At 38.4% G+C, this 576,716-nt stretch overlaps 3 protein-coding genes and 2 non-coding genes across 5 annotated transcripts; 3 read left to right on the top strand and 2 right to left on the bottom strand.

The window, feature by feature from the left end:
* Positions 1 to 51,125: 51,125 nt before the first annotated feature.
* On the bottom strand, positions 51,126 to 52,217 carry LOC128055313 (60S acidic ribosomal protein P0-like). The gene has a single exon (XM_052647815.1). It carries the CDS (start codon positions 52,144 to 52,146, stop codon positions 51,202 to 51,204), a length of 945 nt encoding a protein of 314 aa, XP_052503775.1. The 5' UTR covers positions 52,147 to 52,217; the 3' UTR covers positions 51,126 to 51,201.
* A 40,578-nt stretch (positions 52,218 to 92,795) lies between these two features.
* WDPCP (WD repeat containing planar cell polarity effector) lies at positions 92,796 to 318,140 on the bottom strand. The gene is made up of 14 exons (XM_052647814.1): positions 318,080 to 318,140; positions 298,757 to 298,804; positions 297,883 to 297,921; positions 296,256 to 296,326; positions 295,920 to 295,979; positions 260,527 to 260,641; positions 258,120 to 258,253; positions 254,409 to 254,600; positions 237,793 to 238,402; positions 216,942 to 217,130; positions 212,610 to 212,733; positions 165,325 to 165,388; positions 116,413 to 116,515; positions 92,796 to 92,876 (listed from the first exon to the last, which is right to left on the bottom strand). Exons 1-14 carry the CDS (start codon positions 318,138 to 318,140, stop codon positions 92,842 to 92,844), a joined length of 1,845 nt encoding a protein of 614 aa, XP_052503774.1. The 3' UTR covers positions 92,796 to 92,841.
* On the top strand, positions 262,251 to 262,322 carry TRNAR-ACG (transfer RNA arginine (anticodon ACG)). The gene has a single exon. It is a non-coding gene; the product is annotated as a tRNA-Arg (tRNA).
* Positions 318,141 to 411,272: 93,132 nt separating the features above from the next.
* MDH1 (malate dehydrogenase 1) lies at positions 411,273 to 435,299 on the top strand. The gene is made up of 9 exons (XM_052648385.1): positions 411,273 to 411,406; positions 416,234 to 416,332; positions 417,437 to 417,533; positions 419,929 to 420,104; positions 422,340 to 422,462; positions 432,995 to 433,171; positions 433,629 to 433,742; positions 434,299 to 434,388; positions 434,956 to 435,299. The coding sequence occupies exons 1-9, from the start codon at positions 411,404 to 411,406 to the stop codon at positions 435,079 to 435,081; spliced, it is 1,005 nt and encodes a 334-aa protein (XP_052504345.1). The 5' UTR covers positions 411,273 to 411,403; the 3' UTR covers positions 435,082 to 435,299.
* A 24,266-nt stretch (positions 435,300 to 459,565) lies between these two features.
* Positions 459,566 to 459,638, top strand: TRNAS-GGA (transfer RNA serine (anticodon GGA)). Its single transcript has one exon. It is a non-coding gene; the product is annotated as a tRNA-Ser (tRNA).
* Positions 459,639 to 576,716: the final 117,078 nt, after the last annotated feature.

Here is a 576,716-nt window from a genome sequence, read left to right on the forward strand (position 1 = left end):
AAATCTGTATGCAGGTCAGGAAGCAACAGTTAGAACTGGACATGGAACAACAGACTGGTTCCAAATAGGAAAAGGAGTACGTCAAGGCTGTATATTGTCACCCTGCTTATTTAACTTCTATGCAGAGTACATCATGAGAAACGCTGGACTGGAAGAAGCACAAGCTGGAATCAAGATTGCTGGGAGAAATATCAATAACCTCAGATATGCAGATGACACCACCCTTATGGCAGAAAGTGAAGAGGAACTAAAAAGCCTCTTGATGACAGTGAAAGTGGAGAGTGAAAAAGTTGGCTTAAAACTCAACATTCAGAAAACGAAGATCATGGCATCTGGTCCCATCACTTCACGAGAAATAGATGGGGCAACAGTGTCAGACTTTACTTTTGGGGGGGCTCCAAAATCACTGGAGATGGTGACTGCAGCCATGAAATTACAAGACGTTTACTCCTTGGAAGGAAAGTTATGACCAACCTAGATAGCATATTCAAAAGCAGAGACATTACTTTGCCGACTAAGGTCTGTCTAGTCAAGGCTATGGTTTTTCCAGTAGTCATGTATGGATGTGAGAGTTGGACCGTGAAGAAGGCTGAGTGCCGAAGAATTGATGCTTTTGAAGTGTGGTGTTGGAGAAGACTCTTGAGAGTCCCTTGGACTGCAAGGAGATCCAACCAGTCCATTCTGAAGGAGATCAGCCGTGGGATTTCTTTGGAAGGAATGATGCTGAAGCTGAAACTCCAGTACTTTGGCCACCTCATGAGAAGAGTTGACTCACTGGAAAAGACTCTGATGCTGGGAGGGATTGGGGGCAGGAGAAGGGGACGACCGAAGATGAGATGGCTGCATGGGATCACTGACTCGATGGATGTGAGTCAGAGTGGACTCCAGGAGTTGGTGATGGACAGGGAGGCCTGGCGTGCTGTGATTCATGGGGTCGCAAAGAGTGGGACACGACTGAGCGACTGAACTGAACTGAGCTGAACTCTGCCTGTAACTTAAATAGGCAGGGTGACAGTATACAGCCTTGATGTACTCCTTTCCCAGTTTTGAACCAGTACATTTTTCTGTGTCTGGTTCTGACTGTTGCTCTTTGACCAGCATGTAGGTTTCTCGGGAGGCAGGTAAGGTGGTCTGGTTTTCCATCTCTTTAAGAATTTCCCACAATTTGTGGTGATCCACACAACAGCTTTAGTGTAGTCAATGAAGCAGAAGTAGATGTTTTTCTGGAATTTTCTTCTTTTTCTATGATCCAGCAAATTGATCAAATTGTTGGCAATTTGATCTCTCGCTCCCCTGCTTTTTCTAAATCCAGCTTGTACATCTGGAATTTCTTGGTTCATGTAATGTTGAAGCCTAGCCTGGAGAATTTTTAAGCATGATCTTGTTAGCATGTGAAATGAATGCAAGTGTGTAGTCGGTTGAACATTCTTTGGCATTGCTCTTCTTTGGGATTGGAATGAAACTGACCTTTTTGAGTCTGGTGGCTACTGCTGAGTTTTGCAAATTTTCTGGCATATAGACTGTAGCACTTTAACAACCTGATCTTTTAGGACTAAGTAACTCAGCTGAAATTCTATTACCTCCACTAGTTTTGTTTGTAACGATGCTTCCTAACTTAGCCCATTTAACTTCACACTCCAGGATGTCTGGCTCTAGATGAGAAATCACACCATCGTGGTTATTTGGATCATGAAAATCTTTTTTGTATAGTTCTTCTGTGTATTCCTCCCACCTCCTCTTAATATCTTCTGTTTCTGTTAGGTCCATACTGTTTCTTTCCTTTGTTGTGCCTGTCTTTGCATGAAATGTTCCCTTGGTATCTGTAATTTTCTTGAAGAGAGCTCTAGTCTTTTACATTCTATTGTTTTTCCTTTATTTGTCTGCATCTATTCATGGATGGTTGCCCAATCAGTTTCTGTGGGGGAATGAGGGCTAGAGGGACCTCCTATTCTGCCATCTTGCTAGTAGCCATCAATTTGTAATTTCAGCCTTTTTTGCTGGCCTTTGAATACTATTACCTCTACACATTTTTTCAAATCAACATGAAAGCAGAGAAAAAAATCCCATATTTTTCTGAAGACAGAATCATGTATCCCCAGCCATTAATGCCAAAAGAATCACTTTGAATTGTTTGTTCAACTGCCCATCCTTTATATGAATCATTCCACTGAAATTTTGATTTCATGTTAAGAACAGCTGAAGAATTGAAGTGACAGTGGTTTGGGTCAGAGTTGGAATCATATAGTATATCTGCTTTGTAACATGGAGTTGGTAGGCCTCAGTTTATGGGGGAAGAAAAAAAATAACTGCTGTATTCTTGGCACTATGCAATACTTAAAACTTCTTTTTCTCTCTTCACCATCTCTCAGATGCTGAAATTGCTGTCATGTATTCCTTCCTTGGTCTCTTCAGAAAAAAGAACTTCACAGAAAGCCTTTTAACTCGACATGCCTATCTCGTCTTCTGTATCTTCCTTTCTTCCAAATTTTTCATTTCACAGTTTCTCTTAGTTCAGCAGAATTGGCCCATTCTCAGGTGTAAAGGTATGAAAATGAGTAGCCCAAACTTACGTTCATCTTTAGGGAACTGTGAAGGGGACATAGTGAGGACATAGTGCAAATATTTTATTCCCTTCACAGGTAGCCATCTATGTATTATCTGTGTTTTCTGTTTTCATAATTTTGTATGCATGGTCAAATTCTACTTATTTTTGAAGGATACCTGCTCAGCTGAACATCTTGGCTGGAGGTGAATGCTGTTAGCTCTTCATGAACTTTTGGGTACTACTTTTAGGAAGTGTATTGCATGGCTGCCTTTCATTATAGTATGTACTGTTTTTATCTTTTTGTTACTGAATTGGGTAAGAATCATGCCATTTTTCTCAGAGACCTTCAAACTCTGACTTTTCCAAGTGTAATCTTCAGGCCAATACCATGAAAATCACTTGAAAGCTTGTTAGAAACTAAGAATCATGAGCTATACCCCGGATCTATTGAATGAGAATCAGCATTTTAACAGAATCCCCAGATTTATTTGTGTGCTTATTAAAATTAAGCCTTTGTTATAATCGGATGGCTTGGTATTTTACATTATACCAGCCAAGAGCAGTCTTACAAGATATCAACTAAAAATGCTCAGGATTTTCTTGTTTTATGCATTTTCTGAAAGCTCTTGCCAGCTATGACACTGTTTTTCTGTTACACTTTGCACACTTTGTGTACCTTGGATATCATTATCTTCATTATGGGTCTTAGCCATCAAAGATCCAGCACAGATGTCTTTTTCAAGTTCATTCCTTCTGACAAATACTTGTCTATTGTGTATAGGTTTTTTCAGTTGGAAAAAGAATAAAAAAGGAAATCACAGGGTTAAATGTTACACATTTTAAATATTGAATATTTTCAAATTTAAGAGTTTTTTAAAAATACAAGGAAAAAATTTAATTGGGAGCTTTCAACTATATAATCATTTAAATACCATAATATTAAAAATATTAAAAACTGTTTTTAACTTTCTCACCATTAAACATTTTACAGCATATTTTGAAGAGCAATTAAATTGAACATTAACATATAAATGAAATATTTCACATTTACAGTTTTCAAAAACAGCAATCATGGAAACAAAATGTGATGCTCTATATTATTCCTGGGTCTTACAAAATTAGAATGAATGGTAAAAGTTCCCTGTTAAAGAAATTATTTTTTTTCTAATTTTGATAGTAATTTCTAATTTTACATGTAGAAAAACAAACAAATTTAACAGAACATTAAAAAACAGAAAAAGAACATTAACTTAATCCAAATATCCAGCATTCTTATCTGAATAGTTAGCTGCTATACTTATTATTATGCATCTTTTTAAACAAAGTTGAATCTATATTGTCTTGTGAAGTTTTAGGTAACTCTTCTATATACATAATAAGTCTTTGGGTTTAAAATTTTTATTATATGTTACTATACATTAAAATAAACTTTTATAGATATAGATTCTATGGATTTTAGCAGATGTATAGATTCATGAAATTACCACCACAGAATACAGAATGGTTTCATCATGACCAAAACATTCCCTCAAGACTTTATAGTCACATCCTTCCTTAGCAGTACTCCTGGCAGTTGCTTCTCACCATGACTGTAGTTTTGACTTCAGCAATGTCATATAATTGAAATCATACATATAAAGTTCTATGGCTGGCTTCTGTTGCTCAGTATATTGCTCTTGATCATCATTCAAGATATTACATATATCAATAGTTTGTTACATATATCAATAGTTTGTTACATTTATATTGCTGAGAAATATTCCATTTTATAGATGTACCAGTTTGTTTTTTCACCTGTTTTTCACCTGTTTAAGGATATTATTTTCCCAGGTTTTGGCAATTGTAAGTAAAATGGCTATCGACAATTCATCTACGGGTTTTTGTGTGACATAAGTTTTCATTTCTCTAGGGTACATACTCAAGAATAGTATTGCTGGCTCATGCTGAATGTATTTATGTAGCTCTTTTTTTTTGGGAGTGGGGAGCCACATGGCTTGTGGGATCTTAGTTACCTGGAACAGGGATTAAACTTGGGCCCCCTGCAGTGAAAGTGCAGCATCCTAACCATTGGACTGCCAGGGAATTCCTTAAATATATTTTTACTTTATAGGAAACTGTTAAACTGTTTCCCAGGATGGCTGTACCATTTTTGTATTTTCATCAGCAAGGAATGAGTTCTCGAGTTGCTCTACATCTTAACCAGTGCTCAGTATTGTCAATATGTTTTTAATTACAGATATTCTAATAGGTGTGTGCTGCTGCTACTGCTGCTGCTAAGTCGCTTCAGTCGTGTCTGACTCTGTGTGACCCCATAGATGGCAGCCCACCAGGCTCCCCTGTCCCTGGGATTCTCCAGGCAAGAACACTGGAGTGGGTTGCCATTTCCTTCTCCAATGCATGAAAGTGAAAAGTGAAAGAGAAGTCTCTCAGTCGTGTCCAATTCTTCGAGACCCCATGGACTGCAGCCTACCAGGCTCCTCCGTCCGTGAGATTTTCCAGGCAAGAGTACTGGAGTGGGGTGCCATTGCCTTCTATAATCATGATTTTAATTTTGCACTTTATTCATGGCTAGTCATATTGAATATTTCTTCATGTGCTTATTTGCCATTTGTATATCTCCTTATTAAAGTATCTGTTCAAGTCAAACCTTTTACCTATTTTAATTGAGTTGCTTTCTTCTTGTTGAGTTCTGGAGTTTTTAAAAAAATATATTCTGGATATACATTCAGTGTCTATCATGTGATTTGAAAATATTTTCTCCAAGCCAGTAGCTTGTCTTCTCAGTGCTCTTAACAGTGTCCTTTGAAGAGCAAAAGTTGATGAAGTCCAGCTCATCATTTGTTTACAATTATGACTTGTGCTTTCAGCATCAGATCTGAGAATTTTTTTTTTTTACAGGTCATGAAGATTTCCTCCTACATTTTCTTCTAGAATTTTTGTAGTTTTACATTTTATACTTAGATCTATGATCCATTTTGAGTTAATTTTTGAATAAACTGTGAGGTTTAGTTTAGGGCTCATGGTTCTTACACATTGATTCCAGTTATTTAAATAACATTTATTGAAGAGTATCCCTTGTTCATTGAATTGTCTTTATACTTCTGTTGAAGATCAGTTGGGCATATTTGTATGAGTCTACTTCTGAGTTCTCTGTTTTGTTTCATTAATCTATGTCTGTCCTTTTGATAACACCATACTTTCTTAATTAGTTTAGTTTTAGAGCAGGAAGTGGCAAACAACAATCCATTGCCAAATCCAGCCCATACCTAGTTTTATAAATATAATTTTATTGAAACAGAGTCATTTATTTACATATTGTCAATGGTTGTTTTCTCTTTACAGTTACAGCCTTTTGTAGCTGTGACAGGGACTGTATGACCTGCAAAACCCAAAATATTTAATAACTGGCCCTTCACAGAAAATATTTGCTGCCTCCTGCTTTAGAAAGACTTATGATCATGTATGATTCTTCCAACATTATTTCCCCCTTTAAAAATTACTTTTCCTGTTCTGATTTCTTTGTCTTTCTCTATGAATTTTGTAATCACCTTGCTTGGGTCTAGAAAAATCCTTTCTGGGATTTTGATTAGAGTTGTGTTAAATCTTTAGATCAGTCAGAAGACCACTGACATCTTCACTATATTGAGTTTTCCAATCCATAAACCAGGTGATTGTATCCATATATTTTGATCTTTTATGATTACTTTAAATAGTATTTTATAGTTCTTGGCATACAGATTGTTCAAGTTTTGTTAGATATATTCCAGAGTAACTTCTAAATTTATATATTTTGGAGCTACTGTAAACTTTAAAAAATTTGACTTCCAATTGTACATTACTTTTATATAAGAATACAATAGACTTTTATGTGTTGGCTGTATATTCTGTGATCTTGTTAAACTCACTTGTTAGCTGTAGTTTTTGGTAGATAATCTTGGGATTTTCTATGTGGATAACCATGTTTTCTGCAAATAGAGGTGGTTTTACTCTTTCAAAAGCTGTATGTTTCTTTCTTTTTCTTATCTTATTACATTGGCTAAGACTTTTAGCACAATGATGTACATGAGTGGTGAGAGTGGACATCTTTGCTATTTTCCAAGCTGTGTAGTTTTGTTTTTGTAGCTTTTCTGTATAGATTGAGAAAGTCTCTTGTTTTTTTTTTTTTTTCTTTTTTTCTGAGTTTTAGAAAATCCTAAATGGATATTAAATCTGGTCAAATACTCTTTTTGCATAGGTTGATCTGATCTACCAGTTTTTGTTGTTTGAACTTTCAAATTAGTAGATTTCACTGATTTTTCAAAATTGACTGAGCTTTTTATTTCTAAGGTATACTACACTTTTTTGTGTTGTATTTTTAAAAAAATATATTACTGAATTATATTTCTTAATCTTTTTTGTTGAGAATTTTTGCTTCTATATTTATGTGGGGTACTAATATAAAGTGGTTTTTTGTTTGTTTTGGTACTGTGGGTAATAGCTTTAGAAACTAAGTTGGGACAATTTTTTTTTCAGTTTTATGTATTTATTTATTTTACTTTATAATATTGTATTGGTTTTGCCATACATTGATATGAATCTGCCATGGGTGTACATGTGTTCCCCATCCTGAATCCCCCTCCCCATCCCACCCCTCTGGGTCATCCCCAGTGCACCAGCCCCGAGCACCCTGTATCATACATTGAACCTGGACTGGCGGTTCATTTCAAATGTGATAATTTACATGTTTCAATGCCATTCTCCCATATCCTGCCCTCGCCCTCTCCCACAGAGTCACAGATGTATAGAACAGTCTTTTTGGACAAGTTTTTTAATCTTTATTTTCTGATAGAGATTGTGCACAATTGATCCTTTTTTTCCCCTCTCAAAATTTGATAGAGTTCACCAATGAGACTGTCTGGACCTCGATGTATCTTTTTTGGAGTTTTCTTTTTCTTAACTATAAAGTCAGTTTTTAAAATAGCCTTAGGAGTATTCAGATTATCTTCTTCATCTTCAGCAAGCTTGGTAGCTTGTGGCTTTTAAATAGTCTGTTCCAACTATGTTATCAAATTTATATGCATAGAGTGGTTCACAACATTATTATCTATTTAACGTCTGAGGTCTATTAAGATATCCTTTCTTTCCTGATAATAAGAACCTATGTCTTTTCTCTTTCGTTGTCAGTCTGACCAGAATTTTCTAAATTTTATTGATCTTTTCAAACAATAACTTTTGACTTCATTGATTTTCTTTGTTTTTCTATTTTTAGTTTCAATGATATATTCTCTTATGTTTACTATTTCTTTTCTTCTGGTTGTTTTGAGTTTATTTTGATCTTTTTTCCTCTAGTTTCTTAAAGCGGTAGCTTAGATGTTTCATCAAGACATTCTTAAAATAAGCATTTAGTGGAATAAAATTTCCACTAAGCACTGTTTTAAGTTATATCCCACAAATTTTGATATGTTGTATCTTGATATTTTTCAGTTTATATTATGTTCTGATTTCCTTGAGCCTGCCTCAGTTCATTGGAGACAGATTAAACCAAAGAGAAAATGAAAATATTCATTTTGTTCTTTAGCTCCCATTATTTTTTTTATATTACCTTCATCTGCATTCTTAAACATAGCTAGAGATGCAGTGAAAACCTGTAAACATCTTTAGTTGTCAGATTGCCGATACTCTTTCATGTTTATGTTTTAAAACAGCTTAATATTGTCTGTTTTTGGAAATATGCTTAAAATTAGCCAGTTTTAGCCCTATATTGAGTCTTAGAAAAAGACTTTTTAGTTTCTAGTTTTATGGCAGCAGACACTTAATAGGGATAATATGAACTTAACTAGTTCTATCTAATATACAATTAGCTACTTTAATAGCCGAACACATTGGAGATGTTCAGTATATTCTACATTTACTTCAATTTAAGATGCAGAAATGGACTTCGTAGACATATGCCATATGTTCTTCTCTTATGCCAAGATATCAGGAATTAAAAGACTGAGATGAATAAACAAGGTCAACTTAGACTGAGCCAAATTAGACAACAGAATAATTGTCAGATTTTCTGTTGGCAGGGACAGTTTGTTTTGAGCCAATCTTCATGAATTATAGGCTGTAAATTTGTCTTTTTCTGGAAAGTCTACCGCCAGGGATTCTGTTGACAATTATTTTTGTTTTGTAAACACTGAAGATTTTCATCAATTATATTGTTTATAGGCACACATAAGGATTCTGAATAGATGGCCATTTTTTTTGGGGGGGGGGGGGTTCCAAGTTAAAGAAAACTGCTTACATATGAATAAACACCAAAACAAAATTTAACAACTTTTAACAGGATAGTATTTCATTTGGAGTTTCTTAGATATGAATTCAGATATAACAAAGCAAGACACTAACCAACATTATAATAAATTTATGACAGTAAATATCACAGTAGATAAATTTGCTATAAATACAAAGTTTATTTGCTCTACAATAAAGAATTTTAGACATCAGAGGGGATTATTTAGTACAAATGAAAAACTGAAGCAACTAGAGATGTTGACTACTTGAAATAAAATAACTAGGACAATACCAAATATAAAGTATCTTTAGTTTAGTCCTAGGATCATTTATTTTGCTTATCATTGCTTTTCTCACACTGTGTGGATTTTTTTCTTCTAAATTGTTTTTTCTTTGAGTTGTGTAACTTTAAAAATTGCTGATCAAAAATATGAAAAATGAGCTATTTGAATAATGGTTGTCTTGGCCACATCAAAAATATGAAAACCAACTTGTTGAATAACATGTTGATTGCATATAAGGTATGAAGTCTCAGTCAATTCACATAATGGTGGTATTTTTTAGAAACTCATTTATACCAAAGTGTTGTAACTATTTTACATTTGAAAGTGTTTGATTCTTTTGTATATCTAAAATGTCTACTTTATATACTTAATACCAGTTATGTATTCTTATATCCTATACATCTTCCTGAATTATAAACATAATTCTTTTATTTATTCAGTATATATCTATTGAGCATCTGTTGCATGTCAGGCACTTTTTTTTGAGTTATAAAGAACCAGCTAAAAATATCTTTATTTCCTTGTAAAACTGTCATAAATAATGGGAAATTGAGAAATGTATTACACTGAATCCCAACTCTAGGCTGGATTGGAGTAAGTTTGGCTTCTGTATTTTTGCCACCTCTTCTTAATATCTTCTGCTTCTGTTAGGTCCATACCATATCTGTCCTTTATCGAGCCCATCTTTGCATGAAATGTTCCCTTGGTATCTCTAATTTTCTTGAAGAGATCTCTAGTCTTTCCCATTCTGTTGTTTTCCTCCATTTCTTTGCATTGATCGCTGAAGAAGGCTTTCTTATCTCTTCTTGCTATTCAGATAACCTCCATCTCTGCTTCATTCTCTTGCTGCTACCAGGCCTTTTCAATTTTTCAAAGTCCTGGAGGATGAAGCAGTGTGTAATAAACAAAGACAAGGCAAACATCTCTACCCTCAGTTTACATGCTAGGAAGTTTGTTTATAAACCCAAATGCAGTACAGTCTATTCAAAACCAGTTTTCAGTTGGTTTCTATGTTACATTTAGTTCAAATTAATTTGGTTTATTAATTTTGCCATAGGTTACCCAGAAATTAAAATTTTGTTCAGTGATTTGTAAGTATGTGAAGAATGAGAATAGTATATGGGAAAGATTTAGAATTAAGAAAACACATTATGGTTCATTCATGGATTGTCAAGAGCCAAACTGTTTGCTGTTCAGTTGTGTTCGACTCTTTGCAACCCCATGGACTGCGGCCTTCCAGGCCCCCTTGTCCTTGGGATTCTCCAAGGCAAGAATACTGGAGTGGGTGGGCATTTCCTTCTCCAGGGGGTCTTTCTGACCCAGGAATTGAGCCCAGGTCTCCTACATTGCAGGCGGATTCTTTACCACCTGAGCCACCAGGGAAGCCCATTCATGGATTGAATATTTGTTAAATGCTCATTCTGTGACTGGTAATGGGTGAGATGCTGTGGAGACAACAGTGAGCAAAAACAGTTTTAACCACTGGTGAATAGGTCCAGGCTGCGGGCCATGCTGCCTTGCTGTTCTTTCTGCCTTTCTGTCTTTTAGAGATTGAGACATTACCAAGCTCCTATAGAACTTTCTTTTTCTTGTCTCTGGTTAAACTTGCTTTGTCTATTGAGAGAGAAGTTACAACAAAAATTTTAATTATCTTTGGGAAGCTAAACTTCCCAAACTGATGTTCAAAATAAGTCCTCAGCCATAGTATTCAGATGGTGAAGTGTGAAAACAGACCTCACATCAAAACTTTCCCTGATTTCAAGGCAGCTTTCCCTGTCAATTCAGCACAATCAAAACGATCTATTAAAAATATAGACCACATCCTAACACTTTGTATCAGTTTTTTCTTCTACTGTAACAAATTGCCACAAATTTAGTGGCTTAAACAGGGTGCATTCCTTTCTGGAGGTTGTGGAGGAGAATGTTTCTTTGCTTTTTGACTTCTTGCTTTCCTTGGCATTATAGTCTTCTTTGTACACTTTTCAAAGCTTGTAGTGTCAGGTTGAGTCTTCTTACTGTGAATCACTCTGATAGTGTCTCTTCTGCCTCCTTCTTCCACATTTAAGAACCCTCTTCTACATTTAAAGATTACATTAGGCCCATCCGGATAATCCAGGATAATCTCCCTATTTTAAATATAGTCAGATAATTAGCAACCTTAATTCCATCTACTACCTCAATTCCCCTTTGCCATGTAATAAAACATATTCTCAAAATCTGAGGATCAGGATGTGAATGTCTTTGAGAGACCATTATTCTATCACTCACTCAGATGTCCTGTAGTGGCTTCTCACTGCAATCAGAACAAAGATCACACAGCATAGCATGGCCTACAGAGGCCCTAACTAATTTATCATGCCTTTACAGTTTATCTCTTTACATATTGACTGCCTTTACATATTGACTCTTTGTCACTCAAACCTCCCAAATTAGTTCCCACCCGAAGGCTCTGCATGTACAATTTCCTATCCCAGGAATGCTGTATCAGTTGACCATATCTTTGTATAGATGACTCCTTGTCATCGATCTTAACTCAGATATTACCTTCTCAGTGCATACGATATTTCTCTGATCACCAAGTCTTTGTATTTTTTCCTAATATTGAATTGGAAAAAGTTTGTTTGGGTTTTTCCCTAAGATGTTAGGAAGAACCCAAACAAACTTTTTGGTCAGCCCAATACTTATCATTAATTGAATGATTTTTACTTATGTATTTTTGCTTCTTATAGATATCATTTTTCTTCCTTCTTCCACGCACCTGAGTGAGAACTCTTTAAGAGAGCAGTGGTCCTACTGTGTGCCAACTATGCATCCTAAATTTTTTTGAGTGTTTTCATAGATATTTCTGTGGGCTTATTTTTTTATGTGAATTTTAGTATCAACTTGTCTAACTTCATAAAAGTATGTTGAGATTTTTACTGGGATTACATTAAACTTGAATGTTAATTTAGAAAGAGCAGACATCTTTATAATGTTGAGTCATCCCATCCAAGAAGAGGGTTTATTTTTTCATTTGTTCAAGGCTACTTGTGTATCTTTCAGAGTGTTTTTAAGTTTCCTTCATATAGATTTTGCATATTTGTTGTTCAACTTATTACTAAGTTTTTAATCTTTGTTGATAAATGGGATTTTAATCAGCCATTTTCTAGCTGGTTATTGTTTGTGTATATGAAAGCTATTGATTCCTGCATGTTAATTTTACTTTCCTTATTGAATTTTTTTTTTTTTTTTTGAGGCAAGGAATATGACTTTATTTGGGAAGCCAGCAGGCTGAGAAGTTGGCAGACTAATGTCTTAAAATAACCATCTTCTCCTTACTGAATTTTAAAAATATTTAATTTTATTATTGATTCCTTAGGGCATTTCAGTTATATTTTCATTTCATTGCCAATAGAAAGTTTTATTTCCTTACTAATTCGTATGTATCTAGTTTGAAAACTGGCAAACATTTCCAGCAAAGGGCCAGACAGTATGTATTGGACTGGCCAAAGGGTTTGTTCAGGCTTTTCCATAACATCTTATGGAAGAACCAAATGAACTTGTTGGCCAACTCAGTACTTTAGGTGTTGAGCCATATAGTTTCAACTACAAAGTCATGGACAGTAAATAAATTAATAGGCATGGCTGTGTTCTAGTAAAACTTTATTTATAAAAATAGGCAGCAGGTTTGGATTTGGCCTGTAGGCTATAGTTGGCCAAGTGTTGCTCTAGCTGACTTATCTAATGATACTAGCTTAATACCTCTGGTACAGTTTTGAATCATAGCAGAGGTATTGGGCATTTTGGCCTTGTTTCTGATCTTAGTGGAAATGACCTTAGTTTTTACCAGTTAAATAAGATACTGGCATTAGGACTAAGTATATATACATATTAGTATTATGTATATAATGTATACTAATGTATATGTATTCTCTTGTTAAGAATATATCCCTCAATTGCTATTTCCTTGAATGTTTTTTAAATCAGAAATGGGGGCTGAATTTTGTCAAAGAATTTTTATAGCATCTAAAAGAAATAAATCTTATGATTTTTATTGACCTTAGATCTATTAATATGATGTATGATATTAATGGATTTGGTATCATTCAACCAATCTTGTATTCTCAGGATAGATTCAGGTGTTGAACTTTGTTTACTAATATTTCATTTAATAGGAATTTAATTTTTAATTTTGACATTGATATTTATGAATGCTATTGCTTTATAGTTTTCTTTTTCTGTACTTCAGAAAGTTTCCTTTACTTTTAACTAATTGGGACAATTTGTAGAACACAAAATATCTTGGTAGAATTCTCCTATTAAACCATTTGTGCTTATTGCTCTGTGTGTGTGTGTGCGCACATGTGCACACTCAGTCACTAAGTTGTGTCTGACTCTCTGCAGTATCTGGTCTGCAGCCTGCCAGGCTCCTCTGTCTGTGGGATTTCCCAGGCAAGAATACTGGAGTGGGTTGCCATTTCTTTCTCCAGGGGACCTTCCCAACCCAGGGATTGAACCCATGGAGTAGGATTCCTAGATCCTATAGTAGCTCTATTTTCAGCTTTTTAAGGCACCTCCATACTGTTTTCCATAGCGGCTGTACCAGTTTGCATTCCAACCAACAGTGCAGGAGGGTTCTTTTTTTTCCACACCTTCTCCAGCATTTACTGTTTGTAGGTTTTTTGATGATGGCCATTCTGACTGTGACGTGATAACCTCATTGTAGTTTTGATTTGCATTTCTGTAATAATGAGTGATGCTGAGCATGGTTTCATGTGCTTTTTAACCATCTGCATGTCTTCTTTGGAGAAATGTGTATTTAGATTTTCCACCCATTTTTTTTAATTGGGTTCTGCTTTTTGATATTGAGCTGTATAAGCTGTTTGTATATCTTGGAGATTAATCCCTTGTCAGTTTCTTGGTTTGCAGATATTTTATCTCATCCTGAAGGTTTTCATTTTGTCTTATTTATAATTTCCTTTGCTGTGAAAAAGCTTATAATAGGCCTCATTTGTTTATTTTTGTTTTTATTTCCATTAATCTGGGAGGTGATCAAAAAATATCTTGCTGTGGTTTATGTCCAATTCTGCCTATGTGTTCCTCTAAGAATTTTGTAATGTCTGGCATTCCATTTAGGTCTTTAATCCAGTTTGAGTTTATTTTTGTATATGGTGTTAGGGTATGTTCTAATTTCATTGATTTACATGTCACTGTCCAACTCTTCCAATACCACTTGCTGAAGAGTTTTTCTCCATTATAGTCCTGCCTTCTTTGTTGTAGACTAATTGGTTATAGTTGTGTGGGTTTATCTCTGGGCTTTGTACCTTGTTCCATTGATCTATATTTCTGTTTTTGTGGCAGTGGCATACTTTCTGGATGAATGTAGCTTTGTAGTATAGCCTGAGGGAGACTGATTTCTCCAGCTCTGTTTTTCTTTCTCAAATAGCTTTGGCTATTTGTGGCCTTTTATGTTTCCATACAAATTTTAATTTTTTTTTGTTCTAGTTCTGTGAAAAATGCCATTGGTAATTTCACAGGGATGGAATTGAAGCTTTAGATTGCTTTGCATAGTATGTCATTTTTAAAATATTAATTCTTCCTACCCAAGAGCATGTTATATCTCTCCATGTTTGTGTCATCCTTTATTTCTTTCATCAGTATCTTATAGTTTTCTGAGTACAGATCTTTTGCCTCCTTAGGTAGGTTTATTCCTAGGTATTTTTTCTTTTTGTTGCAATGGTAAATAGTATTATTGCCTTAATTTCTCTTTCTGATCTTTTGATGTTAGTGTATAATAGTGCAAAATATTCCTGTATATTAATTTTGTATCTTTCAACTGTACCAAATTCATTGATGAGAGCTCTGGTAGTTTTCTGGTGGCATCTTTAGGGTTTTCTATGTATGTAATGTTATCTGCAAACAGTGACAGTTTTACTTCTTCTTTTCCAATTAGGATTCCTTTCATTTCTTCTTCTTCTCTGACTGCCATGTCTAGGTCTTCCAAAAATGTGTTGAATAATAGTGATGAGAGTGGACATCCTTGTTTTGTTCCTTATCTGAGAGGAAATGCTTTCAGTTTTTAACTATGGAGAATGATGTTTGCATGGATTTGTGTATATTGTCTTTATTATGTTGAGATAAGTTCCCTCTATGCCCACTTTTTGGAGAGTTTTTATCATATGTAAGTTATGTGATTTCTTTACCAGCTGGCCTTGAAGATTATTAAAAAATTAATCTTCAAAATATAAGATTTTTGTTGGGAAATATCTTACAGCTGGTTGTTCTAAGATAATTTTCTCAAAGATCTGGTAGAATCATCTAATACATAGATCCAAGTGGTTTTTTTTTCAATTTAATTCTGAAATATTTTCCTGGCTTATAGTTTTAAATATTAATTCTGTTCCACTGTCTTAGTTTTCTTTTTCAAGGAATCAAAATATGTAAGTGCTGTTGCTATTTTGCTTTATCTCCCACTGCATTATTTTCTCCTTGACTTCCCAAAAATTTCTTTACTTTCTTTTTATTCTCTTGTTTTCTGCCATTTTTAGTGCATTTTATTTAATTTGAATTTATTCATTGGGGTGCCTTGAATTCATTTTTCATTTCTCAAATAATATAATCTTTTCCTTCCTTTTCTTTCTTGAGTTCAGTTAACTTACACTCTACTGTCCTGCTGTCTCTTCTCTTTCTTCCTCTCCTTCTTAGTTTATGTCTTTTTAATCCAGTGGGTTTCCATGTACTTAGTTGCTTGTTTGAGTATATTTAATTCTGCGTGCAATGTTGCTGTATGATTTTCTTCTATTTCATGGTTGTTTTGAGGGAGAGAATTTTCCTCAGTTAATGTGTATTGATTTTCATTTTCTGTTCCTTAAAGTAACTCTGTGTGGAATTGTTTTATCTTCTTCCTGTGTTTGTTGTATTGGCTATATTTTGTGAAATTCTGGTTCAGTAGTGCCCTCAGTATAGCCAAATCTAGGGAAGGTGTAAGGATAGATGTAGTAACCAATAAAACTTAATGGCAAATCCAGATTTAATTTGCTTAAAGGCAAAACCTTTACATTTATACAGTGAACTGATTTTTGACAAAATTGCCAAGGTAATTCAGAGGGCAAAAGGAGTCTTTTCCACAAATGGTGCTAGGGAAATTGGATTTCTGTGTAGGAAACCATGAAGTTAGATTCTTACATCACATAATATGTGAAAATTAACTCAAAATGGACTTACATGTAAGAACTAAAACTGTAGAACATCTGGAACCAAACATAAGGAAAAATTGGGGGGTTATAAAAAGATTTCTCATCTATAACATGAAAGACACGATTGATAAAAGGAAAAAATAGCTAATTGGGTTTCACTAAAATTTGAAACTGTTGTACTTCAAAAGCCATTGTTAAGAAAATGAAAAGACAAGCCACAGACTGGGAGAAAACATTTGCAAATCACTTATCTGATAAAGGACTTACATTCAGACTATATAAAGAAATTTTATAATTCAGTAATAAGGAGACAACCCAGTGAAAAATGAATATATGTTTTTTATCAGTATTTCACCAGAGAAGCTGTACTAATGGCTAATAACCACATGGAAATGTTCAGAATCATTGGTCATTAGGGTAAGTTAAGTTCAGTTCAGCTGCCCAGTCATGTCTGACTCTCTGACCCCATGAACTGCAGCACACCAGGCTTCCCTGTCCATCACCAACTCTCAGAGCTTACTCAAACTCATGTCCATTGAGTTGGTGATGCCATCCAACTGTCTCATCCTCTGTTGTCCCCTTCCCCTCCTGCCTTCAATATTTCCCAGCATCAAGGTCTTATCCATTGAGTCAATTCTTCTCATCAGTTGGCCAGAGTATTGGAGTTTCAGCTTCAGCATCAGTCCTTCCAAGAATATTCAGGACTGACTTCCTTTAGGACTGGATGGATCTCCTTGCAGTCCAAGAGACTCTCGAGAGTCTTCTCCAACACCACAGTTCAAAAGCATCTATTGCTCAGTGCTCAGCTTTCTATATAGTCCAGCTCTCACATCCATACATGACTACTGGAAAAATGAGAGAGCTGATCCTTAGATAGGTTGATAAGGAGCCCAGGGCCCTCAAGGAGGAAGGGGTCCAGGACCCTTGAGAAGGAGAAAGGGGTCCTGGGCTCTCCAGGAGAAGAAGAGGACAGTTTTTTTTCCTACATTCCTTCCTCTTACTCACATAAAAGGTTTTTTCTTTAAGCCCAGAGGTAATGGTTCAAGGGTATGTTTTTCCTTAACCTCTGTATTATGTATTGTCTATCTTGCTTGAAGATATGTTTCTCCTTAACAGGAATCTTCTGACTAATCCTATTATCTTTTTTTAAAAAAATTTTTATTTTTACTTTATTTTACTTTACAATACTGTATTGGTTCTGCCACACATTGACACGAATCCACCACGGGTGTACATGCATTCCCAAACATGAACCCCCCTCCCACCTCCCTCCCCATAACATCTCTCTGGGTCATCCCCATGCACCAGCCCCAAGCATCCTGTATCCTGCATTGGACACAGACTGGTGATTCGTTTCCCACATGATAGTATACATGTTTCAATGCCATTCTTCCAAATCATCCCACCCTCTCCCTCTCCCTCTGAGTCTAAAAATCCGCTCTACACATCTGTGTCTCTTTTGCTGTCTTGCATACAGGGTCATCACTGCCATCTTTCTTAATTCCATATATATGTGTTAGTATACTGTATTGGTGTTTTTCTTTCTGGCTTACTTCACTCTGTATAATCGGCTCCAGTTTCATCCATCTCATTACAACTGGTTCAAATGTATTCTTTTTAATGGCTGAGTAATACTCCATTGTGTATATGTACAGCTTTCTCATCCATTCATCTGCTGATGGACATCTAGGTTGCTTCCATGTCCTGGCTATTATAAACAGTGCTGCGATGAACATTGGGGTACACTTTCAACTCTGGTTTCCTTGGTGTGTATGCCCAGCAGTGGGATTGCTGGGTCATAAGGGAGTTCTATTTGCAATTTTTTAAGGAATCTCCACACTGTTCTCCATAATGGCTGTACTAGTTTGCATTCCCACCAACAGTGTAAGAGGGTTCCCTTTTCTCCACACCCTCTCCAGCATTTATTGCTTGCAGACTTTTGGATCACAGGTATTCTGACTGGTGTGAAGCGGTACCTCATTGTAGTCTTGATTTGCATTTCTCTAATAATGAGTGATGTTGAGCATCTTTTCATGTGTTTGTTAGCCATCCGTATGTCTTCTTTGGAGAAATGTCTATTTAGTTCTTTGGCCCATTTTTTGATTGGGTCGTTTATTTTTCTGGAATTGAGCTGCATAAGTTGCTTGTATATTTTTGAGATTAGTTGTCAGTTGCTTCATTTGCTATTATTTTCTCCCATTCCGAAGGCTGTCTTTTCACCTTGCTTATAGTTTCCTTTGTTGTGCAGAAGCTTTTAATTTTAATTAGATCCCATTTGTTTATTTTTGCTTTTATTTCCAGAATTCTGGGGGGTGGATTGAGGATCCTGCTGTGATATATGTCGGAGAGTGTTTTGCCTATGTTCTCCTCTAGGAGTTTTATAGTTTCTAGTCTTACATTTAGATCTTTAATGCATTTTGAGTTTATTTTTGTGTGTGGTGTTAGCAAGTGTTCTAGTTTCATTCTTTTGCAAGTGGTTGACCAGTTTTCCCAGCACCACTTGTTAAAGGGATTGTCTTTTCTCCACTGTATAGTCTTGCCTCCTTTGTCAAAGATAAGGTGTCCATATGTGTGTGGATTTATCTCTGGGCTTTCTATTTTGTTCCATTGATCTATATTTCTGTCTTTGTGCCAGTACCATACTGTCTTGATGACTGTGGCCTTGTAGTAGAGCCTGAAGTCAGGCAAGTTGATTCCTCCAGTTCCATTCTTCTTTCTTAAGATTGCTTTGGCTATTTGAGGTTTTTTGTATGTCCATACAAATCTTGAAATTATTTGTTCTAGCTCTGTGAAAATTACCATTGGTAGCTTGATAGGGATTGCATTGAACCTGTAGATTGCTTTGGGTAGTATACTCATTTTCACTATATTGATTCTTCCGATCCATAAACATGGTATATTTCTCCATCTATTAGTGTCCTCTTTGATTTCTTTCATCAGTGTTTTATAGTTTTCTATATATAGGTCTTTAGTTTCTTTAGGTAGATATATTCCTAAGTATTTTATTCTTTTCGTTGCAATGGTGAATGGAATTGTGTCCTTAATTTCTTTTTCTTTACTTTCTCATTATTAGCATATAGGAATGCAAGGCATTTCACATCCTGGGCCATAAATCTAACCTTGATAAATTCAAAACAATCGAAATCATTCCAAGCATCTTTTCTGACCATAATGCATTAAGATTAGATCTCAGTTGCAGGAGAAAAACTATTAAAAATTCCAACATATGGAGGTTGAACAACACGCTTCTGAATAAGCAACAAATCACAGAAGAAATCAAAAAAGAAATCAAAATATGCATAGAAACTAATGAAAATGAAAACACAACCCAAAACCTGTGGGACACTATAAAAGCAGTGCTAAGAGGAAAGTTCATAGAAATACAGGCATACCTCAAGAAACAAGAAAAAAGTCAAATAAATAACCTAACTCTACACCTAAAGCAACTAGAAAAGGAAGAAATGGAGAACCCCAGAGTTAGTAGAAGGAAAGAAATCTTAAAAATTAGGGCAGAAATAAATGCAAAAGAAACAAAAGAGACCATAGCAAAAGTCAACAAAGCCAAAAGCTGGTTCTTTGAAAGGATAAATAACATTGACAAACCATTAGCCAGACTCATCAAGAAACAAAGAGAGAAAAATCAAATCAATAAAATTAGAAATGAAAATGGAGAGATCACAACAGACAACACAGAAATACAAAGGATCATAAGAGACTACTATCAGCAATTATATGCCAATAAAATGGACAATGTGGAAGAAATGGACAAATTCTTAGAAAAGTACAACATTCCAAAACTGAACCAGGAAGAAATAGAAAATCTTAACAGACCCATCACAAGCATGGAAATTGAAACTGTAATCAGAAATCTTCCAGCAAACAGAAGCCCAGGTCCAGATGGCTTCACAGCTGAATTCTACCAAAAATTTCGAGAAGAGCTAACACCTGTCCTACTCAAACTCTTCCAGCAAATTGCAGAGGAAGGTAAACCTCCAAACTCATTCTATGAGGCCACCATCACCCTAATACCAAAACCTGACAAAGATACTACAAAAAAAGAAAACTACAGGCCAATATCACTGATGAACATAGATGCAAAAATCCTTAACAAAATTCTAGCAATCAGAATCCAACAACACATTAAAAAGATCATACACCATGACCAAGTGGGCTTTATCCCAGGGATGCAAGGATTCTTCAATATCCGCAAATCAATCAATGTAATTCACCACATTAACAAATTGAAAAATAAAAGCCATATGATTATCTCAATAGATGCAGAGAAAGCCTTTGACAAAATTCAACATCCATTTATGATAAACACTCTCCAGAAAGCAGGAATAGAAGGAACATACCTCAACATAATATAAAAGCTATATATGACAAACCCACAGCAAACATTATCCTCAATGGTGAAAAACTGAAAGCATTTCCCTAAAGTCAGGAACAAGACAAGGGTGCCCACTTTCACTGCTACTATTCAACATAGTTCTGGAAGTTTTGGCCACAGCAATCAGAGCAGAAAAAGAAATAAAAGGAATCCAAATTGGAAAAGAAGAAGTAAAACTCTCACTGTTTGCAGATGACATGATCCTCTACATAGAAAACCCTAAAGACTCCACCAGAAAATTACTAGAGCTAATCAATGAATATAGTAAAGTTGCAGGATATATAATCCTGTTATCTTAAAAACATATGTTGTGGGAGTGGGTCTGGTAAGACCTTTCTATTAGTTCTAATCTTGTTAACATAAGATGTATGTTGTGGGAGTGGGTCTCATAAAAGTATATAAGGCCTTGATAAGACTACGGAGTGGGGGCATCCTCCATCCCCCTTCTGATGTCTATGTCAGAAGTTTTCTCTGTCCCTTTTTATACTTTAATAAAACTCTGCTACACAAAAGCTCTTGAGTGATGAAGCCTCGTCCCTTGTGCCAAAGCTAAATCTTCTTCAGATATCACAAATCTGACATGGTTTACCTTAAGCTATTAGTAATGCAATTAAAATCATAACCAGATACAACTCTATACCCAATAAAATGGTTATAATCAAGAAAGTTGACAGTACCAATCTTAAGTGAGAATCTGGAGAAACTAAATGCTAATACATTTCTGTTCGGTATTTAAAATGTTATAGCCACTTTGGAAAAAAATCTGGCAGTTTCTTGAAGCTAAGATTAAATATAAATTTAATAAAGTGAAAGTGAAAGTGAAGTCGCTCAGTCATGTCCGACTCTTTGCGACCCCATAGACTGTAGCCTAACCAGGCTCCTCTGTCTATGGGATTTTCCAGGCAATAGTACTGGAGTGGATATGCCATTTCCTTCTCCAGGGGATCTTCCCAACCCAGGGCTCAAACCCAGGTCTCCCGCATTGTAGACAGACGCTTTACCGTGTGAGCCACCAGGGAAGTTGGAAAAACAATCTGGCAGTTTCTTAAAGCTAAGATTAAATATAAGCTTAATAACAGTATGATCCACCAATTCCACTCCACTAGATATAACCAAGGAGAATGAGAACAAATGTCCACTTCACGATATATATGTGAATATTTATTAGAAACATTATTCATGATAGTAGCGACAAACTGAAAATACTTCAGATATTCATCAGCTGATGAGTATACAATCAAAATGTGGTATATTTATACAATGGAATACTGTTCAGCACTTTTGATGGAATAAGTTACATGTTAAAACATGTATGAACCTCAGAAACAACACTAAGTGAGAGAAGCCTGGCACAAGAGAGAACATGTTGTATGACTGCATTTATCAGGCACTCTGTCTATCAGATTTAGGATTAGGATCTAGGATTAGATCTGATAGAATACCTGAAGAACTATGGACAGAGGTTCCTGACATTGTATAGGAGACAGGCTTCAAGACCATCCCCAAGAAAAAGAAATGCAAAAAAGCAAAATGGCTGTCCCAGGAGGCCTTACAAATAGCTGTGAAAAGAAGAGAAGCTAAAGGCAAAGAAGAAAAGGAAAGGTATACCCATTTGAATGCAGAGTTCCAAAGAATAGCAAGGAGAGGTAAGAAAGCCTTCCTCGGTGATCAATGCAAAGAAATAGAGGAAAACAATAGAATGGGAAAGACCAGAGATCTCTTCAAGGTAACTAGAGATACCAAGGGAACAGTTCATGAAAAGATGGGCACAGTAAAGGACAGAAATGGTATGGACCTAACAGAAGCAAAAGATATTAAGAAGAGGTGATAAGAATACACAGAACTATACAGAAAAGATCTTCATGATCCAGATAACCACAATGGTATGATCACTCACCTAGAGCCAGACATCCTGGAATTCGAAGTCAAGCGGGCCTTAGGAAGCATCACTGAACAAAGCTAGTGGAGGTGATGGAATTGCAGTTGAGCTATTTCAAATCCCAAAAGATGATGCTGTGAAAGTGCTGCACTCAATATGCCGGCACATTTGGAAAACTTGGTAGTGGCCACAGGACTGGAAAAGGTCAGTTTTCATTCCAGTCCCAAAGAAAGGCAATGCCAAAGGATGCCCAATCGCAGTCATCTCACACACTAGTAAAGTAATGCTCTAAATTCTCCAAGTCATGCTTCAACAGTATGTGAACCGTGAACTTCCAGATGTTTAAGTTGGATTTAGAAAAGGCAGAGGAACCAGAGATCAAATTGCCAACATCCATTGGATCATCGAAAAAGCAAGGGTGTTCTGGAAAAACGTCTATTTCTGCCTTATTGACTATGCCAAAGGCTTTGACTGTGTGGATCACAATAAACTGTAGAAAATTCTTCAAGAGACAGGAATACCAGAGCACTTCACCTGCCTCTTGAGAAATCTGTATGCAGGTCAGGAAGCAATAGTTAGAACTGGACATGGAACAACAGACTGGTTCCAAATATGGAAAGAGTACGTTAAGGCTGTATGTTGTCATCCTGCTTATTTAACTTATATGCATAGTACATCAAGAGAAACTCTGGGCTGAAGGAAGCACAAGCTGGAATCAAGATTGCTGGGAGAAATATCAATAACTTCAGATAGGCAGATGACACCACCTTTATGGCAGAAAGCAAAGAAGAACTAAAGAGCCTCTTGATGAAAGTGAAAGAGGAGAGTGAAAAAGTTGGCTTAAAACTCAACATTAAAAAGACTAAGATCATGGCATCTGGTCCCATCACTTCATGGCAAATAGTTGGGGAAACAGTGGAAAGAGTGACAGACTTCATTTTGGGGGGCTCCAAAATCACTACAGATGGTGACTCCAGCCATGAAATTAAAAGACAGTTGCTCCTTGGAAGGAAAGTTATGACAAACCTAGAAACAGCATATTAAAAAGCAGAAACATTACTTCGCCAACAAAGGTCCGTCTAGTCAAAGCCATGGTTTTTCCAGTAGTCATGTATGAATGTGAAAGTTGGACTATAAAGAAAGCTGAGCACCGAATTGATGCTTTTGAAGTGTGGTGTTGGAGAAGACTCTTGAGATCCCTTGGACTGCAAGGAGATCCAACCAGTCCTAAAGGAAATCAATCCTAAATATACTTTGGAAAGACTGATGCTGAAGCTGAAACTCCAATAGTTTGGCCACCTGATGTGAAGAAATGATTCATTGTAAAAGACCCTGATGCTGGGAAAGATTGAAGGCGGGGGGAGAAGGGGATGACAGAGGATGAGATGGTTGGATGGCATCACCAACTCAATGGACATGAGTGTGAGTAAACTGTGGGAGTTGGTGGTGAAAAGGGAAGCCTGGTGTTTTGCAGTCCATGGGGTCGCAAAGAGTCAAACACGACTGAGCGACTGAACTGAACTGAGAGCCAGAAAGCAGACCAGTGATTGACTCAGGGTAGAGATGGGAGTGGAAATTGTTTGTAAATTGGCACAAGGAACCTATTTGGGGTGATGGAGATATTCTAAAACTATACTGTGGTAGTTGCACAACTTTATAAATTTACCAAACATCACTTAATTGTATACTTAAAATGGGTGAATTTTATGGTACATGTAAATTATGCCTTGGTAAAATAGTTTTTTAAAAAGTAAGTAAAAATATAGGACTTCCAGGTGGCTGAAGATAAAAGAGGCTGTCTTCGTTTTTACCACCCAGTACTTCCTCTGTTTGATACAGAGCGTAGGAAAGGGAGGGAGAATTGAACCTCATGAGAGAAGCGAAACTACATTAACACTATACATTTGGCCAGAGAATGTCCAAATTTCAAAATAATTGTAAATAAAATGGGAAAAAATCCCAGTGCCTCATTTCTCCAACTCCTGGTGGCTTTGTAGATCAGTTATTTAGTTGTAATTTGAGGCATTTTTCTCAAGGGTATTAAAAGATATAGGTATAGTTGATAAATATGAAATATAATGATATTTCATGTATCACATATCATAGCTTATATTCACATATATAAAATATATATGTGAAATATGTGGCCTTGTCATAATTATTGTTTGTAATTGGAATCCTCAAGAGCAGCTGTACAAACTAAAGACAAAGAGCCAGATCCTGTCCACTACCTGTTTTTGTGGGCTTCTCTGGTGACTCAGTTGGTAAAGAATCCACCTGTGATGAAGGAGACCTGAATTCGAACCCCAGGTTGGGAAGACTCCCTGAAGAAGGGAATGGCTACCCACTCCAATATTCTGGCATGGAGAATTCCATGGGCTTTACAGTCCATGGGGTTGCAAAGAGTTGAACATGACTGAGTGACTTTCACTTGGCCTATTTTTGTAAATAAAGTTTTTTATTGTAACACAGCCACTCTCATTCATTTGTATATTGTCTGTGGCTGCATTCATACTACAGTGCCAGAGTTCAGTAGTTGCAAGAGTCTACATAGCACACAAAGCCAATACCTTCTGGCCTTTTACACCAAAAGGTTTTTAACCTTAATTCAAAGCAGTATCATTATTATAATTAATATTATTATTATCATTATAAATAGTACTATTACTTTGTCCAATTCTTTTTATTTCACTTGTATTCTTTCCTGTTTTCTCAATAACCCAATGCAGCAAGCTGGATAGATATTAAATGATCATTTATCGTATTTCAAAAACAAATAGCAAGCTTGCATAAATATGAACATATAGAATCCTAATGGAAAGTAAATATTCTAAGAATATTTTAATATTATAATGATACTAAAACTTAGCAACAGAATACAAATAGAGTTTAATATAGTAATTTCATTTGTCCTGGAGTAACATTCATTCTAACAATGTACTTTTCATGTTCATTTCTGCCTCATCATGCCTGCTCTTCCATGACAAAACTGCTGCAAAATCCTGGCCGTGAGAAAATGCATTTGACATTTTGTAATTTCCTTGCTTAACTGTTAGTTTGCTTTTAAACAGAGAATATTTCAATTGTTTAATACTAAATACTTTTCCTTTATAGAGAATTTTTCTCAGTTCAGCATAGCTTACCTGTTGGCAGAGACATTCCGTGTTCTTTGCTGAATAATATGTCTGTGGATTGAATAGTAAGGAGGGAAGTTATCTGTAAATGTGTCTTCTCCATGAGGTGCTAAAGATAGGCCAATAAAGCTTCATTTAGCACATCCCATTTGTCCAGAGGCCCCAGGAGTTTTGTTAAAAAAGAATTAAGATATGAATCAAATACAAATGTAATTTCTGAACTTGTTCATAAGCACAGATACAGGAAAATTTTCACATATCCCAATGAAACACACAATGGAAATCTTGTAGTCATGGTTCCCAACATCTTGTGTTTTTCTTAGACTTAGCTCAGTCAGGGTAGTTTGATAACTGAATTTTTTTGAATTCAGATTTTTAAAATTCACTTATAACTTGTCATTCATAGTGTTTTAAAATAGCATTTTAGTAACCAAATATTCTGTTTTCTGGTTGTTTGCCAATTAGCTAGAATATATTATTATGTTGAAAACTTCTATGGAATTTTTTATTTTACTCTCTCACATGTAGCACATAATTTGAAAACAGAAAGGAAAATCTTTTTTCCAACATTTAAACCTAATAATTTTAAAACACTTTAATACTGGCAAATTTGATACAACATTGCTTGAAAAAAATCATTTGAAATATAATGAAGTGTGAAAAATATATCTTGAACATAACATAAACCTTGTTATAAACTAACAGCTCTTAGAACTATAGTGTATCTGTATATATTCATCTTTATTGAAAAAACTTTTAATTGTAAAAATAGTAAACACACAATTTTTACCATGTTAAGCATTTTTTAAGTGTACAGTTCAGTAGTATTAAGTATATTCACATTATTGTGCAACAGATATCCAGATCTTGCAAAACTGATACTGAACATCTATTAAACACTCCCTATTTTTCCCTTCCTCCAGCACCATTTTACCTTGTTCCCTATAAATCTAACTGCTTAAAATGCATCATGTAAGGTTTCTCAAGAGGCAGGTCAGGTGGTCTGGTATTCCCATCTCTTTCAGAATTTTCCACAGCTTATTGTGATCCACACAGTCAAAGGCTTTGGCATAGTCAATAAAGCGCAAAGAGATGTTTTTCTGGAACTCTCTTGCTTTTTGATGATCCAGCGGATGTTGGCAATTTGATCTCTGGTTCCTCTGCCTTTTCTAAAACCAGGTTGAACATCTGGGAATTCATGGTTCATGTATTGCTGAAGCCTGGCTTGGAGAATTTTGAGCATTAATTTACTAGCATGTGAGATGAGTGCAATTGTGCAGTAGTTTGAGCATTCTTTGGCATTACCTTTCTTTGGGATTTGAATGAAAACTGACCTTTCCCAGTCCTGTGGCCACTGCTGAGTTTTCCAAATTTGTTGGCATATTGAGTGCAGCACTTTCACAGCATCATCTTTCAGGATTTGAAATAGCTCAACTGGAATTCCATCACCTCCACTAGCTTTGTTCGTAGTGATGCTTTCTAAGGTCCACTTGGTGACTGCAGCCATGAAATTAAAAGATGCTTACTCCTTGGAAGAAAAGTTATGACCAACCTAGATAGCATATTCAAAAGCAGAGACATTACTTTGCCGACTCAGGTCTGTCTAGTCAAGGCTATGGTTTTTCCAGTGGTCATATATGGATGTGAGAGTTGGACTGTGACTAAAGCTGAGTGCCGAAGAATTGATGCTTTTGAACTGTGGTGTTGGAGAAGACTCTTGAGAGTCCCTTGGACTGCAAGGAGATCCAACCAGTCCATTCTAAGGGAGATCAGCCCTGGGATTTCTTTGGAGGGAATGATGCTGAACCTGAAACTCCAATACTTTGGCCACCTCATGCGAAGAGTTGACTCATTGGAAAAGACTCTGATGCTGGGAGGGATTGGGGGCAGGAGGAGAAGGGGACGACCGAGGATGAGATGGCTGGATGGCATCACTGACTTAATGGACTTGAGTCTGAGTGAACTCCGGGAGATGGTGATGGACAGGGAGGCCTGGCGTGCTGCGATTCATGGGGTCGCAAAGAGTCGGACATGACTGAGCAACTGAACTGAACTGAAGTAATATCATGCAGTATTTGTTACGTAACTGGCATACTTCAATACTGTAGCATGTGATAGGATTTTCTTCCTTTTTCAGGGTAATATTTCACTGTATGTATATACCACATTTTGTTTATCCATGAATATTTGGGTTATATTTCCACTTCCTGGTTGTTGTGTATAATGCTACTATGAACATGGTGGGTTTGCAGATGTATTTTTGATACCCTGAATACAATTTCCTTGGATATGTACATATATAAGTGGGTTTGCTGGATCATGTGTAGGTTCTATATTTAATTTTTTTAGGAACTATTAAATAGTTTTCATTGTGGTTGCGCCATTTTACAATCCCACCAACAATGCACAAGGGTCACAAGGGTTTCAGTTTCTCTACATCCTTACTAACACTTGTTATCTTTTGGTTATTTTTAAAATTTCAAATATATATATATATATATATATATATATTACTGAAGCATAGTTGACTTACAGTGTTTCCTTGGACATGTTTTCATCTGCTCAGCCAGTTTACTCTTTTGGTTGGTGCATTTAATACATTTACATTTAAGGTAATTATCAATATAAGATATTATCTTTTGATTATTAATTTGATAATTATCAAAAGATCATATTACCATATTTCTTTTCTTTTGCTTGTCTTGTGTTTCCTGCCTAGAGAAGTTCCTTTAGCATTTGTTGGAAAGCTGATTTGGTGTTGCTGAACTCTCTTAACTTTTGCCTGTCTGTAAACCTTTTGATTTCTCCATCAAATCTGAACGAGAATCTTGCTGGGTAGAGTATTCTTGGTTATATAGGTTCTTCCCTTTCATCACTTTAAGTATATCACACTATTCCCTTCAGGCTTGTAGCATTTATGTTGAGAAATCAGTTGATAATGTGATAGGTGTTCCATTGTATGTTATTTGTCATTTTTCCCTTGTTGCTTTTAGTATTTTCAGCTCAGTTCAGTCGCTCAGTTGTGTGTTCAACTCTTTGTGACCCAATGAACTGCAGCATGCCAGGCTTCCCTGTCCATTTCAACTCCTGGAGCTTACTCAAACTCTTATCTGTCAAATCGGTGATGCCATCCAACCATCTCATCCTCCATCGTCCCCTTCTCCACCTGCCTTTAACCTTTCCCAGCATCAGGGTCTTTTCAAATGAGTCAGTTCTTTGTACCAGGTAGCCAAAGTATTGGAGTTTCAGCTTCAACATCAGTCTTTCCAATGAATATTCAGGACTGATTTCCTTTAAGATTGAATGGTTTGATCTCCTTGTAGTCCAAGGGACTCTAAAGAGTCTTCTCCAACACTGCAGTTGAAAAGCATCAATTCTTCAGCATTCAGCTTTCTTTATGGTCCTACTTTCACATCCGTACATTCCTACTGGAAAAACCATAGTTTTGACTAGATGTTGGCAAAGTAACATCCCTGCTTTATAATATGCTGTCTCGGTTTGTCAGGGGGCTTCCCTGGTGGCTTAGTGGGTAAAGTCTGCCTGCAGTGCAAGAGAACTGTATTCCATCCCTGGCTTGTGAAGATCCGCTGGAGAAGGAAATGGCAACCTACTCCAGGATTCTTGCCTGCAGAATTCCATGGACAGAGGAGCCTGGTGGGCTACAGTCCATGGGGTCACAAAGATTCAGACGTGACTGAATGACTAAGACTAGGTTTGTTATAGCTTTTCTTCCAAAGAGCAAGCGTCTTTTAATTTTGTGGCTGTAGCCACCATCTGCAGTGATTTTGGAGCCCAAGAAAATAAAGTTTCTGTTTCCATTGTTTTCCCATCTATTTGCCGTGAAGTTGTGGAACTGGTTGCCATGATCTTATTCTTTTAAATGTTCAGTTTTAAGCCAGCTTTTTCACTTTCGTCTTTCACATTCATCAAGAGGACTTTTAGTTCCTCCTCGCTTTCTGCCATAAGGGTGGTGTCATCTGCATATCTGAGGTTATTGATGTTTCTCTTGGCAATCTTGATTCCAGCTTGTGAGTCGTCCAGGCCAGTATCTCACATGATGTACTCTGCATATAAGTTAAATAAGCAGGGTGACAACATACAGGCTTGACGTATTCCTTCCCAACTTAGAACCAGTCTGTTGTTCCATGTCTGGTTCTATCTGTTGCTTCTTGACCTGCAGACAGATTTCTCAGGGGGCAGGTCAGGTGGTCTGGCATTCCCATCTCTTTAAAAATCTTCCACACTTCGTTGTGATCCACACAGTCAAAGGCTTTGGCATAGTCAATAAAGCAGAAGTAGATGTTTTTCTAGAATTTTCTTGCTTTTTCTGTGATGCAGCGGACTTTGGCAGTTTAATCTCTGGTTCGTCTGCCTTTTCTAAATCCAGCTTGAACACATGGAGGTTCTCAGTTTGGGAGAATTTTGAGCATTACTCTGCCAGTGTGTGAGATGACTGCAATTTTATGGTAGTCAGAACATTCTGTGACATTGTCTTTCTTTGGGATTGGAATGAAAACTGACCTTTTCCAGTCCTGTGGACACTGCTGAGTTTTCCAACTGTGCTGGCATATTGAATGCAGCACTTTCACAGCATCATCTTTTAGGATTTGAAATACCTGGAATCCCATCACCTCCACTAGCTTTATTTGTAGTGATGCTTCCTAGGCCCACTTGACTTTGCATTCCAGGATATCTGGCTCTAGGTGAGTGATCACAGCATCATGGTTATTTGGGTCATTATGATCTTTTTTGTATAGTTCTGTGTATTCTTGCCACCTCTTCTTAATATCTTTTGCTTCTGTTAGGTCCATACCGTTTCTGTCCTTTATTGTGCCCATCTTTTCATGAAATGTTACCTTGGTATCTCTAATTACCTGGAAGACGTCTCTAGTCTTTCCCATTCTGTTGTTTTCCTCTATTTCTTTGCATGGATCACTTAGGAAGGCTTTCTCATCTTTCCTTGCTGTTCTTTGGAACTCTGCATTCAGATGGATATAAATTTCCTTTCCTCGTTTGCCTTTCACTTTTCTTCTTTTCTCAGCTATCTGTAAGGCCTCCTGAGACAACCATTTTGCATTTCTTTTTCTTTGGGATGGTTTTGTTAACGGCCTCCTATACAGTGTTACAAACCTCCATCCATAGTTCTTCAGGCACTCTGTCTATCAGACCGAATCCCTTGAATCTGTTTGTCACTTCCACTGTATAATGGTAAGTGATTTGATTTAGTATTTTATCCTTGTCTTTAATTGTTGTCAGTTTGATTGCTATGTGTCTTGGTGCAGTCCTCCTTGGGTTTATCCTGCCTGGGACTCTCTGTGTCTCCTGGACTTGGTTGAATATTTCCTTTCCCATGTTAGGAAAGTTTTTACCTATTATCTCTTCAAATATTTTCTCAGGTCCTTCTCTCTTTCTTCTTCTTCTGGGACCACTATAATGCAAATGTTGGTGTGTTTAATATTATCCCAGAGGTCTCTTATGCTGTCTTCAGTTTTTTTCTATTTTCTGTTCTGCTACAGTGATTTCCACCATTCTGTCCTCTAGGTCATTTATCCGTCCTTTTCCTCAGTTAACTGCTATTGATCCCTTCCAGTGTATTATTCATGTTTTTTTGTTTGTTCTTTAACTCTTATAGGTCTTTGGCATTTTTGCATCTTCTCCATTGTTTTCCCAATATTCTGGATCACCTTCACTATCATTATTCTGAATCCTTTTTCTGAAAGGTTGTCTATATGCACTTCATTTAGTTTTTTTTGGCGTTTTACCTTGTCCCTGTATCTGGGACATAATGTTCTGCTTTTTCATCGTGGTTATCTTTCTGTAATGTGGTTTTGGTTCTGGCTGTGGGGTTGTGATTCTTCTTGATTCTTCTGTCTGCCCTCTGATGGAAGAGGCTAAGAGGCTTGGGTAAGCTTCCTGATGGGAGGGACTGGCAATGGGAAAAACTAGGTCTTGCTCTGGTGGGCAAGGCCTTGCTCAGTTCAGTTCAGTTCAGTTCAGTCGCTCAGTCGTGTCCAACTCTTTGCAACCCCATGAATCACAGCACACCAGGCCTCCCTGTCCATCACCAACTCCCAGAGTTCACTCAGACTCACGTTCATCGAGTCAGTGATGCCATCCAGCCATCTCATCCTCGGTCGTCCCCTTCTCCTCCTGCCCCCAATCCCTCCCAGCATCAGAGTCTTTTCCAATGAGTCAACTCTTCGCATGAAGTGGCCAAAGTACTGGAGCTTCAGCTTTAGCATCAGTCCTTCCAAAGTAATCCCAGGACTGATCTCCCTTAGAATGGACTGGTTGGATCTCCTTGTAGTCCAAGGGACTCTCAAGAGTCTTCTCCAACACCACAGTTCAAAAGCATCAATTCTTCGGTGCTTAGCCTTCTTCACAGTCCAACTCTCACATCCATACATGACCACAGGAAAAACCATAGCCTTGACTAGACGGACCTGAGTCGGCAAAGTAATGTCTCTGCTTTTGAATATGCTATCTAGGTTGGTCATAACTTTTCTTCCAAGGAGTAAGCATCTTTTAATTTCATGGCTGCAATCACCATCTGCAGTGATTTTAGAGCCCCCCAAAATAAAGTCTGACACTGGTTCTACTGTTTCCCCATCTATTTCCCATGAAGTGATAAAGCTTTAATCCAATTATCTGCTAATGGTGGTTTTGCACTCCCTCCTTGTTAGTTGTTGGGCCTGAGGCAACCCATCCCTGGGGTCCATGGGCTCTGTGGCAGGATTAAGGGCAATCTCCAGGAAGCCTTATGCCAACAGGGGCCTTCAGGACTGCTGCTGTCAGTGCCCTCGTCCCTGTGGTGAGCCCCTGACAACCCATGCCTCCACAGGAAACCCTCCGACACGAGTAGGTTCAGTGTTAAGTTCAGTCTCCTGTGAGGTTACTCCTTCTTTCCCCTGGGTCTTGGTGTGCACAAGATTTTGTTTGTGTCCTCTAAGACTAGAATCTCTGTTTCCGCTAGTCCTGTGGAAATCCTGTAATCAAATCTGGTTGCCTTCAAGGTCAGATTCTCTGGGAATTCCCAGTTCCTTTGTCAAATCCCCAGGCTGGGAAGCCTGTTGTTGGGTTCAGAACCTTCACAACAGTGGGAAAACTTCTTTGGTATCATTGTCCTTCAGTTTGTGGGTCATTCACCCAGCAGGAATGGGACTTATTTTATCGTGATTGTGCCCCTCCTACTGTCTCCTGTGGCTTCTACTTTATCTTGGGACATGAGGTGTTTTTTTTTTTCTTTTTAGTGAGTTCCAGCATCCTCCTGTTGATGGTTGTTCAACACCTAGTTTTGATTTTGGTGATCTTGCAGGAGGAGATAAGCACGTGTTCTTTTACTCCGCCCTTCTGGTTATTTTTTTTGTTAGTAGTCATCCTAATGAACATGACATGATACCTCATTATAGCTTTGATTTTTTTTTTCCATAATAGTAAGTGATCTAGAGCATCTCTTCATGTGCTTATTGATCATTTGTATATCTTCTTTGGACATAAGTCTATGGACAAGTTTTGCCTATTTTAGAATAGGGTTGTTTCAATTTTTGTTGAGTTTTAAGAGTACTAAACTTTATATATTCTGGATATCAATTCCTTATGAGATTATGATTTGTAAGTATTTTTCCCATTTTGTGGATTGTCATTTCATTCTGTGAAAGTCTTTTGATGAACAGAAGTTTTCAATTTTGGTGTAGTCCAGTTTATTTATTTTGACTTTGTTTCCTGTACTTTATTTACTGTCATATTGAAGAAAATTTTCTAAATCGAGTGCCATGAAGATTTTCCCTGTTTCCCCCCCCCCCCCCCCCCAAGAGTTTTTGATTTTAGGTCTTATATGTAGGTATTGATCAGTTTTGAATTACTTTTAATGTATGGGGCAAAGAAAGGGTCTAACTTCATCTTTTGCCTGTTCATATCCAGTTTTCCACAAACCATTTGTTGAACAGACTGTCCTTTCTTCATCAAATGGACTTAGCACCTTTGTTGAAAATCATTTGACCATGTATGTGAGAGTTTATATCTTGGCAGCTTATTTTAACTCCATTGGTCTGTAAGTGCCTTCATGCCAGTGCCATACTGTTTTTTAGCTTTGTAGTGAGTTTTGAAATAAGGAAGTGTAAGTTCTCCAGCTTTGTTCTTCTTTCAAGGTTGTTCTGGCAATTTAGTGTCCTTTGAGATTCTATATGAATTTTTGGACAGGATTTTCTATTTCTGCAGAATACATCATTGGGATTTTGATAGGGATTACATTGACTCTGTAGGTTGCCTTGAGATGTACAGATATTTTAACAATAATAAGTTTTCCAATCCATGAACATGGGATGCTTTTCCACTTATTTCTGTACAGTTTATGTTCTCTTACCAGTGTTTTCTACTTTTCATCTCCTTATTTTTAAAAATTTTTATTCTTTTTAATGCTCTTGTAAGTGGAATTGTTTAAAAAATTTTTCTTTAGAAATTTTTCATTTTAGTGTATAGAAACATATGTGATTTTGTGTTAGTTGTGTATCCTGCAACTTTGAATTCATTTATTCTAACAGTTTTTCAATGGAATGTTTAGGATTTTTTACACATAAGATTATATCATCTGTAAATAGAGATCATTTTGCTTCTTCCTTTCCCATATGGATGCCTTTGATTTATTTTATTACCTAACCACTGCCTGGGACTTCCAGTACTGTGTTGAATAGAAGTGGAGACAGTGGGTATCTTCATCTGTTCATGATTGTAGAGGAAAAGCTTTCAGCTTTTTACCACTGAGTACAATGCTAATTGTGAGTTTTAATTTTTTTATATCAAAGTAGTTTTCACCTGTATCTAGTTTGTTGAGTTTTTACATTGAAAGATTGTTGAATTCTGTGAAATGATTTTTGTGCATTAATTGATAAATATATATACCAAAATGGCAGGGACCTAACAGAAGCAGAAGATATTAAGAAGAGGTGGCAAGAATACACAGAACTATACAAAAAAGATCTTCACAACCCAGATAATCACGATGGTGTGATCACTCACCTAGAGCCAGACATCCTGGAATGTGACGTCAAGTGGGCCTTAGGAAGCATCATTACACACAAAGCTAGTGGAGGTGATGGAATTCCAATTGAGCTATTTCAAATCCTGAAAGATGATGCTGTGAAAGTGCTGCACTCAATATGCCAGCAAATTCGAAAGCTCAGCCATTGCCAGAGGACTGGAAAAGGTCAGTTTTCATTCCAATCCCAAAGAAAGGCAATGCAAAAGAATGCTCAAACTACCACAAACTTGCACTCATCTCACATGATAGTAAAGTAATGCTTAAAATTCACTAAACCAAGCTACAGCAATACATGAACCGTGAACTTCCAACGTTCAAGCTGGCTTTAGAAAAGGCAGAGGAACCAGAGATCAAATTGCCAACATCCACTGGATCATCGAAAAAGCAAGAGAATTCCAGAAAAACATCTATTTCTGCTTTATTGACTGTGCCAAAGGCTTTGGGTGTGTGGATCACAATAAACTGTGGAAAATTCTGAGAGAGATCGGAATACCAGACCACCTGACCTGCCTCCTGAGAAATCTGTATGTCAGGAAGCAAGAGTTTGAACTGGACCTGGAACAACAAACTGGTTCCAAATAGGAAAAGGAGCACGTCAAGGCTGTATATTGTCACCCTACTTATTTAACTTATATGCAGAGTACATCATGAGAAACGCTGGGCTGGATGAAGCACAAGCTGAAATCAAGATTGCTGGGAGAAATATCAATAACCTCAGATATGCAGATGACACCACCCTTAAGGCAGAAAGTGAAGAGGAACTAAAGAGCCTCTTGATGAAAGTGAAAGAGGAGAGTGAAAAGGTTGGCTTAAAGTTCAACATTCAGAAAACGAAGATCATGGCATCTGGTCCCCTCACTTCATGGGAAATAGATGGGGAAACAGTGGAAACAGTGGCTGACTTTTTATGGGCTCCAAAATCACTGCAGATGGTGACTGCAGCCATGAAATTATAAGATGCTTACTCCTTGGAAGGAAAGTGATGACCAACCTAGACAGCATATTAAAAAGCAGAGACATTACTTTGCCAACAAAGGTCCGTCTAGTCAAGGCTATGGTTTTTCCAGTGGTTATGTATGGATGTGAGAGTTGGACTATAAAGAAAGCTGAGCATCGAAGAATTGATGCTTTTGAAGTGTGGTGTTGGAGAAGCCTCTTGAGAGTCCCTTGGACTGCAAGGAGATCCAACCAGTCCATCCTAAAGGAGATCAGTCCTGGGTGTTCATTGGAAGGACTGATGCTGAGGCTGAAACTCCAATACTTCGGCCACCTCATGCGAAGAGTTGACTCATTGGAAAAGACTCTGATGCTGGGAAGGATTGGGGGCAGGAGGAGAAGGGGATGACAGAGGATGAGATGGTTGGATGGCATCACCAACTCGATGGACATGGGTTTGGGTGGACTCTGGGAGCTGGTGATGGAAGGCCCGGTGTGCTGCGATTCATGGGGTCACAAGGAGTCGGACACAAGTGAGCAACTGAACTGGGCTGAACTGAACTTCGTCCTTCATTCTGTTAATGTGGCACGTTACATTCATTTTTTCAGGTTGTACTATCCTTGCATTCTAGGAAGAAATCAATTGGTTATGGTGTATAATCTTTTAAATATTCTGCTGAATTAGATTTGGTAGTATTAGCAATTTTTACATCAACAATTATCAGAGATATTGGTCTATTCTTTTTTTTTGATCCCACTGGTTATGTGGAGATCTTTAGTGTAGCTTTGGTTGTATAAGAGATCTCTGCCAGTTTCCAGGTGGTTTTCTTGTGAGAAATTTTCCTCATGTAGATGTGTTTTTGCTGTGTTTGTAGCCAAAGGTGGGTTCCATGTTTTCCTACTTTGCCATCTTGATATCCACTGATTGGTTGATTAGTATTGTTGTCTAACTTTGATTTAGGTCAATGAAGGCTTCATAGAATGAGTTTGGGATGTTGCTTCCTCTAAAGTTTTTTGGAAAAGTTCAAGGAGAACTGGCATTAATTTTTCTTTAAATGTCTAGTAGAATTTTTAGTGAAGCCATCAGGTCCTACACTTCTCTTTCTGATTCAACCTTTTTTTCTAGTTATAGATCTGGTCACATAGAATTTCTATGTCCTCATGATCCATTCTTGGTAGGTTGTATGTTCTAGGAATTTATCCATTTCTTCTGGGTTTTACAGTTTGTTGGCATGTAATTGTTCACGGCACTCCTCTATAATACTTTTTATTTCTGTGGTATTGGTTGTAATGGCCCCTCTCATTTCTGAATCATTATGGTTTTCTCCAGATGTTATTTCCAGGAGTGGGATTGCAGGACCATACCGTAGTCCTCTTTTTAGTTTTTTAAGGAACCTCCATACTGTTCCCAATAGTGGCTGTACAAATTTACATTCTCACCAGAGTAGGAGAATTCCTTATCTCTACTCTCTCCAGCATTTATTATTAGTAGACTTGATGATAGCTATTCCAGTGGGTATGAGGTGATACTTTATTGTGATTTTGACTTGCATTTCTAATAATTAGCAATGTTGAGCATTTTTTTCATAGGCCTTTTAACCATCTATATGTCTGTCTTGGAAAAATGTCTGTTTAGGCTCTTAACCATTTTTTGATTTGGCTGTCAGTTTTTTATTTTTTATATGGGCTGATTGTATATTTTGACCATTAACCCTCTGCTGGTGAAAGTATTTGTCATTTGCAAGTACTTTCAGTTTATAAATTATTGTTTCATTTGTTTTTAATGATTTATGTTGCTGTGCAAAAGCTTTTAAAAATTTGACTAGGTCCTATTTGTTTATTTTTGCTTTTATTTTGCCTTGAGAGATTGATCTAAAAAAATCATAAGATTTAGGTTTCACCCATTTTCCTTCAGTATCTTGATGAGTATAGATTCAATTTACTAATCTTTAGATGTGGATTTTTGCATCTATACTCGTCAAAGATACTGGCCTGTCTTTTTTTTTTTTGTAGTGTTTTCTGTCTGGTTTGGTATCAAGGTAATGATGACCTTGGAGAATGAGTTTTGGAATCTTTCCTCCTCTTCAGTTTTTAGGAGTAGTTTGAGAAGGATAGATTTACATTGTGCTTTCTATGTTTGGTGGAATGCCCCAGTGAAGCTGCTCAGTCTTGGACTTTTTTTTGGCCATGCCAGCCACACAGGTTGCAGGATCTTAGTTCCCTGGCCAGGGATAGGACCCTGGGCATGGCAGTGAAAATGCTGAGTCCTAACCACTGGACCTACAGGGAGTTTTCATTATTACAGATTCTATTTCACATATAGAGATTGTCTTTTTCTTTTTGACTCAGTCTTGACAGTTTACATGTTTCTAAAGATTTGTCCAATTCTTCTAGGGTGTTTGATTTCTTGACATATAACTGTACATGTTACTCTCACTCCTTTTGTATTTCTGTGATACCAGTTGTTGTTTCTCCTCTGTTATTTATTATTTCATTTAGGTCCTCTCCTTTTTTTTTTAGCTAAAGGTTTGTCAGTTTTATCTTTTTAAAAAACAAACCCTTGGTTTTATTGATATTTTATTTGTTCTCATTTTTCTTATTACTTTCCTTTTGCTGACTCTCAGCTTAGTTTTTTCTTTTTCTAATTCTTTCAGGTGATAGGTTAGGTTATTTATTTGAGATTTTTCTTCATTCTTGAGAAATGTCTGTATCACTGTGAACTTTCCTCAGACTGCTTTTGTTGCATCTAGAGATTTTGTAGCTATGTTTTCATTTTCATTTTTCTCGAAGTATTTTCTGATTTCTCTTAATTTTATTGTTGACCTATTGAATTTTTTAGTCTCCACATTTTTGTGTTTTTTTCTGATTTTCTTTCTGTAGTTGATTCCTAGATTCATATCATCATGGTCAGAAAAAATGCTTGATATAATGTCTATCAACTTAAATTTGTTGAGGCTTGTTTTGTGGCCTAGTGTGTGGTCTATCTAGAATGTTCCTTGTGTGCCTGGAAAGAATGTGTGTTTTAATGTTTTTGTTAATGTCCTGTAGATATTAAATCCAACTGGTCTATTGTGTCATTTAGGACTTCTGTCGCTTTACTGATTTTCTGTTTAGAAAATCTGTCCATTGATGTCTGTGGGGTGTTAAAGTCTCCTACTGTTATTATATTTTTATTCATTTCTCCCTTTAAGTCAGTTATTATTTTTTAATAATACATTCAGATGCTCCTGTATGTTAGCAAGTCTAATAGCCACTTCATGTGTTCATCCCTTTATTATTATATGATGCCCTTTTCTTTCTTTATGGCTTTTGTTTTAAAGTCTATTTTGTCTGACATGAATATTAATACTTTCACTTTCTTGTTGTTACCATTTGTCTGAAATATCTTTTTCCATCTCCTCATTTTCAGTCTGTGTGTATCTTTGTCCTGAAGTAAGTCTCATGTAGTCAATATACTGCAAGTTATTGTTTTTAATCCATAGCCAGTCTGTGTCTGTGATCAGAGCATTTAGTTCATTGACATTAAACACGTTATTGATTGGAGGGTTTTTGCAAAAACTAATGCCTGAGGCCAGTGATTTGTAATGTAAATGAATATTGAAGCACCCTTGTTTGGGTAAGTAACCACTTTTCTTGCACTTAGTGCGTTTATTTGAAACTTCGTACATCGCTTCCTAAAGCTTTCTTGTATTTTGTTATAGTGATAGGCAATATAGCAGGCATCTCTGTGCAGGGGAACAGAACAGCTATTACAAATATACCATGTTTCACTGTGCTTTCCCCTGGAAGAGCAGACTCTACACCTTCTGGCAGCATTTCTTATTTAGTCCTGTGAGTATTATTTCCTTTAGAATATATTGTTTTGTTTTACCCAGTAGACACAAGGTTTATCTTTGTGGTGGGTTCTTTGAGAAATGAGAAATTTTCCAACGCACCACTTTGAAAATTTTACAGTAATCAACTTGCATTTATAATATACATAAGGTTGGAACAAAAACCTAAGGGAACAAAATGTAAATGCTGACAATCATAAGTTGTATAATTAATCCCTGATCAATTTTAAGCTTTAAGAACTCCGAATGGTAATGTTAATTATATCACTCTCTAAAAACATATTGTGGTCAGTAAAACATCTGTGGTCAGTAAAATTTGAGCAACAAAAAATATTATTATGTCTCTGCACTTATTGTCATTTTATTCTTGTTTTTCAGTTGTTTTGTAGTTGTTTGTTCATTTCTTTCTGTTTTTGCTTGGTGGTTTGAGGATTTTCTTTTGTTGTGTGCTTGAGTTCCTTTCTTCATGTTTTTGTCAGTCTGTGGTAAGACGTTTGACTTGGGGTTACTGTGGGTTTCCTATATGTTTACCAATAACTATTTCTACCTGCTTTAAACTGATAGTCATTCAAGTTCCAAGGTATATTTCAAGATTTATGTTTTTCACTCCCCTCCCCTACATTTTGTGATTTAGTTCAGTTCAGTTCAGTCACTCAGTCTTGTCCGACTCTTTGCAACCCCATGAACTGCAGCACGCCAGGCCTCCCTGTCCATCACCAGCTCCCAGAGTCCACCCAAACCCATGTCCATCGAGTCGGTGATGCCATCGAACCATCTCATCCTCTGTCGTCCCCTTCTCCTGCCCTCAATCTTTCCAAGGGTCAGGGTCTTTTCAAATGAGTCAGTTCTTCACAACAGGTGGCCAAGGTATTGGAGTTTCAGCTTCAAAATCAGTCCTACCAATGAACACCCAGGACTGATCTCCTTTAGGATGGACGGGTTGGATCTCCTTGCAGTCCAAGGGACTCTCAAGAGGCTTCTCCAACACCACACTTCAAAAGCATCAATTCTTCGATGCTCAGCTTTCTTTATAGTCCAACTCTCACATCCATACATAACCACTGGAAAAACCACAGCCTTGACTAGATGGACCTTTGTTGGCAAAGTAATGTCTCTGGTTTTTAATATGCCGTCTAGGTTGGTCATCACTTTCCTTCCAAGGAGTAAGCGTCTTGTAATTTCATGGCTGCAGTCACCATCTGCAGTGATTTTGGAGCCCCCCAAAATAAAGTCTGACACTGTTTCCAGTTTCCCCATCTATTTGCCATTAATTGATGGGACCAGATGCCATGATCTTCGTTTTCTGAATGTTGAACTTTAAGCCAACCTTTTCACTCTCCTCTTTCACTTTCATCAAGAGGCTCTTTAGTTCTTCTTCACTTTCTGCCATAAGGGTGGTATCATCTGCATATCTCAGGTTATTGATATTTCTCCCAGCAATCTTGATTTCAGCTTGTGCTTCATCCAGCCCAGCATTTCTCATGATGTACTCTGCATATAAGTTAAATAAGTAGGGTGACAATATACAGCCTTGACGTGCTCCTTTTCCTATTTGGAACCAGTTTGTTGTTCCAGGTCCAGTTCAAACTCTTGCTTCCTGACATACAGATTTCTCAGGAGGCAGGTCAGGTGGTCTGGTATTCCGATCTCTCTCAGAATTTTCCACAGTTTATTGTGATCCACACACCCAAAGCCTTTGGCACAGTCAATAAAGCAGAAATAGATGTTTTTCTGGAATTCTCTTGCTTTTTTGATGATCCGGCGGATGTTGGCAATTTGATCTCTGGTTCCTCTGCCTTTCCTAAAACCAGCTTGAACATCTGGAAGTTCAGAGTTCATGTATTGCTGAAGCCTGGCTTGGAGAATTTTGAGCATTACTTTACTAGCAGATGTCGTATTTTACATCTTTACTCTTAGCCTTTTAGTGTTTTATATCTATAATCACTTTTACATTTTTTGGTTTATTTTTTAATTATGTACTGGCTTATTTAAGTGAACTTCAATCCTTTCATAAAGTTGCCTTTTGTGATTTTCCTCTCCTATATATTCTTGCTTTTCTATTTAGAGAAGATGTTTCAGTATTTCTTTTAGGTTAGGTTTGGTATTTCTGAATTCTTTTAGTTTTTGCTTGTCCAAGAAAATCTTTATCTGTCCTATTCTAAATGATAATCTTGCTTGGTTGAGTACCCTAGTTTTCAGGGTTCTTTTTTTCCTTTTCAGGATTTTGAATATATCATGTCACTCCCTTTTAGCCTGTAATGTTTCTGCAGAGAAATCCACTGATATCCTTAAGGAGGTTCCCTTTTAGGTAACTATTTTTTCTTTTTTTCTTTTTTAAGCTATGAAAGTATCATAACACATTTGCAGGATACTTGGAAAATAGAGAATAAAATTATATATTCTTCCACTATACAACTGTTTTTTAAGTAGATAAGTTAAGATTTCTAGTTGCAGTTTCCAGTTCAAACTCAAAAATTAGTAGAATGAATAGACAGAAAAGTAGAAGGATATAGTAGACCTGAAAAACACTGTGAATCAAATCAACATAATTAAGACTTATACAGTTTTCACACAGCAGGATACAAATCCTATGCAAGTTCCCATAGACTATCACCCAATAGATACTGGAACATATCCAGGGATATAAAACAAAGTGCAAATTTTTCATGGTCTAAAGATATTGAACTCATAGAGTCTATTCTCTTATCACTGTGGAATTATGTAATAAATCAATATTGAAAGCAATTTTAAAATAACCCACATATTTTCAAGTGAAGCGTGATATTTACCAAGAGAGATCTTTGACTTACCCATTGAAAGCCTCAATAAAGTTAAGAGACTGAAAAATATACAGAAGGTGATTGCAGAGAAGAAAGCATTTAAGAGAGAGATTAATATCAAGGATTCTTTAAAAACCCTATGTATTTGGAAATTAAATGTCCACTTTTTTTTTTAAAGCTTTAGTTGTAATGTTCTTTTTGTTCAATGTCTGAACTGATATTGCTAATGTAGGAATTGCGAACTGGACAGTAAATTTCCACTTTTACCCAGAGTCACCAAGAAACAAAGGGAGAAAAATCAAATCAATAAAATTAGAAATGAAAATGGAGAGATCACAACAGACAACACAGAAATACAAAAGATCATAAGAGACTACTATCAGCAATTACATGCCAATAAAATGGACAACTTGGAAGAAATGGGCAAATCCTTAGAAAAGTACAATTTTCCAAAACTGAACCAGGAAGAAATAGAAAATCTTAACAGACCCATCACAAGCATGGAAATTGAAACTGTAATCAGAAATCGTCCAGCAAACAAAAGCCCATGTCCAGACAACTTCACAGCTGAATTCTACCAAAAATTCAGAGAAGAGCTAACACTTATCCTACTCAAACTCTTCCAGCAAATTGCAGAGGAAGGTAAACTTCCAGACTCATTCTATGAGGTCACCATCACCCTAATACCAAAACCTGACAAAGATGCCACAATTAAAGAAAACTACAGGCCAATATCACTGATGAACATAGATGCAAAAATCCTTAACAAAATTCTAGCAATCAGAATCCAACAACACATTAAAAAGATCATACACCATGACCAAGTGGGCTTTATCCCAGGGATGCAAGGATTCTTCAATATCCACAAATCAATGTAATATACCACATTAACAAATTGAAAAATAAAAGCCATATGATTATCTCAATAGATGCAGAGAAAGCCTTTGACAAAATTCAACATCCATTTATGATAAAAACTCTCCAGAAAGCAGGAATAGAAGGAACATACCTCAACATAATATAAAAGCTATATATGACAAACCCACAGCAAACATTATCCTCAATGGTGAAAAATTGAAAGCATTTCCCCTAAAGTCAGGAACAAGACAAGGGTGCCCACTTTCATCACTACTATTCAACATAGTTCTGAAAGTTTTGGCCACAGAAGTCAGAGCAGAAAAAGAAATAAAAGGAATCCAAATTGGAAAAGAAGAAGTAAAACTCTCACTGTTTGCAGATGACATGATCCTCTACATAGAAAACCCGAAAGACTCCACCAGAAAATTACTAGAGCTAATCAATGCATATCGTAAAGTTGCAGGATATAAAATCAACACACAGAAATCCCTTGCATTCCTATACACTAATAATGAGAAAATAAAAAGAGAAATTAAGGAAATAATTCCATTCACCATTGCAACGAAAAGAATAAAATACTTAGGAATATATCTACCTAAACAAAAGACCTATATACAGAAAACTATAAAACACTGGTGAAAGAAATCAAAGGGGACACTAATAGATGGAGAAATATACCATGTTCATGGATCAGAAGAATCAATATAGTGAAAATGAGTATACTACCCAAAGCAATTATAGATTCCGTGCAATCCCTGTCAAGCTACCAATGGTATTTTTCACAGAGCTAGAACAAATAATTTCAAGATTTGTATGGAAATACAAAAAACCTTGAATAGCCAAAGCAATCTTGAGAAAGAAGAATGGAACTGGAGGAATCAACTTGCCTGACTTCAGGCTCTACTACAAAGCCACAGTCATCAAGACAGTATGGTACTGGCACAAAGACAGAAATACAGATCAATGGAACAAAATAGAAAGCCCAGAGATAAATCTACACACATATGGACACCTTATCTATGACAAAGAAGGCAAGAATATACAATGGAGAAAAGACAATCTCTTTAACAAGTGGTGCTGGGAAAACTGGTCAACCACTTATAAAAGAATGAAACTAGAACACTTTCTAACACCATACACAGAAATGAACTTAAAATGGATTAAAGATCTAAATGTAAGACCAGAAACTATAAAACTTCTAGGGGAAAACACTCTCTGACATAAATCACAGCAGGATCCTCTGTGACCCCTCCGAGAATATTGGAAATAAAAGCAAAAATAAACAAATGGGATCTAATTAAAATTAAAAGCTTCTGCACAACAAAGGAAACTATAAGCAAGGTGAAAAGACAGCCTTCAGAATGGTAGAAAATAATTGCAAATGAAGCAACTGACAACTAATCTCAAAAATATACAAGCAACTCCTGCAGCTCAATTCCAGAGAAATAAACGACCCAATCAAAAAATGGGCCAAAGAACTAAATAGACATTTCTCCACAGAAGACATACAGATGCCTAACAAACACACGAAAAGATGCTCAACATCACTCACACACATTATCAGAGAAATGCAAATCAAAACCACAATGAGGTACCATTTCACACCAGTCAGAATGGCTGTGATCCAAAAGTCTGCAAACAATAAATGCTGGAGAGGGTGTGGAGAAAAGGGAACCCTCTTACACTGTTGGTGGGAATGCAAACTAGTACAGCCACTATGGAGAATAGTGTGGAGATTCCTTAAAAACCTGGAAATAGAACTGCCTTATGACCCAGCAATCCCACTGGAATCCCACACACTGAGGAAACCAGAATTGAAAGAGACATGTGTACCCCAATATTCATCGCAGCACTGTTTATAATAGCCAGGACATGGAAGCAACCTAGATGTCCATCAGCAGATGAATGGATGAGAAAGCTGTACATATACACAATGGCGTATTACTCAGCCATTAAAAAGAATACATTTGAATCAGTTCTAATGAGGTGGATGAAACTGGAGTCGATTATACAGAGTGAAGTAAGCCAGAAAGAAAAACACCAATACAGTATACTAACACACATACATGGAATTTAGAAAGATGGTAATGATAACCCTGTATGCAAGACAGCAAAAGAGACACAGATGTATAGAACAGTCTTTTGGACTCTGTGGGAGAGGGTGAGGGGGTATGATTTGGGAGAATGGCATTGAAACATGTATACTATCATGTAAGAAACGAATCACCAGTCCAGGTTCGATACAGGATACAGGATGCTTGGGGCTGGTGCACTGGGATGACCCAGAGGGATGTTATGGGGAGGGAGGTGGGAGGGCGGTTCAGGATGGGGAACACGTGTACACCTGTGGTGGATTCATGTCAATATATGGCAAAACCAATACAATAGTGTAATGTAGTTATCCTCCAATTAAAATAAATTTAAATTTAAAAAATAAATAAATGATGGGTATATCTAAAAAGCCATGACAAGGAGAATTAGAAAAAATCTGTAAGCAACTCTCTGCTTTTCTCTTAGTGCTTTTAGAATCCTCTCTTCAACTTTTGCCATTTTAATTATATTTTAGTGTGGGTCTCTTTGGGTTTATCTTGTTTGAGATCCTCTGTTCTTTCTGTAGCTGGATATTTGTTTCCTTCTTTAGGTTTGGGAAGTTTTCTGTCATAATTTCTTCAAATACCTTTTCAATCCCCTTCTCTCTGTCTTCTTTTGGAAGCCTTATTATGTACAGGTTGGCATTTTTTTTTTTTATCATATCATAGAGCTTGTAGGTTGTTTTCTTTTTCCTTTTTTTGTTATTATGTCTGCTGTTCTGCTTCAGTGATTTTCATTGTCCTGTCTTCCAGATCACTCATTGATTTTTCCGTGTAACTTAGTTGGCTCTTCCCTGCTTCTAGTTTGCATTTTATCTTAGAAGTTGAATTTACTATTTTTGATAGGTTAGTCTTTATATTCACTAGTTTCTTGTTACAGTTCCTGTATTTATATTGATAATCTTTTGTAGTTTAGCTGTATTTTTAAAGTACTTATTTACTTATTTATTTGGTTGTACTGAATTTTGGCTGTGGCATGTGGGATCTTCAATCATCATTGCAGCATGTGGGTTTTTAGTTGGAACATGTGGGATCAAGTTCCCTGACCAGGGATCGAACCTGGGGTCCCTGCATTGGGATTATGAATTCTTAGCTACTGGATCACCTGGGAAGTCTCCAGTTGCATGTTTATTGGCACCTTTTGAACGTGAGGTCTTGTATGTTGATAGGCTTTATTATTTTTTATTCCAGGGGATCTTTTTTGTCCTTTTAATAGGGAGTAGTTTCTTTGCCTTTTCATTTAATTAAATTTATCTGTCTCTGGGAATATAGGAGAAACAGTTATCTATTGTGGCCTTGAAGGGGTGGTTTTATGTGAGAGCATGCTTGTGTAGACTGTGTACAGTGTTTTTGACACAAAAGCTGGTTTTGGTATGGATGCCAGCCACGAGTTTCTTCGGGGTGTACTGTTCAATATCACCTTAATAGGGGATTTGCTTGGTGTTGGAATATCTAGTCTGTGTAGGTTGTGAGGTAGGACTTGCTCTCTGCTCCATGGCTGTCACCTTTGTGTCAGAGGTGGGGTCTGCTCCCCAATTGCTGGAGTAAAAACAATGAGCATTGGGCCTGATCCAGTACTGTTCCTCTTTGGTGCATACTCTGTCCCAGAGGAGGGGAGTGCTGAAGCAAGTGAGGCCATGTGCTCACATACAACTGATGTACCACCTGGGTAGGCATCCATAGCACTGCTCAGATGCAGCCCAATGTTGTATCCCTTCACCTGTTAGCTTCATCCCAGATCTAGTGCAAAATTGTGGCATGGTATGAGCACTCACTCAGCTGGTAGCTTGGCCAGGAGTGGGAACCAAGTCATGCTGGTTCTCAGCACCACCTGAATAAATATTGACAGTGGTTGCCACTGCCCTACCCCAGGCATATCCAGCCACCCCACATCTCCTGCCAGCTTCCAGTTAGTTTTCCATGAGAATTGTTCCATACATAGGTGTATTTTTGATGTGTTTGTCAGGGGAGGTGAGCTCCATGGTGAGCACCTGGTTGTCTCTGCATAGCTAGACTGAGTATTTTCCCCCAGGCTGGCTGGCCCAGATTTTGTGCCAAGCTGTAGTGGGGAGTTAGTGGGACCAGGGTTTTCACCCTACTCAGAGTAGGGAGAGTGGCAAGCTGGCTCGACCAGTGCAAAATTCTCTCCACTGTGGTTGTTGGCAGGCCAGCATGTGTTCACTTTTTTGAGTAGTGTCTAGGCTTCTTAACGCCTTTCATCTGTCCCAGGGGTTCATTTGTCCCAGCAAACAGGGAAATCTTCCTGTAGCGCAGTCTGTGGCTTGACCAGCTTGCTCGCCATGATGAGAGTCTATCTATGCATACCTCCTCTTCTTTACAGAGCCCTCCCAGGGGCAAAAGTCATGACCTTATGTCTTTTTTCCATCCTACCTAGTTAAATAAAAATATTTCTTGTATTTTTGGTTGTATGGGAGTTCTCCTGCCAGTTTCCAATTAGTTTTCCATGAGAACTGTTCCACACATAGGCATATTTTTGATGTGTTTTGTCAGGGGGCGGTGAGCTCCATGTTCTCCTGCTCTGCTACCTTGATCTGATCTACTATTTTGTTTTTGGAGCATGGTCCTGAAGGATACAATAATCATGGTTGACAGTTTTTTCTTTCATCACTTTGAATATATCATCCCCATTACCTTCTGACCTACAAGGTTTTCTGCTAGGAAATCCATTCATAATCTTACTGAGGCACTCTACATGTGATGAGCCATTTTTCTCTTGCTATTTTTAAGATTCTCTTTTTGTCTTTGACTTTCAACAGTTTGACTGTAATGCTGGTGTCTCTGTTTTTACTAGTTGGAGGTCATTGATCTTCTACAGTTTGTATATCCATTTCTTCCTTCAGATTTGGAAATTTTTCAGCCTTTATTTCCTCAAGTAAGCTCTCTTTGTGTATGTGTTTTCCTTCTAGGACTCCCTCAAAGTACACATTGGCCTCTTTGATGATATCTCAGAAATCTTTTAGACACTCTTCACTTTTTTGCATTCCTTCATCTCTTCACTTTTACTTGATGATTTCTAACGATCTGTGTTCAAGGTTTGTGATTCTTTTGCCTAGTCAACTCTGTTTTTTAATATCTCAAGTGAATTTTTCAGTTCCATTGTGGTATGAAAATTTTCCATGAAAATGTGAAATGGAAATTTTCAGTTCCATTTTTCAACTCCAGAATTGCTGCTCTTGTTTTTAATAGTGTCTGTCTCTGCAGATATTATCATTTTATTCATGCATTATTTTCTTGAGTTTGTATAGCTTTATCTGTTCTCTTTTAGGTTATTTATCACCCTTATGACACTTATTTTAAATTATTTGTCACATAGTTCATAAGATAGGAATACATAGAGGAGGTGGAACTGAGGGAACAGCAGATTATGTGCCTGCAGTCCAGGCCCTCTGACTATGGCAGCTGAGCTAAGTGAAGCTAGTCAGATGGAGAGAGACAGATATCATAAGATTCACTCATATATGGAATATTTAAAAAAAAACTAATAAACACAAAAAGCCCAAAATGAATGAATAAGCCAAACAAAAACAAACATGTGTGTAATAGATATAGAAAATAATTATGGTTACCAGAGTGGGAGGGCAGTGGGGGAAAACGTGAAACGGGTAAAGGGAATTTAACTGTATGGTGACAGATGGAAACTAAATTCTTGGTGTTCAGTAGACTGTAGGGTAAACAGGAATAGAAATATAATGTTGTACATGAGTCACATAATGTTATAAATCAATGGTATGTCAATAAAATTATTTTCTAAATACAGTTTTGACTTTTTGAAAAATCATAAGATCTGGCAAAATCTGACCTCCATTTCTTAACAGCAGAAATCTGATGAATAATAATAGTGATTGCCCACTTTAGTGGGATAGACATACTCCAGTTCATACCATGGTCTCCATCATACCCTATTACTTCCTTAACACTGACGCTAAGTATCTGTTCTGGTTATCATCAGACTTACACTCCCATAGGCATTCACATGCCTTCTTAGACACTCAGTTGTGTCCAACTCTTTGAGATCCCATGGACTGTAGCCTGCCAGGCTCCTCTGTCCATGGGAATCTCCAGGGAATAATACTGGAGTGGGTAGCCATTCTCTTCTCCAGGGGATCTTCCAGACCCAGGGATCGAACCTGGGTCACCTGCATTGCAGTTGGATTCTTTACTGTCTGAGCCACCACGGACATCAAACTACTGGTCTTGAGCCAAATACAGCCAACTTTCCATCCAGTTTTATATGGTCCATGATGTAAAAAAAATTTTTTTTTTTTAACGTTTTTAAGTGGCTGGAAAAATAATTATTTTGAGGCATGTGAAAATTATATGGAATTCATATTATATGAAATTCAAAAGTTTTATTGAAACACAGCCATGCTCACTTGTTTACATATTATCTGTGGCTGCTTTTGTGCTATGATGTCAGAGTTGAGTAGTTGGTGACTCAGATGGTAAAAAGCGTCTGCCTACAATGCAGGAGACCTGGGTTTTATCCCTGGGTTAGGGAAGATCCCCTGGAGAAGGAAATGGCAGCCCACTCCAGTATTGTTGCCTGGAAAATCCCATGGACAGAGGAGCCTGGCAGGCTGCAGTCCATGGGGTCGCAAAGAGTCAGACACGACTGAGCGACTTCACTTTCAAAGCCCAAAATATTTGCCAGTGAAAGAATTTTGCTTAGTTCTGCTCTAGAACAAAAGGGGAAATGTCTCCTTACTCTTTTTTCTTTAACATTTTTCCTTTTCTTGTCTTTCGTATTGTCTTCTTGTTCTTATACATGTGCCTTCATACCCAAGATAAAATTATATTATCAAATTCCATTTCACATCAAGACAGAAAACTGAAAAACCCAGGAGATGACGGTTCTCATCTATGCCTTTAATTCTCTGTGATCTTAGACAATTTATTTAAGTCTCTTTCAGCATATATTTCCTCATTTATTCAACAAAAATGCTAAATAAGATAGTCTCTAAAATATTTTCTCACTTTGAAGTCCATGAAGCTGGAGGGAAAAAAGAAGCAAGGGAAGCTAAAAGGTGGGTGAATAAAGATGTAAAAGACAGACTAAAGAATGATTGGGAGTCTCCTGCTTGCTAAGTATGTAAGACAGAATAATAACTGCTACTTTGATTGAATTAGGCCCTTTACATATATTACCTCTAATTTTCATAATGACCCTGTAAGGTAGATGTCATTTTCCATTGGCAGATTGGTCAAACAGATTAATTGATTTGCTATAATCAGTATCTGTTAAGAAGCAAAAGAACAGAGGCAAGTACCTGTAATATCTGGCTCCAAAGCCAATGCTGTTCCATTTCAACAAACTGCCCGAGTCAAAAGAAGTGAGCTAAGAGAACTTACTACTGTTACACATTTGTCTATGAAATAAATGGCATTATTTCCCTGATGATCTTACACATTATTCTTTAACTCTATCTATTCTTTTGTTGTCCTTGTACTTTAAAAAAATATGTCCTTTCCAGTCTAAAATCTCAAAGGATTTTCAGGGTAAAACACATTATAAGATGTGCGATCATGTGAAAGAATGAAAATCTTAAACTGACAGTGCTATTTAACAGAGGCCATTAAAGTATTTACAAAGTAGCAGCTGCTCTTGTAAAAAAAAAATACAGCTTCTTGGAGGTATAAAAATAAACAAGTCGATAAGTACAAGATAAGCCATTTGATGGCTTCTTTGTGTACACTGCACAAGATATAGAAAATGCTGATATTTACAGAACAATTATACTATAAAACCTTTTAAGTTATAGGGACACAAACCCAGACCCAGTAAGAGCTGTTTACAAGAATTCTTCATATGCATTTTCTAAACAAAATTTTAGGAAGCCCTCAAACATCATAATCATTTAAGAAATGTTAGGGTTTTGGTTTCTTTTTATTTTTATTTTATTTATTTATTTTTTTTAAGAGAAGTAAGCCTTTATTTTCTCATTTCACAAATAATGCTGGCCCAGTTGGCTGCTTTTTGGGGATTAGTCAAAGAGACCGAATCCCATATCCTCGTCCGACTCCTCCGACTCCTCCTTTGCTTCGACCTTGGCTGGGGCTGCGGTGGTGGCAGCGGGGGCAGCAGCCACGGGGGCAGCAGCCACAAACGCAGATGGATCAGCCAAGAAGGCCTTGACCTTTTCAGCAAGTGGGAAGGTGTAATCAGTCTCCACAGACAAAGCCAGGACGCGCTTGTACCCATTGATGATAGAATGGGGTACAGATGCAACAGTCGGGTAACCAATCTGCAGGCACACGCTGGCAACATTGCGGACACCCTCCAGGAAGCGGGAATGCAAAGTTTCCTCTGTGATGTCAAGCACTTCGGGGTTGTAGATGCTGCCATTGTCAAACACCTGCTGGATGACCAGCCCGAAGGAGAAAGGGGAGATGTTCAGCATGTTCAGCAGCGTGGCTTCGCTGGCACCCACCTTGTCTCCGGTCTTAATCAGCTGCACATCGCTCAGGATTTCAATTGTGCCCCTGGAGATCTTAGTGGTGATGCCTAAAGCCTGGAAGAAGGATGTCTTCTCGGGCCCCAGACCAGTGTTCTGGGCCGGCACAGTGACTTCGCACGGCGCTATGGCACCAGCACGGGCGGCAGCCGGCACCTTGTTGGCCAGCAGCATGTCCCTGATCTCAGTGAGGTCCTCCTTGGTGAACACGAAGCCCACATTTCCCCGAATGTGAGGCAACAGTTTCTCCAGAGCCGGGTTGTTTTCCAGATGCCCTCGGATGGCCTTGCGCATCATCGTGTTCTTGCCCATCAGCACCACAGCCTTCCCGCGCAGCGACATGTGGATCTGCTGCATCTGCTTGGAGCCCACATTGTCTGCTCCCACAATGAAGCATTTTGGATAATCATCCAGAAGTTGGATGATCTTAAGGAAGTAGTTGGACTTCCAGGTCGCCCTGTCTTCCCTGGGCATCACGGCGGTGCGTCAGGGATTGCCACGCAGGGTTTAAAGACGATGTCACTCATACGAGGACGCCTGGCGAGAGGTGGTTTCTTTTTAAAATCAGCTTTGTTCTTAGAAGATAATTAACTTACCTATCTATCTATCTCAATTGGGATTTCTCTGTTGAACTAGAACTTCAGTCAGCAATCTCAAAAAAACCCTGCAAGTCACAGGAAATAGACCAAAAAAGCAAAAATGTTAAAAAGTAACTGAACCATTTGCATTTTAACGCCTTCAGTTCAGTCACTCAGTTGTGTTGGACTCTTTACAACCCCATGAACCGCAGCATGCTAGGCCTCCCTGTCCATCAGCAACTCCCGGAGTCTACCCAAACCCATGTCCATTGAGTCAGTGATGCCATCCAACCATCTCATCTCTGTCATCCCCGTCTCCTCCTGCCCTCAATCTTTCCCAGCATCAGGGTCTTTTGAAATGAGTCAGCTCTTTGCATCAGGTGGCCAAAGTATTGGAGTTTCAGCTTCAACATCAGTCCTTCCAATGAACACTCAGGACTGATCTCCTTTAGGCGGATTGGTTGGATCTCCTTGCAGTCCAAGAGACTCTCAAGAGTCTTCTCCAACACCACACTTCCAAAGCATCAATTCTTCAGTGCTCAGCCTTCTTTATGGTCCAACTCTCACATCCATACATGACTACTGGAAAAACCATAGTTTTGACTATATGGATGTTTGTTGGCAAAGTGATGTCTCTGCTTTTTAATATGCTGTCTAGGTTTGTCATAGCTTTTCTACCAAGGAGCAAGTGTCTTTAATTTTATGTCTGCACTCAGTCTGCAGTGATTTTGGAGCCCAAGAAAATAAAATCTGTCACTGTTTTCATTTTCCCCCATCTATTTGTCATGAAGTGATGGGACCAGATGCCATGATGTTAGTTTTCTGATATTTGAGTTTTAAGCCAGACTTTTCACTCTCTTCTTTTACCTTCATCAAGAGGCTCTGCTCTTTAGTTCCTGTTCACTTTCTGCCATTAGGGTGGTATCATCTGCTTATCTGAGGTTATTGATATTTCTCCCGGCAATCTTGATTCCAGCTTGTGCTTCATCCAGCCCAGCATTTCGCATGATGTACTCTTCATAGTTACACATTTTTTTTTCTTTTAATGAGGATTTACATGATCCATACTCCTAGCTAATTTCGAATATGCAATACCAAACTGGATGCTTGCTCCCTTGCCAACATTTACTGACAAATGTCCGTATAGTCAAAGCTATGGTTTTTTTCAGTAGTCACATACAGATGTGAGTTAGACCATAAAGAAAGTTAAGTGCCGAAGAACTGATGCTTTTGAACTGTGATGCTGGAGAAGAGTCTTGAGAGTCTCTTGGACAGCAAGGAGATCAAACCAGTCAATCCTAAAGGAATCCAACCCTGAATATTCATTGGAAGTACTGAGGCTGAAGATCCAATACTCCGGCCACCTGAGGTGAAGAGCCGACTCACTGGAAAAGACTCTGATTCTGGGAAAGATTGGGGGGAACAGGGTGACAGAGGATGAGATGGTTGGATGGTATCGCTGACTAAACGGACATGAGTTTGAGCAAACTCTGGGAGTTAGTGAAGTAGAGGGAAGCCTTGTGTGCTGCAGTCCATGAGGTTGCAAAGCGCTGGACATGACTGAGTGACTGAACAACAAAGCTATAGTCACCAATTTGTACATTACCTCCCTATGACTCATTCATTTTAAAACTGGAAATTTGTACCTTTTGACCCTGTTTAACAATTTTGCCTGCACACCCTTCCTCTTACCCGGTTTCAGGCTACCACCAATTTGTTATCTATATCCATGAGCTCATCTTAATTTTGTTTTTGTTTTTAGATTCCACATATAAGTGAGATTTATGCTCTTTATATTTTCCCATCTGACGTTTTTCACTTGGAATAATGCCATCAAGGTCTATCCATGTTGTCAAAAATGACAAGATTTCATTCTTTTTTATGGCTGAATAATATTCCACTGTGTGTTTGTGTATATGCCATACTATCTTCATCCATTCATTAGCTGGATAAAGCATAACTTCAGTTTCTTCAATGTCTCAGCAATTGTGAATAATGCTGTAGTGAACATGGGAGTGAAGATATTTCTTTGAGATCCTGATTGCAATTTTTTTGGATTTGTACCCAGGAGCAGAATGGATGAATTATATTTCAGTTCTACTTTAAGTTTTTGAGGAATCTCAATACTATTTCCTGTAGTAGCTCTACAAATTTACATTTTCACCACAATTGCACAGGCTTTCCTTTTCTCTGCATCTTCACCAACACTTGTTATTTTTTTTTCTTTTTGATAACCACCATTCTCACAGGTGTGAGGTAATACCTGATTGTGATTTCTTTCTTTTCCTAAAATTATGTAAGTATGGTAGCACTTTGATAGGAGACTTGGAAAATACAGAACAAAGTTACATACAGAAAGGAACCTGATGCTGGGAAAGACTGAGGGCAAGAGGAGAAGGGGGCGACAGGATGAGATGGTTGGATGGCATCACTGACTCAACAGACATGAGTTTGAACAAACTCCAGGAGATAGTGAAGGACAGGGAAGCCTGGTGTGCTGCAGTACATGGGATCACAAAGAGTTGGACACAACTGGGCAACTTAACAACAAAGTATATTACAATCATTTTCTAGTAGATTCAGTAGTTTCAATATCAAACTCCGAAAAATTGAAAGATTGAATAGACAGAATAGGAGGATATAGTAGGTCAGAAAAACACTATGAACCAGTTCAACATAATTAAGAATTGTACAATTTTCTCACAACAGCAGAATACAATTTCTATTCAACTTCCCGTAGACTATCAATTGGTAGAAACTGGAACATATCTAGAGATGTAAAACAAGGTGAAAAAATTAAATAGTTTGATCCTGAAATCAAATAGTTTGTTCTTTAATTACTGTGGAATTATGTTAGAAATCAATATCAAAAAAATCTGAAAATAACCCACATTTTTCCAAGTGTAATTTGACATTTACTAAGAAAGATCTTTGACTTAGTCATTTGAAAGTCTCAATTAAAAGACTGAAAAAACAGAGAGGGTGACTGCAGAGAAGAAAGCATTTAAATGAGAAATTAATATCAAAATGAGAGGTTGCTTTCAAAAATACTTTAGAAACATTGTGTTTTTGGAAATTAAATGTCCACTTCTGAATGATGGGTGTATCTAAGAAGCGGTAACAAGGAAAATTAGAAAATATTTGTAATAGAATTTTTAAAATGAAAGGAACATTTATCAAATTTGAATATGCATTCAGCTGAAGCTGTTCAATACAATATAGAATCTTGAATAAGGTATGAAAATAATAATGGACACTAGCATAAAATTTTGTGAAATCTGAACTTTAGTTAATACTATATCACATGTTAATTTTCAATGTTTTTTACCACATAATATTTTATATTCTCAGAAGTGGATTAGAAGTTCAAGCTTTATTCAAAATGTTTTTTAAAAAAACACTAAAATAATAAGCTTTCTAGATTTTTAGCTACAATAGTCGATGCCAGAATAAATAGAACTATATACAAATTATGAGTGAATATAAATCAGATACCTGGCATTCTATTCATACTTAGTCAAACAAATGGAACCAAAATGTCATAATTTTTTTAGCTGAGCAGAAATTTGTAAGTTTCCTAAAATATTTTAATATAATGCATACTATTTATATATTGTTGTTCAGGCACTCACTTGTATCTGACTCTGTGAACCCATGGACTGTAGCATGCCAGGTTTTCCTGTCATTCACTATTTATGTATATGTATATGTATACAAAATCTTTTCTCCTACACTTGATAGAGGCTTGAGAAAGAAGATAAAAACAGGGAAACTGAAAAACTAAATGAAATGGGTGTACTGAATATGAAATAGAAAAAGTGAAACAAACTAGACAAAAGTAAAATGTCATCCTATAGTGCAGTTGTTTTTAAACATGGCTGCTCATTAGAATCACATCTGGAGTGCTGGAGAAAAAAACAATAACTGAATATTTGTATTTTTCAAAATATTACAAAATAATTGTAATGCACATCTAGATTTTGAAAAATGATTATACATTGTTCTATTATATGATAGTTGTAGTGATACTGAATCCTATTATTTTTTATTGACCAACCATGATACAGTGATATTAAAACAACTAATAGTTATATAATCACAACCAAAAAAAGATGTTTATAAGTGTTCATAATTAATAGCCAGAGAAAAAATCATAATTGTAAGCCACAATAGAAACACTATTAACCTAACAATAAAAAACAATTACATACAATCTGGGAGATTAAGTAGGGTGATGTGGTAAGTGGAAGTACACACATGCACGTGTTTTCATGCACCTAGCCTGTCTATGTCTTTTGGTTGGTGCATTTAATTAGCTTACATTTAAAGTAGTTACCGATATTTATGATCCTATTCAGTTCAGTTCAGTCGCTCAGTCGTGTCTGACTCTTTGTGACCCCATGAACCGCAGCATGCCAGGCCTCCCTGTCCATCACCAACTCCGAGTCCACCCAAACCCATTTCCATTGAGTCAGTAATGCCATCCAACCACCTCATCCTCTGTCGTCCCCTTCTCCTGCCCTCAATCTTTCCCAATGTCAAGGTCTTTTCAAATGAGTCAGCTCTTCACATCAGGTGGCCAAAGTATTGGATTTTCAGCTTCAACATCAGTCCTTCCAATGAACACCCAGGACTGATCTCCTTTAGGATGGACTGGTTGGATCTCCTTGCAGTCCAAAGGACTCTCAAGAGTCTTCTCCAACACCACAGTTCAAAATCATCAATTCTTTGGTGCTCAGCTTTCTTTATAATCCAACTCACATCCATACATAACCACTGGAAAAACCATAGCATTGACTAGACAGACCTTTGTTAGCAAAGTACTGTCTGCTTTTTAATATGCCATCTAGGTTGGTCATAACTTTCCATCCAAGGAATAAGCGTCTTGTAATTTCATGGCTGCAGTCACCATCTGCAGTGATTTTGGAGCCCATAAAAATAAAGTCAGCCACTGTTTCCACTGTTTTCCTATCTATTTGCCATGAAGTGATGGGACCAAATGCCATGATCTTCGTTTTCTGAATGTTGAGCTTTAAGCCAACTTTTTCACTCTCCTCTTTCACTTTCCTCAAGAAGCTCCTTAGTTCCTCTTCACTTTCTGCCATAACGGTGGTATCATGTGCACATCTGAGGTTATTGATATTTCTCCTGGCAATCATGATTCCAGCTTGTGCTTTCTCCACCCCAGAATTTCTCGTGATGTACTCTGCATATAAGTTAAATAAGTAGGCTGACAATATACAGCCTTGACGTCCTCCTTTTCCTATTTGGAACCAGTCTGTTGTTCCATGTCCAGTTCTAACTGTTGCTTCCTGACCTGCAAACAGGTTTCTCAAGAGTCAGGTCAGGTGGTCTGGTATTTCCATCTCTTTCAGAATTTTCCACAGTTGATTGTGATCCACACAGTCAAAGGCTTTGGCATAGTCAATAAAGCAGAAGTAGATGTTTTTCTGGAACTCTCTTGCTTTTTCCATGATCCAGCGGATGTTGGCAATTTGATCCCTGGTTCCTCTGCCTTTTCTAAAACCAGCTTGAACATCTGGAAGTTCACACTTCATGTGATCCTATTACCATTGTCTTAATTGTTTTGGGTTTCTTTTCTGTAGGTCCTTTCCTTCTCTTGTGTTACTTGCGTAGAGAAATTCCTTTAACATTTGTTGGAAAGCTGGTTTGGTGGTGCTAAATTCTCTTATCTTTTGCTTGTCTGTAAAGATTTGATTTCTCTGTCAAATCTGAACAAGAGTCTTGCTGGATAGAGTATGCTTGGCTGTAGGTTCTTCTCTTTCATCATTCTAAATGTAATGTGCCATTTCTTCTGGCTGGTAGTGTTTCTGTCAGGAAATCAGCTGATAACCTTAAGGGAGTTTCCTTGTATGTTATTTGTTGTTTTCCCCTTGTTGCTTTTAATATTTTATCTTTGCCTTTAATTTTTGTCAGTTTGATTTCTATGTATCCTGGTGTATTTCTCCATGGGCTTATCCTTCGTGAGACTCTGCTACCTGAACTTGGTTGACTATTTCCTTTTCCATGTTAGGGAAGTTTTCAGCTCCTACCTCTTCAAATATTTTCTTGGGTCCTTTCTCTCTCTATCTCTCCTTCTGTGACCCCTATAATATGAATGTTGGTGTGTTGTCCTAGAGGACTCTTAGGCTGTCTTCATTTTTTTTCATTCTTTTTTTTTCTATATTTTGTTTTGCAGCAGTGATTTCTAACGTTGTGTCTTCTAGGTCACTTATCTGTTCTGCCCGTTTCTCTGCTTTATTCTTTCTAGTGTATTTCATCTCTGTTCATTTGTTCTTTAGTTCTTCTAGGTCTTTGGCAAACATTTCTTGTAACTTCTCCATTTTTTTTATGAGATCCTGGATTATCATCAGTATCATTATTCTCACTTCTTTTCCTGGAAGATTGCCTATCACTTCGTTTATTAATAGTTGTTTTTCTAGGGTTTTATCTTGTCCTGTCATCTGGGATATAATCCTCTGTACTTTCATTTTGATTAACTTCCCATGATGAAACTTTTAGCTGAGGGATTGTAGTTCTTCTTGTTTCTTCTGTTTAACCTTTGGTGGATCAGGCAAAGAGGCTTCTTTAAGCTTCCTGATGGAGGGACTGGCAGTGGGAAAAACTGGGTCTTACTCTGGTGGGCAGGGCCATGCTCAGTGAACCTGTAATCCAATTGTCTACTGATGGGTGGAGTTATGCTCCTTTCTTGTTAGTTGTTTGGTCTGAGGCAACCCAGCTCTGTGGTCTACAGGTATGATAGGGTTAATGGCAACCTCCAAGAGGGCTTACACCAAGGGCACCTCCCAGGATCACTGCTGCTAGTGCCCCTATCCCCTCAGCAAGCTACTGCCAACCAACACCTCCACAAGAGACCATCCAACACTGGCAGGTAGGTCTGGTTAAGTTTCCTGTGGGGTCACTGCTCCTTCCCCCTGAGTCCTGGTGTGCACAAGATTTTGTTTGTGCCCTTTAAGAGTGGAGTCTCTGTTTGCCCTAGTCCTGTGGAAGGCCTACAGTCAAATCCCACTAACCTTGAAAGTCAGATTCCCTGGGGATTCCTAGTCCCTTTGTCAAATCCCAAGCCTGGGAAGCCTGACATGGGGCTCAGAACTTTCACAATAGTGGGATATCTTCTTTGTGTTATTGTTCTCCAGTTTGCAGGTTGTCCACCAGGCAAGTATGGGATTTTATTTTATTGTCATTGTGCCCTGCCTACCATCTTGTTGCAGCTTCTTCTTTGTCTTTGGAGGTGGGGTATATATTTTTGGAGTGTTTCATCATCTTCCTGTTGATGGCTGTATAGCAGCTAGTTGTGATTTCAGTTCTCTCACACAAGATGAACACACATCTTCTACTCCAACATCTTGAACCAATCTCTCAATAGCTCAATATTTTAAATATGTTGTATTGAATATTTATTGAGATATGTTCATGAGATTGAGTAGGCTTGATAGAGTTTGTGAACTAAGCTTTAAAAGAATGTACTTTAGAGCTTCTCGGGAGGTTCAGTGGTAAATAATCTGCCTGCCAGTGCAGGAGACACGAGTTTGATTCCTGGCTCAGGAAGATCCTACTAATGCCCAGGTGCCACAAATACTGAGCCTCTCATTGTGGTTTTGATTTGTGTTTCCCAGATGATATGGCGAACATCTTTTCATGTACCTGTTCAGTTCAGTCGCTCAGTCGTGTCTGACTCTTTGCGACCCCATGAATTGCAGCACGCCAGGCCTCCCTGTCCATCACCAGCTCCCAGAGTTTAACCAAACATATGTCCATCGAGTTGGTGATGCCATCCAGCCATCTCATCCTCTGTCGTCCCCTTCTCCTCCTGCCCCCAATCCCTCCCAGCATCAGGGTCTTTTCCAATGAGTCAACTCTTTGCATGAGGTGGCCAAAGTATTGGCGTTTCAGCTTCAGCATCAGTCTTGGAAACAAACAGAGATCATTTTGTTGTTTTTGAGATTACATCCAAGTACTGCATTTTGGAATCTTTTGTTGACCATGATGGCTACTCCATTTCTTCTAAGGGATTCCTGCCCACAGTAGTAGATATAGTGGTCATCTGAGTTAAAGTCACCCAATCCAGTCGATTTTAGTTCACTAATTTCTAGAATGTCGACATTCACTCTTGCCATCTCCTGTTTGACCACTTCCAATTTGCCTTGATTCATGGACCTAAGATTCCAGGTTCCTATGCAATATTGCTCTTTAGAGCATTGGACCTTGCTTCTATCACCAGTCACATCCACAACTAGGTACTGTTTTTGCTTTGGCTCCATCCCTTCATTCTTTCTGGAGTTATTTCTCCACTGATCTCCAGTAGCATATTGGGTACCTACTGACCTGGGGAGTTCCTCTTTCAGTATCCTATCATTTTGCCTTTTCATACTGTACTTGCAGTTCTCAAGGCAAGAATACTGAAGTGGTTTGCCATTCTCTTCTCCAGTGGACCATTCTGTCAGACCTCTCCACCATGACCTGTCCATCTTGGGTGGCCCCACATGGCATGGCTTAATTTCATTGAGTTAGACAAGGCTGTGGTCCATGTGATCAGACTGGCTACTTTTCTGTGATTATGGTTTCAGTGTGTCTGCCCTCTGATGCCCTTCTTCAACACCTACTGTCTTCTTGGGTTTCTCTCACCTTGGATATGGGGTATCTCTTCACGGCTGCTCCAGCAAAGCGCAGCTGCTGCTCCTCACCTTGCGCCCCTCCTGACCTTGAGTGTGGAGTAGCTCCTCTCAGCCCTCCTGAGCCCATGCAGCCGCTGCTCTTTGGATGTGGGATAGCTCCTCTCGGCTGCTCCTGCGCCATCGCAGCCTGGCGCTCTCAGTTGCTGCCCCTGACCTTGGGCGTGGGGTAGCTCCTCTTGGCTGCGGTCCGTCACAGCTGCCTCGCTTCTGCGCATTCTGTCACATGTACCTGTTCAGTTCAGTTCAGTCGCTCAGTCGTGTCTCTTTGCGACCCCATGAATCACAGCATGCCAGGCCTCCCTCTCCATCACCAACTCCCAGAGTTCACTCAAACTCACATCTATTGAGTCGGTGATGCTATCCAGCCATCTCATCCTTTGTTGTCCCTTTCTCCTCCTGCCCCAATTCCTCCCAGCATCAGAGTTTTTCCAATGAGTCAACTCTTCGCATGAGGTGGCCAAAGTACTGGACTTTCAGCTTTAGCATCATTCCTTCCAAAGAACACCCAGCACTGATCTCCTTTAGAATGGATTGGTTGGATCTCCTTGCAGTCCAAGGGACTCTCAAGAGTCTTCTCCAACACCACACTTCAAAAGCATCAATTCCTTGGAGCTCAGCTTTCTTAACAGTCCAACTCTCACATCCATACATGGCTACTGGAAAAACCACAGCCTTGACTAGACGGACCTTTGTTGGTAAAGTAATGTCTCTGCTTTTGAATATGCTATCTAGGTTGGTCACAACTTTCCTTCCAAGGAGTAAGCGCTAGCCATCCATTAATTTTCTATGGGAAAATGTCTGTTCAGCTCCTCTGGCCATTTTTTAATGAAATCATGTGTCTTTTTGCTATTAAGTCATTGAAGTGCTTTTAAGTTACTGAGTTCTTTATATATTTTGGATATTAAGCTGTAATCAGATTTATGATTTGCAAATGTTTTCAAACTTTTTGTTGATTTCCTTCACTGATTTCTAATTTTTATATGTTTCCCCCTTTAAATTCTCTAGTTTTCAAAAGGCATTTAGTTCTCTCTTAGGGCCATAGTAAGCCTCTTCATGTTCCTAATTAGATGATAAGGCATTTGGCTACCTTGAGAGATTGTTAGTTACTTTCATCATTTACCAGAACTTCATTGTATTTCTTCACTTTGACATTCAGAACACTAGGCAGAAATCATACTGCATTAGCACTCAATATGGGCCTTTGTGAATACATGAAAATTTTAATACATTTTGTAGCTGCTGGCTATTTGTTCTAATCCACTTATATTTGGTGGTTCATGGGAATATGTTGTTACTAGATTTTGGTGTAGATAGATTTTGGGGTTTACTATCCTATTTGCTGTTTATGTTTTACAAGGAATTTCAAGGAGATTGCAATACTACACTGATGCCATCTTTTCAGAATCCTCTGGCAGCACTGATAATTCATGAAAACTGAGAAAAACTCAAATATCCAACAATAGAATACTAATTAAACAAATTATAGTATATCCATACAAATTAATAATATAGCTATTTAATAAAAAGGGGTCAATCTAAATACACATGAAACTTTCCTAAATACTGTTAAAAAAATTTTAAAGGAAATTTGTAAAGCAAAGTAATATGTGATCATATTTTGTTAAAATATATTAGGGGAAAAACTATAAAAATATGTAAAATATTAAGATTTCTTTTATGGTAGGTGGGATTATACACAGCTTTTATTTTTCCTAATTAAACATTTCATCAATGTTTGAATTTTATGTAATAGACATGTATAATTAACGTTTGTCATCAGAATACTTAATACCTCACAATACTTACTGCTAAGCTACTGCTACGTCACTTCAGTTGTGTCCGACTGTATGTGATCCCATAGACGGCAGCCCACCAGGCTCCCCCGTCCCTGGGATTCTCCAGGCAAGTACACTGGAGTGGGTTGCCATTTCCTTCTCCAATGCATTAAAGTGAAAAGTGAAAGTGAAGTCGCTCAGTCATGTCTGACTCTTAGCGACCCCATGGACTGCAGCCCACCAGGCTCCTCCATCCATGGGATTTTCCAGGCAAGAGTACTGGAGTGGGGTGCCATTGCCTTCTCTGTCACAATACTTAATACTCATCTAAAACACATAATTTAGGAAGTGGCCAAACTTACGTTCTTTTCCTGAAAGTTCATTAGCATAGGAAATCTTAAAACAGAATAAACAGAACTAGATTTTATACTGCAAAGTGATGTTTTCTGTTTGAGACTACTACAACAATAATGTGGTCTAAAGTCACTGGATTAGGTTCATCTAGAAGAAATATTTTAAATGGCAATGTTACCATTTACTCATTCTAGCAACTAATTGATAGGATTTTAAAAGATCTATCAAATACTTTGAATAAGATTTCAAAAAAAATTTTTAAAAACCTCTGTGACATCCTTTTCTTTTGAAGCACTGAAATAATTCACAAAGCAAGAACCCAAATAATCCGTTAGAACAAGGGTTGCCAAACTAAGACCAGGCCCAATCTAGTCTGATGCATTTTTTTCTGCAACCTGTAAAACTAAGAATGATTTTTCCATTTTCAGTGGTTGGAAGAAAGTCAATAGAAGAATACTTTGTTCACTTCAGTTCAGTTGCTCAGTCGTGTCCAACTCTTTTGACCCCATGAACCGCAGCACTCCAGGGCCTCCCTGTCCATCACCAGCTCCTGGAGTCTACCCAAACCCATGTCCATCGAGTCAGTGATGCCATCCAACCATCTCATCCTCTGTTGTCCCCTTCTCCTCCTGCCCTCAATGTTTCCAAGGATCAGGGTCTTTTCAAGTGAGTCAGCTCTTTGCATCAGGTGGCCAAAGTATTGGAGTTTCAGCTTCAAAATCAGTCCCTCCAATGAACACTCAGGACTGACCTCCTTTAGGATGGACTGGTTGGTCCTCCTTGCAGTCCAAGGGACTCTCAAGAGCCTTCTCCACCACCACAGTTCAAAAGCATCAATTCTTCGGTGCTCAGCTTTCTTTCTAGTTCAGCTCTCACATCCATAAATGACCACTGGAAAAACCATAGCCTTGACTAGATGGACCTAGCTGACAAAGTAATGTCTCTGCTTTTTAATATGCTGTGTAGGTTGGTCATAACTTTCGTTCCAAGGAGTAAGCGTCTTGTAATTTCATGGCTGCAGTCACCATCTGCAGTGATTTTGGAGCCCAAAAAAATAAAGTCTGACACTGTTTCCCCATCTATTTGCCATGAAGTGATGGACCAGATGCCATGATCTTAGTTTTCTGAATGTTGAGCTTTAAGCCAACGTGGTCACTCTCCTCTTTCACTTTCATCAAGAAGCTGTTTAGTTCTTCACTTTCTGCCATAAGGGTGGTGTCATCTGCGTATCTGAGGTTATTGATATTTCTCCCGGCAATCTTGATTCCAGCTTGTGCTTCCTCCAGCCCAGCATTTCTCATGATGTACTCTGCATATAAGTTAAATAAGCAGGGTGACAATATACATCCTGACATACTCCTTTCCCTATTTGGAACCAGTCTGTTGGTCCATGTCCAGTTTTAACTGTTGCTTCCTGACCTGCATACAGATCTCTCAAGAGGCAGGTGAGGTGGTCTGGTATTCCCCTCTCTTTCAGAATTTTCCACAGCTTATTGTGATCCACACAGTCAAAGGCTTTGGCATAGTCAATAAAGCAGAAATAAATGTTTTTCTGAAACTCTCTTGCTTTTTGATGATCCAGTGGATGTTGGCAATTTGATCCCTGGTTCCTCTACCTTTTCTATAACCAGCTTGAACATCTGGAAGTTCACGGTTCATGTATTGCTGAAGCCTGGCTTGGAGAATTTTGAGCATTACTTCACTAGCGTGTGAGATGAGTGCAATTGTGCAGTAGTTTGAGCATTCTTTGGCATTTTCATTCTTTGGGATTGGAATGAAAAGTTACATGTGAACATTATAGGAAATTTATATTCAAGTGTCCATAAAAAAGTTTATTAGAACACAGCCTTGATCTTTCATTTACACATTGTGTATGGCTGGTTTTGTACAATGTCAGATTAAGAGTTGAATTGTTGTGACAAAGTATATGGTCCACAGATTCTAAAATATTTGCTATCTGGACCTTTACAGATAATAATTTGCTAACCTTTGCCTTAGAATACTTCATTAACTGAGAAAAGTGTGGTCCATTAGAATTATAGGTTTTAAATCTCTCCAATTCTATTTTGGTTTAAATAGAGTGATGAACAAAACAATTTGATCCTCAGTTAGTAGTTTTTTGTTTCATTCATGACTTAACATAAATTCTTGAGAGCAAGACGTAAAATAAAATATTTGAAATAGCTTTCTTTATCCTGAACTAAAATCCTACCTCACATCTGTCATGCTAGAGTAAAAGGGATGACTAACATATCATTTTGTGTTGGGCCACATAATTAATGGACCAGTGCACACATTGATGAGTTTAGATGAAAAGTGACTGAAATTTGAACTGTTAGCTTTCCCTTTCTTGTTACTTCAAAACTAGTTTGGGCTTTAAACATCAGCTTAACAGGTGCTTATCTTTTCTTCTTGTCAGATAAATAGGCTTCCTAAGACATAGTTATGTGGTTTGAAAAAGAAAAACCCAAGATTCCTACAAATGAATCACAGATAAAGACTAGACTATCTCATTGCCCCTAAAGATTGCCCCCACCCATTGACACAGCCTTTATATCTGTTCAGATACAAAAATTAGAACTGTCACCACTGAATACTAAGCTTTGAGTAATCACACAGAAAAGTTTTTACCTTAAATTTGAGCACTGACTAGAATTCAATTTGGTAATTCATGGTATGATCCCTGAGTCGGGAAGATTCCCTAGAGAAGGGAATGGCAACCCACTCCAATATTCTTGCCTGGAAAATTCCATGAACAGAGAAGGCTGGTGAGCTACAGTCCTTGGGTTTGCAAAGAGTTGGACACAACTGAGTGACTAACAACACAACAAATTCATGGTACAAGTATTGAAACCTTTAATACTTAACCTAAAAGTTAGATATTTGAATTACTACCTTAAGTTTAGACCACAAAAGTTATTTTGTTGGAAGTAAGATTTTGGTCAGCTTAGCAGGAGCAGATCATGAGGGATTTTCATTGACTTTATTGTGTTTTTATGTACAGTTTCTACCTTTGATGAGTTCATATTTTATTAAGATTAAATTATCTAAAATTCTGGGAAGAATATTTAGAATATTAGTAAAATGTAATGCTTGTTTTCCTTATTTCAATCCAAAATGATGTTAGAAAAGTATGATGTGTATATGTATTTGTTTCTGTATTTAATATTTTAATGTAACATTAGTCATTTTTCATAAGCTATACCATGCTTTAAAAGAGACTTCCCCATAGTTCTTTACAAAGATAGTAAAGGTCTCCAGTGAAACTTCTCATATTAATAGCAGTTTAAATTCTATATATATTAACAGTATATTTTAAAATATTGGTTAACAACAATTAATAACTTCATCCTCCATCTGAAATAGTTGCTGAGCTATAATGAAGTTTGTTTTATCTAATTGTTATGTTTAAATATTCAATTTACATAGGTACATAGTGTAATAAATATTATTTGCCTTGCTCTTTATTGTTTGGACTTTTTATTTTATTTTTTTCCCAGATGGATGATTTTATGAGCCAAAACATAGGAGCACTTTCTGAATTTACCTTTAGGCATTAAGACAAAAGAAGTAGAGGTATTATAACCTGACTTGTTTAAAACATCACCATGCTACTTTGAATGACAGTTTACAATTTACAAGTAGGGTGTGGCTAATAAAGTCACTGAAGCAGACATAAGCATAGGTTTTCCTTTATACACAGTTCTGGCCTGTCAATCATACCTCCTAAATGCTTTGTTGCACAGGCATGCCAATAACTAAAACCACATTTTATCATTTTGTACCCAAAGGCTTTAAAAGGCCGTGCAACCACATCAGTATTTGAAAACCCAAGATTAAAGTGTAAGTCCTCAAGGAGAGACTTCTGTTCCATCTAGAAGAGTAAAATTTCCTTGCAATTAAAATAATTTATTATAAGAATTATAAATAATACATTTTAACAAAATTGTTAAAACTTGGTATTAAAGTGCTTGTTCTGACTTGCTTCCAAATTTTCTATAAGGTAACTTTTATACATCTAGCAAATATTAATATGAGTGACTTAAATATATTATGTGTATTATCTTCAGTGGTATAGTGAATATTTATGCATGTTAAGGTAGGGTAAAAACAAACCAACAGCAAAACAAGAAAAACCTATGGCTACGAATATGCTGACTATATCTCTTTCCCATGCTGCCCAAACATGGCATCCTTAGTAATTTTTTAAAATGTATTATCTATGTATATTCTATCTTTTGTGTAGTAATCTGGTACAGAGTTTTAACTGAAGGAAATAGATTTTGATGGTAGAAGCAGGGTTTAAGCCAATAAAAGTTCTCTATATGTCTCAGTACTTTTTAGTTTTAGAAAACTGGTTCCTATTATAGCAGATTGGAACTTCAAGATGTTCAAGCTGGTTTTAGAAAAGGCAGAGGAACCAGAGATCAAATTGCCAACATCCACTGGATCATCGAAATCACTTCATGGGAAACAGATGGGGAAACAGTGGAAACAGTGTTGGACTTTATTTTTTGGGGCTCCAAAATAACAGCAGATGGTGATTTCAGCCATGAAATTAAAAGACGTTTACTCCTTGGAAGGAAAGTTATGACCAACCTAGATAGCATATTGAAAAGCAGAGACATTACTTTGCCCACAAAGGTCCATCTAGTCAAGGCTATGGTTTTTCCAGTAGTCATGTATGGATGTGAGAGTTGGACTGTGAAGAAAGCTGAGTGCCAAAGAATTGATGCTTTTGAACTGTGGTGTTGGAGAAGACTCTTGAGAGTCCCTTGGACTGTAAGGAGATCCAACCAGTCCATCCTAAAGGAAGTCAGTCCTGGGTGTTTATAGGAAGGAGTGATGCTGAAGCAGAAACTCCAATACTTTGCCACCTCATGCAGAGTTGACTCATTGGAAAAGACCCTAATGCTGGGAGGGATTGAGGGTAGGAGGAGAAGGGGACGACAGAGGATGAGATGGCTGGATGGTATCACAGACTCAATGGACATGAGTTTGGGTGAACTCCGGGAGTTGGTGATGGACAGGGAGGCCTGGCATGCTGCGATTCATGGGGTCACAGAGTCGGACACGACTGAGAGACTGAACTGAACTGAACTGATAGCAGATTGGAAAGCTGGACATGAGGTTTTTGGGAGCTTGTTAACTTCTTGCATTCCTTCTATGATTAGGGCATGGGATGAGAAAGTAACGATAGTAGTAAGGTGCAGCAGAAGAGTGAGTGAATCTGACTGAACATGCATAACACTAAGCTAAATGTGAGGTAGTTGACTGTAAGTATGACTCTGAAAGGCTCTAGGAAATCTTTAGCTAAAATGAATAGATGGATCTGTCCTGGAGGAAAATGTTTTTTACAGCTTTGATGATGTCTCCTGATGACTGTTGTTTTTTGTTTGCCATTTTAGAAAGTTTTCACTGCCTTACTAGGTTTCTGAGTCTGACGTTCTCCCTAATTTGTGATTGATGAGAGTTTATAAAGTTATCTAGTACTGCAGAGGAAAAGCAGGTATAGAAGTCAAAATTACTAAGTAGTAATATTCATCAAATGAATGTAGTAAATTATTATTTACTGGTTAGTGCTGGACCTGTGTTTGAATTTTCTTTTAGATACTGAGCCAGGTATATTTGCAGATGACTTCTCCATTCCCTGGCCTGTAACTTACCTTTAGGGGCTTGTCTCTAAAAGATTCCTGATTAGGTCAGGCATTGCTATGTGTAGGCGTCCAATTGTTTATTCCTATTGTCTCAGTTTATTAAAACAGTGGAAAATTTATTATTAGAACTCAGGCAAAGTTTTATACACTTTTTTTTAGGGTTAATTAAGCAGGGCAATGAGGTTATAAAAATGGAAGATGAAATAATGTGTGAGTCCCAGAAGACTTTAAATATTTTTGATGAGGGGGTTTGTCATCCTATTCTATGGTGGATCCTTTCCTATAGTTGCATGGAATATTGCTTAGAACAATCGTCTCCAAGCTCTTAAAGATGCATTGTTTGGGGTTGGTCAGATGGGGTTACTCTTACAAGAAATTCGGCTTTACCTGGACAGAAACTTATGTAAAGCTGAAAATTAAGACTCAAAATCAAAATCATCCATATATATGATTACTCCTGATACATTATAAAGCATCAACCTTTGGAGTCTGGCTGAAACACTGCATGGGTTTAAAGGGCCATCACAAGTTTTAGCTCAAGAGTATTTGGAAGACTTTTTCACTTACAGATCTACCCAGTAAGTCCAGATTCTTTACGACTCACACGATCAGAACTGTAAGATATTGGCACAGTAGGAATTCCCCCACCCCCAACCCCTTTTTAAAAAACAAGACAGTGGCTAAAATTGAAGATCTTATGTACCACGGCTGGAAATTGGGAATACAGGAACAAGAACTGCTGGCTTGGATAATAATTACATTGTTTGCCATGCTAAAGAACAAGTCTTTTACTTGCAGTTATAGTGATCATGTAACTCTTTTTGTCTCCTGGTCTAAGGAGGCCAAGAGGAGGCAGCACATTTGGTCAGAATTCTACGAGTGGATAGAGCAGATGGTGCACATAGCTAGGTGGTTTATAGACTATGCTTAAGGCCCTGCCTAGAGGTGAAGCTTGCAGCACTTGAGTCCTCAGTACAACATTGATATATAATTCTGCATTTATAGCGATTACATTTACAGTGATTTTATATACATCTATAAGCTAGTTAACTAAAAAGCCTCTTGATGAAAGTGAAAGAGAGTGAACAAGTTGGCTTAAAGCTCAACATTCAGAAAACGAAGATCATGGCATCCGGTCCCATCACTTCATGGGAAATAGATGAGGAAACAGTGGAAACAGTGTCAGACTTTATTTTTGGGCTCCAAAATCACTGTAGATGGTGACTGCAGCCATGAAATTACAAGACCTCCTTGGAAGGAAAGTTATGACCAACCTACACAGCATATTCAAAAGCAGAGACATTACTTTGTCAACAAAGGTCCATCTAATCAAGGCTATGGTTTTTCCAGTGGTCATGTATGGATGTGAAAGTTGGACTGTGAAGAAAGCTAAGTGCTGAAGAATTGATGCTTTTGAACTGTGGTGTTGGAGAAGACTCTTGAGAGTCCCTTGGACTGCAAGGAGATCCAACCAGTCCATTCTAAAGGAGATCAGTCCTGGGTGTTCTTTGGAAGGATTGATGCTAAAGCTGAAACTCCAATACTTTGGCTACCTGATGCAAAGAGTTGACTCACTGGAAAAGACTGATGCTGGGAGGGATGTGGGGCAGGAGGTGAAGGGGATGACAGAGGATGAGATGGCTGGGTGGCATCACCAACTCGATGGACATGAGTTTGGGTGAACTCTGGGAATTGGTGATGGACAGGGAGGCCTGGCGTGCTGCAATTCATGGGGTCGCAAAGAGTCGGACACGACTGAGCGACTGAACTGAACTGACTGATAAGCTAGTTAATACTTCATTATGCCTTTCAGTGTAGAAGTGTCACAAGGACTTAAAATTTGAAAATAGTAAGACTACATTTATTTCTAATCTACATTAAAATTATAACACTGTATTATCTTATTAAAATTATGTGTGATAGGTACATATTCATTATCTATGACTGATTACAGCAAAGGAAAACTGATGTCATATATTTGTTTTAGAAGAAGAAAAGGTAGAGAAATGTTAAGAACAGCTGATCTACCTATAAAGCATAAAAAATGGGGAAGTAGCACAAGAAACCAATTATCTCTAAAATGGATAAATTCTTTCATTCTTTTAGTCCCTGATAGACAAAAATGAGAATTAATTATATCTGTACTGAATAAATATTGTTGTTGTGTTCAGTTTCTAAGTTGTGTCCAACTCTTTGCAACCTTATGGACTGCAAATCTTCTCAGTACTTTATTCTTGCTGTCAGTCCTTAACTTGTGTGCCACTCTTTGTGACCCCATGGACTGAAGCATGCCAGGCTTCCCTGTTCTTCACTATCTTGTGGAGTTTGCTCAGACTCATGTCCATACAGTTGGTGGTGCCATCCAATCATCTCATCCTCTGTCACGTCCTTTTCCTCCTGCCTGCAATCCTTCGCAGCATCAGGGTCTTTTCCAGTGATTAGGCTTTGCACACCAGGTGGCCAAAGTATTGCAGCTTCAGCATCAGTTCTTCCAATGAATATTTAGGGTTGATTTCCTAGAGGATTGACTGGTTTGACTTCCTTGCTGTCCACAGGACTCTCAAGTCTTCTCTAGCACCACAATTTGAAAGCATCCATTCTTTGGCACTCAGCCTTCCTTACATCATACATGACTATTGGAAAAACCATAGCGTTGACTATATGGACCTTTGTTGGAAAAGTAATGTCTCTGCATTTTAATATGCTGTGTAGGTTTATCATAGCTTTCCTTCCAAGGAGCAAGCTTCTTTTAATTTCATGGCTACACTCACCGTCTGCAATGATTTTGGACCCCAAGAAGATAAAGTTAGTCACTATTTCCACTTTTTTCCCATCTGTTTCCCATGAAGTGATAGGACTGGATGTATGAACTTAGTTTCTTGAGTTTTGAATTTTAGGCCAGCTTTTTCTTTTTCCTCTTTCAACTCCATCAAGAGGCTCTTTAATTTGTCTTCACTTTTTGCCATTAAGGTGGTATCATCTGCATATCTGAGGTTATTGATTTTTCTCCTGGCATTCTTGATTCCAGCTTGAGTTTCATCCAACTCTTCATTCACATGATGTTCTCTGCATATAAATTAAATAAGAAAGGTGACAATATACAGCCTTGACGTACTCCTTTCTCAATTTTGAAGCAGTCTGTTGTTCCATGTCCAGTTCTAACTGTTGCTTTTTGACTGGCATACAGGTTTCTCAGGAGGCAGGTAAGGTGATCTGGTATTCTCATCTCTTCAAGAATTTTCCACAGTGTGTTGTGACTGATCTACACAAAGGCTTTAACATAGTCAATGAAGCAGATATTTGTCTGGAATTCTCTCTCTTTTTCTATGATCCAACGGATGTTAGCAGTTTGATTTCTGGTTTCTCTGCCTTTTCTAAACCCAGCTTGTACATCTGGAAGTTCTTGGTTCAGATACCGTTGAGACCTAGGTTGAAGAATTTTGAGCATTACCTTGCTAGCATGTGACATGAGCACTGTTATGTGATATTTGAGCATTCTTTGGCAATGTTCCTCTTTAGGATCGAAATGAAAACTGACCTTTCAAGTCCTGTGGCCACTGCTGCATTTTCTAAATTTGCTGGCACGTTGAGTATAGCATCATCTTTTAGGGTTTTAATTAACTCAATTAGAATTCCATCACCTTCACTTGCTTTGTTCATAGTAATGCTTCTTAAGGCCCATCCTTCACACTCCAGGATATCTGGCTCTAGGTGAGTGATCACACCATCGTGGTTACCCAGGTCATTAAGACCTTTTTTGTACAGTTCTTCTGAGGATTTCTGCCACCTGTTCTTAATATCTTTTGTTTTTGTTAGGTCCGTACTGTTTCTGTCCTTTATTGTGCCCATCTTTGCATGAAATGTCCCCTTGGTATCTAAATTTTCTTGAAGAGATTTCTAGTCTTTCCCATTCTATTGTTTTCTTATATTTCTATGCATTGTTCACTTAAGGCTTTCTTATCTCTCCTTACTATTCTTTGGAACTCTGCATTCAGATGGGTACATCTTTCCTTTTCTCCTTGCATTTCACTTCTCTTCTCTCAGCTATTTGTAAGGCCTCCTCAGAAAACTATCTTACCTTGTTGCATTTCTTTTTCTTGGGGTGGTTTTGGTCATTGCCTCCTGTACAGTGTTACGAATCTCTGTCCATAGTTCTTCAGGCACTCTATCAGATCTAATCTTTTGAATCTATTTGTCACTTCCTCTGTATAATCGTAAGGGATTTGATTTAGGTCATACCTGAATGGTCTAATGGTTATCCCTACTTTCTTCAATTCAAGTCTGAATTTTGTAGTAACGAGTCCATGATCTGAGCCACAGACAACTCCAGGTCTTGTTTTTGCTGACTGTATAGACTGCTGCATCTTTGGCTACAAAGAATATAATCAATCTGATTTCAGTACTGACCATCTATCTGGTGATGTCCATTTGTAGAGTCATTTCTTTGTTGGAAGAGGGTGTTTCCTATGACCAATGCATTCTCTTGGCAGAATTCTGTTAGCCTCTACCCTGCTTCATTTTGCTCCAAGACCAAACTTGCCTGTTACTCGAGGTATCTGTTGACTTCCTACTTTTGCATTCCAGTCCCCTAAGATGAAAAGGACAACCTTTTTTTTTTTTTGGTGTTAGTTCTAGATGGTCTTTTAGATCTTCACAGTACCATTCAACTTCATTTTCTTTGGCATTAGTGGTAGGGGCATAGACTTGGATTACTGTGATATTGAATGGTTTGCCTTGGAAATGAACAGAGATCATTCAGTTGTTTTTGAGATTGTACCCACTTACTGCATTTTGGACTCTTGTTGACTATGAGGGCTACTTTATTTCTTCTAAGGGATACTTGCCCACTGTAGTATATATACTTTTGCAAAATGATCATTTGCAAAAAGCACAGAGTGAGAAATTAGCATTAATATGATATATAATATAACCACATTTATTAAGAATATATTCCAATACCAAACAGCAAATTTGAACAGTGGAAAACCCGCAATGTTTGCACCAACCTAATATGTAGCTATCAAGCTTTCCTAACAATGCTTGTTGAGAATGTCTTTTCTCCATTGTATATTCTTGCCTCCTTTGTTGTAGATTAATTGACCATATGTGGGTTTATTTTGGGGTTCTCTATTCTATTCCATTGAGCCAGATGTCTGTGTTTGTCCCAATGCCATGCTGTTTTGATTATTGTAGCTTTGTAGTATAGTCTAAAGTCTAGATGGACTATGCTGCCACCTTTTTTCCTCCTCAGGATGCTTTGGCAATTTGGGGTCTTTTGTGCTTTCTTATAAATTTCAGGATTCTTTATTAAATAATAAATATTATTTTTTACTTTGATTTATAGGGCAGTAGTTGAGATGCAGACATAGAGAACAGACTTGTGGACATTGGTGTCTTGATAGGGATTGGTTAAATCTATAGATTGCTTGGGTAGTATGGACTTTTTAACTATTAATTATTGCAATCCAAGAATGTGTATTTGGATATCATGTCCTGTGATATAAATGAAGTCTAACTGCTCTATTGTGTCATTTAGGATCTCTGTTGCCTTATTGATTTTTCTGCCTGGATGATTGGTCCATTGATGTCAGTGGAGTATTAAAGTTCCCTGCTGTTATTACTGTCAACTTCTCCCTTTATGACTGTTAGAACCACCTCAAAATACTATGTTGGGTACATATTTACAATTGTTATATCTTCTTGGATTGATCTCTTGATCATTATGTAGTGTCCTTTTTGTGAAGCCATCTGGTCCTGGACTTTTGTTTGTTGGAATTTTTTGAGAATTTATTTTTAATTAGAGAGTAATTGCTTCACAATTCTATGTTGGTTTCTGCTGCATATCAACATGAATTAGCCATAGGTATACATATGTCCATGGGTTTGCAGAGTCAGACATGACTGAGCAACTTTCACATACAACCTTCCTCCCACCTCCCACCCAATCCCACTCCTCTAGGTTGTTACATAGCACTGAGTTGAGCTCCCTGCATCATACAGCAAATTGCTACTAGCTATCTATTTTACATATAGTAATATATATGTTTCAGTGCTATTCTCTCAGTTCATCTCATCCTCTCCTTCCTTCGCTGTGTCCTCAAGTTTGTTCTTTGTGTCTGTGTCTCTATTGCTGCCATACAAATAGGTTCATCAGTACCATTTTTCTAGATTCTGTATATATGTGTTAATATACAATATTTGTTTTTCTCTTTCTGACTTTGTTGTTGTACAGTTGCCAAGTATTTTCCAACTCTTTGCAACCACATGGACTGCAACATCACAGGCCTCCCTGTCTCCCACCATCTCTTGGTAGTTCACCAAGTTCATGTCCATTGAATCGGTGATACCATCTCACCCTCTGTTGCGCTCTTCTCCTTCTGCCTTCAATCTTTTCCAGCATCAGAGTCTTTTCCAATGAGTCAGTTCTTCACATCAGGTGGCCAGAGTGTTGGAGCTTTGGCTTTGGCATCAGTCCTTCCAGTGAATATTCGGGGTTGATTTCCTTTAAGATTGACTGGTTAGATCTCATTACTGTCCAAGAGACTCTCAAAAGTCTTCAGCACAACCATTCAAAAGCATCAATTCTTCGGTGCTCTGCCTACTTTATGGCCCACCTCTCACATCTGTATACGATTATGTGAAAGACCACAGTTTTGACTATATGGACCTTTGTCAGCAAAGTGATGTCTTTGCTTTTTAATACACTAAGTTTGTCATAGCTTTCCTTCCAAGGTGCAGTCATCTTCTAATTTCATGGCTGCAGTCACCATCTGCAATGATTTTAGAGCCCAAGAAGAGGAAATCTGTCACTGCTTCCACCTTTTCCCCTCATATTTACCATGAAGTGATGGGGCTGGATGCCATGATCTTAAGCTTTCTAAATGTTGAGTTTTAGGCCAGCTTTTTCATTTTCCTCTTTTACCTTCATCACGAGGCTCTAAGTTTGTCTTCATTTTCTGCCATTAGAGTGGTATCATCTGCATATTTGAGGTTGTTGATATTCCTCCCTGCAATCTTGATTCCAGAGTGTAATTCATCCAGCCTGGCATTCCACATGATGTGCTCTGCATATAAGTTAAATAAACAGGATGACAATATACAGCCTTATATTACTCCTTTCTCAATTTTGAACCAGTCAGTTGTTCCATATAATTTGCTGTTGCTTCTTGACCCATATACAGGTTTCTCAGGAGACAGGTAAGATGATCTGGTATTCCCATCTCTTTGTTTTACACAGTTTGTTATGATTCACACAGTCTAAGGCTTTTGTGTAGTCAATAGAACAGAAGTAAATGTATTTTTTGGAATTCCTTTGCTTTCTCTATGATCCAGTGAATGCTGGCAGTTTGATCTCTGGTTCCTTTGCCTTTTCTAAACACAGCTTGTCTATCTGGATGTTCTCAATTCAAGTACTGTCAAAGCCTATCTTGGAGGATTTTGAGCATAACCTTACTAGCATGGGCTGCTGCTGCTGCTAAGTCACTTCAGTCGTGTCTCACTCTGTGTGACTCCATAGATGACAGCCCACCAGGCTCCGCCGTCCCTGGGATTCTCCAGGCGAGAACACTGGAGTGGGTTGCCATTTCCTTCTCCAGTACATGAAAGTGAAAAGTGAAAGTGAAGTCGCTCAGTTGTGTCCGACTCTTCGCGACCCCATAGACTATAGCCTACCAGGTTCCTCTGTCCATGGGAGTTTCCAGGCGAGTGTACTAGAGTGGGGTGCCATTGCCTTGAGTGCAATTGTCTGGTAGTTTGAACATTCTTTTAGACTATCCTTCTTGGGAACTGGGATGAAGACTGGCCTTTTCCAGTTCTGTGGCCATTGCTGGGTTTCTGTATTTGCTGATATATTGAGTGCAGCACTTTAATGGCATCATCTTTTGGGATTTGAAATAGCTCTATTGGAATTCCATCACCTCCACTGCTGCTGCTAAATCGCTTCAGTCGTGTCGACTCTGTGCGACCCCACAGACGGCAGCCCACTAGGCTACCCCATCTCTGGGATTCTCCAGGCAAGAACACTGGAGTGGGTTGCCATTTCCTTCTCCAATGCATGAAACTGAAAAGGGAAAGTGAAGCCACTCAGTCGTGTCTGACTCTTAGCGACCCCATGGACTGCAGCCTACCAAGCTCCTCCCATGGGATTTTCCAGGCAAGAGTACTGGAGTGGGTTGCCATTGACTTCTCCCACCTCCACTAGGAGGTACTTTTTTGACAGCAGTGCTTCCTAAGGCCCACTTGATTTCACGGTCCAGGATGTCTGGCTCTAGGTAAGTGACCACATCATCATGGTTATCTGGGTCATGAAAATCTTTTTTGTACAGTTCTTCTGTGTATTCTTGCCATCCCTTCTTGATCTCTTCTGCTACGATTAGGTCTTTACCATTTCTGTCCTTTATTGTGCCCATCTTTGCATGAAATTTTCCTTTGATATCTCCAGTTCTCTTCAAGAGATCTCTAGTCTTTCCCCTTCTGTTGTTTTCTTCTATTTCTTTGCATTGTTCATTGAAGAAGGCCTTGTTCCTTTTTCTAGTCTCTGGTACTCTGCATTCGGTTGGGTGTACCTTTCCCTTTCTCTGACTTACTTCACTCTATAATTGGCTCTAGTTCATCCACCTCACTAGAACTGACTCAAAATCATTCCCTCTTATGGCTGAGTAATATTCCATTGTATATATCTACCACAACTTCTTTATCCATTCATCTGTCATGGATATCTAGGTTGCTTCCATGTGCTGGCTATTGCAGACTGTGGTGCAATGAACATTGGTTTACATGTGTCTTTTAGAATGGTCTTCTCAGGGTATATGCTCAGTAGGGAGATTGCTAGTTTATATGGTAGTTTTGGGATTCCCTGGTAGCTCAGCTGGTAAAGAATCTGCCTGCAGTACAGGAGATCTCACTTCTATTCCTGGTTTGGGTAGATCTGCTGGAGAAGGGATAGGCTACCCACTCCAGTGTTCTTGGGCTTCCCTTGTGGCTCAGCTGGTAAAGAATCCGCCTGAAAAGCGGAAGTTCAGTTCAGTTCAGTGGCTTAGTTGTATCTGACTCTTTGCGACCCCATGGACCACAGTACGCCAGGCCTCTCTGTCCATCACCAACTCCTGGAGTTCACTCAGACTCACGTCCATTGAGTCAGTGATACCATCTAACCATCTCATCCTCTGTCGTCCCCTTCTCCTCCTGCCTTCAATCTTTCCCAGGGTCTTTTCAAATGAGTCAGCTCTTCACATCAGGTGGCCAAAGTATTGGAGTTTCAGCTTCAACATCAGTCCTTTCAATGAACACTCAGGACTGATCTCCTCTAGGATGGACTGGCTGGATCTCCTTGCTGTCCAAGGGACTCTCAAGAGTCTTCTCCAACACCACACTTCAAAAGCATCAATTCTTTGGTGTTCAGCTTTCTTTCTAGTCCAACTCTCACATCCATACATGACTACTGGAAAAACCATAGCCTTGACTAGATGGACCTTTGTTGACAAAGTAATGTCTCTGCTTTTTAATATGCTGCCTAGGTTGGTCATAACTTTTCTTCCAAGGAGTAATCGTCTTTTAATTTCATGGCTGCAATCACCATCTGCAGTGATTTTGGAGCTCTCTCCAAAAAAGTCAGCCACTGTGTTTCCACTGTTTCCCCATCTATTTCCCATGAAGTGATGGGACTGGATGCCATGATCTTCGTTTTCTGAATGTTGAGCTTTAAGCCAACTTTTTCACTCTCCTTTTTCACCTTTATCAAGAGGATCTTTAGTTCTTCACTTTCTGCCATAAGGGTGGTGTCATCTGCATATCTGAGAAACCTGGGTTCAATCCCTGGGTTGGGAAGATTCCCTGGAGAAGGGAAAGGCTACCCATGGAGAATTCCATGGAGTATATATATTTCATGGGGTTGTAAAGAGTCGGACACGACTGAGTGACTTTCACTTTATTTCATGGTAGTTTTATTCCTGGTTTGTTTGTTTTTTTTTCTTTTTTAAGAAATCTCCATAGTGGCTATATCAATTTACATTCCCACCAACAATGCATATGTTGAAAAGCTGGTCTGGTGGTGTTTAGCTCTTAGTTTTTTCTTACCTGAGAAGCTTTTGATTTCTCTATCAAATCTGAATGAGAGCCTTGCCAAGTAGAGTATTCTTGGTTGTTGGTTCTTCCCTTTTATCACTTTAAATATGTTGTGCCACTTCCTTCTGGCCTGTAGAGCTTCTGCTGAAAAAATCAGTGAATAACTCATGGGAGTTCCCTTGTATGTTATTTGTCAGTTTTCTCTTGTCACTTTAATATTTTATTTTTGTCTTTTTGTTTGATTACTATGTGTCTTAGCATGTTCGTCCTTGGGATTATCCTGCCTGGGACTGTCTGTGTTTCCTGGACTTGGGTGGCTCTTTCTTTCCCTACGTTAGGGAAGTTTTCAGCAATTATCTCTTCAAATATTTTCTCGAGCCTGCTCTCTCTTTCTTGTCCTTCTGGGACCTTATAATAAACATTTAATCTTGCCCCATAGGTCTCCTGCTGCTGCTAAGTCGCTTCAGTCGTGCCCGACTCTGTGCGACCCCATAGATAGCCTCCTACCAGGCTCCTCGGTCCCTGGGATTCTCCAGGCAAGAACACTGGAGTGGGTTGCCATTTCCTTCTCCAATAGGTCTCTTAGACTGTCTTAATTCAATTCTTTATTCTGTGGCAGTGATTTCCACTATTCCGTCATGTCACTTATCCATTCTCTGCCTAATTTAGTCTATTGATTCCTTCCAGTGTATTTTTAATTTCAGTTATTTTATTATTCATCTCTGCTTGTTTGGTTTTTAGTTCTTCTGCTAAGTCACTTCAGTCGTGTCCGACTCTATGTGACCCCACAGACGGCAGCCCACCAGGCTCCCCCGTCCCTGGGATTCTCCAGGCAAGAACACTGGAGTGGGTTGCCATTTCCTTCTCCAATGTATGAAAGTGAAAAGTGAAAGTGAAGTCGCTCAGTCATGTCTGACCCTTAGCGACCCCATGGACTGTGGCCTACCAGGCTCCTCCGTCCATGGGATTTTCCAGGCAAGTGTACTTCTAGGTCTATGTTAAACATTTTAATGCATCGTCTCGATCCTTGTCCCTATTGTTTTTCCAGGATCCTGGATCATCTTCACAATCATTATTCTGAATTCTTTTTCCAGAAGATTGCCTATTTTTACTTCACTCAGTTTTTTTCTGGGGGTTTATTTTGTTCCTTCGTCTGGGACATACATGCTTGCCGTTTATCTAATTTTCTGTGATTGTGGTTTCTGTTCTACAGGCTGCAGGACTGTAGCTTTTCTTGCTTCTCCCGTCTGTGCTGTGGTGAATCAGGCTATCTAAGAGGCTTATGTAAGCTTCCTGATAGGAAGGACTGGTGGTAGGTGGAGGTGGGTCTTGTGCCTCTCTGATGGGCAGGGCTATGCTCAGCAAAACTTTTAAATTGCTTCTCTGCTGATGGGTGGCGGGGGGGGGGGGGGGGGGCTGGGGGGGGTGGGGTATATTCCTACCCAGTTGGTTGTCTGGCCTGCGAACCTACAGGCTGTTTGGTGGGGCAAATGATAGCCTCCAGGAGGACTCAAGCATCCCAGCATTGCTAGTGCCTGTATCCTTGTCTCCATGGTGCTCCAGCTGACCCCCCGCCTCCACCAGCGACCCTTCAATAGTAGCAGGTTGGTCTGGTCCAGTGTCTTAAGGGGTCAGTGATTTTTTTCCTATGGGCCCTGGTGCACCTGAGACTTTTTGTGTGTCCTCCAAGGGTGGAGTCTTTTTCCATCAGTTCTCCAGTCAAAACCCTACTATCCTTCAAAGCGAGATTCTCTAGGGACTCTTCTACCTGCTCCCAGACCACAAGGCTAGGAAGCCTGACATGGGGCTAAGAACTTTCACTCCTGTGGGATAACTTCTGTGGTATTCCTGTTTTCCAGTTTGTGGGTTGCTCACCAGGTGTATATGGGATTTGAGTGTATTGCATTGTGCCCCTCTTACCATCTCACTATGGCTTTCTCTTTGTCTTTGGACACAGGGGTAGGTTCCAGAATTTTTTTTGTTGATAGTTGTTCAGCAGTTGGTTGTGATTTTGGTGATTTTCTTTAAAGAAGAGGTTGAGCTCATATCCTTCTTGTGGTAATCCAACTTATGCTATTTTCATTATGTCTTGGTATGGGAATGTTTGAGTTTCTCCATGCTTTCTGTATCTGGATATCTGTTTTCCTTCTTTAGGTTTGGGAAGTTTTTAGACACAATTTCTTCAAATACACTTTCAATCCCCTTTTGTCTGTCTTCTCTTTCTGGAGCCCCTATTATGGGTAACTTGGCATGTTTTATATTATCTCAGAGATGTTGTATGTTGTTTTCAATTTTTTCTTTTGTCTGCCTTCTAATTAAATTTCCATTATTCTATCTTCTATATCAATTGATTGTTCTGTTTCATTTAGTTGGCTGTTCGTTGCTTCTCTACAGACTTTTATCTTGGACAACTGTTTTTGATTGGTTAATCTTTATAGTTTCTAGTTCCTTGTCATAGTGAACTGTGTTTCTATCAATAAGCTTCTTTAATTCTTTGAGTATTTTTATTACCACATTTTTGAACTTAGGGTCTAGACTGGTGAGCTCTGTTTCATTATTCTTCAAGGGGATTACTCTTGTTCTTTCAATTGGGAGTAGTTCCTTTGCCTTTTTAACTTTCTCTGTTTCCATGAGCTTAGGAGAAACAGTTATCTATTGTGATCTTGAAGAGCGTTTTTATGAGGGAGCACCTCTGTGTAGACTGTGTGTGTCCAGTGTTTTTGGTGTGGATGCCAGCCACATCTTTCTTCAGGTATGCTGGCAGTTATCCCCTTCATAGAGGTTACAGTTATGCAGGGTGTGAAGTGAGGCTTCATCCCTGCTCTGTGGCTACTGCTGTTCTGACAGGGGTGGAGTCTGCTCCCCATTAGTTAATAGGAGTCCTGAGGGTTTGGTTTGATCAGGCTCTGTTGCTCTTAAATGTGTGCTCTTCTCCAAAGGAGGCGAATGCTGAAGCAAGGGAGGCCTGTGTGGTCACAGAGGACCTAAGTGCCACCTGTGTTGCCATCTGGGGTTCCATTCAGATGTTACCCAAGGTCATGTCCCTTTCTTTGTTGTTTTGTCTCGGATGGCAAAGAATCCACCTGCAGTGCAGGAGACCTGGGTTTGATCCCTGGGTCGGAAAGTTCCCCTGGAAAAGGGAATAGCTTCTGACTCTAGTATTCTTGCCTGGGAAATCCCGTGGACAGAGGAGCCTGGAGGGCTACAGTCATGGGGTTGTACAGAGTTGGACATGACTGAGCAACTTTCATATAGCACAAGGCTATAGTTTGGAGTAGGTTGGGGCTGAGATTTGAAGCTCTGTGGCTGCAGGAATTAAGGTGGCTGTGCTGTTCGTTGCCTGAGATCTTGGTTGCCTCTGTGTTCACAGCAGGAAAGGGGGCTTTTCTTCTCTCTACAGGATTCCTGGACTGGGATGCCTAGATTATGACTTGATCTGCTCACTCCCTAGGGTGTGGGTCTGCCCATGAAGACCTCTTCCTTAGATCCCTCCCATGGGCACACTTCCCAACCCAGTGGGATTTTATCCCATCATACCTGGTTATGTGAAAATCTTTCATACAGCTTTGGTTATATAGGAGTTATGCAAGTTTCTAGTTAGTATTCCATGAATACCATTCCACATGTAGATGTATTTTTGATGTTTTATGGCGGGATGGAGGGGGTAAGTCAGTTCCACGTACTCCTCCACCATCGTGATTCCACTGTTCCATGTAAAAGTTTCAATGATCTTATCTGTATCTGGCATTAAACTTCCTAGGATTTTGACAGAAATTGACTTAAATCTGTATAACAATTTGGAGAGAACTAGTGCCTTTTCTTTGGTGAATCTTCCAATTCATGAATGTAGTATGTTTCTAGATTGACTTAAATCTTTGGTTTTTTCATAAGTGTTTTATATTTTTCAGCAGAAAAGTCTTGCATTTTTTGGTCAGATATACACCTAAATATTTGATTGTCTTGAGCAACTGTATATGTATTATATTTTAAATCTTGGTATCTATGTGTTTATTATTAGTTCTATGGAAATACAGCTAAATTTCAAAATCTCTTATCCTGCAACCTTTCTGAAATCATTTATTAGCTCTAAATGGTTTTATTGTTTTTAGATTCCTGCAGTTTCCTATATAGACCATCATGTCAACAGCAGATAGAGATGGTTTTAATTATCCTTTTTTTTCCCCTCCCCACTTTTTGCCTTATTGCACTGGATAGAACTTCAAGAACTTTGCTGAAAGACAGGGATATGTGTGAATATCTTTGCCATGTTCCCAACCTAGGGAAAAAAAATTGTTTTTCATCATTAATTACAATGCTTACTGTAGGCCTAACATAGATGCTCCTTATCAAGTTGGAGAAGTCCCACTCTTTTTCTGTTTTCCTTAGTTTTTTCCATCATGAATAAATGTTGAATTTCCTCAGCTGCTTTCTTTACATTGACTGATATGATCATGTGATTTGTCTTCTTTAGTCTGTTCATGGAGTAGGTTACATTCAAATACCAAACCAGTAATTTATGCCTGGTATATTTCACTTCATAATATGAATTAATTCTTTATTTTGCTGAATTCCATTGCTTAATATTTTGTTAATTTTTTTTCATTTATCTCCATGAAGAATATTGAGTTGTTCTTTTCTTCTTTGTACTGTGTTTGTCTGGCTTTGGTATCAGGGTCATTCTGGCTTTATAAACTGAGTTGGAAAGTGTTCCCTTCTCTACTTTTTTCTTAAAGAGATGGTGTTGAATTGGTGTTTATTCTTCTTTTAAGTTTGATAGACTTCTCCAGCATAGTCATCTAGGCCTGAAGAAACTTCTGAAGTTTTCAAATTATAAACTCATAAGACCATTTAGATTATCCATTTCATACTGGCTTGGAGAATTTTGAGCATTACTTTACTAGCATGTGAGATGAGTACAGTAGTTTGAACATTCTTTTGCATTTCCTTTCTTTGGAATTGGAATGAAAACTGACCTTTTCCAGTCCTGTGACCACTGCTGAGTTTTCCAAATTTGCTGGCATATTGAGTGCACCACTTTCACACCATCATCTTTCAGGATTTGAAAGAGCGCAACTGGAATTCCATCACCTCCACTACCTTTGTTTGTAGTGATGCTTTCTAAGGCCCACTTGACTTCACTTTCCAAGATGTCTGGCTCTAGATGAGTGATCACATCATCATGATTACCTGGGTCGTGAAGATCTTTTTTGTACAGTTCTCCCATGTATTCTTGCCACCTCTTCTTAGTATCTTCTGCTTCTGTTAGGTCCATACCATTTCTGTCCTTTATTGAGCCCATCCTTGCATGAAATGTTCCCTTGGTATCTCTGATTTTCTTGAAGAGATCTCTAGTCTTTGCCATTCTGTTGTTTTCCTCTATTTCTTTGCATTGACTGCTGAAGAAGGCTTTCTTATCTCTTCTTGCTGTTCTTTGGAACTCTGCATTCAGATGCTTATATCTTTCCTTTTCTCCTTTGCTTTTCGCCTCTCTTCTTTTCACAGCTATTTGTAAGGCCTCCCCAGACAGCCATTTTGCTTTTTTGCATTTCTTTTCCATGGGGATGGTCTTGATCCCTGTCTCCTGTAAAACGTCACGAACCTCATTCCATAGTTCATCAGGCACTCCATCTATTAGATCTAGGCCCTTAAATCTATTTCTCACTTCCACTGTATAATCATCTCACATGCTAGTAAAGTAATGCTCAAAATTCTTCAAGCCAGGCTTCAGCAATACATGAACGGTGACTCCCTGATGTTCAAGCTGGTTTTAGAAAAGGCAGAGGAACCAGAGATCAAATTGCCAACATCTGCTGGATCATGGAAAAAGCAAGAAGAGTTCTGGAAAAACATCTATTTCTGCTTTATTGACCATGCCAAAGCCTTTGACTGTGTGGATCACAATAAGCTGTGGAAGATTCTGAAAGAGATGGGAATACCAGACCACCTAACCTGCCTCTTGAGAAATCTGTATGCAGGTCAGGAAGCAACAGTTAGAACTGCACATGGAACAACAGACTGGTTCCAAATAGGAAAAGGAGGACGTCAAGGCTGTATATTGTCACCCTGCTTATTTAACTTCTATGCAGAGTACATCATGAGAAATGCTGGACTGGAAGAAACACAAGCTGGAATCAAGATTGCTGGGAGAAATATCAATCACCTCAGATATGCAGATGACACCACCCTTATAGCAGAAAGTGAAGAAGAGCTAAAAAGCCTCTTGATGAAAGTGAAAGAGGAGAGTGAAAAAGTTGGCTTAAAGCTCAACATTCAGAAAACGAAGATCATGGCATCTGGTCCCATCACTTCATGGGAAATAGATGGGGAAACAGTGGAAGCAGTGTCAGACTTTATTTTTTTGGGCTCCAAAATCACTGCAGATGGTGACTGCAGCCATGAAATTAAAAGATGCTTACTTCTTGGAAGAAAAGTTATGACCAACCTAGATAGTATATTCAAAACCAGAGACATTACTTTGCCGACTAAGGTCCGTCTAGTCAAGGCTATCACTGGTTTTTCCAGTGGTCATGTATGGATGTGAGAGTTGGACTGTGAAGAAGGCTGAGCGCCGAAGAACTGATGCTTTTGAACTGTGGTTCAAACTCTTGAGAGTCCCTTGGACTGCAAGGAGATCCAACCAGTCCATTCTGAAGATCAACCCTGGGATTTCTTTGGAAGGGATGATGCTAAAGCTGAAACTCCAGTACTTTGGCCATCTCATGAGAAGAGCTGACTCATTGGAAAAGACTCTGATGCTGGGAGGGATTAGGGGCAGGAGGAGATGGGGATGACCGAGGATGAGATGGCTGGATGGCATCACGGACTCAATGCACGTGAGTCTGAGTGAACTCTGGGAGATGGTGATGGACAGGGAGGCCTGGCGTGCTGCGATTCATGGGGTTGCAAAGAGTCAGACACGACTGAGCGACTGAACTGAACTGAATTGAACTGATTTTATACTGGGAGTTCTGGTAGATATGGAGAATTATTTGTAGTATTCCTTTAATATCCTTTTGATGTTTGTAGTTCTGTTTTCTTCCCAAAATTAGTAGAACAGAAAGTCATCTTCTCTCTCCCCCTCTTTTTTGATCAGCCTTGCTAGAAGTTTATTTTCTTTTATTGACCTCATCAAAGAACCAGCCATATCTTTCTCTGTTATTTTCCCGTTTTCAGTTGTATTGACTTATGCTCTTATTATATTCTTCCTTTTGCTTCTCTTTTTCTAGTTTCTTGAGGTGAGAACTTAGGAATACTGATTTGAGAGTTTTAATGTAATAGAAGCTTTTAATGCTAGAAATGTGCCTTTTGGCATTTCTTTAACATGTCTCACAAATTTCAATATATTTCATTTTTACTCAGTTCAGTATATTTTAAAATTTCCTTTGAGACTTCCTTTTTTAATTTAGGGATTGTTTAGAAGGGTACTTTTTAGTTTCCAACTGTTTGGAGATTTCTTGTTATATTTAGATTATTTTTCTATACCAGCAATATCTACTTTGACTTCATAAGATCCAGAGAACTCAGTTGTTTTAAATTTGACATTTGTTTTTGACTCAGTATATGGTCTCTCTTGGTATTTATTTCACAAGCAATGGAAAAGTAGATATATTCTGATGTTGTTGGGTATTTGATGGTGCTATTGAATTCTTCTCTGTCTTTGCTGAATTTGTCTAGTTGTTCTACCAGTTGTTGAGAGAGGGGTGTTGATGTCTTTGAGAAACATGGGCTTGTCTAATTCTTCTTTCAATTCTGTCCTTATTTAGCTTCACTTATTTGGTAGCTCTCTTGTTCAGCACATACATCTTTAGGCTTAGCATGTCTTCTTGCTGTGTTGCTCTTTTGATTATGAAATGTCCTATGTCCATGTAATTTTCTTTTCTTTGAAGTCTACTTTATCTGATATTAATAGAGCTAGTCCTGATTTCTTCTGATTGTTTTGACAGTATACTTTTTTCTATCCTTTTACACACAGCCTACCTGTATCACTGTACCTCAAATGAGTTTCTGGTAAATAGCATATATACTGGGCCATTTTTTTCTTAACATTCTTCAAATCTCTTTTTTTGGAAGTTGATTTTCGGTGTTGTATTCATTTCTGCTGTACAGCAAAGTGTATCAATTATACATATATCCACTCTTTCCTACTGGACGAGGGAATGGCAACCCACTCCAGTATTCTTGCCTGGAAAATTCCATGGACAGAGGAGCTGGCAGGCTAGTCTCTGGAGCCATAGAGTCGGACACGGCTGAGTGACTAACGTCATGCTACTCTTTTCTAGATTCTTTTCCCATACAGATCACTACAGAATATTGAGAAGAGTTCCCTATGCTATACAGTAGGTTCTTATTAGTTATCTATCTTGTATATAGTAATGTATCAGTCCCAGTCTCCTATTTATTGGTGATGGTGGTGGCTTAGTGGTGGTGGTGCTGGTGGTTTAGTTGCTAAGTCATGTCTGACTCTTGCGACCCCATGGATTGTAGCCTGCCATGCTCCTCTGTCCATGGGATTTTCCAGGCAAGAATACTAGAGTGGGTTGCCATTTCCTTCTCTAGGGGATCTTCCTGACCCAGGAATTGAACCTGGGTCTCCTGCATTGCAGGCAGATTCTTTACCAACTGAACTATGAGGGAAGCCCCTCCTATTTATTATTCTCCCACAAATTTGTTTTAAAATTGATGTATTTAGACCACTGGCATTTAATTATTGCTATGGCTTACATATGTAATTTCATTTTTTGTTTTTTCTTTTAAAATGATACATAATTGATATATGACACTGTACTAGTTTAGGTGTACATATAATGACTTTTATTATGATATATCATAAATACATATGTGTAAATTATATAATAAGATTAGTTAACATCCCTCACCATACACAGTTACAGTTCTTTCTCCTGTGATGAGAACTTTTGTATTTACTCTTGTAGCAACTTTTGAATACGCAATACAGTACTGTTAAGTGTAGTCACCATGATGTATATTACTTCACCAGGACATTATCTTACAACCAGAACTTGGTACCTTTTCAGCAACTTCATTCACTTCATCCAGCCTCTGCCTCTAGTAACTACAGATCTGCTCTCTGTATCCATGGGTTTTTCTTAGACTCCACATATAGTAAGATCATACAGTGTTTGTATTTCTCCGACTTACTTCACTTAGCATAATGCTCTCAAAATCTTTCCATGTAATCATGAACGGCAAGATTTCCATTTTCATTTAATGACTTAACAACATTACGTTGTGCGTGCATGTGCATACCTGTATACCTACCATGTTTTGGCTGTTGCAAATAATGCTTCTCAGTGAATATGAACGTGCAGATATCATTTTGAGTGTCTTTGTTTCCTTCAAATAAATGACCTAAAAGTGGAATTACTTGATCATATGGTAGTTCCATTTTTAATTTTTTGAGGAATTTCGTACTGTTTCCATACTGGCTGTACCGGTTTACACTCACACCAAAGGTTAAACGTCCCTTTCCCCATATCCTCACAAACACATGTTATTTCTTTTTAAGAACAATTATTTCACAGGTGTGAAGTGCTACCTCATTGTTTTTTGATTTGCATTTCCTTAATTATGAGCATCTTTTCATGTACCTTTTGTCAGTCTGTATGTTTTCTTTGGAAAAATGTCTATTCAGATCCTCTGCCGACTTTAAACTGGATTGTTCAATTTTTTTTTTTCTGTTTAGTTGTGTGAATTCTTTATATAGATTTTAGATATTCACCCCTTATCAGAAATATGATTTGCAAATATTTTCTCTCACTCTGTAGGTTGCATTTTTATTTTGCTGATGGTCCGTTAGTTTGCTTTAGTCCCACTTACTCGTTTTTTACTTTTGATGTCAAATCCAAAATATCATTGTCAAGACTGATGTCAAGGAGCTTTCCTATGTTTTCTTCTAGGAGTTTCATGACTTCACATCTTATATTCAAGTCTTTGATCCATCTTGAATTAACTTTTTGTATGCTGTATATAAGAGAGTGGTTCAGTAATTCTTTTGCACGTCTGTACAGTTGTACAGTCCTAATGCCATTTATTAAAGAGTCTGTTCTATCCTCATTGAGTATTCTTGGCTCCTTTGTTGTGAATTAGTTGACTATATTTGCACGGATTTATTTCTGGACCCTCCATTCTGTTTTATGGGTCTCTGTGTCTATTTTAATGCCTGTACCACACTGTGTTTTGATTACTATAATAATGAGGAAGCTTGATGTTATAGCTTTGTTGTTCTTTCCCAAGACTGTTTTGGCTATTTTGGGTCTTTTGTATTTCCATACAAATTAAGATTGTTGGTTTGATTTCTGTGAAAAATGCGATTGGAATTTTGATGGGGATTGCATTGAATCTGTAGGTTGCTTTTGGTAGTATGGAAATATTCTTCCAACCCATGAACACGATTTATCTTTCCACTTACTGTGTCTTCTTCAATTTCTTTTCAATTTTGTAGTTTTCAGTGTTCAGGTCATTGACTTTATTGGCTAAATTTATTCCTATTCTTTCTGGTGCATTTGGAAATAGGATTGTTCTCTTAATTTTTCTTTCTGATAGTTCAATATTAGTGTATAGAAATGCAACAGATTTTTGAAAATTGATTTTGTATTCTGAGAGTGTACTATATTTGTTTAATAGTTCTTTGTCTTTAGGGGAGTCTTTAGGGTTTTCTGTATATACTATCTGCAAATGGTGACAGCTTTTCTTCTTCCTTTTTGACTTAAATGTCTTTTATTTCTTTTTCTTCCTTAATTGCTCTTGTTAAAACAGCTAATACTCTATTGATTCAAAGTAGCAAGGGTGGGTGTCCTTGTCTTGTTACTCATCTAAGAGGAAAAGCGTTAAACTTCCCACTAAGTGTTCAGTATGATGTAAGTTATGGGTTTGTCATATTTGGAATCAATAGCAGAAAAAAAAACCCCACTCCAGTACCCTTGCCTGGAGAATCCCATGGATGGAGGAGCCTGGTAGGCTGCAGTCCATGGGGTGGCTAAGAGTTGGACACGACTGAGCGACTTCACTTTCAATTTTCACTTTCATGCATTGGAGAAGGAAATGGCAACCCACTCTAGTGTTCTTGCCTGGAGAATCCCAGGGACGGGCGAGCCTGGTGGGCTGTCATCTATGGGGTTGCACAGAGTCGGCCATGACTCAAGTGACTTAGCAGCAGCAGCAGCAGCAGCAGCAAAAAAATGAGGTGGAAGTGAATAAGTGAGCTGGAAACTCCAGAAAGTGGTCATAGAGGGAACCTACCTCACAATAATAGAGCCCATATATGACAAACCCACAGTAACATCATTCTCTATATTGAAAAACTAAAGGCATTTCCTCTAAGATCAGGAACATGAGAAGGCTGTCCATGCTTGCCCCTTTGATTCAACATAGTCTTGAAAGTCCTAGTCATGGCAATCAGAGAAAAAAAAGAATCCAAATGGGAAGAGAAGAAGTAAAATTGTCACTGTTTGTAGCTGAAATGATACTGTATATAGAAAACCCTAAAGATGTTACCAGAAAACTACTAGAGCTTATCACTGAACTTGGTAAAGTTGCAGGTTACAAAATTAACACACAGAAATCTATTGCATTTCTATATACTAGCAATGGAAGATTCGGAAGAGAAATTAAGGAAATAATCCCATTTGCTAACACGTCAAAAAAGAATAAAGTTTCTAGGAATAAAACTACCTAGGGAGACAGAAGAACTGTACTGTAAAAAACTATCAGACACTGATGAAAGAAATCAAAGATGATACTAACTGATGGAGAGATAAACCATGTTCTTAGAAGAATCAATACTTCTAATACTACCCAAGGCAATCTAAAGATTCAGTGCAATTGCTATCAAATTACCAATGGCATTTTTCACAGAACTAGAACAAAAAATCTTGAAATTCATATGGATACAGAAAAGACCCAAATAACCAAAAAAATCCCGAGGAAAAAAAACAGCTGGAGGAATCAGGCTTCCTGGCACCAGACAAAGCTATGGTCATCGAAAGAGTATGGTACTGGGACAAAAATATAGATCAATGGAACACGAAAGAAAGCCCAGAAATAAACCTATGAACCTGTGGTCAACTAGTGTACAACAGAGAAGACTATATAATGGAGGAAAGATAGTCTCTACAACAAACAGTGCTGGGAAAACTGGGCAGCTAAATGTAAAAGGGTGAAATGAGAATTTTGTGTATGCACCACACACAAAAAAACTCAAAATGGATCAAAAACCTAAATGTAGGGCCAGAAACTATACAACTCTTAGAGGAAAACACAGAACACTTTGACATAAATTGCTGCAATATCTTTTTGAATCCACCTCCTAGACCAATGAAAATAAAAACAAAGATAAATGGTTATTATCTTTGTAATTATCCAAAACAAAGATATAATTAAACTTAAGAGCTTTGCACAATCACTAAAATGCAAAGACATTTCACAGCATGGGAGAAAATATTTGCAAATGAAGTGACCAACAAGGGATTAATCTCCAAAATATACAAATAGCTCATGCAGCTAGCTGTATGTCAAAAAAAAACAAAAAAAAAAAATGGACAAAAGATCTAAATAGACATTTTTTCCAAAGAAATGGCCAAAAAGTACATGAAAAGATGCTCAACATCATTAATTATTAGAGAAGTGCAAATCTGAATTGCAATGAGGTATCATCACCTCATACTGGTTAGAATGGCCATCATGAAAAAGTCTAGAAACAAATGCTGAAGAGGGTGTGTAGAAAACTGAACCCACCTACACTGTTAGTGGGAATGTAAATTGGTACAAACACTATGGAGGTTCCCTAAAAAACTAAACAATGGAACTACCCTATGATCCAAGAATCCCATTCCTGGGCATACATATTTCCAGAGAAAACTATAATTTGAAAAGATACATGTACCCCAGTGTTCATTGAAGCACTGTTTACAACAGCCAAGACATGGAAGCACTCTAAATGTCCACAGGCAGAGGAATGGATAAGGAAGAATTAGTAAAAATATCAATGTAATAATACTCAGCCATAAAAAAGAATGCAGGAACATTTGAAGGAACATAGGTGGACCTAGAAATTATTATATGAAGTGAAGTCAGACAGAGATAGACAAATATCATATTATCACTCATATGTAGAATTTAATTTTAAAAAATGATGTAAATGAGCTGATTTACAAAAAAAAGGAAAGAAAGAAAACCAGACTCATACAGATTTCGAAAACAAACTTATGGCTACTAAAGGAAAAAGTTGTGAGGAGGGATAAACTAGGATCTTGGGAAACAGATAACCAGGATCTACTGTATAGCATGTGGAACTGTACTTAATATTCTATAATAACCTATATGGGAAAAGAATCTGAAAAAATGGAATCTATGTATAACTGAATCACTTTGCTGTATACCTGAAATTAACACAATATTGTAAGTACACTAATATCCAATAAAATTCAAGATTTACTTGAAAGATAAGACAATATTAAGTAGGGTGGAAAAGTTTGCTTCACACCAGAATTCCATCTGAGAAGAAATAAAAATCTGGATAAAATTTTTTAATTTTATCTTTTTCACTTGCCACAAATTGTATCATATACAATACATATTATTATATGTGTCTTTGTATATGTATGTATGTATACACATACACACGTAGGTATAGAGGAAGGTCAGAGGTAGGCTGAATTTTACTAAAATTACAACCCAGCATCAATTTAGCACAGTAACTGATTGGATTTAAGTTGTCATCCCTCATTCTTGCCCAGCACAGGAAAAGGAAAATCTTCTCTGGAGGAATATAACACCACTGATATATGTATAATTTTTTGAATTCAATAATTAGAATTCAGTAAAAATAACTGGCAATGCTAAGAGATGATAATATCATACAAATGAAAAACAAGAGAATAGGTAGAGGATAAAAACCAGTTTACAGGTCGTCCAGGTATAGGCCATTAGTAGACAAGGACCACTATAATTTGGTTATTAGTTTTGTTTTATTGTTGTTGGTTTGTAGTCTCTCTTAAGTAACCTCAGGAGCCACTCTTTTATTTCTTTCTCAATGGTGCTTCTGTTCCACATATCTGCTCCAGTCTCCTTTTTAAAAAGAAATCAGTGCATATAAGACAAATACACAAAAATTTATTTATGAAACCATACAGAAAATGAAACTCAAAATATACTACTTATAATAGCATAAATATCCTAAATATTTCGAAATTAAGAATTTCTGCATTGAAAATTAGGAAATATTCATAAAAAGTAAAGACTTGAATAAATGGAAAGATATATGGAAGATTCAATGTTCTACAGATGTCAGTTCCTTTTAAATCGATTTTACAGATTGAATGCAGACCCAATTAAAGTCCTAACAGAGCTTTCTGTGTTGATAGTTGTTTGTAAAATGGAAATGAATAGTCAGGCAATTCTGAACAAAAACAAACCAAAAAGACTCACATAACTAGAAACCCAGACCTTTTATAACTCTATAGTACTTGAAACAATGATAGATACAGTGCAATTACCTGATTTAAAACAAACGTGACACTGCAGAGTAGTAGAGAAAGGATAATCTTTTAAGTAATTGGTGCTGGTTTTTGTGGATATCCATGTGGTTAAAACACACATTTTTAAAATCTTTTCCCACAGTGTATACAAAAATAAATTTTATATGGATTATAGATCAAAGTATAAAAGGTAAGACAAAGATCTTAAAACATACTATATCTCTTCAATACCTTGGAGTATTACAAACTTTTTAAAACAGGGCACACAATCTAATCAACATAATGAGAAAAAATGAGAAATTGCAGTACATTACTATTAAAAACTTCTGCTCATCAAAATATAATATTAGAAAAGCAAAAAAAAAGGGAACTTAAGTATAGAAAATATTTGCAGTTAAATATCAGGATTATATAAAGAACTGAAAAAACATGAGAAAAAGAACTTTACAAAACATAATCAGACTGCCAAAAACATATAACTAGATGCTCAGTTTCAGAAGTCATCAAAGAAATACAAACTACATCTATAATAGCAGTACAGACCCTTCAGATTGAGTTAAGATGATGGCGAGGGCTAACAACTGTTGGCAAAGATGAGACTAAACTGTAGTTCTCATATACTGATGACAAAAATATAAATTGCTTCAGCACTATGAAGAAATCTTTGGAGGTATCTATTGAAGTTGAATATATATAGAAATGGATGGGTATATTCACAAGGGATATTTAGAAGACTATTTATAAGAGCCCCAAACTGGAAACAACTGAAATACTCATCATTGACAAAATGAATAAATACATTGTGTTATATATTGCTGTATACAATGGAATAATATACATAATATGTGTGCATTTCACAAAAGTAACATTAAGTGAAATAAGTCAGACCCCAACCCTGCCCAAAAAGACCCTACTAGTCATCAACATACATTACTAAAGTACATACATTTATGAGTAAACCTATTAATATTTCTAGAGAAGGACAGATGATTTTCATACAAGATCAGTTAAAACTGACTTGTACTATTAGAAGTCAGAAATGTTTATCCTTTGGAGGTTTGAGAAGGTGGGGCAAGGGAGATTTGTTAGGGTGTTGTGAAGTTCAGTTTCATTATCTGGCTGTTATATGGGTATGTTTACTGAGTTGAACACTTACAGTATATACATTTCTCCAAGTGTATGTCATACTTTACCATTTACTAATGTACACAGTTATTTTCCTATGACAGGAACAAAATTCAGCCCTTTAAAAGCAAGCCTTGTGATCTAACCATGTTCTTTGTTGAAATCCCATGCTTTGGGACAGGAATTCGTAATGAAAGCTAAATAATTGCAAAGGCTTCAGACAAAAAGGAAAAGTAGGTGATGGAAACATTATCATTGAATTTTTGGTCAACAAATAGAAACTCTCTATATAAACAAACAGATATGTCTGCTGGTATGCACTCCTAATTTTAAAGGAAACAAGAGATTCCTCCCCAACCTGAATTGGCAGGGCACATTACCCTAATTCACTTTCCTCTGAGTAAAAGACCTTCCTCAACATATAAGCAGTTGAACTCAATTCTTTTTGATAGATAACAGGGTTAAAAAAAAAAAAAGACTATACTACACTCTACAGATCTTTAAGTACTATTTACTTAGGCCCTTTTAAAAGGTACTGTTTTTCTGACTTCTTGCAGTTCCTGACCTGAGTCATCTCTGTGATATGTCATAGCCTGTCACATCTAGTTACCTTACACTGAATAAAGAGTAGAAAGGTTATAAACAGCATGCATACCACCTGACATAAAACATTTGCCAGCTATGTCTTCTGCTTAAATGAATACATTCCAAATATCTAGACTATTAGCTTGAAAAACTATAAATTTTATAAAAAATAATGAAATAGCCATCTTTACTTGTTATAGTACATATATTTATGAGTACACCTAATTCTAGATAAGGAGTGAGTTCTAGAAACAACATGCTTCTCTTTCACATTTTGTCTTCACTTTTGACCGTGCAATATGTATGTATATGCACAAACTTGTTTTACTTCCTTCTTAGAGGCAATCTTACCAGGAACACAGTAACTAACTAATTGTGGAATTTAGCCAGAAAATAAAAAAGAATCAACTGAATTTTAACAGAAAATTTGCCCCAGAAGTATTTATCGTGCTCAGGTTAACAAACCATTTGTTATGAAAAAGTGTTAAGAAGATCTAAATACTTGTGTTTCTGATTATTAAGGCAGTGTGAAATGAGAAGTCCATAAGAAAAAAGTTTTTTGACTCAAGAAATCACTCCTCACCCACACTTCATGGCCTCTGTTAATAAATTATTTAGCTACACTGTAAGCAAATTTACTATAATAATGCTTAGTCTTCTATCTCATATTTTGTTATTATAAATACAACTTTAAATCAAAACACTCAACAAACAAGTCAATTTCCTTTAACTTTGGAGAAATTGCTGATGCTTACCACTGAATAGGTAAAGGAACTGTTTAGAGCTCAAAGTCTAAGGTAGAGAAATTCAGTTCCATAGGAGTACTATAATCTGCCAGCTCATTGCTCAAAGTTATTATAGAGATTGTATGACACACTGCTCAACGCTACTTTCCTGCATTATGCTATGAAAATGGTACAAGTACTCACTTTTGGCATTGTTAGGATAATTCAGTAAACAAAGGTGACAAAGCAAACCTCAGGATAATTTGGTAAACAAAGATGACAAAGTAAACCTCACTATCTTTTTTTTAAATGACAGCCCCCCACCCCACAAAACAACTCAAAAAATAAGTAACATTAGGCAGTAAGAAATATATGGGAAATTTCAGTGAACTAGGAATTCAGAAGCAGAATGACGGAGTGGTTCAGAGTATAAGATTTGGAGTCAAACAGGAATGGTTTTAAATTCTGCTTCTGTCACTTTGAGTCTCTGTCCTTACTTATAAATGGGAAAACTAACACTTAACTCTTAACGGTTGTTTGGTTGTTATGAACATGAAACATGATGGTAATTGCCAAGCATAGCACTATGCTGGGCAAGTAACGTGCGCTAGTCTATAGTAATTTTTGTTTTTGATGAAGATTGGTTCTTTTATTCTCCTACTTTGATAATAGTTCATTTCTAGACTCAGCACAGTAGAGAAGAACACATGCTTTCAGGAAGAAGGACTTATATGTAACAATCTTTGTGCATCATATTTTCTTCATCTGTAAAACAGATATAAGATTACTGTGAGATAATGCAGTGTTCAAAATACTCACCAGCTAAAAGTATGCACTTGGTAAACAGTGGCTAAAATTATAAGACCTGAATTCTGGCTCTAGCTGTTGCATTGATCACTATGTAATATGTATGCAAGGCACTCAGCCTCTCTGAATTTCATTCAATTAACAAAACATCTGTCTTGTGTATTTTTAGGGCTGCTAAGATAATAAAATGATGCAGGTAAGCACTTAGAAAACCAGAAGGCGCATAAAAATGGATAGTGTTATTATGGTTCTGATGGCAGTTTGGAGGTTAAGTACCATAAAAATGGTGTTTTAAAATCTTTTCCATATAATCAAGAAAGCTGTACTTGTTTCACAGACAGTACACAAGTGATGAAGGTTACAAAAGGACTTTCTCTGTGTTGAGATTAGTTTATTGTAGTCTGGATCAGAAAAGTTACTTAAGGTGAACATTTTTTCTTGTTTGTCTCTCAGGAGTGAGACATTAAGACTTGAATTTATATACACTGTAGTATAGAATATATGACAAATTGATTGTTGAACATTTTTGTTATACAGAAAGGCCTTCTTTGGCCTCAGGAATTCACTAACAGGAACAATACATTATTATAAGATTAATTATAATTAATCTTATAAAGTCCTTTAAAGAAATTCTATAAATGCTTAGCATTTTTAGCTACTAACATCTAACAAGGTTAAGCTCTTCTTCAAAATGAGCTACTGCTTGCTTGATGAGTTGGTTTTAAAATAACCTGACATGCCACAAATGACAGCTGTTCTATCATGTGAGTGATTTAATGATTATAGCAATCATTAGAATCTCTGTGATTAAATAGTTGAATTATTAATTGTTTATTCCTCTGATTATTGTTGTCTCAGAAAACTAAAGCACTGAAGAGTTAAATAAATCATTTGATTCCACACATCACACTTGCAGATCAAGGGTCTGCAAGACTTTTGAGGTGCTGATGCTTTATAGTTGCACTGTCCAGTATGGGGACTTACTACTATTGGTGGCTATTGAACTCTTGAAACATGGCTAATATGACTCAGGAACTAATTTTTAAATTTCATCCATTTAAAAATTTTAAATTTAAAAACTGATTCTCAGTAATTGGAAAAACTTTTAAGAATGTATGGACCAACTTGGGTACCTGAAATTACTTCTTCAACTGAAAACTATGAACTCTAAATACAGATAAAGTATTTCTGATGAAAATTTAACAGGTAATTTGAGATGTACTTTTAACATGTAGAAAAGTTAAGGTTAACATGTATGTGGTTTGCATTATATTTCTATTGAACAACATTGCTATATAGGTTCAAAGACAAGCAATAAATTACCCAGCATATGGACCTTACTCTCTCTCATATCCATCTGGAGAAGGAATCATGAAAGTTAAAAATTCAGTTCTGGGAGTTGTACAATTAGGAACAGTTACAGGTCTTGTCTTTGATATGTGGACACTTGGCTGACAGGAACCATAACCTGGGATTACCTCAGTCATGTGCTATTAAATGACTAACAACCAGCTCTTCAAAAACCAAACCTAACAAAAGCCCCCAAAACAACCATTTTTCTGATTTCTGTGGTGTAAAATATTTGTACCATAGCCAGTTTTAAGTTACCAACATGATGTCCTTGAACTTGGAACTGGGAGGAGATAGCCTAAATTGGCACTTGCAAGGCCACTGGACTTAGTCACAGTGAGTGAGTGAAAGTTGCTCAGTCGTGTCTGACTCTTTGCAACCCCATGGACTAAACAGTCCATGTAATTCTCCAGGCCAGAATACTGGAGTGGGTAGCTTTTCCCTTTTCCAGGGGATGATCCCAATCTAGGGATCAAACCCAGTTCTCCTGCCTTGCAGGCTGATTCTTTACCAGCTGAGTCACAAGGGAAGTGTTAGTCATAGTGCATCACTGGAATACTTTACAAGTTCCTGACATCTGTGTTTCTTGAGAGATGTGTATGTCTATGGTGGAGGCTGAAGTAGATCAGCTTTAAATGGAATGCTAAGTAAAGTCACTCAGTCTTGTCTGACTTTTTATCAGGCTCCTCCGTCCATGGGATTTTTGAGGCAAGAGTGCTGGAGTGGATTGCCATTTCCTTCTCCAGGGGATCTTCCCAACCCAGGAATGGAACCCGGGTCTCCCGCATTGCAGGCAGACGCTTTACCGTCTGAGCCACCAGGGAAGTCACAGCAAATTGTAGGATGATTAGACTTGGGCATGAGGGGCATTTTATTTTCTTTATGTAACTAGAAAAACCCTGATTCTTCTCTTACTCCCCTTGAGAACACAGATTTATGGTTATATGAAGCCATTTTGTAAGCTATTAAGGTAGTTTAAAATAGCTAAAGATACTACCTCATTTTGATAAGGAAGATGCATGATTTTAACTCAAACTTATAGACCAACAATATAACAAATATTTTTTGTGTGCAAAGAGACATCTTGGGGACATAGTAAAAGTAAAATGAAGAATTGATAAAAATTCTGAATAGAGAACTTAATACATGTAAAATATCTGTAAGAAGTCCAAATTCAGCTCTAAAGTTAAATAATTTTATGACTTTTGTTGGCAAATATATGTGAAATCATTCTATTTATTTAGAAATTATTTTTTCTATATTAGCTCCTTTGCTTGGACATCCTGATATTACATCTTATGCGCGAGTAAATTTCAGCATAAAATAAGTCCTTTAAAGGCAGTATTTAAGAGGATTTAATTCAAAAGCATTTTTGAATAAAGCAGTTCACATTCTAAGAGAATATCCAAATTTATTTGTACCACTGGGTGTGCTGTACTTAGTCACTCAGTCATGTCCAACTCTTTGCAACCCCATGGAGTGTAGCCTGCCAGGCTCCTCTATCCATGGGGATTCTCCAGGCAAGACACTGGAGTGGATTGCCATGTCCTCCTCCAGGGGATCCTCCCAATCCAGGAGTTGAACCCGGGTCTCATGCATTGCAGGAGGATTCTTTACCATCTATGCACAAATGATTTTTTTCCCCCATAGTTGTATACAGCATTTTAATTTGGGTTCTGTTTAATTATATGTACTCATATGCATAGAATTTTAGTGCTGAAAAGACTCTTCTAGTTATATCTTATTTTATTGATGAGCAAACTGAGATCCCCAAAAGTGACTTGTCAGATGGTTAGTCTTGACTAGTTTAGCCAAACTAGGGCTCATCTTTCTTGACTACCACCGTAGTATTCTTAAAGTTTGTAGCATAAAAACTGCCTGTATCTGTCTGTCTACGATTGGGGACTATTGATACAAGGTATTTTTGCTGTACTCCATATTAGCCAAGTTAGCACATATTCTTTTTACTCTTAACTTCATGGTTTAATTAGTTACTTTTACTATAACATATCAGCCCTGGGTGTTCTTTGGAGGGAATGATGCTAAAGCTGAAACTCCAGTACTTTGGCCACCTCATGCGAAGAGTTGACTCATTGGAAAAGACTCTGATGCTGGGAGGGATTGGGGCAGGAGGAAGGACAACAGAGGATGAGATGGCTGGATGGCATCACCAACTTGACAGACATGAGTTTGAGTGAACTCTGGGAGATGGTGATGGACAGGGAGGCCTGGTGTGCTGTGATTCATGGGGTTGCAAAGAGTCGGACACAGTTGAGCAACTGAACTGAATTGATCAATCCTTAGGTAAAATTCTTCATTATTTACTCGCAAAAATTTATTTGGGAACAATTCTATCCTGGATCAGCACGGTTAACTAGTCTAATTAATAAGTAAGTCAGAGAAGGTTTGAGACATTGAAAAAGAGAAAAAGTTGGGTTAAAGCCCAAACTGTTTAATGCTTGCACCTAAGATTATTGTTATCTTTTGCTAGGTTACTGTTCATTTATGAGTAGGAGAATTCTGAAAAGGAGACATCTTGTTTCACAGTATTGTGATTTAGTATATTAGAATTAAAAAAATATGTTAAATATTTAAATGATAGAAAGGTATAACCTGAAAATCCACATCTAACAGAAAAAAATCTATATGTAAGGTAATTAAAAATTGGTATTAATATGTCACATTCTATGATTGACAACATTATGTCACCACAGAAAGTAAAGGCTGGATAATCATGCTTAGGAATTTTACTGAAAACTTTTATGTCTAAGTTACACATGTAATACAGTCTTGTATAGATCTCTGCAATTAAGCAAAGAAAATAGTCTTTGATGTGCTTATAATTGTAATGGGTTTAGGGCTACATTTTTAGGCAAAGATGCCTAGAAGTAGGAAAAGAAGTGAAAGTGAAAGTGAAGTTGCTCAGTCGTGTCCGACTCTTCGTGACCCCATGGACTGTAGCCCACCAGGCTCCTCCATCCATGGGATTCTCCAGGCAAGAATACTGGAGTGGGTTACCATTCCCTTCTCCAGGGGATCTTCCTGACCCAGAGATCGAACCCGGGTCTCCTGCATTGGAGGCAGATGCTTTAACCTCTGAGCCACCAGGGAAGCCCAGAGGTAGGAAGGTATAGGTCAAAACTGATATCATGACACAATAAATAGACAATAGGTAAAGTGGAGCCAAGAGAGGATTGGCCTGAATGTATCACCTTAATCAAACAAGAATATAGCCTCAAAACTGCAATGTAGGTAAACTGTTAACCACAATTCAAATTGTTTGTAGAAAGAAAAACTTTTGTAGCTTAATTTTAGAATAATTTTATATTAATAATGAGATTTTAAGTATAAAATAATCTTTCATGTTTTATCATCTATAATTCTATACACTTTTACAATGGTACTATGATTTTATAGTAAAACCAGTAGGGCATTTAGGAAGAAGAAAACATTAAAAATGAGGCTTTTGAATGTTTTTTACTTACATGGGAATGTAGGCACAACATACCACTGGGTAACAAAAAGGAAGATTAAGAAAAAAAAATAAGTTGACTAACATTATCAGTTATCTCTGGGTGATAATGAGTAATTTTTTTTAGCCATCCCTTGTGGCATGCCGAACCTTAGTTCCCCAACCAGGGACCAAACCTGTGCCCTCTGCAGGAAAGCATGCAGTCTTAACCACTGCCAGGGAAGTCCTTGATATTCTCTAAAGTTCAAAATTACACACAAATAACCTTTCATATCAGAATTTAAAAATATATTTTAAAAGGAAATGGCAAAGCTTCAGCTTTGGAAATTATAAAGCTTCAGCCTTTTATAGTATAGTATCTGAAAGATCATATATGATGAGTATATTTGGAAATATAATACATTTGGAAGAATTTCTTAATATATAGACAGCCGTATTATATGTAGCAGGGAATAATTTTTGAAATAGGTTTTTCAGTTCAGTTTATTTAAATCATTTTATTTCTGTGCATATGAGGATCATATAAAAGAAGTTCTCCCATTTTGCTTTTCTTCTAAATAGTATTCTTCAAAACTCAGTGTAACAGATGAACAGGTAGCTTTCCCTCAAGTGGTAATTGCTTTTAGCTGTGTTTTTTTTCTTTTTTTTTTGCTGCGTATATGGTCATCTCAATTAACATAGATTCCAGATTTTCTTACACTTAGGTGTAGCTTTGTGACCAGGATTTCTCCAATGGGATATGTGTAGAAATGGTGGTGTGTAACAACTCCTGGGGTTGTACCCTAAACAAGAAAAGAATGTGCCTGCCTTTTTTCTCCTTCTTGTAGGCAGGACTGAAAATCTTACAGCACACAGACAAAATACCCTAGATATAACAAAGCAACATAATAGATCTCTTCAAGAAAATTAGAGACACCAAGGAAACATTTCATGCAAAGATGGGCTCGATAAAGGACAGAAATGGTATGGACCTAACAGAAGCAGAAGATATTAAGAAGAGGTGGCAAGAATACATGAAGAAAAAAAAAGAATACACAGAAGAACTGTACAAAAAAGATCTTCACGACCTGGATAATCACGATGGTGTGATCACTCATCTAGAGCCAGACATCCTGGAATGTGAAGTCAAGTGGACCTTAGAAAGCATCACTACGAACAAAGCTAGTGGACGTGATGGCATTCCAGTTGAGCTCTTTCAAATCCTGAAAGATGATGCTGTGAAAGTGCTGCACTCAATATGCCAGCAAATTTGGAAAACTCAGCAGTGGCCACAGGATTGGAAAAGGTCAGTTTTCATTCCAATCCCAAAGAAAGGCAATGCCAAAGAATGCTCAAACTACCGCACAATTGCACTCATCTCACATGCTAGTAAAGTAATGCTCAAAATTCTCCAAGCCAGGCTTCAGCAATACGTGAACCGTGAAATTCCAGATGTTCAAGCTGATTTTAGAAAAGGCAGAGGAACCAGAGATCAAATTGCCAGCATCTGCTGGATCATGGAAAAAGAGAGTTCCAGAAAAACATCTACTTCTGCATTATTGACTATGCCAAAGCCTTTGACTGTGTGGATCACAATAAGCTGGAAAATTCTGAATGAGATGGGAATACCAGACCACCTGACCTGCCTCTTGAGAAACCTGTTTGCAGGTCAGGAAGCAACAGTTAGAAGTGGACATGGAACAACAGACTGGTTCCAAATAGGAAAAGGAGGACGTCAAGGCTGTATATTGTCACCCTGCTTATTTAACTTATATGCAGTGTACATCATGAGAAACGCTGGGCTGGAGGAAGCACAAGCTGGAATCAAGATTGCCAGGAGAAATAACAATAACCTCAGATATGCAGATGATACCACCCTTATGGCAGAAAGTGAAGAGGAACTAAAGAGCCTATCAATGAAAGTGAAAGAGGAGACTGAAAAAGTTGGCTTAAAGATCAACATTCAGAAAATGAAGATCATGGCATCTGGTCCCATTGCTTCATGGGAAATAGATGGGGAAACAGTGGAAACAGTGTCAGACTTATTTTTTGGGGGCTCCAAAATCACTGCAGAAGGTGACTGCAGCCATGAAATTAAAAGACGCTTACTCCTTGGAAGGAACGTTATGACCAACCTAGACAGCATATTCAAAAGCAGAGACATTACTTTGCCGGCTAACGTCTGTCTAGTCAAGGCTATGGTTTTTCCAGTAGTCATGTATGGATGTGAGAGTTGGACTATGAAGAAAGCTGAGCACCGAAGAATTGATGCTTTTGAACTATAGTGTTGGAGAAGACTCTTGAGAGTCCCTTGGACTGCAAGGAGATCCAACCAGTCCATTCTAAAGGAGATCAACCCTGGGATTTCTTTGGAAGGAATGATGCTGAAGCTGAAACTCCAGTACTTTGGCCACCTCATGCAAAGAGTTGACTCATTGGAAAAGACTGTGATGCTGGGAGGGATTTGGGGGCAGGAGGAGAAGGGGACGACAGAGGATGAGATGACTGGATGGCATCACCGACTTGATTGACGTGAGTCTGAGTGAACTCCGGGAGTTGGTGATGGACAGGGGGGCCTGGCGTGCTGCAATTCATGGGGTCACAGAGTTGGACACGACTGAGCGACTGAACTGAACTGAACATGATAGAAAGAGCCTAGTATAGTAATCTGATACCTGCCTGTTCTACCAGTTCTGACCACCTCCCAAGACTGTTACATGAGAAAATAAAACTTTCTTAAATTATTGTGGTCTCTTGTGGAGCAGCCTGGAGTGTTATATACTTAACATTGTAGCACCATTATACTACCACTAGGGCACTAACAATGAAGCTCATGTTACCCTGACTACTTTGATTCAATATTTTATTGGAGGTCTTAGCTATAGAAATTAGGCAAGAAAAAGAAGTAAAAGGCATTCAATTCAGAAAAGAAGTAAAACAGTCTTATTTTGCAGATGACATATGTAGAAAACTAAAAGAAAGTGAAAGTGAAGTGGCTCAGTCGTATCTGACTCTTAGCAACCCCATGGACTGTAGCCTACCATGCTCCTCTGTTCATGGGATTTTCCAGGCAAGAATACTGGAGTGGGTTGCCATTTCCTTCTCCAGAGGATCTTCCTGACCCAGGGATTGAACCCGGGTCTCCTGCATTGTAGGCAGATGCTTTACCATCTAAGCCACCAGGGAAGTCCAAAACTAACGATGTAGAAAACTAAAGATGCCACCAAAAATTGCTGGAACTAATAAAAGAATGCAGTAAAGTTAGAGAATACAAAATCAGTACACAAAAACCGGCTGAGTTTCTATATACTAGTAATTGATAATGACAGAGAAATTAAGAAAGCAATCTCATTATAACTGCATAAAAGCAGAATAAATTTAACCACAGAAATTAAAGATCTATACACTGAAAACAATAAGTCTTTGAAAGAAATTGAAAATGACAGAAATGGAAAATAGACCATATTCATGAATTAGAAGAATTAACCTGTTAAAATGACGATACTACTCAACACTATCTATAGATTCAGTGCAACCCCAAGAAAAAATTGCAGTAGCATTTTTTCACCAAAATAGGAAAAACAATCCTTATGTGGAACCACAAAAATCCTTGAACAGACAAATCCAGATAAAGAACAAAGCTGGAGAAAACACACTTCCAGGTTTCAAACTATACTATAAAGCTTAATAATCAAAACAGCACAGTTCTGGGATAAAAACAGACATATAGAGCAATGGAACAGAACAGACAGTCAGAAATAAATGCACACATATTTATCAACTAATATTTGACAAGGGAGTTAACACTCAGTGGGGACAGGGTAGTCTCTTCAATAAATGGTAGTGGGAAAACTGGATAAATACATGCAGAAAAGTGAAATTGCACCCATATCTTACACCATTCACAAAAACTGACTCAAAATGAATTAAAAACTAAAGAACTGAAACCATAAAGTTCTTAGAATGAAACATAGGGAAAAGCTCCATGACCTTGGTCTTGGCAATTTTTTTTTTAAAGCATCAGCAAAAGCAAGTGACAATGACAAAAATAAGTGGGACTATATCAAAATTTAAAAGCTGCTATGTGGCAAAAGAAACAGTTTAAAACAACTGAAAATATTGGCAGAAGACCTGAATAGACATTTTTCTGAACCAAACATCCAGATGGCCAACATGTTCATGAAAAGGTGCTCAACACCAGTTTTAACCAGGGAATATGGAATATGGAAATCAAACCCACAGTGAGTTATCATTTCTCACCTTTTAGAATGGCTGTCATCAAAAAGAATAGAGATAATGTGTTGATGACATGAGAAAAAGGAACACTTGTGCACCGTTGGTGAGAATGTACATGGTACAGCCAAAAATGTTTGTTTGTTTGAGAAAAACAGTATGGAACTTAGCAAATTAACAATAGAACTAACATATAATCCAGAAATCTCACATCTGGATACACAAAGGCAATTACAGAAATACTGAAAAGATATCTGTACCCTCATGCTTATTGCAGTGTTATTCACATAAACTAAGACATGGAAACAACTTAAATGTCCCTCAATGATATTTACCTGGTAAAGAAGAGGTTGTATGTTTGTTTAAATTACACACAATGGAATATTATTCAACCACGAGAAAAAGGAAATCCTGCCATTTGTGCCCACTTGGATGGATCATGAAAGCATTATAAGTGAGACACAGCAAGTCCATATCACTTACATGTGGATCTTAGGCTCATCTTGTAGAAACAAAATTACTGATGGTTACTAGGGAGGGAGGGGTAGCGGGATGGGGAGCTATTGGTCAAAGGGTGCACATTTCCAGTTATAAGATGAGTAAGTTCTGGGGATCTAATGTACAACATTGTGATTATAGTTAATAGTGCTATACTGGTTTATTAAAAATCACTAAGAGTAGAGTTTAAATATTCCTCACAACAAAAACAAAATGGTAATTATGTGATGTGATGGAGGTGATAGCCAACACGATAGTAATCACATTGCCATATATAAATATCAAAAATGCATCGTGCATCTTAATTTACACAATATTATAAGTCATTTGTATCTCATTAAAATTGAAAATCATTAAATTAAAAAGAAACTATCACAGAAAATAAGGTCATATGAATATATATTAATAAAAGACGTGTAAGACAATTATGAGAAATTGACGAACATCACTGAGGAAGGTTCAAGGCCTGACAAAAGGAGATAGGCGCCACATTCATGACAGGGACATTCATTATAAGGATGACAATATTAGCTTAATGCAGTTTCACTTGAAATACCTTGAAGTTTTCATGAAACTTGACAAGCTAATTCTCAGTGAAGTTCATATGGTTAGGAATAGTGCAGGAACAGCTAAGGAAATTTTGAAGAAAAGGTAGAGGATGTCCTATTAGGTAACAGTTTTTTGAAGAAAAATAGTCTGGACTGGTACAAGGATATACAAAATCTCTATTTTTCAGAGACCTTCCCCCTGGAAAACCATCTGATCACTGACCTGTTTATTTTTTCATTTTCTCCTTTTCCTGTTTTAATTTTGTATTATAACTCTTCATGCATTCATGTATTCATTCATTCAACAAATACTTACTGAGTTAACTTATTGTCTGAAGGTCTACACCATGTGCACCCATCCCTTTCTTAACATGCCCCCAAATAATGGCTCCTTGCCTCCCTGGTGAGTCCCAGCTTTTCTGAGTTTACCCACCCTTTTCTGAGTTGCAACACTCCAGCCTATGTGTGCAACAGCCAATCTAATCCCAGGTTTGACAGCTGAAGCCTGAGCTTCAGCACCAAGCCTTCACCCCGCTGATGGCCTAGCATCTGCCCCTAATGTCCCAGAAGCGCACAAACCCTTGTTGTCACTAGCCCTGCAGGAGGTCACCAACCAGCGTCCCGAGAGTGTGCAGGCCACTGCTGCCACTATGAAACCTGCAGTAAGATGATAATTGCTGCCCCCATTGCCCTACGCTCACCCCTCATGAAAACACCAAAATCACAACCAACTGGTAAACAGCCACTGACAGAAGAGATTGGAACATACCAAAAAAGATATTTTACATATAAAGACAAAGATGCCACAACTAGAAAGTAGGAGGAGCACTTCAGTCAAATCCCATATCCACCAGGTAGATGATCCATAAACTGGAAAATATATTCCAGAGGTTCACCCATGGGAGTGAGAGTTGTGAACCCCATATCACGCACCCCAGCCTCAGGATCTGGCATTGTGAGGATCCCCTAGAGCATGTGGCTTTGAAGACCAGTGGGGCTTGAGTGCAGGAACGCCACAGGGCTGCAGGAAACAGAGTTCACTCTTGAAAGGTGCACACAAGGTTTCATGTGCACTGGGAACCAGCACAAACCAGTGACTCCATAGGAGCCAGTGTTAAACCTACCTGCAGGTTTTAGCGAGTATCCTGGGGAAGCGGGGATCAGCTATGGCTCACCGTGGGGGCAAGAACACTGGTGGCAGAGGCCTCAGGGAATACTGATTGGCATAAAGTCGCCATTTTGGCACCAAAACCTGGCTACAACCAACAGCGTGCAAGCTCCAGTGATGGGATGCCTCAGGCCAAACAACCAACAGGGTGGGACAGAGCCCCACCCATCAGCAGATGGGTTGCCTAAAGTTGTAGTGAGCTCACAGCCACCTATAAACACACCACTTGACATGACCACCAGAGGGAGAAGATCCAGCTCAACCCACCAGTGGGCAGGCACTAGTCCTTCCTAATAGGAAGCCTGCACAAGCTCCTGGACCAACCTCAACCACCAGGCAGCAGACATGAGAAGCAATAGGAATTATGACCCTGTGGAAAGGAAATCATAAACACAGAAAGTCAGACAAAATTAGAAGGTAGAGATGTATGGTCCAGCAAAGAATAAGATAAAAATCTAGAACAACTAATAGGCAATCTACCTGAAAAAGAACTGAGTAATGAAAGTAAACATGCTATAAAATTTGGAAAAAGAATGGAAGCACAAACCAAGAAGATACAAGATAGGTTTAATGAAGAGCTGGAAGACTTAGAAATGAACACTATATAGTAACTGAAAGGAAAAATTAAGAGGGACTCAACAGCAGAATAAATGAGGCAGAAGCACAAATAAGTGAGCTGGAAGATAGAGTGGTGGAAATCACTGCTGCAGAACACAGTAAAGAAAAAGGAATGAAAAGAAATGAGGACAGTCTCAGAGACTTACAGGATAATATTAAATGCACCAACATTGGCATTATAAGGTTTCCAGAAACGGAAGAGAGAGAGGACCTGAGGAAATATTTGACAGTTATAGCCAAAAACTTCCCTAACATGGGAAAGGAAACACTCACTCCAGTCCAGGAAGTGCAGAGAATCTCAGGCTGGATAACCCAAGGAGGATATTAATTAAACAAAGGCCAAGACATATTAATTAAACAAGGAAAAGACAATCAGAATATATATTAAATGCAATGAAATAAAAGCAACAAATAACATACATGATAATACCCTTGAAGATATCAGATAATTTTTCAGCAGAAACTGCAGGCCAGAAGAGAGAGGCACAACATATATAAAGTGATAAAAGGGGAAAATCTACCCCTTTTAAGAATACCCTACCAAGCAAGGTTCTTGTTCAGATTTGATGGAGAAATAAAAGGGTCTATATTTATAGATAAGGAAAAGCTAAGAGAATTCAGCACCAACACCAAACCGGCCTTACAATAAATGCTAAAGGAACTTCTCTAGGTGGAAAAGAAAAGGTCACACTTAGAAACAAGAAAAAATTATGAATAGAAAAGCTCAGAGATAAAAGCAAATATACAGTAAAGATAAGAAAGCATCCACAGACACACATGACACATAGGCAGTCACGAGGAAAGTACAAATGCAGAATACTGGAAATGCATTTGAAATTAAAATGCAACTTAAAGCAATCTTTATACATATATATAGACTGCTATATTAAAACCTCATGGGAACCACACTCCAAAATTCCACAAGAGATAAAATTTTACAACATATACAGACACAAGAAAAAGCAGTCCAACACAACACTAAAGATAGTCATCAAATCCCAAGAGGAAAGAACAAATCCAAACAAAAAATGACAATAAGAACATACATATGACAACTACCTTAAATGTAAATGGATTAAATGCTCCAACCAAAAGACACAGACTGGCTGAATGGATACCAAAAAAAAAACCTAACCAACCCTCATATACATGTATCTACGAGAGACCTACTTCAGATCTAGGGACATACACAGGTAGAAAGTGGGGATTAAAAGAAATCACGGATAGCAATACTCATATCAGACAAATAAGCTTTAAAATAAAGACTGTTATGAGAGATAAGGGAAAACTACATAATGATCAAGAGATCAATCCAAGAAGAAAATATAAAAATTGTAAATATACATGTACCTAACATCAGGCTTCCCTGATGACTCAGCCAGTTAAGAATCTGCCTGCAATGCAGGAGATACAGAAGACGTGGATTCAGTCCCTGGATTGGGAAGATTTGCGAGATGCGGAAATGGCAACCTACTCCAGTATTGTTGCCTGGGAAATCCCACGGACAGAGGAGCCTGGACTGAGCTCTCTCATGTCCGACTCTTTGAGACTCTATGGACTGACTGTATTCTTCCAGGCTCCTCTGTCCATGGGATTCTCCAGGCAACAATACCAAAAGGTGCCATTTCTTCCTCCAGGGCATCTTCCTGATCCAGGGATTGAACCTGCACCTCCAGCATTGGCAGGTGCATTCTTTATCACTGAGCGACCAGGGAAGCTCCTGGAGCACCTCAGCACATACGGCAAATGCTAACAGCTATAAAAGAGGAAATGAACAGTAACACAATAGTGGGGGATGTTAACACCCACTTACATCAATGGAAAGCTCTTCTAGGCAGAAAATAAGTAAACACAGACTTTAAATGACAGACCAGGTAGACATAATTGATATACCTATGGGACACAGCAAAAGCACCTCTAAGAGGCAAGTTCAGAGCAATAAAAATGCTACATCAGGAAAGAAGAAAAATCCAAAATAAAGGACCTAATCTTATACCTAAAGCAACTAGAGAAAGAACAAACAAAACCCAGAGTTACTAGAAGAAAAGAAACCATAAAGATTGAAACAGAAGTAAAGGCAATAGAGAACAGAACAATAGAAAAGATCAATGAAACTAAAAGCTAGTTTCTCTGAAAGTATAAACAAAATTGATAAACCTCTAGCAAGACTCAAGAAAAAAAAAGGAGATGGCTCAAATCAATACAATCAGAAAGGAAAAAGAAGGTACAACTGACATTCCAGAAATGCAAAGGACCATAAGAGACTAAGCAATTATATTCCAACAAAACGGACAGCCTAGAAGAAATGGACACATTCTTAGAATGGTTAACCTTCCAAGATTGAACCATGAAGAAATAGAAAATTTGAACAGACCAGTTACAAGTACTGAAACTGAAAATGTGATCTTTTTTTAAAAACCTGCTAACAAAAATTTCAGGACCAGATTAATTCAATCAAATATTCAGAGAAGAGTTAACACCTATCCTTTAGAAAATCATCCCCGAAATTGCAGATAGAATACTCTCAAACTCATTCTAGGCCACCGTTAGTTACACTGATAACAAAACCAGAGAGATACCACACACAAAAAGAAAATTTCAGACAAGTATCACTGATGAACGCAAAAGTCATCAACAAAATACGAGCAAACTAAATCCAACAAAAGGATCATACACCATGATCAACTGGGGTTTATTCCAGGGATACTAGGATTCTTCAATATCTGCAAATCAATCAGTGTGATACACCACATTAAGAAATGAAGAATAAAAACCTTATGATCATCTCAATAGCTGCAGAAAAAAGCTTTTGACAAAATCCAACACTCATTTATGATAAAAACTCTATGGAAAGTGGACATAGAAGGAATCTGCCTCGACAATAAAGGCCATATATGACAAACTCACAGCTAAAATTCTCAACACTGAAAAGCTGAAAGCATTTCATCTAAGATCAAGATCAAGAAAAAGATGTTCATTCTCATTACTTTTATTCAGCATACTTTTGTAGATCCTAACCATGCAATCAGAAAAAAAAGAAAAGTAATTCAAATTGGTAAAGAAGTAAGACTGCCATTCTTTGCAGATGACATGATACTACACACTGAAAATCCTAAATGTGTTACCAGAAAACTACTAGAAGTTATAAGTGGGTAAGTTTCAGGATACAAAGTTGATAAACAGAAATATCGTGAATTTGGGATTAACATTACACACTACAATATATAAAATATATAAATAACAAGGACCTACTGTATAGCTTACTCCTTGGAAGAAAAGTTATGACCAACCTAGATAGTATATTCAAAAGCAGAGACATTACTTTGCCGACTAAGGTCCGTCTAGTCAAGGCTGTGGTTTTTCCTGTGGTCATGTATGGATGTGAGAGTTGGACTGTGAAGAAGGCTGAGCGCCGAAGAATTGATGCTTTTGAAGTGTGGTGTTGGAGAAGACTCTTGAGAGTCCCTTGGACTGCAAGGAGATCCAACCAGTCCATTCTGAAGGAGATCAGCCCTGGGATTTCTCTGGAAGGAATGATGCTAAAGCTGAACCCCAGTACTTTGGCCACCTCATGAGAAGAGTTGACTCACTGGAAAAGACTCTGATGCTGGGAGTGATTGGGGGCAGGAGGAGAAGAGGACGACAGAGGATCAGATGGCTGGATGGCATCACAGACTCTATGGACGTGAGTCTGAGTGAACTCCGGGAGTTGGTGATGAACAGGGAGGCCTGGCATGCTGCAATTCATGGGGTCGCAAACAGTCGGACACGACTGAGTGACTGAACTGAACTGTATAGCTCAGGGAACTCAATAATCTATATGGGAAAATATCTGAAAGAGAATGGATATGTGTATATGTATAACTGAGTCACTTTTGCTGTACACATGAAACTAACATAACATTGTTAATCAACTATACTCCAATATAAAATAATTTAAAAAACAAAATTTCAAAAACTAGACATTTAAATAATATTTAAATATTATAAATATTCAATAAATGGATGTTCAATTTTGTCAAAGGCCTTCTCTGCATCTGAGATAATCATATGGCTTTTATTTTTCAATTTGTTAATGTGGTGAATTACATTGATTGATTTGCGGATATTGAAGAATCCTTGCATCCCTGGGATAAAGCCCACTTGGTCATGGTGTATGATCTTTTTAATGTGTTGTTGGATTCTGATTGCTAGAATTTTGTTGAGGATTTTTGCATCTATGTTCATCAGTGATATTGGCCTGTAGTTTTCTTTTTTTGTGGCATCTTTGTCAGGTTTTGGTATTAGGGTGATGGTGGCCTCATAGAATGAGTCTGGAAGTTTACCTTCCTCTGCAATTTGCTGGAAGAGTTTGAGTAGGATAAGTGTTAGCTCTTCTCTGAATTTTTGGTAGAATTCAGCTGTGAAGTCGTCTGGACATGGGCTTTTGTTTACTGGAAGATTTCTGATTACAGTTTCAATTTCCATGCTTGTGATGGGTCTGTTAAGATTCAACATCCATTTATGGTAAAAACTCACCAGAAAGCAGGAATAGAAGGAACATACCTCAACATAATAAAAGCTATATATGACAAACCCACAGCAAACATCCTCAATGGTGAAAAATTGAAAGCATTTCCCCTAAAGTCAGGAACAAGACAAGGGTGCCCACTTTCACCACTACTATTCAACAGGGTTCTGGAAGTTTTGGCCACAGCAATCAGAGCAGAAAAAGAAATAAAAGGAATCCAGACTGGAAAAGAAGAAGTAAAACTCTCACTGTTTGCAGATGACATGATCCTCTACATAGAAAACCCTAAAGACTCCACCAGAAAATTACTAGAGCTAATCAATGAATATAGTAAAGTTGCAGGATATAAAATCAACACACAGAAATTCCTTGCATTCTTATACACTAATGATGAGAAAGTAGAAAAAGAAATTAAGGACACAATTCCATTCACCATTGCAACAAAAAGAATAAAATACTTAGGAATATATCTACCTAAAGAAACTAAATATCTATATATAGAAAACTATAAAACACTGGTGAAAGAAATCAAAGAGGACACTAATAGATGGAGAAATATACCATGTTCATGGATCAGAAGAATCAATATAGTGAAAATGAGTATACTACCCAAAGCAATCTACAGATTCAATGCAATCCCTATCAAGCTACCAGCAGTATTTTTCACAGAACTAGAACAAAGAATTTCACAATTTGTATGGAAATACAAAAAACCTTGAATAGCCAAAGCAATCTTGAGAAAGAAGAAAGGAACTGGAGGAATCAACCTGGCTGACTTCAGGCTCTACTACAAAGCCACAGTCATCAAGACAGTATGGTACTGGCACAAAGACAGAAATATAGATCAATGGAACAAAATACAAAGCCCAGAGATAAATCCACACACATATGGACACCTTATCTTTGACAAAGGAGGCAAGAATATACAATGGAGAAAAGTCAATCTCTTTAACAAGTCGTGCTGGGAAAACTGGTCAACCACTTGTAAAAGAATGAAACTACATCACTTTCTAACACCACACACAAAAATAAACTCAAAATGGATTAAAGATCTAAATGTTAAGACCAGAAACTATAAAACTCCTAGAGGAGAACATAGGCAAAACACTCTCTGACATAAATCACAGCAGGATCCTCTATGATCCACCTCCCAGAATACTGGAAATAAAAGCAAAAATAAACAAATGGAATCTAATTAAAATTAAAAGCTTCTGCACAACAAAGGAAACTATAAGCAAGGTTAAAAGACAGCCTTCAGAATGGGAGAAAATAATAGCAAATGAAGCAACTGACAAACAACTAATCTCAAAAATATGCAAGCAACTTATGCAGCTCAATTCCAGAAAAACAAATGACCCAATCAAAAAATGGGCCAAAGAACTAAATAGATATTTCTCCAAAGAAGACATACAGATGGCTAACAAACACATGAAAAGATGCTCAACATCACTCATTATTAGAGAAATGCAAATCAAGACCACAATGAGGTACCACTTCATACCAGTCAGAATGGCTGCAATCCAAAAGTCTGCAAACAATAAATGCTGGAGAGGGTGTGGAGAAAAGGGAACCCTCCTACACTGTTGGTGGGAATGCAAACTAGTACAGCCACTGTGGAGAACAGTGTGGAGCTTCCTTAAAAAATTGCAAATAGAACTCGCTTATGACCCAGCAATCCCACTGCTGAGCATACACACCGAGGAAACCAGAATAGAAAGAGACACATGTACCTCAATGTTCATCGCAGCATCGTAGCCACGACATGGAAACAACCTAGATGTCCATCAGCAGATGAATGGATAAGAAAGCTGTGGTACATATACACAATGGAGTATTACTCGGCCACGAAAAAGAATACATTTGAATCAGTTCTAATGAGATTGATGAAACTGGAGCCGATTATACAGAGTGAAGTAAGCCAGAAAGAAAAACACCAATACAGTATACCAACACATATATATGGAATTTAGAAAGAAGGTAATGATGACCCTGTATGCGAGACAACAAAAGAGACACAGATGTGTAGAGCGGACTTTTGGACTCTGAGGGAGAGGGCGAGGGTGGGATGATTTGGGAGAATGGCATTGAAATATGTATACTATCATGTAGGAAACAAATCACCAGTCTGTTTGATGCAGGATGCTTGGGGCTGGTGCATGGGGATGATTCAGAGAGATGATACGGGGTGGGAGGTGGGAGGGGGGTTCATGTTTCGGAACTCATGTACACCCATGGTGGATTCATGTCAATGTATGGCAAAACCAATACAGTACTGTAAAGTAAAATAAAGTAAAAATAAAAAATAAAAAAACAAAACAAAACAAAAGTCTGCAAGCAATAAATGCTGGAGAGGGTGTGGAGAGAAGGGAACCCTCTTACACTGTTGGTGGGAATGCAAACCATACAGCCACTATGGAGAACAGTGTGGAGATTCCTTAAAAAATTGCAAATAAAACTCCCTTATGACTCAGCAATCCCACTGCTGGGCATACACACCGAGGAAACCAGAATTGAAAGAGACATGTGTACCTCAATGTTCATCGCAGCACTGTTTATAATAGCCACGACATGGAAACAACCTAGATGTCCATCAGCAGATGAATGGATAAGAAAGCTGTGGTACATATACACGATGGCGTATTACTCAGCCATGAAAAAGAATACATTTGAATCAGTTCTAATGAGATGGATGAAACTGGAGCCGATTATACAGAGTGAAGTAAGCCAGAAAGAAAAACACCAATACAGTATACTAACACACATATATGGAATTTAGAAAGATGGTAATGATGACCCTGTATGTGAGACAGCAAAAGAGACACAGATGTGTAGAGTGGACTTTTGGACTCTGAGGGAGAGGGCGAGGGTGGGATGATTTGGGAGAATGGCACTGAAACATGTATACTATTGTGTAAGAAATGAATCACCAGTCTATGTTCAATACAGGATACAGGATGCTTGGGGCTGGTGCACGGGGAAGATCCAGAGAGATGATACGGGGTGGAAGGTGGGGGGGGTTCATTTTTGGGAACTCATGTACACTCATGGTGGATTCATGTCAATGTATGGCAAAACCGATACAGTATTGTAAAGTAAAATAAAGTAAAAATTAAAAAAAAAATATTCAATAAATATATAACTTAATATACTTAAATATAATGTGGTAACTCTGGAAATAACTTTTCTCTAAGGTTTGCTGTTGCTATTTGTTGTTTGTTTGGTAACTTTTTTAAACTGAATCTGCAGTCTACATCCTTTGCTGTGTGCAGCCAGTGAAATTTCTTTTCAGTTACCTTAAGAGTCACCTATAGATGAACACAATTTCAACTTAAACATCCATATTGTACTATTTACCTAAGCTTAATTCTTTTTTTTAAAGACAGTGTATTCACAGAAAAAGTAATTCAAATTAACCAACCATGCCCTACAAATGTAAATAGAAGTGATACCAAATAAGCATTGATGAAAACAAAAAGCACTTTAAAAAAACAGCATTAAATCTTACCAACTCCAGAGGTTATTGATTCTGCGTCAATATCACTAGCTCTCCTTCTTGCCACTTCAGCTAGTGCTAGTTCTCCTTTATCTAGTGCAAGGTAATGGATGTCCTTTGGAAATACAGCAAAATAGAAGATTAATCCAAAATGAATCTTAGTTAAGTTACAAAGGAGATTTTGAAAAAAAGCACTTACTGTTCAGATTACAAAACAGACATGGCTGATGAACATTCTTTTTTATATTTTAATTTTCTCAGTTTTCTAGTACAAGCAAATTTTCTTGAATTGCAAATCCTGGCTATAACTACTGGCAGTTATTTAAATAAATTATTTTGAGTCTTTAGGGAAAAAGACAAGCTGTTAAATGTTCAATATACTCAGTTTTCTCAGGGAATAAAAATCTTAGTTGCTGTTTTCTATAATGAAATTTTACTATCTCAGATAGCTTCTTCAAAATTCAGTTGTTCATTATGATAAGCAGTTTACAAGGAATATTATTACACAAATTGACTCTGATATTTATGCATTTGGCACATATTATTTTGTTAATATTATTAATACTACTATTATCTTGAATTCATTCAGTCAACAGATAATCAGTGCCTATTAAGTGCCAGGCACTGTTGTGGAAAGAGAGGTCAATTACAGTACCATTTCTCAACAAGCTTTGAGTCCAGTAGGGAGAAAGACGACCGTAAACAAAAGCTAATAACTTAGTGTGATGGGTTTTATGGTAGAGTTAAGAATGGTATGGAACCAAAGAGGAGGAACTGATCCTTGATCTGTGGTTTGAAGGATAAATAAGAGTTATACTAGAAGGAAAAATGGAGGTAAGCCAACAGAAAATGAATGGTATCTGACACATGTATGTAAAGAAGATTGAAAAACCACAGTTCTATCAGGCAATAACAGGTCTTTCAATATGGAAGGAATGTTTGATGTGTGAGAGAATACAGTGGAAACTAATTCTAAACCAGTAGACAGAGCTACTAAAAAAGACTTAGAAATCTTTGGTACACAAAATGATCACTGGAATGAGAATTCTTTTGCAATAAAATGGTAAAAAGAACATGAACAAGTTTTCAATGATGAAATATTAATGGCCTATAATCATGAGCTATCAGGGCTTCCTGATATCAGGGCTTTCCTAATAGCTCAGTTGGTAAAGAATCTGCCTGCAATGCAGGAGACCCCAGGAATTCCCTTCAATTCCTGGGTAGGGAAGATTTGCCGAAGAAGGGATAGGCTGCCCACTCCAGTATTCTTGGGCTTCCCTTGTGGTTCAGCTGGTAAAGAAGCGACCTGCAACGCAGGAGACCTGGGCTCGATCCCTGGGTTGGGAAGATCCCATGGAGAAGGGAAAGGCTACTCACTCCAGTATTCTGGCCTGGAGAATTCCATAGACTATAGTCCATGGGGTTGCAAAGAGTTGGACACAACTGAGCGACTTTCACTTTCATAATCATGAAAAGATATTTTAGTTTCCCAATATTCAAAGTTTAAAAATGTAATTTCAAACTGCACAAGTTTTTTTAAAGTTGTTACTTATTGGTTGCAAAGTTTGGGGGGAAAACAGGTGTTTACATTTACTGGGGATATAGACTTTATAGCAGGGGTTGGTAAGCTATGGCTTACTAGCCAAATATAGCCTGCCTTTTATACAGTCCTTGAGTTATCAATGCTGTTTACCTAGCATAAGGCCTTCCAGATCCATTAATGTTGCTGCAAATGGCAAAAATCTCATTCTTATTTAGGGGTGAGAAGCATTCCATTTGTGTATGTGTATGTGTGTGTGTGTAGTCTTCTTTATCCATTCATCAGTTGATGGACACTTAGGTTACTTTTGTATCTTGGCAATTGTAAATAGTGTTGCTATTAACACTGGGGTGAATGTATCCTTTCAAACAAGTGCTTTTGTTTCTCTCAGATGTATATTCAGGCATGGAATTGCTGGGTCATAAAGCTATGACAAATTTAGACGGCATATTAAAAAGCAGAGACATCACTTTGCCAACAAGGTCCATCTAGTCAAAGCTATGACTTTGCCAATAGTCATGTATGATGTGAGAGCTGGACCATAAAGAAAGCTGAGCAATGAAGAAATGATGCTTTTGAACTGTGGTGTTGGAGAAGACTCGAGAGTCCCTTGGACAGCAAGATCAAACTAGTCAATCCTAAAGGAAATCAACCCTGGATATTCATTGGAAGGACTGATGCTGAAACTGAAACTTCAATACTTTGGCCACCTGCTGTGAAGAGCTGACTCACTGGAAAAGACCCTGACACTAGGAAACATTGAAGGCAAGAAGAAGGGGATGACAGGATGAGATGGTTGGATGACATCACTGACTTGATGGACACAAGTTTGAGCAAAATCTGGGAAACGATGAAAGACAAGGAACCTTGGCATGCTGCAGTCCGTGGGGTCGCAAAGAGTTGGACACAACTTAGTGACTGAATAGCAACAATGGTAGTTCTATTTTAGTTATTATGAGAAAACTCTATGCTGTTTTCCCCAATTTACATCCCCACCAACAGTGTATGAAGATTCTCTTTTTTCTACATCCTTGCCAGCATTTGTCATTTGTGTTTTTTAATGATGGCCCTTCCAACAGCTGTGAGATGACATCTAATTGTGGTTCTGATTTGCATTTCCCTGATGATTGTACCTCTTTCAATGGGTGTCTGCATTTTCTTAAATTTTGGAAAACTGTTCACTTCCTCTGCCCATTTTATAATCAGGTTGTTTCTTTTTGGATGTTCAGTTGTGTGGACTAATTATATATTTTGGATATTAACCCCTTATTGGTCATATTATATGCAAATAATTTTTCCCATTCAGTAGTTTTGTTTTGTTTTGTTGTTATACTAAATGAAATAAGTCAGACAGAGAAAGACAAATACTAGATGATATTACTTATATGTGGAATATAAAAAATACAATTAGTGAATATAACAAAAGAGTAGACTCACAAATACAGAGAACAAACTAGTTACCAGTGGAGAGGAAAGAAGGTCATGATAGGCATAAGGGATTGAGAAGTGTAAACTATTAGGTATAAATCAGGCTACATGGATATATTATATAACATAGGGAATATAACAAATATTTTATAATAAATATAAATAGAGTTAACCTGTAAAAATTGTGAATCACTATATTATATATATATATGGGGCTTCCCTGGTGGCTCAGAGGTTAAAGCGCCTGCATGCAATGTGGGAGACCTGGGTTCAATCCCTGGGTTGGGAAGATCCCCTGGAGAAGGAAATGGAAACCCACTCCAGTATTCTTGCCTGGAGAATCCCATGGACAGAGGAGCTTGGTGGGCTACAGTCCACAGGTTGCAAAGAGTCGGACACGACTGAGCAACTTCACTTCACTTCATATTATATATAGTATATATAGACTAGTATATATAGTATAGTGTATATATATATAAAGTATTTATATATATATAAAGTATATATACTATACTATACTATCGTATATATACAGTATATATGTAGTGTGAGTATATATAGTATATAGTATAGTATAGTACTGTACTCCACATATACTATATATAGTGCATATATATATAGTACTATAGTATACTATACTATATAGCTATATAGTATACATATATAGCATATATATAGCATATATGTATATATATATACTATATATAGTATATAAATAGTATACTATATATATATACTATAGTATGTATACTATACTATATAGTATATAGTGCAGTATATACTATACTATACTATATAGTGTATAGTGTATAGTATATATATAGTATATACTGTATATACACTATACATACTGTATATAGTATATAATATACTGTATACTGTATATACTGTATACTATATACTGTATATACTATATACACTATATATTATATACTATACTATATACTATATATAGCACATATATATATGATACTATATAATATAGTATACTATACTATATAGACAGCAACTCTACTTGTTTGTATTTTATTTTTACAAAGTCCCTAATGCCTTTTATTTCAGTCAAAAAAAATCTATTTATATATTTCCCTTCTTTTAAAGTTCCCCATTTGTTGTAAAATCAATTTACACAGTTTTTCTAAAGGTTACATTCAGCTAACTCAACAACCCACCACCTACTAGTCCTGTAAAGTTCAGGAATGATAGACATGACAGGGGGCTCTGGAGTCCAATGGCCTGGGTTTAAGCCTGGCTCTGCTGTCACTAGTTAGGTGAACTTCAACAGCTTGCTGAATTTCTTCAGGCATCTGCCTCATTTATAAAGGAGGTCATAGTATTTTAGGAGAGTTATGAGAATTATGTAAGGGGCTTTGCTGGTAGCTTAGATGGTAAAGAATCTACCTACAATGCAGGAGACATAGGTTCCATCCTTAGGTTGGGAAGATCCCCTGGAGAAGAGAATGGCTATCAACTCCAGTATTCTTGCCTGGAGAATTCCATGGAGAGAGGAGCTTGGCGGGCTATAGTCCATGGGTTGCAAAGAGTCAGACATGACTGAGCAACTAACACTTTGACACATATAAGGCTTACACAGTGCCTGGCACAAAGTCACTAGTGATTATCAACTTTTACCTGTGCCCATTCTATTATGTTTAATCACATGAAGAGCCAACATCCACTTTTTCTTGAGAGATGCAAAATACAGATGTAGAACAGTAAAGCACAGAATGCAATAATTAAAACATGTTGATGTATGGCAAAACCAATACAATATTGTAAAGTAAAAAAAAGTACACCTTTGTACACATATGCTTTTTGAACACAGATTCTCTCTAAAAGAATGTGCTATACTATACTATATATATATAGACAGCAACTATACTTCAATTTTAAAAAAGACCAGTGTTTACATTTTTAAATGGCTGAAAGAACTGTGTTAAACCACTCAAGTCTGTATGGCTCTGGAATTAGCTCACCTTGCAGACTTGAAAATGTTTCAGTTTAAAACTACAAGCCAAATAGTACTTATTGTGAAACATACATTGTGATAAAGTTTTTCAGTGAAAACTAACATTGTTTTGACTTGCAAGTAATACCAGGCTGTGTTACACACCTGTAAAAATTAAAAGTTAAAACCGTCAAAAACTAAAAGTAAGATCTCCATTCTTACACAAAGTCCCAGCAATATATTTCAGTCCATGGCATTTTTCAACCTTGATACAAGTGCCAAGGAAATGTCCATAGTTCAAACTCTATCTAATGGTTCAATTAAGGGAAGTAATTAATTTACAATGTACTAACATATTAAAAGGCAGTCTCAATTCAGTTCACTTGCTCAGTCATGTCCAACTTTGCAATGCCATGAATCGCAGCATGCCAGGCCTCCCTGTCTATCACCAACTCCCGGAGTTTACTCAAACTCATGTTCATCGAGTCGGTGATGCCATCCAGCCATCTCATCCTCTGTCATCCCCTTCTCCTCCTGCCCCCAATCCCTCCCAGCATCAGGGTCTTTACTGGAGTTTCAGCTTTAGCATCAGTCCTTCCAATGAACACCCAGGACTGATCTCCCTTAGAATGGACTGGTTGGATCTCCTTGCTGTCCAAGGGACTCTCAAGAGTCTTCTCCAACACCACAGTTCAAAAGCATCAATTCCTCAGTGCTCAGCTTTCTTCACAGTCCAATTCTCACATCCATACATGACCACTGGAAAAACCATAGCCTTGACCAGACAGACCTCTGTTGGCAAAGTAATGTCTCTGCTTTTTAATATGCTATCTAGCCTGAGGTCAGGGGCAGCGGCTGAGAGGAGCTACCCCACATCCAAGGAGCAGTGGCTGCGTTGGCGCAGGAGGGCCGAGAGGAGCTACTCCACGTTCAAGGTCAGGAGGGGCAGCCATGAGGAGATACCCCTCGTCCAAGGTAAGGAGCAGTGGCTGCGCTTTGCTGGAGCAGCTGTGAAGAGACACCCCATGTCCAAGGTAAGAGAAACTCAAGTAAGACGGTAGGTGTTGCGAGAGGGCATCAGAGGGCAGACACACTGAAACCATAATCAGAGAAAAGAAGCCAATCTGATCACACAGACCACAGCCTTGTCTAACTCAATGAAACTAAGCCATGCCGTGTGGGGCCACCCAAGATGGGCAGGTCATGGTGGAGAGGTCTGACAGAATGTGGTCCACTGGAGAATGGAATGGCAAATTACTTCAGTATTCTTGCCTTGAGAATCCCATGAACAGTATGAAAAGGCAAAATGATAGGATACTGAAAGAGGAACTCCCCAGGTCAGTAAGTGCCCAATATTCTACTGGAGATCAATGGAGAAATAACTCCAGAAAGAATGAAGGGATGGAGCCAAAGCAAAAACAGTACCCAGTTGTGGATGTGACTGGTGATAGAAGCAAGGTCCGATCCTGTAAAGAGCAATACTGCATAGGAACCTGGAATGTTAGGTCCTTGAATCAAGGCAAATTGGAAGTGGTCAAACAAGAGATGGCAAGGGTGAACATCGACATTCTAGGAATCAGCAAACAAAAATGGACTGGAATGGGTAACTTTAACTCAGATGACCATTGTATCTACTACTGTGGGCAGGAATCCCTTAGGAGAAATGGAGTAGCCATCATGGTCAACAACAGTCCGAAATGCAGTACTTGGATGCAATCTCAAAAACGACAGAATGATCTCTGTTCGTTTCCAAGGCAAACCACTCAATATCACGGTAATCCAAGCCTATGCCCTGACCAGTAACACTGAAGAAGCTGAAGTTGAACGGTTCTATGAAGACCTACAAGACCTTTTAGAACTAACACCCCAAAATGATGTCCTTTTCACTATAGGGGACTGGAATGCAAAAGTAGGAAGTCAAGAAACACCTGGCTAACAGACAAATTTGCTCTTGGAGTATGGGATGAAGCAGGGCAAAGACTAATAGAGTTTTGCCAAGAGAATGCACTGGTCATGGAAAACACCCTCTTCCAACAACACAAGAGAAGACTCTACACATGGACAGCACCAGATGGTCAACAGTGAAATCAGATTGATTATATTCTTTGCAGTCAAAGATGGAGAATCTCTATACAGTCAGCAAAACAAGACCAGGAGCTGACTGTGGCTCAGATCATGAACTCCTTTATTGCCAAATTTAGACTTAAAAGGCAGTCTAGTCTAGTCTTTAGCTAATAGAGTTCTAAAAATGCCTTCTGGTCAGTGAATATGTGCAATTAACCATACATACACTCATATCATATATATCAATATTTGGCAGTAGTTGTCTATGAGGAAGGAAATTTGCAAAATGAAAATAAATTTCACCATAGATCAGTATCCACAGATGAATATTTACAATGGATTTTGTTGATAAGGAATAGCACCTTTCAACTCTTATTCCCCCAAAAGAACTCCATTATTTACATGTGTAGAACTTCATTATGAAAACTGTACTCAATTATTAGATTTTTAACTTTATAAAAAAATGTATGGAAATTTGCTTTCTATCATACTCAATTATTACATTTAAAATTTTGTTTTATCAATAAAGATCTATGGAAATTTGTTTTCTCAAGTACCTATATAATAACCTCAATTTTGCTTCATGACCCATAAACCTATACTATTTGCTATTTGGTTCTTTATAGAAAAAGTTTGATGATTCCATATTTAATTAATATATCAGAATTTAAAATTAGCATATATATACTTTTGGAAACTCTTCCTAAGGAAATGATGTGATCAATCTTATGTCCAAGATTGGTGAGAGTCAAAAGAAAAGATAGCTATCAAGCCAAAAATCAAATTATCCTCCAATTAAAAATAAAATTAAAACAGATTGGTGCTGACAGCAATACTTATTTTTTCTTACAAAGGAATTCTACATTTATTTACCAAAAATATTACATCGACCTTTTTTGCATATAATATATAACATTATACTGTTTTTGAGGGGCAAATTCCCCAGATCAGTAGGTGCCCAATATGCCACTGGAGAAGAGCAGAGAAATAGCTCCAGAAGGTATGAAGAAGCTGATTGAGCCAAAGTGGAAACAACACCCAGGTGTGCATGTGTCTGGTGGTGAAAGTAAAGTCCAATGCTGTAAAGAAAAATACCGCATAGGAACCTGGAATGTTAGGTCCATGACAGGGTAAATTGAAAGTGGTCAACAGGAGATGGCAAGAGTGAACATCAACATCTTAGCAACAGTGAACTAAAATGGCCTGGAATGGGCAAATTTAATTCAGATGACAATTATATCTACTACTGTGGGCAAGAATCTCTTAAAAGAAATGGAGTAGCTTTCATAGTCATCAAGAGTCCAAAATGCAGTACTTGGGTACAATCTCAAAAATGGCAGAATGATCTCTGTTCGTTTCCAAGGCAAACGATTCAACATCACAGTAATCCAAGTCTATGCCCCAACCACTAATGCCAAAAAAGCTGAAGTTGAATGGTTCTATGAAGACCAACAAGGCTTTCTAGAACTAACACCAAAAAAGATGTTCTTTCTTCATCATAGGGACTAGAATGCTAAAGTAAGAAGTCAAGAGATACCTGGAGTAACAGGCAAGTTTGGCCTAGGAGTACAAAATGAAGCAGGGCAAAGGCTAACAGTTTTGCCAAGAGAAGGCACTGGTCATAGAGACACCTTCTTCCAACACGAGAGATGATCATACACATGGATATCACCAGATGGTCAATACCAAAATCAGACTTATTATATTCTTTGCAGTCAAAGATGGAGAAGCTCTATACAGTCAGCAAAAACTAGACCGGGAGCTGTCTGTGGCTCAGATCATGAACTCCTTATTGCCAAATCAGACTTAAATTGAAGAAAGTAGAGAAAACCACTAGGCCATTCATGTATGACCTAAATCAAATCCCTTACAGTGGAAGCGACAAATAGATTCAAGGGATTAAATCTGATAGAGTGCTTAAAGAACTATGGATGGAGGTTCGTGACATTGTATAGGAGGCAGTGATCAAAACCATCCCCAAGAAAAAGAAATGTAAAAATGCAAAACAGGCTGTCTGAGGAGGCCTTACAAATAGCTAAGAAAAAAATAAAAGCGAAAGGCAAAGGAGAAAACAAAGATAAACCCACTTGAATACAGAGTTCCAAAGAATATCAAGGAGAGATAAGAAAACCTTCCTACGTGATCAATGCAAAGAAATAAAGGAAAACAACAGAATGGGAAAGACTAGAGATCTTTTCAAGAAAATTATGATACCAAGGGAACATAACATGCAAAGATGGGCACAATAAAGGACAGAAATGATATGGACCTAACAGAAGCAGAAGATACTAGGAAGAGATGGCAAGAATAAACAGAAGAAGTGTACACAAAAGGTCTTAATGACTCAGATAACCACAATGGTGTGATCACTAACCTAGAGCTAGACATCTTGGAGTGCAAAGCCAAGTGGGCCTTAGGAAGCATACTATGAACAAAGCTAGTGGAGGGGATGGAATTCCAGTAGAGCTATTTCAAATTCTAAAAGATGATGCTGTGAAAGTGCTCCACTCAATATGCCAGCAAATTTGGAAAACTCAGCATTGGCCACAGGACCAGAAAAGATCAGTTTTCATTCCAGTCCCCAGGAAGGGCAATGCCCAAGAATGTTCAAACTACCAAATAATTGCACTCATTTCACATCTAGCAAAGTAATGCTCAGAATTCTCCAAGTCAGGCTTCAGCAGTATGTGAACTGAGAACTTCCAGATGTTCAGGTTGGATTTAGAAAAGGCAGAGGAACTAGAGATCAAATTGCCAACATCTGTTGGATCTTAGAAAACGCAAGAGAATTTCAGAAAAACATCCACTTCTGCTTTATTGACTACATTTTGACCGTGTGGATCACAACAAACTGTGGAAAATTCTTCAAGAGATGCGAATACCAGACTACTTGACCTGCCTCTTGAGAAACCTGGATACAGGTCTAGAAGCAACAGTTAGAACAGGACATGGAACAACAGACTGGTACCAATAGTAAAAGGAGTACGTCAAGGCTGTATATTGTCACCCTGCTTATTTAACTTATATGCAGAGTACATCATGGGAAATGCCAGGCTGGATGAAGCACAAGCTGGAATCAAGACTGCTGGGAGAAATATCAATAACCTCACATATGCAGATGACACCCCCATTATGGAAGAAAGCCAAGAAGAACTAAGGAGCCTATTGATGAACGTGAAAGAGGAGAGTGAAAAAGCTGGCTTAAAATTCAACATTGAAAAAACAAATATCATGCCATCTGGTCCCATCACCTCATGGCAAATAGATGGGGAAACAATGGAAACAGTGACAGACTATTTTCCTGGGCTCCATAATCACTGCAGATGGTGACTGCAGCCATGAAATTTAAGATGCTTGCTCCTTGAAAGAAAAGCAATGATAAACCTAGACAGCGTATTAAAAAGCAGAGACATTGCTTTGCTGACAAAGGTCCATATAGTCAAAGCTATGGTTTTTTCAGTAGAAGGACTGATTCTGAAGCTGCAGTTCCAATATTTTGACCACCTGATGCGAAGAGTCAACTCAAGGGAAAGACCCTGATGCAGGGAATGATTGAAGGCAGGAGGAGAAGGGATGACAGAGGATGAGATGCTTGGATGGCATCACTGACTCAATGGATATGAGTTTGAGCAATCTCTGGGAGATAGTGAAGGACAGGGAAGGCTGGTTTGCTGCAGTCCATGGGGTCACAGAGTTGGTATGACTGAGTGACTGAACAACCACAATGAGTTATCAAAGGTACCATATATTATTTAGTTCTAGTTCTTACTGAATTCTTACTGAGTACAGAAGTGTTATTTTCTCAACCTGCTCAAATATCTATCATTTGTTGCAAAGGCTGTTAGATATTTGATGAGGGTTACATAGCTGCTTTGGAGAAGGCAATGGCAACCCACTCCAGTGTTCTTGCTTGGAAAATCCCATGGACAGAGGAGCCTGGTAGGCTGCAGTCCATGGAGTCAGGAAGAGTCGGACACAACTGAGCAACTTCACTTTCACTTTTCACTTTCATGCATTGGAGAAGGAAATGGCAACCCACTCCAGTGTTCTTGCCTGGAGAAACCCAGGGATAGCGGAACCTAGTAGGCTGCCGTCTATGGGGTCGCACAGAGTCGGACACGACTGAAGTGACTTAGCAGCAGCAGCAGCACATAGCTGCTTTGGTATTGTCTTAATACTGAAAAGTATTAGCTACTTCAAATATCTTATGGATGAAGGGACAGCATTTACAATCTACTGATTGACTGACTTACTAAGCTCCAATAGAAATCTTGTCACTTTAAGTCAGAAACAATATACTCAGGGAATCTTTTCAACTAGAATAAGATGGAAATTATTATACACCTAAAGTACATATTTAATATTTTTTCAGAGATTTTTCTTTTCATTGAACACCATTTGGTAATTTAGGAGTTTGATCATATTTTTAGGAAAGCAAAGTCTTAGTGTAGAATATGTCAGTTTGGTATTTCAAGTAATGTAATTATTGGCAGCCTTTGTATGGGAGAGTTGTCCTTTATAAATAATGTCTTTTCTAGGTCTAACTGACAAAATTTAATTTTGTTAAATTGGCTCAGGATATGAATAGAGATTTTAAACTGACAGCAATACTTAAAACAATAAAAAATCAGAAACAACTTATATGTACATCAATGGAAAAAAATCATGTTGTTTTTATAATCCAAGAATGCCATGATGCTTTCATAATAGATCTTTATATTCAATAAAGAAATTAGCAGTAATTTAAAAATATATTGCCATGTTCAATTTGCTAGTATATTATTTAATATTTTGGCAACTTTTTAAAATTTGAAGTATGGTTGCTATATAGTATTATATAAGTGCATCTATAGTCTTAGAAATTCTATCACCTTACTTACACTTGACTGCTAACAAGCCTCAGCTTATATCAAGGTTATAGTAGCCATACAGAATAAGTTAAAGTGGCCTCTTTTCCCTATCTTTTCATCTCTGGCAAAATTTTTATATGAGTATTCACTGAAAATAAGCAAAACATATACACTGCACTTAAGAAGAAACTACCATCCATTAGTAAGTGACATAAATGAACATCTGTTTAAAATAAAGATAGACTATATACCTGCTTATGGCTGAAAAGACTATAGATTATAAATATATCAATTCTGACCCAAAATAACCTGTAAAGTTTAGTAGAATTCCAATCAAAATCCCCATAAGATTTTTCATGGAACTTGACAAGTTGATCTTAAAATTCACTTGTGAAAGTAAACGGTCAAGAATATCTAAGACTTATTCTAGTTAACATTAAGACTATATAAAATCATTAGCATACAAATCAAAGAAAGTTACCCATAAAAAATATCCCCTTTTTTGGTGAGTTACTAATGTTAGTTCTTCATGTTTAACAGTGATGTAAGTGTTGACGATGAGATCTCTGGTCCACGAATTATTTCTGGAACATGTTCTCTGCCTCTCACTCCTCCTTATTTCTGTGATTTCTATTAATTATTTAATTCCTATTGGAAATCTGAGTCATTAATTTCAAGAAGGTAATAAGGCTTAAGAGGTCTTGAGGTGATATTGTACTGTACCATGATTTTCACTTCTTACTATTTCTGTGGGCCTTCTCACTATTTATATATCTGAATGTAGTTTTTAGTAAGATGCAGTAGACAGTATATTTCTGTAACTCCATGCCTCTCAGTGTGAGTTCACGAATCTTTATAGCCTGAAAAAACACATCTATTAATAAGGTCTAATATCTATATTACCCCTCAACCAGCTATCTTCTGGCTACATTTGTTTTAACTTTTAGATAGTTTCAGAGTTGCAATTTAGTTAAAATGTTGGATATAATTAAAATAAGCTCATATATCCCTGGGAAATAATTCTAAAAGAGTCAAAAAAGTAAAAGCCACTTGGTTATATATTTCATTTTCATGTCTTTTACTTGTTTCTTAAGTGAACAATGCAAAAGAAATAGACAAAAACAATAGAATGGGAAAGACTAGAGATCCTTTCAAGAAAGTTAGAGATACCAAGGGAACATTTCATGTAAAGATGGGCACAATATAGGACAGAAACAATAAGGACATAATGGAAGCAGAAGCAATTAAAAAGAGGTAGCAAGAAAACACAGAAAACTATACAGAAAAGGTCATAATGATCTGGATGACCACAATGGTGTGGTATGTCACCTACAGCCAGACATCAGAGTGTGAAGTCAAGTGGGCCTTACGAAGGATTACCATGAACAAAGCTAGTGGAGGTAATGGAATTCCAGCTGAGCTATTTCTAATCCTAAAGGATGCTGCTGTTAAAGTGCTGCATTCAAAATGCCAGCAAAATTTTAAACTCAGAAGTGGCCACACGACTGGAAAAGGCCAGTTTTCATTCCAATCGCCAAAAAGGGCAATGCCAAAGAATGTTCAAACTACCACACATTTAAACTCATTTCACATGCTAGCAAGGTAATGCTCAAAATCCTTAAAGCTAGGCTTTGACAGTACGTGAACCAAGAACATCCAGATGTACAAGCTGGATTTAGAGAAGGCAGAGGAACCTGAGATCAAATTGCCAACATCCCTTGGATTATAGAAAAAGTAAGGGAATTCAAGAAAAACATCGGCTTCTGCTTCATTGACTACAGTAAAGGCTTTGACTGTATGGATAACAACAAACTGGAAAATTCTTCAAGAAATGGGAATACCAGATCACCTTACCTGCCTCCTGAGAAATCTGTATGCAGGTCAAGAAGCAAGTTAGAACCAGACATAGAACAATGGACTGGTTCCAAATTGGGAAAGGAGTATGTCAAGGCTGTATATTGTCACCTTGCTTATTTAACTTCTATGCAGAGTACATCATGCAAAATGCCAGGCTGGATGAGGCACAAACTGGAATTAAGATTGCCGAGTGAAGTATCAATAACCTTAAATATGCAGATGACACCACCCTAATGGCAGAAAGCAATGAAGAACTAAAGAGTATCTTGATGATGGTGAAAGAGGAGAGTGAAAAAACCTGGCTTAAAAGTCAACATTCAAAAAAGTAAGATCATGGCATCTGGTTCCATCACCTCATGGCAAATAGATAGGTAAACAATGGAAACAGTGACAGACTTTATTTACTTGGGCTCCAAAATCGCTGTGGACAGTGAACGCAGCCATGAAATTAAAAGACACTTGCTCCTTGGAAGAACAGTTACAGCAAACCAAGACAGTGTATTAAAAAGCAGAGACATCACTTTGCCGACAAATGTCCATATAGTCAAAGCTATGGTTTTTTCAGGAGACACGTTCAAATGTGAGTGTTGGACCATACAGATAGTTGAACACTGAAGAAGTGATGCTTTTGAATTCTGTGGTGCTGAAGATGACTCGAGAGTCCCTTGGACAGCAAGGAGATCAAACCAGTCAACCATAAATGAAATCAACCTTGAATATTCATTAGAAGGACTGATGCTGAAGCAGAAGCACCAGTACTTTGGCCCCCTGATGCAAGAAGCTGACTCATTGGAAAACACCCTGATGCTGGGAAAGATTGAGGGCAGGAGGAGAAGGGGGCAATAGAGGATGAGATAGTTGGATGGTATCATTGACTCGATCACCTGAGTTTGAGTAAACTCCAGGAGATAGTGAAGGATAGAGCAGCCTGGCATGCTGTAGTCCATGGGGTCACAAACAGTTGTACATGAGTGAGTGATTGAACAGCAAAAATAAAAAAAGTATTCCACATATAATTATGGAATATTTACTATGTGCCAGATGTATAGGTGAATTTACTACAAAAGTTAATGAAGCTTAAGCTTCTCTGTCTAATTTTTACATGTCCTTCCAGTACCTAATTTTATACCAGAAATATTAAATTCTTTTGAAACTGAAGTATAGTTGATTTACAATATTGTAATAATTTCAGGTGTATAGCATAGTGATTCAGCATTTTTGTAGACTATATTCCATTTAAAGTTATTAACAAAATAATGGCTATATTTCCCTATGATGTATAACATATCTTTGTTGTTACCTTTATTATAGATAGTAGTTTGTAGCTGTTAATCCTGTACTCCTATCTGGCCCCTCCCTGCCTTCTGTCTCCCCACTGGTAACCATTAGTCTCTTTTCCATGAGTCTTTTCTTGTTTTGTTATATATATTTATTTTTTAGATTCCACTTCTAAGTGATAACATGTAGTATTTGTCTATGACTTACTTTATTAAATATTCTCTAGGTCTATTAAATTATTTTTCTTAAGAAGTATGAGCTTCAAACCCTATAAAAACATGGATCTACCCCCTGATGCCCATTCATCAAGTTTTCACTAACTGTACCATGCTTAGTTGTTTAGAATCATGTGTCTGGGAGCCACATGGCACAAGAAGACATTGTAAGATATACAGTCCTTTTCTGTGTTGTTCATCTTTTTGGATACTTACTGTACAAGGTTTAAATGGCATGTAATGAGTCTAAAGAGACAATATAAATGAAAATATATTTGAAAAGTGTCATATTGATTAAACCTTTACCGCCACCCAATCAGGATTACCTAGTGAATGGCTTTAGAGGGAGAGGGAGAGGGTGGGATGATATGGGAGAATGGCATTCTATCATGTATACTATCATGTAAGAATTGAATCGCTAGTCTATGTCTGACGCAGGATACAGCATGCTTGGGGCTGGTGCATGGGGATGACCCACAGAGATGTTATGGGGAGGGAGGTGGGAGGGGGGTTCATGTTTGGGAACACATGTAAGAATTAAAGATTTTAAAATTAAAAAAATTAAAAACTTAAAAAAAAATAAATAAATAAACTGTTACTAATTGGAAGTTCAAAAAAAAATATTCAGAAGAATGACTCATGTAGTTTCTGTCATTCTCAATGAAAATTTTTAGTTTATCGTTTGTCAAACTGACTTATATTAGTAACATCATTTAGCACTATTAAGTGAAATTGGCTTCCACTGAACAAAAGATGACAAACACTGATAGTCTTTGGCCATGATCCAGCTTTACAAATTTGCACATATCCTGTCTGTAGCATCTAAGATCTATTCAATAAAAGAAAAGACTTGCTATTCCTGGGAGCTCATTACCTTTCACAGATGATGTTTAATGTACCACCAAAATGAATATGCAGATTTAAAAGAATAAGTATTAAAGTTAGGGAGTTCCCTGACAATCCAGTGGTCAGGATTTCGTGCTTTCACTATTGAGGGCCCAGGTTCAATATCTGTTTGGGGAACTAAGATCCTACAAGTTATGCAGCATGACCAAGAAATAAGTATTTAAAGCTTAAAAGTGAACAGTGCACCTAGATGTCCATCAGCAGATGAATGGATAAGAAAGCTGTGGTACATATACACAATGGAGTATTACTCAGCCATTAAAAAGAATACATTTGAATCAGTTCTAATGAGGTGGATGAAACTGGAGCCAATTATACAGTGAAGAAAGCCAGAAAGAAAACCACCAATACAATATACTAACACACATATATGGAGTTTAGAAAGATAGTAATGATGACCCTGTATGTGAGACAGCAAAAGACACAGATGTATAGAACAGACTTTTAGACTCTGTGGGAGAGGGAGAGGGAGAGGGTGGGATGATTTGGGAGAATGGCATTGAAACATGTATACTATCATGTAAGAAACGAATCGCCAGTCTATGTTCGATACAGGATACAGGATGCTTGGGGCTGGTGCACAGGGATGATCCAGAGAGATGATATGGGGTGGAAGGTGGGAGGGGGGTTCAGGATTGGGAACTCGTGTATACCCGTGGTGGATTCATGTTGATGTATGGCAAAACCAATACAGTATTGTAAAGCAAAATAACGTAAAAAAAAAAAAAAAAAAAGTGAACAGTGCAAAACAGAGAAGAAAACAATAGAATGAGAAAGACTAGAGATCTCTTCAAGAAGTTAAGAGATAGCAAGGGAACATTTCATGCAAAGATGGGCACAATATAGGACAGAAACAATAAGGACATAATGGAAGCAGAAGAGATTAAGAAAAGGTGGCAAGAATACATAGAAAACTATACAAAAAAGGTTATAATGACCCGGGCAACCTCAATGGTGTGGTCATTCACCTACAGCTGGACATCAGAGTGTAAAGTCAAGTGGGCCTTAAGAAGCATCACTACGAACAAAGCTAGTGGAGGTGATGGAATTCCAGCTGAGCTATTTCTAATCCTAAAAGATGATGCTGTTAAAGTGCTGCACTCAAAATGCCAGCAAATTTTTAAAACTCAGCAGTGGCCACATGACTGGAAAAGGCCAGTTTTCATTCCAATCGCCAAAAAGGGCAATGCCAAAGAATGTTCAAACTACCACACAATTAAACTCATTTCACATGCTAGCAAGGTAATGCTCAAAATCCTTAAAGCTAGGCTTTGACAGTACGTGAACCAAGAACATCCAGATGTACAAGCTGGATTTAGAAAAGGCAGAGGAACCTGAGATCAAATTGCCAACATCCCTTGGATTATAGAAAAAGTAAGGGAATTCAAGAAAAACATCGGCTTCTGCTTCATTGACTACTAAAGCCTTTGACTGTATGGATAACAACAAACTGGAAAATTCTTCAAGAAATGGGAATACCAGATCACCTTACCTGCCTCCTGAGAAATCTGTATGCAGGTCAAGAAGCAACAGTTAGAACCAGACATAGAACAATGGACTGGTTCCAAATTGGGAAAGGAGTATGTCAAGGCTGTATATTGTCACCTTGCTTATTTAACTTCTATGCAGAGTACATCATGCAAAATGCCAGGCTGGATGAGGCACAAACTGGAATTAAGATTGCCGGGTGGAGTATCAATAACCTTAAATATGCAGATGACACCAACCTAATGGCAGAAAGTGAAGAGGAACTAAAGAGTGTCGTGATGAAGGTGAAAGAGGAGTGAAAACCTGGCTTAAAAGTTGACATTCAAAAAAGTAAGATCATGACGTCTGGTTCCATCACTTCATGGCAGATAGATAGGTAAACAATGGAAACAGTGAGAGACTTCATTTTGTTGGGCTCCAAAATCACTGCAGATGGTGACTGCAGCCATGAAATTTAAGATGCTTTTTCCTTGACAGAAAAGCTACCTTAAACCGAGACAGCATATTAAAAAGCAGAGACATCACTTAGCCAACAAACGTCCTTACAGTCAAAGCTATGGTTTTTCCTGTAGTCATGTATGGATGTGAGAGTTGGACCATAAAGAATGTGCGCCAAAGAACTGATGCTTTCAAATTCTGTGGTGCTGGAGGTAACTCAAGAGTTCCTTGGACAGCAGGGAAAGCAAACCAGTGAATTATATACGAAATCAACCCTGAATCTTCATTGGAAGAACTGATGCCGAAGTTGCAGTTCCAATACTTTGGCCACTTGATGCAAATAGCCGACTCATTGGAAAAGATCCTGACGCTAGTAAGGATTGAGGGCTTGAGAAAGGAATGACAAGAGGACAAGATGGTTGGATAGCATGATGGAGTTAATGGACATGAGTTAGAGCAAACTCCAGGAAATAGTGAAGGATGAGGAATTCTGGCATGCGGCAGCCTATGGCATTGCAAAGTGTCGGACATGACAGCAACTGAACCACAACATATGGCAGGCAGTTCATTATTTTATTCACCACTTTTTATCCATGATAAAAATAAATTCAAAACAAAATAGTTTTCCTATTTAAAAGCAAATTTTCTTTGCCATAGTTATGTTCTTTTCAATCCTAACTTTTTTGTGTGTTTATCTTCTTTTTCTGTGCCTTGATGACATTTTAAAAAATATATAAATTTATTTATTTTAACTCGAGGTTAATTACAATATTGTATTGGTTTTGCCATACATCAACATGAATCCGCCACAGGTATACACGTGTTCCCCATCCTGAACTGCCCTCCCTCCCCATACCATCCCTCTGGGTTGTCCCAGTGCACCAGCCCCGGGCATCCAGTATCATGCATCGAACCGGGACTGGCGATTCGTTTCATATATGATATTATACATGTTTCAATGTCATTCTCCCAAATCATCCCACCCTCTCCCTCTCCCTCAGAGTCCAAAAGACTGTTCTCTACATCTGTGTCTCTTTTGCTGTCTCGCATACAGGGTTATCGTTACCATCTTTCTAAATTCCATATACCTGTGTTAGTATACTGTACTGGTGTTTTTCTTTCTGGTTTACTTCACTCTGTATAATCAGCTCCAGTTTCATCCACCTCATTAGAACTGATTCAAATGTATTCTTTTTAATGGCTGAGTAATACTCCATTGTGTATATGTACCACAGCTTTCTTATCCATTCATCTGCTGATGGACATTTTTTCTAAACTATTATCTTACAGGTTTCTTCTAGAATGACTTTGATTTTATTGAGGAATTCTGTTTTTAAAATTTTGATTTAATTTCTTTATCTTCTTTCTTTTCTTTTCTCTATATTGTTTGGATTTGTCTTTGTCTTCTTGAGATGAAAGCACAGGTCATTTATTTTCAATCTTTTTTAAAAATAATACATTTAAGACTCTGAAGTTTCTGTGGCTGCAAGCCACAGATACTGATATATAATATTTTCACTGTCATTAAGTTGTAAGTTTATAATTTCCATTTGATATCACCTTTAGCCCGAGTAATTAATAAGTATGCTATTAAATTAGCTCAAGTTTTCTATTTGTTATTCAAGTTGTTAATATCCTTACTGTTTTCTTCCTACATCTCATGCGCCTCATGCATTGCAGGCAGATTTTTTACCACTTAGCCATTGGGGAAGGTTCAAGTAGCTATAGCATTATTCTTTTCTACTGAGCTCCAAACTTTTTTTAAAAGAAAAAGCTTCAAGGAAAAATTGAAAAATCCACAAAGTGTAAGATGTTAGCACACCCTTCTCTGAAAAACATACTGTAACATTGTGTACTTTGTGGATTTTTCAGCATTCATAAGACATATCTGTTATCTCATTGCATAGGCTGCTTGAATGTCCTCATGACATGGCAGCTAGCTTCCCCCAGAGCAAGTGATCAGAGAGAGAGGGGCGAAAAGGAAGCCGCAATACATTTTATTACCTAGTTTCAGAAGTCACACATCATACTTGAAGTGAGTTACCAGGTCTAGCTCATTCAAGGGATAAGAGGTTAAGGTACCACTTTTTGAAAAGAGGAGTATCAAAGAATTTCAGCACACATTTTAAAACTACCTCATGTTTTTTTCCTTTTTAATACTTTGTCTTCAGATTTTTTGTCTGACACTTGTAAGCACTTATTTATATATTTTCCCATTTGAACCATGATATTTTGGGTTTGGAGTGTTTTTTTATATGTAACACATACTTGAATATTAAAAAATCCAATTTTATGGTCTCTGATTTTCAATAGGTGAATTTAATTCATTAACATTATAATTACTGATGCTTTGACATACTTGATAGCTTATTTTTTATTTTTTATTTGCCATACCTTTAATAATTTCCTTCTGATTATTTCCTATTTGTTCTGTAATAATTATCAATTTTTATTTCTTTGTTTTTTTCTTATTTACTGATTCTAAAGTTACACCTTTTGTATCAGTTGGTTAGGGTTACTGCCAGAAGAAAACAACATAGCCTGGGCACATTAAACAAGAGAAATATTATTTTCTCACAGCTCTGGAGGCTGGAAGTTTAAGACGAAGGTGTTGACAGGTTTGATTTCTCCTGATGCCTCTGTCATTGTCTTGCAGGTGACCATCTTCTTGCTGGGTTTACCTCTGTGCACATACATTCCTGTTGGTCCTTCTTCCTCTTCTTATAAATACACCAGCCATACTGGATAAGGGCTCCACCTCCATGGCCTCATTTAACCTTAATTTTATCTTTAAAGGCTTCACTTCAAAATATATTACATTGGGAGTTACAGCTTTAGCATATCAATTTGGAAGGAGAGGGGGATGTAATTCACTTCATAAAATCACCTATTCCTATTTTTCTGGTGAATATTCTTAAATTCTTTACATACTCGTATCAGCTTCTTTTTTTAACAATACATGGGGTTTATCAGTATTTACTTATTTTGACCTCTCTATTCACCTGCTTTGCTACAACTTAATTATTCACCCTTCCTTTGCCAGGAACATTTTCTTGATTCCTAGTATCCCCTTTTTACAACATGGAGAACTTTTGGTGCTTTTGTCAACTTTAGGAGTCATCTTATCTGGACATTAGATTTCTGCTTTCTTTCTTCAATCTGATTTTGTGCGTTTTCCCGTTTTCAGTGGATTCTTCACAACTTCTGGTTCCTTTACGTATTCTTGACTTGAATTCCAGTTATAAGTCTTAAACACACACACACACACTTACATTTCATCATTAATAAAGGTATGGCAGAGGAGGGAGAAGCTGATGAACACACTCAATCCACTGTCTTAAAACAGAAGAGGTACATTTCATATAGAAGTTATTTCTACAGAGTAGAGACTTCTGACTGGGAAAATTTGAACTTGGAAATTCAAGACAGGTTTTGAGTCAACAGAAGTCAAAAAAATTTTTATTCATAATATTGTTTACAATTATTTTAATTAATTTACATTGATTACAGTTATAATGCTAAATGGTAATTCTTGCTTTAGAAGTGTACAGGTATAAGACTCTTCTAAATAAAAACAGTGGCAAAGAAGCTATTTTATGTCAATTTGATCACCAAGTAAGTGCCTTAGGAGTGGCAGATGTAAGGCATGCTACAGAAATCATGCCAACAGAAGACAAACTACCCAGTATCATTATGCCAAGGGAAGGCACAGGTGGCTGGAGAGCAGCAGCTACAGGTCTTTTTATAATGTTATCAAATGGCACACACTTGACTCCAGCTGTTCCTGTGCCAATGGCCAAGGTAATTAGGGATGCCAACAGGAGAGAGTTCAGAAGGCACATTCATCCTCATGCCATCCAACGTTGGACCAGAGAAACAATCTTGGGTGGCACATTAACTGGCTTTTGTGCCACAGTAATAATTAGGTTGGAGAGGTCACTTGAACTTTGAAAAGCAAGATAAGGTCCCAAAGGCACAGAATTACAAGTATTTCTATGACCAATAGAAACAGATTTCAAAACCACACAACTTCTACCTAGGGAAAGCAGGGACAACAAAGAGTCTAGAGCTTCAACAACAGTGAAAATTTTAAATATTCTTAGAGTTACAGAAAAGTTTGCAGCAGTACAAAGACCTTTTTTTCTTGAATCATTGGAGAGTAAGCTGCCAACATACTCTTGAATATGCTTGTGGTTATCTCCTGCAAGTTTGGATATTGTCAGTCAAATCATTAGAATCATGAAATGAACACTGATAACGTTACTCTCATTTAATCACTGAAATTTCACCATTTGTTGCAGTAATGTTCTTCACATCATACAGATCCATTTCTTGATAGATTTAGCTTCTGTGTCTCTTTAGTATAAAATAGTTCTTCAGTCTTTCCACTGATATGAACTTAGAATTTTTGAAGAGCATAGGCTAGATATTAGAATGTCCCTCAATTTGAGTTCAATTGGTGTTTCCACATGATTAGATCCAGATTATGCACATTTTTTATTTTTTGCAGGAATATCACAGAAGGGCTGTTGTTTCCTTATTAAAATATATAAGGTAGCAAATTATTTTTACTTGTTCAGTTTTGATCATTTGATTAACATGGTGATCTACCAGCCTTCTCCACTGTAAAGTAACTATTCTTCCTTTTGTAAATTACCTTGTGGGGAAATATTTTAAGACTATATATAATACCCTGCCACATTCATTAATGATTGTTGCCTTATTCACGTACTGTTATGATATTTGCCAAACTGTGATTTTCCTCATTTTATCATTCCTTTTAGATGTATTAAACAACTTTATTTATTTACTTATGTAATTGCTTATATTGATATGAATGCAGGGTGCCTCATTTTATTATATAATGGATTATAGGCATACTCTGGAGATATTGTGGGTTCAGTTTCAGACCATTGCAATAAAGCAAGTCAAAAGAATTTTTTTGGTTTCCTATTGCATGTAAAATTTATGTTTACACTATACTGTAGACTATTAAGTATGCAATAGCATTATGTCTTAGAAAACAATGTACATACCTTAATTTTAAAAGGCCTTAGAGTGCCTGAAGAACTATGGACAGAGGTTCATAATATTGTACAGGAGGCAGCAAACACAACCATCCCAAAGAAAATGAAACATAAGAAGGCAAAGCGGTTGTCTGAGGAGGCTTTACAAATAGCAGAGGAAAGAAGAGAAGTGAAAAGCAAGGGAGAAAGGGAAAGCTGCACCTAACTAAATGCAGAGTTCCAGAGAACAGCAAGTAGAGATAAGATTTTCTTCAATGAACAATGCAAAGAAATAGTGGAAAACAACAGAAGGGGAAAGACGAGAGATCTCTTTAAGATAACTGGAAATATCAAAGGAACATTTCATGCAAAGGTGGGCACAATAAAGGACAGAAACAGTAAAGACCTAATAGAAGCAGGAGAGATTAGAAAGAGATCTCAAGAATACACAGAACTGTACAAAAAAGATTTTCATGACCCGGATAACCACAAAGGTGTCGTCATTCACTCAGAGATAAACATTCTAGAGTGTGACATCAAGTAGGCCTTAGCAACAATATTGCCAATAAAACTAGTGGAGGTGATGGAATTCCAACAGAGCTATTTAAAATCCTAAAAGTTGATGCTATTAAAGTGCTGCACTCAATATGTCAGCAAAATTGAAAAAGCAGTGGCCACAGGACTGGAAAAAGTCCATCTTCATCCCAATTCCCAAGAAGGGTAGTGCTAAAGAATGTTCAAACTACTGGACAATTGCACTCATCTCCCATGCTAGTAAAGTTATGCTGAAAATCCTTCAATCTAGGCTTCAGCATTATGTGAACTGAGAAATTCCAGACATTCAAGCTGGGTTTAGAAAAGGCAGAGGAACTAGAGATCAAATCGCAAACATTCGCTGGATAACAGAGAAAGCAAGAGAATTCCAGAAAAACATCTACTTCTGCTTTATTGACTACGCTAAAGCCTTTGACCGTGTGGATCATAACAAACTGGAAAACTCTTTACCTGTCTCCTGAGTATGTGGGTCAAGAAGCAACAGTTAGAACCTTATGTGGAACAAATGACAGGTTCAAAATTGAGAAAGGAGTACAAGTCTGTTTATTGTCACCCTGTTTAGTTTATATGCAGAATACATCATGCAAAATGCCAGGCTGGATGAGTTACATGCGGGAATCAAGACTGCTGGGAGAAATATAAACAACCTCAGAAATGCAGATGATATACCACTTTAATGGCAGAAAGTGAAGAGGAACTAAAAGCCTCTTGATGAGGGGGAAAGAGGAGAGGGAAAAAGACAGCGTAAAACTTAATAGGAAGAAAACTAAGATCACATGGTATCCGGTACCATCACTTCATGGCAGATAGAAGGGGAAAACGTGGAAGCAGTGACAGATCCTCTTCTTGGGCTCTAAAATCACTGTGGATGGTGAACTGCAGCCATGAAATTGGAAGAAGATTGCTTCTGGGCAGGAAAGCTGTAACAAACCTAGACAGTGTATTAAAAAGCAAAGACATCACTTTGCTGACAAAGGCCCATATTGTCAAAGCTATGGTCTTTCCAGTAGTCACGTATGGATGTGAGATTTGGACCATAAAGAAGGCAGAGTGCTGAAAGAATTGATGTTTTCTAACTGGTGTTGGAGAAGACTTGAGAGTCCCTTGGACTGCAAGGAGATCAAACTAGTCAATCCTAAAGGAAATCAACCCTGAATACTCATTGGAAGGACTGATGCTGAAGCTGAAGCTCCAATATTTTGGCCACCTGATGCGAGGAGTCAACTCACTGGAAAAGACCTTGATGCTGGGAAAGATTAAAGGCAGAAGAACAAGGCAACAGAGGATGAGATAGTTGGATGGCATCACCAATTCTATGGACATGAACTTTGGCAAACTCCAAGAAGTGGTAAGGGACAGGGAAGCCTAGCGTGCTGAAGCCCGTGGGGTTGCAAAGAGTCAGACACGACGTGGCAACTGAACAACAAAACTGTTTAACAAGTGCTATCGTCTGAGTCTTCAGTGAATTGTGGTAGTAAAATAAAAGACCACTGTTTACATATCACCATAACAAATAACAAAAAAGTTTGAAACATTGCAATTACTACCAAAATTTGACAAAAAGCCATGAAATAAGCAAATGCTATTGGAAAAATAGTGTGATGGACTTCCCTGAGGTAGGGGTGCAACAGACTTTTGACTTGTAAAATATGTAGTATCTATAAAGGACAGTGAAGTGGAGGTGCAATGAAATAAGGTATACCTATATAATCATCCCATACCATTTTCATATATTCATTAAAAATTAAAAGTATTTCCTAGTTTCTCTTGTGATTTCTTCTTTGAATGACACTTTCACTATAGCACTGTTTCATATGCTGTTAGTTGGGAAATTTGTATATATATGTATGTTACTGACATAATTTAATTCCTTTGGTGTCATATTTCAGTCTTCTAAAGTGTATTGTGCTTTACTTTACGGACCAGCAGACAGTCTATGTTTAGTTATTATCCCATAGACATTTGAAAAGAATGTGCATTCTAAAGTTGTTGGATATAAGTTCAAAAACTGTTGGTTTAAGCTGGTTAGAGGGTTCACATTACCTTTTTTGGATTTTTTTTTTTTTAGTATTTATTTTTTGAATACTGCATTTGTCTGTTTCTCTTTTTTGTTGTCGGCTTTTGCTTCATATATTTGAAGTTCAGTTATTTAGTACATAAACATTTAGAAATATGTCTTTCTACTTAACTTTATCACAAGTGTCCTTTTTTATCTCTGGTAATACTTCGTCGTGAAATCTAATTTGTCTGATACCTTAATGTTTGCAGGGTATTATCTTTATAATTTCAATCTATTTTGCCATAATAACTTAAGTGTTTCGTCTTAGAGACAGAATATAATTAGGTCTTGCTTTTTATCCAGTTCCACAATCTTGGACTTAAAAAAATTCAGTCTCTAGTTTTTAATTGTTGTGTGAATTTAATTGAATTTACTATAATTATAAATATTTGGGTTTAAGTATCATGGGTCTTACCAGCATCTTGTTTTGTTTGCTATCTGTTACCCTGTACTGCCCTCTTTGGGGTTCAGTACTTTTAAAGTGTTTTTGCATTTCTGTCTTGACTTTTTATTTTTTACTTTTGGCTGTGCTGGGTCTTCGCTGCTGTGCGGGCTCTTCTCCAGTTGCAGCAAGTGGGGCTACCCTCTAGTTGTGGTGCATGGGCTTCTCACTGCAGTAGACTTTCTCTTCAAGAGCACGGGCTCTAGGCACAAGGGCTTCAGGAGTTGTAGAGCATAGGCTCGACAGTTGTGGAGACAGCTTAGATGCTCCGTGACATTTGGGATCTTCCTGGATCAGGGATTGAACCCACATCTCTTGCACTGGCAGGTGGACTCTTCACCATGAGCCACCAGGGAAGCCTTCTCTATTGACTTTTTAAAGTTGCATATCTACTTAAAATTTTGAGAAAATCATCTAGGCACTATAACATGCTGTCTTATCACAGTTTATTTAGAATAATATTATACCACTACAGGTAAAATGTACAAGCATTACAACAGTGTAATTTTTATTTACCCCAACTCCTTATGATATTATTTCATATCTATATATAACTACAATAGTGTATTGTTGGTACCTTTACTCTAAACAGTTAAAGACATTTTTCCACTAGGAAAAATAGTTTTATTAGAAGTATTTTAATAATACTTTTATGGATTTTGTTAAGAAAATACTTTTATTGTTAATATTTACCATCTCCAGAGCTCTTCATTCTTTTATGTAGATCCACATTTGTTAGCATATTTGTTCTACCTGAAGAATTTCCTTGTGGTGCAGGAATTTTTCTTGTGGTTCAGATCTGCTGGTGTTGAGCTGTCTCAGCTTTTATTTATTCAAAAGTCTCTTTACTTCATTCTCATTTTAGAATAAATTTCACTGGATATAAAATTGTGTTGAAAGTTTCGATTTTTTTCAGTACTTATGCTCCATTATCTTCTATCATCATTGCTTCTGATGAGAAGACAGCCATAATTCTTATTAACTGCTAATACTTTTACATAAATTTTTTACGGGTATTTTAAAGATTTTTCTCTTCATCATTGGTTTCAGTATTTTGGATACTGTGCCAAGATATTGTGGGCCTGGGTAAAGCTGCCTTCTGTTTGGAGCTCACTGAGCTTCTTGTGTCTGTAGACTAACTTCTTTCACCAATTACATATGTTTTATAGAGTACTTGATTTTGTCTCACCTGTTACTGAGGCTTTGTTCATTTTTGCAGTGTTTTCTTTCTTTTCTTCAAATTGGATGATCTCTGTTGAACTATCCTCCTATTCACTAATCTTTTATTATATGGGGCCAATACTTTTTAAAGTAGAATTTTTCATTTTAGATTTCATATTTTTCATTTCTAGAATTCCTCCCCTCCTACTTTCTTAGTTTGTGTCTCTGCTAAAAATCCCTATATATTCAGTAATTATGTTCTTTTAAAATCCTTGAACATGTTTATAACAGCTGCTCCAAAGTGCTTGTCTCCCCATCTCAATCTCTTGGTCATCTTAGGGTCTGCTACTATTAGCTTCTTTTTCTCTTCATAATACATCACATTTCCCTGCTTCTTCAAAAACGTAGTAATATATTTATGCTGGACATTGTGGATGTCACATTGTAGGGAGTTTAGATTATACTGTCTTTCTTTAAAGGATATTGAATCTTTTGTACTAACAAGCATTAAATTAGTGGTAGATTACTTTGATCCTGCCAAGTTGGTTTTATGATTTTTAAAGGCAATTTTGTAAATTGTCATAGGATGTGGCCCTTATTCTTAAAGGATGACATTTCTGGGGTTTCATATAAATGCTCAGAGGTTGCTTCACTTTGGCTGAACCAGAATTAAAGCATTTCTCAGCACTGTGCAGCATCTCCATTCAGCTCTATGTCACAGTAGAGCTCTTTGATAAGCTTTGTCTACTGGGTCCCCACTCTTCACACAGATTCTCCCTTTCTGGTATCTTGCACCGCAAATTCTAGAACCCTCAACATCCCTGAATTCTGAACTCTTATCTCTTGCTCTTCAGCTGAGTGACATCACTGGTCTCTGCTCTGGAAATAGCATACAGGGCTCATCTGTGTATTCTCCACTTATTGAGGATCATGGTCCTGCTGTCCTTACTGTACACTGCCTAAATACAGTTTTCTTATATATTTTGTCCAGTTTTACAGTAAGCGGACAAGTCTGAGAACCAATTTGTCCATTGTGTGGAAGGGGAAGATTCCTCTTTCCCTATTTTAAATCAGTTGAACCACTATTAATTATATCATTTTCTTCTTTGTTTGAATTTAGTAAGAAACAACACTGAACTATAGGGACCAGTGAGAAGCTGACTTTTCTGCAGGACAAGAGATTGAGTATTCCAATAAATGGGGTTCTGTAAATCATTCAGGGTAGATCAGATTGTCATGTAGGTTGTCATTCTACAAAAAGTAGTCTTACTGAAATCTTTGTATATTTTCATAAAGAATAAAAAGAAAAGACTAGCTTTCTTTGACTTAGTTATGAGTAGTTATCAAGTCATAAATTACTAAGCTTTGGGAAACTTTCTAATCTTTATATGAGCAGTTTGGTATAATTGGAAATGGCATAGATTTTATAATCAAACATAAACATTTCTGACTTTGAATCATGATTTTCAGTTTTCCTTATCAATTTATCAACTATAAAATAGGCATAATAATTCTACTGGTTAGGATTATTATGCAAATTGAATAATAACATACATAGCCTTGGTATAATACAGCCATTTTGCAGTTGATTAAGAAGTGTTAATTCCTTTAATGTTTTAAGCTGTAATGATTTTGTTACTGGTAATCATAAAGCACAGCTATAAATTTAAGCAAGCATAAAAACAAGTATCTTCTACTGTTAAAAAAAGAAAGACTTGCATTATTCATCCTACAAGACTAAAACAATTCTTTAAATGGAAGAGCTAAAATTTTATTTTTTTTTACTTTCTTTGAAATGAGTTAAAATTGGAAAAAAATTAGGTTTTACTCTTTGAATGCTTTTACTTGGAGAGATGGACCCTAGTATACAACATTTTATAGAGTTTTATTTGATCCATTTTGGACACAAAATTGATGACATGTCGTGCTTAAAAGTAGTATTTGTGACATTTAAGGCTCTTAGTGATTAATAGTTCAAACATAATAGCACATTTCAGGGAGTTATACAGAATTAGAAAGCAGCTAGTGCCAAGTTTAACACTTGTAACTGACCTTCAAAAAATATACTGAAAACTTCTGATTCCAGTTATCCATTTAAGAATATATAAGAGGATACTCTTGCTGATAACAACTAGAACAGCTCAATAAAATAATTTTTTAAATTGTTTGTGTTTTTGAAGACACTGGAGACCTACCAAGGCAGTATTTGAATGACCAAGATCCTAGACAGAAGCAAAGCCCAGAGAGGTCAGTCTGACATTTGGTGCTGCTTTTGCTTTCAAAGCATTTGCAGATTTGTAATTGGTGGCTCAGAGGCTGAGAAACTTAGCAGAAAGCAGTGTTTGAAAAGTTGACAAACCACACAGAGCTCTAGGTAAGAGCCAGGCTCCTCTGTCCTAAACTTTCTCCCAGAGTTTGCTCAGTTTCATGCCCATTGAGTCGGTGATGCTATCTAACCATCTCATCGTCTACTGCCCTCTTCTCCTTTTATCTTCAATCTTTCCCTGTCTCAGGGTCTTATCCAATGAGACGGCTCTTTGCATCACGTGGCCAAAGTATTGGAGCTTTAGCTTCGGCATCAGTCCTTCCAATGAAAATTCAGGGCTGATTTCCTTTAGGACTGAATGGTTTAATCTCTGTGCAGTCCAAGGGACTCTGAAGAGTCTTCTCCAACACCACAATTCAAAAGCATCAATGCTTTGGCACTCAGCCTTTATGGTCCAACTCTCACATCTGTACATGACTACTAGAAAAACCACAGCTTTGACTATATGGACCTTTGTCAGTAAAGTGATGTCTTCGTTTTTTAATCCGTTGTCTAGGTTTGTCATAGCTTTCCTATAAAGGAGCAAGCATCTTTAATTTCATGACTGCAGTAACTGTCCACAGTGATTTTGGAAAGGAAAGGAGTACAACAAGAATACATATTGTCATCCTGCTTATTTAACTTATATACAGAATACATTATGCAAATGATGGGCTGGATGATACACACACAAAAGCCGGAATCAAGATTGCCAAGAGAAATAAAAACAACCTCAGATATGCAAATAAGTTCAGTTCAGTTCAATCACTCAGTCGTGTCCGACTCTTTGCGACCCCATGAATCGCAACACGCCAGGCCTCCCTCTCCATCACCAACTCCCGGAGTTCACTCAGACTCACGTCCATCGAGTCAGTGATGCCATCCAGCCATCACGTCCATCGAGTCAGTGATGCCATCCAGCCATCTCATCCTCTGTTGTCCCCTTTTCCTCCTGCCCCCAATCCCTCCAAGCATCAGAGTCTTTTCCAGTGAGTCAACTCTGCATGAGGTGGCCAAAGTACTGGACTTTCAGCTTTAGCATCATTCCTTCCAAAGAAATCCCAGGGCTGATCTCCTTCAGAATGGACTGGTTGGATCTCCTTGCAGTCCCAGGGACTCTCAAGAGTCTTCTCCAACACCACAGTTCAAAAGCATCAATTCTTTGGCACTCAGCCTTCTTCACAGTCCAACTCTCGCATCCATACATGACCATAGGAAAAACCATAGCCTTGACTAGACGGATCTTTGTTGGCAACGTAATGTCTCTGCTTTTGAATATGCTGTCTAGGTTGGTCATAACTTTTCTTCCAAGGAGTAAGTGTCTTCTAATTTCATGGCTGCAGTCACCATCTGCAGTGATTTTGGAGCCCAAAAAACTAAAGTCTGACACTGTTTCCCCATGTATTTGCCATGGAGTGATGGGACCGGATGCCATGATCTTCGTTTCCTGAATGTTGAGCTTTAAGCCAACTTTTTCACTCTCCTCTTTCACTTTCATCAAGAGACTTTTTAGCTCCTCTTTGCTTTCTGCCGTAAGGGTGGTATCATCTGCATATCTGAAGTTATTGATATTTCTCCCAGCAATCTTGATTCCAGCTTGTGTTTCTTCCAGTCCAGCGTGTCTCATGATGTACTCTGCATAGAAGTTAAAAAAGCAGGGTGACAATATACAGCCTTGACGTACGCCTTCTCCTATTTGGAACCAGTCTGTTATTCCATGTCCAGTTCTAACTGCTGCTTCCTGACCTGCATGCAGATTTCTCAAGAGGCAGGTCAGGTGGTCTGGTATTCCCATCTCTCTCAGAATTTTCCACAGTTTATCGTGATCCACACAGTCAAAGGCTTTGGCATAGTCAATAAAGCAGAAATAGATGTTTTTCGGGAACTCTCTTGCTTTTTCCATGATCCAGCAGATGTTGGCAATTTGATCTCTGGTTCCTCTGCCTTTTCTAAAACCAGCTTGAACATCAGGAAATTCATGGTTCACATATTGCTGAAGCCTGGCTTGGAGAATTTTGAGCATTACTTTACTAGCATGTGAGATGAGTGCAATTGTGTGGTAGTTTGAGCATTCTTTGGATATGCAAATGATGACTGTCTAATGGTAGAAAGTGAAGAGGTATTAAAGAGCCTCTTGATGAAGGTGAAAGAGGAGAGTGAAAAAGGCGGCTTGAAACTCGACATTCAAAAAAACTAAGATTATGGCATCTGGTCCCATCACCCCATGGCAAACAGAAGCAGAAAAAGTAGAAGCAGTGACAGATTTTATTTCCTTGGGCTCCAAAATCACTGTGGACACTGACTGGGCTAAGGTTACAAAGTTAGCAGTGTCTGCTGAGGAGGTAGAGCTTTAGGCTGGGACTCCCAAAGGGCTACAGTCTTGATTAAAGTATAAAGTGGAAATACACTCTCAGACTGAAACTCAGCTCAAACAAACTCAATTCCAGAATAGATTAAAATGTAGTTTAACCTTTAACCTAACTATTATACTTGCCAGAAACAAAGTAAATTCTTTCTGGAGGAAAATAATATCATACATAGTCTCAAATTATCACTAAATTTTTAAAATCTTATGTCCAAAATTCAATTTAAAAAAGGTAAGAGTAAATAACCCCCAAACAACAGCAACTACCAAAAGGCTTACCAAAAAGGCATTAGTCTGGAGAAAAAGAGGAAAAATACACTAATAAAAGAGAAAAACGGAATAAATATAGTTAATACAAAGAAGGGCAAGAATGGTTAGGTGAAAGAACATATAATAAGTCGGAGAAACAGAAAAGAAATAGCATACTGTTTTTTATGTCATATGTCAACTAAATGATTCAATTATAGATAGACTGCCTTTTCTTTTTCTTGGTTGTTTCCTTTGCTGGGCAGAAACTTTCTGGTTTGACATAGTCCTGCTTATATATTTTAGCTTTCACTGCCTTTGCTTTTGGTGTCTTACTCAAAAAAATTACTGCCAAGACCATTGTCAAAGGGCTTTTTCTCAACGTTTTCTTCTAGGAGTTTTATGATTCCAGGTATTGCATGTAACTCTGTAACCCATTTTGAGTTTTTTTTGTGAGTGGACCCAGTTCCATTCTTTTGCATGGCACCTCACTCCAGTACTCTTGCCGGGAAAATCCCATGGATGGAGGAGCCTGGTAGGCTGCAGTCCATGGTGTCGCCAAGAGTTGGACACGACTGAGCGACTTCACTTTCACTTTTCACTTTCATGCACTGGAGAAGGAAATGGCAACCCACTCCAGTGTTCTTGCCTGGAGAATCCCAGGGATGGCAGAGCCTTGTGGGTTGCCGTCTATGGAGTCGCACAGAGTCGGACATGACTGAAGCAACTTAGCAGCATCCACTTTTCTCATCACCGTTTACTGAAGAGACTATCCTCTTCCCATTGTGTATTTCTGGTACCCCTGTCAAAGATTAGTAAACAGTATATGCATAGGTTTACTGCTAGGCTCTCTATTCTGTTCCATTGGTCTCTATGCCTGCTTTTATACCAGTACCATTAAAATATGGAATACAATGTAACCATTAAAGTAATGATATAGATCTGTATTTATTTTATAGAAAACTGTCACTGTAACATTGCTGAATGAAAAAATTCTAGCCGTAAATAAAATGTTTAATATAGAGACTTACATAGAGAAATACTTTAAAGGATGTTCATTTCTGCATAAGAAAATTCCAAGTGATTTTTTTACTTTTCGTTCTTTATATTTTATGGTATTATTTTTTATTATTATTTAGTCCTATAATCAAAAATTTTATTTTCATCTGAGGGCTTCCTGAATCAATGATTTTGCTTACAAAGTATATTATCCTATATATTCATAAGATTTGGGTCCTGTTTCAGGTTATTATTTCTTGCAACTGGCATGTAAAAGTCATCTCTTACTAGTAACAACACATGATATCTCTTTAGTACTTCCTAGTTTACAGAGTACTTTCAATACAATATCTGCACAGAGACTCAAAAACAATCTCAAAATGGATTAAAAACCTAAATATGACACCAGATACTATAAAACTCTTAGAGGAAAACACAGGCAAAATACTCTTGTGTAAATTGTGGCAATATTTTTTGGATCCATCTCGTAAAGTGAAGAAAACAAAAGCAAAGATAAACAAGTGGGACCTAATTAAACTTAAAAACCTTTGCACAGGAAAGAAAACCATTCACAAAATAAAAAGGCAACCTAGTAAACGGAGAAAATATTTGCAAATGATATAACCAGTAAGGGGTTAATATTCATATATCCCCTTGATCATAGCCTTGTTGTGGTGATGGGGCTTGCATAATTCAGTGACGCTATGAGCCATGCTGTGCAGGGCCATCCAAGACAAACAGGTCATGATGTTCTGATAAAATGTGTCCACTGGAGGAAGAAATGGCAATCCATTCCAGTATTCTTGCCATGAGAACCCCATTAACAGTATGAAAGGCAAAAAGATAAGACTCCTGAAGATGAGTATCCCCAGTTGGAAGGTGTCCAGTATGGTACTGGGGAAGGGCAGAGGGCAAATACTAACATAGCTCCAGAAAGAATGAAAGAGCTGGGCCAAACCAAAAATGATGCTCAGTTGTGGATATGTCTGCTGGTGAAAAGTAAAGTCTGACGCTGTACAAAACAATATTGCATAGGAACCTGGAATCTTAGGTCCATGAATCAAGGTAAATTGGACGTGGCCAAGCAGGAGATGGCAAGAGTGAACACTGACATTTTAGGAATCAGTGAACTAAAATGGACAGGAGTGGGCAAATTTAATTCACGTAAACATTATGTCTATTACCGTGGGCAAGAATCCATTGGAAGAAATGGAGTAGCCCTCATAGTTAACAAGAGTCTGAAAGGCAGTACTTGGGTGAAATCTCAAAAAGGAGAGAATGATCTCTGTTTGTTGCCAAGGCAAACCTTATTCAATATCACAGTAATCCAAGTCTCTGCCCCAGTCACTGATGCCAAAAAGCTGAAGCTGACAATTCTATGAAGATCTATAAGAACTTCTAGAACTAATTAAAAAAAAAAAAAAAAGATGGCCTTTACATCATAGGGGATTGGAATGCAAAATTAGGAAGTCAAGAGATATCCAGAGTAATAGGCCAATTTGGTGTTGGAGTACAAAATGAAGTAGGGCAAAGGCTTACAGAGTTGTCAAGGGAACAGGCTGGTCATAGGAAACATCCTTTCCCAGTAACCCAAGAGATACTTTACACATGGACATCACTGCTGCTAAGTCACTTCAGTCATGTCCGACTCTGTGTGACCCCATAGACAGAAGCCCACCAGGCTCCCCCGTCCCTGGGATCCACCAGGCAAGAACACTGGAGTGGGTTGTCATTTCCTTCTCCAATGCACGAAAGTGAAAAGTGAAAGGGAAGTCGTCGCTCAGTCGTGTCCAACTCTTAGCGACCCCATGGACTACAGCCTACCAGGCTCCTCTATCCACGGGATTTTCCAGGCGAGAGTACTGGAGTGGGGTGCCATTGCCTTCTCCAGGACATTACTAGATGGTCAATATCAAAGTCAGATTGATTATGTTCTTTGCAGCCGAAGATGGAGAAGCTCTATACAGTCAGCAAAAACAATACCTGGAGCTGACCGTGGCTCAGATCATGAGTTCCTTATTGTAAAATTCAGGCTCAAGCTGAAGAAAGTAGGGAAAAAAAATAGGCTACTCAGTTATGACCTAAATAAAATCTCTTATATTATACAGTGAAAGTAACAGATTCAACAGATAAGATGTGGTAGACAGAGTGCTTGAAGAACTATGGACAGAGGTTCATAACATTGTACAGGAGGAAATGACCCAAAGGAAAAAAAAATGCAAGAAGGCAAATTGATTGTCTGAGGAGGTTTTTTAATAAATGCTGAAGTTTTTATTATAAATAAAAGGGTTTTTTTTAATATAAATAAAAGCTGAAGAATGAAGAGAAGCAAAAGGCAAGTGAGAAAGGGAAATATATACCCAACTAAATGTGGAGTTCTAGAGAATATTGAGGAGAGATAAAAAGGCCTTCTTAACATGAACAATGCAAAGGAATAGAGGGAAAAAACAGAATGGAAAAGACTAGAGACCTTTTCAGGAAGACTAGAGACATCAACAGAACATTTCATGCAAGGCTGGGCATGATAAAGGATAGAAATGGTAAGGATCTAACAGGAGCAGGAGAGATTAAGAGAGGTGGGAAGCATACACAGAAGAACTATACAAAAAAAGTCTTAATGACCCAGATAACTACAGTGGTGTGGTCACTCACCTAGAGCCAGACATCCTGGAGTGTGAAGTCAAGGGGGCCTTAGAAAGCATTACTGCAAACAAAGGTAGTGGAAGTGACAGAATTCCAGCTGAGCTATTTCAAATCCTAAAGATGATGCTGTTAAAGTGTTGTACTCAATATGTGATGAAATTTGGAAAACTTAGCAGTGCCCACAGGACTGGAAAAGATTAGTTTTAATTTTAATCCCACAGAAGGGCAATGCCAAAGAATGTTCAAATACTATACAGTTATACTTACTTCACATGTTAGCAAAGTTAGCTTAACATCCTTCAAGCTTGCATTCAGCAGCACATGTACCAAGAACTTCCAGATGTAGAAGTTGGGTGTCAAAGAGCCAGAAGAACCAGAGATCAAATTGGCAACATTTGCTGGATCATGGAGAAAGCAATGGAATTCCAGAGCCTCAATGACTACATTAAAGCCTTTGACTATGTGGATCATAGCAAATTGTGGAAAATTCTTAAAGGGATGAATTTAGACTACCTAAAACTACCAAACCACCTTACATGTCTCCTGAGAAACTTGTATATGGGTCAGGAAGCAACAGTAAGAATCAGATATGGAACAACTGAGTGGTTGCAAATTGGGAAAGGAGTACCTCAAAGCTGTATATTGTCACCCTATTTATATAACTTATATGCAGAGTACATCATGTGAAATGCCAAGGTGGGTGAATCACAAGTTGGAATCTAGATTGGTGGAAGAAATATCAACAGCCTTATATCTTCAGATGATAGCACTTTAATGGCAAAAAGGAAGGAGGAACTAAAGAGCTTCTTGATGAAGGTGAAACAGGAGAGTGAAAAAGCTGGCTTAAAAATCAATAGTAAAAAACTAAGATCATAGCATCCAGTCCCATCACTTCATGGCAAACAGAAGGGGAAAAAGTGGAAGCAGTGACAGATTTTATGTTCTTAGGCTCCAAAATCCCTATGGATGGTGACTGCAGTCATGAATCCGAAAGACATTCCCTCTTTGGAAGGAAAACTATAACAAGCCTAAACAGCATATTAAAAAGCAGAGACATCACTTTGTCAACAAAGGTCTGTATAGTCAAAGCGATGTTTTTTCCAGTGTTGTGTATGGATGTGAGAGTTGGACCTTTATGAAGGCTGAACACCAAAGAATTGATGTTTTCGAATTGTAGCGCTACAGAAGACTCTTGAGGGACTGCAAGGAGATCAAACCAGTCAACCTTAAAGTAAATCAACTCCGAATACTCATTGGAAAGACTGATACTGAAGCTGAAGCTCCAATGCTTTGGTCACCTGATGGGAAAAGTGGACTGACTGGAAAAGATCCCGATGCTGGGAAAGACTGAAGGCCTATGAAGTAAGGGGTGGCAGAGGACGAGATGGTTAGGTAGCATCATTGACTCAATGGACATGAAATTGAGCAAACTCTGGGAGATAGTGGAGGACACAGGAGCCTGTTGGGCTGAGTCCATGGGGTCACAAAGAGTCAGATGCGACTTTGCGACTGACTGACAGCAACATTCATTGTTTTTATTTTTATTTTTTATTTATTTTAATTTTAATTTTTACTTTATTTTACTTTAAAATACTGTATTGGTTTTGCCATACATTGACATGAATCCACCACGGGCGTACATGCGTTCCCAAACATGAACCTCCCTCCCACCTCCCTCCCCATAACATCTTTCTGGGTCATCACCGTGCACCAGCCCCAAGCATGCTGTATCCTGCGTCGGACATAGACTGGCGATTCGATTCTTACATGATAGTATACATGTTACAATGCCACACTCCCAAATCATCCCACCCTCTCCCTCTCCCTCTCCCTCTGAGTCCAAAACTCCGTAATACACATCTGTGTCTTTTTTGCTGTCTTGCATACAGGGTCGTCATTGCCATCTTTCTAAATTCCATATATATGTGTTAGTATACTGTATTGGTGTTTTTCTTTCTGGCTGACTTCACTCTGTATAATCAGCTCCAGTTTCATCCATCTCATTAGAACTGATTCAAATGTATTCTTTTTAATGGCTGAGTAATACTCCATTGGGTATATGTACCACAGCTTTCTTATCCATTCATCTGCTGATGGACATCTAGGTTGTTTCCATGTCCTGGCTATTATAAACAGTGCTGCGATGAACATTGGGGTACATGTGTCTCTTTCAATTCTGGTTCCTTTGGTGTGTATGCCCAGCAGTGGGATTGCTGGGTCATAAGGTAGTTCTATTTGCAATTTTTTAAGGAATCTCCACACTGTTCTCCAAAGTGGCTGTACTAGTTTGCATTCCCACCAACAGTGTAGGAGGGTTCCCTTTTCTCCACACCCTCTCCAGCATTTATTGCTTGCAGATTTTTGGATCACAGACATTCTGACTGGTGTGAAGTGGTACCTCATTGTGGTTTTGATTTGCATTTCTCTAATAATGAGTGATGTTGAGCATCTTTTCATGTGTTTGTTAGCCATCCATATGTCTTCTTTGGAGAAATGTCTATTTAGTTCTTTGGCCCATTTTTTGATTGGGTCGTTTATTTTTCTGGAATTGAGCTGCATAAGTTGCTTGCATATTTTTGAGATTAGTTGTTTGTCAGTTGCTTCATTTGCTATTATTTTCTCCCATTCTGAAGGTTGTCTTTTCACCTTGCTTATAGTTTCCTTTGTTGTGCAGAAGCTTTTAATTTTAATTAGATTCCATTTGTTTATTTTTGCTTTTATTTCCAGTATTCTGGGAGGTGGATCATAGAGGATCCTGCTGTGATTTATGTCGGATAGTGTTTTGCCTATATTCTCCTCTAGGAGTTTTTTAGTTTCTGGTCTTACATTTAGATCTTTAATCCATTTTGAGATTATTTTTGTGTGCGGTGTTAGAAAGTGATCTAGTTTCATTCTTTTACAAGTGGTTGACCAGTTTTCCCAGCACCACTTGTTAAAGAGATTGTCTTTACTCCACTGTATATTCTTGCCTCCTTTGTCAAAGATAAGGTGTCCATATGTGTGTGGATTTATCTCTGGGCTTTCTATTTTGTTCCACTGATCTATATTTCTGTCTTTGTGCCAGTACCATACTGTCTTGATGACTGTGGCTTTGTAGTAGAGCCGGAAGTCAGGGAAGTTGATTCCTCCAGTTCCATTCTTCTTTCTCAAGATTGCTTTGGCTATTCGAGGTTTTATTTCCATACACATCTTGAAATTATTTGTTCTAGTTCTGTGAAAAATATGGCTGGTAGCTTGATAGGGATTGCATTGAATTTGTAAATTGCTTTGGGTAGTATACTCATTTTCACTATATTGATTCTTCTGATCCATGAACATGGTATATTTCTCCATCTATTAGTGTCCTCTTTGATTTCTTTCATCAGTGTTTTATAGTTTTCTATATATAGATCTTTAGTTTCTTTAGGTAGATATATTCCTAAGTATTTTATTCTTTTCGTTGCAATGGTGAATGGAGTTGTTTCCTTAATTTCTTTTTCTACTTTCTCATTATTAGTATATAGGAATGCAATGGATTTCTGTGTGTTGATTTTATATCCTGCAACTTTACTATATTGATTGATTAGCTTTAGTAATTTTCCGGTGGAGTCTTTCGGGTTTTCTATGTAGAGGATCATGTCATCTGCAAACAGTGAGAGTTTTACTTCTTTTCCAATTTGGATTCCTTTTATTTCTTTTTCTGCTCTGATTGCTGTGGCCAAAGCTTCCAGAACTTTGTTGAATAGTAGCGGTGAAAGTGGGCACCCTTGTCATGTTCCTGACTTTAGGGGAAATGCTTTCAATTTTTCACCATTGAGGATAATGTTTGCTGTGGGTTTGTCATATATAGCTTTTATTATGTTGAGGTATGTTCCTTCTATTCCTGCTTTCTGGAGAGTTTTTATCATAAATGGATGTTGAATTTTGTCAAAGGCCTTCTCTGCATCTATTGAGATAATCATATGGCTTTTATTTTTCAATTTGTTAAGGTGGTGAATTACATTGATTGATTTGCGGATATTGAAGAATCCTTGCATCCCTGGGATAAAGCCCACTTGGTCATGGTGTATAATCTTTTTAATGTGTTGTTGGATTCTGATTGCTAGAATTTTGTTGAGGATTTTTGCATCTATGTTCATCAGTGATATTGGCCTGTAGTTTTCTTTTTTTGTAGTATCTTTGTCAGGTTTTGCTATTAGGGTGATGGTGGCCTCATAGAATGAGTTTGGAGGTTTACCTTCCTCTGCAATTTGCTGGAAGAATTTGAGTAGGATAGGTGTTAGCTCTTCTCGAAATTTTTGGTAGAATTCAGCTGTGAAGCCATCTGGACCTGGGCTTTTGTTTGCTGGAAGATTTCTGATTACAGTTTCAATTTCCATGCTTGTGATGGGTCTGTTAAGATTTTCTATTTCTTCCTGGTTCAGTTTTGGAAAATTGTACTCTTCTAAGAATTTGTCCATTTTATTGGCATATAAGTGCTGATAGTAGTCTCTTATGGTCCTTTGTATTTCTGTGTTGTCTGTTGTGATCTCTCCATTTTCATTTCTGATTTGATTTTTCTCTCTTTGCTTCTTGATGAGTTTGGCTAATGGTTTGTCAATGTTATTTATCCTTTCAAAGAACCAGCTGTTGGCTTTGTTGATTTTTGCTATGGTCTCTTTTGTTTCTTTTGCATTTATTTCTGCCCTAATTTTTAAGATTTCTTTTCTTCTACTAACTCTGGGGTTCTCCAATTCTTCCTTTTCTAGTTGCTTTAGGTGTAGAGTTAGGTTATTTATTTGACTTTTTTCTTATTTCTTGAGGTATGCCTGTATTTCTATGAACTTTCCTCTTAGCACTGCTTTTATAGTGTCCCACAGGTTTTGGGTTGTTCTGTTTTCATTTTCATTAGTTTCTATGCATATTTTGATTTCTTTTTTGATTTCTTCTGTGATTTGTTGGTTATTCAGAAGTGTGTTGTTCAACCTCCATATGCTGGAATTTTTAATAGTTTTTCTCCTGTAATTGAGATCTAATCTTACTGCATTGTGGTCAGAAAAGATGTTTGGAATGATTTCAATTTTTTTAAATTTACCAAGGCTAGATTTACGGTCCAGGATGTGATCTATCCTGGAGAATGTTCCATGAGCACTTGAGAAAAAGGTGAAATTCATTGTTTTGGGGTGAAATGTCCTATAGATATCAATTAGGTCTAACTGGTCTAATGTATCATTTAAAGTTTGTGTTTCTTTGTTGATTTTCTGTTTAGTTGATCTGTCCATAGGTGTGAGTGCGGTATTAAAGTCTCCCACTATCATTGTGTTGTTGTTAATTTCCCCTTTCATACTTGTTAGCATTTGTCTTACATATTGCAGTGCTCCTATATTGGGTGCATATATATTTATAATTGTTATATCTTCTTCTTGGATTGATCCTTTGATCATTATGTAGTGGCCTTCTTTGTCTCTTTTCACAGCCTTTGTTTTAAAGTCTATTTTATCGGATATGAGTATTGCCACTCCTGCTTTCTTTTGGTCTCTATTTGTGTGGTATATCTTTTTCCAGCCCTTCACTTTCAGTCTGTATGTGTCCCTTGTTTTGAGGTGGGTCTCTTGTAAGCAGCATGTAGAGGGGTCTTGTTTTTGTATCCATTCGGCCAGTCTTTGCCTTTTCATTGGGGCATTCACCCCATTTATGTTTAAGGTAATTATTGATAAGTATGATCCTGTTACCATTTACTTTATTGTTTTGGGTTCGGGTTTATACACCCTTTTTGTGTTTCCTGTCTAGAGAAGATCCTTTAGAATTTGTTGGAGAGCTGGTTTGGTGGTGCTGAATTCTCTCAGCTTTTGCTTGTCTGTAAAGCTTTTGATTTCTCCTTCGTATTTGAATGAGATCCTTGCTGGGTACAGTAATCTGGGCTGTAGGTTATTGTCTTTCATCACTTTAAGTATGTCTTGCCATTCCCTCCTGGCCTGAAGAGTTTCTATTGAAAGATCAGCTGTTATCCTTATGGGAATCCCCTTGTGTGTTATTTGTTGTTTTTCCCTTGCTGCTTTTAATAATTGTTCTTTGTGTTTGATCTTTGTTAATTTGATTAATATGTGTCTTGGGGTGTTTCGCCTTGGGTTTATCTTATTTGTAACTCTCTGTGTTTCTTGGACTTGGGTGATTATTTCCTTCCCCATTTTAGGGAAGTTTTCAACTATTATCTCCTCAAGGATTTTCTCATGGTCTTTCTTTTTGTCTTCTTCTTCTGGGAATCCTACAATTCGAATGTTGGAGCGTTTCATATCGTCCTGGAGGTCTCTGAGATTGTCCTCATTTCTTTTAATTCATTTTTCTTGTTTCCTCTCTGATTCATTTATTTCTACCATTCTATCTTCTATTTCACTAATCCTATCTTCTGCCTCCGTTATTCTGCTATTTGTTGCCTCCAGCGTGTTTCTGATCTCATTTATTGCGTTATTCATTATATATTGACTCTTTTTTATTTCTTCTAGGTCCTTGTTAAACCTTTCTTTCATCTCCTCAATCCTTGTCTCTAGGCTATTTATCTGTGATTCCATTTTGATTTCAAGATTTTGGATCATTTTCACTATCAATATTCAGAATTCTTTCTCAGGTAGATTCCCTACCTCTTCCTCTTTTGTTTGGTTTGGTGGGCAACTCTCCTGTTCCTTTACCTGCTGAGTATTCCTCTGTCTCTTCATCTTGATTATATTGCTGCGTTTGGGGTGGCCTTTTTATATTCTGGTAGTTTGTGGAGTTCTCTTTATTATGGAGCTTCCTCACTGTGGGTGGGGTTGTATCAGTGGCTTGTCAAGGTTTCCTGGTTAGGGAGGCTTGTGTTGGAGTTCTGGTGGGTGGAGCTGGGTTTGTTCTCTCTGGAGTGCAGTGGAGTGACCAGTAATGGGTTCTGAGACGTCAAAGGTTTTGGAGTAACTTTGAACTGCCTGTATATTGAAGCTCAGGGGTGTGTTCCTGTGTTGCTGCAGAATTTGTGTGGTATGTCTTGTTCTGGAACTTGTTGGTCCTTGGGTGGAGCTTGGTTTCAGTGTAGGTATGGAGGCATTTGATGAGCTCCTATTGCTTAATGTTCCCTGAATTCAGGAGTTCTCTGATGTTTTCAGGCTTTGGACTTAGGCCTCCTGCTTCTGGTTTTCAGTTTTATTTTTACTGTAGCGTCTAGACTTCTCCATCTATACAGCACCAATGATAAAACATCTAGGTTAAAGATGAAAAGTTTCTCCACATTGAGGGACACTCAGAGAGGTTCACTGAGTTACAAGGAGAAGAGAAGAGGGAGGGGGTAGTTAGAGGTGACTGGAATGAGATGTGGTGAGATAAAAAGAGGAGAGAGCAAGCTAGCCAGTAGTCACTTCCTTATGTGCGTTCCATAGTCTGGACCGCTCAGAGGTATTTACGGAGTTATACGGGGAAGAGGAGAGGGAGGAAGTAGACAGAGGTGGCCAGGAGGATAAAAGAGAGGAATGAGAAGGAGAGAGACAAATCCTGCCAGTAACCAGTTCCTTAGGTGTTCTCCACCGTCTGGAACACACAGAGATTCACAGAGTTGGATAGAGAAGAGATGGGGAGAAAAGAGACAGAGGCCACCTGGTGGAGAAAAAGAAGAGTCCAGAGGAGGAGAGAGTGGTTAAGCCAGTAATCTTGCTCTCAGGTAAAACTGGGTAGTGAAGTTTGGGTTTTTAAATGTACAAAATTGACAACAAAAACCAAAGAGCAAAGATTAAAAATCTAGAGTAGACGTTGGATTTTCAAAAATACAATATTAAAGAAAAGAAGCAGAAGGAAAAAGGAAAAAAGAAAAAAAAAGAAAAGAAAAAAAAGCCACAAGAATTATTAAAAAAACAAACACACCAATAACCACCCAAAGACTATATATGGTGTTTGCCTTAAAAAAAAAAAAAAAAAAAGTCTTTTTTTTTTAATAGTAATAATAGGTTATAGAAATAAAAATTAGAGGAGAAATAGAAGACTTAACTATTAAAAAAAAAAAGTTAGAGAAAAAAAGGAATGATTTTAAAAATAATGAAAATATATCTGGCCCTTCTCTGATGTTGTGGGCGTGTGGGGTCACTTCCAAGGCGGTTCCCTCTGTTTAACTTCTTCTTTATGCTGGTTTTTTAGGCTCACTAGTTCAGTCGCGCTGTGGGGAGGGGGGATGCTGCAAAGAAATAGCGCTGTCGTGTGCACACAGTGTCTCAGCCCCGCTGGACCTGTCCCTTCTCGTGGCGTACAAACCGCTCCAGCTCTACGATGCTCAGCCGGGAACCGTCTGGGGCCGGCCCTAGGCTGCGTGCACTTCCCTGGTCTAAGCCGCTCAGGTTCGGCGCTCAGGTAGCCCTCAGAGGCACAGATTCGGTTGGGACTGCGTTTTTTGCCCTTCCCAGGTCCGAGTAGCTCAGGAGTTTGGCGAGCGTGATTGCCGCGACTTGTCGCCTTTTCTGCCTCTGCTGCTCAGTTTTCTGGGTGGACCGCTCGCACCCCTTGTGATGCAGATGGTGACTGTCCAGCACCCCCAGAAGTCTTAGCAAAGAAGCCTGTTTGCAGTTTGGTAAGTAAAGTCTCTCTGGGTCTGCAATTGCCCCTTTCCAGCCCTTACGGCTCTGGCTGCCTGTCCCCGGCGGGGGATGGTCTGCAGCTGGCTTTTTCCGTTCTGTCCTTTGTTCTGTGCTTGGTCCTGGCGGTGTCTTATGTTCGAGCTTTTCATGTGGTAGCTATCCCACAGTCTGGTTTGCTAGCGCAAGTTAGATAGTTCTGGTTGCGCGAGGGGCGTTCCTGCCTGATTCTTACAAAGCACTGCAGCCCGCGCCTCCCGCGCTTCCCTGCCCTGCCCCCACTTCCTAGTGGCGGATGCAGGCGTCTGTGCTGCTTTTCCGCTGGGAGAGTTACTGTTGGGCTTGTAATCTCTTGGTTTTAATTATTTATTTATTTTTCCTTTCCTGTTATGTTGCCCTCTGTGTTTCTAAGGCTCACCACAGACTCGGCAGGGAGAGTGCTTCCTGGTGTTTGGAAACCTCTCTTCTTAAAATTCCCTTCCCGGGACAGGCTTCCCTTCCTAGGACGGAGTTCCCTCCCCACCTCCTTTGTCTCCTTTTTTGTCTTTTATATTTTTTCCTACCTGTTTTTGAAGACAATGGTCTGCTTTTCTGGTTGCCTGATGTCCTCTGCCAGCCTACAGAAGTTGTTTTGTGGAGTTTGCTCAGCGTTGAAATGTTCTTTTAAGGAATTTGTGAGGGAGAAAGTGGTCTTCCCGTCCTATTCCTCTGCCATCTTAGGACCGCCTCCCATTCATTATTTTTAAAAAGCTCCTAAGACTTATCAAAAACCCCCCAAAATCTCGATTACAAAATAAGCAGAAGAATTGAATAGACAATTACTTCAAAAAGTATATGCAGATGGCCAACAGGCACATGAAAGGATTCTCAGCATCACTAATCATCAGGGCAATGCAAATCAAAACCACAATGAGATATCTCCTCACACCAGTCAGAATGGCTATCATTAAGAAGAACACAACAAATGTTGGTGAGGATGTAGAGAAACAGGAACCATCATACACTGTTGGTGAGAATGTAAATTGGTGCAATTACTGTGGAAAACAATATGGGGTTTCCTCAAAAAACTAAAAATAGTGCTACTAGCAATTCCACTCCTAGATATATATCCAAAAAACAAAACCCACTAATTTGTAAAAATACATGCACTTCAATGTTTATAGCAGCATTATTTACAATTACCAAGGTATTAGATAAATAAATAAATGTATAACACATCTTCATATATATATATATATATATATATATATATATATATACATAAAAGCATACCACTCAACCATAAATAAGAATGAAATTTTGCCATTTGAAACACTATGGGTGGACTTGGAGGGCATCATGCTAAGTAAAATAAGTCAGAGGAAGACAAATACTGTACGATATCTAAAAACTACAGCAAACTAGTGAATATAACAAAAGAAGCAGACTTAAGGAACAAACTAGTGGCTACCACTTTGAACAGGGAAGCAGGAGGGGCAGAGAGAAACAAATGGTTATTATGGGATTACATGAAATCATCTGCGTGAAACTTAAAAATTGTAAAGTATTATAGAATTCAAAACTTCTTTTATTCAATTAAAAAAATCCAACGTATCAACAGGTACTATATTATTATCATCATTTACACATAAAACTCAAAAGTTACAGACTTTGAAGACAACTTATGACCCAAATTCCATGTATCTACCATCACACCTTCCTTAACATGATCTGGATATAACAAAGAGTAGAGTATACTTCCCAGAAGTGAAAGAAAGCTGATGTAGCTGAGAGGTGAGAGTAGAGGGGCTGTAGATGCCACTTCAAGGAGTTAGAATTTATCCCAAAGGCAATGAGAAGATGCTAAAAGGTTTTAAATATGGAGGAATGAAATTATACATTATGATTGTTTTGACCAGGGGTCTGCAAACATATTTTGTAAAGCACCAGAGAGTAAATATTTTAGGCTCTACAAGCCAGATACTCTCCTGCAGCCACTCAACTCTGCCATTGTAAAGCAGTCATACACATTACATAAGTAAGTTTGGCTATGTTTCAATACCACTTCATTTATGGATATGAAAATCTGAATTTGAATATCATGTATTTTAAGTATCATACATTTTAAAGTATATTGACACTATTTTTCTTTTCTTTTTTTTTTTAAATGATTTAAAACTGTAAAAAGCCATTTGGGGGCTAAATTTGCTTGGTAGGCCATAGTTTGCTGACCTCTAATTTAGAAGATGATCACTTAGGCTATGTGTAAAGTAGACAAAGAGGTCCTTTCTGGCTCATTTCATCAGGTCTAGTACCTACATACTTACTTTTTAATATTCAAGGTCTGCTCTATCATGCTATATATGTCTTTTATCTCTCTACCACCAACAGATATGCTAATGAAAAAAGAATATTCTCAGGTTAAGCATTACATTTTATTTGTGACCCCTTTGTGTTCAATGTAGTCATATTTTTATTCTTTAAGGATGAGATATCTTAGGGGTAGAAGGTAATTTATAGGTAAGAATAGTACTATTTATTTTATAAATTTTTAAATCCAAAGAGGTAATAATTCTTAGTATATAGGCTACATTATAATTTAAATAGTTAATAATTGATTAGAAAACATGATAAATTCTTTAGACAATTTTAAAGTGGAGCATCAAATGTATAGGGTAGATTCATAAGCTTAAATGGAACTTTAAGGCCTTAATGCTCTCTTAAGGCTTTCAATGCTCCTTAAAGGCAGACCTTGGGCTATAAAAAGTTACATACGAAGAATAAGGATGTAGCATTTTGATTGTTCACTTTTACAATAAAAAGGAAAGCAAAAGTATCTCTCTCATTTCCTTATTTTAGATTTTTATCTTTTACTAGTAAAAATCCTCATGGGTTAAGGTTAGCCTATTACTAGGAAGTCTGTTTGGCTTTAAACTAACATGGAAAAAAAATAAAATAAAATAAAATAACATGGAGACTTTATATTGTTACTGCCTAGAAAGTGAAAGTGAAAGTGAAGTTGCTCAGTAGTATCTGACTTTTTGTGATCTCATGGACTGTAGTAGCCCACCAGGCTCCTCCATCCATGGGATTCTCCAGGCAAGAGTACTGGAGTGGGTTGCCATTTCCTTCTCCAGAACTGAGACTAAATGCTGAAACAGATATGATTTGAAAAGAAGTTTGTAAGATGGCTTTGATGAGTATGAGTGTGTGCTCTCTCGTGTCTGACACTTTGCGACCCTGTGGACTTGCAGCCCACCAGGCTTTGATGATTATGTATTGGTTAAAACAATAGTTAATGTAGCATAAATTATAGAACAGTATAATAATACATTGGGAAAGAAAGTTTATCAGACACTAAACATATAAATATTCATCTCTTTAGTTATTATTTTGGCTAGAAAGAAGCCTGGGACTACAGACATAAAAAAATAAGGAAATAGGAAGAAAATCTACCTTTATTGCTGAGTAGTGGCAGAGGTGAGGAGGAAATAAAGTGACAAAGTCACTTGGGTCAGAAAAATCTAAGAAGTGTTATAATTAAATTTCTGACACTGTGATGTATTAATGCATAGACTTTGGTGAAAATAATAAAATGTTCCCTTAATATACTAATATGCCTGATCAATGTGACCTAACAAAATACAGACAACCAACAAATAACAAAAAGTTCATACATTTGAAGTAACTAGAGAGATTTTTCCCATGATCAATGAGTGCACAAAGCGCAGTTTAATTGAGTGATATGAAATTAGAATTTAAACAGCAAACTCATTTCAAAGACAAGATAAACTAATATCATGAACCCATATTAACATCTAAAGCATCAAAGGTTACAGTACAAAACGTCTTCACTATACAGAAGATTCAGATAAAAGAGCCTTCTCTAAGTTTTTGTTGTTTTCTAGATTTTTTGACAGCAATGAAATTTCTATGGAGCAGGATGTGCTGAAAATCAGGAACACCTCCTTTGTTTATCTGATCTCATTGTGGCAAAAGATCTTATAAAATAAGAACCTAATAGAGAGCACAAAGATGTGTAAGAAACTAGTCTATTTTACTGTTCCGTAACTAATAAGTTGAGGATTAAAGCTTATTTGAACTGTTTGAACTTATATTCTCTTTGGATCTACTTTGCACTGTGGTCACTTTAAAAATACAAATGAGAACATTCAAACTATTACTTCTCAATAAAACTTAAGGGACAAACTGAGCACATTCAAGATCTCAGGGACATGTCTTGTCCTGTGTCCTGGTTTCTGAAGCTGTACTTCTATAGGGAATAGATTAGAAAGAAATTTAAGCTTGTTAGATACAAAGGTGTCATCCTCTCACATCAAAGTACACGAGGAGAGACATTGAAGAATTATAAATTCTTAGAAAACATAAAAAATCCTTTGGGTCTGCCAAGGAAAATGTCAGCAAGTCAAAAGAGGCTAGGTGGCTATTGACCAGTTTCATGAAGGCAAAGCTGCAAGCCAAGATGGAATAATGCTTTCCCACCGTGTGTCGAAGGCACAAATGACACTAATCCTTTTTAATGGTCACAAAAGCTGACAACTTACTCAGCGTTAGAACTGAAGGCACAAAATCATCCCAAGGAATGACTCACCATAAACAGGTCCCGAGCACCAATGTCAACAGCTAACAGAAATGCCTTTTCAAATCTTTGGTACCTGTAAGGGAGAAATGTTATGTTGTGAACAAAACTATAGAAGAGGAGAGAGAAGTTTGTTTAATGTACTTACATGCTATTGTTTTTGTTCTGATAAAAATATTCTAAAATAGTAGGGACTTCACCTGCTGGGATCTTCCCTATGTGAACTCTTATTGTACTTAGGAGGTGCTGATGCACACAGCCTGTGGAGGGGTTCAGTGTAACTGTCAAGCACAAACATAATCAGATTAGGTGCTTCTAAATGTAGAGAAATGATAGCTTAAGAAATACATTTTCTCATTATTTTTTCCTTTGTTCTATTTTGTTGTGTAAGTGGAAAGTAGGAGGATATGGACAGTACAGCAGGATAAGAGCAATTAATAAATCATATAATTATATTTTATGTTTCTTAGGTAACAGTTGAGAAGTCAAATGTTGCATTTTTACAAAACTCTCACATTTGTGATCTAGGGTAAAAACATCCCCTGCTGTTGTATATGTAAATAATAAGTGGTTTCTAAGTATTTTAAGAAGGTATTCCTTTTCTACTATTTCATCACAATCATACTATCTTTCCCTGAGGTATAACTAAGAATGTTCTTTGTGAGAACAAACTTTAGTTTACATTAATTACCTCTACAGAAAATTTAAAGTTCTGAGAGAAAAGCATGTCATGAACATATAATTTGCACAGGATTATGGAATAAAAGGTAATCTATGCTGAAACTTCCACAGATGTAATAATCAGTTTTTCTGACTCAAGAAACAAGCAGATATATAACCAAGTTCTGTTCTATATTGTGAAATATGATGGTATAAAATATACTAAATTTTCACATAAAACATAGCAGAAATGTGGAATAATATTATTAACAGAGTATATAAAGTTTGTTAGTGAAATAGCTAATATAATTAAAATTCAAACAAGGCTTATTATTATTCCATATGAGCTGGTAGGCCAGAAACTGAAATACTTTGTAATTTCCATACTGTGTTTGATAGTTGTTCTCCCATCTACTCTCTGATTCTTCTTACTGGTATCTCCAGTAAGGCGGCTGCGACCGGCGCAGTAAGCGCAGGTGGCTGCGACTAGCGCACTAAGCACGGCTGGGAGGAGCTACTCCGCGTCCGAGGTCGGGCACTGCGGCCGGGAGGAGCCACCCCGCGCTGAGGCCAGGGGCGGCGGCCAGGAGGAGCCACCCCGCGCCCGAGGCCAGGGGGAGCAACCGCACATCCAAGGAGCGGTGGCTGCGCGGGTGCAGGAGGGCCTAGAGGAGCCATCCCACGTTGAAGCTCAGGAAGGGTGGCAGTGAGGCGATACCCCTCATCCAAGGTAAGGAGCAGCGGCTGCGCTATGCTGGAGCAGCCCTGAAGACACCCCACGGCCAAGGTAAGAGAAACGCATGTAGGATGGTAGGTGTAGCAAGAGGGCATCAGAGGGCAGACACACTGAAACCATACTCACAGAAAACTAGTCAATCTAATCACACTAGGACCACAGCCTTGTCTAACTCAATGAAACCAAGCCATGCGTGCAGGGCAACCCAAGACAGGTGGGTCATGGTGGAGAGGTTTGACAGAATGTGGTCCACTGGAGAAGGGAATGGAAAACCACTTCAGTATTCTTGGCTTGAGAACCCCATGAACAGTATGAAAAGGCAAAATGATAGGATACTGAAAGAGGAACTCCCCAGGTCAGTAGGTGCCCAATATGCTACTGGAGATCAATGGAGAAATAACTGCAGAAAGAATGAAGGGATGGAGCCAAAGCAAAAACAATACCCAGCTGTGGATGTGACTGGTGATAGAACCAAGGTCCAATGCTGTAAAGAGCAATATTGCATAGGAACCTGGAATGTCAGGTCCATGAATCAAGGCAAATTGGAAGCGGTCAAACAAGAGATGGCAAGGGTGAACGTCAACATTCTAGGAATCAGAGAACTAAAATGGACTGGAATGGGTGACTTTAACGAAGATGACCATTGTATCTACTATTGCAGGCAGGAATCCCTCAGAAGAAATGGAGTAGCCATCATGGTCAACAAAAGAGTCCGAAATGCAGTACTTGGATGCAGTCTCAAAAACAACAGAATGATCTGTTGGTCTCCAAGGCAAACCATTCAATATCACAGTAATCCCAAGTCTATACCCCAACCAGTAACACTGAAGAAGCTGAAGTTGAACGGTTCTATGAAGACTTACAAGACTTTAGAACTAACACACAAAAAAGATGTCCTTTTCATTATAGGGGACTGGAATGCAAAAGTAGGAAGTCAAGAAACACCTGGAGTAACAGGCAAATTTGGCCTTGGAATGCGGAATGAACCAGGACAAAGAATAATAGAGTTTTGCCAAGAAAACGCACTGGTCATAGCAAATACCCTCTTCCAACAACACAAGAGAAGACTCTACACATGGACATCACCAGATGGTCAACACCGAAATCAGACTGATCATATTCTATGCAGCCAAAGATGGAGACGCTCTATACAGTCAACAAAAACAAGACCAGGAGCTGACTGTGGCTCAGATCATGAACTCCTTATTACCAAATTCAGACTTAAAAAGAAGAAAGTAGGGAAAACCGCTAGACCATTCAGGTATGATCTAAATCAAATCCCTTATGATTATACAGTGGGAGTGAGAAATAGATTTAAGGGCCTAGATCTGATAGATAGAGTGCCTGATGAACTATGGAATGAGGTTTGTGACATTGTACAGGAGACAGGGATCAAGACCATCCCCATGGAAAAGAAATGCAAAAAAGCAAAATGGCTGTCTGGGGAGGCCTTACAAATAGCTGTGAAAAGAAGAGAAGCAAAAAGCAAAGGAGAAAAGGAAAGATATAAGCATCTGAATGCAGAGTTCCAAAGAATAGCAAGAAGAGATAAGAAAGCCTTCTTCAGCAATCAATGCAAAGAAATAGAGGAAAACAACAGAATGGGAAAGACTAGAGATCTCTTCAAGAAAGTTAGAGATACCAAGGGAACATTTCATGCAAAGATGGGCTCAATAAAGGACAGAAATGGTATGGACCTAACAGAAGCAGAAGATATTAAGAAGAGGTGGCAAGAATACATGGAAGAACTGTACAAAAAAGATCTTCATGACCCGGATAATCACGATGGTGTGATCACTCACCTAGAGCCAGACATCCTGGAATGTGAAGTCAAGTGGGCCTTAGAAAGCATCACTACGAACAAAGCTAGTGGACGTGATGGAATTCCAGTTGAGCTATTTCAAATCCTGAAAGATGATGCTGTGAAAGTGCTGCACTCAATATGCCAGCACATTTGGAAAACTCAGCAGTGGCCACAGGACTGGAAAAGGTCAGTTTGCATTCCAATCCCAAAGAAAGGCAATGCCAAACCATGCTCAAACTACCGCACAATTGCACTCATCTCACATGCTAGTAAAGTAATGCTCAAAATTCTCCAAGCCAGGCTTCAGCAATATGTGAACCGTGAACTTCCTGATGTTCAAGCTGGTTTTAGAAAAGGCAGAGGAACCAGAGATCAAATTGCCAACATTCGCTGGATCATGGAAAAAGCAAGAGAGTTCCAGAAAAACATCTATTTCTGCTTTACTGACTATGCCAAAGCCTTTGACTGTGTGGATCACGATAAACTATGGAAAATTCTGAGAGAGATGGGAATACCAGACCACCTGACCTGCCTCTCGAGAAACCTGTTTGCAGGTCAGGAAGCAGCAGTTAGAACTGGACATGGAATAACAGACTGGTTCCAAATAGGAAAAGGAGTACGTCAAGGCTGTATATTGTCACCCTGCTTTTTTTAACTTATATGCAGAGTACATCATGAGAAACGCTGGACTGGAAGAAACACAAGCTGGAATCGACTGCTGGGAGAAATATCAATAACCTCTGATATGCAGATGACACCACCCTTATGGCAGAAAGCAAAGAGGAACTAAAAAGACTCTTGATGAAAGTGAAAGAGGAGAGTGAAAAAGTTGGCTTAAAGCTCAACATTCAGAAAACAAAGATCATGGCATCTGGTCTCATCACTTCATGGGAAATAGATGAGGAAACAGTAGAAACAGTGTCAGACTTCAGTTTTTTGGCCTCCAAAATCACTGCATATGGTGATTGCAGCCATGAAATTAAAAGATGCTTACTCCTTGGAAGAAAAGTTAAGACAAACCTAGAGAGCATATTCAAAAGCAGAGACATTACTTTGCTGACTAAGGTCCGTCTAGTCAAGGCTATGGTTTTTCCAGTAGTCATGTATGGATGTGAGAGTTGGACTGTGAAGAAGGCTGAGTGCCAAAGAATTGATGCTTTTGAACTGTGGTGTTGGAGAAGACTATTGAGAGTCCCTTGAACAGCAAGGAAATCTAACCAGTCCATTCTGAAGGAGATCAACCCTGGGATTTCTTTGGAAGGAATGATGCTAAAGCTGAAACTCCAGTACTTTGGCCACCTCATGCGAAGTGTTCACTCATTGGAAAAGACTTTGATGCTGGGAGGGATTGGGGGCAGGAGAAGAAAGGCACGACAGAGGATGAGATGGCTGGATGGCATCACTGACTAGATAGACATGAGTCTGAGTGAACTCCGGGAGATGGTGATGGAGAGGGAGGCCTGGCGTGCTGCGATTCATGGGGTCGCAAAGAGTTGGACACGACTGGGCGACTGAACTGAACTGAACTTTCAACTATGGAAGATCAGAAGAAAATTGTGTTCACTTTTGTTCCAGGAAAAATGGCTGACTCTATATAGTAGACGTGGGATGTAATAAGGAAGAGGACAGAAGATCAACAAGTTGTACTATTAATACTATTCATAGATTTACTGCCATTTTGCATTTGTTCCCACCCACTACATTGAAACTTCTCTAGCAATAGTAATTATTCATCCTCTAAGATAAGTTCTTATCTTGTGTGCTCTTTCAGACACATCTGATCCTATTAACTTCCCCTACTTGAAACTCTCTTTCTTTGCATTTGGAGATCCATTCTTGCATTTGGAGATCATCTTTTGTTTTCTCAATTCTTAGATTTCACCTTCTTAGTCTCTTTTTTAACTTTTTTCTGCCTATTCCATGAAGGAGTAGGCTGTAACCTACTCAGATAGGGTTACTACCTCAGTAATCCTAACTGCTCCTATGGCATTGATACCTCAAAGACACAAATCTCTAGTATCCATTTATTTCTGGAGCTCTAAACTCTTTCGTTCCAGGTATCTCTAATTTAACATGTCTAGTATGTCCACTAATATGCAATGGCACCCCACTCCAGTACTCTTGCCTGGAAACCATGGATGGAGGAGCCTGGTGGGCTGCAGTCCATGAGATCTCTAAGAGTCGGACATGACTGAGTGACTTCACTTTTACTTTTCACTTTCATGCATTGGAGGAGGAAATGGCACCCCATTCCAGTATTCTTCCTTGGAGAATCCCAGGAACAGAGGAGCCTGGTGGGCTGCCGTCATGGAGTTGCACAGAGTTGGACACGACTGAAGTGACTTAGCAGCAGCAGCAGCTGCATGTCTGTTGACATGCCAATTTGGCAGCCATATATGTGATTCATTGGAATTGGTAAATATGAAATTAAGGTGAGCAGCTTAGGAGGTACAGTTCCTTCTAGGTAAGAGGTAATGATTCACATTACAATAAAATGAAAGAATTGGCATTGGCATCTGGTGGTATGATCAACCAAAAATACCAAAGGGTGCTCCCAACTAGACTGCTTATAAAATACATCTTAAAGTACAACATAAGATTCTTAAAAAAAAAAAAAAGGAAATTTCCAAGGATAACACATTTTCAATTAAAAAAAATAACCAACTAACCAAAGTTCCTTGACTGAAACTAGGATCCATAAGCAGAGATCAAAAATGGGGAAAAGGGCAGAACTACTCTGGCCATCACCCTCAGAAGACTGAGCCTTGACCAAGTCTTAAGGTAAAGGTGGTTAACTTGAGACTTCTGACTAAGCCAGGGGCTAAAATGATCCCAAGTTTTAAGTGTCCTTAACATGGGCAGAAAAAGTATAAAGAAGATCCATGTCTGGATTAAAGCACTTTTGATACAAGTCACCAGAATTGCCATAAATTAAAACAAGTATGAGCTCACACTAAAACATTACTAAATACAAAAGAAGCTACTGTGATGGGAAATTAGAAAATAAAAGATTTACTTGGATTTCAGATGATTGAATTATTAAAATTAGAATGTAAAACAGTTCAGCATATTTAAAGAAATAATGATGGGGCCATGAAAATAAGCTTACAACAGGACATATTAATAATAAAAGTGTTACCCAGTAGATTTTTTAAGAAATAAAAATATAACTTTTGTAAATGAAAAATTGAAGTTAAATAATTTGGTATAAAGAGAGAATTAGCGAAATAAGAGAGGCATAAGTAAGGAATTACACAAAATGTTAAAGAGACAAGAAAAAAAAATATAAAGGGAAGTTAGCAATACAAAGAACACGGAAGTTAGCAAAACAGAGAACATGGAAAAGTCTAACACATCTAATCAGGTAATTATGCTAAATGCGGACAATTTTCCAGAGCTGATAAATGAAATGAATCAATAAACACAAGAGGGACAATATATATCAATCAGGATACACTGAAAAGAATCTATAATTATGCAAATATACAATGAAGATGCAGAACTCTAAAAATAAAAAGGTCTTAAAAAGCAAGAGAAAAGACAGGTCACCTACAAAGAAGATAACCTACAAACAGACTGACACCAGACCTCTCAATGACAACAATGGGGTGTAGAAGACAGTAGGGATGTATCTTCAAATGATAGTGAGAAAATAAGCATTTCTCTTGTATAATATAATAATGGAATTCTCAGTAGGTAAAGCAAAATAAAGACATTTTAAGATATGTAAAAACTGAAACCATTCAACAGATCTTCAATAAAGGGACTTGCAGGGGACATAACTCAGGAAAAAAGGAAAATGATCCTAGAAGGAAGGTTTGAAAAGCAAGAAGGAATAGCTTAAAAAAAAAATTGGTTAATATACAGGCAGATAAATACACACAGACATACATGCATATACACAAATGTTTTGCTATTTTTAAGATCAGAAAACACTAATTAGATAATAATCAGAAAAAAAGCGCTAAGGTCCTTGCTTTTTGAATTCTTGAAGATAATTGTTTGATTTTGGTAACTATCACAAAGAAATTAAATAGCAATCATTAAAACTTTATAAATGGTTAAACAGTAATATAGGTAGAGTTGGGTGAAGGGTAAGCAAATTGAAAAATAAGAAAATTCAAGAAGTATTAAAGAAACGAACACTGGATCTACACCAGTACACTGGTGAAAACAATGCGTGAGAGACACCAGGGCCAACTGCCAGGATACCCACAGTTAAAGTGTGGCCATGAGAAGTGCCAATCAAGCATGTAATCTGAGAGCTCATGCAACAGGGGAAAGGTAACACAGCAGAGCACACCCAGGGGTTGAACATCTCCAGAGGTAGAATGCTAAGTGGCTTCTCTCCCAATGGGAATTCTTTAATCCCACCTATCTCACACCACATATCAGAAAAGAGCTAAGAAACAGATCCGAAAAGAGCTAAGAAACAGATCTGAGGACCTCTGCTCCAACAACTAAGGAGCAGATCTCACCCCTGACAGGGCAGTGATAACCAGTGAGTCTGTCCATTTATACATCAATTTGGCAACCATATATATGATTAACTGAAATTGAGAAGTATATAATTAAAGTGGACAGCTTAGGCAGTACACTCCTTTCTGGTAAGAGGTAATGATTCACATTCTGAAAAAATTGGCTTTGGCATCTGGTAGCATGATCAACCAAAAATATCACAGACTGCTCCCAACTAGACTTATAAATATATGTTAAAATACAACACAGTTCAGTTCAGTTCAGTCACTCAGTCGTGTCCAACTCTTTGCGACCCCATGAATCGCAGCACGCCAGGCCTCCCTCTCCATCACCATCTCCCGGAGTTCACTCAGACTCACGTCCATCGAGTCAGTGATGCCATCCAGCCATCTCATCCTCTGTTGTCCCCTTTTCCTCCTGCCCCCAATCCCTCCCAGCATCAAAGTCTTTTCCAATGAGTCAACTCTTCGCATGAGGTGGCCAAAGTACTAGACTTTCAGCTTCAGCATCATTCCTTCCAAAGAAATCCCAGGGTTGATCTCCTTCAGAATGGACTGGTTGGATCTCCTTGCAGTCCAAGGGACTCTCAAGAGTCTTCTCCAACACCACAGTTCAAATGCATCAATTCTGCAGCGCTCAGCCTTCTTCGCAGTCCAACTCTCACATCCATACATGACCACAGGAAAAACCATAGCCTTGACTAGACAGACCTTTTTTGGCAAAGTAATGTCTCTGCTTTTGAATATGCTATCTAGGTTGGCCATAACTTTTCTTCCAAGGAGTAAGCATCTTTTAATTTCATGGCTGCACTCACCATCTGCAGTGATTTTGGAGCCCAAAAAACTAAAGTCTGACACTGTTTCCACTGTTTCCCCATCTATTTCCCATGAAGTGATGGGACCAGATGCCATGATCTTCATTTTCTGAATGTTGAGCTTTAAGCCAACTTTTTCACTCAACACAGAACTCTTTTAAAAAAAAGTTTCCGAGAATACCACACTCTCAATTACAAAATAACTAACTAACCAAAGTTCCTTGATTGACACTAGAGTAATGCTCCCTGAGCAGAGAGCAAAAAAAGGAAAAAAGGCAGAACTAGTCTGAGGCATCACCCTCAGAAGACTGAGCCTTGAACAAGTCACAAGATAAAGGTGCTTAGCCTGAGACTTCTGATTAAGCCAGGGGCTAAAATGATTGCAGGTTTTAAGTGCCCTTAACATTGACAGAAACAATAAAAAGAAAATTCATCTTTGGATTAAAACACTTGATAGAAGCCACCAGGACTGCCATAAATTAAAACAAGTACAAGTTCACAATGAAACATCACCATATACAAAAGAAAACAAGCTACTATAATGTAAAATTAGAAGATAAACAACAGATTTACTTCTCCCCGGATCTCAGATAATTGAATTATTAAAGTTAGAATATAAAATAGGGAGGCGGTCCTAAGATGGAGGATGAACAGGACAGGGAGACCACTTTCTCCCCCACAAATTCATCAAAAGAACATTTGAACGCTGAGAAAATTCCACAAAACAACTTCTGAATGCCAGCAGAGGATATCAGGCACCCAGAATAGCAGCCCATTGTCTTCAAAAGGAGATAGGAAAAAATATAAAAGATAAAACGAGAGACAAAAGAGGTAGGGATAGAGCTCTGTCCTGGGAAGCGAAGTGAAGTCACTCAGTCGTGTCTGACTCTTTGTGACCCCATGGACAGTAACCTACCAGGCTCCGTGGTCCATGGGATTTTCCAGGCAAGAATACTGGAGTGGGGTGCCATTTCCTTCTCCAGGGGATCTTCCCAACCCAGGGATCGAACCTAGGTCTCCTGTATTGCAGACAGATGCTTTACCCTCTGAGCCACTAGGGAAGCCCTGGGAGTTCAGTTCAGTTCAGTCGCTCAGGCGTGTCCGACTCTTTGCGGTCCCACGGATCGCAGCACGCCAGGCCTCCCTGTCCATCACCATCTCCCGGAGTTCACTCAGACTCACGTGCATCGAGTCCGTGATGCCATCCAGCCATCTCATCCTGGGTTGTCCCCTTCTCCTCCTGCCCCCAATCTCTTCCAGCATCAGAGTCTTTTCCAATGAGTCCTGGGAAGGGAGTCTTAAAAAAGAGAGGTTTCCAAACACCGGGAAACACTCTCACTGCTGAGTCTGTGGCGAGCCTTGGAACCACAGAGGGCAACATAACCGGGAGGAAAAATAAATAAATAATTAAACCTCAGAGATTACCTGCCCAATGGTAACTCCCAGCGGATAAGCAGTACAGATGCCTGCATCCACCACTAGCAAGTGGGGGTTGGGCAGGGAGGTGCGGGCTGCATTGCTTAGAGTAGGACCGGGCCTGAAAGCCCCGAGGGCAATCTGAGGGAACTAACTTAGGATAGTAAACCAGACTGTGGGATAACGACCACACGAAAAGCCCTAACCTAAGATACCACCAGGCCCATTCACAGAACAAAGGACTGACTAGAGCTATGCGAAAAGCCCTAACCTAAGACACCGTTAGGCCTGCTCACAGAACAAAGGACTGAGCAGAGCTAGCGGCTGCAGGCCGGCCCATCTCCCTCCGGAGACAGGCAGGAGAGGGCAGACAGAGCCGGAAGGGGGCAATCACGGCCCCAGAGAGGCATTATGTACCAAACCGCAAGCAGGCTTCGTTGCTAACCAAGACTTCTTAGGATTTGGGATGGTCAACATCCACCTGAGAAGGTGTGCCGATTGTACACCCAGAAAACCGAGCAGCAGGGATGTGGGAGGCAATAAGTCGCAGCGACCGTGTGCCAAACACCTGGTCACTCAAGCTGTTCAGATCTGGGAAGGGCACAAAACGCAGGCCCAACCGAGTCTGTGCCTCTGAGAACTACCGAATACCTGAACCTGAGCGGCTTAGACCTGGGAAGTGCATACAACCCAGGGCTGGCCTCAGACAGTTCCTGGCAGAGCAACCTAGAGCCTAAATAGTGTAGATAGGGAAAGCACACATGCCGTGAGCAGGGGCAAACCCAGTGTGGCTGAGACACTGTGAGCACACGCCAGTGTTATTTGTTTGCAGCGTCCCTCCCTCCCCACAGCACGACTGAACAAGTGAGCCTAAAAAAGTGTCCACCACTGCCCCCTTGTTTCAAGGTAGAAATCAGACACCGAAGAGACCAGCAAACAGAAAAACAGAGGGACCTTCCTGGGAAGTGACAGGTGTAATAGATTAAAACCCTGTAAATAGTACTGACTACATAGGAAGGGGCCACAAGCCCCTTGAGAAATATAAGCCGGATCAAGGAACTATCCAAAAGTGAACTGACCCCACACTGCCCATAACACCACCAGAGAAAGTCCTAGATATATTTTTTTTTACTATTTGTACTATCATTCTTTAATTGTTGGTAATTTTTAAGTCCTCTATTACTCCTTTCATTTTCATTTTTATAACCTACCATTACTTTGCAAAAAAAAAAAAAAAGAGAGACCCTAGTTTTTAAAGCAAACTTCATATATATATATTTTATAATTTTTGTGACTGCTTTTTTTTCTCTATTTTTCTTTAATATTGTATTTTTGAAAATCCAACCTCTACTCTAATTTTTAATCTTTGCTTTTTGGTATTTGTTATCAATTTTGTACCTTTAAGAACCCAACCTTTAGTACCCATTTTTACCTGGGAGCAAGGTTACTGGCTTGATGGCTCTCTCCCACTTTGGACTCTCCTTTTTCTCCACCAGGTCGTCTCTGTCTCCTCGCTCCCCCTTCTCTTCTCTACCCAACTCTGTGCATTTCTTTGTGTGTTCCGGATGGTGGAGAACACTTAGGGAACTGATTACTGACTGGATCTGTGTCTCTCCTTTTGATTACCCCCTTTATCCTCCTGGCCACCTCTGTCTCCTTCCTCCCTCTTCTCTTCTCTGTATAACTCCGTGAACGTCTCTGAGCAGTTCAGACTTGTGAGCGCACGTAAGGAAGTGATTACTGGCTAGCTTGCTCTCTCCTCTTTTGATACCCCCTCTTCTCCTGATCACCTCTATCCCTCTCCTCCCTCTTCTCTTCTCTGTGTAACTCTGTGAACCTCTCTGGGTGTCCCTCACTGTGGAGAAACTTTTCATCTTTAACCTAGATGTTTTATCAACAGTGCTGTATAAATGGAGAAGTCTTGAGGCTACTGTAACAATATGACTGAAAACCAGAAGCAGGAGGCTTAAGTCCAAATGTTGACAACACCAGAGAACTCCTGACTCCAGGGAACATTAATCAACAGGAGCTCATCAAAAGCCTCCATACCTACACTGAAACCAAGCACCACCCAAGAGCCAACAAGTTGCACAGCAAGATATACCATGCAAATTCTCCAGCAACACAGGAACATGGCCCTGAGCATCAATATACAGGTTGCCCAAAGTGACTCCAAACCCCTTGACATCTCGTAACTCATTACTGGACCCTTCATTGCACTCCAGAGAGACGAACTCCAGCCCCACCCACCAGAACACCAACACAAGCTTCCCTAACCAGGAAACCTTGATAAGCCACCTGTACAACCCCACCCACAGCAAAGAAACTCCACAACAAAGAGAACTCCACAAACAGCCAGAATACAGAAAGGCTACCCCGAACACAGCAATACAAACAAGATAAACAGACAGAGGAATACCCAGCAGGTAAAGGAACAGGATAAATGCCCACCAAACCAAACCAAAGAGGAAGAGATAGGGAATCAACCTGATAAAGAATTCCGAATAATGATAGTGAAAATGATCCAAAATCTTCAAAACAAAATGGAATCACAGAAAAACAGCCTGGAGACAAGGACTGAGAAGATGCAAGAAAGGTTTAACAAGGACCTAGAAGAAATAAAAAAGAGTCAATATATAATGAATAATTTTCAACAAATGATATCAAAAATACTCTGGAGGGAACAAATAGTAGAATAACAGAGGCAGAAGATAGGATTAGTGAGGTAGAAAACAGAATGGTAGAAATAAATGAATCAGAGAGGAAACAAGAAAAACGAATTAAAAGAAATGAGGACAATCTCAGAGACCTCTTGGACAATGTCAAACGTCCCAACATTCGAATCATAGGAGTCCCAGAAGAAGAAGACAAAAAGAAAGGAAAATACTTGAGGAGATAACAGTTGAAAACTTCCCTAAAACGGGGAAGGAAATAATCACCCAAGTCCAAGAAACACAGAGAGTCCCAAACAGGATAAACCCAAGGCTAAATACCCTGAGACACATATTAATCAAATTAACAAAGATCAAACACAAAGAACAAATATTAAAAGCAGCAAGGGAAAGACAACAAATAACACACAAGGGGATTCCCATAAGGAAAACAGCCGATCTTTCAATATAGGAATTCTTCAGGCCAGGAGGGAATGGCAGGACATACTTAAAGTGATGAAAGAAAATAACCTACAGCCTAGATTACTGTACCCAGCAAGGATCTCATTCAAATATGAAGGAGAAATCAAAAGCTTTACAGATAAGCAAAAGCTGAGAGAATTCAGCACCACCAAACCAGCTCTCCAACAAATGCAAAAGGATCTTCTCTAGACAGGAAACACAAAAAGGGTGTATAAACTCGAACCTAAAACAATACAGTAAATGGCAATGGGATCATACTTATCAATAATTACCTTAAACATAAATGGGGTGAATGCCCCAACCAAAAGGCAAACACTGAATGGATACAAAAACAAGACCCCTCTATATGCTGCTTACAAGAGACCCACCTCAAAACAAGGGACACATACAGACTGAAAGTGAAGGGCTGGAAAAAGATATACCACGCAAATAGAGACCAAAAGAAAGCAGGAGTGGCAATACTCATATCCAATAAAATAGACTTTAAAACAAAGGCTGTGAAAAGAGACAAAGAAGGCCACTACATAATGATCAAAGGATCAATCCAAGAAGAAGATATAACAATTATAAATATATATGCACCCAACATAGGAGCACCACGATATGTAAGACAAATGCTAACAAGTATGAAAGGGGAAATTAACAATAACACAATAATAGTGGGAGACTTTAATACCGCACTCACACCTATGGATAGATCAACTAAACAGAAAATTAACACGGAAACACAAATCTTAAATGATACAATAGACCAGTTAGAACTAATTGATATCATAGGACATTTCACCCCCAAACAATGAATTTCACCTTTTTCTCAAGTACACACAGAACCTTCTCCAGGATAGATCACATCCTGGACCGTAAATCTAGCCTTGGTAAATTTAAAAAAATTGAAATCATTCCAAACATCTTTTCTGACCACAATGCAGTAAGATTAGATCTCAATAACAGGAGAAAAACTATTAAAAATTCCAACATATAGAGGCTGAACAACATGCTGCTGAATAAACAACAAATCACAGAAGAAATCAAAAAAGAAATCAAAATATGCATAGAAGCGAATGAAAATGAAAACACAACAACCCAAAACCTGTGGGACACTATAAAAGTAGTGCAAAGGGGAAGGTTCATAGCAATACAGGCATACCTCAAGAATAGGTTTAACCTAACTCTACACCTAAAGCAACTAGAAAAAGAAGAAATGAAGAACCCCAGGGTTAGTAGAAGGAAATAAATCTTAAAAATTAGGACAGAAATAAATGCAAAAGAAACAAAAAAGACCATAGCAAAAATCAACAAAGCCAAAAGCTAATTCTTTGAAAGGATAAATAAAATTGACAAACCATTAGCCAGACTCATCAAGAAACAAAAGGAGAAAAATCAAATCAATAAAATTAGAAATGAAAATGGAGAGATCACAACAGACAACACGAAATACAAAGGATCATAAGAGACTACAATCAGCAATTATATGCCAATAAAATGAACAACTTGGAAGAAATAGACAAATTCTTAGAAAAGTACAACTTTCCAAAACTGAACCAGGAAGAAATAGAAAATCTTAACAGACACATCACAAACATGGAAATTGAAACTGTAATCAGAAATCTTCCAGCAAACAAAAGCCCAGGTCCAGATGGCTTCACAGCTGAATTCTACCAAAAATTTCGAGAAGAGCTAACACCTATCCTACTCAAATTCTTCCAGCAAATTGCAGAGGAAGGCAAACTTCCAAACTCATTCTATGAGGCCACCATCACCCTAATACCAAAACCTGACAAAGATGGCACAAAAAAGAAAACTACAGGCCAATATCACTGATGAACATAGAGGCAAAAATCCTTAACAAAATTCTAGCAATCAGAATCCAACAACACATTAAAAAGATCATACACCATGACCAAGTGGGCTTTATCCCAGGGATGCAAGGATTCTTCAATATCTGCAAATCAATCAATGTAATATACCATAATAACAAATTGAAAAATAAAAGCCATATGATTATCTCAACAGATGCAGAGAAAGCCTTTGACAAAATTCAACATCCATTTATGATAAAAACTCTCCAGAAAGCAGGAATAGAAGGAACATACCTCAACATACTAAAAGCTATATATGACAAACCCACAGCAAACATTATCTTCAATGGTGAAAAATTGAAAGCATTTCCCCTAAAGTCAGGAACAAGACAAGGGTGCCCACTTTCATCACTACTATTCAACATAGTTCTGGAAGTTTTGGCCACAGCAATCAGAGCAGAAAAAGAAATAAAAGGAATCCAAAATGGAAAAGAAGTAAAACTCTCACTGTTTGCAGATGACATGATCTTCTACATAGAAAACCCTAAAGACTCCACCAGAAACTTACTAGAGCTAATCAATGAATATAATAAAGTTGCAGGATAAAAAATCAACACACAGAAATCCCTTGCATTCCTATACACTAATAATGAGAAAATAGAAAGAGAAATTAAAGAAGCAATTCCATTCACCATTGCAACGAAAAGAATAAAATACTTAGGAATATATCTACCTAAAGAAACTAAAGACCTATATATAGAAAACTATAAAACACTGGTGAAAGAAATCAAAGAGGACACTAATAGATGGAGAAATATACTGTGTTCATGGATTAGAAGAATCAATATAGTGAAAATGAGTATACTACCCAAAGCAATCTATAGATTCAATGCAATCCCTATCAAGCTACCAATGGTATTTTTCACAGTACTAGAACAAATAATTTCACAATTTGTATGGAAATAAAAAAAACCTCAAATAGCCAAAGCAGTCTTGAGAAAGAAGAATGGAACTGGAGGAATCAACCTGGCTGACTTCAGGCTCTACTACAAAGCCACAGTCATCAAGACAGTATGGTACTGGCACAAAGACAGAAATATAGATCAGTGGAACAAAATAGAAAGCCCAGAGATAAATCCACACACCTATGGACACCTTATCTTCAAAAATTAGGCAAGAATATAAAATGGATTAAAGACAATATCTTTTAACAAGTCGTGCTGGGAAAACTGGTCAACCACTTGTAAAAGAATGAAACTATATCACTTTCTAACACCACACACAAAAATAAACTTGAAATGGATTAAAGATCTAAACGTTTAAGACCAGAAACTGTAAAACTCCTAGAGGAGAACATAGGCAAAACACTCTCTGACATAAATCACAGCAGGATCCTCTATGACCCACCTCCCAGAATATTGGAAATAAAAGCAAAAATAAACAAATTGGACCTAATTAAAATTAAAAGCTTCTGCAAAACAGAGGAAACTATAAGCAAGGTGAAAAGACAGCCTTCAGAGCGGGAGAAAATATTAGCAAATGAAGCAACTGACAAAGAATTAATCTCAAAAATATATAAGCAACTCCTGCAGCCCAATTCCAGAAAAATAAATGACCCAATCAAAAAATGGGCCCAAAGACCTAAACAGACATTTCTCCAAAGAAGACATACAGATGGCTAACAAACACATGAAAAGATGCTCAATATCACTCATTATCAGAGAAATGCAAATCAAATCCACAATGAGGTGCCATTTCACACCAGTCAGAATGGCTGCTATCCAAAAGTCTACAAGCAATAAATGCTGGAGAGGGTATGTAGAAAAGGGAATCCTCTTATACTGTTGGTGGGAATGCAAACTAGTACAGCCACTATGGAGAACAGTGTGGAGATTCCTTAAAAAACTGGAAATAGAACTGCCATGCTACTGATAAGTAAACATCAGTCATGTCCGACTCTGTGCAACCCCATAGACGGCAGCCCACCAGGCTCCCCTGTCCCTGGGATTCTCCAGACAAGAGTACTGGAGTGGGTTGCCATTTCCTTCTCCAGTGCATGAAAGCGAAAAGTGAACGTGAAGTCGCTCAGTTGTGTCCGACTCTTTGTGACCCCATGGACTGTAGCCTACCAGGCTCCTCTGTCCATGGGATTTCCCAGGCAAGAGTACTGGAGTGGGTTGCCATTGCCTTCTCTCTGCCATACAACCCAGCAATCCCACTGCTGGGCATACACACCAAGGAAACCAGAATTGAAAGAGACACGTGTACCGCAATGTTCATTGCAGCACTGTTTATAATAGCCCTTGGACATGGAAGCAACCTAGGTGTCCATCAGCAGATGAATGGATAAGAAATTGTGGTACATATAGACAATGGAGTATTACTCAGCCATTAAAAAGAATACTTTTGAATCAGTTCTAATGAGGTAGTTGAAACTGGAGCCTATTATAGAGTGAAGTAAGCCAGAAAGAAAAACACCAATACAGTATACTAACGCATATATATGGAATTTAGAAAGATGGTAACGATAAGCCTGGATGCAAGACAGCAAAAGAGACAGAGATGTATACCACAGTCTTATGGACGCTTGTGGGAGAGGGCGAGGGTGGGATGATTTGGGAGAATGGCATTGAAACATGTCTAATACCATATGTGAAACAATTGCCAGTCTAGGTTCAATGCATGATACAGGATGCTCAGGGCTGGTGCACTGGGACAACCCAGAGGGATGGTATGGGGATGGAGGTGGGAGGTGGGTGCAGGATGGGGAACACATGTACACCGTGGTGGATTCATGTTGATGTATGGCAAAACCAATACAATACTGTAAAGTAATTAGCCTCCAATTAAAATACATAAATTTACATTTTTAAAAAAATATAAAATAAATCAGCATAAGATATTTAAAAAATAATGATGGAACAATGACAAGAAGCATAAAACAGCATATATTAATAATAATAAAAAATTGTCAGATAGACATTTGAAGAAATAAATAGAACTTCTGGAAATGAAAATCTGAAGTTTAATATTTCAGCACAAAGAGAGAACTAATGAAGTAAAAGAGGCATAAATAAGGAATTACATAGAATGTTATACAGAGAGACAAGAGAGAAAAATACAAAGTAAGTTTAGCAATGCAGAGAACATGGAAAAGTCTAGCACGTCTAATCAGGTAATTAAAGGCAGAGAATATTCCAGAGCTGATAAATGATATGAATCAATAAACACAAGAGGGACAAAATATACCAAGCTGGATACATTGAAAAGAATCTATAATTATGCACATCTATAGCAGAGATGCAGAACTCCAAAAATAAAAAGATCTTAAAAAGCCAGAGACAAGAGAGATCACTACAAACAAGATAACGTACAGACTGACACCAGACCTCCCAATGGCAACAATGGGACATAAAAGACAGTAGGGCCAAGCAGTAAAATCAGTAAAGAGAGCGAGGTCTTAAACAACATAATTACACAGCTGGATTTATTCGATACACAGAACTTGTTACTCACTAATTAGTGAATAAACATCTTTCTCAAAATACATGGAATCCCTACAAAATTATGTTACTAAATAAAAAAGCATGTCTCAATATATTGTAAGGAATACTATATATAATGAATCTACTAGCAATGTGGTTTTTGATAAAAATATAAGCGATAAATTTCATATACATTTAGGAATTAGTCATTAATCAAAGAAAAATTATAAATTTAAGAATACTTAGAAATAAAAACTTGAGCAAATGAGACAATTGAAGAGAAATTTGTAGCCTTAAGTGCTTATATTAGGTAAAGAAGAAAGGTTAACGATTGATGAGCTAAATATCCCATTTAATAATTTAGATAAAAACAGAATAAAGGCAATAGAAAGGGGAAATATGGAAGCAGTGTAAGATTTTATATTGCTGGGTTCCCAAATCACTGCAGACAGTGACTGCAGCCATGTATACTTTGGAAGAAAAGCTATAACAAATCCAGACAGTGTATTTAAAAGCAGAGACATTAAAAAACAAAGCACAGACATCACTTTGCTGACAAAGCTCTGTATAGTCAAAGCTATGGTTTTTTCTAGTATTCACGTATAGATGTGAGAGTTGGACCATAAAGAAGGTAGAGCACCGAAGAATTGATGCTGACCAACTGTGGTGCTAGAGAAGATTCTTGTAGTGCTAGAGAACTCCAAGTCCCCTGGACTGCAAGGAGACCCAACCAGTCCATCCTAAAGGAAATCAGTCCTGAATATACCTTGGAAGGACTGATGTTGAAGCTCAAACTCCAATACTTTGGCCACCTGATGCCAAGGGTTGACTCATTTGAAAAGACCTTAATGCTGGAAAAGACTGAAGGAGGGAGGAGAAGGGGTCAACAGAGCATGAGATGGTTGGATGGCATCACCGACTCAATGGACATGAGGTTGAGTAATCTCCGGGAGTTGGTGATGGATGGAGAGGCCTGGAGTGCTGCAGTCCATGGGGTCGTAAAGAGTCAGACATGACTGAGCGACTGAACTGAACTAATAACATATGCAGGTAATATATGTGGCAACTATACAATAAAGAATGGGGTAAGGATGGTAAATGAACCAGTTGAGATCTAAGATTTCTGCATTTTACTTGAAATAAATAGTACTATATTAATTCAAAGTAGACTATGGAACGTTACAGATATATAATGTAAACTCTAGATGGCACCCCACTCCAGTACTCTTGCCTGGAAAATCCCATGGACAGGGGAGCCTGGCAGGCTGTGGTCCATGGGGTCACTAAGAGTCGGACACGACTGAGCAACTTCCCTTTCACTTTTCACTTTCATGCATTGGAGAAGGAAATGGCAATCCACTCCAGTGTTCTTGCCTAGAGAAACCCAGGGACGGGTGAGCCTGGTGGGTTGCCATCTATGGGGTCACACAGAGTCAGACACGACTGAAGTGATTTAGCAGCAGCAGCAGAGCAACTAAAAAGTACAATGTGAAGTTCAGTTCAGTCATGTCCAACTCTTTGCAACCCTATGGACTGCAGCATGCCTGGCTTCCCTGTCTATTATCAACTCCTGGAGCTTGCTCAAACTCATGTCCATTAAGTCGGTGATGCCATCCAACCATCTCATCCTCTGTCGTCCCCTTCTCTTCCTGCCTTCAATATTTCCCAGCATCAGGGTCTTTTCCAATGAGTCAGTTCTTCGCATCAGGTGGTCAAAATATTGGCGTTTCAGCATCAGTCCTTCAAATGAATATTCAGGACTGATTTCCTTTAGGATGGACTGGTTGGATCTCCCTGCAGTCTAAGGGACTCTCAAGAGTCTTCTCCAGCACCACAGTTCAAAAGTATCAATTCTTCAGTGCTCAGCCTTCTTTATAGTCCAACTCTCACATCCATACTGACTGCTGGAAAAACCATAGCTTTGACTATATGGACCTTTGTGGCAAAGTAATGTCTCTGCTTTTTAATATGCAGTCTAGGTGGGTTATAGCTTTTCTTCCAAGGAGCAAGTGTCTTTTAATTTCATGGCTGCATAATGTGAAGAGATATGGCTAAAAAAGCTTATAGATAAAACAAAATTCTGAAAAATAATCAAATAATCAAAAGAAATGAACAGAGGAACAAATATTAGAAGAGATAAACAGAAAACAAAATGGTAGATTGACTTTCAACCGCATGTGTAAGTACGTAATTATTAATGGGTCAAACACGCCAATAAAAAAACAAAAGATTGTTAGAATGGGTAAAAAAGCAAAAGTCAATTATATGCTAGTTTATAAGAAATCTACTATACAGACACAGTGTGACAGGAAATGGATGGAAAACAGTGCTAGAATGATTTAAATCACTAGATAAAACAGACTTCAAAACAAAAACAAGGAGTCATAACAGGAAGACGTAACAGTCATAAATGGGCTTCCTGGTTGTCCAGTGGTTAAGAGTAAGCCTTGCAATGCAGGGTACTGGTTTGAACCATTCAGTCACTGGCCCAGGAAAATCCCACATGCTGCAGAGCCACTAAGCCTTGAGCCCACAACAACTGTGTCTGTGCACCACAATTACTGAAGTCTGTGTACTCTGGAAGAGCCCAGGCTCTGAAATAAGAGAAGCCACCAACAATGATAAACTCCATACACTGCAAGTATAGAGTAGCCCCCATTTACCACAACTAGAGAAAGCCCTCGTGTAGCAATGAAGAACCAGCACAGCCAAAAAATTTTTAAAAAACTATATATAAAAAATGATAATTGTCTCTAGGGTAAATTGCAGTTGCTTCCCGCCTCTCTGGAGATTCCAAGATCAGCAGGTAGGTTTGACCCAGGCTCCTAGCAGATTACTCTTTCTGTCATGGATCCTGGAGCATGTGAGATTTTGTGTGCGTCATTTAAGAGTGATGTCACTTTTTTGCTTGAAATATATTTTTCCATCCTTTCACTCCCAACCTGTTTGTGTCTTTGAGTCTAAAAGGAGACTCTTCTAGACGACATATAGTTGGGTCGTGTTTTTTCCTACTCTTTAAATCTCTGTACTTTAATTGGTGGGATTAATGTATTTTCATTTAGAGTGATTACTGATAAGGAAGTTTAGTTCTGTCATTTTACTGTCTTCTACATCTATCTTTTTGCTCCATAATTCCTGCAATACAGCCTTCTTTTCCATATGATTGATTTTTTCTAGTGTACCATTTTGATCCTTCTCTTTCCTCTTATGTATTTATTTTAGTTATTTCATTAGTGGTTACTCTAAGGATTATAATATCTTAATTTTATAACAATCTATAAACATACCAACAACTTTATAGCATACACTACTTTGCTTCTATATATAGCTCTATCCTCTCCTTTGTTTAAAATTATTGTCGGAAAATATCTTTAAATATTGTGTGCCCATTAACAGATTTACAATTTTTGTTGTATGCATTGTTTTTAAAATCAAATGGGGGGAAAAGAAGAGTTACAAACCAAAAATATAATAATACTGGATTTTTTATTTACCTACATAGTTATCTTTTCTTGTATTGTTTATTTTTTCCAACAGCTTTGAATTACTGTCCTTTCATTTCAGCCTGATAGACTCTCTTTTCTGTAAGGAAGGTCACCTAGCAGTGAACTTCCTCAGTTTTTATCTGGGAATATCTTACTTTTCCTTCATTTTCAAAAGGATATTTTTGCCAGGTGTAGAATTCTTGGTTGACTCTTTTCTTTAGATCTTTGAATGTTATCCTGCTACCTTCTGTCTTCCATGGTCTCTAATGAAAAGTCAGCTGTTAATCTTATTGAGGAGCTCTTCTGCAAGACCAGTTGCTTTTTGTTTGCTGCTTTTAAGATTCTCTGTCTTTATTTTTTGAAATTTTTATTTTGTGGGTTTTGATGTGAGATCTCTTTGAGTTGATTCTACTTGAATTTCATTGTGTTTTTTGGATGTGTAGATTTCTGCCTTTAGTCAAAATTTTCTTTCCAAGAACTCCCATAATGGATACTCTTGATAGCAACCCACCTGCCCCTCAGATTCTGTTCACTTTTTTCATTGTTTTTCCTCTCTGTTCCTCTGATTTGATAATTTTAATTGTCATATTCTCTGATTCTGTCTTTTGCCTGCCCAAATCTGCTGTTGAGCCTATCTAGTGGATTTTTCATTGTAGCTATTATACCTTTTAAGCTCCAGATTTTCTATTTGGTTTCTTTTAATTATTTCAGTCTCTGTTGATATTCTCTATGTAGTAAGACATTATTCTTCTGATCTCCTTGACATCACTGTCTATCATTTTTGTTAGTTCTCTAAGCTTATGTAAGACAGCTGACTTAAATTCTTATTCTAGTAAGCCCAATGTTTGTGCTTCCCCATGCTATTTTTCCCCAGTGCATGGGCCATACTTTCCTGCTTTTGTATATGCCTTTTAATTTTTGTTGGAAATAATATGTTTTGAATATAATACAGTGATAACTTTGGAAATTAAATTATTCCAGGTTTTACTGTTGTTGCTTTTGAGGGAAGTCATCCATGAGTCTAGTGATAGTCTCAAAGCCTATATTTATTGTCATATGTAATCACTGAAATCTGTTTCATTACCTCAGCAATCAGCCAAATATTTTTAATATCCTGACAGACTGATGTGACAGATTCTTTTAAAAAATTCTGAAGCAACAAACAAGCAATCCTGTCAGTCTTTGTAGACTGGATCTGAGCTAAGGCATACTTTCACTTCTTAGCCAGCGTACCTATGTACAGTTCAGCCTCAGAAGTCCGTTCATGCTTGGGCAGAGGCCAAAACTGCTCTAGAGTTTTAACTCTGGGATTCTCTCAGGTTTTTTATGAGCAAGCATCCAGATCTGGGCATATGTGTTGAACCCCTGATTTCCTGGCATATGAGGTAGTCCTTTAAGGACTTTATTCCCCTTATATTTAAAATGGAAAACTAAAAAGGACCCACCATATAGCACAGGGGACTCTGCCCAATGTTGTATGGCAGCTTGGATGGAGAGAGTCTGCGGCAGAATGGATATGCGTATATGTATGGCTGAGTCACTCTGCTATGCACCTGAAACTATCACAACACTGTAAATTGGCTATGTGTGAAGTCGCTCAGTTGTGTCCGACTCTTTGTGACCCCATGGACTGTAGCCTACCAGGCTCCTCTGTCCATGGGATTTTCCAAGCAATAGTACTGGAGTGGATTGCCATTTCCTTCTCCAGGGGATCTTCCCCACCCAGGGATCGAACCCAGGTCTCCAGCATTGTAGACAGATGCTTTACCGTCTAAGCTACCAGGGGCTATACTCCAATATAAAATAAAAGGTTAAGTTACAAAACAGAACTTAATTCCTCCCCAGATCTTAATCTTAGCCTTCTCTTTCTCAGGTCTTTCTGTCCATCCACTGCTTTCCCCACTCCTCATCCTTTGCCTAAGAGACAGTTATGTACATTATGTCTTGAAATGCTTTTGACATACACAAATGCTTTTGCCAAACATGTTGTTCCAGCCTGAAGGAGGTGAAATAAAACCAAGTGTCTACAGTGGCCCCTCTGGAAGTGACAAGACCAAATTCATGACCAGTTTTTGAGATAAAAGTCCATTGTTGACCTCTGGCAGCTAGCTGACACCAGAAATGGTGACTACTGTCCCCAGGGCCACTGTCATACTAGGGAATGGGGGATGGCAGACAGGTAAACAAAAATGCAGCAATGTTTCCTTACCGAGTTAGCAATCTCTGTCCTTATTAAGCATGTCCCTGATTATTGCAAGTTTAAAAATATATGATTCTAGAGTTTTTTAAAAGTTAATTTTGTCAGTTTTTGTTTGCTTAGTGTTTGCTTCACTGGAAGGACTGATTCTTGGAGCTCTACTCTGATGTTTTCATGGTGTCTCTCCCACTTCTATTTATAGGACCCAATGTGGCATTCATGAGAATATCATTCTGAGATCTCTTACTAAAGGGAATGTAACTGACAGCCCCAGCTGTTCGATTTCAAAATCTGTTGTTGTGTTTTTGTGTTAATGCTACACTTTCCACAAGCTGCTCTGAGGCAATAAACGAGGGCACTAAGGGATACTAAGGCAGTTCTATTCCTGACTGACATCAGACTGTTTGAGTGGGCAGTATTGACTTGAGGACTCCTGATACATGAACCAAACCTTTGAATTGTTCTGTGGTGTGCTGGAATGGGGGTGGAGACTGTGGATGGGCAGTGGTTAGTAAGTAGACAGGTAACATAAGTTGACTACTACTAAGTTGTATTAATGTCCTAAGGGAGAATAATCAGAGACTGGGTGCTCTTTATAGTTAATGGCTAAGTGTGACAGCCAGAAAACCACTCTGGTAGCTTATTTGTTGTTGTTATTGTTCAGTCACTAAGTTGTGTCCAACTCTTTCTGACCCCACGAATGGCAGCACGCCAGGGTTCTCTGTACTTCACTATCTCCTGGAGTTTGTTCAGATTCACATCCATTGAGTCAGTGATGCTATGTAACCATTTCATCCTCTGCCACACTCTTCTCCTTTTGGCTTCAATCTTTCACATCATCAGAATCTATTCCAATGATTGACTCTTTGCATCAGGTGGGCAAAGTATTAGAGCTTCAGCTTCAGCATCAGTCCCTTCAATGAACATTCAGGGTTAATTTCCTTTAGAATCGACTGATTTGATCTCCTTGCTGTTCAAAGGACTCTCAAGAGTCCTCTCCAGCACCACAACTGGAAATCATAAATTCTTTGGCGCTCAGCCTTCTTTATGGTCCAACTCTCACATCCATACGTGACTACTGGGAAAACCACTGCTTTGACCACTGCTTTGCTGACAGACCTTTGTCAGCAAAGGGATGTCTCTGCTTTTTAATATGCTATCTAGGTTTGTCATAGCTTTTCCTCCAAGGAGCAAGCGTCAAGAGGGTCTTTAGTTCTCCTTCACTTTCTGCCATTAGAGAGTTTGCATCTGCATATCTGAGGTGGATATTTCTCCGAGCAATCTTGATTCCAGCTTGTGATGCATCCAGCCCAGCATTTCGCATGATGTACTCTGCATATAAGTTAAATGAACAGGGTGAAAATACACAGCTTTCTGAAACTCCCTTCCCAATTCTGAACCAGTCCGTTGTTCTATGTAAGGTTCTAACTGTTGCTTTTTGACTGCATACAGGTTTCTCAGGAGACAGGTAAGGTGGTCTAGTATTCCCATCTCTTCAAGAATTTTCCACAATTTGTTGTGTTCCACACAGTCAAAGGCTTTAGTATAGTCAACGGAGCTTAAGTAGATGTTTTTTTCTGAAATTCCTTTGCTTTCTCCATGCTCCAATGAATGTTGGCAATTTGATCTCTGGTTCCTCTGCCTTTTCTAAACCCAGCTTGTACATCTGGAAGTTCTTGGTTCATATACTGCTGAAGCCTAGCTTGAAGGATACTGAGCATAACCTTACTAGCATGTGAAATAAGTGCAACTGTACAATAGTTTGAACATTCTTTGGCATTGCCCTTCCTTGGGACTGGAATGAAATCTGATCTTTTCCTGTTCTGTGGCCACTGCTGACTTTTCTAAATTTGCTGACATACTGCGTGCAGCATTTTAACAGCATCATCTTTTAGGATTTGAAATAGCTTAGGTGAAATTCCATCACCTCCAGTAGCTTTGTTTGCAATAATGCTTCCTAATGCACACTTAACTTTGCACTCAAAGATGTCTGGCTCTAGGTGAGTGACCACACCACTATGGTTATTTGGGTCATTAAGACTTTTCCTTTATAGTTCTTCTGTGTATTTGTGCCATCCCTTCTTAATCACTTCTGCTGCTGGTAGGTCCTTGCCATTTCTGTCCTTTATCATGCCCCTCATTGCATGAAATGTTCCCTTGATATCTCCAGTTCTCTTGAGGAGATATCTAGTACTTCCCATTCTGTTGTTTTCCTCTACTTACTTGCATTGCTCATTTAAGATAGCCTTCTTCTTTCTCCTTGCTATTCTGTGTAACTCTGCATTCAGATGGGTATATCTTTCCCTTTTTCTCTTGCTTTTTCTTCTTCTCTTTCCTCAACTATTCGAAAAGCCTAGTCAGACAACCACTTTGCCTTCTTGCATTTCTTTTCCTTTGGGATAGTTTTGATCACCACCTCCTATACAATGTTATGAACCTCCATCCACAGTTCTTCAGAAACTCTGTCCACCAGAAAATCCCTTGAATCTATTCATCACCCCCACTGTATAATTATAAAGTGATTTGATTATACCTGAATGCTCCAGTGATTTCCCATACTTTCTTCAACTTAAGTCTGAATTTTGTAATAAGGAATTAATGATCTGAGCCACAGTCAGCAGGTCTTGTTTTGGCTGACTGTATAGAGCTTCTCCATCTTGGCTGCAAAGAATATAATCTATCTGATTTCAGTATTGACCATTTGGTGATGTCTATGTATAGAGTCATCTTGTGATGTTGGAAAAGGATGTTTGCTATGACCGGTGTGTTCTACTGACAGAACTCTGTTAGCCTTTGCCTTGTACTCTAAGTCCTGTTACTCCAGGTATCTCTCAGCTTCCAACTTTTGCATTCCAATCCCCTATGATGAAAAGGACATCTTTTGTTGTTGTTCTAGAAGGTCTTCTAGGTCTTCATAGAAACAATCAACTTTGGCTTCTTCGGCATCAGTGGTTGGTGCATAGACTTGGAATACTGTGATACTGAATGGTTTACCTTGCAAATGAACCAAGATCACTCTATTGTTTTGGATGTTACATCCAAGTACTGTATTTTGACTCTTTTTCTTGTTCTTCTTTTTTTTTTTTTACTCTGAGGGCTACTCCATTTCTTCTAAGGGGTTCTTGCCCACAGTAGATAATAATATTCATCTGAATTAAGGTCTCCCATTTCTGTCCATTTTAGTTCATTGATTCCTAAAATGTTGATATTCACTCCTGCCACCTCCTGTTTGACCACATCCAATTTACCCTGACTCTTGGAACTAACATTACAGCATTGTACTTTACTTCCACCACCAAACACATTCGCAACTGAGCATCATTTCCACTTTGGCCCAGCTGCTTCATTCTTTTTGGACCTAGAGGTAACTGCCCTCTGCTCTTCCCCAGTAGCATACTGGACATCTATCGACCTTGGGGGCTCATCTTTGGTGTTATATTGTTTTGCCCCTTCATTCTGTTCATGGGGTTCTCATGGCAAGAATATTGCAGTAGGTTGCCATTTCCTCCTCTAGTGTACCACATTTTGTCAGAACTCTTCATTATGATCCATTTGTCTTAGGTCACCCTGCACAGCATGGCTCATAGCTTCACTGAGTTATGCAAACCTCTTCACCACAACAAGGCTGTGATCCATGAAGGGGTATCAACATAATATGACAAGACACAGCTAACATCATTTTCAATGGTGAAAAGCTGAAAATATTTCCTCTAATATCAGGAGGAAGACAGGATGTCCACTTTTACTTCTTTTTTAATTTGGATTCCACTTTTATTAAATATAGTTTTGGAAGTCCTAACCATGCAATCGAAGAAGAAAGAAAAGGAATCCAAATTGGAAAAGAGTAAAAAGTATCAATGTCTGCAGATGACATACTGCACATAGAAGATCCTAAAGACACTACCAGAAACCTAATACTAGAGCTTATCAATGAATTCAGTAAAGTTTCAGGAAACAAATTTAATACACAGAAACCTGTTACATTTCTATACGTTAACAATGAAAGCTCTGAAAGAGAAATTTAAGACAATCCCATTTGTCCACGCTACAAAAAAAGAATAAAATACCATGGAATAAACCTACCTAAGGAGACAAAAGAACTGTACCCCAAAACTGTAAGATGCTGATTTAAAAAATTGCCGATGACACAAACAGATGGTGAGATATATTGTGTTCTTGGATTGGAAGAAGCAATATTGTCAAAATGACTATACTGTCCAAGGCAATCTACAGATTCGATGAAATCCCTATCAAATTACCAATGGAATTTTTCACAGAACTAGAATTTAAAAAATTTAAATTTGTGTGAAACACAAAAGACTTCAAAGAGCCAAGCAATCCTGAGAAAGAAAAAGAGAGCTAGAGGAAACAGGCTCCCTGACATCAGACTATACCACAAAGTTACAGTACTCAAAACAGCATAGTATGGGCACAAAAACAGAAATACAGATCAACAGAATAGGACAGACAGTGCAAAAATAAATTCACAGACCTGTGGTCAATTAATATACAACAAAGGAAGCAAGATTATACAATGAGAAAAGACAGTCTCTTCAATAAGTGGTGCTGGGAAAAATGGACAGCTACATGTAAAGAAAGAAATTAGAACATTCTCTAACACCATGCACAAAAATAATGTAAAAATGGATCAAAGATGTAAAGGAAAGACCACACACAATAAAACTGTTAGCAGAAAACATAGGCAAAACACTCTTTGATATAAACCTCAGCAATATCTTTTTGGATCCAACTCGTAGAGTAGTGAAAATAAAAACAAAAACAAATGGGGGGTACTTCCTTCTTGGTCCAGTGGTTAGGATTTCACCTGCCAATGCAGGGGATGCAGGTTCAATTCCAGGTCAGGGAGCTAAGTTCCCCACATACCTCATGGCAGAAAAGAAAAAAAAACATAAACAGCAAAAGAACTATGTTAACAAAAGCATTTGCACAGCAAAGGGAACCATAAACAAAACAAAAAAACAACACAGAATGGGAGAAAACATTTGCAACATACAGATAGTTCATGCACCTAAATATCAAAAAAGCAAACAACCTAATCAAAAAATGATCAAAAAGGGCCTCTCTGGTGGTTCAGTGGTAAAGAATCTGCCTGTCTCAATGCAGGAGGCATGGGTTTGATCCCTGATCTGGGAAGATCCCACATGCCAAGGAGTAAGTAAGCCCGTGTGCCACAACTATGGAGACTGTGCTGTAGAGCCCGGGAGCTACAACTACTGAAGCCCACGCATCCTAGATCTTGTGTTCTCCATCAAGAAAGGCCACCAAAGTGAGAAGCCTGTGCACTGCAGCTAGAGAGTAGCCCGAGAGGCAGCACAGCCAACAATAAATAAAAGCATATACTAAAAGTTGTTTTTAACTGGGCAGAAGATCTTAATAGATAATTCTCCAAAGAAGACATATAGATGGGCAAAAAGCACATGAAAAGATGCTCAACACCACTACTTATTACATAAATGAAATTAAAAACTGCAATGAAGTATCACTTCTCATCATGCATGGTCAACATCAGAAAGTCTACAAATGGTAAATGCTGCAGAGGATGTCAAGAAACGGGAACCCTCCTACACTGTGGATGGGAATGCAAATTGGTACAACCAACATGGAGAATCAGTATGGAGCACTGTATGGATGTTCCTTTAAAAAAGTAAATATAGAATTACTATATGATCCAGCAATTCCACTCCTGGGCATACATCCAGAGAAAATCATAATTTAAACAGGTATCAACGCCCAAGCATCCAAAGGCCAATGTTCACTGCAACACTGTTTACAATAGCTAAGAGGTGAAAGTGAAAGTCACCCTGTCATGCCAGACTCTTTGTTACCACATGGACTATACAGTCCATGGAATTCTCCAGGCCAGAATACCAGAGCAGGTAGCTTTTCCCAAATATCATATGACATCACTTTTATGTGGAGTTAAAAAAAAAATTATACAAATGAACTTATCTAGTAAACAGAAACAGACTCACATAATTAGAAAATAAACTTAGAAAATAAGAAAATAAAGCTCTCCAAAAGAGAAATGTGGGGGGCAGAAGGGCTAAAGTAGCAGTTTAGGATTAACATGTATATATACTACTACTCATCTCACACACTAGCAAAGTAATGCTCAAAATTCTTCAACCCAGGCTTCAACAGTATGTGAACTGTGAACTTCCAGATGCTCAAGCTGGATTTAGAAAAGGCAAAGGAACCAGAGATCAAATTGCCAACATCCGTTGGATCATCGAAAAACCAAGAGAATACCAGAAAAACATCTACTTCTGTTTTACTGATTATGCCAAAGCTTTTGACTGTGTTGATCACAACAAACTGGGAAATTCTTAGAGATGAGAATACCAGACCATCTTACCTGCCTCCTGAGAAATCTGTATGCAGGTCAAGAACCAGACATGACTAGTTCCAAATTGGGAAAGGAGTAGGACAAGGCTGTATATTGTCACCCTGCTTATTTAACTTATATGCAGAGTACATCATGCGAAATGACAGGCTGGATGAAGCACAAGCTGGAATCAAGATCTCTGGGAGAAGTATCAATGAACTCAGATATGCAGATGACACCACCCATATGGGAGAAAGCGATGAAGAACTAAAAAGCCTCTTGATGAAAGTGAAAGAGGAGAGTGAAAAAGTTGGCTTAAAGCTCTACATTCAAAAAACAAAGATCATGGCATCCGATCCCATCACTCCATGGGAAATAGATGGGGAAACAATGGAAACAGTGACAGACTTTATTTTTTTGAGTTCCAAAATCACTGCAGATGGTGATTGCAGCCATGAAATTAAAAGATGCTTGCTCCTTGGAAGAAAAGTTATGACCAACCTAGAGAGCATATTCAAAAGCAGAGACATTACTTCGCTGACTAAGGTCCATCTAGTCAAGGCTATGGTTTTTCCAGTGGTCATGTATGGATGTGAGAGTTGGACTGTGAAGAAAGTTAAGCACGGAAGAACTGATGCTTTTGAACTATGGTGTTGGAGAAAACTCTTGAGAGTCCCTTGAACTGCAAAGAGATCCAACCAGTCCATCCTAAAGGAAATCAGTCCTGAAAACTCAGAGTTCAGACATGACTGCGATACTGAACTGATACTACTACATATAAAATGATTAACTGGGATCTACTCTACAGCACAGGGGATTCTGCTCAATATTCTGCATGGGTAAAGAATCTGAAAAAGAATAGATATATGTATAAATCAATCGCTTTGTGCTACACCTGAAACTAACACAACATTGTAAACCAATATACACTAAAAATTAAATTTTAAAAAGTCTGCAAATAATAAATGATGGAGAGGCTTTGGACAAGGAAGCCTACAACACTGTTGGTGGTAATCTAGGCTGGTACAGCCACTATTAGAACAGTAGGGCAGGTTCCTCAAAAAATGAAAATAGAGCTACTGTATGATCCTATAATCCCACTCCTGAGCATATGCTCAGACAAAACTCTGACTAAAAAATACATGCGCCCCAGTGTTCACGGTGGGACTTTTTATAATAGCCAAGACATGGAAACCTAAATGTCCCTCGTCAGAGTAATGGTTAAAGTAGATGAGGTATATACACACAATGGAATATTCTTCAGTTAATAAAGAATGAGTTAGTGCCATTTGCAGCAACATGGATGAACCTTGAGATTATCATACTAGGTGAAGTCAGACAAAGAAAGACAAATAACATGTGCTATCACTTAAATGTGGAATCTAAAATAGATTCAAATGAACTTTATGCAACAGAAACCGACTCAGATAGAAAACAAACTTATGGTTACCAGAGGGGAAAGGAGGCAGGAGAGAAATAAATTAGGAGTTTGGGATTAGTAGATATAAACTTCTATACATGAAATAGATAAATAGCAAGGTCCTATTGTATAGCACAGGGAATTATATTCAATATATTGTAATGAACTATAATGGAGAAGAACATGATAAAGAATATACATATATGTATATATATTGTTGTTTAGTCACTAAGTTGTGTCTGAATCTTTTGCAACCCCATGGACTGTAAGCCCACCAGGCTCCTCTGTCCATGGGATTTCCCAGGCAAGAATACTGGCGTAGGTTGCCACTTCCTTCTCCAGGGATCTTCTCAATTCAGGGATCAAACCTGCATCTCCACATTGGGAGGCAGATTCTTTACCACTGAGCCACTACGGAGGCCCCATGTATATACATACGTTATCTATCCTGAATCAATTTGTTTTACACCAGAAAATAACACAACATTGTAAATCAACTACATGCCAATTAAAAAAAAAACAAAACACAATTCCAGGGTCACTTCATTAAAGTTGTAGACTCTCTCAGATCACATTCAGAAAACAGACTAGATCCCAGCCATTCTTTTCCAAAAGGCCATAATTGGGAATTCATGGGGTAAAGAATTCACTCCCGTTAACACCGTGTATTTCCCTTTTGCACATTCTCCTTCTGTAATAGCTGTAACTGAACCACCCCTCATCAGTTTCAGGTAGGTGTTGGTTTAAGGTTTACATGGTGAGCAGATGAGTGCTACTTTGCATCTTCTTTAGGAGTCTAAGCCTCCTATAAAGTATGTTGAAATAGGTACAGCTCTGCTCCATGTAGGCCTTAAATTAGACTCCTGCTTTTTGTAAGGATTGATACTTTTGAACTGTGGTGTTGGAGAAGACTCTTGAGAGTCCCTTGGACAACAAGGAGATCTAACCAGTCCCTCCGAAAGGAGATCACTCCTGGGTGTTCACTGGAAGGACTGATGTTGAAGCTGAAACTTCAATACTTTGGCCACCTGATGCGAAGAGCTGACACATTTGAAAAGACTGATGCTGGGAAAGATTGAGGGTAGGAGGAGAAAGGGACAACAGAGGATGAGATGGTGGATGGCATCACCGACTCAATGAACATGAATCTGGGTAAACTCCGGGAGTTGGTGATGGACAGGGAGGCCTGGCGTGCTGCAGTCCATGGGGCTGCAAAGAGTTGGACATGTCTGAACAACTGAACTGATGTAAGGCTTTGGAAGTCTGGCAATTCCCAGGCACTACTGAGGCAGAATAAAGCAATTTACAAGCTTCTGTTACACTCCTTTTACCTTCAAAAATTCAAATAGCTGTTTTGTATACTTTAGACATTTCTTTCCTTCCCTGTTTTCTAGCCCAAAATTTGGTTATACAATAAAATACTGTTTTGAAATAAAATATGCTGAATATCTTTATCTATTTAGGTTAAAGAGATGTTGGAGCAATGTTATATATTTAACACTTTCCTGTGCTTCCTATTTCTTATCTTAAAGATGAAAACAATATAATCTCTTCCAACGTATTTTATGTTGAAATTTTGTGATATTTTATGTTGAAATTATAAGTTAACATGGCAATAAATGTGCTTTGGATTAATATGCCATTTTTTCAATGTTAGTGAATACTTTTTAAAAATATCAAAACTTGACAGTAGACCGCATGCAAACTGAGCAGATGTTTAATCTGTCATGAGATGAATAAATCTAGGAATCATATAAAGTTGTACTCAAAAATACAGCTGCTATAAGTTTGAACACCATGCAATGCTCTGGTTTAATCTGATTTACTAGAAAAGAGTAGAGGAGACTGGAAGCAGTGTCTCCTACAGCAGAAAGCACATAACCTCTGCTAAGTTCTGAATTTTTTTTAAATGTTTTTTATGTTTTGTGTCCTAAGCAAATTTCTGTTAAAAACCTAATTCAACATGAGGGTATCAGGACCATTAGGTGGGCCCTTGGGATGGTGTTAGGTCATGAGAGTAGAGCCCTCATGAGTGGAATTCATGTCCTCATAAAAGAGGCCTAGAGAGATCCTTCATCTCTTCAAACCTGTGAGGACACAGGGGGTGCTGGCTGTGAACCAGGAAGAGGGTCCTCACCAGAACAGGACCATGCTAGCGCCTCGACCTTAGACTTCCATAACGATGAAAAATAAATTTCTGTTGTTTATAAGCCACGCAATCTGCGATGTTTGTTATAATACTGTTTAAAAGTATCAGCACTAACACTGAAAATGGCTTATTAATCTGAAGCGACAAACTGGAAAATTCTGAAAGAGATGGGAATACCAGATCACCTGACCTGCCTCTTGAGACATCTGTATGCAGGTCAGGAAGCAACAGTTCGAACTGGACATGGAATAACAGACTGGTTCAAAATTGGGAAAGCAGTACATCAAGGCTGTATATTGTCACCCTGCTTATTTAACTTATATGCTGAGTACATCATGAAAAACATTGGGCAGGATAAAGCACAAGCTGGAATCAAGATTGCTGGGAGAAACATCAATAACCTCAGATATGCAGATGACACCACTCTTATGGCAGAAAGCTAAGAAGAACTAAAGAGCCTCTTGATGAAAGTGAAAGAGGAGAGTGAAAAAGCTGGCTTAAAACTCAACATGCAGAAAATGACGATCATGGCTTCAGGTCCCATCACCTCATGGCAAATAGATGGGGAAACAGTGAGAGACTTTATATCGGGGGGCTCCAAAATCACTGCAGATGGTGACTGCAGCCACAAAATTAAGACACTTGCTCCTTTGAAGAATAGTTATGACCAACGTAGACAGCATTTTAAAAAGCAAAGACATTACTTTGCCAACAAAGATCCATCGAGTCAAAGCTATGGTTTTTCCAGCAGTCATGTATGGATGTGAGAGTTGGACTATAAAGAAAGCTGAGCACCGAAGAATTGATGCTTTTGAGCTGTGGTATTGGAGAAGACTCTTGAGAGTCCCTTAGACTGCAAGGAGATCTAACCAGTCGATCCTAAAGGAAACCAGTCCTGAATACTCATTAAAAAGACTGATGCTGAAGCTGAAACTCCAGTACTTTGGCCACCTGATGTGAAGAACTGACTCATTTGAAAAAACCCTGATGCTGGGAAAGATTGAAGGCGGGAGTAGAAGGGGACGACAGAGGACAAGATGGTTGGATGGCATCACCAACTTGATGGACCTGAGTTTGGTCAAACTCTGGGAGTTGGTAATGGACAGGGAAGCCTGGCATGCTGCAGTCCATGGGGTCGCAAAGAGTCAGACATGACTGAGTGACTGAGTTGAACTGAACTGAGACTTTGAGGTAAGATGGACTCAAGTTACAATCCTGGTCTGCCACATATATATAATTATTGAACAAGTTAGTCAATCTCCCTGAATATCCTCATCTATAAAACAAGAATAATACATGCTTACATATATAGATGTGAAGATTAAATATGATCATGTTTAAAGTCCTTAGCTTTAACCAGCACAGATTAAATAGTAATCTTTCACAAAATACAAATAGCTTTTATATATATACACACATATCTATATATGAAAATGTATGCTTATAACCATTAGTAGAAAAAAAAAAGATCAATATTAAAGCAGGTTGGGGAGATAGCGTATATTGGAAACGTCCAGATTTTCCCCTCAAGTTTGCATCAAATTTCATCGCTCTAAACAAAAAAGTTTATTACCTAAAATTTTTAAATAAGAATGAATTTAATACAACCGAAATTAAAGCAGCAAGGTGCCAAATTTCACCTATTTGTCATCACTTTAAGATATTATTTCAACTGTGGTTATGATGACTAATTTGACAAAATGGTGACAGGAACATTTGACAAAAATATATCAAGAATCTTATAAATGTGAATAACTTCTGACTAGGAAATTTCACCTATAGGAATTCACTCTCAGGAAATAATCAGATAAATGCACAAAAATATGTGTGTGTGTGCATGTCTCTGTGTGTGCATGAATACACTCGTGAAGATACGTGAATATGGTGTCTATTACAGCATTGTTCAAAGTAGCAAAAATTTGGAAATAGTCCATGTTCATGAATAAGAGGATGGCTGGTGGTATGTCTTTATAATGCATGATGTGAATCTATTTTTACTGACATGAAGAAGGCAATGATATTATACTGTGAAAGAAATCATCTATTACTTCTACAATCAGAAAGTTACTTTTATTTAGGCCAAAATGTAGCATAATGTTCTAAACTGCAATGACAGTATGCAGTCCTGTGGATCAGGAAGAGTGGAATTCTTGGGAGAGCTTTAGGTTTAAACAACATTTATTTATAAAATCTATGAAATAAAAGACAAATACATATCTTCTCACCACAATAACCACATGTGATCAGAGTGTTCAAGAAAGAGCTCACCAAAGTAATGTCTTTTTTTTTCAGTTATTTAAACACTTCTGAGGCACATATGTTACCTTTTTGAGGGAAGCTAATATTTGTTACATCCCTAAAATTTAGATAGATGCTCCTTAGTTCTCCAGGTACTGACAAAAGTCAAGCACCTCTTTATATAAAATTTCATGAGATAGTTAATAAGAATCAGAACCTATATAGCAAGCTGAATACTTTATTATTTGACCATGGTTATCAGGGAATGGAAAGTGAGGAGAATTGAAAGAGTTGGAACCGAATGGTACTTATCCTGCTACTCTAGAATATGACAGACAGGTGCCAATACTTACTATAAGTAGAAATAAGGTGATAACATCTGTTCAGAGTTTTTTGAGTTCTAATAAGTCTAAAATGTAATAAAAGAGTAAAGAATTATTAATGTTATGTTTATACTCTATCAAACACACAAGAAGCATTTCACATAAAAATAAACGTATTCTGAAACTTATTTATTGCTGCTGCTAAACTGCTTCAGTCATGTCCGACTCTGTGCGACACCATAGATGGCAGCCCACCAGGCTCCGCCGTCCCTGGGATTCTTCAGGCAGGAACACTGGAGTGGGTTGTCATTTCCTTCTCCAATGCAGGAGAATGAAAAGTGAAAGTGAAGTCACTCAGTCACGTCCGACTCTTCGTGACCCCATGGACTGCAGCCTACCAGGCGCCTCCGTCCATGGGATTTTCCAGGCAAGAGCACTGGAGTGGGTTGCCATTGCCTTCTCCACTTATTTATGGAGGTTCATTTATTATATTCTGTCATGGTCTTTCCTTGAGCTATGAGATCTGCAGATATATACAATCTGCCTAATAAATTATGGATTGTATCTTCTCTGCATGTCTCTTTTCCAGACCTCAACAGGTTAGAATATCTAACAAAGCAGAATTTCTCCTAGGCTTTATAAAGTACTCAGTAGCCAAGAATAATCCCTCTCTTAATAGCTACAATTTGCATATCATGTATGTCCTTCAGTGTCAGAGAAAACATCTCTGATTTTTGCATTGTTGATAACGGGTGTCTTCAGACCATAGCTTTAAAATAGCTATAATTGTGTTACATGGTCTATTACATATCCATAGTCATCCTGAGTACATACCAGTTGTGGCTAGGTGCTACACTCAAATGTGCCCAGAGGCCATGTACTTAATACAGTTAATGTGAATACATCCTAGTGTTTTTTAATCACTTTCATCTGCCAAAGAGAGTTAAGACTTCATGACAAGAAGCAGAAGGAAGCCATCAGTTGGGGCAAGTCTGGAGTTTTAAGGTCAACAACTATCTTGTTTAGAAGTGTCAAACCTGCAGACACAGTTTCCTCACTTATAAATGTGGCCTTTTGCCCAGGCCCAGGAAATCATTCATTGAAGAGTAACAGAGAAGAACATGGAGAGTTAATATCCAAGAGAAAATAAGAATAAATAGTTCTGAACAAACAACTCAACTAGAATTTAGGCAGAAAATGAATTTTGTACATCATAAATGAAAACAGTAATGACTGGGGTGAAAAAAGTCTTAGGATTCATCTATTCAATATAATGCCTAATAAGCAAACTATCACTATTCTTAACTCCGCCTCTATAAAGAATCTAGTATATTTCTTTCACACTAGACAACAGAGAGTTCTTAAGGCCATTACAGTAATTCAAGTGGAAAAGAATGGTTATTATCGTAGCTTTTTACATAATCATGATTTTCCTTATAATAATGCGAGTTTTACCCATTTTTATTTTCAGACATAATATCTGAGAGAGAATGTGAGCAATATAAGTAAACTTTAAGGACTTATTTCACTGGTATAGTTACATAGATATAGGGAAGCGATGCTGTAAAGGAAAGCCATACTGCCAAATGTCACACAGTTTGGCTGCTTTGAGCCATTCCCTGAGTAACTATGAACTGAACTGAACTGATTACAGTTACAGACCTTTTTTTAGGAAAAGGATCAAAGAGCAAAAGGGATTAGCTCTAAAAGAGGAACCTTGAGGAAGAAGAACCAAGTCTGTAGGAACAGACTTCATGAATCTGTTCATGAAATGGCCTTCAAGTTATTTGTACCTATCCTGAACCAATTTTGTTCGGTTTACTACTTTACTGATTAGCATCACAACGTTTTTCAAACTGTCATTATGGTAGAACTTTCCTCACCTCTTGGCAAGAATCTCAAGTTCCCCTATACCCACAGTTTTCATTTCCAAACAGCCCTAACTGGGCCCACATGAAAATAAGCTCCTTCATCTGTATAAAGACACACTTATCTAGGGGCTTTGAGTTAAAGGTCTTAAGGTTTGGTCCTTGTTCCTTTCTGTTGTTCTTTGATCCCATTCCTAAAAAGGAATCTGCTTACATTTAAGAGTCACTTTCTAGAGTCAATTTTTAAATAATTACCATATCAAAGAAAATATAAGTCTCTTAGAAGGTCATCATAGTGAATCCAGGGTTTCTTCTAAATTTTATGTGCAACAATGTAAATAAATATGCGTTTAAAAAAAACAACTAAAAGAAACACAATGAAGAAAAAGTGTAAGTATAGTGTAGACCCTCATTTGCTAAAAACACCTTGGGACTGGCTTACTACTGGGAAAAGTGTTAATTACTAATTTAATTTCATTAATGGTTATAGAGCTATTCAGACATTCTATTTTTCAGTCAGCTTTGATTATTTTTATTTTTTAAAGAAATTTCATCTAATTTTTCAAGTTTTTTGGTAATGAAGTTATTCTTAGTATTCCCTTTAATTTTAAAAAATTTCTAACATGTCTAACATTATATCCCTTTGACATCCCTGGTATTGTTCACTATTTTCTATTTTACCAATCATGTCAAAGAACAAATGCTTGGCTTTATTAATTCACTTCTTCTATAATTTGTCGATACGTTAATTTCTGAACATATTTCTTTCCTTCTACTTTTCTTAGGCTTATTTTACCAGTATGTTCCTAAATTACATGGTGCTTTTTAAAAAACTGAAGTATAACTGATCTACTGTCGTGGTGATTTGATATCTCAGTACATTATAAAATGATCACTGCAATAAGCCTAGTTATTAGTTTTTTAAACTGTTTGTGTTTACGAAAAAAGTATAGTCTCCAGTTGTATACAGTACTGTATCAGTTCAGTTCAGTCGCTCAGTCATGTCCAACTCTTTGCGAACCCATGAATCGCAGCATGCCAGGCCTCCCTGTTTATCACCAACTCCCGGAGTTTACCCAAACTCATGTCCATCACGTAGGTGATGCCATCCAGCCATCTCATCCTCTGTCCTCCCCTTCTCCTCCTGCCTCCAATCCCTCCCAGCATCAGGGTCTTTTCCAGTGAGTCAACTCTTTGGATGAAGTGGCCAAAGTACGGGAGTTTCAGCTTCAGCATCAGGTGTTCCAATGAACACCCAGGACTGATCTCCTTTAGGATTGACTGGTTGGATCTCCTTGCAGTCCAGGGGACTCTCAAGAGTCTTCTCCAACACCACAGTTCAAAAGCATCAATTCTTCGGCGCTCAGCTTTCTTCACAGTCCAACTCTCACATCCATACATAACCACTGGAAAAACCATAGCCTTGACTAGACGGACCTTAGTCGGCAAAGTAACATCTCTGCTTTTGAATATGCTATCTAGGTTGGTCATAACGTTCCGTCCAAGGAGCAAGAGTCTTTTAATTTCATGGCTGCAATCACTATCTGCAGTGATTTTGGAGCCCCCAAAAATAAAGTCTGACACTGTTTCCCCATCTATTTCCCATGAAGTGATGGGACCAAATGCCATGATCATAGTTTTCTGAATGTTGACCTTTAAGACAACTTTTTCACTCTCTTCTTTCACTTTCATCAAGAGGCTTTTTAGTTCCTCTTCACTTTCTGCCATAAGGGTGGTATTATCTGCATATCTGAGGTTATTGATATTTCTCCTGGCAATCTTGATTCCAGCTTGTGCTTCTTCCAGGCCAGCGTTTCTCATGATGTACTCTGCATGTAAGTTAAATAAGCAGGGTGACAATATACAGCCTTGACGTACCCCTTTTTCTATCTGGAACCAGTCTGTTGTTCCATGTCCAGTTTGAACTGTTGCTTCCCGACCTGCATATATCAAGGGAACATTTCATGCAAAGATGGGCTCGATAAAGGACAGAAATGGTCTGGACCTAATGGAAGCAGAAGATATTAAGAAGAGGTGGCAAGAATACACACAAGAACTGTACAAAAAAGATCTTCATGACCCAGATAATCATGATGGTGTGATCACTCATCTAAAGCCAGACATCCTGGAATGTGAAGTCAAGTGGACCTTAGAAAGCATCACTATGAACAAAGCTAGTGGAGGTGATGGAATTCCGGTTGAGCTCTTTCAAATCCTGAAAGATGATGCTGTGAAAGTGCTACACTCAATATGCCAGCACATTTGGACAACTCAGCAGTGGCCACAGGACTGGAAAAGGTCAGTTTTCATTCCAATCCCAAAGAAAGGCAATCCCAAAGAATGCTCAAACTACCACACAATTGCACTCATCTCACACGCTAGTAAAGTAATGCTCAAAATTCTCCAAGCCAGGCTTCAACAGTACATGAACCGTGAACTTCCAGATGTTCAAGCTGGTTTTAGAAAAGGCAGAGGAACCAGAGATCAAATTGCCAACATCAGCTGGATCATCGAAAAAGCAAGAGAGTTCCCGAAAAACATCTATTTCTGCTTTATTGACTATGCCAAAGCCTTTGACTGTGTGGATCACAATAAACTGTGGAAAATTCTGAGAGAGATGGGAATACCAGACCACCTGACCTGCCTCTTGAGAAATCTATATGCAGGTCAGCAAGCAACAGTACTGTATACATGTCCATTAAATCAATAATCTCTGTTTCCTTAATGTTACTTTGTTCACTTAATCTATCAATTACGACCCAAAGGAATTAAATTTTTTAACTGTGAAAAGCTGATATGTCAATTTTTATTTTATGTTTAATTGTACCCATTTAGAACTGTTATATCAATTGATTTTTCTATTGATACGGATCTCTAGTAATCTCTACTACTGATTTTGCTTTAGAGACTATTTATATAACATTACTAGCTCTCTTTTGACCTAGTATAATTCTTTACCCATTCTCTAGCTTTTAAACTTCCTGTTTTAGGTGTTTCCCGTAAAAACTTAGAAAAAACTGTTTCAACAATCTCTTCAAATGAAAATTTTAATCTACTTACATTGACAATGATTATTGATTTTTAAAATTCATTTCTACTATTATTGTGCTTCTTGTTTTCATCTTTTTTTTATGGTTTTCTCCTCTTCATGATGCACCCTCCCCCAATTCTTGCCTTCTTTGGGATTAAATTATTTTTTCCTTTAGCCAACATTTTCACTCTACTTGTATGAAAATTATACACTCTATTCTGTTCTTTCAGTGAGCACCCCAGAAATTTTACCATGAATCGTTTACTTATAAAATCTGGTATTAATAAGTATCTCTGCTGCTGCTGCTGCTAGGTCACTTCAGTCGTGTCTGAATCTGTGTGACCCCATAGATGGCAGCCCATCAGGCTCCCTCGTCCCTGGGATTCTCCAGGCAAGAACACTGGAGTGGGTTGCCATTTCCTTCTCCAATGCATGAAAGTGAAAAGTGAAAGTGAAGTCACTCAGTCCTGTCTGATTCTTAGTGACCCCATGGACTGCAGCCCACCAGGCTCCTCCATCCATGGGATTTTGCAGGCAAGAGTACTGGAGTGGGATGCCATTGCCTTGTCTACCTTCACTTTAAAAGTCAGGAACCAATTAAAATAAATAAATTTATATTTTTTTAAGAAAAAGTCAGGAACCTTAGAATTCTTTAACTTTTTCTCTTCTCTTCTGATTTATATGTTATCATTGTCCAGGATTTTATCTTAATCACTTGAATTAGACATCAGTGTTTATGTTTTACATGATCAATTTTTGTTCAGGCTCCCACAGGTTTAACCATTCCTTCCTGCATCTCATACCTTCCTTCTTTTTAGATCTCTCAAGGAAGATGCTGCCCTTCAAGGGTCCTAAATTGATGTGGGAATCCCTGATCCAATTTCCCATTCTGCTTGAGCCCTAGGTTTTGTCTCCAATCCTCTGAGTACACTGCCTTTATAAACCAAGCACCTCACTGCAGGTGCCAGCAAATGCCCTCAAAACAAACTGTGACTTTGCTTACTCTTATGGAATCAAGCATTCAAGCATCCTTGTCATTTCAACCTATGAGTGTTTCCCTAAGTTTCCTGCCAGCTCAACCATGCTTCAAACAAATATTTTAAATATATTATCCATTAAATAGGTGGTCTGACTAGTAAGTTTTTCTCTGTAGATCATTCTTATTCTCTAAATATTCTTAGGTAACTGTTTTAGTATTTATGTTCTTTGACTAGATTGCATAGAATTGTTTTATTTACTGAGTGTGCTTTATTAGTAAAAAGTAAATTTTAAAAAGCCATTTAAAAATCAAATTGGTTAAGTTTCTTTTTGTCTAACATATATACTTTTCATAAGCCAAGAGTCATTTCTAAGAGATTATTTTCCCCCTAAATTCTAAGTATAAATATTGACTCTAAGATAATACACATTATCCTCCAATATTATACAAATTTTCAAACATCCAGGAAAGTTGACATAATATATATATTTTTTACCACTTAGATTCTATCATCATTTTACAATACTGTTTTATGACATATGTATTAATTTCCCTTTCTATGCATCAACTCATCTCACTTTTTCTCTTGCAATGCCAAGGAAAATGCAGACATCAGTACATTTCCCCACAAATATTTTATAAACATGATATTTTTATTTATAGGCAATAAAGCTCCTTCTCCCAAGATTTTGCTTACTATTTAATAGGCATTAAAAAAAAAAGAAAACCTCTAATGTGCCATAATCAATAATACCATTTGAAAGCTTCCCTGGTGGTTCAGTACTGAGGAATCTGCCTGTTAGTGCAGAAGACACAGGTTTGATCTCTGATCCAGGAAGATCCCACATGCTGTGAAGCAACTAAGCCCATGCGCCACAATTGCTGAGCCCATGCTCTAGAGCCTGAGAACTGCAACTACTGAGCCATAAGCAGTAACTACGGAAGCCCATGTGCCCTAGACGCTGTGCTCCACAACAAGAGAAGTCACTGCCATGAGAAGCTCGTGCACCGCAGCTAGAGAGTAGCCCCCTGCTCGCCACAACTAGAGAAAAGTCTGTGCACAGCAACAAAGACCTAGCACAGCCAAAAGTAAATAAATAAATAAACAAAATTATTAAAAAACAGTAACACCATTTGAGTCAGAAAATGATACTCTCACAGTGAAGAGGAGAAACAAGCAAGTAAAATGAATTATATTTCCATGTTAGTAAAATAAGCTTCATAAGTGGCACATTCATTTGAAATATTTGCCCTTTTATTTCATCATTATCTAGGAATTTCTCTTATAGTTCCTATTTGTATATAGTGAAAAGCTCTTACTTGCTAATACTTCCTTATTCAACAGTTCTGGGAGAGTATTCAATTTTATGGAAGCAGAGAAATGAAATCACCTTTCAAACTTAATTTAGGCAAACTTAAACATCTTCCTTCTATGATATTGTGATTTATAGTAATATGAAATATATATTAGATCTTCGTTCTGTTTGTGACAAAGGTGCTTCCTAGAACTTCCTAAGTGATACAGAGCCAAAAAGATGAAAGGAAAGTTTTGTTACTCATAACAATCCCCTTTCAACCATAACTGAGTTTAGATTGATGAGTTGACTTTCTAAAAGCCTCTAGAGATAGGGGCTGAAGTGAGGGAAATCAATCACATGATTAGCGGAACTTTAGCCTCACTCCTGAACTTTCGGGGAAAAGGGAAGAAAGGGGAGCTAGAGGCTGAATTAATCACCAGTGGCCAATTATTTCACCAATCATGCCTATGTAATGCAGCCTCCATAAATACTCAAAAGGAGGAGATTCAGAGAGCTTCTGGATTGAAAGTGTGGAGGAGCTGGGAAAGTGGTACACTTGGAGGGCATGGAAGCTTCGAGTCCTTTCCCACATTATTTACCCTATGCATCTCTCTCTCTGGCTTTTATTTGTATCATTTAAAATACTGCCAATAGTAAGCAAGCTCTATTTTCCTGGGTTCTGTGAGCCACTCTAGTATACTACTGAACATGTGGAGGGGATGGTAGGAACGTTCAATTTGTAGACAAGTCAGTCAGAAATTGCAGGTAACCTGGGAATCTGTTACTTGTGAATGGCATATGAAGTAGGGATAATCTTACAAGACTGAGCTCTTAATAATGTGGGATCTGAGTTAACTCTGGTTAGTATCAGAATTGAACTCAACTGTAGAGCTGGTGTCAGAATTGCTAGGTGTGGAGGAAAAACTCCACATATTTGGTGTCAGAGTATTTGGAGTGTGAGAGTCAAGGATAACACACTGAATTTTTTAAGTCACATTCTATAGGTCAGTTCTTCCAGCTTAATGATTTTATGAATTGAGCTGTACAATATCTTTTATTTTTATTTTTTTCAATCTCTTTTAAAATTTTATTGTAACAATCACCTTATTTAGCTACCATATCAAGATTGTACTTCTACTGATTTCTATGTTTAATGTTAGGAGCAATGATTTACACTGATAAGGAGCATTTCTTTAATGAACACTGACCACTTTGAACACATACAAAAAGCTGTCAGTAAAGGACATGAGAAATAAGTTTCAAAATTTAGATTCATTTGGATTTGAAGGAAGGCTGTCTAAGTTTCATATTTGCTCAAGACAAAAAAGGTCAAGAAACAAAAAGCTATCTCTGGACTTCTACTACTATCAAGATAAAAACAAAATTGTAAACCAAAACATGTGTTTTAAAAGCCCACACAGTATACGCATATATCAGCACAAACTCATACTATGACCTCATTATATACTTTTTGATCAAATAATATTTTATTCTTTTTTTAATCTGGACTCGAGCAATCTGAGTCCTCAGCTTAACCAGCGAGTGATCTTAGATATATCCCTACTCTGCATGGTGCTTCTTTTCTTCATCTTTACTTTAAGATGATCTTCACTGTTAGGACTTATTCTGTTATCTAATAACTTTTTTTTAAGAGTATTAAAATACTGGCTTAGCAAAGTACAGAAAAAAGTGAAAAAGTGATGTAATTCTAGTACTTCACAAATACAAAATTGTACTTGGCCTTTTTCTCTTCACTTACACAGGAGAACTTCTCGTTGGCAGATTAAACAAAAGGATGGCTCTAACTTAAGCTATCTCATTCAATTTCTTCTAAATTTATGTTTCTTTCTTCTAATGCCATGTATAGCCTACTGTCAAAAGAACTACCAAACATTCCTTATAATTGAAACAATAGAAAGCATACAAAAAAGGAAACATGAAAAACCTAGTATATTCTTAAGAGACAATGTTCAATTTCGGACATAATCACACAGAAAAGCTACAGTCTAATAATAATGATAGTAATAGTCACCTCATCAAAATACATCCAAATAATAATTAGAATACTATGTCTGAGAAAAATCAATGAAAAAATTGCACATTAGTAGAACGTGTGAATATTAGTAGGATATGAGTATTCTAAAGCCAGCAGCATTATAAAATGTGATACTTATGCACAACCAAATCACTACATAAAATCAGACAAGCTGGAGACAGTGAGGCCACCAAGAATCTGCCACCAGAATGTCAGCTTCATTACTGTTAATCTTTTTATGCTCTTCAGGCAAGAGGTGAATTAATTAATTTTCCCCAGAAACACGGAAAGTAGAATAATAGAGCAAAGAATAAAGCCCTAAGTCCAAATAAATGTGATGTCAGTTTCAGTATCTTTGTCATGAAGATATATATGTTTATAGATAGAACACTGCTTCATTTAGGGTGAAGGGTCTCTTGGAATATACCAAAGTCATTCAGATAAAAAGGCAACATTCAATTGTAGGTCATAACATATACAATATATTAACATTTCTAGCTTCTAAAAAGACTGTTTTCCAAAGTTTCACTGTTCAGTAGAGATCAAAGTGCCACTTTATAAATAGTTTACTCATTTGTCAATTGATAAACTCAGAAATTTCCTGAGTTAAAAAGAACTGTAACAGTTAAGAGTACACTAGAAGTAAAATTGAAACCCAGTTTGACTGGATATAGTAACTGAAAATTCTATTACTTTCTATTATAAAATATATCATATATTAAAAGTATACAAAATGTATACTTTCAGCTGAAAGAATAACACTTTTTAATGGACCTTGATATATACTGCACTCACTTTAAGAAAAGGAATATTACTAATACCTTGGAGGCTCCCATGGGCTTATTCTCTCATATGTCTCTTAACCCGCTTCACAATATCCTAAATTTTGTTCTAAACACTTCCCTGTTTTTACTTCTAGCATTGATATATTTAGGTGTATCCCTAAAGTAACTGGCTAGTTATTTATCTCCATCCATCCATTCATCTTCCACTCATTTTTTTCATTTTATATATAGAGAATATGCTCTATATTCTTCTCCTTCAACTTGTACAGCATCTGTCTCAGAGTAATTTCTTGACATTACCTACTTTTTCATATAATCCTTAAGACTAAAGGAATTAAAGGAATTTAAAGGCGAGAAAATGAGACTCAGTGAAGCTAGCAACTTGCTACATAATATAGGAAAACAATGGACAAATCTCTCTATAGTAATTCTGAAAGTAAAGCAAACCAGTGGACTGTCTTGTAACTTTTTAGCACATTTATTTTAGCTGCAATTGAACATTTCTCTGTTCTTAAGAGTACAATTTATATTTTTAAAACAACTTTACAAAGCTGGTAATTTTTGCTTTCATATTAAAGGTACAATTTTATTCAAGTGTACTGATGATGTAAAAGACCTCAATGATACTCCAGTATAGTCCTTAATAGGAAAACAAGAACAAATTAACAAAAGACTATCAAGAGCTTATTTATTTTTCTCTTAAGGGACAGACTATTAGAAAAGAGACAGACATATTTCAGAATATTCTAATTAAAGAAGATGGTTCCTTAAATAGGTAATTAGTCTGACACTAATTAATCCGAAGTTATCATTTACCTGAGCAAGTGGTGGAAGAATCTCCTTGCATATTTGCTGATCTGGTCTCTGTATTCTAATATAGTCGTATCCAGGAGTGGTCTTGTTGGAGCATAGAAGGTTCCAAGGCTTGCCTCAAGCTGTGCTGTGGAATTCAAACATAGCAGAACTAAAACAAGTGAAACTACTTCAATTACAACAGAATACTCATGTTTGCAGTCAGTCAGGTTTTGCAAACTTGGATGAAATGTGAGCCTGTTGCAGGAAAAGATGAAATTAAAATATGACAGCCGGTACAAAAACAAACCTGTGTATAAACTTTCACTTGAAGCAAAGCTGACAATGACTCTGAGCAACAAAAAGCTGTCACAACTGAAGAAATCCATAATGAATCAACCTCTCACCACAAATGGATAATTAAAACAGTGACTCATCAGAGTAACACAGTTTGAAACTAGTATTTCCAGTAAAATCAACTCAGTGTACACAACATTTACTCTCTTTAGCTGAAAGGAGAAAACTAGTCTTACTACATTAGGCATTGAAGTCAGTCTTAGAAATATCTTTAAAAATAAGGCAAATAGAAAAGACTTATTGGAGTAATAATATTTCTTTATTACAACTTAAAGATCAAAAATCCCCCTCCATTTCCTAAATACTGTCCTAAACAACACAATACCCTTGGTTTTGTCCAAGGGTGAAAGCTAACATCCCTGGGAGGGATCCCATGCTAATCTACTCTGGTCAACTGACTTCCTGATAGGAAAGAAGGACCGGAGAGTAGGTTTGATAAGCCAAAGGGCTAGTGATTGGGAGAAAAGGGCACTTTTTGTCTAATCTACACTTCTGCCAAGACATGCCAGTGGGGTTGTGTTACCTCCAAGAAATAACTGGGAAATATATAATTACCATAATGGTGAGAGTTGTATGAGAATACAGCTCACAGCAGGATTCCGCTGATTTTTTTTTTGCACTACTAGCACTAGGTTGAATAAACAATTCCTTATTTAGCAGAACTCTTTTACGTATATTTGGGTTTGAAAGTATTAAATACCTCATCAGAGTAATTGCTATGGACTTTGCTAAGCTGCTAGTAATTTCTTTTTTTAATCTCAGATCTAGACAGTAAAGTAAGATGAACTTTGGGGGTATTTTCTTTCAAAGCAGCAGTCAATTTAGATTAAAATTGAATACAGCAATGCCATTGTGAAAACAAGCCAGATTCTCTTGCCATTGCTTGTTTTCTTGACAGCATGTTTCGTACATCTGAAATGTTTGAGCCTACATGGAATACTTGTAGCTCCCAGCACAGTTACAGATTCATTAGATAGCCCAGCTTGATGTTTGAGGCAGAAATGAAGATCTTGAAGATAACCACAGTGCCACCTACAAATAAAAGAGCTCACTGGGCTCCATTAATAAAAGGAAACAAATTACCATGTCAAATTTGTTAGATTCAGATAGAATAAATCTCAACAGAGAATTGTGAATGTTTTAGAAAAGTGTTTTGCAATTACTTGGGGGAAAATGCATACACCTACTTAAAATGTACATATTCTGATAACCTAGTATCATGAAAGCATTTTATTTTAATAGCCTAGTGTATCATACAAATTTTTTATTTCCCTATCCACCCAATATGGTTCCTTGATAATATCTTTTATTAAGGCAGGAACCTGATAATACCCATTTGTGAATTCCCTAATAATCTTACTTACTGCACAGGAATCATACAACACAAATTCACTAAGGTGCTAACAATTTCATGGTGTTCTGAGTAAGAGTCAATATATTGTTGTCTTCATATTTCCTCAACTGTAAATTTATGATTTCTTACATGGGTTATGCTTACCACAACAGGCTTTCTTTAGGGATCCTGCTATCTACCTAATCTTGAGAGTATACTAATACTAACAAATAACTACTTGAGAAAATATTACAGTAATCTTAGAGCCCCCAAATTCTGAAGTTATACTCCTCAACTAATATCCATTGAGTACCTACTGTGGGTCAAGCATGTGCTAGGCATTTTCTCATTGCAGATGCACTGGAATCTCCATAGATGTGTTGGACTACCTCCAAAAAGCACACTGAATTAACATTAAATAAATACTATGGGCCTCCTATGAGCTGAGGCCAAGCCTCATGATGCAGACTTTTTGAAAGAACATGTTCGTACTGATTCAGTTCAGTTCAGTTCAGTCGCTCAGTCGTGTCCGGCTCTTTGCGACCCAATGAATTGCAGCACGCCAGGCCTCCCTGTCCATCACCATCTCCCGGAGTTCACTCAAACTCACGTCCATCGAGTCAGTGATGATATCCAGCCATCTCATCCTCTGTCGTCCCCTTCTCCTCCTGCCCCCGATCCCTCCCAGCATCAGAGTCTATTCCAATGAGTCAATTCTTCGCATGAGGTGGCCAAAGTACTGGAGTTTCAGCTTTAGCATCATTCCCTCCAAAGAAATCCCAGGGCTGATCTCCTTCAGAATGGACTGGTTGGTTCTCCTTGCAGTCCAAGGGACTCTCAAGAGTCTTCTCCAACACCACAGTTCAAAAGCATCAATTCTTCAGCGCTCAGCCTTCTTCACAGTCCAACTCTCACATCCATACACGACCATAGGAAAAACCATAGCCTTGACTAGACGGACCTTAGTCGGCAAAGTAACGTCTCTGCTTTTGAATATACTATCTAGGTTGGTCACAATTTTCTTCCAAGGAGTAAGCATCTTTTAATTTCATGGCTGCAATCACCATCTGCAGTGATTTTGGAGCCCAAAAAAATAAAGTCTGACACTGTTTCCACTGTTTCCCCATCTATTTCCCATGAAGTGATGGGACCAAATGCCATGATCTTCGTTTTCTGAATGTTGAGCTTTAGGCCAACTTTTTCACTCTCCTCTTTCACTTTCATCAAGAGGCTTTTTAGTTCCTCTTCACTTTCTGCCATAAAGGTGGTGTCATCTGCATATCTGAGGTTATTGATATTTCTCCCGGCAATCTTGATTTCAGCTTGCGCTTCTTCCAGCCCAGCGTTTCTCATGATGTACACTGCATATAAGTTAAATAAGCAGGGTGACAATATACAGCCTTGACGTACTCCTTTTCCTATTTGGAACCTGTCTGTTGTTCCGTGTCCAGTTCTAACTGTTGCTTCCTGACCTGCATATAGGTTTCTCAAGAGGCAGGTCAGGTGCTTTACTGATTATTCTTCTCTAAAATTACTAAAAAGAAGGTTAGGTACAGAATACTATCTACCATGTTTACTTTGAAATGTAATAAAATGGAATAAGAAAATCTATAAATATTGAAAGAAAACAGTGAGGGAAAAAGCTCTCCAATAAAGGCTTTTTGACGTATTTCCTGTTTTCTTTACTTTGTAAATCACCTATTGAAAAAATGGAATAAGAAAATCTATAAATATGGAAAGAAAACAGTGAGGGAAAAAGCTCTCCAATAAAGGCTTTTTGATATATTTCCTGTTGTCTTTACTTTGTAAATCACCTGTTGCAACGTCTTCACTGGCCATGGTTTCCCACTATTAATGTAAATGTTAATCACAAACATTTGAAATAAAGATACAAATTCAAGAATGTTTAGATGTGTTTTACATTAAGTAAATAAATTACTCATAATAAAAATAATATATACTGGAAAATATAAAAACTGATTTCATTATTCCACATGGCACTTTTTTTTCCCCTTTTTTTTGGGGGGGGGGGGCAGGTTATAGTGTCTCATCTCTCTCTGCAAATAAACATCGGAGATCCTATGGACAAAATTACTTATTTACAGAAGGTTAGGATATCCAAGCAGCCAGAAGGAGGAGGGGGATTAGAAGTCTAAGTTAGAATGAAAACAAGAACAACTTAAGCTGTAATTCTCTCTCTGTCACACACAAACACAAACACACACAATCAGTGGTAAAGTCTATTGTCTGGACAAAGAACTTGGGATGTGAGAAATACTACTGTTTAAAGTGAAGGAGAAATAAGGACTTTTGTTTAGGACCCTTTGTCTTCCAAACCCTAGAAAGTACATGAAATTCCTCATCAAAGTTTAAAATCTGAGCATATTTTACATATGAACTTAGTCTGAAATGTGCAATGACTTCATTGTGAGTTCCAACACAAGTATATACAGAAAAGTTATTATGTTGACAAATACTATACAATAAGTTACCATATAGGAGTAATTATTTGATACCTGATTTTGTAAGTTTAATAGGGCATAAATATTTTTGTCTTTTAAGTTTCAGTAATACAACTCCAAAGCATCCTCAAAAAATAACCAACTCAATAAAACATATTTCATGTATATACAAAACTCACTTATGAAATATATTTAAAATCTGACCTTCTCTCTCTGGAGTGAGCTTTTGTCTAAGAAGATGGTTTACAATGGCACACATGCTGATAAAGCACTCATAGCCCAGACTGTCCCAGTTCATACTACTCAGGATGTTTATTGCCTCATAGATCTCATCATAGTGAATATACTGGAAGATGATGTCTACCAGTCCCAGGTGTCCTTGTGTGAAGATACCTGTCACAAAAATATATAAAATCAAGTGAATCATTTAAAAATAAAAATAACAAAAACATTTAACTTTTCTAGAAAGGAAAAAAAACAGTGATCTTTTCTTGCATAAAGAGCTTGAAACATGGGGTTTGGGGGGACCAATAGTCATATATGGCACTGTGGTCAAATCTTCAAGTATCACCTACCAACTCCATCTTGCTTATGCTTACCATTCCCTATATAGTAAAACTTTTTACTCTATATAATCAACTGTTTAGACTAAAAATGAATAAATGTGAGAACTTTTAGGTAAATCACAATAGCTAACTGAATTTCCCATATGTCATTTAGGCCTCTACTGTATGTATGTGTGTGTGTTTAGCTGTGGGGGGTCTTCACTGAGAAATGCGATCTTTTTGTCACAATGCACAGGCTTCTCTAGTGATGGTGCACATGCTCCAGAGCACGTGGGCTCAGCAGCTGTGGCACAAGCACATGGCTTCTTTAGGAGTGGCATATGGGTTCAGTTGCCTCACGGGGTCTTAGTTCCCTGATCAAGAATCAAACCCACATCTCCTGCATTGAAAGGCAAACTCTTAACCACTGGACCACCAGGGAAGTCCCTGCGGTATATACGTAAAGACAGAATTTTGATGTAAAACAATTCTTATTGACCAGATTAAGTTGCATTTGATCTTCAGCCACATGTACTTGGTGGGAAAAAGTATAGATATTTATGACATAGAATACCACATACCAATTTATTTTAAATTGGCATTTAAAGATTATCATCTTTGATTACTAATGATTATTCAGTTCAGTTCAGTCACTCAGTGGTATCTGACTCTTTGCGATCCCATGGACTGCAGCATGCCAGGCTTCCCTGTCCATCACCAATTCCTGGAGCTTGCTCAAACTCATGTCCATTGAGTCAGTGAGCCATCCAACCATCTCATCTTCTGTTGTTCCCTTATCCTCCCGCCTTCAGTCTTTCCTATCATCAGGGTCTTTTCCAAGGAGTCAGTTCTTCACATCAGGTGGCCAAGATACTGGAGTTTCAACTTCAGCATCAGTCCTTCCAATGAATATTCAGGACTGATCTCCTTTAGGATGGACTGGTTGGATCTCCTGCAGTCCAAGGGACTCTCAAGAGTCTTCTCCAACACCACAGTTCAAAAGCATCAATTCTTCGGCATGTAGCTCTCTTTATAGTCCAACTCTCACATCCATACATGACTTAGGAAAAACCACAGCTTTGACTAGACAGATCTTTGCTGGCAGAGCAATGTCTCTGCTTTTTTTAATCTAGGTTGGTCATAGCTTTCCTTCCAAGGAGCAAGCATCTTTTAATTTCATGGCTCCAGTCACCATCTGTAGTGATTTTGGAGCCCTCCAAAATAAAGTCTCTCACTGTTTCCATTGTTTCCTCATCTATTTGCCATGAAGCAATGGGACCTGAAGCCTTGATCTTCGTTTTCTGAATATTGAGTTTTAAGCCAACTTTTTCACTCTCCTCTTTCACTTTCATCAGAAGGCTCCTTAGTTCTTGGCATTCTGCCATAAGGGTCGTCTTCATATCCGAGGTTATTGCTATTTCTCCCAGGAATCTTAATTCCAGCTTGTGCTTCATCCAGTCTGGCATTTTGCATGTTAAATAAGTTAAATAAGCAGGGTGACAATATACAGTCTTGACATTATCCTTTCCCTATTTGAAACCAGTCTGTTGTTCCATGTCCACTTCTAACTGTTGCCTCTTGACTTGCATACAGATTTCTCAGGAGGCAGGTCAGCAGGTCTGGTATTTCCATCTCTTTCAGAATTTTCCACAGTTTGTTGTGATTCATACAGTCAAAAGCTTTGGCATGGTCAATATAGCAGAAGTAGATGTTTTTTCGGAACTCTCTTGCTATTTAGATGATCCAAAGGATATTGGCAATTTGATCTCTGGTTCCTCTGCCTTTTCTATAACCAGGTTAAACATCTGGAAGTTCACAGTTCACATACTGTTGAAGCCTGGCTTGGAGAATTTTGAGCACTACTTTGCTAGTATGAGATGAGTACAAATTGTGCAATAGTTCGAATATTCTTTAGCATTGCTTTTCTTTGGGATTAGAATGAAAACTGACCTTTTCCAGTCCTGTGGCCACTGCTGAGTATTCCAAATTTGCTGGCATACTGAGTGCACCACTTTCACAGCATCACCTTTTAGGATTTGAAATAGCTCAGCTGGAAATTCTATCCCCTCCACTAGCTTTGTTAGTAGTGAGGCTTCCTAAGGCCCACTTGACTTTGCATTCCAGGATGTCTGGCTCTAGGTGAGTGATCACACCATCATGGTTATCTGGGTCATGAAGATCCTTTTTGCATAGTATTCTGCGTATTATTGCCACCTCTTCTTAATATCTTCTGTTTCTGTTAAGTCCCTACCATTTCTGTCCTTTATTGAGCCCATCTTTGCATGAAATGGTTCCTCGGTATATCTAATTTTCTTGAAACAATCTCTAGTCTTTCCCATTCTATTGTTTTCCTCTATTTCTTTGCACTGATCACTGAGGAAGGCTTTCTTATCTCTCCTTGCTCTTCTCTGGAACTCTGCATTCAAATAGGTACATCCTTTTCTGCTTTTCTTTAGCTTCTCTTCTTTCCACAGCTATTAGCAAGGCCCTCTCAGACAACCATTTTGCCTGTTTTGCATTTCTTTTTCTCAGGATGGTCTTGATCACTGCCTCCTGTACAATGTCACAAACCTCCGTCCATATTTCTTCAGGCACTGTATCAGATCTAATCCCTTGAATCTGTTTGTCACTTCCACTAATCATAAGGGATTAGATTTGGGTCACACCTGAGTGGTCTAGTGATTTTCCCTACTTTCTTCAATTTCAGTCTGAATTTGGCAATAAGGAGTTCATGATCTGAGCCACAGTCAGCTCCCAGTCTTATTTTTCCTGAAGGTATAGAGCTTCCCCATCTTTGGCTGCAAAGAATATAATCAATCTGATTAAAGTATTGACCATCTGGTGATGTCCACATGTAGTCTTCTCTTATATTATTGGAAGAGGGTGTTTGCTATGACCAGTGCCTTCCCTTGGCAAAACTCTATTACCCTTTGCCCTACTTCATTTTGTACTTTGAGGCCAAAGTTGCCTGTTACTCCAGGTATCTCTTGACATCCTACTTTTGCATTCTAGTCCCCTATAATGAAAAGGACATATTTTTTGAGTGTTAGTTCTAGAAGGTCTTGTAGGTCTTCATAGATCCATTCAACTTCAGCTTCTTCAGCATTACTGGTTGGGGCATAGACTTGGATTACTGTGATATTGAATGGTTTGCCTTGGAAATGAACAGAGACCGTTCTGTCATTTTTGAGATTATTGTAAAGAAATGATTATTAGAAAAGAAATAATTAGAATTAATCTTGCTATTGGTCCTCTTGCATAACTAAAGAAAATTCACTTCTAAGCTAACAGAAATAAGAACATCAAATAAAGCGGGGGGTGGGGCGGGTAGTCATTCTGTTTGAATTTTATCTTATCTTTTAAATATGGAAGACCTCTTTTGAAACTAACAAATTCTGTTTAATTACATGACAATAAGCACTAGCACCTTTTAAGTTTTTTTTTTAAGCTTTAAAACAATATTTGTTTGTAAAATCTTTTTCCTTCTGCAAACGTTTACTGGTATGAGTGAATCTACAAAAACTTCTCAATACAAATAATCATAAAATTAAATGAGAAAATGTATGTGAAGTTATTTGGAATCTGTAAAGTATACAATATACTACTATAACTCTTCATTACTGTCATCATCATCATCATCATTTACCTGAAATAGTTATAGGTTTCAGAATTTTTAAAAATGTATTAGCTCATGAGAAAGATCCTGAAATTATTGATATTAACTTCAAGTCATATAAAAATGAGACCTTGTACTATACCAGCAGGACTCAACTTGATAAGGAATCTGGGGAATTACCCTGACTATTCTGGAGGGCGGAAATGGCAACCCACTCCAGTATTCTTGCCTGGAGAACCTCATGGACATAATAGCATGGAGGGCTACAATCCACAGGGTCTCAAAGAATAAGACACAACTGAAGCGACTTAGATCAGCACCCCCACTGTACTAAGCAATAAAACTCTACTATTCTTTTTGTGTTGGTAGAATCAACAAATGCTACTGTCCAAAAGCCTTCATGCTGCTGCTGCTGCTAAGTTGCTTCAGTTGCGTCCAACTCTGTGCGACCCCACAGACAGCAGCCAGGCTCCTCCGTCCATGGGATTTCCCAGGCATGAGTACTGGAGTGGGTTACCACTGCCTTCTCCGAAAGCCTTCATGATCCTACAGTAAAGTGCTGGAAGTCTTCATAAATCAGGGTGGTTCCTTTGCAGTAGATATTAATGTTTAAGAATTTTGAAGACAACCAAAAATATCTGAAATCTACTGAGTCTGTCTATATCCTAATACTTCTAACATGAGAAATAACTGATGTATTGAGAGGAAAAGCTAACATACAGTCATAATCAAGTTGTTTAAAAGGTGATAAAGAGAAAAACTTAAAAAGTAGCCAATGAACACAAAAGCTGGTTCTTTGGAACAACGTATAAAATTGACCAACTTCTGCCTAAATGGAGGAAAAGAGAAGATACACTTCTCAGTATCAAGAATAATCATCAAAGGACCCACAGATATTAAAAAATAGTAAGTGAATAACATGACTAACTTTATAGATATAATTTAAATGAAATGTATTCCTTGAAAGACACAAATTATCAAATCTCACTTAAGAAGAAATAAGAATAGATAACCTGAATGATCCTGTATTATTTAAATTTGGATGTGAAGTTTAAAAACCTTTAAACATACACACACAAAAAAACAGATGACTTCATTGGTAAACTGTCTCAAACAGTAAGAGAAGAAATAATATCACCTTTACATAACTCAAAATATAAGAGGAGGGAATGATTCCTATTGCATTTAATGATATCACCATTACACTGAGACCAAAACTGATAGACATTAAGAAGAAAAAGAAAACTAAAGGTCAGTACCTCCCATAAACAAATACAAAAATCCTTAACAGAATATTAACAAATTAAGCAACATATTAAAAAGATAATATATCATGAACAAGAGATTTATCCCACAAATACACAGTCATTGAACCAACTGAAAACTAATCAGTTCACTATATGATCAGAAGAATCACACAATCATTTTAATACAGAAAAAGCACTTGAAAAAAACTGAACATCCACTCAAGAAAACATAACCCAGGAGACTAGGAATAGAAGGGGACTTCCTCAACCTCCTACCATTGTTAGTTGCTCAGCTGTGTCTGACTCTTTGCAACCCTATTAACTATAGCAGCCAGCTTCTCTGTCCGTGGGATTTCCCAGGCAAGAATACTAAAGTGGGCTTCCAGTTCAAGATGATGGAGAAGGAGGACATGAGTTCATCTCCTTCTGCAAGAGCACCAAAATTACAACTATCTTCTGAACAACCACTGACAGAAGAATGCTGGATAAAAGATACCAAAAAAGATACCCAATGCCCAATGACAAAGAAGCCGGAGGGAGATGGTAGGAGGGGCACAATCATGATAAAATCAAATCCCATACCCACCAGGTGAGTGACCCACAAACCGCAGAACAATAATACCAAAGAAGTTTTCCCACTGTTGTGAAGGTTCTGAACCCAACATCAGGCTTCCCAGCCTGGGGGTCTGACAAAGGGACAGGAAATCCCCAGGGAGTCTGACCTTGAAGGCCAGTGGAATTTGATTATTGGACTTCCACAGGACTGGGCGAAACAGAGACTCCAGTCTTGGAGGGCACAAACAAAATCTTGCATGCACCAAGACCCAGAGCAAAGGAGCAGTGACCCCACAGGAGACTGAATCAAAATTTCCTTGTTAGTGTTGGAAGTTCTCCTGTGGAGGCCTGGGTCGGCAGGGGCTCACCATAGGGATGGGGGCACTGGCAGCAGCAAGTCGAGAAGGTCCCCCATGGTGTAAGCCCTCTTGGAGGTTAACCCTACCATACAGCCTGTAGACCCCAGAACTGGGTCATCTCAGGCCAAACGACTATCAGGGAGGGAGCACAACCCCACCCATCAGCAGATAATTGGATTAGCTTTATTGAGCAAGACCCCGTTTTCCCCACCACCAGTCCCTCCTATCAGGAAGCTGACGCAAGCCTCTTAGCCTCCTCCATCAGAGGGCAGACAGAAGAAGCAAGAAAAACCAGAGTCCCATGGCGGCTAGAAGAAAAAACATATTACAGAAAATTAGTCAGGATGAAAAAGTGGAAAGCTATGTTCCAGATAAAGAGACAAGGTATGAAGTGGAGATAGGCAACCTTCCAGAAACAAAATTCAAAATAATGTTAGTGAAGATGACCCAGAATATTGAGAAAACAAAAGAAGATCCAAAAAATGTTTACCAAAACCTAGAAAAATTAAAGAACAATCAGATGAATAACACATGAGAAGAAATCAACAACAGAATAACTGAGGTAGAAGGGATAAACGACCTGAAGAACAGAGTGGTGGAAATCACTGCCATAGAACAGAATATAGGAAAAAGAATAAAAAGAAATGAAGACAATCTAAAAGACCTCAGGGTCAACATTAAACACACCAACATTCACATTACAGGGGTCCCAGAAGGAGAAGAAAGAGAGAAGGAACCTGAGAAAATATTTGAAGAGATAATAGTTGAAAACTTCTCTAACATGGGAAAGAAAATAGTCAACCAAGTCCAGGAAGCACAGAGTCCCAGGCAGGAAAAACCCAAGGAGGAACACACCAAGACACATAGTAATTAAAACTGACAAAGATAAACTATTAAAAGCAATAAGGGAAGAATGACAAATAACATACAACGTAACTCCCATCAGGCTAACAGCTGATTTCTCAACAGAAGTTCTACAAGCCAGAAGGGAATGGCACAATATATTTAAAGTGATGAAAGGGAAGAAGCTACAACCAAGAATACTCTACTCAGCAAGACTCTCATTCAGATTTGATGGAAAAATCAAAAGCTTTACAGACAAGCAAAAGTTAAAAGAGAATTCAGGACCACCAAACCAGCTTTACAACAAATGTTAAAGGAACTTCTCTAGGCAGGAAACACAAGACAAGGAAAAGACCTACAGAAAATAAATCCAAAACAATTAAGAAAATGGTAACACAATCATACATACTGATAATTACCTTAAATGTAAATGGATTAAATGCACCAACCAAAAAACATAGACTACCTGGGTGTATAAAAAATGTGCATGTAAGCACTTCCACTTACATCACTCTGCTTGACCCCTCCAAACTGTATGTAATGATTTTATATTGTTTAGGTTAATCATGTTCCCATTATGGCTTTCAGCTATGTGTGTGAAGTCGTTCAGTCGTGTCTGACTCTTTGCGACCCCGTGGACTGTAGGCCGCCAGGCTCCTCTGTCCATGGGATTCTCCAGGCAAGAATACTGGAGTGGGTTGCCATTTCCTTCTCCAGGGGATCTTCCCAACCCAGGGATCGAACCCAGGTCTCATGTATTGCAGGCAGACGCTTTATCCTCTGACCCACAATGTCTATAACTATTATCATATGCCTATCCTATTGCTGCATTTTGGAAGCAGGAGCCTTGTTGGCTTGCAGCTGTAACTATCTTTTATTTTTTGTCTGGCTATTGACTGTGAAAATTGATAAACATGTTTTATTATTGTGATGACATAACTATTACTCACTTAATACCATAGTATCATGATTGGTCCACAGAAAAATGAAAGAACTCTATTATCACCAAAACTACAGTTTAATAGAAAAACCTGTAGTCACTTTTTAAAATCTAGATGCATATCCGAATTACTTTGGAGTTTTCTGAAAAATACAAATGCCCAGGTATTGCTTTTTTTTCTCCAGAGCTCCAGATATTTTTGTAATGATCAGCCATATTCAAAAACAACTGAACTATATGAAGATCTTTTACTTTTATCTAGTTTGTTTAACTTTTTCTATTTCATATTCAGTGCTCTGATTTCATTTACTTTAGGTTTTTCAATTACTCCATCTCTTGTTTAAAATATGTATAATATATATGTTTTAGAAAACTTATGAATTTTTGTCTAACTAAAAAATTTATGACATTTTGATTATACTTGTTTGACTTAGTATGAATAGAATGCTATATTCATATTAAAAATTAATTTCAACTTATACCTCACACCATATACAAAGAATTAACTTGAGTTAGTCAATAAACCTAATTGTAGGAGCTAAAATAATAAAATTTCTAGAAGAAAAAAGGGTCAGACAAAGACTATTTTGATAAGACAAACAATACAAGTCATAAATTTAAAAAAATCTAATAGCTGGCTTTCATCAAAACTAAAAACTTCTGCACCTAAAATCTAGTATCCAAAAAAGAACTTGTGTTCAGAATATATAAGAACTTATGATTCAATAAAAAACAATCCAGTTCAACTGGGGCAAAAGATTTGAAGATTTACTTCATCAGAGAAGATATATGGCAATAAGCACATAAAAGATGAACAACTCCAAGGTTCATCAGGGAAATGCCAACTAACACCAACTACACCTACTACAATGGCTAAAATTAAAAATATCAATAATGCCAAGTTTTAGTGAAGATGTGGAGTAACTGAACTCCAAACTATTTTCCTCTTAAACTTAGAGTAGTGCTTAGTTCCACGGTTCTTCCCAAAAGAAATCAGAATAGACCTCCATACAAAGACTAGTACATGAAAGAACAGATCATTTTCAATGAAACTGGCTAAAACTGGAAACAACTAAAATGCCTGTCAACATGCGAAGATAGATTGTGATATCTCTATATAATGGAATACTACTCAATAATGTAAATGAAAATTTACAGATATACACACCAATATGGAAAATTCACAAAGATTAATACTGAGTGAAAGTAGCCAGATACAAACGAGTATCAATTAGTAGTCTACTTCTATGAAAATTCTAGAAAAAGCAGATCTAACTTGTAATAACAGACAACAGATCAATGTGCTTTAGCTTTGAGGGAGGCAGGGACTGACTGCAAAGGGGCTTGAGAGGATTTTGAGGGTGATGGAAATGTTTTACATCTTGATTATGGTGGTAATCACATTGTTGTTCAGTCTCTAAGTGGTGTTCAGCTCTTTGCAACCCCATGGACTGAAGCATGCCAGGCTTCCCTGTCCTTCACTATCTCCCAGAGTCTGCTGAAACTCATGACCATTGAGTCGGTGATGCCATCTAACCATCTCATCCCCTGATGCCCTCTTCTCCTGCTCTCAGTCTTTTCCAGTGAGTCATATCTTTGCATCAGGAGGCCAAAGTACTGAGGCTTCAGCTTCAGCATCAGTTCTTCTAGTGAATATTCAGGGTTGATTACCTTTAGGACTGACTGGCTTTATCTCCTTATTGTTTAAGGGACTCTAGAGTCTTCTGCAGCATCACAGTTCAAAAGCATCAGTTCTTCAGTGCTCAGCCTTCTCTATGGTCCAACTCTTGCATCTGTACATGACTACTGGAAAAACCAGAGCTTTGGCTATATGGACCTATATGACTATATGGACCTATATAACTATAGTTCCTATATAACTATATAGGTCCATAAAGACTATATGACTATATGAGTTTTAAGATAGCTTTTTAACTCTCCTCTTTCAACATCATCAAGAGGCTCTTTAGTTCCTCTTCAGTTTGTGCCACTATAGCGGTGTGTGCATGCTAAGTCACTTCAGACCTGTCCAAATTTGTGTGACCCAATGGCCTGCAGCCTGCCAACGTTCCTCTGTTCATGGGATTCTCCAGGCAAAAATATTTGAGTGGGTTTCCATACCCGCCCCCAGGGGATCGTCCCAATTCAGGGACTGAACTCATATCTCTTATGCCTCCTTCATTGGCAGGCAGGTTCTTTATCACCAGCTCCATCTGGGAAGCTCCATTAGAGTCGTATCATCTGCATATATGACGTTGCTTATATTTCTCCCAGCACTCTTGATTCCAGCTTCTGATTCATCCAGCCCGACATTTTGCATGATGTACTCTGCACAGAAGTTAAATAAGAAGGGTGACAATATTCAGCCTTGAGATACTCCTTTCCCAATTTTTAAACAGTCCATTGTTCGTATCTGTTCCTAACTGTTGCTTCTTGACCTGCATACAGGTTTCTCAGGAGGCAGCTAAGGTGGTCTGGGATTCCCATCTCTTTAAAAATTTTCTACAGTTTGTTGTGATCAACAGTCAAAGACTTTAGTGTAGTCAATGAAGCAGAAATAGATAGTTTTCTGGAATTCCCTTGCTTTTTCCATGACATAGTGGACGTTAGCAATTTGATCTCTGGTTCCTTTGCCTTTCCTAAATCCAGCTATACATCTCAAAGTTTTCAGTTCATGACCTGCTGAAGGCTAGCTTGAAGGATTTTTAGCATAATCTTGGTAGCATGTGAAATCAGTGAACTGTACGGTAGTTTGAACAATCTTTGGCACTGCCTTTCTTTGGGATTATAATGAAAACTGGCCTTTTCCAGTCCTGTGGCCACAGCTTACTTTTCTAAATTTTCTAGCATATTGAGTGCAGCAATTTAACAGCATCATCTTTTAGGATTTGAAGTAACTCAGCTCGAATTCCATCACCTCCACTAGCTTTCTTTGTAGAAATGCTTCCTAAGGCCCACTTAACTTCACATTCCAGGATGGCTGGCTCTAGGTGAGTGACCAAACATTGTGGTTATCTGGGTCATTAAGATCTGTTTTGTATAGTTCTTCGGTATATTCTTGGCACCTCTTCTTAATATCTTCTGCTTCTCTTAGGTCCTTGCCGTTTTCTTTTACTGTGCCCATATTTGCATGGAATGTTCCCTCGGTATCTCCAATTTTCTGGAAAAGATCTCTAGTCTTTGCAATTCTATTGTTTTTCTCTAGTTCTTTGCTTTATTCGCTTAAGAAGGCTTTCTTATCCCTCACTGCTATTCTTTGGAACTTTGCATTCAGATGGGTATATCTTTCCCTTTTCTCCTTTGCCTTTCACTTCTCTTGTTTTATCAGCTATTTGTAAGCCCTCCTCAGACAATCACTTTGCCTTCTTGCATTTCCTTTTCATTAGGATGGTTTTGGTCACTGCCACCATACAATGTTACAAACCTCTGTCTGTAGTTCCTGAGGCACTCTATCAGATCTAATCCCTTGAATGTATTCGCCACCTCCGCTGTGTAACCATAAGGGATTTGTCTTACCTGAATAGTCTTGTGGTTTTCCCTACTTTCCTCAATTTAAGCCTGAATTTTGTGATAAAGAACTGATGATCTGAGCCACAGTCAGCTAGAGGTCTTGTTTTGCCTACTCTATAGAGCTTCTCCATCTTCAACTGCAAAGAATATATCAATGTGATTTCTGTATTGACCATCTGATGTTCATGTGTAAAGTTGTTTCTTGGGTTGCCGGCAGAGGGTGTTTGCAATGACCACTTCATTCTCTCGGCAAAACTCTGTTAGTCTTTGTGCTGCTTCATTTTGTATTCCAAGGCCAAACTTGCTTGTTCCTCCAGGTCTCTCTTGAGTTCCTACTTTTGCACTCCAACCTCCCACACTGAAAAAGATATTGGTTTTTTTTTTGGTATTCATTCCAGAAGGTCTTGTAGGTCTTCATAGAAATCATTCAGCTTCAGCTTCTTCGTCATTCCTGGTTGGGGCACAGACTTGGATTGCTGTGATACTGTATGGTTTGCCTTGGAAACGAACCAAGATCATTCTGTCATTTTTGAGGTTGCACCCAAGTACTGCATTTCAGACTCTTTAGTTGACTGTGAGGGTTACTTCATTTCTTCTAAGGGATTCTTGCCCATAACAGTAGACATAATGGTTATCTGAATTACATTCACTCATTCCTGTTCCATTTTAGTTTCCCAAGATATTGATGTTCACTCTTGTCATCTCCTGCTTGACCATGTCCAATTTACCTTGATTCACAGACTACTGGTTTTTCCAGTAGTCGTGTATGGATGTGAGAGTTGGACTATAAAGAAAGCTGCATGCCAAAGAATTGATGCTTTTGAACTGTGGTGTTGGAGAAGACTCTTGAGAGTCCCTCGGACTGCAAGGAGATCAAACCAGTCCATCCTAAAGGAAATCAGTCCTGAATATTCACTGGAAGGACTGATGTTGAAGCTGAAACTCCAATACTTTGGCTACCTGATGCGAAGAATTGACTTCTTAGAAAAGACCCTAATGCTGGGAAAGATTGAAGGCGGGAGGAGCAGGGGACGACAGAGGATGAGATATCACCGACTCGATGGACATGAGTTTGAGTAAGCTCCGGGAGTTGGTGATGGACAGGGAAGCCTGGCATACTGCAGTCCATGGGGTCTTAAAGATATGACTGAGTGACTGAAGTAAACTGAATAATCATTAGTAATTGAAGATGATAATCTTTAAAAGCCAATTTAAATTGGTATGTAGTATTCTATGTCATGAATATTTGTACTTCTTCCCCCCTAGTACATGGGGCTGAAGACCAGACTTCTCAGGTGGCAGGTCAGGTGGTCTGGTATTCCCATCTCTTAAGAATTTTCCACAATTTGTTGTGATCCATATAGTCAAAGGCTTTGGCGTAGTCAATAAAGCAGAAGTAGATGTTTTTCTGGAACTCTCTTGCTTTTTCAGTGATCCAACGGATGTTGGCAATTTGATCTCTGGTTCCTCTGCCTTTTCTAAATCCAGGTTGAACATCTGGAAGTTCTCGCTTCACATACTGTTGAAGCCTAGCTTGGAGAATTTTGAGTATTACTTTGCTAGCGTATGAGATGAGTGCAATTGTGTGGTAGTGTGAACATTCTTTGGCATTGCCAGAATCTCTTCTGAATGGGAGAGACTGACTGTGGGGAAAACTTGGTCTTGGACTGCTGGGCAGGGTCACGCTCAGTAAATTTTTAATCCAATTTTCTACTGATGGGTGGGGCTGTGTCCCCGCAATCCCATTAGTTGTTTGGCCTGAGGTGACCCTATCCTGAGACTACAGACTCTATGTTAGGGCTAAATGTGACCTCCGAACGGACTTTTGCCAACACGCCCCTCCCAGGACCACACAGCAGGCCACTGTTGACACACACCTCTGCAGGAGACCCTGCATCACTCACAGGCAGGTCTGGCTCAGCCTCTTGTGGGGTCATTTCTCCTTTCTCCTGGTTCCTCGGGCACACAATGCTTTGTGCCCTCCAACAGTCTCTGGTAATCATGAGGATATACATATTTGCCAAAACTCATTGATCTATACATTTAGGTATAATTTATTTGTAAATTACACTTGAAAAACTTGATTTAAAAATCTGTCATCATCTTTGTATGAAGAAAGCAGAATGCTGTCTGTAACAGCGATCCATCTCAAATGACACGAGATCCAGTTTTAAGATGACTAGGCATCTAATAAAGTACCTGACATTTTCTTCCAGCAATAAATGGCCACCAATTACCACGTTGGTAAAGTAAACTTTAAATAACTTATTAAAAATAACTCTTTTAAAGACACATACTTCTTACAAAAGTTCTGAGAAAAAATCATATTACTTGCTGTTTAGATGAAGTGACAGATACATATGTAATATTGCCCATGATTTTCAAAATCCTCTGAGAGGGAAGAAGTTAGCTTTAATTTGTTTAATATCACCACTTAGACATTTAACCTTTTCCTAACTTTGCAGGTGTTATAAGCACATTGTTGGAGCACTCTAAGTAGATGGAATAATCACACTATGGAAAGAGGAGTGTGAGTACATGCTGTGATTGGGAAGCTCCTAAGGCAGCAGAGCTGAGAGATGAAGCCTGGGAGACAGACAGGGCTTATTAACTACTGAAGGATTTCAAGCTGCAGAAAAGAGAAAAGTGAAAGTGTCAGTCACTCAGTCATGTCCAACTCTTTGCAACCCCATGGACTGTAGCCTAGCAGGTTTCTGTGCCCATGGAATTCTCCAAGGAGAATACTGGAGTGGAGAGCCAATCACTTCTTCAGGGCATCTTCCTGACCCAGGGATCAAACCAGACACGCCTGTATTGCAGGCAGAATCTTTACCACCAGGGAAGCCAAATCTATGAACAGATGTGCACTCTGGTGGCAGTTAAGGAGATTAATTGAGCAGTAGGTGGGGAAGACTGGAAGGCAGACCATTACAGACAGAGGGCCACTGCTTGATCACGGTACAATAGGGAAGGTCTAGATTTAAGGTAATCACAGCAAGGCTGAATAGAATGAGATATTTTAGGCAGTGATGTCCTTTTCATCATAGGGGACTGGAAGGCAAAAGCAGGAAGTCAAGAGACACCTGGAGTAACAGACAAGTTTGGCCTTGGAGTACAAAATGAAGCAGGGCAAAGGCTTCATTTTGCCAAGGTTTGCCTAAAGAACACACTGGTCATAGCAAATACCCTCTTCTAACAACACTACACATGGACATCATCAGATGATCAATATCAAAATCAGACTGATTACACTCTTTGGAGCCAAATATGGAGAAGCTCTATACAGTCAGCAAAAAGAAGACCGGGAGCTGACTGTGGTTCAGATCATGAACTCCTTATTGGCAAATTCAGACTTAAATTGAATAAAGTAGGGAAAACCTCTAGGCCATTCAGGTGTGACCTAAACCAAATCCCTTATGATTATACAGAGGAAGTAGCAAACAGATTCAAGTGATTTGAGCTGGTAGCAGAGTGCCTGAAGAACTAAAGCAGGGGGGTTCATAACACTGCACAGGAGGTGGTGATCAAAACCATAAGCAAGAAAAAGAAATGCAAAAAAAGCAACATGGTTGTCTGAGGAAGCCTTACCAGCAGTGGGGAAAGGAGTGAAAGGCAAAAGGGAAAAGGAAAGATATATCCATCTTAATGCAGAGTTCCAAAAAATAGCAAGGAGAGATAAGAAAGCCTACAGAAGTGAACAGTGCAAAGAAATACAGGGAAAAAATAGAATGGGAAAGACTAGAGATCTCTTTGAGAAAATCAGAGATACCAAGGGAACATTCCATGCAAAGATGGGCACAATAAAGGAGAGAAATGGAATGGACCTAGCAGAAGCAGAAGATATTAAGAAGAGGTAGCAAACATACAGAAAACTGTACAAATAAAGCCTTAATGACCCAGGTAACCACGATGGTATGATCACTTACCTAGAGCCAGACATCCTGGAATGTGAAGTCAAGTAGGCCTTAGGAAGCATTACTACAAAGAAAGCTAGTGGAGGTGATGGAATTCCAGTTGAGCTATTTCAAATCCTAAAAGATGATGCTGTTAAAATGCTGTACTCAATATGTTAGCAAATTTGGAGAAGTCAGCAGTGGCCACAGGACTGGAAAAGGTCATTTTTCATTCTAATCCCAAAGAACGGCAATGTAAAATAATGTTCAAACTACGGCACAAATGCACTCATTTCACATGCAATTAATGAAGGTAATGCTCAAAATCCTTCAAGGTAGATTTCAACAGTATGTGAACTGAGAACTTCCAGATGTACAAGCTGGATTTGGCACCAGAGATCAAATTGTCAGCATCTACTGGATCATAAAAAAAAGCAAGAGAATTCAAGAAAAACATCTACTTTTGCTTTATTGATGACACTAAAGTCTTTGATTGTGTGGATCACAACAAACTGTGGAAGATCCTTAAAGAGATGGGAATACCAGGCCACCTTACCTGCCTCCTGAAAAATCTGTATGCAGGTCAAGAAGCAACACTTAGAACCAGACATGGAATAACAAACTGGTTCAAAATTGGGAAAGGAGTACGTCAAGGTTGTATACTGTCTCCTTGCTTATTTAAATTATATGCAGAGTACATCATGAGAAATGCTGGGCTGGATTAAGCTCAAGTGGGAATCAAGATTTCCAGGAGAAATATCAATAACCTCAGACAATCAGATGATATCACCCTTATGGCAGAAAGCTAAGATGAACTAAGGAGCCTCTTGATGAAAGTGAAAGAGAAGAGTGAAAAAGCTGGCTTAAAACTCAACATTCAAAAAATTAAGATCATGGCGTCCAATTCCATCACTTCATGGCAAATAGATGGGGAAACCATTGAAAGAGTGACTCCATTTTGGGCTCCAAATTCATGTGGACGGTGACTACAGCTATGAAATTAAAAGACACCTGCTCTTTGGAAGAAAATCTATGACAAAGCTAGACGTTGTATTAAAAAGCAGAGACATCATTTTGCGGTCAAAGGTTCATACAGTCAAAGCTATGGTTTTTCCAGTAGTCATGTATGGATGTGAGAGCTGGATCATAAAGAAGGTTGAGCACCAAAGAATTGATGCTTTTGAACTGTGGTGCTGGAAAAGACTCTTGAGAGTCCCTTGGACAACCAGGAGATCAAATAAGTCAATCCTAAGTGAAATCAACCAAGAATATTCACTAGAAGGACTGATGCTGAACCTCCAATACTTTGGCCACCTGATGTGAAGATCCAACTCATTGGAAAAGACCCTGATTCTGGGAAAGATTGAGGATAAGGGGGCAACAGAGGATGAGATGGTTAGATGACATCATTGACTCAATGGACATGAGTTTGAGCAAACTCCAGGAGACAGTAAAGGACAGGGAAGCCTGGCATGCTGCAGTTCATGGGGTCAAAAGAGTCAGACACGATTGAGTGACGGAACAAAACCTCAGAAGGCAGAACTGATGGCATTTCATTGCTGACTGGATATGGCGTTAGGAATGAGGAAGGATTCTAGGATGATTTCTAACTTGTAATTCTGTCCATCTAAATAACTATAACATCCCTTAAACTGGAATATATAGGAGGAGAAGCAGGGAGAAAGATGACAACTTCAAGTTTGCACATAATAAATCTGAGGCAATTGTGCAGACTCAAGGGGGAGGTTTCCTGTAGGCTAGGTTAACATGTGGGGGTGGAGAGCAGTGGCCTAGGCTGAAGTCAGAGACAGGATACCAAAATAAAAAGTAAACTCTTGGTTTGATGCATGAGACAGGGTGCTCAGGGCTGGTGCACTGGGATGACCCTGAGGGATAGGATGGGGAGGGAGGTGGGAGGGGAGTTCAGGATGGGGAACACATGTACACCCATGGCTGATGCATGTCAATGCATGGCAAAAACCACTACAATATTGTAAAGTAATTAGCCTTCAATTAAAATTTAAAAATTAAAAATAATTTAAAAAAATAAAGAAAGAAACTCTCATTTTGCATAAAATGGGAGGGGAGCTAAAGATGGAACCTTGGAGAGCCTGAATATTTTCATGAGGAGGCAGAAGAAGAGCATAAAAAAGTGCCAAAAAGTTGCATTGAGAGTCACAGAAGGCAAGAACAATGAGAATTTGATGGTAATGTGGTCAGGAGCCATCAAATGCTGAAAAGTCATCAAGTAACTGAAGCGAAATATGTGTATCAAGTAGGAAGTCACTGGTGACCTTTCCAAGAGCAGCTCCAGGAGAACATTGAAGAGAAGAGCCAGACGGTGGTGCTGTGAGGGGGAATGGGGGCGAAGAAGCAGAGAAATTCAGTGTTCACTATTCTATTAAGAGCTTGACTGTGAAAGGACGGTGAACATTTGATTAATAACAGAGGGGAAACAATTTTAAGGAACAGATGTATGTTGCTTTGTTTCACGGTGTGGCTTGGGCCTGAGCCTGCTGATGTAGCAAGATGCATGGGGAGAGTGGGGAAGGTGACAGAGTAAAGGCGTCAAGGGGAATGCTGTGGGATCCAGCGTGGAACTAGTCGTAGGTAAAAGGAAGGCTCCTATCCCACTGAATTGAAACCGAAAAGATTTATTACATGGAGGTAAGTGGTTGGGTGGGTGGTGAGGAGCAGATAAAGTCAATGAAGTATCTATTAAAAGGGGAGATTCTCTGTTGAAAGGGCAAGAAGCTGATCACGAGTTTAAAGAGAGCGGTGAAAGCTGGAAAAGGTGATGAAGAGAATGGAAAAGCTTTATTATCTAAGAAATACAACTAGGAACTCCTCTTTTTTAAATTAATCCCAGTTTACATATATGGAAATATGAATAATGATTGTTAGGTAAAGAAATTCTGATTACACACTGCCTCTACCTAGAAGGATGACACCTCTTGCTCCCTCCTGAGCAAGACATGTTAGTTTTTCACATTCTTATAGTAACAGTGGTGATGGCCTTTTAACCTCCAGTGGCATTTGTGTGATAATTATAAGGATTTAGAATGGAAGCTCTAGCCTTCAACAGAGTTTTCCTTCAACATTACACTAACTGACCTATTCTAAGAGTCAGACTCCAAAAATCTTAGCATATTGGCAGCAGCCACTGACACGTTTACATATGACAGCATTCTATTTTAAACTATGATCTATCTCAGCTTCTTAAATTGTACGCTACACCTTTCATGTCAAAATTTCCAAAGGCTTGCATAACAAGCATATGAAAAACATCTCATAAATGCTCTCTAGTGGGGAAACTGCACATGAAACTACCTGTTTATATATGCAGTAACTTGAATTATACATGAAAATTCCACATGGATGCCCAGAATCAGCACTGTGTTAATTCAAGAAGTATATTAAAATTTCTGGATGTATTTAGTAGCAGATCCTAAGAAAAATCTGTTCTTTAAACAGGGTTTTCTTTAAAAAAAAAAAAAAGAAAGAAAGAAAAAGATCTGTTAGCTGGAATATACTGTTTCAAGGAATCTACTCTTCCTAGGAAAAATAATATATAATAAACACTAATCTTCTCAAAAATCTCAAAAACACTTCATTCTCAAAAATCCTGGGAAACTCCATGTTTTGTTCTTTTAAAGACCGTGTAAGACTGTAAAATTTCCCTATTCTATAAATCTTATAAGTCATAATGAAAATAAAATTTAAATGATAAATGTCAGTTGCAGAAGTTATCACCTTTTCATTTGAATGCTTGACTTCTATTGGATAATTCTCTTCCAAGAGACCTACTTGGGAAAAAGAGGTGACAGCCAACTCATTGCCTAATTGATTTAGGAACAGTGCCCAGGGAGATAGTCCAATTAAGTTTACAAGCTGGCAATTAGCAGGAAGCCCTCTAAATCCCTACACTGAGAGCCTGTTTACTTTAGTAAGAAGGCAAATGTGCTAGAGATAGGAAGAGAAAGCTGTGCTTTTTGCAAAGCTGTTGTGAGTAGGCCCACAAGGGAGGGCTGCAGAAAAGCTAGGTATATGTTAGTAGATTGCCTTCTTGTTTGACAGGTAACTGGGATACAGAGAGAGGGAGAGAGTTTCAACAAATATGCAAAACATCTAACATCCACTTTAATAAGTGTTGTGCGTGGAGACACACCACTATTAAACATGTAGTTGGGCAAAGTAGAACTGGATTATCTCATAATAAATGAGATTCCAAACATATTTTTCTTGGATAATACTAATGTTATGAATGGATTTAGGTTCTTTTTTTTTTCATGTGAAAAGAACATAGGCCTCACTTATATCCCTGATAGCTTTCAAGTTAAGTCATTTTCATTAGATTTATTTCATTCGTTCTATTTCAGAGGCAAGTAGATCCATTAAAAACAAAAAGTAAACTGACAGTTACTTAACAAACACTACAATGTTTTTTAAAAACTTAACTTTGTGCCACAGAGCCAAATCCTGTCAGGGGTTTTGATATGTATCTACTTTTCTATGTTTTCAGGTTGCAATCAGTTCAGTTCAGTTCAGTCGCTCAGTCATGTCTGACTCTCTCCAGGCCTCCCTGTCCATCAGCAACTCCCGGAGTTTACCCAAACTCATGTCCATCGAGTCGGTGATGCCATCCAGCCATCTCATCCTCTGTCGTCCCCTTCTCCTCCTGCCCCCAATCCCTCCCAGCATCAGGGTCTTTTCCAGTGAGTCAACTCTTTGCATAAGGTGGCCAAAGTATTGGAGTTTCAGCTTCAGCATCAGTCCTTCCAATGAACACCCAGGACTGATCTCCTTTAGGATGGACAATAACGTGCACTAATTGAAACATGTTTTTTAAAACCTAAGCAAGTTCCTCTCAAGAATGTTAAATTATCAAAACTGCCTTAAAAATATCATATATTTAAGGACATAGCTGGTAATGCAAACCTATAGAAGGCAAATAAAAATTATGTTGAAATAGTATACATTAATACATAATTTTCCTAATATTGAAATAATTTTTTGAATATTTTTATCTAAAAGAAAAACATAAAGTTACACAAATATCTTCAGCAAATTCTAACCAAGCATTTTCCTTCCTCTTCTTTTAAAACTCTTGTTTTACATATTTTCAATCTGGAAAGAAATGAACACTCATCTAAAATAACTTAATAGGAAAAGTATTATATCCCTACACACAGAATTTTACAATGGACATAGTAAGTACTTAAAAATATTCTCATATGTACTATTTCTTAAGGAATTTTTTTAGTAGCCAGTTTAGTTTGGAAAGCATCATATATGGACAGCTCAGGCTTTTTATTCATGTGATGGAAAATTAATGCAATTTCAAAATTTTTCAATATATAATGGACCTTGAGATTTTAGAAAATCATCCACAAAACTTTCTTAAGAAAACTACATGAAATGTTTGAAATGTATGCATATCGATGGGATGAGAAACAAAGAAAATCTACATTCCAGGAACAGTTTTACTGTCTTAATTATACTGTCATCATAAAAAAATTTATTTACTCACCAACTTCCTTGACTTACCAAGTTTAAACAGAAGTACACCCAAAGGTCCTCTGTCAAACCTGAGGAAGAGGAGATTATAGATGTCCCCACTTTCAAGCTTCTTAGAAACAACCTGAGGCGCTATCCACTGCATTTGAACAAGACTGCTGGAAACATCAAAGAATTTTTTGAATTGTAGAGTCTCCCTAGGTGAATTGTCTTCAGTCAAAAGCTGGATGTTAATAGGAGAAAGAGCCATGTCAAATATTTGCAGCTCCCCTTGGTTACTACCAACTAACAGAATGGCCCCACTTGGGTGGCAGCTTACTAATGAAGGCAGAAGTTCAGCCTGAGCTAAGAGAGTCACTCTACGGTGAGTTTCATAAAGAATTATTGAAGAATCTTCACAGCCCAGGATCAGTTTGTCTTCAGCAGCATTCCTGCAACAACTAATGGCCTTTGACTTAAGTGGTATTCTGGTGACTGATACACACTGGATTTTGTTCCGAACACACTCATAGATGCAGCTGTCAGCCATGGGCTCTTTGTCTACACTGACGGAGCACTCCACTGTCAACACTTGATTAGGATGTTTGGTGTCAAAGCGAACATCCAGTGGATCCCATTCTGTACGTACAGAACTCAGAACCTGTAAGAAATATAACAAGTATGTTCAGATAGACTGTGGTTTTTCTTCAGCTGTCACACATAGCACTGCATATTAATCTAGAATCCTACTGAATACAGTCAACTACCACCTTAAATATCAGCAACATATTAGCAGGTATGTATATATCTCATATAGAACATATATAAATGTGTGTGTGTGCACGTGCACTGTCATGTCTGGCTGTAGCCTGCCAGGTTCCTCTGTCCATGGGATTTCCCAGGCAAGAGTATTGGAATGGGTTGCCATTTCTTTCTCCAGAGGATCTTCCTTGACCCAGGGATGGATCTCCTGTCTCCTGAGTCTCCTGCATAGGCAGGTGGACTGTTTACCACTGAGCTACCTGGGAAGCCCATATATAAATAAATATAGCACATACTGAGCACAGCTGCAGAAATTAAATTATAAAATTTTAATTTAAGCATTTTGTTTTAGAAAGTCTGTAAGTAACATACAGACAAATATTTCCTACAATATACAGAAACTTATAGAGTGGGCTTTTAGTAAAATAATATGCCTAGCAGATTATCTAAAGACAACAGAAGTGTGATTTTTAAAGGATGAATAAAGGATTTTAACAATTCAGTTCATCTTCTTCCAACCCACTACCCCTGCTGATTCTAAAATTACTGGTAAATTATTTACCAGAAATATATTTCTAATTAGTAGTGTAAGAAATAAAAAACCAAAATGGTCTGTTTTCAAGAACATCTAGCATTGAGTGAGAGCTTGCTGATGTAATAGCCAATAGCTGATAGCCATAAGGGATACAAAACTAGAAAGTCTGGGCAAAAAAAGGGAGGGTGAGATGCCTGAGATTTTCGTGCAGGTTCATCCTACCGGTGAATTCAAAACCTAAGAACTGGAATAGGTACACAGAAAAGGAGGAAATAAGACGTGGCGGGGTGGTGGGAGGAGATCATAAAGAGGGAGGGAACAAACCTAGGTGACAACCAGGAAGACTGTTTACCCCTTGGTACTCAGCCAAAGAGGAACAGGGAGAGGGACTTGCATTCGAGGGATAAGATGCTCCCTGTAATGACTCTGGGTGTGCCTGCCCATCAGACACCAGATCTTGCAAGACCATCATTAAAGCCTTACTTCCATTCTTTGGGTTTGGTGAGTGTGTTTCTCACAAGTAGGGCAGGGTAGGCAAAAGAAAAAACTTTAGAACTCTGTTAACATTCCTGTAGAAATATTTTGTTGTTGTTGTTTATTTGCTAAGTCATGTCAGACTCTTTTGCAACCCCATGGACTGTAGCCCGCCATGCTCCTCTGTCCATGGGATTTCCGAGGAGTAGGTTGTCATTTCCTTCTCCAGGGGATCTTCCTGACGCAGGGATTGAACTTGTGTCTCCTGCACTGGAAGGCGGATTCTTCTACCACTGATTTTATTGTCAGAAAAGATATGAAGGGTTGTTAAGTAGGTCAGTGATCAACAGAAAAAAAATAAGAAGGTAATGTACTAGTTATGACCCAGAGGGATGATACGGGGAGGAAGAGGGAGGGGGGTTCAGGATGGGGAACACGTGTATACCTGTGGCGGATTCATGTTGATGTATGGCAAAACCAATACAATATTGTAAAGTAATTAATCTCCAATTAAAATAAATTAATTTACATTAAAAAAAAGACCTGGTGAGTAGTATGACTTATAATATTAGTGAGGCAAAATTTGAAAAGCATTTCTAGTGTGGAAAGGAAAGGCAACAAGAATAAAGGAATAAAGCAGGCCATTCATCTTATTCATATGTAAATGTGGGAGGCCAAAAATCTGGAGAATGGTATCTGAGATCATTTTTAACACTGCTGAAAACCTCAAAATTAGATTTAGAAACATTACAAAGCACATGTCTACAAGAGACAGAATTTCACAGAACTCTGCATGTGTATTTGTGCACTCGCAGAAGTTCAAAATCTGACGAAATAGGCCAGTATCTGAGTTAATAGTATTATATCAAGGTCATGTTCCAGGATTTGACAATGTACTACAGTAATGTACATTGCTGCGGCAACCAAGGGAAACTAGGCAAACTAGGGGGGAAAGTACAGGAAGGGAATATGCTTTTAGCCATTTTGGCAATTATTTTAGCAGTCTGGCTGTCTGGGGAGGCCTTACAAATAGCTGTGAAAAGAAGAGAAGCTAAAAGCAAAGGAGAAAAGGAAAGATATAAGCATCTGAATGCAGAGTTCCAAAGAATAGCAAGAAGAGGTAAGAAAGCCTTCTTCAGTGATCAAGGCAAAGAAATAGAGGAAAACAAAAGAATGGGAAAGACTAGAGATCTCTTCAAGAAAATTAGAGATACCAAGGGAACATTTCGTGCAAAGATGGGCTCGATAAAGGACAGAAATGGTATGGACCTAACAGAAGCAGAAGATATTAAGAAGAGGTGGCAAGTATACACAAAAGAACTGTAAAAAAAAGATCTTCACAACCCAGATAATAACGATGGTGTGATCACTCATCTAGAGCCAGACATCCTGGAATGTGAAGTCAAGTGGGCCTTAGAAAGCATCACTACGAACAAAGCTAGTAGAGGTGATGGAATTCCAGTTGAGCTATTTCAAATCCTGAAACATGATGCTGTGAAAGTGCTGCACTCAATATGCCAGCACATTTGGAAAACTCAGCAGTGGCCACAGGACTGGAAAGGGTCAGTTTTCATTCCAATCCCAAAGAAAGGCAATGCCAAAGAATGCTCAAACTACCACACAATAGCACTCATCTCACATGATAATAAAGTAATGCTCAAAATTCTCCAAGCCAGGCTTCAGCAATATGTGAACTGAGAACTTCCAGATGTTCAAGCTGGTTTTAGAAAAGGCAGAGGAACCAGAGATCAAATTGCCAACATCCGCTGGATCATGGAAAAAAGCAAGAGAGTTTCAGAAAAACATCTGTTTCTGCTTTATTGACTATGCCAAAGCCCTTGACTGTGTGGATCACAATAAACTGTGGAAAATTCTGAAAGAGATGGGAATACCAGACCACCTCACCTGCCTCTTGAGACAGCTGTATGCAGGTCAGGAAGCAACAGTTAGAACTGGACATGGAACAACTGACTGGTTCCAAATAGGAAAAGGAGGATGTCAAGGCTGTATACTGTCACCCTGCTTATTTAACTTATATGCAGAGTACAGCATGAGAAATGCTGGACTGGAAGAAGCACAAGCTGGAATCAAGACTGCTGGGAGAAATATCAGTAACCTCAGATATGCAGATGACATCACCCTTACGGCAGAAAGTGAAGAAGAACTAACAAGCCTCCTGATGACAGTGAAAGAGGAAAGTGAAAAAGCTGGCTTTAAGCTCAACATTCAGAAAACGAAGATCATGGCATCCGATTCCACCACTTCATGACAAATAGATAGGGAAACAGTAGTAACAGTGAGAGACTTTATTTTGGGGGGCTCCAAAATTGATTTTCATCGACTGCAGCCATGAAATTGAAAGACGCTTACTCCTTGTAAGGAACTTTACGACCAACCTAGACAGCATATTAAAAAGCAGAGACATTACTTTGTCAACAAAGGTCCGTCTAGTCAAGGCTATGGTTTTTCCAGTAGTCATGTATGGACATGAGAGTTGGACTATAAAGAAAGCTGAGCACCAAAGAATTGATACTTTCGAACTGTAGAGTTGGAGAAGACTCTTGAGAGTCAAAGGGACTGCAAGGAGATCCAACCAGTCCATGCTTAAGGAAATCAGTCCTGAATATTCATTTGGAAGGACTGATGTTGAAGTTGAAACTCCAATACTTTGGCTACCTGATGTGAAGAACTGACTTATTTGAGAAGACCCTGATGCTGGGAAAGACTGAAGGCAGAAGAAGGGGATGACAGAGGATGAGATGGTTAGATGGCATTACCGACTCAATGGACATGAGTCTGGGCAAACTCATTGGGAAAGACTTTGATTCTGGGAGGGATTGGGGGCAGGAGAAGAAGGGGGCAATCAAGGATGAGATGGCTGGATGGCATCACTGACTCGATGGACGCGAGTCTGAGTGAACTCCAGGAGTTGGTGATGGACAGAGACGTCTGGTGTGCCGCAGTCCATGGGATCGCAAAGAGCTGGACACGACTGAGCAACTGAACTGAACTGATGGTCTTCCTAGTGGTTATGTACAGTTGTGAGAACTGGACCATAAAGAAGGCAAAATGCCAAAGAATTGATGCCTGATGCCTTTAAACTGTGGTTTTGGAGAAGACTCCTGAAAATCTTTTCGACGGCAAGGATATCAAACCAGTCAATCTTAAGCAAGATCAACCCTGAATATTCACTGGAAAGACTAATGCTGAAGCTGAAGCTCCAATATTTTGGTCATCTGATGCGAACAGATGACTCATTGGAAAAGTCCCTGTAGCTGGAAAAGATTGGGGGCAGAAAGAGAAGAGGATGTCAGAGGATGAGATGGTTAGACAGCATCACCAATGCAATGAACATGAACCTGGGCAAACTCGAGGAGATGGTGAGGGACAGGGAGGCCTGGGCTGCTGCAGTCCATGGGGTCTCAAGGAGTCAGACCCAACAACAAGAGGCAGATTCTGACTGGTGTGAGGTCATACCTCATTGTAGTTTTGATTTGCATTTCTCTAATAATTAGTGACGTTGAACATCTTTTCATGTGCCTATTGGCCATCTGTATGTCTCCTTTGGAGAAACATTTACTTCTTCTGCCCATTTTCTGATTGGGTTGGATTTTTTCTGATATTTAACTGCAGGGATGAGTTATCTACATATTTTGGAAATTAATCCCTTGGTAGCACAGTATGCAAATTTCTTCTCCCAGTCCACTGGTGAAAGGTCTCCTTTGCATGAAAAAGTTTTTAAGTTTAATAAGGTGCCATTTGCATGCTTTTGTTTTTATTTCCAGTACTTGAGGAGACAGATCCCCCCAACAATATTACTGCAATTATATCAGAGTGTTCTGCCTATGTTTTCCTCTAGGAGCTTTACAGTTTCTATTCTTACATCTAGGTTTTTAATCGATTTTTATTTTATTCTTGTATATGGTGTTAAAGAATGTTCTAATTTTTTTTTTAGATATACCTGTCCAGTTTTCCCAGCACCACATATTGAAGAAACTGTCTTTTCTCCATTGTGTAGTCTTGCCTCACTTGTCGCAGGTTAACTAACCATATGAACGTGGGTTTATTTCTGGGCTTTCCATCCTGTTCCACTGACCCATATATCTGTTTTTGTGCCACTACCATACTGTTTTGATTACTGTAGCTTTGTAGTATAGTCGGATGTCAGGGCACCTGATTCCTTCAGCTCCATTTTTTTTCCTCAAGACTGATTTGGCTATTCATGATCTTTTGTGTTTCCATACAAACTGTAAAAAAGTTTTATTCTAATTCTGTGAAAAATTTGGATAGGAATTGCATTGAATCTGTAGATTGCCTTGTATCAGTTCAGTTCAGTTCAGTTGTTCAGTCGTGTCCGACTCTTTGCGACCCTATGAATCGCAGCACGCCAGGCCTCCTTGTCCATCACCAACTCCTGGAGTTCACTCAGACTCGTGTCCATTGAGTCAGTGATGCCATCCAGCCATCTCATCCTCAGTCATCCCCTTCTTCTCCTGCCCCCAATCCCTCCCAGCATCACAGTCTTTTCCAATGAGTCAACTCTTCGCATGAGGTGGCCAAAGTACTGGAGTTTCAGCTTTAGCATCATTCCTTACAAAGAAATCCCAGGGTTGATCTCCTTCAGAATGGACTGGTTGGATCTTCTTGCAGTCCAAGGGACTCTCAAGAGTCTTCTCCAACACCATAGTTCAAAAGCATCAATTCTTTGGTGCTCAGCCTTCTTCACAGTCCAACTCTCACATCCATACATGACTACTGGAAAAACCATAGCCTTGACTAGATGGACCTTAGTCGGAAAAGTAATGTCTCTGCTTTTGAATATACTATCTAGGCTGGTCATAACTTTTCTTCCAAGGAGTAAGCGTCTTTTAATTTCATGCCTTGTACAGTAGAGTTATTTTGACAATACTGATTCTTCCAATCCGAGAACGTAGTATATCTCTTCATCTGTTTGTGTCATCTTTGATTTCTTTCGTAAGTATCTTATAGTTTTCTGAGTACATGTCTTTTGCCCCCTTATGTATTTCATTCTTTTTGATTCATTGGTGGGCTTTCCTAGTAGCTCAGCTGGTAAAGAATTTGCCTGCAATGCAGGAGACCCCAGTTCGATTCCAGGGTCAGGAAGATCCGCTATAAAAGGGATAGGCTACCCACTCCAGTATTCTTGGACTTCCCTGGTGGCTCAGAAGGAAAAGAATCCACTTGCAATGTGAGAGATCTGGGTTCAATCCCTGAGTTGAGAAGATCCCCTGGAGAAGGTAATGGCTACCCACTCCAGTATTCTGCCCTGGAAAATTCCATGGACAGAGGAGCCTGACAGGTTACAGTCCATGGGGTTGCCAAGAGTCGGACACAACTAAGCGACTTTCACTTAATGGTAAACAGTATTGTTTCCTTAATTTCTCTTTGTGAACTTCTGTTGTCACCGTATAGGAATGCAAGAGATTTCTGTATTAATTTTGTATCCAGCAACTTTACCAGATTCACTGAGGAGCCTAGTAGTTTTCTGGTAGCATCTTTAGGATTCTCTTATATAGTATCAGGTCAACAGCAAACAGAGACACTTTCACCTTTTCTTTTCCAATGTGGATTCCTTTTCTTTCTTTTTCTTCTCTGACTGCCATAGCTAGGACTTCCAAAACTATGTTGAATAAAAGTGGCAAGAGTGGACATCATTGTCTTTTTCCTGATCCTAAAAGGAATGCTTTCAGATTTTCACTACTGAGTATGATGTTAGCTGTGTTTGTCATATATGACCTTTATTATAAGATATGTTCCCTTAATTGGAGAAGGAAATGGTAACCCACTCAACTATTCTTCCTGGGAAAATCCTATGGACAGAGAAGCCAGGTGGGCTACCATCCATGGAGTCGCAAAGAGTAAGACACAACTGAGAATGCACACATGTTCCTTTAGTACCTACTTTCTTGAGAGTTTTTTTTTTTATCATAAACGGATGTTGAATTTTCTCAAAAGCTTTTACTTTATCTACTGAGATAATCATATAGTTCTTATTCTTCAATTTGTTAATGCAATGTATCATATAGATTGCTGTATACTGAAAATCCATGTATCCCTGGCATAAATCTCACTTGATCAAGGTGTATGGTTCTTATAATGTACTATTGGAGTCAGTTTGCTAGTATTTTGCTGATGATTTTTGTGTCTATGTTCATCGGTGATATAGGTCTGTAATTTTTTTCATATCCTTGGTTTTGGTATCTGGGTGATGGTGGCCATATAGAATGAGTTCAGAAATGTTCCACCCTCTACAATATTTTATGATAGTTTCAGGATAGGTGTTAACTCTTTAAATGTTTGGTAGAGTTCACCTATGAAGCCATCTGTTCCTGCACTTTTGTTTGTTGGGAGATTTTAAACTACTGATTCAGTATCAGTACTGTAATTGATGTTTTCATATTTTCTATTTCTGGTTCAGTCTTCCAAGACTGTACTCTTATAAGAATCTGTCCAGTTCTTCTAGGCTGTACCAGTTTATTGGCATGTAGTTCCTTGCAGTAGTTTCTTATGATCTTTGTGCTTCTGTCATAACTTCTTTTTCATTTTTGATTGTGATTTGGGCCCTCTCCCTTTTTTTCTTGATGAGTCTAGCTAAAGGTTTATCAGGTTTGCATATCTTCAAAGAACTAGCTTTTAGTGTTGTTGATCTTTTCTATTGATTTTAGTCTCTATTTCATTGATTTCTGTCCTGATCTTTGTAATTTCTTTCATTATACTAACTTGGGGTTTTGTTTGTTTTTCTTTCTGTAGTTGTTTTAGGTGTAGGGTTAGGTTATTTACTTTAGATCTTTCTGGTTTCCTGAGGTAAGCTTGTGATCCCTTTAAACTTCCCTCTAAGAACTGCTTTTGGTGCATTCCATACCTTTTGGATGGAGAAGGCAATGGCACCCCACTCCAGTACTCTTGCCTGGCAAATCCCATGGACAGAGGAGCCTGCAGTCCATGGGGTCGCTGAGGGTCAGACACGACTGAGCGACTTCATTTTGACTTTTCACTTTCCTGCATTGGAGAAGGAAATGACAACCCACTTCAGTGTTCTTGCCTGGAGAATCCCAGGGACGGGGGAGCCTGGTGGGCTGCCGTCTATGGGGTTGCACAGAGTCAGACACAACTAAAGCGACTTAGCAGCAGCAGCAGCAGCAGCATACCTTTTGGATAATCTTGCTTTCTTTTTCATTTGTCTCTCAAAAAATATCTCATTTAATTTTTTAATTTCCTCTTTCATTTCTTCAGTGATTCAGAAACCAGACCTTATTGAATAAATCAAGAATTCCATGTTTGCAGCAGGAAATGCACAAGATAACCATGGACTATATTTTTATACCAGAGGGAAGCTACCCTCTGGTATAGGGTAGCTACCAGTAAAGGGAAGCTATCCATTACTAAGGTATGACAAGAAGAGAAGCCAACTCAAAGAGAATACCTTTGCTCTAGTTAAAGAATCTGTACTTCCAAAAATATAACAATTTATGAAACCCATTAAGTCAAATATGTCTAAATCCATGAGTTAATAATGTTATTTAAAAACAAAAACGAATTGATAACCTTCAGGGAGTGACAGAGAACCAATCCAATCTTGAAAACTAGTAAATAAAAGAAACAGACACTTATCCTGATTATACTATATGAATCCAGCTACTGGGAAAACACACAGGAGATGAGTAGAAGTGTCTCATTATAAAAGTATCCCAACTAATTAAAAAATAATGTCATTAGATATCACCATTTTCCAACCTCCATGAATTAACGGACCTAAGCACTGAGCATCAGTAGTTACTAAAAATAAAAAAAGAGAGTCAACCAAAAGAGAGAAATACAACCTAGCATCATATGCCTTCCAATTAAAAAACACTCCTTCACATACATTCTTGCCAAAACTGACCACTAACTTGCAGAATTTTCAAAAGACAAAGAAGCATGCTGAACCACATCATGATGATGGGACCAACAAAATCCAGACTGTGGGACACTACAGTTTCAACAGATAACTTTCAATGAAAAACATAAAAAAAGAGAGTGGAGCGGGAACCTGTAGACTAAAAAGAGATTTCAAAGACACATTAACATGTTTTAGGACTCCCCTGGCAGTCCAGTGGTTAAGAATTCACCTGTCAATGCAGAGGACATGGGACTGGTTAAGATTCCACATGCTGCAAGGCAAGTAAGCCTGTGCACCACAACTATTGAGCCAGTTGGTGCTCTAGAGCCTGCATGCAACAACTAACTGAAGCCCACAGGCTCTAGAGCCTACGCTCTGCAACAAGAGAAAACATCTCAATGAGAAGTCTGCCTCACTGCAATTAGCGAGTAGTCCCTGCTCCCTGCAACTACAGGAAGTCCCACATAGCAACAAAGACCCAGTGTAGCCAAAAATAAATAAATAAAAGACATATTAGCATGTTTTAAATAGATAATATTAAACTGCAGTTTTGTGAGATACACACTTAGGTGATATATGAGAAAAAGTGTAAAAGTCACAACAGAGGATACTGTGGGGGACTAGGAAAGGGTTGAGATTAAAACAGAGTAAGTACATAGCACTATTTCTGGTGCCTGGGAAAGTCTATTTCTTGACCTGAGTGTGGTTACAGGGGTGTTTCTTTAGTAAAAGCTCATTAAATTATATATCTTGTCCCTATGGTTTTCCTTACTGTACTTTATAATAAAGAGATTAAAACAACCTCATCATCCCTAAGATAGAAAATCTTGGTTATTTAGTTGAAAAATAACACAATATATACATCTCTTTGGAAGAGATGTCTCTGAAATATTCTGGCTTTTCAGGTGAATGCATATGTAATGCTTTCTAAATGCTTCTTTTATGAAATTACACTGTATTAAAAGTAGGTCACATTTTTACTTTCTCATCAATTGACTGCTCCTCTAAATCATTCCTTGACAACATGTTTTAAGGTTTAATAGCTCTGCTAATATGTTTTTTATTAATTTGGTTAAACAGATTCAAGTGGCCTTCTCTGAATAAGATATCTTGAAATTATTGCCATACTCAGAAAGCTTTATCAAATGCTTATAGCTGAAAAGTTAAAATATCTACTCAAATAAGATAAAAGTAAGTTGGGTTGTCATCACTTTTTTGACAAAGTTAATGAATTAAATATTTCTAGGATGATAGTACGGAGAAGGCAATGGCACCCCATTCCAGTACTCCTGCCTGGAAAATCCCATGGGCGGGGGAGCCTCGTAGGCTGCAGTCCATGGGGTCGTGAACTGTCGGACACGACTGAGTGACTTCACTTTCACTTTTCACTTTCCTCCATTGGAGAAGGAAATGGCAATCCACTCCAGTGTTCTTGCCTGGAGAATCCCAGAGACGGGGGAGCCTGGTGGGCTGCTGTCTATGGGGTCGCACAGAGTCAGACATTACTGAAGTGACTTAGCAGCAGCAGCAGGATGATAGTAATTACTTTTTCCAAAAGTAAATATAGAGAGTGTGCCCAGCCACTCAGTCATATCCAACTCTTTGCGACCCCATGGACTGAAGCCTGTTGGGCTCCTCTGTCCATAGGACTTTCCAGGCAAGAATACTAGAATGGGTTGCCATTTCCTACTCCAGGGGATCTTAAGCATGTATGTGTTAGTCACTCAGTCATGTCTGACTCTTTGTGTAGCCTGCCAGGCTTCTCTGTCCATGGAATTCTCCAAGCAAGAATACTAGAGTGGATTGCCATTCCCTTCTCCAGCGGATCTTCCCAACCCAGGGATCAAACCCTGGTCTCCTGCATTGCAGGCAGATTGTTTATGTTTGAGCTACAGGGAAGTCCTATATTAAATAAAAAGGACTACCATGTTATGTGTGAGAATAAACACAAATACCACAGAAAACTATTTTTAAATGAATTTTATAGATAATGTTTTTCTTCATCCTAGTTATTGTGCATTTTTCAAAACAATCTTTTTCCCAGACAACAAAAATCTCTCTTGTTCTATGTTTCTAATTAAGATATGTACTGTTGTTTAGAACTCTGTGGTGTGCAATTAGACCTGCAGTTTTCTAATATCCATAAAATAAATTTTAAAACGTTCTTCCTCTGAAAGACAGATAATTCAGTAACAGAGAGCTTATTTCTGTTTTCTTTGTTTTTCTTTTTTTCCTCTTCAGCTGCTTGGTAAGCCAATTTTCTACTTAGAGTCTACTATTAGAACACTCATTTGGTTCAGTATGTGGGCTTTATCCTTTCCATGGTCTGTTATGCAAAAGAGATGGCTTTATACAATTTTTTCAGTCTGTTGTAAAGCAGTGGTTCTCAACTTGGATGCACATGAGAATCACCTAGGGAAGCTGTAAAAGAATACGATGCTGCCTCCCCCTCTGGAGATTCTGATGTAACTGGTCTGGGTGCGTCCCTTTGTAAAAGCTCTGTAGGTGACTGTAATGTGTTGCCAAGGCTAGGAACCACTACTCTAGGATCTTGCCACAGTCCAAATAAAAGCTTATTATCTTTTCTGATTGAACTTGGATGGGAAATGATTTTTTTTATTTCTGTCATTTAATAGACACAAAGATTAAATTTCTTCTTTATAAAGTTGCTACTTTTGTAGTCTGACTTTTAGGGTTTAAGAGTATATTGTATCTCTTATTCTGAAGATTAGTGTAAGAAGTTTATTGGTTGCTAGTGAAAAATATTTAAAGATATATGCCCAAATATTACCTTTATAAACTAGTAGTTTTAGTTCACGTTTTCCTAAAAAATATGCTACAATTCATGGTTAAAGACTGTCTTTATACACACAGAAAGAAACAATTATTTCCCCAGACAATTATTCCAAAAGACATTCACTTTTTTGCATTTAGAAGTTCACATGAGGTTCTGAAAAAAAAATCTTTATTAATTTTTCCAACAATTTAATTTTGATAGATTGAAAGGACCAAATCTAAGACAGAAGCTACTTGATAAAAGAATTATTCTATATCTTAATATATTAAGATAAATATATGCAGTCAGTGGTGATAAGTAAAAATCAGGTACAAATATCATATAAAACTTAATGAAAATCTATTCAAATACTTAAACAAGATGGATAATTTTCCAAAAACACAAAATAAGGAAAATGACTCAAGGAAACAACAGAATTCCTGAAAACCAACCATTGAAAAACAGAATCAGTGATAAAAAAATAAATCTGTCTTCCTTAAAAGATAGCACACCCAGATGCTTTTATGTGTTTTACCAAACATTCAAGTATCATATATTTCTTTTGGTACTGTTTCACAGAGGAGAAAAGAGAAAAGCTAGTCAAATCAATCCACAAGGCTAGTACAATTTTGATATGAAACTTAGGGCAGTAACCAAAAAAAAAGTAAAACTGTGTACCAACCTTGCTGCTGCTGCTGCCGCTAAGTCGCTTCAGTCGTGTCCGACTGTGCGACCCCATAGACGGCAGCCCACCAGGCTCCCCTGTCTCTGGGATTTTCCAAGCAAGAACGCTGGAGTGGGTTGCCATTTCCTTCTCCAGTGCAGGAAAGTGAAAAGTGAAAGTGAAGTCACTCAGTCATGTCTGACTCCTAGCGACCCCATGGACTGCAGCCTACCAGGCTCCTCCGTCCATGGGATTTGCCAGGCAAGAGTACTGGAGTGGAGTGCCATTGCCTTCTCCATACCAACCTTGAGCAAGTTGTAAATCCTCTTTGAAAGTTCCCCCTTATTATCTCTCTAGGTACAAACAATCATTTCCCACTGGTTCCTATACTGCTAACATATATCCACAGCACTTTAACACTTTAGTGTACGCACGTGTTTTCATATTTGTCTCTCACTGGTAGACACTAAGATCCTTGCAGGCAGGGAAAGCTTTGTATTCATATCCTCTGGCACGAAATACAGTGCTTATGGCTTCCCAGGTCACTCAGTGGTAAAAAATTCACCTGACAATGCAGGAGACATGGGTTTGATCCCTGCGATGGGAAGATCCCCTGGAGGAAGAAATGGCAACCCACTCCAGTATTCCTGCCTGGGAGATCCCAGGGACAGAGGAGCCTGGTGAGCTATAGTCCGTGGGACTGCAAAAGCGTAGTACAGGACTTAGGGACTAAACAACAACAGCTACTCCATGGTCATGCTCAACAGCTGATGAATGATGTGAAGAGAGAAAGAGTGAAAGTGTTAGTTCCATCGTGTCTGTTTCTTTGTGACTCCATGGACTGTAGCCCACCAGGCTTCTCTATCCATGGAATTCTCCAGGCAAGAATTCTGGAGTGGGTTGCCATTCCCTTCTCCAGGGGATCTTCCTGACTAAGTGATTGAACCCAGGTCTCCTGCATGGCAGACCGGTTCTTTACTATCTGAGCCACTAGGGAAGCCCCAATATTGGAGGGGGTTGCCATGTCCTCCCTCCAGGGGATCTTCCCAACCCAAGGATCAAACCCAGATCTCCTGCATTGCAGGAGGATTCTTTACTTTCTGAGCCATCAAGGAAGCCCAAGAATACTGGAGTGAGTAGCCTATCCCTTCTCCAGGGGAACTTCCCGACCCAGGGATTGAACCAGGGTCTCCTGTATTGCAGGGGGATTCTCCACCAGCTGAGCTACCCGGGAAGCCCAGGGAAGGGCATTTCAGGTAGAAATACCTGTAATCTGTACAGGTGTGCACTGCTTGCATGCTCAGTTGTGTCTGACTCTTTGCAACCCCAGGGACTATAGCCTGCCAGGCTCTTTTGTCCATGGAATTTTCCAGGCAAGAATACTGGAGTGGGTTGCCATTTCCTACTTGAAATTTGTACAGGTAGAAGGTGAGAAATAAAGAAGCAGTGAGTACATCATTTGGCTAGAACATATATTTGTATAAAGAAATAACATTGGCACAGTAGGTCACGACCAGCCGGGGCAAGGGGGTGCTTTTCAGTGCGGAAGCTAAGTTTAGCTGAAAATCTAATGAATGCATTTGAAAAAGCAATGGCAAAATCAGACCTGTGCTTCAGAATTCAGATGAGTACTTTTTCTTTGAGCTGCCTGGGACCCATACAGTTTAAATCCATCATTTTAAAAATTAGAAAACTACAGTCAGAGTAGGTGATCTACCCAAGACCAAAGAATGTATCATTAGTTAAAAGCAGGCTGAACCTTACAGGAGTAAACTTGATTCAAGTCACACAGTATATGGTCCAACCAATAGGCAAACTGAGGTTTATCGAACCACAATGTCCATAAACTAGACACGGGAGATGAAGTATGTGGACCATATGTATATACCCTTTTCAAACAGTCCTAATTTCAGGTAATAAGTTCATTTCAATAAAGGTAATTTGTGTACTGTAAAACTAAAGGTTGATTTATGCTATTTTTTTTTTTTACTTTTATTGTAAGACAGAACATTTAAAAGAATTCTAGTTGGCTTTATTACTGAAGTCATTTTGATTAGGTCTTCTAGTCAGTTAGCTTCTAGATCCAAGATCAATATGATGGTAGGCACGAACAGGAAGTGAATAGGAATAAAGTACTTCTTTATCCTTACAAAATCCACACCTGGAGCATTAAAAGTGGTCTTAGTTACGACAACAAAACTGGAAAAGATCCAGAAAAAGGTAAATTAATTAAAAAGGGCTCTTCAGTCTTAAAAGATAGCCTGTAAGTTTATAAAATCAGAAGAGGTAAGTGGGGGATAGAGAAAACTTGTACTTGTTCATTATCTCAGAACACTAATTCTGAAAAATACTTCTTAAAGTCTAAAAGATAATGGATTTAGAGAAAATACAGGAACATACAATTTTACCTAGACAAAACGTACCATTTTACCCACTGAAAAACCACGTTGAGGAGGTTGTTTTTTCAATTTAAAGTTACATTAAGAAAACAGAATTTCAGACTCAAAAGTACTGATACAAGATGAAAATATCCACAGGTTCATGATAATGAATGATGATGGAACATTTTCGGAAATAGATAGGGTGAGATCTCATATACACTTCCTAGATTATCCCTTTTGGTGTTTGTGTCCCAGGCAGGACACTAGATCGAGAAGGCTGCTCTTCTAAGGCCCTCCTTACAAATCCTTGCCCCAAGCCATGGTTTGGCACCACAGAGTCTTATAGAAAACAGGCATTTGACTACTGTTTGCTAACTGACTGCTGCTAAGTCGCTTCAGTTGTGTCCGACTCTGTGCAACCCCAGAGATGGCAGCCTACCAGGCTCTTCTGTCCCTGGGATTCTCTAGGCAAGAACACTGGAGTGGGTTGCCATTTCCTTCTCCAAGGCATGAGAGTGAAAAGTGAAAGTGAAGTTGCTCAGTCGTCTCCAACTTCGCGATCCCATGGACTGCAGCCCACCAGGCTCCTCCATCCATGGGATTTTCCAAGCAAGAATACTGGAGTGGGGTGCCATTGCCTTGTCTGACTGACTAACTGATGTTTAAAGAAGGTGGTTAATAACACAGCTTTGAAAGGCATGAAATCATGAGCAAACAGTAATGACAGCACTAATAATGATAATGACAAGAATCACAATAGTAATTGAGACTATTAATTAATACATGTAATAATAGCATTACATCATTATTGCTCTAAATGCATCTATTAACTTGGATATCTTCATTTACTCTGTTTTTCAAATAATGAAACCACAGCACATAGAGGTTAGTAATCTGCTCAAGGACAGAGAGGTAGGTAGTGGCAGAGCTAGGATTTGAACCCAGAAGCTTGTGCTAATAATCACTATGGTATTCGGGTGAGTCCTGAAACTGTCTGTGGATCCTCCAGATGTGATGCTTTAAAGGATCCCATTTCATATGTAATTACTTTTGTTGAATATTTGGAAAACTAATTATAGACTTTTAAAAGTATTTATACTTATTTCAGAATAGGAAACTAATAACCCTACTTTAGTTTCTCTTCAACAAAATGTATATATTTGCTTTACATTTACCTCCAGCTTTCCTTGACCATAACTCAGGAGCAGCAGATTGGCTCTATCCTTCTCAGAAGAAATGGGGGTCCAAGGCCAAGCATCATCACTGACCAGTGGCCACCAGCAAACAACTCTATCTTGAACACAACTGATAGCTAGACGACGCTGTGTTGTCCTATTTACTGGGCCAGGGATTTCATAATAGGAAATCTAATGGTTTAAAAAAAAAAAAAAGACAAGGATCATTTTTAAAAGGCAAAATCCTCAAAGTATTACAAAAATTAAAGCATCTGTAAATGTAGATAAATGCAAGTAAATGTGCATGTTAAACATGTGCTTAAGGAGGTGTCAGAATTTACCAAATTCTTTTGACACATACATAAAAAAGACATATGTTCAAAATTCTCCCCATTTTTAGCAGAGGAAAGGAAAAGGAAAAATGTGAGTTGGGGAGGAATTGGCCATAGCAATCCCAATCAATACCAAAATGTACAGTCATGGTTGCTTGACAGCATCGACCTACACATAGGATTGAAGACCAGCTATATTAAATGACAGGTTCAGTACTGCTGACCAAGAGTGTCAGACTACTGTTTAAGACATAACATGTTAACAGTGACTGACAACAACAAAAGGAAAAACAACTTGAGGCAAATATCGCTTTAAAGACATGTATACAAAAATTCTGCATAAAGGGATAAGCCACAGCATCATGTGTAAAAGTTTATGCAGCTTCTGAGAATTATGCTTTTTTTTCTTAGGACGGATTTGTAGAATTTATTATTCAAACTATGTTATTTTGGAACATGGTTATTTGAAAACATAAGCACGGCACCATCTGGGTGACACATGCCAAGGAAATATAGATTGCACCGTATTTCTGCTTAAGGAATTAATGGAAGGTTGATAGCTTGGAAGCAGAAAATAAAAAAAAAAAAACTATCTTGCCATTGCTGGTCAGCAATAATCGAACCACTTTCTGGGGATTAAGCGCATGGCTAAGCCTACTGGACCAGACACTAGCAAAGGGCAGGGGGTCTTCTTATCAGAGAAATGCTTCTGGAGCCAGTCTCACTACATGACAGATTGCTTTCATATTCCTGTCTGCAAGGCAACAAAGGATGGCAGTAATGCGATAATGCCAGAGTGCAATGGGTGTTAAGAACCCGTTGCATTTATGTATTGTATTTAGTAAATAATCAGGCTCATCCAAATTGTGATCTCACCACTCAACCAAGGCCATTAAAATCAAGGTTAATGCTTTAATAATCCTCTGCTATTTTTTTTTAATATGGTCAAAAGGAACCCTTTTCTATTTGCATGGCCATAATATTATTGACCTCTTCATCCTCTGAATGCACATCAAAAGGAACTGAAATCAAAGGAATTACCAGTGTTGTTCTCTCATGGTAAACATTCAACTCCTTGCACTGTCCCTTCACTGTTAAATAAATTGAATTGGATTTTTAAAATGTAGACAGGAAAACTTGCTAAAGGTCAATAATTTCATGATATTTCCCCTACATTTTTCTCTGTGAAAACTGTTTCAGTCTAAAAGAACTAAATTATGATATAGCTGTAAAGAAGAGCAGGATTGTAATACTCTACACTATTTCCTTGTTTTAAAATCCAAATGGGCAATGACAGACAACACAAATTACTTTATGCTCTAAAGTGCAAATTCTTATATTTAAGTTCTCAGTATCACTATTTTAACTAGCTATCTTCTCATTTGAGGGAAATATCACAATGAAATTGCTAAGTCCTTAAAAATACACAAACATTATTTTGATATCTTACCTAGCATTTATACATGTTACTTAAGAACGTCTATAGAAGAAAACAGAGTTAAAACAAGAGGCTGCCACTTTCAATCCTCACATAATGTAAATCATGTATGTTATCTGAAATTTAATGTTTGTTTTGAGTATTAATGGTTTACTATTCTATCACAATGGTCAAGAGGGCAAGTGAAATGAACAAGTTACTTAAAATGTCCTTCCAATAGGTAAATGGCAGTTTTTATCAAATATTAAATCAAATATTAAATACTAATTTAAAATATTGAACCAGAAGATAAAATCCATGGGTTTTCCAGAGGGAAGCAGGCTACTTCTTCTCTAATGTAAAGAAATGACATGGAGTGCTTATGATTTTAATTTCTCATATCTAATGACAGAATGAACAAATGCGTAACTCCCTTACTCAAGGTGCAGGACCCATATACTCAGTCTATTTTTCACAACTTTTCATCAGAAAAGATGACATCCTAACAGTGTCTCTCTGCTCTCATTAATGAGGAGCTACTATCCTTAAGCTGAGAAGACTCTGCCAAACTACCCACCACACTGAAGATGAAGAAAGTAGGCATACAAAATTTTATATAAATGCATTAAAAACAGTCACTTTAATAGTTAATGCATTAAAATTAATGCATACTGGTGCATTTTAAAGACCAGTATTAGTAAATTAACAACATTTCAAGGAAAGCTAGCCATTTTGGAAAATAGAATTCCATTAGGAATGTTAAACCATTTTTTACTAGACAAAATGTATGAGTACTACAGATTTTCAGTTTAAAAGAATCAATATTATACAAAGTGTTATAGAAGCAATACAAGGCTTGCAAACAAAACCAAATTATAGTTTATTACCATGATGAAAAAGTTAATGTATTTTATCCCATGTTAAAAATCTTTTTTATGAGTAGATTTTTCCAATAAATAAAATGAAATCCTCCCACACCACTACTAACTCAGTCACAATAAGAAATAACCCAAAAGAACCCCAAAGGGCAAAAGGTTAGGTCAAATACTATTAGACTTTTCAAACACACACACACAGTTTCAAGCCACAAAGCTGGCTTTTAAGAATCTTTGCCCCTGTTATAGATACTCCTGGTACAGTGTAAGTGTGCATCTTTTTTAAGGAAGCTGTAGATCAGTCTCGTTCCCAGTGAACAGTGAACTGTCTCAAATCCACGTCACAGAGGCTGGATCAATCTTGCAAACACAAGTCACTGCTGAAAAGAGGCCTTGAACTGAAACAGCCTGGAAAATGTATGAGATACTCATTCTAGCAGAGAGTATGCCTTCCAAGCAGTTAGAATGTAATGTGGCAAAACTTAAATTAAACACATCATTTAAAATAAAAATCCTGCCTTAACAGATGCAAAGTCCCTAATACAAGGAAACAAATTACCTGGAGTTACTGAAGGGAAAGAGACTAACACATGAAGGAGATTTCTTTTTGCATTTTTCTCCACAGTTATAGCTGGATATTGGGAGGAGGGGGATCTTCCCACTCCTTGTTTATTACACTTTTCTATTAACCTTTGAAAGTGTTGTCTTCTTTCTTGTGAAATGGAAGCGAGAGCAGCTATCCTTGCCTAGAATAGTGATACGGGGTCTTAGGGAAAAATGAGAATGGTATATATACTACCACCAGCAAGAAAACCATTTTCAAATGTGTAACTTGCCTCTATTATCTTTCTGATTTCCATAAGTACAATGTAAACTGCTCCAAGCATGCCACTGTTAGACCCCCATAATGAGAGTAAAAAAAGAAAACTTTGGATGGCCACAATCAAGCTTAATCCTATACTATGAATAACTCTGGTTTTTCTGAAATCCATAATCATTTAAGAAAAATGAGCATAACATCAACTCAAGCAATACGCTAGCATACCTTAATAATTAATAATATGACCATATACATTCAAATCTCTACCTTATAATCCAAGGCTGAGAGCTTTTCCAGTCTTTTGTTTATATCAGGAGTGCTCATCTTCTTGGCAAACTGAATAAAACATAGTTTGTTTTGTGCCAAAAATGATAAGATGATGAAGCTGTCTGTGAGAAGAGCTTAAAAAAAAAAAAAGACTTGATAATACTATCAAGTACTAAGTTAGAATAAAATAATAACAAATTAATAGTTTCTTCTACTGAAATGTTACAAAAAGCTATTTTCAGAAGATAAATGAATATTAATTGAAATAACTGAAGTCTCCTAAATATCATTGTGGACATTTCCCAACGATAATAAAGATATTAGAAAGAAACAACAATAATCAATCTAATCATGCATGGATTTGATATTTTTGCTTTCCATGAGACCATTTCAATATACACTGATATTTGGGGACAACCTACAAATGAGATGTATTTGGAATAAAGGTCGGAAAAGCATAAAACCCTGTTTCATATCTGAACGTAAAGATAAAAACACTTATTTGTACTTAGCCTTTAATCCTGTATTTATATGATACAAACCATCTGAGAATAAATTGGATTTATTAGAGGATACAGATCAGTGTTCTCCACCAATTTTTTTAAAAAATTTTTACCAATGAACTTTCTTTCTGAAAGTACACTAGCTGAATGAATTAAAACATATTATACCCAATATGCATATTATATAAAGTAATACTTGATAATGAAGATTAGCAAAAACATTTCTGCAGCTATATTTCTAAAGCACACAGTTAATTTGCATTAATTTGGGTTACATAAAGAGCTATTAATGTTATAAAACATACTGATTAAAAACATGTAGTAGGAATTTGAGAAATGTTTTACATTGTTACCAACAAAAAGAAGTTATTGAATGTTTTATATATATTTCTTTACTTCCATATCCCTGGCTGTGCAAGCAGTAACCACAGTAGATCGACACAATTACAGGAGAATCTGGAGAACTGCCAAGAAATCACATTGTTATCATGTACTCATGAGAATGTATGTATTATTTGTGGTTTAAAGAAACAAGTGAAAAAAGATATCTCAGCAACATGAACAGTTTTGGAGGTCTCCTTTTAATTCTAATGGAGGACCACCAAAATGACAAAATCATCATAGCCACTATTTTACTTGCAGAGTCAACGAAGGGGTCAATTATTTGACATATGAAAATAAAACCTCTTCCACAGGGAAGCTTCCTTAGCACCATAATCCTACAAGGAAGAGGAAGCGGCATACTCATAACCCTACCCCCAGCTTATCATTATCAGGAATACTACTAATGATAGCCACGCTGCAGAGTGCTTTTCTCTAAGAAACTGTGTCTGCATTATTCAGAGATATTAGTGAGCACACACTGGGTTTCTATAATCTTACCTTTGTCCTTTCTATTAGACCACACTTTTGATTATTCAATTTAAGATATGGATAATTTTCAATCTCTAATGATAATGCAATCTGTTTCTTTTTTTAAATTTATTTAATTGGAGGCTAATTACTTTACAATATTGTACTGGTTTAGCAATGTGTTTCTTATGCAATCTGTTTCTTAGGCCTTTTTTTTTTTTAACCTTGAATTAAACTGCAATCTTAAAACTTCAGGAGTCAGCACACTATAATGCAAAGGAAATGGGTTCAAATTTCAGCTCAGTCATTTTGGGGCTATTCCTTAGTATCTCATTGGTGGGCATGTTCATCAGTATCTCAGCTTCAATTTCCTTATCTATTAAACAGAAATAACTATATCTTACAAAGAATAGTTGTTTTAATTAAATTATATAGGTAGGCTGACACAGCAAAGAGCCTTTTAAGGATTAATAAATGTCAATATGTTACCTTTTCAGTAACTGGCTTAAAGTCTTTATGTGCTTTGTAGCAATTATATACTAACTGTGATATCACTTTACAGGATTCAGATTTATCTGGTATTTTTGGCATTGATTTTTATTTTTAGAAATACTGCTTAAACTCTCTCAGAAGTTAGTATTCGTAGACTTTGGTAACAAAGAATGTCCTAAGAGCCGAAGAACAGATTTTTTTTTTGTTTTTGTATTAAGTAGCTGTGCTGACAAATTGGGGTTATTTATTCAAATTCATGTGAAAGTGAAAAATATTTGAAATGTCAACACACCAAACAAAAAACCCACCTCTTTAGAAAATAGGTTCACTTTTTTAAGGAAACAGTAAAAAATACTCAAGAATACTAACAATTGACAAAAACTTTGACATTAAATATTAGTTAAAACTCATATTGGTCCCAGGGGTTGTAACTATGCCATTACAAGCAATTACTTGTGTTTTCAAGTCCCTAGTGGTAATAATTAGTCTACCTGTTGACACAGTATTTCTCCTGCCCCACTGTTAATGTAGGCAATTGATTTGCACATGGGGGTAATTACCATCACTGATGGTGTCGGAGATGAGCTTCCCCACCAGGCTTCTGTCAATCACCACTTTCTCCAGCTGCGGCCCGGAAAGGCTTAGGGACACCAGCACACCTGAACCAAAGAGGAGCTAAAAACAGGTAAAGGGAGAGAGGCGGAGGGAGATATACCAAGAATTAGAATCTTTTAAAAATTTCTCCCCAAATGTACAACTTACAGATGTGTACATGTATATCTATACCGTGGAATTATAAAGAGTTCTTAGAAAAACAATCACTGACATTCTGAGTAAAAAAATACAGGTGGTTAAGTGGTGGAACACAGTTAAGTGCACTGATCAGTGCTATATGAAGAAACTGAATTTAGTCCATGTTTATTAGAAGTGTAATCTTTTAAATACTTGGAAAATAAGGTTTATGAAAAAACTTCCTTGCACTGCATTCAGAGATGTGATGTGTCTTACTGAAATGTTTTCAAAGATTACTATTTATGTTAGTAATTAAAAGAAGATTTCTTAACATTTGAGTAGGCATTGCTACATACTAAACAGCAATCATCATTACAATGTTAACACCAAGTATTATGATTTATCCGGAATTTAAACCTTGAAATAAAGATCATGTCTAAAATATTAAAATACATGTAAATCCAAGGCAATTAAAGCACAATGTTAAACGTTAAAATTCATAAATAAGTACCACATACCAGAAATAACTTCTCAAGGAGAGATAAACACAGTAAAGTATGCAGGCTTTATTAATATTAGTGTTCACCCAACCACCCAACAAAAGATGTCTGGATATCACCATTATGGTTTTATACTGCTCCTTTTCATTTGTGGCAGTATAATTCATTCATCTCCAAATGTTTAAAACTTCTGAAAGGACTATGCATATGTGTATGCTTGTTATCTATGAGATTATGAAATATCAACATTGGAAGAAATTGTTTCACCTTCAAGGCAACAGACTCAAAGCAGATGAATCATGTAATAGCATATGGTATAAGAAGAAAAAACCAATTGTCAGTAAACTAATCAGGAACACGCTAGCCAAATCTAAAGACAACTATGATTTTAAACAAAACAGGGGAATTCCCCACCTACCTAGGCATCATGTCTCAGCTAGAGAGGATGATTCTGTGACAAGACATACTGGGACATGTGTGAACAATGAGCAGCATGAGGGACCAGGTGATTATTATTTTAAAAAGACGACTATTCCCCTACTGTCTAACAGATTCCAGGCATATGAACCAGAAAAGAAACTGAAGGGCCCCATGTGATTAAGTTCAGTTCAGTTCAGTCGCTCAGTCGTGTCCGACTCTTTTCGACCCCACGAATCACAGCACGCCAGGCCTCCCTGTCCATCACCAACTCCCGGAGTTCATTCAAACTCATCATGTGATTAAAGGAACTGTCAATTTCATGTTAATTTACCCCATAGGGGCCAGAAGGCAGGGGAAAGGAGAACTTAACTTTATTGGTATGGGAGACTAATAAGAGAAAGTGAAGACACGTTTGTTTCAAGAATTTCAAACTACTTCATAAATTAATTAATCTCTACTGAATTATGAATTACATCCAGCCACGCCATATACGTTGATGACTAACACTGATATTTTCCTTTTAGGGAATACCCCCATAACAATATAACATGTAGTCTTTACCCCTACATTCTCCCTTCTCAAGCAGGCAATTTTAGGGTCATCTTTCATATCTGGTTCTCCCCCTTAGGACTTCCCTGGTGGCTCAGACGGTAAAGCGTCTGTCTACGATGCGGGAGACCCAGGTTCGATCCCTGGGTTGGGAAGATCCCTTGGAGAAGGAAATGGCAATCCACTCCAGTACTATTGCCTGGAAAATCCCATGGACAGAGGAGCCTGGTAGGCTATAGTCCATGGGGTCGCAAAGAGTCGGACACGACTGAGCAACTTCACATTCATGTTCTCGCCCTTATAATAGTTTTTTCTCCCCTCATTTATTCAATCTCTTCCTCATTTATTCAGAAAAGTGAAGTCACTCAGTCATGTCTGACTCTTTGTGACCCCATGGACCGTAGCCTACCAGGCTCCTCCATCCATGGGATTTTCCAGGCAAGAATACTGGAGTGGGTTGCCATTTATTCAGAGCACCTCTAAAATTTGTCCTTTTCTATTTATTTTTATCTATTAGAATTTTACACCCATATTCTTAAGCACCTCTTTTCTTCATTATCTACTATTAGTTCCTAATGGATACTAGCTAGGCCACTTTTATCTTTATATCTTAAAGATATATATCTTTATATCTTATCTAGTGCCTAGAACAATGTCAGACACATAGGAGGTACTAACTAAACTCTTAGAGAAAGAATCATAATTAATTCATGATAGGATTAAATAATTTCCAGTTAGAAGGAAATCTTGTCTAATTTTCCACTCCCACATGACATGGAAGTTCCTTCTTTAGCATCTCTGCAAGCATTCTTCAAAGATCCAGCCATGCTTGAATACTGCCAGTAACTAGAAGCTGCTTTAAACAGATAACTAATAAAGAAGTAAAAAGGCCTCTTTGAGGAGACAACATTTGAGTACAGATCCAAATGAAGTGAAAGAACAAGCCATATGATTACTTGAAGAAAGGGAATTTGAGCCTTAGAATAGTAAATGCAAAAACTCTTGAGGTCAGAATGTGCCTGGGAAAACTGACAAAAGGTAGGCCAGTGTGCCTTGAAGGGTGAGGAGTGAGTGAGAGGGATATTCACAGGATGGAATCAGCAAGGCAGTCAGGGGATCTTGTTGAGGAGAAGTCATAGGGTTTTAAGCAGCAGTGAATTATAATTTATATTTTAAAGAAGGATCAGGGCAAAAGTAGAAGCAGGGAGACCATTAGGAGGCTATTGCAGTGGCTTAGGTGAGAGATGATGATGGCTTGAACTCGATGGCAATGCTAGAGGAAACAGTACGTGGATATATTTGAGACATATTTTAAAGGGGAGCAACTGGGGCTTGCTGAAGAATTGGATGTAGCAAACAAGAGAAAAACTCAAAGGTTTTTGGGCTGAGCAACTTGGTTTCCTGAAATGGGGAACACTTGAGGAGAGGTAAATTTAGATTGGGAGAATCAAAAGTTTGGTTTAAGATGTCTATGAACATATAAGTAGAGATATCGAATACTCTGAAGTCTAGGGTGAAGTGGGGGCTGGAGATTATATCTGGGAGTCATCAACAATGTATGGTAGTGTTTGAAGTCTTGGAACAGAATAGTGAAAGTCGCTCAGTCGTGTCTGACTCTTTGCAACCCCATGGACTATAAAGTCCATAGTATTCTCCAGGCCAGAATACTGGAGTGAGTAGCCTTTCCCTTCTCCATGGGATCTTCCCAACCCAGGGATCGAACCCAGGTGTCCCCACATTGCAGGTGGATTCTTTACCAGCTGAGCCTCAAGAGAAGCCCAAGAATACTGGACCGGGTAGCCTACCCCCTCTCCAGTGGATCTTCCCAACCCAGGAATCGAACCGGGGTCTCCTGCATTGCAGGTGGATTCTTTACCAACTGAGCTAAAAAGAGTGAAGAGGTCATAAGGGTGGAGCTCTAATCTAATTAACCTGGTGTCCTAACAAAGAAGAAGACACACCAGTGGGCTCTCTTTCCATGTGCACACATAAGGAAAAGGCCAAACGGCAACAAAGAAGACAGTTGTTTATGAATCAGGAAGAGAGGTCTCTCCAGAGATCAGCCCTCACAGCAACCTGGTCTTGGACTTCTAGCTTCTAGAACTGTGAGAAAATAAATTTGTTATTTAAGAAAAAAAAAAAAAAAGGAGAGAAAGAGGCCTAACAACTGAGCTCTGGGACATCTCAATCTTTAGCTGGGTTAAAAGATCAGGTTAACCCTCTTATTGACACCTAGTTGGGGTACTTATTAGGATTAAGGTATGTCTATCATTTCTGATTTCCAAATGTCATATGTTCTAGAAGTAGCCCTAACACCAGATTTTGGAATAAGAGGGTATAAGCAAATTAATAAGTTAATTAATACATTTTTATAAAAACAATCTATGGGAAAGCATAAGTTTCCAAGTACTGGTGTCAAAGACATTAATAACCAGAATTAGGGGGAAACAATAGTATGAGTCTCAGGTAAAGAATATGCTAGCCCAGACAGGAAAGTATCTCTCCCTGTTTCCCCAAAAAGTTAGTTCTTAAGCCCTCCAAACTGGAAAAGCCTATTTTAAGATTTGGCAGGACAAGAAGGAAAAAGGGCACCAAGATACCCAATTTCAAGGAATCAGAGAATCCAACAGTTCAAAAAATTAAAAAAGAGCAGACAAAGAAGCAAAGGGAGATACCTCCGGAGCAGATCTGAGCTTGAGAAGAGATCAACAGGATGAATAAATAAGAGGGCCTATGGGATTTCCAAACACTCTGCCAATTTTAATGTAGTTCCCTGTGCATGAAACAAATTGCCAGTCCAGGTTCGATGCATAATACTGGATGCTTGGGGCTGGTGCACTGAGACAACCCAGAGGGATGGTGCGGGGAGGGAGGGGGGCAGTTCAGGATGGGGCACACGTGTATGCCTGTGGCGGATTCATGTTGATGTACAGCAAAACCAATATAATGTTGTAAAGTAATTAGCCTCCAATTAAAATAAATAAATTTATACTTGGGGTGGGGGGAAAAGATGACGAAGGCAAAATAGGAACTGAAACTTTCCCTTTCCCCTGATACCCTTCCAGACAGGAAGTATCTTCCTTGCTAGTTATGCTCTTTATTATTTCTTTTTTTTTTTTAAGGTAACATATTGTTTTTATTTTTTTTTAATTTTTTTATATTTCTTTCTTTAATGTGGTTTTTTTTTAATTTTTATTTTTACTTTATTTTACTTTACAATACTGTATTGGTTTTGCCATACATCGACACGAATCCACCACGGGTGTACATGCGATCCCAAACATGAACCCCCCTCCCACCTCCCACCCCACACCATCTCTCTGGATCATCCCCATGCACCAGCCCCAAGCATCCTGTATCCTGCATCAAACATAGACTGGTGATTCGTTTCTTACATGATAGTATACATGTTTCAATGCCATTCTCCCAAACCATCTTATGTTTTTGTTTTGCTTAATGATGTCAGCTGGTAAAAATTTCTTTCTTCTCCCAGTGCCATTTCACTTCTAATTAAGTATTCAAAATAAGGTTAAGAGAAACCAATTTGAGGAATCATCTGAAGATCATGGGGATCATTTCCTAGTTTCTTAAAAAAAGACAGACCTCTCTGGTATGAGCTTATTTTAAAAACATGAGAAGGAAAAAGTTATTTATAAGCTCATACCAGAGAGGTCTGTCTTTTTTTAAGAAACTAGGAAATGATCCCCATGATCTTCAGATGATTCCTCAAATTGGTTTCTCTTAACCTTATTTTGAATACTTAATTAGAAGTGAAATGGTACTGGGAGAAGAAAGAAATTTTTACCAGCTGACATCATTAAGCAAAACAAAAACATAAGCAGAAACAAGAATCCAAGTTTCATTCACTCAGTAGATCAAAAATATGTGAGTGCCGCCTATATATGCCAAGTATATAGACAGGGATATAATGATGAATGATCCAGGCAAGTATTGGTAAAATGTGTGTAGAATATAGCAGATCTCATCTCAGAGAAGTGGAGGTTTTGGTTAAGATAGATGACTGCTTCCTAGAAGAGGTAGTTTAGTAGCCATAAAGAGAAGTACATCATACATCATATATTGACCAATGCATCATAGTCTCAAGGACTGAAGAAGCAAGTAAGTAAGTAACTGTGAATGAGCTCTTTCAGAACAGTGATCACAAACAATTCAACTGAATTCAGTATTCTCACTGGCTAAGGAAACTCCTCCCAAATCCATGTGATTATTGTCATATCTGAGAGAAGTGAAAAGTAAATAAAGGCATACAGGATCAGTACTAAAAATCAATCCTGGGTTAGAGGTTTAATCCACCATTTGAGAGGAAAGTCATGGACAGGTAGCCAAGACTGATCCCATGAAATCATCAGGTGACATGTGGGAGACAACAGGTGCTAAAGACTACAATCCAGAGAGGTAACAAAGTATTATGACCATTGGAGTAAATTCTAGGGTTGAAGTAAATACTTAAAGTATTATAAACCACTCCTCAGGAGGCCCAGTGAGTCTGCATCAGGATGGTACCCAACGCCTCCCTCAACCTTGACCCCCTATCCAATCCATGGGATAACTTCTAGAGAAATTCAGAACTATAGACAGGCAAACAATTTTACATTGAGGAAATCTATAATGAAGGGTAGAGTCACCGATCATTTTAACAGATAACCTGCTGGAAGAGAGATAACATGTTTTCTGTAATTTATTCCTTCATTCAGCAAACATTTACTGTGTATAGAGAGAAATCGTGCCTGACTAATCCATTAAAGTAGAGAGACATAAGTCACTGCAGTTAAGACAAGGATAAGAAAAAAATTTTAATTGACTCACTATAGGGAACTGACTAAAGCACAAGAAACAAAAGGACAAGAAACATGTATTCTTCTGGATAGAGAAGTGCTAACAATGGGGCTTCCCAAAGATTTGTGTGATGTTATACAATACAGGGAACAGATACATTCCTGGAAATTTGCCTGCTAAATCTATTGCAAATTACAAAATCTCATTTTTGTCACTTATTCTCATAAAATGAGCGATGCTACACTTTAATCCCTAACGTAATTTTAAATCCAACTCTTACATATGTACATATACACACATACATAAAATAATTACATACAATAAAAGTGAGAAAATATTTATAATATTTTATGAAATTCACAAAAGAACATGATTCAAAGGTAAATCTTGTATTTGCCCATAGTTTTAAAGATCTCAAGGATAAAAGCAGTGGTAAGAAGTGAGTAGGATAGCACAATACTTTTGTACAAAATTTTACACTTTACAGGGGACTTTAATACACACTCTCTCTCTAATTCATATAAAATGTCAGTACAACTCTGGTACACTGTAAATATGTAAATTAAAAAACAGTAATAACAACATTAATCCTCATACTAATTCACAATCAGGAGGGTAAAGCAACTAACCAAAGTGAAAGTGTTAATCACTCAGTCATGTCCAATTCTTTGCAGCCCATGGACTATAGCCCACCAGGCTCCTCTATCCATGGAATTCTCCAAGCAAGAATACTGGAGTTAGTATCCATTTCCTCCTCCAGGGGATCTTCCCCACCATAGATCGAACCTGGGTCTCCTGCATTGCAAGCAGATTCTTTACCATCTGAGCCGCCTAATCAAAGGTCTCATAATTTGTGGAGAAATAGAGATCAAGACATAGGACAAATCCTATGTTCTTTCTGCCACTGTTTAGGAACTAACATCCTTTCACTTTCAGTCAGTTGATTTCCATGTAGTAGCCTATCTGGTTTTCTTCTCTTTATCTCCTTCTCAGTCTAAACCAGCGGTTCTCGAGTGGGGGTGATTTTGACCCCCAGGGGACATTTGGCAATGTCTGGAGACACTGTGGTTGTCACACCTCTATGTGTTAGCCACATCCATGGAAGCTCACCTGAACAAAGTGCTTGTAAATGAACTGCTGTGGAGACTAAGGTGTTTTCCTTGTCTTCCAACAAACAGATGATTTGGGAGATCCTCAAAGTCTAATCAACACTTTTCTCACGGAAAGAAAAGGTAATGAACGAGGACCAGGTCAGAGATCTTAAATTAAATAGTGGGCAGTGCACAGTTCAGATCAGAGCCTGGAGGAAACCTTACCAAATATCTGTAACACCATTCAGGGCTATGACTCTGATGACTAGCACCAGCTGTCAGGAAAGAAAAAGCCCAAGGCCAAGTTAGAGCTCTAGCCACAGCCTGATAGAAATATCCTGTAAGAACACCTCGGCTCACCAATCATCCTTATCTGTAATTTAGTCTCTTGAGTAATTCATCCATCACGTGGGAATGCCCCAAGCAAATGAACAAAGTCTATGATGTCAGATATATTTCATATTGTAAGTAAATAAATTACCATGCCAGTTGATACATCAGTCCCTTTTTAGTTTGGTTATTGTGAATGTTGTTACTATAAGAAAATAAATGGAGATAATATAAAAAATAGACAGGTTTAATTAATCAGAAATTTGTTGCCCTAGCCTGTGATATAGTGAAGTGGGGTGAAATTTTTTAAAAGTTGCAGACCTACATGAATACCACCATTCCATTTTATTAGAAAAAAATAGGTGTGGTATATGCATATACATGCATAAAGAAATTGTCTGTGTAAACACAAGAAAACGCAAGAAAGAATTTGACCAAAACGTCTCAGTAAGTCCCTCGAAGATGTGAAATTGGGAGTTGAAGGCATAAACTTTAACTTCTAGACAAAAAGTTGTTTTAAAATTGGAATTGTGGGTAATTTTTAAACTTTTGAATATGCTGTTATTTTTCTAAAAAACGTTTCAAAAACAAAGAAGCAGATCTTAAAGTATTCTGGTCACAAATAGTTTAGAGTTTTAAAGAATGCTTTTATGTCATAAAATGTGTTTCTGAGAAGCCTGGTAGGCTGCAGTCCATGGGGTCGCTAAGAGTTGGATACAACTGAGCAACTTCACTTTCACTTTTCACTTTCATGCATTGGAGAAGGAAATGGCAACCCACTCCAGTGTTCTTGCCTGGAGAATCCCAGGGACGGGGGAGCCTGGTAGGCTGCCCTCTATGGGGTCGCACAGAGTCGGACACGACTGAAGTGACTTAGCAGCAGTAGTAACAGCAACAGCTAAAAGGATCGAGTAGGAAACTGAACTAAGACCCTCTCCTCTGCATTTTCACTTATTAAAAAATAACAACACTTTTTTATTATATTGTCTTATTAGATTCTTCACCTATTTCTAATTTCTTTATTCACTAAAAAGATTATAAGTAACAATTAGAAAGTATGGTATATTCAAACTATGGATTACTCTGCACCTACTAAAAATAAGGGGAGATGTAGATCATTAATAGGTATGTTATATGTTGTTATGTGAAGTTACAGAAAAATATTTACAGAAAATAATATATGTAATACCTAAAATATATTTACATACTACTTATATATATGAGCGTTTGTAAATGCATGCAGGAAGGACATAAACAACTGTTGACTGTGCTTACCATGGTGAGGGTAGTACTTTGAATGTTTATCTGCTTGTATTGCATGCCATTTAACAATGCTAAGGAATCATTTTATTGACCATAGCAAAAATCAACAAAGCCAAAAGCTGGTTCTTTGAAAGGATAAATAAAATTTACAAACCATTAGCCAGACTCATCAAGAAGCAAAGAGAGAAAAATCAAATCAATAAAATTAGAAATGAAAATGGAGAGATCACAACAGACAACACAGAAATACAAAGGATCATAAGAGACTACTATCAGCAATTATATGCCAATAAAATGGACAACGTGGAAGAAATGGACAAACTCTTAGAAAAGTACAATATCCCAAAACTGAACCAGGAAGAAATAGAAAACCTTAACAGACCCATCACAAGCATGGAAATTGAAACTGTAATCAGAAATCTTCCAGCAAACAAAAGCCCAGGTCCAGACGGCTTCACAGCTGAATTCTACCAAAAATTTCGAGAAGAGCTAACACCTATCCGACTCAAACTCTTCCAGAAAATTGCAGAGGAAGGTAAACTTCCAAACTCATTCTATGAGGCCACCATCACCCTAATACCAAAACTTGACAAAGATGCCACAAAAAAAGAAAACTACAGGCCAATATCACTGATGAACATAGATGCAAAAATCCTCAACAAAATTCTAGCAATCAGAATTCAACAACACATTAAAAAGCTCATACACCATGACCAAGTGGGCTTTATCCCAGGGATGCAAGGATTCTTCAATATCTGCAAATCAATCAATGTAATTCACCACATTAACAAATTGAAAAATAAAAGCCATATGATTATCTCAATAGATGCAGAGAAAGCCTTTGACAAAATTCAACATCCATTTATGATAAAAACTCTCCAGAAAGCAGGAATAGAAGGAACATACCTCAACATAATAAAAGCTATATATGACAAACCCACAGCAAACATTATCCTCAATGATGAAAAATTGAAAGCATTTCCCCTAAAGTCAGGAACAAGACAAGGGTGCCCCCTTTCACCACTACTATTCAACATAGTTCTGGAAGTTTTGGCCACAGCAATCAGAGCAGAAAAAGAAATAAAAGGAATCCAAACTGGAAAAGAAGTAAAACTCTCACTGTTTGCAGATGACATAATCCTCTACATAGAAAACCCTAAAGACTCCACCAGAAAATTACTAGAGCTAATCAATGAATATAGTAAAGTTGCAGGATATAAAATCAACACACAGAAATCCCTTGCATTCCTATACACTAATAATGAGAAAGTAGAAAAAGAAATTAAGGAAACAACTCCATTCACCATTGCAACAAAAAGAATAAAATACTTAGGAATATATCTACCTAAAGAAACTAAAGACCTATATATAGAAAACTATAAAACACTGATGAAAGAAATCAAAGAGGACACTAACAGATGGAGAAATATACCATGTTCATGGATCAGAAGAATCAATATAGTGAAAATGAGTATACTACCCAAAGCAATTTACAAATTCAATGCAATCCCTATCAAGCTACCAGCCATATTTTTCACAGAACTAGAACAAATAATTTCAAGATGTGTATGGAAATACAAAAAACCTCGAATAGCTAAAGCAATCTTGAGAAAGAAGAATGGAACTGGAGGAATCAACTTGCCTGACTTCAGGCTCTACTACAAAGCCAGTCATCAAGACAGTACGGTACTGGCACTAAGACAGAAATATAGATCAATGGAACAAAATAGAAAGCCCAGAGATAAATCCACACACATATGGACACCTTATCTTTGACAAAGGAGGCAAGAATATACAATGGAGTAAAGACAATCTCTTTAACAAGTGGTGCTGGGAAAACTGGTCAACCACTTGTAAAAGAATGAAACTAGATCACTTTCTAACACCACACACAAAAATAATCTCAAAATGGATTAAAGATCTAAATGTAAGACCAGAAACTATAAAACGCCTAGTGGAGAACATAGGCAAAACACTCTCCGACATAAATCACAGCAGGATCCTCTATGATCCACATCCCAGAATACTGGAAATAAAAGCAAAAATAAACAAATGGGATCTAATTAAAATTAAAAGCTTCTGCACAACAAAGGAAAATATAAGCAAGGTGAAAAGACAGCCTTCAGAATGGGAGAAAATAATAGCAAATGAAGCAACTGACAAACAACTAATCTCAAAAATATACAAGCAACTTATGCAGCTCAATTCCAGAAAAATAAACGACCCAATCAAAAAATGGGCCAAAGAACTAAATAGACATTTCTCCAAAGAAGACATACGGATGGCTAACAAACACATGAAAAGATGCTCAACATCACTCATTATTAGAGAAATGCAAATCAAGACCACAATGAGGTACCACTTCACACCAATCAGAATGTCTGCGATCCAAAAATCTGCAAGCAATAAATGGAGAGGGTGTGGAGAAAAGGGAAGCCTCCTACACTGTTGGTGGGAATGCAAACTAGTACAACCACTATGGAAAACAGTGTGGAGATTCCTTAAAAAATTGCAAATAGAACTGCCTTATGACCCAGCAATCCCACTGCTGGGCATACACACCGAGGAAACCAGAATTGAAAGAGACACATTTACCCCAATGTTCATCGCAGCCCTGTTTATAATAGCCAGGACATGGAAGCAACCTAGATGTCCATCAGCAGATGAATGGATAAGAAAGCTGTGGTACATATACACAATGGAGTATTACTCAGCCATTAAAAAGAATACTTTTGAATCAGTTCTGATGAGATGGATGAAACTGGAGCCGATTATACAGAGTGAAGTCAGCCAGAAAGAAAAACACCAATACAATATACTAACACATATATATGGAATTTAGAAAGATGGCAATGATGACCCTGTATGCAAGACAGCAAAAAAGACACAGATGTGTATAGCGGACTTTTGGACTCAGAGGGAGAGGGAGAGGGTGGGATGATTTGGGAGAATGGCATTGAAACATGTATACTATCATGTAAGAATCGAATCACCAGTCTGTATCCAATGCAGGATACAGCATGCTTGGGGCTGGTGCACGGGGATGACCCAGAGGGATGTTGTGGGGAGGGAGGTGGGAGGGGGGTTCATGTTTGGGATCGCATGTACACCCATGGTGGATTCATGTCAATGTATGGCAAAACCAATACAGTATTGTAAAGTAAAATAAAGTAAAAATAAAAATTCTTTTAAAAAATTAAAACCTTAAAAGTGGGAATAAAGATCACCACTAAATTCTTTTAAAATTCCTTTGGTCTGAGAATACTATTTTTAATTTTCATCTTTACCCAGCAGATTTCAAATTCACAGGTAAATTGTGCCAATACTCCTTCAATTTCTCTCAGATCTACCATTTTTAATATAACTCCTTGTCCACCCTCTTTTTACCAGGACAACACTTAACAGATGCCCTTGACACCTTCCACTTCTCCTTCCCCGTAGTACATACTAATACAGCATAAACGTAAAAGAGTATTTCCCAAAGCTTCCTCTACAAAATAGTGATCTTTGAAGATATTCCAAAGTAAGCTTGGAAACATTATATACGACAGTCTCCTCTTGGGACTGATTATAGCACTTCCTAAGTAAATTTAAACACACACATACACACACACAGTCACACTTAATGTACAACAGAATATTATGATAGCTTTAAGGATAGCAGGATTTTTTTAGGATTAGTATTGTTAAATTGTTACTACAATGGAACTTTCATTCAAATTGGTTAGGTAGATAGTAATTAGATGGTCACACAGTAAGTGTAAAACTGCAGTGAGTATCAAGAAATCCATGGTATAACAGCACATAATAGGGAATAGAGCTCATCAGGGAAGGCTTCCTGAGAAAGTGGTAACTCATTGTCAGAGACCTAAGGATAAGAATGTGTTTCCTCAGTGAAAGGAGGAGCAAAGGACATTCAAGGCAGAGCTAAGAACAGTTTGTGCAAGAGCCTCAAAGCAGTAGAAAGCATACAGAGCATAAGCAATGGACAGAAGCCTGGTATGGCTGTGGCACTGAAATTAGAAAGAATTTGGTAATAGATGTTAATTAAAAAGACAGGTTGGGACCAGTTCAGTTTAGCCTTCAAGAACAGTGTCATGCTATAATTTTTTAAACTGACTTTACTAATTTAATTTTTGGAAGAGGTAACACATCCTTGTAGCTCCAAAAGAAAATGACAACAAATTATACAGAGGTATACAATTTCCTACCTTTGTATCCCTCCTACCTCTTCTCCCCTACCCTGCCCTAGTTCACCAGTTTCCAGTTTCTGTCTATTTTCCAAAGTTACAGAAGGGTTTGAAGCTGGGAAGTAACAGATTTGCTTTTTAAAAATCAATTTGGCTACAGGGTGGAGGACAGACTGGTGGGAGCAGGTAGAACAGTGAAGATGAAGAGGTGCTGAAGTAGTCAAGAGGGAGATGGAGAGAGGTGGGTAGAGTTATGAGGGAAAGGATAGAGGCCCTCTTGCAGAGGAGAGTGACTTAGGAGATAAAATACAGTAGAATCAGAGATTAGCTGAATATGTGGCAAGGGGAGGAAAGAGAGATGGGTAAAGAAGAAGTTAATTTCAACGACAAACAGGTGGCTTCCAGGTTTCTGGTTTCTATAAATAAATGGAAGACAGGCTGTTTACTGAAATTGAAGTGGTAGAAGAGGAACAGGTAGAGGGCTCTGAATTTCATTTTAGAGATACTGTGTTGGAAACATCTTCGAGGCATCAAAGGAGAGAGATCAAGTAGGCAACTGGATTAATGACTCTGGAGCACAGGGGCGAGGCCTGAGCTCTAGAGAGAAGAGGCAATGAAGCTATAAGTTGGATATGCCAGGAGTTCAGAGTAAAGAGGAGAGGACATTCAAAGGCAGGAGAAAGAAGCACAGGCCTGAAAAGAACACAGAGAAGAATGCTGGAGAGGTAGGAAGACTATTAGAAAAGTGTCATGGAGAATTAATACAAAAAAGTATTTCAAGAAAACTGGTGTGGCAGGTAGTATTGAATCCCCTTGTGTATTTAAGATGATGCCTTTTTTTAAAAGAAAAGTCACTAAATTGGATTTAGTGATAACACAGGATTTTTTGTAACCTCAGTGTAAAAGGTTTTCAGTGTAATCAGGAGAAAAGTATGGCCAAAGTTGGTTAAATGCTGAGTGAACAATAGAGAAATGGAGACTTCAAACAGAAATTCTTTTGAGAAACTTGATTCTGAAGAAAAGGGATAAGACATGGTGGTATCTGAGATGAATGTTGTTATTATTATTATTATTTTGCTTAAATAGAAAAGAGTATTTAAGTTGATCAGGAATCTCAACAGATTTCATATGGTCAAAAAAATTTTGAAAAAGAAGAACAAAGTTCTCATACTTCCTGATTTCAAGACACAGCACAAAGACACAATAATCAAAACAGTGTGGTACTGTCAAAAGACAGATTATAGACCAATGGAACAGAATACAGGGCCTAGAAATACACTCTTACAAATATGGTCAAATGATCTTCAACAAGAGTGCTGAGACCACTCAATGTGGAAAGAACAGTCTCTTCAACAAATGGTGATGGGAAAACTGGATATCCACATTCACAAGAGTGAAAAGGGACCCTTATCCTACAGCATAGAGAAAAATTAATTCAAAATGGATTAAAGACCTAGACTCAGACCCAAAATGATAAAACTTCTTGAAGACACTATAAGGGAAAAGCTTCATGACATTGGATTTGAAAATGATTTCTTAGAGCAAAACCAGAGAAAAGTTTAAAACTTTTGTGCATCAGAGTACACAAGTAAGAGTGAAAAGGCAACCTACAGAGTGGGAGAGCATATTTGCAAATCATATATTTGACAAGGAGTTAATATCCAAAATACAGTCTTAAAACTCAACAACAAAAAATTAACTCAATTAACAAATGGGCAAAAGACTTGACTAGACATTCCTCCAAAAATGATATACAAATGGCCAACAAGCATATGAAAAGATGTTCAACATCACTAATCTTTAGAAAAATGCATATCAAAATGCATTTTTCTATAATGAATATCATAGAAATGAGATATTATCTCATACCTACAGAATAGCAACTATCAGATAAAAAACAAAAAATAAAGTGTTGGTGAAGCTATGGAGAAACTAGGACCCTTGTGCACTGCTGGAGGCACTGTAAGATGGTGTACCTGTGGAAAACAGCATAGAGATTCCTCAAAAAGTTAAAAATAGAATGACCATCTAATCAGCAATCCCATTCATGGGTATATAGCTAAAATAAAGCACTGTCTCAAGAGTATCTGTACACCCATGCTCACTGCAGTATTCACAATAGCCAAGAGAAGGAAGCAACACACACGTTCATCAATGGATGAACAGATAAGCAAAATGTGGGACATCCATCCAGTGGAATATTATTGAGATTTAAAAAGGAAGACAATCCTGTCACGTGCTACAACATGGATGAACTGTGAGGACATTATGCTGAGTAAAGTAGGAGGACAGAAGGACAGAAACTGCATGGCTCCATTTTTAAAGAAGTCAAGCTCACAGAAGCAGAGAGTACAATAGTGGTTGCCAGTGGCTGGGGACAGAGGTAGGGGAGATGCTGTTTAAGTGTATAGAGTTTCAGTTTTGCAAAATGAAAAAGTTCTGAAGATATTTCACAACAATGTGAATATACTTAATGCTACCAAACTGTACAGTTAAAAATGTGTTAAAATGGTAAATTTTGAGTTTTTTTGTTACAATAAAAATTGTCTAATTTAAAATTTTAAACTTTATTGGAGAAATCCATTTGACAGAAAGGATAAATTTAATTATTTCTAAAAAGCAGGTATCTGTGCCAAAAACTGTTTCTAAGCATTTTACATATATTAATTCTTATAATAAACATATGAGTTAGATATTTTTATCTCCTTTTTATAGTTACATGAACTCTGGCACAGACAGGTGAAGTAACTTCCCTAAAGTCACACAGCTGATAAAGCCAAGACTCGATACCGAGAAAAATGGAACAGCTTGTGCTTTCCACCAGTATGCTGCACCTAAGAGAAGGAATAAAATCATGTGGGATTCTGAGAAGGCCAGAGGGGATGGGATCCAAATCTATGCCAGAGGATTCAAAACTTTTCCAAATCATGTCATCTTTTGTGTCTGCAAAATTTTCTTTTAATTTTGGCTTAAAAAAAATTTTTTTTATTGAAGTTATATTTATATACTGAATTTTGTTGTTTTCTGTCAAACCTCAACATGAATCAGCCATAGGTATACATATATCCCCTCCCTTTGGAACCTCCCTCCCAATCCCACGCCTCTAGGTTGATACAGGGCCCCTGTTTGAGTTTCCTGAGCCATACAGCAAACTCCTGTTGGCTACCTATTTTACATATGGTAATGTAACTTTCCACGTTACTCTTTCCATACATCTCACCCTCTCCTCCCCTCTCCATATGTCCATAAGTCTCTTCTCTATGTCTGTTTCTCCACTGCTGCCATGTAAATAAATTCTTCAGTACCATTTTTCTAGATTCCATATATGTGTTACAATTCAATATTTATCTTTCTCTTTCTGACTCACTTCACTCTGTGTAATAGGTACTAGGTTCATCCACCTTATCAGAACTGACTCAAATGTGTTCCTTGTTATGGCTGAATAATATTCCAGTGTGTTTACATACCACAACTTCTTTATCCATTCATCTGTTGACGGACATCTAGGTTGCTTCCATGTTCTAGCTATTGTAAATAGTGCTGCATTGAACAATGAGATACATGTGTCTTTTCCAATTTTTGTTTTTTCAGGGTATGTGCCTAGGAGTAGGATTACTGGGTCATACTGGTAGTTTATTCCTAGTTTTTTAAGGAATCTCCATATCATCTCCCATAGTGGCTGTATCAATCTACATTCCCACCAGCAGTGCAAGAGTGTTTTGTCCACACCCTCTCCAGCATTTATTGTTTGTAGACTTTTTGATGAGGGCCATTCTGACCGGTGTGAGGTGATATTTCATTGTGGTTTTGATTTCCATTTCTCTAATAATGAGTGATGTTGAGCATCTTTTCATGTGTTTGTTAGCCATCTGTATGTCTTCTTTGGAGAAATGTCTATTTAGGTCTTTTCCTCACTTTTTTTATTGGGCTGTTTGTTTTTCTGGCATTGAGTTGTATGAGCTGCTTGTATATTTTGTAAATTTATCCTTTGTCAGTTGTCTCATTTGTTATTTTATCTCCCAATCTGAGGACTGTCTTTTCCCCTTGCTTATAGTTTCCTTTGCTGTGCAAAAGCTTTTAAGTTTAATCTGGTCCCACTTGTTTACTTCTATTTTTATTCCCGTTAATCTAGGGGGTGGGTCATAGAGGATCTTGCTTCGATTTATGTCATCGAGTGTTCTACCTATGTTTTCCTCTAAGAGTTTTATGGTTTCTGGTCTTACACTGAGGTCTTTAATCCACTTTGAGCTTATCTTTGTGTACGGTGTTAAAGTTTTCTAATTTCATTCTTTTACATGTAGCTGTCCAGTTTTCCCAGCACCATTCATTGAAGAGGCTTCAGAAATTTTTATGGTGCCCTTGGTCCGAAAGAAATACCAGAATTTAAACAACTAAGTAAGAATTTATGTCCCAACAACTTGGTAGTCTTTTGAAAATGTAACACACGAAGAATCAAAGAAAAATACCTTTACTTAATCACTAGGAGGTGTGCACTATTAGAACTTGGGCACCACACAAATTCTCAAACCCTGGAATCAGATTGGATACTCTTAATCTTGTGTTCTATGCTAACTGTTGTGTGGTACTTGCTTTTTATTACAGTTCAGTTAAGTCACTCAGTTGTGTCTGAATCTGTGCAACCCCATGAACAGCAGCACGCCAGGCCTCCCTGTCCATCACCAGCTCCCGAAGTTTACCCAAACTCATATCCATTGAGTCAGTAATGGCATCTAACTATCTCATCCTCTGTTGTCCCCTTCTCCTCCTGCCATCAATCTCTCCCAAAATCAGGGTCTTTTCAAATGAGTCAGCTCTTCACATCAGGTGGTCAAAATATTGGAGATTCAGCTTCAACATCAGTCCATCCAATGAACACCCAGGACTGATTTCCTTCAGGATGGACTAGTTGGATCTCCTTGCAGTCCACGGAACTCTCAAGACTCTTCTCCAACACCACAGTTCAAAACCATCAATTCTTCCGTGCTCAGCTTTCTTTATAGTCCACTCTCAACATCCCTGGTGGCTCAGACGGAAAAGCGTCGGCCTGAAATGTGGGAGACCCGGGATCGATTCCTGTGTTGGGAAGATCCCCTGGAGAAGGAAATGGCAATCCACTCCAGCACTCTTGCCTGGAAAATCCCATGGATGGAGGAGCCTGATAGGCTACAGTCCATGGTGTCACAAAGAGTCGAACACAAATGAGCGACTTCACTTTCACTTTCACTCACATCCATACATAAATACTGGAAAAACCATAGCCTTGACTAGAGAGACCTTTGTTGAAAAAGTAATGCCTCTGCTTTTTAATATGCCATTTCAGTTGGGCATAACTTCCTTCCAAGGACTAAGTGTCTTTTAATTATATGGCTGTAGTCATCATCTGCAGTGATTTTGGAGCACCAAAACAAAGTCAGCCACTGTTTCCACATCTATTTGCCATGAAGTGATGGGACCGGATGCCATGATCTTAGTTTTCTGAATGTTGAGCTTTAAGCCAGCTTTTTCACTCTCCTCTTTCACTTTCACCAAGAGGCTCTTCAGTTCTTCACTTTCTGCCATAAGGTGGTGTTATCTGCATATCTGTTATTGTTATTTCTCCCGGCAATCTTGATTCCAGCCTGTGCTTCCTCCAGCCCAGCATTTCTCATGATGTACTATGCATATACGTTACACAGGGTGACAATATACAGCCTTGACTTCCTCCTTTTCCTATTTGGAGCCAGTCTTGTTCCTTGTCCAGTTCTAACTTGCTTCCTGACCTCCATACAAGTTTCTCAAGAGGCAGGTTAGGTAGTCTGGTATTCTCAACTCTTTCAGAATTTTCCACAGTTCGTTGTGATCCACACAAAGGCTCTGGCATAGCCAATAAAGCAAAAATAGATGTTTTTCTGAAACTCTCTTGCTTTTTCCATGATACAGCGGATGTTGGCAATTTGACCTCTGGTTCCTCTGCCTTTTCTATAACCAGCTTGAACGTCAGGAAGATCACCATTCACATATTGCTGAACCCTGACTTGGAGAATTTTGAGCATTACTTTACTAGCATGTGAGATGAGTGCAATTGTGTGGTAGTTTGAGCATTCTTTGGCATCGCTTTTCTTTGGAATTGGAATGAAAACTGACCTTTTCCAGTCCTGTGGCCACTGCTGAGTTTTCCAAAAGTGCTGGCATACTGAGTGCAGCACTTTCACAGCACCATATTTTAGGATTTGAAAGAGCTCAACTGGAATTGCATCACCTCCACTAGCTTTGTTCATAATGATACTTTCTAAGGCCCAGTTGACTTCACATTCCAGGGTGTCTGGCTGTAGGTGAGTGAGCACACCATCGTGATTATCTGGGTTGTGAAGATCTTTTTTGTGTAGTTCTTCTGTGTATTCTTGCCACCTCTTCCTAATATCTTCTGTTTCTGTTATGTCCAGACCATTTCTGTCTTTTATTGAGCCCATCTTTGCATGAAATGTTCCCTTGGTATCTGTAATTTTCTTGAAGAGACCTCTAGTCTTTCCCATTCTATTGTATTCCTCTATTTCTTTGCACTGATCGCTGAGGAAGGCTTTCATATCTCTCCTTGCAGTTCTTTGGAAGTCTGCATTCAAATGGGTATATCTTTCCCTTTCTCCTTTGCTTTGGCTTCTCTTCTTTTCACAGCTATTTGTAAAGCCTCCTCAGACAAGCATTTTGCTTTTTTGCATTTCTTTTTCTTGAGGATGGTCTTGCTCCCTGTCTCCTGTCACAAACCTCTTTCCATAGTTCATCAGGTACTCTATCACAGCTAGTCCCTTAAATCTATTTCTCACTTCCACTGCATAATCATAAGGGATTTGATTTAGGCCATACCTGAATGGTCTAGTGGTTTTCCCTACTTTCTTCAATTTAAGTCTGAATTTGGCAAGAAGGAGTTCATGATCTGAGCCACAGTCAGCTCCTGGTCTTATTTTTGTTGACTGTATAGTGTCTCCATCTTTGGTTGCAAAGAATATAATCAATCTGGTTTTGGTGTTGACCATCTGGTGATGTCCATGTGTAGAGTCTTCTCCTGTGTTGCTGGAAGAGGGTGTTTACTATGACCCATGCGTTCTCTTGGCAAAACTCTATTATCCTTTGCCGTGCTTCATTCTGTACTCCAAGGGCAAATTTGCCTGTTACTCCAGGTGTTTCTTCACTTCCTACTTTTGCATTCCAGTCCCCTATAATGAAAAGGACATCTTTTTTGGGTGTTAGTTCTAAAAGGTCTGGTAGGTCTCCATAGAACCATTCGACTTCAGCTTCTTCAGCGTTACTGGTTGGGGCATAGACTTGGATTACCGTGATACTGAATGGTTTGCCTTGGAAACAAACAGAGATCATTCTGTCGTTTTCGAGAGTGCATCCAAGTACTGCATTTTGCTCTCTTTTGTTGACTATGATGGCCACTCTATTTCTTCTACGGATTCCTGCCCACAGTAGTAGATATAACGGTTATCTGAGTTATATTCACAGCAAGCTCTAAAAATCCAGCTTCACACATATATGACATCCTCAAAAGGAATGTATTGTGTTCTAACATTGAAAATCTGCTCTACCTGGAGCTACTTATCTGTGCAGTATCCAACAGAAGTCTTGTGTTTTTCTTGAAATTTTAAAATATCCTGCAGGATTCCTGTGAATTCACTATAAACCCCAGGGTGCCTCAGTGTACATATTGAGAACTGTGGGTCTAGGTGGAATGCTTGGCTTCAGGCAAGACCAGGGATTGTTCTCCTATTATGGCAGAAGGAGGGATACACGTACAGAGAGATTTACATGTGTTTGGCACACAGTGGTAACTGGGATCTCACAATTTAACCTAGGATTCTACTTAGACCAAGGAGAATACCAAATGATAGGTACTTCATTGTGAAGAGCTGCTGTGAATGCCTTATATACAACACTATTTTATGAGAAGTATAGTTACAGCTGCTTTTAATTTCATAGTCACTTAAGTATATTGTATAAATACTACCTAGTAGTTTTATTTTTTTAACTTTATTTTGAAAAATAACGGGTATAAATCACTATTTGGGAAAAGCACTTGAGGTGTTTTCTCTATCAGTTATTTTGGCATATATATAACATAATATTCTCAAATATCATGAATGTAAAGTTTTTTTTTTCTTCTTTTTTATGAATGTAAAGTTGATGGGTTCTCACACTCAATGTTAAATACTTAGTTTATATGTATATTTCTAATTCATACATTCCAAATTGTGCATCTAACACAAAGTTCTAAATCTGAAGTCATATTTAAGTTTCTGTATAAAAACTAAGTACATGTACTCAAATATAATACATTAAAAGTCTTCTCATTAGCTAGCTATTGATACAAAATGTCACTCTCCTTATACGAGAGGCATTAGATTATTCAGATTTTGAACTCATTTAGATTTACATATTTTCTATTAACTGTAAGTGGACGTAAGTTAAAGTGCTAGCTGCTTAGTCATGTCCAACTGTGACTGCATGGACAGTAGCCTGCCAGGCTCCTATGTCCATGGGATTCTCCAGGCAAAAGTACTTCCCCTTCTCCAGGAGATCTCTTCCAGACCCAGGGATGGAACCCAAATCTTTTGCATTGCAGGCAGATTCTTTACCATCTGAGCCACCACGGAAGCCCATAACTGGATATATGAAGGGAATTCATAGTCCTGAACTGGCTTTTCCTCTCTGGCAAAATACCTTGGAGCTTCCAAAAACATTATTATACTCAAATGCCAAAGGCGGAGGCAGGGAATTATTACTTTCTTTAAAAGAAATGTTTTTAAATGAAAACAATTAATAAAAGAGAAGAAAAAGACCATTTATGAAAAGAATAGGAAGGAAATATTGATTGATAATACAAAGACAAATTATTAAGAAGATCAAAATTTTCTTTGTGTCATAATCAGGTTACAAAACTGAGCTCATATATTACTATTTAAGAGTAAATAGTTAATGTAAACGGGAATTATCATAGGTCATTAAACTTTGGATTGAATCAGTCAAGATACACTGTAAATTTTCTATTTATTGTGGAAAGGAATAATTTTTCTTTTGCCTAAGAAAGTAATTATTAGGGCATGATATTAAGATTACTGAGGTATAGTATTGTGTATATACAAAAATACAGGTATACACTCTTGATGGCCATGGACATGCATCACTAAGAGCTCCTGAAGGATGAACGAAGGCTGGGAGCACAGCTGACTGACAAAACTAAAGTCATTGGCTGGTAGCCAATGACTGAGCATATTGTGGTACTAGTCCAACCAAGGACTCCTCTAATGAGCAGGTTTGGTTAAGGAACTCTCCTGTGGCTGAAGCTTTCTGAGCAACATGCTGCAGTCTGAAGCTCTTTATAATCCAGTCCCTCCTTCTCCTTGCTTAGGGTTCAGACCAGCACCACAGTCAAAAGGATCTCCCACCTGATTCCTTCCCCTTTATCTTTCCCATCTCCCCATCAATCACTTGCAGTTCTAGTACTATCCTGACATCTGTTTCACAGAAGCACACTGGGCCTGTTTTAAAACTATTTCAATTGAAAAAATACACACATAAATTGTTAAAATGTCAAAGAATACTTGGAATTAAAGCAGCTGTTGACTGTCTTTATTCTACCACAGCCTCTCATCCCACGCTCAAAAATAACCAGTCAACTCTTGGTCATTTCTCCTGATTCTACCATTTTATTTCCAAATGTGTATGTCACTTAGAGTTGCATTCAGAAACCTTAAAAAAAAAAGTAACAAATCTTCTAAAAAGTCATTACTTAACCAAACAGAAGTTTGCTTTTCCTCATGGAACAAGAAAAATGGTGTTAGGCTATTCACGGGCAAAAAGACAGTTCCATGACATCTACAGGTACCAGGCACCTACTTTTCATCCCTTCTCCCTTTATTAAGTGGCTTTTGGTCAACATTACTCCAGTGATTAATTTCTCCCTTTTCAGGACCAATTTTCCTACTCCTATTAGCTTACCAACAGAAAGAGAAGTTATTTCTTACATCTAAAAGAGAAACAAAAACCTCTTTTAACCCCAACTCTCTCACAAGTGCTGTCCTATTTCCCCATTTTCCTTTATGAAATTATCCTTTCTAATGTTATAAACCCTAATTTCTATCCTCCTATTTTCCTTAAATACATTCCAGTCAGGCTTGACCCATAACATCTACTGAACCTGCTCTCATCTAGGTCACCAATGACCTCCCTGCTCCTTCCAATGGTCATCTCAGCCAATCTGTTACTGGCATGTTACATACCTCAAAAGCTTTCTTCCTGAAATCTCATTTCCAGGGCACAACATTCCCTTCAGGTGCTCCACCTCTTTGGCTACTCCTTATTAGTCTCTTTTCTCCATCGCTCCTTTTCTCTCTCTCTCCAATCCCCAAAGCTGGAGGACCCCAGAACTCAGCTGTTCTGCCTCCTCTAGTTCTCTGTGTACATTCACTCCCTGGCATTCTTCACTGAATTCCTGGCTTTAATACCCACTGCATTGCTGTCTCCCAAATTTCGATCACCAGCCCAAGCATTTCTCGAAACTACAGATTCGTACACCCAATTGTCTTCTCTATTTGAATATCTAATAGGCATTTCAAACACTGATGTTCAAAACTGAACTCTTGATATTTCCCTCAAAAATGCCTCTTCTCAATCTTTACCAACTCAGTAACTGTCCATTCTTCTAATTGCTCAGGAATTTTTATTCTCATTTGACCATCAGCAGAATCTGGCCATTTCTCACCACTTAACTGCTCCATCCAGTCAAAACCACTGTATGTCTCACCTGGACTATGGCAACTGATTTGATCTTTGCTTCCTTCATTTTGTTTCCATCAAATGTGCCAGTTACCCAGTTAAAAAGTATATCAGATTGAGTCCCTTCTCTGCTCAAAACCCCTCAAGACTTTCTCATCACACTTAAGAGTAAAAGCCAAGTTCTTTCAAACGCCTGGAAAGCCCTATGTAACTACTGTCTCATTTCCTCTCCAATCTTAATTCCTACTACTCTTCTCCTTGCTCATCCCACTTCAGTCATATCGACTCTTTGTTGTTCTTCAAAACATGCCACATATATTCCCATCTCAGCGCCTCTGGAATCCTCTTCTCCAGATACATTCTGTGGCTTGCTCCTTTATGTCTTAAACACATGGTGGCTTTCTTGGTCACCAGATATCAGGCACATCTTGCCCTGCCATCTCCTACACATACTTCCTATTTTTCTTGCTTTGTTTTTCTCTAACAATTTTTATTACTTTCTTATATACTTAAAACTCTCCAAGCCAGGCTTCAGCAATACATAAACCATGAACTTCCAGATGTTCAAGCTGGTTTTAGAAAAGGCAGAGGAACCAGAGATCAAATTGCCAACATCTGCTGATCATCAAAAAAGCAAGAGAGTTCCAGAAAAACATCTCTTTCTGCTTTATTGACTATGCCAAAGCCTTTGACTGTGTGGATCACAATAAACTGGAAAATTCTGAAAGAGATGGAAATACCAGACCACCTGATCTGCCTCTTGAGAAATCTGTATGCAGGTCAGGAAGCAACTTAGAACTGGACATGGAACAATAGACTTGTTGCAAATAGGAAAAGGAGGACGTCAAGGCTGTATATTGTCACCCTGCTTATTTACCTTATATGCAGAGTACATCATGAGAAACGCTGGACTGGAGGAAGCACAGGCTGGAATCAAGACTGCCAGGAGAAATATCAATCACCTCAGATATGCAGATGACACCACCCTTATGGCAGAAAGTGAAGAACTAACAAGCCTCTTGATGAAAGTCAAAGTGGAGAGTGAAAAAGTTGGCTTAAAGCTCAATATTCAGAAAACGAAGATCATGGCATCTGGTCCCATCACTTCATGGCAAATAGATGGAGAAACAGTGGAAACAGCGGCTGACTTTATTTTTCTGGGCTCCAAAATCACTGCAGATGGTGACTACAGCCATGAAATGACAAGATGCTTACTCCTTAGGAGAGTTATGACCAACCTAGACAGCATATTAAAAAGCAGAGACATTACTTTGTCAACAAAGGTCCGTCTAGTCAAGGCTATGGTCTTTCCAGTAGTCATGTATGGATGTGACAGTTGGAGTATAAAGAAAGCTGAGTGCTGAAGAACTGATGCTTTTGAACTGAGGTATTGGAGAAGACTCTTGAGAGTCAAAGGGACTGCAAGGAGATCCAACCAGTCCATGCTTAAGGAAATCAGTCCTGAATATTCATTGGAAGGACTGATGTTAAAAGTTGAAACTCCAATACTTTGGGCACCTGATGAGAAGAACTGACTTATTTGAGAAGACCCTAATGCTGGGAAAGATTGAAGGCAAAAGGAGAAGGGGATGACAGAGGATGAGATGGTTAGATGGCATTACTGACTCAATGGACATGAGTCTGGGTAAACTCCAGGAGTTGGTGACAGACAGGGAGGTCTGGCGTGCTGCAGTTCATGGGATTGCAAAGAGTTGACACGACTGAGCAACTGAACTGAACTGATGGTCTTCCCAGTGGTTACGTACAGTTGTGAGAACTGGACCATAAAGAAGGCAGAATGCCAAAGAGTTGATGCCTGATGCCTTTAAACTGCAATAATAACAACAATAGCTAATGTTTTGAGCACTTATTCTGTGTGAAGTATATTTTTTGTATTTTATATTCATCATCCTTTTTAAATCCTCAAAACAACCCTCTGAGGTATGATTAATATCTCCATTTTTCCAAATGAAGATAATGAGGCATCGAGAGATTAAGTGGCTTATCCAAAGTCATACAACTAGTAGGTATTTGGACCCAGACAAACAGGCTCTAGGACACGTTCTCTTAAGCATGAATCTGCAGGCAAAGGGGAGCTATGGAAGGACCATGATTGGTACTAGAAAAGTTCACTCTGACAAGTATGTGAAATGGGGCAGAGGAGATGGAGGAAAGATGAAGAAAGATAGATGTGACAGTGACCAGCACAGCACCTGGCACACGCAACTAGTGATCACTGACATTTACATGACACACACTAGAGGCTGAGCGCTCTTCTCAGATCTTCATGGTCATCCTCCCACTTAATCCCGAGAGGTAACAGTACAACTGTTATCTCTAACGTACAGAGAGGAAGAGGGTGGGATGATTTGGGAGAATGGCACTGAAACATGTATACTCTCATGTAAGAAACGAATCGCTAGCCTGGGTTCGATACAGGATACACGATGCTTGGGGCTGGTGCACTGGGATGACCCAGAGAGATGATATGGGGAGGGTGGTGGGAGGGGGGTTCAGGGTTGGGAACTCATGTTCACCTGTGGTGGACTCACGTCAATGTATGGCAAAAGCAATACAGAATTGTAAAGTAAAAAAATTAAAAAAATAAATAAACAAACAACATGCATGAACCTGGGAAAAAAAAAAAAAAAGAAACAGAGGCCTGAAAGCCTAAGGAATTTGCCCAAGGTCTTGCAGGAAGAGAGCAGCAGAGGTAGGGCTTGAGTCCAGGAGGTCTGGCTCCAAAGTCTGTGCACTCAGTCTCTGGGCTAGTGTGTTTCACTATTCACTAGGTCATGACCAACCTAGACAGCATATTAAAAAGCAGAGACATTACTTTGCCAACAAAGGTCCGTCTAGTCAAGGCTATGGTTTTTCCACTGGTCATGTATGGATGTGAGAGTTGGACTATAAAGAAAATTGAGCGCCAAAGAATTGGTGCTTTTGAACTGTGATGTTGGAGAAGACTCTTGAGAGTCCCTTGGACTGCAAGGAGATACAACCAGTCCATTCTGAAGGAGATCAGTCCTGGATGTTCTTTGGAAGGACTGATGTTGAAGCTGAAACTCCAATACTTTGGCCACCTGATGCGAAGAGCTGACTCATTTGAAAGACCCTGATGCTGGGAAAGATTGAGGGCAGGAGGAAAAGGGGACGACAGAGGATGAGATGGTTGGATGGCATCACCAACTCGATGGACATGGGTTTGGGTGGACTCTGGGAGTTGGTGATAGAGATGGAGGCCTGGCGTGCTGCGGTTCATGGGGTCGCAAAGAGTCAGACATGACTGAGCAACTGAATTATATACTCAAAATGTTACTTATCCATCTTTTCTTGATTGTCTGCCCTATTAGAACTTAAGCTACAGGGGAATAGGAATAATGGCCATTTTCATCTGTTTCATTATTCACTGGCATCCCCAGCAATGAGAATTCTATCTGGCATACAGCAGGCACTAAATATATATATGCCTTGAGTGAAAGAATGGTTAAAAAGCTGGCCCCTTCAGGCATATTTCAGATCTAGACTCCAAGAGCAAACGTTGAAGAGGCACATCCCTGTTGAGTCTAGCATAATACATACGTATAGTAAGTACATGTATTTTATATGTAGAAATACATTTAAAGAATGCAATATTTGTACAATATTTTGCTTTTCTGTAAGCTGTTAGTGGGTCAGTGGGTGGACATTTTATTGTTAACATCTTAAAGACTAACTTCTGAGCATGTTCCATAGCACACGAGAACTTCTCATACCAAAAATGAGCAGTAGAGGAATTTCAAATGTCTCAGCCTGCTGAAGACACATCTTTGGATGGGGCAGTGGTCTGTGGAAAATGATACCTCTAATTTGAATGTCCTACTCCTCCCTCATAGGAGGTAGTGAATGGCAGTGTTCTGTGGAGCCTGGAAGTCCCCGACAATAGAAAAAGTTGGTAAAACGTGCAATCTTTCATTAAAATTCTGACATTTTGCTCATTGTAAGTCTTTAGGGGGAGCATTAATTCTGATTTTAAAACACTGAAATGTTACTTTTAAAAAAGAAAGCTTTCTTGTAAAACCTACCAGTGACCTCTGCTTACTCTGGCCAAAAGTGCCTCCTTGGGTCACCTCTAGTTTCAAAAGCAACAGGGAAGCTAAGTACTTTAAGTTGGTCATTTTGCCACTCTGAACAATAGGGTCGGTTCATAAGACAAATGGATATTGGACAAGCAGCTAGCAATGTCTTCCACGTATGTTATTTCTTGCATTAATCATTACTTACTGATTTTTATCAGTAATATTTAATTATCCTATATATTTTATCTTTTATTAAATTTTACTATTATTAATTCTCCTAGATCACATCAGTTATCAGACCTATCAGTTCCTTTTCTTCCCTCCCTCCAACATGGCTATGAGAACCTTCTGTATCCTGCCCTAATTTGGACCAGCTGCTTTCTAGGCCTAAGGCACAGTCATCCTAAGATTTCTCTTCACTTCTCTTCTGTGTAACTTTCTCTATTTCCTGGATCCTAAGAATCTTGTTTCTTGGTTCATTCTGTTGCTTTAGAAAAGCATATTCTTCCAATAACTTCCTGAGAAAAAAATGCATGGCAGGTAGGCAAGATTTTTTGAGCACTAACTAGCCTGAAAATGTCCTTGCTTGAATGTCAATTTGGAATTCTAGAAATAGAATTCTAGGCTAAAGATCACTTCACTTCAGAATTTTGATTCCACAGTCTTCTAACTCCTTGTGCTGCTATTGAGTAGTCATGTCTGATTCCCATTCTTTTGTATGTACTTTGTTTTACTCTTTTTACTGTGAAAACTTCTTGGATCTTCTCTTTAACTTTGGTTTTCTAAAATTCACAAAATAGACCTTGATATTAATCTTTTTCAACCACTAGGTCCGTTCAAACTGGAAACAAACATCCTCCAGTTCTGGGAAATTTTCTTTTATCACTTTGGGTGTTCGTTTCTTCCCTATTTTCTATCATGAGTAAGATATTGGACCTTCTGACCTGCTACTCTAATTTTTCTATTTTATATTGCCTACTGTTCACTACTATGTTCTTTTGTCACTGTTTTGCATTATAGGGATATTTTACTAATAATTTTATCTTTCAGTGCTTCTATTAGTTTTTCTATCTATGCTGTCATATTTTTCATTTGCAACAGCTCCTTTCCTTTTCCTTGAGTATTCATTTTTCAAATAACAACCAATTCTTGTTTCAAAAATTCAAGAACTTCTCTTATTTCTCTGTGGGAATTAACTTTAATTCCCTGAATTTAGTTCTGTCTATAGAACCATAATGGAACTGACTGGTTCAAAATTGGGAAAGAAATACAAAAAGGCTGAATACTGTCACCCTGTTTATTTAACTTATATTTGGAGTACATCATGAGAAAGGCCGGGATAAATTACAAGCTGGAATCAAGATTGCCAGAAGAAACATCAACAACCTCAGATATACAGATGATTCCACTCAAATGACAGAAAGTAAAGAGGAACTAAAAGCCTCTTAATGAGGGTGAAAGAGGACAGTGAAAAACTTGGCTTAAAACTCAACATTCAGAAAACTAAGATCATGGCATCTGGTCCCATTACTTCATGGTAAATAGATGGGGAAACAATGGAAACAGTGACAGACTTTTATTTTGGGGGGCTCCAAAATGACTGCAGATTGTGACTGTAGCCATGAAATTAAATGACACTTGCTCCTTTGCAACAAGATTATGACCAACCTAGACAACATATTAAAAAGCAGAGACAGTACTATGCCTACAAAGGTCCGTCTAGTCAGAGTTATGGTTTTTCCAGTAGTCATGTATGGATGTGAGAGTTGGAGTATAAAGAAAGCTGAGTGCCGAAGAACTGATGCTTTTGAATTGTGGTACTGGAGGAGGCTCTTGAGAGTCCCTTGGACAGCAAGGAGATCCACCCAGTCTATCCTAAAGGAAATCAGTCCTGAATATTCAATGGAAAGGACTGATGTTGAAGCTGAAACTCCAATACTTTGGCCACCTGATGCAAAGAACTGACTCCTTGGAAAACACCCTGATGCTGGGAAAGACTGAAGTCAGGAGGAGAAGGGGACAACAGAAGATGAGATGGCTGGATGGCATCACCGACTCAATGGACATGAGTTTGAGAAAGCTCCAGAGTTGGTGATGGACAGGGAAGCCTGGTGTGCTGCAGTCCATGGGGTCACAAAGAGTAGGACAAGACTGAGCAACTGAACTGAACTGAACTGGGTGGGAGTAATAATCTATTTTGTTAGAGAAGGATCCTCTAAGTTACAGTGATATATAAGCCTCAGTGCTGGAGGAGGGAAGGAGCTGGGGAAGATCTCACCATTCCAGATACAGACTCTTAAGTTAATCTCTCTTATTTTCAGCCTGGGCATCTTGCTTCTACTCTCTGCTTGGCATCTTCAAGTCCAGAAACCCCCTAGTTTGTTGTTTTCAGAAAATAATTATCTCATTTCATTTGCCCTTTGTACAAACCACCTCTGGGTTTCATGTTTTAGCCTACATCCCAACTGTCAGGTTAATCTTTGTGCTTTCTCTAAATTCTTACTTTTTAAAAAAAGTATTTATTTTTCATTGAAGGATAATTGCTTTACAGTATTGTGTTGATTTCTACCAAACATCAACATGTAAATTCTTACTATCTTTTTGACTTAGTATCATACAACTCAGCACTCACTAGCATCCAAGTGATTTTATGTATCTCTTTTCCTTGACTAGATTATGCTGGGGACTCAGCTTACACTTTATACACATTTTTATTGCCTCCCACAATGGTGGCACTAAAGTGCCTGTCAGTAAATACTGTGTGATGGGTTTTGTTATAAATAAAATGCTATTACTAATAATTGTAACTTAAAACCATGGTTTGTCAATTATTATATTATGACAAAACAAAAATTGGTTTTCATACAAGTTGTTGAAATGAAAGAGCAGGTAATGATACTATACATTCTACAACTGAGGAAGTCATGATTAAATGAGCTCCATAAGGTCACAGTTCATCTGTGATAGGCTTGGAAAATAATTTCTACTTTTACATAGCCTGTCAAGTAATTCATTATAAGAATTTAAAAAGAAAACTATCTTGGCATTTTAAAATTGTATCTGGAAATGTCAAATAAATATAGAAACAAATCAGGGTAAAGATGACTATATCATACTTTCATAGTCAAATGTATATATATGATTTAAACAATTAAATCTAAAATCAATATACATGAAGCTACATCTATCTTAATGATTATATTGCTTTTAACTACTTATATAGTAATCTGAATACATGAATGTGACTTAAAGAACAATTTAAGGAATTAAAAATTTCACCTCAGCGGTGTACAATAGTATATTACTGCTGAAACTAGTATTCCCTAAGAATAGTTTGGAAGCAGCACTGTTTATAATAGCCAGGACATGGAAACAACCTAGATGTCCATCAGCAGATGAATGGATAAGAAAGCTGTGGTACATATACACAATGGAGTATTACTCAGCCATTAAAAAGAATACATTTGAATCAGTTCTAATGAGATGGATGAAACTGGAGCCGATTATACAGAGTGAAGTAAGCCAGAAAGAAAAACACCAATACAGTATACTGACACATATATACGGAATTTAGAAAGATGGTAATGATGACCCCGGATGCGAGACAGCAAAAGAGACACAGATGTATAGAACGGACTTTTGGACTCTGAGGGAGAGGGAGAGGGTGGGGTGATTTGGGAGAATGGCATTGAAACATGTATACTATCATGTAAGAAATGAAGTGCCAGTCTGTGTTTGATACAGGATACAGGATGCTTGGGGCTGGTGCATGGGGATGATCCAAAGAGATGATATGGAGTGGGAGGTGGGAGGGGGATTCAGGATTGGGAGCTTGTATACACCCGTGGTGGATTCATGTCAATGTATGGCAAAACCAATACAGTATTGTAAAGTAAAATAAAGTAAAAAAAAAAAAAAAAGAAAGAAAGAAAAAGAAATTCAAAGCAGGAAATTATTAAGCATTTTCTCAAAATAATTTTAGGAGACCATAAAAACAATGAGAAATTTATGTGATAGCTAGTAAAACTACAACTCTAAATTATGTCTCACTTTTTATTCATTTCAAACTAGGATTAGGTACAGTCTGAAAAACCAACTTCAAAAGACAATTTCATGAAGAACGTATGTATAAGTAAGTCTAGATTTATAAACTGTTCTGAATTTACAAGTAGAAGAAATTAGTTTTAAATAGTATAATTTATGTGTCACTGAATCAACAACATTAACTTAGCTTTGATAATAATGATAACCTATTAAAAAAGAGAAAAACATTCATCAGAGGGGAAAATCCAGGCTCAGATTGCATCTTTTGAAATTGTTGTTGTAGATGCCTTGCTAAATCCCGAACAATTGAACCGTTTGAAGAAACAGGGATCCCTTGAAAAGAAGATAACCATGAGAAACCCTATACAGCCTAAAGTTGTCCCTTTCCTGGGGAAAAGGGGCAGGTGGGGCTAAAAGATTTACATTCGTTAAGGAGTGGCTGCAGTCAGAAACTGGAGAGTCCAACTGCGTTTAGCACCATGACCCTGAGGAACTTTTTCCCACTTCTTTTAGACAATACTATGTTGTGGTCAACTGCTGCCATTTTAGGGTTAAATACATGGAGAAATTATTAATAAAAATTAAAGCTCAGGTTATCTTTAGAGTCACCACGCTGGATGATGCACAAAAAAGGGGACCCCCCTGGGGAGTCTGTAGAGATGGATTGCTTATTTTCCAACTAACAAAAGGTTAAGGGGATCCTTCTGAAAATTTAGCTTGAACACCAAATTTTTAATTTACTGTCCTACTAGAGATCTTTAAGAATAAGACAAACATATTTTCAGAAGACCTAGCCAATAGTCCTGTCTAGAAACTGAGGAAGTGGGTGGATAATGTTAGGAGGTCCTTCAAAGGCCCTAAAAGGAGAGGATGGCATGATTTGAAACATACACATTACCATATGTAAAACAGATAACCAGTGTGAGCTTGATGGATGAGGCAGGGCACCCAAATCTGGTGCTCTGTGACAATCTGAAGGGATAGGATGTGGAGGAGGGTGGGAGGGAGTTCAGGATGGAAGGGACACATGAATACCTATGGCCGATTCTACTGATGTATGGCAAAAACCATCACGATATTGTAAAGTAATTATCCTCCAATTAAAATAAATAAATAAAATTTAAAAAATAGGCCTTAATGATGTGGAGACTAAGCTGGAGTTGTGGGCAGAGTAAAGATCAAGTTATCTTGTTGAAATATATCACACCAAAGATGTGCTGATATTAAAAGGTTTATTTAAAGAATATCTTATCAATCATAGAAAGAAATTGCAAAATATGACAGAACATAAAGATAAGTTCCATTGGAAGTGTTAAAAGCAGACTCATTGGTACAATGGCCTAAGAAATCAGTATTATCAGGTTGCTGTAAATTACGATGGTAATTTTATATATATTCTATCATGTAAATTCATTTTCTGAATTGAATTAATTCAACAATGAGGGATATCCCTCTTCCTATTCTCCCATACAAATGTACACACAAACCCGTTTATTAAATTAAAATACATTAAAGTCTATTTAAAAAGTATTGCCTACTGGGATGCTCCGCTGCATATTTTAAGATGCCTGACAAGTTCCAACTTACCTGTGCAATGGTAAGGGTGGAAGCCATGAGACACACCTCTTGCTATAGGTGGTAGGCTTGCCCTCCAGTCAAAGAATTTTGAACCAGCTTTTAAAGTAAGTAACAACATTGAGAAGTACGATTTGAACTATACTAAGTTTACAACTTTCTGGTACATATTTTGTATTCAAGTTTTAAAGTTTGATTAAAACTTTTCTGAAAACAAATCATGAATTTTTAAATAATTTCATCCTTTTCAACAATATCCTAAGTTTATTTTAAGAAGTATTATGATTCTAAAATATTAATTCAGCTTTTTAAAAAGTCTCTGGAGAGTAGTAATTGTGATGGTTGAGGAGGTAACTAAAGTCACTTTTGTGAGTAAAAGGAGACTGACAGTTAGTGAAAGTGAAGTCGCTCAGTCCTGTCCAACTCTTTGTGACCCCATGGACTGTAGCCCACCAGGCTCCTCCGTCCGTGGGATTCTCCAGACAAGAACACTGGAGTGGGTTGCCATTTCCTTCTCCAGGGGATCTTCCCGACCCAGGGATCGAACCCATGTCTCCCGCATTGCGGGCAGAGGCTTTAACCTCTGAGCCACCAGGGAAGCCCCTAAAGGAGACTAGTTTAAACAAAAAATAAGGAAACATTAGAGTCCGCTAAAATGAAGTCTATACTCACTTAAATAGTAGATTAAGATAAGTTTGTAATTACTACAAATTCAATGTTGTAGATTTATGGATAGAGCCACAGGTCTAAACTTCAAACAAGAGTAGTCAGACCTAAAATATGTAAATCACATTGTAAACAAGTAAGAATTTGAGCTGATACAGGATATTTAATTCCATTAAGTAGCTATAATTACACGTAGTACTGATGTAACTTCAAATACATGTATGTGTAGAATATGACTAATGACTTTTTATCATAAGCAAGTAACATTTTTCCAGGCAGGTAGAATTTTTTAAGCCTATTGATATAGCTGAGACATTTGTCCATTATTTTGTGATCAATGGACAAGTGATTATTATGTCCTGAATCTAGACCCATTCAACATGTGCCTCACCTTGTCCAGGCTCTAAGTGCTATCCCAAAGAACATTACATGATGGAAATGCTCTGTAGTTATATCACGTGGTGACTGAGCACTTAAAATGTGGGTAGTGCAACTGAGGAACTGAATTTTTAATTATAATTAGTTTAAATTTACATTTAAATAGCCACAGGTGACTACTGGCTACCATATTAAATAGTGCAGCTTAGAGGATTCGAAAAGTAACAGCAAATGTCTTAGGTTAGGTCTAATGCTAGTTTGCTTGTCAATTTCCACAAGCATGCTGTGCACAAATGCTTACAAGAGTGGTCAAAAAACTTTTTGTCCCTCGGTGTCACCTTCATTCAAAAATATGATTAAATCTATGACAAAAAATACCATCTGAAAAGATGGTTATTCGTGCTTATAGTGTCAGTACAACTATACTCATTAATGAGGCAGCCTGAGTCAATCAAATGTTAGTTCCAGAATGACTAGAATTCAAACTATGAAATACCTGCTCCTGAAAAGTTTATGTCCATTACCTATCATAACACAAGAATACCAATTACTGCATAGTTTTCAGCTCCACTGGTTAAACACTGCGAAAGCATGTCAAGCCTTTTTACCTGACAGACATATTTGTTCTTCCATTTGCTCAGCACACACTGACTGTTTTGCATCAGCTCCTGAAGAAAACAGAAAAAGGGAGACTGCAGTTGGCTATACACATTGTCGTTATCAGTTAAAGTGCTTCTGATTCGCAAGCAAAAAAAAAAAAAAATATATATATATATATATATATCAGCATGCCACACAAAGATGCAACTGTTTTGGAACTCCTCACTGGACAAAAGCAACACTATCATCACCAGGAGAGTTGATCCTTTATGAAAATTAAAGCTGTTGAAAGATGTTTTAAAACAAATTTGTTCATTGCCATTTTGAAACTTTTGGAAAGATACCTCCAACTCCTTAAGTGAGTCTCGAAGTTTTTCTGGGCGTCTGTTTTTGAGCGTCCATGGAAAATCTCGTGCTGGAAAACAAAACATGTACTACAGTTAGCTGAACAAGATTTAAAAAGGAAACTCTGCTGAGCAGTATGCCTTAGGAAGATTAAAATAAAACATTTCCTTAATTGAAAGGAAGTAGCCTTCATTTCCATCATCAAATGATAGTCTTCTGAAAGGCTTTGTCACAGAAATAGGATTTTTACCACAAAACAATCTCCAAGATCATAATTTTATGATGACAACTAACAATGCTCAGAGAATCCCTGGGAAAGTTTCTGAAGCTCGTGAACCTAGTACATAACAGTTAATGACTCACTCTTTACCATAGAAGCAAATTTATTTTCATATAATTAATTTAAAAATTCAATACAAAAGAAATTCTAAACTCAGCAAATAATCTATCAGATCTGAAAACTCCTATGAGTAAATGAATATAGTGAGGAAAGAAACAAAATTTTAAAAATAATATACAGAAAATGAATTTAAAATTAAGCATCACACATTAAGGATAAAATTGAGGGAAATCTAAATTTTAATAAATTAGACACTAATAGTGCTCTTTTCTATATAAAATTATTCTTTCTAAAATCTACACCACAATTCAATAATGATAAGCCTTTGCTTTATTTAAAAGTTAATGTTATTTAGTAGAATCTCAATGATAGCCTAAAATAAACTAAAAAGTTCTATTTAAAAGAATTAAAAAATAATAAATTTATTACAGTGATATGACACCTATTTCATCACAAAAATGAATTCATCTCTGAATTTTCCTAAACAATTTTAAATGTGTGCACATGTGTTTTATGTGTATATATATGTAGTATAAAATACATACAGACATTAAAATATTTATAGGAGAATGCTGTTTTAAGTAAATTAATGATTTCTATAAACATAATTTACAATGTGCAAAGCATATGTAAAAAGTTTCAAATCTCTGCCACAGGTACTAATATAGTATTTTTAAAAACTAAATGTTAGCTTGACCATTTAAAATGAGAACAAGTAGAATATTTAGCCCCGCTTATATTCTAAATAAAACAGTCATATTTTAGCCATATTATACTGTAGCCATATTACATATATAACATGTTTATATATTTGAAATTAATGAAGACTAGAGAGAATAAAATGTTAATACTAATAATTACAAATCTTATTTTCTTACAATGGTTAGAACAAAATAATAATTTAGGTATAATATGGATAATAAAATGTTAACAGAACCATGGTACACTTAGTTTAAGTATATTAACTAAGATAAAGGCAGTTCATTAAGAAATACATAAGCATATATCTTATGCATAAGCATATACCATAAGCTTATGCTGTTTACATAAGCACATATCTCACCAAAAGTTGAGAGAGATTTCAATGATCTAAATCAGAAATTTCTAACAATATAATCCTTACTTATATGTTTATGCACCTAAACAAGAGAAATTTATAAGAAATACAAAAAGGATAACATTTCCTATTTGTATAGACAGCTTAAAATATGTTTTAAGACAAAATCTTCAGGGATATTAAAATTCCAGTTTTATAATAATTCCAAAAAAATATAAAGTAAACTTACATTCTGCCAGCCTCTGCTTTTCTTCTAAGTTACCATGATCTGTTGCTCATTTTGCAGCAGATGAGAGATTAGAAAAAAGATAAAAAAGTGGAAATTACTTTTATTATACTTAATTTTATATATGCATATGCACATTATTGAGATTAATAAATTATGCTAAACTTTTAAAAAGGCAGTTGGAAAATGCCATAATTTGGATGTTTTCATTTCATGGAAGATTTCCTAAATTTGAAGTGAAAAGGCTTACACAACACAACGGGTGGGCCAATATCCTGAGTTTGCAATCTTATCAGATAGGGAAGGGAACTGCAACTGAGCCCAGAACAGAAGCTACTTCAGTCTGTCATCAGAACCATGAAGTCAGCCTATTAAGTACCAAGCTAAGTACATGGGATGCCCACACAAGCTCCACTTCAACAGAGACCAAACAGGAAGTAACTCTAGCTGGGAAGACCTTTTGGCCCATCAAGAAACTTCTGGGATTAACAGGATTAATCAGATAAAGAAAATTGATCATTCACTCAGAAATGCCTATTCCAGATATCAGTTAAGGATCCGGGAGACCAGCATGAGTGGGACCCATGCATTAACAATGCCCTCTACTGGGACAGTGATAAAAAAACAAGAACATACTGTCCAGTTATCAGTTTAATCAGAAGTAAAATGAAAATTTTCATGTTCTGCTATAGCATTTTCTCAATACTGCTTTATTTTATATAAAACAGATACTAACTTTAGCATTTTTCTAAAGAATTGGAGTAAACTTTCTCAAAATTCTAGAATTTAAAGTGCATAAAAACAGTTTTTAAGTCAGTATTTTATAATTTAGAATAGTAAGTTTATAAAAATCTGTTTAGTAGAACAGACGCTTTACCTGATGGCTCTTTCTTGTCATAATACTGGTAGATCCCAATGTCTCTATCTATAGAAAGGAAGAAATAACATCAGATTATAGTAAAAAGTTATGGAGAACGAGACGCCAACCCACACTGTAAGGCAGGGGTGGGGGGTGGATAGGGAGGAGGACAGAAACAACCTGTATGTTACTGGAAATAAAATACTTCTAAATTATCCAGACATGGGCTCGTCTATTCTAGGGATACGCACAAAATGCAAGTTTACCAGTCCACTTAGAAAAGAAATATACAAAACTAGAATGGCATGAGGAAAGGAAGGGTAAAGAACTGATGTCAAGGATGACCAACTTTTTTCTCTCAAGCTTCCTCTGATATTTTTCACAGGGCACTACCAAAAGGAACTACCACTAAGCAATACCAAATGAAACTGGCTAGAAGAATTCTGAGTTGTGGCTTTTTTTTTTTTCCTCTGACTTAACTTGAATCCAGGAGGGTATTTGGGGGAAATCTGCAGAAAAGGAAGGGTTAAAGGAAGGTATGGATAAATTATCTGAAGCTTATTTAGACTCAAAAACCCTCCCGAACCCATTCAAGTTCGGATGCTCTGCTGGGGTTACAAAAGCAAAGATAGATGCTGAGAGAGATTTAACCATGGAATCTGTCCTTGTAGTTGATTTACAGGAGAATAAAATAACTGTCCATTTTCTTCCTATCTCTGAACACTGAAATACTTCTTTCTTTGAGGTAACATTTGTTTCCTTCCATGCAAAATAACTCTAGTTACTAACAAAAGGATACAGCTATTTCTAAAGTGGAAGCAGTACAGGCTGCCCCCTAGTGACTGACTGCTCTGAACTTTCTCAAACTGAAGGATAAAACTTCCCCCAAAAAGGTATAATTAACTACTTCAATATAGTTTTTCAAAATAATCAATCGTGTATACTTACTGAAGTTCCATTTTTTTCATTATGCCACTAACTGAGACATATAATTTAAAGAGTGCAGTTTATTTCTATTGGTTATATTGACAGTATCTAATAAGGAGTGCCAGGGAAAGGTGATGAGTCAGGCTCCTATGATACTGATATTTTATTGCTTGACCTAGGTGAAGATTTTATGGGTATGTTCACTTTTTGATAGTTTAAAACATATCTTTGTAATCTTTACACTTTTCAGTACACATATAATACTTTAATAAAGTAAGTGAAAATCGCTCAGTTGTGTTCATCTCTTTGTGACCCCATGGACTATACAGTCCATGGAATTCTCCAAGCCAGAATACTGCGGTGGGTAGCCTTTTCATTCTCCAAGGGATCTTTCCAACCCAGTGATTGAACCCATGTCTCTCGCACTCCAGGAGGATTCTTTTACCAGCTGAGCCACCAGGGAAGCCCAAGAACATTAGAGTAGGTAGCCTATCCCTTCTCCAGGGGATCTTCCCAACCCAGGAATAATAAAAAGATTCTTGAAAAAAAATCTAAGAACCATATGCATTATTGTACATAGGCAATATACTCCAATATTCCATCATTCCATGCATCTAAATATTACAACTCTAGAATAGAACTATGAAGATAACAAGTGGCCATGAATTCTGTGCACAAGTCTGAACTACTGCATTTGGACCAGCATATGGCTCTTAAAATTGGAGCAGGAAATGGCAACCCACTCCAGTATTCTTGCCTGAAGAATCCCAGGGATGGAGGAGCCTGGTGGGCTGTCATCTGTGGGGTCGTACAGAGTGGGACACGACTGACACGACTTAGCATGGCTCTTAAAACAAAAGCAGGACAAGATGGGGATACGGAGAGTGAGTCTGACATGGTATGTCAGAGTACTAGCAGGGTGAGAGGGACATTCATAGGAGCAATGGCCTCATGTTGGCTGTCAGAGGCTGAATAAAGTGTGGAGGACACCCACATACATGGGGACCCCAACAAATGGTGTCAGAACCTACAAAGTTATCCATGCAGGGAAGAGAGTTGCCAAAGAGATAGAAGACTGTCTGCATACAGGGTGGTTTTAAATAAATAAAATAAAGATACTTCCCACTGTGTGAGAAGTACAAATATAAAAAAGAGAGAACATTAGAATGAACCCTGTGGTGACAGACTAGAATTTAAGGTACTGGTGTGAACTCATGGTTTTCGGTATACAAAGGTACAGTTATGAATGTGGATGCAAGTAAGTGTGTAGGCATACATACGTACATACCCTAAGCTCTGGCCACTGACAGTGCCTGGGAGCAACAATACTCCAAGAGCAATGAGTGTACCTGAAGCACACCTTGGCTTCTAGAAACCATTTTCCTCTAAAAGGAACCAAGCTCCTTAGAGAACTGGCTGATTCTAGCACTGAGGAAGGGAAGGTATCAATATAATAACTGTCTGATAGATCAGATCAGTTGTGCCAGAAAGAATGGAAATACCCAAGTATTGACAGGGATGTGACACAATGATAAGAGAAGTCAGCTTGCAAGGTGTCCCACTGACCACTCAGGGACAACTTAAACATCAGAATAAATAATGGTACTAATGGATTAAAATCACTGAATAAAATGGTACCTGAGCCCATAGGGACAAATTAAGTTAAAAATATATTTAGGATACCTCAACATAATAAAAGCTATATGACAAGCCTACAGCAAACATCATCCTCAATGGTGAAAAATTGAAAGCATTTCCCATAAAGTCAGCAACAAGACAAGGGTGCCCACTTTCACTGCTACTATTCAACATAGTTCTGGAAGCTTTGGCCACAGCAATCAGAGCAGAAAAAGAAATAAAAGGAATCCAGACTGGAAAAGAAGAAGTAAAACTCTCACTGTTTGCAGATGACATGATCCTCTACATAGAAAACTCTAAAGACTCCACCAGAAAATTACTAGAGCTCATCAATGAATATAGTAAAGTTGCAGGATATAAAATCAACACACAGAAATCTCTTGCATTCTTATACACTAATGATGAGAAAGTAGAAAAAGAAATTAAGGACACAATTCCATTCACCATTGCAACAAAAAGAATAAAATACTTAGGAATATATCTACCTAAAGAAACTAAAGACCGATATATAGAAAACTATAAAACACTGGTGAAAGAAATCAAAGAGGACACTAATAGATGGAGAAATAGACCATGTTCATGGATTGGAAGAATCAATATAGTGAAAATGAGTATACTACCCAAAGCAATCTACAGATTCAACGCAATCCCTATCAAGCTACCAGTGGTATTTTTCACAGAACTAGAACAAATAATTTCAAGATTTGTATGGAAATACAAAAATCCTTGAATACCCAAAGCAATCTTGAGAAAGAAGAATGGAACTGGAGGAATCAACCTGGCTGACTTCAGGCTCTACTACAAAGCCACAGTCATCAAAACAGTATTGTACTGGCACAAAGACAGAAATATAGATCAATGGAACAAAATAGAAAGCCCAGAGATAAATCCACACACCTATGGACACCTTATCTTCAACAAACGAGGCAAGAATATGAAATGGATTAAAGACAATCTCTTTTAACAAGTGGTGCGGGGAAAACTGGTCAACCACTTGTAAAAGAATGAAACTAGATCACTTTCTAACACCACACACAAAAATAAACTCAAAATGGATGAAAGATCTAAATGTTTAAGACCAGAAACTATAAAACTCCTAGAGGAGAACATAGGCAAACACTCTCCGACATAAATCACAGCAGGATCCTCTATGACACACCTTCCAGAATACTGGAAATAAAAGCAAAAATAAACAAATGGGATCTAATTAAAATTAAAAGCTTCTGCTCAACAAAGGAAACGATAAACAAGGTGAAAAGACAGCCTTCAGAATGGGAGAAAATAATAGCAAATGAAGCAACTGACAAAGAATTAATCTCAAAAATATACAGGCAACTCATGCAGCTCAATTCCAGAAAAATAAACGACCCAATCAAAAAATGGGCCAAAGAACTAAATAGACATTTCTCCAAAGAAGACATATGGATGGCTAACACATGAAAAGATGCTCAACATCACTCATTATCAGAGAAATGCAAATCAAGACCACAATGAGGTACCATTTCACACCCATCAGAATGGCTGCGATCCGAAACTCTACAAGCAATAAATGCTGGAGAGGGTGTGGAGAGAAGGGAATCCTCTTACACTGCTGGTGGGAATGCAAACTAGTACAGCCACTATGGAGAACAGTGTGGAGATTCCTTAAAAAACTGGGACTAGAACTTCCTTACGACCCAGCAATCCCACTGCTGGGCATACACACCGAGGAAACCAGAATTGAAAGACACACTTGTACCCCAGTGTTCATCGCAGCACTCTTTATAACAGCCAGGACATGGAAGCAACCTAGATGTCCATCAGCAGATGAATGGGTAAGAAAGCTGTGGTACATATACACAATGGAGTATTACTCAGCCATTAAAAAGAATACATTTGAATCAGTTCTAATGAGGTGGATGAAACTGGAGCCTATTATACAGAGTGAAGTAAGCCAGAAAGAAAAACACTAATACAGTATACTAACACATATATATGGAATTTAGAAAGATTGCAATGATAACCCTGCATGCGAGACAGCAAAAGAGACACAGATGTATAGAACAGACTTTTGGACTCTGTGGGAGAGGGAGAGGGTGGGATGATTTGGGAGAATGGCATTGAAACATGTATAATATCATATAAGAAACGAATCACCAGTCTACGTTCAACACAGGATACAGGATGCTTGGGGCTGGTGCACTGGGATGACCCAGAGAGATGGTACAGAGAGGGAGGTGGGAGGGGGGTTCAGGATTGGGAACTCATGTACACCCGTGGCAGATTCATGTTGATGTATGGCAAAACCAATACAGTATTGTAAAGTAAAAGAAAAAAAAAAGATATCCAGAAGGTAGCAAGATATATGTGTGCAGAGTCAAATGAGACTTACTTAGAGATGGAGTCAAAACCTAAGAGTAGAGGAGATAATCTAGAGGTTTTAAATGTTGAGGAAAGTTTAAGTATAAAATCCTGGAAACTTTGGGCTTCCCTGGGGGGAGGGAAAAAAAAAAAAAAAATATATATATATATATGGACTTCCCTCGGAGAAGGCAATGGCACCCCACTCCAGTACTCTTGCTTGGAAAATCCCATGAACGGAGGAGCCTGGTAGGCTGCAGTCCATGGGGTCGCAAAGAGTCGGACACGACTGAGCGACTTCACTTTCACTCTTCACTTTCATGTATCGGAGAGGGAAATGGCAACCCACTCCAGTGTTCTTGCCTGGAGAATCCCAGGGACAGGGGAGCCTGATAGGCTGCCATCTATGGGATCGCACAGAGTCAGACACAACTGAAGCGACTTAGCAGCAGCAGCAGCAGGGACTTCCCTGGCAGTCCAGTGGTTATCACTCTGTGCTTCGAGTACAAGGGGAACGGTTTCAACCCCTGGTCAGGGAACTAAGAGCCCACATGGCAAAACAAATAAAAGATCATCACAGATCACTCATGTTTTTTAAAAATACATACACCTATTAAAAAATATTTAAAGTTTAATGAAGAATAAGATATTCACATATTTTCATGGTAACACCTTACAAAATATTAACTCTAAAGGAGAAAGTAACTTTGCAGTGGAGCAGCCTAGCAGACACCCCCTTAACCAAGTGATCATGAACACCATCAATAAAGACATGGATTGAAATTGTGCACTGCATGTTAGGATGCATTGAGAATACAGCATTATTCTTCTGTATACTTCCCACCAAACAAGCATAATCTGAACCTACTTATGAGGAAACTTCATATGTATCTAAATTTAGGGATATACTACAAAGTAAGTGGTATAAAATCTTCATAAGTGTTGAAGTCACAGAAGTTAAAAAATAAATTTTTAAAAATTAAAAAGCTGAAGGATTTGTTCCAGAATTAGAGACTAAAGAGACATGATAACTAAATGTAACATAATTCTGAACAACAACCATTTGCTATAAAAAGGACAATTGGGGCTTCCCTGGTGACTCAATGGTGAAGAATCTGCCTACCAATGCAGGAGGCATGGGTTTTATTCCTGATCCAGGAACCCACATGTCATTGAGTGACTAAGCCCATGTGCCACAACTACTGAGCCTGTGTTCTAGAGCCTGGGAGCCACAACTACTAAGCCCATGTGCCCTAGAGTCTGTGCTCTGCAACAAGAGAAGCCACAACAATGAGAAGCCGCATAGTGCAGCTATACAATAGCCCTCTCTTGTCACAACGAGAGAAAGCCCGCACAGCAATGAAGACCCTACACAACCAAAAAGTAAATTAATTTTTTTAAGAAAGGACAATGGGTGAAACTCTTTGCGTGTTAGATGGGAGCACTATTATTACCATTAATTTCTTGATTCTGATGGTTATATACATGACACTGGACTATACCTTTTCTTTAGGAAACACACACTAAAGTATTTGGGAGTGGTGAGGCATCAGGTTGGTAACTTACTCTCAAATGGTTCAAGATACAAAATTCTCTATACTAGCAAGTTTCCAATAAAACTTTGTGATTATTTCAGATTATTTAGAATAACATTTATAAAAAAGATAAGAAATAACAAATGTTGGTGAGGGATGTGGAGAACAGGGGACACTTCAGCGCTGCTGGTGGAAATGTGTATCGGTGCATTCACTATGGAAAACAGTATTCAGGATTCTCAAAAAATTAACAGTAGAACTATCATGTGATCCAGCAACTTCCCCTCTGGGTATTTATCCAAAGAACATAAAAACACTAACTCAAAAAGATATAGGTACCATTATATCATGATCATTGCAGCATTATTTACAATAGCCAAGACCTAGGTACCCATCAACGAATGAATGGATAAAGAAGACGTGGTATATATTCAGAATGGAATTAAGCCATCAAAAGAATGAAATCCTACCATTTGTGACAACTTGAATGGACCTTGAGGGCACTATGCTAAGTGAAACAAGTCAGAGAGAGACAAATGCCAGAGAACTCCACTTACATGCAGAATCTTAAAAACAAATAAACCACAAGCTCACAGACACAGGGAACAGACTGGTTGCCAAAGTCAGGAGGGTGAAGGGGAGGGTAGATGAAATGGGTGAACGGGATCAAAAGGCACAAACTTCAGTTATAAAATAAACAAGTCATGGGGATATCATGTACAGCATGGTAACTCCAGTTAATAATGATGTATTGCATATTTGAAAATTGCAAAGAGATAAATATTAAAAGTTTTTATCACAGGAAAAAACTATGTATAGTGGTAGATATTAATCAGACTTACCAAATCATTATGCTGCACGCTGGAAACTAACTTAATGTTATAACTCAACTATACCTCAATTCAAAAAATACTTTAAATGTTAAACATAATGAGAATATGTAAGAGGGTTACAAACTTAGTCTCAATGGCAGTGAAGGCTTCTCTAGGTGACTTAGTAAAGCTGAGCCCTAAAGAAGTAGGATTGCACATGGGTTCAAAAGAATGTTCCCAGGAAGGAGAACAGATAAGCCCTGCTGAACATCCAGTTGGGGCAGATCTTACTGCCTCCTGGGACCTGTGTGCACCACAGTCTTTGGTCATAGCCTTCATTTCCTTTTTTTCTATCATTCTTATGCCAATGTCAATATAATTTGGCTTCTTGATTACAGAAGTAACGTGTTCACTGTATAAAATCTAGAAAAGAACAAAAAAGTTTAATTTCCTGTATTTCCACTCTTCAGAGACAGCTATTCATAACACTGTGTTTTTCTCTTTTTTCTCAATGCATTTGTTGTTGTTGTTGTCGTTCAGTGGCTCAGTGTCCGACTCTTTCCAACCCCATGAACTGCAGCACACCAGGCTTCCCTATCCTCTTATTTCCTGCAGTTTTCTGAATGTGTATTTATTACTAAATAAAAGTTATGCCAAAGAATTGATGCTTTCAAATTGTGGTGCTGGAGGACTCTTGAGAGCAAGGAGATCAAACCAGTCAATCCTAAAGGAAATCAGTCCTGAATATTCATTGGAAGGACTGATGCTGAAGCTGAAGCTCCAATACTTTGGCCACCTGATGTGAAGAGCCAACTCAGTGGAAAATACCCTGATGATGGGAAAGACTGAGTGCAGCAGAAGGGGGTGACAGAAGATGAGTGGTTGGATGGCATCACCGACTCAATGGACATGAGTTTGAGCAAACTCCTGGAGATAGTGAAGGACAGAAAAGCCTGGCATGCTGAAGTCCATTGGGTTACAAAGAGTTGAAGAGTAGTTAGCAACTGAGTAACACTAACAATTCATAAATACACAGCAATATTAAAATTAAGCCAATTGATAACCCTACAGAGGTCTCTAAGTGTCCAAGTGAAAGGAAGAATTGCACTTTAAATCAAAAGTTAGAAATGATTAAGCTTACTGAGGAATGTGAGAGACCCATAAGCTTACTGACTACAATGTGGGAGACCCAGGTTCAACCCCTGGGTTGGGAGGATCCCCTGGAGAAGAGCATGGCAAACTACTCCAGCTTTCTGGCCTGGAGAATTCCATGGACATAGGAGTCTGGTGTGCTACAGTTCATGGGGTCACAAAGAGTTGGACATGACTAACATATACACTGAAGAATGCATGTTGAAAGTCACGACAGGCTAAGAGCTAGGCCTCCTGAGTCAAACAGATAAGTTGTGACTGTACAGGAAAGGTTCTTAAAGGAAAAAGTGTTTCTCCACTGGACACACAAATGATAAGAAATGATAAGAAACAACTTTATTGGTGATAATGGAGAAAGAGTTGGCGACCTGGACAGATCAGCCACAACATTCCATAAGCCAAAGCCTAATGCAAAGCAAGGTCCTAACTCTTCAATTTTATGAAGACTAAGAGAGGTGAAGAAGCTGCAGAAGAAATGTCTAAAGCTAACAGAGGTTGGTTTACAATGTTTAAGGTAAGAAACCATATTCAGAACATAAAAATACAAGGGGAAGTAACAAGTGTAGATGTAGAACCTGCACCAAGTGATCTAGAAGATCTAGCTGAAATAATTAGTGAAGTGCTTGTGCTCAGTCACTCAGTTGGGTCCAACTCATTTGCAGCCCCATGGACTGTAGCCTGCCAGGCTCTGTTGTCCATGGAATTTCCCAGGCAATACTGGGGTCAATTGCCATTTCCTCCTCCAAGATCTTCCTAATCCAGGGATCAAAACTGCGTCTCCTGCATTTCCTGCATTGACAGGTGGATTCTTTATCACTGAGCCACCTGGTAAGTCCCAATTAATGAAGGTGGCTACAATAAACAACAAATTTTCAATGTAGATAAACGACCTTCTATTGAGAGCAGATGCCATCTAGAAATTACACAGTTGGAAAGGAAAAGTCAATGACTGTTATCAAAGTTTTGAAGGACAGGCTAACTCTCTTCTTAGGGGCTAATGTAGCTGGTGACTTCAAGCAGAAGTCAATGCACAACCAATCCTAGGGCCCTTAAGATTCTGCAAAATCTACTCTGCCTGTGCTCTATAAATGGAACTACAAAGCCTGGATGATAGCACATCTGTTGACAACAGGGCTTACTGAATAATTTAAGCCTACCATTGCGAACTACAGCTCAGAAACTAAGACTGCTTTCAAAATATTACTGTTCATTGACAATTCATCTGGTCACTCAAGAACACTGACAGAAGATGTACAATTAGATTAATGTTGTTTTTATGACTGCTAGAACAACACTCATTCTGTAGTCCATGGATCAAGGAGTAATTTTGACATTCAGGTCTTATGGCTTACGAAAAACAATTCTTAAGGCTATAGCTGCCGTAAACAGTGATCCATATAATAGATCTGGGCAAATTCAACTGAAAACCTTCTGGGAATTCCCTGGTGGCCCAACAGTTAGGACTCATCACTTTCACTGCTGGGGCATGGTTTCAATCTCTGGTATAGGAACTAAGATCCTGTAAGCCATGTGGCATGGCACAAAAAAAGAAAGAAAGAAACCTTGTGGAATGGATTCATCATTCTAGTTGTTCAGTTGTAAAGCTGTGTCCAACTTTGCAACTCCATTCTGGGTGCCATTAAGAATATTCATGTTTCATGGGAAGAGATAAAAATATCAACATTAACACGGGTTTGGAAAAACTTGATTCCAACCCTCATGGACAACATTGAAGAGGTCAAGACTTCAGTGAAGGAAGTAACGTTGTGAAAATAGCAAGAGACCTATAATTAGATGTGGAGTCTGAAGATGAGACTGAATTTCATTGTAATCTCTAGAGAATACTTTAACACTTAAGGAGATGCTTCTTATGTATCATTAAAGAAAGAGGTTTCCTGAGATGAAATAAGCCTACTCCTAGTATGGATGCTATGAAGATTACTGAAATGACAGCAACGATTTAGAATATTATGTAAACTGAGTTCATAAAACAGCAGCAGGATTCGAGAGGATTGACTCCAGTTTTGAAAGTATTACTTCAGGTAAAAATGCTAAGAAACACCGTTGCATACTATAGAGAAATCATTTGTGAAAAGTCCATCAATGTGGTGAACTTCACTGTCGTCTTATTTTAAGAAATTACCATAGGCTCTCCAACCTTTAGCAACCAAACTTATAAACATTAAGGCAGGGCCCTTCCCCAGCTCAAAGATTAAGACTTCCTTAAAGTTCCTATGATGTTCAGCATTTTTAGCAATAAAATACTTTTTAATTAAGGTATGTAAAATGTTTTTAAAGACATAATGCTCAGTTGAGTCGCTCCGTTGTGTCCGACTCTTTGCAACCCCATGAATCGCAGCACACCAGGCCACCCTGTCCATCATCAACTCCCGGAGTTCACTCAGACTCACGTCCATCGAGTCAGTGAGGACATCCAGCCATCTCATCCTCTGTCATCCCCTTCTTCTCCTGCCCTCAATCCCTCTCAGCATCACAGTCTTTTCCAATGAGTCAACTCTTCGCATGAGGTGGCCAAAGTATTGGAGTTTCAGCTTTAGCATCATTCCTTCCAAAGAACACTCAGGGCTGACTTCCTACAGAATGGGCTGGATGGATCTCCTTGCAGTCCAAGGGATGCTCAAGAGTCTTCTCCAACACCACAGTTCAAAAGCATCAATTCTTCGGCACTCAGCTTTCTTCACAGTCTAACTCTCACATCCATACATGACCACTGGAAAAATCATAGCCTTGACCAGATGGACCTTTGGTGGCACAGTAATGTCTCTGCTTTTGAATATGCTATCTAGCTTGGTCATAACGTTCCATCCAAGGAGTAAGCGTCTTTTAATTCCATGGCTGCAGTCACCATGTGCAGTGATTTTGGAGCCCAAAAAAATAAAGTCTGACACTGTTTCCACTGTTTCCCCATCTATTTGCCATGAAGTGATGGGACCAGATGCCATGATCTTCGTTTTCTGAATGTTGAGCTTTAAGCCAACTCTTTCACTCTCCACTTTCACTTTCATCAAGAGGCTTTTTAGTTCCTCTTCACTTTCTGCCATAAGGGTGGTGTCATCTGCATATCTGAGGTTACTGATATTCCTCCCAGCAATCTTAATTCCAGCTTGTGATTCTTCCAGCCGAGTGTTTCTCATGATGTACTCTGCATATAAATTAAATAAGCAGGGTGAATATACAGCCTTGACATACTCCTTTTCCTATCTGGAACCAGTCTGTTATTCCATGTCCAGTTCTAACTGTTGCTTCCTGACCTGCATATATGTTTCTCAAGAGGCAGGTCAGATGGTCTGGTATTCCCATTTCTTTCAGAATTTTCCACAGTTTATTGTGATCCACACAGTCAAAGGCTTTGGCATAGTCAATAAAGCAGAAAGAGATGTTTTTCGGAAACTGTCTTGCTTTTTCCATGTACCAGTGGATGTTGGCAATTTGATCTCTGGTTCCTCTGCCTTTTCTAAAACCAGCTTGAACATCTGGAAGTTCACAGTTCACGTATTGCAGAAGCCTGGCTTGCAGAGTTTTGAGCATTACTTTACTAGCATGTGAGATGAGTGCAATTGTGTGGTAGTTTGAGCATTCTTTTGCATTGACTTTCTTTGGGATTGGAATGAAAACTGACCTTTTCCAGTCCTGTGGCCACTGCTGAGTTTTCCAAATGTGCTGGCATATTGAGTGCAGCACTTTCACAGCAGCATCTTTCAGGATTTGAAATAGCTCTACTGGAATTCCATCACCTCCACTTGCTTTGTTTGTAGTGATGCTTTCTAAGGCCCATTTGACTTCACATTCCAGGATGTCTGGCTCTAGGTGAGTGATCACACCATCATGATTATGTGGGTCATGAAGATCTTTTTTGTACAGTTCTTCTGTGTATTCTTGTCACCTCTTCTTTATATCTTCTGCTTCTGTTAGGTCCATACCATTTCTGTCCTTTATCGAGCCCATCTTTGCATGAAATGTTCCCTTGGTATCTCTAGTTTTCTTGAAGAGATCTCTAGTCTTTCCCATTCTGTTGTTTTCCTCTATTTCTTTGCATTGATCGCTGAGGAAGGCTTTCTTATCTCTTCTTGCTATTCTTTGGAACTCTGCATTCAGATGCTTATATCTTTCCTTTTCTCCTTTGCTTTTAGCTTCTCTTCTTTTCACAGCTATTTGTAAGGCCTCCCAGACAGCCCTTTTGCTTTTTTGCATTTCTTTTCCATGGGGATGGTCTTGATCCCTGTCTCCTGTACAATGTCATAAACCTCATTCCATAGTTCATCAGGCACTCTACCTGTCAGATCTAGTCCCTTAAATCTATTTCTCACTTCCACTGTATAGTCAAAAGCGATTTGATTAAGGTCATACCTGAATGGTCTACTAGTTTTCCCTACTTTCTTCAATTTAAGTCTGAATTTGGTAATAAGGAGTTCATGATCTGAGCCACACTCAGCTCCTGGTCTTGTTTTTGTTGCTGTATTATAGAGCTTCTCCATTTTGGGTGCAAAGAATATAATCAATCTGATTTCGGTGTTGACCATCTGGTGATGTCCATGTGTAGACTCTTCTCTTGTGTTGTTGGAAGAGGATGTTTGCTATGACCAGTGCATTTTCTTGGCAAAACTATAGTAGTCTTTGCCCTGGTTCATTCCGCATTCCAAGGCCAAATTTGCCTGTACTCCAGGTGTTTCTTCACTTCCTACTTTTGCATTCCAGTCCCCTATAATGAAAAGGACATCTTTTTTGGGTATTAGTTCTAAAGGGTCTTGTAGGTCTTCACAGAACTGTTCAACTTCAGCTTCTTCAGCGTTACTGGTTGGGGCATAGACTTGGATTACCATGATATTGAATGGTTTGCCCTGGAAACGAACAGAGATCATTCTGTCGTTTTTGAGATTGCATCCAAGTACTGCATTTGGACTCTCTTGTTGACCATGATGGCTACTCCATTTCTTCTAAGGGATTCCTGTCCGCAGTAGTAGATGTAACGATCATCTGAATTAAATTCACCCATTCCAGTCCATTTTAGTTCGCTGATTCCTAGAATGTCGACGTTCACTCTTGCCATCTCTTGTCTGACCACTTCCAATTTGCCTTGATTCAGGGACCTGACATTCCACGATCCTATGCAATATTGCTCTTTACAGCATCGGACCTTGCTTCTATCACCAGTCACATCCACAGATGGGTACTGTTTTTGCTTTGGCTCCATCCTTTCATTCTTTCTGGAGTTGTTACTTCACACTAAATAGATGATTATTATTGTTATTGCTGTTCAGCTGCTAAATCATGTCCAACTCTTTGCAACCCCATAGACTGCAGCATGCCAGATTTCCCTGGCGTTCACTATCTCTAAGAGTTTGCTCCAATGTGTGTCCATTGAGTTGATGATGCTATTTAACCACCTTGTCCTCTGCTACCCTCTTTTCTTTGTATCTTCAAATTTTCCCAGCATCAGGGTCTTTTTCAATGAGTCCGTTCCTCACATCAGGTAGCCAAGGCATTAGAGCTTCAGCTTCAGCATCATTCCTTCCAATGGGTATTCAGGGTTGATTTCTTATAGGATTCATTGGTTTCATCTCCACACTGCCCAAGGGACTCTCAAAAGTCTTCTCCAACAACACAGTTCAAAAGCAACAAGTCTTCAGCACTAAGCCTTCCTTTCTGATCCAACTCTCACATCCATACATGACTACTGGAAAAACCATAGCTTTGACCATATGGACCTTTGTCAGCAAAGTGATGTCTCTGCTTTTTAACATGCTATCCAGGTTTGTCATAGCTTTTCTTCCAAAGAGCAATAACCTTTTAATTTCATGGCTGTAGTCACCATTCACAGTGATTTTGGAGCCCGAGAAAACAAAATGTGTCACTGTTTCCATTGTTTCCCCATCTACTTGCCATGAAGTGACGGGACCCGATGCCATGATCTTAGTTTTTGGAATGTTGAGTTTTAAGCCAGCTTTTTCACTCTCCTCTTTCATCTTCATCAAGAGGATCTTTAAGCCTTCTGTCATTAGCTTGGTGTTATCTGCATATCTGAGCTTACTGATATTTCTCCCAGCAATCTTGATTCCAGCTTGTGCTGCATTCAGCCTGGCATTTTGCATGATGTGTTCTGCACAGAATTTAAATAAGCAAGGTGACAACATACAGCTTTGACATAGCTCTGAAGTTTTTGCTGTATATTTCTGAGTGGCCTTCATAAGAAATGTCCTGTGATGTCTCTGGCAGTCCATTGGCTGACTCCACACCTCCACTGCAGAGGGCAAGAGTTAACCATTGGTTGGGGAACTCCAATCCTGCATGCTGTAGTCCTGCATGAAGACATATTTTTTTTTTTTTTTGTCTTTAGCCAGTATCTCAGTTCCCAGGGAATGTCCCCGTTGGTTCCTGAGTCTCTGGCAGATGCTTAAAGATTAGTAACTGGGTCCCCTTTACCTACAGTCCATATGCTTCTCAATCTTGTGTTTCTGTGATGATTTTAAAATCAACTGAGTTTTCATGCACACCATTCAGGAGTGGCCTTTCTGTTTCCTGCAGTTGTATACTTTTCCTGGATATATTTCCCATTGGTTTTCAAAGTCAGGTATTTTAGGGGCTTGTCTCTCCTGCATAGGATCTAGGGGTTGCGATGGCTGACATGGAACCTGAACCCCTCACAACTGAGAGAGAAGATCTGTACCTTTGTTATCTCTCCCAGTTGTGGATTGCTGTGGCTGGGATGTGGTTTTTCCCCTTGGCAATACTGTTTGTCTTTCCTACCCAGCTCAGTGCTGTCCTTTTACCTTTTGTTGTGGAGGCTTTATTCATCCATGTTCCATATGTACTTAATTAAATTTATTGTGCCTATAGCTCGATAAAGGACAGAAATGGTATGGACCTAACAGAAGCAGAAGATATTAAGAAGAGATGGCAAGAATACACAGAAGAACTGTACAAAAAGGATCTTCATGACCCGGATAATCACGATGGTGTGATCACTCATCTAGAACCAGACATCTTGGAATGTGAAGTGAAGTGGGCCTTAGAAAGCATCACTACAAACAAAGCTAGTGGAGGTGATGGAATTCCAGTAGAGCTATTTCAAATCCTGAAAGATGCTGCTGTGAAAGTGCTGCACTCAATATGCCAGCACATTTGGAAAACTCAGCAGTGGCCACAGGACTGGAAAAGGTCAGTTTTCATTCCAATCCCAAAGAAAGGCAATGCAAAAGAATGCTCAAACTACCACACAATGGCACTCATCTCACATGCTAGTAAAGTAATGCTCAAAACTCTGCAAGCCAGGCTTCTGCAATACGTGAACCGTGAACTTCCTGATGTTCAAGCTGGTTTTAGAAAAGGCAGAGGAACCAGAGATCAAATTGCCAACATCCGCTGGATGGTGGGAAAAGGAAGAGAGTTCCAGAAAAACATCTCTTTCTGCTTTATTGACTATGCCAAAGCCTTTGACTGTGTGGATCACAATAAACTGTGGAAAATTCTGAAAGAAATGGGAATACCAGACCACCTGACCTGCCTCTTGAGAAATCTGTAACCAGGCCAGGAAGCAACAGTTAGAACTGGACATGGAACAACAGACTGGTTCCAAATAGGAAAAGGAGGACGTCAAGGCCGTATATTGTCACCTTGCTTATTTAACTTATATACAGAGTACATCATGAGAAACACTGGACTGAAAGAAACACAAGCTGGAATCAAGATTGCCGGGAGAAATATCAATAACCTCAGATATGCAGACGACACCACCCTTATGGCAGAAAGTGAAGAGGAACTAAAAAGCCTCTTGATGAAATTAAAAGAGGAGAGTGAAAAAGTTGGCTTAAAGCTCAACATTCAGAAAATGAAGATCATGGCATCCAGTCCCATCACTCCATGGCAAATACATGGGGAAACAGTGGAAAGAGTCAGACTTTATTTTTTTGGGCTCCAAAATCACTGTATGGTGTCCTTTTACCATGCAGATGGTGACTGCAGCCATGAAATTAAAAGATACTTACTCCTTGGAAGAAAAGTTATGACCAACCTAGATAGTATATTCAAAAGCAGAAACATTACTTTGCCGATTAAGGTCCGTCTAGTCAAGGCTATGGTTTTTCCAGTAGTCATGTATGGATGTGAGAGTTGGACTGTGAAGAAGGCTGAGCGCTGAAGAATTGATGCTTTTGAACTGTGGTGGTAGAGAAGACTTTTGAGAGTCCCTTGGACTGCAAGGAGATCCAACCAGTCCATTCTGAAAGAGATCAACCCTGAGATTTCTTTGGAAGGAATGATGCTAAAGCTGAAGCTCCAGTACTTTGGACACCTCATGCGAAGAGTTGATTCATTGGAAATGACTTTGATGCTGGGAGGGATTGGTGGCAGGAGAAGAAGGCGACGACCAAGGATGAGATGGCTGGATGACATCACGGACATGATGGACTCGAGTCTGAGTGAACTCTGGGAGTTGGTGATGGACAGCGAGGCCGAGCATGCTGCGATTCATGGGGTCACAAAGAGTCGTACACGACTGAGCGACTGAACTGAACTGAATAGGGAGAGGTGAGTTCAGGATCTTCCTATGCTAACATCTTGAACCCTCTCCCAAGAACACTATCTTTAAACTTGCTGTGTGCCCTTTACTATTTCACTTCCACTCCCTTCCTTGTCAGAGCTATACTAAATTCTGTGTTTATAATATAATGTTCTTTATAGTTTTTCCACATATACTTGTCTCCTGAAACAAAACATTATTTAATTTAGCCACTGTTTTTGAACTTAAAGTGCAAATATAGTGTATGTATGCTGCAGCTTACTTTTTAAACTTTTTCCCTATAACATATGCCTGACATTCATCCATGTTGTTGCATACAGTTTCAATTCATTCACTTTCTCTGTTGCATAAATATATTTGTCCATTCTCCTGCTGATTGACATTTGTATGGTTTCTAGTTAAGGATAAGTACTATTAAGAACATTTTTGTACATGTTTCCTGGTGCACACAAGGTATCAAGGCTTTCACTATGGTATGTATCTAGGAGTTGAATTACTGGTCAGTAGGCTTTCTCTACTGTACGAAACTCCAATACTTTGGCCACCTGATGTGAAGTGCCAACTCATTAGAAAAGACTCTGACGCTGGGAAAGACTGAAAGCAGGAGGAGAAGGGGACAACAGAGGCCAACACGGTTGGATGGCATCATTGACTCAATGGACATGAGTTTGAGCAAGCTCTGAGAGATGGTGAAGGACAGGGAAGCCTGGCAAGCTGCAATCCGTGGGGCTGCAAAGAGTCAGACATGACTGAGCAACTGAACAATAGCAGCAAGGCAAAATACATCTTCAGCTAAAGAAGGTAATGCCAAATTATTTCCTAAAATGGTTGGACCAACTCATACTTTCATCAGCAGTGAAATAAGTTTCTTCCCCTGTTTTTTTTTCCCCCCAATTTCTTTTACTCATTTGAAATAAAAAAAATTTTCTGCTACATGTTTTTACTTACCAAAAGATTAACTTTCAACTGTTTCCTGAAACACCTATATTTCATTTCTTGCTGTTCGTATTTCAAAGTGAGGCACTAGAAAGCTGATTAAAAGCTCAATATACACAAATAGGGCTTGCCAACAGTGGGTTTCACTGACCGCTCAGGAACCTGGATGTTTCCCTGGAAGACCACGTTAAATATCAATGTAAACAGGCCTTCCCTCTGGGGCCAAGCAGTCTCTCCAGAGAGGACTCCTTCAGTTTCTTCCTTCTGTGACATTCTGAGATTAAGATTAATTTGATTATAAAGGGATTAAGAATATTCCTATGTAGGCTTTCACTTCAGTTTTCCTTGTTTTCAGTTTAGCACCTCTCCCCTATCTTTTTCCACTGCAGCTAGTTTTGAACTTCCCAAAATCAAGTATTTCCAGTGTCTCACTACCTCTTACAGAGATTTTCTAGTCTCTTTCTGATTACCTCATGCCACAATCTCATCCTTCTGCATTATCTGACTCCTCAAATTTCTGTACCTCTCAAGACTTTTGAAACCCAAGTTTGCTGTCAGTGGAATTTTCTGTAGACATCTAATATTCAGATTTTTGAGCTTTGGTAACTTCTCTACGCCTTCCAAAAACAACTCAACAGCAATTGTCTCCTTTCCTAGTCGCTTAGTCCTTGTGGGTTTACAGGTTTATTAAAGTAATTCATTGATTCTCATTTTAGAAGAATCTTGGGAGGAAGCAAATGTGTGTTAAGTCCACTTTAACTGTAAATTCTTTCCTTACATACTTTAAGCACATTAAATGCAATGAAATTATAATGACATCATCTGTAGTTGTATATTTGTTATAAATAAACATGCTTTGCAAGGTAAACCGTTTTCTTAGAAATGATGCTGAAGACATTTAAATACATATGTCCTCCTAAATACAAGAGTTGCTTTAGATTTTCAAAAGGAAAAGATTTTTTAAAAGATGTTTCCTAATGATACGCAGTTCATCCTCAAATACTAATAAACATTGTTAAAACAGATTCATATTACTCCCTTCCCCAAAAAATGTGAAATGCAAAAAACAAGGATACAATTGTACATATGAGCTGTGTGTTTGAAACACTCCTTTTAAATAGAAATGCATTTATCATTTGCAAGCCTATAAATATTTATGAATATAAACATGTTATTATGAACAATTTCAGGGGAAAAAGCTGGAAAATCTTTGATATATCTTAAGAGGAAATAGATATTAGATGGATAAAATTAATGTTTTAAACAGAAAATGTAACTCAAGTTGAAAAAAATAAGTTAATCAGAGTTAACAAAAACAAATTCCTTTCCACCAGTCGATTTTTCATTAAGTATAAAGAAAATGATGCAGTTTCACTGGAGAACTAGGCTCTAACCTTTGCTATTAGGTATTTATATTGTTGTAACTTATATTTGAAAAATATTGAAATTAATCCAGTTTATTTACCGCCAATGTGTAAGGTATTCTTCAAAGACCACAGGTGCAGTTCAGTCAAGCAGAATGACATCTGATGGCAGAAGGAATCTCTATGCTGTTTAAAAAATAATTAAGAAGAGGTGTCAATTAATTATCTTCTATTGCCAATAAAATCAAGATCCCTTAGAAATAATTTAAAAAAAAGAAAGAAAGAATAAAAAGAATCATTTGTCACTACTGATATTTGAGATACGGTTCATTAGAATAAACACAATTTAATATATCCTTAGTTAACCACCCAGAAATAAATGAAAAAAAAATCACTTTTCCTAGATTTAGTACATCATTGCATTGAGAAACATAGTAAGAAGGATATATATATATATATATATATATATATATATATATTTGGGTTTCCAATAATATATGATTTTTAAAACTGAGTTTATTTAGAATTACTTAGTATTTTAAGATTTTTAAGGAAAAGAAATATCTGCTAGGTAGTTATTAAGTACAAAAACATTTTGAGGTGCATTTTTAATATAAAAAGCAAGTATTTGCAATCTTTCACATGCAAACAGGCTAATTAAAATGGAATTCCCAAGATGAATGGTATATAGTTACTATTATAGGAAACATATTTACTTAGAAGTAAACTGTGTGAAACCACATTAGCATTCAAATTAATTTGTTCATCTGCATGTCATGATAGATCCAGATATTCTACACTACATTCATTTTTTAAAAAAGATAGCCAAGTTTTACATCTTATATTTCCTCCCAGTTCTAACAGTAGGGCCTAGTGATGGATATTCAATTCAGTTCAGTTCAGTTGCTCAGTCGTGTCCAACTCTTTGCGACCCCATGAATCGCAGCATCCCAGGACTCCCTGTCCATCACCATCTCCCGGAGTTCACTCAGACTCACATCCATCGAGTCAGTGATGCCATCCAGCCATCTCATCCTCTGTCGTCTCCTTTTCCTCCTGCCCCCAATCCCTCCCAGCATCAAAGTCTTTTCCAATGAGTCAACACGAGGTGGCCAAAGTACTGGAGTTTCAGTTTTAGCATCAATCCTTCCAAAGAAATCCCAGGGTTGATCTTCAGAATGGACTGGTTGGATCTCCCTGCAGTCCAAGGGACTCTCAAGAGTCTTCTCCAACACCACACTTCAAAAGCATCAATTCTTTGGCACTCAGCCTTCTTCACAGTCCCACTCTCACATCCATACATGACTACTGGAAAAACCATAGCCTTGACTAGATGGACCTTAGTTGGCAAAGTAATGTTTCTGCTTTTGAATATGCTATCTAGGTTGGTCATAACTTTTCTTCCAAGGAGTAAGCGTCTTTTAATTTCATGGCTGCAGTCACCATCTGCAGTGATTTTGGAGCCCAAAAAAATAAAGTCTGATACTGTTTCCATGATGGATATTATTTATACTTAAAAAAAATTAATTAGAACTTCATTAATTTTGACTAATTGGACAAAGGCCAATCTGAAAAAAAAGTAACATTTTACAAATATTTTAAAGGAATTTAAATAACTTTCAAATGTTTGCTTGGAAATACATGTAAGTATTATACTACATGTAAATTTTCCTGTATATTAGAAATACATAAACTATTGACATTTTCTTTATACAGATCATAAAAAGAACTGCTATTTCCAACAAACTTCTGAATATTTTATGACATCTACTATATGAAAATAATACCTTGAAAAATATTTTATGACATTTATTATATGGAAAAAAAAGTTCTCAGCTTCTTTAACATTGCTGCTGCTGCTGCTAAGTCGCTTCAGTCGTGTCCGACTCTGTGCGACCCCATAGATGGCAGCCCACCAGGCTCCCCCGTCCCTGGGATTCTCCAGGCAAGAACACTGGAGTGGGTTGCCATTTCTTTCTCCAATGCATGAAAGTGAAAAGTGAAAGTGAAGTCGCTCAGTCGTGTCCGACTCTTCGCGACCCCATGGGCTGCAGCCTAGCAGGCTCCTCCGCCCATGGGATTTTCCAGGCAAGAGTACCAGAGTGGGGTGCCATTGCCTTCTCCGTCTTTAACATTAGGAGTGACTAAAAATATTTCCCCATACTATTTATGAATGATAATCCAAAATACTTTTAGACATAATACAGACTTTGTTAGTCCTTACCTCACCTTTACTTTTGACCTCAATGTACTTATAATCATCAAGATTCAGAGGCATGTTCAACTAATGAGACACAGTTACTAATTGTTGAAATGGCAGAGTAATCAATTTCACAGTATAACAGAAGGGCTTAAGCCTGCTTGGAACAGCAGGGCACTGAGAAAGCTACTGAGAAATTATAAAATGTTCACAGGACCTCAGCGAAGCAAAGGATTTCACCAGTTAAATGATGATGATAGCAGCATATAATACTATGGACCTACCTGTGACAAGCATTCTTCTAAAATTTTACACATATTAACTCAAATATGTAACTCTTTGAAGTAGTATCACTATTACTCCTATAATGAGGAAACTAAGACATAGAAAAGTCATATAGCCACCAGGTAGTAGAGGTGGGCTTTGAATCTAAACAGACAGGTTTTCAGACTCTGTGCCGGCAACACAGGACACTTACTGTACTGGGGTATACAGAATTGATGCTTTTGAACTATGGTGATGGAGAAGACTCTTGAGAATCCCTTGGGCTGCAAGGAGATCCAACCAGTCCATCCTAAAGGAGATCAGTCCTGGGTGTTCATAAGAAGGACTGATGCTGAAGCTGAAACTCCAATACTTTGGCCACCTCATGCGAAGAGACCCTGATGCTGGGAGGGATTGGGGGCAGGAGGAGAAGGAGACGACAGAGGATGAGATGGCTGGATGGCATCACTGACTCAATGGACATGAGCTTGAGTGAACTCCGGGAGTTGGTGATGGACAGGGAGGCCTGGCGTGCTGTGGTTCATGGGGTCGCAAAGAGTCAGACACGACTGAGCGACTGAACTGGACTGAGGGAGTGTATACACAGTAGTTTTTGAGTAAAACAATAGTGTTAGATCAAGATGCATGGTAGAAAAGCATAGAAAAATGAAGTTGAAAAGAGTAGCAAAAAACAGGCTATAATAAATAGTAAATTTTGGATTGATCTGAATTCACTTTCTTCCTTGTACTAAAGTGCTTTAAAAGTTTAGAGATGAAACAAAAGAGCCTTTGACCTCCAGATATGGTATTCTAAACAGAAGATGGCTGCCACATATATAGATATGGGGTAAGAGAGCTAGTGGGCTCATTACCATGAAGGATTCTCTAGCAGGCAATAGAGAAAAAGGGATATTAAAACTCACCTGTATTTTTCAATTCAACTATTATCTTTCTGAGTTGTCACCTGGGAGTTACTAGTGAGGCTGCCATTATTCAAAATATTTCCAAAGCTGTGTTCTTTGAAATTGCATGGCTCAGAGGTTAAAGCATCTGCCCACAATGCAGGAGACCCGGGTTCGATCCCTGGGTCGGGAAGATCCCCCAGAGAAGGAAATGGCAACCCACTCCAGTACTCTTGCCTGGAGAATCCCATGGAGGGAGGAGCCTCGTAGGCTACTATTCCATGGGGTCGGAAAGAGTTGGACAGGACTGAGCGACTTCACTTTCTTTTCAGTCAGTTTCATGAGACTTATTCGGAATTGTTACTTTACAGTTGTACTTTTTTAAGACTAAAATACTTATTATATTAGAATATGTAAACTGCATCTTTGTCATTCAGATAGGTGAGGCCTGGAATATCGGTTTGAAGAATCAATTAATGGGACTTTCTGGCAGTTCAATATTTAAGAATCCGAGTTCCCAGTATAAGGGACACGGGTTCAATCTCTGGTCAGGGAACTAAGATTCTGCATGCCTCGTGGCACTGCCTAAGAATCAATTAATAAATTAAATAAACTTCATATTTATTAAACTTAATATGTGGACTCTAGACTCTTAACTACCTGGCTTCTTATTCTCTCACACTCACGTACAGATGTGCTCAGTGCTCAGTCATGTCCGACTCTTTGCAATCCTATAGACTGTAGCCTGCCAGGCTCCTCTGTCCATGGAATTTTCCAGACAAGAATACTGGAGTGGGTTGCCATTTCCTACTCCAGGGAATCTTCCTGACCCAGGGATCAAACTCAAGTCTCCTGAATTGCAGGTGGATTCTTTTACCACTGAGCTACTAGGGAAATTCTCTAACTTCTCAGGTTACTCACTAATTTGCATAAATTACTTAACTTCTCTAAGTTTCACCAAACATAAAATGGGTATAATAAAGTACCTACCACAGGACTAGTTATCTTAATCTTGCTGCTGTAGTATTTGCTGCTATTACTCAAATGTCTAGCACCGTGTAAATTTATATGGAAAAAACAAAGAAGTATTAAACATGATCTTAAAGGTCCATATAGTCAAAGCTATGATTTTTCAGTACTCAGGTAGAGATGTGAGAGTTGGACCATGAAGAAAGCTGAGTGCCAAAGAACTGATGTTTTTAAACTGATGTTGGAGAAGACTCTTGAGAGTCCCTTGGACTGCAAGGAGATCAAACCAGTTAATCGTAAAGGAAATCAGTCCTGAATATTCACTAGAAGGACTGATGCTAAAGCTAAAGCTCCAACACTTTGGCCACCTGATGCAAAGAACTGACTCCTTAGAAAACACCCTGATGCTGGGAAAGATTGACAGCAGGAGGAGAAGGGGACGACAAAGGATGAGATGGTTGGATAGCATCACCAACTCGAGTTTGAGCAAGCTCCAGGAATTGGTGATAGACAGGGAAGCCTGGCATGCTGCAGTCCATGGCGTTGGAAAGAGTCGGATACGACTGAGCGACTGAACTGAACTACCTTACATAGGGAGAAATGAATGAACGACTTAGTACAAGAGGGATTTTATAATGGAAAAGTACCTAATTGTGGAGAAGCTTCTACACCAGAGGAAGTATTGAATTAGCCCATGCAAATGGATTAATATTTCACTAGGAACAGCAAAGAAAAGATATGATGAAACAGGCATGTACTTTCTTTGACACTGAGCACTAAAGTCGTAACTTGTAGACTATATTAGAAAATAGAAACACTCTTCAATTTAGTGTTTCTTTAGATACCAATAATGAGAATTTATGAATTCTAACAAAGGCTGAAGTTTAGCTGTTAGTAGCTACATAATAAGGTTTCATCATGCAAATTAGAGATAAAATTTTAGCCAAAAACAGAAGGCCACACTTTTACTTACATATCAAAAGAAGACTACACTTGTAAGTCTACTTTTCAGTTTAAGTCAATCAGTAATAAAGATTTTGTCAAAACATTCCCATGAGACTTCCCTTGTGGTCCAGTGGTTAAGAGTCTGCATGCCAAAGGAGAGGACATGGGTTCAATCCCCGGGTCTGAGAGGATCCCACTTGCCATGGAGTGGCTGGACCCACCTGCATCACAACTCCTGAGCCTTTGCACCTAGTTGTGATCTGCAAAAGAGAAGCCACTGTAAAGAGGAGACTACACACCCCAACAAAGAGTAGCCCCTGCTCACTGCAACTGGAGAGGCCTGAGCAGCAACAAAGACCCAGATGAGCCATAAATAAATAAGAAACACTCCCCTGGTGACAGAAATGAAGAGTCAATCACAGCTTCTTTTTAATCCATACTACCTATTCTTTATAAGAGGTAGAGAAGCTTTTAACTTGAAAACCCATAGGTCCACTGTGTGCTGCTGCTGATGCTGCTGCTGCTGCTGCTAAGTCGCTTCAGTCATGTCGGACTCTGTGCAACCCCATAGACAGCAGCCCACCAGGCTCTGCCGTCCCTGGGATTCTCCAGGCAGGAACACTGGAGTGGGTTGCCATTTCCTTCTCCAATGCATGAAAGTGAAAAGTGAAAGTGAAGTCACTCAGTCGTTCCGACTCTTTGCAACCCCATGGACTGCAGCCTATCACGCTCCTCTGTCCATGGGATTTTTCCAGGCAAGAGTACTGGAGTGGGTGGTCCACTGCGTATCTTTACTAAATTTGAAAATCCTAAACTACTCGGAAATTATGGAAGAGAATAAGCAAAACAATGTCTGTAGACAGCACAAAATGTCAAGTACAAAGCTTTGACTCTTTGCATTTGGACATAAGGGGAAATCCTGAGACTAGCACGGTGGAAAGTCTATGATCTGGACTTGAAAACAGGATTCATTTGTAGTTTCATTGGGGGTGGGAGGACTGAGAAAAATGTACACGTTGTTTCTAAAAATGCTCCAATGTATAAACAATATTGCTCCAGTTTCCCACCGAAAAAGACTAGGACAAAGGGGATAGAGACATTCTACTTAGAACCACCCCTGGAATATTTGGTTTAACGGTTATGAAGCGGCCACAGGGGTTGGTGCTCAGTAGAACATAAGTAGGTCTGGTAGCCCTTTGCATTACTGTACTCAGAGTGGTGATATCCAGACAAAGCAGGATCCACACCCAGCAAAAGTAGACATGGTGGCAGCAATAATGTGTTGATGGAGCAGGTGTGGCAGGTAAGGTGAGAAGAAAATGGCTAAAATGGCTAGTGTCCACTAGTAAATGACTGGACTTATTTATGAATACATGTGACAACTCTTGCAGGTTCCCCAAAATATGGGTAATTAGGGAGGAGGCTTTGCAGGGTCATGCATTAGAGGGGAGGCAAAAGATAGTCAAATGCAGCTTATTCATCCTTATTTCCCTCTGAACTTCAAATAGCTGCTAATAAGACCATATAAAATTAAAAGAATTAATACGGTAAATTTTTTAATATTTGTAAAAATCCATAATTACTAGATAGACATGGTGGGAGGGGACCAAATCAACATCCTGTCTAGTCCTCAACATGTCTTGCCATCTTTAAACTGTGTAGGTTTTTTCAAAGACTCAGACCTTTAAAGGTCTAGCATCTTACTCAAGAATGCCACCAGTTAAAAAGAATGCTGTAATTTCCATGTTTGAAAAATCTGCCTGAAGGAAGCAGTCAAGACTGAGCTCGTATCATTCAAATAGTGTATTAGTGCATAAACAGTTGTTTTTGAAGGAGGAAAGAAAAGAATTTCTAAAGAATTCTGGTTTCTGCATTCTGAGAGGGGATGTGGCCAAGGTTTTAAAAGGCAGTGAAACAGAAAGTGCCTAACAAAGTGGAGAAATATTGCCCTACTCAGTGCCCCTGTGCATTTCTCTAGGGATAAAACCCAATACACAGGACTTAGAGCAAAACCTAAAGTAGTTATACACAGAAAAATGAATAAAACAGTGAATGACTAAAAATACAGCAAATTTTCTTAATATTGACTAGGAAAAAGAATTATCCAAGTGAAAAGAATAGCAGAAGGAAAAAGATAAACAAGAAAAATTGTCTAATAATTTAATTTTCGTTTATTCTTAAATATCATTTTATTTTCTGTTTACTTTTATAAGGCAGTTGATGACAGTCTCAGAAGGCCAATCTGAATTGAAATGTCCAGTCTTCATGACAGAATAAGAAGCATGATTTCAACTGAACTTGATCTAAATCTCAACTGTTCTCTTGTAAAGGGGATAATCTAAGATAGCCAAATTTTGAGGATAAAAAAATGAGAGGATCTTAGGGAACCTTTCTCATTTTCTAGTTACATCTTCAAAAGGTTTAAAGCCTTCTTTCCAAAACAGATCACAGTATGAACGTGAAGTTGCTCAGTCGTGTCCGACTCTTTGCAACCCCATGACTATAGCCTACCAGGCTCCTCTGTCCATGGGATTTTCCAGGCAATAGTACTGGAGTGGATTGCCATTTCCTTCTCTAAGGGATCTTCCCAACCCAGGGATCGAACCTGGATCTCCCGCATCATAGACAGGCGCTTTGCCATCTGAGCCACCAGGGAAGTCACAGTATAATAAATACTTATTTGTCTTAAGATTGTGAGTGCATGCTAAGTTACCTGAGTAGTGTCCAACTCTTTGCGACCCTATGGACTGCCGCTAAGTGAATCTGCAGAATATCTGTCTTAGGTCAGATTTAGGTCTGGTTTCTTAGGTCAGCTACTTTGACTACTTTGGAAAAGAAAGGAAGCCTGAGGGTAAATAAAACCCTAATGTAAAACACGATGGAAAAGAAAAATAAACTAAGAGAAGACACTGCTGCAATTTAACAAAGACAGATGATACCTTGGGCTAACAAGACATTTAAAATGAAATGTATGTTAGCAAAATACCTTAAAGAGCCTAAGGAAATCTTTCTTAGGCATAAAGTTAGAACATGTTATTTACTATCAATAGACTTTCTGAGGATTATCTAGTCACCAAAATGTACAAAATTAAAGACAACTAAATAGCACAAGTTTAAAATAAACCACTAGTTGACTTAGGTATTCTGGTCATCATTAGGTAATTTCAAAATTATCTAAACTGTAGTGTATTCTCCCATAATCTCTTGTCTACTGCCATCTACACAGAATTATATTAACTATCTGTTAACCATACACATAAACATATTTAATCAATGTCACATTATCAGAAATAAAGATTTCTGAAATATTCAACACTGAACCAAACAATTACATAATAATAAAGTTTATGTAAAAGAGCAGAGGAGTCTCAAAGAGACTTCAAAGTTAGATTGAATTTATTCTAACAAAAGACTGGTGTATTGGGAACACTGGGTCATCTGTACCTCAGAGAGTCCTATGATATCTAGTTATTAATTAAATATCACAAAAGCTTTGAGCACCTTAGGTGTCTGACATTTTACTATGAGTCACAGATACAAGGATTTATAAAGCAGGGTCTCTACTATCAAATAGGTAAAATCTAGCATAGCAGATAAAATAATCACAGAAACAGTCATATGAAGTTTGTGATTAATGCAAATTTAACAACATAAACAAAGAGCTATAGACATTCAGTAGATGTTCTAGTTGAATAATAAAGAAATATTCCTGTAAAGTAGGAAGACATTTGAAGATCGTTGGACTTTGATAAAGAGAGAGAAAAAAAATGAAACAATATACAAAAACATAAATTAGACAAAAGATGCAAGGCATATTTAAGGAGTAGTCAGCAATTAGTTTGATGCACAAATAGAAGAGATAAATCACTTCCATACTAAGTAAGTTTTTAAATGCCAAACTTAGGAATTAGGACTTTACATTTTGGTAAATTTCTACTGAAGAATAATGAATAGTTTCTGATCTAGTGAGGTAATTTAGAAAGGAGAATCAACAGATCAGAACTGTTGTAAGATTAACTTTGTGATTGGGAATATTGGAGGGATTTTTTTATACAACTGATCCAAAATCACTGAAGATGGTGATTGCAGCCATGAAATTAAAAGACGCTTACTCCTTGGAAGAAAAGTTATGACCAACCTAGACAGCATATTCAAAAGCAGAGACATTACTTTGCCTACTAAGGTCCATCTAGTCAAGGCTATGGTTTTTCCTGTGGTCATGTATGGATGTGAGAGTTGGACTGTGAAGAAGGCTGAGCGCCGAAGAATTGATGCTTTTGAACTATGGTGTTGGAGAAGACTCTTGAGAGTCCCTTGGACTGCAAGGAGATCCAACCAGTCCATTCTGAAGGAGATCAACCCTGAGATTTCTTTGGAAGGAATGATGCTAAAGCTGAAGCTCCAGTACTTTGGACACCTCATGCGAAGAGCTGACTCACTGGAAAAGACTCTGATGCTGGGAGGGATTGGGGGCAGGAGGAGAAGGGGACGACCAAGGATGAGATGGCTGGATGGCATCATGGATTCGATGGACGTGAGTCTGAGTGAACTCCGGGAGATGGTGATGGACAGGGAGGCCTGGCATGCTGCGATTCATGGGGTCGCAAAGAGTCGGACACGACTGAGCAACTGAACTGAACTGAACTGATCTATATAAAAATAAACAGACAACACCAATATTTAGCAACAAGGGCTTGTTGGGATGCTGGCAGTTGGAATGTAAATAAAGCATCAGATTCAAGTGATCATTTGAAGAAGGTATCAAAGGTGTATGGGAACTGATGAATCATGGAAGTGAGGAAAAAGGAGGAATCCAGAGTGACCACCATGACATGGCGATCTGCTTACTTCACAGACTTGACCCTTGCCTTGAACATGACTCTACTGAGCAGAAACGCCTCCAACATCATGTGCTGGTAAAAGAGTACCAGCGCATTCTGTTCAACAACGACTGAATCAACTAATTCAACCAACAGCCTCCATTTTCCTAGCCACTGACCTGGCCATAGGCCTAAGCCACTGAATGAGAGCCCAGAAGAAAAATAAATTTGAGGATAAGTAGTTTGGTAATTCTCCAACACAGAGACAATGGGAAACACAGATTAAGGCGATATAGAGCCAGAAGGGCACGGAGGAGAAAATGGTGTGTGTGTGTTTAAGTGGTTGTATAGTGATCAAACCTGTTGCTTCTGAATTTTAATATAGAGATGACCTCATTACGGTTTCATGAGAAGTAGTTTTATCAAGGACACAAAGATTAAGTCTTCTAAAGAAGGTGTGGTTCTACTGCTCTAAATGCTGGGCTCTGAGCCCAAAATGCCTCAATTCTAATCCGGCTATAACAAACTTATCCCAAATCATTCAACCTCTCTGCCTCAATTTCTCCACCTACAAAAACAGAGATAATGATACTGACCTACATTTCTAAGAACACTGTAGAGATTAATTAATTCTGTACATTGCTTTAAGATGAAAAGCATGGAACATTATTAGCAGGTATTACATAACTAATTGCTTGTGACACTGAAAATTTCATCCTAAAATTTTACTCAAACAGTAGTTATCAAATAAATGTCCTAGCTCCCTTAGTAACATTTATCTCCAAATGTTACTAAATTATTATTTTAAATGTATCTAGTTTTTTTTACATTATATCGTGTTATCTCATAGTATATAAATAGACTTGGATCACTCCAGACATCTAGAACACTTTTTCAACCTAAACAATCAGGACATATTTATCTGAAAATCAGCATCTATTGAGAGTAGTCAATAAATGCTAAAAGGTAATACATACTTCAAGTTACAAAATTTTAATTCAATAAATAACACTAAGCAATTAAATGGCAGAAGCAACATGCAAAAGCACAAAGCAGTATGTTGAAAACAGTCTATCATGTCCTTATTTTTTTAAGTTATAGAACCTAAAAGCATACAAAAACCTATCTTTGTACAGAAAATGAAGATTGAAACTTTTAAATCCATTAGACACTTTGTGCAGTCTTTTGTGTCTTCTTGGGTTTTAAAATTATAATAATAATGCATGCTTACTGTTTTAAAAAATAGAAATACAAAAGTATTTGATGTTAAAATGCATTCCCTTCCCAGAGGCCCTCCCTACTCTGAAGGGAGCCATTACACAACATGGTAGGTGGCCCTCCAGACTCTGAAGTACTTAACAGCACATCCCTATACATACTGACTTGTTTTGTATTTTAGTAAAGACAGTATTTTACTCAACGTACAATTTGCTTTTTTTTTTCACTGAACACGACAGCATGGATATCCTCTGTTTGCATATAAAGATTTATCTCATTGTTCTTTTAAAAAGGTGCCAGATATTTCACTGCACACTGATCATAATTTACTTAATGAACATGACTGCTCATTTCAGGACTATTTTCATCTTACAAATAAAAATACTATTAAAGTAAATATGCATACCTTACATTTTAATAGGTACTGACAAACTGGCCTCCAAAATGACAGTACCAATTTACATGTCCACCAGTAACATGACTGCCTTTTTCCCCATGTCCTTCCTCAATATGCTATGAAGTGAAGTGAAATAAAGTTGCTCAGTTGTGTCCGACTCTTTGTGACCCCGTGGACTATAGCCCACCAGGATCTTCCATCCATGGGATTCTCCAGGCAAGAATACTGGAGTGGGTTGCCATTTCCTTCTCCAGGGGATCTTCCCAACCCAGGGATCGAACCCAGATCTCCCACATTGCAGGCAGACGCTTTAACCGCTGAGCTACCAGGGATTTTAATTTTTGCCAATCTGGAAGATGAAAAATGAAAAGGTGAAAAACTTGCAGTTTTAAGTTTCATTTTTCCATTCATTAAAGAGATCAAACAGCATGTCGTGTATTTTTTAACAATTGTTTCTTCTATAAACTACCATTTCCCAACTTTGCCCATCTTTCTACTGAGTTCTCCATCTCACTCTTTGTGCATTAATATTAATCCTTTGTTATATACATTAGACATATTTCTTTTTAAAATTTATCTTTATACATGAAAATAAGAGAATATAGAATTCACATTTTTTAAAATTCAGGTACGACATCACAGAAAATTCTTTGAACTCAATTTAGCTACTGTTGTGCACAGTGCCAGGGCCAGGATAGTTCTTCATAGCTGCTAATGATTGGTCAGGTGATGCTATTTCTAAATGAAGCCAAAAGCAATAGGTTCCTGTTTTAAGAGAAGTTGTGCACCATACTCTCTTAAAGAGGTTAGAAAAAATTCTACACCTAGAAAGAATAATAGCAGTCTCTTCATTTTCCCAAAATAAATCATGGCAAAAATCTTTATAAATCTCCTGTTATACTTAAATTTGGAAAATATTTCTCTAGAGCACTGTTCAAACTGTTTAATTCACTTAGGTAAATAGATCACATCAATTTAACATTTTCTTTATTGTAAGCAGTTTTGACATTTGGACAGTTCACCAATGGCTTCTTCATTGTGGCCTGCTTCCTCCTCTTCTACTACTCTTTACATGCAACAAATTAAATTTCACTAATATTTAAAGATCAGTATTGACCTTTGCATAGCCATTTTCTAGGTTCCCGTTAATACAAACATCTTGTTTGCTGATGCTCTTTTCAAATATTTTACTGCACACAATTTTCCATTATTCCAAAGAGACTTGTGTCTAGTTGAAGTGCATTTTTTTCCATGATCCTGCAAATAATCACAATGGCTTATATCAGGCATTTTAGGGGAAAAAAAAACTATGCTTGCCTAAGCAAGTAATAATAGCAACCATAAAATAAGCTTTGCTCACCACCATCTGCAACACATGTACCCACCCTTCTGATCTTTAAAAATATGGACTTAATTCTTTCTAGGATGTATCTCAACCACAACAATAGAGAGACAGGGAATATAGAAATGCTGGCAATGTGACCATGATAAGTAATTCTAGATTGTAATTCCATAAATAAAGTTTTATGCTACACTTGAATGGATAGAAAAGAAATGCAACTTTGAAGAGAAAATAAACTGAAATTCAAGAATTCCTAAAGAGATGAGTTAAAGACAAAAGAACACTGAAATGCTCTTATCTAAACCAATGCTAACTGTCGAAATAATTTGTCAGTTTAGAGTTACTATTTTAAAAAGCATATAAATCAAAGATTATTGCAAAGTGAGCAAGAATGAAAAAAGAGATCCTTTCTCTTCAAATAGGAAAGACAGTGAAAAAATCCTGAAGTTGCCCGCAGCTATATCACCTCAACCTTGTCAGATTTCACTTGTCAACACTTTGATGACAGACTGCCACCTCTTCCTCTAAAAAACAAATCCTACTAACTGATGAAAGAGATGGCTTCTTATGAAAAGTGGAATATTATCCATGCAATTTGATAGTTGTACACTTTAAAATCTTTTTTCCCCAAAGAGACTTGAAAAACATTTTTCTGTGACTTTTATCAAAACTTAGAAGCTAGAGAACTAATGTGAGGAAGTAAAGGGTGATTTAAAATACCTACTAAATGTACTTCATATTCACTATTTAATTCTCACAATAACTCCCTGAAATTATGTAGTAAAGCATGTGTGTTTGTTACTTACGTATATCTCTGAGTAAGGAAGAGCAGTTTTTCCAAGGAGTCCATTTATGCACTCCCGTCCCCCATCAACTCTGATGGACTCTAAATTTACAGCTATGGAAACTGATGCATAGGTGGTAAAATAATTTACACAAGTTCAGTCAGCTTGCTAGGGAACAGGACTAGAATTCCCATTCATGATATCTGTGTGGTGCTCATTCAACTTTACCTTTCTCTGCCTAACACTGTGCTACAGCCTTTTAGTTAAGCTTCTGCTTAAGAATCTGAGACAGGTGTCAATTTAGGCTTGTATCCATGGCGAAAGATATACATAGATGGAACCTATTTTCTGGCCAAATTTACTTTATTTTGCTTAAGAAAGCCCTTGAGGGAAACTATTCAAATGACTAAGGACTATTTTTCATTGGTGTATCAGTAGTTTGTAAATAAACTGATGTATCTAAAACATGATTATAATTGATTGGTATTTCTTAGGCACTAACGAGTATTCATACTATTTGCTTAGCAAGCTTCATAGATAATATAGAAACAAGCTCCAACATGACATATTAATGCCTTTAATGACTGTTAAATAAATGAACTTCTTTTTAAGTTACTGTATCAGAGAAGCTTTATTTCTATGTTGACTTCTCTCATTTGGTAGTGGCTCTCACTAAGTTCAGGGGTCCTCACTCTATGACAAGTTTTTTAAAAAATGTAAAGAAGCCCTAAATGCTCACAGTTTTTAAGAATTTCGTGGTGAATCTTTTTATATTGTGATCAGATCCTCCTTCACACTTTCTTCCCTGATTGGTTATTTTCACCTTTTCTAATGGTTAATCACAACATTATTACTTAGTATACTTTTCGTATTTTTGTTTAACTGGTTGAATGAAGAACCAAAGCAGTTCACTCCGGAAAGAACAGTCTTTTCCTACTGAAATGAAGGCCTGTGAATAACCATCAAGGTCCCCAGAGAAGGGATCTATTTCACCTTAGGACTTAAAATGTTAATAATTCTTTAATACAGTAGGAAATTATCACCTGATATTTAAAAATCAGTAGAGTAAAAATAACACAAAGACGATTCAAAATTATGATCATGTTTTGCCGTAAAACCCAAACAAATACTGCATTAATAAATAATTTGCTGTTTTTACAGGGCATATTTTATGTAAAAAGCTACTGAGAAGTAACTGGGATAATTATTTGAAAATACGTGGAAAACAATAATTATTCAATTATTCAACATCAATTGCCTTTTCCTAAATATTCACTATCCATAGATTCTATTTTCAATAATATCTAAGGAAAATTATTTTAGAATTTATCATTCTGTTTCAGCTTCTAATTATTTTCAGTTTGGTTCAACCCACATTTGTGAAGCATCTACTAAGTGGCAACCAAGGGGCCAGGCATTGTGCTAGGCATTCAGAATAAAATAAAAACAAAAACAAGTACTTGCACTTGAGGAGGGAACAGCTTAGTAAGGGATGGGATGATGGGAGGATAAAAAACAGTGAATACAATTATTGCTATATCAGAGTATGGCAAATAAAGTGGAACCGTGTCAAAGGAAGAGAGTACAGAAAAAAAAGAAAATAGTTAATTATATCATCTAATGTATTCTCAACCACAAAAATAGAAATTATATGTCCATTTTCAGAACCTGAGACCTCTTCAGAGAAAATGAATAACTAGCATATAACCCAATGGAAACAGTGACAGACTTTATTTTCTTAGGTTACAAAATCACTGCAGATGGTGACTGCAGCCATGAAATTAAAAGACGCTTGCTCCTTGGAAGAAAATCTATGACCAACCTAGACAGCATATTCAAAAGCAGAGACATTACTTTGCCAACAAAGGTCCATCTAGTCAGAGCTATAGTTTTTCTAGTAGTCATGTATGGATGTGAGAGTTGAACCATAAAGAAAACTGAGCGCCAAAGAATTGGTGCTTTTGAACTGTGGTGTTGGAGAAGACTCTTGAGAGTCCCTTGGACTGCAAGGAGATCCAACCAGTCCATCCTAAAGGAAATCAGTCCTGACTATTCATTGGAAGGACTGATGTTCAAGCTGAAACTCCAATACTTTGGCCACCTGATGCAAAGAGCTGACTATTCGGAAAAAACTCTGATGCCAGGAAAGATTGAAGGCAGGAAGAGAAGGGGACAACAGAGGGTGAGATGGTTGGATGGCATCACCGACTCAATGGACATGAGTTTGGGTAAACTCTGGGAGCTGGTGATAGACAGGGAGGCCTGGCATGCTGCAGTCCATGGGGTCACAAAGAATCGCACATGACTGAGTGACTGAACTGAACTGAACCCAGTCACATGAATATATTGTATTTTCTTAATTCCAGCATCACCATATTTCACATTTGATGGTTACTGAAATGGTATGTATCTTGTAGTCATTGTGTATATTTAATATAGTATGGCTTTGGTAGTTCTCTATTATAACATTCTTGCTGGGAGGAGAGATCAAGATGGCAGAGCAGGAGGACATGGAACTCACCTCCCACCACAAACACATTAAAAAAAAAATACATCTGTGTGTGAAGTAATATTCACTGAAAACCAGAGATAGGAAGAAAGACTTCTGTACAGCCAAGGCTATAAGAAAGAGTCACACAGAATCAGGAAGCAGGGGAAAAAGAAAGATCAGGTTGGGACATATGACCCTGGGAGGAAACACAGAAGAGGGTGGAATACAACGGCAGAGATCCTCCTGAGGAGTGAACGGTTTCAGTCACATACTGAGCACCTCAGCTATGGATGTGACAACCAGGAAGATGAATTCCTTTGGCTGGAGGTTGGAGGGCTGGTGGGGCTAACTAGGATCTCCTAGTAAAGAATGTGAACACACTTGCTTACTCCCAAAACAATGTGAGAAAAAAAAAAACACGGATTAAAACCACATGAGATTCTGGCCAGTTTCCCATAACCACTCCAGTGAGCACCCCTGCCTAAGTCCAATGCCCACTCCATCCTGTGTGCTTGGCTACACAGCTCCACATTGCAGAATGAGGGCTGCCACAACAAAGAAGAGTGCTCAGTTGTGCAGGATGGTACCAGCTCAGACTGCAACATTTGAACTGGGTAAGAGCAGCAGAGCAGCCACTAACTGGCTTTCAGAGACATCAGAAGTAGTCCCAGACTCCAGCTGCAGCCAAAGCTGTCATAACACATGACCAGACCTACACTGAGCACTCATAACTATTTTGCTTGCTCTGAGATGCAGCTCCACACTAGGGAGAGGGTGCTGGTGCTGGAAGCAGGGAGAGCACACACTCCCCACTCTCAGGGCTTCTACTCCAGCAACCTGGGACCTGACCCTGTCCCCAGTAGGGTGGTGTGGGCCAGTAAACAGAGAAGGAAGCCTCAGGTCACACCTAGCTCAGGCTCTAACACTTTCATCCCTAGCACCATTTCCTTCAAGGTGATAACAGCCAGTACACCCTGGGGAAAGACAAAACTTGTGCACACATCAAACCTAGTTCTCTCACCATAGCCACTGGGCACACACAGGGTATTTAGGGATGCTCCCACATAATGACATGCCTTCAAGACCTCAATTAAGTAACTGCTTCACCTAAATTCAGAGAGACAAAGAAAATTAAGCAAAATGAGAAGACAGAGGAACCAGTTTAACTGAAAGAACAAGAAAAAACACATGAAAAAATAATGAAAAAGAAATAAACCATCTATCAGATAAAGAATCCAAATCATTAGTAATAAGAATGTTACCTGAATTAGGGAAAAGAACAGATGAACACAGTGAGAATTTTAATGAGGAAATAGAAAATATTTTTTAAAATAGAACTGAAAACACAGTCGCTAAAATGAAAACCACACTAGACAGACTAAACAACACACCCCCATGATACAGAAGAATAGATAAGTGATCTGGAAGGCAGAATAATGAAAATCACCCAGTTGGATCAGCAAAAAGAAAAATAAAAAACAGAACAGTTTAAGAGACTTCTGAAAATCATCAATCACAAGGGAAGAAACAAAAAGAAGAAAAGAATAGAGAAGAATTACAAAAATTAAGAAATAAAATGGTAATAAGTATATAGCTATTTATAATCACTTTAAATGTCAATGGACTTAAATGTTCCAATCGAAAGACAGTGTAGCTGACTGGATTAAAAAACAAGGCCAGGGACTACCTTGGTTATCCCATGGTTAAGATTCCAGGCTCTCAATGCAGAGGGCACAGGTTCAACCCCTAGTCAGGGAACCAAGATCCACATGTAGCATGGGACAACCAAAACAAAAAGCAAGGCCCATTGGTATGCTACTTACAAGAAACTCACATCAGAGCTAAAGACACACACAGAGACTGAAAGTTAAAGGTTTTGAAAAGATATTTCATACAAATGTAAATGACCAGAAACCAGGGACACAATACTTGTATCAGACAAAATAGGCACCTGATACAGGAGCACCTAAATATGTAACAGTCATTCAAGACAGAAAACCAATATGGAAACAGTGCCTTTAAATGGCACAACAGACCAGCTGGACTTAATGGATAGCTACAGGACGTTCCATACCCAAATAGTAGAATACACGTGCTTTTCAAGTACACACGGAGTGCTCTCCACAGTAGATCATATGCTAGGCCACAAGACAAGTCTCAGCAAATTCAAGAGGACAGAAATCATATCAAGTATTTTTTCTGACTACAACTGTGTGATACTAGAAATCAATTACAGGAAGAAAAGTGGGAAAAACATGCAGCTATGGTCAATTAATTTATAGCAAAGGAAGAAATAATTCAAAAAAAATTTTTCCCATAACTGAAGTATATGAATTTGCCAGGTTGAAAAAAAATCACCAAGTACAATGAATTTATAAAAGACACAAACTCTAGGCACATCATTACAAAAATCACAAAACACAGAGGATAAATAAAAATCCTAAAAGTTTCCAGAGAAGGAAAAAAGAGCAAAAACTGGTCACTGAAACAGGATGAAAGGAATCCAAATTTTCAATAGCAACATTAGAAGTTAGAAGACAAGGGAGTAACATTTTGAATTTTTGAAGGAAACTAATTTTCTATCTATAATTCTATATGTATCCAACTGTCACTTCACTGTGAGGTTAGGACAAAGACATACAAGAGGCAACATCATAAAATTTAACTATCATGCATTGTTCTTCAGGCAGTTACTAGAAGATCTGTCCCACCAAATGATGGAATAACCAAGAGAGATGGTGAGATCCAGCAAATAAAGGATCTAACATAAGAACAAGGGGGGAAAAAAGTTCTAGAATAAAAATAAAGAGAAATCCTACAAGGATAACTGTATCTCATGCAGACTGAAGCAGGAGAGCAGAGAACTCTAGGAAGGATATTGCCAACAAAAAACTAATATTGAAAGTAATAGATTACCTGGTCATTTAAACTTACTGGAAGAAGATTTACACTTCTGCTAAAGGTGGTAATAAAGAAATAGGTCAATAAAAAAACAAATAAAAGGCAAGGCAACTATTGATTACACAGACAACAAAGTTATAAAAGAAGAAAAATATAATCATAGTAAGCGACATGGCTGATTATTTACATACTTAGAATATATAAACACACAATATTAACAAAAAATATGGTATACTACGTTAGAAAGGAGACAGGAAGTGTGCGTGGGAGGGGATAAGTGTTGTAAAAATGTGTGTTAGTCGCTCAGTTAAATCTGACTCTTTGTGACCCCATGGACTGTAGCCCACCAGGCTCCTCTGTCCATGAGATTCTCCAGGCAAGAATATTCAAATGGGTTGCCATGTCCACCTCCAAGAGATCCTCCCGACCCAGGGATCGAACCGTTCCAGAGGAAATAAGGCCAGGGCTGCAAAGAGCACAGCATCAATTGGTTTTGGGGCCAACTCAGGCTGCAGCTGTCTGTCTGTAAACAGTACAGTTCAAGATTCATCACAGATGGTGCCAGTCAATGAGAAGGTACCTAAGCATTCAAAGCAGAGTTTGCTATTTTTTCAGGAATTAATAAATACTATGTGTCAGTTATCTTCTAATAAAGGAAATGTGGATGACATACTTTAACTGCAAATAATTTCTTTATTTATAAAGCAGCACAGATAATAGAAATAAATGGTGGATTTGACATGAAACACTGGTAACTATGCATCCTCTTTTCATGAGCATTCCAATTTACACTCATGTAAGTTACCTAATTTATGAAAGTGATGTTTAGACATGATTTAGTTATTTCAAATCTAAGCTTTATGGTGTGACTTTGTTACAAATTATTCAATATGTGGCTCACTCAAAAGTACTTTCCATTAAAGATGCCCAATAAAAGGTTTAACACTGTTACAGTGCAATTGGTCCATTCCTGAAAACCACATTTGTGTTGTGTGTTGTTAACCACCCACATCTAAATCACTGATTATGCCAATAAGGATATATATGTGTAATTTGCCTTTAGAAATTACATTGTTCCTCACCAAGTGTGGAAAATCTCCAAGGTTTTAGTATTATTCATTTTATATTTGATCGAGAAAAGAGAAGAAAGTTCTCATCTAATTAGAGCCACCTACCGTATGCTAAATGCTTTATATTCATTTTCTCATTTAGACTTTACAACCACCATATGAAGAAGTATTACTCTATTTTACAAAGTACAGCAGTGACGGAGACATACTTTTAACACAAATGTGCCTAATTTCAAAACCCATCATTTTGTCACTATGTGCCACTTTCATTGTGGGGTATTTATTTATTTATTTTTTTTTTATTTATTTTTTAATTTTAAAATCTTTAATTCTTACATGTGTTCCCAAACAACTTTTTTTTTCTAAGTTCTGACTCCTCTACCTAGTGTTCCAGCTGCTCTAGCCCTCCAACAGCTCAAGTCTTCCTTCATAGGCACCCATCATCCCAGGCCAGAGGAGAGGGTATGACTGGCCACCATGTTGCGAAGACACTCAAACAACCTGTGAAAACTAAGTTATGGGAGGAACAGCCAGCCTCTCACAAACACCCAGCAATCCCTTGCCAGCCATGTGTACAAGCCACCTGAGACTTAGGTCCACCAGCTCCAGGCCAGCCTTCAGAAGGCTCCAACCTCCTGAAAGATCCTGAGCCATGACAGCTCAGCTATGCCACTCTAGAATATCTGATGTGCAGAAACTATAAGGACACCAAATGTCTGTTTTTTAAGGTCTGCTAGTCCTTTATCCCATGGATGGAGGAGCCTGGTGGGCTACAGTCCATGGGGTCGCTAAGAGTCGGAGACGACTGAGTGACTTCACTTTGACTTTTCACGTTCCTGCATTGGAGAAGGAAATGGCAACCCACTCCAGTGTTCTTGCCTGGAGAATCCCAGGGACGGTGGAGCCTGGTGGGCTGCCATCTATGGGGTCGCACAGAGTCGGACACGACTGAAGCGACTTAGTAGTAGTAGTAGTAGTCCTTTATTAAACATATGAGTAATAAATTTGAATGAGGGCAACTTTTCCAATCTTCTTATCACCAACTCTTCTCCCTTTCTCAACAACATGAAGTACACTCTAGCTACACAGAAATGCTCAGTTTTACTGAAAGAGACAGGGAAATAGGGGTGAGCACCCGGAGTGTGGGAAGGAAAGAAGCAGGGAGAGAGAAAGAAAAGAAAAAAAGAAAAACAAAAAATTCATTCTTTAAATTTTCCTATCAGTCACCACTGTCATGTATTCTTTTCCCTTTTTGGCTCCGTCTCAAACATATCCCAAGCTTTCTACTTCTTTCCGTCTTGGTTATCACTATTCTAGTTTAAACTACCACCTTATCTTGGCTGGGGCATTCCAATAGCTTTCTTGACTGGTCTCTCTTTTGAACTTCTGAGCCTCTATAATACATATCTAATAGAAATATTAGAATATTTTAATAATACACACAAGATATGAATATATTTAATAAAAATATTTTAAAATATATAAATTAGATTATTTTATTTATTTGTCTGAAAGTGAACTGTTAGTCACTTAGTCATATCCGACTCTTTGCAACCCCACAAATTGTATGTAGCCTGCCAGGCTCCTCTGTCCATGGGATTCTCCAGGCAAGCATATGGAGGTGGGTTGCCATTCCCTTTTCCAAGGAATCTTTCTGACTCAGGGGTTGAACACAGGTCTCCCACATTGTAGGCAGATTCTTTACCATCTGAGCCATAAGCTTCTCACTGCATGTTTTAAAGTCTTTATATTAATTACATACCCTGTGTGCGTTGCCCCTACTTTTTCTACATAAGCTCTCTTCACTCCCCTCAGAAAAACAAGTTAGGGAAAACTGTAAAGAGCCTTGAATAAAACTGTAAAGAGTCTTGAATAAGACACAATAGGCCTGAACTTTATCCCATGTATCAATAGTTTTTCAAACCTTTTTTTCCTGGCGAAACTTTTTCCTTGAAGAAAATATTGCATATAACTCCAAAATAAAACTTGTAAAAGTAGAGATGTTCTGGTTAAAGGTCTAGGATTCCATTCCCACCACTAATACCAACAGTTCCTCAAGACCAAACGGTTACATGTCGGCGGGAGGCAGAAGGGGGAACATCCTGTAGTTCTCAATTTCTACCTGTATTGCATTGCCTGGATTGACTTTCCATGCCTCAACTTCTTTTTCACATTCTGTTCTTTAACTAAGAATATTTCTTTAATTTTCCCTTCAGATTACTATTTCATTCTATAGTTAATTTGCTACATTGTTTTATTTCTCAAAAATATAAATACATATTGTAATTTTAGCAATCACACTTTTAATTTCAAAGACCTCTTTCTCTCATTGCTTCTTTTAGATAGTAGTCTGTTCTTGTTTCTTTATCTTCTGGAATCTACAAAAGTTACAGATTAAAACATTTTATATGCTTTTTTGCTCCTTGAATTGTTTCACCAATCAGTTGTCTGTTCATCTCTTTTCCTGCTGTGGATCTTATTAAGTGTCTGAGGATCCTTGGCTCCTTCTTCATATTTGTAGATGAAGACCTAAGTTGATGAGTACATGTAGCTGACCCAGGTTTTCTCTACAGTTATAGAGCTCTGTTTCCCCCATCCGGTATCTTTCTTGTATAGGAGGGCTGACTGTCAGTTTGACAGTGGCCTTGGGCACATTAAGATGTGCAGGCTAACCCACAGAAGAAAGCTGAAGAGGCCCCAACTGGCAAAATCAGAGAAGAGTTTTAACTGTGATGTCAGAGTACTCTAATGTATTTCCCTTCTGGGCAAGACTGCCTTGCTTTTATTTTTCCTTCTGTCTATGTCTGTAATATAGGTAAGTTCTCCCAAGTCATTTCGTTTTCTACTCTTTTCTCACGCCCCCACAGCCACACTGGAAGCCTTTCTGAGATAGACTGTTTACCTTACATACAGCTTTTGAATTGCAACAACTGGTAAATGACACTGCTGACCCCCACCACCACACACAGGGGAGAGGGAGGAATAGGGGGCAGACAGAGCGTATGTGTGTGTATGGTCAAGATACAGACTCTTAAATAATTGCCCCTACCACCAAGAACTTGGAAGTTTTGAAGCTCTCCTTTCATGCAGTTATTTTCTTCTTCTGTGCCATTCTGGATACTCATTTTTCAGTCTTCTGCTTTCTATCTGAGAATTTCCTCACAATTTTAATGATAAAATTAAATTCCTCACATTTTTATTTAATAGATATGATTCTTTCCCTATTTTAAAGAATTAGGAAAAGAAAAGGAAGTAGTGGCATCTATAGAAAAGTGATTAAGAAAGTAACAAGGCCCTAGAATATCTAGGAAATTAAGAAGAAAGATGTAGTAGAGTAACACAGGTTAAAGATATCAATCTTGCCATGATCCACCTCTTCAAATTCATCATTTACCACTTTCCTCAACTTCATATACTCCAAGAAATATGAACTTTCTGTTACTCAAAAAATGTCAAGCTTATTCCTACTTCAAGCTTTTGTATTTGCTGTTCTTTTAATGTGAAAATCTGATGTTTTTCATGATTCAGATCTCTGTGCAAATGTCATTTCTTCCTAAATATCCTCTTCAATGACTACCTATAAAATAGCCCCCTCCCAGTTTCTGTCACATCATCCTGTTTTGGTTTTAACTGTATTGAGCTTATTGTATTCTAATATTATCTTATTTTTTTGCTTACTTGTCTGAGTTCCTCAGCAAGCATAAATGCTACATAAAGTTGTTTTGTAGTATTCCCCTCTGTACCATGAATATTCAGTAAATATTTGATGAATGAAGATTTGGGAAAGAAGACATAGCCAATGACACAATGTCTCAAGGAAGGCAAGAGAAACAGCATCAACAGCAAAGTCGGGGCACTAGACATGAAAAGAAATAACTTCTTTGTTATTTGTATTTGTAAGTTATTTGTACAAATAACCTATTTGTATCTGAGGTACATGGAAATGAAAGAAAGATAATTAAGTTATATTTTGAGATGTTAGGAGACAATTTTCCATAGGTGTCCCATGTTTCCTTGAGAGGCACAGAATGCCTTTTGTTCTAGACTGTCTTTTCAAAGATAGTAAATAATCCTGGAAAATGTGATAATGTCTCTCATGGGCAAAGAGCAGGCGTAAGAGATTGGGCTCTGTAGGCTCAGGGCTCCTTTCCTCTGATGTAACCCACTGCACACACAGGTGTCACCTGACTTGCTTCATCTCACCTAAGGGAAATGGGGCTCAGGGAAAGTGAGTGGAAGTCACTCAGTCTTGTCTGACTCTTTGCAACCCCATGGACTGTACGGTCCATGAAATTCTCCAGTCCAGAATACTGGAGTGGGTAGCCTTTCCTTTCTCCAGGGGATCTTCCCAACTCAGGGACTAAACCCAGGTCTCCTTCATCGCAGGCAGATTCTTGTACTACAAGGGAAGCCCAAGAACACTGGAGTGGGTAGCCTATCCCTTCTCCAGGGGATCTTCCCAAACCAGGAATCAAACCAAGGTCTCAAGCATTGCAGGCGGATTCTTTACCAACTGAGCTATGAGGGAAGCCCTGGGGCTCAGGGAACCAGCCCCAAAATGTTGATACATCAACTACTCTTATTACTATGAGTAAACTGTACTTCATCTCTGACCCAGGAGTTGTATATTTTCTATCAGCATATATGAAGTTAGCAGGCTAACATTTGAATTTGCAAGTAAGGTAAAATCTCAGACTCTTCATAGTTCTTGATGTGAAGCAGGAAGTGGAAAAGTGAGACATTAAAGCTTACTGTCTTATTTTTTTCTAATGAAAACTGAAACGATGTCTGCTGAGTGAGGCAGGGAAAACTGTGGGAGATTTAACAAAAGTGGTTTTGAATATAGTCACTCTGAGGAAAAGGGAAAAAAAGCAAACTAGAAATGAACACCTCCTTTTTACCCTATCCCTTTCATCAGCTGGGAAACACTGTTGATTTTGGGGGGCTCATTTATATTAATTTTATGCCCTCTCCCACACTACAGTTTGATTTGGCTCAGGCCCTCCACTTCTTTCCTGGGTTATTTCAATAACCTCCCCAAAGAATGTCTCTTTGCCCTAACACAGTCTACTGACAGATTTGTTGTTGTTCAGTCGCTAAGTCATGTCCAACTCTTTAAGACCCCGTGGATTGCAACATGCCACGTTTCCCTGTCTTTCACTGTCAGAGTTTGCTCAAACTCATGTTCCTTGAGTCAGCGATGCCATCCAACCATCTCATCCTCTGTCATCCCCTTCCCTTCCTTCCCTCAATCTTCCCCAGCATCATGGTATTTTCCAATGAGTGAGCTCTTTGCTTCAGGTGACCAAAGTATTGAAGCTTCAGCATCAGTCCTTCCAATAAATATCCAGGGTTGATTTCCCTTGGGATTGACTGATTTGACTTCCTTGCTGTCCAAGGGACTCTCAAGAATCTTCTCTAGCACCATGGTTTGAAAGCATTAATTCTTCAGTGCTCAGCCTTCTTTATGGTACAACTCTCACATCCAGACATGACTACTGGACAAATCATAGCTTTCAATACATGGACCTTTGCTGGCAAAGTGATGTCTCTGCTTTTAATATGCTGTCTAGGTTTGTCAAAACTTTCCCTCCAAGCAGCAAGTGTCTTTTAATTTCACTGCTGCAGCCACTGTCTGCAGACCGACCATCACTTAAATGTTGGGTCCCTCAGTGTCCTTCCAGGAGCCTGCTCTCTTCTCTTTATATCCTCCCTTCAAAACACCGTATCAACTCTAATTATTACCTACATGCTGATGACTCTTAGTTACTAGTTCCCATTTCTCCTCTGAGCATCTGGTTATATAATATTCACCTTTTTTACTAGCCATCCCCATGCAATATTTCACATTAACTTTAAGTTCACCATTTCTCTAACTGAATTCATTTTCTTCCCTTTCAGACTTCTTCTATGGATCCAATCACATTGAGTGGAAGCACTATCCACCTAGTTACCTAAGTCAGAAATTTAGGTGTCACTTTTATTGCTATTTCTTCCACAAGCCTTCACATGCCATCAATCACCAACCCTACTCCTATTAAATATTTCATAAATTCATCTATTCTCTCCAGCTCTATTGCTACCAAAAAGGTTTATGTTTCCAATGTGACTCAAACAGTTACTCAGAAAATCCTCACATTATGTCCTTGCTTCTAATCTCACTCCTTCCAATTCATTCTCCATAGTGCTGCCAGTGCAATCCTTCCAAACAGTAATAATAACCATGTTACTTCTTTGAAATGCCTTAATGACTTCCCATTGCATCAAGGATGAAATTTCAACAATACAAAGACCATGAAATGGTCCTTGCTCAAAATTTAAGCTTTGTCTCTGAACACTGAAGTCTTAGAGTTCCATAAGTCTTACCAAGTTCTTCTACTCCTCCTTGCCTTGCCACACACAGTGATCTCATACGAAACACACTTAACTATCCCCACTTCTCTCTCTCTTGCAATACTTCATCTGGTTAACTCGTACACACGCTCGGCCTCAGACTAGCCAAAACTTTCTCCAGGAAGCTTCCCCCAACACCAGGCTCCACTAAGAGTTGGTTCATTGGTTAAACCTAATGCCATTACATGTACTTTCAGAGTGCTTTGTACCTTCCCCAGTCATGGCATTGATCAACCTATATGTTTAAATTTTAATTACTTATTTACTTTTCCACCACCAGAATGTAAGCAATTTACTTACTCATATAGAACATACCGGATGTTTTATAAATATGTGCTGTCAAGTGAATGACTGAAGGAATGCCTTATCTTAGCTAAAAAAGAACACTCCCAGGGCTTCCCTGGTGGTCCAGTGGTTAAGAATCCCCCCTGCAGTGCACAGGACACCAGTCTGATCCCTGGTCCACGAAGATCCCATATGCTGCAGAGCAACTAAACCAGCATGCCACAACTATTGCGCTTGCGCTCTACAGACCAGAAGCCACAACTACTGAAGCCCATGTGCCCTAGAGCCCACGCTCCACCACAAAAGAAGTTACCACGCATGAGAAGCCCACATATCACAACTAGAGAACAGCTCTAGGTCACTGCAACCAGAGAAAAGCCTGGGCAGCAACAAACACCCAGCACTGTCAAAAGTAAATAAAATTTTAAAACAGATAAATGAGAAGAAGTCTCCCAATGCCAAAATCTGGGCCTAATAAATTTGTAATCACCATATACTAGGCTCAGAAAAACAAGAATTTTTGAAAAACTTTCAGATACATTAAAATAAGGCTTAAATTTCAAAGACCATCATCTGAATTATAAACATACACCTCAAAATACTAGAAAAGAACCTCAAGAGTCATGCAGTCCAGGACTCTGCCTTTAAACAAGTAAAATATTATCAGTCCCTCAGTTACATATGACCAAGTATTTGTAAATTAGTGTTAACAGTATTATTTAAAATAATGTAAAATTATAAAATTAGATCTACAGAATTCCAACTAAGATATTAAAACAAATATTGACTCATTGCATACAAAATGATTAATTAATACGATAGTATAGAAAAACAAGAGAAACGTGACTATTACAGAATCATTTTCTGTTGTTTAGTCGCTAGGTTGTGTCTGACTCTTCTGTGGGTCCACGGACTGTAGCACGCCAGGCTCCTCTGTTCATGGAATTTTACAGGCAAGAATACTGGAGTGGGTTGCCATTTTCCTTCTCTAGGGAATCTTCTCGACCCAGGGATTGAACCTGTGTCTTCTGCATTGGCAGGCAGATTTTTTACCACTGAGCCATGAGGGGATTAGGATGCTGTAATCCATTTGAGTTTAGAACTTTTTATCATTTTAAAACATTTTAAACTATCACTTCAAAAGAAAAAATTTTCTTTTGACAAATTGTTTTGAGTATTCAAATGGAAAGAAATTTATACAGGCAAGGTTGTCCAGCTACTGAAGATGATTTCTATAGCCCAACAATTTTAGCACATATTACTAATATAAGTCTGTTTTAAATGTACTATATCCATATTTTCTTTGTAGCTTAACATGAGTAAGTATCACTGGTGTCAACACCTCCTTTAAAAACATTCATTCACATATCATTCAAGGAAAACATTTTGAAAGTATATATTATTTTGACTGTATTTCCAAACTGACAAGAACTCAACAATTATAAGGGTTTATGTTTTTTTAATGTTATAAAGCTAAAAGAAAAGATGGAATTAGCCTGATAGAATTTCACCATCCAATGGTTCTCAGAGTCAGAATCCTGTCATTTCTATTGAAGAAATATTTAAGAAAAATAAATTATTTACAGAAATTTGTTACTTTTATTTTATTCTGAAAATCACATGAGATGTGATACAACCACTATCTGTGATTAGTGCAGATATTTTCAAAGCAATATAGTGTTACTGATTTGAATTCATGGGCTGCTGTCTTTCTCAGACTTTTCTCAATTTTTCCCTTTGCAGTTCTTGAACCCAATCCTCCTAGAGCTTTCAATAAACTGTTAAAGAATATTGTTTCAACATCTGTTGCGAAAGTATTTCAAAGAAACCTAAAACGTGAAACTTTTCCCAAATATATGCAATTATTATTTTTTTTAAAAATCAACGTGTATTTTCTTCTAAGACAGTAAACTCACAATTTATATCTATCTAGAAAACTGTATTATCTCACTGCAATCTAGCTAATTTTTTGACACAGAAAGGAGCTCTTTACATTTGCAGTAAAAACTGTATAGACATTATAAGGTGAAAGTAGATAGAATTCTTTCACATTGCCAAAGCTTTTGTAATACAGAATAATCTGAGTGTGCTAAGGTCTGTTCCATAAACAGTAGTTTAAAAAAATTCTAGTAAAATGAATTACTCCAACTACTGTCATATTAACTTTTTATTAATATATTTCTTTCTAGTAGTATCTACAGGCAATTGCAGAATTTGAAATAATAATTCTATTAAGTATTGTAATTAACTTATAGCTAAATGGACAAATAGATAAAAAATAAATAATTTCTTGAGTAACTCAGGAAATGTTCTGTATTCTTAATTTCTTAAACAGTTTAACAATTTCATCATATTTATTGGTATCCTAAATAGAAGCAAGATATTCTATTAAAAGTTTATGTTCTAGGAGCTTTGTAATACGTATTACTTTGAAAAGCAATTACATTTTAAAAAACAGCTAGACTTTGAAAAACTATACAAAAATTGTGTTTTGTATGATGTAAAGGCGGCTTGAAGATGGTCTACACAATTCTATTCAAGGAAAAAATTAGTTTTCTATATTAAGAAGTAGTATTTAATTTACCAATTATTTTTCATATGGGAGACATAAATATTTTGGCCTCTGTAAAAACTCTTCCAAAACATCAAAATGTTTTTCTTTTACAATCAGGTTATTTAAACTCTTATAAAGTCAGTATTAACAGCTAGTATAAACAAATTAATCTGATGAATTAAAAGAAAGTAAGGAATTTAGAAAACTCATTATATAAAATGTTCACTGTCAGAGCAGGCCATTATGTACACCATTCAAGTAAAGAGAGTAGAGACAGCAGCTTGTTGATACAGAAACCCCTCTCACAGCTGGTTAAAGAATGAACTTGGTGCTCGCAAGAGACACTGCTAGCCCTTCACACATGAAGAACTGCTAACAGTGAACCAGAAAACAGGTAAGAGTATGTTCCATATTATATATTCTAATAATTATATCTCTATACATGATTGCTTACGGTAAATATGAAGTGCAGAAAAGCCGGATGCCAGAACTACGTATTTTTCTTGTTAAAACATGATTTCATTCTGTATTTCAGTTTTTAATTGATCCCATTTTGATTTAATAAGCTTTTAACTCAAACGGACATCAGTAACACTTTGATTTTTAAAAACTGTATGCCAACAGTGCTCAGTCAGAATTTATAATTCAATACAGTGTGTAATAAAGTAAGTTACAATCATACATTTTTTTACTTCATGTTATTCTTAATTATACTAATATTAAAAACTCATTTCTTTCGTATGAAAGATTACTTTCATAAATTTTGCTTTCTACCACAATATTCGCTCTTGCTTTTTCGAAATCATTTAACATTATAAGAATAGAGGAATAAGTATTAAAATACATAGCATGTGTTTCATTTTTGCCTCAGTGGGTGTTAAGCAGCAATTGCTGGGTTTCTGCTCTTTTCCCCCTCATTCTCTTAATGACAAATGTATTATTCACTGTTTAAAATAAGCATAGAAGAGTTGAGTAAAAGCCACTACTTAATAATTTCAAACTAATGAAAGCACAGACTAACTTGATTTTGTTTTCATCATCACTTTCAAATCTCTTTCAGCCAAATTTTCATCAGCCGAAAACTGAGAATCAGTCACAGCAATCCCACTACCATAATGCGTATTCCGTATATAACTCCCTGCACATCAAATATAAAGCTTGCACAGTTTATCTTTCAAATATCTAAATAAATATGTACATATATAATACAAAATCCACATTACTTATAAAGCCTTAACAAATTTATATGTGTATGCACACACACATATTTATACTTCAATAATATATATACATATCCCCCACACACACCCCACATGTATATATCTCCATAGTCTACCAGTCTTCTACATAGCTGAGAAGCTGGGTTACAGTCATTAAAAGGATTATCCAAAATAACTGGCTGAATAACAATACCTTGGATAGGGTCTGAATGAGCTATATATTTAACAGAGCGTGTCAAATGTGAGGATTCCCATTCTGAAGATTATACGTGTATGACCTAAATGAAACTGTTTGAAGCCTGAATGCTGCATTCAATAATACAGACCTGGGAAGGAAGTATTTTTTTTCCTTCCTGAAGTGAATTTGATGCTTCTGACTGACAGACTGAGAAGAAAAAGTATAGCTCCGAAGTAAATTAAGTATTCACAGAACAAACAGTGCAGCTGCAGGAGCAATTCAAATTTCCTATCACCAATGTTTCAATCCTCTTTTAAAAGAACCATTTCTGAGGTCAAAGGTTACTCCCATTTTCATAGCTATTCAGCCCCCTGGCTAATGTAGTTAACTAACATGGGTGCCATTAAATAGTGACAACTGCGATAATGGATGTATCTGCAAGAGCAGCAAGTCATTCTATAAAGGCTGCCAACTACTATAAAAATAGTGATTTTTCAATTCCACAAATTGTTTCCACGATATTTTATCTAACACTGGTTTACATTACTCAAAAACTAAATCTATATTGTTTAAATAAAATATTAATTATATTACATTCCAAAAGTTACAAAGGAGACTGAAAATAAATTTTAAATAACAATATAGATCATCTAATAAGTCATAGTCCAACTACTTGGACTTACAAAGTAATCCCAAACTATCTCTGATGTGTGTGTGTCTGTGAGTCTGTGTACATATATCCTCCTGTTTCACAAAAAGAAAATGACTCTGCCTTATGAACCTTCTCTGCCAGTTACTGATAATAGCCTACCTGGTATTACACATGATAAAGAAGCTTGAAGATATTCTGAAATAAATAAGTAATACATAATTTGGTCAAAATTTGAAATATCAAAGATTCAAAAGAAAAATACTAAAAGTGATAGAAAGAGAAGTATTATTATAAATGTTCAAGGGAAAGAATTCCATAAGATATAAATTTAAATTTCTAAAAATGTAATTTTTCTATAGTTGCAAATGGAAAATAAGTTTATAAAAAATTTAAAATTCTATGTTGTTTCATTACATTACTAAGACATACAATCATTTTTATATAGCTCTGACAGAGGACATATGAGTCACAGAAAAGTGTAAAAATGCACATATAGTTTGTATAATTCTATCAGTTATGAGCTTATTGAAGTACTTAACATTGACTCTGATTTTTCTGTGATTATTCGTGAGTGTTTTAAAATGGTAAAATGGCTTCACTTTGTACTTCCAAAATATTGACTTTTAAATATGAATGTAAACTGAAACATTATTCACTAAATTGCTGGAAGACATAAATTACTTTTTCTAATGGGAAAAAAAAAAAACCCTGCATCTCAAATTGGAAAAGAAGCAAAAAGGAAAAATAACTTTCAGAATTAAGACTTAAGGCTTTAAATAATTATCTGTATAGAACTATTTTCTTCTCTTTAATATACAAGTAAATCAATAATAATTGCTTTTCATTTTAGAAACTAAATCTTCAATTTAATAATTTAATGACCCAAACTTACATAGGAATTTGCAAGGGCTTTTTTTTAAAGTGGATAAAAGAAGACAAAACATGCCAAGAGGAAAGCTATTTTCTAGTTTTGACTGATCAACAATCACTTGATATGATGAAATATATTATTACAGATAATTGTTCAAGTCCTATGACATCTTAGAATGACTTGAAATAGTAAAGGGTTGGCCTGTCTTAACTGCAGTCACAAAGCAATTCAATATTTAAATATTTATAGAAAAGCAAATTAGTTTTCTTTTCTGGTTTTTTTTTTTTTTTCTTCTTCTTCTTCAGTAGTTAGTTGAGCTACAAAAGGCAATATAAAGAATATACAAATACTTTGGGACTTTTGTTGTTTAAATTTTAAGACAGGCCCCCATTTTAATCCCAGAACATGTTCATTTTAAAATTTTAAGAATTCTCATTTCCAAAGAGTCAGAATATTCCTCAAGTCAGAATATTAATTTCATCCTCCTAGTTCCCTAAAAAGCAAAAAAAAGAAAACAAACTTCCAAATAATTCATTATATGGTCCTTACACAATTGCACCACCTAGTGTTTACTATGCAATAATCATACAAATTTAGTATCGTTTTCTCAGTATTTAAAACAAAACAAAAACCACTGCCATCACCAAAATGATAGCACCACACTACATCAACCATACAAACTTTAACTTATCTCTGTTTAGCTTACAAAAATTTAACAGTTTAATGTATTAACATTTCAGATTTTAATTGTGATCTACTTAAATATTCTCAATGTCCACCAAGTTTAGCTCTCAACTCTGAAAATACGTATTTCAAAAGTGCTCAAACTGACACGTCTTACTTCAAGAAAAAAATTATTTTAAAATCTAGAATACGTTTCAATGTCAAAATTAACAGAGAAAAATAAGAATGGTGATGGCTGCTTCTTGGGCAAAGGCAACAACATACTTTCTCTTCTGTCTACTTCTTTGGCTTCCTGAGGGCAACAGAAGGCTAGTTTCCTGTTCTCTACCCAGAATCACAGTTTAAATACTATATAGCTATATATAAGGAAAACATACTACTATAGTTTCTGCAGTAAATTATTCAATTTTTTAAAATTGATGCTCTTGCTATAGTGTTGAGCAATAACTTCTTTAAATTGCATCCATGAGTGATAAAATACCATAATTATATGAAATTGACAATAGTAACCTGACATTTATTTAATGTTATAATGATTAAAAGTCATAATTACTGTTCTTACATGATAATCAAGCATAAGTGCTAAATTCCTGTTCACAGGAATTATCATAATCCACGTGGCCTTCAGGTAGTTAAAATCCTCAACATTCCTAAGGAAAGGCTGGAGGAAGAGAAAAGGAAATTCAGGTGGAGGAGAAAGGTACTCTAATGCCCTATCAAAGTCATTAGATCTATATCCTATTAATATACTTGGGAGAGACAATCCTACTCCTTTCCTAGTAACGATTTGCCATGGTCAGAGATTACTCAATTCCCTGGATGGTAAGTGTATCAGTTCTCCAACTTGTGAACCTCCACTGTCAAAAGCCAGGACAGAACCAACACACTTTGGCTGAGTGGTTAGTGTGAATGTGTATGGAGTGTGTATGGAGGCAGGGGTTGAAAGAGGGAAGGGGAGAGGTGGAGGGAAGAAAGGAGGGGAAAAAGAAAATGGAGGGCCTGAACCCAAACTAAAAACTATCTCAGGTTTCCCACTTGAACAGCAGAGGTACGCAATCAAATCTTTGGAAGAGTGTCATTTCCCTTTGTTTTACAGCACTAGGTCTCTATCAGCCACGCGTTTTCTTACCTAAAGTCCATCCTATAATAATCTTCCCTTTCTTTTGTCTTTGGACATTTCATTTTTTACATTCCCCCTAGTTAAAAGATATGATTATATAATTTATCTAAATCTGAACATAGCAACAATCTATCTCAAGTAGAGCTCAGATCTACCTAGAAATATTTAAGTGTTTACAGAACACTGTATTCCCTAGAGGCTGAAAGTACGTAAGGATATTACACTTTTATGGCAAAAAATGAAACAATGGTCTACAAAGGTTTGCTTTAGAGTTGCTTCTAACATATTCATAAGATAACTATTACCTGTCATGAAAACTGGATTCTATTGTAATAAAAGAGGGTCAGATGATTTTGAATCTATGAAATGTAGCTATGGTGCAGAAATTTTTTCAAACTTAAATAAAACTCACTAAAAAATTTCCCTGTGCTATACTGGTCTAGAATTTCCATGATTCTAGAAGCGAACTCTGATAATAAAGTCTCCTAAGATTCTGCAACCCATGGCTCTCAGGACCCTAAATCTAATTTAGAATCCCAAAGCACAATAACTACTAAAATGTTCTGGAACATTATATCCAGGGAAGCAGAGAAAAAAAGATGTCTGTGGCCTATAATTAGCTTAGCAAAAAGAAGATATATAGGTGACATTTGCTCCTATTCCTCCTGCAGAATCAAATGAAACTAGAGAATGCTAAAAAAAAAAAAAGGGTTTTATATATAAGTTATGTGGTGATAAATAACCCAGAGCCTTGAACATGAACTAAGATCAAAAGGGTAATATTAGCTTTTAAATTCAAGATGAAAACAAAGTCTAGGCCTGTCAAAGATACAGAACCTAACAGGCAAGCAATCCCACTGTAAATCTTGGACCCTTATATTCTCAACATAAGGTGCTATATTCCCACCCAACTTCTCTTACACCTAGAGGACTCTCAAGAAAGCTGCCTTGGTACTGAAGGCAAAGGTGAGGGAGAGCAGAGAAAGGATCCTGTTTCTGAGAAACTATAGCTCAAAGTCAGCCATCACATAGAACTGCAATCCAGATTTTCTTGACCTGGGTATCCAAAATACCTTAAGTTTTGAACTTAGCCCAAAGTGGTTCCGGACAGGTAGTGCACATCAACAGCAAAAACACAATTTTGCTTAGGGTAATCAATACACACATTCATTCCAGACCCCAAAGACTCCCCAAGTGTAATTTTTCAAATAAAAAGTGACATAATGAAATATGGCATCATGAGCATGAACCAGTAAAAATAGTAGAAACCAGAAACAAATTCAAAGAATTAACATATTAGAATTAGCAGGAACAAATGGGCTTCCCTGATAGCTCAGTTGGTAAAGAATCCACCTGCAACGCAGGAGACTCTGGTTCAAATCCTGGGTCAGGGAAGGCCTGCTGGAGAAGGGTCAGGCTACCCACACCAGTATTCCTACGCTTCACTTGTGGCTCAGCTGGTAAAGGATCCACCTGCAATGCGGGAAACCTGGGTTTGATCCCTGGGTTGGGAAGATCTTCTGGAGAAGGGACAGGCTAACCCACTCCAGTATTCCTAGGCTTCACCTGTGGCTCAGCTGGTAAAGAATCCGCCTGCAATGTGGGAAACCTGGGTATGATCCCTGGGTTGGGAAGATCTCCTGGAGAAGGGAAAGGCTACCCACTCCAGTATTTTGGTCTGGAGAATTCCATGGACTATAGTCCATGGGGGTCACAAAGAGTCAGACATGACTGAGCAACTCTCACTTCACTTTACAAATTATAAAGTAACTATGTTCATTATATTTAAGGAAATTAAAAAATCAAGGTTGAAAATACTGTAGCAAACAGTAAACTATTAAAAAAAGACAGATTTTAGATTGAAATAAATAAAATTCCTAGAAAGAAAACATAATAATTAAAACTAAAACTCAATGGAAAAAAATTAACAGATTAAAGGACTGGAAGACATGAAAGTATTAGTTTGAAAGTTAGTTTAAAATATTTAAGCATAGTTTAAGAAACAGAGTGCAAAGTGAGAAGTGCCATGATATGTCTGATGTTGCTTAATAAGAAGAAATGGGGCAGAGGCAAAATTTGAAGAAATACTAAGAAATTTCCCACACTCACATAAAATAATAACCTACAGACACAAGAAGCTCAACAAATGCAAAACAGGATTTTAAAACAAAGAAATATTCATGTCTAGACACATCACAGTGAAATTGTACAAGGGCAAAGAGAAAGCCAAGATTTCAAAAGTAGTTAGACAGACAGGTTTCAAATAAGCAACACTAAGACATCTCACTTCATTAAACACAAGAGAAACTATGTTCTCTGAAAAGATCTGAGACATAAAAAAGAAAAGTAAGAAACACAAGTGTGAAACTGTGTATTAAATGCATAATAGCAATTTCTTCTGAGGTTTTAATAAAAACAATTGAAATACAATAACATATAAGCCAAGAGGCAAGCAAAAGTATTAAAAATAATTGAAAAATTCTAAGGTCCAAAGATGGGGCTCAATAAAGGACAGAAATGGTATGGATCTAAAAGAAGGTATTAAGAAGAGGCGGCAAGAATACACAGAAGAACGATACAAAAAAGATCTTCACAACCCAGATAATCACGATGGTTTGATCATTCACCTAGAGCCAGACATCCTGGAATGTGAAGTCAAGTGGGCCTTAGGAAGCATCACTACGAACAAAGCTACTGGAGGGGATGGAATTCCAGTTGAGCTATTTCAAATCCTAAAAGATGATGCTGGAAAAGTGCTGCACTCAATATGCCAGCACATTTGGAAAACTCAGCAGTGGCCACAGGACTGGAAAAGGGCAGTTTTCATTGCAACCCCAAAGAAAAGCAATGCCAAAGAATGTTCAAACTACCACACAATTGCACTCATCTCACACGTTAGTAAAGTAATGCTCAAAATTCTCCAAGCCAGGCTTTAGCAATATGTGAACCATGAACTTCCAGATGTTCAAGCTGGTTTTAGAAAAGGCAGAGGAACCAGAGATCAAATTGCCAACATCTGCTGGATCATCAAAAAAGCAAGAGAGTTTCAGAAAAACATCTGTTTCTGCTTTATTGACTATACCAAAGCCTTTGACTGTGTGGATCACAATAAACTGTGGAAAATTCTGTGGAAAGAGATGGGAATACCAGACCACCTGACCTGCCTCTTGAGAAATCTGTATGGAGGTCAGGAAGCAACAGTTAGAACTGGACATGGAACAATAGACTTGTTGCAAATAGGAAAAGGAGGACGTCAAGGCTGTATATTGTCACCCTGCTTATTTAACTTCTATGCAGAGTACATCATGAGAAATGCTGGGCTGGAGGAAGCACAAGCTGGAATCAAGATTGCCGGGAGTAATATCAATAATCTCAGATATGCAGATGACACCACCCTTATGGCAGAAAGTTAACAAGAACTAAAAAGCCTCTTGATGAAAGTGAAAGAGGAGAGTGAAAAAGCTGGCTTAAAGCTCAACATTCAGAAAACGAAGATCATGGCATCTGGTCCCATCACTTCATGGGAAATAGATGGGGAAACAGTGGAAACAGTGGCAGACTTTTTTGGAGGCGGCTCCAAAATCACTGCAGATGGTGACTGCAGCTGTGAAATTAAAAGACACTTACTCCTTGGAAGAAAAGTTATGACCAACCTAGACAGCATATTAAAAAGCAGAGACATTACTTTGCCAACAAAGGTCTGTCTAGTCAAGGCTATGGTTTTTCCAGTAGTCATGTATGGATGTGAGAGGTGGACTATAAAGAAAGCTGAGCACCGAAGAATTGATGCTTTTGAACTGTGGTATTGGAGAAGACTCTTCAGAGTCCCTTGGACTGCAAGAAGATCCAACCAGTTCATCCTAAAAGAAATCAATCCTAAATATTCATTGGAAGGACTGATGTTGAAGCTGAAACGCCAATATTTTGGCTACCTGATGCGAAGAGCTGACTCATTTGAAAAGACCCTGATGCTGGGAAAGATTGAAGGGCAGGAGGAGAAGGAGACATCAGAGGATGAGATGGTTGGATGGCATCACTGACTCAATGGACACAAGTTTGAGTAAACTCCAGGACTGCAGCCTAGCATGCTGCAGTCCATGGGGTTGCAAAGAGTTCAACATGACTGAACAACTGAACTGAACTGAAGGTCCCTATATTGTCTGAAAAAGAAATAGAGGTATTGATTAGCCTTAGATTTTAAAAGTTGGTCTCTCCTCCCCTCAGTCCTACTCCCCTCAAGTGACTCATATTAAGTTATCTCATCTTCTATAATGCTATTTTACAGGTGAAGCAACAAAGGCTTGGGGGAGGCTGCTGGGCTGACCCACAGTTGCTAAACAGATCAGATTCATTAGCACAGCTTTCACTATTCTGATTGCAGCAATCCTTTTATAGTAAACAATAAGCTCAACTTGTGATATCCCAGGGACTCCAAATCTTCCCCAGTTTACTTCAAGCCAACAATTCCCCGGAAGGGTCTGAAAAAAAAGAAATGAGTATATAACTTCCAAAGTAGTGGAAAGAGAAAATGAGTAATAAAAATATATATATTAATCCAACAATAAGAAATCGTTTCACACCTATTACAATGGTAAAAATCCCAAAACACTGACAATACCAAATGTTAATAAGAATGTGAAGCAATATGAACTCTCATTCACCACCTGTAGGAATACAGCCACTCTGAAAGACAGTTTGGCAATTTCTTACAAAATAAAATATACTCTTACAATATAATCCAGCAATCACACTCCTTTGTATCTATCTACTGAAAAGAAATCAAAACCCTTGTCCACACAAAAATCTGCAAACAGATGTTTACAGTAGCTTATTCATAACTGCCAAAACTTGGGAGCTAGCAAGATGTCCTACAGGAGATGGATAAACTGTGGTATATCCAGACAATGGAATATTATTCACCACTAAAAAGAAATGAGCTATCAAGCCATGAAAAGATACAGAAGCCCCTTAGATGCACATTACTAAATGAAAAAAGCCAATCTTAGAAAGGTTATACACTGTATAGTTCCAACTGTATGACATTTTGGAAAAGACAAAACTATGAAGATAGTTAAAAAAGGATCAGTGATTGCCAAGGATTGGGCAGTGGGGGGAATGATTAGGGAAAGCAGAGGATTTTTACAGCAGTGAAACTTCCTCATACTATAATAGTGAATAGGTATTATAATACATTTGTCAAAACTCATAGAATGTACAATACCAAGAGTGAATCCTAACATAAACTAAGGACTTGGGTAATGATGTGGCAAGGTACGTTAATCAATTGTAACCAACGTACCATTTTGGTAGAGGAGGCTGTGGGGAGCGGGTGGATTTGGGTGAGGTGACTAGTAAGTATATGCGAACTTTCTATACTTCCTGCTTAATTTTTCTGTGAATCTAGAAGTACCCTAAAAAAATAAAGTGCATTTTTTAAAAATTCAACCAATGCAAAAGTAGGCAAGAAAGGAGAGGAAAAGAAACATAAACTAAGAAGAACCAATAAAAATCACAAAATAAGATGGTAACCATAAAGATGAAAATATAAACAATTACATCACATGTAAATGGATTATGTGCTTAGTAGGCAGAGACTGTCAGACTGGAAAAAGAAAACTAAAAGCAAACACATGATACTCAAGAGATATATATAAGAATAAACAAAAAATTCAAGATAAGAAGAAAAAGGATTCATCAAGAAAATGCTAACCAAAAGATGCCTGATGCAATATTAATACTAAGTAAAAAAATAAGGTGAAAGGCATTCTAAGAATTGCTACAGTAAAGAGGTTCAATTCATAATCATAGAGGTCAAGCTCACCATGAAAAAATTAACTTACATTGAGTATACATCCAATAATACAACCTTAAAATATCAAAAATTTAACAGAACTAAAAGGAAAAATAAATAAGTCTAATATTTCCTCATTGAAAATCAGAAAAATAGGATATAGATATTAAAAAATTAATAAACTTGCCTCAATGAACATACAGAGAGCGCTACACTCAAAAGCTTTTGCAGAATATACACTCTTTTCAAATTAAATTTGGAAATTAAAAAATCAAATGGATCAAAACAAATCTTCAGAAATAATAAGGGGTTTAGATCATACAAAATATATTCTCTAATTAAGCTGGAAATAAAAAACAAAAATAGCATTAAAACAAATATCCATCTGTTAGAAATTAAGAAACACTTCTAAATAACAACAAAAAGTTAACAGAAAAAAAACATTAAGTATTTTGAACTAAATAATAATGAAAATGTTCCTTGTGCAAAGCATCTACCTAAAGAAGTTAAAAACAAAAAGGGCTGAAAGTAGTACTATTCATAGTAGTCAAAATAAAGACACAACCTAAGTGTCCTTAGTAAATGGAAAAGGAAAATGTGGTATACATATACAATGGATTATTATTCAGACTTAAAAAAGGAAAGTCTGCCATTTATAACACAGATAAACTTGGAAGACATCATGCTAAGTGAAATAAGTCAGACACATGATCTCCCTTATATGTGGAATCTAAAAAACACTCTTAAACAGTAAGAATGGTGGTTACCACCAGAGACTAGAGGATGGGAGAAAGGAGAGATACTGATCAAAGGATACAGACTTTCAGTTGTAAGATGAATAAGTTCTAGGGACCTAATGTACAGCATGGTGACTGTGTGTGTGTGTGTCTGTGTGTGTGTGTGTGTCTGTGTGTGCCTGTTTTCAGTCACTCAGTTGTGTCTCACTCTTTGCAACCCCATGGACTGTAGCTTGCCAAGGCTCCTCTCTCCATGGAATTTTACAGGCAGGAACTGGAGAGGGTAGCCATTTCCAACTCCAGGAGATGTTCCCAACCCAAGGATCGAACTCCCATTTCCTGTGTCTCCTGCAGTGGCAGGCAGATTCTTAACCACTACATCACCATTAACAACAATGTACTGCATACTTGAGATTTGCTAGGATAGTAGATCTCAAGTGTTTTCAGCAGCACCCCCACCCCCCACCTCCTGCCACAAAAAAAGGTAACTATGGGAAGTGATAGATAACATCAATTAGTTTGACTGTGGCAATCATTTCACAAGATATACATTTATTGAAACATCATGGTGTATACCTTAGATACAATTTTTGTCCAAAATAAATGAATAAAAAAAATTTTAAGAGCTTAAAAGTAAATTCAAAGTAATCTGGAAGAAAAAACAAAAATGGTAGAAATTAATTAATTCAGAAATAAAAACACCATAAAGTTAAAGTACTTTATATTTCAATAGAAACTAGAAAAAAAATCACTAGCATAAAAAACGTTTTAAAACTACATATTCTTACAAACAGTTAGCAATTAAAGACAAAAAGATGTAAGAACAAATCCATAGTAAATGCTGCTTATCCCCAAGGTTCTGAATTGTTGTTCCAAATGTTAAGGAGGGGAAGTTTGAAATAGGCTGTTAATTATGCAAGGAAGATGCAGACTTTCAGTTCTTCGTTCCGGCATTATCTCCCACTGATACCCAGTCCCCCAAACCAGCCCTTTCTGGAGCAACTTTTGATTCTCTGTTCTGTCCTAAACATCTTCAAATGCATTTACAAATGCCTTCTCTCCCTTTTTGTCTTCTATAAAACTGGTTTCTCTTACATTCTCCAGTGATGGTCCATTCTCTCTTTATCTCATGCCTTCCTAACAGAACTGTTTCTCTCCCATCTTAAGAAGAAAAACAAACAAACTTTTCTCTACCCTCAGTTACCATCACTTTCCATTTTTAAAACCAACTCTTGAATGAGTTTTCTCCACATCCTCCATTGTGGTCTCACTCTCAACTCCTACACTCTGACTTCTATCTCCACCCTCTATGAAACCTGCTTTCTCTAGAGTCACAGTACCTCCCTGCTCCTAAAGCTAACGGACCTCTTGCAGGCCTTATGTTACTTAAGGTCTCTCCTACTATCTGACACACTCTCCAAATAGCTTACTTCCTAGCTCTCTGACCACTCTTCCTTAAGCATCATTTTTTTTCTGCTTATACCAGAATTCTGACCTGTGTTCTGTTTTCTTCTCACTTTATATACAATCCCTAGGTGATCTTACTTTCTACCATAGTTTAACTTTCCATTTACAAAATTAAATCTCAAGCACATAACCACAGGATAGTTATGCCGTCTCTTCTCCAACTATTCTAATTCCTTAAATGAGAATTTCTGCATATCATGTTGTCAGACATGGACCAAAATTGAATCCCTCATTACCAAGCAAACCTGTCCATCTTCTTGTGGTTTCAGTTTTAGTAAATGATATTTCCATTCACTTAACTGATCAAGGCAGAAACTTACATATTCTTACATACTGTTCTTGCTGCTCACATCTAATCAATTACTATCCACTAAATTCTACTTTGGGCTTCCCTTGTGGCAATGCAGGAGACCTGGGTTCGATCCCTGGGTTCGGAAGATCCGCTAGAGAAGAGAAAGGCTACCCACTCCAGCATTCTGGCCCGGAGAATTCCATGGACCATAGTCCATGGGGTCGCAAAGAGTCAGACAGGACTGAGCAACTTTCACTTTCCTTCAAATTCTACTTTATAAATATCTTTCAAAATTATCTTAATCTCTCCTTTAAAATACCAGCATCTATCTTAAAGATTTCAAAAACCAACACTTTAAAATTCATTATTTCTTATAAATAACATGAACTTTTTCTACTTTCAAAAGAAAAATTAGGTTAGCTTTCAAATATTTATACATCCATCTGTATACACTTAACTATGTTTAACTACATCCATATGTAAAAAAGGAAAAAAAAACCTCCCTCTACTTCCAACTACTTTCTTCTACTCCCAACTGAATAAATTCATCCATTCTTTCAATTCATTCATTCAATCAAAATTTCTTGAACACCTGAAGTATTCCAGCCACTGTCCTAGGAAATGAAAGACAGGCAGTTTGCCCCCAAAGAATTATACAGATTTCTACACCCACCATTAATTTAGCGGGAAAAAAAAAAGTTTAGCATAGGAAAGGTCAATCCAAAAGATTCCATTCCTTCAAATGAAAGGACTTTGGGACATCAGATCAAGGGTGTCCTTAATGTACTGCAAGTGTAAAAGAAAACATGTGATCTCACAATTAAAAATACCCCTAAATAATAAGGACAATAGCTAAGTAGAATTCACACTGCCACATGACTTTAACCCAAGTCCCTGTGGGATGCAGAGGCTCAAGCCACAGAACAAAACTTTTCAGGACAACACATGAAATCCGACTCCTTGAAATACCCTTACTACCAGTATCAGCAGGACTGCCACCTATGAGCCCTCAAAACCTAGTGCCAGACATTTTGTATTTTCCTCTGAGAGGTCTTCATACTTCAGAATTACCTGGTTCTAAAAGCTAACCTTTCGTATTTTAATTGTCTTCCATCTCCGAAGGGCCCTGTTCAAACAAAGACCCATCCTCATCTTAGCCAGCCAGCTCAAGCAATCAAGTCAGATACATGAATGCACCTTAGCGGCAGGCCTTATAACTACTCAGGGTGCAAGTGAGTCCATGCCTTCCAAAAGGAGTTATAACTAGAATGATTCTCAGCTGAGGAGGTAGAGAGGAATTCAGATTCACCCAAGAGGCTCTGTCAAAATATGCCTTAAAGATGACAGTATGAAATATGCATTTATCATTGGACTCAGCAATCCTCTTCTAAGAAGGTCAAAAATACAAAAAAGACCTATGCCCAATACAATTCACTGCAGCACTATTTTAACAGCAAAATAATAGAAACAACTCAAATGTCCATCAATATGCAACTGGCTGAATAAACTATGGCACAACTACACAATGGAGTTCTATAAAGCTATTAAAAAGAATGGTAAATATCTCTATATACTTGTACAGATTTCCAGAATAGAGTGATCAGTGAAAAAAGCAGAGTATATTGCATCTTGATATTTATCTGAGAAAGAGATACACACACATGAATGATTTTTTTAATGGAAGGATAAACCAAAACATAATTTTTAAAAAATGGTGAGACAGGCTAAGCTAGAGTGGAAAGAAATGAAAGCTAGATTTCTCTAAATGTATCTCACTTCATAGTTTGATTTAGAAATCATGCAATGGTTTACAAGATTATAAAATAAAATTAAATAAAAATGAAGGGGAAAAGCTATCCCCTAAAACCAAAAACTAAAGGAAGTTCAGTCACACCAAGAACTACTTCAAATGATTTTAAATACAACAGTTTACTATTCATCCCTAATGAAATATCCAAAGGGAGAGAAATGGGAGGAATACCAAGAAATTAGTTTTTGATAATCATATCACTACTAGTGATATTATACTAAAACCATATCTGTTTAAGTGCAAGATTAAATAATTATGTTGATATCACCTAGAACCAAACTTTTTAATAAAATCAAAGAAAAAATCCTGTATAACTGAATCTGAATCACAATTATTAGTATGAACTTATGTATTTTCTCTGCAAAAGAAATACATATTTACTATCCCTATCCACTAAGAAGGCCCAGACCAATAATGGGTACTTCTAATGCCCAAATTGTGCCTTCTATATACATTTCCCACAAAAACAAGAGTTCCTTGGAGAAGAGGCAGGTTTCAGACCTAGAATAGGAAATGTATAAGATGAGCTTCATATACCTTGTCATACTGAAAATACAAAGAATCTTTCAAAGATGAGTGGGATTGTATCAAAAGGATCCAGAAGGCAATCTGAAGAGACTAACATTTTGGAAAACAGTTGGATTATCATCTGAAACTCAACATCCATATCCAATATGGCCCAGAATTTCTACTTACAGGTATGTGCTATGCTGTGTTTAGTCTCTCAGTCAGGTCCATGTACTGTAGCCCGCCAGGCTCCTCTGTCCACGGGGACTCTCCAGGCAAGAATACTGGAGTGAGTTGCCATGCCCTCCTCCAGGGGATCTTCCCAACCTAGGGACTGAACCCAGGTCTCCCACATTGCAGGTGGATTCTTTACCATCTGAGCCACCAGGGAAGCCCAAGAATACTGGAGTGGGTAGCCTATTCCTTCTCCAGGGGATCTTTCGGACCCAGAAATCAAACAGGGATCTCCTGCATTGTGGGTGGATTCTTTACCAGCTGACTGACCAGGTATACATTTCCCAAAACATGTACAAGAGAAGAAATGTGTAAGAATGTGTACTTGCATGTACTCACTTGATTGCTTCAGAATACCAAAAACCTGGAAGCAAAAACCCAAATCCCTGTCAGCAGGAGAGTAGAAGACAAATCATGCAATACTCAAAAGAGAATACTATACAGCAGCTGAAACCAGTAATGCCCAGTGGCACGCAACAGTATGAATGAACCTTACCAACATAACGTTAGGATGTGGGTAGCTGCCAAAGTTACTGGGGTTTTAGCCCAACACTGAATTTAGAGATGTTCATTACTTTTCAAAAATAATCAATAGTAAAAAGAGGAAAAAAGATGATTCTCATGCTAAAAGTTTTAGATGTTGTAAAAATCTGGTCAGAAACATTATTATAATGAAAATGAATATTGTTCACACCAATCTTAGGTAACATTAAAGAAATTAAGGCCCAAAGTATTTTAAAAGCAAAATGCTGGTATAATGTTTTCGTTCCCTAAAACCAAATACACACATGCGAATTATCTGTTCAAATATATGGCACCCATTTGAAAAAGTAACAAATATTTTTTACAATCTTCTAGATTTCTAGTTTACCTTTTAAAACTAATGTCCAGTATATTTTCTTTATTTCTTAATTCTTATCATCCTAGTATACATCTAAGAATGAGCACTTTTCTTTAAAACATTTTATATTTTCTACTCTATTAAAAAGACAAGTACTGTATTATATTATCTAAAGAAAATTATAAAAATTTCTTCCAGTGATATATTTAATCTGTGAGTATTTGGGCATTTTCAAAGTGAAGAAGGCAGTGGCGTTGGGAAGAGGCTGAGAGGAGACACTCCACGTCCAAGGTCAGTAGCAGCAGTCGTAAGGAGATACCCCACGTCCAAGATAAGCAGCAGCGGCTGCGCTTTGCTGAAGCAGCCATGAAGAGATACTCCATGTGCAAGGTAAGAGAAACTCCAATAAGACAGTAGGCGCTGAGAGAGGGCATCAGAGGGCAGACAGACTGAATCCACAGTGACGGAAAACTAACCAATCTAATCACAAGGACCACAGCCTTGTCTAACTCAATGAAACCATGAGCCATGCTGTGTAGGGCCACCAAGACAGATGATCATGGTGGAGAGTTTTGACAAAATGTGGTCCACTGGAGAAGGGAACGGCGAACCACTTCAGGATTGGTGCCTTGAGAACCCCATGAACAGTATGAAAAGGCAAAAAGACAGAACACTGAAAGAGGAACTCCCCAGGTCGGTAGGTGCCCAATAGGCTACTGGAGATCAGTGGAGAAATAACTCCAGAAAGAATGAAGAGATGGAGCCAAAGCAAAAACAACATCCAGTTGTTGGATGTGACTGGTGATAGAAGCAAGGTCCGATGCTGTAAAGAGCAATATTGCATAGGAACCTGGGATGTTAGGTCCATGAATCAAGGCAAACTGGAAATGGTCAAAGAGGTGATGGCAAGAGTGAATGTTGACATTCTAGAAATCAGTGAACTAAAACGGACTAGAATGGGTGAATTTAACTCAGATGACCATTATATCTACTACTGTGGGAAAGAATGCCTTAGAAGAAATGGAATAGCCATCATAGTCAACAAAAGAGTCCAAAATGCAGTACTTGGATGCAATCTCAAAAACAACAGAATGATCTCTGTTCGTTTCCAAGGCAAACCATTCAATATCACGGTAATCCAAGTCTATGCCCTGACCACTAATGCTGAAGAAGCTGAAGTTGACCTGTTCTATGAAGACCTACAATACCTTTTAGAACTAACACCCAAAAGAGATGTCCTTTTCATTATAGGAGACTGGATGCAAAAGTAGGAAGTCAAGAAATACCTAACAGGCAAATTTGGCCTTGGAGTACAGAATGAAGCAGGACAAAGGCTAATAGAGTTTTGCCAAGAGAATGCACTGTCACAGGAAACACCCTCTTCCAACAACACAAGAGAAGACTCTACACATGGACATCACCAGATGGCCAACAAGGAAATCAGATTGATTATATTCTTTGCAGCCAAAGATGGAGAAGCTCTATGCAGTCAGGAAAAACAAGACCTGGAGCTGACTGTGGCTCAGATCATGAACTCCTTATTGCCAAATTCAGATGGAAACTGAAGAAAGCAGAGAAAAACACTGGACCATTCAGGTATGACCTCAATCAAATCCCTTGTAATTATACAGCCGAAGTGAGAAACAGATTGAAGGGATTAGATCTGATAGACAGAGTGTTTGATGAACTAAGAACAAAGGTTCGTGACATTGTCCAGGAGACAGGGAGTAAGACCATCCCCAAGAAAAAGAAATGCAAAAAAGCAAAATGGCTCTCGGAGGAGGCCTTACAAATAGCTGTGAAAAGACGAGACTTGAAAAGCAGAGGAGAAAAGGAAAGATACACCCATTTGAATGCAAAGTTCCAAAGAATAGCAAGGAGAGATAAGAAAGCCTTCCCCAAAGATCAGTGCAAAGAAATAGAGGAAAACAACAGAATGGGAAAGACTAGAGATCTCCTCAAGAAAATCAGAGATACCAAGGGAACATTTCATGCAAAGATGGGCTCGATAAAGGACAAACATGGTATGGACCTAACAGAATAGAAAATATTAAGAAGAGGTGGTAAGAATACACAGAAGAACTGTACAAAAAAGATCTTCACGACCTAGATAATCATGATGGTGTGATCACTCACCTAGAGCCAGACATCCTGGAATGTGAAGTCAAGTGGGCCTTAGGAAGCATCGCTACTAACAAAGCTACTGGAGGGGATGGAATTCCAGTTAAGCTATTTCAAATCCTAAAAGATGATGCTGGGAAAGTGCTGCACTCAATATGCCAGCACATTTGGAAAACTCAGCCAGTGGCCAAAGGACTGGAAAAGGTCAGTTTTCATTCCAATCCCAAAGAAAGGCAATGCCAAAAATGTTCAAACTACTGCATAATTGTACTTATCTCACATGCTAGTAAAGTAATGCTCAAAATTCTCCAAGCCAGGCTTCAGCAATACGTCAACCGAGAACTTCCTGATGTTCAAGCTGGTTTTAGAAAAGGCAGAGGAACCAGAGATCAAATTGCCAACATCCCCTGGATCATGGAAAAAGCAAGAGAATTCCAGAAAAACATCTATTTCTGCGTTATTGACTATACCAAAGCCTTTGACTGTGTGGATCAAAATAAACTGTGGAAAATTCTGAAAGAGATAGGAATACCAGACTACCTGACCTGCCTCTTGAGACATCTGTATGCAGGTCAGGAAGCAACAGTTAGAACTGGACATGGAACAACAGCCTTGTTACAAATAGGAAAAGGAGGACATCGAGGCTGTATATTGTCACCCTGCTTATTTAACTTATATGCAGAGTACATCATGAGACACGCTGGGCTGGAGGAAGCACAAGCTGGAATCAAGATTGCCAGGAGAAATATCAATAACCTCGGACATGCAGATGACATCACCCTTATGGCAGAAAGCGAAGAAGAACTAAAAAGCCTCTTGATGAAAGTGAGAGGACAGTGAAAAAGCTGGCTTAAAGCTCAACTTTCAGAAAACGAAGATCATGGCATCTGGTCCCAGCACTTCATGGCAAATAGATGGTGAAACAGTGGAAACAGTGGCTGACTTTATTTTTGGGGGCTCCAAAATCACTGCAGATGGTGACTGAAGCCATGAAATTAAAAGACGCTTGTTCCTTGAAAGGAAAGTTATAACCAACCAGACATCATATTAAAAAGCAGAGACATTACTTTGCCAACAAAGGTCTGTCTAGTCAAGGCTATGGTTTTTTCAGTAGTCATCTATGGATGTGAGAGTTGGACTATCAAGAAAGCTGAGCACTGAAGAATTGATGCTTTTGAACTGTGGTATTGGAGAAGACTCTTGAGAGTCCCTTGGACAGCAAGGAGATCCAACCAGTCCATCCTAAAGGAAATCAGTCCTGAATATTCACTGGTCGGACTGATTTTAAACTGAAACTCCAATATTTTGGCCCACCTGGTACGAAGAGCTGACTCATCTGAAAAGATCCTGATGCTGGGATATTTGAGGGCAGGAGGAGAAGAGGATGTCAGAGGATCAGATGGTTGGATGGCATCAGTGACTCAATGGACATGAGTTTGAGTTTGTGATGGACAGGGAGGCCCCGCCTGCTGCAGTCCATGTGGTCGCAAAGAGTCGAACATGACTGAGCAACTGAACTAACTAAGTACATTAAAAAGAAATTCAATAACAACAAAAAACAGCTAGATGTTCTTTAGAAGATTATGAGGTATAAATATAGTATGTCCTCATTGGGTGTTTACCAAATTAGTTGAGAAGACAGTATAGACACAAACAATAAAACAAAAATGCAGAGGATTTAATAGGAAATATATGATTAAATGTCAAAGGAAAGGTTTCAATAAACAAGCTATAAAATTTAACATGAGAACTCACTGTAGAACAATAATGTTTAGAAATAACTTCAAGGAAGAAATGGAACTGACAAAATATTTTTCAGGTGAGTAATGAACATTCAGAAAATAGTAGTGAGAAAAATCACATATAATTAGGGCCAAGGATTTTTCTTTAGAATAAAATAAATAAGAGTGTGTTCTAGAGATGATTTCTACAAGGTGGTGAAGAGGGAAGTTAGAAAGGCTATCACTAAACTATAGAAGACTGTGAATTCCAAACTAAGAGGTATGAAATGAAATTGCTTGGATCTAAGAGCACTGAAATGAAAGCATTCAACAGTCCTCCACTGACACTTGGGGAAAGAAATTAATATTTTAAATGCTTCTGGTTCCCCTAAAACACCCAAGAGGGAAAGGATGGATATAAAAATAAGCTTGATTTAACCTTACCAGCTTTTCCAAACTAATAACAAAATGACAAATGAATACTGTGAACTCTTCAACTTTTAAATTCTATTTATGAAATATGAAACTACTTTTTCTTTTGTTCTCTTCAAAGACTAAGCATTTATTTCAAGGTTGTGGGATGTATTTCCCCCATCTTGGTACATGTCAGAGCCAGTTATTTCTGCAGCTTTGAAGTCACTTCAAGGTCTGTCATTTTGTTAGGTCAGGGGATGAATGCCTGGGGTGTTTTGTCCTCGTGGATGCTATTTTTCCTTAATGCATCCCTGTTTAGAAATGATTTATGCACTGTATAGTGTATTTTAAGATTAAAGAAAAAAAATCAGAAGTCCCATGTCAACCTTCAATATTTAAGGCGTAATTTTCCACTCACCTATTTTGTATAAACACTCAAATTCATTTTTGTATCAGTCTGATCATTTTAAACATTTTTTTTTTGGCCACATGACAAAGCATGTGGGATCTTAGTTCCCCAACCAAGGATGGATAAAACTCACCCCTACTGAAGTCAAAGTGTGCAGTGTCATAACCACTGGACCCCCAGGGAACTCCCAATCTGATCATTTAAAAAAAAAAACAAAAAACACATTTTTCTGAGTAAATAGAGCATCTAATGTGAACTTGGTAATTGATAGTCAATTTAGAAGAGAACTTTTTCTTTCCAAAAAAAAAAATGGTACTGTGAAACAACTTTAATAGAAAAGCTGCAGAAAGAGCACAAAGACTCTCATACACCTTCAATCCAGCTTCCCCAATGGTTAACACTTTACCGCATAAAATTTACATTCTTTCAGACACACACATTTTCTCTGAACATTTGAAATTATTAGGTTGGTACCAAAGTAACTGCAGTTTTGGACCGTGAATTTTAAATCATTATAACTAGGCTCAAACACACCTTTATTAATCAAAATAGGAACTATTACAATCAATACATCTTTGCCAATGAGAAATAAACTGGTTTATTCCTGTGGTATAAATAATCCGTGCTTTGGGATTTGATGAACTCTTGGAAAGCATTTTTCTGCCTCCTGCTGGTTGTGAAAGTGTTTTCCCTACAAAAAGTTGTCAAGATGCTTGAAGAAATAGTATTTGGTTGGCAAGAGGTCTGGTGAATGTGGCAGATGGGGCCAAACTCAGAACCCAATTCCCTCAACTTCTGAAGCGTTGGTTGTACGACGTGCAGTCGGGTATTGTCATGGAGAAGAACCGGGCCCTTTCTGTTGACCTGCTGGCTGCAGGCACTGCAGGTTCCAGTGCATCTCATCATTTTGCTGAGCATACTTCTTATATGTAATGGTTTCGCTGGGATTATGAAAGCTGTAGTGGTGACCAGCAGACCACCAAACAGTGACTGTGACCCTTTTCTGGTGCAAGTTTGGCTTGGGAAGTGCTTTGGAGCTTCTTCTCGGTTCAACCACTGCTACTAGACTGTCACTATTTCTAGGCCCTCTCAGAGATCAAAGCCAAGAAAACACTTGTAGGTATATACTCACATACATACATACATACATCCTTACATATAGCCCACAGCTGGTTCACTGATTAAAAGAACAGCATTTGTAATTGTAGTCTTAAGATCATGCAAAGAAAAAGGTTTTATTGCATTATAACAGTTCTGACATGACCTCACAAAAAACCCTACTGGAGACAGAACAGGTAATGGAAGAGGGCAAGGAAGATGACCTCCCCTCTGCTGGCCCACTAGTCTGAGAAAGTGTCATACACGTCACTTTGCTATATAGCAGAAAGCAATATAACACTACAATTAAATTTCAGCAAAATTAAAATAAATAAATGGCATGCACACAAGCATAATAATGGGTATTATTTGTCTTTTTGAAAAATGGTATAATAGAATAATCACTGCAATGTGGAAATTAAAACATTCTAAAGCATTGCTAAGTAAGATTTATCTTATAGAGTCTTCAAAAAGAAAGGATCAGAAGACACAAAAGGCCACATATTGCAGAATCTCTTATACATGAAATATATAAACTGGACAAATCCATGGAGACAAAAAGACTACTTGCCAAGGGCTAGAAGGAGGGAGAAATGAGAAGTGGCTACTAATGTACATAGGATTTCTTTTGGGGCTGATAAAACTGTTCTACATTAGACAGTGGTGATGGTTGCAAACTCTAAGTATATTAAAATCCACTGAATTATATACTTTAAAAGGGTAAATTTTATGGTATGTGGATTATTATCTCTATAAAATAGGGAAGGTCAATAATTCAAGACTTCTTAATGGTACAACAAATGCCAACTTTTGTAGATTCTTGTGTTGCCAAACTTCCTGAGGCTTTTCTGTACACTGAACACAGTAACTAACACGTGATAAATATTACTGTCACTTAGATGAAAAGGTGCTCCATCAGAAAAGTCAACCTTTCTAGAATATAATTGGAATTTTCAATTTTTCACTTCATTAGCTGACAGAAGTACAGTAATCTTCTCATAGCATTTGAACAGGTAGGCATGCTTTGGAGTTTCACTGTCAGAATTCTATCTCCTGTGGTTTGGGGAATATTTTATTCAGCAAATCTGCAGTGCATATCTTGAGGACTCTATGCCAACACTGTCTCAATTTTATCCACAATCTCTGGACTGCCAGCATCTCCCAGATCTGGGCTTGTTGTAAACTAAGCCCACTGTCCCTAACTTTTTCATCCAGTTGTAAATCAGTGTCTGTGGGAAGCCTCCTTCTTAAAACAGGAAGTGAGTATTTTTCTACTGTCATTATGAACTTGATCTCAACTAACAAAAGACACAGTTAACTTTTACTTCAAAGCTTGCCATCTTCAATCAAAAGGACTAAAACAAACAAAAAAATATTATTCAAAATTCACAAAGATATGCAATTATAAAATAAATTTGAATAATTAAATTTTCAAAATGATTTATTCCCAAGTCTGTACATTTATAATTTTGAAGTCATTAAAGCTTAAAACTATACCTTTAAGACTTTAGGTATACTCTTTTCTTACATAAAATACCAAACTTAGTCACAGTCATATAGAAAAATTTAGTCATTTAGAATATTCAGAAGACCATAACGAACAAAGTAACTTGTACTCCCTAGAGACAGAGATGATTTTCTTCCTCACCCCAAAAAAACAGTTGTTTAGGAGAATATCAAGCACAAACAACAAGGACCAAATTAATGATGACCTAACTGATCAATATTCCAATCCCAAAGTAAAGCAATGCCAAAGAATGTTCAAACTACCGCACAATTGCACTCATCTCACACGCTAGTAAGGAGAAGGCAATGGCACCCCATTCCAGTACTCTTGCCTGGAAAATCCCATGGATGGAGGAGCCTGGCAGGCTGCAGTCCATGGGGTCGCACAGAGTCGGACAGCACTGAAGCAACACAGCAGCAGCAGCAGCACATGCTAGTAAAGTAATGCTCAAAATTCTCCAAGCCAGGCTTCAGCACTACATGAACCGTGAACTTCCATATGTTCAAGCTGGTTTTACAAAAGGCAGAGGAACCACAGAAACCACAGAACAAATTGCCAACATCCACTGGATCATGGAAAAAGCAGGAGAGTTCCCGAAAAACATCTATTTCTGCTTTATTAACTATACCAAAACCTTTGACTGTGTGGATCACAATAAACTGCGGAAAATTCTGAAAGAGATGGGAATACCAGACCACCTGACCTGCCTCTTGAGAAACATATATGCAGGTCAGGAAGCAACAGTTAGAACTGCACATGGAACAACAGACTGGTTCCACATAGGAAAAGGAGGACGTCAAGGCTATATATTGTCACCCTGCTTATTTACCTTATATGCAGAGTACATCATGAGAAACGCTGGGCTGGAGGAAGCACAAGCTGGAATCAAGATTGCCAGGAGAAATATCAATAACCTCAGATGACAGCACCCTTATGGCAGAAAGCTAACAAGAACTAAAGAGCCTCTTGATGAAAGTCAAAGAGGAGAGTGAAAAAGTTGGCTTAAAGTTCAACATTCAGAAAACTAAGATCATGGCATCCAGTCCCACCACTTCATGGCAAATAGATGGGAAAACAGTGGAAACAGTGGCTGACTATTTTTTGGTGCTCCAAAATCACTGCAGATGATGACTGCAGCCATGAAATTAAAAGACGCTTACTCCTTGGAAGGAAAGTTATGACCAACCTAGACAGCATATTAAAAAGCAGAGACATTACTTTGCCAACAAAGGTCCATCTAGTCAAGGCTATGGTTTTTCCAGTAATCATCTATGGATGTGAGAGTTGGGCTATAAAGAAAGCTGAGCACCGAAGAATTGATGCTTTTGAACTGTGGTGTTAGTCCCTTGGACAGCAAGGAGATCCAACCAGTCCATCCTAAAGGAGATCAGTCCTGGGTGTTCATTGGAAGGACTGATATTGAAGCTGAAACCCCAATATTTTGGCCACTTGATGCGAAGAGCTGACTCATTTGAAAAGACCCTGATGTTGGGAAAGATTGAAGGTAGGAGCAGAAGGGGACAACAGAGGATGAGATGGTTGGATGGCATCACCGACTTAATGGACATGGGTTTGGGTAAACTACAGGAGTTGGTGATGGACAGGGAGGCCTGGTGTGCTGCAGTTCATGGGGTCACAAAGAGTCAGACATGACTGAGTGACTGAACTGAACTGAACTAACTGATCAATGAAAGGCATACTGTGATGCTAAAAATTGAGTGAATAATTAAATAACTAAAAAAAAAAAAGAACTTGGAGAAATGCCTAAAGATCAGCAAATTTCCATTGAGACATAGAATATTGAAATGGCAGGACATTAATTAGGCTTAATTAAGGTTTCATATTCTGAGGAAGTATAATACAAAAGTAAGGAGCACAAGCCCTAAAGTCAGGCATCCTGGGTTCAAATCTTGGCTCTGCTGCTTACTAGCTATGAAACCTTAGATAAATTATTTAACATCACCATGCCCTGGTTTCCTCATGATAAAAAGGGACAATAATAACTTACCCAATTAAGTTACTGTAATGAACAAATGAATGTAACACAATGTTTGACCCATAGCACTCACTATTATTTATCAGAGAATCCTACATTATTTCAGTACATTTTACAGGCTACTGGTATTTTCAACTCTACCATTTAAAAATGATCTGATGTCTGAATATCTAATCAGGTACATAAATTTGTAACTCTTTGAAATTTACATTTGGCTATATGGCAGGATACTAAAAACTGCTGATCTCATTCATATTTTAGCAGTACCTCAGGGTTGTTCTGAGGATAATAATATACATTGTTACTTTCACAGTCTACTGAGAGTTAATATTGTACCACTTCATATTAAATGCAAGAATCTTGCAATTGCCTTCTCTCAACATTATGCTTCAATCATTGTATGTATTACATTTACACATAAGTATCACAATACAATGTTATAATTTTCACCTACACAGTCATATGTATTTTAAAGAAATTGGGGAAAATAAATATACTTATAAACATTATTTTCCATTTCTGGTCCTCTTCATTCCTCCAAAGATCCAAGTTTCCATTTGGCATCATTTCCCTTCAGCCTGTGGAACTCCCCTTAGCATTTCCTGTAGTGCAAGTCTGCTGGCAACAAAATCTCATTTTCATTTATGTCATGTTATTCTCTCTTTCCAAGTGTTGACTCTTCAGTTTCTTCCTGCTATGGTCATTCTCCAGTGCCTTCAGAGAACCATAGCGGTTTTGTATTTTGTCCAGAATTTATAATATTTTTCTGCAGGAAGATTAGTTCGATAAGAGCTACTTCACTATTACCAGAAGCAGCTCATATTTTAAGATGCCAGAAAAGTTTTAAATGTTGAAAGGCTATTCCTGGACATGTGACTATAGGTAAAAGATGGATTACAAAACTTCAAAATGATAATATTCGTGGCTATCACTATTATTCCATAAACTGACTCATATGGTATATTAGGTTATAATTCAGCAACCTAAATTATTTCAGCACTGTTATTTTTCCCACATAAAATATGTACACTTCACTTTGATCTTTGTACACTTGATAATGATCGTATACCTAGAGACATAACCCTGTATTTGGTTGTTTCTTTTACTAGTTAGATTTTTGTTTTGGTTCTTATTTGTTTGCTTTATAAACAACAGAAAACAACTCCAGTTAATTTCAGCAGAAATGAAACAGTGCAAGACAATCAGGTGGTTCACAGAGTCAATGAAAGCCTAGAAAATCAGACTCCAGAGAACCCAAAGGAGACAAGGTATGATGAAAATGCTATGGAACTCAGGTCCCATAACCCTTGAAACCCATGCAATACTCTCCCCCACTCTCCACCCCATACTGCCAAACTCTCAATTATTCCCGAGTCATCTAATCTAACATCCTGTTTGTGTTGTTTTTAGTCGCTAAGTCATGTCTGATTCTTGGCAACCCTATGGACTGTGGCCCACTAGTAGGCTCCTTTGTCCATGGGATCTCCCAGGCAAGAATGCTAGCATGGGTTGCCATTTCCTTGTTCAGGGGATCTTCCCAACCTAGGGATCAAACCTTTGTTCCTGCATTGCAGGTGGATTCTTTAATGCTGAGCCATCAGGAAAGCCCTAATTTAACATCTCCCACTCCCTTAGAAGTTTGTGTCTGGTTCACAGTCTAACTGCCAGGAGTGGAAAGGCAGAGCCTACATCACCACACACTTGGTATCCCCCCAGAACGAGAAAGGATATGCAACTTCAAGTCAGTTCTGATATATTATTATTAATTATAAAACAGAAAGTATAAATGATTGGTGAAGGGCAAAACATCAGAGCAAAATCATACACTATAAGGATTTTGTAAAAGTAATATGCCATGCTTGGTTCTTTCATGGTTCAGTACCTCTAATTATTTTGGAGTTAAAGTTATACCCAACTTAAAATAGAAAACACAAAGCTCTCATTTATAAAACAAATAAGGCAAGGAGGAATTAATTTCATTAGAAGAGGATTCTTGATTTTTCAAAAGTATTCACTGCTGGCTTCCTTCAAATAACTGGTTCCTCCAATACAATTAAAATAAGATTAGATTTATAAAACCCTCTTTTCTTCTACTGTCTGAACCAGGACACAGGTTTTCACCATTCAGCTTTTGTATTTACACCCAGATCATCATTTTATTGCTTTATAGACGAATGCACTTTGGGGTGCCTGCCCTCACAGAATTTACATAACTAAAATAAGTGGATGGACAGGAAACAATTGCTCTCTTGTGACTATTAAAATCAAGTTAATATGAACAGTAAAGTAAAGCTGTGAAAGACTTAAAACTTAATCAGTGCCTTGACTGGGGAGGCCACTTGTATTTCACAGACTAGGCTTTTTGCAGGAGGCCTGCCCTGCACAGCTTGCAGGATTGTAGTTCCCTAATCAGGAACAGAACCTGGGGTCACTGCAGTGAAAGCACTGGGTCCTAACCACTGGACCACCAGAGAATTCCCCTTGGATAGGCCTTCTTTATAACTCTGTAGAGGGAGAAAGTTAACTTGTAGAAAACTGATATACAGAATAAAAGAAATGATTTCTTGCTACAGAAATGCAAACTGGTCGTGATCATTACCCAGTGGACACTAATCAGCTTTGCCTATTCTGCATGTACTTGTAAATTCATTTCAGCATTACTCATTTGACTATAAATATGTCTACTTTGAACTGGCAACAATATTATAACTAATGAGTTAAATAAGGGCTCCCCGAGTGGCTCAGTCCGGAAAGATCCCCTGGAGAAGGAAATGGCAATCCACTCCAGTACTCTTGCCTGGGAAACCCCATGGACAGAGGAGCCTGACGGGCCACAGTTCATGGGGTTGCATAAGAGTCAGACACAACTTAGCAACTAAACAGCAACAAGAGTTTAAAAAAATCTTTGACACAAGTTCATTTATATGTGTATAAAAGTCATGATCATATACTCCCATATTTTAACTCTTTACCTAGTTGTTTATTACAATGAAGAGCACAATTCATAGTCTGGCATCAAGAGTTTATTTTTTAACATGCATATGATTAGGTAATTCTATTTTTTCAACTAAAGATAGCTTAAATATCCACTAGTTAATAGCTTTCTCATAATAGACTTACAATAATAAAATCAATGTTTCACCAGAAAAGGCCATGTTCTTTTAAAGCCTTCACTGTAAGGTAACCCTGCAACTCAGTTTCAAACATTCTTAAAGTAATCTGAAATAATGATAATTAAAATGCTTTTTAAAAATTCCACTGGCAATGAGTTCTATTTAATATGAAACAATTCATAGATGCATATTTCACTTTACATTTAATCCTACCTAGAGAGTAATTTCCAAAGTGGTATTTCCTGAAGCCAAAACCCAGACTTCATGTCTCTAGAATAATCTTGCCTTGTAGTAGTTTCAAATCAGTAAGTCTATATGCCCTTCCCAAAGTAGTTCTGACTGGCCTGGGCTTGTTGTAAATAGTTGGTTCAGTTAGACAGCTTTTTAAATGTCAACGCACTTAATTCACATAATGTACAAGGAAAGTATTGTATTTTAAAATAAAGATGCATTTCCTCTTATGAAATAAAGGTAATCATTTGAGGAGAGTCTGCTTAAGGGAGATGGGATAGTTTTACATTCTCTAGAAAAGAACTGAGAGGCTATCTCATCTCACTATTCCCTCCCTTTATCCCATTTTCAAGCACGACCAAGAGATCAAATGTTTTATGTATGACAGAAAAAGAAACATATCATTAAAGGATGCCAACCTGCTAAATCTAATAGTCATATAAGCCTGTGAGATTCCCCAAAACTGTTCTTTTTAAAATCTCTGAAGAATCAAATAATTTTATGTTAAATACAAATTTTTCAAGCTCCCTAGCATATTCCCTCTACAATTTAAAATAAATATACTTGATATAAAAAATAGCATTTTATCCAAATATCAAATATTATACTGAGTATTTGAACAGCAAATACAAACAGTCCTAATCCCAGTCACAGACTATGTTTTGAAATGTTAATGTATTTAAATTTTTTAATTATACATGGAATTAACTGAAATACTGCACTTTAAACAATTAGTTATTAATATTTCAGTCACATTAAATAACAAGTACACAGGAACAAGTGATACTCAATGTAGAAAATTTTCAAAAGCAAATTGTACATTGTGGGAAGTCTGGTTTTAGCTTCTGAAAAATGCTAACTGCAAACAATCCAGTCTACACAGATATTCACAGAAGTGCTAAATAACTCTTTTTAAGGAACACACTAAATGACGATGCCATAAGAACTGAAGAATGTAAGGAAATACACTGGTAATTTATACCTCTTAATCAGGCCAAATTAGTAAGGCAGACTTAACTAACAGTCATGGTTTCACAATATTTTTCAAGAATAATACAAGGTATTAAATTACTGAAAATCCTTGTCCCAGTTTTATATTAATTTTTAGCATGACCATGATTTAAAATAAAACAAATATCACAATATTAATATTCTAAAAAGAGCTCAGAAAATGAATTACTTAGCTTACACTGCCTACAGACAGACCAGAGCTCTAAACTACCAGGATGACAAAATCAGGATGCAGATACATACTGCCGATGATGTCCACAGTAGCCACTTAGGGAAACTGCCTGTTCTACCAAACCTACTCCAAGAAGAGCTAGTCACAGGATATGCCATGAAAAGAACAACATGTGTTTTGAATAATTCCTCTTCAACTGCCCCCTGCCACTGTCACCGTCACCACCACATATTGGGCTGGGAATGGGCACTGACACAGACTGGAGATTGCTAAGCATACTATCTACACCAGCTGAGGGGAAGCAGGGCGACAGGTTTGGTAGAGGAAACACTGCTCAAACAAAATAGTTGAAATCTCCGAGGCCAATCTAATCCTCTGAGGAACTATGGATACATCAGACAGTTTAGAGCAGGAAGAAAAGCTGAAAGATTTAAAAAGAAGTCAGCTTATTACACTTGTCTCTGCCCCAAATTCTGACACAGAGCTCCTAAAAGCCTTATAAACAGGGGTGCTAGGAGAATCTTTTTATTCTCATAGCTAGTCTTTGACCCCAGTTTCCAGCACAAAGCTCCTAAAACTCTTAAATTTCCTAAGTGATAAGAGCACTAAGAGCACCTTTTATTTGCATATTTGATCTCTGACCCCAGTTCCTGAAAGAGGACTCTGAAATCCCTTGGAATTTTCTGGAAGACGGAAGTGTCTTTTGCTCTGATGAGGCAACCCTGAGAAGGCTTCTGGATGGCTTTTGGATTGGGCTGGTCACCAGAGAGACCAAACTATGATTAGAAGTTTGGAATTTCCGTTCCCACTCCCTACTCAAAGGAAAGGAGCTGGAAATTAAGTTAACAACTGATCATACCTATAAGACAAAACCATCATAAAAATCCAAGTATTATGGGATTTGGAGAGCTTCCAGACTGTGCTAGTGAACACATCTAGGTACCAGAAGGGTGATGCTCCCCAATTCCACAGACACAAGTTCCTGTACTCAGGACCCTCTCAGACCTTGCCCTATGTATCTCTTCATCTGGCTATCTGTGTTCTTTATTGCATCCTTTATTATATAATAAAACTGGTACATATAAGTAGCTGTTTCCCTGAGTTCCATGAGCTGTTCTAAAAAAAACAATTAATTCAAGGGAGAGGAGGTCCAGTAATACACAATTTGTAGTCAAGATGGACAGAAGTTACAGATAATCAGGGGACCAAGCATTTGCAATTCCTTTACTAAAAAAAAAGGAAAAACAAAAGGAGGAGCTGGGATTTCCCTGGCAGTCCAGTAGTTAATACTCTGTGCTTCCACTGCAGGGGGCATGGTTTGATCCCTGATCAGGAAACTAAATTCCTGCATGATGCGGCCAATAAACACATAAATAGTAGAAACAAAAAACTAGACTGGCAGGCAATAAATAAATGAATAAATAAAAAGTACAAAGTAAAAACCGGACTGGTAGACATATGAAGCTGTGTTAGGAGAGAGAAGGTATGGTACAGGATGAGGGGAAATGTATCAGTTCAGTTCAGTCATTCAGTCCTGTCTGACTCTTTACGACCCAATGGACTGTAGCACACCAGGCCTCCCTGTCCATCACCAACTCCCGGAGTTTACCCAAACTCCTGTCCATTAAGTTGGTGATGCCATCCAGCCATCTGATCCTCTGACATCCCCTTCTCCTCCTGCCTTCAATCATTCCCAGCATCAGGGTCTTCTCAAATGAGTCAGTTCTTTGCATCAGGTGGCCAAAGTATTGGAGTTTCAGCTTCAACATCAGTCCTTCCAATGAATGCTCAGGACTGATTTCCTTTAGGATGGACTGGTTGGATATCGCTGCAGTCCAAGGGACTCTCAAGAGTCTTCTCCAACACCACAGTTCAAAAGCATCGATTCTTCAGCACTCAGCTTTCTTCACAGTCCAACTCTCACATCCATACGTGACCACTGGAAAAACCACAGCCTTGACTACACAGACCTTTGTTGGCAAAGTAATGTCTCTGCTTTTTAATATGCTGTCTAGGTTGGTCATAACTTTCCAAGGAGTAAGCGTCTTTTAATTTCATGGCTGCAATCATCATCTGCAGTGATTCTGGAGCCCCCTCCAAAAGAGTCTGCCACTGTTTCCACTGTTTCCCCATCTATTTCCCATGAAGTGGTGGGACCGGATGCCATGATCTTAGTTTTCTGAATGTTGAGTTTTAAGCCAACTTTCTCACTCTCCTCTTTCACTTTCATCATGAGGCTCTTTAGTTCTTCTTTGCTTTCTGCCATAAGGGTGCTGTCATCTGCGTATCTGTTATTGATATTTCTCCCGGCAATCTTGATTCCAGCTTGTGCTTCCTCCAGCCCAGCGTTTCTCATGATGTACTCTGCACAGAAGTTAAATAAGCAGGGTGACAATATACAGCCTTGACGTCCTCCTTTTCCTATTTGGAAACCAGTCTGTTGTTCCATGTGCAGTTCTAACTATTGCTTCCTGACCTGCATACAGGTTTCTTAAGAGGCAAGTCAGGTGATCTGGTATTCCCATCTCTTTCAGAATTTTCCAGTTTATTATGAAACTCTAAATAATAGGATCTTTACCTATTCAAATTTTGAAATTAGGATATTTTATGTGTTATGGTATACTTTTTTTCAGTCAACATTGTGTTTTTTATATCCAGTTATGTTCACACGTGTTGTTACGGTCCATTCATTTTCAACATTCTCTCACTGACGGACAAATGGATGCTTAGAGTTAGAAGCAGTGCTTATGAACATTCTTATACAACTCCTGATTTAATTGGATTTCTATAAGAGGAGAATTGTTGCACTATGTTTCTAGACTTTATGGTCATGCTGTGTTACTACCCCATTGTATCAATTAAAAGAAACCAAGACACTTATGTAGGGTCATAGAGCTAGGTAGTAGAGTTAAAACCAATAAACTTTACTCCTCTTACTTAAAGGAAAAAAACTCCAGGCTAGGTAACTCCTACTCCTGGGAACAATTATCAAAGGGAATCCTGAGAGTAAGTGGAACAACATAGGGAGCCCAGAGATAAACCCACACACCTACAGTCAATTAATCTTTGACAAAAGAGACAAGAATATACAATGAAGGGAAAAAGTCTGTTCAACAAGCATCGCTGGGAAAGCTGATCAACTGCATGTAAATCAGTGAAGTTAGAACACTCTCACATCATACACAGAAATGAACTCAAAATGGCTTCCAAATGTAAATGTAAGACGCTACACCACAAAACTTCTAGAAGAGAAGAGAGGCAAAACATTCTCTGACATACAATGTAGCAATCGTTTCTTAGGTCATTCTCCCAAGGCAACAGGAAAAAAAAAGCAAAATAAACAAGTAGGATATAATCAAAAGTCTTAGAAGAAAAGAAAACCATAAACAAAATAAAAAGACAATCTACAGAATGGGAAGAATATTTGCAAATTATACAACCAACAAGGGCTTAATTTCCAACATATTCAAATAGCTCATACAGCCCAATAACAAAACAACAATCAAAAACTAGGCAGAGTATATAAACAGACATTTCTCCAAAGAAGACCCAAAGATGGCCAAAAAGCACATGAAAAGATGTTCACCATGGCTAACTAATAGAGAAATCCAAAATCAAAACTATAATGAGGTATCACTTCATACCAGTCAAAACTGCTATCATCAAAAAGTCTACAAATGATAAATGCTGGAGAGGGTATGGGAAAAAAGGAACCATCCTACACTGCTGGCAGGAATGTAAACTGGTGGAGCCACTATGGAGAACAATATGGAGATACCTTAAAAAACTAAAAATAGAGTTACCATATGATCCTGCAATCCCACTCCTGAGAAAATTCTATATACAGAGAAAATTCTAATTCAAAAAGATACATTCACCCCAATGTTCACAGCACAACTATTTACAATAGGCAAGACATGACATCAACTTAAACGTCAATCATCAGGTGAATGAATAAAGAAGATGTGATATAGATATACATACAATGGAATATTAGCCATAAAAGATAGTGAAACGTCACTGGCAGCAACATGAATGGACCTAGAGATGATCATATGCAGTGAAGAAAGTCATAGAAAGAAAAAATATGATATAATTTACATGTGGAATCTAAAAATTATATAAATGAACTTATTTACAAAACAGAGTCACAGAGGTAGGAAAAAAACTTATGGTTACCAAAAGGGAAGGGAGAGAAGAAGAGATAAATTAGGAGTTTGGGATTAGCAGATACAAACCACTATATATAAAATAGATCAACAACAAGGTCCTAATGTATAGAACAAGGAACTATATTCAATATCTTGTAGTAACTATAGTGGAAAAGAATCTGAAAAAGAATCATTTTGCTGTATACCAGAAGCTAAAAACATTGTAAATTGTCTATACTTCAATAAAAAATAGAATTGTGATAGGTAATATTGTATCTTGTCTTACATGAAATTGTTGGAGGTGCCAGTAGCTGACTCTAGTCCATTCTACTTCTTGACTACTCGTGGCAACTTGATTACGTGACATTCACATGACCACAACTTTCATCTTGTTAAAATATTCTGTGCTTTATAATTCCTGAAAATCCAGCCAAATACTTTATAGTTAAATATGTTGGGATGTATGTAAATTATGTATGTATGAAATAATAAAATAGTGGGACTTCAGTGGCTAAGACTCCATGCTCCCAATGCAGACAAGAGGGATTCAATCCCTGGTCAGGGAACTAAGACACTGCATGCCATGCAGCATGGCCAAATAAAATAAATTAATAATAATAATAATAAATAACAGTAAACTCATTATTCATTGTGATCACATTTTAAGTAAAATTACAAGCACCTTAATTTCTTTCATGACTAAATTTGACTGTGGAAATTCTATGTTTAAGACTCACTAAAGTGAATATAATAATCATCTTCAAATTACTCTGTATTCATTTTAGAAGTTACTTGAGAATAGTTTCAAAAACTGTTTTGCACGTCATTCAAACCAACCAAATAATTTCCAAGATATGTATCATTATTCCTGCATTTAAAAATGAGTACAAACCCAAACTTTTCTTTTTATTAGCTAAGTCAACTGATCACTCCTTCAGTTCAGTTCAGTTCAGTTCAATCACTCAGTCGTGTCCGACTCTTTGCAACCCCATGAACCACAACATGCCAGGCCTCCCTGTCCATCACCAACTCCAGGAGTTCACCCAAACTCACGTCCATCGAGTCAGTGATGCCATCCAGCCATCTCATCCTCTGTCACCCCTTAGCCCTGGACAAACCTCCAACTTAAAAATATTTATGTGAAGAGGACGCTGGAAAAACGGCTGAGTAGGAGACACCAGAAATCTGTCTCCCTACTTGGATAACAATTACATTAGCCAAATCTGTCTAATACAAGAACTCTGGAGTCACCCAAAGGCTTCCAACTGCCAGGGAAAACTTTAAATATACAGTGTCAGTTAATTTTAGTCACTAGCAGCTACCCATCCCCTAGCCACATAGCAGGCAGCTGTGTACATGTTCATGGAGCCACTTGCACACAGCTTATGGGGGCTAGGTGGAGTAAAAGAACTCTGTCCTCCAAATATTGGGCATCTATGATCTGATCACTGATTACTCCTTCTGATCAGAGCTGCAGACAAAGAGGTGGGCAGCCATTGTTGCTGCACCTTCTCTCACTGATGCAAGCCCCTCCCCCTCTGGCTAAAGTGTCTTCCCAAAGATATAAACAGGCAGGGCCCCAGGTGGCACTAGTGGTAAGGAATCCAGCTGCCAATGTAGGAGGCATAAGAGACGCAGGTTTGATCACTGGGTTGGGAAGATCCCCTGGAGAAGGGCATGGCAACCCACTCCAGCATTCTTGCCTGGGAAATCCCATGGACAGAGGAGCCTGGTGGGCTATAGTCCATGCAGTCATACAAAGTCGGACACAAATGAAGCAACTTAGTATACACACATACCCCAGACACCCCTGGTGGTACAGTGGATGAAAGTCCGCCTGCCAGTGCAGGGGACATGGGTTCAATCCCTGCTCCAGGAAGATTCCACATGCCACAGAGCCAACTAACCCCATGCACCACAGCTACCAAAGCCCAAGCACCTAGAGCCTGTGGTCCGCAAAAAGAGAAACCACCTCAATGAGAAGTCCTTGCACGTCAAGAAAAAGTAGCCCCTGCTCATACAATGAGACAAAGTCCACAAGCAGCAACAAAGACTCAGCAAACACAAATAACTAAATAAATTTTAAAAATTAAAGAGGCAGTGCCCTTTTTCACCCCTCTTACATTTTTTCCCGTTTCCTCTTTTAGGAACTAGATATTAAAGACTAGGATATTCACAAGCCACTGATATACAAGAAAAATTAGAAAGTGACCACACATGTCAAGAGAAAGGTGCAAAAAAAAATCTGAATAGACATTAAGTTTACACCTCAATCTGATTTTCAACATAGACAGGTCACAACAATCAAAATACAAAAACAGCAAATCCTGGGAAAGGCAGACAATTTCATTTCCAGAGTTACACTATTAGAGTCAAATGTCCAGTGCTCAATGAAAAACCACAAGGCACACAAAGAAAGAGGGAAAGTTTGGCCCACTTAAAGCAAGAAAAAGATAAATCAAGAGAAACCACCCCGAAAGACATAATGATAGATAAACTAGATGAATTTAAAACCACAGTCTTAAATATGCTCAAAGAATCAGAGAAAAATGTAGACAAAGTCAAGAAAACAATGTGTGAACAAAATGGAAATATCAATAAATGAAAAGACAAACTAAAATAAATCAAAAATAATGATGCTGAAAAATATAGTAACTACAAGGAAAATTCAGCAGGTGGAGTCAAAGGCAGACTTCAGCAAGAAGGCAGAAGAAAGAATCACTGAACTTGAAAATCAGACAATGGAAATTATCAAAGCTCACAAAAAGAAAGAAAAAAGATTTAAAAAAAAAAAGTAAACACAGTCTAAGGGACCTATAGAACACCATCAAGTAGACTAATAAATGCATTATGGAAGGCCTAGAGGCAGAAGACAGGGAGACAAAGGTAGAGAATATCTGAAGAAATGATGACTGAAAACTCCCCAAATTTAAAGAAAAACATGAAATTAACACCCATGAAATTCAACAAATGCCAACTGAAATGAATTCATAAGACCCAGACTGAGACATATTATAATGAAACATTAAAAAGAGAGAATCTTAAAAGCAGCAAGTGAGTCATCATATTGAAGGGATCCTCAGTAAGATTATATGCAGACTTCTCACCAGAAATTTTGGAGGCCAGAAGACAGTGAGCAGTTACATTCAACATGATAAAGAAAAAACTGTCACCCAAGAATCCTATTTCTAAACAAACTGTCCTTCAAAAGTGAAGGGGAAATTCAGACATTTCCAGATAAACAAAAGTAGAAGGTATTCATGACCACTAGACCTGTCCTACAAGAAAAGTTCAACGGAGTCCTGCTAGGTGAACTGAAAGGATGTTAGACAGCAACTTAAAGCCAGATGGAGAAATAAAGATGTTAACACAGGTAAACACATGAGTAATTATAAAAGCTACTATTAATGTAAAAATGGCCTGGAACTGTACTTTGTTTTCTACATGACTTAAGACACTAATACATTGAAAGAAAAAGCAAAAACATTTATTAGTATAAAAGCTAGTTTTACCATAACCTGTAATTCCAAATCTTGTTTTCTACATAATTTAGGACACTAATGCAGCTAAAAGAATTGTAAGTTTATGTTTTGGGGCACACAATATATATAGTTCTGTGATATCAACAACAAAAAGCTGTAAAGGAGCAGAGTTTCTGTATGTTATTGAAGTTAAGATGGTATAAATTCAAATTAGTGTTATAACTTTTAAGATATTAAATATAATCCTCATGATAACTGCAAAGAAATCTACAATAGAATGTACACAAAAAGAAATGAAAAGGGAATAAACTTTTTTATAAAAAACTGATTAAACACAAAAGACTAATGTAAGAAGCAGAGGTGAAAAAGAGCTATAGGAAGAGCTATAGAAAACATAGTTCAATGACAAAAGCTTCTATTTATCAGTAATTATTTTAAATGTAAATGTAAGAAAGCAGGGGCAGTTATACTAACATCAGACAAAACATACTTTAAAACAAAAAAGGTTACCAGAGTCAAAGACAATATATGTTAATAAAAGCTTCAATACAAGAAGATGCAATTATCAACATTCACACACTTAATGACAGACCATTAAAATATATGAAGCAAGAATTGACAGAACTGAAGAGAGAAACAGACACTTCTAAAACAGGGTTGAGGACTTCAATATCCCATTCACAATAATGGCTAGAACAACGAGAAAGAATATAACCAAGAAATTGAAAACTAAATGTGACAAACCATCCAGATCTAACAGACATATACAAAACACTCGACCCAACAACAATGGCATATACATTCTTCAAGTATGCACAGAACATTTCCTAAGGCCCACTATATATTATGCTACAAATTAAATCTCAAAAGGCTTTAAAAGATGTCGATCATACAAAGTATATTTTCTGGCCACAACAAAATAAAGTTAGAAATCAGTAACAAGAGTCAAACTGGAAAATTCAAAAAAATTGTACAAACAATACACTTTAAACAAACAATATTTCAAAGGAAAAAATCACAACCAAAGTTAGAAAATACTTAAAGGCAAATGAAAATGAAGATACAACACACCAAAATATATGGGTTCCAGCAAAAGCAGTGCTGGGGGGAATTTACAGCTATAAACGTTTACATTAAAACACAAGATACATTTCAAATCAATAACTTAATTTTACAACTGAAGGAACCAGAAAAAGAACAAAACCCCTCTAAACCCAAAGCTAGCAAAGAGAAGAAATAATAAAGATTAGAACAGAGGTAAATGAATGAAGAACAGGAAAATAATTACAAAAAGTCAATAAAAATAAAAGTCAGGTTTTTTTGACAAAAAAGAGCAAAGACCAAATTACTAAAATCAAAAATGAAGCTGAGGACATAACTACCAACTCTTCAGAAATAAAACATACTGTAAGAAACTACTGGGAATAACTGTACACCAAAAAATTGGTCGCTTAAATGAAACAGACAAATGCCTAGAAACACACAAACCTACCCAGACTCATTCATGAAGAAACAGAAAATCTGAACAGACCTATAACTAGTAAGTAGACTGAATCAATAATAAAATCTCCCAACAAAGGAAAGTCCTGGACCTGACAGATTCAAAGGTTAATGCACCAAACATTTGAAGAACTAATACTAATCCTTCTCAAAATTGAAGAAAATACTAATCCTTCCCCAAAATCGAAGAAAAGGGAACACTTCCTAACAAATTCAATGAGGCTAGCATAACTCTGATAATAAAGCCATGCAGAGATACTACAAGGAAACTACAGACCAGTATCTGTATGAATATTGATATGAAAACCCTTACAAAACACTAGCAAACAGAATTCAACAGAATATTAAAAGGATAACACCAGGACAAAGTAGGATTTATTACTGGAATGCAAGGATTGTTTGACTGATGTAATGCACATTTCTGTAATAAAGAAAAAAGTACATAATCCTCTCAATTGATGCAGAAAAAGTATTTGACAAATTTCAAAACTCTTGAATTATAAAAACACTCAACAAAATAGAAATAGAAGGAAACTACTTCAAATAAAAAAGTTGTATATGGAAAACCCACAGCAAATATACTCAATAGTGCAAGACTAAAAGCTTTCCCTCTAAAATTAGAAACAAGGTAAGCATGCCCACTTTCACCATTTCTATTCAACATACTGGAAGTTCTAGCCAGAGCAATTAGGTATGAAAATGAAATAAAAGGCATCCAAATTGGAAAGGAAGAAATAAAATAATCTGTTTGCAAATATAATCTTATATGGAGAAAACTGTAAACACTCCAGAATAGAAAACTGTCTGACTAAATGAATTCAGCAAAGTAACAGGATACAAAGTCAACAGGCAAAAATTAGCTGTTTCAACACATCAATGAAGAATCTGAGAAGGAAATTACAAAATCAAAGCCATTTACAATGGCATCAAAAAGAATACTTAGGAATTAAGAAAGCAAAAGACATGTTCAATGAAACAACAATGCTGAAAGAAATGAAAGAAGACAAATAAATGGAAACACATCTCATGGTCATGGACTGGAAGATTTAATACAGGCAATGTCAATACTACCCAAAACTACCCAAAACAACCTTTGGGTACTACAGATTCAACACTATCCCTATTAAGGTAGGAGGACTCCCCTCCCCTGAGGGTAAAGCAACTGGAGATTCATTCTCTATTTACTAAAACTCCAAGACAAGAAAAGTAGGGCAATTAAGGGAGGAGGCTAGACCCTGCACAGGACACATATTTCTCGTTCCTGAAGTCAGAAGACCTCCTAACCACACAAGTGCAGAAAACGCTCCTTTGAGGCCAAAGGGGAGTTATGTCAAGGGATGTTCTACTCAGATGCCTTTTCTGTAAAACCCATCTCGGCTAAGAGATGCCTGTGCATACCTGGGAGGATCCTGAGATGTACCAAATATGGACTGTGAACCAGGTAAATCAAAATGTTTGGCCAAAGGAAACTGGGAAGAAATACCCGAAAAGAGTAATTCTAACTGTCTCGAGGGCATGACTCAGTGACTCACTCTCTCTCTCTGAGTCGACCCTTGTGTCTATCCACAGGTACTGTATTCTTTTTTCCTCTTAAACACTTCACTTGTTTCACTGCTTTCCATCTTTGTGCGAATTCTTCTCTGCAGAGCCAAAGGATCTGATACTTTCACCACTATGACCCAGCCCAGTTTTCAGCTGGGACCCCAAGCCACTGCAGGCCGAGGCCACCCGAGATCACTATCAAAATCCCAATGACATATTCTGCAGAAATATTAATAGAAAAATTTAAATTTTAAATGGAATCTCCAGAAACCTCAAATAGCCAAAACAAATGGGGGGAAAAAAAAAAACTGAAAGGCTCATAGTTCTGTTAGTTAGAATAGGAAAAAGGAGTCCAGAATGGCGGTGACTGAAAGACAAGGAAGGGAAAAGCCCACAAAAATAGAACAAAGGAAGGTACGAGGACCAGAGTGAGGACCTTAGGTAGAACAAACAGCACTCCTGGCTAGCCCAGTTTACACAGGGCAAGCCCAGGGGGAGGGAAAAAACATATAAAAAGAGGAGCCAAAGGGCTGGGGGTCTCTCTTCTGCTTGCGCGTGCTCTCTCTCTCTCTCTTTTCTCCTTGCGTCTTTTGGGTCGGCATGCCCTCACACCTTGAGGACGTATTTTCCTTTATTTTTAAGTAAAACTGAGCAGTAACACTGAGCTGTAACCCTGTCCGAGAGCTGTGATGCGCCGAGGGCTTTAACATCTGTCGCCTCAAATTTTTGTTGTGATGAGACAGAACCGAGGAAATTACATACCCCCCTGACAGTTCTTAATATCAAAACTTATTGCAAAGCTAGAATAATTCAAACAGTGCAGCATTGGCATAAAAACAGCTATATAAACCAACAGAATAGAATAGAAAGCCCAGAAATAAACTGTCACATATAATGTCAAATTTTTGACAAATGTGCCAAGACCATTCAATGGGGAAAAGGGCAGGTCTTTTTAACAAGTGGTTCTGGCCAAACAAGATATTTATTGGGCAAAAGAATGAAGTTGGACCCTTACTTAAAACCATATGTAAAAACTAACTCAAAATGGATTGAAGAGTTAAACCTAAGAGACCTAAAACAATAAAAGTCTTAGAAAAAATACAGGGACAAAAGCTTCACAACGTTAGACCTGGCAACAATTTCTCTGATATGATAGCAATGGCACAGAAAACAGACAACTTGAAGTTAATGAAAATTTTTTAATTGGGGGCATCAAAGGACACTATCCTTAGTAAAATAACACATTACCCAAAAAAATCATCCATTAATACATGATCCATTCAATGTGCAAAACAGGCCTACAGATTTTAACGTAACAGAATAGGAAATATTCAATGATATTTTTTCTGGTTACATTTTGCAAATAACTTTTGAGAAACTACCACTTGTATAGTTTTAACTTAGTATCAAAGATGAATATTACCTGAAACAGTAATTTAAAATACTACACCCTAAAAAAAAAAAAAAGAAAGAAAAGAAGCTAACTATCCAGAGATCTACAGAGTAAAACGGCAACCCACACAATTGGAGAAAATATTCACAAACCATATATCTGATAAGGCATTAAGATAAAGAATATATAGAGAAGTTCTAAAACTCAACATCAGAAAAACCAAACAATCAGATTTTTTTAAATGGGCAAAGGATTTTAGTAGACATTTCTCTAAAGAAGATATAGGAGTGGCCAATAGGCACATGAAAAGATATTCAAACCACTAATCATTAAGAAAATGCTAATCAAAACTACAAGAAGATACCACTCCATAGCTAAAGAATGGGTACTACAAAAAAAAAAAAAACACAGAAAAAAAAGTGTTGGCAAGGATACTGAAAATCAGAACCTGTGCAATGTTGATAGAAATGTAAAATGGTGCAGCTGCTAACGGAAATACGGCAGTTCCTCAAAAAATTAAAAGTAGAGTTACCATATAATCCAGGAATTCTCCTACTGGATATATACCTTACAGAGCTGAAAGCAGGGTCTCTAAGAGATATTTCTACACCCATGTCTGGTGCAGGGCAGTGTGCACACACTCAATCATGTCCAACTCTTTGCAACCTAATGGGCTCCTCTGGCCATGGAATTTTCCAGGCAAGAATACTGGAGTGGGTTGCCATTTCCTTCTCTAGGGACGGAACCCATGTCTCCTGCATCGCAGGCTGATTCTTTAACTCTGAGTCACCACTACACTAATGCTATGTAAAGCTCATATTGCTACTTGAGCAGATACCTAAGCCAAGAGTCTCCAAATATTACTTTGCTAGTTTCAATTAAAGGGAATCAGATTACAAAACTGTTACACAAAAAAGCCTTAAAGCTTAACTGTATTTCATTAAGGAAACATTAAAATGAATTATTTTTATCTAGATGCATACAACTTTTATATACACTATAGATAAAATTACGAGGAGTTTAAGTAATTTCATAGCATAAAAGTATAAAATCTTCTAAGTTCCAAAATACCTACAGTATAAAGAGCCAACATTCAAGTTTAGGGATATAAAACTTAACACTCCTTTAATAGCTCTGCTGGAAGTTGTTAGAATGGTATTTCAAGTATTTTCTCTAATTTGAATTAAACATTACCTTAAAAATGCTAAGCTGGGGAAAAAAATGCTAAGAACATTTCCAAATCCAGTGTAACGGTTCAATGCTCTATTGTTTGTTGCTTCAACAAAATGAATGCTTACAACGAATTCAGAAACCACCTGGAGATTCAAACTCACAATGAAACTGCAATGGCAAATTATGCTACTTGACATTAGTTATTACTAGAGATGGTTCTCCAAGAAGGCAGAGAAGACAGACAACCTTATCATTAGTATAATTGGAAATGTGCTGATACTTCACCTATTTCTCTCTTCCAACATATATTACCTGTGAAATGTTCATCACTGATGCATTCCTTCACCTGATTAACAAGGAGAAAAGGAAAGTGAAAGTGTTACTTGCTCAGTCGTGTCCTACTCTTTGGGACCCCATGAACTGTAGCCCTCGAGGCTCCTCTGTCCATGGGATTCTCCAGGCAAGAATAATGGAGTGGGTTGCCATTGCCTTCTCCAGAGGATCTTCTCGACCCAGGGATCAAATTCAGGTCTCCCATATTGCAGGCAGATTCTTTACCATCTGAGCCACCAGGGAAACCTGATTAACAAGGGGAACCAATTCTAAAGAGAGTAAGGCCTGTGAACTTCCAGACAGGGGACTATGACTGGGTTGCCAGACAGGGGCATCCATGTTTGCAGCCTTACTGGAGTATGGGGATGTCCTATCCTGCTAAAAGACTGTGATGAGAATTCTGCTTACAAAAGTTGTTCCTTGTAAATTCACTGTAAATCAAGGACAGAAATTATGGGATTTTAAGAACAACAGGGGAAAATATTTTTCTCTTAGCAGCTAGTAGAAGAATTCATTTAGTGGAATTACAGAAATTTTAAATAAGGGTTCAAGGTGAAAGTTAATACTCTGAGAAACTAGATTTGGGGAATATTGCATACCTACTCTCTATGAGAAAAGGAAATCTCATCTGCTCCTCAGAAAGAGAGGGAGAGCCAGAGGCAGCTGCTGTATGCTGTCCCACAGGAGCCCTTCAGGCACTTGTAAGCCCAACGTTCAGTGAGGAATGTAATGTAAGCCACACTCTTCCAGCAAATTACATAATGAAATATTTATTCCAATTATGGTCAAGACTGAGCTCAGAAAATGTTACTTTCTACTTTTTATTGACAAATGTAAAATCATCTGCTAACTGTCAGACCAACTCACTTTCAGCAAGTCACTTTATTCCTTTATTAAATACACACAAAAGTTTGTGAAGTGTAGGAAGTTTTCTGAAAGAACACCATTCCTTTTATCATACTTCTAACTTTATAAATAACATCATTTTAAGCCCACTTGGCACCACTTTAATATAAATTAAGCAATGAAAAACAGCATTATCATGATTCATGTGATTTTAAACATTTACACCTTATTATCACTGCACCATTTTAACCTTAACTTTTAGTAATCTTTCTTTCAAATACATTCTATAATTTATTTCTCAGTTTTTTTTACAATATTCCTCAAAATTTAATGTTGCTACATTAATTTAAAATGAAATCATACTTTTTCTAAAAACCAAGTCAGTCTTATTTGACTGACTGGTTTCACAATTAAGACTATACGGCAGCATTTTATCCAAAACAGAAAATTCAATCAGCAAATAAGCCACCTCAAGATGGTGACAAATATATATATATAACGGAGGTGACCATATAAAAGCATTTGAGTTAAAATACTGTTTTGGAAAGGGGATACTGAAATAATATTGTAATTTTTCCTAACACTTGCATAGCATCATTACTTAAAGTAACTCTAAATAAAAGACAAAATCTTAGTAAAGCTTTGAAAGACTAATGGGTAGTAAATTCTTTTACAAGTCAGGTGGTTTTCAATTGTTTGCTTTTAGCTGAACTGAAGAATAGCCTGAATGAGTTAACTGGTTAACAGATCAGTGAAAGTAACTTCTGATAATAAGCTACCATGTTATTTTGTGTTACAAATGACATGGAAGGAGTCCAAAGAACCCCTATCTTCTTATTTATCTGAATATGGTTTCTAAGCACTTACATCGATAATTCTGGAAAATACAAATAAATCTGAAACTAAATCTAAATTCAGTTGCATTCTACCTAATACTCCTCCACAGGTACATAAACTAATGAGAGCAGAAAAGGTCCCATCCATTCAGAGGTACATTTCCATTAAAAGTTTACTTTTAATATTTAATAATTATCTAAATTTGTAACATTTGCTTTGATAAATTGTACACTACTAAGAAATTATAAAGTTTATTACACTTACAACCATAGGTGGCAGATTAAAAAAACTTAGTTTCAATTTACAGTCATAGTTTTCCTGAAGAAGTATGATGACACTGATCATGAATAGACATTTTAGCATTAAAATATAATAAAGTAAGATACAATTATGTCAGAAGAGTGTACTGGAAGTTTGAGATTAAGGATATATAGAAACCTCAACTTTTGACTGTCAGAGAGACTTACCTATTTTTTAAATGGATGATTCTAGAAGAATATTTAGATTCCACTATATACTTTTTGAAGAACAATGTAACAATTTCATTTAAAAACTCATTTATAATATATTGTAAAGGAAATTATAACCTTTACAACTGTATAAACATGGCATATTTTAGATGTTAATTTTTAAATGTGTGAGGGAATATGGAGGTTTTTTATTTTCTGTTTTTAATATAAGATCTTAGTTTTCTTGCTTAGTTTTCTTAGCCAGAAGCCCTCAGACAAGTCACAACCTTTGAACTGAGTTTCTTAACCTGTAAAATGAGGGTGATAATCACTCACTCTATCTTAGGGTTAAATTTTATATATGTAATAGTATATATATGTATATATGAATGTACATATGGATGTATATATGGATATATGGATATATATGTATATATGGATACACATATATATATGCACTTTCTGTTAAATGCAAAACAATATGATTAAATTTATGAGGGCCTAGAAAAATAACACCCACATTAATTTTTAGTCCTTCTTAAAGGAAATAGTTGAAGGAAGACATCACATGACAAATCTCAGCTGTAAGTCATGAAAACTAGATTCATTTCCAGGTTCTATATATTAAATTGAACATATAAGTAAGTAAATTCCTTATGCGTCACAATTCTTTAAACTTGGCAAAATATGGGAAAGTTATTACAAAACCAGACTTGGGAACTAAGGCACTGAAATGTCAACTAAAAAGGAACAAAGGCCTTAGATGTAGAAACAGTGTTGTAGAGAGCCATCCTTACTCAGTGAATCCCATCTTTTGGGGACAGTTTGCAACTTCCTATCTTTACAAGGAGCACTTTGCAACATAAATTCTAAGGTCTGTCTTAGAAAAGTACAACCTTCCAAAAATAAACCAAGAAGAAACAGAAAGCATGAACAGACCAATCACAAGCACCGAAATTGAAACTGTAACAAAAAATCTTCCAACAAACAAAAGCCCACAGCCAGATGGCCTCACAGGCGAATTCTACCAAAAGTTTAGACAAGAGCTAACACCTATACTGCTCAAATTCTTCCAGAAAATTGCAGAGGAAGGAAAACTCCCAAACTCACTCTACGAAGCCACCATCACCCTGATACCAAAACCAGACAAAGATACCACAAAAAGAGAAAATTACAAGCCAATATCACTGATGAACACAGATGCAAAAATCTTCAACAAAATTCTAGCAAACAGAAGCTAACAGCACAATAAAAGGATCATATACCACGATCAAACAGTTTTGTCCCAGGGATGCAAAGATTATTCAATATATGCAAATCAATGTGATACACCATATATCAACTAACTCAAAGATTAAAAACCACATGATCATCTCAACAGATGCAGAAAAAGGTTTTAACAAAATTCAACACCCATTTATGATGAAAACTCTCTAGAAAATAGGCATAGAAGGAACAACATATAAAGGTTCAATATAATAAAGGTCACATACAACAAACCCACAGAAACATTATTCTCAATGGTGAAAAACTGAAAGCATTTCCTCTAAGAACAGGAACAAGACAAGGGCGTTCACTCTTGCCACTGTTACTCAACCTAGTTTTGGAGGTCCTAGCCACAGCAACCAGAGAAGAAAAAAAAATACAAGGAATTCAGACCAGAAAAGAAGCAAAACTCTCACTATCTGCAGATGACATGATACTATACACAGAAAACCCTAAAGATTCCACCAGAAAATTACTAGAGCTAATTTTACTACAATCAATGAATACAGTAAAGTTGCAAGATATAAAGTAACACAGGATATCCCTTGTATTCCTATATGCTAACAATGAAAAATCAGAAAGAGAAGTCAAGGAAGCAATCCCATTCACCACTGCAACAAAAATAATAAAATACCCAAGGATAAACCTACCTAAAAAGACAAAAGAGCTGATACAGAAAACTGTAAGAAACTGATGACAGAAATCAAGGATGACACAAACAGATGGAGAGATACACTATGTTCTTGGACTGGAAGAATCAATACCATAAAGATGACTATACTACCTAAACTAATCTAGACAGTCAACGCAATCCCTGTCAAACTACCAATGGTATTTTTTACAGAACTAGAACAAAAAATTTCACAATTTGTATGAAAACACAAAAGATCCCTCAAGAAGAAATAAGCTGGAGGAGTCAACCCTCCTAACTTCAGACTATACTACAAAGCTACAGTCATTAAGACTCTGTCATATTAGAACAAAAACAGAAATACAGACCAATGGAACAGGACAGAAAACCCGGAGATAAACCCATGCAACTATGGGCACCTTCTCTTTGACAAAGGAGCCAAGGATATACAATACAGAAAAGACAGCCTCTTCAATAAGTGGTACTGGGAAAACTGGACTGCTAAATGCAAAAGAATGAAACTAGAACACTTTCTAACACCATACACAAAAATAAATTCAAAATGGATTACAGATTTAAGTGTAAGGCCAGAAACTACATAGGGCAGTACACTCTTTGACATACATCACAGCAAGATCCTCTTTGACCCACCTCTTCGAATAATGGAAATAAAAACAAAAGTAAACAAATGGGACTTAATTAAACTTCAAATTTAATTAAACTTAATTAAACTTTCCTTTTGCACAGCAAAGGAAAAAAATAAACAAGACTAAAGAACAACCCTCGGAATGGGAGAAAATAATTGCAAACAAAACAACTGACAAAGGATTAATTTACAAAATATACAAGCAGCCCATGCAACTCAATACCAGAAAAACAAACAACACAATTAAAAAACAGGCAGAAGACCTAAACAGACATTTCTCCAAAGAAGACGTACAGATGGCCAACAAATAAAAAGATGCTCAACACTGCTCATTATCAGAGAAATGCAAATCAAAACTACAATGAAGTATCACCAGCCAGAACTGTCATCATTAAAAAATCTACAAATAAATTCTGAAGAGAAAGTAGAGAAAAAGAAACCCTCTTGCCCTGTTGGTGGGAAAGTAAATTGATACAGCCACTATGGAGAGTAGTATGGTGATTGTTTTAAAAAACTAGCCATACAACTACCATATGACCCAACAATCCCACCACTAGGCACATACCCTGAGAAAACTGAAAGAGACACATGTACCCTAATGTTCGTTGCAGCACTTTTTACAATATCTAGAACATGGAAGCAACCTAGATGTCCATGAACAGATGAATCGATACAGAAACTGTGGTACATATATGCAATGGAATATTACTCAGGCATAAAAACGCACACATTCAAGTCAGTCCTAATGAGGTGAAGGAACCTGGAGCCTATTATCCAAAGTAAAGTAAATCAGAAAGGGAAACACAAATATTGTGTATAACGCATATGGAATCTAGAAAGATGGTACTGATGAACCTATCTGCAGGGCAGCAATGGAGACAGACATACAAAAAGGCTTGTGGACACAATGCGGGAAGGAGAGAGTGGGACAAATGGAGAGAACAGCATGGAAACATATACATTACCACATGTAAAACAGATAGCAAATGAGGATTTGCTGTGTGAAACAGGGAGCTCAACCCAGTGTTCTCCAACAACCTAGAGAGGCGGAATGGGGAGGGAGAGGGGACGGGGTTCAGGAGGGAGGGGACATATGTATACCTGTGGCTGATCTGTGTTGAGCCCAACACAATATTATCCTCCAATAATTGTATTTTGTTCTATTCTTCTCAATATTGCACAATTATAATCTTTGATAACTTTTTTAAAAAGGGGGAAAAACTAAATGAAGCAATGTCAAATAAAATGCAAAAGAAATTATACCCAGAATATTAGAAATTATCATTTTAACTAAAATATAAATATATATTTGCAAATTATGTTGTACTAGCCTGGTCACTGTTGGGAAATAAGTCATAACAGACCTAAAAATTCCACAGTGACTAGAATATTGAGATAATTGTCAGAAAACTTGAATCAACTATTTAAGCTATATCTTTGTAGCCTATTGTATCATTTGTTATATTATTAGAAATAAACAAAAAATGGCAGCCTTAAACTGTAGGATCCAAATGAAAACCAGATGTGATGAAGTCTGTATTATTCCTTTCACTGGGAAAAATTATGTAATTATAATGCTAGTAAATGCCCATAATCATGATCTGAGACAATGTACTGAATTATCAAAAATATAAAGATTAAACATTATCATGATTAAAAATTCTAAGGTCTGCAGAAAGGTTATTAAACAAGTAAGCATAATATATGCCCTTTCTGTGGGATTCCATTTATTTCTCATTTGTTGTATGGAGTATTGAGCCAACCATAGTCTCCAGGCCAACCAAGCACACTGGATAATAAACACATTGTACTGGAACAAAAGATCATTTTAAGTACACATTTTATAATCTAAACTAGCCTTAATTTAGCTGAATGATTTGCTAGACAAATTAACAATAAGCTATTTATCAAAACATGATAATAAATTTTTACTAAATTATCAAAATACATCTGGGAAATTTCTGATATTCTCAGTATTTCACAACTTCTTCCAATTATTTTCCAATATTATGTGTTTACAAAATTTCTGTTTAGCAAGAAAAGTTTGGAGGGTTTAGGTTCTTTAAGCCTAAGATTAGTCTTCCAACTCCACAATGGCAATTTTAAAGGCATTTTGTTTGTTCCTATTGTGAGAAAGGTATCATGTTGTGTTCCATGAGGCCTTTACAGATGTATGACACAGTCTCTGAACTCGAGGAAATTCCAGGCTAATAACTGATACAGAAAAGCTGAAAGTAAGCTACAGGGACTTCCCTGGTGGTTCAGTGGTTAAGAATTCACCTCACAATGCAGGGTACACGAGTTCAATCCTTGGATGGGGACTAAGGTCTCACATGCCTCAGAGTAACTAAGCCCACATGCTAGAACTAGAGTCCCTGCGTCACAACAAAAGATCCCGTATGATGCAACAAGGATTCCACGTGTTGCAACTACGACGAGATGCAGCCAATTTTTTTTAACTAATATACAGTAAACACCACTAAAATTGTACAATTAACATTTTATTATATGGTATTTTCTCACATTACTATATTTGCTTTGAAAGTGAAAGTCGCTCAGTCATGCCTGACTCTGCAGTCCCATGGACTATAGCCTGCCAGGCTCCTCTGTCCATGGAATTCTCCAGGCAAGAATACTGGAGTGGATAGTCATGCCCTTCACCAGGGGATCTTCCCGGCCCAGGGATCGAACTCCATCCAGTCTTCCACACTACAAGCAGGTTCTTTACCACCTGAGCCACCAGCGAAGCCCCATATTTGCCTTATTCAGATTTTGATGGACTAACTATTCATCTTTCTATACTTCCATCAATCCACCTTATATTTTTAATGCATTTCAAAGTTTCTGGCATAAGTATGTTTCATCCCTAAATACTTTAGCATACCTATCACTAACTAGTAATTTTTACAGATGTTTTTAGAAAAAAATTTACAAACATGAAATGCACAAATCTCATGTCATTTGCAGACTGTTACAAATTCTTACACCTCTATAATGCAAACTCCTATCGAGATATAGACCATACTGTCACCCAAAAAGTTCCTCCATGCTCATTTCCAATTAATCCCCACCTCAACTCCCACCTCTAGAGGGAGCCGCTTTTAGTCATTTCCCACACACACACACCACCACCACCACCCCACCCCCCACCAGAGATTAATTGTACAGGTAATTTTTAAAATTCAAAACAAAGAGCCATCAGGCTGAAGAATCAAAAAAAGACTTCATGTGGATGGAGAGGTGTGCAGATATACAATAAAGTAAATAAAGCAAAATGTTTAAGAAGTGTAAAACTTAGATAGGTACTATTATAGGTGTGAAAAGATCAAAGTCATTCAGTCATGTCTGATTCTTTGTGACCCTGTGGACTGTAGCCCACCAGGCTCCTCTGTCTATGGAATTCTCCAAGCAAGAATACTGGAGAAGGCAGCCATTCCCTTTCCAGGGGATCTTCCCAACCCAGGGATCAAACGCAAGTCTCCTGCACTGCAAGCAGATTCTTGAGCCACCAGGGAAGCCCCAGCTATATGTATGTGCCAGTTATCAATTTACTACATCTCAGCATCCAATCTACCTTTCTTGGCCCCACTTGATGACAAAGGAACCAGAGTTCTAAACACTTCTTCACCAGCTTTACAGACAGCAATGGAGTGACCCTATCAGGTCACCATGTGTGCTGCTGTGCTAAGTAACTCAGTTGTAACTGACTCTTTGCAACCCCAAGGACTATAGCCCACGAGGCAGTTCTGTCCAAGTAATTTCCCAGACAGGAATACTGGCCTAAGTTGTCATTTTCCTACTCCAGGGATCTTCCCAACCTAGGGATCGAACCTGTGTTTCTTGAGTCTCCTGTACTGGCAGATGGATTCTTTGCCACTATGCCACCTAGCAGCAGAGAAATACTTCCCTTCTGGATTCTGGTTCTCTATTATTATTATTACTTAGAGTGAAGACCCAAAAGCACTGATGAGGAGACAGGTCCCAGCTGTGGCCTCAGGCGCTGTAGCCATGGTGCAGTTCAGTTCAGTCGCTCAGTCGTGTCCGACTCTTTGCGACCCCATGAATCGCAGCACGCCAGGCCTCCCTCTCCATCACCAACTCCGGAGTTCACTCAGACTCACATCCATCGAGTCCATGATGCCATCTAACCATCTCATCCTCGGTCGTCCCCTTCTCCTCTTGTCGCCAATCCCCCCCAGCATCAGAGTCTTTTCCAATGAGTCAACTCTTTGCATGAGGTGGCCAAAGTACTGGAGTTTTAGCTTTAGCATCATTCCTTCCAAAGAACACCCAGGGTTGATCTCCTTCAAAATGGACTGGTTGGATCTCCTTGCAGTCCAAGGGACTCTCAAGAGTCTTCTCCAACACCACAGTTCAAAAGCATCAATTCTTCAGCGCTCAACTTTCTTCACAGTCCAACTCTCACATCCATAAATGACCACTGGAAAACCCATAGCCTTAACCAGACAGACCTTAGTCGGCAAAGTAATGTCTCTGCTTTTCAATATGCTACCTAGGTTGGTCATAACTTTCCTTCCAAGAAGTAAGTGTCTTTTAATTTCATGGCTGCAATCACCATCTGCCGTGGTTTTGGAGCCCCCCCAAAGAAAAGTCTGACACTGTTTCCACTGTTTCCCCATCTATTTCCCATGAAGTGATGGGACCAGACGCCATGATCTTAGTTTCTGAATGTTGAGCTTTAAGCCAACCTTTTCACTCTCCTCTTTCACTTTCATCAAGAGGCTTTTTAGCTCCTCTTCACTTTCTGCCATAATGGTGGTGTCATCTGCATATCTGAGGTTATTGATATTTCTCTCGGCAATCTTGATTCCAGCTTGTGCTTCTTCCAGCCCAGCATTTCTCATGATGTACTCTGCATAGAAGTTAAATAAACAGGGTGACATATTTGGAACCAGTCTGTTGTTCCATGACTGGTTCTAACTTGCTTCCTGACCTCCATACAGGTTTCTCAAGAGGCAGATCAGGTGGTCTGGTATTCCCATCTCTTTCAGAATTTTCCACAGTTTATTGTGATCCACACAGTCAAAGGCTTTGGCATAGTCAATAATGCAGAAGTAGATGTTTTTCTGGAACTCTCTTGCTTTTTCCATGATCCAGTGGATGTTGGCAATTTGATCTCTGGTTCCTCTGCCTTTTCTAAAACCAGCTTGAACATCTGGAAGTTCATGGTTCACGTAGTGCTGAAGCCTGGCTTGGAGAATTTTGAGCATTACTTTACTAGCATGTGAGATGAGTACAATTATGTGGTACTTTGAGCATTCTTTGGCATTGCCTTTCTTTGGGATTGGAATGAAAACTGACCTTTTCCAGTCCTGTGGCCACTGCTGAGTTGCAAATTTGCTGGTATATTGAGTGCAGCACTTTCACGGCATCACCTTTCCAGATTTGAAATAGCTCAACTAGAATTCCATCACCTCTACTAGCTTTGTTCGTAGTGATGCTTTCTAAGGCCCACTTAACTTCACATTCCAGGATGTCTGGCTCTAGGTGAGTGATCACATCATCGTGATTATCTGGGTCGTGAAGATCTTTTTTGTACAGTTCTTCTGTGTATTCTTGCCATGGTAGGTACGCCCTTTTTTAAGAGGCTTCCATCCAAGCTCTGGGAAGAAGGACTCTCTCCCAATCTTTCTTCCTTGTCCAAGTAGTAAGAGCTGCTCTTTTGCATCTGCTACTTCTGGGACCTTTAAACTCTGAGCTCTTTTACCTCTTTTAATAGTTAACCAGCACTCCTTGTTCTGGTTAACAATTCATCGTATTAAATTTTCAAATAACCAGTATAGATCTCTCTCCTGACTGAACTCAGAATACTGTCAAGGATATTCACTATACAGCTTTTCTGCATGTTTGAAAATGTTGGGAGAGGGAGGAAGCAGGGAGATATATTTTCAAAGATGGGCAAAATGTTAATAATTACTGAAGCTGCATGATGGACTGAAAAATTAAAGTCTCTTAATTTTGCTTATGTTTGTAATTTTTTGTAATGGTTTTTCGGGGAGGGGGGGGATGGGAAAGCTTCATATGCTGCTGCAGCTGCTGCTAAGTCACTTCAGTCGTGTCCGACTCTGTGCGACCCCATAGACGGCAGCCCACCAGGCTCCCCCATCCCTGGGATTCTCCAGGCATTTGGAGAGAGCCTGAAAGAATGGATTTTAACAGGCAGAAATAGAGTCTGAGAGTCCAGGTGAGAAAAAGCACACTAAAGGTGGAGGCAGAATACTGTAGGACTCGTTCGTTGCTTGTTTGAGCAACAGCAAGTAAGCTGGCTAAAGTAAAGGTGTATACTCTCTGACATCAATCACAGCAGGATCCTCTATGACCCAACTCCCAGAATATTGGAAATAAAAGCAAAATAAACAAATGAGATCTAATTAAAATTAAAAGCTTCTGCACAACAAAGGAAACTATAAGCAAGGTGAAAAGACAGCCTTCTGAATGGGAGAAAATAATAGCAAATGAAGCAACTGACAAACAACTAATCTCAAAAATATACAAGCAACTCATACAGCTCAATTCCAGAAAAATAAATGACCCAATCAAAAAATGGGCCAAAGAACTAAATAGACATTTCTCCAAAGAAGACATACAGATGGCTAACAAACACATGAAAAGATGCCCAACATCACTCATTATCAGAGAAATGCAAATCAAGACCACAATGAGGTACCATTTCACACCAGTCAGAATGGCTGCAATCCAAAAGTCTACAAGCAATAAATGCTGGAGAGGGTGTGGAGAAAAGGGAACCCTCTTAGACTGTTGGTGGAGATTCCTTAAAAAACTGGGAACAGAACTGCCTTATGACCCGGCAATCCCACTGCTGGGCATACACACCAAGGAAACCAGAATTGAAAGACACGTGTACCCCAATGTTCATCGCAGCACTGTTTATAATAGCCAGGATATGGAAGCAACCTAGATGTCCATCAGCAGACAAATGAATAAGAAAGCTGTGGTACATATACACAATGGAGTATTACTCAGCCATTAAAAAGAATACATTTGAATCAGTTCTATTGAGGTAGATGAAACTGGAGCCGATTATACAGAGTGAGGTAAGCCAGAAAGAAAAACACGAATACAGCATACTAACACATATATATGGAATTTAGAAAGATGGTAATGATAACCCTGTATGCAAGACAGCAAAAGAGACACAGATATATAGAACAGACTTTTGGACTCTGTGGGAGAGGGAGAGAGTGGGATGATTTGGGAGAATGGCATTGAAACATGTATAATAGCATGTAAGAAATGAATCACCAGTCTAGGTTCGATGCAGGATACAGGATGCTTGGGACTGGTGCACTGGGATGACCCAGAGAGATGATATGGGGTGGGCGGTGGGAGGGGGGTTCAGGATTGGGAACTCATGTACACCTGTGGAGGATTCATGTTGATGTATGGCAAAACCAATACAGTATTGTAAAGTAAAATAAAATAAAGGTGTATAATGCACATGAATATCTTTGCTGAGATCTTTTCTCCTCCTCTTTAACCTTCACTTCAATGTTAGTTCTTCAAATTCAATTGCTTCCCCCTCACACTCTCCTGTCCCTCCCCATACTTCTACTTACTCTCCAAAATCTAGCTCTCACCTACTCTTTCACACCCCTTATTAATCATAAATTGACCCATTTAGAGTCTCTTCAAATGTCTTAATCTTTTTAAACAATGAGCATAATTATTAAATATCTATTTTGGACATATTTATGAGAAAATGTAATTATGCTTGTGCTTATGTAGCAGGATTTTTTACATGTAAAGTCATTAGCAGTGACATAAGACATGTTTTCATAATCTCTAGTTAGTAGGGAATAAGAGAAAATATTAATTGATTTATTATTTTTATTATTATTGAATAACTTATGACTTCTTATGATTGTAAAATACATCTGTAACACAAGAGTGAGTATATGTGTGTCAACACATTATCTCCAGGAAGGAGTTGGCAATATTCTTTGTTAAGCTGAGTAGCTGACTGAAGCTGAGTACTGAATTGGACAAACAGTAAAATTAATACTCTCCACCCACCAATACACTTAAAGCACCCTTATGCTATTCCCCAGTGATATCTCTCTCTCTCCTTCCTGAGGAATGACAAAAATCACAAAATTTGACTTCAAAAAGCATTTCTGTTTAATCCAAACCGAAAATATTATAAAGTATAAAACCAGCTATACATGTAAAAAGAACTCATAATAGAGATAACATAATAGAGAGCACATATACTATGTAAATAAAACGTATGTCATGATTCATAAAAAGCACATATGAATATGCACCTGTTGCACACATTAAAATGTACAAACACCCCAACTGAGCTCCTTTCTCCCTTAACTTTCATTATCGGCAGTGCCTGAACTGAGTGGCACGTGCTCTTCTATCTACTTAGAATGCGACGGGACACAGGTGTTTTGCTGTACCTCACTGTGCAGACTGTTTGCTGAATCCACAGTAGGCAAGGTGTGAGCTAAGAGGCTGGAACAAGAAGCAAGGAGCTGTAGTTCTGCAGACATGCTTATTCTCTCCTGGCTGACACAGCAGTTGCAGCAGCAGTCATAACCTAAACTTCTCTCCTGGCTGACACAGAAGCAGACTTAACATAACCATAATGGAGCCCACAAGAGCTTTCCGGATGGAGCTTATGCATGCTTACACAACAAAAGCAGCCCATGGCCAAGCCCTTGTAAGGCGCATGCACAGTGCTATAAGCGATCTCAGCTGTTACATAATCATTATTTACAAAATGTGGAGAGAGGGCCTGAACACTACCATCTTGGCTAATTTGCTCTTTCCCTATAATAGGTGTTCCAGAACAGTAGAGAGCAGAAGACAGATGTTATCTGTGTCACTCAGGCAATGACTATGTTTTCCTATCCCCTCCTGATGATGCCACCTTGCAGGTGCTAGGTTTCACTCACGACCTAGGACAATGCATTGTTTGTAAACTTTGCACACCACAACTGTTAATTGTGAATTCTTCCAGAAAAAAAATCAGCAATGATTAAGACAAGAACTAGGTTTATCTCTTGCCTCGCACAGGACTCCTCCTGTGTAGTCAGAATGACTAACAGTGATGTCCTCTATAGGGTATACACATGGGCAGAAGAAATGCCTCCAAAAAGATATGCTACAGCTGCTCCTGCTCTAGAAGATGCCTTGCTAATCCACTAAGTTTTGGAAGCCATGCAATAGAACCTTGGGTGATAACAAAAATGTTTACTATTCTGTCACCTATGGCTACTGAGCACTTGAAATGTACCTGGTGTGACTAAGAAATAGTTTTTAAATTAATTTTACATTCACATATAGTTGACAAATGATATTATGTTAGTTTCAGCTGTACTACATAGTGACCTGATATTTGCATACCTTGTGAAATGATGATGATGAGCCTAGTAAACATCTGTCTCCATACAAAGGTATTACAGTATTACTGACAATGTTCTTTATGTTGTGTATTACATCCCATGGTTTACCTATTATATAACTGGAGATCTGCACATTTTAATCCCCTACACCTATTTTATCCACCTGTCTATCCCCTCCCTTTTGGAAACTACCCATTTGTTCTCTCTCTGTTTCATTTGTTTTGCTGTTTAGATTCCATGTATAAGTGAAAGCATGGGGTATTTGTCCTTCTCTGACTTATGGACTGAGTATAATACTCTCTAGATCAATCCATATTGACAGAATTATCAAGATTTATCTTTTTTATGGCTAAGTATTATTCATATATCACATTTTCTTTTCCCATTAGTCTGCCACTGGATCCTTAGGTTGCTTTCATACCTTGGCTACTGTAAATAATGCTGCAATGAACATTGGAAGGCATATACCTTTTTGAATTGGTTTTTCTGTTTTCTTTAGGTAAATGCCCAGAAGTGAAACTGCTGGATCATATGGCAGCTCTATTATTTTTTTTAAAGTACCTCAACGCTGTTTTCCATAGGGCCTGCACCTATTTACAATCCCACCAAGACAGCTTAGCAATATTCTTTGGTTAAGTCCCCTCATGCAAGGGAAACAAAAGAAAAATAAACAAATGAGACTACATCAACTGAAAAGCTTTTGCACAGCAAAGGAAACCATCAAAAATACAAAAAGGCAGCCTACCAAAAATGAGAAGATATTTGCAAATATATGTCCAATAAGGAGTTAATATCAAAAATATATAAAAACTCATATAACTCAACTTAAAAAATGGAAACAACTCAATTAAAAAATGGACAGAGGACTTGAATTGAAATTTTTCCAAAGAAGATCTACAGATGGCCAAAAGACACGTGAAAAGATGCTTAATTATCAAGGAAACACAAATTGAAACCACAATGGAATACAAATTCACACCTGTCCAAATGGTTATTATCAAGGAAACAACAAATAACACATGTTGGTGAGGATACAGAGAAAAGGGAATGCTTGGGCACTAATTTTATTTTTAATTAATTTGAATGTAATAGCCAAATAACAACACAATTCCAGGCTTAGTTTGTTAAAAATCAGAGCCTTAACACACGTATGTTTCAATCAGTTCAGTCGCGCAGTCATGTCCGACTCTTTGCGACCCCATGGACTGCAGGACGCCAGGCCTCCCTGTCCGTCATCAACTCCTGGAGCTTGCTCAAATTCATGTCCATCGAGTCAGTGATGCCATCCAACCACCTCATCCTCTGTCATCCCCTTCTCCTCCTACCTTCAATCTTGTCCAGCATCAGGGTCTTTTCCAATGAGTCAGCACTTAGCATCAGGTGGCCAAAGTATTGGAGTTTCAGCTTCAACATCAGTCCTTCCAATGAATATTCAGGACTGATTTCCTTTAGGATTGACTGATTAGATCTCCTTGCAGTTCAAGGGACTCTCAAGAGTCTTCTCCAACACCACAGTTCAAAAGCATCAATTCTTTGGCACTCAGCTTTCTTTATAGTTCAATTCTCACATCCATACATGACTACTGGAAAAACCGTAGCTTTCACTAGATGTACCTTTGATGGCCAAGTAATGTCTCTGTTTTTCAATATAATGTCTAGGTTGGTCATAGCTTTTCTTCAAAGGAGCAAGCATCTTTTAATTTCATGACTACAGTCACCTTCTGCAGTGATTTTGGAGCCCAAAAAAATAAAGTCTCTCACTGTTTCCATTGTTTCCCCGTCTATTTGTCATCACGTGATGGGACCAGATGCCATGATCTTAACTTTCTGAATGTTGAGGTTTAAGCCAACTGTTTCACTCTCCTCTTTTACTTTCATCAAGAGGCTCTTTAGTTCTTCTTTGCTTTCTGCCATAAGGGTGGTGTCATCTGAGTACCTGAGGTTATTGATATTTCTCCTGGCAGTCTTGATTCTGGCTTGTGCTTCATCCAGCCTGGCATTTCACATGATGTACTCTGCATAGAAGTTAAATAAGCAGGGTGACAATATACAGCCTCGACGTACTCCTTTTCCTATTTGGAACCAGTCTGTTGTTCCATGTTCAGTTCTAACTGTTGTTTCCTGACCTGCATACAGGTTTCTCAAGAGGCAGGCCAGGTGGTTTGGTACTCCCATCTCTTTCAGAATTTTCCAGTTTGTTGTGATCCACACAGTCAAAGGCTTTGGCATAGTCAATAAAGCAGAAATTGATTTTGTTCTGGAACTTTCTTGCTTTTTCGATGATCCAACAGATTTTTGCTATTTGACCTCTGGTTCCTCTGCCCTTTCTAAATCCAGCTTGAACAACTGGAGGTTCATGGTTCGAGTATTGATGAAGCCTGGCTTGGAGAATTTTGAGCATCACTTTGCTAGCATGTGAAATGAGTGTAATTGTGCAGTCGTTTGAACATTCCTTGACATTGCCTTTCTTTGGAATTGGAATGAAGGCTGACCTTTTCCAGTCCTGTGGTCTCTGCTGAATTTTCCAAATGTGCTGGCATATCGAGTGCAGCACTTTCACAGCATCATCTTTTAGGATTTGAAATAGCTCAAATGGAATTCCATCACCTCCACTAGCTTTGTTCATAGTGATGCTTCCTAAGGCCCACTTGACTTTGTATTCCAGGATGTCTGGCTCTAGTTGAGTGATCACACCATCATGGTTATCTGGGTCATAAAGGTCTTTTTATATAGTTCTTTTGTGTATTCTTGACACCTCTTCTTAATATCTTCTGCTTCTGTTAGGTCCATACCATTTCTGTCCTTTATTATGCTCATCTTTGCATGAATTGTTCCTTTGGTATCTCTAATCTTCTGAATAGATCTCTAGTCTTTCCCATTCTATTGTTTTCCTCTGTTTCTTTGCATTGATAACTGAGGGAGGCTTTCTTATCTCTCCTTGCTACACTTTGGAACTCTGCATTCAAATGGGTATATCTTTCCTTTTCTTCTTTGCCTTTAGCTTCTCTTCTTTTCTCAGCTATTTGTAAGGCCTCCTCAGACAACCATTTTCCCTTTTTTGCATTTCTTTTTCTTGGGGATGGTCTTGATCACTGCCTCCTGTGCAATGTCAAGAACCTTCATCCACAGTTCTTCAGGCACTCTATCAGGTCTAGTCCCTTAAATCCATTTCTCACTTCCACTGTATAATCATAAGGGATTAGATCTAGGTCATACCTGAATGGTCTAGTCGTTTTCCCCATGTTCTTGAATTTAAGTCAATAAAGTAAGGTCATGATCTGAGCCACAGTCAGCTCCTGGTCTTATTTTTGCTGACTGTATAGAGCTTCTCCATCTTTGGCTGCAAAGAATATAATCAATCTGACTTCAGTATATACCATCTGGTGATGTCCATGTGTAGAGTCTTCTCTTCAGTTGTTGGAAGAGGGTGTTTGTTATGACCAGTAGGTTTTCTTGGCAAAACTCTGTTAGCCTTTGCCCTGCTTCACATTTTGCACTCCAAGGTCAAATTTGCCTGTTACTCCAGGTGTTCCTTGACTTCCTACTTTTGCATTCCAGTCCCCTATAATGAACAGGACATCTTTTTTGGGTATTAGTTCTAGAAGGTCTTGTAGGTCTTCATGTTTGCAAGATGTTAAATGCCAAAACACTACCTGCAACGCTGCAAATGTGGTTCTACCTCCTCAACCCTGGCTGCCTGAAAGAAACATCTGTTTGTTCTCATTCAGACAGCACCTCTTTTTTGTGAAACTGTGGCAACCCAGAGTTACTAACTTGCTACCTAACTACTACTAACCAGGTCACACCATGGTGTCATTATTGGTTTACACATCTGTGTTCCCTAACTGGGAGCTCTAAAAAGGCAGCAACTGTGTATTACTAATATCTGGATCCCTAGCGCCTAACAGAATGACACACCATAAAATTCTTGCTCTATGCTCTCCTGGCCAGTTTATCACAACAGTCTTCATTTAACCAATCCATACTCTCCACTACTCTACTGTTTGAAACCTCATAATTCCATCCATAACCAACATCTTAGAACTGGAGATATTATAGGTCGTATTATTATTATCAGTACCAAAGGATGTCGTGTTTTACTTCTACATACAATTGCTCAGTAGAAAACACTGTAGAATAGTGAAAATGATGCATATTAGAAACTCAAGTTCTCTAGAAACAAATAACAAGACAGCAGACACTGGGGTCTGGAATTCAGGACTAGACACAAGCTTGAGAATGCCTGACACAGAGGTGGCATTTTCAAACTAGCAATTCATGAATTAGACCACTAAGGAATTAAGTGCAGACAGAATATAGGTACTCCAAGGTTAAGACATCAGAGGTGGAAAAAGAACTCGCAAAGAACACTGAGAAGGAGTAACCAATGACAGAGAAAACCAGGAAATAGTCTGAAAACCAGGTGAATAGTTACTTAAGAAAGAGAGTTATTAAGCTATGATAAACACTACTGATAGGTCAAATTAGAAAGTAAGATTCTATTTCTTTTCCATAATAGCAAACCCTCCAAAACTGAGGAAAGGAAAACTGAAACATAACACTTGCATTCAATTACCACTGAACAGAGTAAAATTGGCATTTAATTAGCAATGCAACCAGAAGTTACACCAATGTTATCTAATATTGATATTTATTTCACACACATGCTATTCTAGAGCATTACATCTTAATACCACATGCAACGAGCTTTCAGAGAGCACAATTTTCTTGGGCAGCATTAATTTCAAACGAAAACCTCTTTAAGTTGTTTTAGAGCTGAGACCCCCAATTAACAATCACAGTCTCCCATTCAGCTGCCACGCTTTCCTTAGGAATGCAGGTTTTGCATAATTTAAAGCTCAAGATGGTTTAAAGAGCATCGAGTTTCCAAAATAGAACGGACAAAAGTAACAACATTCCCGGAGGACTTAAGAGAAAAAGTTAAGACTGTGCACACCAGGAAGGGACGGGCTTATTTCCCACAAAGCAGAAGCTCAATGTTTTTCACGTATCTTGAAAAAAGCTATATCTTACAGCAGGGGCATGGCACGAACTTCAGGGCCCTCCACAATACCTTCTCCTTAACAGTGCGCGGAAAGAGGCACTGACGAGCAGAAGAGCTGTACCTGGGTCCATAAAGGCAACGAGAGACGGCGCACAACCGCAAATCAGACCCTAGGGTCTAGCCTCGGGCTGGAACTCACCTGTCTCCAGAGTGGGGAAGATGCGCAGCCCTCAGCCGCCTCTGACAGGGCGTCCCCGCAAACCCCTCACCACGCCACGGTACACTACGAGAGCGACGGTCCTCTGGTTAGAGAAGGACGCTGGAGGACGCGGCGCTTTCGCTGCGTACTTTCGGTCTCGGAGATGCCGCACCACACATCCCTTATGAACTCTTCAGCGGCTCCAGCGTGCGCGCGCTCTCCCGCCTCGTCGCTTAGCAACCTGAGAAGCCGTCCAGCCTTCCCAACTAGTCACATTCCTCCCGCCCCTGCAGAGTGTGAAGAGTGTTTTAAAAGATTTTATTTCCGGGTCGACCCAGATTTACGCAGCGGAAGATCTCTTTACCTCCCACATTTACCCTTGCGGGGAGGATAAAGTCTCCGTAGCGGTGGGGAGGGTGTTGTAGCTAAGGGGTCCGTCTCTCCTCCCTCAAGTACACGCGCCTCCCCTCCCGCCAATTGCTGGGCGCCATCCGGCAGGTCCTTTTCTCTGGAGCCCAAATCATCCGCTTGTCGCAATCCTCCAATCACAACGGCCCGCCCTCGGGGACTACTTTGCAATCGGGGAAGAGCGCAGGGAGCAGAGCATGAGAAGAACCTCTGAGCTCGGGAAGTGTAGTTCTAACACTTGAAGGAATTGCATTGGAGGTTGCACCGGACTCAGGGCAGCGTAAACTACAGTTCCCAGAGGGCCCCGCGGTCGGGGGCCGAGTTTTTTCTTTTCTAACACCGCTCGCCCTTTCTGAGTCGGTTCCACGATAGAGGTGACCCGACTGGTCTGAGGCTCATTCGGCAAGTGCAGAAAGTGTCCGCGCCCTTCCCAATCATGGTGAGTGTGGGCCCCTGCATGCTGCCCACCTACGGGCTTCGCGCCCTTCTGTGGCGTTTCTTGCGCTTGAAGGACTGTTGGGGGAAGGCTGTCCAAGGGATTGTCCTTCGCGCCCTTTGGAAAGTCTCGATTCATCTTCTGGAGACTGTCGCAGTGACCTAGTTAGTTATTGGGAAAGAGTTTTATTTCCAGCTGAGGTTTTCAGAAGGGCTTTAGAGAAATCACTGTCCTTGGAGAGGCGAGATCTCAGCCCTTCTGCATGTTGAGCGTACAAAATACGAAGCTGGGGGATTTCTCCCAAGCACCCTCTAGGGGATTGGTAAGGCCGATAAGGTTTGAAATGCGGAGTGTTGGACCTTAATCTCTTTTCTCCTCTTAAACCCACAGTGTTTTTAAGGGCTTTTGTCACAAAGCTTTTGAAAGCAGAAGGCCCTCAATGAAAAGGTAGTGCTTACCAGATGCTCGGGATTACAGTCTGCCTTTTCGGGAGAAGTGTTTCCGCCATGTCTAATTTCAAGAAATGTGATTTAAAACCTGTTCATTGATCTCCTTCTATGCCAGTACATGTTACAGTGACGGCGCCCATAGACAGATAATTTGTGCCGGTGTTTTTTAGTAATCTGTATGTTACGAATTCTAGAACCAGCACTTTTCAGTGTTACACAATGTAATCATCTTGGCTTGAAGATTTGGACACCAAAATCTCCATATCTTGTCTCTGTTGAAAGGGAGAAGGAAAGGGGTGGGGGAACTCTGACGTATGAATAATCAGCATGCTGGTTGAAGGTGACATTTGATACCAACCTGAGAGAAATTGCTTCAGTACTTGTGTTTATAGTTGAGAATGGTTTTCCTCCATTATTTCAAAATACTGAAATGAATGGGGAAATATTTGAAGGAATTGGAACATTTCCAGAACCTGAAAAGACGTGTTTTAAGGGCAAGGGGATAACTCCCTCCACCTTTGAAAAGGAGCCAGTGGCAACAGCTTCCAATTTTCAGTGATAAACCTAGGTTCCCTACTTATTTTGTCAGATAACATAATTAGTCATTTGAACGATGGATTCAGTGGTTTCTGACCTAATAATCTTAGCAAGAAAGCAGAGGTACTTATTATCAGAGAACCTCAGACTTCATAATTTTAAAACTGGATGGAACCTTTTATAAAACATCTTGACCATCTTAAAATTGAGTGTACTGAAACCCAAAGCGAATGTGATTTTCTCAAGGTCACACATATTTGCCTCCAAGGATCTCACACTCTTTCCATTTTACCATATTTTGTCATTTACACAGGTAAGTCATTCTGAAATTTTATTTTTAGTTGCTGAAGTTCTGGATGAAGATGCAAGTTCATACTGCAAATACAAGCTAAACTATATATCAGCATTTATATTACTTGATGGTTTTACAATGAGAATATTATATTTCTAGAATTGGAAGGGAATTTGGAAATTATTTCCTCTAATCTTCAAAAATATGGTTAGGTCAAATGATTTTCCCAAGGTCACACAAAGGTCCTGGGCCCCCATTCTTTCTTTGTTTTTCTGCATGGTAGATCAAAGCAGGCCTGACCCCTGGAAGGTCACTGGAGCACCAAATAATGTCCATGAGGAAGAATCCTCCTGTCAGTTTGCTGAAACTTGACAGCAAATTCTCAGATGACTCAATCACCTTGCCTCCTCAGGAGGCTGTGTAAACAATCACTGCGTTAGAAAAGACCATCTTGTATAAGCTGTTAAAAATCAGGTTTTTGTGTCTCTTTTTTTTTTAAAGGAGGGGATTCTTTCCTGTGTCCATTGGGAATGATAGCAAGAATAAACTGTATGAAAGAATCTGAATACTGTTTATGTGTCTTTTATATTACAGAAATATGTATAAATAAGAAAGTAAAAATGGAATATATGGATCTTTCTATAGAATAACAGAAGGAACACTGAAATTCAAACTTTACAAACGAAAGACTTGAACACATGCGCAGGACAGAGCCCACATCGGCAGGAAGGTCATTAATACCCTGCCAAGAGCAAAGACATTCCTTCTTTGAATGTTGGCAGACTGCCCAGATATCTAAGCAAAGAATAGTAACCTCTCTTTGCACTGTAACATTGTGAAAAGTCAGTGGGAATCTCCCACCCTCCTGCTTTTCAACTGCAATGATGCAAAGAGCAAGCAGAACCAAATACTGCGCTTTCTTTTCTGTTTCATCATCAGAGATTCAGACACTAGGCTTCATACTACTTATAATGAGATGGAATTACCTACCTATGAAAATAATTTGCTCAGTGATACACAGGAAGGAAACTGCTGAGATAGGATTAATGGCTATAAGTTGCCCACAATCCCTTACTAGGGACTGTGATACTTGGAAACCTTTATTTTTTTTTAGTAGCTAAAATTAATGCCTAAAATTGACTGCATTATTCTAACCATCTACCTGCTTTCTGGGAGATTGTTTTATATGTAGTAGTGGTAGTCACTTTACCCTCATTTCTTATCCTGGGTTGCTTTCATTGAAGTAGCATGTGTTCATATTTCTCTTAACCCTTGCTTTCCTTCATTCAACATATCCATTTTGAATGCTATATGGGAGTGCAAATTTGAGTCAAAGGCAGACTGTTCTCACAGGAGTTCCACAGGGTAGTGGAAAATAAACATAAGCTACAAGAGTCCTTAGAGGGAAAATCTGTGGTGACAGAGACCTATTATTAGAGTGCTTGCCACATTCTAGTCTTACTACTTTGTGTGTTCACTGTCTCAGTCCTTACTGCCTTGTTAGGTAGCTGCTGTTAACTCCATCTCAGCCTTAGAGAAACAATACAGTAACTTGCCTAAGGACATACAGCTGAGTTGAGGAATGGAGATTTGAACCAGAAAGTCTGGCTGTAGCGGCCATCTCTTCATCACTCTATGCATCTCTAGCCTCCTCTTTTAAAAAATTGCCTTATCTTGTTTCTTACATATGGTTCACTAATGGATTCTCTGGCATGTATTATGTACAAGGTACATAATAAAAGACTTTGATTAGAACTGCTGAGCTAAATAATTTTGCTAGCCATACCTGGAACTATTGTCACTATTTTCAAGCTTCTCAGTGCAAATATGTAAAACAATTCTTTAAAGCATGTTGGGTTTGCCTCCGAACAATTCTTTTACATTCCCATGGTTTTGATAGTAATTTTCCAAGATCCAGCTACTCCTTCAGCAAGTGTTTGATGAGCTCTAACTACATGCCAGGCATTGTTCTAGGCAGCTGGGATACAACAGTAAATAAAATAGACAAAGCCCCTGTCCTTAAAGAGCTTGCATTCTAAAGAGGGAGACGCAATCATTTCTACTATCATGTACTATACTTAAGGAAAGAGAGGGAAATTTCAGAATTTAAAACATGTAAAGGCCGTGTGATAGTAAATATATAGAATAGCACATAGTGTTCTTTATAAACCTAAAGCCTATTGGGAACATAAGTATGTATTGTTTTAAACTGGATTATTTGAGGAGTTATCATATTTTGTTATTTAGATATGAAAGCATGGGGGAAGTTGGTGAAAAGTGTAGGGAAGAGGCCCAGAAGGTCAGGAAGAAACTCCATAGTTTTTCCCTTTCTTTCCACTCACTCTGGGCATCTCTGAGGAAGAAACACATACGTAGTCTGCAGTGTTCAGATTCATTTCTCTACAACATTGACACTGTCCTGAGAGGTTTTTTTCCCCCCGTCTGAATTCTGTAGATACCAAACTGCCAAGAGCTGACCCCTCTTGAAGGGGGAAGTCTTAATACAAAGAAACCTAATGCTTCTATCTCCAGTCAGTTCAGCCACTTCTCTCATGTGGGTAACAAATTAGATGACACATTGACCACTTACAGAGTGGAAGTACACTTACCCAGCATTGTCCGAGAAAACAATTCCCTTGGTTGAATTTTTCCATCTAAACTTACCCATTTAAGTTTCCAGGGATTTTTGTTCAACTCTTTTTAATAGAAATATTTCTCTCCTTTAATTCTCTGAGGTTAATTTAACTTATTTCTAATAACTCAGGGTCATCACTCTGAACTAGATATATATGCTTTACATCCATATGTTCAGATTTTGTCCAAGGTCTATGACTTCCTTCTATTATATGTTCTTTGTACTTTTTCCTCTCCCTCCCCTTTAATATTAATTTTCCCTTGGTATCAGGTTGTTAGCTGTGACAACCTGTTGCTACTGTTTGTTACTTAATGCTAAAATTTATTACAATCCAGATTATAATCCAGATAAAATGTAATTTAATCCACCTTTTTCTTTCTTTTTTTCTTCTTAAATAAAAAGAATAGACTCATTTTTCTTTCCCTAAGGACTTGAATCATGATTAATAAACTTTCTGGTTCCTTGTAAATGGAAAGTTTTAACCTCTGTTCCTCTTCCTGGTGTGAAGGGTTCTTGTGAACTGAAGGGAGTGGGGGATTTGCATAAGAAGATTTGTAAGGTTCTAGTAGCCACTGGGGTTAGTATCATCATATAATGCACATCAAAATTGTTAGGACTATTTTTAGTGGTAAAATATGCTAAAAGATGGATAAGATTTTGTAAGTAAATCGAAGATAGCAGGGAGAGTTAACTAACACCACATAAATGTCCCAGAAGTCAGTCGGTGGTTTTGTGCATGCTGTGCTTACTGAGACAAGTCTGGAATATCTTCTACGAAGCCAGATGCAAATGGTCTTTAAAATTTTACATTAGCTTTTAAAGTATGTGGTTGTCTTACTATAGAGAAAAATATTGAACTTCTTTAGGGTAGAGTAGCCTTTTTTTAATAAGATGTTAATGGGTCTCTTTCATTACAGTCTGAACCAATCCGAGTCCTTGTGACTGGAGCAGCTGGTCAAATTGCATATTCACTACTATACAGTATTGGAAATGGATCTGTCTTCGGTAAAGACCAGGTAGGGGCAAGTGTCAATAAATCCTAAGTAAAAGTAAGAACATTTTCAATAAAACCTTCTATTTACTTGCAAATAAATTTTTAAAGGAATGAATAATCCCAATAAATGTCCGAGACACACAGCTATAAATGGAATCTGGCAGGTTCCGTGCACCCCTCTGGGCACTGAAAATGCTTTGCAAATTATAACTATTCCATGTACTGTTACATTGACTTGGTGCTGCCAGCAAATGTCATAATGACAGTAACTGTTACGGAGAGTCAGAGGGGAGAAAAGTTGCTGAATCAGCACTTTCTTGGTGCTGCCAGCAAATGTCATAATGACAGTAACTGTTACGGAGAGTCAGAGGGGAGAAAAGTTGCTGAATCAGCACTTTCTTGTCTTTACACTCCGAAGAGTTAAACAGGCAAATCAGTTTCCCAGTTTGAAGCAGGTACCCTCTATTTCCTGGTAGCTCAGTCAGTAAAGAATCTGCCTTCAGTGGAGGAGACCTGTGTTCAATCCCTGGGTCGGGAAGATCCCCTGGAGAAAGAAATGGCAGCCCACTCCAATATTCTTGTCTGAAAAATCCCACAGACAGAGGAGCCTGGCAGGGTGTAGTCCCTGCAATCAGAAAAGCCAGACACGACTTAGCAACTGCACCACTACCTCCCTTTACTCTAGCAGGTCTGATGTATACTAAAATCCTTTTCTATGATAATCATCTATCCATTGTCCTTACCCATGGATATCAAGTTCTTCCTTCATGCAAGATACTGTGCTTAGCTTTCTATGAACTAAAATTGGATACACAGCCATCAACAACAAAAGCATGGTATGGCATGTCACTTCAATTTGGTATTTCTTCCATGTACTCCTTTAAAATTCAGTAAAAGTGATTCCTCATAATGTGTCTGTTAGGAAACTATTGCTGGTTTTATAGCATTCCTTTTTCTTAGAGTAGCCTGCTGTTAGACACCTGACTTCCTAAAATAATTATGATTAATTAATGGGAATTACACACATATACACACCAATTAGCAAAAGCTCTGCGAAAGGACTTTTTCTGTGACTAAATGACATAACCAACACTGACAGATGCTGTCCTTGCTGTTTATCTGGCAGCCTATCATTCTCGTGCTGTTGGATATCACTCCCATGATGGGTGTCCTGGATGGTGTCCTGATGGAGCTGCAAGACTGTGCCCTTCCCCTCCTGAAAGGTCAGCTGGGGAGTGGAGGAGAAAGGGATTTTATAGTATTTTATATCTTTAAAACAGTAGGTTTTAGAGCTTTGTTAACTGGCCTTTCAATTAGAAATTATTTCATTAAAAGTTTTTTTTTTTATTTTTGCACTACCACAACTTGGTAAGATGTATATATACCAAGAATGAAGAAATAAATAATTTTAAAATGTCAAGACAGAAGTCTTAAATTTGATTGAAAGATTCATTAAAATATTAGGTCAAGCTGTAAACTAATTTGAATGTTTTTCTTCAGCTCTACCTTCATCATTATCTTTTTTGGGAAAGGGAGGGTAAGAATTAATAATACTCTCAAAGAACTTGGCACAAATCAAAAATATATAGACACCCAAGAGAACCCATGCTCAGAATTCATGTGTCTGTTCAATAAACAATCACTGGAAGGGCTGCTCTGCCACCTCAATCATTTGATTACAAAGTTATGTAAGAGAATGCATTACCCTGTCCGAGCTGTTCTTTTTCCTCACCCACTGTTTCCAAATCAGCTTCCTATGTTGCTTTTTTCTTTTTATTCCCTTCTCTGCTGAGTTCCCTCTGCTGACTCTTGCATACCCAGGTTACAGTCAGCTTGACCTTGGTCAGCTATGAGCATAAAGGTTCAGCAGATAAGGCTGCATGACTGGGAAGAAGATGGATTACTTTTTTCTCCAACTGGAACTCTTACATTTACTTATTTGGGGACTTATAGCAGCCTGATTATTGGAGAAGGAAATGGCAACCCACTCCAGTATTCTTGCCTGGAGAAGCCCAGGGACAGAGGAGCCTAGTGGGCTGCTGTCGGTGGGGTTGCACAGAGTTGGACATGACTGAAGCGACTTAGCAGCAGCAGCAGCAGCCTGATTGACACAAGTTTCTGATCTAAACATTGATCAGTGACAGCACTATATTCTGATTGTCTTAGTATTTTGGGGTTCTATAACAAAAATACCATAGAGTTTATAGGTTTATAAACAACAAATTATTTCTAATGGTTCTGGAGGTTGGGAAGTCAGTAATCAAAAAGCCAATAGCTTGGATGTCTGGTGAGGGCCCAATTCCTGCTTTATAGACAGACATCTCACTGTGTCCTAACATGGCAAAACGGGTGAGGGAGCTCTCTAAGCCTCCTTTATAAGGCACTAATCTTATTCCTGAGGGCTTCTCCGCCCATGACCTAATCTTTTCCCAAAGGCCTTACTTCCTAATACCATCACACTGAGAATTAGGTTTCAACACATAATTTTATGGGAATACATCTGGTCTATAGCATTGGTCATGGCCTTTTTAATACAGTCAGCTAAAGAGAGCCATGATATACAGCTGATGCTCTAACAACTCGGGGCTTAGGGGTGCCAACCTTCCCTGCAGTAGAAAATTCAAGTACAATTTATAGTTGGCCCTCTGTTCATACTTCCTCTGTATCTGCAGGTCCACCCAACCTCAGACTGTACCTTACTGTAGTATTTACTATGGGAGAAAAAAATCCACATATAAGCTGGACATGCACAGTTCAAACCTATGTTGTTCAAGGGTCAACTGTATGCTCTTTAATCAAAAACTATTAAGTGGTATATGTTTTGTTGGACTGCGGCATAGTGGTTGAACTCTGAACCAATCTGGACTTGAATGACAGTCCCACTCCTTTTTGACAGGTAGCTAATTGATCTCTTTAAATTTCATTGTCTTCATTTATAAAATGTTTGGGCTTCCCTGGTGGCTTGAATATGCCTGCAATGCGGGAGACCTGGGTTCAATACCTGGGTTGGGAAGATCCCCTGGAGGAGAGCATGGTGACCCACTTCAGTATTCTTGCCTGGAGAATCCCCATGAACAGAGGAGCCTGGCGGGCTACAGTCTATGGGGCCACAAAGAGTTGGACACAACTGAGCAACTAAGCACAACACAGCACATAAAATGTTAAAATTAATTGTGACAAAATAAATCTATCAATGTTATTCCTTACAGAAAAGAAGTCCTCAAGAAGTATGATTTTAATTTGGGTGATATCTTAAAACTTAAAGTAATTGTAACTTAAAGGTTAGGTGAGTTAGCTTCTCTTTTGTGTTATCAGTGGTAATTAATGTGAATAAATAATGTTGCTTTGAAAGGTATACTATACCTTGCATCATAATAAAAGATGAAAGCTACAGTTTTGAAATTAAGCAAAATAAATGTATTGACATTTATGCTTATGTTATGGTTGTTGAATTAATATATTGCCTTTCTTTTCTTAGGCCCTTTAAACTTTGATCACTGTGATTTGTAAAAGTAAACATTTGCTGCAAAGTGGAAGAGTTACTGGGTAGATTCAATATGAAAAAACCTCAGACTTCGGTGTTTAAGTAGCTCTGCATATTTATTGCCATGTTCACAGATGTCATCGCCACAGATAAAGAAGAGATTGCCTTCAAAGACCTGGATGTGGCCATTCTTGTGGGCTCCATGCCAAGAAGGGATGGCATGGAGAGGAAAGATTTACTCAAAGCAAATGTGAAAATCTTCAAATGCCAGGGTGCAGCCTTGGACAAATATGCCAAGAAGTCAGTTAAGGTGACCAAAAGAATATTTTACACAGTTTTTCACTATCAGCATTTGAAACATCTACTTTCAGCATTTAAGTAAAAATGAGATAATTTGCTTTCTTTTTTTCCCCAGTTCTGTGCAATGGTCAGTAAATACAGGTATAGGGTTTTGCTCAATTAGCCATCCCTTTATAGGCTTTGTTCATATAATGTAGAAATCTATATTCTGAGGGGCTCAAAAATATTTTGCCTGTGACTATGACATGGAGATTTAATATTAGTTTGTAAACCTGTAGAAAAGGCACAGAACCTTCTGGTGCTCTTTTAGCTGTACAGGACTTTTTATTCAGACATTTGGATTTGTGTGTGGTTGTGAAAGAAGATGGTTGTAAGCTGTGTTTGTTCTCAGTGACAGGAAGTGGTGGCTTCTGAGTGCTCAGGTTTTCTCAATCCAGAGGAATTTTGATATACTTGTCTCTCGAGGAGTTGAGTCAGTTATGACTTCTGCGTGTTCAACCCATTTGGTTTTAAATTTAGTTTACTGTTACAGAAAGCCTCCTTTTACCAATCAGTATCAGTTACCTAGAACTTAAGGGCCTGAAAGTTGCTCAGTAATGTTGGACTCTTTGCGACCCCATGGGCTGGCTATACAGTTCATGGAATTCTCCAGCCAGAATACTGAAGTAGGTAGCTGTTCTCTTCTCCAGAGGATCTTCCCAACCCAAGGATTGAACCCAGGTCTCCCGCATTGCAGGCAGATTGTTTACCAGCTGAACCACCAGAGACACTTGAAGGTCTTCCCTGTAGCTCAAACAGTAAAGAAGCTGCCTGCAACATGGGAGTCCCGGGTTCGATCTCTGGGTCGGGAAGATCCTATGGAGAAGAGAACAGCAATCCACTCCAGTATTCTTGCCTGGAGAATCCCATGGATAGAGGAGCCTGATGGGCTACTGTCTATGGGATCCCAAATAGTTGGACACGACTGAATGACTAACACTACTACCTACCTACCTAGAACTTAATTAACTCACAGCAAAAAGTTTTGCTGGTTAGAGGTTTTACTGGTTTTAATACATTTCTTTCTCCCAATCCTGAATTCAAAGAAAGCTAAAAGAAAATTTTACAAGATTTTCTAATGTTGCCATTTATAATGTTCTATTATAATACTTCATAAACACCTGAATTTCTGCTCTGTGCAGACTTTATTTCAAGTAGTTAACTTTCATTTTCTGTAATCATTAACAGAAAATAATAGAAATAAATTGAGAAGTCCTCAGGTCTCTTAGTAAAAAAATTACAAGGCTGCTTGGAGTTACCATGCTGCTTGCCGATTAATTGCCTCTCAGCCAAAAATGTCTTTCTAGGGGGAAATACACACCTACACTGGAGTAGCTAGGGATATTGGAGTATCCTATCTGCAGCTTGCTCACAGACAGACACAAAAAAACTAAAGGCTGTGTGTGTGTGTGTGTGTGTGTGTGTGTGTGTGTGTGTGTACACACAGGTGAGAGAGATGGGGCAAATTGGAGAATCTAGGTAGAGGGGATGTGGGAGTTAGTCTTTGTAAGATGCTTGTAGCTTTCTGTAAGTTTGATAAATTTCACAGTAAGTTTTAAAAATCATTTTATTAAAGCTTTTTAAGACTTATAAAAAAATTCATGTATTCATTTTGCTATGCTGTATTGTAATTCACTGTATCCCCCTTTCAAAAAGAAAAAAGCCTGAAGTGCTTTCTCCTAAAGATAGATTCAATGAGTATGAAGGGGTGGGACCTGGTATTTTAGCAACTATGCCAGTTAATTTTTAGGATTAGGCAAGAATGAGAAACACTTTTCACTCATAAGGGCAAATCACTGCCCTAAAGTAAACTCCTCAAAGAAGAATTTCTTTCTTGAGCTACTTTTATGAGATGGGAAATTTTTATGATTAACTCGAACCCTGAGATAAAGCTTTTGGTCACTAATTTTTTATGGCAAGAAAATAAATACTGTCTCTGTTTTAGCAGAAAACACAATGACATATATATAATGGTGGTTTTAGTAAATGTTTTCAGTAGTCACATCAAATACTAACAAGAGGGAAAAAAAATAGAAGGGAGGATAGAAGCCTAGAATCTAGAAACTGGGGTAATAACTATACATATTTAGCTCACACAAACTTGATTAAAAGGCCACATGTTACATCAGTCATATCCTATTGATAAGTTGGTTTACCTAAATCAGTGTACAGTCTGAAGCTCTGCTGTGCCTTCTGTACGTCCTAGGTTATTGTGGTGGGAAATCCAGCCAATACCAACTGCCTGACTGCCTCCAAGTCGGCACCATCCATCCCCAAGGAGAACTTCAGTTGCTTGACTCGTTTGGATCACAACCGAGCTAAAGCTCAGGTAAGAAAGATGCCTTTTCAATTCTTAACAAATGTTCAGCTTTAAACCTTTTTCTCACCTTTAAAGTAACTGAATCTTAACTTTGTACTTTTTTTCTTGTTTTGTTTTAGTAGATAACTATTCCAATTTGTTAGGACATCTTTAAATCTAATCTCTTCAGGCAGCTGAACTTTGTACTTAATTTTCACCATTATATTCCATTTCCTTCTTATATTCCATTTCCTTCCTTTAATCACATGTCACTGCTAATGTCCTCTTAGTACAGTGGTTAAAAATTAGTCATTAGTGTAGATAATTCACATAATGGTACACAATTATTTTTGTCAGGTACATAGGACATTATAAAAACAAAGGTTTGAGTTTTGTGTATTTCATGTGGTTCTGCTTTTTTCACTCAGATAAGCAAATTGATTTAAATTTTATATTTAATTTCATTTTTATAGCCTTCTCATATTCTACTTCCAATTTACCTTGATTCATGGAGCTAACATTCCATGTTCGTATGCAATATTGTTCTTTATAGCATCAGACTTTACCAGATGCATCCACAGCTGGGCATTATTTCCACTATGGCTCAGCCTCCTTATTCCTTCTGGAGCTATTTCTCCACTCTTTTCTAGTAGCATATTGGACACTTAATGACCTGGGTGGCGGGGGGTACAGCTGGAGGCAGGGGTTCATCTTTCAGTATCATATTTTTTTCTTTTTGTTTTTCATACTGTTCATGGGGTTCTCAAGGCAAGAATGCTGAGTAGTTTGCCACTCCCTTCTCCAGTGAACCATATTTTGTCAGAACTCTCTACCATGACCTGTCCATCTTGGGTGGCCCTACATGGCATGGCTCATAGTTTCATGGAGTTAGGCAAGGTTGTGGTCCATGTAATCTGCTTGGTTAGTTTTCTGTGATTGTGGTTTTCATTCTGTCTGCCCTCTGATTGTCCATGAATCTAGGTAAATTGGAAGTGGTCAAACAAGATGGCAGGAGTAAACATCGACATTTTAGTTATCAGTGAACTAAAATGGACAGGAATGGAATGGACAAATTTAATTCAAATGACCATTATACCTACTACTGTGGGCAAGAATCCCTTAGAAGAAATGGAGTAGCCCTCATAGTCAAGAGTCCAAAATGCAGTATTTGGGTGCAATCTCAAAAACAACAGAATGATCTTGGTTCGTTTCCAAGGCAAACCATTCAATATCACAGTAATCCAAGTCTATGCCCCAGTCACTAATGCTGAAGAAGCTGAAGTTCAATGGTACTGTGAAGACCTACAAGACCTTCTAAAACTAACACCAAAACAAGATGTCCTTTTCATCATAGGGAACTGGAATGCAAAAGTGAGAAGTCAAGAAGATACCAAGAGTAACAGGCAAATTTGGCCTTGGAGTACAAAATGTGAAGCAGGGCAAAGGCTAACAGAGTTTTCCAAGAGAATGTGCTGGTCATAGCAAACACCCTCTTTCAACAACATAAGAGATGACTACACATAGACATCACCAGATAGTCAATACCAAAATAAGATTGATTATATTCTTTGTAGCCAAAGATGGAAAAGCTCTATACAGTCAGCAAAAGCAAGACTGGGAGCTAACTATGGCTCAGATCATGAACTCCTTACTGCCAAATTCAGACTTAAACTGAAGAATGTAGGGAAAACCACTAGGCCATTCAGGTATGACCTAAATCAAATCCCTTATGATTATACAGTGGAAGAGACTAATAGATTCATGGAATTAGATCTGATGAACAGAATACCTGAAGAACTATGGATGGAGGTTCCTAACATTGTACCGGAGGCGGTGATCAAAACCATCCCCAAGAAAAAGAAATGCAAAAAGGAAAAATGGCTGCCTGAGGAAGCCTTACAAATAGCTGAGAATAAAAGAGAAGCTTAAGGCATAGGAGAAAAGGAAAGATACACCCATCTGAAAGCAGAATTCCAGAGAATAGCAAGGAAAGATAAGAAAGCCTTTTTTAAGTCAGCAAGGCAAAGAAATAGAGGAAAAACAATAGAATGGGAAAGACTAGCGATCTCTTCAAGAAAATTAGAGACACCAAGAGAACATTTCATGCAAAGATGGGCACAATAAAGGACAGAAATGGTATGGACCTAACAGAAGCAGAAGATATTAAGAAAAGGTGGCAAGAATACACAGAAGAACTGTACAAAAATGATCTTAATGACCCAGATAACCATGATGGTGTGATCACTCCCCTAGTGCCAGACATCCTGGAGTGTGAAGTCAAGTAGGCCTTAGGAAGCATCACTAAGTGATGCAAAGCTAGTGGAGGTGATGGAATGTCAGCTGAGCTATTTCAAATCCTAAAAGATGATGCTGTGAAAGTGCTGCACTTAATATGCCAGCACATTTGGAAAACTCAGCAGTGGCCACAGGACTGGAAAAGGTCAGTTTTCATTCCAACCCCAAAGAAAGGTAATGCCAAGAATGTTCAAACTACCACACAGTTGCATTCATTTCACATGGTAGCAGAGTAATGCTCAAAATCCTTCAAACTAAGCTTCAATAGTACGTGAACCGAGAACTTCCAGATGTACTTGCTGCATTCTGAAAAGACAGAGGAACCAGAGGTCAAATTGCCAGCATCCGTTGGATCATAGAGAAAGCTAGAGTATTCCAGAAGAACATCTACTTCTGCTTCATTGACTACTCTAAAGCCTTTGACTCTGTGGATCACTACAAACTGTGGGAAAAGAGATGGGAATACCAGACCACCTTACCTGCCTCCTGCAAAACCTATATGCAGGTCAAGAAGCAACAGTTACAACCTGACATGGAACCATGGACTGGTTCCAAATTGGGCACTTCAAGGCTGTATATTGTCATCCTGCTTATTTAACTTATATGCAGAGTAAAAAATGCATCATGCAAAATGCCAAACGGGATGAAGCACAAGCTGGAATCAAGATTTCAGGGAGAAATATCAATAACTTCAGATATGCAGATTACACCACCCTTATGGCAGAGAGGGAAGAGGAATTAAAGAGCCTCTTGATGAGGGTGAAAGAGGAGAGTGAAAAAGCTGACTTTAAAATATTCAAAAAACTAAGATCTTGGCATCTGGCCCTATCACTTCATGGCAAACAGATGCAGAAAAAGTGGAAATAGTGGCAGATTTTATTTTCTTGGGCTCCAAAATTACTGTGGACAGTGAATACAGCCATGAAATTAAAAGACACTTGCTCCTGGGAGGAAAAGCTGTGACAAACCTTGACAGTGTATTAAAAAGCAGAGACAACACTTTGCCCACAAAGGTCTGTATAGTAAAGGCTATGGTTTTTCCAGTAGTCTTGTACGGATCCGAGAGTTAGACGTAAAGAAAGCTGAGCACTGAAGAATTAATGCTTCTGAATTGTGGTGCTGTAGAGGACCTGAGAGTCCTTGGACAGCAAGGAGACCAAACCAGTCCATCCTAAAGGAAATCAGCCCTGAATGTTCACTGGAAAGACTGATGCTGAAGCGAAAGCTCCAGTACTTTGGCCACCTAATGTGAATAGCCAACTCATTGGAAAAGACCCTAATGCTGGGAAAGACTGAGGACAGGAGAAGGGGACGATAGAGTATGAGATGGATAGCGTCACTTACTCAATGGACAAGCGTTTGAGCAAACTCTGAGAGATAGTGAAGGACGGGAAAGTCTGATGTGCTACAGGCCATGGGGGTCACAAAGAGTAGGACAGGATTTAGCAACTGAACAACAACAATATGCATATTCATGAGTGAGTATATCTTCCATGTAAAGCTGGGGTTCTAGATGCACTTGCATAGTACAGCATGCTCAAACACACATGACTTGCATGTTCAAAAATGGCAGTCCTTGGGGTAGAGGTTTTAGCATTAAAATGAGGCAAAGTTCACTCTTGGTTGACAAAATCCAGGTACCTATTGAGTGAAGTCACAAGTGTCAGCAAAGTCTCATTCCTTAGGCTCCAGTTAATCTGGTGACTGAGTACTTAAGGGGTTTTGGATGCCACAAAACAGCTCAAGAATGTGCTTCTGGTTGATCTTTACCTTTGAAACAGGACAGAACAGGGAGTCTTTACAACTGATTCGTTACATTTGCTATGGTTACTTCTTTTGCCTAATAACAGTTTTTTGTTCTTACACTCTTTGTTCTTTTTAAAATCATTAATTACTGAGATCTATCCTTTGTTTCCACATAAAGACCTAGGAAGCCTTAGTTCACCTTTCTCCCAGTCTCCTTAGAACAGAAGCTTTCTGAAATGCACAGTCTAGTTCTTAACTCAAGCTTGTCCTGTGCATGTTACAATTTCTCTTATTGCCCAGAATTCTGCTTCTGCAAAATATAACAAACTCTGGTTTAACTGCATACCTCCCTTATTACTATCTGGCTAACAAAACCACTGCTTTAAACTGAGAGCTGATAATCTTTCAGATCTGGAGGGTCCAGTGAAGGAGAAAAGAATTTACATTTAAGTTTCTACACTAAACTGAATGTTTTACATTTAATTTGTCATTTACTTCTCATAGTAACCATATGAGATATCTGTTACTATCTCCTGTTTAACAGATAAGAATTCTGAAGCCTAAAAAGGTTAGGGAACCTGCTCAAAGTCACGCAGCTAGTCAGTTAAAGGGTCTGCCTAATTCCACACCCTCATGTGTTCTTACATAATGGTATGGTGGATGCATGCTAAGTCACTTCAGTCGTGTCTGACTCTTTGAGACCCTGTGGACTGTAGCACATCAAGCTCCTCTGTCCACAGGATTCTCCAGGCAAGAATACTGGAGTGGATTGCCATGCCCTTACCAGGGGTCTTCCTGACCTACGGATCAAACCCATGTCTCTTAACAGCTCCTGCATTGGCAGGCAGGTTCTTTACCAGTAGCATCACCTGGGAATGCGATCAAGTGACTTAAATCCATTCACTAGCTCTGTGACCCTGAGAAAGTGTATTCAGCTGTAAAATGGGATAATAATTGTTATCTATCTCAGATGGTAGTTACGTGCACTAAATGAGATAAGATCTATGTTAAGACCTTATCTTGATGCCTGTCACATAGTAAAAACTCAGTAAAGGTTGGCTGCTGTAATTGTTATTGATGATGATGATGAAGAGATATATAACCAAATTTTGAGAAGAGTCACACTTCAGAAATCTCTCAGTTAATTTAGAAAGTATTTGGATAACAAGCTTAAATTACAAATATTTCCTGAGAGGCTTTGGGCTGTGGGCTGGGTCTTTTTTCTTATTATTCAGCCAGCATTCAGTGGCTTGGAAGAACTGGGAGTTGGTTTGAATGACTGGAAGCAGGAGATTGGGGTACTGTAGAGCAGTTATGGGGCTTCCCAGAGGGTGCTAGTGGTAAAGAACCTGCCTGCCAACGCAGGAGATGGAAGAGACAAGGGTTCGATCCCTGGGTCAGGAATATCTCTGGAGGAGGGCATGGCAAGTCACTCCAGTATTCTTGCCTGGAGAATCCCATGGGCAGAAGAGCCTGATGGGCCACAGTCCAGTGGATCACAAAAAGTCAGACACGACTGAAGCAACTTCACACGCACACCCAAAGCAGTTACGAAAGAAAAGGTGGTACCACAGGTGCTGCGTCTGTGGACTTTGGATTACCAATGGTGATTCACTGCGTTGCAACAGGGAGAAGACAGTTGAATGATGACAACACCAACAAATTTCCACCTGTGCTGTTTGACCTGAGGCCTTAGTGGAGGCAGGCGTTGGAAAACTCTGTTCTCAGATGCACAGCAAAAGGATGCTTTGTCCCAGTGCCTGCAACAGTTTTCCTTGCAGGGGTGAAAGTCTAAGTGAGGAAAGAGGGAAGAAAGCCACAAACTTTGACTTTGGCCCATGTTCCAGCATGCTGGTCTTTCACAGTGACAGCTGTTAGGAAGTTTTTGAAGGAGCTGTTTTTTGCTCCTGTTAGAGGCTGTTAATCCAGTGAGAAAAGTAACAGACCCAAAGATTAATTTTTCTTACATGAATGAATACTGCTGCTGCTGCTGCTAAGTCACTTCAGTCGTGTCCAACTCTGTGCAACCCCATTGACAGCAGCCCACCAGGCTTCCCTGTCCCTGGGATTCTCCAGGGAAGAACACTGGAGTGGGTTGCCATTTCCTTCTCCAATGCATGAAAGGAAAAGTGAAAGTGCAGTCACGCAGTCACGTCCCACTCTTAGCGACTCCATGGACTGCAGCCCACCAGGGATGGCTATATATCTGATAAATTTGGTTATATATCTCATCATCATCATCACTAATAATTACAGCAGCCAACCTTTACTGAGTTTTTACTATGTGACAGGCATCAAGATAAGGTCTTAACATAGATCTTATCTCATTTAGTGCACGTAACTACCATCTCTGTCCATGGGATTTTCCAGGCGAGAATACTAGAGTGGGTTGCCATTGCCTTCTCCCTGAATGAATCCTAGTCTTTTTGTTTTAGAAATCAGAGGGCCTCACAGCCTAGTGACTGTTTATCACCTGCAAAATTCCCCTGTGTATTTGCAGACGAGAGCTACGTATGTTTTCTGCTGGCTGGCAAGGTAATTTGTCAATGAAACCAGTTAGGTAGTCTCACAGAGAAGAAAATTAACTAGAGCTGGAGAATGAGTCAAAAGCTGTTCAACAGGTCTGTGTGACAGGCATGAAACTGTCTGAAGGAGCAAGGAGCTGCTTACTATCCTGGGTACATGGTAGTTTAGCTCTGACGTGCATGATATTCAGAAATCACATATGCTGGGTGCATAGTACTGGCCTTTGCTATTCAGAGAGAAGCTGATTAGCTCAAGAGATCTAAAGAACAAGAGGAAGTGGGCAAACAGGACACAGGAAGTCAGGGGAGCCTCCTGTAGGAAGGAGAGGCCTGCAGGCAGTCTGTCCTCACTGTATGTTGGAGTTGACATTCAGCAGAGTTAGGACTTCTAAATTCTTGATAATATACATCTTGGCTCACTTGCCCCAGTATAATTTTCCTTTTTCTCAATGATGCCAGCTAAATATAAGTAAGAACAGTTCTTTGCAAGTCCCTTCAGGTCGTGGTACACACAGAAAATGGTACTCATTGCATAGCACATCACTCTGCCCCAACCACTAAGCAGATCAGTAGCCTGGTACCCCAGAAACCAACCACCCAACTAACTTGTGAAGACTGATACGGTAGTCGAAAGTGAAAGTGAAGTCTCCCAGTCATGTCCGACTCTTTGCGACCCCGTGGACTAGTAGCCTACCAGGCTCCTCCCTCCATGGGATTCTCCAGGCAAGAGTACTGGAGTGGGTTGCCATTTCCTTCTCCAGGGAATCTTCCCAACCCAGGGATCGAATCCGGGTCTCCCTCATTCCAGGCAGGCACTTTAACCTCTGAGCCACCGGGGATACAGTAGTTAGTAGTCCTAAGTTTTGCAGAACTCTAGATGAAGTAGGGATTAGATCAGAAGTGATTTTAAATGTCAAAAACAAAATTTTAAGTTATTTTAAAAATCTATTTTAGGACTCAGAAAATAAGTCTCAACTTATAAGGGTCAGTGAAAGTAAGCACAACTTGCTTCTTCCTTGACTGAATAAATTAGCATGAAGATGAGTCCAAGGCATTGCAAATATTTTAGGTAATGGCTTTTTTCATTTTTATCATTTTGGTTGGTTGGCTGTCATGTTTTACTTTTTATTTTGGAATAATTAGACTTAGAAGAAGTTGCAGAAATAGTAGAGAGAACCCCATGTACCCACCACCCTCCTCCCCCAGTGATGACATTTTACATAACTATAGATCATTATCAAAACTAGGAAATTGACTAAACTACACACAACACTGTTAAATAGCTTTACTCAGATTTCTACAGTTTTTATGTCTTTATGAATGATCCTATGTCATCTAATTATATATATTACTATAACCACAAACTGTACCATCATCCACAAAGAACTCCTATTCATGTTGCCTTTTTATTGTTACACAGTCCCTCTCATTTCCTAAACTCTGAGGAACATTTATCTGTTCTCCAACTCTATGCTTTTGTCATTTTAAGAATGTTTTAAAAATAGAATCCTGCAGTAAGTAACCTTTTGACCCTCTTTTCATTCAGTTTAATGCTTTTAATAGCCATTCAGGTTGTTACATGTATCGGTAGTTCATTCCTTTTTATTGTTACTCCATTTATTATTTAATTATATGAATGTACTACAGTTTGTTTTACAAGACAGAAGGAATGAAAAGTGCCCACCAAACTGAGAAGGCATCTTGAGACCAAAAAACAAGGCAGGCAGCTCCATATAACCAGTGAATCAGTTTATTATAGGGTAACTTACTCACAGGGTGGGATTGGGATCAGGCAAACAAAGACCCAGAAACATTTGCAGCTGCACACCATTCCACAGAGGAGCCACAGGGACAATTTAATAGTTAGCCTCGGGTATGAGTATAGATGCTTTGAAACAGGACATTTCTGAATTAAGATTTATGAACGGATAACTGGTATCGTGGGTGCCAGGAATGTCAAGGGAGGCTTTCATCATTGGAAACCAGCAGAGCAGAGAGGCTGGCTACCTGATCCTAATGTTTATTAAACCATATAATATAAACTACAAAGCCCTAGATGTGATTCACTTCTCAGGTCAGTTTTAAAGGGTAGGAGAAACTATAAGGGCCCAAGGTGGTGTCAGTTATGCTAACAGCCATGCTTTGTTTAACCATTCTTAAAGGACTTTTGAGTTCTTTCGAGTATGGGGCTAAAATATCACGCTGTATTCTCTTTGCTATATGGTGAACACACAACCAGAGCTTTGATGAGGTACTGCTATTATCTGTGTGTGCAAAAGCTGTGGATTCTGGCACAACTATTTTTTTTCCCTCTCATTCTTACTGCAACATAAAGGAAAGAAAAATCACAATGTAACCCTAACACATCAGCTTTAAAATTTTTTTCTAAAACCTTTCTCTTTTAGATCCTTATAAATTCTGCTATCTAATTAGAAAGAAATTACAGAAAAGCAAGTATTAGAATTCCCTAGTAGCTCAGCTTCCTAAGGACTTCCCTGGTGGCACAGAGGTTAAAGTGTCTGCCTGCAATGTGGGAGACCCTTGTTTGATCCCTGGGTCGGGAAGATCCCCTGGAGAAGGAAATGACAACCCACTCTAGTATTCTTGCCTGGAAAATCCCGTGGATGGATGAGCCTGGTAGGCTACAGTCCATAGGGTCGCAAAGAGTCAGACACGACTTTTAAGGATTATATAACAATGCGGCTTGAGGACAGTAGCTCAGCTGGTAAAGAAACGCCTTGCAATGCAGGAGACCCTGGTTCAATTCCTGGGGGCAGGAAGATCTGCTGGAGAAGAGATAGGCTACCCACTCCAGTATTCTTGGGCTTCCCAGGTGGCTCAGCTGATAAAGAATCCCACCTGCAATGCAGGACACCTTGGTTCAATCCCTGGTTGGAAAGATCCCGTGGAAAAGGGAACAGCTACCCACTCCAGTATTCTGGCCTAGAGAATTCCATGGACTGTATAGTCTATGGGGTCACAAAGAGTTGGACATGACTGAGCGCTTTCACTTTCTAAGTAAAGTATAGGAATAAAGCCAGCCAATTAATTTTCTGGCTTCCTAGTACATATAAGTTTTATTTGTATGTAGTGTGTTAAGTATGCAAAAACATTATGTCTAAAAAATATATACATACAATATATACATACTTTAATTCAAAAAAGGCCTTATTGCTAAAAAAAAAAAGGCTAACCATCATCTGAGCCTTCAGCAGGTCATAATATTTTTGCTGGTTGAGGGGTCTTGCCGTCATGTTGATGGCTGCTGATTGATCAGCTTGGTGGCTGCTAACGGTTCGGGTGACTGTGGTAGTTTCTTAAAATAAGACAACAATGAAATCTTCCTTTTGCAAAAAATTTCTCTATAGCATACAATGCTGTGTGATAGCATTTTACCCTGAGTAGAACTGATTTCAAAACTGTAAGTAAATCTCTCAAACCTTGCCACTGCTTTATCAACCAAGTTTATGTGTAATATTCTAAATCCACTCTCGTCATTTCAACAACCTTCACAGCATCTTTACTACTAGGAATGGATTCCACCTCAAGAGCCTTAAACATTCTAGGGTACAGTATTGAAGTAGAATGCTTAAAAGTAAGGATCATCTTACAGTTTATGGATGATTTATTTGTATAGTAGCTTAATCAAATATAAAACACCAAAGTTTAATATTGCTTGAATCCATAAATGTGACCTTTGTTTATGTTGTTAATACTTGGAGATGTCACCTAAGCATTTCTGACCAATCAGGTATTTAGATACTTTCTCTACTACTAAGTTCTTTTGGGAGACTTACCAAACAGTAAAATCTATGGGGGGAGGGGGGATTTGTTTGTTTATTTTGTTGTTGTTTTTTTACAAATCAATATAAGTCTTGTGTTCTCTTAAAGTTTCAGAGGTTTTTATCTTAAGTACATTTGTCAAATAGATCACAATTTGAAATTTAAAACAAAAAAAATTTGTCTAAGTAACGTATTTGTTTTTTGTTCAACTAGATTGCTCTTAAACTTGGAGTGACTTCTGATGATGTAAAGAATGTCATCATCTGGGGAAACCATTCCTCAACTCAGTATCCAGATGTCAACCATGCCAAAGTGAAACTGCAAGGAAAGGAAGTTGGTGTTTATGAAGCTCTGAAAGATGACAGCTGGCTCAAGGGAGAATTCATCACGGTGAGAAAAGTCCGGGAGATCTCTTCACAGCCAAGCATTGAAAACTCTTGAGACACACACATTACTGACCTGAGTCTCCCCCCAGTGGGTTGCAGGAGGAAACCCAAAGACAGCAGACCTTTGATGAGCGTGTATATTCTTTGGGAGTCATACTGAAGTAGCCATAATCTAATCTGATCTATTGTGTGGCAGTCAAGACTGATAAAATAGGAAAAAACTAGATACCTTCTAGTCATCCAGCTATCTTATAGAGATCCATTTCTTCATATAAAGTGTGGTCAACTTTCTGTGTGGGTCTTTAGTTGTCCCTTTCTTTCAGAAGGACTGATGCTTCTTAGTGAAAGAGGTTAATAAGGCCACCATGGGGTAGTTGTATGATTTTTGGAGGGGACACAGTGAGCTGTAGTTACAGGCTTTCACCCCAGGAATAACCTGCTGTCTCTTCCCGCCCACCCAGACTGTGCAGCAGCGTGGTGCTGCCGTCATCAAAGCACGAAAACTGTCCAGTGCAATGTCGGCTGCAAAAGCCATCTGCGACCACGTCAGAGACATCTGGTTTGGAACCCCAGAGGTGAGGGCTCAGTGGCTTCCACGGGCCACTCTTATTCCTTCCTCTGATGCTATAATGCAAAAAATCAAACAAAAGACATGTGGCCTTGCAGTCAGGCCAGTTAGGTGCATATCCCAGCTCAGCTACTGACTAGGTGAGTAACCTTGGGAAAGTTGCTTAACCTCTCTGAGCAGCTTTGTCATCTCTTACCTGGCATTTAACTCGGGTTATAAAGTCAATGAGATGAAATGTGGAAAGCACCTAACATAGTAGGGGTGGCTCTGTTTTTCTTCTTAAAACCTATATTGGGCCACCAGCTTCCTCACTGATAAAATGAGGGTTTCTCTGGCTTACTTTACACATAGATCGAAGAGTAGACTGAGACAGTAACCATGGAAGTTGCCCTTTTGTGTAAGTGCCTGATGATGATTCTTTACACAGTAATGAAGTTATGCACAGAGTATCAGTAAGAACCTGTCGCCTGGTTTAATTTTGTTAGTTCATGTGTCCTTTGGTTATGAAAAGGAATTCTTTATCACCATGCGAATATAAAACATTGACTGCTACTTCTTTTCAGGGGGAGTTTGTGTCCATGGGCATTATCTCAGATGGCAACTCCTATGGTATTCCTGATGATCTGCTTTACTCGTTCCCTGTTACAATCAAGGTGAGGTATTATGGGTTTTTTTCTTTAACCTCTGTCCCCTGATGGGAAACCAGTTGTGTGATTTTATTAACAGTGGTATATTTTCATCTAGAAAGTTGTTCCTTTACTAAATTAGACATTTTTCTCAGCTTTAAAATCATGTGAGGCACAACTTCAGGTCACTAAAAGATTTAAATTAATCTGGAAAGCAAGTTTCAACTCTCCCAACTAGACACTTTTTGTTACTATGCCTCTCATATTGGATATCTATAAATATTCTCTTACTTCTAAATGAAACAACGGTTCTCAGTATTGTCGCTCTGTATTACAACTGTACTGAAGTCAATAGTTTTTTATATTTGCTAAATAATGCCTCATTTAAAGATGTTTTTGCTAGATTCAGTCAGTTTCAAATTCACATGTTGAGTTTTTATCAGAATTATCTGTTAATTAAGATCTGGATTTTTATTTGCTTCTTTAGATTCACATTTTAAAACATATTCCTCTAAGTTCAAACTAAGTTGTTGCTTGCTGGAACAACTTCTAGTTTAATCATAAATCTCTTAATTTGCATTTATTTTCAAACAGGATAAAACCTGGAAAATTGTTGAAGGTCTCCCTATTAATGATTTCTCACGTGAGAAAATGGATCTTACTGCAAAGGAACTGGCAGAAGAGAAAGAAACTGCATTTGAATTTCTTGCCTCTGCCTGACTAGACAATCATTTCGATGTTACTAAATGCCCCAAAGCTGAAGAATCTAAATGTCGTCTTTGACTCTAGTACAAAATAATAATAATGCCATACTTAAATTACTTGTGAAAAACAACACACTTTAAAGATTGTGTGCTTCTCGGTACAAGTCTGTGACGGTTGATCATCATGCTGTTGGTGTCGCATTCTAAAATAAATATATATTCAAGTGAAGATGACTTGGACTCTAATTCTAGATGTTTTGTTTCTATTCAGAAAACAAATGTGCATGTTTCCCAGCTTGCCTAAGAGGGTGATGATTTAAAAAAAAAAAAAAACAAAACAAAAAGGGAGTAAAGATAGAAAATGTTATAAAGGAAAGCACAATTCTCTCATATTTAAATAGAATAGGAAAATCCCACCTCATAACCAGTCTATTTTGGAATATAATTTTAAGTCAGTATTTTCTTTTTGGCCGCACCATGTATGGGATCTCATTTCCCCTCCCAGGGAGTGAACCAGTGCCCCCTGCAGTGCAAGCACAGAGCCTCAACCACTAGACCACCAGGGAAGCCCCCAGAATATAATTTTAAACATTACCTACATTAGGCAGTTAAACATATTTTTTTAAATCTTAATTTATGCTTTGTGGATAATTTGGTTTGAACATTAGCTGTTAAATAGACTGCAGGTAATATTCTGTTAAGTTTAATGCCATTGGTAAGGGTGGAACAATCATTTTCATAACAGAAAAGAAAGATCATAAGCTGTCCCTTGAGGTATTCTATAGCAGACAAGGATTCATTTACACTTCATTACTGGTAAATGGCACAGAACTTTATACTAGCAGAAATATTCCCAATCTAAGCTTATTACTAGAAACATACTCCTCTTTGAAAAAACTAGCCTTTTCTTTTTCCAAAATTCTTGAGGACAGGAAACAACTCTTTCCATCTTTGTTCACTCTGACATAAAAGATACTCAATATCATAGATCTCTCAGGGCTTACTACAGTGCTCTTCGTGAGTGCCCAAATACATGACTGAGTTTGTTATTTATCTTATTTCATATGTAGAAGAGAAAGCAAGTTAAGTAAAAAAGCTTATAGAACTGCTATTAGATGTATAAAAATTTCCTATGAAAATTTTTAAAATTTTAGAAAAGCACAAATGTGTATCAGTTATTAAATTATTTTCACTTCCAAACACACCCTTCTGTTCTCTTCTTGTGACACTGAAACTGGGACTCTGCAAACATTTCTTTACCAGCTACTCCTTGTTAAAATCTGACCATAAAGGGCACCAGAGAAAGAGTAGAGGCTGAAGAGGAAGGGAAAAACATGTGCTCCGGCTCCTCCACAAATCAGTCAAACATACCTTTAAAAGAGCAATGAGGGCTTCCCTGGTGGTTTAGTAGTGAAGAATCTGCCTGTCAATGCAGGGGACATGGGTTTGGTCCCTGGTCTAGGAAGATCCCATTTGCCATGGGGCAACTGGGCCCCTCAGTTCAGTCGCTCAGTCGTGTCCGACTTTTTGCGACCCCATGAATCACAGCACGCCAGGCCTCCCTGTCCATCACCAACTCCCGGAGTTCACTCAAACTCACATCCATTGAGTCAGTGATGCCATCCAGCCATCTCATCCTCAGTCGACCCCTTCTCCTCCTGCCTCCAATTCCTCCCAGCATCAGAGTCTTTTCCAATGAGTCAACTCTTCGCATCAGGTGACCAAAGTACTGGAGTTTCAGCTTTAGCATCTTACCTTCCAAAGAACACCCAGGGCTGATCTCCTTCAGAATGGACTGGTTGGATCTCCTTGCAGTCCAAGGGACTCTCGAGTCTTCTTCAACACCACAGTACAAAAGCATCAATTCTTTGGCACTCAGCCTTCTTCACAGTCCAACTCTCACATCCATACATGACTACTGGAGAAACCATAGACTTGACTGGACGGACCTTAGTCGGCAAAGTAATGTCTCTGATTTTGAATATGCTATCTAGGTTGGTCATAACTTTTCTTCCAAGGAGTAAGCATCTTAATTTCATGGCTGCAATCACCATCTGCAGTGATTTTGGAGCCCCCCAAAATTAAGTCTGACACTGTTTCCACTGTTTCCCCATCTATTTCCCATGAAGTGATGGGACCAGATGCCATGATCTTCGTTTCCTGAATGTTGAGCTTTAGGCCAACTTTTTCACCCCCCTCTTTCACTTTCATCAAGAGGCTTTTTAGTTCCTCTTCACTTTCTGCCATAAGGGTGGTGTCATCTGCATATCTGAGGTTATTGATATTTCTCCCAGCAATCTTGATTCCAGCTTGTGTTTCTTTCAGTCCAGCGTTTCTCATGATGTACTCTGCATATAAGTTAAATAAGCCTGGCGCACTAAGCACGGCCGAGAGGAGTTACCCCACATCCGAGGTCAGGGGCAGTGGCTGAGAATGCCAGGCTGCGATGACGCAGGAACGACGGAGAGGAGCTACCCCGAGTCTGAGGCCAGGGGCAGTAGCCTTGAGGAGCCACCCCGCGCTGGAGGCCAGGGGTGGCACCCGAGGCCAGGGGCGGCGGCTGGGAGGAGCAACTCGAGGAGGGAGGAGCAAGGAGCGGTGGCTGCGCGGCGGGCGTAGGAGGGCCTAGAGGAGCTATCCCACCTTGAAGGTCAGGAAGGGCAGCGGTAAGGAGATAGCCCTCATCCAGGTAAGGAGCAGCGGCTGTGCTTTGCTGGAGCAGCTGTGAAGAGATACCCCCCACCCAAGGTAAGAGAAACCCAAGTAAGATGGTAGGTGTTGCAAGAGGGCATCAGAGGGCAGACACACTGAAACCATACTCACAGAAAACTAGTCAATCTAATCACACTAGGACCACAGCCTTGTCTAACTCAAGGAAACCAACCATGCCCACGGGGCAACCCAAGACGGGCGGAGAGGTCTGACAAAATGTGGTCCACTGGAGAAGGGAATGGCAAACCACTTCAGTATTCTTGCTTTGAGAACCCCATGAACAGTATGAAAAGGCAAAATGATAGGATACTGAAAGAGGAACTCCCCAGGTCAGTAGGTGCCCAATATGCTACTGGAGATCAGTGGAGAAATAACTCCAGAAAGAATGAAGGGATGAAGCCAAAGCAAAAACAATACCCAGCTGTGGATGTGACTGGTGATAGAAGCAAGGTCCAATGCTGTAAACAGCAATATTGCATAGGAACCTGGAATGTCAGGTCCATGAATCAAGGCAAATTGGAAGTGGTCAAACGAGATGGCAAGGGTGAACGTCGACATTCTAGGAATCAGCGAGCTGGGCCCCTACGCCACAACTACTGAGCCTGTGCGCTAGAGCCATGAGGCACATTTGCTGAGGCTGCTGCTGCTGCTGCTGCCAAGTCACTTCAGTCGTGTCCGACTCCGTGCGGCCCCATAGACGGCTGGTGTGCCCTAAAGCCCATGCTCGGCAATCAGAGAAACCACCACAATGAGTAGCCCCTGCTCACCACAACCAAAGAAAACCCAGGTGCAGCAACGAAGACCCAGAGCAGCCAAAGAAAATTTTAAAAAGGCAATGAAGTGGAAGCACAAAGTATTTCAGGTAGAAATAAAAAAATGCTATATGAAGTAAGCATGTGAGTATAAAAGTTATACAAGTTATACTGAAAGTACAAAGTTAAATGTATTCAATAGTGTTCACCTCTGTTTTATCATCCATTTTTATACACTGGCCTATTACTTGATTCTGTAAATTAACCTCACCCAACTTCTTAGAATCAGGGATGACATAAATATAAGTGAAATGATAGTACATTTGAGAGAGAACTGGGAGATTGAGAGATCCTTCTATAGAAATAAGTTTCTCACCAACTATGCTTCTGAAGCATAGCTTTGTGTTGCATATATGCACCTTGTAAAATATTATCCTTTATGATTTCACTTCTGTCACCTTAACTAAGAAAACAAAGCATTTTATTGCCTCCTCTCTTCTTGGACAGGGTCCAGGCCCAGGAAATTGTGCCTTTAAGAAGCATGATAATTTGTGAAAAGCCCATGCCTTTCATAAGCATTTTACTAGAATTTGAGGAAATTCACATGGGTGAGTATAGGGCAAAAGACAGTACATTTTAAACCAATGAAGTCAGATTCAAAAACTTTGCAGAAAAGTTACAATCTGAATAAATAAATAAAGGCCTTAGGAGGCCTTTAAAGATCCTTATCCTCATAATGTTTCCCAAACAACAGAGAAAGATGGCCAGCAAAAGCTTTTTTAAAACATTAAAATGTATTGGATTGTTTTTAATTGTAAGAAACCATAAAGAAGGAGGGGGTGGGGAAACCCCTATGATCCTCCTGCCAATTAAATCATATTTTAAATAAAAATAGTACATACATGTTAGAAAGTCAGTGAAATGGTGTTAAATGAAAACCAAAAAGCCCCTTCCTTCTCCCAAGGATAAACTCTTGAAAAAAAGGAGCTTCTTTTTATCCTTACAGGAAGAAAAAATACAAACACATTTATTTTGAAAGTTAAAAAAAAGTGAAAGGCTATACAATGAAAAGAAATTTCCCTTACTCATCTAACTCCTACACATTTAAACCCCATTTTTGTCTCCTTGTTGAGAATACAGAAATAATTGATGCATAAACCAAGTATGTATGTGAATATGTGGGGGTGTGTTTATAATCTTCCCCTTATATACATAAATCATAACATACTAAATACACTGTCCCACACTTAGCTTTTTTCTCTCAGTTATATCTCTTAGAGCTATGTTGATATCTACAGAGCCACTTCATTTATTTGATCAGCTGTATAGTACTCCATTGAATGGATATACCAAAATTTACATGCTTAAGTCACTGGTCAATGCAGTGTCAGAGTCTTTCCAATCTTTTACTTTACTGTTAAGAGGCTATACTATTTTTGTAAGTAGATTATTTCACACATGTGCAAGTGCATATGTGGAGTAAATTCTTAAAGTAAAATGGATTTCTTTTAACACTGTTGAATCTGATTTGCTTTAAAAGCAGCAGCCTTCTGGGTCCTTTAAACCAGTCATCTTTCTCAAGGAATGTCAACCAGGGACAAAGTCTATTAGAAGTACCTTTCTGAAAACAAAAGACAACAGAAATAGTTTCTAAGTTATCCTTTTGAAATTGGAATAAGAACCCATGATCTTTATGATCTTCCCAGCTTTAAACAACCTTAACAAAACAAGAAACATATCCATACGTGGGTTTCTGAATATCAGTTGGTTCTAACATTAATAGAGCCTGCAAGGGTTAGTAACTCAGCAGAAGTATGTAAGCTTTGTGATATTTTCCCATTAGTGTTCCCTAACTGATGACTGGTACTGTGTGGGCTATTCTGACACTATTAGCCATCCTACGGTTTCATAATGTTTATGACACCTACCACACAGGATTGTGGTAAAATTAAATTAGATAATATTCACATAGGTGCTTGACACTCAGTAGATGAAAGATAAATGTTACTTCTCTTCACTACTTACACTGTGCTTAGTGAAAGATGAAAACCATTTCATCCATTGCTAAGGTACCAACTAATCTAGCAGAAAATTATACAGGCTAAAATTTTTTTAATATGAAAAAGAAAGTCTAATGTGTAAATTTAAGTCCTTTCTATATCCTTTATAGGTTATAATAAGAAATATCAAAGAAAAATAAAGATAATTTTAAGATTCCAATGGCTTTGGTATTGCTAATAATGTCAATTAGTGGACACTTGCTTATCCTGAAGGGAAACAGGCCATATCACTCTACTGTCTTCCTCTAATATTACAATTCAAATATGGTAGAATTACTTAAATGCAGCAGTTCATGTGTAGAAAAAAATTAACATAATGAAAAAGTGTATGCAAATAAGGATATTAGTGATAATGTAAAAAAGAACTAAACAAAATTACAGTCCATAGAAAGATTTTACAGCAGGCAGAAATCTTTAACATTATTTAGTAAAACCCCTTTGCATTTTTTTTAAAAAAGAATTGATCTAATGATAAAGATCTTTAAAGTTTAAGTATCTTGGGTTTGTTTATAAAAACCAAAAGGCCTTTCTATAACATGCCCCCCCACAAAGAGCAGATTAAATAAAAAAACGCATTTAGCAATGGATGCAAACCAGGAGCTTTGGCCTCATCTCTGCTCTCCTGGTAGGTCCTCTGGGGCAGAACTGAGCTCCAGTAATTATCATTTCACCAGGGGAGGAATTTTTAAGAACTCTCAACTAAGCCATTCACACAGCACAGAATAAATTCTTGCACTTTACTCAGGAAGGAAAAAAATCTACACTGACCATGCTTTTGCAATCCCAAGAGGTAATAATTAACCATGGTTTAATGTGTTTGTTGGAGTAATAATGTAGACCAACTGCCCTTCAACTCAGCTATCAAACTCAAAATTTTTCAGGATTATTTTGAACTTAGAGATGGGTTGAAAGTAAGATTAAAATGATTACATTGTACTGTCAAATGAAACTATGGCCTCATTCCTTCATATATGTATATATTTACATATAAATTTTTATTTTAATCTTTCAGTGGGAAAATAAAAACAAATATCTTAAAAACCATCCAATTTTAGATAAAACATGAAAATGAAAGATGTTTTGTTAAAATTCTTCCTCTGTACTGTTTGTTTTCTCATCAGTTTTTTCTCATTTAGTAAAAAAAAAAAATTCATCTTATGCATTTTGCATTTCAACTACTAAATCCTTAAGGATTAAGACAGATTTAAATGAAAGAGGAGCTTATGTAAATACAACCACCTTTGAGTTGGAAATGGGAACAATTTTCTCTTCTGCTCAGATACCAACGTCCTGTTGAGAAGAAGATTCTCCAAAAATGCTCAAGCGAGTGCTGTGAATGAAAGCTCAGCCAGCATGGAGTGGAGAACTGGGAAGATGAGGAGGACGCTTTATATTCTGGGGAGGGGGTGGGGGACTGCACTTTCGAATTTAATAATTTAAGGGGAGGTACAATCTGTAACTTAGGTACAAATGGATTTCCTTGTATTCTTACAACACATTCAGTACAGTTAAGTGTAATCAGTAATTTACGATAAAGAATTTAATTGCCCAGGTGTCAGGCTGTTTTTTCCTGAATCTATTTACTACAATTGTCTAATGATAAGTGATTATCTCCTATGGTCATCCCTTAGATGCTGAGCACTGGGCATGCTGGAACAATTTCTCTTTTAATACCCCTGGGCTCTAGTTGACACAATTCTGCATGCCCAGGGTTTGCTTTTCTAAGCGTAGGCACCACAACCCTTTTTAAGATGTGTTACCCTTGATAAAAGAGGGATAATCATTTGGTTTTAAATTGGTTGTAAATTGTATGTTGTGAGGAGAGTCTAGTTCAACACTGACCCTTGTTAAGATGTAAAATTAAACACAACCACTATCAGGTTTCCCAGGAGGATTTTCTTTATTCTTTGATCCTTCTATTGCATCTCTTGACCACTGCCTCCTTCCCCAACCCATGTTAGTCTGCTGACCATCTGGGAAACAAGAAAAAAGAATGAAGGGCAGTGAAGAGTTTTAGCTGGTATCAGAATGTTGGGTCATGGGTAACTCGGCTCATACACAAAAATTATCCAAACAACTTCTTTTTAAAAGACTAACAAAAGGAATTTCCAGGCTGGATATGATCATCCTTCTTCAACTCCATCTATCCACAACTCCCCTATTCTTCAAGATGGCTTAATTGTCACTGTCTCTATAAAGCTCCAATCTAAAGTGATTTTTTATCTTCAACTCCCATTGAGTTATTCAGCATAACTAACTCACATGACTTGGCAACATCATCTCCCGTTGAACTCAAACTGCTGTTATTACTTACTATTCCATGGGTCTATGTCCTATTTCACTAAATTGTAAACACCTGAAGGGCAAGATCTACATCTTTTATTTTCTCTAACAGCCTAATGCTTTAAATAATTGTTGATTTTAAACTAAGCAGGAGGACTTCCCTGGTGGTCCAGTGGCTAAGAATCTGCCTGCCACTGGAGGGGGCATGGGTTCAAACCTTGGTCTGGGAAGATCTCACATGCCGAGGAGCAACTAAATCTGTGCCCCACAACTACTGAAGCCCACAAACCTAGAGCCAGTGCTCCACAACATGAGAAGCCCCTGTTTGCTATAACTAGAGAAAGCCCGTGTGCAGCAATAAAGACCCAGTACAGCCAAAAATAAATTTTGTATAAAAGGAAATGTTAAAAAAATAAATTTTAAAAATTAAAGAAAATGAAAACAAGCTCAAGGTAACTGGTCCACATGAAAAGCCGAGGACTTGGGTAAATGACACATCTTGTGAGTATTCCAAAAAAGGGATAATTTTCCTGCTTTGATCTTGATTAGCCCTTTTTGTTTTCTAAAACCTCAGTCTCAAATACTGAATTTTCTGTTTCCCAAGAACAGGATTCCTAACTAAAACACAAAGCTCATTTATTCTTAACTTTCCTCAGGATTTTCATGATCTAAAGTCACAAGAGTCATGATATTCAAGGAGCATTTTGCTGACAATATTTACATTCTAGTTAATGACTTTTGTACTTTAAAAATACTGAAAATCATAACTTTAATGTTATATGGTCTGCATACCAGCTTCTTACATTATAAAATAGGATCATCTTTCTATTTTATACCAACAAAAGGCACTGTTTTTTCCCCTCTCACTTGAAAAAAATTATACCATTTTCCCACTCTTTTAACTCTCAAAATGAGTATCATACAGTTAATTATATCTACTCAGTAAAAGATGGCAGCAATAAATGTAGGAGATCAGAATATATACCCCCAAATATGCCACTCTGGCATAAGTGCTAAGTAGCTCCAGTTCAGTTCAGTTCAGTTCAGCCGCTCAGTCGTGTCTGATTCTTTGTGACCCCATGAACCACAGCACGCCAGGCCTCCCTGTCCATCACCAACTCCTGTAGTCCACCCAAACCCATGTCCATTGAGTCGGTAATGCCATCAAATCATCTCATCCTCTGTCATCCCCTTCTCCTCCTGTCCTCAATCTTTCCCAGCCTCGGGGTCTTTTTGAATGAGTCAGCTCTTTGCATCAGGTGGCCAAATTATTGGGAGTTTCAGCTTCAACATCATTCCTTCCAATGAACACCCAGGACTTCGGATAGACTGGCTGGATCTCCTATCAGTCCAAGGGACTCTCAAGTCTTCTCCAACACCACACTTCAAAAGCATCAATTCTTCGATGCTCAGCTTTCTTTATACTCCAACTCTCACATCCATACACGACTACTGGAAAAACCATAGCCTTGACTAGATGGACTTTTGTTGGCAAAGTAATGTCTCTGCTTTTCAACGTGCTGTCTAGGTTGGTCATAACTTTCCTTCCAAGGAGTAAGCATCTTTTAATTTCATGGCTGCAGTCACCATCTGCAGCGATTTTGGAGCCCAGAAAAATAAAGTCAGCCACTGTTTCCATCGTTTCCCCATCTATTTCCCATGAAGTGATGGGACCAGATGCCATGATCTTAGTTTTCTGAATGTTGAGCTTTAAGCCAACTTTTTCACTCTCATCTTTCACTTTCACCAAGAGGCTCTTTAGTTCTTCACTTTCTGCCATAGGGTGGTGTCATCTGCATATCTGAGGTTATTGATATTTCTCCCGGCAATCTTGATTGCCGCTTGTGCTTCCTCCAGCCCAGAGTTTCTCATGCTTCAATTATGTCCAGCTCTTTGCAGACCTGTGGACTATAGCCTGCCAGGCAACTCTGTCCATGGGATTCTCCAGGCAAGAATACTGGAGTGGGTTGCCATGCCTTCTTCCAGGTGATATTCCTGACGCAGGGATAGAACCTGTGTCTCTTACATCTCCCGCATTGGCAGGAAGGTTCTTTACCTCTAGCATCACCTGGGAAGCCAACTGGTGTAAGAGCTAAAGACAACTGAGAAAAAGCAGAGAGAGGATGAGCTCTCTGATGTTCCCAAGCTACCTGAAAACAGATCATAAATTCCCCTTGTGACAGTGTCACCTTTCCGTCTCTACTTCCTAGAACAGGAGGGGAATAACAACTTTATCATCAAAGACAAGAGGACACCAAGAAAAAATTCTACACAAACAAACTAGCCGTAACTAACTAGCCCTTATTGACCATTAGTTCTCTACATATGTGCCTTCCTACAATTTACTGCCCCTACGGCCCCAAAGTTCCCTGTCACTTATTAAATTTGTTCTCCTTTGTCCAAAAAGTATAAAAGTTTCCAAGCCTAACTGTGTCTTTAAGGATTTTCTTTATTATCTATGTTGAAGCCCCCAGGAGCAGGTAAAACTTGTAACTTCAAATAAATCTGTATGCATTCTCTCCTGTTATCCTGCCTATTGTCAGTTTATTTTACAGAACCAGCTAGAGAACCTAAGAGAGTAGAGGAAAAATGTCCTCCCCCATATAAACATATTCCGATAGTGAACGTGAGGCAGGAGATAGATGGGCTACAGGTTAGACATGTATAGCCAGCCTCCTGTTTACACTTTTAGATAGAAATAACAACAGGAACAGGGTAAAGAGCTGCACTTTGACTCTGATGGACACTTTAAGATAGCAGTCACGGCAGGGACAGACAGGAGCTGAGTCCTGCCCAGATAAAAGATAAAGAGAGCACATATTTCTCATTCCTGAGGTCAAGGAGCTCTTCTTGACTACACATGCACAGAAAGGCTCCTTGAGAATCAAAAAGAGGAGGCACTGCCCCAGAATCTGTGACGCCAAACCTCCCACAGACCTCTGCAGTGGAATCCATCTGGCAAAAAGTCGTTCACACATGTTGTGGAGGGTCCTAGGGCAGGTCAGGTGGAAAAAGAAACAAGATAATTGGCCAAAGGTAAACAAAGCCCTGGAAGAACTGCCTTATATAAATAAATGATTTAACCACCTCTTTATGGTGTTCCTCCTTATTAGAGAGGATGAAAGTTAAAGTGTGAAAGCGTTAGTCTCCCAGTCCCGTTTATGGAATTCTCCAGGCAAGAAAACTAGAGTGGGTTGTCATTTCCTACTCCAGGGGATCTTCCTGACTCAGAGATCAAACCTGGGTCTCCCATGTTGCAGGAAGATTCTTTACCATCTGAGTCACTTGGGAAGCCCCTTTAGAGAGGATGCCCACGCCATTTTCTCTCTGGGTGTGTATCTCTGTTTTGCTTCTGTCTTTAATAAGCAAACTGTTTCTCTGTGTACTCTCCCATTTGATGTGCTGTGTCTCTAATAGTAAGCTTTGCATCTGTTTTTACAGTTTTCGTCTCCTTGAAACACTCTTGCTTTCAAACAGAGCAAGAGCCAGAGGAACTCTGCTTCTAGCCTCTAGCTCTTTCTGGTGTAGTGGTTGGGATTTTCTGGTTTTCATACAGCTATGCAAGTTTAATTCCTGGGCAAAGAACTAAGAGATCCTCCTTCAAGTCACCACTTACTGCTATCTCTTTCAGACAAGATACAGCTTCTGACCATTCTATTTTTGAATTTAGGAACAGACACAAAAGCCCTCATCTTTAAAGATTTGTTTAAAAGGCATAAATGTCTAAAAAATAAAGTCTACTAAAGAAAAAAAAAAGGCATACATGTCAAATGAGGAAAAACTAAGACAAGAGATGTTAAAATAAGGATAGATTTCATTCTAAAATTCAAAAAATATTTTTTTGAAAAAAATATTCTACTACTTCTTTTCTGTTAGGGAATTCACAGCTACAAGTTTAAATTTCATCTGGTTTAGAGGAATTCATTTTTTTCATACAGAGCATCAACTCTCAACACCTTGGTATGTAGCCTGCTGCTGCTGCTGCTAAGTCTCTTCAGTTGTGTCCGACTCTGTGTGACCCCATAGATGGCAGCCCACCAGGCTCCACCATCCCTGGGATTCTCCAGACAAGAACACTGAAGTGGGTTGCCATATCCTTCTCCAATGCATGGAAGTAAAATTGAAAGTAAAGTCGCTCAGTCGTGCCCAACTCTTAGCGACCCCATGGACGGCAGCCTACCAGGCTCCTCCATCCATGGCATTTTCCAGCCAACAGTACTGGTGTGGGTTGCCATTGCCTTCTCCGGGTATGTAGCCTAAGGAAGTTCAAAGCCATCTGCAATCGCTGCCTGCCTTTTAAGTAGAAAATCACAGGAGTCTAGGAGGAGGGCACATTCTATGACAGTTAGTTTAGCAATCAATTGGGTTAAATTGGAGAATACTAAAGGCCTTCAGTTCAGTTGCTCAGTTGTGTCTGACTCTTTGAGACCCCATGGACTGCAGCATGCCAAGCCTGTCTGTCCATCACCAACTCCCAGAGTTTACTCAAACTCATGTCCATTGAGTCGGTGATGCCATCCAACCATCTTATCCTCTGTCACCCCCTTCTCTTCCCGCCTTCAATCTTTCCCAGAATCAGGGTCTTTTCCAATGGGTCAGTTTTTCACATCAGGTGGTCAAAGTATTGGAGTTTCAGCTTCATCATCAGTCCTTTCAATGAATATTGAGGACTGATTTCCTTTAAGATGGACTGATTGGATCTCCTTGCTGTCCAAGTGACTCTCAAGAGTCTTCCCCAACACCACAGTTCAAAAGAATCAGTTCTTCAGCAGGTCTTTCCTAAGGAGCCCAGACCCAGGACCAGAACACAGAACACTGCATCTCAGGGCTGGAATGGGCCTCACTGCTGCTTAGTCCAGTGGGCCCAAACTTGAACTCATCTACAAGCTTCAAAAAAAACCACTCAGGACTTCTGCTTCCAGAAAAGTGGAATAGACATTATTTTCTCTATTCCTCCCTGTAAGTATAACTTAAAACCCTGTCATTATATATAAAATAAATATTAAAAGGCTCTGAAAACTTGAGAGAAGGCAGATAGGATCGAGTATGTTCTCTGACCATGATAGAATCAAATTAGAAATAAAAAATGGAAAGGTAACAGAAAATCCCCAAACACATGGAAATAACAAATGAAAATACAACATATCAAAAATTCTCAGACACAGCTGAAGCAATGCTGAGGGGAAATTTAATAGCACTAAGTGCATATTTAATCAATTATTTAAACTCTTATCTTAAAAACCTGGAAAAAGAAGAAAGAGGGAAAAAACAGAGGAAGAAAATATTAAAGACAACATAAGTCAAAGAAATTGAAAATAGAAAAATAGAGAAAAATCAATGAAACAAAGAGCTGTTCTATGAAAATATCAATAAAATTGACAAACCTCTAGCATGAATAACAGGAAAAACAGACGGAAGACACAAATTACTAATATTAGTAATATAACAAGGACATCACTATAGACTCTACAGACACTAAAATAATAATAAATGAATACTAAAAACAACTCTACATTCAGAATTTTGACCACTTAGGTGAAACTGATTCTTTAAAAAATAAAAACTACCACAACTCACACAATACAGAATAAATCATTTGAATCACCCTATAACTATTAAAGAAATTGAATTCATAATTTCAAAGCTTCTAAAATTGAAATCTCCAGTCCCAGAGTTTTTCCAGATAATTTTTTTAAATGTTTGACACAATTAACACTAATTCTACAAAATTTCTTCCAGAAAATAGAAGAGAAGGAAACACTTCTCAATTAATTTTATGAATTTAGCACTACTCGGGAATGGGCGAATTTAACTCAGATGACCATTATATCTACTACTGTGGGCAGGAATCCCTCAGAAGAAATGGAGTAGCCATCATGGTCAACAAAAGAGTCCGAAATGCAGTACTTGGATGCAATCTCAAAAATGACAGAATGATCTCTGCTCGTCTCCAAGGCAAACCATTCAGTATCACAGTCATCCAAGTCTATGCCCCAACCAGTACGCTCAAGAAACTGAAGTTGAACGGTTTTATGAAGACCTACAAGACCTTTTAGAACTAACACCCAAAAAAGATGTCCTTTTCATTATAGGGGACTGGAATGCAAAAGTAGGAAGTCAAGAAACACCTGGAGTAACAGGCAAATTTGGCCTTGGAATGTGGAATGAAGCAGGGCAAAGACTAATAGAGTTTTGCCAAGAAAATGCACTGGTCATAGCAAACACCCTCTTCCAACAACACAAGAGAAGACTCTACACACGGACATCACCAGATGGTCAACACCAAAATCAGACTGATTATATTCTTTGCAGCCAAAGATGGAGAAGCTCTATACAGTTAGCAAAAACAAGACTGGGAGCTGACTGTGGCTCAGATCATGAACTCCTTATTGCCAAATTCAGACTCAAATGGAAGAAAGTAAGGAAAACTGCTAGACCATTCAGCTATGTCCTAAATCAAATCCCTTATGATTATACAGTGGAAGTGAGAAATAGATATGAGGGCCTAGATCTGATAGATAGAGTGCCTGATGAACTATGGATTGAGGTTCGTGACATTGTACAGGAGACAGGGATCAAGACTATCCCCATGGAAAAGAAATGCAAAAAAGCAAAATGGCTGTCTGGGGAGGCCTTACAAATAGCTCTGAAAAGAAGAGAGACGAAAAGCAAAGGAGAAAAGGAAAGATATAAGCATCTGAATGCAGAGTTCCAGAGAATAGCAAGAAGAGATAAGAAAGCCTTCTTCAGCGATCAATGCAAAGACATAGAGGAAAACAACAGAATGGGAAAGACTAGAGATCTCTTCAAGAAAATTAGAGATACCAAGGGAACACTTCATGCAAAGATGGGCTCGATAAAGGACAGAAATGTTATGGACCTAACAGAAGCAGAAGATATTAAGAAGAGGTGGCAAGAATACACGGAAGAACTGTACAAAAAAGATCTTCATGACCCAGATAATCATGATGATGTGATCACTAATCTAGAGCCAGACATCTTGGAAAGTGAAGTCAAGTGGGCCTTAGAAAGCATCACTACGAACAAAGCTAGTGGAGGTGATGCAATTCCAGTCGAGCTGTTTCAAATCCTGAAAGATGATGCTGTGAAAGTGCTACACTCAATATGCCAGCAAATTTGGACAACTCAGCAGTGGCCACAGGACTGGAAAAGGTCAGTTTTCATTCCAATCCCAAAGAAAGGCAATGCCAAAGAATGCTCAAACTACCACACAATTGCACTCATCTCACATGCTAGGAAAATCATGCTCAAAATTCTCCAAGCCAGGCTTCAGCACTATGTGAACCATGAACTCCCTGATGCTCAAGCTGGTTTTAGAAAAGGCAGAGGAACCAGAGATCAAAGTGCCAGCATTCACTGGATCATGCAAAAAGCAAGAGAGTTCCAGAAAAACATCTCTTTCTGCTTTATTGACTATGCCAAAGCCTTTGACTGTGTCAATGACAATAAACTGTGGAAAATTCTGAAAGAGATGGGAATACCAGACCACCTAACCTGCCTCTTGAGAAATCTGTATGCAGGTCAGGAAGCAACAGTTAGAACTGGACATGGAACTAGAGACTGGTTCCAAATCGGAAAAGGAGGATGTCAAGGCCGTATATTGTCACCCTGCTTATTTAACTTATATGCAGAGTACATCATGAGAAACGCTGGACTGGAAGAAACACAAGCTGGAATCAAGATTGCTGGGAGAAATATCAATAACCTCAGATATGCAGATGACACCACCCTTATGGCAGAAAGTGAAGAGGAGCTAAAAAGCCTCTTGATGAGAGTGAAAGAGGAGAGTGAAATAGTTGGCTTAAAGCTCAACATTCAGAAAACGAAGATCATGGCGTCTGGTCCCATCACTCCATGGGAAATAGATGGGGAAACAGTGGAAACAGTGTCAGACTTTATTTTGGGGGGCTCCAAAATCACTGCAGATGGTGACTGCAGCCATGAAATTAAAAGACGCTTACTCCTTGGAAGAAAAGTTATGACCAACCTAGATAGTATATTCAAAAGCAGAGACATTACTTTGCCGACTAAGGTCCGTCTAGTCAAGCTATGGTTTTTCCTGTGGTCATGTATGGATGTGAGAGTTGGACTGTGAAGAAGGCTGAGCACCGAAGAACTGATGCTTTTGAACTGTGGTGTTGGAGAAGACTCTTGAGAGTCCCTTGGACTGCAAAGAGATCCAACCAGTCCATTCTGAAGGAGATCAACCCTGGGATTTCTTTGGAAGGAATGATGCTAAAGCTGAAGCTCTAGTGCTTTGGCCACCTCATGCGAAGAGTTGACACATTGGAAAAGACTCTGATGCTGGGAGGGATTGGGGGCAGGAGGAGAAGGGGACAACAGAGGATGAGATGGCTGGATGGCATCACGGACTCGATGGACGTGAGTCTGAGTGAACTCCGAGAGATGGTGATGGACAGGGAGACCTGGCGTGCTGCGATTCATGGGGTCGCAAAGAGTCGGACATGACTGAGCGACTGAACTGAACTGAACTGCACTGATGAAACAAAGAAAATGGCAGGTGAAGCAATAGAGGCCAAATATAGTAGGAGGCAAATGACTACTGCAGACAGGTGGTACCATGGGAGGGCCATCACCAAGGCTCTTTTATTGATTCTTGTGCCTTGACTGATCAATAAGACTTTCATAAATTGCCAGGGTCCAGCCCTGGTGGATCCAGGGTAATTCGAAGTGGGGATGGCGTGGGTGAGGAAAAACTTATTTATTTATTAATATAAGATTAGATTAGGAAGACATAGTGTAGTAGGAAAATTAAGCGGAGAAAAGAGGCTGAATAACTTGGTTTACATGGAAAGCCAATAAAGTTCCAGACAAGGAGCTTGCACCATCTACATTAGGCCACTGGCATCCTCTTGAATAGCGTGGGGTGCCCCACCTTGGGCTCCCTCTCGCCTGGATCTTAGAAGCCGGGGCACATAAGTAGACATGGCGAGCCTCCACGCCCCAGATGGGAATTCAGCCAGAAATTAGAGTAAAGAGAAGACACGGGGGAAACCAGTCCAGTGACTTGCCCAGGCTCTATTATCTAGAAAGGCCTTTTATACCTTTTTGACTGTGCATAGAGATCAATGGGTAATACAAAATAATGCAGCATCAGCAGCCCTGACTCTTATCAAAACTAGGCTTTCTCTCTGCATACCTAATTGTATACACAAGTCTTAGGTGATTTACATCATCTTCTGGCCAGAGGGCCAATTAATATATTATGGCCCTTTTCTGATAAGGGTTTGTCAACCAGAAGACTTATTTATGTTGTTCTTCCCAAAGTCTGGTGCCACTCGCAGAAAGCACTAAATAAAGTTACATTCTTACCTAGCAAAGATACAACAATTTATAACAAGTAAAAGGAGCACAGTGATTTATAACAAAGAAAAGTAATTAACTCAAAAGTCTAGTGTTGCTAACATCAAAACTACTATATTCCTATTTCTATATCCCAATTACATTGATTAATATCCTCCAGGTGCCTAAAAGATAAAGAATATGGAGGCCTGGCAGCACTCATTGAGTCAACAGTGAAAACTAGTCACCAATATGATTTTTCAGTTCAGTTGAGTTCAGTTCAGTCGCTCAGTCATGTCCGACTCTTGGTGACCCCATGAATCGCAGCACGCCAGGCCTCCCTGTCCATCACCATCTCTCGGAGTTCACTCAGACTCACATCCATCGAGTCCGTGATGCCATCCAGCCATCTATCCTCAGTCGTCCCCTTCTCCTCCTGCCCCCAATCCCTCCCAGCATCAGAGTCTTTTCCAATGAGTCAACTCTTCGCATGAGGTGGCCAAAGTACTGGCGTTTCAGCTTTAGCATCATTCCTTCCAAAGAAATCCCAGGGTTGATCTCCTTCAGAATGGACTGGTTGGATCTCCTTGCAGTCCAAGAGACTCTCAAGAGTCTTCTCCAACACCACAGTTCAAAAGCATCAATTCTTTGGCGCTCAGCCTTCTTCACAGTCCAACTCTCACATCCATACATGACCACAGGAAAAACCATAGCCTTGACTAGACGGACATTAGTCGGCAAAGTAATGTCTCTGCTTTTGAATATACTATCTAGGTTGGTCATAACTTTTCATCCAAGGAATAAGCATCCATTTTTAGCTCTTAGAAAAGGCTCTGTATCTTAAGATGCTTTAAGCTTTGTGCCTCTTGTGGTTGGGGAGCTGTAAACAATCCACAAATTGTAAAAGTCTCTAACTGTCAGGCAAGTTAGAGAGCCATCAGAGGGGTTTGAGCTGATGCAGGAGACTGAATCCCTGAATTAACTTTTTCCAGAGAAAAGTGGTGGTGTGCAGGCAGACTCTGGTTTTTGGGGGGTAGATGTTCAGGAAAACTCAGGGGGAACCCCTGAAGCTAGATCATGCCTTTGCATTTTGTCTGGCTTCATTCCTCATGACCATTGCCATGGGCAGGATTCCTCACCCTGGCTCCTGGCAGTAAGTGGAGGTTGGTAAGGAGAGCTTCCAAGTAGGAACAAACACCTAGACAAAGACTTGAAGGTAAGGGTGTATGTGTTGTGCTCAGAGATTCATAGTAAACCATTTGGCAAAGAGGAGGGTACCTACAAGGAGAACTTTGAAACAAGGCAGGAGGGAAAGCATAAAATCTTAAGATGATGAAATTGGAATGGAACTAGGTGGTCGTATCATATGAGCTTTAGAGGGGACAAGTCCATAGCAGAGTAGGAAATATTACAGAACAAAGAGCATGTAGTTTACTGTCAAATAGCTGGATTTGAAACCCAGCTCTGCCATCCATCAAATTAACTTTAGGCAAACAGCTACTTCACTAAACTTCAGTTGCCTCATCTGTAATAATAACAGTTCCAGCCACTTGAATTTTTTTTTCCGGTTTAGGAGAGAAGGAAAGATATAAGCATCTGAATGCAGAGTTCCAAAGAATAGCAAGAAGAGATAAGAAAGCCTTCTTCAGCGATCAATGCAAAGACATAGAGGAAAACAACAGAATGGGAAAGACTAGAGATCTCTTCAAGAAAATTAGAGATACCAAGGGAACATTTCATGCAAAGATGGGCTCAATAAAGGACAGAAATGCTATGGACCTAACAGAAGCAGAAGATATTAAGAAGAGGTGGCAAGAATACACGGAAGAACTGTACAAAAAAGATCTTCATGACCCAGATAATCATGATGATGTGATCACTAATCTAGAGCCAGACATCTTGGAAAGTGAAGTCAAGTGGGCCTTAGAAAGCATCACTACGAACAAAGCTAGTGGAGGTGATGCAATTCCAGTCAAGCTGTTTCAAATCCTGAAAGATGATGCTGTGAAAGTGCTACACTCAATATGCCAGCAAATTTGGACAACTCAGCAGTGGCCACAGGACTGGAAAAGGTCAGTTTTCATTCCAATCCCAAAGAAAGGCAAAGCAAAAGAATGCTCAAACTACCGCACAATTGCACTCATCTCACATGCTAGTAAAGTAATGCTCAAAATTCTCCAAGCCAGGCTTCAGCAATACGTGAACCGCGGACTCCCTGATGTTCAAGCTGGTTTTAGAAAAGGCAGAGGAACCAGAGATCAAATTGCCAACATTCACTGGATCATGCAAAAAGCAAGAGAGTTCCAGAAAAACATCTCTTTCTGCTTTATTGACTATGCCAAAGCCTTTGACTGTGTCGATGACAATAAACTGTGGAACATTCTGAGAGAGATGGGAATACCAGAGCACCTGACCTGCCTCTTGAGAAATCTGTATGCAGGTCAGGAAGCAACAGTTAGAACTGGACATGGAACAACAGACTGGTTCCAAATAGGAAAAGGAGTACATCAAGGCTGTATATTGTCACCCTGCTTATTTAACTTATATGCAGAGTACATCATGAGAAACGCTGGACTGGAAGAAACACAAGCTGGAATCAAGATTGCCGAGAGAAATATCAATAACCTCAGATATGCAGATGACACCACGCTTATGGCAGAAAGTGAAGAGGAGCTAAAAAGCCTCTTGATGAAAGTGAAAGAGGAGAGCAAAAAAGTTGGCTTAAAGCTCAACATTCAGAAAACGAAGATCATGGCACCTGGTCCCATCACTCCATGGGAAATAGATGGGGAAACAGTGGAAACAGTGTCAGACTTTATTTTTGGGGGGCTCCAAAATCACTGCAGATGGTGACTGCAGCCATGAAATTAAAAGACGCTTACTCCTTGGAGGAAAAGTTATGACCAACCTAGATAGTATATTCAAAAGCAGTCGACATTACTTTGCCGACTAAGGTCCGTCTAGTCAAGCTATGGTTTTTCCAGTAGTCATGTATGGATGTGAGAGTTGGACTGTGAAGGAGGCTGAGCGCCGAAGAATTGATGCTTTTGAACTGTGGTGTTGGAGAAGACTCTTGAGAGTCCCTTGGACTGCAAGGAGATCCAACCAGTCCATTCTGAAGGAGATCAACCCTGGGATTTCTTTGGAAGGAATGATGCTAAAGCTGAAGCTTCAGTACCTTGGCCACCTCATGCGAAAATCTGACTCATTGGAAAAGACTCTGATGCTGGGAGGGATTGAGGGCAGGAGGAGAAGGGGACGACTGAGGATAGATGGCTGGATGGCATCACTGACTCGATGGATGTGAGTCTGAGTGAACTCCAGGAGATGGTGATGGACAGGGAGGCCTGGCGTGCTGCGATTCATAGGGTCGCAAAGAGTCGGACACAACTGAGCAACTGAACTGAACTGGGGCTTCCCCGGTGGCTCTGACAGTAAAGAATCTGCCTTTAGTGTGGGAGACTAGGGTTCATTTCCTGGGTTGGAAAGATTCCCTGGAGAAGGGAATGGCTACCCACATGGACAGAGGATCCTGGCAGGCTACAATCCATTGGGTCGCAAAGAGTCAGATACTATTCGGTCTGTGTGTTTATGTATGTAAGCATATATATTCTGACAGGAAACACTAGATCTCTGAATCAGAAAACAGATGCTTTATTACTTACAGAGCATCTCAGAAATGGTTCCGTAAGACCCATGGCAACATGGCTAAGATCCTAATGCTATAATGCATGAGCAAGAAGGCTGCACCACAGAAGAACCTGAAAATCATAAGACTCAGAGCTTATAAGGCTGTTGGCATATCTGCCCATTCTTCTATCAAGAAATGGATAGATACCTTATCTTCATTCTGGACGATAAGCAAATGTTTCTAGAAGAGGAGCAAATGGCTCCGGGGAAAATGAATTACTCCAGAAGAATATGCTCTCTCTCACTTCCTGGATGCATTTGCTATAAAATCATTCTTTAGCTAAGTCAACTGATGCTCTTTGTTCAAAAAGCCCAGATAGTGCAGAAATGTGAAAATATTCTTGGAGAGCTGCCTCCCAACAGTAGATATCCAATAAATGTTAGCTGCCTTCATGAGCCCCAAACAGTAGTCTTTACTCCCGACGGTCTCTCAAACCTTTCCCACAGATGTCACTGTTGTTGACAGCCAGAGGTTCACGGGCCACCAGATACCCCAAGGTGAACAGTCTCACTATTCCATGTCATACATACTTCTACCTGAGTCATTACCTGACCTACAACTCAGCAATCTTTTGGCTGCATTCTTGAACTTCTTTCCCAAATGTAATTTCTGTAGATGTGAGATTCTAGAAAGCCACTTGTGTGTAGCGAGATAATATTTTAAACTATTAATTAATGGTTTTCTTGTGCTTTGCCTTTCCTGTTATTTGTCTTTTAATGAAATTCAAATATGCTTACTCCTTGGAAGAAAAGTTATGACCAATCTAGATAGCATATTCAAAAGCAGAGACATTACTTTGCCAACCAAGATCCATCTAGTCAAGGCTATGGTTTTTCCAGTGGTCATGTATGTATGTGAGAGTTGGACTGTGAAGAAGGCTGAGCGCTGAAGAATTGATGCTTTTGAACTGTGGTGTTGGAGAAGACTCTTGAGAGTCCCTTGGACTGCAAGGAGATCCAACCAGTCCATTCTGAAGATCAACCCTGTGATTTCTTTGGAAGAAATGATGCTAAAGCTGAAACGCCAGTACTTTGGCCACCTCATGCAAAGAGTTGACTCATTGGAAAAGACCCTGATGCTGGGAGGATTTGTGGGCAGGAGGAGAAGGGGATGACAGGATGAGATGGCTGGATGGCATCACGGACTCGATGGATGTGAGTTTGAGTGAACTCTGGGAGTTGGTGATGGACAGGGAGGCCTAGTGTGCTGTGATTCATGGGGTTGCAAAGAGTCGGACACGACTGAGCGACTGAACTGAACTGAACTGTGCTTTGCCCGTTGCACTTCTGCAAATGTGGCAGCTACACCTGGAATCACTGTTATTCAGGGAAATTTTATCACCAGGGAATCAGAGAACAAAGATGCCAAGTACTTCAAGAGCTCTGATTCAGACAGCTCTGACTCAGATATTTAGAAACTACCTGATCTTATTAGACACACAATGTACTTACAATTACACAATGTACTCCTTTCCTACCCTAGGATTAGATATAGACCCCTCCAATGGAAAGTAGGAAAAGAGAGTAACAGTGCATTCCTGCTGTAGATTGGCTCCCAACCTGACCCAGACTGAGGGGATAGGGAGGAAGCAGAAACAGAATCCCCCACAAAGTGGCAAGTAAAAAGTACAGAAATGAAGCCTAAAGGATGAACTTCAGAGGTTTTAAGATTTTGTATGTGGCATTTAAAAGATTTTACTGGAGTCCAGAGTGACTTGGGTTTCTAAAGTTAGGTGTTTTCTGACTAAAATATTTGGAGGGAGGTCATAGATTAATTGGATTTTGTAATGATAGGGTTTTACCTCGTAGTTGTTTTAACTCTTATGTTGTTATGAAACAATTAGAACTGAAATGTTTTAATTTGACAATTGGTGTTGATTTTATACATTCATTGATTTTTTTCATGTTTTCAATAGAAATTTTTTTTCCCTAGTTTGCAGAATTGAGCATTTGTCCCCTGTATCAACACGCTCCCCACACCTAGCCCAAGCTGGGCTGAGGGGCATTTGAGCATCTGATAATTCCATTAAACTGAGAATCTATAGTTAAGGGAGACTTGAGATGATTAAATCAGCATTACAATTGGTTATGGGCAAGTTTGCTTCAAAGTCATATTCTTTTTTTTTTTTTTTTACTTTATTTTACTTTACAATACTGTATTGGTTTTGCCATACATTGACATGAATCCACCGTGGGTGTACATGCGATCCCAAACATGAACCCCCCTCCCACCTCCATTGAAGTAGAGTTGGTTTACAACATTGATTCAGTTTCAGGTGTGTAGCAAAATGATTTGGTTTTATAGGTACATATATTTTTTGACATAAAAGTATTTCAGATTATTTTCATTATAGGTTATTAATGATATTGAGTATATTAATCATTCCCTGTACTATACAGTAAATCATGTAGCTTATCTATTTCAAGGTAATTTTTAGAACATGGAGAGGTCCAGATAGAATTCTAAGTGAGAAGTAGAGGCTGAAGCTCCAGGTTTGGAAACCATCAGTATATAAGTGGTCATTGAAACCAATGTTTCATCTGTCAAGGTTCTTGGTTACAAACAACAGAAAGCAACCCTGGTTATTTAAGGAAATAATTTATTAGAGATAATAGGTAGCTTATGGAGTCTCCAGGAAAACAAGAGAACCAAGCTTAGAGATTTTATGATAAGAAAGAATTCCCAATTCACATTGCAGGTGCTGGGTGCAGAGTCAGGATTCTGCAATTGGTACCACCAATCCTGCCAACACATGGCATTGGGTGCTACCATCAACTTCTGTGGCAGCTGCTTCTGGACACTGGAAGTGCTGCTTCCATGTTTGCCAGAAGGGCTCCATGAGAGGCTCCTCTTTCTTTTACTGGTTTCCCAACTCAGTCTGGCATGGGTACAGTTGAAATGCCTGGGTTCTAGCTGCAAGGGAGCCTGGAAATGTGCCTATTGTTATGGCCTCCTTAGTAGTATGCCACCAGGTGATTGGTGGTATAGTGGTTAGCATAACTGCCTTCCAAGCAATTGACCCAGGTTCTATTCCAGGCAAATGCATGCCCTTGGGCTTTCCTGGTGACTCAGACAGTAAAGAATCCACCTGCAATGCAGGAGACCCAAGTTTGATTCCTGGGTCAGGAAGATCCCCTGGAGAAGGGAATGGCTACCCACCCCAGTTTTCTTGCCTGGAGAATTCCATGGGCAGAGGAGCATGGTGGGCTACAGTCCATGGAGGCACAAAGAGTCAGGCATGACTAAGCAATTAACATTTTTTCACTTTTAGTAGGAAGCAAGGCCTTTTAAGAGAAAGAGGGCTAAATGTGCAATGTGGCCAAGTGCTAAGTCACTTTAAGTCATGTCTGACTCTTTGCGACGCTATGGACTGTAGATTGACAGGCTGCTCTGTCCATGGGATTCTGCAGGCAAGAATACTGGAGTGGGTTGCCATTTCCTTCTCCAAGGGAATCTTTCCCACCCAGGGATCAAACCCACATCTCTTACATCTCCTGCATTGGCAGGTGGGTTCTTTACCACTAGCGCCACCTGGGAAGCCCTTAATGTGGCCAAAATGAGTAACGAATGTCCACTATAAGAATAGAAGCTGAGATGGTGAAAGAGCACATGTGGAAGTAAAGAGAGAATATAATAATTAACAGTAAATATTTATTGAGTGCTTACATGTTCAGGGCTTCCCTGGTGGCTCAGAGGTTAAAGCATCTGCCTGGAATGCAGGAGACCCAGGTTCGATCCCTGGGTCAGGAAGATCCCCTGGAGAAGGCAATGGCAACCCACTCCAGTACTCTTGCCTGGAGAATCCCATGGAGGGAGGAGCCTGGTAGGCTACAGTCCATGGGATCGCAAAGAGTTGGACACGACTGAACAACTTTACTTTACTTAACTTACTTACATGTTCAGTACTTAATATATATGGAATGATTTACTCCTTATAACAACTCTCTCAATTAGAAACTTAAAAAAAAAAACACAAAAAAACAGCACACATGTTTGAGAAGTGGACAGTCACTCTTAGTTGCCTCACGTAGAAACTATTGGTTTGCAAGTAGGGAAACTGACTCAACAGAGAGATAAAACTCATTATCCAAGGTGACCCAGCAAGGAGCGCTAACTCCAGAAAACTCGATACTGCCTCTCCATGGAGAGGATGAAGATGGAATTCTAGGAAACACAGATATTTAGGCAACAGAGGAAGTGAAATGGATTGAGAAGCAATAAATGGTCACAGAGCCAGAGAAAACTCAAGAGGAGTACTCCATATCAGAAGTCCTGGAATAAGAAATGGTAGTTGTGTAAGTTTCCTAGGGCTGCTGCAACAAAGGAGCTTAAATAACAGAAATTTATTGTCTCACACTTTTGGAGGTTGGATGCCTGAGATGAAGGTACCAACAGACTTAGATCCTTCAAAGGGCTAAGAGGGAAGGATCTGTTTCATGCTTCTCTTCTAGCTTCTAGGGCTGTGCTGGCAATCTTTAGCATCCTTTGACCTGTAGGTGCAATACCTGAGCTCTGCCTTCACATGGCATTCTCTTGAGTCTTTCCTCCTTATATGTCTGTCTCCAAATTCCCCCTTTTTAGAATGACACCAATCATATTGGATAAGGGGTCTATAATACTCTCATGTGACATCATCTTAGCTAATTTACATCTGTAGTGGCCCTACTTCCAAAGATTACATGCTGAGATACTAGGGGTTAAAACTTTGACACATGAATTTGGGGATCGGTAGGCATTCAATTCAACTCACAATCAGTTCAGTTCATTCATTCAGTTGTGTCCGACTCTTTGTGACCCCATGAATTGCAGCACGCCAGGCCTCCCTGTCCATCACCAACTCCCGAAGTTCATTCAAACTCATGTCCATCGAGTCGGTGATGCCATCCAGCCATCTCATCTTCTGCCGTCCCTCTCTCCTCCTGCCCCCAATCCCTCCCAGCATCAAAGTCTTTTCCAATGAGTCAACTCTTCACATGAGGTGGCCAAAGTACTGGAGTTTCAGCTTTAGCATCAGTTCTTCCAAAGAACACCCAGGACTAATCTCCTTTGGAATGGACTGGTTAGATCTCCCTGCAGTCCAAGGGACTATCAACAGTCTTCTCCAACACCATAGTTCAAAAGCATCAATTCTTCGATGCTCAGCTTTCTTCACAGTCCAACTCTCACATCCATACATGACTACTGGAAAAACCATAGCCTTGACTAGACAGACCTTTGTTGACAAAGTAATGTCTCTGCTTTTGAATATGCTATCTAGGTTGGTCATAACTTTCCTTCCAAGGAGTAAGCGTCTTTTAATTTCATGGCTGCAGTCACCATCTGCAGTGATTTTGGAGCCCCCCAAAATAAAGTCTGACACTGTTTCCACTGTTTCCCTATCTACTTCCCATGAAGTGATGGGACCAGATGCCATGATCTTCATTTTCTGAACGTTGAGCTTTAAGCCAACTTTTTCACTCTCCTCTTTCACTTTCATCAAGAGGCTTTTTAGTTCCTCTTCACTTTCTGCCATAAGGGTGGTGTCATCTGCGTATCTGAGGTTATTGATATTTCTCTCGGCAATCTTGATTTCAGCTTGTGCTTCTTCCAGCCCAGCATTTCTCATGATATACTCTGCGGATAAGTTAAATAAGCAGGGTGACAATATACAGCCTTGACGTACTCCTTTTTGTATTTGAAACCATTCTGTTGTTCCATGTCCAGTTCTAATCTTGCTTCCTGACCTCAACTCACAATAGTAGTCAACTATATGACTGCTGCAGAAAGATCAAGAACAGTGAAGGCTGCATACAAACTACCAGATTTGGCAACAATCATATTATTATTTCAGTAATATGATACTGGTAGACATATATTTTAAGAAGCTGACATAGGAAAGGTGATTAAGAGAGAACACTGAGGGAAGTGAAAGTGGAATTCGCTCAGTCGTGTCCAACTCTTTGTGACCCCATGGACTAGTCCATGGGATTCTCCAGGCCAGAATACTGGAATGGGTAGCCTTTCCCTTGTCCAGGGGATCTTCCCAATCCAGGGATCAAACCCTGGTCTCCTGCATTGCAGGTGAATTCTTTACCAGCTGAGCCACAAAGATGAATATACAGTTCTCTATATGTTTGATGTGACAAGAAATGTATGACCATCTCTATAGAGGGAGGCAGACCCTTGTGAAGTCTTTATCAATTACTCAATGGTATAAACAGAAATGTTATAGTTTGGTGATGTTACTTCCTATGTGTCAAGCCAAATCTTTAGGAATTGTGATTTGAAGTCAACAACTGGTTTGGGGCAAACATCTATACCACATGTGGTGATGTTGCCATAGTGATTGTCACTCTAAGAAATTTGGGTAGGGTATTTATTGTGTTCAAAATTTTAGAATTTCCTTAGGTATTTACTGAAGATAAAATTTTAGATACTAAGAACCTTTCCATATACCCTTCCTGGATGTTAATGTTATTCAAATGAGTAATAAAACACTTCAGATACTTTTGTTCCTTGAAAATGAAACACCTTTCTTCCTCTGTCTGAAGACACTCTTCTAAAATGCAAGAACTCAAATAACTGCAAATTCAAATACAGTTTTTGAGCTGTACCACAGGAAGGAATAGGATTCAGAAGGCCAGTTTCAGCACCTGCTGTTTTCATTTTTCTTTGCGAGGACCAGTTGCTGTGTTTCAGAAACAGAAGCTCTGAAAGTGAAGATGTATGACTGAGAACATGGAATTGGTTCCCTACATATGTTTAAAACTCCAGTTTGAAAGAAATACTTTATTCCTGTTCAAACTTCCCTACCATTGCAGTGAATTCATTTCTTACATGATCCTACAGGACTGAATTTTATTATCTCAACTTCAGGATGGAATTAGTTTAGTCCTGTGTGTTAATGGCTGATTCTCCCAGAGTGTGGCCACCTGGCTGCCAGGGCTTTTTGAGGTTCCTGCCATATCCAAGCTGCTCACTGTTGTGTATTTTTCACTTCCTTCTGTTTCTGCTCCACTGCTTTCATCCATCAACACCGTGAGAGCCCTTGTGGAGTGTGTTGGAACCTCACCGTCAGTCCTACTCCACACAAACAGTCTACTGTCTCATCTCCATGTTCCACACGTGTTCTCTGCCGGAGAATCAAGGAAATCAAACTTGGAAACTTGTCAAATTTCTGCTGATACGGCCTAACAAATCTACCACAGAAAGGAGGCATAGTCAAAGTGCAGATGCTTTTTGGAAAAAGATTTTAGGAAGTTTATTTCATTTGATGAGACACTTGATTCAAAAAGAAACCATCTCCTGGAAATGTCCAAACATGTTTATTAAAATGGTGGGGCCCTATCTTGATTGTAGCAGAGGATGAGGCAACAAATAGGTGGCCATTACTGGGCAAGAACAGAACACAAAATGAGATGTTGGGCATCTTGGTTCTTTTGCAGGGAGGCACTGGCTGTCACTGATCAGCCCTCCTTAGTAATCTGGGGTGGCCTCTCACTCTCTTCTGCACTTCCTCTTCCACCTATCCCAGGCTTCAAAATTTCAGGTTCAGTGTTCCCATGAAAACTAAGAAGTCTAAAAAGGCTTAACACAAAAATAATGTTTCCACCAAAAGAAGCCAGTCCTTTTACAACAACCGGCAGAAAAGTTTTAGTTCACACAATTCTGTTTTTTTTTTTCTGGATTTGGCTCTAGCACAACTAAAGAATCATTCATAGCACCACCCCAAGAGAGCTGCTGTCTAACCTCGAAGAAAATCTAGATCTGCACTTTTAGAAAAATAAGATAAAAACTTGATTAAAAACTGTGAAATTATACTTTTTATTTATAGTATAAATATACATTCATAAACAGGACTCGAGATTAAGGTTTCCACATTTCCCTTCCTGGCTGACAATGCCACAGATAGGGTAGGGATGTGATAGTAGATTGCTTTATCACACACTCTACCCTCCTCCAATCCCACCCCAACATTTCCAGGCAAACTGAGGGATTTGACTCTGTCATTCATTTCTCCTTTCCTTCCTTCTCTCTTAAATACACTCCTGTCTCTTTCTTAGGTATCTTTTTGTTTTGTGGGAGATTCTAATAGACAGGGTGTTTAGTCGCTAAGTTGTGTCCAACTCTTGTGATCCCATGGATTGTAACCTGCCTGGCTTCTCCGTCCACAGGATTCTCCAGGCAAGAATACTGGAGTGGGTTGTCATTCCCTTCTCCAGGGGATCTTCTTGACTCAGGAATCAAACCCAGGTCTCCTGCAGATAGATTATTTACCAACTGAGCTACAAGGGAAGCTCTAACAGACAGGAATTAGATCTAAATCTGATCTTGGTCTATCACCCATAAATTATTTCTGGTGTAATTTTGAGGACACTAATTGCTCTCTATAATAATCCTCCTTTCCCAAAGTGTTAGGAAACTGCTGCTAGCATCCTTTCAGCTAGATCCTAATCATCTTAGAAGCTCAAAACTTAGCAGCTATAAGGTAATCTGCTCCAGGAAAGTGAGCAATAGATTTGCTTTTCTTTGGTACCAAGTAGATAAACGTCCCAAAAGCCACACCCATGCAAATTCTTGGGAGGAAAGCTTCAAACTGGCTTCTGTGAACTCTACTCCTTCCCTTTGGAACTCCAGAAGATAAAACCATGAAGTCTGGTAGGATACAAACAGCAGTTAAAGCCCGCACAGTGCAGAGTAGTGAAAAAAAGTCTAAACACGGCATCGATAAGTGCTTAAACTCAATCTAAGCAATCTGATTCTTCTACAAGGTTTAAGTTTTAATTTAAAGAAAACATGCTCTTGTTATATACATTTTAAAGTCCTTCTCTACCTACATTTACTCAAAAGCCCAGTGGTGTGCTGAAGCACTTCGGCTTTGTCAGGACTCCTATAGTATCCAACTCTAGTCAATGTACCATGGTCTATGTGAGTAGCTCTTCTAGGAATTGTCCAGTGTGCAGCCTGCATGACAGAACATGGAGCCCCTGGTTGGAGTTCTGGTATATTACCTACCAGCTGTGTGAACTCGGCAGCTGTTTCTTCTCTAAGTCTCATATTCCTCATCTGTAGAAAGGAGATGCTATTGGTACCTCACTCTTGGGATTGCTGTGAGGATTAAATGAGGTCAATTAATTAAGGATGGTAATAACTGTTTCCCTGGTAGCTCAAGTGATAAAGAATGCAGGAGACCCAGGTACAATCCCTGGGTGGGGAAGATCCCCTGGAGAAGGGAATGGCAACCCACTCCAGTATTCTTGTCTGGAAAATTCCAGGGACAGAGGAGCCTGGTGGGCCACAGTCCATGGGGCTGAAAAGAGGTGGACACAACTGAGCAACTAACACACAATAATTTTAGGTATATTGATAAAAATAACAAATGGGTACTGAATACCCTAAGGTCCCCATTCCTCTGGTATTTAGTCACAGAGAACACATCTGTAAGAGCAGTAAATGAGCATAGGGCAGGAGCACATTGCTACACCCACAGCAACATAGTTTTTCAAGGCTCTAATCTAATGTAATATTATGAATCTTGACTCCTAGAAAGCTCTTTCAGGGTGTCAGGCTTTTCTGTTACCAGTCTACCCGCTTAGATCTGCAGCAGACCTGACATCACTATGCACCCATTGTTGTCTGACTTGCCTTGGCTTTGGCCACCTAGCTCTTTTCTTTCAGCTCTTCCACTCTCCATGTCTATCCACCATGGAGATTTAAACACAGTTATTACCCAGGGAAGGTGGAATCCTGGAATCTAACATTGGGAGCTGTAAGTTCTATGATCAAGTACACTGGGAAAGGTAGCTTCTGGGTTTTTTTTTTTTCCCCCTCCTGTCCTTGAAATCCAGGTCTAACCCCATGTGGAGAAGCTACAGAGGTAGCTTTTCAGTGAGATTCTACTGAAAACTGCAATGCAGCAGGAAAATTACAGGAACATGAGTGTCCAAAGACAAATATAAGGGAAGGGTGGAAAGAAGGTTGTATACAAAAAGGAATAAGAGCAAATGAGGTGGAGGAAAGAAGTGATGAGAGTCTCCAGTTGCTGGAGACTATGATGACATCTGCCCTTTATCAACCTATGTCAAGATCTAGGATCTGGTCAGAAATGGTTTCTGGGTTTATTAATCACACTCACCTTTGTATTGAGTTAGCATTGTAAATAACAAGGGTCATTGACCCCTTATTATCTAAAGTAATGGGGACAAATTTAAGGCACAAGTGTGAAATAAGAGAGAGAGAGGTAGAAAAAGGAAAAAGAAGACTGGAGAAAAGGAGGCAGGAAAAGGAAAACTGAAAAAAGTTATTGCTCTTGAGGAATCAGTTAACAGGCATAGTTGCCACTGTTATGCATATTTTGCAGAGAAGGGAGTGAAAGAGGTGAAGCCTGTTGCACAGCCAGGACCCTTAATTCTGTCCCCACTCAGGCCCAGCTTTGAGATATTGACAGACTAAAGTAGTGCTCAGAGTGCCCAGGGAGGTGGTTAGGTTCCTCTCTTGTTCGTTGACGTGGTCCTCTCCTGTCCCTGTCCCTGTGGCTGAGAATGTGCCTACCAGACCTCCAGCTACTGGGAGTGTGAGTAGATGAAGGGCCTTGCTCCTGTGCTCTGAAATCTGTCATATTTGTTCCAAGGCCAGGTTCTCCACAGACTGCTCCTGTCAATGACAGAGTACAGCGGGGATGCTAGAGCAGGCCACTTCTGGGAGACACAGGAATCTTCTGGTGATTTTTTCTTTTTTTTTGGCTCTCCAATAGCCTTGCTAAGCCTTTCTTAGTTCATGGCAGTCTAAGATCTTCCGTCCATCCTCCTCCTTTCTCTCTCTTCTTCCCTTGGTATCAGATTACCTGCTTCCTGAACTGATGGCTCTCCCAGCCTTGTTGGCCTTCCTGCTTACTTTCTTTCACAGGTGGCCCTCCTAATAAAACCCTTGCACATTTAATCTCAATTTGGTGCCTGCTTCCCAGGCTCACATAATAGCCAAGCACTAACAGAAATAGGAAGTCCTTGCTCTTACTACTCATCATGCACAATGCAAGGTCCTAGATTGCTGCTTCTTCATTTCTACTTAGACAGTCTTCACTGTGCTCCAGGTGTGATGTAAAAGCTTTGGTGGTTGAAAGGTCATTCCCATGCTTGAATGCAGCAGTTCTGGCTTTGTTTATGAGCATTTCCTTGGTCCATTTCTGTGGGAAAGTGGGATATTCCACTTTCCAGGTAAAAGGCTTGGTTTTACTCCTCTAATTCCATTATAAAGGAGTCAACAGCAGCATCAACTTATTTGATCTCAATATTATGGGTGTCTAACATTCAAGGCATGGAGTACTTATTCTCCATTTCTTCCCAGAAGCCTTGACCTTCAATTGCCCCATCCAAGGGAAGAATCCTATTTGGAATGACACACGGGAGCCTTCTTTGTCCACCCACACCTGCAGATTCTGTATTGTATCATTACATCTAAGAAAAGTTGCAATAATTCCACAGCTTTTCAACCCATAGAGATAAAACTGAGTTCTGTCTAAGGCTATGTCCTTAGTTTTTTCTGAGAAGCTTTACTTAATGAGCTTATAATTTCTACGTACAGTAGAGCATAGGAACATAATGAACATATATTTGGGGGATGCTGGCATATGAATATTTGGCAAAAGAAACATGCAAACCATAATATTTTCTCTTGTTTGAAAACATCTACCAAACATGTAGCCTTTTAAACAAGAAGGCTTGTTTTTATTTCCTTGAGCATCTAAGATTTTGTAGTTTTTTTATTGTGGTAAAATACATATAACATAAAATTTACCATTTAGAACTATAAACTTCAGTAACATCTGATACATTCACAATGTGTGCAACCATCACCAATATCTAGCTCCAGAACATTTTTATCACCCCAAAAGACAGCCTGATACCCATTAAGCAATCATTTTTTTCACCTCCTCGTCACTCCAGTTCAGTTTACTTCAGTTGCTCAGTTGTGTCTGACTCTTTGTGACCCCATGGACTGCAGCATGCCAGGCCTCCCTGTCCATCACCATCTCCTGGAGTTTACTCAAACTCATGTCCATTGAGGCAGTAATGCCATCCAACCATCTCATTCTCTTTCGTCCCCTTCTCCTCATGCCTTCAATCTTGCCCAGCATCAGGGTCTTTTCCAATGAGTCAACTCTTCGCATTAGGTGGCCAAAGTATTGGAGTTTCAGCTTCAACATCAGTCCTTCCAATGAATATTCCAGACCAATTTCCTTTAGGATGGACTGGTTGGATCTCCTTGCTGTCCAAGGGAGTCTCAAGAGTCTTCTCCAACACCACAGTTCAAAAGCATCAATTCTTTGGCACTCAGCATTCACAGTCCAACTCTCACATCCATACATGACCACTGGAAAAACCATAGCCTTCACTAGATGGACCTTTGCTTGCAGAGTAATGTCTCTGCTTTTGAATATGCTATCTAGGTTGGTCATAACTTTCCTTCCAAGGAGTAAGCGTCTTTTAATTTCATGGCTACAGTCACCATTTTCAGTGATTTTGGAGCCCCCCAAAAGAAAGTCTCTCATTGTTTTCACTGTTTCCCCATCTATTTGCCATGAAGTGATGGGACTGGATGCCATGTTCCTAGTTTTCTGAATGTTGAGCTTTAAGCCAACTTTCTCACTCTCCTCTTTCACTTTCATCAAGAGGCTCTTTAGTTTTTCTTCACTTTCTGACATTAGGGTGGTGTCATCTGCATATCTGAGGTTAGTGATATTTCTCCCAGCAACCTTGATTCCAGCTTGTGTCACCCCAAGGCAGCCACTAATTTGCTTTCTGTTTTTATAGATTTTACTTATTATGGATATTTCATATAAATGAAATCATATAATACGTAGCCTTTTGTGTTTCCTTCAGATAACAAATTATTTTCAAGATTCATTCATTTTATCACATGTCCAAGTATTTCATTCCTTTTTATGGCTGAATAATATTCCATTGTATGGTCAGTTAATCCTTATTGCTTACAGATTCTGTATCTGCAAATTTTCCTAGTTGCTGAAATTTATCTGTAAGCCTCCAATCAATACATGTAGTGTTTTTGTGACCATTCAAAGACATACACATGCAGAGTGTTGAAAATTTTAGTCACTTGACGTGCATGTTGCCAGTGAAGGTATGAAAAAAGCAATATTCTGCTTTTTTCGTTTCAGCACTCACACTGTTAAGTGTCCCTTTCACACCCTATTTAGTTCCAGTCAGGTTTTTTGCAGTTGGGGGATTTTTGTTGGTGATTTCACTGTTTAAAAGGCCCTCCAAGTATAGTATTAGAATGCTGTCCAGTGTTCCAGCATCTAGGGCAAGAAGACTATGATATGCCTTATGGAGAAAACATACGTGTGTTAGACAAGCTTCATTCAGGAATGAGTAATAGTGCTGTTGGCCACAGGTTCAATGTTAATGAGCAACATGTAGTAATGTGTCTTTAAACAGGAACACACATAAAACAAGGCTATGTATTGAACAGTTGAGGAAAATGTGGTGGCCAGAGGCTTGCAGGAACCTAGCCCTCTATTTCCTGTAGAGTAATAGTTCAGTTCAGTCGCTCAGTCATGTCCGACTCTTTGCAACCCCATGAACTGCAGCACACCAGGCCTCCCTGTCCATCACCAGCTCCTGGAGTTCACTCAAACTCATGTCCATCGAGTCCGTGATGCCATCCAGCCATCTCATCCTCTGTCGTCCCCTTCTCCTCCTGCCCCCAATCCCTCCCAGCATCAGAGTCTTTTCCAATGAGTCAACTCTTCACATGCGGTGGTCACAGTACTGGCGTTTCAGCTTTAGCATCATTCCTTCCAAAGAATACCCAGGGCTGATCTTTAGAATAGACTGGTTGGATCTCCTTGCAGTCCAAGTAGTAGTTCAGCATTTGCTAATTCAGTGTTTGTGACTTCTTTATAGAAAACTGTCTCTCTTTATTGTGAATAAAGAGATCCGACTGTATGAATCACATTTTGTTTATCTTTTCATCAGTTAATGGACATTTGGGTTGTTTCCATTTTGGGCTGTTATGAGTAATATTGCTCTGGACATTTGTGTACAAACTTTTGTTTCAACACCTGTTTTTTCATTCTTGGGGGCATATAACCAGATGTCCACAGTTTTCTTTCTTTTTCTTTAATTTTTATTGGAGAATAGTTGATTGATAATGTTGTGTTAGCTTTAATCAATATTACCCCACAAGAAAACTGCCACAAGAAATGATGAAGGAGGTTTGGGGAGTAAAAGGAGGAGAAAGAAAAGAGACAGAAGGCAAAATATGTGAGTTGGGCTCAGGGTGAAAACAGAACTGGGCTTTGAGTTGCAGAGCAAAGAAGATGATTGAAAGGAGGCCAAGGACAAAAAAAAAAAAAAAAAATTGAAGAGATCAGGAATAAAACCAAATCAAGATCAAAATTAGGCAGGTCCTTAAGCTAAGGGCCCACCCAAATGGACCAGGGAGAAGGCAATGCATGAGACAGAGGAGAGCAGATCAGAGCAAGAGGAAGATAGGAAGAACTAGAAAGAGTCCTAGAGCTGTTAGACACACGTCCTGGTGCTCTTTTTTCCTTTTTTCTAATTGAGGTATTGTTGACATAAAACACTATATTAGTCTCAGGTATATAGTATAATGATTCAATATTTGTTTGTATTTTGAAGTGATGACTTCAATAAGTCTGGTTAACATACCTCACTACATATAGTTACAATGTTTCTTTACATTTTTTCCTTGTGATAAGAACTTTTAAAATCTCTTACTGGTGCCCTTGATAGGTGCTTGCAACTGCCATTAGAGGCCATTTAGCACAGCTATGCCACATCTGAAGCCAGGTCTAACTTGGGTGTATCAGGCCAGTTGTATCATACTAGATGAGGTGTTCAGTCTTTCTGTTTCAACTTTCTCATCTTAAAACACCACCAATAATGGCATTTACCTCATAAGGTAATTGTAGGAAATAAGATAACGAATGTGAATTAATTAGCATAGCACCAGGCACATAAGTGCTTGATAAATGTAGATTGTTGGCCCTCTGTATCTGTGGATTCTGCATCCATGCATTCAACCAACCCTGGATCAAAAATACATGAATAAAAATTCTAGAAATTTCCAAGAAGCAATTTTTAATTTGCTGTGTGCTGTCAACTATTTACATAGTATTTACATTGCATTTACAAGTATTTACATAGCATTTACATTGTATTAGATATTTTAAGTAATCTAGAGATTTAAAGTCCATGGAAGACTGTGCACAGTTACATGTAAATACTACACCATCTTATCTAAAGGGCTTGAGCATCCATGGATTTTTATATCTGTGGAGGGTCTGGAACTAATCTCTCACAGATTCGGGCATGTGAATGTGTATTGACTCTATGTATGTAGACATGAGTGTTCGGGGAGGACGGTTAGAACGGAGAGGAGACATTGAGGCAGCACACCCACAGGACAATTATGCCATACTCAGTTTTTAAGCACAGGCCAAGATGGGACTAGATATGCAAGAGATTTATTGGGGAAATGCCTGTGAAGGATAAAGTGGGAGAGAGCAGGAGCAGGTAGGAAGTGCCATCACATCACAATGTAAGTCTGGCACATATATAAGGAGAGAGGGAAGGAAGGAGATTGGGTAGAAAGATCCTCATACATAGCACAGTTCTGAGCAAATTTTGGCCAGGTTGATGGGGAGACCCTGAGCTAAAGTCGTCCATTAGGGAATTCTCCCCTTGGGTAATGGCCTCACTTGAGTATCCGCACTGTGCCCAGTCACTGAATGGGAGCCACTGGAGGCTGCTGCTCAGCAATACTCTTCACAAAAGGTTCTCTTAAGAGAATATCTGAAGAGTGTATCTCTATGTCCCTTACCTCCCAACAATAACCTATCAAAACCCATTTACTCACCGACTGAATTTGCTATAAAGATAAGAGAGTGCTTTCCACGATGTATTTGTACCTCCTATAGAAGCCCCTTGGACTACAAGATCCAACCCATCCATCCTAAAGGAAATCAGTCCTGAATATTCATTGGAAGGACTGATGCTGAAGCTGAAACTCCAATACTTTGGCCACCTGATGCGAAGAACTGACTTATCTGAAGAGACCTTGATGCTGGGAAAGATTGAAGGCAGGAGGAGAAGGGGATGACGGAGGATGAGATGGTTGGATAGCATCACCAACTCAGTGGACATGAGTTTCAGTAGATTCTGGGAGTTGGTGATGGACAAGGAAGACTTGTGTGTTGCAGTCCATGGGGTTGCAAAGAGTCAGATATGATTAAGAGACTGAACTGAATAGAAGCCCCACAATAGTCTGGTACTCAGCTTCCCCATCTGAGGTAAACTTACCAAACTTCCTTCTAATTGCCCTCATGAATTGGTCTGTTCCATTTTTCAATTCCAGCTGCAGTAGATTTCACCTTTCTACATAGTTCCTGTTGGACATAAGGCTGGATCTGCTTAATGGGTTTCAAGATTTGACTTTTCCCCTGAATACTGTTCTTGCTTCTCTATTTGTTTCATGTCCCCAAAGCCTCAGATCTGCTCCACCCTATTCTTAATCCCAGCACCAGGTTTCCACAAATCAAACCCACATCAGGGTCATGAGTTTCTTTGGTTTGAATCCAGCAACTGAGAACCAAACATTTTCTCCTCATAGATAAAAAAAAGATAATGTGATTGATTTCTTTTTTCTTTTGTGTTCAACAGCAATATAACAGGTTAATAACTCCATGTTTTCTTTTTTCCCCCCAGATGACTATATAGATTTATAAATAGTAATTGAAACTTCCCAGGAGCTTTTGGGAAATTTGACAAAGTTAATCAGAGTTTATCAGATGGAATGAAAAAGTTGGAAGAATTAAGTCATCTCTGAAGAAAAAAAAAGCTACAAAGGGGCAATTTCTTAGTGATAATAATGTATATATTACAGAGGTTTTAACATTCACAGGACAAGGTGCTAAAATTGAATTCAGTTTAGTTCTTGGACTCAATTTCTTTGACTAGAAAATGCTCAATTCTGACTGTTGGTTTAACATAGTTTAGTTTAAAATGTAGTAAATGTTCAATCAGCTCCAAGATCTGAGGTTACCCAACTTCTTGCCAGGTTATGGATGAGATCTAATTTACCCTGAGTTTATCAGAACATCTTGGCCTGGGCAGGAGTACCTTGTTCTTGTGCTAGACTTTATCAAGATGAGAGTATAAACTGCTGTCACCTGCCCTGATGTTAAGGGTCCTTTTGAACCTCATCCCAAGCTTCTTTTTCAGTCCTTTGGCTTCCTCATCACTTTTTCATCATCATTGGGAGCTCAGGAACTTTCAATGTCTTCCAGAACCACTCTGGAGTATGAGATTCCACCCACAGGCTCTTAGGCCCATCTGCCCACACACCTCCCTCAAGCTGGCCCATCTACCCTCCCGGGTGGCGAGTTTCTCAAAATCCTGGCCAAACTCACTAAACTCGGGGTTACTCAAGTTCTAGAGTCTCTTTGGTTGGGATTTTCTCAAAGCTTTCTGGCTGTTTCTATTATACTTTTTCCATCTGGGCTTTGACTGTAGGTAGGTGGCATGTATAGCAGTAAAGCAAGATAGGGGGATGGTTCTTAAGAAAAGAGTCTATATTTTATTACCCCCCTTCAAAACCTCTTCTCCCTGACTGCTGTTCAAATTTCTCGCTTCCTTTTTTCCCATGGGGAGAGGACACAGAAAAATGGCCATTATATATTGTCATGCACTCTTCTCTACTCTTATTTTTTAAAATAAACTATTCTTAACCCTCAGAGTTGGCACTTTCTATTTAAATCTAGTGTAAAATTACAAGAAAATTTTTTCTCTTTTAACAAAAACTAAGTCTTACAAATCAAAAGGTTTGAGCCTATTGTTTCTGAACAGTAATATTAAAGAATTCCTCCAAAATTCAACTGACATTTTTTGTCTTAGTAGCTAGAGATTTTCCCCTTGAAGTTCAGATATGTAACCTGATATCACTTGTTTAAGTGTGGTGATAAAAATGAATGTAAAATATAATTTAATAACAAAATATTGCCCAATGTAACATAAATTTATGGTTCAATTGTAGAAAACATGAAAATCTTATGACAAGAAACTCTATGACCAATTTCCCCCCCATAGCCTATAATTATAATAATCCCCATTAGTCTACATATTTTCTCTAGGCTCAATGTTTTAGTTTAATTTAAATATTATTAAATAGAGTTCTACCCCTGATAATGGCTGAGTAGGTTATTTGGAATTAATCCTGGCACTGGTAACAACTGCCTACGATGGAGAAAATAGAAAGTAAACATTTGTTTAAGGCTCCAGAAAACTGTTGAGAAGTTAATAGGGCCAAGATCCCCAGTAGGGCCAAGAAAGAAGTCTAGAGGGGGAACTCAGCATTTGATCCTCTTTTCCATAGAGAGAGTTGCTGATTATGAAAGTGAGGGCATGAGAGGCTCAGCAAACTTCTTGGGCTGGAAAAAAATCTATCAAGGAGGAGTGGCCCTAGGAAACACCCCAGCCTTTTGTTTGGGAAACTGAAAGGCTACACCAAGGAGTAACAGTGGACAGGAAACAGTCCAGCCCTTACAACATGGTTTTCAATCATGAACGCACATCAGAATTACCTAAGGAGACTGAAAAAGCTATTAATAGCCTAAAGTTTAAAAAATATCTGTATGGATGTGAGAGTTGGACTGGGAAGAAAGCTGAGCGCCGAAGAATTGATGCTTTTGAAATGTGGTGCTGGAGAAGACTATTGAGAGTCCCTTGTACTGCAAGGGGATCCAACGAGTCCATTCTGAAGGAGATCAGCCCTGGGATTTCTTTGGAAGGAATGATGCTAAAGCTGAAACGCCAGTACTTTGGCCACCTCATGTGAAGAGTTGACTCATTGGAAAAGACTCTGATGCTGGGAGGGATTGGGGGCAGGAGGAGAAGGGGACGACAGAGGATAAGATGGCTGGATGGCATCACTGACTCAATGGACATGAGTCTGAGTGAACTCTGGGAGTTGGTGATGGACAGGGAGGCCTGGCGTGCTGCAATTCATGGGGTTGCAAAGAGTCAGACGCAACTGAACTGAACAATTTAAAAAATATCTGTGCAATTACGCTGAGTGAGAAGAGCCAATCTCATGATGATATGCATGATTCGTCTATATTAACAATTATGAAATAACACTAACTGGGATGGACAGCAGATTAGTGATTGCCAGGTGTTAGAGATAGAGGGGAGATGATGGGTGTGGCTATAATGGGTGTCACAGAGAGGGACTGTACAGTTGAGCATGCCTATTGTGATGGTGGTTATGGAAGGCTTCTGTTCAGTTCAGTTCATTCGCTCAGTCTTGTCCAACTCTTTGCGACCCCATGAACCACAGCACGCCAGGCCTCCCTGTCCATCACCAACTCCCGGAGTTCACTCAGACTCATGCCCATCAAGTCAGTGAAGCCATCCAGCCATCTCACCCTCTGTCGTCCCCTTCTCCTCCTGCCCCCAATCCCTCCCAGCATCAGAGTCTTTTCCAATGAGTCAACTCTTCGCATTAGGTGGCCAAAGTATTGGAGTTTCAGCTTTAGCATCATTCCTTCCAAAGAACACCCAGGACTGATCTCCTTTAGGATGGACTGGTTGGACCTCCTTGCAGTCCAGGGGAATCTCAAGAGTCTTCTCCAACAACACAGTTCGAAAGCATCAATTCTTTGGCATTCAGCCTTCACAGTCCAACTCTCACATCCATACATGACCACAGGAAAAACCATAGCCTTGACTAGATGGACCTTTGTTTGCAAAGTAATGTCTCCGCTTTTGAATATGCTATCTAGGTTGGTCATAACTTTCCTTCCAAGGAGTAAGCGTCTTTTAATTTCATGGCTGCAGTCACCATCTGATCTTCAGTGATTTTGGAGCCCCCCAAAATTAAGTCTGACACTGTTTCCACTGTTTCCCCATCTATTTCCCATGAAGTGATTGGACCAGATGCCATGATCTTAGTTTTCTGGATGTTGAGCTTTAAGCCAACTTTTTCACTCTTCTCTTTTGCTTTCATCAGGAGGCTTTTTAGTTCCTCTTCACTTTCTGCCATAAAGGTGGTGTCATCTGCGTATCTGAGATGATTGATATTTCTCCCGGCAATCTTGATTCCAGCTTGTGCTTCTTCCAGCCCAGCATTTCTCATGATGTACTCTGCATAGAAGTTAAATAAGCAGGGTGACAATATACAGCGTTGACGTACTCCTTCCTGTATTTGGAACCATTCTGTTGTTCCATGTCCAGTTCTAACTGTTGCTTCCTGACATGCATACAGGTTTCTCGAGAGGCAGGTCAGGTGGTCTGGTATTCCCATCACTTTCAGAATCTTCCACAGTTTATTGTGATCCACACAGTTGAAGGCTTTGGCATATGGAAAGCTACAGATGTGAAAAAATTACACTGAACTCCTCCCCCTCCACACACACACACAAGTGCCTGTATAACTGTTGAATATGCTGTATGAATTGTGCCAATGTCCATTTCCTGGTTTCGATATTGCAGTTCTGTGTGATGTTGGCATTTGGTGGGAGAGATGTACATGCATGCAGGCTAAGTTGCTTCAGTCGTGTCTGACTCTTTGCAACCCCATGGACTATAGCCCACCAAACTCCTCTGTCTATGGGATTTTCCAGGCGAGAATATGGAATAGGTTGCAATTCCCTTCTCCAGGGAGAGATGTGGGAAAGGAGTAAATGGGAATTCCCCATACATGTTACATTTCTTTTTAACAACATATGAATCTATAAATATTTCAAATAAAATTTTAAAAAGACTACAAAAAAAAAAAAAAAAGCCTCACTCCAAAAAAATTGAACCAGATCTCTGGTGTGGAATCTAGTCACCTATGTGTTTTTAAATATTTCACACTGATTCTAATGTGCATCTAGGGTTGAGAACTACTGCTTTACTGATACTGTTAGGACACTTTGAATAATTTCAATACTTGGTTAAGGTTATCTGCCACTAGTCCAGTTTCTTCCAGAGCAAGAATAAATCCTCTATGGAACAAAATAACACATTCAGGGTCAAAAATTGTCTCTATAATTTTTCAAACTGAATGCCCATCAAGAGGACAAAATTTGATCTAAGCAGATAATAGAAACATCCACAGAAGATCAGGATACTGAAATTATCAGCCAATGATTTATTCTATCATGTATACTATCATGTAAGAATTGAATCGCCAGTCTATGTCTGACGCAGGATATAGCATGCTTGGGGCTGGTGCATGGGGATGACCCACAGAGATGTTATGGGGAGGGAGATGGGAGGGGGGTTCATGTTTGGGAACACATGTAAGAATTAAAGATTTTAAAATTAAAAAAAAAAAACTATACTTAATGTGCATTGATGGATAAATGGACCAAGAAAATGTGAGACACATACACACAATGGAATATTATTCAGCCTTAAAAAAAAGAGAAGGAAACTTGCCATTTGTGACAACATAGGTGAATCTGTGGAGAGCATTATGATAAGTGAAATAAACCAGACAGAGAGAGACAAGTACTGCATGGTATCACTAACATGTAGAATCTAAAAAATAAAACTCAAACTCATAGATACAAAAAGTAGAATAATGGCTGCCATGGGCTGCAGAAGAGGGAAAAATGAGAGAAAGTTGATAAAAGAGTACAAACTTTCAGTTATAAGATTAATAAATCTGAGGCTCTAATGTGTAGCATGATGATTACAGATAATGATATTGTATAATAGAAATTTGCTAAGCATTCTCACCAAAAAATGGTAAATATGTGAAGCAATAGATGTGTTATTTAACTAGATTATGGGAATCCTTTAATAATGCAAATGTATACAATAATCATTAATTATGATTAACTATTAATCACTGATTAATTATTAATTAAATATATTACAGTTTTCTTTGTCAATTATGCCTCAACAAAGCTGAAAAATAAATAAAAGCATTCTTAAAAATAGCTCCACAAACAGAAAAACACAAAGAAAAAAATTCTTAAGCAGTAAAAATACAAAGCAAACCACACCTATGCACATCATAGCAAAAGCACTAAAATCAAAGACAAAAATGTCTTAAAATTAAGCAGCCAGAGAATAAAAGGCATATAGGAACAGCAATAAGATCAAATAGTGTGATTTTTAACAGAAAAATGAAAGAGTAAAGGCAGTAATATCTTCAAAATAATAAAAGAAAATTAGTACCAACCTAGAATTATATACCCAATGAAAATTTCAAAAATGAAACATAATAAGGTCATTTCCAGACTAACATAAATTGAGAGAATCTGTCATTAAAGGAAATAAGAAAGGGTACTCTCCAACAGAAGGAAAATAATCCCAGATAGATATATAGCTCTGCATGGATTGAATAACAATAGGGTAACATGTGGATAAATCTGCATGTATATTGATAGTATATATTTTGTTGATTAAACACCTTGGTAGATGCTTCACAAGATTTATTTACATAGCATTTAATACTTTTAAAAGTACTCTTAAATAAGGTATATAATTTCATTTTTATAACCATTTTGTGGCAGAAAGTGAAGAGGAACTAAAGAGCCTCTTGATGAGGGTGAAAGAGAAGAGTGAAAAAACTGGCTTAAAACTCAGCAATCAAAAACCTAAGATCATAGCATCTGGTCCCATCACTTTATGGTTAATAGATAGAGAAAAAGTAGAAACAGTGGTAGGTATTATTTTCTTGGGCTTCAAGATCACTGCAGATAGTGGCTGCAGCCATAAAATTAGGAGATGCTTCCTCAGAAGAGAAGATATGACAGATCCTTGTCGGCAAAATGATGTCTAGGTTTATCATAGATTTTTTTACAAGGAGCAAGCGTCGTTTAATTTCATGGCTGTAGTCACTATCTGCAGTGATTTGGAGCAAAGACATCACTTTCCCATCAAAGGTCTGAATATTTAAAGCTATGGTTTTTCTAGGAGTCATGTAGGAATATGAGAGTTGGACCATAAAGAAGGCTGACTGCTGAAGAATTGATGCTTTTGAACTGTGGTGTTGGAGAAGACTCTTGAGAATGCCTTGGACTTCAAGGAGATCAAACCAGTCATTCCTAAAGGAAATCAGTCCTGAATATTCATTGGAAGGGCTGATGCTGAAGCTGAAGCTCCAACACTTTGGCCACCTAATGCGAAGAACTGACTCACTGAAAAAGACCCTGATGTTGGGAAAGATTGAGAGCAGGAGGAGATAAGGGTAATAGGGGTTGAGATGGTTGGATGGCATCACTCACTCAATGGATATGAATTTGAGCAAGCTTCGAAAGATAGTGAAGCTTAGGGAAGCCTGACATGCTGTAGTCCATGGGGTCTCAAAGAGTCAGACATGACTTTGCAACTGAACAATAGCGACAGGAAAGTCTAAAACATTTAGGAATGTTTGCCTGCAAGTATTTGAAAAGTGAATAATAGCTTAAACAAACAGGGAAAGTTTATTTTTCTCATATAATAAGAAATATAAGGCAGACAATCCATGGCACTTGCAGCTGCTCAGTGTAATCAAAGACTCAGTCATTTTCTCATTCTGCTCCATTATTCTTAATTTGCTAGCTTTCAGCCTTATGGTCAACAGATGGTTGTCCCTCCAGGCAGCACATTTCCATTTTTGGAAGGAAGAAAGGAAAGATCAAAAGGATTCATCACCCACTTTGTTCTTGCCTGGAGAATCCCATGGACAGAGGAGCTTCATGGGCTACAGTCCATAGTGTCGCAGGGTCGGACACAACTTAGGGTGCACTCATGCACACACGGGGAAAGCAGTGCTTTCCCAAGTCCATTTAGCAAACTTCTGCTTACACCTTATTGGCCAGAACTGTTTCACAAGGGCACTTCCAGTTGCAGGAGAGACTGGAAATTGACAAAATCTTTATCTTTTCAGTCTGTATTGCAGAGGAAGGCAAAGGAAAGGGGGCTGGGAAATAATGGGAAGTCAACCTACAGTACTTGCATGGTGGATAAGGTCAACTGGCTGCCTAAATATTCACTCCACCTTCCTTTTAGTGTACCTTTCTGTATTGCAGAGGCTGGAAAGCTGAAAACAACTTTTCCCAACTAGGATTCTATATGATTTAGCTTTTGCTAATTAGATGCTCTTAAGATTTGGGAGGTGGAAGTGAATGAGGTGAAAGCCATTCTGCTGTTTCTTTCACCCTTTCTGCTAGCAGGCATAAAGCACTGGCTTCTCCTGCAACAGCATTTTAGTAGCTAACTTCATGGGTAAGAATGGGCCTATTTTAGAGGATATCCATCTCAGAGATTCAGCATAGATCTGAAACGAGCAGTGTGGTGGTGATGGCAGCAGCTACCTGATTCCAGGTATGTGCTCCAGAAGCCTGTTACAGTCCCAGTGATGGTCTCCTGCTGGTAGCAGAAGTCACATTTCCATCAATGGTTAGTTATGCAAAACTGTTCTGACAGTTATTTTTGAAAGTGTCGCCTAGAACTTAACTCTACATCTCTACCTAAAATCCTTTAAGTTTCTAATTACATGTAATAAACATCTTTGTTTAAAACAGTGTCTGTTTTCCATAGTTGATCTTGACTCATATAATTGGTGCTGGTGGTAAAGCACCTGTCTTTCAAATGAAGGAGACAGACAAGAGACTTGGGTTCGGTCCCTGAGTCAGGAAGATCCCCTAGAGTAGAAAATGACAACCCACTCCAGTATTCTTGCCTAGAAAATTCCATGCATAGAAGAACCTGGCGGGTTATAATCCATGGGATTGCAAAGAGTCGGACATGACCGAATGACTGAACAAATTCCTTTTTAGGTTCCCAATACCCATACTTAAGTGTGCAAGTTGCTCAGTCGTGTCTGACTCTTTGCGACCCCATGGACTATAGCCTGCCAGGCTCCTCTGTCCGTGGAATTCTCCAGGCAAGGATACTGGAGTGGGTAGCTGTTCCCTTCTCCGGGAGATCTTCCCAGCCTAGGGTTCGAACCCAGGTCTCCCACATTGCAGATGGATTCTTTACCATCTGAGCCATCAGGGAAACCCACCTATACTTATCTTTTCATCAAATATATACTTAACTTGAAGGGATCATTCCAACCCCAAGATATCATTCAGTTGTTGCATTCAGTTTGAGTCATTCTTATCCCTCTCTGTCAGTTTCATAGTGGTTCCCCACGAAGCCATGGAGTTAATCTGCCTTCAACACCCCCAGTCTAAAATGTGAGGAGAGAAAGCAGGATGACTACAGTATGAATAGAAAACCTGGAGCCATCAGTGGTCCATGACACACATGGAATCCTGCTGGAGAGAAATGGGGAGGGCTCTGATAGGGAAGTCAGCTCCATGGCTGAACCATCTGACTCTTAGTCCCACCTCTGCCCTTTGGAGAATCTCCCATTTATCCTCCATGGTTACATTTTATTTGGTCATTGGAGAGTATCCCACTCCTGTACAGATTTTATAGCCCACTTCTTACTGACATGGATTCAGGGTTCCAAGGACTGCTTTGGGGTCTAAATTTTCCATAACTGGTTATTGGTCAGCCAGGCCTTGCATTTCTTTGAAGCTTCCATGAACTGCTTTAGGAGGTTTCTTTTCAATCCCATGTATAAATCACCATAGTCAAAGGCTTGCTTTGATACATAATCTTGAGTCCAAAGATTTTTTTTTTTTTAACCTGCAGGCTTATTTGCTGTATTCGTCCCTTCAACTCTTAACTTCATGATCATTGTTTTTTAGACTGGCTCCTCCTAGGTCAAGTTCATCTCTCTTGTTAACATTTTGTAGAAAGTAGCGATCATTCTGAACAGGGTATGTATTGGGGGCAGTATTAGGAGGAGCATAATTGCATAGGTCAAATTGTTGTCATTTCTAAACTCTCCATGGTATTCTGAGGAACTGGTTTACTCTCTTCTATACAGTTTTCTTCAACTGAAATGATGGTGTAAGAGACCCCAGTTTCAGTCTTTCCACAAAGATCAACAGATCAGACAGAAATTTATGAACACATTCAGCACTGTGGAGAGATATACAGTCCACTTAAGAAACTTCAGCAACACAAAAACAGGGCAATCCGTGCACAATAAAGGAAAGAAAATAAGTTCATTTTGCCTGTAGCATCCCACCCTCTAGGCTGACACTGCTCAACATCAGGAGAAAATTCCCTGACTGGAAAGAGTTCCCATTGCTGGGAGAGCAGAGTGAGCAATCTGGTCCCCAGGCTTTTGGTGCACCACATGAAGGATCCTCTTTGGTTTTACTTCACCCAGAGAACTACAAATCTGAGATCTATAGAGGCGGCTACAAACAAGGAGAAAAGCAGGGGCTACCAGTGTCAGCCACGCAGTAGGAGCAATCAGTTTCCAGTGACCTGCTTGGCTGAGGACCTCAGCAGCTTTCACCTATGAAGAACCCAACACCCACAGCAGCTCCCACAGAATTCCTCCAGATTTCACCATTTTTTGCCCCACAGGTATTCATGTGCACAGACACCACCCAGCTGGGTCTTTCCCATCTTCCTCTCATCTCCCCACCTTTGCTTAGGAGCTTAGGGCCTGGACTGGTGGCTGGTCCAGGCCCCTGCAGCTACATGAATGCAAGACACCACTCTCACAGCTGTGCCCTATCAATGTGTACACACTCAGAGCTAGTCCTTCAGCTGTCCCCCTGCATGCTGCCAGCCTGTCATATGTCATCAGCCCCCACTGATATGTGTGTACCTGTGGCAAGATCCACAGCCACACGTGCACACTGACCCTGTTTCCTGTCACTGGCCTGCACCATGGGACTCATCAGAAGCTAGGCCCTCCAGCTGTGTACCTGAAAACCCCAGCCTGACTTCCAGCACTAGTCTCCACTGCTCCTGTGGTAAGACCTAGCAGTGTGTGTACTAACAGGTGGGGCCTAATAGCTGTAAGTGTACCACATCTGGGCAGGTCCTTTCTGTTTGCTGTGGCCCCCACCACTCTGTGTGTGTCTGCAGTAGGCCCCTGTCACTGTATAAGGATCTATAGGTGGTTGCTGCAGCCAAGTGTGTGCACACCACAAGCACCAGCCACTACTCTTGCATTTCCTGTTACCTAACAGTTGGACCTAGAGGTGCTAGTGAGGACCCCAACAGCATTTGCAGCCACTAGAGATGGTGCTAGCCAAGAACCACATAGTTGTTAATGCTGTGTACCCCAGCAGACTGAGTCAAAGAGCCATGATGCCTCTTTGGATCTGGAGTCACCACAAATTCCCACACTTGTTGCCCTGTGCCACTAGATTCAAAATCATAGCGTACTCTAGTGTGTCCCCATTCACAAGTGAAGGTCTTTCCTAACTGAAGTCAGTCCACAAAGCATGGAAAATGTGACTGCTTCTTCAAGTAGCCACATACCTACACAAGACTATAGGAATCACAAAGAATCAAGAAATCATAGCACTACCAAAGGAACATAGTAAACATTCAGTAACTGACCCCAAAGAAACAGAGATACATGAATTACCTGACAAAGAATTCAAAATAATTGTTCTAAAAATGCTCAGAAAGCTAAAAAAGGACACAGATATACAACTTACAAACATTAGGAAAACAACATAAGAATAAAACAAGAAGTTGCACAAAGAGGAAAAAAGAACCAAACAAATTTTAGAGCTGAAGAATACAATGACTAAACTGAACTGAAGAATTTGTTGAGAGCCTCAATAGCAGATTTGATCAAGGAGAAGAAAGAATCATTGACTTTGAAGACATTGAACTTAAATAATGTGTTAGATTCGCTGGTCTGCATAGAAACATATAGAACATCCATCCAAAATCAACATAATATATATTCTTTTCAAGTGCAAGGCCACAAAACCAGTCTTAGTAAATTTAAGAAGACTGAAATCATCTCAAGCATCTTTTTGACCACATGGGTATGAAACTAGAAATCAATTACAAGAAGAAAACTAGAAAATTCACAAATATGTGGGGATTAAACAACATGCTACTGAACAACCAATAGGTCAAAGAATACTTATCAAAATAGAAATCAAAAATATCTTGGGATGAATGAAAATGGAAATACAAGATACAAAGCTTAAGGGATGCAGAAAAAGCAGTTCCAAGAGGGAAAATCAGAGTAATAAATCCCTATATTCAGAAGCAAGGAAGATCTAAAATAAACAATCTAACTTCACACTTCAAGGAACTAGGGAAAAAAGAGCAAACAAAATTCAAAGTTAGCAGAAGGAAGGGGGTAAAAAAGATCAGAGTATAAATAAAATGGAGAGTAGAAAAACAATAGAAAAGATCAACAAAATTAAGAGTTGGGTTTTGTTTTTTAAAGATGATCAAAATTGACAACATTTTAGTTAGATTACCAAGAGAAAAGAGATAGAACTCAAATAAATATAATTAGAAATGAAACAAGACAGTACAACTGTTACCACAGAAATACAAAGGATCATAAGAGAATAATGTGAACAATTACATACCCAAAATAGTACAATCTAGATGAAATGAATAAATTCCTAGAAACATATAACTTAACAAGGTTGAATTAAGAGTAGGAAGCCTGAACAGGCCCATATAAATAAGGGGATCAAAGGAGTAATAAAGAAAACCATAATATTGAAAACCCCAATTCAGAAAAGTCCAGTACCAGATGGCTTCACAGATGAAATCTGCCAAACATTTGAGGAATTTAGTATCAAATCTTCTCAAACTTTTCCAAAAAAACTCAAAGAGAGAACACTCACAAATTCACCTTATGAGGCTAGCCTTACCCTGATTCCAAAGCCAGATAAGGATACTACTAGAAAAGAAAGCAGAAGCCAATTATTCCTGATGAATTTAGATATAAAAATATTTAACAAAATACTAGGAAACCAAATTTAATTGTACACTAAAAGGACTGTGCAGCATGATTAAATGGGATTTATTCTTGGGATGCAAGAATGATTCAACATATGCAAACCAATAAATGTGATAAACCACATTAAATGAATGAAACACAAAAACCAAACGATCATCTCAAAAGATGCAGAGAAAGCATTTAACAAAATTCAATATTCTTTCATAATAAAAAATCTTAAAATGGGCTTAGAAGGAACATACTCCAACATAATAAAGGCCACATATGACAAATCCATAGCTAATATCATTGTCAGTGGTGAAAGACCGAAAGCCTTCCCCTAAGATCAAGATCAACACAAAGGTGAGCACTCTTACCACTTCTTGTCAATATAGTACTGGAAGTCCTAGCCAGAGCAGTTAGGCAAGAAAAAGAAATAAAAGGCATCCATACTGGAAAAGAAGCAGCAAAATTATGTCTGTTTGCTGATAATATGAAAATCCTAAAGACTGCACCCAAAAACTGTTAGAATCAATAAATGAATTCAGTAAAGTTTCAGGACACAAGAAACAACATACAAAAATCAGTCTATTCCTATATAGGAATAAATATACAAAAAGAAACAATGAAAACAATCCCATTCATGATAACACCAAGAACAATAAAATACTTAGAAATAACTTTAACCAAGGATCTCTACACTGAAAATTATAAGATGCTAATGAAAGAAATTGAGACACAAATAAATGGAAAGATATACTGTGTTTATGGACTGAAAGTTAATATTCTTAAATTGTCCATACTACCCAAAGCCATCTATAAATGTAATTCCTATCAAAATTTCAATGACATTTTTCATAGAACTAGAGAAAACAATCCTAAAATTCATATGGAATCACAAAAAAACCCTGAACAGCCACAGCAGTCATGAGAAAGAATAAAGCTTGAGGCATCACATATCCTGATTTCAAATTATATTGCAAAGCTATAGAAATAAAGTCAGTATGGTACTGGCATAAAAACAGACACATAGATCAATAGAACACAATTGAGAGCCTAGAAATAAACTCATGTATACATGGTAAACTAACATTTGACAAAGGATCCAAGAATGCTTAATGGGAATAAGATTGTCTTTTCAATAGATAACGTTGGTGAAACTATATGTTGCTGCTACTGCTAAGTTGCTTCAGTTGTGTCGACTCTGTGCGACCCCATAAACAGCAGCCTGCCAGGCTCTGCTGTCCCTAGGATTCTCCAGGCAAGAACACTGGAGTGGGTTGCCATTTCCTTCTCCAATGCATGAAAGTGAAAAGTGAAAGTGAATGTACGGCAAAACCAATACAGTATTGTAAAGCAAAACAAAGTAAAACTAAAAATTAAAAAAAAAATCCTGTGATAAACCATAATGGAAAATAATATGAAAAGAATATATGTATATAAATACAAATAAAAAAATACATGTATTAAAAAAAGTGAAAGTCAAGTCGCTCAGTCGTGTCCGACCCTTCGCGACCCTATGGACTGCGGCCTACCAGGCTCCTCCGTCCATGGGATTTTCCAGACAAGAGTACTGGAGTGGGGTGCCATTGCCTTCTCCAGGGAAACTCTATGTCCACATGCAAAAGAATGAAAGTGGATCCTTATCTTATACCACTTACAAAAATTAACTCAAAATGGATTGAAGACTTAATTGTAACACCTTAAACCATAAAATTACTAGAAGAAAATATATGGGAAAGCTCTTTGACATTGGTCTTGGGAATGATTTTTTGGATATAACATCACAAGCATAAGCAACTAAAACAAGAATCAATATGTGGTACTGTGCGTGAACATGCTAAGTCACTTTAGCTGTGTCTGACTCTTTCTGACCCTATGGACTTAAGCCCACCAGGCTCCTCTGTCCATGAGATTCTCCAGGCAAGAATACTGCAGTGGACTGTCATGCCCTCCTCCATGGGATCCTCCCAACTCAGGAATCAAACCTTCATCTCTTACAGCTCCTGAATTGGCAAGCAGGTTCTTTACCACTGGGGCCACCTGGGATTTATCAAAATAAAAAGCTTCTTCAAGGCAAACAGAAACAATCAACACAATGAAAAGGTAACTTATGGAATGGGAAAAAAATATTTGCAAGCCATATATATGATAAGGAGTTAATATCCAAAACACATATGAAACTCATACAACTCAATAGCAAAAAAAACAAATAATCAAATCAAAAACTGAGCTAAGGACCTGAATAGACATTTTTCCAAAGAGCATATACAAACAGTCAAAAGGTATGTGGAAAGGCATTCAAGATCACTAATCATCAGGGAAATGCAAATCAAATGAACACTGAGATATTGCCTCACATCTGTTAGAATGTGCTGCGCTGTGCTTAGTTGCTCAGTTGTGTCCAACTCTTTGGGATGCCAGGGACTGTAGGCCACCAGGCTCCTCTATCTATGGAGATTCTCCAGGCAAGAATACTGGAGTGGGTTGCCATGCCCTCCTCCAGGGGATCTTCCCAACCCAAGGATCGAACCCAGGTCTCCCTCATTACAGGCAGATTCTTTACAATCTGAGCCACCAGAGAAGTCCTCTGTTAGAATGGCTATTATCGAAAAAGACAAGAATGTCAGTGCTGTTGTTCTCTATTTCTTCAACCATGTTTTTGGTTGTGGAAGGCATGGGGAGAAGAGAATCAGCTCAACAGCAAGATGGGCACATAGGACGTCAGCAGATGAAGGCCGTATTGATGTCCATGGCTCTGGAAAGGCTATGTGTTCTTCTGTTTCCTTTAGCATCACCAGCATGTCTGTCGTAAGGCCAGCCCTTTCCAGAAGCAGTTACAAAAGACTTTGTGTTAGTTAGCAGCTGATTTTTTTTCTCTCTCCAGTTTTCATTCCAAGTGGGAGTAAAAATATATTACACCATAACTGACTGAGCACCGTTCGTTCAGTTCAGCCGCTCAGTTGTGTCCGACTCTTAGCAACCCCATGGACTGCAGCACGCCACGCTTCCCTGTTAATCACCAACTCCTGAAGTTTACTCAAACTCATGTCCATTGAGTCGTTTGTGCCATCCAACCATCTCATCCTCTGTTGTTCCCTTTTCCTCCCACCTTCAATCTTTCCCAGCATCAGGGTCTTTTCCATTGAGTCAGTTCTTCGCATCAGGTGGCCAAAGTATTGGAGTTTCAGCTTCAACATTAGTCCTTCCAATGAATATTCAGGACTGATTTCCTTTAGGATGGACTGGTTGGATCTCCTTGCAGTCCAAGGGACTCTCAAGAGTCTTCTCCAACATCACAGTTCAAAAGCATCAATTCTTTGGTGCTCAGCTTTCTTCAAAGTCCAACTCTCACATCCATACATGACTACTGGAAAAGCCATAGCTTTGACTAGATGGACTTTGTTGGCAAAGTAATGTCTCTGCTTTTGAATATGCTGTCTAGGTTGGTCATAACTTTTCTTCCAAGAAGCAAGCGTCTTTTAATTTCATGGCTGGAGTCACCATCTGCAGTGATTTTGGAGTCCCCAAAATAAAAGTCTGTCACTGTTTCTACTGTTTCCCCATCTATTGACTGAGCAAATAATTGGTTTTATATACATTATCTTATTTATAATGCTTACTAAAACTTATGAGGCAAGTACAATTAATATTCTTATATTATTAATATATTTTTTCCATTTACAAAATGTAATTTTGTAAATGGAAAAAAACCTGAGACTCAGATAACATTTCATGGGTTCACTCCACTGACTGTTAATTTACAAACTTATCACAAATGTGTAGTGATTTTTTTAAAGGAATTACATATATCTGAAAGCATTGGTTTATTCATATTTTTAAATTAAGTTTAGAAAATTCTACAACACTTGTTTTCAACTTAATACAGCTCATAAGAGTGTTTATAAGAAATACACTTGTTTCTGAATATTATTTACTTATTTGGTGACTTTTACACATTGTTTTCAGTATTTGTTTAAGGAGTTAAAAGTTTTTTTAAAAAATATGTAAACATGGTTCAGTGATGTATGAGATCATGAACTGTAGAGGAAATGCTTGTTTTGAAATAGTAGAGGTGCAATAAGATAGAGATTCAAACCTTCAGAGAACACAAAGAACAACAACAAAAAATTTCAGCTATGAGGCAAGAAGACCAACATGATGTAAAACTTATCACAGACAAGCTCCAGGTGAGAATAACTAATAAGCAATAACCAGTCAAGAAAAACTCTGACTTAGAAAATAATGGATTCTAAATGTGAGACCACAACATTAAGAACAGGAGTTAAACACATGATAGACACTCACTAGAGGCCATCATGAGGGATAGGCTTTACCTAAACCGGATATCAGAACACCCACAAGAGCTGCTGATGCAGGAAGTAACAAAAAACTACAGAGATCCTGCTAGTGAGTCCACGTAACAGTGACTTTCAAATCAAAGGCATCTCTTTTGTTTCTTGGATTCTTTCAAAGCTTTATCACAATTTTATTGTGCTTGCAAGCAAATAGATGAAATTTTAAAATTAAGTAAGGCCCGACCCAGTATTTTCCTATTATTCTCTATTGCCTCTTGACTGCCATACAAAATGAAGTCTCCAGAAGTTGCCAGGTTCTATTCAAACTTCCCTACCAAGAGGTCAACTTGATCTATTATTAGCATACAATATTACACAGAAACAAGAATAAAAGTCGTAAAACATCATTATAAGGCAAATAGCAAGACTTTTAAAGACCTGGGAGAGACGTGAGCAGTTTCTTATTACTCGTATATACCTTTCACCTTTGCCTTCAGATGGTGGGTGGAAACTGCAATGTAGGGCATGAGTACGAGTCAGGCAGACTGGGTGGAACCATTAATAAACAGTGGTCAAGAGTTAGACCATCTATCCCTTTGAACAGCCTGTCCTACTCTGTTCAAACTACTTACAATCAGTTATTTTAATTAACCTGAAAAAGTTTCCTGTGGAGTAGGATGGAGAGAAAATTATTATAAAAGTACATGTAAAACTGTTAAATTCAGCTGTAAAGGTTAACTATCATAATTTTACAAATGAGGAAACTGAGACAACTATTTTAACTCCTGGCTCTGTGCTCTTTTCATACCATCCCAATAAATCCCTACCAGAAACAACTGTAGCCTTCTACATTTTGATAATACACATCAAAAAATGCCAAGCAGATTGTCCTAAAGGTAATACTCAAAGATATATGTAAAGTTTATATAGGATATCATTGAACAGCTGTTGAAGACAAAAGATCAGAGCTAAAAATATATATACTATATAATAAAGTATATTGTATTAATATATAATAAGTACATATAAATAACAAACATATAAAATATATAGCAAACACCCTATTCCAACAACACAAGAGAAGACTCTACACATGGACATCACCAGATGGTCAACACTGAAATCAGATTGATTTTATTCTTTGCAGCCAAAGATGGAGAAGCTCTATACAGTTAGCAAAAACAAGACTAGGAGCTGACTGTGGCTCAGATCATGAACTCCTTATTGCCAAATTCAGACTGAAATTGAAGAAAGTGGAGAAAACCATTAGACCATTCAGGTATGACCTCAATCAAATCCCTTATGACTATACAGTGGAAGTGAGAAATAGATTTAAGGGCCTAGATCTGACAGACAGAGTGCCTGATGAACTATGGCTGGAGGTTCATGACATTGTACAGGAGACAGGAATCAAGATCATCCCCAAGAAAAAGAAATGCAAAAAAGCAAAATGGCTCTCTGAGGAGGCCTTACAAACAGCTGTGAAAAGAAGGGAAGTGAAAAGCAAAGGAGAAAAGGAAAGATATATCCATTTGAATGCAGAGTTCCAAAGAATAGCAAGGAGAGATAAGAAAGCCTTCCTAAGAGATCAGTGAAAAGACATAGAGGAAAACAATAGAACGGGAAGACTAGAGATCTCTTCAAGAAAATTAGAGATACCAAGGGAAAATTTCATGCAAACTTAGGCTCAATAAAGGACAGAAATGGTATGGACCTAACAGAAGCAGAAGATATTAAGAAGAGGTGGCAAGAATACACAGAAGAACTATACAAAGAAGATCTTCATGACCCAGATAATCATGATGGTGTGATCACTCACCTAGAGCCAGACATCCTGGAATGTGAAGTCAAGTGGGCCTTAGGAAGCATCACTACGAACAAAGTGGAGGTGATGGAATTCCAGTTGAGCTATTTCAAATCCTAAAATATGATGCTGTGAAAGTGCTGCACTCAATATGCTAGCACATTTGGAAAACTCAGCAGTGGCCACAGGACTGGAAAAGGTCAGTTTTCATTCCAATCCCAAAGAAAGGCAATGCCAAAGAATGCTCAAACTACCGCATAATTGCACTCATCTCACATGACTGGGTGACTTCACTTTCACTTTTCACTTTCATGCATTGCAGAAGAAAATGGCAACCCACTCCAGTGTTTTTGCCTGGAGAACCCTAGGGATGGAGGAGCCTGGTGGGCTGCTGTCTATGGGGTCGCACAGAGTAGGACACGACTGAAGCGACTTAGCAGCAGCAGCAGACGCTAGTAAAGTAATGCTCAAAATTATCCAAGCCAGGCTTCAGCAATACGTGAACCGGGAACTTTCAGATGTTCAAGCTGGTTTTAGAAAAGGCAGAGGAACCAGAGATCAAATTGCCAACATCCACTGGATCATGGAAAAAGCAAGAGAGTTCCCGAAAAACTTCTATTTCTGTTTTATTGACTATACCAAAGCCTTTGACTGTGTGGATCACAAGAAACTGTGGAAAATTCTGAAAGAGATGGGAATACTAGACCATCTGACCTCCCTTTAGAGAAACCTATATGCAGGTCAGGAAGCAACAGTTAGAACTGGACATGGAACAACAGACTGGTTCCAAATAGGAAAAGCAATAGGTCAAGGCTGTATATTGTCACCCTGCTTATTTAACTTATATGCAGAGTACATCATGAGAAATGCTGGGCTGGAGGAAGCACAAGCTGGAATCAAGGTTGCTGGGAGAAATATCAATCACCTCAGATATGCAGATGACATCACCCTTATTGCAGAAAGTGAAGAAGAACTAAAAAGCCTCTTGATGAAAGTGAAAGAGGAGAGTGAAAAAGTTGGCTTAAAGTTCAACATTCAGAAAACGAAGATCATGGCGTCTGGTCCCATCACTTCATGGGAAATAGATAGGGAAACAGTGGAAACAGTGTCAGACTTTTTTTTTTGGGCTCCAAAATCACTGCAGAGGCTGATTGCAGCCATGAAATTAAAAGACGCTTACTCCTTGGAAGGAAAGTTATGACCAACCTAGACAGCATATTGAAAAGCAGAGACATTACTTTGCCAACAAAGGTCCATCTAGTCAAGGCTATGGTTTTTCCAGTGGTAATGTATGGATGTTAGAGTTGGACTATAAAGAAAGCTGAGTGCTGAAGAATTGATGCTTTTGAACTGTGGTGTTAGAGAAGACTCTTGAGACTTCCTTGGACTGCAAGGAGATCCAACCAGTTCACCCTAAAGGAGACCAGTCCTGGGTGTTCATTGGAAGGACTGATGTTGAAGCTTAAACTCCAATCCTTTGGCCACCTGATGCAAAGAGCTGACTCATTTGGAAAGACCCTGATGCTGGGAAAGATTGAGGGCAGGAGGACAAGTGGATGACAGAGAGGGTGAGATGGTTGGATGGCATCACTGACTCAATGGACATGGGTTTGGGTAAACTACAGGAGTTGGTGATGGACAGGGAGGCCTGGTGTGCTGCGGTTTTTGGGGTCGCCAAGAGTCGGACATGACTGAGTGACTGAACTGAACTGATATAAATAATAAGTATAATATCAGAGCTAAATATATTTTATTACATATAATACAATATTATAAATATAATTTGTAATTATATAATTAATTATAATTTATATTTATAATACATATAATGTATGATACATATAATATGCATATAATATATACACATATACATACCATACATATTAATATAGCTCATATTTATAATGTATAATATAATGTAAATAATATTTATATAATATAAATATCATTAATAAATATAATGTAAATTATAAATATTTATATAAAGATATAAATTAAATTACATAGGGAAATGTCATGGTATAAGAAATAAAATACATGAACACATTACAAGAGGATTCCCTGATAGTTCAGTTGGTAAAGAATCCACCTGCAATGCAGGGGCCCCTGGTTCAATTCCTGGGTTGGGAAGATACACTGGAGAAAGGATAGGCTACCCACTCCAGCATTCTTGAGCTTCCCTTGTGGCTCAGCTGGTAAAGAATCTGCCTGCAATGTGGGAGACCTGGGTTCAATCCCTGGGTTGGGAAGATCCCCCTGGATAAGGGAAAGGCTACCCACTCCAGTATTCTGGCCTGGAGAATTCCATGGACTGTATAGTCCATGGGGTCACAAAGAGCTGGACACAACTGGGTGACTTTCACTTTCACACATTACAAAAGAAGTATAGGAACATAATACTGCAAATCAAGTTGGGGGGTAAAATCAATGCACATGCATGCTCTTAAAATACACTTATTAACTTAGTTCTGTTATAATCAACAGTAATATCCACAATAGCATTTTTGCTCACAACCTAACCTCCTGTGGGCACCCTTAGTACCATGACTTTCATCTCTAATACTATTGATCTACATGGTTTTTAAAAAACTACATACTATAAAGTATATATGTGTGTGTGTGTATACCCTGGTGGCTCAGATGGTGAGCAATCTGCCTGCAATGTGGGAGACCTGGGTTTGATCCCTGGATTGGGAAGATATCCTGAAGAAGGGAATGGCTACCCACTGCAGTATTCCGCCCTGGAGAATTCCATGGAAGAGTTGGACATGACAGAGCGACTAACAGTTTCAATTTCGTATGTTTTACTCTATTCAATTAGCAGTGAGAAGTTTACAAAAACTTGCTGAATGAATGAAACAATTCACCCCAATATACACTCTATTTGTTTTCTAAATGTGATTGTCTCCATTATCTTAGAGCCAAATTGCTCTCATTTTTTATATCTGGAAGGATATTTTCTGCAGGTTTTGCTAGAGTCACAAATTCATTCATTCAAAAAATTTTATATACCTATAACACCACTGACCAGCAGATGGCTCCACAGAGCAATAAAACTCACTTGATTTAAGGTTGATACATGTGTAAATCATTAGTGATGGAAATCTTTATGTTTTAATCATAACAAATTTGACAGAAGACATTTAATTTGCTAAATTAACCTAGAAAAGTTAAATATTTTGAGAAACTTTAAGAAACAAATATTTTTCAAGAAGTTCCTCATGAAATTGCTATTATCATTTTCTACTTCAAAATTAACCCATACTCTTTTTTTACAAAAGTAGCTCAACACAGATATAAACAGAAAATCATCTGGAATTAATTGCTGCTTTTAAGTACTATCTTCTAAATAACGTAAAACAAAGGAATATGCAGCAATATTATTTATTCAGATCTAAAAAGTAATGTGATGTCTAGAAAAATAAGTGTACCAAAATCTCTTCTATATAAACCTTACATGAATTTTTATTTGAAAAATACAAAACAATATTGAATATAAACTTCACCCTGAAAAGTCTCTTCAGGAATAAATATACACATCATGACACATCTTAAGGGCTTCCCAGGTGGCGCTAGTAGTAAAGAACCTGCCTGCCAAAGCAGGTTCAGTCCCTGGATCAGGAAGATCTCCTGGAGGAAAGCATGGCAATCCACTCCAGTATTCATGCAATCCCAAGGACAGAGGAGCCTGGTGGGCTGTGGTACATAGCATCACAAAGAGTCGGATACAACTTAGCATGCATGCATGACATATCTTACAGAGAATACTCAGTTCCCTTAACATTCTTATGTACTATATTATTTTACACTCATCATTCTAGGGATAATAAAAATAGTCATTATTTTTTCTAGATTTTAAAATATAGTAGTCCATTCTGTTTTGTTCATTCATTCAAATAACTAATACTTAGGGAATACTTGTGTGCTAAGCATGCTCTGTAAGTCACTTTACATGTATGATTTCATTTAATTCTGAAAGCAGTTCTATGAAGTAGGTGCCATTATTATCCCATTTTATAAATAAGGAAACTGAAGTGGAGATTAAATAATTACTTTCAATTCAGACAGGTAATGTGTCAGATGCAAACTACGGTGGTTTAGCTCCAAGTCTACTGATCCTCCATGCATTCATTCATCAGAAAGTATTTTCAGAGGGGCCATGGAGTATGCACTGCTTTCCTTGATGTCATACAAAAATCTATGCATAATCCCCATATCTTGGGGAGTGTTATAAACTAGTTAATAATGATAATAACATGTGCATTACTATGAAATGTCATCGTTTACAACAAGTATGTTCAAACATCCATGAATGTTAAATAACTCTTTAAAAAAACATTGCAGATGTTGATGCAGGCTAGTATGTAATAAAATGCCACAATAGTGATACAGTGATCTAGCAATATAGGCAGACAAAGAGAGGATGGCTGTAGACATAATTTGATATAATTTTTATGTAGGCAGACATAATTTAATGAAGGTGGTGGGTCTAAGCCAGTCCTGGACAGTTGGGGGAGGATTTGGGTGGGCAGGAAGGAGATGGTATTCTAGTAGCCCCAGGGGCACAGAACCAAAAAGAGACCAGATCAGAAACAACCCAAGGCAATTGGGGTTGTGGGAGATGAAGGTGGAAAAGTAGGTTGGGGATAGACTTTAGAGACCTCTGTCAAAGGAATGTCAGGGACTATAAGAGCAAGTAGTTGGTAAGTAATTGGTAACAACCCAGCAGGTTCCTGGGAGGTTATTTAGCTGCTAAAGGTTACTACTGCATTTGCAATGGAACTCTCAAAGCTGAAAATACTATTCCAAAAAAGAGAAAATACTATTTCAGTGTTAAAGATTCTGCAATTGTCTACATCATTTACTGATTAATAAACCTTTTAGTAATATTTATAAAGTGTTCTGAAAAATCAGAGCTACTTGATTTATGTATATATGCTGATACTGTTTCATAAAAAGTAAAACCTTTTTTGCCTTATTTATGATGCTTTTATACTAATTTGTCTTTGCATACTTTTAAATTCTCCTCTGCACACACTGAGTCTATCATTATACCCTCATCCCTTCTCTCCTTCTTGCTCTCTCTCTCTCTCTCAACAAAGGAAATTGGTCACAGTAAAACTTATTAACACAGGAGTAATGGATATATATATATCCACATATATATATATATATATATATATATATACACATGATATATATATATATATATATATATATATATATATACATGATTTTAAACAAGTCAGTTCCACAACAAGTCAGTTCAATCAATTGTGTGAAAAATAATGTGGAAAAGTGTTGCCCAGAATCATTTAGAAATGATTTGGTCAATGATTATTGAAGTGACTCAATCAGAAATATACATCAGTGATAACATTACAGAAAATTCACTAACTTTTTAAAAGATCAGGCAGCTACATTCTTAAGAGCAAAGGTTCCAAATATCGATTATTGAGATACATTATGATTTTTCTTTGATGTGGGTGTAACTTCCTTTTCCCCACGTTTCATATTCTCAAGCATTTCAGAAGATGTACTTATTGTTTAAATAAAAGGATATCAAAATCATTTTTGACTTGAGAATTTTAATCTAAATTAAGTGAGTAGTTGTCTCGGTGTTACACAAATCACAACTTGGATGCCTTCAGGGAAGCAGGAAATAATTCCACTTTATTATGCCCATCTCTATGAACTGAAAATATGGCAAAGCACAAAACCTTTGCTGACAGAACCTAGTTGTCTCTGATAACTAGGACTTGTTATAATTAATAATTTGGACCTGAATTTCTTTACCTTTAGGAGTGGAAATTATAGAAAAGGAAGGTAGAATTCTGAAAACTTGGTTCAAATCTGTGTAAGAAGCATAGTTGAAATGTTCCAGGTGCATATTAGTTATTGTTGGAGAGAGAAAAAGGAAGGGTGATCTTTCAGAGATCAATAACAAATAGATTTTTCAAGGTTAGCCTATGAAACCTAGTAGGAAAAGGCAGGAAAAACACTGATTATATTGAGAAGGATTCAACTTCCATCTAAGCAAAGGTTACAAAGTTCTGAGGAAGGGTGAAATAGAGAGAGGGGAAAAAAAAAAAAAAAAAAGACGAAGAAAAAAATAACATAGACAAATCAGGACTGAATTTTCAGAAACATCAACCAACAGAATTGCAGATTCAAATAATGAAAGTGTAAACGATTTGGGCACTACTTTATTTCTTTTGCTTATCTTTTTTTTTCCTCTTTTCTTTGATATGAATGTGGTAATGAGAAACCCAAAACAACAGGAGAGAGAGAGGTATGAGTGAATGGAGAAAGTAAAATACTACAGCGCTTATTCTCTCATTTCTATCTCCTATATTTAAATTTCAGATAAACAATAAATACTTTTATAGTGTAAATATGTCCCAAATATTGCATGGTACAAACATACACTAAAAAATCGTTTGCTGTTTATCTGAACTGAGTATCCTGTACTTTTATTTGCTAAATCTGGTAGCCCTAGGAAAGAACCACTAGTCTTAATAGAGGTAGATCGCCCTTTGTTTATCCTTTTCTTAAAAAATTATATTAATTGAAGTAAAACACACGTACAAAAAGAACACTTCTCATGAGTGTACAGGTCACTGAACATTCACAAATGAAGACACCCATGTAGCCAGGACCCAGGTCAAAATCCAGACTGTTAGCCCCCTAGAAGCCTCCCCTGTGCTCCTTTCCCTCCGATGAGAATAATTACTACCCTGACTTCTAACAGTAAATCTTCTAGATTTGCCCATTTCACCACTCCTTCTATTTAAGGTTGGGGGCCTCATCCTTATATTCTAAGGTTTCCACCTACTTGGCAGAAACATAGACCCATGGCACCATGTTAAATGTCCCGTTGATTGAATACAGTTGAGGTTAGGGAAGAGCACTCCTGCCTCCATGTATTAAGTGAATTCTCTAGGAAGTGTGTTTATCCAGTACCTTACAGGACAGAAGGTGGGCAGAACCTTCCAGGGAACCTAGGAGGTAATACTTTCCAGAGGAACCAGTAGATAACAAAGGCAGAAATTCAGAAGTGAATCTTCTAGGATATATTATAGTAGGTTATGTACTTTGGACTAGGAGTGATTTCGTTGGTGGTACACTTAACAGAGAGATAGTAAGAACTAACCATTCAACAGACTTTCCCATGTAGAGTTTGAAGGTGATCTTACCCCCCAACAAATAATGCCCATTAGTAGTGTTGATCTTCACTGGCACAGCTTTTTTACATAAAGTTGTTCCATGAGGCCACCTGATACCTCTGAGTCTGTAACTCCTTCAACCTATAGAGAGGATACTGGTCTCATGCTATCAGAATGCGTCAGAAACATTCCTATAACTTAGGACAGAGAATTAGAACAGAGAAGAAAGTCCCTTCCCATTCTCCCCAGTAGTGCTGGGAAAGATAACTGCAGGAATGGAGCCGTAAGACAGAATGGGATCATCTCTGACAGGACCTTTACATGAACCAGCCCGGAAAAGATGGAGGCTCCAGCGACACACTGAGTTTACTAAATATTCCCGAGTCTTCCTTGTAGCTGAGCCCATAGAGCTGAGTCATTTTATGATAGCTCCTGCATGAAGAACTAGAAGTATATGATATGGCTGGCCAAGGATCCTTCTCCAGTTGGATCTGAGAATGGGATTACTGGTGATTCAGTCTAGGAAGGACCTTCAGATATTAGCCTGGGTAGTGCCAAAATGTCTGAATAGTTTCTGAGCAGTAGCATTCCAGGCAAAAGGGAGGCAATGACATTCTCTCTACCTCTCCAACCAAGTTCAAAATCAAGAAAGTAAAACATGGTACTTCCACTTCCTATCACTGTATTCCTTCCTTACCTGGTATATAGACGGTCCTGTTACAAATACAATGAAAGAAGGAAGTCTGATATGGCATCACTTACATGTATAATTTAAAATACAACATAAACGAACATATCTATGAAACAAAAACAGATACACAGATATAGAGAACAGACTTGTGTTTGCCAAGGTGGAGGAAGAGGAGGCAAGGACTATGAGCTTGGGATTAGCAGATGCAGACAATTATATGTAGGATGGGTAACCAACAAGGACCTATTGTATAACACAGGGAACTATATTCAATATACTGTAATAAACCATAATGGAAAAGAGTAAGAAAAAGAATATACATGAATAACTGAGTGACTGCTGTACAGCAAAAATTAAACACAACATTGTAAATCAACTATTTTGTTATTTAGTCACTAAGTTGTGTCCAACTCTTTGTGACCCCATGGACTGCAGCATGATAGGCTTGCTTGTCCTCCATTATCTCCTGCAGTTTGCTCAAACTCATGTCTACTGAGTCAGTGATGCCATCCAACCATCTCATCTTCTGTCTCCCCCTTCTCCTCCTGCCTTCAATCTTTCCCAGTGTCAGGGTCTTTTCCAATGAGTCAGCTCTCTCCATTGGGCAGCCAAACTATTGGAGCTTCAGCATCAGTCCTTCCAATGAATATTCAGGGTTGACTTCCTTTCAGTTCAGTTCAGTCACTCAGTAGTGTCCGACTTTTTGCGACCACACAAACTGCAGCACATCAGGCCTCCCTGTCCATCACCAACTCCTGGAATTCACTCAAACTCACGTCCATCAAGTTGGTGATGCCATCCAGCCATCTCATCCTCTGTCAACCCCTTCTCCTCCTGCCCCCAATCCCTCCCAGCATCAGAGTCTTTTCCAATGAGTCAACTCTTTGCATGAGGTGGCCAAAGTATTGGAGTTTCAGCTTTAGCATCAGTCCTTCCAATGAACACCCAGGACTGATCTCCCTTAGAATGGACTGGATGGATCTCCTTGCAGTCCAAGGGACTCTCAAGAGTCTTCTCCAAACACCACACTTCAAAAGCATCAATTCTTTGGCACTCAGCTTTCTTCACAATCCAACTCTCACATCCATACATGACCACAGGAAAAACCATAGCCTTGAGTAGATGGACCTTTGTTGGCAAAGTAATGTCTCTGCTTTTCAATATGCTATCTAGGTTGGTCATAACTTTTCTTCCAAGGAGTAAGCATCCTTTAATTTCATGGCTGCAATCACCATCTGCAGTGATTTTGGAGCCCAAAAAAATAAGGTCTGACACTGTTTCCCCATCTATTTCCCATGAAGTGATGGGACCAGATGCCATGATCTTCGTTTTCTGAATGTTGAGCTTTAAGCCAACCTTTTCACTCTCCTCTTTCACTTTCATCAAGAGGCTTTTTAGTTCCTCTTCACTTTCTGCCATAAGGGTGGTGTCATCTGCATATCTGAGGTGATTGATATTTCTCCTGGCAATCTTGATTGCAGCTTGTGCTTCTTCCAGCCCAGTGTTTCCAATAATGTACTCTGCCTATAAGTTAAATAAGCAGGGTGACAATATACAGCCTTAACATCCTCCTTTTCCTATTTGGAACCAGTCTGTTGTCCCATGGCCAGTTCTAACTGTTGCTTCCTGACCTGCATATAGGTTTCTCAGGAGGCAGGTCAGGTGGTCTGGTATTCCCACCTCTTTCAGAATTTTCCACAGTTTATTGTGATCCACACAGTCAAAGGCTTTGGCATAGTCAATAAAGCAGAAAGAGATGTTTTTCTGGAACTCTCTTGCTTTTTCTATGATCCAGTGGATGTTAGCAATTTGATCTCTGGCTCCTCTGCCTTTTCTAAAACCAGCTTGAACATCTGGAAGTTCATGGTTACGTATTGCTGAAGCCTGGCTTGGAGAATTTTGAGCATGATTTTCCTAGCATGTGAGATGAGTGCAATTGTGAGATAGTTTGAGCATTCTTTGGCATTGCCTTTCTTTGGGATTGGAATGAAAACTGACCTTTTCCAGTCCTGTGGCCACTGCTGAGTTTTCCAAATTTGCTGGCATATTGAGTGCAGCACTTTCACAGCATCATCTTTCAGGATTTGAAATAGCTCAATAGGAATTCCATCATCTCCACTAGCTTTGTTTGTAGTGATGCTTTCTAAGGCCCACTTGACTTCATATTCCAGCATGTCTGGCTCCAGGTGAGTAATTTCCTTTACATATTGATAATTTTTTTAAAGGAAGTCTATTTGCACTGTTGTTCATAATATCAAGAAAGTGGAACACTATTTAACAATGGGACCTTCATTAAATGCATTATGCTATATTCCACAAAATGAAATCTTATCCAGTCTTTAAAACGACATTGTGGAAGAAAATACTACTACAGTCACAGTAGCCAAAGTTAGTCCTATTGATACAAAGCCTGTACTACTACTTGCCAGGTACGATTCTAACTCCTTGGCAAATGTTGACTCACTTAAACATTCACAACAACTGTGTGAATTAGGAACAATTATTATTCCCATTTTTCAGATGAGGAAACTGCAATACCTTTATCAATTAAAGGATATGCCTAAGGGTCATACAGCAAGTAAGTAACAAAGTTGGTATTCAAATCCGCCCAGGCTAGCTGCAGAGTCCACACTGCTAACTGGATGATGACAAAGGAAACTGTTAATCATTTATCAGTAAGGGAGAAAAGCCAGGTTAAAATAAAAAAAAAAGGTTGGAAAGTGTGATTCCAATTCTACATCAAACATTTAAAAAATCATATGACTATATTATTTTATTACATAAAAAATTACTGTAATGATATATGCCATAGTGTTAACAATGAGAGATCAGAGTTTAAATGCTTTTTAATTCCCTCTTTATAATATTCTGAATTGTCTACATTTTCTGTAATACACACTTACTGACTGTTTTAATGAGGAAAAAATTGTTTAAACAAAACCATCTCTTGGTGAAATCAACTCAACAATTGTGACCTTTATGCAAGGCCTCCTGATATGAAAGGAAGGAGAGCTCAGTCATATCCTACAGAAAATGTTCAACAACATGCCCAGATCACATCATGCCAACCATCTTGCCTCAGAGAAAAGTGAGCTTCAAACTTATTAATGTGTAAATCCAGTGCATGGGAGGTGAGCTCTGCAGAGCAGCAAGCAGATGTTAGAAAGCTGAAGCTGGCAGGGACCTCAAACTTCTTGAATCTATCCCCTCATTTGGTAGAAACTGAGGCTTGAGACATTACCCATACGAAGATGTTTAACTGGGAGGCCCTTATAGAAAAATGGCATTATCCTCAAGAAACAGAACTCAGTAAGAAATTTCACAAGTCATTTAAAATTTAGTCACAAAAAGTCATGGCAATAGCAAGAGGGCATTTGAGAAGATTTTTTATCTTCCTGTGGCCATGAAAGTTTGCTGTGAGTAAGCTCTATGAGTATATTGTAGCAAAGATTCATGCATATAATTTGGGAGAATTCAAAATTAGCTATAACTGAGAAGAATCTACCACAGATGATGACATGGACACGTAGCCTTCTTTTCCCAGGCTACACCCTCTAACAGGGCTGGGTTACAGACATTCTCCCCGAAGGTGCCAGTGGAGGTAACCCAGCGTTCTTGAACTTCTACTTTAGTCTAGAGTCCCTGAGGAAAGGGTAAATTGAAAAACCAAGTCTCCCAACCAGCCCCACCTTCCAAGACATCATGGTGACTCATGGGAGGATGGTAGAGAGAGCTGACAATCTCTGAGCAACATGGTTTTTCAAAGCTTGACCTTTTCAACAGCTGCTCCCAGGAACAGGGCCAGTTAGTGAGTCCAGCTGATAGAGCAGCATGTCCTAACAGCTCCCCTCCCAGCTGCATGCCTTCCAGTATCTCTTGCTGATTCCAGGACTTGAGCTCCCTGGCTGTGTGGATCACAACAAACTGTGGAAAATTCTTCAAGAGATGGCAATACTAGACCATCTTACCTTCCTCCTGAGAAATCTGTATGCAGATCAAGAAGCAATAGTTAGAACTAGACATGTAACAACAGACTGGTTCCAAATCGGGAAAGGAGTATGTTAAGGCTGTATATTGTCACCCTGCTTATTTAACTTATATGCAGAGTACATCATGGGAAATGCCGGCCTGGTTGAAGCACTAGCTGGAATCAAGATTGCCAGGAGAAATATTGATAACCTCAGGTATGCAGACAGATGGCACCCCATTCCAGTACTCTTGCCTGGAAAATCCCATGGATGGAGGAGCCTGGTAGGCAGCAGTCCATGAGGTCGTGAAGAGTTGGACACGACTAAGCGACTTCACTTTCACTTTTCACTTTCATGCATTGGAGAAGGAAATGGCAACCCACTCCAGTGTTCTTGCCTTGAGAATCCCAGGGACGGGGGAGCCTGGTAGGCTGCCATCTATGGGGTTGCACAGAGTCGGACACGACTGAAGCGACCTAGCAGCAGTAGCAGCAGATATGCAGATGACACCACCCTTATAGCAGAAAGTGAAGAAGAACTAAACAGCCTCTTGATGAAAGTGAAAAAGGAGAGTGAAAAAGTTGGCTTAAAACTTAACATTCAGAAAGCTAAGATCATAGCATCTGGTCCCATCACGTCAAGGCAAACAGATAGGGAAACAATGGAAACAGTGACAGACTTTATTTGGGGGGGCTCCAAAATCACTGCAGATGGTAACTGCAGTCATGAAATTAAAAAATGCTTGCTCCTTGGAAGAAAAGCTATGATCAAACTAAACAGCATATTAAAAACAGACATTATTTTACTAGACAAAGGTCCATCTAGTCAAAGCTATGGTTTTTCCAGTAGTCATGCATGCATGTGAGGGTTGGACTAAAGAAAGCTGAGTGCTAAAGAATTGATGCTTTTGAACTGTGGTGTTGGAGAGGACTCTTGAGAGTCCCTTGGACTGCAAGGAGATCCAACCAGTCCATCCTAAAGGAGATCAGTCCTGAATATTCATTGGAAGGACTGATGCTGAAGCTGAAACTCTAGTACTTTGGTCACCTGATGTGAAGAACTGACTTCTTAGAAAAGACCCTGATGCTGGGAGGGATTGGGGGCAGGAGGAGAAGAGGACGACAGAGGATGAGATGGTTGGATGGCATCACCAACTCGATGGACATGAGTCTGAGAAAGCTGAGAGTTGGTGAAGGACAGGGAAGCCTGACATGCTGCAGTCCACAGGGGTTGCAAAGAATCAGACACGACTGAGCAACTGAACCAAACTGGCTCAATGATGATGTATCACCTCTAGAGGGCAGCTCAAAACAGGGCTTTAGCTGAGTTCTGGAATGATTTTAAAGAAACTGTTCAAATGTCCTGGAGTACATTAATCAAACAAGCCTACACTCTTTCACAGAATGTCACAATTTTCATTGTCTTCTCAAGTCATTTGCAGAACTCTTGGACTCCTGTGTACAGACCAAAAATGTATACAAGTATTTAAACTAAATGGAACTATTTGATAAGAGTTGCTAGTCTTACAAAGAAAGAACTGAGAAGTTTCAAAGGGAAGGTTTTTTTCAGCTGTAATAGTGAACAAGGCATTCATTGAGGAGATGGCCTTTGAGCTGGGCCTTACAGATGGACCTAAATAAGAAAAGATACAGCAGAACAGAAATACCTAGACAGTGAGAAATGTTTGAACAAGATTTTGGAGCTATGAAAGAGTCATAACACAGCAAAACAAGAAGTTGTTTTTTCTAAGATAGAGGTGTCCTATATCCAAGCCAAGAACTGAGAAGAGAACAATATTTTATCAAATCTAAGATGGCACAACTGTATCAATTGCAAGATGCACTCTGATTTCAGAAATGTTTTCATCGTTTAAAAAATGTGTTTTAACCAAAACCTGACAAAGATGTCACAAAAAAAGAAAACTACAGGCCAGTATCACTGATGAACATAGATGCAAAAATCCTCAACAAAATTCTAGCAATCAGAATCCAACAACACATTAAAAAGATCATACACCATGACCAAGTGGGCTTTATCCCAGGGATGCAAGGATTCTTCAATATCCACAAATCAATCAATGTAATTCACCACATTAACAAATTGAAAAATAAAAGCCATATGAATATCTCAATAGATGCAGAGAAGGCCTTTGACAAAATTCAACATCCATTTATGATAAAAACTCTCCAGAAAGCAGGAATAGAAGGAACATACCTCAACATAATAAAAGCTATATATGACAAACCCACAGCAAACATTATCCTCAATGGTGAAAAATTGAAAGCATTTCCCCTAAAGTCAGGAACAAGACAAGGGTGTCCACTTTCACCGCTACTATTCAACATAGTTCTGGAAGTTTTGGCCACAGCAATCAGAGCAGAAAAAGAAATAAAAGGAATCCAAATTGGAAAAGAAGAAGTAAAACTCTCACTGTTTGCAGATGACATGATCCTCTACATAGAAAACCCTAAAGACTCCACCAGAAAATTACTAGAGCTCATCAATGAATATAGTAAAGTTGCAGGATATAAAATCAACACACAGAAATCCCTTGCATTCCTATACACCAATAATGAGAAAGTAGAAAAAGAAATTAAGGAAACAATTCCATTCACCATTGCAACGAAAAGAATAAAATACTTAGGAATATATCTACCCAAAGAAACTAAAGACCTATATATAGAAAATTATAAAACACTGATGAAAGAAATCAAAGAGGACACTAATAGATGGAGAAATATACCATGTTCATGGATCGGAAGAATCAATATAGTGAAAATGAGTATACTACCCAAAGCAATTTACAAATTCAATGCAATCCCTATCAAGCTACCAGCCATATTTTTCACAGAACTAGAACAAATAATTTCAAGATTTGTATGGAAATACAAAAAACCTCGAATTGCCAAAGCAATCTTGAGAAAGAAGAATAGAACTGGAGGAATCAACTTGCCTGACTTCAGGCTCTACTACAAAGCCACAGTCATCAAAACAGTATGGTACTGGCACAAAGACAGACATATAGATCAATGGTACAAAATAGAAAGCCCAGAGATAAATCCACACAGATATGGACACCTTATCTTTGACAAAGGAGGCAAGAATATACAATGGAGTAAAGACAATCTCTTTAACAAGTGGTGCTGGGAAAACTGGTCAACCACTTGTAAAAGAATGAAACTAGATCACTTTCTAACACCGCACACAAATATAAACTCAAAATGGATTAAAGATCTAAATGTAAGACCAGAAACTATAAAACTCCTAGAGGAGAACATAGGCAAAACACTCTCAGACATAAATCACAGCAGGATCCTCTATGATCCACCTCCCAGAATTCTGGAAATAAAAGCAAAAATAAACAAATGGGATCTAATTAAAATTAAAAGCTTCTGCACAACAAAGGAAACTATAAGCAAGGTGAAAAGACAGCCTTCTGAATGGGAGAAAATAATAGCAAATGAAGCAACTGACAAACAACTAATCTCAAAAATATACAAGCAACTTATGCAGCTCAATTCCAGAAAAATAAACGACCCAATCAAAAAATGGGCCAAAGAACTAAATAGACATTTCTCCAAAGAAGACATACGGATGGCTAACAAACACATGAAAAGATGCTCAACATCACTCATTATCAGAGAAATGCAAATCAAAACCACAATGAGGTACCACTTCACACCAGTCAGAATGGCTGCGATCCAAAAATCTGCAAGCAATAAATGCTGGAGAGGGTGTGGAGAAAAGGGAACCCTCCTACACTGTTGGTGGGAATGCAACCTAGTACAGCCACTATGGAGAACAGTGTGGAGATTCCTTAAAAAATTGCAAATAGAACTCCCTTATGACCCAGCAATCCCACTGCTGGGCATACACACCGAGGAAACCAGAATTGAAAGAGACACATGTACCCCAATATTCATCGCAGCACTGTTTATAATAGCCAGGACATGGAAACAACCTAGATGTCCATCAGCAGATGAATGGATAAGAAAGCTGTGGTACATATACACAATGGAGTATTACTCAGCCGTTAAAAAGAATTCATTTGAATCAGTTCTGATGAGATGGACGAAACTGGAGCCGATTATACAGAGTGAAGTCAGCCAGAAAGAAAAACACCAATACAGTATACTAACACATATATATGGAATTTAGAAAGATGGCAATGACGACCCTGTATGCAAGACAGGAAAAAAGACGCAGCTGTCTATAACGGACTTTTGGACTCAGAGGGAGAGGGAGAGGGTGGGATGATATGGGAGAATGGCATTCTATCATGTATACTATCATGTAAGAATTGAATCGCTAGTCTATGTCTGACGCAGGATACAGCATGCTTGGGGCTGGTGCATGGGGATGACCCACAGAGATGTTATGGGGAGGGAGGGGGGAGGGGGGTTCATGTTTGGGAACACATGTAAGAATTAAAGATTTTAAAATAAAAATAAAAATTAAAAAAATGTGTTTTACATTTCTCCAAAGAAGAAATATAGATGGCCAACCAAAACATGAAAAGATGCTCAGCATCACTAATTATTAGAGAAATGCAAATCAAAACTACAGTGATGTATCATTTCACACCAGTCAGAAGGGCCATCATCAAAAAGTCTACTAACAATAAATGCTGGCGAGGGTGTACAGAAAAGGGAACCCTCCTGTAATGTGGGTTAGAATCTAAATTGCTACAACCACTATGGAGAACAGTGTGGAGGTTCTTTAAAAAACTAAAAACAGACCTATCATTTAATCCAACAATTCCACTCCTAGGTATACATCCAGAGAATACCAGAATTTGAAAGGACACATATACCCCAATGTTCACTTCAGCACTACTCACAATAGCCAGGACATAGAGGCAACGTAAATGTCCATCAACAGAAGACTAGATAAAGAAAATGTGATAAATATATACAACAGGATATTGCTCAGCCATAAAAAGGTATGAAGCTGTATCATTTGCAGAGACGTATATGGGCCTAAAGATTGTCATACAGAGTGAAGTAAGCCAGAAAGAGAACAACAAATATTATATATTAACACATATATGTGGAATCTGGAAAAATGCTAAAGATTATCTTATTTGGAAAGCAGAAATAGACACATGAACATAGAGAACAAACATGGTTCCCAAGGGGGCATGAGGGGGTAGGATGAATTGGGAGACTGGGATTGATATATACCACTACTATGTATAAAATAGGTAACTAATTAGAAACTACTGTCTAGCACAGGGAACTCTATTCCTTGCTCTGTGGTGATGGAAAGGGAAGGAAATCCAAAAAGAGGTGATCTATGCATATATATGGCTGCTTTATTTTGCTATGCAGCAGAAATTGACACAGCAGTGCAAAGCAACTATATTTCAATAAAAGAAATAGATGGATAAACAGTGGTATATTCATGGGGTGACATATTATTCATCAATAAAAGAAATCCATGCTCAAGAGCACAGGATATGGCAGAACTTTAAAGCATACTACTAAGTGAAAGAAGCCAGTCTGACAAGCTATAAGTGTATCATTCCAACTCTTTGACATTCTAGAAAAGGCAAGACTTTGGAGACAGGAAAAAGATCAGTAGTTGCTAGGAAGTTCAGGTGGCTAGAGTGAGGAGGGGGAATGGGTGACTAGGTAGAACACATGGGATTTTTTAAGGCAGTGAAATGATTCTGTATGATACTGTAATTGTGGATTCATGTAATTATCCAGATGCAACCTATGGACTTCTGTTACAATTAATGTATCAATATTGGTTAATTAATTGAAGTAAATATAGTATATTATAGCATAATGTTTATAACAGGAGAAACAGTGGGGAGGGCAATGAGAGGTTGTAAAGGAACTCTTTTTACTTTCTACTCAATCATTCTATAAACCTAAAACTGCTTAAAATATAGATAAATTTAAAAAAATCACATCACTAACAAAAAAAAAGGTGTCTTAGAATAGATGAAACACAGTTAGTAAGGGTCATATTATAGAAGGTCTTAAAAATCAGATAGGAAGGGTAAATGGTAAGGAAGGGGGAACCTAGAAGGCTTTTGAGCAGGGTTGTGATATTATGCTTTATGAAGATAGCTCTAGTTTCTGCAAGGAGGCCAAGGTGAGCTATGTTGTGCTAAAGCCACTACATTAGTTCAGGGCCAAAGGAGCTAGAGGAGTGGCAATAGGAACAGAAAGGTCAGACATAAGAGATATTTTCAAGGAAAACCCAAGTGAGTCAACCACACAGACATGTCGAATGAGAGAGGAGTCAAAGATGAATTCTAGATGGGTAATGAGGAAGAATGTGCTATGACTGTCATATTTTATGTTTCCAACTTATGTTTTCTTCTTGCATGTTTTTTCCTTTCCTGATTTTGTATAGACAGTAACTTTTGTAATTCCTTTTCTTCTCTATTTACTGTTTTAAAATTTTTTATTCCTATTTTTATAGTGATAATGGTGGCCCTTACATATTTAAGCCTACATTTTTATGCAGACAAAAAATTAATAGCTACTTCTTCTCAAACAGAATGGAATATTTAATTGATTTTTCTTTCCTCCCCATCCACATCCTCATCCCTACCGCTTTCAGAATTTTATTTGAGTGCTAGATTTAGGCACATTTTATATCTAGTCATAAGTGTTAATTAATTATGCTATAATAGGCAAAGGAGAAACGGAAAGCTATACCCATCTGAATGCAGAGTTCCAAAGAACAGCTGGGGGAGATAAGAAAGCCTTCCTAAGAGATCAGTGAAAAGAAATAGAAGAAAACAATAGAATGGGAAAGACTAGAGATCTCTTCAAGAAAATTAGAGATACCAAAGGAACATTTCATACAAAGATGGGCTCAACAAAGGACAGAAATGGTATGGACCTAACAGAAGCAGAAGATATTAAGAGGTTGCAAAAATACACAGAATTATACAAAAAAGATCTTAATGACCCAGAAAACCACGATGGTGTGATCACTCACCTAGTGCCAGACATCCTGGAATGTGAAGTCAAGTGGGCCTTAGGAAGCATCACTATGAACAAAGCTAGTAGAGGTGATGGAATTCCAGTTGAGCTACAAATCCTGAAAAGATGATGCTGTAAAAGTGCTGCACTCAATATGTGAGCAAATTTGGAAAATGCAGCAATGGCCACAGGACTGGAAAAGGTCAGTTTTCATTCCAATCCCAAAGAAGGGCAATGCCAAAGAATGTCCAAACTACTGCACAATTGCTCTCATCTCACACTAGCAAAGTAATGCTCAAAATTCTTCAATCTAGGCTTCAACAGTATATAAGCCATGAACTTTCAAATGTTCAAGCTGGATTTCGAAAAAGCAGAGGAACCAGAGATCAAATTGCCAACATCCACTGGATCATAGAAAAAGCAAGAGAATTCCAGAAAAACACCTACTTCTGCTTCACTGACTATGCTAAAACCTTTGTGTGGATCACAATGAACTGTGGAAAATTCTTCAAGAGATGGGAACCAGACCATCTTACCTACCTTCTGCAAAACCTGCATGCAGGTCAAGAAGCAACAGTTAGAACTGGACATCGAAGCACAGACTGATTCCAAATCGGGAAAGGAGTACATCAATGCTGTTTATTGTCACCCTACTTATTTAACTTATATGCAGAGTACATCATGAGAAATGCCGAGCTGAATGAAGCACTAGCTGGAATCAAGATAGCTGGGAGAAATATCAATAATCTCAGATATATAGCAGAAAGTGAAGAACTAAAGAGCCTCTTGATGAAAGTGAACAAGGAGAGTGAAAAATCTGGCTTAAAACTCAGCATTCAAAAAACGAATATCATGGCATCCAGTCACATCACTTCATGGCAAACAGATGAGGAAACAACGGAAACAATGAGAGACTTTATTTTCTTGGGCTCCAAAATCACTGCAGATGGTGACTGCTGCTGCTGCTAAGTCACTTCCGTCATGTCCGACTCTGTGCGACCCCATAGACGGCAGCCCACCAGGCTCCCCCGCCCCTGGGATTCTTCAGGCAAGAATCATGGAGTGGGTTGCCATTTCCTTCTCCAATGCATGAAAGTGAAAAATGAAAGTGAAGTCGCTCAATCGTGTCTGACTCTTAGCAATCCCATGGACCGCAGCCTACCATATTCCTCCATCCATGGGATTTTCCAGGCAAGAGTACTGGAGTGGGGTGCCATTGCCTTCTCCAGCTGATGGTGACTGCAGCCATGAAATTAAAAGAGATTTGCTCCTTGGAAGAAAAGCTATGACCAACCTAGACAGCATATTAAAAAGCAGAGATATTACTTTGCCAACAAAGGTCCGTCTAGTCAAAGCTTTGGTTTTTCCAGTACTCATGCATCTAGTCATGCATGACCATAAAGAAAGCTGAGCGCTAGAGAATTGATGCTTTTGAACTGTGGGTTTGGAGAAGAATTTTGAGAGCCTCTTGGACAGCGAGGAGATCAAACCAGTCAATCCTAAAGGAAATCAATCCTGAATATTAATTGGAATGACAGATGCTGAAGTTCCAATACTTTGACCATCTGATGTGAAGAGCTGTCTCATTAGAAAAGACCTGATGTTGGAAAGACTGAAGGCAAGAAGAGAAAAGGACGACAGAGGAAGAGATGGTTGGATGGTATCACTGACTCAACGGACATGAGTTTGAGCAAGCTCCAGGAGATGGTGAAGGACAGGGAAGGTTGGCGTGCTGCAGTTCATGGGGGCGCAGAGAGTCGGACATTACTGAGTGAATGAACAACAAATGCAAAATACTCCCCCCAAACAGGATCACTTTCAAGCCATCAAAAATATATTAAAACTTATGGAGACTTCTACTCCAAGGCCTGCTATGAATTTCAGTTTATGGTCCATGTTGTGCTAATTCCTAATAATTCTTAACTACCTCTTAATTGTTGTAATTTTTAATACTGCTGTAATTTTTGTTTTCCTAACTTTTTTAGCTTTACTGCTCTTAAAACTCTGATTGATTTAGAATATCTTATTCTTATCCCAGGATGCATGTTTCTAGAATAAAGTGTACAGTTTTAATTGCTGCACCTTAAGGAAACCATGAGAGAGATTCAGAAGGAGCACAGAAATACAATAAAATGCTTGAGGAGCGAGGGCTGCTGCTGTGTAGGGACCAACAATAATCATTAGGGATATTATATTTGGTAAAGAAATGACTTTCCGGCATATGGTTAAGAGTTTTGAAATCAAGAGGCAAAGAAGAGGTGAGTTTACTGGTAGAATACTTATACTAATATTAGAACATTTTATGAAACTTCTACAAAATAGAAAAATTAAAGCTGTTGAATTTCACAAGAAGTAGTTTTCCTAGACACCTTCTTTTGCCTCTTCATGTCTAATCGTTATCCTTCTCTGCCCTGTTCTGTCCCTGGAAGGCTGACTAATACACACAGTATCAACAAACTCCCTTTCCCTCTGGCCAGGGTTGGGTTTGGCCAGTGAGGTGGTGATGAGAAGCCCGAGGGCAGGAGACTGGGAGATGGAGGGGAGTGAGGCTGGGATATTTGTTCCCCAGCTCCTTCTCTATCACGGCATGCAGGGTTGGCTGAGTCTATCTACTGCAAGCTGCCACTCTTGTCAGAGAGCTTTCTTCATAGTCTTTCAGGGTTCTGGGAAATATATCCTCCCTTGCCCACTCAAAGACTTGTGGGCAGTAACAGCTCCCCATTGTGCTCCCCACATACTGCTTTATCCCTTGCTGATGTCGATAAACCTTGCCCATACCTTGTAAACAGTGCATTTACTAACTTCCTTCAATTGCCTGCATGGAGTAGCAATCCATGTCCAGACACATGCTGGACCCTGACTGACACATTATTACATCTAGAGATCCCTGCACCCAAGAAATAGTAATAGTAGAAAGCACAAATGTAAAAATGTGACCATGGTTAAAAGAGATGACCCTGACTGTGGCCACTGTGTATCATTTTGAGATTGTATTATTGGAACCAGGGGATACCGGTTGGGCTTGGTGGTTGAGTGAATATAGGCTTTTGCTTTTAGAGAATGGATATTTCCACCATCAATAATCTTGAGACATGGTTAATCCCCATGTAGGGAAAAAACTGATACTACATACTGTGGAAGGAGGGGCTTCCATGTGTCTCTGGATTAAGGATCCATTTGTCCCTGGATTAAGGATCCATTTGTCCCTAGACGTTGAAATATGAAGAGCAGGTTTGTGCAGGTGGTCAGCTATTTTCAGGACAGTAGCATCATTAAGCTTCTGGTTTTGTCAGGAATGGCAATATAGACAACAGCAGCTCAGAGAAGAAAATAATCAGCATTTGAGGTCTTGGGGTAAGGCACCCCTAGCCTGGAAAAGCCTTGTATCTACTTCTTAGCCACACTGAAAAGTGGGGAGTATTATCAGGATGTTCTCTTTGGGCCAAAGGGAAAAGTTTCTTTTTCCCAAAGATAAAGTGGAGGCAACAGTGGGCCTTGGTGGGGAGAACTAAGTCCATGACAGAAGAACATTCCTGAAGGTCAAAGCAGCAAGGAGAAGGCCAGAGGGGACACACGGAAAGCTCTATTTCAGAGAGCCAACAAAGGCAGTACAAAGTTTCAGATATTGTTGAGGGCACTTTGAGAGAAGTGAATTTCCAGCACACAGGCCGGTAGAAGAGAATGCTGTCATAATTTTAGTATAAAATGAAAGGATACTTTCTATTGTAAGTCATAGACTGCAAAGTTGGGAATACCTTGGTTACAGAAATAGCTTCCAAAGGGTCAGGTAAACCCTATCTCTAGTGGACTGATAGCAGTTTACTTATGGAAAGTGAAATATATTCCTGAGGCCTGATACTGAAGAAACCAAGGTTCCCTTCCATAACACTCCCTTTGAACTTCTGCTTCAGTCAGAACACAAGATTAAATGGGTATGGCAATATTCATAGATTTTGTTTTCATTGAGGTTCTGCAATTCATTTTTCCCTGCACTAGAGACAGGAATAGTTCTTGAAGCTTTCACAGGGCTGATGTGATGCCTGATTCCTATTTTGGTTTAAAGGAACTTAGAATCTCATTAGTGGCCAAACCAACTCTCATTAGTCATATGAACCTTGCACGTTTACTAAGAACTTGCCCTCTGCTCTGGCAAGAAGTAAGGGCACTATGTGCCAGCTAAAAGCACATCACCTGACAAACTCTAATATAACATGAAGCCTGGACTCAGTTTACATAAGCAGTATACCCAGGTATCATCTAAAAATATTGTTATGAGTTATTAGCTTGGATCAGATACATTTCTCAAGATTTTTTAAATGTATGAAGAGTAGCTTCATATATTAAGAGTTCTGTAAAAGTCCAAGAAGAGAAATTACTGAGAATAAATATCAACTCTCATGGGAAAAATAATTCCTCCTGTCCTTGGAAAACACTAATCGAACTTGAGGGGTCCAGCTAGCTTAGCATCTCAAGATGATAACCTGGGATAAAGAGAAATTGAGACATAAGGTTTTAACATAAACTTTCCTATGAACCAGATCCTCCTGAATATGGTTAGAGTCTGAAATGTCAGGCTTTCTCCTGTCCACTACCACCAATTATGTATGACTGGGTTCAAATATTCTACGTCAGCGACATTTTGTTTCTCCACAGGCATAAACATTCATCTCTTCCCAGGAGCTTGTGAGCCCTCCTCAAGGAGTTTTTTGCCATGTGAGGGAGGGAGACCCCACGTAGTCTGATGTACCTAATCTGTTCCTGTGACATCTGATGGAAGAGTGCATCTGCACGGCTGCCTTGCCTCCCTGTACTCTTTTGACCTTTCTGTTTACACTTGAAGTTATCTCCAAGAGCATGTGACTCAAGCAGCACAGGACCAGGGATCAGGGCTGAAATATTATAGACACAGTGGATTAGCAGCCAAGGAGCAGTTCCTCTGACTTGGGCTATGCAGTGTTCTGAGGTTTCATTTTCTGGCAACCACGTCACTCAGACTGTAATGGCTTTGTAATTCTGAGGAGTAATTCTGAACTACAACATGGCAAGATCACTGATGGATGAGCTCATTTTCTGGGTGTACTATTTGGGCACATTATGTCAACTATATTAACTTGAATAAAACCTGCAAGGAAGAGGAGGGTTTTTGTTTCTAATTTAGTTCATGTTAACTCTGTTAAGGTTGTGATTCCACTGCTCATCCTGACTAGCATGCGGTTACAGGGATGGCAAAGGGTTTCTTGTATCAAGAGGTCAGACATCCAAACACTGCCTTTTTCTTGGCACTGCAGGATAGGTGTTGGCTGTCTACCATTCAGTATCTACTATATCTTTAGTATCAATGTCACAAAAGGAAATGTCTATGGGGACAGTCAAAAAACTGAACACAGGCATAGGCTTTCAAGAGTCCAGTCTATTTCTACAACAGGCAAGTTAGATTAGTCTTGATACCAATTTGCCCACAGCAGAGTAGCTTTTAGGAAAATAGGCAGATGTCTTCTTATGTGAAAACTAAATGGTAATTAATTTTAGTCAAACATTCAAAGTATGGGTCCTTATGCTGAAAGGGCACAAACCTGACTTCTGGCAACTTTAAACTGTTTTTCAGATTTTTTTTTTCTCAGAACAGACCTCATCAGAATTGGCTTCTTCCCTTAAAGCAATTCTCTTAATTGACTTTGCGGTTAATTATAGTACAAATGCGGCCAAAGGGCAATAGATCTGCACTGATGGAAGAATTTCAAGGAATTCACGTGGCAGAAACTTACGTGGATTGTTGCGTTAGTTCTGTCTGTCCAGGAGCAGAGGTCAGTTGGCTAAAACACCTTTGCTGTCAATAACTTTATGCCCTTTGGTTCTTCAGAAAATTCTCCTTAGAGGCTCACAGGGATGTGCTCTTCCTGCTAAGATAATGTTCATTGCATTAATGCCATGGGTTTTCCCCTTCAGAAGTAAATTTAGGAAAACAGTTTATCAATTTCTTAAAAGGTTAAACAGAATTTATTTTATAACCCAGTAGTTCCATCACAGGTATATAACCAAAAGAACTGAAACAGGTACTCAAACAAATACTTGTATATGAATTTCATAGCAGCATTATTCACAATAATCAACAGGGGGAAACAACCCATCAATAGATGAATGGATAAACAAATTATGGTATACACATATAACAGATGGAGGAGGGCATGGCAACCCACTCCATCCTCATGGACAGAGGAGTCTGATGGGCTACAGTCCATGGGGTTACAAAGAGTTGGACATAACTAAAGCAACTTAGTATGTACACAGGCACATATAACAAAATATTATTCAGTCATTAAAAAAGGAATGAGGTGCTGATAATGGTACAATGTGGACGAACCTTGAAAACACTGTGTCTAGTGAAAGAAGTCAGATACAAAAGCAACATGCTATAGGCTATGATTTTTCCAGTAGTCATGTATAGATGTGAGAGTTGGACTGTGAAGAAAGCTGAGTGCCGAAGAATTGATGCTTTTGAACTGTGGTGTTGGAGAAGACTCTTGAGAGTCACTTGGACTGCAAGGAGGTCCAACCAGTCCATTCTAAAGGAGATCAGTCCTGGGTGTTATTTGTTTTTTGTTTTTTTTTTTTTTAATTTATTTTTATTTTTATTTATTTATTTATTTTATTATAGTTTTTTATTTTTTTAATTTTAAAATTTTTAATTCTTACATGTGTTCCCAAACATGAACCCCCCTCCCACCTCCCTCCCCATAACATCTCTGGGTGTTATTTGTAAGGAATGATGCTAAAGCTGAAACTCCAGTACTTTGGCCACCTCATGTGAAGAGTTGACTCACTGGAAAAGACTCTGATGCTGGGAGGGATGGAGGGCAGGAGGAGAAGGGGATGACAGAGGATGAGATGGCTGGATGGCATCACCAACTTGATGGACCTGAGTTTGAGTGAACTTCGGGGGTTGGTGATGGACAGGGAGGCCTGGAGTGCTGCGATTCATGGGGTCGCAAGGAGTTGGACATGACTGAGCGACTGAACTGAACTGATATGATTTACAGAATAGGTAAATTTATAAGACAAAAAACAGACTGATGGTTACCAAAATCTGGAGGGAGGGAGGTATGGGATTGTCTTTTTTGTTTTGACTTGTGCTGGGTCTTCGTTGCTCTCCACAGACTTTCTCTAGTTGCAGCAAGCAGGGGCCACTCTTTGTGGCAGGGTGTGGGCTTCCCATTGCAGTGGCTTCTCTTTGGCACTGGTGGTTAAGAACCTGCCTGCCAGTGCAGGAGACGTAAGAGGCATGGGTTCAATACTTGGGTTGGAAAAATTCCCTGGAGTAGGAAATGGCAACCCACTCCAGTTTTCTTGCCTGGAGAATTCCGTGAACAGAGGAGTCTGGCAGGTTACAGTCCATAGGGTTGCAAAGAGTCAGACATGACTGAAGTGACTTACCACGTACATACTCTTGTGGAGCACAGGCTTTAGGAGTGTGGGCTTCAGTAGTTGTGACTCATGGGCTGAGCTGCTCAGCATCGCCATACGATCTTCCCAGACTAATCTGTTCCCTATATTGAAAGGCAGATTCCTATCCACTGTGCCACTAAGGAAGTCCAATATGGGATTTCTTAATGGGGCAATGAAAATATTGTAGAACTTGGCATAGATGCTAGTTATACAATATTGTGAATGTACTAAATGCCACTAGATTCTTCACTATAAAATGGCTAATTTTATGTTATGAGATTTCACCTTAATAAAAATTCAGTTATCTGTATTATGTGGTGTACAACTCAGAATATCCTTCGATCCAAGGCAACAGGACTATAAGTCATAGGTAGTGAAACAAGTGTTTGGACCAGTTACTAACAATGAGAATCTACTTAAGCCACCTGTAATGTGCCAGATTCATAAAGAGGAGCCTGAGAGTTCACCAAGGAGAGAAATGATACCTAGTCCTCATGATTGTTGGCAGCTACTTCAAAATAGAAGAGGCATTCATCTTTCTGACAGCAAGGGCACTTGAGATTCCATTTTTTTCAAGCTTTACAAAAATGTGTTTTCAATTGAAAACTGATACTCTGCTTTTTATGAAAAAAAATATTGCAATTGGTGATGTGCAGAAGAAAAATGACCTATTTCTACTTGTACATTCCACTGCATTTAAATTCTTAGTGCAAAGATAAAGCCAAGAATTCTCTGCTTCTCAGGGTCAGAGGTGTCAGAATTGCCATTCACCGTAAAATCAGAGGGGCAGCAATAGTAATTAAGGCTTTAGGAAACAGACCAGTGAGGACTCGGGGTAGGGAGGTGGGTGAAGAAGACAATGATATAGGGATTTAGTATTTAAGGGATAGAATCACATTGAATGGTGATTATCTGTCCTCTCTTTCAAAGGAAAGAGGAAATAAGGAAATATACAGATAGGCTTCTATTCAGCATTAATGTGTTCTCGCTGCAAGGATTAAAAGAGCCTGAAATGAGGCGCCAAGGAGGGCTACCACATTTCTTTAGGAGGTATTTAAACTCTGGGAAATTGATGGACGTGATGAGTTCTGAAGTGAGTTCACTTCTCTGACTCTAGGAAAGCTGTCACAGGTCAGAATCTTTTTTCTCTTTAGAAAAGGCATCTACCTGTCTGATGTCTTAATAGACCTCCCTACCTGTATGTAACAATTCCTTCATGATTATTTTCTTGTCCTAATCTTAGTGAGGATAAGGAACAAAGACATTATTCAAACTATAATCTTTCAAACAGTTGAAGCGGACTGCAATAAGCTCATCCCCAACTCAGATAAGTTTTGCATTCTTTGGGTAAAAGAAAACTAGTTCTTAACTTGACCATCTGTGGCATTCTTATCATTATTCTAAACCTTTTTATTGTAGTCCAAATCACCTTTATGATTGGGCAGCCTAACTTTAGAAAAGAAGTGTTTAAGTGCCATCTGAATAAATAGGCAAACAAACCCAGAATGTATTTGAGTTGTTCACTTATTTTGTTCCTAGGATAGTGGTTACTGTCCTATGGACCACAGAAATGCCTTTGTTAGGGAGAAGATGGAGCATGTGGTAAAGGGCCAAGGGGAGGCCAGGGAACAAGGAGGAGGAGCCATTGACACACTGCCCCAATACAGTATTGTAAAGTAAAATAAAGTAAAATTTAAAAAAAGAAAATAATAACTGGCTCTGCAGGTAACAATTCCTCAAATTAAATATTAAGAACTCATCTGGCCATGCCTTATTCTTTTCCTACTTTTACGTGTTACAAGGCCAAAGGCAAAGAAACAACAGACCCAGAGCCAATGAGTGGTAGAACTGAAGTTAGAATCCAGGAGAACTTTACTGCCAATCTAGTGCTCAGTCCACTAAACTAGGGAGGCTGCCCAAATATGCAAGCCCAGTTAACATAATAAATATATTGTGATGATGTTCACACAAGCACTGTGCAAAAAATGTCCTGTAATCTCATTCTGGTAGTAATTTGATATTTAGATCAAATTGACATCTCCACACTTCTTTAAGCATGAAATATGTTATAAAGACTTATTGTTGCTTCATAAAACAATAATACAAGCAAGACCATAAACTTAAACATTTGAATAACAAGTAATTCTCACGACACTCATTTATTACTTTTATGGGTTTGTATGGCACAGAGGTTATGGTGGTGATTTACCAAGTCTGAAGTCTCTGAATACCTCTTTGGTGGCGGAAAGTGTCAGCCTGTAGATCAGTCAAAATCACATGATACACTCGGTTGTAAAATTCTAGTGTTAGAGCCTCAGGTCAAAGGCTAGACTTGCTCCTATACTTTTCACTTTTCACCTTCCAGGAGAATTACAGTGCGTCGTACTTTGGAGCTGCTAACAAAATTCTCAGCTAGATCTGAGTCATTTGGAAAACAGGAAACAAAGCATGATGAAATTTATTTTCAAACGGAAAATTGTAATTGGCTCATTTTGAAGGGAGAAAGAAAGAACATACTCATCAAGAGAGTAGAAGATAAATTATGAAAAATGAAATGGAGAATTTGGACAAGAAATAAGATGGGTTTACCTCAAAGCATATCTGAAATACCATTTTTAAAAATAGAATATTATAAACACTCAGAACCAGTCCTTCGGAGTGAAAAGGAACTTCTAGACAAAAGGCAGCCAAGGAATACAGAGGCTCTGGCACACACTTGTTTTCTGTCACCATGGAGGAATATAGCTCCATGTTGATACTGGGGTTATAAATGTTTATAAGCATAGTTCTTGGTAGGCAGTAGTTTCCAGTTTCACACAAGCCATTTGGAGGACCCTTGGGAGGTCACTGGGTCATATCCTTATGCAACAAGGACTTCACCTACCGAAACACTAAGGGTGAGTCCTAACAGTACCAAGACTGGGCATTGAGGGAACAAGCCATGCCAAGCACAGAGGGTGGCAATCTGGATGGGCTTCACAGTCATTAGAAGTCATTCAAACAAGAGGATGCCAAGAGTGATCCTAGACGTTAAACCAAGATGAGGAACCAGATGTCAGAGCCAAGAGCAGAGCTTAAGTCCAGTGGCAATATTCAATTACTGGGGGCTGAGACAGTGACCTTTCCAGGCTGTTCATGGGGTTCTCAAGGCAAGAATATTGAAGAAGTTTGTCACTCCCTCCTCCAGTGGATCATGTTTTTTCAGAACTCTTCACCATAACCCATCCATTTTGGGTGGCCCTAAAGGCATGGCTCATTGGAGAAGGCAATGGCAACCCCACTCCAATACTCTTGCCTGGAAAATCCCATGGACAGAGGAGCCTGGGGGGCAGCAGTCCATGGGGTCACTAGGAGACAGACACGACTGAGCGACTTCACTTTTTACTTTCATGCATCGGAGAAGGAGGTGGCAACCCACTCCAGTGTTCTTGCCTGGAGAATCCCAGGGACGGGGGAGCCTGATGGGGCTGCTGTCTATGGGGTCGCACAGAGTCAGACACGACTGAACTGACTTAGCAGTAGCAGCAGCAAAGGCATGGCTCATAGTTTCACTGAGTTAGACAAGGCCATGGTCCATGTGATCAATTTGTTTAGTTTTCTGAGACTGTGGTTTTTATTCTGCCTGCTCTTTGATGGATAAGGATAAGAAGCTTATGGAAGCTTCCTGATGGGAGAGACTAACTGAGGGGGAAACTGGGTCTTGTTCTGATGGCAGGCAATAAAGGACAGAAATGGTATGGACTTAACAGAAGCAGAAGATATTAAGAAGAGGTGGCAAGAATACACAGAAGAACTATACAAAAAAGATCTTCATGACCCAGATAATCATGATGGTATGATCACTCACCTAGAGCGAGGCATCCTGGAATGTGAAGTCAAGCAGGCCTTAGAAAGCATCACTACAAACAAAGTTAGTGGGGGTGATGGAATTCCAGTTGAGCTATTTCAAATCCTGAAAGATGATGCTGTGAAAGTGTTGCACTTAATATGCCAGCACATTTGGAAAACTCACCAGTGACCACAGGACTGAAAAAAGTCAGTTTTCATTCCAATCCAAAGAAAGGCAATGCCAAAGAATGCACAAACTACCGTACAGTTACACTCATCTCACATGCTAGCAAAATAATGTTCAAAATTCTCCAAGCCAGGCTTTGACAGTACATGAACCATGAACTTCCAGATGCCCAAGAAGGATTTAGAAAAGGCAGAGGAACCAGAGATCAAATTGCCAACATCTGCTGGATCATCAAAAAGGCAAGAGTGTTCCAGAAAAACATCTACTTCTGCATTATTGATTATTCCACAGCCTTTGACTGAGTGGATTACAATAAACTGTGGAAATTTTTTTAAAAATGGCAATACCAGACTACCTGACCTGCTTCCTGAGAAATCTGTATTCAGGTCAAGAAGCAACAGTAAGACCTGGACATGGAACAACAGACTGGTTCCAAATTGGGAAAGGAATACATCAATGCTGTTTATTGTCACCCTGTTTATTTAACTTATATGCAGAGTACATCATGAGAAATGCTGGGCTGGAGGAAGCACAAGCTGGAATCAAGAATGCTGGGAGAAATATCAATCACCTCAGATATACAGATGACACCATCCTTATGGCAGAAAGTGAAGAACTAAAGAGCCTCTTGATGAAAGTGAAAAAGGAGAGTGAAAAAGTTGGCTTAAAGCTCAACATTCAGAAAATGAAGATCACGGCATCTGGTCCCATCACTTCATGGGGAATAGATGGGGAAACAGTAGAAACAGTGTCAGACTTTATTTTGGGGGGCTCCAAAATCACTGCAGATGGTGACTGCAGCCATGAAATTAAAAGACGCTTGCTCCTTGGGAGAAAAGCTATGACCAAGCTAGGCAGCATATTAAAAAGCAGAGACATTACTTTGCCAACAAAGGTCCATCTAAGCTCTGGTTTTTCCAGTAGTCATGTACGGATGTGACAATTGGACTATAAGGAAGGCTGAGTGCTGAAGAATTGATGGTTTTGAACTGTGGTATTGGAGAAGACTCTTGAGAGTCCCTTGGACTGCAAGGAGACCCAACCAGTTCATCCTAAAGGAAATCAACCTTGAATATTCATTGAAAGGACTTATGTTGAAGCTGAAACCCCAATACTTTGGCCACCTGATGCGAAGAGCTGACTCATTTGAAAAGACCCTGATGCTGGGAAAGATTGAGGGCAGGAGGAGAAGGGGATGACAGAGGATGAGATGGTTGGATGGCATCACTGACTCGATGGACATGGGTTTGGGTGGACTCCAGGAGTTGGTGTTGGACAGGGTGGCCTGGTGTGCTGCAGTTCATGGGGTTGCAAAGAGTCAGACATGACTGAGTGACTGAAGTGAACTGAACTGACTTCTATTACCACCATCTACCTCTGCAAGTGCCTAATGCACACACACTCAACAGCCTAAAACAAGGGCTCCTAGGGTGGCCAATTGGGCATTACTATCTGAGGACTGAGTATGAATATGCTGGAGCTCAATCTGTTTCTGGGTTTTTCTGCAAAAGTGGCAGAAAAATGGGATTAATAAATTAATAAATGGGATTTGTTTAAAGCATTGAATTTTTCAAAACATGGGGTACAAAAGTAAAAAAGAGTTTTCAGAATTTGGTTGATGAAAAAGTAATTGCTGTTTTGGACTACGAGTTTTAAATCATTATAATTAGACTCAAACATTTTTATTAATCAAAAAATGAGCCAATACAATCAACACATTTTTGCCAAAGAGAAACAAGTTTGTTTGTCCCTCAGCATAAAAATTCATGCTCTGGAATTCAACAAACTCTTAGCATTTTCTCCCTCCTACTGGTTGTGGAAGAGTTTTCCCTGCAAGATGCTTGAAGAAGTGGTAGTCAGTTAGTGAGAGGTCGGTAGAATATGGCGGATGAAGTGAAACTTTGTAGCCCAGTTCATTCAACTTTTTAAAAAGTATTTATTTATTTATTTGGCTGTGTGTGGTCTTAGTTGCAGCATGTGGATTTAGTTGCCCCACAACATGTGGGATCTTAGTTCCCTGACTAGGGATTGAACCTGCACTCTTGGCATTGCAAGGTCGATTCTTAACCACTGGACCAGTGGAGAAGGCCCTCCTTCAACTTTTGAAGCATTGGTTGTGTGACCTGTAGTAGGACATTGTCATGGAGAAGAACTGGGCCCTTTCTGTTGACCAATGCTGGTGGCAAATGTTGCAGTTTTCAGTGTATCTCATCAGTTTGCTGAGCATACATCTCAGATGTAATGATTTCCCTGGGATTTAGAAAGTTGCAGTGGATCAGACAGGCGGCAGACCACCAAACCATGACCATGACCTTTAAGTTTGTCTTTGGTAAGTGCTTTGATGCTTCTTCTTGGTCCAGCCACTGAGCTGGTCATTGCTGGTTGTCATATACAGTCCACTTTTTGTCACACATCACAACCAATCGCAAAATGGATTGTTGTTGCACAGAATAAGAGAAGACAACACTTCAAAACAACAATGTTTTTGATTTGTGGTTAGCTCATGAGGCACCCACTTTTCCAGTTTGTTTCAAATGCCAAACAACTGTAGAATGTTAACATTGGTCAACATTGAGTTCTTCGGCAACTCCTCGTGTAGTTTTAAGAGGATCAGCTTTGATAATTGCTCTCAATTGGTCATCGTCAGCTTTTGATGGCTGGGCACTATGCTTCTTATCTTCAAGGCTCTCATCTCCTTTGCAGCAATTCTTGAACCACCACTGCACTATATGCTTGTTAGCAGTTCTTGGGCCAAATGCACTGTTTAAGCTGAAAGTTGGTCTCCGCTGCTTTGTGACCCATATTGAACTTGAATATTAAAAAAAGCACTCAAATTTGCTTTTTGTCTAACATATTCTTTGTGTTCTTTATAGTCTAAAATAAATATAAACAGTAAGTAGTAAGTCATTAGCAAAAAAAAAAAGAAATGTACGTTAAAATGATGTATAACATAACTACATTAATTTAAGAATATATTCCAATATCAAATTGCAAAGTTCAACAATGCAAAACCACAATTGCTTTTGCGCCAACCTAACAGTAAAAAAATTTACAGCCATAGTTCTAACTTGTTTACCTTTTTCTTTTTTACTATCTCTGGGGTGATGACAGGATCTCCTAAGACTGGGTTTAAACTGTCCCAAGAGAGGGTCACTCCATACTATCTTTTTCTACACTATTCTGTTTCTTCATTGTTGTATATATTATTTAAGTGAACTCAAGAGAACAAAAAATGCTTAGTAATTTGGAACTGTAATAAAAATTTATGCCTTACTCTTGTGTATCAAACACACAGTCTTCAACTGATAAATATAGAATGTGAGCTCTAATTTTTTTAAAAAAAATCACTGCTTAGTTACTCAAAAGCTAGATATAAAGTCCCTGCAGGGTGGGAACTTTGCTTTGTTCTTTTGCTTTGCTTCACTTTGGATCTTAGGCACCAAGAACAGTGTCTGGCATATAGGAGGCACTCAAGCTTAAAGCCCCATTTGAAGAAAGTAAAAATATGTAAGTGAAAGTGTTAGTTGTTCAGTTGTGCCTGATTCTTTGTAACTCCACAGATTATAGCCCACCAGGCTCCCCCCGTCCATGGAATTCTCCAGGCAAGAATACTGGAGTGGGTTGTCATTTCCTTCTCCAGGGGATCGTCTTGACCCAGAGATCAAACCCACATCTCCTGCATTGCAGGTGGATTCTTTACCTTCTGAGCCACCAGGAAAGCCCCAAAATATTTAGTGTATACCCAAACATACTTTATGTAAGAATCATAGATTAAAAGTATTAGTATTATTAAAATAAAGCATATATGTTTCAATAATAGAAATATAATTGCAATTCTTAGTTATCAACTGGATTCTCTTTTGGCCTGTTCCATTCTGCTATTCAACAAAGCCACAAACTCTCATCAGTCAGGCTGAGACTGTTGGTAACAAGTGCATAGAGTCTCTGATTGCATTTAAGAGTAAAAAAAAAAAAGTTATCTGGGTCATTTGTCATTTTATATTATTGCCACTTCTCCTTTGTGTTAACACCGATAACTCTCTCTGCTGAAAGTACTTGGGTTAGAGATGAAGTTAGGAATATGGTCTGGTATTTTCATACGATTAAAATATATATATATATATTTTGCACGTGGATATATATTTTCATATATATCCACATAAAACCTTACCCAGGAAAATAATAAGTCACTTCCTCTTTTTTTCTTAAAAGCAACTGACAATAATAGAAATAAAACAATTGTTCTTCACACTTTCTGATGGGGATTCCTTTATATGCTCAATTCCAGTTTTAGCTAAATGGTTTTGTGACTGAAGAGTTGCTGGTTTGACCACCAGAAAGCAGAATAGGAACAAACCTTGTTCTAGAGTAATTTCGCAATAGACCTGCTGTTGGAGTTCCTCTCACAAAAGGATGGGGGGCTGAAGACTAACAGTAAGAAGACAGGTGTTTACTGAATTCTCCATGTGTCTGATATTATACCAAAAGTGATGTGGTCATTAACAGCATGAAATCTAGGGTAAAACTGCCTAGGTTTCAATCCTGGTTCTATGTCTTAGTAGCTGTGCATTCTCAGGTGAGTTAGTTAACCTCTCTGTGCCACTTATAATGGAGAAGGAAATGGCAACCCATCCAGTTTCTTGCCTGGAGAATCCCAGGGACAGAGGAGCCTAGTGGGCTGCCGTCTATGGGGTCTCACAGAGTCAGACATGACTGAAGCAACTTAGCAGCAGTAGCAGTGCCACTTATAAAAATACTGCTATTATTAGAAAGGAAATACAAGTCTTAAATGATACACTAGATGAGATGGATCTCTTTGATATCTTCAGGACATTCTATCCAAATGAAAAAGAATACACCTTCTTCTCAAGTGCACATGGAACATTCTCCAGGATAGACCACATCTTGGGTCACAGATCAAACCTCAGTAAATTTAAGAAAATTGAAACTGTATCAAGCATCTTCTCTGACCACAATGCTATAAGCCTACATATCAATTACAAGAAAAAAACTGTAAGAAACACAAACACATGGAGATTAAACAACACATTTCTAAATAACAAACAGTTTACTGAAACTCAAAATGGATTAAAGACCTAAAGGTAAGACCAGAAACTATAAAACTCCTAAAACTCCTAGAGGAGAACATAGGCAAAACACTCTCCGACATAAATCACAGCAGGATCCTCTATGATCCACCTCCCAGAATACTGGAAATAAAAGCAAAATAAACAAATGGGACCTAATAAAAATTAAAAGCTTCTGCACAACAAAGGAAACTATAAGCAAGGTGAAAAGACAGCCTTCTGAATGGGAGAAAATAATAGCAAATGAAGCAACTGACAAACAACTAATCTCAAAAATATACAAGCAACCCCTGCAGCTCAATTCCAGAAAAATAAACGACTCAATCAAAAAATGGGCCAAAGAACTAAACAGATATTTCTCCAAAGAAGACATATGGATGGCTAACAAACACATGAAAAGATGCTCAACATCACTCATTATCAGAGAAATGCAAATCAAAACCACAATGAGGTACCATTTCACGCCAGTCAGAATGGCTGCGATCCAAAAGTCTACAAGCAATAAATGCTGGAGAGGGTGTAGAGAAAAGGGAATCCTCTTACACTGTTGGTGGGAATGCAAGCTAGTACAGCCACTATGAAGAACAGTGTGGAGATTCCTTAAAAAACTGAAAATAGAACTGTTTTATGACCCAGCAATCCCACTACTGGGCATACACACCAAGGAAACCAGACTTGAAAGAGACACGTGTACCCCAATGTTCATCGCAGCACTGTTTATAATAGCCAGGACATGGAAACAACCTAGATGTCCATCAGCAGATGAATGGATAAGAAAGCTGTGGTACATATACACAATGGAGTATTACTCAGCCATTAAAAAGAATACATTTGAATCAGTTCTAATGAGGTGGATGAAACTGAAGCCGATTATACAGAGTGAAGTAAGCCAGAAAGAAAAACACCAATACAGTATACTAATGCATATATATGGAATTTAGAAAGATGGTAATGATAAGCCTGTATGTGAGACAGCAAAACAGACACAGATGTATAGAACAGTCTTTTGGACTCTGTGGGAGAGGGAGAGGGTGGGATGATTTGGGAGAATGGCATTGAAACATGTATAATATCATATATGAAACGAATCGCCAGTCCAGGTTCGATGAAGGATACAGGATGCTTGGGACTGGTGCACTGGGATGACCTAGAGGGATGGTACAGGGAAGGAGGTGGGAGGTGGGGTTCAGGAAGGGGAACATGTGTATACCCATGGCAGATTCATGTTGATGGATGGCAATACAATATTGTAAAGTAATTAGTCTCCAATTAAAATAAATATTTATATTTTTAAAATAAACATAAAAAAGAAAAAAAATAAATTGTAATGGAAAAGAAACTTAAAAAAAAGAAATAAAAAGGTAAATAAAAAAATGTCTAGAAACAAGTGGCAATGAAAACACGACAACTCAAAACCTATGGGATGCAGCAAAAGAGGGAAGTTTATAGCAATACAATCCTACCTCAAGAAGCAAGAAAGATATTGAATAGACAACCTAACTTCACACCTAAAGCAACTGGAAAAGGAAGAAGAAAAAACCCCAAAATTAGTAGAAGGAAAGACATAAAGATCCGAGCAGAAATAAATGAAAAAGAAATGAAAGAAACAATAGTAAAGATTAATAAAACTAAAAGCTGGTCCCTTGAGAAGACAAACACAACTGACAAACCCTTAGCCAGACTCATAAAGAAAAAAAGAAGAATCAAATCAACAAAATTAGAAATGAAAAAGGAGTGGTTAAACAGACAATGCAGAAATACAAAGAATTATAAGAGACTATTATGAACAACTATGTGGCAATAAAATAGATAGCCTGGAAGAAATGGACAGATTCGTAGAAAAGCTCAGTCTTCCAAGACTGAACCAGGAAGAAGCAGAAATTATGAAAAACCCGATTACAAGCACTGAAATTGAAGCTGTGATCAAAACTCTCCCCAAAAACAAAAGCCCAGGATCAGATGGCTTCACAGAAGAATTCAATAAAACATTTAGAGAAGAGCTAATGCTTATCCTTCTAAAACTCTTTCAAAAAATTGCAGAGGAAGGAACACTTCCAAACCCATTCTACGAGGCCATCATCACCCTGATACCAAAATCAGACAAAGACAACACAAAAAAAGAAAACTATAGGTCAATATCACTGATGAACACTGATGCAAAAATCCTCAACACAGTTTTAGCAAACAGAATTCAGCAACACAACAAAAAGCTCTTACCCCATGATCAAGTTGGGTTTATTCCAGGGATTCTAGGATTTCAATATATGGAAATCAATCAATGTGATACACCACATTAACAAATTGAAAGACAAAAGCCATATGATCATCTCAATAGAGATGCAGAAAAAGCCTTTGACAAAATTCAGCACCTATTTATGATTCAGTTCAGTTCAGTTGCTCAGTCATGTCTGACTTTGCGACCCCATGAATTGCAGCACGTCAGGCCTCCCTGTCCATCACCAACTCCCAGAGTTCACTCAAACTCAACTCTTCAAAAAATGGGCATAGAAGGAACCTACCTCAACATAGTAAAGGCCATATATGATAAGCCTACAGCAAACATTATTCTCAATGGTGAAAAACTGAAAACATTCCCCCTAAGATCAGGAATAAGACAAGGGTGTCCACTTTCACCACTATTATTCAACATAGTTCTGGAAGTCCTAGCTATAGCAATCACAGAAGAAAAAGAAATAAAAGCAATCCAGATTAAAAAATAAGTAAAGCTCTCATTGTTTGCAGATGCCATGATACTGTACATAGAAAACCCTAAAGATAGTATCAGAAAATTACTAGAGCTAATTGGTGAATTTAGGAAAGTTTCAGGATACAAAATCAATGCACAGAAATCACTTGCATTTCTATAAACTAACAATGAAAAATCAGAAAGAGCAATTAAGGAATCAATCCCATTCACCATTGCAACAAAAAGAATTAAATATCAAGGAATAAATTTATCTAAGGAGACAAAAGAACTGTACACAGAAAATTAAAAGACACTAATGAAAGAAATCAAAGATGACATAAACAGATGGAGAGATATTCCATGTTTCTGGGTAGGAAGAATCATAGTTATACTACCAAATGCAATCTACAGATTTAATGCAATCCCTATCAAATTACCAACGGCATTTTTTTTTACAGAACTAGAAAAAAAGAATTCACAATTCATATAGAGACACAAAGACCACGAAAAGCCAAAGCAGTCTTGAGAAAGAAGAATGGAGCTGGAGGAATCAAGCTTCCTGACTTCAGGTTATAGTACAAAGCTACACTCATCAAGGCAGTATAGTACTGGCACTAAAACAGAAATATAGACCAACGGAACAAGATAGAAAGCCCAGAATAAAACCCATGCACCTATGGGTACCTTAATTTTGACAAAGAAGGCAAGAATATACAATGGGACAAAGACAGCCTCTTCAATAAATGGTGCTGGGAAAACTGGACAGCTACGTGTAAAAGAATGAAATTAGAACACTTCCTAACACCATACACGAAGATAAACTCAAAATGGATTAAAGACCTAAATGTAAGACCAAAACCTATAAAACTCTTGGAGGAAAACATAGGCAGAACACTCGATGACATAAATCAAAGCAAGATCCTCTATGATCCACCTCTTAGAATAAAGGAAATAAAAACAAAAGTAAACAAGTGGGACCTGATTAAACTTAAAAGCTTTTGCACAGCAAAGGAAACTATAAGCAAGGTGAAAAGACAACCCTCAGAATGGGAGAAAATAATAGCAAATGAAACAACTGACAAAGAATTGATTTCTAAAATATACTAGCAGCTCATATAACTCAATGCCAGAAGAAAAAACAACCTAATCAAAAAGTGGGAAGAAGATCTAAACAGACATTTCTGCAAAGAAGACATACAGATGGTTAACAAACACATTATTAGAGAAATGCAAATCAAAACCACAATGAGATATCACCTTACACTGGTCAGAATGGCCCTCATCAAAAAGTCTACAAACAATAAATGCTGGAGAAGGTGTGGAGAAAAGGGAACATTCTTGCACTGTTGGTGGGAACGTAAATTGATACAGCCACTATGGGAGATGGTATGGAGATTCCTTAAAAAACTAGGAATAAAACTACCATATGACCCAGCAATCCCACTCTTAGGCATATACCCTGAGGAAACCAAAATTGAAAGAGATATATGTATCCCATTGTTCATTGCAGCACTATTTACAATAGCTAGAACATGGAAGCAACTTAGATGTCCATCGACAGATGAATAGATAAAGAAGTTGTGGTATATACACACAATGGAATATTACTCAGCCATACAAAGGAATGCATTTGAGTCAGTTCTAATGAGATGGATGAACCTAGAACCTATTATACACAGTGAAGTGAGACAAAAAAAGAAAGATGAATACTGTATTCTAACATATATATGGAATCAAGAAAAATCGTACTGGAGAATTTGCTTGCAGGGCAACAATGGAGAAACAGACATAGAGAATAGACTTAATGGACATGGGGAGAGGGGAGAAGAGGGTGAAATGCATGGAAAGAGTAACATAAAAACTTATATTACCATATGTAAAATAGATAGCCGACAGGAATTTGCTGTATGGCTCAGGAAACTCAAACAGGGGCTCTGTATCAACCTAGAAGAGTGGGATGGGGAGGGAGGTGGGAGGGAAGTTCAAAAGGGAGGGGATATATGTATACCTATGGCTGATTCATGTTGAGGTTTGACAGAAAAGAGCAAAATTCTGTAAAGCAATTATCCTTCAATAAAAAATAATTTTAAGAAAGAAGAAAGCAATGCTTACATTGACAGAACTAGCATAAAAAATACTGTTATTATTAGAATGAGAAGCAGAAAACAAATATATTACATGAATAGAAAGAGACTAGGCTGAAGAGAAAGGCATAGGGTTTCTATGAAAGGTAAGGGTCTGACAGCGTTTTTTCATTGATAGTTTTTAAGGTCATTTTAGTGCATTTTCCCTGTGCACAAGATGAATAACTGATGGAGTTGAAGGAAAAAGTTTTCTTTATACACTGCAGTTAAAAGTAATACAAACACCACATGACATTTTCAGTGAAAGTTACATTTTCGATTTCAAATGAAAATACATATTAGAATCTATTTATGGGAGAAGCTGAGAAAGAAGTCTCAGGTGAAAAAGCACTTAGCTGGCATTACTATACTGAGCCTTCATGCTGCATGCTGCACTAAGATTAAGATAATTTACAGTCAGTTTGCAAATGTTGACACAGTGTTACACCAGTAAGTTTTCTGTAGAATTAAATGTATACTTAGAGATACCGGGATAAGCATTTCTACTATATTTTAGTAGAAATTGTGACAATTAGTAGAAAAAGTCAACAATTGAGTGACTAATACTTTCACTTTTATAGTTCATTTACATTATTGTGATAGTTTCAGGCATACAGGAAAGTGATTCAGTTTTATGTAACATATACATATTTTTTCAGATTATCCTCTGCCCATGGGGTTTTCCAGGCAAGAGTACTGGAGTGGGTTGCCATTTCCTTCTCCATAGGTTACTATAAGATAGTATAATTCCCTGATAGCTCAGCTGGTAAAGAATCCACCTGCAATGCGGGAGGCCTGGGTTTGATCCCTGGGTTGGGAAGATCACCTGGAGAGGGGAAAGGCTACCCACTCCAGTATTCTGGCCTGGAGAATAACACAGACTGTATAGTCCATGGGGTCATAAAGAGTCAGACATGACTAAGTGGCTTTCATTTTCACTATGTTTTAACTGAAACTGCCTAGTCAATATTTTCGCTGAGAAGTTTATCACACATCCTGTTCAGTTCAGTTACTCAGTAGTGTCCAATTCTTCGCGACCCCATTAACCATAGCACGCCAGGCCTCCCTGTCCATCACCAACTCCCAGAGTTTACTCAAACTCATTTCCATTGAGTCAGTGATGTCCTCAAACCATCTCATCCTCTGTTGTCCCCTTTTCCTCCTGTCTTCAATATTTCCCAGCATCAGGGTCTTTTCAAATGAGTCAGCTCTTTGCATGAGGTGGTCAGAGTAGTGGAGTTTCAGCTTCAGCATCAGTCCTTCCAATGAACACCCAGGACTGGTCTCCGTTAGGATGGACTGGTTGGATCTCCTTGCAGTCCAAGGGACTCTCAAGAGTCTTCTCCAACACCACAGTTCAAAAGCATCAATTCTTCGGCGCTCAGCTTTCTTCACAGTCCAACTCTCGCATGACTACTGGAAAAACCATAGCCTTGACTAGACAGACCTTTGCTGACAAAGTAATATCTCTGCTTTTTAATATGCAGTCTAGGTTGGTCATAACTTTCCTTCCAAGGAGTAAGCGTCTTTTAATTTCATGACTGCAATCACTTTCTGTAGTGATGTTTGAGCCCAAAAAAATAAAGTCAGCCACTGTTTCCACTGTTTCCCCATCTATTTGCCATGAAGTCATGGGACCAGATGCCATGATCTTACTTTTCTGAATGTTGAGTCTTAGGCCAAGTTTTTCACTGCTCTTTCACTTTCATCAAGAGGCTCTTTAGTTCTTCTTCACTTTCTGCCATAAGGGTCGTGTCATCTGTATATCTGAGGTTACTGATATTTCTCCTGGCAATCTTGATTCCAGCTTGTGCATCCTCCAGCCCAGCATTTCTCATGATGTACTCCACATATAAGTTAAATCAGGGTGACAATATACAGCCTTGATGTCCTCCTTTTCCTATTTGAAACCAGTCTGTTCCATGTCCAGTTCTTCCTGACCTGCATATAGGTTTCTCAAGAGGCAGGTCAGGTGGTCTGGTATTCCCATCTCTCTCAGAATCTTCCACAGTTTATTGTGATCCACACAGTCAAAGGCTTTGGCATAGTCAATAAAGCAGAAAGAGATGTTTTTCTGGAACTCTCTTGCTTTTTCAATGATTCAGTGGATGTTGGCAATTTGATCTCTGGTTCCTCTGCCTTTTCTAAAACCAGCTTGAACATCTGGAAGTTCATGTATTGCTGAAGTCTGGCTTGGAGAATTTTGAGCATTACTTTACTAGTGTTGAGATGAGTGCAATTCTGCGGTAGTTGAGCATTCTTTGGCATTGCCTTTCTTTGGGATTGGAATGAAAACTGACCTTTTCCAGTCCTGTGGCCACTGCTGAGTTTTCCAAATTGGCTGGCATATTGAATGCAGCACTTTCACAGCATCATCTTTTAGGATTTTAAATATCTCAACTGGAACTACATTACCTCCACTAGCTATGTTCATAGTGATGCTTCCTAAGACCCACTTGACTTCACATTCTAGGATGTCTGTAAGACTATAAAATTGTAAGATATATCAACTCTAGAAAGACACCCAATTACCTGGCCTTTACACAGTTACATGTATTTATTAAATGATCTCACTAAACAATTTTAATATTCCATTAAAATATTTTAGGGATTCAAAAATGAATCAGGCATGGCTTCTTCTCTTGAGGAATTTACACGCTAGATGGGGCAAGAGTTAAAGTTCAGAGTATTATTCATCTTAAGAAAATGCCACCAGATGGAAATATAAACTGATGTAGCCACTATGGAAACAATATGGATGAACCTCAGAAAATAAAGAGTTAACACATATGATCCAGAGAAAAGTAATTCAAAAAGATACATGCAATCCTAAGTTCATAGCAACACTATTGATAATAGCCAAGACATGGAAACAACCTAAACGTCCACCAACAGATGAATGGGAAAAAAGATGTGGTTACATATACATATAATGGGACACTATTCAGCCATAAAAAAGAATGAAATAATGCCATTTGTAGCAATATGGCTGGAACTAAAGATTATCATACTAAGTGAAGTAAGTTAAAAAGAGAACCACATATCATTTACATGTGTTACTTACAAGTAATCTAAAATATGACACAAATGAACCTATCTACAAACAGAAACAGACACAGAGAACAGACTTGTGGCTGCCAAGGCGGGTGTGGGAGAATAGATTTGAGAGTTTAGCAGTAGCAGATGCAAAGTATTACATACAGAATGGACAAACAACAAGGTCCTACCATATATCACAGGGAGCTATATTCAGGATACACCATAACAGAAAAGAATATGAAAAAGAATGTATATATATACATATATATCATATATATTCAGTTATATATATATGTATATGTATCAGTTCAGTTCAGTTGCTCAGTCATGTCCTACTCTTTGCGACCCCATGAATCGCCCAAGGTAAGAGAAACCCAAGTAAGATGGTAGGTGTTGCAAGAGGGCATCAGAGGGCAGACACACTGAAACCATACTCAGAAAATTAGTCAGTCTAATCACACTAGGACCACAGCCTTGTCTAACTCAATGAAACTAAGCCATGCCCACAGGGCAACCCAAGACGGGCAGGTCATGGTGGAAAGGTCTGACAGAATGTGGTCCACTGGAGAAGGGAATGGCAAACCACTTCAGTATTCTTGCCTTGAGAACCCCATGAACAGTATGAACAGTATGTATATGTATACATGTATATATACATGTTTGTAGGTTCATTTGTGTCCTATTTTACATTACACTTGTAAGTAACACATATAAATGATATGTCTTTCTCTTTTTAACTTACTTCACTTAGTATGATAATCTCTAGTTCCAGCCATATTGCTACAAATGGCATATATATGTACATATATACATGTATACATATAACTGAATCACTTTGCTGTTAAGAAGAAATTAACATGATTTTGTAAATTAGCAACTGTGTAAATCAACTATACTTGAATAAAACAAATTTTTAAAAAAGAAATAAAATACCACCAGAGAAGTTGAGATAAATTATGAGTTCAGGGAAAACTGATTACTTACAGCTGGTTGAGGTCTAGATTCGATGGGTCTCCTTCCCCACACCTGAACCTACAAGCTCTTGAGTTAGAACAGTTCACTCAGATCGTTGCCCATTGCCCCCAAACTAAAAGGGAAAGTCACTCACTTTTATAGAGTCAACAACTGGTAGAAGGTAGATTAGGCCAGGAAAGGGACTGGGGGTAGGGTCTTCACTGCCATTCCTTGTATCAGAAGGACTTCCGAAAACTTTTCCAAAGAGCCTGTTATATTTTTGATAGAAACAAACACAACTGGTTTTGCTCTAATTGCATTAGGACTATATGCTAAACACCTGAAAAGAGAAAATGATCAGTCTGAATTAACTGTTTATAACTGAAGTCATCTTGTTTTTTAGTATCTGAATAATTAAATTATATAAACAATGTGACAGTTCCTACTCATAATAGTCCCAGCAGGTGAGAAAGGTCTAGCAATTAATTCAATCTATTGGAGAAAAGTAAAAGTGTTTTTTAAAGCTGCATATTTAGATATCCTCTTGAGCTCCCAAGAAGCAGGACTGGTTATAACATATAATACTTAATAAAAAGTTCCTTCATATGTGTGGATGTATAAACCAGCCTAGGTGTTATTTAACACATGTATAATCATCTTCTTGTGCCCCTTTTCCCTCCAAATAAACTAAAAGCAACAAAATAGTCATCTCCAGCCACTCCAACAGTTGTGGTATTCACTTTTCTTTTTGTATCTGGGGGAAATATCACATATTTTGACACCTGAATACTATTCTGTCTTGCATTTTTAAAATGGTTTCATGTATGTATACTTCTTAAGTAGAATATTTCTAATTCCACTTAGGAAATTACAAGTTTCTCAAAGAGAAAGACATGTTCATGGGTGTTGTCTCCCATTTATGGCAAGGAGCACAGTAGACATTCAGTATAAACTTTGGCATTCAACTTCCAACCCAGATAGCATCATAAATTTACACCTTGAGGCACATTTGAATGATATATAATAACGCAATATAAAAGGAGAACACTTTGGCAATACAGTTATCATGAAAATATGATAAACACTTCTATATTTCAGAAGTGGTCACTCCATGTCCAAAGGGGCAGAGCAGCTCAGGACTGAATGCAAGAACAGGGCAACAGAGAGGCTTTCCCACCTGTGAAGCTGCCATCCTGGTTGCTGTCTGGGATTACAGATTATAAGAAACTGCTTATCTAAGAAGGAAACAGGAAACAATAGTTTCACAGGAAGGACCTGCCCAGTTATCAGCTTGTTTAGAGACTATATTTATGGTACTTTCACATCATTGCAGCACTAAGACACTGAGCTGCCACCACAGAACTGATAAAGCATTGGCAAATGCACTTGAACCATTGACTATAAGACATCTGTTTTTATGCCTAAAGAGATAGAGTTAAAATTCTCTATAATGATAAGGAAAACAGGGAAAGGTGTTTAACGGGGAGTTAAAATGTGTTAAGGTCCATTTTTTGTTAGAGAAGAGGATGGAGATATTAAACAATTTCATATTTTAGGGAAAATAATAGTTAAGCATAATATAACTTAAAACTTCCCTAGTAGCTCAGACAGTAAAGCATCCACCTGCAATGCAGGAGACCAGGGTTTGATCCCTGGGTCAGGAAGATCCTCTGAAGAAGGAAATTGCAACCCACTCCAGTATCCTTGCCTGGAAAATCCCATAGACAGAGGAGTCTGGAGTGCTACAGTCCATGGGGTCACAAAGAGTTGGACATGACTGACTGACTAACACACACACAACTTAAGGAGTAAGAATACAATTGATGTTAAAGCAGAGGAGGGGGTGAACAGAAAATTCAAAGTATATGGCAAAAATAAGTTCAATTAAATCAGTTCAGTTGAGTCGCCCAGTTGTGTCCGACTCTTTGTGACCCTATGAATCGCAGCACGCCAGGCCTCCCTGTCCATCACCATCTCCCGGAGTTCACTCAGACTCACGTCCATCGAGTCCGTGATGCCATCCAGCCATCTCATCCTCTGTCGTCCCCTTCTCCTCCTGCCCTCAATCCCTCCCAGCATCAGAGTCTTTTCCAGTGAGTCAACTCTTCGCATGAGGTGGCCAAAGTACTAGAGTTTCAGCTTTAGCATCATTCCTTCCAAAGAAATCCCAGGGCTGATCTCCTTCAGAATGGACTGGTTGGATCTCCTTGCACTCCAAGGGACTCTCAACAGTCTTCTCCAACACCACAGTTCAAAAGCATCAATCCTTCAGCGCTCAGCTTTCTTCACAGTCCAACTCTCACATCCAAACATGACTACTGGAAAAACCATAGTCTTGACTAGACGGACCTTTGTTGGCAAAGTATTGTCTCTGCTTTTCAATATGCTATCTAGGTTGGTCATAACTTTCCTTCCGAGGAGTAAGCGTCTTTTAATTTCATCGCTGCAGTCACCATCTGCGGTGATTTTGGAGCCAAAAAAAAAAAAAATAAAGTCTGACACTGTTTCTACATCTATTTCCCATGAAGTGATAGGACCGGATGCCATGATCTTCATTTTCTGAATGTTGAGCTTTAAGCCAACTTTTTCACTTTCCCCTTTCACTTTCATCAAGAGGCTTTTTAGCTCCTCTTCACTTTCTGCCAAAAGGGTGGTGTCATCTGCATATCTGAGGTTATTCATATTTTTCCTGGTAATCTCGATTCCAGCTTGTGCATCCTCCAGCCCAGTGTTTCTCATGATGTACTCTGCATCTAAGTTAAATAAGCAGGGTGACAGTATACAGCCTTGACGTCCTCCTTTTCCTATTTGGAACCAGTCTGTTGTTCCATGTCCAGTTCTAATTGTTGCTTCCTGACCTGCATATAGGTTTCTCAAAAGGCACGTCAGGTGGTCTGGTGTTCCCATCTCTCTCAGAATTTTCCATAGTTTATTGTGATCTACATAGTCAAAGGCTTTGGCATAATCAATAAAGCAGAAATAGATGTTTTCCTTGAACTCTCTTGCTTTTTCCATGTACCAGCAGATGCTGGCAATTTGATCTCTGGTTCCTCTGCCTTTTCTAAAACCAGCTTGAACATCTGGAAGTTCATGTATTGCTGAAGCCTGGCTTGTAGAATTTTGAGCATTACTTTACTAGCATGTGAGATGACTGCAATTGTGCAGTAGTTTGAGCATTCTTTGGCATTGCCTTTCTTTGGGATTGGAATGAAAACTGCCCTTTTCCAGTCCTGTGGCCACTGCTGAGTTTTCCAAATTGGCTGGCATATTCAGTGCAGCACTTTCACAGCATCATCTTTCAGGATTTTAAATATCTCAACTGGAATTCCATCACCTCCACTAGCTTTGTTCATAGTGATGCTTTCTAAGGCGCACTTGACTTCACATTCCAGGGTGTCTGGCTCTAGGTGAGTGATCGTACCATTGTGATTATCAATTATATCAGTAAACAATAAATGTGAAAGGATAAAATCCACCTATGATTTTATCAGATTGGCTTAAAAATTAAACTATAAGCTTTCTTAAAGATATACACTTCAAACAAGCACAGAAAGGTTGAAAAGCAAAAGATGGAAAGAAAAAATATTATCGCAGATAAATACAAAACTAAAAGCAGACTGGTTTATCGGTTACCATCAGACAAAATAATACTTACACAAAGCCCATTAAAATATAAAAAGGAACCATCTACCAAAGACTTTTGTGGGGCTTCCCTGGTGGCTCTGTGGTAAAGAATCCACCTGACAGAGCAGGAGACATGGGTTCAATCTCTGATCTGGGAAGATCCCACATGCTGTGGAGCAACTAAGCCCATTCTCCACAACACTGAGCCCTTGTGCAGCAACTACTGAGCTCCTCACACCCTAGAGCCTGTGCTCTGCAATAAAAGAAGCCACTGCAATGAGAAGCCTGCACACCACAACTAGAGAGTAGCCCCCACTGCCCCCAACTGGAGAAAGCTCACTCAACAGTGAAGACCCAGTACAGCCAAAAATAAATAAATAACATTATAAAAGCTCAAGTGACAAGCTATTTGACAAGAGAGCCTTGAAATAATAAAGCAAAAACTGAATTATAAAAAGAATGGAAAATCCAGTCAGTCTTGACAGGAAGCAGATATCATGTTCAGGAGAGTTTAACTGAAAAGAGCTGAATGAAATGACTATTTATATAGGTGCATACAGGACTGAAAGGATAAAAGACGATGGTGAGGCACCAAACGACTGACAAGAGGGGAAAGCCATTACTCCTCCAGGTCTGAAAGAACAAAGGGAGGGAACAGAATGACTGGAGCCCAAACAGAGACGGGGAGGGGTGGCATTTCCCAGGTGGCTCAGTGATAAAGAGCCCACCTGCCAATGCAGGAGACACAGGAGACGTGGGTTCAGTTCCTGGGTCGGGAAGATCTCCTGGAGGAGGAAATCGAAACCTCCTCCAGTATTCTTGCCTGGAAAATTCCATGGAGAGAGGAGCCTGGTAGGCTATCGTCCACGGGGTCACAAAGAGTCAGACATGACTCAGTGACTGAGCATGGACACACAAGCAGAAACAGCTGTGGAGGAGAGGCTGACCAGAATGGGTTCTTGCCCTGGGGGATGGCAGACACTGATGGAGCAAGGAGGTCGGCCAAATCTACTGACCTTTATTAATTTCAAGGCTATCTTGTCAAATAGCTTGTCACTGAACAAACCTAACTGGAAACCAAAGGCAAAAGAGTAAAGTAGAGAGCTAAGAATAGACTTCTCAAAAGAATTTATCATTTAGTACTAGTGGGTCTTTCTTTATGAGCATCTATAAATCACAGGGGAAATGGAGAATAATCACAATAATCATAGAGAGAAATTTTAACATCACTTTATCGGAAACTGATAGACCAAGTAACTACAAATTAGTCAGATGTAGAAGACGTCACAATACAGTTAACAAGCTTGACTCAACAGATGTGTGTGTCTGTGTGTAGACAGAGAGAACCTGCTCCTAACAAATAGAGAGTATACAGTCTTTCTAAGTGTTTTTGCCCAAAAAATTAAGTTTGACACTATTTCTACTGTTTCCCCATCTATTTCCCATGAAGTGATGGGACCGGATGCCATGATCTTCGTTTTCTGAATGTTGAGCTTTAAGCCAACTTTTTCGCTCTCCTCTTTCACTTTCAAGAGGCTTTTCAGTTCCTCTTCACTTTCTGCCATAAGGGTGGTATCATCTGCATATCTGAGGTGATTGATATTTCTCCTGGCAATCTTCATTCCAGCTTGTGTTTCTTCCAGTCCAGCGTTTCTCATGATGTACTCTGCATATAAGTTAAATAAGCAGGATGACAATATACAGCCTTGACGTACTCCTTTCCCTATTTGGAACCAGTCTGTTGTTCCATGTCCAGTTCTAACTGTTGCTTCCTGATCTACATACAGATTTCTCAAGAGGCAGGTTAGGTGGTCTTGTATTCCCATCTCTTTCAATCACTGCAGATGGTGACTGCAGCCATGAAATTAAAAGACGCTTACTCCTTGGAAGGAAAGTTATGACCAACCTAGATAGTATATTCAAAAGCAGAGACATTACTTTGCCGACTAAGGTCCGTCTAGTCAAGGCTATGGTTTTACCTGTGGTCATGTATGGATGTGAGAGTGGGACTGTGAAGAAGGCTGAGCGCTGAAGAATTGATGCTTTTGAACTGTGGTGTTGGAGAAGACTGTTGAGAGTCCCTTGGAGTGCAAGGAGATCCAACCAGTCCATTCTGAAGGAAATCAACTCTGGGATTTCTTTGGAAGGAATGATGATAAAGCTGAAGCTCTAGTACTTTGGCCACCTCATGAGAAGAGTTGACTCATTGGAAAAGACTCTGATGCTGGGAAGGATTGGGGGCAGGAGGAGAAGGGGATGACAGAGGATGAGATGGCTGGATGGCATCACGGACTCGACGGATATGAGTCTGAGTGAACTCCGGGAGATGGTGATGGTCAGGGAGGCCTGGCGTGCTGCGATTCATGGGGTCCCAAAGAGTTGGACACGACTGAGCGACTGAACTGAACTGAACTGAACTGACTGAAGTGTATTTGCAGTGAAACATTTATACTAGGTCACAGAGGACTGAATGCTAAAGAATTGATATTATATAGGACATAACACAGTACAATTAGAAATCAGCCTTGAAAGATAGATTTCTATGTGCTAATATGAAATGACCCTCAAGAAATATTTCTAAATGAAAAGAATAAGATATGAAGCATCATCTATTTTATACTAATATTTGCATAAAATAATCTGTCTCTACTTATATATGCAGAGAATACATCTGGATACCCAAGAAACTATTAATAGTGGTTGCCTGTGGGGGTGGAAAGTAATTTATCTTTTTTGTTTGTTTTCTGAATCTTATTCTACTTGTACCATTACTTAAAAATAAAAAAAGCTAGTTAAAAAGTGCTGAATGGAATTGAGATAAGCTATCCACATTTTTTTAGTCCATTTTCAAGGAAGTTTCCCAAGCTGGCTTTGTAGCCTGTAGGATTTTAACCAAAATGACTGGCTACCATGGCTTATCCCAGGTTATACCAAATTTCCACTTACCTTCCCTTAATTGTTTTTTTTCCTACATAGAAAGAATACCATAATTCCAGTGTATCTCTTCCCATTGACCCTAAGATTAGGTGATTTCTGAAAAAATAAAAGCTGAGCTCTTGAACATAATCAACATCCCTGAGACCTCTGAATGTACATACTGTACTGTTCTTTGAGAATTCCTGCTAGAGATGGTAGTAAACAATAGGGAAGACATAAAATAATCAAGACAAGAAGTAAATATTAACACAACCTATTGAGACGAATGCCAAGAATGGGATATCTAATTTACCTTATACATTTTTAACCTTCATTCCACCAGTCAGAAATAGTTAACACTTCTCTGAGCATGCTGCCATTCCTAACGGGACTCATTAACCCAGAGCCTGAAATGTCAATAGCAAAATAATTTCTCACCGGACATTTCAAGTGACAGTGGGGACATCTGAACAGAAAGCCCAGAAGCAAACAGTTCTTTAACAGTCTTTAATATATATAAGGGAGAATCTACATTGATGATCTCTGCTTTTTTATAAGTCAAATACAGGGTTCAGATACAAGAGTCGAGGAGAATTGGCGTGATTGCATAAATAGAGCTGGCACTCTATTCCACGACTTATAGTCACTTGCCAATTTATAAACTGACAATGAATGCTCTCTATCTGCTCACTTCAGAGGGGTGTCATGAGAGGAGCATCCTGGTTGGGATTAGAGGCAGTCCACTCGCAGGTATCTGAGGGCCTAGGCGGAATTCCTCAGCGAGCTACAAGTTTTCCTCTCTTACCTGGTGCCCACGACTTGGGCGCTCAGCTGGGCTTCTTCTCAGGTCTCGATGTGTACTTCTGCATGTCAGGGCCTTAGGCTAAGCAACCCCTTCTTAATGGCACTCTAAGTTTTGGAGTCAGGACCCCGGATGGAAACCCCAAGTCCTGCTATTTTCTACTTGCTTCTGGTTGATCACGTCCTCCACCCCTTACCACCCAGCTCTCTGCCTTCTGGCTTCCTGTTGTGTTAGTTTGGCCAATGGGAGCCCTGATTGGAGACACATGGGAGAAAGAGAGTTGAATGAGTTGGTTTCAACTGTGTCCTCACACTGAGGATCACTATTCCTTTCAAGACAGCTTCCATACCCACAGCTATCTCCTTGCAGGGTGCAGGGTCTGGGAGCTACTCTCTCTGGATACTTTGATTCTAGGGGTGGTACAGCTCAGCTACTACCAGCCCGTTTCCTGCACTATTTGTCATGGTCCTCCACTTTGCACCCTCATTTGGTAATCCCTTGTAAAACAAACAACGCCTTCCTGAATTATCTTCCTTCAACTTTGCCACCTGTTTCTGGTTGAGACCCAGAGTGATATGCCCGCTTGCACCACTGATGAGCTGAATGGTTTTGGACAGACCATGTAACTCCTCTTGGCCTTAGTTTCCTCATTCACAAGCTATGAAGGTATCCTACCCTGAGAGGAGTTCATAGGAAAATACCAGACACTTTGTAAATGTGCTTCTACCCACATCTCTAAAGAGGTACTAACAGTAGCCCCACATAGCAACTAACTGGCTGGATCTCCCTGGAACTAAGGTGATTTCACCTGCCTGACAATGAGTATTGCCCGAGGTAATACTGCTGTTATATTCTTGGGACTTCCAGATCTTTATATCTCACTATTTGATATCTCCACTGGGATGCCTCACAGCTATCTTAAAAATCCACTATGGCCCAAACAGAACTCGTGACCTTCCCTCCTAAACTCTCCATGTTCTCTAGTCCAGTAACACACCATCTACCTAGTTTTTAAAGTCAGAAATTTGGGGAGTAATTCTTGACAACTCCCTTTCCCCATAACCAGCCAAGAAACAACTCTTGTCAATTCTGCTTTCTGTACTATCTCCGGAATTTGTCTATTATGCCCCAAGCTGAATGCCACAACCATCATCTGAGCCACTGTTATCTCACAGCTGGATCATTATAATAGCCTTCTCCAGTGCTTGTTATGTCCCCTTTGGTACCTTCTAGTCCAAAATCTACAGAGCAGCAGAGTTTCTTTTTACTTATTTATTTATTTTTTAACTTTACAATACTGTATTGGTTTTGCCATACATCAACATGAATCCACCATGGGTGTACATAAGTTCCCACTCCTGAACCCCCCTCCCACCTCCCTCCCCATACCATCCCTCTGGGTTATCCTAGTGCGCAATCCCTATCAAGCTACCAGCAGTATTTTTCACAGAGCTAGAACAAATAATTTCACAATTTGTATGGAAATACAAAAAACCTCAAAGAGCCAAAGCAATCTTGAGAAAGAAGAATGGAACTGGAGGAATCAACCTGCCTGACTTCAGGCTCTACTACAAAGCCACAGTCATCAAGACAGTATGGTACTGGCACAAAGACAGAAATATAGATCAGTGGAACAAAATAGAAAGTCCAGAGATAAATCCACACACCTATGGACACCTTATCTTTGAGTTTCTTTTTAAAATGTAAGTCCTTACAGATGGTCTACAAACACATGAAAAGATGCTCAACATCACTAATTATTGTTGTTGTTCAGTTGCTAAGTAGTGTCTGACTCTTTATGACCCCAGGCTCCTCTGTCCATGGGATTCTCCAGGCAAGAATACTGGAGTGGGTTGCCATTTCCTACTCCAGGCAATATTCCCAACCCAGGGATAGAACCCACATCTCTTCTGTCTCCTGCATTGGCAGGTGGGTTCTTTACCACTAATGCCACCTGGGAAGCCCCAAGTATAAGGCATAATGGGGCAGAATTTAAGAGTGGTCAAACCTTTTAATGGCAACACGAGGAAACTTAAATGGAAATACAGGCAACAAATTGTAAAACTCTCCTAGTGAACAATTTTTAAAAGTTCTAAAACTAACCATTAACACTAGTCTCTATTGTTTAAAGAACTCAATGAGAAGTTTGTCTAAGCCCACCTCAGTCAGACATATGTGGGCATGTGAACAGTTCTTGAAAAGTCTGTACAGAAGGGCAATTCATTTTTGTTTCTAGGACTGGCTGGGAGCCTAGAAGAACTGCTTTCATACCCATTCACCTCTGGAATTTTTTTTTTTATAACCTTGCAATATCTTTATACTTGAAAAGTAAATTGCTTCTACCTTGAAAGCAAGTGATTTAAAGAAGATGAAGTTAAAAGATCCCCTCAGTACTGCAAATTCTAGAAAACAATAATCCAGACATGGTATTATTTAGCAATCCATGACAATGTAATCCTACCTCCAGAATAATATCTGAGAATAAAATGAATGTATCTTCTAACATCTAACCATGTACAGACATAAGAGCAACAAAATAAGGGGACAGAAGGAAATAAAAGGAAGTTAGAGGATGGTTTTATCCAAGCAGCAGATTTATAGTTTTGGGGGAGAAGAAACATCTGCTCCTAACCTACCTTAATATAGGAAACAACAACAAAAATAGTCTTTCAGAAAACAGACCCACATCTGAAGCTATATAGCTCCTATTCACAGAAACTGTGCTTGGCCGAACACCAAGACCTGGACTAGGGCAAAACAAGTGAGAAACCTGCCTGCCAAACATTTAAAGAGGTGCTCACTGTCAGGATGGATCAAGGGCAGGGTTAGGTCAGAGAACAAGGGCCTCCTTAAAAGTTGAGCCCTGGCACCTCACTCACCTATCCCTGGCCTGGGTTCTCCCAAATGCTACACAACATGCATGTGATACTTTTTCAAAGTAGTGCTGCATACTTTATTTTATTTAAGCCTTATAACAACTTCAGAAAGTAGGTATATAATTACCCTCATTTTAAAGATGAGAAAACTGAGGCTCAAGGTTAAGTGATTTACCCAGTTATTCCATCAGCAAGCAGGGTATCAAGACTTGATGTGGCATTGGCATTATCCCACTCAGTAACACCCTCATATGTCACTCAGGACAACTTATCTCTGATTTCCAAGAGGATACCTTCCAGCAGGTACCAAAGAAATTTTTAATGTATGGTCTCATGAAAATAACTTGGGAGTTACAATAAACTTACTGTCCATCTAACTATCCATCCAATCTCTATAACCAGCACCAACAATTATACATTTCTACCAAAAACAATCCTTAATCCATAATTTGTAAGAAAATACACTTTCCTATTTTGTACAGCTTTTGAAAAAGACTTAGTTATATCCCCCAAAGAGTCCACCCCATACTATCCAAACTCATGTAGTCCCCCTCAATATCAGGGTCAAATTAAAAATCAATTATAATGCCCTGTGTGCATGCATGCTTAGTTGCTCTGTCGTGTCCAACTCTTTGCCGCTTTATGGACTGTAGCCTGCCAGGCTCCTCTGTCCATGGTATTTCCCAGGCAAGAATACTAGAGTGGGTTGCCATTCCCTTCTCCAGGGGATCTTCCCAACCCAGGGATCGAACCCAGTTCTCTTGCATTGCAGGCGGATTCTTCACAGTGTGAGCCACCAGGGAAGCTCTATAATACCATATTTTACTAAATAAAGTATTTCTTTGAAAAAATATATTCTAAATAAAACACTGACACATGACTCTATTTTCTAATCCAATATTGTCACAAAAGGAAATAAAGGATCCTGGTTATATATTAGTGATTTTATTAAAATTATCTTATCATATTTTTATTAAAATATTAACCTAAAAACCATTTCATAATATATCACACAAAATGATAAAATATTTTTAAAATTCCTGGAGAGTGGAGTTGTTCTGTATAAAGCAGTTCTTGAGTTCATAAATGTGGGACTGGTGGGAGGTTTGACTGAGAGCTTGCATTTTCCAGATGAATAAACAGACTCAGTCAGGAGAAGTGTCCTGTCAAGGTCACTCAGTTAGTCTCAGGGCCAGAACCCACATCTCCTGATCTCCAGTCCAGAACTCTTTCCCTGAACTTTGCTGTCTCCTGATAACATATTAGTCAATTTCCCCTTCATGATAAAAACAAATCAGAAATACTGCGCCACTCAAATTCCTATTTTTTTTAACACGTAGAATAACTTTCATCTACAGTTAAAGGCTTTCCCTCCTCCCCCTCCAGATTAAAGGGACACAGCAGTTATAACCAAATTTGGCACAATATTTAAGTTCCCTAAACTTCCTATCAAAAAATAAAGATTACAAAGAAGAATTATAAGTTTTATCACATAGAGGTTGCTTTTCCTTTTCTTCCTGTGTCTGATACTTACTCCTGTGTTTTTTGTTTTTTTTTCTTATAAGTCTGAAACTCATCAAATATAGTTCATGCTCAGTTTTCCGCCTGGGTGCTTCCTTGACTGGCATTTGTTTATACATACTGGGGATGGGAGAAAGAACCAATGCTCTGGGCAGAGAGAAGATAAAAGCAATTGCCACTCAGTGTTTGTAATAAAGAAGATGGAGTAGTTTCTGATAGTAGGAGAGAACTAGAAAAAGAATAAGTGTGCACACAGAGACCTATACACATGCACGTGTGTGCCCCAAATGGACATTTATATGTATTATCAGATTCAACCTTCTCAAGGACCCTAGCAGGAGGATATTATTTTTCCCCCAAGTTTTCACATTAGGAAATAGACTAGCCCAAATGATACACCTAAGATCCCAGAGCTAGTATATGAATCTGACCTCAGGCTGTCTGACTCTAAAAATTCATAAGAAGGAAAAGTTTTCTCTCTTCAGTTTCCAAAGACTTACTTTATATCTCTCCCCAACAAAAATAAAAAGGGGAAGAAATGGTCAGATGTGTATCAAGAACAAGAAATCCCATAATGATTGAAGTCTTCTATGAGTTGTATCTTCTTAAAAAGTCTCCAAGAGACAGATGACAACATTCTTTAGGGAACTGATTCAAAAGCAAAAAAAAAAAAAAAAAAAAAGATACTGAGAAAAAGAAAGAAAAAAATGGGCATGAATAAAAGAGTGTCATTATATGAGCAAAAATGACTTACTAGTAGGAATGATAGCTAGAGAATAAACTGTGACCAAATGCTGATGACCTCACTGCTGAGTTCTACAAAGCCTTTAGACAGTTGCCTGGACCAACCTTTCACTGTTATTTTCAGTGGTATGTGAGAGAAAGGTGAAAGAGACAAGTCTGTGAAAGAGAATTAGCAATAACTTATGTTTCTTTCAACTTAATTTTTAAAAAATATTTTGAAGTCTTTATTGAATTTGTCACAATATTGCTTCTGTTCCATGTTTTATTTTTATGGCTGCAAGGCATGTGGGATCCTAGCTCCTTGACCAGAGATCGAAACCCCACCTAAATATCATTGCAAGGTGAACTCTTAACCACCGAACCACCAGAGAAGTCCCTAGCAGCATTTTTAAAGACAAGAATGAGACTGTTTATAAACTGGTGGTTCTTTGTGTTCCTAACTCAAGTAATGAAGTTTTTTTTTTTTTTTTAAACTGAGGTGAAATTCACATGACAGAAATTAATCATTAACTTTTTGAAAAGTGTACAATTCAGTTGCATTTAGCACACTCACTGGGGTGAGAAACCATCACCTCTAACTAGATCCAAGACGTTTTCATCATCCAAAAGGCAACCCTGTACCCATAATAATACAGATAGAAAAACTGGCAAAAGAGAAGGGAATAACACAAAAATTCCAGTGGTATGGCACAAAGTAAGAACTTAAAAGAAACTATGTGTTTTTAAAAACCTTATTTAAGGAATATTTTGCTGAAACATTATCAAGTATAATTACTGTTTTAAGTGCTGGATACTTTTATAACAAATTTTCCCTGCAAAGCAAACTTTATTGTGGCCCTGGGGCCAGGGCTCTTCTCTCCAGGTGCTGCTGAAACTAGACAGTTGGGGGTGAGGGGCTCTTGAATTGCACCTCTCACAACACTTCCACCATCTTCAGACACAGATGGAGGGGGACTGGTGTAAGGGGCACCCTGAATTTGCAGCATACTCTGAGAAAGGCCGACTCAGATCCTCAGTCATTGCAGCCAAGCCACTCCTGGCTCCTTGTTTCTTGGATTCCAGCTTCTTAGGTCTAAATGTAGGTTTGGCTTTTCACACAGGGCTCTTGTCTTTAATGGTATGGGGAGGGAGGTGGAAAGGAGGTTCAGGATTGGGAGCACATGTACACCTGTGGTGGATTCATGTTGATGTATGGCAAAACCAATAAAATATTGTAAAGTAAAAAAATAAAATGAACATTACATAAGTGAGAAAAAACAAACAAACTGGGTCTCACTGTTTCTCTTCTTTCTCCACCTTTTTTCCTTAGCAATTCATCTGTTTATGCAGCACGAGTCTCTTGACTTGTTTGACAGGAGTCTACTCCTCTAGGGATACCTCTGAAGGTGAAAGTCGCCCAGTTGTGTCTGACTCTTTGCCACCCATGGACTATACAGTCCATGGAATTCTCCAGGTCAGAATACTGTAGTGGGTAGCCTTTCCCTTCTCCAGGGGATCTTCCCAACCCAAGTCTCCTGCATTGCAGGTAGATTCTTTTACCAGCTGAGCCACATGGGAAGCCCAAGAATACAGAACTGGGTAGTCTATCCCTTCTCCAGTGGACCTACCCAACCCAGGAATCAACCCAGGGTCCAGGGATACCTCTATATCATCATCATTCTCCTCCTCCCTTCCTCCTTCTCCTCCCCTTCCAGCTCCTCCTCTTCCCAGGTCTTCAGTGTGAAGGACAGGTCTGAAGCATCGTAACATTCTTGGCATGAAGAACACAGGTCCAAAGCCAACCTGAAACTGAAAAGTGACTGAGGAGAAAGCTCCAGTCCCATCAAGGTGACCTGGGTAGGATGGAGGTGATGTGATGGGTTCTGTCTTCTTGTTCTCCTGGTTTGCTGGCGACAGGATCTCCACAAGATCATCTTTTCCTGGGCTTTTTCTCCAAGCAAATCATACTAAGCAACAGCTTATAGTCCTGCTTCCCCTCCTTCTGGGGTTCAAAGGCCCAAGTCTGCTTCTGCTGGCTTAGCTCAGAGCCCCAGGGCATGGCTGTTACTGCCTTTTCAGCTGTGCTGTTAATGCTGCAGCCTTAGGATGAAGAAGGTAGCAAAAAATACCTTCTAGAGTTTGTCTTCAAAAGAGTTTGCAGTCCAATGAAGAATTCAGATGTATAATCAAATGGAACCAGGTAAGCAAGAGGCCCAAGAGAGAGAAGGGTTAAGATACCAAAAGGAGGTCATAGGAAGACTATTTGCTATATTTAGATGAAAGTCCTGAGCATGAATCAATGATGATCTCCTAGGACTACAAAGAACAGGAAAGTGCCAGGTAAACTGCTAAGAAAAGATGAGGATGTTACATTGGGCACATGAACACAATCTCCACTCTCCAGGAAAAAATGAGGAAAGAAGGGAGGCTTTGTATGATCACAGGTCTTTCTGATGTTATGGTGTGTAGATCCTCTCACAAGGAAGTGCCAGCTAAATCCAAAAGACTTCAGGGAAAGATATGAAAAGGAGGTGTTATTATGCAGTTCTAGCCATAATGGCATCATTTGGAAAAAAAAAAAGAAGAATGTGAGTATTTAAGACATATAAAGAATGAGCAATATAAACAGGTATATATGCCAAGAACAACAACAAAAATCAGTGGGACGTAAAGAGGAATATGATAGCACTAAAGATGTAGCTCAGATGGTAAATAATCTGCCTGCAGTGCATGTCTGACTCTTTGAGACCCTTATGGACTATAGCCCACCAGGCTCCTCTGTCCATGGGATTCTCCAGGCAAGAATACTGGAGTGTGTTGCCATGCCCTCCTCCAAGAGATTTTTCTGACCCAGGGATTGAACCCACATGTTTTATGTCTCCTGCATTGGCAGGTGGATTATTTACCACTAGAGCCATCGGGGAAGCCCCATATATAAATATATAACCACTTTATATATGTGTGTGTGTGTATATATATATATAGTGTGTGTGTGTGTGTGTGTGTGTGTGTGTGTGTGTGTATAATGAGCCCCCTGGCAAGTCATCTAACTGTATGTTCTCATTTAGGTGCATACTTTCCATTGAATGGCTATTCTTTGCCCCTCAGTCCCTCCCTAAAACGAAAACAAGGCCTCAACTTTTCTCAGTGCCTCACATGTAGCAATGCCTCAAGTGAATTCTTCACCTCACCAGACTAAAATTTGTCTGCAGAGTTAATGTTGATCTTTTTCATAGAGTTGCATCAGCTTTAATAAACATTTGGACATCATAGTACATAAACTCAAGTGAAACTAAACCACTTTTGAAAGCTGACTACAGCACAATGCTTGAAAGAAGGGAACTAGATATTAATAACATGCTAAATCTGTGGTTTAAGTTGTCATAACTTTCTCATTTTTCTTTTTTTTTTTTCTGATTTTCCTTACTGAAACCAGAAATAGGCTGGGAAATGATAGGACAGATAGATAGGTAGATAGACAGATAATAGATAAATGGAGAAATTTCCCATGGTATCTCTGATATATTTTATTCATCAAACAAACATTTGTGGAGGAACTAGTATGTGCCAGGTACTTTGAGTGATACAAACATGAGGCAGACTTTGTTTCTGACTTCATAAAGCCAATTATCTATGAGGAAAATAGATATGAACATAAATATCTATAATATAAAGTAGAAAGTGATCATTGCTATGAGAGAGATACAAATAAGTTGCCACAGGAGTTCAGAGAAAAAAAGAGGCTACCTACATTTAGAAAAGATCAAGTAAAGCTGGTAGCAGAATCCTGGCCTTAAACTTTAAGAACATGTAGAATGTGAACAAGTAAAAACAGGAAGCAAGAATCAATGGGACAAAGGCAGAGAGCCAGAACATTTCTGGGCATGTAAAGAAAGAGCAGGGAGCGTGAAAGGCTGTGGTAAAAGGAGTAACAGGCCACAGGATGGGAAGCCGCACTGGGTCAGAGAATATAGGGCTTTGTGTGCCATGAGGAGTCTGTATTTAAGTAAACAGAAAACTTAATAGCTTTTAATAGTTTTCAAGCAGAAAAGTAACATGAGAAGAGCTGTACTTGGGATTAAGCTCATAATTCAAGTATAAAATCATGTGTAAAAAAGGTTAGAGGGAAAAAGCCAGGTGAGAGTCAGAAGGAGAGGCATGGAGGAAATAAAGATTATAAAAACAGAATCAAATAAATATTTCATATTCCTGTGTTAATTTGTACTCCAGGAAACTAAGTTCTATTGAGTTAATACAGAAACAAGCCTTTGATTGGTAACAACGCTAGTCACGTGTACCCAAAGGTATGTAGAAAGTTCCCCCAGATCTCTCTCTAAAAAAAAAAATATGAAATATCAATAGCCTCTGAGTGTCCCTTCAAGGTGAATCTTTCTCCTTCAAATACTGAATCTGTTATCAGGATTCTTCAAGGAGAACTCTAATAATCCCCAGAGGTTAAGGAATGCAGTACACTAGTCACAGAACTCTGGACTAATCACAGAACTCTGGGCCAATTTGTTCCACCTCCACTTTACTAACAGTGAAACAGAGCCCCAAAGCGGGAACTGACTTGTCCAGGGAAACATGGCTGGTTAGAACTCCAGTCTCCTGAACCCTGTCCCACCCCCTAACTCACATTCCACTGTGGATACTCTGGGTTGGCTAAAACTGAGGTATCAAAATAAAATAACTCTCTTAATTTGCTTGGGCTTAGAACATGGATTTCAAACAAATAGCAAGCAAGGAAGAAGAAGAAAAAAAAAAAACACAAAACATTGCTGTACCTGAAAACTGGAAATCTGCAAGGCAGATTTTTTACATAAATAAACAGCAAGGTATTACTATCAGGTTGGAATACTGACACACCACACACCTCGCTAATTAGGTATCATAAAACACTGAGTTAAGTGTAGTATAGCAACTACTTGACTCTCTGGAAAATACTGGTTACTTAGGCAAATTCCTTATGTCTTACAGAGACTTGTGGTCTCCAAACTTCAAACATTTTCCATGGAAGATAACAAATATGTTTTTAATAGAATTCATTTGGGGATTTCAGGAAATAACTGAAAATCTGCAGCCTATAGGCATTGCACACATGAAGAAAAAGGGCATCAATCTCTCAAAATTCTGGCAAGAAAGGAGTGGCTGTTTCCAAAGTTTTTTTCCTTTCCAATAAGCTGCTTGTTAGTGCCAAAAAAACAGCTCATCAGCAATGTTGTTTCATTTTATAGGGATGTTTTGAGAGAGGAAAAAAAAATTAGTAATGTGTCCTGTGATTTTTCAAACCTTATGTTCCAAAGCCTATAATAATCTTACTGCTTTTTATTTTAAAAAAGAAAACCAAATGTTTGAGATTTGATCTTTAAGTCTACTATGTTCACTGCAAGCACATACTTTAACCTTATTACAAGAAGCAACACGTAGTTTCTTTAAATGTTGCCCAGTCAAAAAAGAAAGTTAAAAAACCATAGATTCCATTAAGAACTGGGTGTTCTTCTATATGTAACACAAGTTACACATAGTAAGAGCCATAGCTGTAAAATAGCATTCCCTTACCTCTGCTAGAGGGTTCAACCTCTATTACTCCTAAATCAGGGTGCCCAGCGAGGTTTCATGTGTGCTCGTTCCCTAGGCTGCCAGAAGGTGTTCCCAGTTCTCCTTGCCTGATAAAAGCAACTGCTGCTAACTTTCCAAGCTTTGTCATCACTGCCCACTGAAGGCACTGCCACTGTGTGCAAGGAGTTCTGAAAGCCTGAAGTCCAGCCTCAAGGCATTGGAAGTGTTGCTGATCCTGGCACCAGTATTCATATGATTGATAGGTACACTCTCTGTGTCCTAAGATTAGCCAAATAAAACAAAACTAACAGACAAACAAACAAAAACTCAGCTCCATTAGTTCTTACTAGATTTTATATTACAGCCATGTTGGGGCCACAGGGCTCAGGGACAGGCTGTTCAATAGCTATTTGTTGAAAAAATGAGTGAGTCCACCAGGTTGGGCTGCAAACAATTTGATGTCCTCAACTCCATCTGCTGCCCTTGATGCAACCTCTGTAATTTGATTCTCTTTTTTATTGGCTTCACTCTTTTTGGGAGGCAATTCTATAAATAGAATTTCAGAGGGCCCACCTCACAGACCCCAGGAATGCCCAGATATGCTTGAATCCTGGGGCAGAAAACTTACTTTCAAGCATTCTTTCTTTTAATATAAATTTATTTATTTTAATTGGAGGCTAATTACTTTACAATATTGTATTGGTTTTGCCATATATCAACATGAATCCACCACAGGTGTACACGTGTTCCCCATCCTGAACCCCCCTCCCACCTCCCTCCCCACACCATCCCTCTGGGTCATCCCAGTGCACCAGCCCCGAGCATCCTATATCATGCATTCAAGCATTCTTTCTTTGTCTTAGAAAAGGGAATTACAGAAGTGACATACAAAATTTATGTCTTATATGATTCTCATCAGATGTTGTAAATTGGTAGCCTGTAGCCAAATCTGGCCAGATGATTTTTTTTAACCTTACATGATTTTTTAAGTATTCGAATTAGAATACTCTAAATCAATTGTTCTCATATATACGCATGTGTCAGAATTAATCTTGTTAAAAGAGTGCTGGGCTCCACCCCCAGTTTCTGATTCAGTATATCTGGGTTAGGGTCTGATAATTTGAATTTCTACTTAGTCTCTGATGCATTTCTGGTCTGGAGACATACTCTGAGAACCACTTTTTGGGGGTTCTCTGGTTTTCCCAGACTCCATCACTAGAGCCCACTGTATTTCATCTGGCCTACTTCACTTATTCAAGTTACCCATTTGGCTTTTGAGTCTGAAAGCTTGAAATCGTGTTCAAGGCCCTGTATCCTTGTCTGTTGAAGTAAAATGCTAACTTGAGACTTAATGATTGGGAAATGAAAGATGTAGAAACAAAGAATTGCTTTGGGCTAGGGAACTGTTAACAATTTAGACTATATATTTCTGCCACCTAGCAGAATCACCGAACTCCTAGTTCCCTGAAAGACATAAAGGCTTGACACATATTCCTAGATTGTTTTTATAGGAAGCAGGCCCCTCTAGATGAAAACTGCTGACTACAAGAAAACAGCCCTAGACTGGCTGAAACCAGAAAATTGATGATACTTGAAACTTCACCTTGATGCCAACCAGTCTAAGAATTGTCCACGAGCTGATCACATACTATAAAAATCCTGACTACGTCCTCCAGGGTGGGTCACATGGTTTTGAGGGCATTCACCCACTGTGGCCCCCTTTGCCTGGCAAAGCAATAAAAACTATTCTTTTTTACTTCACCAAACACTCTGTCTCCGTGTTTCTATTCGGCATTGGTGAACATGGGCCCAGTTTTTGCAACAAGCTGAGTCTCAGTATTTCAAGTGAAAATTCATGGTGATGACTGTATTACTCAATTTGTTTCACTTATAACATTTGGATTATAATACTACAATATTATAACAACAAAATGTTCAGTAAATGGTGTTTCTATTACACAGGTCCTTATTTTCCATTATGGCTACTACTGACACTTGATTATTCTTGCGATTACCATCACCTTTTCATCCATGTACGTAAATATGCTTCATATTAGCTAAATACAGAAATGGAAAATGAAAAAGGCCAGATTGCTTATGACAAATGAGAAAGCAATTCAATTTTTGTCTATTTATGTTCAATACTATCACTTTTAAAAATAAATGGTAATATTTCAAGCATATGTATATTTGAATTTTTAACCTGTACTTTGGTCAAAGACCAAATACTTCCTAAATGAAAAATACTGATGATATTCATAGCTATAGACTTACAAATTTAAACCTATCATAAAAAATGAATATTTTTACATTTTTGTTGTTTAACTTTTTACTGAAACACAACAAATAAATAGAATAGCACATACACCTGAAGTGTAACAGTCATTCAATTTTCACAAATTGAACAGACATGTCTAACCAGTACCCAGAGCAAGAAGTAGAATATCATCAGCCCCCAGAAATCTCCCTCATGCTCCTCTCACAATTTTAACCCCAAGGATAACCACTATCCTGACTTTTAACATCACAGATTTGTTTTGCCTATTCCCTCAATTTATGCAAATAGACTCACATTATATACTACATTGTGTCTGGCTTCTTTTGATCAACATTATGTTTATGAGATTCACTCACATTGGTGTATTGAGTTTGTTCATTCTCTCTAATACAGTATTCCAATGTGTGACCATTTTACTGCTTATTCATTCTACTGTTGCTGAGCACTTAGATCATTTACATTTTGAGGCCATTAGAAAAAGTGCTGCTATACACAAGCTTATATGTCATTTGCTATACATACATAGGCATTTCTGTTAAGTGTATACCTAGCCAGGCTTCAGCAATACATGAACCATGAACTTCCAGATGTTCAAGCTGGTTTTAGAAAAGGCAGAGGAACCAGAGATCAAATTGCCAACATCGACTGGATCATGGAAAAAGCAAGAGAGTTCCAGGAAAACATCTATTTCTGTTTTATTGACTATGCCAAAGCCTTTGACTGGGTGGATCACAAGAAACTGTGGAAAATTCTGAGAGATGGGAATACCAGACCACCTAACCTGCCTCCTGAGAAACCTATATGCAGGTCAGGAAGCAACAGTTAGAACTGAACATGGAACAATAGACTGGTTCCAAATAGGAAAAGGAGCACATCAAGGCTGTATACTGTCACCCTGCTTATTTAACTTCTATGCAGAGTACATCATGAGACACGCTGGGCTGGAGGAAGCACAAGCTGGAATCAAGATTGCCGGGAGAAATATCAATCACCTCAGATATGCAGATGACACCACCCTTATGGCAGAAAGTGAAGAGGAGCTAAAAAGCCTCTTGATGAAAGTGAAAGAAGAGAGTGAAAAAGTTGGTTTAAAGTTCAACATTCAGAAAACGAAGACCATGGCATCCGGTCCCATCACTTCATGGGAAATAGATGGGGAAACAATGGAAACAGTGTCAGACTTTATTTTGGGGGGCTCCAAAATCACTGCAGATGGTGACTTCAGCCATGAAATTAAAAGACGCTTACTCCTTGGAAGAAAAGTTATGACCAACCTAGATAGCATATTGAAAAGCAGAGACATTACTTTGCCAACAAAGGTCCGTCTAGTCAAGGCTATGGTTTTTCCAGTGGTCATGTATGGATGTGAGAGTTGGACTTTGAAGAAAGCTGAGCACTGAAGAATTGATGCATTTGAACTGTGGTGTTGGGAGAAGACTGTTGAGAGTCCCTTGGAGTGCAAGGAGATCCAACCAGTCCATTCTGAAGATCAGCCCTGGAATATCTTTGGAGGGAATGATGCTGAAGCTGAAACTCCAGTACTTTGGCCACCTCATGTGAAGAGTTGACTCATTGGAAAAGACTCTGATGCTGGGAGGGACTAGGGGCAGGAGGAGAAAGGGATGACAGAGGATGAGATGGCTGGATGGTATCACTGACTCGATGGACGTGAGTCTGAGTGAACTCCGGGAGATGGTGATGGACAGGGAGGCCTGGTGTGCTGCGATTCATGGGGTTGCAAAGAGTCAGACACAACTGAGCGACTGAACTGAACTGAACTGAGGAGTAGAATGGCTGGGTCATAGGGTATGTGTATGGTCAGCTTTAGGAGATATTGCTGGTTTTCCAAAGTGGTTGTACAAATTCATACTCCCTCTAGGAAGTGTATGAGAGTTCCAGTTTCTCTACATTCTCACCAGCACTTTGGATTTCACTGACACTTTAAAAAAAGGTTTGCTTGGATTTAAGACAATGGTGTCTCCATTTGATTTTCACACATCTTAAGTTTACTGTATAATTTCTATCACTTTCAAGAAATTGAGACATGAATCTGTCTTTAATAAATGAATGGGTTTCACAACCAATTTGTAAATCGATACCTTAAATTAGTGAATTTGCTACCTAAGTTAATTTTTTTCCTGCCAAGCTGTAATCTAAAGGTATAACCAACAGTACTTTGCATTTGTTGACTGGGTGCTGTTGTTTGTAGTAACTCTTCCTGAGAGTGATGCTCTTTTAGAACCACAATTTTAGTAATGCAGTAAGAAGTTCAAGACATCACTCTACAACCTCAGTGATTTCTGGATAATATCTGCCCACGGGAAAGAATGTTGGTAGTTTCTGGCCAAAGGTTGACTCTAATGATCTGTAACAAAGTTTCTAATATCATGCAGCTCCTCTCATTCTGCTGTAAGTCTCCCTCAAAAACACTGAGATAAAGCACAAATAAAAGATATTTTTTGCGTCACTATCAAGGACCAGTCTCGGGTTCCTGGGACTTTCTTTTTTTTTCCAAGGCTGGTTTTCTCCCCAGAATCTCTGGTAGCCAAGTGTTATAATACAGTAAATGTTTTATTAATTGTTCAATTGAGCAGGAATTAGTCTTAGCAAAATCAAGATATTATGTATTTCCCATGCTTAGTGTTAATTTCTTTCCTTTGCTTGTTTATTTCTTTCCTTTAACTTCTAGTGATTTCTGACTTTGATACTTTGCATCTTAAATTTTGTTGGTTCACCTGGTAATTACAATATTTACACCTTTCTTCTCTTAATATTTTACAGCTTAACAATGTAACTTCTCATTCCATATTTGTCACTTTTAACCAGCAGCTGGATAAGCAGAAAATCATTGATTTGGATGATTTTATTTTTTAAAAGTATAAAAGCGTCAATTTTTTAAAAAAAGATATATACTCATTTTTTAAAAATTCAAGCAATTTAGAAAAGTATAACAAGTAAAGCAAAAGTTTGCCTCCTCTTATCACTCAGAAATTAACCATTGCTAAACATTCAGTGAATATTATTCTAGACATCTCTCTATGCCTATCTACAGATAGAAGGTTAGACAAACAGAAAGATAAAAAGATGTTATTACAATTGGATCACACAACAGTTAGTGGTTATTAAAAAATCACCAGTTAAATTTAACAAAAGAAATGCAAACTGAATGATATGAAATAGCTGAATTTCATGTAAAATTTTTATCACATTTCAGTCATAATTTAGACATTGGGCTAGTCTCACTCCTGATAGCTAACTCTTGGCAAAGCCTAGAGGAATTTCTTGATTGCATATCCAGCAATACTAGTCGCCTCAATCTCTGATAGTTCATCTTATCATAATGTGTGTTTTTGTCAATAACTTGTTATTTTCTGTAAAAAGATAAAATGGAAAGAAAGAAATGAAGAAAGGAAGGAAGAAAAGAAGAAAGGAAGGTCAGTTTCTATTTCAACATCTGTATTTCAGTTTGTCATTTTAGTGGTCCCCTTAATTAAAAGGCCATGTAAATTGCAGATGATGCTTGCTGAGCATTATAGGGTGAACTAGTTTTTTCTGTTGTTGTTGTTAAGCTGACCTTCCTACTTCATTCTGGAATAGGTCCAAAGGACCATTATGGTGTGGTCACATCAGAGATTATGATAACCTGCCTGATCTATATCCTCTTACTGTGGAAGGAGTTTGCATTAAAAGTCTAGCCTTGTTCAATCTGTTTTATGCAGCCTGTTATTGCTATGGGGCTTCTTTTTTTATCTGCAAAATTCTAGTGAGATTATCTTTAGATCATGAGCACAAAACCCTAGAGCAGTGGTAACTAACAAAAAAGACCCATACAAAATGACATAAAAATGTTGATGGATTGTGTATTTATGCTCTGCACAATGACACAACCATGAACTTACAGAATATCTGTGTAATGTACCAAGCAGCACCAGGGAAACTCTATACTCAGTCCTTAAATTAAGCACATAGAGCACAGTGTTATAAATTGCATCTCATAAACTAGACTGTAAAGAATCTCAGAAGGCTATAATTAAACATGAACTGTATATTCATTAAGAAAGACCAGCATGATCCAGACAAATGCAAGGAAAAGGACTAACACATCTTGAGCTTCTATTTTTATGCCAGATAAGCTGTTTATAGGTTGTCCTTTGCATTCTCAAACAACCCTGTGGAATCAGTATTGTTTGTATTTTCATGTTACAGACAAGTAAACAGGGCTTTGAAGGAGCTGATGTAATGAACCAGAATCTGAATCTAGATCTGTCCAACATTAGGACTTTCATCCTGAGCTGTTCTGTCTTCCTGCAAACTGTTATCTCAAAAAAAAATTCAGACTATACATCAAATGAAGCTTGGTGCAAGGAAGATATGGGCAGTCAATGTATGACTCCACTACTTGATCATTCCTCACAGCATCAGACCCACTATTCCAGTAAGGTCATCTATGTTCTCTCAGAGTCACACCTAACATTAAATGGATTTGGGTACTGCCTGTGCCTGTCACCTGATGCTGCCAAGGGAAATGGAAGAACAGCTGCTGGAAAGACTTACTAATTCCTTTGAATAGTTGGTGACATTATCTAAACTTTAGATTCTAAAGGGCTTTGTAGATACTGCAATTTAAGAGGAAAATATATCAAGATATATCTGGAAACAAGAGAATGAGAGTGTTTTTGAAAATTTTTTGTTAGTAGTATGTAGACTTCTCAGATAATGTATATGAAATTTAACCCCAAGTTATGACTACTTGTGTGACAGTTTTGGCATTAAGAGATGGAATTCTATTTGAAAGGTCATGTGCACATTTGAGCAACCTGATATCAAGTGATCTTATTAGGGAGATTACATCGTAGACCTTGTGATATTAAAAGCATTTTTTAAAAGTCATGAGCTGCTTAGAGGTAAAAACTGATTGTCTATGTGGTATATTTGTCTTAACAAATTTAATACCATGGAAAACTAAGTTTAAAAATGGATTCACTGTTTTATCACTCTTTGTGACTTAAAAAGTTCTCTAAAAATACTTGAGTAGAAAACTCATACCTCCTAAGAAACAGAGGGTATTCTCAATTAAAGTGTAATAGACCACTTGACAGCAGGGACAACTTCTGTACATAATGTTCTAAAGAAAAAAATATCAGTGATTTCCCTAACCTAAAGTCATATGTTCCATATGTATGAATGGTGGTGTGGGATGGAGGAAAGAGGGTGTTAATTCTTATTTTATTTTATAACTGGATAAACTGAGAGAAGTGTTGGAAGTTATCATAGTGTTCATGGATTCATACACTTTTATCTGTATTCACATTCTTTCTAAGCAGAACAACTCTACTTTGGTTCAGATCAAGGAGGCCATGCCTTCCTCCTTGTTTCTAATCTGCTCTAATTCGAAAGCTGCAATAGCCATGCAACTCTTTCCTCTGGCTCCCTGGCTTTGTTTTATGCCTGTGGTTGGGAATGGCACTTCACTTGTTTTTTGGTTTTAATTTACTAAAATTACTTATTGAGATAAGACTTACAACACCTTTATATCAAAACTTCTATATGTAAACTTTTGATATAAAATAACTTTTATATATAAAAGAATTACCTTTATATCAAAGTAACTGAGTACCATTCTATAAATGATTGATTATGTTCTTCCACTGATAACACTTTTCAGACATCTCTCATGTTGAAATGAAACAAATGATACAGACTAAGGCACACAGGATTCAGATTCACCTTGGAAATTTGTTCTCATACACTGAAGAAAATTATTAAGCTTCAAATTGCTTTAAAAAAAAAAAAGTAAAAGAACCAAAGGAAAAGAAAACAGTTAATATCCTAAAGAGAAATGAACTCACCATCACATTTTTCTAAGTATAGTTCTTCCAGTTTTGTCCCTTTGAGAACTCTTCTGTATGATTCTCCCCTTTTGGCTTCACAGCCTGCACAACCCAGAGAAAAACCTCTGATTATAGAAACTTTCCATGTGGTGAAATTTTAGGTTCCCCTTTCCCCTACCCACCCCCACCTTCTGCACAAATAGTTTCACCATCTGTCTATAACACAGCCTGAAATTCCACCCATTAAATATATTTCTTCAGATTACATATGTACCCATTTATTTTAAAAATCATAATCACTTCAACATTCCCATCAACCAAATACAGCTATTTATATTAACTATCTCTGATATTTCCAGTGCTTCTGCAGATATTTTTAATCATACAGACAGTGGGTGAATGCATGTTTAGTTCTGCTTGCTCATTTGATGTTGTTTAGAATATCCATATGCCAATACCAAGCACATATTTATCACATTAATCTTAACTGTCAGTGCATTCTCCTTTGATAATTTACAATGTATAAGGAATTTGAATTGTCTTAAGTTTTGTTTTCATAAACATTTCTGCCTTAAATATTATTGTACACATTGGCTTGATTCTGACTTTTTGAGATTATCTTCTTAAATAATCTTAAATTTTCAAAAGTAGAAATCCTGGGTCAAAGAATGGCAATATTTTAGTATCTCATTTCATTCTTCTAACATGGTTAAACCTACTCCACTGAAAGATCATATTGATTTGTAATGCTATCAGCAACATTTGAGTACCAGTCTCTGTATACTGTTTAGTTCAGTTCAGTTGCTCAGTCGGGTCCGACACTTTACGACACCATGACCCACAGCACACCAGGCCTCCCTGTCCATCACCAACTCCCAGAGCCTACCCAAACTCATGTCCATTGAGTCGGCAATGCCATCCAACCATCGCATCCTCTGTCGTCCCCTTCTCCTCCTGCCCTCAATCTTTCCCAGCATCAGGGTCTTTTTTTTTTTTTTTAACTTTACAATACTGTATTGGTTTTGCCATACATCAACATGGATCCGCCACAGGTGTACATAAGTTCCCACTCCTGAACGCCCCACCCACCTCCCTCCCCATACCATCCCTCCAGGTTATCCCAGTGCACCAGCCCCAAGCATCCTGTATCCTGCATCAAACCTAGACTTGCGATTAGTTTCTTATATGATATTATACATGTTTCAATGCCTTCTCCCAAATTATCCTGCCCTCTTCCTCTCCCACAGAGTCAAAAAGTCTGTTCTGTACATCTGCGTCTCTTTTGCTGTCTCGCATACAGGGTTATCGTTACCATCTTTCTAAATTCCATATATATGTGTTAGTATACTGTATTGGTGTTTTTCTTTCTGCCACAAAAAAATAAAACTACAGGCCAATATCACTGATGAACATAGATGCAAAAATCCTTAACAAAATTCTAGCAATCAGAATCCAACAACACATTAAAAAGATCATACACCATGACCAAGTGGGCTTTATCCCAAGGATGCAAGGATTCTTCAATATCTGCAAGTCAATCAATGTAATTCACCACATTAACAAATTGAAAAATAAAAGCCATATGATTATCTCAGTAGATGCAAAGAAAGCCTTTGACAAAATTCAACATCCATTTATGATAAAAACTCTCCAGAAAGCAGGAATAGAAGGAACATACCTCAACATAATAAAAGCTATATATGACAAACCCACAGCAAACATTATCCTCAATGGTGAAAAATTGAAAGCATTTCCCCTAAAGTCAGAAACAAGACAAGGGTGCCCACTTTCACCACTACTATTCAACATAGTTCTGGAAGTTTTGGCCACAGCAATCAGAGCAGAGAAAGAAATAAAAGGAATCCAAATTGGAAAAGAAGAAGTAAAACTCTCACTGTGCAGATGACATGATCCTCTACATAGAAAACCCTAAAGACTACACCAGAAAATTACTAGAGCTAATCAATGAATATAGTAAAGTTGCAGGATATAAAATCAACACACAGAAATCCCTTGCATTCCTATACACTAACAATGAGAAAGTAGAAAAAGAAATTAAGGACACAATTCCATTCACCATTGCAACGAAAAGAATAAAATACTTAGGAATACATTTACCTAAAGAAACTAAAGGCCTATATATAGAAAACTATAAAACACTGGTGAAAGAAATCAAAGAGGACACTAATAGATGGAGAAATATACCATGTTCATGGATTGGAAGAATCAATATAGTGAAAATGAGTATACTACCCAAAGCAATCCACAGATTCAATGCAATCCCTATCAAGCTACCAGCGGTATTTTTCACAGGGTCTTTTATAGTTAAAAAATATACACATAGTATTTATATGTGCATAGCTAGAACTCATAATTGTTAATTTTACTTTTTTATTAAACAAGGTGATGATTTTTCAGTTATTGTTCTAGTATAGTTCTTTCATCTGGAAAGTCTAGAGTCTGGATATTGATTTTATGGTTCTGCATTAAGATCATACAGCAAGAAAGTGACTGAATTAAGATTTGAATTTAGATTTATCTGAGCAGCAGCAGCAGACCTCAAATTACTCCACCATAATGAGAGGAGACTGGGCTGGAAGGTTGTGGGGGAGCTGGCCACAAATATAGGAATGTTTTTTGTATATTTTATAAATTAAAAAATTTTAATACTATATTAGCTTCATTGCTAAACATAGTATTCATACTGAATAGTATATATGTAATTATAAACTGAACTCTTGATAGGAAATAGAACATTGTTAATATTTTAGAAGCTCTGTGTGGGTTCTGTACTCGCTTCTAGAAGTAAACTACATAACCTACTCTCCCACTTCTGCGATTTTTTTTTCCTTTGCTTTTCTTTATAATTTTACCCTTTATGTATGCCTCCCTAAATTACACATTGATTGGGTTTTATCTGTTTCCAGACATCATGTAAATGGAATTATACTGTCTGTATTCTTCCTGACTCAATATCATGTTTATAAGATTAATTTCTATTGATACATATAGCTATAATTTATTGAGTTTTATTTCTGTATAGTTGCAATAGTTTTATATGCTGTATAACAAATTGCCACAAATTTAGTGACTTAAGACATCATTTATTATCTCAGTTTCCACAGGGTCAAGAGTCCAGGTGTGACTTAACTTGGTCCTTTCCTTGGAGTCTTACAGGTAGTAATCAAAGTGTCAGCCAGGCTACATTCTCATCTGAAGGCTTAACTGGGGAAGGATCAACTTTCATTCAGATTGTTGACATAAAGCATTTTCTTGCACCAATCATGGAGTGATATTCCTTCACCTTGCCATACAAAAGAATCTAGTCAAGAGAGGAACATCCCATGATCTTTGTCATGTTTTCTCAGAAGCAAGTCATATATTCTGCCTGCATTCAAGTAGAGATTATGTACAGTATAATAGCAGGGGTAGAGATTATGGGGGCCAACTTAGAATTCTGCTAACCACAACAGTAATGTAGTATTTATTGTATGTGTAAGCCATAATTTATTCATCTAATCTATCACTGATGGACATTTAGACTGTTTCTAGTTTGAGGGTTGTGATGGTTAATTTTTTGTGTTAACTTGGCTGGGTCACTTTGCCCAGATTTTTAGATGTTTTTGTGTGGGTGTTTTTGGACGATATTTAAATTCAAATTGTTGAACTTTGAGCAAGGCAGATTGCCCTCCATAATGTGAGTAGATCTCATTCAATCAGCTGAAAGCCTGAATGGAACAAAAGACTGACCTTCCCTGAGCAAGAGGGAAATCTGCCAGCAGATTGCACTTTATCTGCAACATTGACTCTTTCTGGTTCACCAGCAGACTGTCTTTGGACTCAACCTGTAGCTATTTCCTGAGTCTCCAGTATGCTGGCTCCCCCATCAAATTTGGACTTGCCAAGCCTCCAGAATGACATGAGCCAATTCCTTAAAATACCTGTGTGACTGTGTGGATCACAATAAACTGTGGACAACTCTGAAAGAGATGGGAATACCAGACCACCTAACTTGCCTCTTGAGAAATCTGTATGCAGGTCAGGAAGCAACAGTTAGAACTGAACATGGAACAACAGACTGGTTCCAAATAGGACAAGGAGGACGTCAAGGCTGTATATTGTCACCCTGCTTATTTAACTTCTATGCAGAGTACATCATGAGAAACGCTGGACTGGAAGAAGCACAAGCTGGAATCAAGATTGCCGGGAGAAATATCAATCACCTCAGACATGCAGATGACACCACCCTTATGGCAGAAAGTGAAGAGGAGCTAAAAAGCCTCTTGATGAAAGTGAAAAAGGAGAGTGAAAAAGTTGGTTTAAAGCTCAACATTCAGAAAACGAAGATCATGGCATTCGGTCCCATCACTTCATGGGAAGTAGATGGGGGAAACAGTAGAAACAGTGTCAGACTTTATTTTTTTGGGCTCCAAAATCACTGGAGATGGTGACTGCAGCCATGAAATTAAAAGACGCTTACTCCTTGGAAGAAAAGTTATGACCAACCTAGATAGTATATTCAAAAGCAGAGACATTACTTTGCCGACTAAGGTCCATCTAGTCAAAGCTATGGTTTTTCCTGTGGTCACGTATGGATGTGAGAGTTGGACTGTGAAGAAGGCTGAGCACCGAAGAATTGATGCTTTTGAACTGTGGTGTTGGAGAAGACTCTTGAGAGTCCCTTGGACTGCAAGGAGATCCAACCAGTCCATTCTGAAGGAGATCAGCCCTGGGATTTCTTTGGAAGGAATGATGCTAAAGCTGAAGCTCCAGTACTTTGGCCACCTCATGCGAAGAGGCGATTCATTGGAAAAGACTCTGATGCTGGGAGGGATTGGGGGCAGGAGGAGAAGGGGACGACCGAGGATGAGATGGCTGGATGGCATCACGGATTCGATGGATGTGAGTCTGAGTGAACTCCGGGAGATGGTGATGAACAGGGAGGCCTGGGGTTCTGCGATTCATGGGGTCTCAAAGAGTCAGACACGACTGAGCAACTGAACTGAACTGAACTGTGTATGTATACACAGATATACACACATAGAGATCTGATTAATTCTGTTGCTCTGAAGGACCTTGACTAATACAAGGGCTATAATTAACAATCATTCCATGAATGTTCTCTGTATAGCTCCTGATGAACATGAGGAAGAATTACTGGGTATATACTAGAACTGGAATTCTTAGGCTGTAATGTGTGCCTCTATTCACCTTTATAAGGTAATGTCAAGCTATTTTTAAAAGTTTTTATGCTCATTTATACTCTTACCAGCTCAGCTGCTGCTGCTGCTAAGTCACTTCAGTCGTGTCTGACTCTGTCCTGGGATTCTCCAGGCAAGAACACTGGAGTGGGTTGCCATTCCCTTCTCCAATGCATGAAAGTGAAAAGTGAAAGTGAAAGTGAAGTCGTGTCCGACTCCTAGTGACCCCATGGACTGCAGCCTACCAGGCTCCTCCACCCATGGGATTTTCCAGGCAAGAGTACTGGAGTGGGTTGCCATTGCCTGAGTTCCTAGTAATACAAGTGCTCAAATTTTTGTCAATATGACTGTGTGTGTGTGTTAGTTGTTCAGTCAACCCGATTCTTTGCAACCCCATGGACTTCAGCCCACCATGCTCCTCTACCCATGGAATTTTCCAGGCAAGAGTACTGGAGTGGATAGCCTTTTCCTTCTCCAGGAGATCTTCTGGACGCAGGGATTGAACCCAGGTCTCCTGCACTGCAGGCAGATTTTTTACCCACTGAGCTACCAGGGAAGCCCTTATGGCTCAGCTGATAAAGAATCTGCCTGCAATGCGGGAGACCTAGGTTTGATCCCTGGGTTGGTATTAAATGCTATCTCATTATGGTTGCATTTTCTTCATAAGCGATTAGGTTGAACATGTTTTCATGTGTTTATGGACCATTTAAGTTTCTTCTTTTGTAAAAAATTTGGTCAAGTCTCTTGGTTTTTATCCACTAAGTATTTTGCCATTTTCTTATTGATCTGTAACAGCTCTTATATATTCTAAGTATTAGATCTCAGCAATATGCTATAAATATCTTATAGTTCTTTCCTTGTCTATGATGTCTTTTGATGATCAGAAATCCTTAATTTTAATGTAGTTTACATATCACCTTTTTCTCTGTGTTTAGCATTTTATGCTTCAAGAAATCCTTCTATACTCTGATGTCTTGAAAATGTTTTCCTACATTATCTTTCAAAAGATTTAATTTTGCCTCTGACTCATTGTTCTTTATTTCTCTCAGGAATTTATTTTGAAGAGTTAGATATTATTAAGAGACACCGGAAGGATGTACTGCCTCAGGACACTACGTGGTTAGGGCACACAAAGAGGTATCAGAATGGATGAAAGATATGCTTAAAGCTACAAAAGATAGAAAGACACTAAAATAAATGTCTATTATCTCACAGTTTTGCCTAGGTTTAGTTATACAACTGTAATTAGAATAATCTATGGCAATTCATGGGGTCGCAAAGAGTTGGACACGACTGAGCGACTGAACTGACTGATGATATAATTGAATACTGAAAGTGTTAGTTCTTCAGTCGTGTCTGATTTTTTGCAACCCCATGGACTGTAGCCCACCAGGTTCCTCTGTCCATGGAATTCTCTAGGCAAGAATACTGGAGTGGGTAGCCACTGCCTTCTCCAGGGACTCTTTCTGACCCAGGGATCAAACCTGGGTCTCCCTATTGCAGGCAGATTCTTTACCATCTTAGCTACCAGGGAAGACTGTAATTAGAATAACCTATGACATAATCCCTAAGAAACAGGAAACTCTAACTCAAAAGGAAAGTTCATTTGAACTCAAAAAACATTTAAACAATTCCATTTATTTTACTCACAACCTTGGTAAAATAAATTAAAAAGCCTAATTTTTAAAAAATATGCAGAGTTTTACCTCTTCTTTTACTTCTTTTTTTCCCCTTGCTTTGCTACCTAGATAGGACCTCCACTACAATCTGAATAGAAGGTGGGAAGGTGGGAACTTCTTGTTCCCAATTTTAGGAAGAAAGCATTCAACGTGTGACTAACAGAACAAACCTGACTAACCTTTGTGCTCTGTTGCCTGGGCTTAGTCATACTGGCTCTGCACTTTTGTGTTACCTTTAGACTGAAACATACATGATAGTCCATTCTTTAGGTCATTCATATAGAGACTAAAATGTTGCATAACAGAGAATAAAATGTCTTGTTGGAGGTTGAGAGGAATACTGTGCCCAGATTTACAAGGACAGCTGCAAGAAAAAAGGTTTATCACATCTTCTCTAGGGTCTGACCAGCACCAAGAAGTTCTAAACAGCCAGGCATTCCTCTTCCCCTTTTAGTATGAAAAAAAGCCTGAATTCTAACTTGGATAAGATGATTCTCTATAACATTAGTCTATCATCTTCTCAGTCTGCTGGCTTTCCAAATAAATACTCCAATACTCCAAATAAATGCTCCAATACTTCATCTGTCAATGTACTGGCCTGTCATGCAGAGAAGAGTACGAGCTTGGACTTGGTTAGCATGATCATTAAATGTGGTATCAGCTTAGGTTTTTATGAGCTTGAGAAAGCTCCTTCTTATTTCTAGTTTGCTAAAGGATAAGTGTCTAATGTATTTTGACAAATGCTTTTTATTCATATATGGAAATGATCTCTTTTTTTGCCTTCTTTATTCTGTTACTGTGGTTATAGTGATTGACTTTTGAGTCTTAAACCAACCTTGCCTTCTTGGATTATCATGGTATATTATTCCTGTTACATATTGTTAGAATCAATTAACCAATTTTTTCAAGGATTTTGATTCTGTGTTCATGAAAGTATTGGTAGATAAATTTCTTTTCTTGTCTTGTCAGGTTTTAAGATCAGGTATGGTTACAAGCAAGCAGGAAGATACTCCTCCCTTCTCTATTTTACATAAGAACTTTTGTAAGATGAATGTTATTTCTTCAGTGACTGCTTGATATTATAATAGAATTCACCAGTGAACCATCTGAATTTAGATTTCTCTGGTATGGCAAGTTTTTGACAATATATTTAAGTTATTTAATAGATAAAGGACTATTAGTATTTTCTGCTTAATCTGTGTTGACTTTGGTAAACAGCATTTTTCAAGAAATTTACCCACTTTAAGTCATCAGATTTTTGGGTACAGAGTTTTCTAATATTATCTTATTGTCCTTTAATGTCTATATCATTTACAGTGATAACTTCTCTTTTATTTCTGATATTAGTCATTTATGTTACATCTTTTTCTTGATCAGTTTTAGAATTTATGAATTTTGTTGATATCTGAAGATTATCAGCTTTTGGCTTTCTTAATTTTTCTCTCTCGTTTTTATGTTTTTACATCTTTTCCAAGGTTTTGAACTTGTCTTGTGACCTAAGACAAACAGAATGCCAAGATATTTCTCCAGCAAAGATCTAGTTCAGGGTCTGCAACAATAGTAAGTTATGTGCAAGTTCTGCATGACAAGAGGAGAACTCCTTTATAGAGGGGAAAAGAAGCTGGGAGGGTTATAGTAAACAAAGGGCTTTCATTGGCTGAGTCTTTGCCAGGAAATAAGAAGAGTCCTTCTTCTTCATGTTGGGCTCTACTATTGTCCTAGGGCATGAGAACTCTCCATTCTGATTTGCTGACTCTGTTTAATTAAGGTTTCCACTTACTAACTTTTTTACAGATTGAGAATACATTTTCTTCACTCATAAAGCCAATATAACAGTGATGTAAATAACTGAGAAGACCTCACCTCTCCTGTTCAGTTTCATGGAAATAGGTAGTCTTAGATCAAATTCTCCAGAAGTAGAATCTAAGATAAGGATTTGGGTTCATGTGGATTATTGAGGGAACATTCTTTGGGAAAAACTTGTAAAGGAGGGAAAGGAGCATAGCAGGGAAGCAAAAGAACTGCCAAGCAAGGATTCGGTATTAGATACTGTGTAGCCTTGGCCAAATTTACATAGGGGAAGGCTCTGGATACAAACAGCACCACAGACCTGTCATCCTTTTTGGCAATACGGCTGGATTTTGATACATCATCTTATTTGAGCACTGGTTGTGGGTCATATATGGAAAGGCCATAATTTCCTGAGTGAGTTGGTTCCCATTGGTTGATGGAAATTTTCTGGAGAAGAAGGCTAGCTGTAAACCACTAAGAGCCACCTCCCACAGGAGCTGGGGTTAGGTGCTTCTAGCAAGTAAAGGAGATCTGCAACTGTGCTAGTCAACATACAGCATTAGTCAAATAAAATAGAATTTTCAGGTGGAGAATATGCATTGGATATTTAATCACATGCCTTTTAAACAATAAAATGTTTTTGATAGTGTTTAAAGAACTACTTGAAGAATTACTATTATTCCAATAGTATTCCTTACTCAGAGAAATAATATCCTCATAGATACATAAGGCTTAAAGTAAGAAAGAATAGAATACAAAGTTGATGTATTAGTTAGGAAAGACTGAACCATTATAAAATTTAGACCACAAAATGTAATGGCTCTAAAGAAACTTCTTTCTCTCTCAATAATCCAGGTTGAGGTAGGAAGCTGAGAAACTAGCAGAAAAGGCTCTTCCCTACAAGGGCACCCAGGAACTTGAGCTGATTACCACTCTAAACCCTTCAACATGTGGCTTCTAAGATTGTCATGGGTATTGCCATCCAGTGGATTTGCTGTATCAGTTATAGACTGCTGCATAACAAACTCAGAAGCTTAAATCAAAACTGTAAGATTGACTATTTCATAGTTTGTGCAGGTCAGAAATTTGGGAGTGGCTTAGGTGAATGGTTCTGTCTCAAGATCTTTCATGACTTAACAGTCAGATATCTGTTGTAACTACAGTCAACTAGGGCTTTCATTGTGGCTCAGTTAATGCTGGTTGTGGGCAGGTGGCCTCAGCTTCTTGCCACACAGGCCTCTCTCTAGGACTGTTTAAATATCCTCATGGTGTGGCAGCTGGCTTCCCTCAGAGAAAGTAATCTAAAAGGACAAGAAGAAAGTCACAACATCTTTTATGACCTAGACTCGGAAATCATATTCTATCTCTTTTGCAATATATAGGACAGCTATATTCAGCAGTGGGATTCCCTGGTAGCTCAGCTGGTAAAGAATCTGCCTGCAATGCAGGAGATCCCAGTTCAATTACTGGTCAGGAAGATCTGCTAGAGAAGGGATAGGCTACCCACTCCAGTATCCTGGGACTTCCCTTGTGGCTCAGGTGGTAAAGAATCCACCTGCAATGCAGATACCTGGGTTCAATCCCTGGGTTGGGAAGATCCCCTTGAGAAGGGAAAAGCTACCCACTCAGGTATTCTGGCATGGAGAATTCCATGGACTATATAGTCCAAGAGTTAGACATGACTGAGCGACCCACTCCAGTACTCTTGCCTGGAAAATCCCATGGACAGAGGAGCCTGGTAGGTGCAGTCTATGGGGTCATGAAGAGTCGGACACGACTGAGAAACTTCACTTTCACTTTTCACTTTCATGCATTGGAGAAGGAAATGGCAACCCACTCCAGTGTTCTTGCCTGGAGAATCCCAGGGGCGGCAGAGCCTGGTGGCTGCCATCTATGGGGTCGCACAGAGTCGGACACGACTGAAGTGACCTAGCAGTAGCAGCAGAGTGACTTTCACTTATATTCAGTGGAGGAAAGGATTACACAGGGACATAAATACCAGGAATCAAGAATCATTGAGAACTACCTTGGAGATGGGCTACCATCTTGGAGAAGCATTGTGGAAGGTATTCACAGGTCAAGACTACTTATATTCTATTTGAGTAAATTTATCACACATCTAAATAGCAAGAAAAGCAAGGGCATGCAAAATAGCTGACCAGCCATGTGTCTTTTGTTATAGTGGGAGAAGGAGTCAGGGCAATATTTAGATGCACACCTGGCAGACTCTACTACAATTTGGAAAATGAATCAGGAAGAGAAAATATTCAAGAGATGAGTAACTAAAATAAAAACAACAAAAGTTGATCTTAGTGAGCAAATTTCCAACTATGTGTATCCATGCCAACATAATGTTTAAAAATTTCTTTCTGATTTCATGAAATTGTTCTTGTCAATAGTATCTCAGAGGCAAAAGCTTTGAAATTCCAATAGGTTATCTGAAAAGCCAACATCCTAGTCTTAGCTTTAACAAATGTTTTCAATTTATTTTAAGTAACTGACATTTAAAAAAAGTGCAAAAAAGTACTAATGTCTATTAGTGAAACCCAAGACATAAACACAACAGAGAAAATGTAATTTGTCTGCATACTCACTATCTAGAAAACTAGAAACTTAAGAACAAAATAGCCCATCCCTTCTTTGGGAATCTCCCTTGAGAAAAATGTTTCCTATGCACTGATTTAGGTCACAGACCAAATAATTCTCATTGCATTTCCTCTGAAAACAGTAAAACTTCAGATAGAAGACATAAGCATTTAATTAAAAAATATTTTCAATTATTTTCACTTAATGAGGAAGAGACAACCTTAGTTGTAACATGAATCTCAAGTGTGGGAAATTTTTCTTCCTAATTTGGCTGTCATATTCTGCATCAAGGAATTCTAATTCAAAACGTTATTGGTTTGTCCTAAAGATTTAACAGCTCAAAACTAGTTTTTGCTCATATTTCTCTTGAGGATAGGAGAAATTCTTTTTAAAGTACATTTATTTGACTATACTTGGTTGGAACGACAGAAATAGAACTTGTAAAAACTCTATACTCTCTGAATTGTTTCATGCTGCCTGTTACTGCAATAATTTAAGGAGAATATAGCCTTATTTCAAGGTCTGTTAGTCCTTTAAATGTGAAGAATTATGTAAATCAGATGGCAAAATTCTGCTCATGGATTATCATCACTCTGTGACAATTTGGTTTATGATAAAAAATGATGCAAATATAGTAATACATTATATGTGTTCAATGGAACTTAAAAGTTTTAACCCTGAGACTGGGAGCAGTCATGGTGGGAGCAGAACACATACAGGAAAATAAAACTGAGAACCTTGACTCACTCAGTCATTTGCTAGGAAATGTTAGGCAAGTCATTTAGTCTCTTTGACCTCTGGTTTCCTCATTTAAAACAGGAATACTAACAACGTCCTCACCAAGGTATCTGTGGATTAAAGGAAGGAAAACAATGTGAAGGCACTTAGCAAACATTTATACAGTACACAAGGTTTTGTCTGAAATAGAATTTCAGGAAAGAAAACTCACAGATGCCAAGTGACGAGCCTAAGACCACATATTCAAGGACATTTTCTAGTGTAATTACCACTCCATTATGTTTACCTCAAAGCCTCTTGCAAGGGGTCTATATACCAGTTAGTTGCCACATGATGGGTACAGGACCTAATTGGTTGTGTATATAAAACCAGAGTTTCTGTTTTTGTCAGCAAGTCAAGGGTAGGGACTGATCATTTGCATTTCTAACAGTTCCTAGGGTATTGATTTTGTCGGTTGATTTGCTGAAAGGCACCCAGAAAATCTTTTCAATTGGTCAAAATGGCTCAGGGAAAAGAGATGAAGTGTGATTCTCTCAACAAAGTTTAGTAAGCTCAAAGTACACACGTTTACAAGTGAGAGAGAGAGAGATGGCAATAAGGAAGCATAGAAAGCATGGTAGAACCATGTCTCAAAAAGAATTATACCATGGTCACTGGCAAGTAGAGCAACTAACTAACCTTAACTAACCTAACTAACTAACGTAACAATTAAAGAGTCAAACAGGTTAAAAACTCTACTAAATTTTTAGGAGAGCTGTGTTTGAGCCACCTGCCTAGACCAAAAGAGACTGTAATTTTTTTGAGATTTAAAACAACCCTTGGGCTTCTCATTGTCCACCATCAGAAACTGGGGTCAGAAAATTGCTTAGTCCTGAAAGAGGCATATTCCTCAACATCTGTTTCAGATTCAGCCAAAGAGGAAAATGAAAAAGAAAGACTCTTCCAAAAGGCGTAGCCAGAGGCCACAAAGAACAGTGAGCAAAAGAAGTGTCTCAAAATCAAGGTGTAATGAGATAACATTCGTTAAGGAAGGTGGCCCTCAAAAATTCTCCCCAGCAGGATTTCAGAATTCCTGCAGAATCCTATTTGCTGTGTATTTGCCATTTCTCCCAAGGAGAATATTTATTACAATTATCTTGTTTTCCTATGCTACCATTATAAATATACATATTACATTTCACAGGTACAGGTAGAAGTAGCATCAGGATTTGAAACTACATCTTACTCAAAGGTCTCAGGTTATGTACTTCATGCCGTAATTGTATGGGATTTTGAGGTTTTCTTCCTTAGGGAGTGGGTGAGTATATTTTGTATGTCATAAATAGAGTGAATTAAATATTTGGTGGCCAAAAGGGGATTAGCCATTAGGGTTGTTCTAAACATTCTGGTTCGTCTTCCAGAGATATGATAGGATTGTACTTCCATGTCCTTTGGCATTAGTTATAGATAGGTAATTTAGATTGGCCAATGAATTGTGGGTAAAAATGATATTTCTCACTTCTAGGCAAGTCCTTTGAGAGCCAGTGCATTATTCATGTTTCTCTTCTCTCCTATTGTAGTGATCACAGAAACACATGTTGAGATTTGGTCCCTGATTCACCATGATGCACAGACCCTCTTGCTGACGGGATTCTGCAGGTAGAGTGAGGAAGATATAAATACTTGTTGTGATCAAGCTTCTGAGATAAGGGGTTGCCGGTTACTATAACAAAAGGCAGCACAAAACTCTTTAACTCATTGAGACCACTTCCTGAACAAAGGAACTTCACAGGTAAGATCAATTTCAACCAACCTGAGGTTAAGGTTTTTTCCCCTTAACTAACCTAATAAATTGTATTTCCAAATAGCAGGTGAAATTGTTTGCCAAAAAATTCTGTCATTGAAAGAACCAACAAACTAATCTCCAACATCTATGTTCAGCCATTTCATTATAGACTTTGGCTACAACCTGTGCCATATAGCGTGAAATGAAAGGCAATTATCTGGTGAATTTTGTCAGGTTAGATGACTAATATGGATAATCAGACTTTAAACAACATTTTCCCACAATGCAGCAAAATTTTGTTCTTCCTTAAGTTACCCCAAGATAGAAGCTGCAATTTTTACTATATTTTACCTCTCTAGGAAAAGTTGATAGGAACAAACAACTGGTGTTGAGGAGGGAATGAATCTCCAACAGAATTTTATAAAGATAAAGGACGCTCTCATTTCAGTAATTTTATATATATGGGTATATATATTGTTACATTTCCATATAATTTTTAATATTATTTTTAAAGCAATTATTACATTTATTTGTATTTTCAATTTGTGTACAACCATGTAGCTTCTCAGATAGGGGTCAAACTAATTAAGGAGAGACTGCAACAATTAAAGGAAGTTTTTTTTTCTTTGTGGAATGAAATCATAAACAGAACTCATCAGCCCAGCATCATTTAATTGACAAGAGTTTTCATAAAGAAAAGAGTCTAGGAATAGTTCAGCACAAGAGGCCTCACACAGAGGCCACAAATGAGCCCTGTGCTTCAGAAAAGCAGAGTGGAAAAAAAATACTGCAGTCATGAGGGCCTTAACAAAAGTTTACTCTTTGCCCTGTCAAAAACATATGACTACTTAGCTTGTGATTTGTGGGTTTCAGGGTAAGCAAAAGAGTTTTGTAACTCTGAAGAAACTTTTAGATTCTTAAAGCGGACCCATGAGTAGGCAGAGGGTATGCTGGAGAAGGAAATGGCAACCCACTCCAGTATTGTTGCCTGGAGAAACCCATGGACAGAGGCTCCTGGTGGGTTACAGTCCATGGGGTTGCAAAGAGTTGGACACGACTGAGCTACTAACACAACAACAACAATAACGCTATGCACACAGGGTGGAGTGACCATAAAGCTAATGAAACATGCATTTCAGGACTCCTCCCTTGCACAGGCCCCCTCCAAGGTCCTAGGAAACGATGCAGCGATTTTGCATTTATATTTTTTTAAAGCAGTGCCCCATATATCACATAAGCTTCAGCCCCTGAACTTACATCTGTTTCTATATGGAGGTAGCAAGCTGACTGGAAAGCGTTGTCACATCTTCAGGTGTTGTGGGTCAGGTGCAGGACACTCACAAATAGGAAATTAATCCTTCCCCAAGGAAAGGAGGTGTGAGAGTGGTACAAGCTACAAAATGGCAGGGCCTGGGACAAAATGAAAATGTAGGGCCAGGAAACATATTTTGTCAAAGGGACTAAAATATAAATCTTTCTCTTTCTTCCACTTTCTCTCTCTCAACATGTCACAGAGCTTTAAAGTTGGTATTTAATGTAGTGCTGTCTCAGGCATGGGGATCCTTGTGCAGTGAATGTAGAATCTTTCACACAGTGGAGAGGTGACCCCTGTTACCCACTAACTGCAGCCATCAGCCACTACACCAATGCACTGCTCCCCAGTCAGGGGTGAGGAAGTCTCCTCTTCCCACCAGCCTACTGCCCCAACCCACAGTGGACAAGAGACCCCCTGGATACAGTACATTCCTGCATCAGGGGTGGGCTAGAGACTCATTCTGCCAAGTCCCTGAACAACATGCTGTAATGGTATTTCCCCAGGATGGGACTGTCACTTCCATGTCCACCTGACCCCACCCTCTCTATGTCTACACCCAGGTCCCCACAGGGGTCAAGGGAAGCAGCCACTACTGGGAGGAGGCGGTGAGGGGAGGCT

Source organism: Budorcas taxicolor, chromosome 11 (genome assembly GCF_023091745.1).
Source record: "Budorcas taxicolor isolate Tak-1 chromosome 11, Takin1.1, whole genome shotgun sequence".
NCBI classification, from domain to species: domain Eukaryota; kingdom Metazoa; phylum Chordata; class Mammalia; order Artiodactyla; family Bovidae; genus Budorcas; species Budorcas taxicolor.

Bases quoted from the DNA above. Each gene is read 5' to 3' on its own strand.
- LOC128055313 (XM_052647815.1), bottom strand. From the start codon at position 52,146: ATGCCCAGGGAAGACAGGGCGACCTGGAAGTCCAACTACTTCCTTAAG.
- WDPCP (XM_052647814.1), bottom strand. From the start codon at position 318,140: ATGTCATTCTGCTTGACTGAACTGCACCTGTGGTCTTTGAAGAATACC. The intron at 298,805-318,079 runs GTAAATAAACTG...TCCTTTCTATAG, and splicing joins GAATACCTTACACATTGGCG to ATAGAGACATTGGGATCTAC. The intron at 254,601-258,119 runs GTAGAGATTTGA...TTAAACCATTAG, and splicing joins TCTCAGCCTTGGATTATAAG to ATTTCCTATTATGAAATCCC.
- MDH1 (XM_052648385.1), top strand. The intron at 420,105-422,339 runs GTGACCAAAAGA...TGTACGTCCTAG, and splicing joins ATGCCAAGAAGTCAGTTAAG to GTTATTGTGGTGGGAAATCC. The intron at 422,463-432,994 runs GTAAGAAAGATG...TTGTTCAACTAG, and splicing joins ACAACCGAGCTAAAGCTCAG to ATTGCTCTTAAACTTGGAGT.